Source organism: Symphalangus syndactylus, chromosome 13 (assembly GCF_028878055.3).
Source record: "Symphalangus syndactylus isolate Jambi chromosome 13, NHGRI_mSymSyn1-v2.1_pri, whole genome shotgun sequence".
NCBI classification, from domain to species: Eukaryota; Metazoa; Chordata; class Mammalia; order Primates; family Hylobatidae; genus Symphalangus; species Symphalangus syndactylus.
The window spans coordinates 33,735,131-34,232,841 of NC_072435.2; the positions used below are offsets into that span (position 1 = coordinate 33,735,131).

The 497,711-nt window shown below is 52.0% G+C and overlaps 16 protein-coding genes, 1 long non-coding RNA gene and 4 pseudogenes across 50 annotated transcripts; 10 read left to right on the forward strand and 11 right to left on the reverse strand.

The window, feature by feature from the left end:
- Positions 1-7,724: 7,724 nt before the first annotated feature.
- CLEC4G (C-type lectin domain family 4 member G) lies at positions 7,725-10,885 on the reverse strand. Of its 2 annotated transcripts, none has more exons than XM_055240269.2 (9): positions 10,816-10,885; positions 10,431-10,541; positions 10,036-10,089; positions 9,783-9,845; positions 9,514-9,618; positions 9,110-9,199; positions 8,778-8,926; positions 8,580-8,695; positions 7,725-8,265 (listed from the first exon to the last, which is right to left on the reverse strand). In XM_055240269.2, exons 1-9 carry the CDS (start codon positions 10,868-10,870, stop codon positions 8,127-8,129), a joined length of 882 nt encoding a protein of 293 aa, XP_055096244.1. In that variant the 5' UTR covers positions 10,871-10,885; the 3' UTR covers positions 7,725-8,126. The 2 variants fall into 2 exon arrangements, with proteins under 2 accessions (XP_055096244.1, XP_055096245.1); XM_055240270.2 differs by having other exon boundaries at positions 10,852-10,878.
- Positions 10,886-22,210: 11,325 nt separating this feature from the next.
- LOC134732279 (uncharacterized) lies at positions 22,211-28,467 on the forward strand. The gene is made up of 2 exons (XR_010115271.1): positions 22,211-22,289; positions 26,126-28,467. It is a non-coding gene; the product is annotated as an uncharacterized lncRNA (long non-coding RNA).
- LOC129461247 (CD209 antigen-like protein 2) lies at positions 22,607-27,739 on the reverse strand. The gene is given in 8 exon segments (XM_055240268.1): positions 22,607-23,470; positions 24,827-24,939; positions 25,655-25,815; positions 25,818-25,984; positions 26,222-26,312; positions 26,659-26,742; positions 27,468-27,554; positions 27,673-27,739. Coding segments are annotated over 8 exon segments (951 nt in total). The 5' UTR covers positions 27,719-27,739; the 3' UTR covers positions 22,607-23,268.
- Positions 28,468-32,954: 4,487 nt separating the features above from the next.
- On the reverse strand, positions 32,955-40,292 carry LOC129461243 (CD209 antigen). 8 transcript variants are annotated; one of them, XM_055240259.1, is made up of 7 exons: positions 40,224-40,292; positions 40,064-40,123; positions 39,384-39,455; positions 38,922-39,008; positions 37,931-38,082; positions 37,103-37,215; positions 32,955-36,239 (listed from the first exon to the last, which is right to left on the reverse strand). In XM_055240259.1, exons 1-7 carry the CDS (start codon positions 40,267-40,269, stop codon positions 36,038-36,040), a joined length of 732 nt encoding a protein of 243 aa, XP_055096234.1. In that variant the 5' UTR covers positions 40,270-40,292; the 3' UTR covers positions 32,955-36,037. The 8 variants fall into 8 exon arrangements, with proteins under 8 accessions (XP_055096234.1, XP_055096232.1, XP_055096229.1 ...); XM_055240257.2 differs by having other exon boundaries at positions 35,997-36,239; positions 38,715-39,008; positions 40,224-40,269; XM_055240254.2 differs by having other exon boundaries at positions 35,997-36,239; positions 38,508-39,008; positions 40,224-40,269.
- Positions 33,424-35,145, forward strand: LOC129461239 (U2 small nuclear ribonucleoprotein auxiliary factor 35 kDa subunit-related protein 2-like; annotated as a pseudogene).
- A 15,432-nt stretch (positions 40,293-55,724) lies between the features above and the next one.
- On the forward strand, positions 55,725-61,423 carry CLEC4M (C-type lectin domain family 4 member M). 4 transcript variants are annotated; one of them, XM_055240260.1, is made up of 7 exons: positions 55,725-55,770; positions 55,851-55,934; positions 57,594-57,677; positions 58,050-58,619; positions 59,067-59,218; positions 59,938-60,050; positions 61,273-61,423. In XM_055240260.1, exons 1-7 carry the CDS (start codon positions 55,725-55,727, stop codon positions 61,421-61,423), a joined length of 1,200 nt encoding a protein of 399 aa, XP_055096235.1. The 4 variants fall into 4 exon arrangements, with proteins under 4 accessions (XP_055096235.1, XP_055096236.1, XP_055096237.1 ...); XM_055240261.1 differs by lacking the exon at positions 57,594-57,677; XM_055240262.1 differs by lacking the exons at positions 55,851-55,934; positions 57,594-57,677.
- A 22,760-nt stretch (positions 61,424-84,183) lies between these two features.
- On the reverse strand, positions 84,184-87,452 carry LOC129460178 (exosome complex component RRP40-like; annotated as a pseudogene).
- Positions 87,453-103,316: 15,864 nt separating this feature from the next.
- On the forward strand, positions 103,317-138,184 carry EVI5L (ecotropic viral integration site 5 like). Of its 4 annotated transcripts, none has more exons than XM_063615797.1 (20): positions 103,317-103,494; positions 119,871-120,054; positions 121,098-121,287; positions 122,285-122,509; positions 122,620-122,694; positions 123,359-123,484; positions 124,792-124,935; positions 125,039-125,080; positions 126,453-126,550; positions 126,634-126,694; positions 129,376-129,429; positions 130,453-130,485; positions 131,536-131,676; positions 133,894-134,022; positions 135,208-135,348; positions 135,452-135,607; positions 135,718-135,864; positions 136,180-136,275; positions 136,393-136,488; positions 136,632-138,184. In XM_063615797.1, exons 2-20 carry the CDS (start codon positions 119,918-119,920, stop codon positions 136,908-136,910), a joined length of 2,370 nt encoding a protein of 789 aa, XP_063471867.1. In that variant the 5' UTR covers positions 103,317-103,494; positions 119,871-119,917; the 3' UTR covers positions 136,911-138,184. The 4 variants fall into 4 exon arrangements, with proteins under 4 accessions (XP_063471867.1, XP_055096188.1, XP_055096189.1 ...); XM_055240213.2 differs by having other exon boundaries at positions 103,318-103,494; positions 125,039-125,128; XM_055240214.2 differs by having other exon boundaries at positions 103,318-103,494; positions 119,875-120,054; positions 125,039-125,128.
- LOC134732275 (uncharacterized) lies at positions 103,510-109,900 on the forward strand. Its single transcript, XM_063615945.1, has 2 exons — positions 103,510-104,071; positions 104,758-109,900. The coding sequence occupies exons 1-2, from the start codon at positions 103,550-103,552 to the stop codon at positions 105,061-105,063; spliced, it is 828 nt and encodes a 275-aa protein (XP_063472015.1). The 5' UTR covers positions 103,510-103,549; the 3' UTR covers positions 105,064-109,900.
- A 3,740-nt stretch (positions 138,185-141,924) lies between the features above and the next one.
- Positions 141,925-147,852, reverse strand: PRR36 (proline rich 36). Of its 2 annotated transcripts, none has more exons than XM_055237848.2 (6): positions 147,465-147,852; positions 146,607-146,884; positions 146,385-146,487; positions 146,039-146,151; positions 142,947-145,946; positions 141,925-142,776 (listed from the first exon to the last, which is right to left on the reverse strand). In XM_055237848.2, the coding sequence occupies exons 2-6, from the start codon at positions 146,875-146,877 to the stop codon at positions 142,265-142,267; spliced, it is 3,999 nt and encodes a 1,332-aa protein (XP_055093823.1). In that variant the 5' UTR covers positions 146,878-146,884; positions 147,465-147,852; the 3' UTR covers positions 141,925-142,264. The 2 variants fall into 2 exon arrangements, with proteins under 2 accessions (XP_055093823.1, XP_055093824.1); XM_055237849.2 differs by lacking the exon at positions 147,465-147,852 and adding an exon at positions 147,193-147,304.
- A 4,083-nt stretch (positions 147,853-151,935) lies between these two features.
- LOC129459872 (acyl-protein thioesterase 2-like) lies at positions 151,936-153,138 on the reverse strand (annotated as a pseudogene).
- Positions 153,139-159,445: 6,307 nt separating this feature from the next.
- On the reverse strand, positions 159,446-159,565 carry LOC129461383 (uncharacterized; annotated as a pseudogene).
- A 1,403-nt stretch (positions 159,566-160,968) lies between these two features.
- Positions 160,969-173,604, forward strand: LRRC8E (leucine rich repeat containing 8 VRAC subunit E). 2 transcript variants are annotated; one of them, XM_055236726.2, is made up of 3 exons: positions 160,969-161,059; positions 167,167-167,309; positions 170,215-173,604. In XM_055236726.2, the coding sequence occupies exons 2-3, from the start codon at positions 167,172-167,174 to the stop codon at positions 172,465-172,467; spliced, it is 2,391 nt and encodes a 796-aa protein (XP_055092701.1). In that variant the 5' UTR covers positions 160,969-161,059; positions 167,167-167,171; the 3' UTR covers positions 172,468-173,604. The 2 variants fall into 2 exon arrangements, with proteins under 2 accessions (XP_055092701.1, XP_055092700.1); XM_055236725.2 differs by lacking the exon at positions 160,969-161,059 and adding an exon at positions 165,245-165,414.
- Positions 173,605-175,327: 1,723 nt separating this feature from the next.
- On the forward strand, positions 175,328-185,948 carry MAP2K7 (mitogen-activated protein kinase kinase 7). Of its 3 annotated transcripts, XM_055236058.2 has the most exons (12): positions 175,423-175,614; positions 177,349-177,396; positions 181,299-181,440; positions 181,607-181,673; positions 181,805-181,918; positions 181,998-182,117; positions 182,263-182,370; positions 182,457-182,636; positions 182,728-182,808; positions 182,925-183,067; positions 183,622-183,667; positions 183,770-185,948. In XM_055236058.2, exons 1-12 carry the CDS (start codon positions 175,491-175,493, stop codon positions 183,902-183,904), a joined length of 1,308 nt encoding a protein of 435 aa, XP_055092033.1. In that variant the 5' UTR covers positions 175,423-175,490; the 3' UTR covers positions 183,905-185,948. The 3 variants fall into 3 exon arrangements, with proteins under 3 accessions (XP_055092035.1, XP_055092033.1, XP_055092034.1); XM_055236060.2 differs by lacking the exon at positions 177,349-177,396 and having other exon boundaries at positions 175,328-175,614; XM_055236059.1 differs by lacking the exon at positions 177,349-177,396 and having other exon boundaries at positions 175,483-175,614; positions 182,904-183,067.
- A 91-nt stretch (positions 185,949-186,039) lies between these two features.
- Positions 186,040-190,506, forward strand: TGFBR3L (transforming growth factor beta receptor 3 like). Of its 8 annotated transcripts, XM_063615916.1 has the most exons (7): positions 186,040-186,396; positions 187,862-187,998; positions 188,077-188,397; positions 188,928-189,054; positions 189,156-189,314; positions 189,509-189,585; positions 190,326-190,506. In XM_063615916.1, the coding sequence occupies exons 1-6, from the start codon at positions 186,330-186,332 to the stop codon at positions 189,574-189,576; spliced, it is 879 nt and encodes a 292-aa protein (XP_063471986.1). In that variant the 5' UTR covers positions 186,040-186,329; the 3' UTR covers positions 189,577-189,585; positions 190,326-190,506. The 8 variants fall into 8 exon arrangements, with proteins under 8 accessions (XP_063471986.1, XP_055092038.1, XP_055092037.1 ...); XM_055236063.2 differs by having other exon boundaries at positions 186,040-187,998; XM_055236062.2 differs by having other exon boundaries at positions 186,040-187,998; positions 190,238-190,382.
- A 122-nt stretch (positions 190,507-190,628) lies between these two features.
- Positions 190,629-194,568, forward strand: SNAPC2 (small nuclear RNA activating complex polypeptide 2). The gene is made up of 5 exons (XM_055236066.2): positions 190,629-191,941; positions 192,754-192,873; positions 193,036-193,104; positions 193,366-193,678; positions 193,776-194,568. The coding sequence occupies exons 1-5, from the start codon at positions 191,759-191,761 to the stop codon at positions 194,093-194,095; spliced, it is 1,005 nt and encodes a 334-aa protein (XP_055092041.1). The 5' UTR covers positions 190,629-191,758; the 3' UTR covers positions 194,096-194,568.
- Positions 194,569-195,803: 1,235 nt separating this feature from the next.
- Positions 195,804-196,842, reverse strand: CTXN1 (cortexin 1). Its single transcript, XM_055236067.1, has one exon. The coding sequence runs from the start codon at positions 196,840-196,842 to the stop codon at positions 196,594-196,596; it is 249 nt and encodes an 82-aa protein (XP_055092042.1). The 3' UTR covers positions 195,804-196,593.
- A 1,174-nt stretch (positions 196,843-198,016) lies between these two features.
- TIMM44 (translocase of inner mitochondrial membrane 44) lies at positions 198,017-215,984 on the reverse strand. Of its 4 annotated transcripts, XM_055236068.2 has the most exons (13): positions 215,073-215,984; positions 212,433-212,528; positions 209,007-209,177; positions 205,992-206,072; positions 205,118-205,267; positions 204,893-205,032; positions 204,520-204,605; positions 203,867-203,959; positions 203,656-203,780; positions 202,166-202,216; positions 199,367-199,456; positions 198,945-199,055; positions 198,017-198,597 (listed from the first exon to the last, which is right to left on the reverse strand). In XM_055236068.2, exons 1-13 carry the CDS (start codon positions 215,115-215,117, stop codon positions 198,478-198,480), a joined length of 1,359 nt encoding a protein of 452 aa, XP_055092043.1. In that variant the 5' UTR covers positions 215,118-215,984; the 3' UTR covers positions 198,017-198,477. The 4 variants fall into 4 exon arrangements, with proteins under 4 accessions (XP_055092043.1, XP_063471978.1, XP_063471979.1 ...); XM_063615908.1 differs by lacking the exon at positions 209,007-209,177 and having other exon boundaries at positions 215,073-215,207; XM_063615909.1 differs by lacking the exons at positions 209,007-209,177; positions 212,433-212,528 and having other exon boundaries at positions 215,073-215,200.
- Positions 215,985-237,743: 21,759 nt separating this feature from the next.
- On the reverse strand, positions 237,744-281,612 carry ELAVL1 (ELAV like RNA binding protein 1). Its single transcript, XM_055236263.2, has 6 exons — positions 281,317-281,612; positions 267,487-267,674; positions 256,833-256,936; positions 249,517-249,670; positions 243,351-243,576; positions 237,744-239,277 (listed from the first exon to the last, which is right to left on the reverse strand). Exons 2-6 carry the CDS (start codon positions 267,656-267,658, stop codon positions 238,953-238,955), a joined length of 981 nt encoding a protein of 326 aa, XP_055092238.1. The 5' UTR covers positions 267,659-267,674; positions 281,317-281,612; the 3' UTR covers positions 237,744-238,952.
- CCL25 (C-C motif chemokine ligand 25) lies at positions 281,591-345,716 on the forward strand. 6 transcript variants are annotated; one of them, XM_063615955.1, is made up of 9 exons: positions 334,662-334,696; positions 335,387-335,472; positions 335,549-335,576; positions 335,820-335,878; positions 336,055-336,177; positions 339,341-339,458; positions 339,555-339,688; positions 341,015-341,134; positions 345,285-345,716. In XM_063615955.1, exons 5-9 carry the CDS (start codon positions 336,105-336,107, stop codon positions 345,290-345,292), a joined length of 453 nt encoding a protein of 150 aa, XP_063472025.1. In that variant the 5' UTR covers positions 334,662-334,696; positions 335,387-335,472; positions 335,549-335,576; positions 335,820-335,878; positions 336,055-336,104; the 3' UTR covers positions 345,293-345,716. The 6 variants fall into 6 exon arrangements, with proteins under 6 accessions (XP_063472022.1, XP_063472023.1, XP_063472024.1 ...); XM_063615952.1 differs by lacking the exons at positions 335,387-335,472; positions 335,549-335,576 and adding an exon at positions 281,591-281,785 and having other exon boundaries at positions 334,580-334,696; XM_063615953.1 differs by lacking the exons at positions 335,387-335,472; positions 335,549-335,576 and adding an exon at positions 281,616-281,785 and having other exon boundaries at positions 334,580-334,696; positions 341,018-341,134.
- Positions 345,717-348,164: 2,448 nt separating this feature from the next.
- On the reverse strand, positions 348,165-431,339 carry FBN3 (fibrillin 3). The gene is made up of 63 exons (XM_055237502.1): positions 431,156-431,339; positions 430,946-431,028; positions 429,978-430,076; positions 429,694-429,789; positions 428,754-428,849; positions 425,758-425,955; positions 425,535-425,660; positions 421,634-421,786; positions 421,363-421,545; positions 419,975-420,118; positions 419,778-419,897; positions 419,552-419,677; positions 415,171-415,293; positions 413,609-413,881; positions 413,290-413,343; positions 411,307-411,432; positions 411,095-411,220; positions 408,771-408,890; positions 408,526-408,663; positions 408,356-408,406; positions 407,953-408,078; positions 405,862-406,086; positions 405,544-405,669; positions 403,466-403,594; positions 401,025-401,150; positions 399,610-399,735; positions 399,314-399,436; positions 398,820-398,945; positions 397,669-397,794; positions 394,142-394,264; positions 393,828-393,950; positions 393,254-393,379; positions 393,041-393,163; positions 391,828-391,950; positions 391,426-391,587; positions 390,372-390,440; positions 388,326-388,451; positions 385,686-385,811; positions 384,851-385,000; positions 383,134-383,205; positions 379,630-379,755; positions 379,222-379,347; positions 378,785-378,910; positions 378,305-378,421; positions 377,716-377,844; positions 376,789-376,908; positions 373,865-373,990; positions 372,485-372,637; positions 372,280-372,345; positions 371,931-372,056; positions 370,458-370,577; positions 370,223-370,345; positions 369,470-369,604; positions 368,348-368,473; positions 367,414-367,620; positions 365,306-365,431; positions 363,390-363,512; positions 363,021-363,137; positions 358,002-358,130; positions 357,790-357,909; positions 355,790-356,024; positions 354,802-354,952; positions 348,165-349,013 (listed from the first exon to the last, which is right to left on the reverse strand). Exons 1-63 carry the CDS (start codon positions 431,320-431,322, stop codon positions 348,672-348,674), a joined length of 8,427 nt encoding a protein of 2,808 aa, XP_055093477.1. The 5' UTR covers positions 431,323-431,339; the 3' UTR covers positions 348,165-348,671.
- Between the last annotated feature and the right edge of the window lie 66,372 nt (positions 431,340-497,711).

Consider the following 497,711-nt stretch of genomic DNA (forward strand, 5'->3'; position numbering starts at 1 on the left):
CCTCTCCGATTTTCTCCTGCCTCTCTCATTCACTTTTAAGGACACCTGTCATTACTTCAGGCCCACCTAGATAACCTAAAATAATCTCTCCTATTTTAGGAGTCTTTTTTTTTTTTTTTTTAATTTTTTGAGAGGAGTCTGACCCTGTTGCCCAGGCTGGAGTGCAGTGGCGTTATCTAGGCTCACTGCCACCTTCACTTCCCGGGTTCAAGCGATTCTCCTGCCTCAGCCTCCCGAGTAGCTAGGATTACAGGCACGCACCATCACGCCCGGGTAATTTTTGTATTTTTAGTAGAGATGGGGTTTTGCCATGTTGGCTGGGCTGGTCTCAAACCCCTGACCTCCGGTGATCTGCCCGCCTCGGCCTCCCAAAATGCTGAGATTACAGGCATGAGCCACCGCACCCAGCTGACAACTTTTCCACAGACTGGGGTGGGGGATGGTTTCAGGATAATTCAACTGCATTACATTTATTGTGCACTTTATTTCTATAATTATTACATTTTAATATGTAATGAAATAATTATGCAACTCTGCATAATGCAGAATCAGTGGGAACTCTGAGCTTGTTTTCCCGCATCTAAGACAGTCCCATCTGGGGGTGATGGGAAACAGTGACAGATCATCAGTCATTCAATTATCCTACAACCTAGATCCCTCGATGTGCAGTTCACAATAGGGTTCATGCTCCTGTGAGAATCTAATACCGCTGCTGATCTGACAGGAGGCAGGGGTCAGGTGGTAATGCAAGCAAAGCAGAGTGGCTGTAAACACAGATGAGGGTTGCTTGCTCACCTGCTGCTAACCTCCTGCTGTGTGGCCTGGTTCCTAACACGGCACAGACCAGTACCGGTCTGTGTCCTGGAGGGTGAGGACCCCTGTTCTATGGGACTGTTGGGTGGGTTTCAGGATGACAGGTGCACACCACTGCACTCAGCCTCTCTTCCTTCTGCCTCAGCCACAGCTGGTGCTTTCTCAGCTCCATCCTCGGGGAGATGCTGAAACCTCTTGTGTCTGCCTGTGCTGTTGTTGTACATTTGTCACGACAGCCTGGCAGGGGCTCCCCATTGAGGCTGTTGGTCAGACGTGAAGTCTATCTGTTGTTCTTTTTAAAAGAAAAAATTTTTTTTAGATGGAGTTTCACTCTGTTACCCAGGCTGGAGTGCAGTGGCATGATGTCAGCTCACTGCAACCTCCACCTCCCGGGATCAAGCGATTCTCCTGCCTCAGCCTCCTGAGTAGCTGGGATTACAGGCACCCACAACCATACCTGGCTAATTTTTTTGTATTTTTAATAGAGACAGGGTTTTGCCATGTTAGCCAGGTTTGTCTCGAACTCTTGACCTCAGGTGATCCACCCACCACAGCCTCCCAAAGTGCCAGGATTACAGGCGTGAGCCACCACACCCAGCCATGAAGTCTGTCTGTTGTTCTGTCTCTGTTGTTCTTCATTTGATCCGGAGTCTCCACCTCATTGTCAGTATGTTTGATTAGAATCTGTCTGCATCATCCAGACCATCACTTAACCCAGCTCATCAAGTAGTTAGACCTCTAGGTAAGTATCTCACTGCTGTCCCACCTGGGAGTCTAACTCAGCTGGCTCTGCCCTGTGCTGTGATGCTGTGATGGTTAACACCCAGTGTCAACTTGACCGGATGGAGGGAGATGCCTGGATGGCTGGTGAAGCATTGTTTCTGAGTGTGTCTGTGAGGATGTTACCAGAGGAGGTTGATATTCGAGTCCATGGACTGGGAGAGGAAGATCCATCCTCAATGTGAGTGGGCACCATCCCATCGGCCGCCAGCGTGGCTAGATCAAAGCAGGTGCAAGAAGGCGGGAGAAGCTGGCTTGCTCGCTGAGTCAGCTTCCTCTCTCTTCCCCTGCTGTGCAGTTTCCTCTCCTCCTACCCTTGGACATCAGGCTCTGGTTTCTTTGGCCTTTGAACTCTGGGACTTGCATCAGTGGCCTCCCAGGGGTTCCCGGGCCTTTGGCTGCAGACTGAAGGTTGCACTGTCTCCTTCCATGGTTTTTGAGGCTTTTGGACTTGGACTGAGCCACGCTCCCACCTTCTGTCTTTCCCGGGCCTGCAGACGGCCTACTATGGGACTTTGCCTTATAATTGTGTGAGCTAATTCTCCCGAATAAACTCCCTTTAATATTCTGTTAGGCTGTTCTTTTTTTTTTTTTTTTTTTTTCTCATGATGGTGTCTCATTCTGTCACCCAGGCTAGAGTGCAGTGGTGCAATCTCAGCTCACTGCACCTTCTGCCTCCCAGGTTCAAGTGATTCTCCTGCCTCAGCCTCTCAAGTAGCTGGGATTACAAGCGCCCATCACCACACCTGGCTAATTTTTGTATTTTTAGTAGAGCTAGGGTTTCCCCATATTGGCCAGGCTGGTCTCGAACTCCTGATCTCAAATTATCTGCCCACCTCGGCCTCCCAAAGTGCTGGGATTACAGGCGTAAGCCACTGCGCCCGGCTGTGTTAGGCCATTCTTGCATTGCTATAAAGAGATACCTGAGACTGGGTAATTTAGAAGAAAAGAGGTTTAGGCCGGGCACGGTGGCTCACGCTTGTAATCCCAGCACTTTGGGAGGCCCAGGCGGGCGGATCACGAGGTCAGGAGATCGAGAACATGGTGAAACCCCGTCTCTACTAAAAATACAAAAAATTAGCCGGGCGTGGTGGCAGGTGCATGTAGTCCCAGCTACTTGGAAAGGCTGAGGCAGGAGAATGGCGTGAACCCGGGAGGCGGAGCTTACAGTGAGCCAAGATTGCACCACTGCACTCCAGCCTGGGCGACAGAGCGAGACTCCGTCTCAAAAAAAAAAAAAAAAAGAAAAGAGGTTTAATTGGCTCATGGTTCTGCAGGCTGTACAGGAAGCATAGCAGAGGTATCTGCTTCTGGAGGGGCCTCGGGAAGCTTCCAATGATGGCAGAAGACAAAGGGGAAGCAGGTGTCTCACACGGCGAAAGCAGGAGCAAGAGACAGCGTGGCAGGGGAGGTATCACACACTTTTGAACAACCAGATTTTATGCGAACTTTGAGTGAGAGCTCACTTATCACCAAGGGGATGGTCCAAGCCATTCAAGAAGAATCTGCCCCTATGATCCAAAACACTTCCCACCAGCCCCCACCTCCAACACTGGGGATCACATTTCAACATGAGATTTGGGTGGGGACAAATATCCTAACTATATCACACACGCACGCGCACACACACACACACACACACGTATATCCTATCAGTTCAGTCCTTCTGGAGAACCCTGGCTTATAGAGATTTGTGATGACCTGCAATATACCAGGTCCTCATCCCTGGATCCTGTGAATGTCACCTTATAGGGCAAAAGACACTTTGCAGACGTGATGATGGATTTCAAGATGGGAAGAGCTTGTGTGGTAAAGAATTTGTCCCTGGTTCCTGCTAGGAAGCGTCTAAGCCCTTGGAATTTTCCAAGTGCTGTATGTGAGTCTTTGTCATTCATCAGGGCCCTGGACCACACTTGGGTTTATATGAGGCGGAGGCATAGGATGGGGGCTGGTCATGCCAGAAACATCAATCATGAGGGTTGGAATTTGCAGCCACTTGACCGAAAGGGGGACTGGAGATAAAGTTCAATCACAAGGCCAGTGATTCAGCCAATCCTGCCTATGTATTCAGACCCCACTAAAAACTCCCAAGGCCTTGTGATGTGGCTCCTGCCTGTAATCCCAGCACTTTGGGAGGCCAAGGCGGGAGGATCACTTAAGCTCAGGAGCCCGAGACCAACCTGGACAATATGGTGAAACCCCATCTCTACAAAAAATACAAACATTAGCTAGACAGGGTGGTGGCATGTGCCTGTAGTTCCAGCTACTCGAGAGGCTGAGAGGTGGGAGGATCACTTGAACCCAGAAGGTTGAGGCTGCAGTGAGCTATGATTGTGCCACTGCACTCCAGCCTGGGCAACAGGGCAAGACCTGGTCTCAAAAAAACAGACAAACAAAACTGAAACACTGAAGGAGTAATTGGATCAATCCTGCCTACATACTGAAACCCCAATAAAAACTCAGGACACCAAGCTCAGTGGAGCTTCCTGGCTGGTGAACCCATCACCCTGGGAGTGGGGAAGGCATAGAGAGAGTGATGTGTACTGATGTTATGGGGAAGGACACAGGAGCTCTGTGTTTGGGACCTTCCCAGACCTCGCCCTATGTATCTCCTCATTTGGCAGGTCCTGATTTGTGTCTTGTTAAGAAAACTGAAATCAGGGCCAAGCACAGTGGCTCATGCCTGTAATCCCGGCATGTTGGGAGGCCAAGGCGGGTGGATCACCAGGTCAAGAGATTGAGACTATCCTGGCTAACATGGTGAAACCCCGTCTCTACTAAAAATATAAAAATTAGCCAGGCATGGTGGTGGCGCATGCCTGTAGTCTCAGCTACTTGGGAGGCTGAGGCAGGAGAATTGCTTGAACCCGGGAGGCAGAGGTTGCAGTGAGCTGAGATCACACTGCTGCACTCCAGCCTGGGCAAAAGAGCGAGACACCATCTCAAAACAAAACAAAAAACAAAACTGAAATCATAAGTATAGCATTTTCCTAAGTTCCAGGAGTCATTCTAGTGAATTATGGAACCTGAAGGGGTCATGAGAATTTGTAGGCAGTTGATCAGAAATGTGGGTGGCTGGGGTTCCCCAAACTTGTAGCTGGTATCTGAAATGAGAGCAGTCTTGATGAGGACTGTGTCCTTAACCTGTGGGTAGAGTCTGCACTATCTGGGTGAATAGTGGCAGAGCTGCATGTAGAATTACAGGAGGCCAGGAGCAGTGGCTCATGCCTGTAATCCCAGCACTTCGGGAGGCCAAGTTAGGCGAATCACTTGAGCTCAGGAGTTTGAGACCAGCCTGGGCAGCATGATGAGACCACTTCTCTACAAAAAATAAAAAAAAATTAGCCAGGCATGGTGTCATACGCCTCTAGTCCCAGCTACTCAGGAGGCTGAGGCGGGAGGATTGTTTGAGCCTGCAGGATTGCTCGAACTTGAACCTGGGAAGTCAAGGCTGCCGAGAGCCATGTTCGTGCTACTGCACTCCAGCCCAGGTGACAAAGCGAGATCCTGCCTCAAAAAGAAAATTTAAAAAAAAAAAAGCGAAAAGGAACCACAGGAGATCATCTGTATTATCAGGTCAGGCCCTAAATGCAATCCCAAGTGGTCATATAAGAAGGAGGCAAGACCAGCCTGGGTAGCATAGTGACACCCCATCTCTACAAAAAAACTAACAAATAGCTGGGTGTGGTGATGCATTCCTGTAGTCCCAGCTACTTGGGAGGCTGAGGTGGGAGGATTTCTTGAGCCCAGGAGGTTGAGACTGCAGTGAACTATGATCGTGCCATTGCACTCCAGCCTGGGTGACAGAACAAGATCCTGTCTCAAAAAAAAGGTGATTGTGGGGGCATGCATAGAGAGATTTGATACAGAAGAAGTAATTGTCATGGCTGAAGCTAGATGCTACCTTACTGCCTTTGAAGATGGAAGAAGGGTCCGGGAGTCAAGAAAGATGAGGACAACAGCTCTAGAAGAGCTAAAGAAGAGGTAAAGAAACATTTTCCCTTGATATGGTTTGGCTGTGTCCCCCTCCCCAAATCTCACCTTGAATTGTAATAATGCCCATGGATCAAGGGTGGGGCCAGGTGGAGATAATTGAATCATGGGGGCAGTTTTCCCCATACTGTTCTTGTGGTGGTGTATAAGTCTCTCGAGATCTGATGGTTTTATTTTTTAATTTTTTAATTTTTTTTTTTTTTTGAGATGGAGTCTTGCTCTGTTACCCAGGCTAGAGTGCAATGGCATGACCTTCGACTCACTGCAACCTCTGCCTCAGGGCTCAAGCAATTCTCCTGCCTCAGCCTCCCAAGTAGCTGGGATTACAGGCACCTGCCACCATGCCCGGCTAATTTTTGTATTTTTAGTAGAGATGGGGTTTCACCATATTGGCCAGGCTGGTCTCTTGGCCAGGCTGGTCTCGAACTCCTGACCTCATGATCCATCTGCCTTGGCCTCCGAAAGTGCTGGGATTACAAGCGTGAGCCACCATGCCCATCCTCAAGATCTGATGGTTTTATAAATGAGAGTTCCCCTGCACAAGTTCTCTTGCCTGCCGCCATGTAAGACATGCCTTCGCTCTTCCTTTCCTTTCCACCGTGATTGTGAGGCCTCCCCAGCCATGTGGAACTGTGAGTCCATTAAACCTCTTCCCTTTATAACTTACCCAGTGTCAGGTATGTCTTTATTAGCAGCATGAGAACGGATTAATACATCCTTAGACCTTGGTTTTTGCCCAGCAAAATCCATTACAGTAGTGGTGGGAAACTCAAACCCTCCTCCAAGCCAACTGTGTCTGGAAGTCCAGCAGCCTGGCCCTCAGTCCAGTAGGCAAGTCAGTAGGCAAGTCCTGGACTTGCCCAGTGCCTGCTCCAGACTGCAGGTTTAGAGGGATCAGAGGATGGGGGGTTGACAGGTTACAGCAGTGGAAGATTTCCACCTGGCCAGGGAATGTGATGGTGTTCCTTCTATTTCCCGCTCAGCTGATGCTGTTATACAGTCCAGCAGCCTAGGGCCTCCCAGCAGCCTGTAGTTCTACACTCAGTTCTGCACAGAACTAAAAGCTGCCAACCTGTGACTCCCCTGTTGAACTTGTCTCCATGGGAAATTCTTGGAGAGCCCCTAACTCTCCGAGATGGAAGCAAGAAACTGGGAGTGTAGGGTGAATTCGGATCAAAAGTCCCTGGTTGAGAAACCCAGGTTCCATGTAACATACACCCCTCTGTGAATTCAGCTATCTGTATACCTTCCAACCTCCCAGACTTCTTTTTTTTTTTTTTTTTTTTTTTTTTTTTTTTTTGAGATATGGTCTCACTGCATTGCCCAGAAAGGAGTACAGTGACTATATCAACAGGCATGATCATAGCTCACTGCAGTCTCAAACTCCCAGGCTTCAGCGATTCTCCCACCTCAGCCTCCTGAGTGGCTGGGACTACCAACATGCACCACCACACCCACTCTCCAAGCCTTTTTCTTCCTGGGCCTTCTGCCTCCAAAGTCCTACCTTCCCAGCTTCAGCTACTCAAAATTCCATTGTCCCTTGGAAAATCCACCTTCTCTGGAATGTATTTCCTGACCGACACATCCAATAGTCACAGACCCTAGAGGCATGGAGCAGAAGGGACCTGCTCGTTCCATCAAGGTACCCTGTCCCCCACCTGCCTCAAGGGCTTGCCTCAGGATGCCCATAATCTCCACGATGAGGTGACAATCTTCTCAAAGACGGGTGCCACCACTGCAGTATCTCAGGACAGTCCCTCTCCCCAAAGACAAAGGTGGCCCCTCCAAATGCATCAGGTGTCCTCTCCACGCATTCCTCCATTAAATTACTGGTCACTTTGTTCCTGTGCCCAGCTAGACCAGAATGCAGAGGTCCCAGGGGAAAGGACTGCGTCTGACCCATTTCTGTGTCCTCAGCACCCTCTGAGCCAAGACCTGTGCCAGGGACTGAGGAACTAATGGTGTAGAGCGGGAAACTGCCCCTACCTTCAAGCCCTCCTGGCCCAGTGCAAGTTACCCACCAAAGGCCAAGAGGTCACTGAGAGAGTCCAGGGGTCACTCGTAGGGATTAAACTAGAACATCTGGGATAAAGCATAGAATAAAGCATAGAAGATCTCGCCAGAGCCAGGATCCTGGATTCATTTCTCAAATATTTATTGATGCTGCCTCAGGCTGCAAAAACAGCTTCCAGTTTGGTGGAAAATGAGAGAAAACCAAATAGCTCCAGTCCTCAGTCACCTAACCTTGGTTAGGGAGAGAAGTGGAGGCATATCACGGGGACCCAGGAGCAGGGATTTTGGAGCTAGTGGAAGTTAGGTTGGGCCTGCGTGAGTGGAGTTGGGATGAGGTTGCCATGGAGGTCCCAGAGCCCAGGCACTGGGCTGGACAGGGCTATGTTGGGCGGAGTGTTTCTGAGACTCAGCAGCGGTGGATGAGGAAGAAAAACCTCTTTGGCAATCAGCTCCAGGAGCCAGGGAGGTGAGCAGCCCCCAGGATACCACGTGCTGCAATGGGCGTGGCTCCGGGGCACTGGGCGGGGTCAGCAGTTGCGCCTTTTCTCACAGATCCAGCCGTCCTTCTCGCTGTCACACGGTGCGTCGTTCCACAGCCCCGTGTGCAGCATCATGACGCAGTTCTCGCGCCCCCGAGCGTTATTGGGCTCTCCCTGGTTCCAGTGGCTACAGTGGTTGAGTGGGGGTGTTGCTGGGAATCTAGATGGAGGATGAACTCGGGGTCCCGCCTTCCTCTCCAGGCTGTAGCCTGTTTATTGCTTGGGTCTACTCTAGATACCCCAACTGTCTAACCTGAGTATACACCTGGTATATAACTTTTTAACGCCCAGAATTTAACCTGAGGACAGTTCCTGGGGTCCAGCCTGCCCATCCCTAAGCATGGAGCCCTAGCCGAGGGGTCCCTGAGATCTAGCCAAAGCATGTCCTCTAGAGCCTAACCTGTCTCCCTCCCCAGGTCTCCCCAGGAGCCTTTCCCTCACCTGAAGCTGAGAGAGACTCCGTCCACCCACTGGTAGCCCTGAACCTTGCCCAGATGGCGCACAGCCCTCAGGCCCAGCCAGTAACCACGGCCACGCGCGTTCCGAGTGAGGAAGCCCTAGAAAGGAGGGGACATCTGAGCCTGCAGAGTCCGCCCCGCCCCGCCGCACCGCCTGACCACGCCCCCTCCCCCTGCGCACCTGCTCATCCAGGCCCCCGACGATCACCAGGTGCGCGCTGGCATCTGCGCAGTGACCCTGCGCCGCCGCCCACGTCGTCTTTGGCACAGAGAAAAAGTAGCAGGAGCCCTCGAAGGACAGCCACGACGTGGGGCACGGCTCGCAGGAGTCTGCGGGGTGGCGAGGGTCAGAGAGGTCGTGTGCTTCCAGGGGGAAAGCACCGAGAGGATGCAGTGGGTAGGGGTTCGGCCCCGCGGGCTCAGGGGTGGAGACACAGAACCAGGCCAAGGTCCAAGAGGGACAGGGTCCACTTACACCCTCACAGCCCGCCCCCCACCCCCCGTCTCGCTCACTGTTCTGGAGCCTCACGGCCTCCAGCGCCCGAAACAGCTCAGTGCGGACGTCCTCACGGTCCCTGCCGGCTGCAGCCAAGCCCTGGGTCACTGCGGGGTCAAGGGAGCGGGGATTATGGCTGGGGTCAGGGCCAGGACCAGGGTCATGACTAGCTAAAGGTCAGGACCCCTGTCTGTGGTCATTGTACCCTCGGTGCCAGGGTCCAGGATGGCACAGGGTCAAGGGCGGTTACAACTGGGCAGGGTCCGGATGTGGCTGGTTCTAGGAGTAGCAGTCAAGGTCAGAATGCAGCGTCAGGCTCAGGACGGGGTGCATGATCGGGGTCGGGGGTCAGCACTCAGGACGGGGTCGGGGTCGGGGGACGCCGCCAGGGCTCAGGACTGGGGTCGCGTCGGGCCCTCACCACGCTCACGCAGTTCCTGCAGGGCGCTCTCCTGCTCCATCAGCTTCGCTCGCGCCTCCCCAAGCTCCGCGCGCGTGGTCTGCAGCTGCGCCTGCGTCCCCGAGCCTGGGAGCCGCGGGGTGAGAGGGGCGAGGGCGGCGAGGATGGGGCGGGACTTCGGAGACCAGCCCGCCCCGCACCACCCGTCGCAGGCCTCGGCCCCGGCCCCCCTCCCATCGCGGCCGCAAGACCCCCTCCCTGCGCCCACAGCCTCGGCCACGCCCCCTCACAGCAGCTGTGGCAGGCTCCGACCTCCTCCTTCAGGGCACCCAGCGCCGCCCTCTGCTTCGAGGCTGGAACGACCCCCGCCCCAAAATGCATGCCCCTCAGGTCACTTGGGAGGACTCAGGAGACCCCCTTCCCCACCCCGGGGCCAGCCTCAGGGACCATAGGGCCCCCACGCACCCGAGACTCCATCTCCGGGGTCTCAGACGCTCCCGCCCAGCACGCCCCGGGGGCCCAGGCGCCCCGCTCTGCACGCACCGTTTGTCCTCAGCAGGTCCTGGCCGTCAAGCAGCGCCGCGCGCTCCGTGGAGGCTGCGGAGAGAGGCTCCTGCAGGCGAGGCCGGAGACTCGGGAATCCTTCCCTCGCCCGGGGGGTGCAGGGTCCCCCAACTCGGGACCACGGAGCGGGCGGGCAGGCATACAGCTCACACGATGTGCACACACGCCGATGGGAGACAAACGCGCGGGGACTCGCACACATACATGCACGCCATGTGCACACGCGTGAGTGCACACGGCCCAAAGATGTACACACACTCTGCTCACACTCAGACTGGAACAAGACACCACGGTGCAGCTGGTGCACCATGCAGTGGGGGTTTTGTGTCCCCAGTGGGGCCGGACGCAACACCTCCCCATCGAGAGTCACTCACCCTTGGACAACAGGATACTCAGAATCACAGCCCAAAGGACTGTGGTGACCAGGACAGCCAGGGCCAAGAAGAGGGGTCTCCTGCTCCAGTGCACCCAGCGTCCCCAGGGCCCTGGCATAACAAGGACGGCATGCTGGGTCCCCCAGGACTGAGCCCTGGAGGCCAGAGTTCCTCCCAGGAAACAGATTCAGAGAAGTTAAGTAACTTGCCTATGGTCACACAGCTTCTAAGTGGCAGAGTTGGAATTGGACCCTGGTCCAACTGGCTCTATGGCCTGTGGTGTCTCTCCTGCACCCACAACCCTGGCTTGTCTCGACTCTTCCCTCCTCTCCCCCATTAAACCCCAGACACCGAGGCAGGGATGGGGCAGTCTCCTTGCTCATACCTCCGGGGACCTCCTCGGAGCTGCGGCCCCACTTGCTGTACCTGGTGGTGTCCATGGCTGTGCAGGCACCCAGTCCTGGGCAGAGATATAAATTTCACCCCTGTTCTCACTGGACCTACGCACTCCCTTCCTTCCTTCCCATTTTCTTGGCCTTAATTCCTGGCAACGGGAATCCACGGACCAACCACAGGATTGGGCCCTTTCAAGGCTGGGCTGGGCTGGGCTGGGCTGGAGTGAGGCGGGGCGGTTCCAGCCTCCTGGTTCTGCCACTGCAGCTCCATCCCCAGGCTGGTCCTGGAGGCTTCTCTTTGGAGCTTAGTCCCCATCTCTTATGGACCCGGGGCTGGGTTTTATCCCAAGAGGGACACAGTGAACCCAAACAAATTGTGACCCCTGCTGGCTCCTGAGAAAGCCCCCTCAGGCACAGCCCCCCAGGCCAGTTCAGGTCCCTTCTCAACTCCCCTGCAGGTGTCTGCAGAGGCTGGGTTTGAACCTGACCTTGATCCAGTCCCTCTGGACCAGAAGGGAACGAACAGGTTTGTTAGGGAGGTAGCCAGCTGAGCTGCAGGATTCTACCACTGTGTGGGTTCTAGGTGGCTTCTAGAAGCCTTAGTTCTCCCCACTGTAAAGGAGATAGAGATGGGCCTCTCTCACAAAGATGCTATGATAAAGAAACAAGACAGTCTCGCTGGCTCACGCCTGTAATCCCAGCACTTTGAGAGGCCAACGTGGAAGGATCACTGAGCCCAGGAGTTCCAGACCAGACCGGCCTGGGCAACATAACAAGACCCTCATTTCTGGCCAGGCGCGGTGGCTCACGCTTGTAATCCCAGCACTTTGGGAGACAAAGGCAGGCGGATCACGAGGTCAGGAGATCGAGACCACGGTGAAACCCCGCCTCTACTAAAAATACAAAAAAATTAGCCGGGCGTGGTGGCGGGCGCCTGTAGTCCCAGCTACTCGGAGAGGCTGAGGCAGGAGAATGGCGTGAACCCGGGAGGTGGAGCTTGCAGTGAGCCGAGATCGCGCCATTGCACTCCAGCCTGGGTGACAGAGCGAGACTCCGTCTCAAAAAAAAAAAAAGAAAAAAAGAAAAAAAAGATCCTCATTTCTACAAAAAACAAATATGAAAAAAAAAACAAAAATTGAAAAAATAAAAAAAAGAAAGAAAATGAGGTTATACATGTCTACCTAGCACCATTTCAGGCACATCAAAAACTCTCAGTGTTCATGCATTCTTTCAACAAACATTGAGCACCTGCCGTATGCCAGGCATTGATCTTGGAACTGGGGCCACATCAGAGAATAAAATAAGCAAAGTCCTCTCTTCTTGGAGCTAATATTCTAGAAGTGTGGGGAGACAGACTCCATACTCAACGTAATAAACATAATTGAAAACATAAGTTGTACAGCATAGTAGTTCTCAGCTGGGGGCAATTATGCCCACCAGGGGACATTTGGCTATGTCTGGAGACACTTTTGGTTGTCACAGAATGTGTGTGTGTATGTGTGTGTGTGTGTATGTGTGTGTTTATGTGTGTGTATGTGTGTGCGTATGTGTGTGTATGTGTGTGTATGTGTATCTGTGTGTGTATGTGTGTGTATGTGTGTGTGCGCGTATGTGTGTATCTGTGTGTGTATGTGTATGTGTGTGCATATGTGTGTGTATGTGTGTGTATGTGTATCTGTGTGTGTGTATGTGTGTATGTGTGTATCTGTGTGTGTATGTGTGTGCGTATGTGTGTGTATGTGTGTGTGTATGTGTGTGTGTGTGTGTGTGTGTGTGTGTGCACGTGCGCACTCCAGGCATCTGGTGGGTAGAGGCCAGGGATGCTGCTCAAAACCCTATAATGCATAAGACATCCCCCATAGCAAAGAATGATCTGACTCCTAATGTCCATAGTGCGAAAGGTGGGAACCGCAGTATACTCTATTCAAAAGTCATAAATGCTATGAAAAAATATTAAGGGAAGAAAAAATCCAGTAGGATAAGTGCTTGGCAGGACTGGGATGGGCACTAGGCAGTGGGCATGGCTAGGGTGGCCAGGGCCAGCCTCACTGACAGGATGAAATGTTGAGCACTTAATAGAATGTTCCAGCCCCTCTTGTAGATATGTAAACACACTCCATCTTCTTGAGCCTCTCAGAAACCCTTACCCATTTTTCCATTTGAAAATTTTATTAGAGCCGAGGCACAGTGGCTCAGCTCTGCAATTTCAACGCCTTGGGGAGCCAAGGCAGGGGGATCGCGAGACCAGCCTGGGCAATGTAGCAAGACCCCATCTTTACAAAATTAAAAAAAATTTTAATTACCTGGGCATGATGGTGTGTATCGGTAGTCCCAGCTGCTCAGGAGGCTGAGGCTGGAGGATCGCTTGAGCCCAGGAGTTTGAGGCTGCAGTGAGCTGTGATTGTGCCCGCTGCACTCCAGCCTGGGTGACAGCATGAGACCCTGTCTCAAAAATAAATAAATACATAAATAAATAAATAAATAAATTGTACTTGATGTCTATTTCCCCCCTCTTCTTCCAGGAATGAGAGGCATTCACAATAAAATGAAATAAAAAAAAAAGAGGATTTTGTAAAAGAAAATGGAAGGGAAAGGAAGGTGAAGAAGAAAACACACATCTAAAAAGACAAGCCTTGTACACAAAACACAGCTCAGGGTGTCAGGCTTCATACCAGCATCTCCTGGTTTTGTTGAGGCAGGGAATAGGGTCAGACACCCAGCAATGTGCACCTGACTCTTCCAGAGTAATATTTTGGGGTGGGGTGGGAGAGGGGGACGTGCAGAATTAAGTCCTCATGAAAGTTGCCATAAATGGAATAGCAATTGGCTGTCACTGAGCGGACAGTAGATGGCTTCCTGGCTCAGGGAGTGGAAATGAAACCCCACAAGAATTGCACAATCTCTGTCCAAGGCAACCATCGGAATGTGTTCTGGGGAAAGGATTTACATGGAAGTGTTTGATCAGCCCTTATGGAGGAGATAGAATTAGTTCATTTGGGAAATCGGAGGAGGTTTTCTGGAAGAGATAGCATGAGACGTGTGGCTTCGAGGACATATGTATTGTGGACAGAGAAAGGAAGGACACACCAGGCACAGGGCACAGCCAAGGCGAAGGCAAGGGGGCAGGAAAGTGGGGCTCAGCTGGATACACCTGTGGCTGAAGCTGCCTTGGCCAGCCAGGGCGGAGCTGTCCAGCTTAGTGAGGAAGCCAGAAGGCTGCCCATCAATGTCCCGTGCCCAGACCTCGCTGCGGGGCAACTGAGAGGGGAAGAGAGGTTCTAGAAGGAGGCAGCAGACCTCCACTCTCTACCCCTGGCCTAGGACAGGGAAGGGAGGCCTGATTCTCGGGTGGGCGGGGAACATGTAACCAGTGAATTTGAAGGCAATATGATGAGTCTGGGAAGTATAGAAGACTGTGAGGACCACTGGAGACACTGGCTGAGCCGGGAGGGCTTCCTGGAGGAGGTGATGCCTGGGGAAGGAGTCAGAATTATTCCAGAGGAGATGGATACATTAAAGAATGGCCCCAACATGGTATCAGCACATGCAAAGATTGGGAGAGTAAGGGAACAGGACTTGTTGGAGAAGCTGAGACTAATTCAGGGGCAGTCATCTGAGGCTAGGGTGTCAGCTGGGGTCACATCACACAAGGACCTGAAGAGCAGGGAGAAGAGGTTTGGGCGAATGTGGGAAGAAGGTGAAAGTCACAGGATTCAGCTCCAAGGCCATGACCACTCTGGTTTCCACTCTCTGCAGAGATGAGAGGGTTGCTGTAACCAGGGAAGCCAGCCTACTGCAAAGGGCATATGGTGTATTGGTTGTTGCTCTGAATTTTGGCTTTGCTTTTATTTTTTATTATAAAGTATGCAAAGAGGTATGCAGGAAAAAATGAAAACGCTTATGCCTTCCACTCAGCTTTATCAAGTTTTGACATCTTCACATATTTCAGATCTTCTTAAAAATCATCACGTAACAAATAACATAATGTAACAAATAACATCACATAACAAACATAATAACATAACAAATAACATCACATAACAAATAACATCATCACATAACAAATCATAGCAAATAGAGTGGAGGTCTCTTGTACCCCACCCTCCTCTTATTCCCCTCCCCAAGGCCACTGCCCTCCCAAACTTGGTGTTTATCCTATCTTAAAATGCTTTAATTACACATCTTTCAATGGTGGATATATTGGGCTGTTTTGCACATCTGGGAGCTTTATTAAAATGTCATCACATGGTCTATATCCTTCCGGAACTTGTTTTTGTCCTCTCCACATTACAATTATGAGATATGTCTATTCAACACTCAGTCTTCATTTAAAATGAAGATAAGCACAAAAAATAAATGCTTAGTAAACACAGAACAGGATAAAGCTTCCTTAATTTGAGAAGTGGCAATTTCCAGGATCTTACAGAAATGTCTTCCTTAATAGTGCAACATGACAACCATTTTTGGTAAGATCCAGAACAAATTCAAAATGTCCACGGTGTAGTGGATTGAACAGTGTCCCCCAAAAGCAATGCTGGGGCTAACTGTGGTGGCTTACACCTGTAATCCAAGCACTAGGCTGGAGAAGTGCTTAAGGCCAGGAGTTGGAGACCAACGTGGACAACATAAGAAGATCCCATCTCTAAAAAAAAATTTAGCTGGGTGTGGTGGCACGTTTGTAGTCCCAGCTACTCAGGATGCTGAGGCAGCGCAATCTCATGTCACTACACTCCAGCCTGGGCAACAGAGCGAGATCCTCTTTTTTTTTTTTTTTTTTTTTGAGACAGGGTCTCACTCTGTTTGCCCAGTGGCAGAATCACAGCTCACTGCAGCCTTGACCTCCGGGGCTCAAGTGATCCTCTTGCCTGAGCCTTCCAAGTAGCTGTGACTGCAGGGGAGCACCACCATGCCCAACTTTCTTTTTCTTTCTTTCTTTCTTTCTTTCTTTCTTTCTTTCTTTCTTTCTTTCTTTCTTTCTTTCTTTCTTTCTTCTTTCTTTCCTTCCTTCTTTCTTTCTCTTTCTTTTTCTTTCTTTCTCTTTCTTTCTTTCCTTCTTTCTTTTTCTTTCTTTTTCTTTCTTTCTCTCTCTCTTTTTCTTTCCTTCTTTCTTTCTCTCTTTCAGCTTTCTTTCTCTTTCTTTCTCCTTCCTTCCTTCCTTCTCTCTCTCTCTTTCTTTTTTTTTTTTGACAGAGTTTTGTTCTTGTTGCCCAGGCTGGAGTGCAGTGGTGCAATCTTGGCTCACTGCAACCTCCGCCTCCTGGGTTCAAGCAATTCTCCTGCCTCAGCCTCCCAAGTAGCTGGGGTTACAGGCACATGCCACCACTCCTGTCTAATTTTTTTGAATTTAGTACATGTGGGGTTTCACCATGTTGGCCAGGCTAGTCTTGAACTCCTCATCTCAGGTGATCCCCCCACCTCGGCCTCCCAAAGTGCTGGAATTACAGATGTGAGCCATGGCACCCAGCCAGTTTTTCTATTTTTTTGTAAAGATTCGATGTCACTTTGCTGCCCAGGCTGCTCTCGAATTCCTGGCCTCAAATAGATCCTCCTACCTCTGCCTCCCAATGTGCTGGAATTATAGGCATGAGCTTCCTCACCCAGCCCCTATCTCTTAAAAACAAAACAAAGCAAAATGAGAGGAGAGAGACACAGAAGGAAGATGATGTGAAGAGGTAGGAAGGGAGAAAATCACCACAACAGAAGCAGAGATTCTAGCAATGGGTGTACAAGCCAAGGAACGCCAAAGGTTGTCTGCAACCACCAGAATCTAGAGACACGCAGGGAAGGATTCTCCCGTACGCGATTCAGAGTGAACACGGCCCTGCTGACACCTTGAGTTCAGACTTCTGGCCTTCAGGACTGTGAGAGAATAAATTTCTGTTGTTCAAAGTCCCCACTTTGTGCTACTTTGTCATGGCAGCCCTAGCTCACTGAGTCTGGCTGGATAAGGGGTAATTTCTGTGAGCCTGCCGAAACGTCTTACTCAATAGTGAAATGTGAGAAGCATATTTAGTAAAATCAAGAACACGATAAAGATGCCCCTCTTGCTATTTTGTCGATGCAATAAGGAAATATAAAGAATTAAGACCTGTAAATATTGGAAAGGATGAGTCAAAGCTGACAATTTTTGGAAGCCGCGATCTTGTATCTAGGAAGTTCTAGGGACTTATGGACTAATTAAAGATCTTGGCCGGGCGCAGTGGCTCACGCCTGTAATCCCAGCACTTTGGGAGGCCGAGGGGGGCAGATCATGAGGTCAGGAGATCAAGACCATCCTGGCTAACACAGTGAAACCCCATCTCTACTAAAAATACAAAAAAAAAGTAGCCGGGCATGGTGGTGGGCGCCTGTAGTCCCAGCTGCTCGGGAGGCTGAGGCAGGAGAATGGAGTGAACCTGGGAGGCGGAGCTTGCAGTGAGCGGAGATCACACCACTGCACTCCAGCCTGGGCGACAGAGCGAGACTCCATCTCAAAAAAAAAAAAAAAAAAAAACAGGAGCAGCTTTCTTACATTGCAGCAGTGAGTATTTGCAAATACAGGAGGAAAGAAAACCCTCTTGATCTTGCTATGTTGCCCAGGCTGGTCTTGAACTCCTGAGCTCAAGCGATCCTCCTGCCTCCCAAAGTGCTGGGATTATAGGCATGAGCCACTACAAGAAAAATTCTTGAACATTAAAGAATAATTATAGGAAAAGTAACTGGGAGGAGGTGAGCTATTAATTTAGAAATTAATATTGGAACTGTGAACCCGGGAAATCTGAGACAGGTCTCAATTAATTTAGGAAGTTTGTTTTGCCAAGGTTGAGGACACATGCCCGTGGCACAGCCTCTGGTTGTCCTGAGGACAGGTGCCCAAGGTGGTCAGAGCAGTTTGGTTTTATACATTTTAGGGAGATATGAGACATCAGTCAACATATAAGATGAACATTGGTTCGGTCTGGAAAGGCGGGATAACTCGAAGCAGGGAGGGAGACACCTTTTTTTTTTGAGACAGAGTCTCGCTCTGTCGCCCAGACTGGAGTGCAGCGGCGCAATCTCTGCTCACCGCAACCTCCGCCTCCCAAGTTCAAGCAGTTCTCCTGCCTCAGCCTCCTAAGTAGCTGAGATTACAGGCATGCGCCACCAGGCCCGGCTAATTTTGTATTTTTAGTAGAGACAGGGTTTCTCCTTGTTGGTCAGGCTGGTCTTGAACACCTGACCTCAGGTGATTCGCCTGCCTTGGCCTCCCAAAGTGCTGGGATTACAGGCGTGAGCCATTGCGCCCGGCCTATGCTGCACTTCTTTTGCTGTGTGTTCCTTGTTTAAATTCTTTTAAACCAAGAAGGCAAGAACCGAAGTCTCACAACGGCCATCAACAATATCAGCCGTCACGCCTCCTTCAACTCTTCTAAACGATAGCAGGTTTCAGATCTCTGCTTGTCTTTCATGATGTTGACAGATTAGAAGAGTATCAATCAGGCAATGTGTTGAAGGGGGCACGGTTTGGGTTTTTCTAGTTTTTTTTTTTTTTTTGAGACAGAGTTTCACTCTGCCGCCAAGGCTGGAGTGCAGCCGTGCGATCTCGGTTCACCGCAGCCTCCGCCCCCTGGATTCAAGCAATTCTCCTGCCTCAGCTTCCCAAGTAGCTGGGACTACAGGTGCTCACCACCAAGCATGGTTGATTTTTTGTATTTTTAATAGAGACAGGGTTTCACTACGTTGACTGGGCTGGTCTCGAACTCCTGACCTCAGGTGATCTGTCCATGTCAGCCTCCCAAAGTTCTGAGATTACAGGCATGAGCCACCGCGCCCGGCCTTTTCTAGTGCTTGCTGATGATTCTAGTGTTTGCTGAGGTTGTTAGTTTGCAGTTAAGAATGTAACAAAGGTGAAGAGCCCCCTTCTAATCACATCCTATGGGGGGCAGAGTATCATAGCCATGTGAATGTGCCTGATCACTGGCGATGCTAACCTTGGTTAAGGAGGTATCTACCAGGTTTCTCCACTATGGAGTCACTATTTTGCCTTTCCATACTCTCTTTCATGCATCCTCAGTGGGGTTGATACTGCTCCCAAGGGGAAGAAAACTGATTCTTTGAGGGGCAAAAAAATCTTAGATCATAATGTCTTCGTGCCCTCCAGAACTCAGCCCTACTGAACAAAATATTATTCCTTAATATTTAATTTGGGAGAGGATTAGGATATTTCTTCTTCTTCTTCTTCTTCTTCTTCTTCTTCTTCTTCTTCTTCTTCTTCTTCTTCTTCTTCTTCTTTCTTCTTCCTTTCTTCTTCTTCTTCTTCCTCTTTTTTTTTTTTTTTTTTGAGACAGGGTCTCACTCTGTCCCCCAGGCTGAAGCATAGTGGTGCAATCTTGGCTCGCGGCAACCTCTGCCACCCAGGCTCAAGCAATCATCCCACCTCAGCCTCCTATGTAGCTGGGACTACAGGCATGAGCCACCACACCCGGGTAATTTTTTGTAGAGATGGGGTTTTGCTACGTTGCCCAGGTTGGTCTCGAACTCCTGGACTCAAGTTGTCTGCCGTCTCGGCCTCCCAAAGTGCTGGGATTACAGGCAAGAGCCACCGAGCCTGGCCTTTTGAGGCTAATTAGAGAAAATGTCTGTACAGGCTACTTGGGTAGCTCTAATCCTTCGAAGTGAGTCAACTAATCCAGCCCCACTTTAGGGGAGTAGAATTAGGCTCCACCTCCAAGAAGTACTTAAATATGTGGCTCAAGCCTGTAATCCCAGCACTTTGGGAGGCCAAGGTAGGCGGATCACGAGGTCAGGAGTTTGAGACCAGCCTGGCCGACATGGTGAAACCCCATCTCTACTAAGAATATAATAATTAGCCAGGCGTGGTGGCACGTGCCTGTAATCCCAGCTCGGGAGGCAGAGGTTGCAGTGAGCCAAGATCGCGCCACTGCACTCCAGCCTGGGAGACAGAGACTTCATTTCCAAAAAAAAAAAAGTGTGAACATATACTAAAACCACCATGGGAATTAATAATATTTAAGGGGGAGGTGCTTTGAGTTATGCCAAACTCCTATTTCTCTTTCCCATCTCACTTGTTGAATTAAGGCATTCAACTTTAGATCTTGCTGGAAGCAATTATTTATAGGATGTTCTAATGGCAGTATCCTATTTCCTTCATTCCTCGTTCACTTATTCATTGGAATCATTCTGCAAGGAAGACCAGATAGATTTTAAAAATAAATACTAGTTTCCAGAGTATCTCTAGGTTCACAGCAGGCAATACCGAGGTAAAGTATAGAGAGTTCCCATATTCCTCCTATCCCCACATACGCACAACCTCCCTCACTGTCAACATCCCCCACCAGAGTGGTGCATTTATTTACTTATTTATTTAGAGACAGAGTCTCACTCTGTCATCCAGGCTGGAGTGCAGTGGCATGATCTCGGCTCACTGCAACCTCCACCTCCCGGGTTCAAGCGATTCTCCTGCCTCAGCTTCCTGAGTAGCTGGGACTACAGGTGCATGCTACCACACCCAGCTAATTTTTTGTATTTATATATTTATTTATTTATTTTAGTAGGGACAGGGTTTCACCGTGTTGGCCAGGATGGTCTCGATCTCCTGACCTCGTGATCCGCCCACTTCGGTCTCCCAAAGTGCTGGGATTACAGGCATGAGCCACCGCGCGCCCGGCCAAGTGGTGCATTTATTACAATTGATGAACTGATATTGACCTGTCATTATTACCTAGAGTCTGTAGTTTAGATGAGGGTTCACTCTTGGTGTTCTACGTTCTATGGTTTTGGACGAATGTATGACATATATTCACAATTACAGTATCAGACATACAGAGTAGGTTCCTAAAAATCCTCAGGCTCTGTCTGCTCACAAATAGATTTTTCAAAATTCTGTTGAAGGATTGCCAAACAGATTTAAAAACAAACCTGACAAGTGGACTATGTGGAATATGATAAAGAGGTTGCAACTAGGGAGAATAACCTCTTGAGGTCAGAGAATGAGAAGTGAGCCAGCTTTTGTTTTCACTGTAGAGCTTAATGTTTCAGTTCCGTGTGCACAAGTGACATTCAAAAAGCAAAAATAAAGATTTAAAGATAGAGTAATTTAAAAATCATCTAAAATATTTCACAAGAGTGGCTGAGAACATTTTGAATAAAGAAGAACCATAACAGGGCAGGGCTTGGTGGCTCATCCCTATAATCTCAGCTTTTTGGGAGGCTGAGGCTGGAGGATCTCTTGAGCCTAGGAGTTCGAGACCAGCCTGGGCAACATACTGAGACCTTGTCTCTACAAAAAATTTTAAAAATCTGCCAGTTGTGGTGGTGCATGCCTCTAGTCCCAGCTACATAGGAGGCTGAGGTAGGAGGATCGCTGGAGCTCAGGAAATTGAGGCTTCAGTGAGCCACCGTGATCACACTACTGCACTCCAGCCTGGGTGAAAAAGTGAGATCGTCTCACACACACACACACACACACAAAGTGCCATGCCTAGTAGTTATCAAAATATTATAAGTTGGCTTGGGTTTCCTTAGATGCAGAGCTTGAGATGAGGGTTTGGATACAAGTAGTTGATCTGGGAGGAGATTCCAAGAAGCATCAGTAGAGGAGGGGGAAAGTGAAGACAGTCAAGTAGGGAAAGGAAGAAAGCCAATTCAGAGGCATCCGTGAGCTTCTGACCCACGTGGGTGACTGGACTCAGCTCCTCTGGGAGCCTCTGCACTCCAGGGAGATGGTACAGACAAGCTTTACAGTTCCCCTGTCTGTTGAAGGTTGACTCTAAATGAGATGGAATTTAGCCTGCAAGCTGTTTATAAAGGAACGTCCTTGGGGTCAACATTGGTAGAAGGGAGGTGGCATTTGTAGAGTCTTTTTTACACCAAAATATTATCTAATTCCAACACTAGCCACCTGGAGTTAGCACCAATTCCACAAGTTAAAAAGCCCGGTCCCACAGGAATAACCCTATTTCAGATCCCAGGCGCAAAGGGGGTGCCCAGGCCACCCCCACTTCCGCCTGCCCAACAAAAATTGGGGGTTCTCACAACTCCTTTCAGTTCCCGTAATTTGCTAGAATGACTCACAGAACTCAGGAAAACATTTTGCTTGTGTTCTTACCGAACGGAATTGGGTCTGTTTACCCATATGCAAAGGAAAACCAAACAACAAAGCACAGATTTTGTAGAGGTAAAAGTTTATTTCAAGGCAGCCAAGCAAGGAGAGAGGAGTCTGGCTCACATCTGTCTCTCTGAGCTGGGAGCTGCTGCAGATTTTACGTACAGAGGGTAGTGAGGCGTAACCTCATTGGATCATGTAATGAGGTGATGTGAGAGGCTTGATCTGATTGGATCATACCATAGGATGGTGTCAGAGTGCAATCTGATTGGATCATAGATCATGCCATGTGGTGTCCGCTTAATTCAGTCCCCATTTGTTGGATCGAACACTTCGGTTCTGCCCGTGTCTGCTTGCTTGGTTCATCTGGGCATGATCAAGGTATGTAACTTGCAACCTGGGGGTCCATGGCAACTGAAAAATAACTGGCCATGTTATTACACAAAGTTGAACCAGACTGGGCTACTTCTGTGGCTACAATGTTTACCAGTTTATTGTAAAGGATACAACTCAGAAACAGCCAAATGGAAGAGAGGCATGAAAGAAAAGAGGATGTGGGGGTGGAAGGGGTTGCATCGAGCCTCCATGCCCTCTCTGGGTGCCATTGGTTGACTGGGGGAATTAATTCCCTGGTGCTTCCAGCCTGCAAGATGAGCTCTGGCAACCAGTAAGTCCCCAGTCAAAGGGGTTCAGGGGCTGGTAGACAGAAATTGAGCAGATGGTAGTTTGCACGGATGAGATAAAGCCTCAGGGGACATAGCAGCTACATATGGCAATCCAAATACTCTAATCTCCAAAAGAAAGAGAGAGTAGGTTAATGGAACACACCAAGCCCACCCTCCAAAGGCATTCCACACCAGTCCACTTATAAAGCTCCAAAGATGAACCAGAAACACAAGCTCTACACCAGGGGACCTTGGAGACATCCGAAGAAGGACAGACTGGACCCAGGCCTGTGGGGATGAAGAATTTGACAGAGACCAGGCACAGTGGCTCACGCCTGTAATCCCAGCACTCTGGGGGGCCAAGGACATCAGATCGCCTGAGCTCAGGAGTTCAAGACCAGCCTGGGCAACATAGCAAGACCTTGTCTCTACAAAAAGTGTAAAAATTAGCAGGGCTTGACGTGAGCCTGTGGTCCCAGCTACTCAGGAGGCTGAGGTGGGAGAACCGCTTGAGCCCAGGAGGCTGAGGCTGCAGTGGGCTGTAATCATGCCACTGCATTCCAGCCTGGGTGACAGAGACCCTATCTCACAAAACAAAACAAAAATAAAGAATTTGATAGAGAATGGTCCCAGAGATTTTGTGAAGGTCCAAGGATGGAGAGAAGGAACCCTGGCTTAAAAGTGCTGAAGTTCCGCTATGCTGCATGGGCAGTCGGGGATACAGAGGCTGAAGGGAGAAGCCGCCCTTCATCTCTGGAGCAGGAGGCTGCAGACTTTTTGCAGATCCAGAATTTGGCAGCACTGCATTTGTCGTCGTTCCAGCCATTGCCATTAAATTCCACACAGTCTTCCTCCCCGATATTGTTAGGCTCTCCTCTGTTCCAATACTGCTTGAAGCTGCAAAGCCCATACGGACCATGAGCCTCTGCCCCCACCTGCTACATGAGCTGTGTTTCTACCTTCCAAAATCTCGATGCTTTTTCTTTTGAGACGGAGTCTCGCTCTGTCACCCAGGCTGGAGTGCAGTGATGTGATCTCGGCTCACTGCAACCTCCACCTCCGGGGTTCAAGCGATTCTCCTGCCTCAGCCTCCTGAGTAGCTGGGATTACAGGCGTGTACCACCAGGCCTGGCTAATTTCTGTACTTTGGGTAGAGACGGGGTTTTGCCATGTTGGCCAGGCTGGTCTCGAACTCCTGACCTCAGGTGATCCGCCTGCCTCGGCCTCCCAAAGTGCTGGGATTACAGGCGTGAGCCACCGTGCCTGGCCTCTTGATGCTTTAATATCTGGCCTGGGCATGTATTGCTCTGCACACCCCATAGTGTTTGAGTGACATTGCCTTGAGTTTCTGTCTCTCTTGCTGCACCCCATCCTTGAAAGAACTTCACCTATTGAGGGTGTGATTTTCAAATACAAACCAACCAATCGGGAGTCCACACCCCTAACCACCTGCCTTACTGGGCTCTTGCATTCAAACCCACTATCTTTTTTTTTTTTTTTTTTTGAGACAGTGTCTCACTCTGTCACCCAAGCTGGAGTGCAGTGGCCTGATCTCGGCTCATTGCAACCTCTGCCTCCTGGGTTCAAGTGATTCTCCTGCCTCAGCCTCCCAAGTAGCTGGGACTACAGGTGTGCGCCACCACGCCCGGCTACTTTTTGTATTTTTAGTAGAAACGGGCTTTCACCATGTTGGCCAGGCTAGTCTCAAACTCCTGGCCTCAGGTGACCCGCCCAAGCCAAGTGTCAGACAGCTAGGGACAGAGCCTACCCCCAGAGCCTGCCGATGTATGATTCATACCTGCCAATCCTAAGCCTCCTTGCCTGGCCCTGTCTGTTCCTTCCCACAGAATCTATAATAAAGGCTCTGGCTGACAGTTCCCCCCTCTCTGTCTCTGGTGCTTCATCTGTTGTGATGTGTCCTCTCTCTAGGGGTCTGTGTATATGAGAAGCTACTCACAATGGCAGGGGTCTCCTGAGCTGGTGGCCTTACTGGACCTCAGACTTCCTATTAATATACTATATTTTAACACACCTCTCCGGTGGCAGGCTCCTCCTGCAGCTCTGCTGGTGGAATTCTAGGCACCTGCCATGCTGTCTGCAGGGGGATATGAAGACCACCTTCCTCAGCTCAGTAAAACCCCCAGATTCTTGGGTGTAGGGTGTCAGGGAGTTGGGGAGGACCCCCAGGGAAAGTTCAAGTCAGAGTTTCACAATTCCAGCCCCAGTGGATAGGGTGCCCCTTCTGAGATCTACCTGGGTGACAGAGGGGAGCCGTCCACCCATTGCCATGTGCCTTCCTGATTTAGGTCTGAAAGTCCCATCCAGGCGAAGCGGTTACTTCTGGAAGACTGCAGCTGTAGGAAGTTCTGGAGGGTAGAGGAGGAGTCAGGAGGGAGCTCTGCTTCCCATTTTCCAGGCTCTGTCTCCCCATCTCTTGGCAGGAAGTTCTGCTCGTAGGCTAACCTACAGCCTTCTGGTGTACTAGGTCCTGAGACCCTCGTGTCTGAGTCCCCCTCACATGTGTATCCCGCGGCACATGTGTCCTGACGTGCACACATCCATGCACAGCTGGCCTCTCCTCACACACTCCCACTAATACTGCATGTTTATCCATTTCACATGTACTGTGCATGTCCACACGCATTTATTCATAACTGGGCTTAATGTATTGGAGCCAGATTCATTCCCTAATTGCTGGTCGTGCACATCTCCTTTCAGCTCTGCACTGAGTGACATCACATCAACAGCTTGAAATCAGCCACCATGGGAATATTTACACCAGGGAAATTGGCAAACATGACACAGCAGGACTTCTTCCCCCAGAGAGCTGGTTGTTAACCTCTTGCAGCATGCCACTGGGGGTTACTTATATTTGATATTTTCCCCAGAAATTTCACACGTGTTCAGATTTGGTTTGTATCTGCTCTAAGGGTACTTGGGACTCCCTCATTCATATCCTTCTCCTCCCATCTTTTTAAGTGGAGCAAATCCTCTCTTTTGCAAAATCCTCTCTGAGCACCTCCTCCCCGGTTGGCCAGAAGCCATGCCCCAGGCCAGGACGGGGACCCCCACCAGGTGTACCTGCTCCTCAGCACTTTTGATTATGACGAGCTGGGCCCCCACTTCCTGGCAGGCGGTGATGGAGTCTTGCCAGTCCCGCTGGGAGTTAGACATGAAGTAACAGTTTCCCTGGAAGAATGTCCATTCCCAGGGACAGGGGCGGCACAGGCGTTCTGTTGGGGGAGGCTGGTCAGGGCTGGGCTTAGATTAGGTCGTCCATATTCCTGTATCTGCCCAGCCTTCAAGGTCTTGAGAATCAGCTCCCTTCTTTGATGCTGGGTGGACCATTCCCCTTCCCACTTCCTGAGACCCTCCCCCATCCCCATGAGAACCCGGGAGTCCTGGCCCCATCTCCTCCAGACTAGGAGAAGTCAGGGCTTTAAAGCGCAGAACAGAAGGCAAGAGACTAGCTTGATTGAGTGCCTACTGTGTACCCGGCCCACTGACTACCAAGTGCAATGATCACAGTTACCCTGTGTTCTCATTTCACAGAGGAGGAAACTGAGGCTCAGAGAGGGTTAGTGACTCAAGCAGAGTCACACCCCGTGGAAACCCTCCCAGGCCCAAGGACCCCTAGTGTCTGGCCACTCACCCACTGCAGCCTTCAGCTGGGACAGCTCCTGGAAGATCTCCTCCTGCTTGGACTGCTCCTGCCTCTGGGAGCTGGGGTTCTTGGAACCTGGGACAAGGAAAGATATTGAAATTATTAAACACCTGCTCTGTGCCACGCCCTACACTGTGCCCCTAAGGACGCCATTTCTGAGCACCAAAATCTTGTTTAAACCCTTTTGTGGATAAGGAAAACTGACACCCAGAGAAAGCAGCAGGGAATGGACAGGAGAGCCTGTCCTCCCCTCCCCTGTCCTGGAGATGGGAGTAGTCATAGGGAAAGGCCTCTGGAAACCCAAAGGGACAGAAGGCCAGCTATCAGCCCCTCGTTCCTCTTGGACCTGGCCACCCCCAGCTGTGTCTACAGCAGAAGAACCAGGCCTAGGAGGCCAGGACTCTCAGAGCCCGCTGCTGACCTTGGACAAGGATGGCCACCAGGAGCCCAGTGAAGAGTGTGAAGAAGAGGAGCAGCAGCACCAGGGGCGCGTGGCCCAGACACCCTGCAGGAGAAAACATTGCTTGGTTTCAGCATGCCAGTGGCCATGCCTCAGCCTGGCCCAGGGAAAGCCCGGCCCCAGCCCCATCTCCCCACGTGGCAGGAGTCAAGGTCCCAGCCTCCACCCACCCAGGACCTAGGAGTCTAGGAACCCAGTCCTTACTTCCCAGGTCCCAGGAGTGAAGGCCCCAGCCCCCACCTCCCCAGGACCCAGGAACCCAGGACCCAGCCCCCACCTCCTTAGGATGCAGGAGTCCAGGACCCTGCTCCCACCTCCCCAGGATTCAGGAGTCCAGACCCCAGCCTCTACTTCCCTAGGACCCAGGAGTCCAAGCCCCCAGGCCCCACCTCTCCAAGACCCAGGAACCCAGGCCCATAACCCCTATCTCCTCAGGACCTCGAAACCCAGGTCCCAGCCTCCACCTCCTCAAGTCTCAGTAGTCCAGACCCCAGCCCCTGCCTCCGTAGGACCCAGGAGTCCAGGCTCCAGCCCCCACCACCCCAGGTCCCAGGAATCTAGGCCTCAGCCCCCACCTCTCCAAGACCCAGCCTCTACTTACTTCCTTATGTCCTAGGAGTCCAGGCCCTAGTCACCAGCTCCCCAGGACCCAGGAACCCAGCCTCCACCTCCCCAGGTTCCAGGAGTCCAGGCTCCAGCCACCTGCTCCCCAGGACCCAAGAGTCTGGGAGGCTCTGTTCCCTCCTCCCTTCCAGCTAACCCTTCTCTACCTGCTAAGCTCTTGTAGCCTCGAGTCTGTCGGAATCCAAAGTTTCTCGGAAAAAAATTCATACCGCTAGTTATCAGCTCTTCCTCTTCTAAATGGATAAACACGAACTCAGAGCCTGGGCAGGCTGAGGCCAGGGCTGGCCATCCCCTTCCCCACCCCAGGATCCCAGAGCACCCCAGGATCCCAGAGCCCCAGCTCAGCCTCACCCCGGAGGCCCAGCGGCTGCGCCCTTGGTTCCTTGTAGTCACTCATGTTTCCCCCACTGTCCCTCAATGTCCAGAACTTCTGGGGACCACGATGCTTATTTCCCACCCCGTGATTCTCACTCCCTAAATCTCTTCCTACTGGGGAAGAAAAACAGGAAACTGGGTAGGGACATAACACCCGAAAGGCTAGTGGGAGGGGTCAGAGCATGAGATGGCCCTGACCTTGCAGGAATTTCAAGGAGCTGGTGAGGGATGGTCTGAGGTTGACAGGGAGAAGGATTCGTCCACTCCTTCCATAGCTGAGCTGTGCGATGCTTTTAATGAAATCCAGTACGTTCTAATGAAAAGTGACTCTGCTTTACTCCTCCACCTAGGGCAGGGATGGGCAGGCAGGACCCCTAGTTCCCGGAACCACCAGCCTCCCTGACCCCCAGGCTTTGTTGCTGTGGGCTGCTGATGTCCTCTTTTATGAGAATTTTTGCTGACTTCGGGAGTTGGGGCTGAATCAGAATTGCTTGTTTATTTAATGCCTATGGTAGTCAAGCATTTTTCTAGTAAGTTTATCAACTCATTCACTTGAATCTTCCTACCCTATGGTAGATCATATGATTTCCGTTTTGTAGATGGGGGATACTAAAGCATGGTGAGGTTATGTAACTGGCCCAAGGTCACACAGCTGGTAAATGGGACATCTGGGATTTGAACCCAGTCTGCTCAATGACAGTCAAAGACAATTCACCAAAAGACAGTTAAATGGCATCAAGGAGGAAATAAAATATTCATAATGGCTTTGAATTGTTCCCAAATTCCTAAATTTGGTTCTTTCCAAATTGGAACAACCTGTGTGGCCACCAGCAGGTGAATAAATATATATATAGATATCTATATATATTTATATATATTATACATATATTATATATAAAATATACATATATTTTATATATATAAATATAATCTATATATATTTATATATCCATATATCTACATCTATATCTATATATCAGAAGTCCTAGCCAGAGCAATCAGGCAAAATAAGTAAATAAAAGGTATCCACATTGGAAAAGAAATCAAACTACCTTTCTTCACTGATGACATGATTTTATACACAAAAAACCCTGAAGATTCTACCAAAAGGCTCCTGGAACTGATAAATGGCTTCAGTAAAGTTTCAGGATACAAAATCAACGTACAAAAATCAATAGCATTTCTATATACCAATAACATTCAAGCTGACAGCCAAATCAAGAAAGCAATTTCAGCCAGGCGCGGTGGCTCATGCCTGTAATCCCAGCACTTTGGGAGGCCGAGGTGGGCAGATCACGTGAGGTTAGGAGTTTGAGACCAGCCTGGCCAACATGGTGAAACCACATCTCTACTAAAAACACAAAAATTAGTTGGGCATAGTGGTGTATGCCTATAATCCCAGCTGCTCAGGAGGCTGAGGCAGGAGAATCACTTGAACCAGGGAGGCAGAAGTTGCAGTGAGCCGAGATCATGCCACTGCATTCCAGCCTGGGTGACAGAGCGAGACTCCATCTTAAGAGAAAAAAAAAAAGGATACAATTCTATTTACAGTAGCCACACACACAAAAATTATCTAGGAATGCATCTAACCATGGAGATGAAGGATCTCTACAAGCAGAACTACTAAACACTGCTGAAAGCAGTCATAGATGGCACAAACAAACGAAGAAACATTCCATGCTTGATACGGTTTGGCTCTGTGTCTCCGCCCAAATCTCACCTTGAATTGAAAGCATTTATGCAGCCAACAGACATATGAAAAAAAGCTCATCATCACTGGTTATTAGAGAAATGCAAATCAAAACCACAATGAGGTACCATCTCATGCCAGTTAGAATGGCGATCACTAAAAAGTCAGGAAACAACAGATGCTGGAGAGGATGTGGAGAAATAGGAACACTTTTACACTGTTGGTGGGACTGTAAACTAGTTCAACCATTGTGGAAGTCAGTGTGGTGATTCTTCAAGGATCTAGAACCAGAAATACCATTTGACCCAGCAATCCCATTACTGGGTATATACCCAAAGGATTATAAACCATTCTACTATAAAGACACATGCACACATATGTTTATTGCAGCACTATTTACAATAGCAAAGACTTGGAACCAACCCAAATGCCCATCAATGATAGATTGGATAACAAAAATGTGGCACACATACACCATGGAATACTATACAACCATAAAAAAGAATGAGTTCATGTCCTTTGCAGGGACATGGATGAAGCTGGAAACCATTATTCTCAGCAAACTAACACAGGAACAGAAAACCAAACACCGCATGTTCTCACTCATAAGTAGGAGTTGAACAATGAGAACACATGGACACAGGGAGTGGAACATCACACACTGGGGCCTGTTGGGGTTTGGGGGACAAGGGGAGGGACAGTATTAAGACAAATACCTAATGCATGTGGGGCTTAAAATCTAGATGATGGGTTGATGGGTACAGCAAACCACCATGGCACATGTATACCTATGTAACAAACCTGCACATTCTGCACATGTACCCCAGAACTTAAAGTAAAATAAAAATAAATTTAAAAAAAGAAAGCAAAGGCCAGGCTTGGTGGCTCAGGCCTGTAATCCCAGCACTTTGTGAGGCTGAGGCAGGAGGATTGCTTGAGCCCAAGAGTTCCAGACCAGTCTGGGCAATACAGGGAGATCCCATCTCTACAAAGAATTTTTAAAATTACCTGAGCACGGTGGTGCGTGCCTGAAGTCCCAGCTACTTAGGCGGTTGAGGTGGGAGGATCACTTGGGCACAGGAAGTTGAGGCCACAAGGAGCCCTGACTGTGTCCACTGCATTCCAGCCTGGGTGACAGAGGGAAAGGAAATTCTCATTGAAAAAAAAAAAGGAATTGAAAGCAAGGACTGAAAGAGATATTTGAACACTCATGTTCACAGCAACGTGATTCACAAGAGCCCAAAGGTGGATGCAATCCGAGTGTCAGTTGACACAGAAATGAATAAACAAAATGTGATATAACCATCCAATGAAATATTATTCATCCTTTAAAAAGGAAGGACAGTGGCCAGGTGCAGTGGCTCACGTCTGTAATCCCAGCACTTTGGGAGGCCGAGGCAGGTGGATCACGAGGTCAGGAGTTCAAGACCAGCCTGGCCAATATGGCGAAATCCCATCTCTACTAAAAAAATACAAAAATTAGTCAGGAGTGGTGGCACACACCTGTAGTCCCAGCTACTTGGGAGGCTGAGGCAGGAGAATCGTTTGAACCTGGGAGGCGGATGTTGCAGTGAGCCAAGATCGCACCACTGCACTCCGGCCTAGGTGACAGAGTGAGACTTCATCTCAAAAAAAAAAAAAAGGGGAGGACATTCTGACACATGCTACAACATGATGAACCTTGAGGAAAATATGCTAAGTGAAATAAGCCAGTCGTAATAAGACAAAGGCCGTATGATTCCATTCATACGGGGTCCCTAGAGTCATCAGATTCATACAGACAGAAAGTAGAATGGTGTGTGCCAGGGGCTGGGGAACGGGGAATGGGGAGTCAGTGTTTCCTGGGGACAGAGTTTCACTTGGGAAGATGAAAAAGTTTGCAAGATGAATGGTGGTGATGCTTGCACAACAACGTGAATCTACTTTGTAAAAGAAAAGAAAAGAAAATATCATAGGCTGGGCACGGTGGCTCATGCCTGTAATCCTAGCACTTTGGGAGGCCAAGGCAGGTGGATCACCTGAAGTCAGGAGTTCGAGACCAGCCTAGCAAATGTGGTGAAACTTTGTCTCTACAAAAAATACAAAAAAGTTGCCGAGCGTGGTGGCGGGGGCCTGTGATCCCAGCTACTCAGGAGGCTGAGGCAGGAGAACTGCTTGAACCCGGGAGGCAGAGGCTGCAGGGAGCTGAGATCGCACCACTGCCCTCCAGCCTGGGCGACATAGTGAGACTCTGTCTCAAAAAATAAAAATAAAAGTCCTTTGGGCTCCACGTACTCCACAGATAGATTTTCAAAATTCTACTGAAGGATTTCCAAACAGATTTTAAAACAAACTTGACAAGCTCATTATTTGGAATATAATAAAGAGGTTATATGCTTTAGTTGGGAATAAATAGCAAAGCTACAAGTGGGGACAGTAACCTCTTAAGATGGGAAGATGGGGACAGAATGAGCTTTAGTTTTCACTGTAGAGATTGATACGTTTTTGTTCTGTGTGCACACGTGACTTATTCCACAAGTAAATGAAAACCTTTAAAGCCAGAGTAGTTTCAAAAATCATCCAAAAATTGCACAGGAATACCTGAGAACATTTTGATAGAGAAGAGCCATGACCAGGCAGGCCACAGCGGCTCATGCCTATAAACTCAGCACTTGAGGGGATGAGTTGAGCCTGGGAGTTTAAGAACAGCATGGGCAACACAGTGAGACCCCGTATCTACAAAAAATTTTTAAAAAGTAGCTAGATATGGTGATGCACACGTGTGGTCCCAGCTACTCAGGAGGCTGAGGTGGGAGGATCACTGGAGCCCATGAGGTCAAGGCTGCAGTGAGCCATGATTGCACCACTGCACTTCAGCCTGGGTGACAGAGCAAGACCTTGTCTCACACATAAAAAGACCCATGCCCGGTAGTTATCAAAACATAAGCTTGACTTGGGTTTCCCCCACTGCAAAGCTTGAGACAAGGATTTGGATATAAGTAGCTTATCTGGGAAGAGATTCCAAGAAGCACCGGCAGGGGCTGGGGAGAATGAAGAGGAGCAGGTAGGGAAAGGAAGGAACCCAATACAAAGGCACCAATGAGCTGAAAAGGGCAATTGGGCCCAATTCCCCCTGGGAGTCTATGGGAGATGACACAGAACAAGCCTCACAGTTCCTCTGCCTGTTGAAGGTCAACTCTAAGTAAGATGGAATTTAGCTTGCAAGCTGTTTATGAAGGCGCATCTTTGGGGTCAACATCAGTAGAAAGGAAGTGATGTTTGTGGGGTCTTATTTACACTGAAGAAATTCTCTAACACTAGCTTCCTGGAGTTAGCACCCCATTCCACAAGTTAAAGGGCTAGGTTCCAAAAGACTGACCCCGCTTCAGATGCCAGATGCAAAGACAGTGCACCCACACTTCTGCCAGGCTGGCAAAAAATTGTGGCTTCCCATAAGTCCATCTCAAGTTCAGTAATTTCCTAGAATGATTTAGGGAACTCAGGAAAACATTTAGCTTATGTTGTTACCGAACTAAATTGGGTCAGTTCCCTGGCTCACAGTGGAAAACCAAACACAGAAGCACTGGAGTTTTGTAGAGAGAAAAATTTATTGCAAGGCAGCCAAGCAAGGACACAGGAGTCTGGCCCAAATCTGTCTCTCCAAGCTGGGGGCTGGGGCAGATCTTATACACAGAGGGTAGTGAGGCATGATATGATTGGATCTTGTAATGAGGGGATGCAGGAGGCTTGATCTGATTGGATCACGCCGTGGAGTGATGCCAGGGCTCAATCTGATTGGATTACAGATTATGCCACGTGGTGTCCACTTCTTAACTCAGTCCCTGTTCCTCGGTCTGAGCACTTAGCTTCCACGTGGATTTGCACACTTGGTTCATCTGGGCATGCCCAGGGTACGTAACTTGCAACCTGGGGGTCCACGACAACTGAAAAACAACTCGCCATTTTATTACACAAAGTTGAACCAGATTGGGCTGGATCTGCGGTTACAATGTTTACCAGTTTATTATAAAGGATACAACTAGAGGGGCGGTGCGGGGCCGGCAAGATGGCTGCACCCGAGAAGGTGACATTTCCAGAGAAACCAAGCCACAGAAAGTACAGGGCCGCCCTGAAGAAGGAGAAACGAAAGAAACGCCGGCAGGAACTTGCTCCACTGAGGGATTCAGGACTCTCACAGAAGGAGGAGGACACTTTTATTGAAGAACAACAACTAGAAAAGCTATGGGGAAGAGAGAGGCAAAGATTACATGAGGAGTGGCTGCTGAGAGAGTAGGAGACACAAGAAGAATTCAGAACAAAGAAGGAAAAGGAAGAGGTGGCTAGAAAACGGCAAGAACAAGAGCGAAAGTTAAAGGAACAATGGGAAGAACAGCAGAGGAAAGAGAGAGAAGAGGAGGAACAGAAACGACAGAAGAAAGAAAAACAGGAAGTTGTCCAGAAGATGCTGGATCAGGCTGAAAATGAGTTGGAAAATGGCGCCACATGGCAAAACCCGGAACCCGCCCCCCTTGGATTTCAGACTCATGGAGAAGGATGAAGTTAATTGTCTTTTCTACAGTAAAACAGGAGCTCGCAGATTTGGAGATAGATGTTCACATAACTTCCCAACATCCGGTCCTATGCTTCTTATTAAGAGCATGTTTACAACGTTTGGAATGGAGCAGTGCAGGAGGGATGACTATGAGTCCGACGCAAGCCTGGAGTACAGCGAGGAAAAAACCTACCAACAGTTCCTAGATTTCTGTGAGGATGTGCTGCCCGAGTTCAAGAACGGGCAGAGGCTGGGAGAGGCTGGGCGCAGTGGCTCAGGCCTGTAATCCCAGCACTTTGGGAGGACAAGGCGGATGAATCACGAGGTCAAGAGATTGAGACCATCCTGGCCAACATGTTGAAACCCCGTCTCTGCCAAAAATACAAGAATTAGCTGGGTGCGGTGGTGCACGCCCAGCTAATTTTTGTACTTTCAGTAGAGTCCCAGTTACTCGGGAGGCTGAGGCAAGAGAATCGCTTGAACCCGGGAGTCAGAGGTTGCAGTGAGCCTAGATCGCAGCACTGCACTCCAGCCTGGCGACAGAGCAAGACCCCATCTTTAAAAAAAAATAATAATTAAAAAATAACACGGGGAGAGTGATTCAGTTCAAGGTCAGTTGCAACTTGGAACCTCACCTGAGGGGCAATGTATATATGTTCAGTACCAGTTGGAAGAATGCCAAGCAGCTCTTTCTCTGTTTAACAGACGATGGTATGTATGCGGGATGACAGCTTCCGTGTGAATTCTGCCCAGTGGCCCGGTGCAAAATGGTGACTTGTGGTTTATTTGAAATACAACAATGTCCAAGAGGAAGACACTGCACTTTCTTCAGGTGTTGAGAAATCCAATAGAGACCTCTGCTTGTCTCCAGATCTGAATGGCTCCTCCTTTGGCAAGAGCTCCAAGAGGAGGGAGAGGATGGGCCACCACGACGAATACTACAGGCTGCGGGGAAGGAGAAACCCTAGTCCAGACCATTCCTACAAAAGAAATGGGGAATCCGAAAGTAAAAGGAAGAAATCTCACGAGCACACGTCAAAGAGCCGGGAGAGGCACAATTCACCAAGTAGAGGAAGAAATAGTGACTGCAGCAGGGGGCCAGTGCAGCCGGAGCCAGAACCGCAGGAGCCATCACAGCCAGAGCCAAAGTTCCCCTAGGTCCCAAAGTCGTGGCAGGAAGAGATCAGGTAGTAGAGACAGAACTGTTCGGAGTCCCAAATCCAAATAAACCTGTTTTATTCTTACAAAAAATAATAGGCCGGGCGCGGTGGCTCACACCTGTAATCCCAGCACTTTGGGAGGCCGAGGCGGGCAGATCATCTGAGGTCGGGAGTTTAAGACCAGCCTGACCAACATGGAGAAACCCTGTCTGTACTAAGAATACAAAAAATTAGCCGGGCCTGGTGGCGCCTGCCTGTAATCCCAGCTACTCGTGAGGCTGAGGCAGGAGAATCACTTGAACCCGAGAGGCAGAGGTTGCAGTGAGCCAAGATCGCGCCATGGCACTCCCGCCTGAGCAACAAGAGTGAAACTCCATCTCGAAAAATAGTAATAATAATAATAAAATAAAGAATACAACTTAGAAACAGCCAAATGGAAGCCATGTATAAGACAAAGGAAGATGTGGGGGTGGAAGGGGTTGCGTGGAGCCTCCCTGCCCTCTCTGGGTGCCATTGGTAGACTGGGGAATTAATTCCCTGCTGCCTCCAGCCTGCAAAATGAGCTCTTACAACCAGTAAGTCCCCAGTCAAAGGGGCGCAGGAGGTGGTAGGTGGAAGTTGAACAGATGGTAGGTTTGCATGTATGAGATAACCCCCCAGGGGACATAGCAGCTACACGTGGCAACCCAAATATCCTAATCTCCAAAAGGAAGAGAAAGTGAATTCTTGGAACACAAGTCCACCCCCAAAGGCATCCCACACCAGCTCACTCATAAAGCTCCAAGGATGGGCCAGAAAAACAAGCTCTACACCAGGGGAACGTGGAGGCATGACAAGAAGGACAGAATGGGACCCAGCCTTCTAAAGGAGGAAGAATCTGACGGAGAACAGTCCCAGAGATTTTGTGAAGGTCGAAGGATGGAGAGAAGGAACTGTAGCTTAAAAGTGGGTGAAGTTCTGCTATGCAGGAGGGGGGTTTGGGGTGGCAGGGGCTGGAGAAAGAAACTGTTCTTCATCCCTGGAGCAGGAGGCTGCGGACATTTTGCAGATCCAGAATTTGGCATGATTACATTTGTCATCATTCCAGCCATTGCCACTAAATTCCGCGCAGTCTTCCTCCCCAATGTTGTTGGGCTCTCCTCTGTTCCAATAGTGCTTGAAGCTGCAAAGCCCATGCGGAATGTGAGCCTCTGCCCCCCCAGCTACATGAGCTGTGTTTCTACCTTCTGTCATCTTGACGCCTTAACATCTGCCCTGCGTGTGTATGCTGGACTTGAATCCCTCTGCATACCTGATAATATGCCTGACTCACGATGCCTTGAGTTCCTGCCTCTCTTCTCACAACCTGTCCTTGGGTGGACTCTACCTATTGAGGGTGTGATTTTCAAATACGAACCAACCAATCTGGAGTCCACACCCCTGGCCACCTGCCTTACTGGGCTCTTGTACTCCAAGCCACTATCCTGTGCTAATCACCCCAAGGCCAGGTGTCAGACAGCGAGGGGCAGCCCCTGTGCCCCAGAGCCCAAAAAATGCTTCATACTTCCCAATCCTAAGCCTGTTCACCTGGCCTTGACCTTTCCTTTCCATAGAAACCATAATAAAGGCTCTGGCCCACAGTCCCCCCTCCCCACCACTCTGCCTCATAACAGACCCTGGTGCTTCCCCAGGTGGCCCCCAGCTGTATGTGTCCTCTCTCTAGGGATCTGTGTATATGAGAAGCTACTCACAATGGCAAGTGTCTCCTGAGCTGGTGGCCTTACTGGACCTCAGACTTCCTATTAATACACTATATTTTAACACACCCACCCACGGGGTAAGCTCTTCCTGCAGCTCTGCTGGTGGAATTCTAGGCACCTGCCATGCTGTCTGCAGGGGGATATGAAGACCACCTTCCTCAACTCAGTAAAACCCCGATTCTTGGGTCTAGGGTGTCAGGGAGTTGGGGAGGATCCCCAGGGAAAGTTCAAGTCAGAGTTTCACAATTCCAGCCCCAGTGGATAGGGTGCCCCTTCTGAGATCTACCTGGGCGACAGAGGGGAGCCGTCCACCCATTGCCATGTGCCTTCCTGATTTACGTCTGAAAGTCCCATCCAGGCGAAGCGGTTACTTCTGGAAGACTGCAGCTGTAGGAAGTTCTGGAGGGTAGAGGAGGAGTCAGAGGGAGCTCTGCTTCCCATTTTCCAGGCTCTGTCTCCCCATCTCTTGGCAGGAAGTTCTGCTTGTAGGCTAACCTACAGCCTTCTGGTGTACTAGGTCCTAAGACCCTCGTGTCTGAGTCCCCCTCACATGTGTATCCCGCGGCACATGTGTCCTGACGTGCACACATCCATGCACAGCTGGCCTCTCCTCACAGTCCCACTAATACTGCATGTTTATCCATTTCACAGGTACTGTGCATGTCCACACCCATTTATTCATAACTGGGCTTAATGTATTGGAGCCAGATTCATTCCCTAATTGCTGGTCGTGCACATCTCCTTTCAGCTCTGCACTGAGTGACATCACATCAACAGCTTGAAATCAGCCACCATGGGAATATTTACACCAGGGAAATTGGCAAACACGAGACACATCAGGACTTCTTCCCCCAGAGAGCTGGTTGTTAACCGCTTGCAGCATGCCACAGGGGTTTGCTTACATTTGATGTTCTTTTCCGGAGCATTCACACATGTTCAGATTCGGTTTGTATCTGCTCTAAGGGTACTTGAGAATCCTTCATTCATATCCTTCTCCTCCCATCTTTCCAAGTGGAGCAAAACCCCTCTTCTGCAAAGTCCTCTCTGAGCACCTCCTCCCCGGTTGGCCAGAAGCCATGCCCCAGGCCAGGACGGGGACCCCCACCAGGTGTACCTGCTCCTCAGCACTTTTGATTATGACGAGCTGGGCCCCCACTTCCTGGCAGGCGGTGACGGAGTCTTGCCAGTCCCGCTGGGAGTTAGACATGAAGTAACAGTTTCCCTGGAAGAATGTCCATTCCCAGGGACAGGGGCGGCACAGGCGTTCTGTTGGGGGAGGCTGGTCAGGGCTGGGCTTAGATTAGGTCGTCCATATTCCTGTATCTGCCCAGCCTTCAAGGTCTTGAGAATCAGGTCCCTTCCTTGACTGTCCACGCTGGGTGGACCATTCCCCTTCCCACTTCCTGAGACCCTCCCCCATCCCCATGAGAACCCGGGAGTCCTGGCCCCATCTCCTCCAGACTAGGAGAAGTCAGGGCTTTAGAACTCAGGACAGAAGGCACGAGACTGGCTTAACTGAGTGCCTACTGTGTACCCGGCCCACTGTGAACACTGAGTGCAATGATCACAGTTACCCTGTGTTCTCATTTCACAGATGAAGAAACTCGCTCAGGCAGGGTCAGTGACTCAAGCAAATTCACACCACACAACGACCATCTCAGGCCCAAGGAGCCCTGGTTCCAGGAACTCACCCACTGCAGCCTTCAGCCGGGTCAGCTCCCGGTAGATCTCCTGCTGCTTAGATTTCTCTGGAAGCTCACCCACTGCAGCCTTCAGCTGGGTCAGCTCCTGGTAGATCTCCTGCTGCTTAGATTTCTCTGGAAGCTCACCCACTGCAGCCTTCAGCTGGGTCAGCTCCTGGTGGATCTCCTGCAGCTTAGACTGCTCTGGCAACTCACCGATTGTAGCCTTCAGCCGGGTCAGCTCCTGGTAGATCTCCTGCTGCGTAGATTTCTCTGGAAGCTCACCCACTGCAGCCTTCAGCCGGGTCAGCTCCTGGTAGATCTCCTGCTGCTGAGATTTCTCTGGAAGCTCACCCACTGCAGCCTTTAGCCGGGTCAGCTCCTGGTAGATCTCCTGCAGCTTGGATTTCTCTGAGAGCTCACCCACTGCAGCTTTAAGCTGGGTCAGGTTCTGGTAGATCGCGTCTTGCTTGGATTGTTCCTGACTTATGGAGCTGGGAAACTTGGACACTGGGCCAAAAAAAAAAAAAAGGAACTGCAATTACTAAACACCTACTGTGTGCCAAGCCCTGAACTGAGCCCCATAGAGACATCATTTGTGAGAGCCAAGGTTTCGGTTAATCCCCTTTGAAGATGAGGAAAACTGACACCCAGAGAAAGCAGCACAGAAGGCCAAGGAGAGCCAGGTTCTTCCCCTCCTCCTCCTCCTCCCTCTCCTGTCCTGCCCTAGAGTGGGGAGGGGCAGTGGGAGAGGCCCCTACAGACCCCCAGGGTCAACATCTTGGCTCTCAGTCCCCCCTCCCTCCCAGATCCGGCAGCCCCAGGTTGTGTCCACAGCCAAAAGCCAGGCCTGGGGACCCCAGACTGTCAGAACCTGCCCCTGACCTTGGATAAGGAGCCCAGCCAAGAGTGTGAAGGAGAGGAGTTGCAGCACCAGGGGGCCATGGCCAAGACACCCTGAGAGAGGATACATGCGTCAGCCTGCCAGTGTCCCCACCTGAGCCTGGCCCAGGGAGAGCGGACCAGGAACCCCAGCCCCAGCCCCCTCCACTCCAACACCTGGGAATCCAGGCCCTAGCTCTAACCTCCCCAGGACCCAGGAATCCAGGCCCCAGCCTCTACATTCCCAGGTCCTTGGAACCCAGGCGCCCAGCCCCCACCTCCCCAGGACCCAGGAACCCAGGTACCTGCTCCCACCTCCCCAAGACCCAAGAATCTGGGTCCCAGCCCCTACATCCCCAGGTCCCAGGAACCCAGGCCCAAGTCCCCACCTCCCCGTGACCCAGGAGTCCAGGCCCAGGCCCCTACCTCCCCAGGACCCAGGAACTCAAGCTTCAACTTCTACCTCCCCAGAACCCAGAAGTCTTGGCCCCAGCCTCCACCTTCCCAGGAGGAAGGAACCAGGAATTCAGGCCCCAAACTCAACCTCCTCAGGTCCCAGGAGTCCAGCCCCCCAGCCCCACATCCCCAGGACCCAAGAGTCCAGGCCCCAGCGTCCAGCTCCTCAGGACCCAGGAGTCCAGGAGTCTCTCGTCTCTCCTCCCAAGCTGCTAACTCCTCTCTACCTGCTAAGCTCTTGTAGCCTCGAGTCTGTCGGAATCCAAGGCCTCTCAGCTGTTCTTCCTCTGAATGGATAGACGTGAAATCAGAGCCTGGGCAGGCTGAGGCCATGGCTGGCCATCCCTTCCCCCTTCCCAGAATCCCAGCGTCCCAACCCAGCCTCACCCAGGAGGCCCAGCTGCTGCACACTTGGTTCCTTGGAGTCACTCATGTCGCCCCACTCTCCCCCAGTGTCCAGAACTCCTGGGGGCCGCAGCTTTTATTTCCCACCCTGTGATCTTTACTTCCTAAATCTAGTCTCCCACAGGAAGAGAAACAGGAAGTTGGGTAGGGATCTGTCACCCAAAAGGCTAGTGGAAGGGATCAGAGCATGAGATGGGCTGGATCTTTCAAGAATTTCAGGGAGGGGGTGGGGGACGGTCTGAGGTTGACAGGGAGAAGGACTCATCCACTCATGGATGGTTGAGCAGTGGGATGCTTTTAACGAAATCTGATAAATTGCAAGATAAAGCCACCGTGTTACACCCCCTCCACCTAGAGCAAGGGTGGGCAGGTAGCACCCCCAGTTCCTGGAAGCACTGTCCCCTGTGAACTCCTGGCTTTCCTGCTGTGAGCTGCTGCTGTCCTCATTTTTGGGAATTCCTGCTGACTTTGAGAGTTGGGGCAGAATCATAATTGCTTGTTTATTTAATGCCTAGGGTAGTCAGGTACTTTTCCAACAGCTTTATAAACTCATTCATTTAATGTTCCTACCCTTCAGTAGATCATGTGACCTCCATTATACAGATGGGGAAACTGAGGAGGCACTGCAAGGTTAGCTAACTGGCCCAAGGTCACACAGCTGGTAAATGGTGGGGCTGAGACTTGAACCCAGTCTGCCTCCACAGTGCATGCTGTTAACCAAAGAGTGAAATAGTATCAAAGAGGAAAGAAAAGATCCATAGCAGCTTTATTTAGAATGATCTGAAATTGAAACAACCCCGTGCCCACCAGCAGGTGAATGATAAAAAATATAATGGCATATTCAAAGATTGGAATACTATACAGCAACGAAAAAGCAAAGTACTGATACATTTAATAACATAGATAAATCTCACAAAACAGTAGAAGGACCCAGACAGAGTGAGTACACACTGTTAGATTTGATTTTATGTGAATTTTGAGAACAGGCAGAACTAACCTTTGAAGGAGACTCAGAATGGGAATTATCAGGAAGGAGCAGGTGGAGATTGACAGTGGGGTTTCTGTATGCTGGAAATATTCTATATTTTGATCATAGAGATGCGCATTTACCACATGTGTTAAATCTCAATTTAAAGATGGAAAATACATACATGTATCATAATCAAATAGTGGTTTTTGACCTGATCTTTACTTTGTATTCTTTTTCAAAATTTTTTAATTTTAGAATAATTTTGGGTTTATAGCAAAGTTGCAAATGTAGGAAAGAGATTTCCCATATATAATCCCTCACCTAGGGATCCCTAATGTGAACCCAGTTTCTCCTAATGGTAACATTTCACATGGTAATGAGGTAGGAAACTGGCAGAACTTTTTTTCTGGCCACAACCCTGCAGACCCATACAGAATCTGGTCCAGATGAGATGATGTGAAGAAACCAGCAGGAACCAGCAGATGGCAACAAAAGCAATCCCTGGCTGCCTCATTGCTCGTGGGCATAAGATACTCCCACCAGTGCCATCACTGTTTACCTATGCCATGGCAACGACCCAGAAGTTCCCACCTGTTTCCATGGAAACAACCTGGACATCATTGCCCTTTTCCTAAAAACTTCTAAAGAACCTGCCCCTCAATTTGCATTGACCCACCCCTTAACTGACATATAACTGAAAGCGAGTTGACATGAGCATAACTACAGTTGCCAAGAGCTTGTATGTTGTTGACTCTGGGTGCACTGCCTATGAGTTAGCCCTGCTTCACAAGGAGCAGTATCATTACATAAAAAATATCTGTCTAAGGCCAGGTATGGTGGCTCACACCTGTAATAACACTTTGGGAGGCCGAGGTGGGCAGATCACAAGGTCAGGAGTTCAAGACCCTCCTGGCTACATGGTGAAACCCCATCTCTTTTAAAAATACCAAAAAATTAGCCAGGCGACGTGGCACGTGTCTGTAGTCCCAGCTACTCAGGGGGCTGAGGTGGAAGAATTGCTTGAACCTGGGACGCAGAGGTTGCAGTGAGCCGAGATTGTGACACTGCACTCCAGCCTGGGCAAGAGAGTGAGACTCCATCTCAAAAACAAACAAACAAACAAAAAACAGTGGCTCAAGCCTGTAATCCCAGCACTTTGGGAGGCTGAGGCGGGCAGATCACCTGAGGTCAGGAGTTCGAGACCAGCCTGAGCAACATGGTAAAACCCTGTCTCTACTAAAAATACAAAATTAGCTAGGCATGGTGTCTGATGCCTGTAATCCCAGCTACTCGGGAGGCTGAGGCAGGAGAATCACTTGAACCTGGGAGGTGGAGGTTGCAGTGAGCCAAGATTGCAATACTGCAATCCAGCCTGGGCGACAGAGTGAGACTCCATGTCAAAAACAAACAAACAAACAAACAAACAAAAGGTGGCTCATGCCTGTAATCCCAGCACTTTGGGAGGCCAAGGCAGGCAGATTACCTGAGGTCAGGAGTTCAAGACTAGTCTGACCAACATGGAGAAACCCTGTCTCTACTAAAAATACAAAAATACAAAATTAGCCAGTCATGGTGGCTGATGCCTGTAATCCCAGCTACTCAGGAGGCTGAGGCAGGAGAATCGCTTGAACCTGGGAGGCAGAGGTTGCAGTGAGCCAAGATCGTGCCATTGCCTTCCAGCCTGGACAACAAGAGTGAAACTCTGTCTCAAAAAAAAAAAAAAAAAACTCTGTCAAACATCACTGGCTTACCCTTGAATTCTTTCCAGAGCGAAGCCAAGAACCCTCCCTGGCTAAGCCCCATTTTGGGGTTCACCTGTCCTGCAACATTTGGTGACCATGAAGGGACAAAGACAGTGAGCAAGAGGCAGTGACTGGTGCAGCACTGCCGATGGTGATCAGCAGTGAGACAGCGAGACACTGGGGATCACTGAAGAATTAGTAAGACAGCAGAGACAGTGGCAATTGGTGATTGGCAGAGAGGTGAAACAGCAAGGGATGGCAAGACAGCAAGACGGCAACGGGTAAGGTGGCAAGAGGTGCCCATCGGTGATAGGTCAGTGGGACAGAGAGGTGGTGATCAGAGAGTGGTGGAGTGGTGGCAAAGAAAGAAAGACAGAGAGGTGGTGTATTAGTCTGTTTTCATGCTGCTGATAAAGACGTACCTGAAACTGGGCAATTTGTAAGAAAAAGAGGTGCCTTTTGGCAGTAACCACCATCTTCCAGTAATTTGCCAAAATGACAAATGCAAAGGGAAAGAGGAGAGGCACCCGATATATGTTCTCTAGGCCTTTTAGAAAGCATAGAGTTGTTCCTTTGGCCATGTATATGCGAATCTGTAAGAAAGGTGATATTGTAGACATCAAGGGAATGGGTACTGTTCAAAAAGGAATGGCCCACAAGGGTTACCATGGCAAAACTGGAAGAGTCTACAATGTTACCCAGCATGCTGTTGGCATTGCTGTAAACAAACAAGTTAAGGGCAAGATTCATGCCGAGAGAATTAATGTGTGTATTGAGCGCATTAAGCACGCTAAGAGCTGAGATAGCTTCCTGAAATGTGTGAAGGAAAATAATCAGAAACAGAAAGAAGCCAAAGAGAAAGGTACTTGGGTTCAACTGAAGCACCAGCCTGCTCCACCCAGAGAAGCATGCTTTGTGAGAACCAATGGGAAGGAGGCTGAGCTGCTGGAAACTCTTCCCTATGAATTCATGGCATCAGAGGTGTTAAAAAAATAAAAGACCTCTGGATTGTAAAAAAAAAAAAAAAAAAAAGGAAAGAAAGAAAGAAAGAAAAAGAGGTTTAATGGGCAGTTCCGTATGGCTAGGGAGGCCTCACAATCACGGTGGAAGGCAAAAGGTAAGTCTTACATCACAGCAGACAAGAACGAATGAGACAGCCAAGCGAAAGGGGTTTCCCCTTATAAAACCATCAGGTCTCATGAGACTGACTCACTACCATGAAAACAGTGTGGAAGAAACTGCCCCCATGATTCAATGATCTCCCATTGGGTTCCTCCTGCAACACGAGGGAATGATGGGAGCTACAATTCAAGATGAGATTTGGGTAGGGACACACCCAAACCATGTCAGGTGGTGGTCAGCAGTCGGCAGGATGATGATGGGTGAGACAGAGAGGCAGCAGTTGACGAGAGACAGCAAGACAGCCATCAGCACTACGGTAATCAAAACTGCAGAGCTGTAACACTAACCAAGGACTCTTTTAAGAACCATCATCTTCCCTAGCAGGCAAGCGAGCTGAGCAGAGGAACATCCGGCTGTAGTGTCATGTAACGTGGGACCAGCCACTCTGACCAGCAGGCCAATAGGCTACTGGTACCCTGTGACAGCTGAGCTGGCCCAAGCTGGGAAACTTGGGGACCTGGCCTTGGTGGAGGAGACCTTCACCCACGCCCTAAGTTGGAGACCAGTCAGTGCCATTTTGTCTCCTGGAGACAGGTGAGTGTCCCCTTTGCCCCCGCCTCCACAGTATTGTGTGAGCCAGGAAATAAGACTTTTGGCTAGATAGTCAATTCAAAGTCCCCGTAGCACATCTGACCAACTACGTTCTTTTTTTTCCTTTCTTTCTTTTTTTGAGTCGGAGTCTTGCTCTGTCACCCAGGCTGGAGTGCAGTGGCGCGACCTCAGCTCACTGCAAGCTCCACCTCCCGGGTTCATGCCATTCTCCTGCCTCAGCCTCCCGAGTAGCTGGGACTACAGGCGCCCACCACCATGCCCGGCTAATTTTTTGTATTTTTAGTAGAGACGGGGTTTCACCGTATTAGCCAGGATGGTCTCGATTTCCTGACCTTGTGATCCACCAGCCTCGGCCTCCCAAAGTGCTGGGATTACAGGCGTGAGCCACTGTGCCTGGCCCAACTACGTTCTTATTACCCCTTTTCTTGGTCCTTTGTCCTCTAATATCATTTTATTTTTCCATCGGCCATTTATTTTATTTTATTTCACTTGAAATGTATGTTTTATTTACAGTTTTAGTTTTTTGTTTTTGTTTATTGCATGATATTACTTATCATGGATATTACTTATTACTTATCATCAGCCAAGCTTGATAACTTAGCTGAGGTACTGTTTGTCATGTTTCTCCCTATACAACATTATGATCAAATAAAGTTTTTTGACAAACACATGGACGGCATCAGAAAATCTATTAATAATAGCCTACCATCCGGGCATGGTGGCTCACATCTGTAATCCCAGCACTTTGGGAGGCTGAGGTGAGTGGATCACCTGAGGTCAGGAGTTCAAGACCAGTCTAGCTAACATGGTGAAACCCTATCTATACTAAAAACACGAAAATTAGCTGGCACAGTGGCACATGCCTATAATCCCAGCTACTTGGGAGGCTGAGGCAGGAGAATCGCTTAACCTGAAAGGCAGAGGTTGCAGTGAGCCGAGATTGTGCCATTGCACTCCAATTTGGGCTACAGAGTGAGACTCCATCTCAAGTGATAATAGTAATAATAATAAATCAAATAAACAATTTAAAGTAGAAAACCTACATAAGTATCACAATAGATCAAATAAAAGTGTTCCGTGAAACTCAACAGTGACTCGTGATTTACGTTTTTAAAAGTCTTCATCAACTAAGAGTAGAAGGAAATATCCTTAACGTGGTTGTGGTATCCATCAAGAACCCACAGCAAACACCATTTCTACTGGAGAAATTTTAGAAGCATCCCCATTGAAATCAAGACAAATGAAAAGAAAATCCACAAACTTGCAAAAATATTTGCAAGACATATATAAAGAAATCATCCAGCCTGGGTAGCACCGTAAGATCTTGTCTTTACAAATAATTTTAAAAATTAGCCAAACATGGTGGTGCACACCTATAGTCCCAGCTACTTGGGCAGCTGAGGTGGGAGATTGCTTAAGCTCAGGAGGTCAAGGCTGCAGTGAGCTATGATGGTGCCAGTGAGCTTCAACCTGGGAAACAGAGCAAGAACCAATCTCAAAAGACAAGAGACTCATATTCAAAGTAAGTAAAGAACTCCTAAAACCCAACAGTAAGAAAACAACAAACCTAGTTTAAAGACGAGCAAAAGTACAGATCAACAACGGAAAAACAACCCAATTAAAAATGGGCAAAGGATTTGACTAAACATTTTTCCAAAGAAGGTATACAAGTGGCCAAGGAGCACGTGAAAAGATGCTCAACATCACTAATCATTCAGGAAATGCAAATTAAAACCACAATGAGATACCACCTCACACCCACTAGAATGACTACTACAAAAAATAATAACATAACAAATAATGGCAAGGATGTGGAGAAACTGGAACCCTTGTGCATTGTTGGTGGGAATGTAAAATGGTGCAGTCACTACAGAAAACAGTATGGCAATTCCTAAAAAATAGAAATAAAAATTTCATTACATATAATCCAGCAATCCCACTTCTGGGTATATACTCAAAACGATTGAAAGCAAGACTGTTTTCTGTTTTATTGTGTAATTGTCTAGTTTTAGTCTTGGTGTAACGTGGGCCCTGTAGGATGAGTTAGGAAGAATTCCTTCCTGTTCAATTTTTTGGATTAGTTTGAGAATTTATGTTAGTTCTTTATAAGTTTGGTAGAATTTAGCAGCGAAGCCATCCAGCCCTGGGCATTTCTTTGTTGGGAGGCATTTTACTTTGATTCAGTCTCATTACTCATTGTTGCTCTGTTTCAGGTTTTCTATTTCTTCCTGTTTAAATCTTGGTAGGTTGTCCAGGAATTTATCCATTTCCTCTAGGTATTCTAATTTGGTTAGCATATAGTCGTTCATAATAGTCTCTGATGATTTTTTTTTTCTGTGTATTTGTGTGGTTTCAATCGTAATATCTCCTTTTCATTTCTGATTTTGTTTATTTGGGCCTTATCTCTTTTTTTTCTTGGTTAGTCTAGATAGTGGTTTATCAATTTTGATTATCTTTAAAAAAAATTTCCTTTTGCTGATCCTCTGTTTTTGTTTTTGTTTTTTTAGTCTTTATTTCATTTAGTTCTATTCTGATTTGTGTTATTTCCTTCCATCTAATTTTGGGTTGTCTGGGTTTTACATTCCTAGTTCCTTGAGGTGTATTCCTAGGTTGTTTATTTGAAATTTTTCTACTTTTTTGATGTAGGCATTTTGTGTGTTTTTTTGTTTTTAAGACAGGGTCTCACTATGTTGCCTAGGCTGGTCTTGAACTCCTGGGCTCAAGCAAGCCTCCCACCTTGGCCTCCCAAAGTGCTGGGATTACTGGTGTGAGCCACCACGCCTGGCCCTGATGTAGGCATTTATTGCTCTACACTTTCCTTTTAGCATTGCTTTTATTGTATCCCATAGATTTTGGTATGCTCTGTTGTCCATTTTTATTTGTTTCAAGAAATTTTATTTATTTCTTAAGGTCTTCATTGACCCAGTGGTTGTTCAGGAGCATATGGTTTAATTTCCATGTATTTGTACAGTTTCCAGAGTTCCTCTTGTTATTAATTTGTGGTTTTACTCCACTGTGGTCTGAGAAGATATTTGATATAATTTTGATTTTGTAAAAAATGTGTTGTGGCCCAACATGTGGCCTATTCTGGAGTATGTTCCATGTGCTGATGAGAAGAATGTGTGTGCTGCAGCTGTTGGATGAAATATTCTGCAAATATCTGTTAGGTCCATTTGGTCTAAAGTGTAGTTTAAATCTGATGTTTCTTTGTTGATTTTTCTGTCTAGATTATCTGTCTGGTGCTGAAAGTGGGGTGTTGAAGCCCCAAACTATTATTGTATTGAAGTCTATCTCTCCCTTTAGATCTAATAAGATTTCCTTTATATATCTGGGGCTTTGGTGTTGGGTACACGTATATTTAAAATTGTTATATCCTTTTGCTGAATCAATCCCTTTATCATTATATAATGACCTTCTTTGCCTATTTTTACTGCCTTTGACTTAAAGTCTGCTTTATCTGATATAAGTATAGCTACTCCTGCTCACTTTTTGTTTCCATTTGTTAGAATTTCTTTTATCATCCCTTCACTTTTAGTCCATATGTGTTTTGTTTTTTTTTTAAGAGATGGGGTCTCACTCTGTTGCCTAGGCTGGAGTGCAGTGGCTGTTCCCAGGCACAATCATAGCTCATTGCACCCTCAAACCCCTGGGCTCAAGCAATCCTCCTGCCTCAGCCCCTTGAGTAGTTCAGACTATAGACACATGTTATCATACCTGGCTAGCTTTACAAAAATTTTTTTTAGAGATGCAGTCTTACCATGTAGCCCAGACAGGTCTTAAACTCCTGACCTCAAGCAATCATCCTGCTTCAGCCTCCTCCTGAGTATATACGTGTCTTTACAGGTGAAGTGAGTTTCTTATAGACAGCATATAGTTGGGTCTTTTTAAAAAATTCATTCAGCCACTCTATATCTTTTAGGTGGAAAATTTAATCCATTTACATTCCAGGTTATTACTAATGTCTGAGGACTTATTCCTTTCCTTTTGTTAATTGTTTCCTGGTTGGTTTGTATATCTTTTGCTCCTTTCTTTCTCTCTTATTGTTTGTCATTGTGGTTTGGTTGTTTTCTGTAGTGGTAACACTTGAGAAGAAATCTTCATTTGTGTTTTGCTCTACCAATGAGTTTTATACTTTTGTGTGTTTTCATGATGGTGGATATTGTCCTTTCACTTCTAGGTGCAGGACTTTCTTAATTATTTCTTGTAGGGCTGGTCTAGTGATGATGAATTCCTTCTGGTTTTGCTTGTCTGAGAAAGTCTTTATTTCTCCTTCATTCTTGAAGAATAACTTTACTGGGTATAGTATTTGATATAGTTTGGCTGTGTGCCCACCCAAATCTCATCTTGAATTGTAGTTCCCATAGTCCCCATGTGTCATGGGAGGGACCAGGTAAAGATAACTGAATCATGGGGGCAGTTTCCACCATGCTGTTCTCATGATAGTGAGTGAGTTCTCATGAGGTCTGATGCTTTTATAAGGGGCCTCCTCCTTTGCTCAGCATTCATTCTCTTTCTTTCCGCCATGTGAAGAAGGATGTGTTTGCTTCCCCTTCCACCATGATTGTAAGTTTCCTGAGGCCTCCCCAGCCATGCTGAACTGTGAGTCAATTAAACCTCTTTTCTTTATAAATAACTCAGTCTTGGGTATGTCATTATTAGCAGCATGAGAACAGACTAATACAGTAAATTGTTACTGCAGAGACTGGGGTGCTGCTACAAAGATACCTCAAAATGTGGAAGCAAATGTGGAACTGGGTAACAGGCAGAAGTTGGAACTGTTTGGAGGTCTCAGAAGAAGACAGGAAATGTGGGAAGTTTGAATCTTCCTAGAAACTTGGAGGGCTCAGAAGACAGGAAGATGTGGAAAAGTTTGGAAATTCCCAGAGACTTGTTGAATGGCTTTGACCAAAATGCTGATAGTGATATGGACAATGAAGTCCAGGTTGACATGGTCTCAGATGAATATGGGGAACTTTTTGGGAACAGGGGTAATGATGACTCTTGCTATGCAAAGAGACTGGCAGCATTTTGCCCCTGCCCTAGAGATCTGTGGAACTTTGAACTTGAGAAAGATTATTTATGGTATCTAGTGGAAGAAATTTCTAAGTGGCAAAGCATACAAGAGGAAGCAGAGCATTAAAGTTTGAAACATTTGCAGCCCAGTGATGTGACAGAAAAGAAAACTCCATTTTCTAGGGAGAAATTCAAGCTGGCTGAAGAAATTTGCAAAAGTAATGAGCTGAACATTAATCACCAAGACAATGGGCAAAATATCTCTAGGGCACGTTGGAGACCTTCACAGCAGCCCCTCCCATCAAAGTCCTGGATGCCTAGGAGGAAAAAATGGTTTCATGGGCTGGGCCCAGGGACCCCCTGTTCTATGCAACCTTGGGACATGCTGCCTTGCATCCCAGCTGCTTCAGCCCCAGCTGTGGCTAAAAGGGGCCAAGGTACAGCTTAGGCCATTGCTTTCAAAGGGTGCAAACCCCATGCCTTGGTGACTTACACATGGGCTGTGGGCCTATGGGTGCACAGAAGTCAAGAATTGAGGTTTGGGAACCTTCACCTAGATTTCAGAGGGTGTATTGAAACACCTGGATGTACAGGCAGAAGTTTGCTGCAGGGGCAGAGCCCTCATGGAGAACCTCTACTACGGCAGTGCAGAAGGGTAATGTGGGGTTGGAGCCCCCACACAGAATCCCTACTAGGGCACTGACTAGTGGAGCTGTGAGAAGAGGGCTACTGTCTTCCAGACCTCAGAATGGTAGATCCACTGACAGCTTGCACCATGCACCTGGAAAAGCCACAGACACTCAATGCCAATCCATGAAAGCAGCCAGGAGGGGGCCATACCCTGCAAAGCCACAGGGGCAGAGCTGCCCAAAGCCATGGGAGCCCACCTCTTGCATCAGCATGCCCTGGATGTGAGAAATGGAGTCCAAGGAGATTACTCTGGAACTTTAAGGTTTAATGACTGCCCTATTGGGTTTCAGACTTGCATGCGGCCTTTGTTTTGGCCAATTTCTCCCATTTGGAATGGGTGTATTTACCCAATGCCTGTACCCCCATTGTATCTAGGAAGTAACTAACTTGATTTTGATTTTACAGGCTCATAGGCAAAAGGGACTTGCCTTGTTTCAGATGAGACTTGGGCTTTTGAGTTAATGCTGGAATGAGTTAAGACTTTAACTCATTGGGAGACTGTTGGAAGAGCATGATTGTGTTTTGAATTGTGAGGACATGGGTTTTGGGAGAGGCCAGGGGTGGAATGATATGGTTTAGCTGTGTCCTCACCCAAATCTCATTTTGAAATGTTGTTCCCATAATTCCCTTGTGTTGTAGAAGGTACCAGGTGGTGACAATTGAATCATGGGGGTGGTTTCTGCCGTGCTGTTCTGGTAACAGCAGATGAGTTCTCATGAGATCTGATGCTTTTATAAGGGGCTTCCCCCTTTGCTTGGCACTCATTCTCCTTCCTGCCACCATATGAAGAAGAATGTATTTGCTTTCCCCTCCACCATAATTGTAAGTTTCCTGAGGTCTGCCCAGCCATGCTGAGCTGTGAGTCAATTAAACCTCTTTCCTTTATAAATTACCCAGACTCGGGTCTGTCTTCGTTAGCCACGTGAGAACGAATTAATACAGCATTCTTGCCTGACAGTTTCTTTCTTTCAGCACTCTGAATATATCATCCCATTCTCTCCTGGCCTTTAAGTTTTCTGCTGTGAAATCTATTGTTAGTCTGATAGGGGTTTTCTTATATGTGACTAGATGCTTTTCTCTGGCTGTTTATAGAATTCTGTCTTTGTCTTTTATTTTTTACAGTTTGACTATAATGTGCCTTAGAGAAGTCCTTTTGGCTTGTATCTATTTGGGATTCTCTGAGCATCCTATATTTGGATGTCTAAATCTTCCTAGGCTTGGGAAGTTTTCAGTTATTATTTTGTTAAATAGGTGCTGTATGCCTTTTCTCTCTGATACACCCAAAATTTAAATATTTGGTCACCTTATGATGCTCCATATATTATATAGGCTTTATTCTTTCTTTTTATGCTTTATTCTCTTTTTGTTTTTATCTGACTAGATTATTTCAAAAGACCTGTCTTCAAGTTCTGGAATTATTTCTTCTGCTTCATCTAATCTTTTTTTTTTTTTTGTAGCTCTCAACTGTATTTTTTATTTCACTCATTGAATTCTTCAGTTCCAGGATTTCTGTTTGCTTCTTTGTAAATAATTTCAATCTCTTTGGTGAATTTCTCATTCATATTCTGAATTTTTTTCCTGATTTCTTTGAATTTTTTATTTTTTGAGATGGGGGTCTCACTATGTTGCTCAGGCTGGCCTAGAACTCCTGGGCTTAAGGGACCCTCCTGCTTAGTGAGGATTACAGGCATGCATCGCCACACTCAGGTAGTCTTTGTATTGTTTATCCGTGTTCTCTTGTATCTAATTGAGCTTCTTTGAGATCATTATTTTGAATTATTCTTCAGACAATTTCACAGATTTCGTTTTCATTGGAATCTGTTACTGGAGAATTATTGTGTTCCTTTGGAGGTGTCTTATTTCCTTGCCTTTTCATGTTTCCTGTGTTCTTACATTGATATCTATGTATGTGGTGTAACAGTTGCTTCTTCCAATTTTTTTGGATTGGCTTTCATAGGGGAAGACTTTTTGCTGTTGATGTATCTATGGTGTTGGTTGGGTAAGTCACTTTAGCTTTGACTGGGTGCATGCAGCAGTGTAGTCTCTGTATGATTTCTTTAACCATAAATATCATGAGTGGTATCTGTAAATTCCTCAGCGTCTTAGGCTGCAGTTGTTAGCAGAGGCTACACTGAGGCTTTGCTGGGGATAAGGGTGCCATGTGAGCCAGTCCTTGGGTCCCAGTGGTGGCAGCGGCAGGCTGGGTGTACCTGTGCCTGGGCCCCTGGGAGGGATAAACAGATGCCAGTAGTGGTGAACAAAGTGAGGTGAACCCCAGATCTTCAGAGAGCATGCTTTGGTGCTGGTGGCAGTTGTTCTGGGCCTGTTCGTTGAGATGTAGTTTCACCTTTTAGCCCAGGCTGGAGTGCAATGGCATGATCTCAGCTCACTGCAGCCTCTGACTCCTGGGTTCATGCGATTCTCCTGCTTCAGCCTCCCAAGTAGCTGGGATTACAAGTATGCACCACCACGCCTGGCTAATTTTGAATTTTTAATAGAGATGGGGTTTCACCATGTTGGTCAGGCTGGTCTCGAACTCCTGACCTCAGGTGATCCACCCACCTTGGCCTCCCAAAGTGCTGGGATTACAGACATGAGCCACCATGTCCAGCCTGTTCTAGGCCTGTTGTTAGGTCTCCTGATGATACATGCATGTGCCTAGGGTGACTGATAGAGCAGAGCAATCCTCAGGACCCCTGGTAGTGTGCTTGGGCACCTGGAGGACAGTGCCAGGCCATGCAGGCCTGTCCTCGGGCCCCTCCAGTGGCGTTCATGCATGTAGGCTGTGATGGGAAGGAAAAGGCAGTGTGCTTGAGTGGCAGTGGCTGCAGTGGTGGTGGATGGTTAGAGCCTATCCTCATGGTGTGTACAGGTGAAGGTGGCCCTGCTGCTAGGGGTGGGGGTTTGCTGTCAATGGCAGCAGCCCTAGGAAGGTGTCTCTCAAGTTCTGGGGGCTTCGCCTACCTTTTTCCTGGGGACAGGCTCCCTACTGTGCTCCACTGCTTGTTCCCTGGTACGTAAGACAGTATGTGGGCTGCAGTGCTGGGGACCCTGCTACATTCCTGGGTCCAACTACTGTGGCACTGCAGTAGTCTTCTGGATGGATGTGAGGGGATATCAGTCAGACTCCAGGGGCATGGAGATGCAGGGGCTGTTGGGCCCCAGGGCAGGATGTAGTCTGGTGGGGACTGGGTTCTCCAAATGGTGCTGTGCTGCAACTACTTGTGTGTTGGGGGATGTGTGGAACCCAGAGTCAGCTCCCTCTCTGGAGTAATGTTGTCACATCAACTCCAAGCAGCACCTTATACTGGTCTCATGGCCCATGAGGGTTGAGGAGCTCTCCCACAGCTAGGACTTCAGAAGTTCATGGTGGGAATGCGGACTGTGGGGGATCTCTCACTTACCCTGTTCCTGCACTGGGAAGCCCCCCAACCCGGTGCTCCCAGCTGATCCAGGCTGGGCCAGCTGCCTTGTTTCCCTCCTTCCAGGCCACAGATGTTTCCTATCACTTCTCTGCTGAATTCCAGTGTTTTCTCTTAGTTGCTGTATTCAGTGATTATCTACCCACTATTTAATTCTTCTTTGGGGAGGAGGTGAGTGCCAGATGGCTCCAATCAGCCATCTTGAACTGCCTCTGTATTTCCCATTTTTAAATTGATATATAACACATTTACAACACAGTACACAAGTCTAAAATATATAGTTCAAAAGATTTTGACATATGGGCCAGGCACGGTGACTCACACCTGTAATCCCAGCACTTTGGGAGGCCAAGGAGGGCAGATCACTTAAGGTCAGGAGTTCGAGACCAGCCTGGCCAACACAGTGAAAGCCGTCTCTACTAAAAATACAAAAAAATTAGCCAGGCATGGTGGCACGCACCTGTAATCGCAGCTGCTCGGGAGGCTGAGGCAGGAGAATCACTTGAACCTGGGAGGTGGAGGGCGCAGTGAGCCAAGTTTGCACCACTGCATTCCAGCCTGGGCAACACAGCGAGACTCCGTCTCCAATAAATAAATAAAAATACAAAAATTAGCCAGATGTGGTGGTGCACACATGTAGTCACAGCTACTTGGGAGGTTGAGGCAGAAGAATCACTTGAATCCAGGAGGTGGAGGTTGCAGTGAGCCCAGATCGCACCACTGCACTCCAGCCTGGGTGACAGAGCGAGACTCTGTCTCAAAAAAAAAAAAAAAAAAAAGAAAGAAAGAAAAGAAAAGAAATTTGGACACATGAATTCATCCATGCAGCCACTTCTCAGATCAAAATATGGAACATTGTCAGCAGAAAACTTCCTTCTACCCTATTCTGGTGAGTTTACACCCACTCCTTCCAGAGAGCCCCCAATTTGAGTCCGATCAAAGGTTAGTTCTTCTGCCCATTCTTTAAATTCATGTAAACTCAAAATCTTACAGAATGTATTCATTCTGTCTGGGTTTCTTAACTCTTGTGAGATTCATCCAAATTGTTGTTTGTATCAGTACTTTGCTTTTTCATTACTGTATAGAATTCCACCCTCTGAATATGCCATGATATTTGTTTTCATTCACCTGCTGGTGGCCACATGGTTTGTTCCAATTTGGAATATTCTAACTAAAGTTATTATAAATATTTTTATTTTGCCCTTGATGTTATTAGACCCTCTTTGGTTAACTGGGTGGAGTGTGGAGGCGAACTGCCTGGATTCAAATTTCAGCTCCACCATTTACCAGCTGTGTGACCCTGGGCTAGTTTCTTAATCTCGCAGTGCCTCTGTTTCCCCCATCTGTAAACTAGAGGTCACATGATCTACTGCAGGGTAGGAAAGTTAAATGAATGAGTTTTATAAAGCTGTTGGAAATGTGCCTATCATAGGTATGAAATAAACAATTATCGTTCATCTCCAACTCCCAACAACAGAGGAAATTCCCATGAACGAGAGCATCCGCAGACCAAAACAGCAGATCCTGGAAGTCAGAGGGCATGATGGTTCCAGGAACTAGAGGGTACTGCCTGCCCACCCCTGCCCTACGTGGGGAGGCATAACAAAGTCACTTTCCATTAGAATGAATTGGATTTTATTAAAAGCATCCTGTCACTCAGCCATGTCATGGGTGGAGGAGTCCTTCTCCCTGTCGACTCCAGACCATCCCCCAACACCTCCCTGAAATTCCTGCAAGGTCAGGCTGATCTCAGGCTCTGACTCCTTTCACTAGCCTTTCTGGTGATGTGACCTTACCCAGCTTCCTGTTTGTCTTCCTGAGGGACAGTAGATTTAGGGAGTGAGGATCAGAGGGTGGAAAATAAAAGCTGTGGTCCCTAGGAGCCCTGAACATCTGGGGACAGGGGGAAAACATGAGTGACTGCAAGGAACCAAGGGTGCAGCCGCTGGGCCTCCTGGGTAAGGCTGGGTTGGAACTCTGGGATCCTGGGTAAGGGGAAGGGATGGCCCAGGCTCTGAGCTGATGTCTGTCCATTCAGAAGAAGATCCGACAACCAGTGGCATCAGACTTTTTCCAAGAGACTTTCAATTCCAGCAGACACATGGCCACAAGAGCTCTACAGGTAGGCAAGAGTTAGGGGGCAGACAGTGGAAGACAGAGCCTCCCAAACCCCTGGGTCCTGGGGAGGTAGATGTTGGGGTCTGGAATCCTGGATCCTGGGGAAGAAAATTCTGAGACCTGGTTTCCTGGGTCCTGAAGAGGAGGGAGCAGGGATCTGAACTCCTCACACCTGGGGAGGTGGGGGTTGGGGCTTGGGTTCCTGAGGCCTGGGGAGGTGGGAGAGGGGGCCTGGACTCCTGGGACCTAGAGAGGTGGGGGTTGGAAGCTGGACACCTGGGTCCATGGGAGGTAGGGACTGGAGCCTGGACTCCTGGAACCAGAGGAGGTGGGAGAAGGGGCCTGGATTCCTGGGTCCTGGGGCAGATGAGAACTAGGGCCTGGATTTCTGGGTCCTGGGGAGGTGGGAGCTGGGGCCTGAATTCGTGGGTCTTGGGGAGGTGGAAGCAGGTATCTGGGTTCCAGGGACCTGGGGAGGTGGGAGCTTGGGCCTGGGTTCCTCCTGGGTCCTGGGGATGTGGAGGCTGGGGCCTGGATTCCTGAGTCCTGGTGTTGCAGGATAATTTAGGAATCACAGAGATTGAGGGGTTGAGGAGGATTATTATTATTATTATTTAGGTGCACCAGCCTGGTCAGATTAACATTCAAAAAGACTGAGCCTCAAACAAAGAGTCAAGTTACCTTTTAAGCATTTCATGGGGTAGAGGGAGATCTGTGCAGGGGGAAGCATATTACAGAAGTGAGAAACAAAGATAGTTATTCAGTTGAGACATGGATTACATCATTTCTTACTTTTCAAGGAAAAACATATTTTACAACTTGAGTTTATCTGCCTAGTGATCTTGCAGCTGCACAGCTAGAGAAACAGGGTCTTCACAATGCCTGGGAAAGGGAGAGATAAGGCTCACTAGCCAAACAGAAAAACAGGCAGTTAATTCTTTTTTTATTTTTATTTTATTTTTATTTTTTTTATTTATTTATTTTTTTGAGACGGAGTCTCACTCTGGTGCCCAGGCTGGAGTGCAGTGGCGCCATCTCGGCTCACTGCAAGCTCTGCCTCCCAGGTTCATGCCATTCTCTTGCCTCACCCTCCCGAGTAGCTGGGACTACAGGCGCCCGCCACCATGCCCGGCTAATTTTTTGTATTTTTAGTAGAGATAGGGTTTCACTGTGTTAGCCAGGATGGTCTTGATCTCCTGACCTTGTGATCTGCCCGCCTCAGCCTCCCAAAGTGCTGGGATTACAAGTGTGAGCCACCATGCCCAGCCAAACAGGCAGTTAATTTTTAAAGGATTCCACCTCTTTCTCTTCCTCAGGGGGAATTGAGTTTTCTTACATACAACTGAGTTTTTGCCTACACATTCTTTAATTTCTTTTAATTCCTGTTCCACTGGGGAGGTGGAAGCAGGTACCTGGGTTCCTGGGACCTGGGGAGGTGGGGGCTGGGACCTAAACTCCTGGGACTTGGGGAGGGAGAGGCTGGGGACGGGGTTCCTGGTTCCTGGGGGGGTTCGAGCTAGGGCCTGGATTCCCAGGTGTTGGAGTGGAGGGCGCTGGGGCTGGGGTTCCTGGGTCCTGGGGTGCTGAGGGATTTAGGCCAGGCTCTCCCTGGGCCAGGCTCAGGTGGGGACACTGGCAGGCTGACTCATGTATCCTCTCTCAGGGTGTCTTGGCCATGGCCCCCTGGTGCTGCAACTCCTCTCCTTCGCGCTTTTGGCTGGGGTCCTGGTGGCCATCCTTGTCCAAGGTCAGGGGCAGGTTCTGACGGTCTGGGGTCCCCAGGCCTGGCCTTTTGGCTATGAACAGAGCCTGGAGTGGCCAGGTCTTGGAGGGAGGTGGGACTGAGAGCCAAGATGTTGTCCCTGGGGGTCTGTAGAGGCCTCTCCCACAGCCCTTCCCCACTCTAGGGCAGGACAGGAGAGGGAGGAGGAGGAGGAGGGGAAGAACCTGGTTCTCCTTGGCCTTCTGTGCTGCTTTCTCCGGGTGTCAGTTTTCCTCATCTTCAAAGGGGATTAACCGAAACCTTGGCTCTCACAAATGATGTCTCTATGGGGCTCAGTTCAGGACTTGGCACACAGTAGGTGTTTAGTAATTGCAGTTCCTTTTCTTCGTGGCCCAGTGTACAAGGTCCCCAGCTCCCTAAGTCAGGAACAATCCAAGCAAGACGTAATCTACCAGAATCTGACCCAGCTTAAAGCTGCAGTGGGTGAGCTCTCAGAGAAATCCAAGCTGCAGGAGATCTACCAGGAGCTGACCCGGCTGAAGGCTGCAGTGGGTGAGCTTCCAGAGAAATCTAAGCAGCAGGAGATCTACCAGGAGCTGACCCAGCTGAAGGCTTCAGTGGGTGAGCTTCCAGAGAAATCTCAGCTGCAGGAGATCTACCAGGAGCTGACCCGGCTGAAGGCTGCAGTGGGTGAGCTTCCAGAGGAATCTAGGCTGCAGGAGATCTACCAGGAGCTGACCCGGCTGAAGGCTGCAGTGGGTGAGCTTCCAGAGAAATCTAGGCTGCAGGAGATCTACCAGGAGCTGACCCAGCTGAAGGCTGCAGTGGGTGAGTTGCCAGAGAAATCCAAGCTACAGGAGATCTACCAGGAGCTGACCCGGCTGAAGGCTGCAGTGGGTGAGTTGCCAGACCAGTCCAAGCAGCAGCAAATCTATCAAGAACTGACCGATTTGAAGACTGCATTTGGTGAGTTCCTGCACATCGAGGGTCCTCGGGCTTGAGATGGTCTCTCTGTGATGTGACCTTACTTGAGTTACCAAACCTGCCTGAACCTCAGTTTCCTCCCCTGTGAAATGAGAACACAGGGTAACTGCGATCATTGCACTTGGTGTTCACAGTGGGCCAGGCACACAGTAGGCACTCAGTTAAACCAGTCCGCTGCCTTCTGTTCTGAGCTCTAAAGCTGCTACTTCTCCCCGTCTGGAGGAGATGGAGCCAGGACTCCTGGGTTCTCCTGGGGATCAGGGAGAGTCTTGGGAAGTAGGGAGAGGAATGGTCTCTCCCCATTCCAAATGGTCCACCTGACATGGACAGTCAAGGAAGGGCCCTGATTTTCAAGGGCCTGAAGGCTGGGCAGATATGGGAATATGGACGACCTAATTGAGCCCAGCCCTGACCAGCCTCTCCCAACAGAACGCCTGTGCTGCCGCTGTCCCAAGGACTGGACATTCTTCCAAGGAAACTGTTACTTCATGTCTAACTCCCAGCGGAACTGGCACGACTCCGTCACCGCCTGCCAGGAAGTGGGGGCCCAGCTCGTCGTAATCAAAAGTGCTGAGGAGCAGGTACACCTGGTTGGGGTCCCCGTCCTGGCCTGGGGCATGGCTTCTGGCCAACTGGGGAGGAGGTACTCAGAGAGGATTTTGCAGAAGAGGGGCTTTGCTCTATTTGGAAAGACGGGAAGAGAAGGATATGAATGAAGGAGTCCCAGGTACCCTTCAAGCAAATACAAACCAGATCTGCACACATGTGAATATTTTGGGGGAAACGTCAAATGCAAGCAAACCACCGTGGCATGCTGCAAGTGTTTAACAACCAGCTCTCCGGAGGGAAAATTCCTGATGTGTTGTTTGCCAATTTCCCTGGTGTAAATATTCCCACTGTGGCTGATTTCAAGCTGTCGATGTGCTGTCACTCAGTGCAGAGCTGAAAGGAGATGTGCTAGGCCAGCAATTAGTAATGGGTCCAATCTGGCTCCAGTACATGAAACCCGGTCAGGAGTAAATTCGTGTGGACATGCACAGGACATGCAAAATAGATAAACATGCAGCCTTCACAGGAGCGTGTGAGGAGAGGCCAGCTGTGCATGCATGCCTGCATGTCAGGACACACATGTCGTGGGGATACAGATGTGAGAGGGGCTCAGACATGAGGAGGCTCAGGACCTGATATACCAGAAAACTGCAGGTTAATGTCAAAGCAGAACTTCCTGCCAAGAGACGGGGAGGTGGAACCTGGAAAATGGGAAGCAGAGCTCCCTCCTGACTCCTCCTTTACCCTCCAGAACTTCCTGCAGCTGCAGACTTCCAGGAGTAACCGCTTCTCCTGGATGGGACTTTCAGACCTAAATCAGGAAGGCACGTGGCAATGGGTGGACGGCTCACCTCTGTCATCCAGGTAGATTCTGGGAGAAAGGGGCACTGTATCCAGTGGGGCTGGGTTCCTGCAACTCTAACTTGAGTTTTTCCCTGGGGGTCCCCCCCAACCTCCCTGACCCCATAGGACTAAGAGTCTGGGGTTTTCACTGAGTTGAGGAAGGTGGTCTTCATACCTACCTCCCCAGACAGGATGAAAGGTGCCCAGAATTCCACCAGCAGAGCTGCAAGAGGAGCTTGCCCCGTGGGTGGGTGTGTTAAAATACAGTGTATTAATAGGAAGTCTGAAGTCTAGTAAGGCCACCAGCTCAGGAGACAATTGCCATTTACACAAAGTGAGTAGCTTATCCTACCCCCAGGTTCCTAGAGGGCGCACATTTCACAGCAGGGGGCCACCTGGGGAAGCACCAGGGTCTGTCATGAGGGAAAGTCGTGGGGGGGACTGTGGGCCAGAGCCTTTATTATGGTTTGTATGGGAAGAAAAAGGCAAGGCCAGGCAAGCAGGCTTAAGATGGGCAGATATGAAGCATTTTGTGGGCTCTGGGGCATAGAGGCTGCCTAGCTGCCTGACACCTGGCCTTGGGGTGATTAGGGCAGAAGGATAGTGGCTTGGAGTGCAAAAGCCCAATAAGGCAGGTGGTTGGGAGTACAGACCCCAGATTGGTTGGTTTGTATTTTAAAATCACACCCTCGGCCAGGTGCAGTGGCTCATGCCTATAATTCCAGCACTTTGGGAGGTCAAGGCGGGTGGGTCACGAGGTCAAGAGATCAAAACCATGCTGGCCAACACGGTGAAACCCCGTCTCTACTACAAATACAAAAATTAGCTGGGTGTGGTGGTGTGCACCTGTAGTCCCAGCTACTCAGGAGGCTGAGGCAGGAGAATCACTTGAGCCCAGGAGGCGGAGGTTGCAGTGAGCCAAGATCATGCCACTGCACTCCAGCCTGGGCAACAGAGCGAGACTCCATCTCAAAAAAAAAAAAAAAAAAAAAAAAGAAAAGAAAAGAAAAAAGGAAAAAAAAGAAAATCACAGCCTCAGTAGGAGTCCTCCCAAGGCTGGGGTACAGCAAGAGAGGCAGGAACTGAAGGCAACATGACTCAGGCACATTATGAGCTGTGGAGAGCAATGCGTGTCCAGCATACACACGTAGGGCAGATGTTAAAGCATCAATATTGCAGAAGGTAGGAATGTGGCTCATCTACTGGGCAGGGCAGAGGCTCACATTCTGCATGGGCTTTGCAGCTTCCAGCGGTACTGGAACAGTGGAGAACCCAACAACAGCGGGGATGAAGACTGTGCGGAATTTAGTGGCAGTGGCTGGAACGACAATCGATGTAACGTCGACAATTACTGGATCTGCAAAAAGCCCATAGCCTGCTTCAGAGACGAATAGTTGTCCCACTTGTAAGCCAGGTTCCTTCTCTCCATCCTTGGACCTTCACAAATGCCCTGAGACGGTTCTCTGTTCGATTTTTCATCCCCTATGAGCCTGGGTCTTATTCTGTCCTTCTGATGCCTCCAAGTTTCCCTGGTATAGAGCTTGTGTTCCCGGCCCATCCTTGGAGCTTTATAAGTGACCTGGGTGGGATGCATTTAGGGGGCGGGCTTGATATGTTGTATGAATCCACTCTCTGTTCCTTTTGGAGATTAGACTATTTGGATTGCCATGTGTAGCTGCCCTGTCCCTTGGGGCTTTATCTCATCCGTGCAAACTAACATCTGCTCAACTTCCAGCTACACCCTGTGTACCCTTTTGACTGGGGACTTGCTGGTTGCCAGAGCTCATCTTGCAGGCTGGAAGCACCAGGGAATTAATTCCCCCAGTCAACCAGTGGCATCCAGAGAGGGCATGAAGGCTCCACACAACCTCTTCCACCCCCACATCTTTCTTTGTCCTATACATGTCTTCCATTTGGCTGTTTCTGAGTTGTAGCCTTTATAATAAAGTGGTAAATGTTGTAACTGCAGATCCAGCCTCATCTGATTCAACTTTGTGTAATAAAATGGCGAGTTGCTTTTCAGTTGCCACAGGCCCCCAGGTTGCAAGTTATATATGCTGGTCATGCCCAGATGAACCAAGCAGGCAACCATGGGCGGAACCTATGTCCTTAGACTAAGGAAGGGGGACGGAGTTAAGAAGTAAACACCACATGGCATGATCCATGATCCAATCAGATTGAGTCCTGACATCCCTCCATGACATGATCCAATTAGGCCAAGCCTCCCACATCACCTCATTGCATGATCCAATCAGGTTACACCTCACTACCCTCTGTGTATAAAATCTTCCTCAGCCTCCAGCTCAGAGAGACAGATTTGAACCAGATTCCTGTCTCCTTGCTTGGCTGTCTTGCATAAACTTTTCTCTCTATAAAAACCTGGTGTTGGGCCAGGCGTGGTAGCTCATGCCTGTAATCCCAGCACTTTGGGAGGCCGAGGCAGGTGGATCACCTGAGGTCAGGAGTTTGAGACCAGCCTGGCCAACATGGTGAAACCCCATCTCTGCTAAAAATACAAAAAATTAGCTGGGCATGGTGGGCGGTGCCTGTAAGCCCAGCTACTTTGGAGGCTGAGGCAGGAGAATCGCTTGAACCTGGGAGGTGGAGGTTGCAGTGAGCCAAGATCACACCACTGCACCACTCCAGCCAGGGCGACAGAGTGAAACTCCGTCTCAACAACAACAACAATGACATACACCAAAAAAAACCCACACAGACTTCACCTCCCTTCTACCATGTTGACCTCAAGGACATTCCTTCATAAACAGCTTGAATGCTAAATCCCATCTCACTTAGAGTCGACCTACAACTGGCAGGAGAACTGTGAGGCTTGTTTTTTGTTGTGTGTGTTTTTTTTTTTTTTTTTGAGATGGAGTTTTGCTCTTGTCACCCAGGCTGGAGTGCAATGGCACAATCTCAGTTAACTGCAACCTCTGCCTCCCGGGTTCAAGCGATTCTGCCTCAGCCTCCCAAATAGCTGGAATTACAGGAACGTGCCGCCAGGCCCAGGTAATTTTTATTTTGTATTTTTAGTCGAGACAGGGTTTCACCATGTTGACCATCAGGCTGGTCTCGAACTCCTGACCTCAGGTGATCCACCTGCCTTGGCCTCCCAAAGTGCTGGGATTACAGGCGTGAGCCACCGCGCCTGGCTGCAGCTTATTTGATATCAGTGGTGCCCAACTTATTTGGCACCAGGGACCAGTTTCATGGAAGACAATTTTTCCACAGACCAGGGGAGGGGGATCATTTCAGGATGATTCAAGCACATTACATTTATTGTACACTTTATTTCTATTATTATTGCATTGTAATATATAATGAAATAATTATACAGCTCACCATCGTGTAGAGTCAATGGGAGCCCTGAGCTTGTTTTCTTGCAAATAGATGGTCCCATCTGGGGGTGATGAAAGACAGTGACAGATGATCAGGCATTAGAGTCTCATAAGGAGCATGCAACATAGACCCCTCGCATGCACAGCGTACAATAGGGTTCCCACTCCTCTGAGAATCTAATGCTGCCATTGATCCAACAGGAGGCAGTGCTCAGGCAGTAATGCAAGCAATGGGGAGCAGCTGTAAATACAGATGAAGCTTCACTCGCTCACGCTCTATTCACCTCCTGCTGTGCAGCCTAGTTCCTAAGACGCCACGGACTAGTACTGGTGACCCAGGGGACAGGGACCCCCATTCTACATCATCTCCCAGAGGCTCCCGGAGAAACTGAGCCCCAGCTGCCCACATGGGTCATAAGCTCGTCCATGCGTGTAAATTGGCTTCCTTCCTTTTCCTACCTGCCCCTCTTCACTTTCCCCTCTGTCTTCTGGTACTTCTTGGAATCTCCTCCCAGATAAACAACTTGTATCAAAATCCTTGTCACAGGCTTTGTCCCTGGTGAAACTCAAGCCAAACTTATAGTATGTTTTGATACCTGTCAGTTATGGTTCTTAGCCATCAAAATGTTCTCAGCTATTCTTGTACAATTTCTTTTTTTAGATGATTTTTACATGACTCTAGCTTTGAAGGTTTTACTTTACTTTTTGAATAAGTCATGTGTGCACCCGGAACCAAAACCCGTCAATCTCTACAGTGATAATGAAAGCTGGCTCCCGGCCGGGCGCAGTGGCTCATGCCTGTAATCCCAGCACCTTGGGAGGCCGAGGTGGGTAAATCACCTGAGGTCAGGAGTTCGAGACAACATGGTGAAACCCCATCTCTACTAAAAATACAAAAATTAGCTGGGCATGGTGGTGCGTGCCTGTAATCCCAGCTACTCAGGTGGCTGAGGCAGGAGAATCACTTGAGCCTGGGAGGCAGAGGTTGCAGTGAGCTGAGATCACACTATTGCACTCCGGCCTGGGCAACAAGAGGGAAACTTGGTCTCAAAAAAAAAAAAAAGAAAAGAAAGAAAGCTGGCTCCCTCCCCATTCTCTGATCTGAAGAAGTTACTCTTCCTAGTTGCAACCTCTTTATCATATTCCAGATAATCCACTCGTCAAATTTGTTTTAAAATCTGTTTGGCAATCCTTCAGAAGAATTTTGAAAATCTATTCGTGAGTAGGTGGAGCACAGAGGATTTTTAGGGCAGGGAAACTACTGTCTGGTACTGCAACATCATTACACATTTGTTCAAATCACAGAATGTACAACACCAAGAGTAAGCCCTGATGTAAAGTGAGGACTCTGGGTGACAATGATTTGTCAGTGCAGGCTCATCCATTGTAACAAATGCACCACTCACTCTGGCGAAGGATGTTGCATAAAGGTTGTTAATAGTGGTACAAGCAAGTTGCTCAGATATCACCTTGTGTTGGTGCTCTCCAAAGCTCAGCCCTACCCAACAAAATCTTACGCGTTGGTATCTAATTTTGGGGGGCAATTGGCGGAAATGTCTATCAAGGCGAATGTGAATGTTTTGGGGAAAACGTCAAATGTAAGCAAACCACCGTGGCGTGCTGCAAATGTAAACAACCAGCTCTCAGGGGGAAAGTATCAGTACTTTCAGAAAACTTAAAGGCCAGGAGAGAATGGGACGATACATTCAGAGTGCTGAAAGAAACTGTCAGGCGAATGATACTGCTGTAATCCTTTGCAGTGAGTCACTAAGTCCAGCCCCACTCAAAAGCGTATAAAAATGTGTGAACATATGTTAAAACCACCATGCTAATTAGTAAGTATTTGAGGGGGAGGTGATACTTTGAGGTTATGGATCTGCTGCAACTCGGCTCTTGCCTCATCAGAGGAAAGAATTCATCCAAGAAAAATAAGACAGAAAGTGAGACTGGGGCAAATTTTAGCGAAGCAGTGAAAGTTTACTTAAAAGTTTTACAGCAGGAACAACAGGAAGTAAAGTACACTTGGAAGAGGGCCAACCAGGCAACTTGAGAGATTCAGGTGCTCAATGCGACCTTTGACTTGGGGTTTAATATGTTGGCATGCTCTGCAGTTTCGCATCTCTTCTCCTCTGATTCTTTCTTGTTGAGATGGAATTTTATTCTTGTCGCCCAGGCTGGAGAGCAATGGCACAGTCTCAGCTCACTGCAGCCTCTGCCTCCCGGGTTCAAGCGATTCTCCTGCCTCAGAGTCCCGAGTAGCTGGGATTACAGGCACCAGCCAGCATGCCCGGCTAATTTTTTTTGTATTTTTAGTAGAGACGGGTTTTCACCATGTTGGCCAGGCTGGTCTCGAACTCCTGACCTCAAGCAATCCCCCTGCCTCAGCCTCCCAAAGTGCTGGGATTACAGGTGTGAGCCACTGCGCCTGGCCCATTTAAGATTTTTAAAGAATCTTTTCTAATTTCAACCTTTTGAGGCTTAATGCTCTATCCTGTACTCGTATTCCCAAATACTGAAAAGCAGTGGTTGTTTGAATTTTGTCAGATGCTTTAAGCAATCCAGCGTTTGTAATTGCCTTTTGCAAAGATGAATAACATTGAATAAGCTGGTCTCTATTTTTTGCTGCACAAATCTGGAAATTGATCTCTAACAGGCTGGATAGTTCTGCCTACAAAAGTCTGACATATTGTGGGACTGTTTAACATACGCCGAGGTAAAACCTTCCAATGATATCTGGCTGCAGGTTCTTTATTATTAATGGCAGGGATAGTGAAGCCGAATTTTTCGAAATCTGCCTCTGCTAAAGGACTTGTAAAAAAAAAAAAAATAAATAAAAATAAATAAAAAAATAAAGCAGGCTTTTAAATCTATAATAACAAGCAGCCAGTCTGTAGGGATTATAATGGGGAATGGGAGCCCTGGTTGGTAAAGCTCCCATCGGTTGAATTACAGCCTTGACCGCTAGTAAGTCGGTCAGCATGCGCCATCTGCCGGACTTTTTCTTAATTACAAATACTGGGGAATTCCAAGGAGAAAAAGTGGGTGAAACATGTCCTTTTTCTAGTAATTCTTTAACTATTTCATGAAGCGCCCCCAATTTTTCCTTAGGGAGCGGCCACTGTTGGACCCAGACAGGGCGCTGGGTCATCCATTTTTAAGGGAAATTGCTCCTTCACCGTAATGAACGGCAGGGCGAGCCTGAATTTTACCGTAATTAACTGGTGGCTGAGCCTGAATCATCCCTTTACCGTAATTAACGGCAGGTTGTGCAACAATGGGCGCGGCGAACCGCGTCTCAGGCTCCCATGCCGGCAATTCACGAGGCTTAGGCGGGGTGGCCAATCCGGAGCTTCCCTTGAGGGTGCGGTAGGTTGGACTGTCTCTTTCATATGTGTTTGAAGGTTAGCATACATAACCTCCTGATTCTCCCCCTTTTTTAAACTGGAGCTAGATGCACTCTCCTGATTGTCAGACTCGTCTCCTTCATTTCCAAATGCTGGTTCCTCCTCAGTCTGGAAAGGCTCATGTGCTGTTTTCACTGCCGCCCACACAGACCAAGCAGAGAAAGGAATTTCTTGACCCTCTTTTTGTGCCTATTTGAAGTCTGCCCCTATTTTTTCCCAATCTTTCAAATCCATGGAGCTGTGTTCCAGGAACCAAGGAGAATATTGTTCTATTAGCTGAAACAGGGATATAAGATTTTGGGTGCTCACATTTACACCACAGTGGTGCAATAACTGCCGCACCAAACTCAAATAATTCTTATGTCTACTCTCAGCCTGACCCATAATTTCCTGTTGTTACCCTGGAATTCTCCGAGCGCCCCGCTTACCTGCAGAGCTTGAAAGTCTTTTCGTTGGCTGGCGCAGTGGCTAACGCCTGTAATCTCAGCACTTTGGGAGTCCAAGGCGGGCGGATCACAAGGTCAGGAGATCAAGACCATCATAGCTAACATGGTGAAACCCCATCTCTACTAAAAATACAAAAAATTAGCCAGGCGTGGTGGCGGGCGCCTGTAGTCCCAGCTACTCGGGAGGCTGAGGCAGGAGAAGGGCATGAACCCGGGAGGCAGAGCTTGCAGTGAGCCAAGATTGCGCCACTGCACTCCAGCCTGGGCGACAGAGCGAGACTCCATCTCAAAAAAAAATAAAATAAAATAAGAAAAATAAGAAAACAACTTTTCGTCCTTGGGAGTTCTCCGTCTGTCAGTCCGTTTTTGATGCTCCAGCATTCCTTCACCGGGTTGTTTTGGGGATACCACGTTGGGCGCCAGATGTTGGGGTCCAGCCTCAACACTACCTGTGGGTATCCGAAGTCCGGTAGTGACAAAGGAGTGAGAAAAGACAAGTTAAGATTTTAAAGCGGATCCAGGGGGCCAGTTGCTAGAGTGAAGGCTGCAAAACGCCCAGAGTTCTGGTTGCCTGACAATTTATTGAGTACAATCTTTTGATCTAAGAAGCAGCTGGTACGGGATGAAACGGTGAAGGAGGGGGTACATACGTCATTGGAAAGATCTACAGCAGTCGTGGTTATATGAATTTCCTTTAAGCTAAAAGCATATGTCTAACTGCTAAGATAATCTTTAACTTATTGGGCTGCAGCTGGTGGGGGCCAGTTTTACAAGGAGCCAGGATGTCTGGTCACATTCCAACGGTTCAAGGGAGTGTTTCAGCCCAGAGCATTCTGTGTAACTTAATGGCTTGGGGAGACGATTCTCCTAAGGGGCCCCCTACAGTTTTCCATAGGTGTCCTACACAGGGGTGACTGACTAAACTGGCACCCCATAAACCTTTCCACCAGCACTTTTGTTTCAGGCTCCTGGCTCTGGTGAGCTCTTCTTTTTGGTTTTGTTTTATTTATTTATTTATTTATTTGAGACACAGTCTCGCTGTCTCCCAGGCTGGAGTGCAGTGGCGTGATCTCAGCTCACTGCAAGCTCCACCTCCCAGGTTCAGGCCATTCTCCTGCCTCAGCCTCCGGGGTAGCTGGGACTACAGGCGCCCACCAGCACGCTCAGCTAATTTTTTGTATTTTTAGTAGAGATGGGGTTTCACTGTGTTAGCCAGGATGGTCTCGATCTCCTGACCTCATGATCCACCCGCCTCGGCCTCCCAAAGTGCTAGGATTACAGGTGCGAGCCACCATGCCCGGCCTTATTTATTTGTTTTTTAGGTGGAGTCTCACTCTGTCACCCAGGCTGGAATGCAGTGGCACAATCTCAGCTCACTGCAACCTCCATCTCCCAGGTTCAAGGGATTCTCGTTCCTCAGCCTCCCTAGTAGCTGGGATTACAGGTGTGTGTCACCATGCCCGGGTAGTTTTGTATTAAAAAATAGGCAGGATTAAAAAGTAGGCAGGGTTGATCCAACCATTGTCTACATGATTGAACCCCACCTTCAGCCCCTTCCCCTTCCTGGAATGGAGGTCAGGTGGCTAAAAATCCCAACCTTGGTGGTTGATGTTTCTGGCATGACCAGCCCCCATCCTGAGTCACCTCCTTGATATAAGCTCAGTTATGATCCAGGGCCCCCATGAATAATGAAGACACTTCTTTTTTTGGAGCGGGGGGAACATGTGGTATTTGGCTACATGATTAAGTTCTTTAGTGGTGATTCGTGAGAGTTTGGTGCACCCATCTCCCAAGCAGTATACACTGCATCCAGTTTGTAGTATTCTATCCCTCAGCTTTCCACCCTTTCCCCTTGAGCCCCCAAAATCCACTGTGTCATTCTTATGCCTTTGCATCCTCATAGCTTAGCTCCCACTTATGAGTGAGAGTATACAATGTTTGGTTTTCCATTCCTGAGTTCCGTCGCTTAGAATAATGGTCTCCAATCCCATCCAGGTTGCTGCAAATCCCATTAATTCATTCCTTTTCATGGCTGAGTAGTATTCCATTATATATATATATATGTATATATATATATCACAGTTTCTTCACCCATTCGTTGATTGACGGAAATTTAGGTTTGTTCCACATTTTTGCACTTGCGAATTGTGCTGCTATAAACATGTGTGAACAAGTATCTTTTTCATATAATGACTTCTTTTCCTCTGAGTAGATACCCAGTAGTGGGATTGCTGGCTCAAATAGTAGTTTTACTTTTAGTTCTTTAAGGAATCTCCATACTGTTTTCCATAGTGGTTGTACTAGTTTACATTCCCACCAGCAGTGTAAAAGTGTTCCCTGTTCACCACATCCACACTAACATCTATTATTTTTTGAGTCTTTGATTATGGCCATTCTTGCAGGAGTGAGGTGGTATCACATTGTGGTTTTGATTTGCATCTCCCCGATCATTAGTGATGTTGAGCACTTTTCCCATATGTTTGTTGGCCATTAAGACACTTCTATTACTTGGAAAATTCCAAGAGTTTAGACGCCCCCTGCCAGGAGCCAGAGGTAGTGACCAGACAGATTATTTAGCACACAATCTTTCTATCTTAAAATCACAATCATATCTGCAAAGTCTCTTTTTGTCATATAAGGTGACATTCATAGGACCCAGGGATTAGGACTTAGATATCTTTTTTTTTTTTTTCGAGACGGAGTTTCACTCTTATTGCCCAGGCTGGAGTGCAATGGCACAATCTCAGTTTGCTGCACCCTCTGCCTCCCAGGTTCAAGTGATTCTCCTATCTCAGCCTCCTGAGTAGCTGGGATTACAGACATGCACCACCACAGCTGGCTAACTTTGTATTTTTAGTAGAGACAGAGTTTCACCATGTTGGTCAGGCCGGTCTCGAACTCCCGACCTCAGGTGATCCTCCTGCCTCAGCCTCCCAAAGTGCTGGGATTACAGGCGTAAGCCACCATGCCTGGCCAGGACTTGGATATCTTTGCAGGCCATCATGCATCCTAGCTCAAGGAGTAACTAGCTGAGAAAGACTCCCAGGTGGGGGATGGAAGTCGAAATGCTTACCTGGTGGCCTAACTGCTTGCTGAGCTGGGTTAAGTGGCAGTTTGGAAGATCCACAGACAGATCTAGTCTAACTTACTGATGATCAGGTGGAGACCTCTGACTCACTGAACAGCAACAGAGACGAACAGACAGGATTGACTTCCAGGCTGACTGACAACCTCAATGGCAGAGCCTCTTACAGGTTGTAGTGACAAATGTACAATGGAAGCACAGGTGGACACACGAAGCCCAGGAGTCTCTTCCTGGGGGTGGAGCTGAGTAAGTACCAGCTGTGGCTGGGGCAGAAGGAAGAGGCCCCCAGGTTAAGCTGGAACTTCCCCGGGACCCTGTCCATGGCTCACGCATGCCCTCGAGTCCCTGGTACTTCAGGCTTAGATGCTGGGGCAGCAGGGCTGGAGGGAACCTCAGGACAGGAGCCCAGAGAGCTAAATAACTGGATTCAAAGTGTCCATCCTCCCTTCACCATTGGCCTCAGGCATACCTGATCAATGCACAAGTCCTGCCTCCCAGTCTCCTGGCTCTAACTGGCCAGTGTTAGAGCAGATCCATAAAGACCCCAAATAAGAGAGTCAGGACCAAATTGTCATCCCTGGCCCCTTGGCCACAGCCCACCACCTGCCCCACTCCCCAACACACAAGAGTCAACCTTCCTGGGAAGAAAGGAGTCCCTGGAGCCTATCCCTCATCCTAGAACAGATACTCAGTCAGCTTTTACGGTCCTGTAATATCGGTCTTGCTAGAAAGACTATTCTAAAGGCCAACAGGTAGCCGAGTGTGATGGCTCATGCCTGTAATCCCAACACTTTGGAAAGCTAAAGTCAGTGGATCACTTGAGCCCAGGGGCTCAAGCCCAGCCTGGGCAACATAGTGAGACCCTGTCACTATAAAAATAATTTTTTTGAGGCAGAGTCTCGCTCTGTCGCCCAGGCCGGAGTGCAATGGCGCGATCTCGGCTTACTGCAACCTCTGCCTCCTGGGTTCAAGCGATTCTCCTGCCTCAGCCTCTTGAGTAGCTGGGATTACAGGCATAAGCCACCATGCTCGGCTAATTTCTGTATTTTTAGTAGAGCCAGGGTTTTGCCATGTTGGCCAGGCTGGTCTCGAACCCCTGACCTCAGGTGATCCACCCCCCTCGGCCTCCTAAAAGTGCTGGGATTACAGGTGTAAGCCATCCCGCCCTGCCAAAAATAATTTTAAAATAAATGAGCTGGCCAGACAAGGTGGCTAACTCCAGTAATCCCAGCATTTTGGGAGGCCAAGGTAGGAGGATCACTTGAGGCCAGGAGTTCAAGACCAGCCTAGCCAACATGGTGAAACCCCATCTCTACTAAAAATCCAAAAAAAAAAAAAAAAAAATAGGTGGATGTGGTGTCACATACCTGTAATCCCAGTGACATAGGAGGCTGAGGCGTGAGAACTGCTTGAACCCTGAGAGGCAGAGGCTGCAGTGAGCCAAGACTGTGCCACTGTACTCCAGCCTGGGCAACAGCAAGACTCTGTCTCAAAAAGTAAATAAATTAAAAATGAGCTGGGCACGGTGGTACATGCCTATAGTCCTATCTGTTCAGGAGGCTGAGGCAGGAGGGTCCCTTGAGCCCAGGAGTTAAAGCTTACAGTAAGCTATGACCATGACACTGCAGTCCAGCTGGGTGACAGAAAAGGACCTTGTCTCTATTTAAAAAACAAAATAAAAGGCCAGGCACGGTGGCTCACACCTATAATTCCAGCACTTTGGGAGACCTAGGCAGGTGGATTGCCTGAGGTCAGGAGTTTGAGATCAGCCTGGGCAACATGGCGAAACCTGTCTCTGCCTAAAATACAAAAAATTAACTGGGCGTGGTGGCGCACACCTGTGGTCCCATCTACTCAGGAGGTTGAGGTGAGAGGCTTGAGCTTGGAGGGCAGAGGTTTCAGTGAGCTGAGGTCACGCCACTGCACCCCAGCCTGGGTGACAGAGCAAGACCCTGTCTCAAAAAAAAAAAAAAAAAAAATGGCTGACAGGTGATACAGAAAGTGGCCTGTCCCTGGAGAAGCCCTGTGTCATTTCCTGAGAGCCTGATAGGACAGAGCCCAGACCTAGGCTAAGCTCGGTCATCTTATAAGTACATATAAGTATATACTCATAAGTATAGATAAGTATATTCTCAAGAAAGACCCTCTTTCCTGGAGTTCCCAAAACCTCTGAGAGAGCCTCTGTGAGACCTGAAATATACCTGTAATTCGCCTGGAAAAGATGTCCACATACTGATCCCCCCAAACTGTGAATATGTTACACCTTACATGGCCAAAGGGATTTTGCAAATGTGATTAAGAGTGTTCTCATGCTGCTGATAAAGACATAACCGAGACTGGGTAATTTATAAAGAAAAGAGGTTTAGGCTAGGTGCAGTGGCTCATGCCTGTAAGCCTAGCACTTTGGGAGGCCAAGGCAGGTGGATCACCTGAGGCCAGGAGTTTGAGACCAGCCTGGCCAACATGACGAAACCCCATCTCTACTAAAAATACAAAAATTAGCCAGGTGTGGTGGGGCTGTGCCTGTAATCCCAGCTACTTGGGAGGCTGAGGCAGGAGAATCGCTTGAACCTGGGGGGCGAAAGTTGTAGTGAGCCGAGATCACGACACTGCACTCCAGCCTGAGTGATAGAGCAAGACTCTGTCTCAAAAAAAAAAAAAAAAAAGAAAAGAGGTTTAATGGACCCATAGTTCCACATGGCTGGGGAGGCCTCACAATCATGGCAGAAGATGAAAGAAGAATAGAGGGATGTCCTACATGGCAGCAGGCAAAGAGAGCTTGTGCAGGGGAACTCCCATTTATAAAACCATCAGATCTCGTGAGATTTATTCACTATCAAGAGAACAGCATGGGAAAGACCTGCCCCCATGATTCAATTACCTCCCACCGGCTCCCTCCCACAACACATGGGAATTATAGGAGCTACAATTCAAGATGAGATTTGGGTTGGGACTCAGCCAAACCATATCAAAAGGCTGGTGGTGGGGAGATTTTCCTGGATAATCCCAATGGGCCTGATGTAATGGCAAAGGTCCTGAAAAGTGGGTGAGGGTGGCAGGAGGAAATCAGAATGTCAGAGTGATGTGATGTGTGAAGGACTTGACCCACCATCACTGGCTTTAAAGGCAGAGAAAGGAATCATGAGCCAAGGACATCAGTGGATGTCTCAGTCTGTTTGGGCTGTTATAACAAAATATCATAGGCTGGGTGGCTTATAAACAGTGGGAATTTATTGCTCACGGTTCTGGAGGCTGGGAAGTCCAAGATCAAGGTGCTGGCAGATTTGGTGTCTGGTGAGTGGTGCCTGCTTCCTGGTTCATGGATGACGCCTTCTAACTGTGTTCGCACTTGATAGAAGGGGCAAGGCAGCTCTCTAGGCCTCTCTTATAAGGGCATTAATCATTTCTCAAAGGCCCCACCTCCTAACAGTGTAAGTGGGGATTAGGTTGCAATGTATGAATTCTGGATGGACACAAACATTCAGATGATAGCAGTAGCTTCTAGAAGTTAGAAAAGGCAAGTAAATGAGGCCAGGCACGGTGGCTCACGCCTGCAATCCCAGCACTTTGGGAGGCCGAGGTGGGCGGATCGTGAGGTCAGGAGATTGAGACCATCCTGGCTAACACAGTGAAACCCCATCTCTACTAAAAATACAAAAAAAAAAATTAGCCTGGGAGGCCAAGGCTGGCGGATCACAAGGTCAGGAGATCGAGACCATCCTGGCTAACATGGTGAAACCCCGCCTCTACTAAAAATACAAAAAAAACTAGCCGGGCGTGGTGGCGGGCGCCTGTAGTCCCAGCTACTCGGGAGGCTGAGGCAGGAGAATGGCATGAACCCGGGAGGCAGAGCTTGCAGTGAGCTAAGATTGTGCCACTGCACTCCAGCCTGGGTGACAGGGTGAGACTCTGTCTCAAAAAAAAAAAAAAAAAGAAAAAAAAGAAAAGAAAGAAAAGAAAGAAAGTCTCCTCTAAAAGGTCTGCCACCTATACCCAAGTGGATCTCCCACACTCCGCTCAACCATTCCACCAGCATGGGTCACTCTGGTCACGTCAACCACTTCTCCGCCACAAACATACAAGCAATACTAATTTATCAATTTATTCCTTTAACATACATTGATGGAGAACAAAAACCTACCACAAGCCAGGTGCTGTTCTTGACACTGAGGATACAGCAGTGAAGAAAACATGTTCCATCTCCTCCCTTTGATCAGCCTGCCCCTAGTTGTTTTGTAAACAACTTTATTTACAAATAATCATTTATTAGTTTATGCCTCTAATATCAACACTGAGAAGTCAAGGGGAGAGGATCGCTTGAGGCCAGGAATTTGAGACCAGCCTGGGCAACATAGCAAGATCCTATCTCTACAAAAAAAATTTTAAAAATTGGCCGGGCACGGTGGCTCACGTCTGTAATTCCAGCACTTTGGGAGGCCAAGGCGGGTGGATCACTTGAGGACAGGAGTTCGAAACCAGCCTGGCCAACATGGTGAAACCCTGTCTCTACTAAAAATACAAAAATTAGCCGGGCATAGTGACAGGTGCCTATAATCCCAGCTACTTGGGAGGATGAAGCAGGAGAATCGCTTGAGCCTGGGAGGTGGAGGCTGCAGTGAGCTGAGACTGCACCGCTGCACTCCAGCCTGGGCAACAGGGTGAGACTCTGTCTCAAAAAAAAAAAAAAAAATTAGCCAGGTGTGGTGGCATGCACCTTTACTCCTAGCTACTCAGGAGGCTGAGGCAGAAGGATTGCTGGAGCCCAGGAGCTTGAGGCTGCAGTGAGTCATGATTGCAGCACTGCACTCCAGCTTGAGTGACAGAGCAAGACCCCGCCTCTAAAAAAATAATAATGGTAATAATTTATTTACAAAAACAAATAGTTTTTGGTTTTGATTTTTTTTTTCGAGACGGAGTCTCGCTTTGTCAGCCATGCTGGAGTGTGATGGTGCAATCTTGGCTCACTGCAACCTCTGCCTCCCAAGTTCAAGTGATTCTCCTGCCTCAGCCTCCTGAGTAGCTGGGATTACAGGCACACCCCACCATGCCTGGCTAATTTTTGTATTTTTAGTAGAGACAGGGTTTCACCATGTTGGTCAGGCTGGTCTCGAACTCCTGACCTCAAGTGATCCACCTGTCTCAGCCTCCCAAAGTACTGAGATTACAGGCATGAGCCACTGTGCCCGGCCTGTTAAATGACTTTTCTAAACTACTTCTATAAAGTCTATATTCTCTGTCATGGCTACTGAAGTCTCTGCTCAGTTAGCTTCATGGTTAGCTAATGGTTGGACAGAGATTTCCTTGAATGTCTGGAATTGGAAGTCTGCCAGTCTTTGCCAAGGAGTTCTGTGTACTTATTAGGGATACACCTTCATCACTCACCCAGGAAATTTACAACTGTGCTTTAGCTCTCACTTCCTGCTTACACAGAGCCTCGAAGTGAAGTCAGCCAGCAGTGTGAGCTTAGGGCTGTCTCAGTTCTTTCCTAAGCATGTGGCCTTCCATATCCCCAGAAATATGTCAGAATTTTTCAGAAGTCCCTCCGAACATCTAATGCCTTCATTTTTCCTTCTAAGATTTTTTTTTTTTTTTTTTTTTTGAGACGGAGTCTCGCTCTGTGGCTCAGGCTGGAGTGCAGTGGCGTGATCTCGGCTCACTGCCAGCTCCACCTCCCAGGTTCACGCCATTCTCCTGGCTTGGACTACAGGCACCTGCAACCACACCTGGCTAATTTTTCGTATTTTTAGTAGAGACGGGATTTCACTGTGTTAGCCAGGATGGTCTCGATCTCCTGACCTCAGGTGATCCGCCCTCCTTGACCTCCCAAAGTGCTGGGATTACAGGCATGAGCCACCGCGCCCGGCCCTTTTCCTTCTAAGATTTGTAGTTAGGCTATTATTTTCCCAACTGTTAAGTATTGCCACAGGCAGCTGTGATGTTAAAACATTTAACAAGTAGCCCCTAGGGAGATATGTTTAGCATCGGGCAAGTTCAAGTGAGGTCAGGTCTTTCAGAGTAGGGTCTTCCAGAGTACCAATAAATAGGTCAATAAATGACTCTTCTTGGCCGGGCACCGCGGCTCACACTTGTAATCCCAGCACTTTGGGAGGCCGAGGTGGGTGGATCACTTGAGGTCAGGAGTTTGAGACTAGCCTGGTCAACATGGTGAAACCCTGTCTCTGCTGAAAACACAAAAATGAGTCAGGAGTGGTGGCGGGCACCTGTAATCCCAGCTACTCCAGAGGCTGAGGCAGGAGAATCACTTGAACCCAGGATGGGGAGGTTGCAGTGAGCTGAGATCACGCCACTGCACTCCAGCCTGGGCGACAGAGCGAGACTCTGTCTCAAAGAGCGAGACTCTGTCTCAAACAAACACACACACACACACATACACACACACACACACACACACACACACCCCTCTTCTTGAATGATCTTGAATGAGGTTTTGAAGGAGCCGCACCTCTGTTCTTTTCCCTATGGTATCAAGATTGTGGGCTGTTATTTTTCAAGGCTACCCTCTGAGCTGGAGAGCCAGGAATAAGATTAGGGTGAGTTAAAATTCTACAGAGCTTGCTGTTTTTTTATGTGCTTTTTTTTTTTTTAATTAAATGCTCTGCAAATTACTGTAAGCTTTTGGTTAATTTCCAGAGTTGTGAAAATGTTGATTCTGTCAAATTTTACCGGTTTTTTTCATTGCTTTTGTAGAAAGGCAAATTTTACTCTGCCATTTTGCTGACGTTCTTTTTTTTCCCCTTCGATGCTTAAATTATCTTTAATTTGGCCAGTGAAAGCTTTTCTCTCTGGCTTCTGGGTCTTTTTGACATATTCCTATTGGTTTTTTGCTGATCGGTTTTTCTTCCTTTCTGGCCTAACTAGACGTTCTAGGCTTTTTTTCCCCCCAAACCCTGCCTCAGCCTCCCAAGTAGCTAGGACTACAGGAGCATGCCACCACGCCTGGCTAATTTTTAAATTTTTTGTAGAAATGGGTCTTGCTATGTTGCCCAGGCTGGTCTCATTTTTCCAAAAAGCCCTGGGTTAGGTGGAGATTGGCAGTTAGAAATGATCTGGGTGTTAAGTGTGCCCATTGTTACTGGGGTATGTGGCTCCCAGGTCCTCTTAGTAGATAAATGGGCACACACACACACACACAGAAACTTATTTCTATATTTATCTTTATATTTTGAAAACCATGAATTCACATCAGTACCTCCAATTCAACAGGGTTTATTCTTGGTTTTTTTGTATCTTTTCTTTTTTTTTTTTTTTTTCTTGAGACAGAGTCTCGCTTTGTCACCCAGGCTGGAGTGCAGTGGTGCAATCTTTGGCACAGTCTCAGCTCACTGCAGCCTCGACCTGCTGGGCTTGAGCGACTCTCCTGCCTCAGGCTCCTGAGCAGCTGGGACCACAGGCTCGCGCCACCACACCCAGCTAATTTTTTATCTGTAGAGACGGGGTCTCACTATGTTTCCTGGGCTGGTCTGCAACTCCTGGAGTCAAGTGATCCTCCCTCCTCGGCCTCCCAACATGCTCGGATTACAGTGGCCGGGTGCAGTGGCTCACACCTGTAATCCCAGCACGTTGGGAGGCCGAGGCGGGTGGATCACCCGAGGTCAGGAGTTCGAGACCAGCCTGGCCAACATGGCAAAATCCCGTCTCTACTAAAAATACAAAAATTAGCCGGGCATGGTAGCAGGAGCCTGTAATCCCAGCTACTTGGGAGGCTGAGGCAGGAGATTCGCTTGAACCTGGGAGGTGGAGCTTGCAGTGAGCCGAGATCGTGCCACTGCACCCAGCCTGGGTGACAGAGCAAGACTCTGTCCCAAAACAAAACAAACAGAAAAACTAAGTGCTGGGATCACAGGCATAAGCTACCACACCTGGCCTCTGCATTTCATGAGCACTTATTTTGTGCTACGTGCTTTTTGGATATCACCTCAAAGAATCCGGTAACACGGCTGCCCTCATTCTCATTTTACCTATGAGCATAGTGGCTCAGAGATGAGTCACCTGCCCACAGCCCATCAGCTGATAAACGCCGGAGTTGGGTTTGAAACTGTGAAGGCAATGAGGACCACATCATTTTCACTCCCCTTCATAGCCCCAACTCAAACCAACCCAAGAAAGAAGATGCGGAGATTGTGTTGCCTTTCACAACTGGGAAGTGCAGGTGAGTGGAAGGGGCCAGATTCAGGATCTGCTTTTCTTTTTCTTTTTTTTTTTTGAGACGGAGTCTTGCTCTGTCGCCCAGGCTGGAGTGCAGTGGCACGATCTCGGCTCACTGCAAGCTCCGCCTCCCGGGTTCAGGGCATTCTCCTGCCTCAGCCTCTCGAGTAGCTGGGATTACAGGGGCCTGCCACCATGCCTGGCTAATTTTAGGATCTGCCTTTCTTTATCTGTCTATGATCTGTTTGCTCCAGAATGTAACCTTCTAGACCAAGGGTTGGCAAACATTTGAAAAGGGCCAAATAGTGAATATTTCTGGCCCTGGAGGGCTCTCTGCTACAACTCTGCCTGTTCTAGCACAAATGCATCACAGATAATACATAAATGCAGGAGCATAAAACAATTTGTTAGCCGGGCGCAGTGGCTCACCTCTGTAATCCCAACACTTTGGGAGGCCAAAGTAGGTTAGGGTTTTCCAAGGTTGCAGGGAGGCAGAAATGTGGAGTGACTGCTTAGTAAGTATGGGGGGCTGGGCATGGTGGCTCACGCCTGTAATCCCAGTACCTTGGGAGGCCAAGGGAGGAGGATTACTTGAGGCCAGGAGTTTCAGACCAGCCTAGGCAACATAGCGAGGCCCCATCTCTACAAAACATTTAAAAATTAGCTGAGCATGGTGGTACATGCCCATGGTCCCAGCTACTCAGGAGGCTGAGGTGGGAAGATTGCTTGAGCCCAGGAGGCTGAGGCTGCACTCAACCACGATTGTGCCACTGCAGTCACCCTGGGTGACAGAAGAAGACCCTCTCTCAACAAAAATAAAAATAAATAAATAGGCCAGGCACGGTGGCTCACACCGGTAATCCTGGCACTTTGGGAGGCCGAGGTGGGTGGATCACGAGGTCAGGAGATCGAGACCATCCTGGCTAACACGGTGAAATCCCGTCTCTACCAAAAATACAAAAAATTAGCCGGGCATGGTGGCAGGCGCCTGTAGTCCCAGCTACTCGGGAGGCTGAGGCAGGAGAACGGCGTGAACCTGGGAGGCGGAGCTTGCAGTGAGCCGAGACTGCACCACTGCACTCCAGCCTGGGCGACAGAGCGAGACTCTTGTCTCAAAAAATAAATAAGTAAATAAATAAATAAATAAATAACTATGGGGTGTCCTTTTGGGGAGATGAGAATGTTCTGGAACTAGATAGTAGTGATGGTGGCACAACATGGTAAATGTACTAAATGTCACTGAATTGTGTACTTTAAATGATATGCTTTAAATGGTAAAGTTTATGTTATGTGTATTTTACTACAATAGAGGAAACGAAGGGAATCCTTCAAGATGAAATGAAAGAATTCAAATCCACATGAAAGGTTGGGTGTGATGACTCTTGCCTGTAATCCCAGCACTTTGAGAGGCCGAGGCAGGCGGATCACCTGAGATCAGGAGTTTGAGACCAGCCTGGCTAAACATGATGAAACTCCGTCTCTACCAAAAAATACAAAAATTAGCTGGGTGTGGTGTTGTGTGCCTGTAGTCCTAGCTACTTGGGACTTGGGAGGCTGAGGTAGGAGAATCACTTGAACCCAGGCGGCCAAGGTTGACGTGAGCTGAGATCGCGCCACTGCCCTCTAGTCTGGGCAACAACGTGAGACCCTGTCTCCAAAAAAAAAAGAAAAGAAAAAGCCCACATGAAGAGATAAAGAACCCCTTCCCACCACTGGCATTTTCTGCAACTGCCTCCCATATAAATTCCTCTTGTCCTCAAATTTGGGTCTGCTTAGTGTAGTGATTAAGCATGGACTTGGGGCAACTTGCCTAGGTTCAAATCCCAGCCCTACCACTTACAAGCTGTGTGACCACAGTCAATTGTTAACCTCTCTGTGTCTCAATTTTCTCCTCTGTAAAGCAGGACAATAACTGTGCTTTTCTCGTAGTGTTATTGTGAAGACTGTCAGTGTCTCCCTCACCCAACCAGTCAAAGAACACCAGAACCACACATGTGGTTGAACAAATGTCTTTTCCTCCCCTCCCCTCCCCTCCCATCCTCTCCCCTCCCCTCTCTTTTCCTTTTTCTTTGAGATGGAGCCTCGCTCTGTTCCCCAGGCTGGAGTGCAATGGTGCAATCCCAGCTCACTGCAACCTCCACCTGCCAGGTTCAAGCAATTCTCCTGCCTCAGCCTCCTGAGTAGCTGGGACTACAGATGTGTGCCACCATGCCTGGCTAGTTTTTGTATTTTTAGTAAAAAAGGGGTTTTGCCATGTTGGCCAGGCTAGTCTTGAACTCCTGACCTCAAGTGATCTGCCTGCCTCGGCCTCCCAAAGTGCTGGAATTACAGGCATGAGCCACCATGCCCAGCCAGTTGAACAAATTTCAATGTATTACTTGTCACAGCAAAGGAGAATACACACCACAGGTAGCTGTTACTGAAACACCAGCTCAGTCGCTGCTTGCCACACAGAAAGCCAATCACTGAGACACTAGTATTGCCCATGAAGAAGGCTTTAATTAGGTGCTGCAACCGAGGAGATGGGAGATCAGTCTCAGATCCATCTCCCTGACTGATTAAAATTAGGGGTTTAGGCTGGGCACGGTGACTCACGCCTGTTATCGCAGCACTTTGGGAGGCTGAGACAGGTGGATCACCTGAGGTAGGGAGTTGGAGACCAGCCTGACCAACATAGAGAAACCTCGTCTCTACTAAAAATACAAAACTAGCTGGGCGTGGTGGCACATGCCTGTGATCCCAGCTACTCAGGAGGCTGAGGCAGGAGAATCACTTGAACCCGGGAGGCAGAGGTTGCGATGAGCTGATATCATGCCATTGCACTCCAGCCCGGGCAACAAGAGTGAAACTCCGTCTCAAAAATAAATAAATACATTAATTAATTAATTAATTAATAAAAAATTAGGGGTTTATATAGCAGGGAAGAAATGTAACAATGTGTGAGAAAACAACAGTTAGGTAGGGGTAAGGAAGAGAAGTTGGTCAACAGGAAGCAGATGGTCAATTAGGCAATCATGATGGGTGAGGGTCTGACATCTCATTGTCCAGGTGTGATCTGCTAAGTTTCAGCTCCTTGATACTATCTGGGAGGCCTAATGGTTGGTTTCCTGGAAAAGGAACTCAGATAAGACAAATGTAACTTTCTCAAGTCAATTCTATATTTATTGAAAGAAACCATTAATATAAGTTCCATGGGACAATGGGACTAGTTTCATAACCATGGGGCATCTCAATAGGAGAGTGTAATAAAGGACTTATTATATGACTGGGGCTTGTATTAAATTCTTTAGGGGAGGATTCTAGGTTGGATGCTATCAGGAACAGGGGGTAATCTTATGACTAGGCATTCTAATAAGTCATTTAATTTAGTTTTTTTTTTTTTTTTGAGACAGAGTCTTGCTCTGTTGCCGAGGATGGAGTTCAGTGAGGCAATCTCAGCTCATTGCAACCTCTGCCCCCCAAGTAGCTGGGATTACAGGGGCCTGCCACCATGGCCAGGTAATTTTTTGTATTTTTGTAGAGACAGGATTTCACCATGTTGGCCAGGCTGTTCTCAAACTCCTGACCTTAAGTGATCCACCTGCCTCAGCCTTCTGAAATGCTGGGATTACACGCGTGAGCCACCGAAGAACTAATAAATCTTATATACAAGGAGTAAAGACTAGACTGAGGCTAAAGCCATGATTGGTAAAAGAGAGTGCTATGAGCTGAGTGTTTTAATTACCTCTGAAATTCGTATGTTGAAATCCTAACCCCTAAGATGATGTTATTAGGAGGTGGTAATTTGGGGTTAGTAATTAGGTCATGAGGTCAGAGCCTTCATTAGTGCCCTTATAAAAGAAACCCTAGAAAGCTTCCTTCACCCTTTCCACCATGTGAGAACACAGCAAGAAGACACCATCTATGAATCAGGAAGCAGGCTCTCGCCAGCCACCAAATGTACCAGCACCTTGATAGCTGGAAGTGCTGGGCAAAGTTCTAGCAATGCCATGATCAGCTGGAGGACCAGACCAGCTCCTAGAACACCATGGTCACCTAGCAAGGCCAGGGCAGCTCCTAGCAACACCAAAGCCAGCTGTGAGCTTCAGATCTGCTCTTGACCACTCTTCTCCTCTCAGGATTAAACTAGCTATGTTATGTAGAGCATGTGGAACAATGTCTGATAAATCTTTTTTTGAGACTTGCTTTTTCTAGCCTCCAGAAGTGTGAGCAATAAATTTCTACTGTTTATAATCCACCCAGCCTATGATGTTCTATTAGAGCAGCCCCAACAGACTAAGAGAGAAAGGTTGTTCCAATTAGCCAAAATATAGGAATGTTTGGTTATGCGTGGTTTGGACAGTACTCACATTTTGTCTATGTTCAGACATGCTTACAGAGTGATCTTGCTTTTGTCTTGCTTTGTACACATTTATAGTTACAAACATTTTTGCTTGATGTTGATGTTCTGTGAAATTGTTTATATTCGAGAGGACAACATCATAACCTAGGTGGAAGTGCTGGGCAAAGTTCTAGCGATGCCATGATCAGCTGGAGGATCAGACCAGCTCCTAGAACACTGTGGCCACCTAGGAAGGCCAGGGCAGCACCTAGCAACACCAAAGCCAGCTGTGAGCTTCAGGCCTGCTCTTTACCACTCTTCTCCTCTCAGGATTAAACTAGCTATGTTATGTAGAGCATGTAGAACAATGTCTGATAAATCTTTTTTTGAGACGGAGTCTCACTCACTCTATCACCCAGGCTGGTTGCTCACTGCAACCTCTGACTCCTGGGTTCAAGCAATTCTCCTGCCTCAGCCTCCCCAGTAGCTAGGAATACAGATGTGCATCACCATGCCCAGCTAGTTTTTGTATTTTTTATTTTTTTAATGTTTTAGCAAACTTTGTTGTACAGAACAAAAAAAAATCATGATTTTGCATGATTTTCTCTCCCACAAAAGCATGGTGAAAACCAGTAACTTACCTATAAAAATATTTTATTTAGGACTGTAATAAGATAACATGTACATTCATACCTTGTCTTCTGAGTATTTAAATGGGGAAAGGTTCACCTGAAAAAAATTTTCCCCAGGAAACCCACAGTTTCTTGGCTCAACTGACCCATTAAAAAAGTCCACCTAGGGCCAGGTGCGGTGGCTCACACCTGTAATCCCAGCACTTTGGGAGGCCAAGGCAGGCAGATCAGGAGGTCAAGAGATTAAGACCATCCTGGCCAACATGGTGAAACCCCATCTCTACTAAAAATACAAAAATTAGCTGGGCGTGTTAGCGTGTGCCTGTAGCCCCAGCTAATCGGGAGGCTGAGGCAGAAGAATCGCTTGAACCCAGGAAGTGGAGGTTGTAGTGAGCCGAGATCACGCCACTGCACTCCAGCCTGGTGACAGACAGCGACTGTCTCAAAAAAAAAAAAAAAGTCCACCTAGGCCGGCCTCAGTGGCTCACGCCTGTAATCCCAACACTTTGGGAGGCCAAGGCAGGTGGATCACCTGAGGTCAGGAGTTCAAGACCAGCCTGGCCAACATGGTGAAACCCCATCTCTACTAAAAATGCAAAATTTAGCCAGGCATGGTGGCACGCGCCTGTAATCCCAGCCAGTCAGGAGGCAGAGGCAGGAGAATTGCTTGAACCAGGAGGCAGAGGTTGCAGTGAGCCAAGATCAAACCATCGCACTTCAGCCTGGGAGACAAGAGCAAAACTCTGTCTCAAAAACAACAGTCCACCTATATCAACTTTCTGCCAGTCTGGAGAAGATTTGTTGTCTTTGATCTGACATCATGTGTTCACAAGCTTCTAAAATGTTTGCCAAAATTAAAGTTTGATGGATGGTTTTTGTTTTGACCCATATTCTTCCATTCATTCCAAATACTATCTCCAGGGAATAGAGTTATCCCACTTCCTGTGTGATTCCACAACTTGGATCTAATAGCTTTCTAATTAAGCCCAAAGTCACTTTAAAAAGCAGACCATCAGGGCCAGGCACGGTGGCTCACGCCTGTAATCCCAGCACTTTGGGAGGCAGGGGCAGGCAGATCACCTGAGGTCGGGAGTTCGAGACCAGCCTGACCAACATGGAGAAACCCCGTCTCTACTAAAAATACAAAATTAGCTGGGTGTGGTGTGCATGCCTGTAATCCCGGTTACTCAGGAGGCTGAGGCAAGATAATTGCTTGAATCTGGGAGGCGGAGGTTGCAGTGAGCCGAGATCACGCCATCGCACTCCAGTCTAGGCAACAAGAGTGACACTTCGTCTCAAAAAAAAAAAAAAAAAGCAGACCATCCTGTCCAACGATACCCATTCCATTGGCTCATGCTCAGCTGTCAATACACACCATCTCTAGTTCCATGTCTTTATTAGCAACCACAAAGTGGCCACAGATGAGATCTCCAACCTGCACATATGGTCTGTTTCTTTTAGTTGCACCTTCAAATGCCAAGTAAAACAAAGAAGCTGGCTCACTCCCTCAAACATCAGCTCTGAATCTATCTCCAGATTTAGCTGTCACTATGCCAATCACATGGTCTCCTTTCACTCGAACATACTCATTCCCGGGGCTGCAGCACTTCCAGCCCGGTGGTGTCTCAGCTTTCCCAGTCCTAGTTCTTGTATTTTTTAGTAGAGACAGGGTTTCGCCATTTTGGCCAGTCTGGTCTCGAACTGCTGACTTCAAGTGGTCTGCCCACCTCAGCCTCCCAAAGTGCTGGGATTACAGGCATGAGCCACCAGGCCCAGCCTGAAAAATCTTAAGTGCTGTAACTACTGAGTATCCATCATTCAAATAGGCAATTTATACCAATTACTAGGGCACTGTATTAAAACTCATAGTAACATGGCCAGGCATGGTAGCTCACACCTGTAATCCCAGCACTTTGGGAGGCCGAAACAGGTGGACCCACCTGAGGTCAGGAGTTCAAGGCCATCCTGGCTAACACGGTGAGACCCCGTCCCTACTAAAAATACAAAAATTAGCCAGGCATGGTGGTGCATGCCTTTAATCCCAGCTACTCTGGAGGCTGAGGCAGGAGAATCGCTTGAACCCGGGAGGCAGATGTTGCCGTGAGCTGAGATCGCACCACTGCACTCCAGCCTGGGCGACAGAGCAAGACTCTGTCTCAATAAATAAATAAATAATAAAAAATAAATAAAACTCACAATAACAGTGTGAGGCAGTGTAGTTGTCTCATTTCACAGCTGAGGAAATTGAGACTCCCAAAAAGTGAGGCTCAAGGTATCAGCGTCGTACATGGGTTCAGATAGAGTCTTTTGGCACTGGAGTTTACTGGATAGTTTCTGCCCACCCTCTAAATGACTCTCCTCTGTGTCAGGTGCTTCATCTCTCACCCCAATTTTCAGGAAGGGTGCGTCCCCATCCTGTTCCTTATTCTTCCTGGCTTGGAGAGATGTGATTCTGAGGAGGGGCTGCAATGCATGGGGTTATAAAAACCCACAGTCCAGAGAGGGGATGGAGAGAGAAGGGAGTAGAGAGGAGAAGATGGAGAAAGTGTGTGAGCCCAAGGGGCCAGGCAACCCTGGTGAGGCTGCCCCACCCCTTCCGTGGGATGTTGGTAGTGAAACAGAAAAGGTTCCCTTGTCACCCTTGCAGGGCGTGTGACAGGGGGTGTGGCTCACTTCTTCCGTGCCCCGCTGCTCAAACCTCCAGGGGGAGCGTGCAGACGGGCAGGTTGTGGGGCTCCAACCCCAAGGCAGCATCTAGGGGTGAATGCTTACAGCTCATGAGGCCCCCATGGGCATGTGTTACAGCATGTTCTTTCAGTTTTGCCGTCCGCAGGTGGCTGATGTTCATCAGCTCAGTTAGACGCTCTGCCTTATTGCAAGGACAGACGACTTTCTCTCTCCTGGGGTTCTTGCCTCAGTGTACTGGAAAATTGGATCACGTGTGATCCAATTGGGTGATCCAATTGGAGGGTGGGTGCAAGTTTTTTTATGGAGTGGCGGTAGCCCTCAGCAAGGTGCTTTTCTGTTTCACTGTCAACATCCCACAGAAGGGGTGGGGCAGCCTCACCAGGGTTGCCTGGCCCTTTGGGCTCACACACTTCCTCCATCTTCTGAACCCATATACAACGCTGGGAGTGGTGGTTGTAGTCCCAGCTACTTGGGAGGCTGAAGTGGGAGGATTGCTTGAACCCAAGAGTTTGAGGCTGCAGTGAGCTATGATCACACCACTGCAATCCAGCCTGGGTGATAAAGTGAGACCTCAGGCTCTACAAAAGGAAAGAAATAAAAGAAAAAGGGCTGTCTAGCAAAGACATGGAATCAACTCATCAATGATAGACTGGATAAAGAAAATGTGGTACATATATACAATGGAGTACTATGCAGCCATAAAAAAGAACAAGATCATGTCCTTTGCAGGGACATGGATAAAGCTGGAGGCCATTATCCTTAGCAAACTGACGCAGGAACAGAAAACCAAATACCGCATGTTCTCACTTATAAGTGAGAGTTAAATGATGAGAACACATGGACACACAATGGGGAACTACACACACTGGGGCCTATTGTAGGGTGGAGAGTGGGAGGAGGGAGAGGATCAAGAAAAGTAACTAATCATCTGTACATGACATATGTTCACCTGTGTAACAAATCTGCACATCCCGCACATATACCTCTGAACTTAAAGTTTAAAAAAATTGCATCATTACTCTTTAAGAAAGAAAGAAAGAAAGAAAGAAAGAAAGAAAGAAAGAAAAGAAAGAAAAAGGATTGTCACTTCTGCCTTCACCTGCTCCCTCTAACCCTCTGATGGCTGCCCCACCTGCCACCACTTTCCTGAAATGACCAAGGAGAGTAACTACCGTTCCTTTGTGAAAGCCAACAAGACTTGTTTCTATCTTGTTTCCACTCATTAATGGGGTGGCCCCTCCCTCCCTCCTCCTTGAAACTCCTCTCTCCCAAGACTTCCCTGATGGCCTCACCTCCTGGTTCTCCTCCTGTCTGCCTGACTGCTCCTCCTCCATCTCCTTCATGGGCTCCTCTTCTGCCTGACCTCAAAATGCGCCTGTCATTTACAAGTCTTTACTATCCAAATTCACTCCTGCTGCTGGGAAGGCAAGAAGAAAAGACAGTCACAGCTGGACTGTCTTTCAAGTTTCTCCAGAACTGGAGCCAGTGAGGCTACACTGGGTAGCAAAGTCAGAGGAAGGAGCCAAGACAGGAACTAAGTGAGAAACCAACCAAGTTCCAATCAGCCAAGAGTGAAAGTCCAAACTGGTTGTAGAAACTAAATGGCCATGGTTGGGTGCAGCGGCTCACACCTGTAACCCCAGCACTTTGGGAGGCCAAGGCAGGTGGATCTCTTGAGTTTAGGAGTTTGAGACCAGCCTGGGGAGCATGGTGAAACCTCATCTCTACTAAAAATACAAAAATTAGCTAGGCATGGTGGTGCATGCCTGCAGTTCCAGCTACTCAGGACACTGAGGTGGAAGGATGGCTTGAGCCTGGGAGGTGGAGGTTGCAGCAAGCTAAGATTGTGCCACTGTACTTCAGCCTGTGTGACACAATGAGGCCCTGTCTCAAAAAAAATGAAAAAAGAAAGAAACTAAATGGCCACAAGGTAGGGTATGGAGAGAGACAACCAGGGTGAGCCCATAAAACTAACTGGGCCTGGTGCCTTTCTTCTTACTAGATCTCTAATTACCTTCTTTTCAGCTGTTTTCTAATTGCCAAAGCATCCACAAAGTTGCCAGATCTAGCCAGCCCACAAGCTGACCACAGATGGGATCCTATAATATCTAGTCTGTTCAGGTTTCCTATTTCAGATGATTTGTATCACTCTGTGATTAATTTCCAAATTATTACTATGTTTGTTCCAACTCTGCCTCCCCCCCACCCCACACCTAATAGTTATTGATTGCCACAAACAAATTGCCACAAATGGCCCAGCTTAAACAACATACATTTATTATTTTATAGTTTTTATGGGTCAGGAATCTGGGCATGACTTGCCTGGATCCTTTGCCTAGGGTCTCTCATAAGACTGCAATCAAGGAGATGGCCAGGATTAAAGTTTCATCTGAAGGCTCAACTGGGGAAGGATTCACTTCCTAGCTCACTCTTGTGGCTGTTGGCAGAATCCGTTCCTCTTGTGCTGTTGGGCAAATTATCTCAGTTCCTAGCTGGCTGTTGGCCAGAGGACACCCTCAGCTTGTTGCCACATGGGCTTCTCCAACATAGCAACTTGCTTCATCAAAGCCATCAAGGGGAAAAGTCTGCTAGCAAGATAGAAGTCAGAATATTTTGGAATATAATCTCAGAAGTGACAGTTTCTCAATGATGAAGTATTCTATTGGTTAGAAGCAAGATAATCAACAGTAGAGGATCACAGAAGGCCATGAATACTTGGAGGTGGGGACCATTTCAGAAGCTACTTACTACACCCCACCAGAATATAAATATATAAGTTCTATTAGAGCAGGAACACTTTGGTTCACGTTAACCATCACTTCTCCAGTGTTTTAATGAGTGAATGGAGGCTGGGCATGGTGGCTCACACCTGTAATCCCAGCACTTTGGGAGGCTGAGGCAGGTGGATCACCTGAGATCAGGAGTTCAAGACCAGCCTGGGTAACATGGTGAAACCCTGTCTCTATTAAAAATACAAAAATTAGCCAGACATGGTGGTGTGCACCTGTAATCCCAGCTACTCCAGAGGCTGAGACACAAGAATCACTTGAGCCTAGGAGGCAGAGGTTGCAATGAGCTGAGATCATGCCATTACACTCCAGCCTGGGTGACAGAGTGAGACTCCATCTCAAAAAACAAACCAAAAAAAGAGTGAATGGCATATAGTAGGTGATAAATTAATATTGGTAAAATGAAAGATTCAATGGGGTAAGCTATGTGGTCTTAGAGTGGAATAGCTAGAGATTGCTTCAATTCAATCATTTTTTATTACGTTCAGGAATTCTATTTACAGAATAGTCAAGGAGCAGTGGATGGGTGTAATTGTCATGACAGGTAAAACCAGGGGTGATAAATTGTGGGGTGAACACAGACATAGAAGAGTCACTGGATAAATCTTCTGGCTTGCATCACTGTGTAGGGGCCGTGGATGTGGTCAGCCAATATTAGGCTTAGTGAGTATGCTTGTAGGCATACACCTACAAGGATGTATCAGTTAGCTATTGCTGCATAACAAAATGCTCCCAAAATTAATGGCTTGGGCTAATAATTTATTTGGTACATGATTGTGTGGCTCACCAATTTGGGTCAGATTCAGCTGGAAAGTTCTGCTGGGTATAGCTGGGCTCATTTATGCATCTGTGGTCAGCTGATGGATTGGCTAAATCTGGCTACTCTTGAATGCTTTGGCAACTCGAAAATGTAGCTGAAAATACTTTGACAAAGCTCTTCTTGAGAGGCAAACTCACTATCCCCTCCCCTTGAATCTGAGCAGGCTTGGATTGCTTCAACCAATAGAGTAGAGCAGAAGTGATATTCTATAACCTCCAAGGCTAGATCATAAAACATCATGCAAGCTTCTGTCTTGTTTGCAGGAAGATTCACTTCCAGAGCCTTGAGACAACATGTAAAAAGTTCAACTACCCTGAGACCACAGTGATGGAGATGTTATGTGGACGAGTTGTTATATGGAGAGTCCCTGAAGCTACAGGGGGACAGGGAGAGAGAGAGAGAGAAAGAGATCGATCCCCCAAGAGACTTCAATCATTTGAGTCATCCCAGCCCAGGAACCAGACATGTGAATGAAGAAGCTTCCAGATAATCCCAGCCACCGGATACCAGCTCCCAGCCACTGTAGGCACTCCCCCACTCTTCAAGTCTCCCCACCTTAAGTCCTAGATGTCATGGATCAGAGACAAACCATCCCCACTATGCCCTATCCATGCTTCAGACCCACAAAAACCATGAGCATATTAAAAATGATTGCTGTTTTATGCCACTAAGTTATCCAGTGGTTTCTTACACAGCAATAGAAATCTGGAACAGGGCAGGGTGCAATGGGTCATGACTGTAATCCCAGCACTTTGGCTGAGACAGGTGGATCACCTGAGGTCAGGAGTTCAAGACCAGCCTGGCCAACATGGTGAAACCCCGTCTCTACTAAAAAAAAATACAAAAAATTAGCCAGGCGTGGTGGTGTGAGCCTGTAATCCCAGCTACTTGGGAGGCTGAGGCAGGAGAATTGCTTGAACCCAGGAGGCAGAGATGGCATTGAGCCAAGACCACACCATTGCACTCTAGCCTGGGCAATGAGAGAGAAGCTGCATCTCAAAAAGAAAAAAAGAAAAAGAAAGAAAAAGAAAAAGAAAAAGAAAAGAAGAAAGGAAACTGGAACAGATAACCTCACTCACAGCTGGAGGTTGGTTGGCTGACAGTTTAGGCCATGCGGGTGACTGAGCCATGAGCCTCTCATCTTTCAGGCTACCTCTGGCTTGTTCACATGATGGTTAAGAGTGGCAAGATCAGTGCAAAATGACAAAGTAGGCAGTTTCAAGCCCGCGTTCCCCACAGAAACATCAAAAAACAAGCAGAAACTGTCAGATACAACTTTCTCTGAACTCTGGGAAACAGTCAAAGGTTTACGGTAGTCCAGTGAATGCTGAATCAAGAAGAAAGACAACTTCAAAACGATCAAAAGCTTTTGATATTTCGACTTGCCTTTGCCCCACTTGCCACTGCCCTCCCTTGTGTGACAGCAGTAGAGGGAAGAGGGAAGCCCACACTCCCAGCGTGAGACTCTCATTCTACTCCTTCCAGAGGGAGCAGAGCAGACTTTATCTGCAGATGATAGGTAGGTCTGCTCTAAGCTGTCTAGGAGCTGCCTGAAGGACAAGGTGCTCATCTCTGTTTTTCCTGCCTTGGAACCCAGGCTGGAAAAGTGGTGGCACTGCCCAAAAATACTACAAGCCAAACTAACAAACTACAGATGTCTGTTCCAAAGATTACAATCAAAACACACAACAGACGGCCTAAGGCTCAGGAGCATAAGCTGGGGAGAGTTTCCTGGGGAAATTAGAAGCACCTGCATGCATACGGGGATTTACAAACAGGGTTATGACCATGGCAAGATGCACGCTCAGAAAAGACCTGAGAAGACCCTAAGTTATGCTCAGCTGATCCCTAGGCTCAGTGCAAGCCGGGTTAAATGTTGAAGAGTGCTCCAGCACAGGGCCAATCTGCAAAGACTGAGCGAGGGAAAGATTTTTTGTTTGGCTGGTTTGCTTGCTTTTTTAGCTCCTGGTGTTCAAGAAAATCTGTTGAAACGCTAGCTGAACACAAGCTAAGGAACAGAGACTTCAGTGACCACATGCGACAAGTAATACAGTCTTTGCTAGAATAGTTTTGGAAAGTCATTAAGCCAAAACTACTACAGTTTTTAACAATAAAGCGAACAACAAACCAGCAAACCCTGGGACAGTGGGAGAATCTGACATCCAAATTTATCATATTACAAATATTTAAATGTCCAGTTTTTAACAAGAAAAATCACAAGGTATAGAGAGAAACAGGAAATTATGGCCCATTCAAAGGGGAAAAAAATTGCAAATTGACAGGAATTATTCCGAGAAAGTCCAGATCTGAGACTTACTAGACAAAGACTTTAAAACAATTGTCTTAAATATGCTCAAAGAGCTAAGGGAAAACATGGACAAAAATCTAAACGAAACCAGGAAAACAATGTATGAATAAAATGAATCTATCAATAAAGAAATGGCCGGGCGCGGTGGCTCATGCCTATAATCCCAGCACTTTAGGAGGCTGAGTTGGGCGGATCACTTGAGGTCAGGAGTTCAAGACCAGCCTGGCCAACATGGTGAAACCTCATCTCTACTGAAAATATAAAAATTAGCCGGTCATTGTGGCAGGCACCTGTAATCCCTGCTACTCAGGAGGCTGAGAGGGGAGAATCACTTGAACACAAGAGAAGGAGGCTGCAGTGAGCTGAGACTGCACTGCTGCACTCCAGCCTGAGTGACAGAGTGAGACCGTGTCTCAAAAAAAAGAAAGAGAAAAAAAAGTATGAAGGCCAGAAGACAGTGTGATGACATACTTAAATTGCTGAAAGAAAAAAAATCAACCAAGAATTCAATATATTTCAAAATTGTCTTTCAGGCCAGGCACATTGGCTCACACCTGTAATCCCAGCACTTTGGGAGGCCAAGGCAGGTGGATGACCTGAGGTCAGGAGTTCGAGACAAACCTGACCAACGTGGAGAAACCCCATCTCTACTAAAAATACAAAAACTAGCTGGGCATGGTGGCACATGCCTGTAATCCCAGCTACTCGAGAGGCTGAGGCAGGAGAATCACTTGAACCCAGGAGGCAAATGTTGCAGTGAGCCAAGATCGCACCACTAAACTCCAGCCTGGGCAACAGAGTGAGACTCTGTCTCAAAAAAAAAAAAAAAAAAAAAGCAGAGATTGGCAGAATAATTTTATTTTTTATTTTTATTTTTTTTTTGAGATGGAGTTTCCCTCTTTTTGCCCAGGCTGGAGTGCAATGGCGTGATCTCAGCTCACTGCAACCTCTGCCTCCCGGGTTCAAGCAATTCTCCTGCCTCAGCCTCACAAGTAGCTGGGATTACAGGCGCCTGCCACCATGCCTGGATAATTTTTTGTATTTTTAGTAGAGACGGGGTTTCACCATGTTGGCCAGGATGGTCTCGATCTCTTGACCTCGTGATCCGCCCACCTCGGCCTCCCAAAGTGCTGGGATTACAGGAATGAGCCACCGTGCACGGCCTAGATTGGCAGAATAATCCTTTAAAACATGATCTATGTCTTTTTTATTTTTTTTTTCGAGACGGAGTTTCACTCTTATTGCCCAGGCTGGAGTGCAATGGAGCAATCTTGGCTCACTGTAACCTCTGCCTCCTGGGTTCAAGAGATTCTCCTGCCTCAGCCTCCCGAGTACCTGGGATTACAGGCACCCACCACCACACCAGCTAATTTTTTATATTTTTAGTAGAGACGGGGTTTCATCATGTTGGTCAGGGTGGTCTCAAACTCCTGACCTCAGGTGATCCGCCTGCCTCGGCCTCCCAAAGTGCCGGGATTACAGGCATGAGCCACCATGCCCGGCCTAAACATGATCTATGTCTTGTCTACAAGAGACTCACTTTAGATGCAAAGATACAAACAGATTGAAAGTGAAATGATGAAAAAGATATTCCATGTGGCCGGGATTTATATATAAATTTAAATATATATATATATATAATTTAAATATATATATTTAAATTAGCGAGGCATGATGGTGCACACCTATGGTCCCAGCTACTCGGGAGGCTGAAGTGAGAGGATTGCTTGAGCCCAGGAGGACAAGGCTGCAGTGAGCCATGACTGCATCACTGCACTCCAGGCTGGGTAACAGAGCAAGGCTCTGTCTCAAAAAAAAAAAAAAAAAAAGAAAGGAAAGAAGGAAGGAAGGGAGGGAGGGAGGGAAAGAGAGAGGGAAAGAGAGAAAGAGGGAGGCAGAGAAAGAGAGAAAAAAGAAAAAGAGACAGAAAAGGGAAAGGAAGGGGAGGGGAGGGGGTGGAGGGAGGGGAGGCGGGGGGAGGGGGGAGGGGAGGGAAGGGGAGGAAAAGGGAGAAAAGACAACACACCAAAACTTATGAGATGCAGCAAAAACAGCACTGAGGCTGAGGCAGGAGAAACTTGAACCCCGGAGGCAGAGGCTGCAGAGAGCCAAGATCGCACCACTGCACTCCAGCCTGGGCAACAAGAGTGAAACTCCATCTGAAAAAAAAAAAAAAAAGAAAGCCTTCCAACAAAGAAAAGCCCACGACCAGATGGTGAATTCTACCAAACATTTAAAGAATTAACACTAATCCTTCTCAAACTCTTCCAAAAAATTGAAGAGAAGGAACACTTCCAAACTCATCCTATGAGGCCAGCATTATCCTGTTAGCAAAGCCAGATACAGACACACACGCACAAAAAAAAACCCTACAGATCAATATCCCTGATGAATATTGATGCAAAAATCCTCAACAGAACAGTAGCAAGGGCTGGGCGCAGTGACTCAAGCCTATAATCCCAGCACTTTGGGAGCCACGTGCAGGACGATTGCCTGAACCCAGGAGTTCCAGACCAGGCTAGGCAACACGACAAGACCCCCATCTCTAAAAATAAAATAAAGGACAGGAGCGGTGGCTCACGCCTGTAATCGCAAAACTTTGGGAGGCTGAGGCAGGCGGATCACTTGATGTCAGGAGTTCGAGACCAGCCTGAACAACATGGTGAAACCTCGTCTCTACTAAAAATACAAAACTTAGCCAGGCGTGGTTGCACATGCCTGTAATCCAAGCTACTCGGGAGGTTGAGGGAGGAGAATTGCTTGAACCTGGGAGGTGGAGGTTGCAGTGAGCCAAGATCGTGCCACTACACTCCAGCCTGGGAAATAGAGTGAGACTCTGTCTCAAAAAATAATTAAAAATAAAATTACAAAATAAAAGGAGACCTTTTTTTTCTTTGGACTACAGGCGTGTGCCACCACGCACGGCTAATTTTTTGTATTTTTAGTAGAAATGGGGTTTCACCATGTTAGCCAGGATGGTCTCGATCTCCTGATCTCGTGATCCGCCCAGCTCAGCCTCCCAAAGTGCTGGGATTATAGGCATGAGCCACCACGCCTGGCCTTTCTTTCTTTTTTTTTTTTTTTTTTTTTAGACAGAGTCTCACTCTCACCCAGGCAGGAGTGCAGTAGCATGATCATGGCTTGCCAGAGCCTCAAACTCCTGGGCTCATGCAGTCCTCCTACCTCAGCCTCCTGAGTAGCTGAGACCACAGGTGCACATTCAGAAGACTACTTCAACATAGTAAGGACTATATATGGGGACCGAGTGCGAAGGCTTACCCCTGTAATTCCAGCACTTTGGAAGGCCGAGGTAGGCAGATCACCTGAGATCAGGAGTTCGAGACTAGCCTGACCAGCATGGAGAAACCCCGTCCTACTAAAAATACAAAATTAGCTGGGCGTGGTGGCAGGCGCCTGTAATCCCAGCTACTCAGGAGGCTGAGGCAGGACCCAGGAGGAGAGGTTGCAGTGAGCTGAGATCGTGCCATTGCACTCCAGCCTGGGCAACAAGAGCGAAACTCTGTCTCAAAAAAGAAAGAAAAAAAATGCAAAACAGTCTTAAATAAAAACAAAGTCAGGCCGGGCATGGTGTAATCTGCCTGTAATCCCAGCACTTTGGGAGGCTGAGGCGGGCAGATCACCTGAGGCCAGGAGCTCGAGACCAGCCTAGGTAACATGGTGAAACCCTGTCTCTATTAAAAATACAAAAATTTTGCTGGGCACGGTGGCTCACGCCTGTAAACCCAGCACTTTGGGAGGCCAAGGAGGGTGGATCACGCGGTCAAGAGATCAAGACCATCCTGGCCAACATGGTGAAACCCTGTCTCTACTAAAAATACAAAAATTAACTGGGCGTGGTGGTGGTGCACGCCTGTAGTCCCAGCTACTCGGGAGGCTGAGGCAGGAGAATCACTTGAACCCGGGAGGCAGAGGTTGCAATAAGTGGAGATCACGTCACTGCACTCCAGCCTGGGTGACAAAACGAGACACTGCCTCAAAAAAAAAAGGTATTGGAGAAGATGTGAAGAAACTGGAACTCCCGTTAATTGCTGGTAGGAATGTAAAATGTTGTGGCTACTGCAGAAAACAGGCTGATGGTTCCTCAAAAAGCTAAACATAGGGCCGGGCACGGTGGCTCATACCTGTAATCCCAGCACTTTGGGAGTACAAGGCAGTGGATCACCTGAGGTCAGGAGTTCTAGACCAGCCTGGCCAACATGGTGAAACTCCGTCTCTACTAAAAATACAAAAATTAGCCTGGCATGATGGCAGGCGCCTGTAATCCCAGCTACTCAGGGGGCCGAAGCAGGAGAATCGCTTGAACCCAGGAGGGAGAGGTTGCAGTGAGCTAAGATTGCGCCATCGCACTCCAGCCTGGGGGACAAGAATGAGACATCGTCTCAAAAAAAAAAAAAAAAAAGCTAAAAATAGAATTATCATATGATCCAGCAATTCCACTTTAGATATCTACCCAAAAGAACTGAAAACAGGCCAGGTGTAGTGGCTCACGCCTGTAATCCCAGCACTTTGGGGGGTCGAGGCGGGTGGATCACGAGGTCAGGCCATCGAGACCATCCTGGCTAACACGGTGAAACCCTGTCTCTACTAAAAATACATAAAGTTAGCCGGGCGTGGTGGCAGGCGCCTGTAGTCCCAGCTACTCAGGAGGCTGAGGCAGGAGAATGGCGTGAATCTGGGTGGTGGAGCTTGCAGTGAGCCGAGATTGCACCACTGCACTCCAGCCTGGGCGATGAGCGAGACTCCATCTCAAAAAAAAAGAACTCAAAACAGAAACGCAAACAGATATCTGTGTGTGCCCAGGTTCACAGAGGCATCGTTCACAATAACGAATGGCAGAAACAACTGCACATATCCATCTACAGATGAATGAATGAACCAAGCATAGTTTATACACATGATAGAATATTATTGAGCTATAAGAAGGAGGGAAATTCTGGCCGGGCACGTGGTTCACGCCTGTAATCCCAACACTTTGGGAGGCTGAGGTGGGCGGATCACGAGGTCAGGATATCGAGACCATCCTGGCTAACACGGTGAAACCCCATCTCTACTAAAAATACAAAAAATTAGCTGGGCGTGGTGGCGGGCGCCTGTAGTCCCAGCTACTCGGGAGGGTGAGGCAGGAGAATGGAGTGAACAAGGGAGGTGGAGCTTTCAGTGAGCCGAGATCATGCCACTGCACCCAGCATGGGTGACAGAGCGAGACGTCGTCTCAAAAACAAAAACAAAAACAAGAAGGAGGGAAATTCTGACATGTGCTACAACGTCGATGAATCTTGAAGACAATATGCCCAGTGAAATAAGCCAGGGCTGGGCGTAGTGGCTCATGCCTGTAATCCCAGCTACCCGGGAGGCTGAGGCAGGAGAGTCGCTTGAACCCCGGAGGAGGAGGTTGCAGAGAGCTGAGATCGTGACACTGCACTCCAGCCTGCACAGCAGATTCCATCTCAAAAAGAAAAAAAAAGAAGTTGGCCAGGAGCAGTGGCTCACGCCTCTAATCCTAGCACTTTGGGAGGCCGAGGTGTGTGGATCACCTGAGGTCGGGAGTTCAAGACCAGCCTGACCAGTATGATGAAACCCCATCTCTACTAAAAATACAAAAATTAGCCAAGTGTGGTGGCATGCGCCTGTAATCCCAGCTACTACAGAGGGTGAGACAGGAGAATCGCTTGAACCCGGGAGGCGGAAGTTGCAGTGAGCCAAGATGCGCCATTGCACTCCAGCCTGGGCAACGATAATGAAACTCCATCTCAAAAAAAGTTTAACTCAAAAAAAAATTGATCATAAAATTTGTTATTAATCTGGCTAAACCCTGCCAGAAGAGTCTTTTAATAAACCTCCATGCGCAAAGTTTGATTCCAAAGAAATGACACTCATCCTAAGAAAACTTCACAATGGTAAAATCAACAGTTCATAAAAACTGTATGAAAACAGCCTGATTTGTGCATCAAATGTTTACTGTAAGAAACACCCCGAAAAATGTTCCTGATAAAAATGACTTCTATCAAATAAAAACAAAAATCAAAAAACTTTGGAAACAGTTTCACGGCACTGTATAGAAAAGGGATCCAGGAATTTGACTGGCTTAATGCAGTGTTTGATGGAAAAGTCTTTTCCAACAGAAATGTGTTGGATTTATTTTTTTCCCACTGTGCTTATAAAAATGGAATCAAAGTGTCCTGGGAATAAAACCATCTTTTGTGTGAAAATGGTAGTGCAAAGAGGGGGTCAAATGTTCTGTTCATTTGCCTTAGGCTTAGTTTTATTCCCCAGACACCAGCTGCTGAGTGTCTTCTAGGCATGGTCCCAGAAAAATAACTGGTCATGACCTCTTCCTGGGGAGGTCCTGGACCCCATCTTGGCCTGAACCTCCACAGACCATTCTGTCTCCCACATTCCTGCTAGTATTCTAGGACCAGAGACCCCAGGACTTTCCTTTTCTGTCCCTTTCTTTCTTTTCTTTCTTTCCTTCCTTCCTTCCTTCCTTCCTTCCTTCCTTCCTTCCTTCCTTCCTTCCTTCCTTGCAGAGTCTCTCTCCGTCACCCAGGCAGGAGTGCAGTGGCATGATCTCTGCTCACCGCAACCTCTGCCTCCCGGGTTCAAGTGATTCTCAAGCTTCAGCCTCCTGAGTTGCTGGGATTATAGGCGTGCGCCACCACACTTAGCTAATTTTTGTTTTGTTTTTGTTTTTTTGAGACGGAGTCTCGCTCCATTTGCCCTGGCTGGAGTGCAGTGGCGCAGTCTCGGCTCACTGCAAGCTCCACCTCCCGGGTTCACGCCATTCTCCTGCCTCAGCCTCCCGAGTAGCTGGGACTACAAGCACCCACCACCACGCCCGGCTAATTTTTTTGTGTTTTTAGTAGACACAGGGTTTCACTGTGTTAGCCAGGATGGTCTCGATCTCCTGACCTCGTGATCCGCCTGCCTCAGCCTCCCAAAGTGCTGGGATTACAGGCGTGAGCCACCGCACCCGGCAATTTTTGTATTTTTACTAGAGACAGAGTTTTGCCATATTGGCCAGGCTGGTCTCAAACTCCTGGCCTCAAGTGCTCCTGCCTGCCTTGGCCTCCCAAAGTGCCAGGATTAGAGGTGCAAGCCACTGCCTGTCCCCATCTCCCTCCCCAGGATTTTTCTGTTCCTCAGAAGCTCCAGCTCACACCAAACTGTTATTCCCAGAGCTCAGTCCTGGGAAGAAAATCTGGCAGTGAACTCCGAGACTTTGGTTCTCAGTCCCCCACACTGAGGGACCAGGGGTGGCCAGCTCAGGGGTTGTCCCTTGCTGATCCTTTGACTCCACCAGCCCTGTCCTCATACCTGCTGTCCTGGCTTAATTAATATCCCATTACAAACTATGTCTGGTGAGGTCCTCAGGACCCAGGAATTAGAAGACAACATCAGTGAGATTGACTTTGGCTACAGACTCTGAAAATCCAAAGTCACCTTGTGATTTTGTCAGGACTATGAAACGCCCAGCACATAAGCTGGCCTTCCTTTTTTCTTTTTTTTTTTTTTCTTTTTGGGACAGAGTCTTGCTATGTTGCCCAGGCTGGAGTGCAGTGGTGCAATCTCAGCTCACTGCAAGCTCCGCCTCCCGGGTTCACGCCATTCTCCTGCCTCAGCCTCCCCAGTAGCTGGGACTACAGGCGCCTGCCACCATGCCCAGCTAATTTTGTTTTTGTATTTTTAGTAGAGACGGGGTTTCACCGTGTTAGCCAGGATAGTCTCGATCTCCTGACCTCGTGATCTGCCCGCCTTGGCCTCCCAAAGTGCTGGGATTTTTTTTTTTTTTTTTTTTTTTTTGAGATGGAGTCTTGCTCTGTCACTCCAGCAGTGGCGTGATCACTGCTCACTGTGACCGCCTCCTGGGTTCAAGCAGTTCTCCTCCAGAGTAGCTGGGATTACAGGCACCGCCACCACACCCAGCTAATTTTTGTATTTTTAGTAGAGATGGGGTTTTATCATCTTGGCCAGGCTCGTCTCGAATTCCTGACCTAAGGTGATCCACCCACCTCTGCCTCCCAAAGTGCTGGGATTACAGGCGTGAGCCACTGTGCCCAGCCTCTACAAAAAATGTAAAAATTAGCCAGGCATGGTGGTATTTGCCTACTACAGTTCCAGCTACACAGGAGGCTGAAGACAGAGGATCACATGAGTCCGGAGGTTGATGATGCAGTGAGCGTGATTGTGCCACTGCACTCCAGCCTAGGCAACAAAGTGAGACCCTGTCTCAAAAAAAAAAAAAAAAGAAAAAGGCTGGGCACAGTGACTCACTCCTGTAATCCCAGCACTTTGGGAGGCCAAGGCAGGTGGATCACTTGAGGTCAGGAGTTCGAGACCAGCCTGGCCAACATGGTGAAACCCTGTCTCTACTAAAAATACAAAAATTTGGCCAGGCGCGGTGGCTCACGCCTGTAATCCCAGCACTTTGGGAGGCCGAGGCGGGTGGATCACAAGGTCAGGAGATCGAGACCATCCTGGCTAACACAGTGAAGTCCCGTCTCTACTAAAAATACAAAAAATTAGCTGGGCCCGGTGGCGGGCACCTGTAGTCCTAGCTATTCAGGAGGCTGAGACAGGAGAATGGCATGAACCCGGGAGGTGGAGCTTGCAGTGAGCCAAGATCGTGCCACTGCACTCCAGCCTGGGCGAAAGAGCGAGACTCCGTCTCAAAAAAAAAAAAAAATTAGCCAGGTATGGTGGCGCAGGCCTGTAATCCCAGCTACTAGGGAGGCTGAGGCAGGAGAATCGCTTGAACCTGGGAGGCAGATGTTGCAGTAAGCCGAGATCATGCCACTGCACTCCAGCCTGGGTGACAGAATATGATGTCATCTCAAAAAATAAAATAAAATAAATAAGTAAATAAATAAATATATTTAAAATATTTTTTAAAATAGAAATATGTTTGGGTTTTGTTTTTGTTTTTGATGGAGTCTCACTCTGTCACCCAGGATGGAGTGCAATGGAGCAATCTCGGCTCACTGCAGCCTCCACCTCCCGGGTTCTAGCAGTTCTCCTGCCTCAGCCTCCCAAGTAGCTGGGATTACAGGAGCCCACAACCACGCCCGGCTAATTTTTGTATTTTTAGTAGAGACAGGGTTTCGCCATGTTGGCCAGGCTAGTCTCGAACTCCTGACCTCAGGTGATCGACCCCCCCTCAGCCTCCCAAAGTGCTAGGATTACAGGGCCACCAGCATGAGCCACCACGCCCAGCCTAGGGTTGTTTTTTGTTTTGTTTTGTTTGAGACGGAGTCTCGCTCTGTCGCCAGACTGGAGTAGAGTGGCGCGATCTCAGCTCATTTTAACCTCTGCCTCCAGGTTCAAGCGATTCTGCTGCCTCAGCCTCGCAAATAGCTGGGACCACAGGCACCCACCACCATGCCCAACTAATTTTTGTATTTTTAGGAGAGACAGGGTTTCACCATGTTGGCCAGGATGGTCTGGATCTCTTGACCTCGTGATCTGCCCGCCTCGGCCTCCCAAAGTGCTGGGATTACAGGCGTGAGCCACCGCGCCTGGACCCTGCGGAGGTTTATTAACAGTTCCAGAACGTTGGCAGATGCAAAATAGACAGGAAGAAGGAGGGAGAGGCAGAGAGAACTGGACAGAGGCCGGGACCATGCGTGGATGTCAGTCACTGCTTGCAAGGCCACACAGTCTCCTACTACAGAGAAGGTTGAGCTCTCAGACCTTAGGAAGTCCTGACATGCCCCTCCCTGGGTCCAGCCCTCCCCTCCCCATTCTGAACTTAGGACGTCTAGCTGGGCGAGGTGGCTCATGCCTGTAATCCCAGCCCTTTGGGAGGCCGAAGTGGGAGAACCTGGCACCAGGAGTTCCCGACCAGCCTGAGCAACATAGCAAGACCCCAGCCTCTACCAAAAAAATTAGGTGGGAATGGTGTGCACGCGCCTGTAGCCCCAGGTACTGGGGAGGCTGAGGCGGGAGGATCATTGGAGTCCACGAGTTCGAGGCTGCAGTGAACTATGTTCGCATCACTGCACTGCAAACTGGGACACAGAGCGAGACCCTGTCTTTGAAAAATAAATAAATAAAAACACACTTATGACGTCACCTTCTCTGCTATGACAAGGTCCTTCCCTGCCCCACCCCCTCCAGGGCCCATCCCTACATCTTGGGGAGGAAATAAGTCCATTTTGCTCAGTCTTGCCCGCTGTCAGTAACAGTCCCTACGAATTTCTCTCTAGCTTGAGGGATTCTCCACCCCTCCCTTCTCTGTTAAAAGAGTCACGGACTCATTCATTCATTCATTCATTCATCAAACGTTTATAAGCAGTTTCCATGCTGGGGACCCGAAAGAGACCCGACCTAGGCCTGCATCCCGACTCCCCGAGGATCTCTCAGCCTGGGAGGACGGGGAATGGGAGGGCCTATCCCTCCCCACGATCACGGCGCAATCCGAGCTTTGATGGAGGAACACGCGGCGCTGTGACCTTCAGAGAACACACTTAACCTGGCCTGGAGTAAGACAGGTGACGGGCCTGAATCTTTTATGGGACCCCCCAATACCAACCGCCCCATCCCCCGCACAGAACTGGGCTCCTAGACGACACGGTGCCATCACGTTCCCACTTAGTCTTCAGGATTTCTGGCCACGCCCCTTCTCAGACCCAACCCCCGAGCGCCTCCCTTGCTTGACCCTGCCCCATCTCTGGCCTAGGCCACGCCCTCCTCTTAGCCCCACCCCCATTTCATTCAACCCAGGCCTCAAGCCCCACCGCCCAGGACGCCAATGCTCCCACCAATCTCACATACCCATTGGTCAGAGAGTGTCACTTTCCCACCCTCCTTCAGTAACATTGGTTCCCTAGGTGTCAATCTTCTTTATAGCGCCCCCAACAGTTGCCAGGGCCCAGGTTTGAGGGGCAGATAATAATGGACGTCTCGGGGCGTCTCGTTATTGGGCAGAAAGCCCGGCTCTGGGCGGGGCTTAGTGCCAAACGCTTGGCCGCGTCTGCCTGGTGTTCCTCAGGGCCGCAGCCTTTCCTCAGGGACACACCCCCCCTTTCCTTGCTATTGGTCTTATCAGGTGTTGATCAACAAGATTCCTCATTTCGATACGCAAAACTACCTATCCTTCATCGCTTCCCTCATTCCAATTCGCTCTCTCCTCAGAGGCGGCAACCTTCTGAACGTAGCCAGGGCCCTCCTCACGGAATGGTCACGGATTGGTCAGACACCCCGTCACTCCTGGCTGATGGGCGGAGCCAGGGGGCCTGGGGGCGGCGAATTGGCGGATGGGGCCTCGGGGGCGGGGCAGCGGCTCCTGTCAGCGGGTGAAATGGCAGCGGCGGAGCCGGCGGCGGCCGCGGTCCCGGGGGGCGGCTGAGGGGGCCGGGCCGGGGCTGCGGGGCGAACGGCGCGGCTGGGATCCGGCGGCGAAGCCCGGGGCGGCGAGGCTCGGCACGGCGATGGCGGCGCGCTCGGCGCAGGTAGGGCGGCGCGGGCCGGGCCTCCCGGGCGCCTGCTCAGGCCGGCGGCTTCGCGATGCGGCCCGCGGGGAACCGGCAGGACCGCAACTCGGGCCGTTGTGCCCCGGAACCCGCACTGGGAACCTCGGCATCCCCAGCCCGCGACCCTCGGGGGACCCTGGCCCCTGCCCACCCTCGTTGCCGATCCCTCCGGACCCCTCCCCGGGAGCTCCTGCAGGATCCCCCTCCCCCACTCCGTCCCCTCCCCGTGAGGACCCCGCAGGCCCAGGACCCCCGTCCACCCTTTGCAGTGACCCTCAGGACTCCTCTCCGGGAACCCCATCAGGGCTCCCCATCCCCCCATTCCGCCGATCAGCCCCTCAGAAGCCCCCCCCCCAAGCCCAAGAACCCCCGTCCACCTTCTGCCCTGATCTCTCAGGACCCCTCCCTTCTGGGCAACACTTGCCACCCCCTCCCCGCACCCCACTTCACGTCCTCCTATCGGGCCCAGAACTGCCCCCACCTCACCCCAAGGAGACCAGCCTCAGGGCCTTACCCGCCCCCCATGCTGACCCCACAGGACCCCTCTCTGGCCTCTGTAAGTCGGATTTCCTACCCCTGCCCACAGCCCTCAGCTCAGCCTGCTAGCCCATCTCCCACCCCAGCTGCCACATGCCCAAGGGCACCCCTAAACACCACTCCCCGGCGTCCACCCAGCACACTGTGGTAGCTCCACTGATCCTGTCCCATCTGGATCCTGGCTCCCGGATCCTGAAAAATCCACCTATGTTCAAGACCTCCTGATGGATATTCTGAACCACCCCACTCCCCATCCAGAGCCACCCATCTTTCTGAAAACCCCAAACACACACATACACGCACACACACACACACACACACACAGTGTGTCAGATCCCCCAGCACACACAGAAAAACTTAAGAGCTCCAACACACACCCCAGGCATATTGCCCCTTCCCCCACCCACTCAACACTTCTGCACCCCTCCTCAGATCCCACCTGTCCAGGTCCTCCCAGAGCCCCCGACAGCTCCCCTAGCTCAAGCAGAGACTCCAGAGACCATGAGGTGCCTGCCGCGCCCCAGGAAGCCAACCTGCCCCTCCACCAAGCCAGCACCCACACTGGAGCCCTGGAGGGTGACAGGGCCCCAGAATCCCCCAGCACCTGCCCCTGTGGGAACCTGCCCCAGGCCTCTGCCAAGTTATCCATCCTTCCCTGCTGTGCCCTTTCAAAGGGGAGGACGCTCACTTTCTCTCCTACACTAGTGTCCCGAAGGAACCACTGCCCGCCCCCTGATTTATGCCACCCCCTGGCGGGAAGGGAGAGGATTCACAGCTCCTGGCTTCCATCCTGAAGTCTGCCCCCAGCCTCCTGACCCCATCACGCCTACTGGCCTCAAATGCCAGAGCCAGCAGGGCGGTCCAGGTTGCTCCTCAGAGCTGGCCCCTGACAGCCCGAGTGAGTTCTTTCACCCACAACTAGTGTGTTTAGCCAAAACGAAACGGCTTCCTTCTATCCTGGCATTTGAGACCCGGGTCGGGGCCTGCCAGAAGCAGGCAGCTCTTTGTTAAGGAATATTTTCAGAAGGGAAAAATGTGCTGAAGAGGCTCGAGTGGAACATGAATGAGTTGTCTGCTTCGTTTTATTCCCCCTCGGCCGGGCTGTGATTGAGCTAGAGGACCTGTGTCCCTGTGTCTTTCCGTCTTATGTGGCTCTTCCCATCCATCCCGTCGCCTTCCCCACTCCCAGCTCTGGCCTCAGAGTCCAACCTGTAGGTTCCCCTGGGCTTCTGTGGTCAGCGGAGGGTGGTTTGGAAGGGATCACAGGTGGCTTGGTCCTGGCACAGGGATGAGATGAGACAGGAGAGGAGACACTGGCGTGACACTGTGGCCAGGACTGCAGGGGACGAGGAGCCGGGCCAGTCCAGTCCCCCGCAGCCTGGGCACTGTGCATCTGGGGTCCTTCTGACGACATAACCGTGCTCGGAAACCCTGAGATAAAAAGCCCCAGCTTCCTTGTGGATATTCACTAGCGGATTCTGGACCACCCTGGGAAAAAGCTCATTGCGGCTCAGTACCTCAACTTCCCCATCCGGAAACTGGGGTGCAGGGAGAGTGGCTAAATTTTTAGAACAGAACTTGGAACTGCAGGGAGGCTAGGGTGTGGCCCTATATGTTCCCCGGGTGCTGTGTGGAAGGGAACGGTAAGGCCTCGGAGGGGAGTCCTATGGGCTCCTGTGAATCGCTGACCACCCAGGTCCCTGCTGGGGTCTTAGTTGACACCTCATTGGAAAGTGGCCATCTTCCTAGGGCTGAGCTGTATTGCGGGGAGCCAGCTCGAATCAGGGCTGGAAGAATGAAGATGAGAGATGGTCTGTTGCAGGACTTGTGGTTATACACTGGGTCTTGCCAGGAGGACCACGGGGAACGGGGTGGGCATGAGGGGCTGTCAGATAGCCATGCTGAGGCCGCACGTAGATCTCTGATGCCCCACAAAAACCCTCTGACGCCGGGTAGGAAGAGGTTTGTTCTGTCCACTTGCTGAAGGAAGGCGTGGAGGAAAAGACTCCTGAAGGTCACGTGGTGTCTCTTACGCACAGGAAACTAAACTCTATAGCCTCCCCAGGGTGGAATTTTGTGCAGAGACAGTGGGGTATGAAGGCTCCCCGGGAATGACTGTGAACTCCATAGGAAACCACGAGGAGGGCTTGTAAGTGATACGAACGCAGTTTTACCCAAGACTGGGCTTGTGGAGCTGCATCTTTGTTTGTGAGCTTTGAGAGGTGCAGGGGGATGAGGAGGAATGTACATTTCAATTTCCTCTTGCAGAATAGAGATGCCAGTTGTTACAGGGAAGCCCTGGGCCTGGAGTCAGATGTTGGGGTGTGAAGGAATGTAAGATGTGTACAATGTGGTCCCTGCCCTGCATCTAAAGTCCTCTCACTGGCATGCGGCGGCCCCCGCCACGTGCTCAGCACCGTGCCAAGCACCATTGACATATTATCTCATTTAATCCTCCCCAAAACTGGAAGAACCAGGATTGCAGCACGCGCCCTTGCCATCCTGGCCTGAGGCCTGCTGTGGGGAGCATGAGACAGAATTATGTACAGCAGGCTGCAATGGGAGCCTGAAAATAAAGCCTGATGCATCCCTGGGGTGTTGGGGAAGGCACAGTAGGGATGACGTATGGACCAGGTCACAGGCAAGCGTGGCAGGGAAGGGTGTTCCAGGCAGCAGAAGTGCTTGGACACAGGCCCAAGAGGCAGGAGCAAGCGTGGTGCGCTCAGGGAGGCGTGTCCCTGCACTTCCTTTGATAGGCGTCTTACTACAGGCCTTTGTGTCCCCAGTGCCATCTGTACACTTGGCACACACGGTGGGGGGCTCCCCAGCAAAGGGGATCCCTAGTTGGGAGAACTTGGAAAGGCAGCAAAGCCGCCCTTCCCAGGGAAGACTGCAGTACACACATGCTAGCAGCCCGGGCAATAGAAGGAAGGAGATGAGTTTAGGAGAACTAACTCAGCTCATCAGGGTCAGGGAGAACTAACTCAATTCGTCAGGGTCAGGGAAGAGACTTACCCTTTTGAGGGAGATTTGGAAGGCCTCATTGGCATGACTCACCTGCACTTTCATTCATTTCTCAGCATGCCACGATGTGCTTGTGAGAGTGTTTCATTGAAATCTGAGGCCCGGCACAGTGGCTCACACCTGTAATCCCAGCACTTTGGGAGGCCGAGGCGGGCAGATCACCTGAGATCAGGAGTTCGAGACCAGTCTGGCCAACATGGTGAAACCCCGTCCCTATTAAAAATAGAAAAAAATTAGCCGGGTATGGTGGTGCACGCCTGTAGCCCCAGCTCGCTTGAACCTGGGAGGCAGAGCTTGCAGTGAGCCAAGAACGCACCACTGCACGCCAGCCTGGGCAGCAGAGTGAGACTCCATCTCAAAGAAATAAATACAAATTTTAAAAATTTTTTTAAAAAGAAAAATGAGGGATTTGCCAGAAGGGAACCTATCATAATAGCCGAAAGTAATCTGGTCAGATTACAAGACAGAAAATATTTTTTAGGTCAGAAAAGATTCCGCAGGTCAGAATGGTTCAATTCTCAGATTTTAGCCAAAGGTGTGTGCTGCTGTTGCTGCTATTGTTATCAATAATGATTATTCTAGTTTTACTGTGTTTAATCTTTAAACAGGATCACCACAGAAAGGGAGGGCCTGTTGAAGAGGGGAAGTTTATTTATCCCGCAAATATGGGATGCCTGCTAGACTCTGAAGACCCAATAGCGGGCTAGACAGCCCCAGCCCCTGCCCTAGTAGAACTTTTCATCCAGGAGGGAATAAATATCACAGGTCAGGCTTGTCCTAAGCACATGACAGGTTTAAGCTCATTGATTCCTTCCAACAAAAACTGTGGGATAGATACTGTCATTAGCCGTTTTCAGATAAAGAAACTGAGGCAGGCCAGGTGCAGTGGCTCACGCCTATAATCCCAGCACTTTGAGAGGCCAAGTCAGGGAGATAACTTGAGGCCAGGAGTTTGAGACCAACCTGGGCAACATAATGAGACTCTCTCTCTGCAAAAATAATAATAATAATAATAATAATAATAACAAAATTAGCTGGACATAGTGGCAAGTGTCTGTAGTCCCAGCTACTTGGGAGGCTGAGGCAGGAGAATCACTTGAGCTCAGGAGTTGGAGGCTGCAGTTGGCTATGATTGTACCACTATACTGCATCCTGGGTGACAAAACAAGACCCTGTCTCTAAAAATAAAATAAAAATAAAAATAAACAAAAAAAAAATTGAGGCAAAATACATCATACCCAAGGTCACAAAGATACAAAGTGGTAGAGGAGGCCAGGAGCGGTGGCTCACACCTATAATCCCAGTACTTTGGGAGGCTGAGGCAGGCGCATCACCTGAGGTCAGGAGTTCGAGACCAGCTTGGTTAACACAGTGAAACCCCGTCTCTACTAAAAATACAAAAATTAGCCAGGTATAGTGGCGGGTGTCTGTAATCCCAGCTACTCAGGAGGCTGAGGCAGGAGAATTGCTTGAACCCAGGAGGCAGAGGCTGCAGTGAGCCAAGATCGTGCCACTGCACTCCAGCCTGGGTGACAGAGGGAGACTCGGTTTCAAAGAAAAAGGAAGAAAAAGAAAAGAAAAGGATAGAGGAGGGATTTGAACCTAGGCTGCAAGCTCTGAAGTTCTCACCTGGAGCCAAGAGATCTGGGATAACAACCTACACTCCAAGGCCAAGGATATGGAAACTTCCAGAACCATGTGGAGGAGCAGCTAGACTGGGCGCAAGAAGAGATCAGGCAGGGACCTCTGTATTCAAGCCGCTGTTCTTGTTATCCAAGGGGCAGCTCACCTGTCAGTTGTCCGCCCACCCCTTGCCAAGGAAGAGAGGACCTAAGGTGATAGGTTGGGCCATTTCCCCAGAGGTCAGAGCCAGCCAAGACAGCAGCAATCTGTCAGGCTGGACAAATTGGGGTCACGTGGCATCTTGGGCTTTAGATTCCGAAATGAGTCTGTGTGCCTGGTAATCATTAGACATGGAGGAATCAGAAATGGGGTGGGGGGGGGGGTAGGGCCGGGCGTGGTGGCTCACGCCTGTGATCTCACCACTTTGGGAGGCCAAGGTGAGAAGATCACCTGAGGTTAGGAGTTCGAGACCAGCCTGGCTAACATGGCGAAACCCTGTCTCTACTAAAAATACAAAAATTAGCCAGGTATGGTGGTGCGCCTGTAATCCCAGCTACTCGGGAGGCCGAGGCAGGAGAAGTGCTTGAACCCAGGAGGCGGAGGTTGCAGTGAGCCGAGATCGTGCAACTGCACTCCAGCCTGGGCTACAGAGCAAGACTCTGTCTCAGAAAAGAAAAAAAGAAGGAAATGAGGGGTAGGAGAGGAAGGGAAACAACATGGAAAGGAAACTCGGGGTCTTCATTGCTGTCTCTGAAAATGCCACACGCTGAAAGACGCATCATATGCGCTCGCTGTTGAAAAATAATGACTGTTTTCACTGAGTAACCCCTGCACTTGGGGTTTCACATATGTGTATCATTCCCAAAGTAAAAGAATACAGACAGAGCTGCAGCACAGCGGGTGGATTTAGGGCAAAAGCTGTACAGTCAGAAATCCAAGTTCAAATCCTTCTTCTTCCTCAGCCTAGTCAAGGGACTCTCTGTGCCATATGGCACTTGTGTGTTAAAGCCGCCGTTGGCTTTTCTGCTTACACTGTACAGAAATTTCTATTTTTATTTTTTTCATTTTTTTTTTAGACGGAGTCTCTCACTCTGTCATCCAGGCTGGAGTGCAGTGGCGTAATTTCAGCTCACCACAACCTCTGCCTCCTGGGTTCAAGCGATCCTCCTGCCTCAGCCTCCGGAGTAGCGGGGATTATAGCCATGCGCCACTACACCTAGCTAATTTTTTTTTTTTTTTTTTTTTTGTATTTTTAATAGAGACGGGGTTTCACCATGTTGGCCAGGCTGGTCTCAAACTCCTGACCTCAAGTGATCTTCCCCCCTCAGCCTCCCAAAGTGCTGGAATTACAGACATGAGCCACCGCGCCCAGCCTTTATTATTATTTTTAAAATAGACTTGGGCTGAGGCAGGAGGATCCCCTGTGGCCAGGAGTTCAAGACCAGCCTGGGCAACAGAGTGAGACCCCGTCTCGAAAATAAAATAAAATAAAATGGCCAGTTGTGGTGGCTCACGCCTGTGATCCCAGCACTTTGAGAGGCTGAGGCGGGCGGATCACCTGAGGTCAGGAGTTCAAAACCAGCCTGGCCAACATGGTGAAGCCCCATCTCTACTAAAAATACAGAAATTAGCCAGGCGTGGTGGTGCGCACCTGTAATCCCAGCTACTTGGGAGGCTGAGGCAGGAGAATCGCTTGAACCTGGGAGGCGGAAGTTGCAGTAAACCGAGATCACACCACTGCACTCCAGTCTGGGCAACAAGAGTGAAACTCCTTCTCAAAAAATAAAAAATAAATAAAACAAAATAAAATAAGACTATTTTGTAGAACACTTTGAGAGTTATAGAACAATTGAGAAGATGATACAGAGTTTCCATATGCCCCATACCCAGTCTCCTCTATAGTTAATGTATTCCCATTCATATGATACATTTGTTGTAGTTAGTGGGCCAGTATTGATATATTATTATTAACTAAAATCCACCTTTCATTCAGATTTCCTTTGTCTTTTTCCCAGTAACCTTTTTCCATCCCAGGATCCCACATGACATTTAGTCGTCATGTCTCCCTAACCTCCTCTGGGCTGTGACAGTTTCTCAGACTTTCCTTGCTTTTCGTGACCTTGACGTTCTTTTTGTTTGTTTGTTTTGGTTTGTTTTTTGTTTTTTGTTTTTTGAGATGGAGTTTCGCTCTTGTTGCCCAGGGTGGAGTGCAATTGTGGTGCAGTCTCAGCTCATCACAACGTCTGCCTCCTGGGTTCAAGCAATTCTGCCTCAGCCTCCCAAGTAGCTGGGATTGCAGGCATGTGCCACCACACCCGGCTAATTTTGTATTTTTAGTAGAGATAGGGTTTCTCCATGTTGGTTAGGCTGGTCTCGAACCTCTGACCTCAGGCGATCTGCCCACATCGGCCTCCCGAAGTGCTGGGATTACAGGTGTGAGCCACCGTGCCCGGCCAACTTTGACGGTTTTGAAGAAGGCGGAGTAGGTGTTGTATAGAATGTCCTCTAATACTGTTCTGTCTGGTGTTTTTTTTGTTTTTGTTTTTTTTTTGAGACGGAGTCTCGCTCTGTCACCCAGGCTGGAGTGCAGTGGTGCAATCTCGGCTCACTGCAACTTCCGCCTCCTGGGTTCAAGCCATTCCCCTGCCTCAGCCTCCTGAGTAGCTCAGATTACAGGCATGTACCACCAGGCCCAGCTAATTCTTTGTATCTTTAGTAGAGACAGGGTTTCACCGTGTTGGCCAGGCTGGTCTCAAACTCGTAACCTCAAGTGATCCGCCCACCTTGGCCTCCCAAAGTGCTGGGATTACAGGTGTCAGCCACCGTGCCCAGCCTCTCTGGTGTTTCTCATGGTTAGACTGGGGTCTTGGGGAGGAAGACCACAGGGGTGAAGGGTCCTTCCTGTCACATCCTATCAAGGGTACGTGTTAGCCATGTGACTTATCACTGTTGATGTTGACCTTGATCACCTGCCTGAGTGACATGGAAAGTTTCATCTTCATTTATTCAACAAACGTTTGTTGAGCACGTACTGAATGCCAGATAGTGCATTAGGGGCTTGGAATAGAGAATTAAGAAGAGAGGCTCTTGTCCTCACATCGTGCATGACCCATAGGGCAGGCAGGCAGGCAAGCAGGTATAGAAATAATTGCCATAGAATGTGCATTGGGCTTGGGTGTAGGCAGAGGGGTGGATGTTTTCAGGGAGAGAGGGGGAGAAGCGAGCCGGGATGCTGGAAGAAGGGAGGTTGACAGAGAAGGTTTCACAGAAAGAATGGCCAAACCGGCCAGGCACAGTCCCAGCACTTTGAGGAGCCGAGGCGGGAAGATTACTTGAACCCAGGATGTCAAGTCTGCAGTGAACAGTGAATTATGATCATACCAGTGCACTCCAGCCTGGGAGACAGAGCAAAACCCTGTCTCTAAAAAGAAAAAAAAAATCCTTGGCCAAGCGCGGTGGCTCATGCCTGTAATCTCAGCACTTTGGGAGGCCAAGGTGGGCAGATCACGAGGTCAGGAGATTGAGACCATCCTGGCTAACATGGTGAAACCCCGTCTCTACTAAAAAATACAAAAAATTAGCCAGGCGTGGCAGCGGGCGCTTGTAGTCCCAGCTACTCAGGAGGCTGAGGCAGGAGAATGGCGTGAACCCAGGAGGCAGAGCTTGCAGTGAGCCGAGATCACACCACTGCACTCCGGCCTGGGCGACAGAGCAAGACTCCATCCATCTAAAAAAAAAAAAAAAAATCCTAACCAGGTCTTGGAGAATGCCCTTCCAGTCAGAGGGAACAGAGTGTGCGCAGACACTGGCAGACACCAGGAGACCCATGTGCCTGGAGGGCTGAGTGTGCCAGGCAGGGATGCAGAAAGAGGCGAGGCTGGGAAGGGCATGCACGTCTTGCAAAGACATCTGGGCTCCATCTCACCATTGGGAGCTGCTAAAGGGTCTTAGGCAGGCACATGACAAGGTGAGAGCTGCAGTTCTGCACGGTTCTGGTGGCCCCATGGACAGAGCATCAGAAAGCTCAGAAAGCTCAATGGACGTGGCAGGCGCCATCAAGACAGCAGCTTTGGCGGGGCACAGTGGCTCATACCTATGATCCCAGCACTCTGGGAGGTTGAGGCAGGAGCATCACTTGAAGCCAGGAGTTCAACAGCAGCCTGGGCAACAAAGTGAGACCCCATGTCTACGAAAAAATAGAAAAATTGGCAAGGCATGGTGGCGAATATCTGTGGTCCCAGATACTCAGGAGGCTGAGGTGGGAGGATGACTTGAGGCCAGGATCTCGCACCACTGCACTCCAGCCTGGGAAACAGAGCAAGACCTTGTCTCTAAAAGCAACGAAAACAACAACAACAACAAAGACAGCAGCTTCCAGCCTGGAGAGCAGAGGCCAACTGGGAGTGAGGTGTGGGGTGTGGTTGGTAGGCCTGGCTGAGCTCTAGAACATGAGAAGGCAGGAGGGGAACACCCAGGCCTGGCCAGAGTGTGTGGGTGGAGGTGGCAGGTGGCACCGGAGACCCAGATAGATGCACCCACAGTAGGACAAGGGGCCTGCTTCTGTCAGGAAAGCATTGAATTTGAAGAGCATCTCCGCATGAGGGGCCAGAAGGGTCTTTCTAAAATGCAAACCTAAGCCACGCGCAGTGGCTCACGCCTGTAATCCCAGCACTTTGAGAGGCCCAGACGAGTGAATCACTTGAGGTCAGGAGTTCAAGACAAGCCTGGCCAACATGGCGAAATCCTGTCTCTACTAAAAATACAAAATTAGCCAGGCATGGCGGCACATGCCTATAATCCCAGCTACTTGGGAGGCTGAAGCAGGAGAATCTCTTGAACCTGGGAGGTGGAGGTTGCAGTGAGCCAAGATCATGCCATTGCACTCCAGCCTGGGCAACAAGAGCAAAACTCTGTCTCAAAAAAAAAAATCACCCCATTAAAGCTTACAGTTTGGTGGCATTTATTCCAATTGTGTTGTGCAGCCATCACCACTATCTAATTCTGGAACATTTCTATCACCCCAAAAAGAAACCTATACCCATAAGCAGTTTCTTCCCATTTCTCCCTCCCCCGGCCCCTGGTGACCACAAATCCACTTTCTGTCTTTATGGATTGCCTATTCTGGACATTCTGTATAAAGGGAGTCACACAGTGTGTGGCCTTTGGTGTCTGGCATCTCTCACTGAGTGCCTTGTTTTCAAGGTTGATCCATGCTGTGGCCTGTCTCGGTGCTTCACTCCTTTTCATGGCTAAGTAATATTCCACTGTCTGGGTGGACCAGGTTTTGTTGATCCATTCACCCGTTGATGGACGTTTGGATTGTTTCTGCTTTTTGGCTGTTGTGAACAATGCTGCTGTGAACAGATGTTTGCCATTCTCTTGCATTGAGCCCTAGGAGTAGATTTGCCGGGTGGCGTGGTGACAGTGTGTCTAAGTCTTTGAGGAACCGCTTGACTGTTCTCCATCCTACCATATTGTTTACTGCAAGCTTTTATCTCAATCTGTGAAGGATGGTCTGGGTGCTTGTTTCTTGGTCTCTGCCCTGGACACTCCAAGAGGGCACAGGTGATTCCCGCCCTGGTGGGGGAAACACAGAACATGGAATGGTGGGTGGGCTGGGGGCTGATGGAGCTGTTCGGGCAACTTTGGCAACTTTGGCCAGTTCTTGAGAGAAAGGAAAAGCTGGTGACATACATTTGGTCATTTAAGCCCCAAGAATGAGATCCCCAAGGGCATCAAGACCAAGGCCAAGGAGGGACCCGGGGAGGAAGGGATGCCACATGGGAGACTGAGAAGTGCTGGCCAGAGAGGCAGGAGGGAAGCCAGGAGCCCAGTCCTCATCAGCCAGGCGGGAGGGGGCTTAGGGAAGGAGGAAGCGTGCCCAGCAGTGCCCCCGAGAGGGAAAGCGAAACGTAAGTCGGAGATGCCCAGCATTCCAGCACTTTCCATCCCCACGCCCCCCACAACACCCAAACACAGCCCCTTTCCGGTGTTCTGGCCTGGCTCAGCTTCCTAAGCTGTAGGTGGCCCTGTGGAGGTGTGGCTTGAGTGGGTGCTGGCAGGGACAGGGTCCAGGACCCCCCTTCAGATGGCTGAGGAGCAGTTGAGGTGAAGCATTGAAATTAAGGACATGGAGAGGCTGGGACCCCAGACCCAGAGGCCAGTGGGTGGGTTGCCAAGGCCCGTGCCCATCCGGCATGGGGAGATGGAGATGGGGCCTCCCCTGCCTCACTCGCTGCCATGTCTCCTGACTAGACAGTGGCCAGCCCTCAGGTGGCCCTCAGTCAGCACCAGGAAGGAGTGATTGAGCCAGCGTCATAGCACCACGGGAGGGGTGCAGGGCTGCCCACAGAATCAGGACAGCAGCCCACCTCCACCCCAAACCTGCTGTGTTCCCAGGGGGTGAGGGCCACTCGGTGGAGGAAGTGTGTGTGAGCGCATGTGTGTAGATGGGTGGGAATGAATGTGTGTGTGCCTGAGTGTGAGTACAGGTGAGAGTGTCAATGAGTATATTTTGTGTTGAGAAGTGTGAAAGAGTATGTGTGTATGCCTGAGTGTGTGAGTGTATGTCATGTGCATGAGGTGTGTACTGTGTGTGTGAATGTGCATGGGTGTGTATTGTGTGTGCATGTATATGTGTGACTGTGTGAATGTGTATAGGTGTGTGTGCATCAAGTGTGTGCATGTGTACATGTGTATGAATGTGCATGGGTATGTATCAAGTGTGTGCATGTGTGAGAATGTATGAATGTGTGTGTATGTATCAAGTGTGTGCATGTGTGTGTGAATGTGTATCAAGTGTGTGCATTGTGGGGATGTGTGAATTTGTGTGTATCAAGTATGCATGTGTGTGAGAATGTGTGAATGTGTATCAAGTGTGTGCATGTGTGTGAGAATGCGTCAATGTATGTGTATCAAGCATGTGCATGTGTGTGTGTGAACTGTGTAAGGGTGTATCAAGTGTGTGTATGTGTGTGAATTATGTGGGTGTGCATGTATCAAGTGTATGTGTGTGATATGCATGGGTGTGTATCAAGTGTGTGTGTGTGTGAATGTGTGTGGGTGTGTATGTATCAAGTATGTGTAGGGATGTGTGTGCGAATTGTGTATCAAGTGTGTGTGGATGTGCACAGGTATGTGTGTATTGAGTGTGTGCGTGTATGTGTGTGAAGGTACTGGGTGTGTGTGTATCCGAGTGTGTGTGTGCACGTAAATATGCATGAGCATGTGTGTATCGAGTGTGTGCATGTGTGTGAAGGTGTATAGGTGTGTGTGTATCTGAGTGTGTTCATGTGTATGTGTGAATGTGCACAGGTATGTGTGTATTGAGTGTGTGCATGTGTGTATGTGAAGGTACTGGGTGGGTTTGTATCCGAGTGTGTGTGTATGTGTATACTTGTGACTATGGATGAGCATGTGTGTGTCGAGTGTGTGCGTGTGTCGAGTGTGTGCGTGTGTGTGTATAGGTGTGTGAGCATGTGTATGAGAGAATAGGCATGGGTGTGGGTGTCGAGTGTGTGCATGTGTGTGTATAGGTGTGAGAATAGGCATGGGTGTGTTGTGTGCATGTGTGTGTATAGATGTGTGAGTGTGAGTGTGTGAGAATAGGCACGGGTGTGTGTTGAGCGTGCATGTGTGTGTATAGGTGTGTGAGTGTGTGTGTGAGAATAGGCACAGTTGTGTCGACTGTGTGCATGTGTGTGTATAGGTGTGTATGTGTGAGAATAGGCACGGGTGTGTGTTGAGCGTGCATGTGTGTGTATAGGTGTGTGAGTGTGTGAGAATAGGCACAGTTGTGTCGAGTGTATGCATGTGTGTATAGGTGTGTGAATGTGTGAGAATAGGCACAGTTGTGTCGAGTGTGTGCATGTGTGTGTATAGGTGTGTATGTGTGAGAATAGGCACGGGTGTGTATTGAGTGTGCATGTGTGTGTATAGGTGTGTGAGTGTGTGTGAGAATAGGCATGGGTGTGTGTGTCAAGTGTGTGCATGTGTGTGTATAGGTGTGAGTATGTGTGTGTGAGAATAGACATGAGTGTGTGTATGCGAGTGTCTGCATGTGTATGTGTGAGAGTTTGTATGTGAGTGGGGGTGGGTGAAAATGTATGTACATGCGTGAGGGAGTGGGGTGGCTGTGAAGAGTGTGAGAGTGCATGTGTGTTGTGCGTGCACACATGCTTCAGGAGGATGGTTTCCACTGAGAGAGATTGGGGATGAGTGGAGAGAAAGTTCCGGTGGGATCAGGAGGTTCCTGCCTCTCAGACTGCAAGTTTCAGCCCTGCGTATTTAATACATTTCACTTCCTGTATGAAATACACACACATTCGGCCGGGCGCGGTGGCTCACGCTTGTAATCCCAGCACTTTGGGAGGCCGAGGCGGGCGAATCACGAGGTCAGGAGATCGAGACCACAGTGAAACCCCATCTCTACTAAAAATACAAAAAATTAGCCGGGCGTGGTGGCGGGCGCCTGTAGTCCCAGCTACTCGGAGAGGCTGAGGCAGGAGAATGGCGTGAACCTGGGAGGCGGAGCTTACAGTGAGCCGAGATTGCACCACTGCACTCCAACCTGGGCGACAGAGCGAGACTCCGTCTCAAAAAAAAGAAATACACACACATTCGTGATAAATAGCTAAACAACATCTGCTAATGGACGGCTCTGGGGTTTGGGGATTTTTTAAATCAGAAACCGAGGCTCCGCCGGGTGCAGTGGCTTACCTCTGTAATCCTAGCACTTTGGGAGGCCGAGGCAGACGGATTACGAGGTCAGGAGTTCAAGACCAACCTGACCAACATGGTGAAACCCCATCTCTACTAAAAATACAAAATTAGCTGGGTGTGGTGGCACGCACCTGTAATCACACAGGAGAATCGCATGAACCCGGGAGGTAGAGGTTGCAGTGAGCCGAGATCGGGCCGTTGCACTCCAGCCTGGGCGACAGATCAAGACTCCGTCTCAAAAAAAAAAAAAAAAAGAAAGAAAGAGAGAAAGAGAGGGAGGGAGAGAGAGAGAGAAGATAAACAGAGAAAGAGAGAAAGAAAGAAAGCGAGGCTTGGGCAGAGATTGGGTGGGGCTGATGCCCTGAGCTTGGGTTTCCTCGGTTCTGAAGCTCTCACTGCTCCCCAACTCCATCTGTGGTTCTGAGGCTCCAGCCTCGCCTCCACCACCTCCTCCCCATTCTCCCAGCTCTGAAACTGCCCTCCCAGCCCCTGCCCGCCCGGAGAGGTCCTTCTGATCAGCACTTCTTGTCCACAGCCCCTGTCTCTGTCCCGGCAGACTTTGACTCTGTGGGCGGCCCCAAAGCGGCCCCCACTGTCCCTGTCTCGGGAATGATTAACTCCTGACTAGGTGGTGCCCAGCAGCTTGGTCTTTAGGGCAGGTGGCCCCGGCCCACTTGGCAATGAGAGAGTTCCTTCTGCTCCCCAAAATCCAAAACCCTCAGCACCCGGCAGACTAGGGGAACGCTTGAGGGCCCAAGGTAGAACCAGCAGCCCTGGGGAGCCACAGAGGCCTGGAGAAAGAGGGTTCTGGGTCCCTATACGGTGAAAAAAGAATGGCGCACCTCCCCCAACCCCATTCCAGGAGGACTGGGGTGGCCAGGGTCAAGTCCATCCAACCTGTAGGCCCTCAGGGGTTGGCTGGGGGCTGAGTTTGGGCTGTGGGAAGGTGCCCTGTGACCCAACGGTAGCCAGGCAGGTATACAGTGGTCTGCTGTGGTCCCACCACTGTCCCCCTGCCACCTGGGGGTCCAGATATCCCCACTCCAAGGACCCAGCGAGGCCCCCTCTGTAGGTGGAGCTGTTGGCCAGGTCAGGTGGGGCCAAGTGGAACACGGCAGACTCCTGCTACTGAGCGTGCCAGGTAGTGGGCGGGCATGAGGAGCCATGCAAATAAGGAGGCAGGAACAGGGTTCCTTCCTGCCGCCAGGACCCTAGGTACCCCCGTCTTCTCAGACTCTGGAGGCTAGCCTGGGGTCACCAGGAAGAAGCATGAAGGAACACCATCCCCAGGCACTGCCTCCACTCCCATAGCTGTCCCTTTCCCCTAGGGCCCCCTGCTAGGGGTCCCTGGCCATCAGTCCCCACACAGGCCACAGCAGAACCCATGAGCCTTGGCCCCAGGATGGACAGTGATAGCCAATGTCCGTGGGGCTGTCGCTGATTGTCAGGCTCTATTCTGACCACGTTATGTGCAGTCACGTGCTCAGTTTCCACAGCCACCCTTGAGGCTAGGTCCTGTATGATCTCAGTGTACAGAGGCTCAGAGACGCCAAGTGACTGGCCCAAGGTCACACAGCTGGTCGAGGGGAGCCATGCTTCAGACGCAGATCCATTTGAGCCCAGGACCTTTGTTTTTGACACAGCGTTGATCTGCCTCCGCCAGGCTGGCAGAAGGCGAGAAGCCAGTGTCCTTGAAGCCCCCAGAAGGGTCGGGCCAGATGACACTGCAAAAGGATAGGAGAGATGTGCCTGGGACTCGCCCAGCACGTGGCAGGCCAAGATCTGGATACGGATCGGAGCCCACAGCTCTGGCTCTGTGTCTGCCAGGGCACAGATTCCCAGCACTCTGCCACGTCCCTGGCTTCCCAACCCAAGGGGAGTCTACTCTTCTGGCCGTTGGCAGTGCCAGACAATTAACAGTCAAGAGTAATTGCTCTTGGCCGTGCCAGCAGCCCACTTTGGTTGATGAGATGGGGAAAGTCAGACACTGATGTGGGGCTCCCAGGGCAGGCCATGGAGGGGACGGGGACCAAGCTGTTAGGAAGGGCCAGCAAAGCAGGGGCTCCTGCACCCCGGGGTCCCAGCAGGGTCTGTGGAGCCCGAGTGACAGGGAGCCTCTGCTCTGGGCCCTGCTCCAGCCTCAGGGGCGTCAAGTTGAGCCTTGGTCTTCATGCCCAGGGACAGCCGGACGGCTCACATTCTGGCAACAGTCCTCCCGTCTCCATCCAGACGTCCGGCCTGATGACACAGGCAGGGATCCCAATCGCCAGGGTCTCGAACAAAAGGGGCAGCATGGCTGTCAGCTGGGCTGGGGCACATGGGGATGAGGGGTGCACGGATAGGGGTGGACCAGAGGCAGGAAGCCCAGGGTGAGGAAATGTCCTGAGGGTGGGCAGGCAGGATGGAGTCGCACCCACCCAATGCCGACCACACATGTCTCTGGCCCCCAGACAGAGCTGTGAACCAACCCCGCTCACGGCTAACAAGCCCACCCACCATGGCGAGCCCCACTCTGAGCCCCGACTCCTCATCCCAGGAGGCCCTGTCGGCCCCCACCTGCTCCCCGACCTCTGACTCCGAGAACCTCAGCCCCGATGAGCTGGAGCTGCTGGCCAAGCTCGAAGAGCAGAACCGGTGAGTTGGGGGCAGGGGGATGGGGTGAAATCTTGGGGTGCAGCCTGGGCCCCCACAGGAGTTCCCAGGTGCCCTCACATTCAGAGCCAGGCCCAGTGTGTGCAAGGTGACAGCCACTTCCAGATGCTGGATGAGAGACACCTCCTTTCATCCTCCCAACCCTGGCTGAACATATGTGTCCCCACCCTGTTCAGATGAGACTGAAGGTTTGAGAGGTCAAGTGAATCTGTGAATCTCCCGTGGTTGCTGGAGGCAGGACTGGAGGAAGCGTTGAGTCGGGCCTTCCTGCTTTCCTCCTCTGGCCCCACCCCCATTTAAAATGCAGGTTTTAGGCTGGACATGGTGGCTCACACCACCAAACACTTTGGGAGGCCGAGGCAGACGGATCACTTGAGGTCAGGCATTTGAGACCAGCCTGGCCAACATGGTGAAATCCTGTCTCTACTAAAAACACAAAAATTAGCTGGGCATGGTGGTGGGTGCCTGTAATCCCAGCTACTTGGGAGCCTGAGGCAGGAGAATCGCTTGAACCCGGGAGGCACAGGCTACAGTGAGCCAAGATCACGCCACTGCACTCCAGTCTGGGCAACAAGAGCAAAACTCCGTCTCAAAAAAAAGGGGACACTGAGGGCAGTGGCTCACGCCTGTAATCCCAGCAGTTTAGGAGGCTGAGGCAGGTGGATCGCCTAAGGTCAGGAGTTCGATACCAGCCCAGCCAACATGGTGAAACCCCGTATCTACTAAAAATATAAAGTTAACCGGGTGTGGTGGCATGCACCTGTAATCCCAGCTACTCGGGAGGCTGAAGCAGGAGAATTGCTTGAACCAGGAGGCAGAGGTTGCAGTGAGCTGAGATCACACCACTGCACTCCAGCCTAGGCAACAGAGCAAGACTCCATCTCAAAACAGAAAAAAAAATAAAATAAACAAGAGGGACCTAATCCCTGGTGTCCTCTGAGACCCCCGGAGGATGGGCTGGGTTCGCCAAGGATCCCTGTCCCCAGGGAGTCACTGGTTCCCCTCTGCCGGCCCTTCCTGCCCAGGCTCCTAGAGGCCGACTCCAAGTCCATGCGCTCCATGAATGGCTCGCGGCGGAACAGTGGCTCCTCGCTAGTGTCCAGCTCCTCGGCCTCCTCCAACCTGAGCCACCTGGAGGAGGACACGTGGATCCTGTGGGGCCGGATTGCCAACGAGTGGGAGGAGTGGCGGCGCAGGAAGGAGAAGCTGCTCAAGGTGGGGGGCGGCCAGGCAGGCGGGGCTGGGCCGATGGCGTGGGCAGGTGGTGCGCGGTCACTCAGCCACCAGGCAGCGCCAGGGTCTGCGGGGCCCCAGCCTGGGCACAGCGGCAGCAGTGGAGATGTGCAGGCACTTTCGGGGTGTCCTGTCAGGGCACAGGGACAGGAGAGAGTGAGTCAGGGTGGTGCTGGACAGGCCCTGCACCATCGGGTGCCCATGTGCTTGCTGCCCTGTAGTGCCCATGAAGGATGGGGGTGCGGTGGCTCACGCCTGGAATCTCGGCGCTTTGGGCAGCCAAGGTGGGAGGATCGCTTGAGGCCAGGAGTTCGAGGCCAGCCTGGGCAACATAATGAGACTCCGACTCTATAAAAAGTTTAAAAATTAGCCAGGTAGGCCGGGCACGGTGGCTCACGCCTGTAATCCCAGTATGTTGGGAGGTCGAGGCGGGCAGATCACCTAAGGTCAGCAGTTCAAGACCAGCCTGGCCAACACGGCGAAACTCCAACTCGACTAAAAATACAAAAATTAGCTGGGTGTTGTGGCACGCACCTGTAATCCCAGCTATTTGGGAGGCTGAGGCAGGAGAATCACTTGAACCTGGGAGGCAAGAGGTAGCAGTGAGCCAAGATCACGCCACTGCCAGCCTGGGCAACAGAGCGAGACTCCATCTCAAAAAAAAAAAAAAGTTTAAAAATTAGCCAGGCGTGGTGGTGCACAACTGTAGTCCCAGCTACTCAGGAAGCTGAGGCAGGAGGATCGCTTGAGCCCAGGAGTTCAAGGCTGCAGGGAGCTATGATCGCACCACTGCACTCCAGCCTGGGTGACAGAGTGAGACCCTGTCTCTAAAAAAAGGGGGTGTAAAAGGATTGGGGACCACGAGTTCTGTGCCATGCTCGAGGCCTGGATGAGCCACACCTGAGGAGCTGGGCTGGGTGGCCACGGGGAGGCTGTACTGGGACCAAGTCCAGCCCCGGCTTCCCACTCCCATGGCCAGGAGCTGATCCGCAAGGGCATCCCACACCACTTCCGGGCCATCGTGTGGCAGCTCCTGTGCAGCGCCACGGACATGCCAGTCAAGAACCAGTACTCCGAGCTGCTCAAGATGTCCTCGCCATGTGAGAAGCTGATCCGCAGGGACATCGCCCGCACCTACCCAGAACACGAGTTCTTCAAGGGCCAGGACAGCCTGGGCCAGGAGGTCCTCTTCAACGTCATGAAGGTCAGGCCCAGGGCTCCCCGCTCCCTCGGTCCCAAAGGAAGGAGCAGTTCCCCAGTTCACCGGCTGTGCTGGACGGCGGGACCCTGCCCTCAGGACCCGTTCCCTTCTAGGCATACTCGCTGGTAGACCGGGAGGTGGGCTACTGCCAGGGAAGCGCCTTCATCGTGGGCCTGCTCCTCATGCAGGTAGGTGGCTGGGGGGTGGCTGGGCTCCTGCCAGACAACAGCCCACCCTGGGCTCGGCCCCCAAGAGATGGACAGAAGTGGCGTGTCCTCCACCCAGCGTCCTGCTGGGGGCAGATCCTCCCTCTCTATCCACACCCGTGACCTCTGCCAATCGCCAGGCCAAGGCCCAGTGGGTGGCACCTGTCTGGTTGGGTCCCGTCCACTGTACCATCCAGGACAGAGACAGGGTTTGGAGGGACAGGCTGTCTCTCTCTGCCACCTCTCAGGGTTGGACAGGAACCTCAGTCTGGGGACTTAGGCCATCCAGCGTGGTGTTTATGGGGTTTGGGGGTCTCCTCCAGAGAAACCGGGGGGCTTAGGACAGGGAGAGAGGACGCAGCTGGGACAGGAGGTGTCCTAACCAGGGGGATGCTGGCAGCGGCCAGCCCTGGGTTCAAGTCCGGCTCCCCTGTTTCCTGCCGAGTGGCCCTTGGCAGGCGACCTCATCCTCAGGCTTTCCATCAGTAAAACAGCGAGTGAGGACACAGGGACCAACAGTGTGTCGTGAGAGTCTAGGGAGCCAGGTACCGACATGGAGATGGGCCCCTGTACCCCAGGTCCCTGGTGAGCAGCGAGACGCCCCTCCCCGCTGCCCTGAGCCCCCGCACCTGCCCGTCCCCCCTAGATGCCTGAGGAGGAGGCCTTCTGTGTGTTCGTGCGGCTGATGCAGGAGTACCGGCTGCGGGAGCTCTTCAAACCCAGCATGGCCGAGCTCGGACTCTGTATCTATCAGTTCGAGTACATGCTGCAGGTGAGCAGGGCCACAGGTGGCCAGGGCTGCAGGGGAGCAGGGCTGCAGGAGGGCAAGGCCACAGGTGGCCAGGGCTGCAGGGGAGCAGGACCGCAGGAGGGCAGGGCTGGCACCCCAGACTGTACCCGGGCATCTCTTGGACTGAAAATTCCAAGCCTGTGAAATCACACCTGGATGTTCCAACTCCAAAAGGCACTCCTCTCCCCATGCAGCACTGCCCTGAAGGATGCTTGGAGGGACAGGAGAGCCACCACTGAAGGGGGGCTCCCAGGGCTGCTGAGGCAGAGGGGTGGGGCAGGCTCACATCGGACACAGCCACAGCCACCTCCCTGTCTGCTCCAGAGTGTGGTGGAAGGAGGGAAAGTGTTGTCTGCCTGCCTGATTACCGGAGAGCCGCAGACGTCTGTTTATAAATAGCAGCCCCCGCAGGGCCTGCTCCTGGCTGGCAGGCAGAGCCACCAAGGCCGTTTGCGAACATACACACACCCGCATGCACACGCACACACACACACACCACCGGCCTGCCTCAGCTGCCATGGCAGGTGGGGCTGTGCAGTCATCCCTCGAGGTGACAGCCCCACTCCCTGGGCCTGGAGCATGGGCGGTGCTGTAGCCTAAGAGGGCCTTGTAGTGCCACAAGGAGGAGGTCTGGGCTGCAGAGAAGGCACCACCCCACCCCAGGCTGGGTAGCAGAGCCCTCCCACAGCCAAGCTTGCAAACTCAGGGCGCAGAGAGCCACTGGCGCTGGGAGGAAGCCGGGGATCCTAACGCCTTCTCCAGCCTCAGTTTCCCCAGCCGTCTGCCACTTTCTGGCTGTCTAGAGTTCAGGCCAATCCAACACAGCTTGCACAAAGCTTTATGCTGGGGGCCGAGGGAGGTACAGCAGCTGGCAGGTCACGTAACAAGGTGACAGGGGCTCCCCCCAGGGCCAGAGGCTGGCACCTGCCCATGCTCCATCTCTGGCTCTCAGGGTGTCTGTGGGGAGTGATCCAACTCCCCCAGCCTCAGACATACCCTCTTAGGCTGTCGTGAGGACCCCATGAGCTGCCACGGGCGCATCGCCTACCCAGGGTGGGCCCCCAACACAGGCGGCTGCAGATCTTGCCATCCCTGCCTGGCCCCCACCCCGTGCTGCTCAAAGCTCCGGGGTGCTTTGGCCTCCCCCAGACAGAGTGCTGAGGGAGCACCAGGAAGGGAGCCTCGGGCTGCCCTGCGCAGGTCCAGGAAGGCTCCCTGGACACTGAGGCCCAGCACCCCCCGGTGGGAGGTCCCCCTCACTGTGCCCACCCGGCCTCCCACCCCTGCAGGAGCAGCTCCCGGACCTCAACACCCATTTCCGCTCCCAAAGCTTCCACACATCCATGTACGCCTCGTCCTGGTTCCTCACACTGTTCCTGACCACCTTCCCACTCCCCGTCGCCACCCGGGTCTTCGACATCTTCATGTATGAGGTGAGGACCGACGGTGCCTGGGGAGGGAAGAGAGCCCCTTGGAGGTGGCTGGAACAGAAGCCTCCCTGCCCTCCACCTCCCACTGCCTTTGCCGCCTTTGCAGGGGCTGGAGATCGTGTTCCGAGTGGGCCTCGCCCTGCTGCAGGTGAACCAGGCGGAGCTGATGCAGCTGGACATGGAGGGGATGTCCCAGGTGGGCCGGGAGGGCCAGGGCCGGCAGGGCTGCCCCTAACCAGGGGCTCCGAGTCGCAGGATGCCCTCACAAGTGACAGAGAGGGCCTGGCTTCGAGGGTGGAAGGTGGCGTGCCTGACATCCCTGATCTGTTCCCATCTACTCTGTTCCCCTGAGGTCTCCCTAAGGGACCAGAGGACCCCCTAGGCTCTGCCAGACACAGTCGGGGGCCAGCAGCCTGGCCGCAGGGAGATAGGAGGCCCAGGCCCGGGCTGAACCCTGGGAGCCCCACTGCCCACCTCCTGCCCCCAACCCCACAGATGCCCCGAAGCCTGATGGCAGATCATGACTCTGGCTGACCATGAGGGCATCCCCACCCTGCCCCCCGGCCTGGTGAGGGCACAGGAGGGAGTTTGGGGGTCTAGGCAACCTCACGCCTTGCCCCGCCCCAGCCTGGCCTGCCTGGAGGCCCTGCTGCTGGCCAGCCTGCCTCCCACCGCCACTTCTCTGCTGTGTGGGCCCTGCCCCCTCCCCGTGTCCTCCAGCTGGTGCTTCAGGGAAGAATGCACAAAGGCCACGGTTGTGTCCGTGAACACGGGCAGGCATTGTCCACAGCTACCAGAGGGGGCCAGCTGGGCCGGGTGCAGGAGCCGTGTCCCCCCTCGGCTTACCTTAACCCTTTGCACAGGCCGGAGGCCCCCGGCATCCCCATCCTCCTTCCCCCACGAAGGTCCCCTGTGTCAGACCCCCCAACCCTCAGCCTTCACTCGCAGGAGAGCCTCCTTGGCCTGCTTTTCCTTTTTTCTTTTTTTTTTTTAAGTCAGAGTTGCTCTGTGGCCCAGGCTGGAGTGCAGTGGTGCAGTCCTAGCTCACTGCAGCCTCCACCTCCTGGGCTGAAGCAATCCTCCTGCTTCAGCCTCCTGAGTAGCTGGGACCACAGGTGTACACCACCATGCCCAGCTAATTTTTTTTTTTTTTTTTTTTTTTTTTAGAAATGGGGTCTCACTATGTTGCCCGCACTGGTCTCAAACTCCTGGGCTCAAGCTATTTATTTCCCCCACCTCAGGCTTTTAAATCATTGTGATTATAGGCATGAGCCACCACATCCAGCATCTGCCTGCTTTTCTTCTGGAAACTAAGGCTTTGGCTGCAGGCAGCCCCCCATTCCGTCCCCTCACGCTCAGTCTTTCCATTGCTCCACAAACACTGAGGACACGGCATTGAGGACATGGCGACACCCCAGGCAGACTGGTTCCTGCCCCCCTCCAGGGCAACAGGGCTCGGGCGGCCCCCGGTGGTCAGGGCCTGCATGTTGGTGACCTGGTAACCGGCTGTGTCCCCACAGTACTTCCAGAGAGTGATCCCCCACCAGTTCGACAGCTGCCCGGACAAGCTGGTCCTCAAAGCCTACCAGGTCAAGTACAACCCCAAGAAGATGAAGAGGTCGGTGTCTGCTGGGCAACCAGGGTGGGAAGGGGGGACCCCCTAGGGCATGACAGTAACCACCGGGCCCTCCCGCTCTGCAGGCTGGAGAAGGAGTACGCAGCCATGAAGAGCAAGGAGATGGAGGAGCAGATCGAGATCAAAGTGAGTCCAGGGGCCGGGGGTCGGTGGGGGGGCGGGGGACGGCGGCGACAGGGATGGGAGGTCCTTGGGGGCTGCCTTCCGTACTCTAAAGATCGGCCGCTAGGGGGCGGGCCTTCCCAGCGCACAGGCGGACCCGGCCGTCCTTGGCGGACAGGCCTCCGCCCACCTGCGCCGTCCTTCACCTGTTAGGCCAGCTGTGAGCGCCTCCCCCGTCTGACGCCGCGGTAACCAAGACAGTCAAGGTCCCTGTCCCGCTGGGCCGCCCAGCGTCATGGGGAAGCAATCAATAAACCACTGAACTAGAGTGTGGACTCTAAATGCTCTGAACAAGGATGTGCACGCGGTGAGCAAGGCTGACCTGGGCAGAGGCTCCGGGCTCAGGGTGTCGAGGGCTAAAAGCCCAGCGCAGCAGCGTGCCTTGGAGGCTGGAGGAATTTCAAGAAGTTTGCAGTGGAGGACCCCCCAAGGGGACTGTCCTCTGGGGAAAGATGGAGCACGCAGGGCCCAGACACCAGGGTGTGTAGGGCAGGGTGTGGGCACTCAGCCGGGGCCCCTGGTTCCTGGGGCACCTGGCCCGCCAGCCCTGCAAGGTCAGGGGGTTCCCTGAGTGTGCAAAGCTTCTCTCTCCTTCCTTGCGCATTTTTCCCTTTACACGTGATTTTAGTTATTTACTCAACAAGCATTTACTGCCGGGCGCGATGGCTCAAGCATGTAATCCCAGCACTTTGGGAGGTGGAGGCAGGTGGATCACTTGAGGTCAGGAGCTGGAGACCAGCCTGGCTAATACAGTGAAACCCTGTCTCTATTAAAAATACAAAAATTAGCCGGGTGTGGTGGCACACACCTGTAATCCCAGCTACTCGGGAGGCTGAGGCAGGAAAATCACTTGAACCCGGGAGGCGGCAGTTGCAATGAGCCAAGACTGCACCATTGCACTCCAGCCTAGGCGACAGAGTGAGACTCTGTCTCAAAAAAAAAAAAAAAAAAGAAAACATTTATTGAGCACCTGCTGTGTGCCAAAGTCACAGCTGAGACTGAGGGTGCCCCAGTGACAGGAACAGACACAGACACAAACCCAACACAGCCTGGCTCCATGCTCTTCAGGGGCAGAGCCACACAGTGGCTAACACTGGAGTGCAACAGACAAGGATTCAATTCCAGCTCCAGCAGGCACGCTGGCTCGCACCTATAATCCTAACACTTTGGGAGGCTGAGGTGGGAGGGTGGCTTGAGGCCAGGAGTTGGAGACCAGTCTAGGCAACATAGCAATACCCCGTCTCTACAAAAATATAGAAATAAATACAAAAGGTGTGCCCAGCTCCTGCAAGGATGGCTGTGCTTGGTGCTGTGATGGGTTGAAGCCAGAGAGATGATAGGGAAACCCTTCAGATTGCTATGAGGACCAGAGACCTGAAATAGCTCTGACCCAGCCGAACTGAGGGACTAGGGCAATGCCTTGCCCCACTCTGACTCAGTTTCCCCACATGACATGCATCAATGACTGTCAAGTCTGCAGTTCTGTCTGACTGCATTTGCTTCCTGGGAATGTTCTAGGTGTTTCCATCACCTTTTCTCCCCAGAAGAAACCCAGGAAATATTCTGTGTGACCTGCAGTGTGGCAGGACCCTCACTCACCTACCAATCCAAACAATTTCTGTACCACCTTCGTATCAAGCAAGGGGGCGCAGATACAGTCGAGGTTCAACTCGTTTGCAAACCTCACCTGCTCCCCAGAGGGTCCTGGGGGAACCTAAAGTGCAAATATCTTTTTCTTTTTTTTTTTTTTTTTTTTTTTTTTTGGAGACGGAGTCTTGCTCTGTCACCCAGGCTGCAGTGCAGTGATGTGATCTCAGCTCACTGCAACCCCTGCTTCCGGGTTCAAGTGATTCTCCTGCCTCAGCCTCCCCAGTAGCTGGGATTACAGGCATGCACCACCACGCCTGGCTAATCTTTGTGTTTTTAGTAGAGGCTGGTCTCAAACTCCTGACCTCAGGTGATCTGCCTGCCTCGGCCTCCCAAAGTGCTGGGATTACAAGCGTAAGCCACTGCACCTGGCCTAAAACCGCAACTATCTAGCCAAAATCCATCAGCACAGAATGGAAGGCAGGAGCAAGGGAGACGTCTTCGAAACCCCAGCCAGGGAAGAGCAAAAACCAATGGGGACAGGTTGCTCTCGGCAGGTCATGGGAATGTAGTTGTCGAGAAAGGATGCGTGATCAGCACGCTGGACCCAGACTCAAAGAGGAGCCTGCCCCCGGAATTGAACCCGGGTGCTTGGGGCAAAGCAGCGAGGGGTGCGTGGCGGCTGCTCCACAGCCGCTTCCCCCACTGATTCCCGCACAACCCTGGGCAGACTGACCCACGTGTGGGATGGAGTCTTCTGAGGGGGTGTGGGTACTGACTGGCCCCCAAACACACACGTGGCCACGAAGGCACTCACGTTATTTTTGCTGAACCCAGGTTTGTTTTAACATTTTTTATTTTTTTGTAATCAAGCCAGTCTGAACAGGAATTGGCCCTGTTTTCTGAAATCGCTGACCCAGAATGTAAGACGCTGGCTGTGCCCTGCCCAGAAAAGTGGCCTGGCCCTAAGGGGACTGACGCCGGCAGTGGGTAAATGAGGGGTGCGTGTAGACAGGCATGGGGGCGGGCTATGACATGATCTCCCCCCACCCCCATAGAGGCTTCGGACGGAGAACCGGCTCCTGAAACAGCGGATTGAAACCCTAGAGAAGGTGAGGGGCGTGGCCACTGTGGGGACATGGTCACCATGGGGTGTGACCCACCATGCGGGGCATGGCCGCTAACCTGGGGTGGAATCCTCCAAGTCTTTCCCTCTCTGGAGGACTAAGCAACCCTACCTTCCTGCCCCGGGACCCGACCTGAACCCGATTTGGAGTGCCCTGTAACTGGGGGCGACTCGTATTGTGATTAATCCTGGAGTGGGGGCGAGTTGCAACCCAGTGGCCTGCAGCCACGGGAATCCATTTTTGTTCCGCGCCCTCCCCGGCTGCGCAGATGGGGAGGGGTGAGGAGGAGGGAGAACGGCTGCTTTGATGGATGAGCCCCGTAATTGGGCCACAAGCCACCCCACCCTGTAATTTGGAAGTCTTGCCCTCAAAAGAAAGGAAAGGAAACCCAGTGGAGGAGAAGCGTGGCGCCATGGTGGGGAGCCACAGCCCGGACTCTGCTCCCCAACATGCTAAAGATGGGGGTGGAATCGGGGGCTCACTGAGCCCCAGCCCTGGGAGCGCCCACTTCCTGCTCCTCACTCATCCTCACTTGACCCTCCACTGGCCACAGGAAGTGGGTCGGCAACCGGATTTGATTGCTCTCACCCCAAAGCCTTATTCTGCCTTAAAATTAAAACGCACCCCACTCCTCTCCCACTCTCCGGGAGGTCTGCACAAAGCCGAAATTCTCCCCACCCCCCCAGTTTTTCCAGCCAGCCGTGGCCCGGCTGGCCCTGGAGGGTGGGACAGTGGGTTTCCCAGCCCTGCGGCCTCCCCCACAGCCACAGGCACCCCCGACCTCCCCTCTCACGCCGAACCCCTCTCCAGGACAGAGCTGGCTCTAGCTTTGGTCTTCCTCCGGGTCCTCTCCTGCTGGTTCTCTGGTCTTCCCTCCTCTCTCCCCTGCTTCTAGAGATAGTCCACTGCGTTAGTGACAAGTGGTTCTTGTCTGTCTCCCCTCTCCTATCCCCGCGCCTTCCGCTCTGCCTCCTCCCCCTGTCGCTGGGAACCCCCTTCGCCGGGTAGGAGAGCGCTGCTCTGGCTGATAGGTTAATCCAGGTACTGTAGCTTTTTATCCCCTCTCCAGATTCCTTCCTGGCCCCTTCCCTGCACCCTGCACATGACAGCCAGTAACTGCCTCTTCCCTGCCATTCTGCGGGCAGGCCTGGCGCCATGCATGGGGCAGCTGGGGACCGCTTCTGGGGGACACAGAGGCTTCCCAGGGGGCGGGGCATGTGAAGTGGGGAGAAGTGTGTGTGTGGAGGGGCTGTGAGTGCGTTTGGGTGTGAATGTCCACATGCATGTACAGAAAGCTTCCTCCGGGCGACACAGGGTGGTGACCCAGGAGGGCTGGGGAATCTAAAAGCACACACATAAGGCCCTGGTGTGTGCAGTGCCGCGGTCTCACACACACGCACAACACATGTACACATGCACACACACGCCCCGGCCCTCACGCTGCTGCTCTCTGCTCCTACCTGCAATGCCTGCTACCACCTTCTCTAACTCACCTGCTCCTGCTGCCACCTCATCTTGAATGGCTTTATCTGGAAGCTGCCACCCGCCACCTGGTGGCTTTGAGCCTGGAATGGGGGGCCCAAGTTGGGTAGGGGACGAAGATGAGGTGGGGGAAAAAAAGGGGGTCTTAGCCCCAGGCAGGTGGAGGCCCCAGAGCCCAGGACTAGAGAAGATGCCCCTGGGAGAGGTGAATGCCCCCGGGAGCCCAGCCCTGTCCTGCCGGGCCTCGGCTGTCCCCAGATCCTCACCCTCACCAGCAGAGTCTGGCATGAAGGCCTCGCTGTGCCCCTGGATAAGGACCCCAACTGGGGCAGAGACTGAGAGCCAGAGTGGGGAAGGAGATGGAGCTTTCCAAGCCCAGGGCTAGCTCTGTTCCTCCCGGGCTCCTCCAGGTGTCCTATTCCTGCCTGTCACCCACCCACGTCCCCAGGCCCAGTGGGACGCTCATCCCAGGCTCTGAGTACGGGAGGCCCCCCACCTCACTTCCCCCCACCTCCACTCTCTGGGCCTCCCCCTGTGGCGGGAAGCAGGGCCTTGGGTGGGAGCCGAGGGTCACGGCCTCCCCCTGCCACCTGTCCTTGCTGTTCTCAGGGGCAAGTGACACGGGCACAGGAAGCAGAGGAGAACTACGTCATCAAGCGGGAGCTGGCGGTGGTGCGGCAGCAGTGCAGCTCGGCGGCCGAGGACCTGCAGAAGGCACAGAGCACCATCCGGCAGCTACAGGAGCAGCAGGTACGGGTGGGTGTGCAGGGTTGCTAGGCGGGGCCAAGCCCTGCGCCCCCGCTCCCGCCCAACGGTTTTCTTTCAGGGCTCATATCTGCCCCGCCTCAGCGCCTGGCCCTCCTGTTCATTTCTGGGGTAAAGGGAACCCAGAGACAAGCGCAGATTCTCCCCCAACAGCTCCACATTCTGAGACATCCTGATTTCCATTTCTTGCCACCTCGTAGTGTGTCTGCAGTATCTGACTTCCCAACCCCCAGCCTCAGCACGGAGGCCTCTGAAGACCGGGCTGTCCCTGCAGGGTTCCCTCTGTGTCACAGGCAGCAGACAGGGCTGTGACTCCTTACCCCAGGGTCTGAAGGATTGTTGGGTGTCCCTTGGGGGCCAGCCATGAAGAATGGGAGCAGGGCAGTCCGGGACTGTTTGGGGAGCTCTGAGCCGGCAGGGTGGGGCTGAGGGGGCGCCCTGAGTGTCTTATGGGCCATGAACTTTGGGTCCCATGATGGGCAGGCCCATGAGCTGGGGCCCCACCCCAAGATCTGCTTCTCCTGAAAGCGTTTAGAACTTAACTGCGACCTGGTGCAGTGGCTCACGCCTGTAATCTCAGCACTTTCGGAGGCTGAGGCGGGCAGATCACCTGAGGTCAGGAGTTCGAGACCAGCCTGGCCAACATGATGAAACCCCATCTCTAATAAAAATACAAAAATAAGCTGGGTATGGTGGTGCGCACCTGTAGTCCCAGCTACTCAGGAGGCTGAGGCGGGAGAATCGCTTGAACCCGGGAGGTGGAGGTTGCAGTGAGCCGAGATGGCACCACTGCACTCCAGCCTGGGTGACAGAGCAAGACTCCATCTCAAAAAAAAAAAAAAAAAAACTTAACTGCAGCTGCACCCAGCAGTTGGCCTTGCTGATCGCAGGGACCACCAGTGGCTGCAGCCCTAAACCCTGCAGGCCACAGGGACACATGCCCTGGAGGGGCAGGGAGCGATGCTGTAGGCCCCGCTGCCATCCTGGCCTGACTCAGCAGGGCCTGGCAGTGGGGTGTGGATTGGAGAAACCATGGAGTGCTTGAGAAAGAAGAGCCATCCAATACAGAGGTGCCTCCTCCACCCCCAGGCCCAGAGACTGTGGCTCAAGCCTTGGCCGGGGGATTCTAGCTGATCCGCTGCTCCTGGGGAGGAGAAGGGGAGCTTCACTGTTTCTCACTTGTCCCCATGAACCACATCCGTGTGATGCTGGCGTTGTGGCCCTCAGAGTCTGCGAGCACTCTTGTCCCACCTTGCTCTGAGGCAGCATGGACATTAGGGAAACTGAGGCTGGGCTCATCCCACCCACCACATGAGCCCGCCTTTCAGGCTCATCAGGGAGACTCCACCAGCCGCCCCTGAGCTCCAGCTTTGGGGGGATGCAGAGATCAGGGAGGCCCAAGGCCACCTCCTCAGGCCCAAAGGGAGGCCACTGCAGACAAGATGAGGTGGCCTAGAGGAACCACATAGGGCCTGGAGGCCATCTGGGCCGAGGCAGAACCTCCGTCACACATGGATCTCAGAGACCCACAGGAAGAGGGTGGTGGCTGGGAGGGCTGAGGCAGTCTCCTAGAGAACTGCCCTGCCAGGCCACAGGGTCAGTGAGAGGGAGCCTAGCTCCCACCCCAGGGACAAGGTATCCTTTTTCAGGTTCCAGGTGACAGTGTCCATCACTCCGGGGGCCCCCACTGGGGAACTTCTGAGAAGCCAGGGCATGGAGCAAGAGGGTGATACCCACAAACTCTTTCCCCATCCTTCCCTGTTTTGAAATGGAGGGTGGGATGCAGAGGAGAGAGGTGGAGAGACAGGAGCACAGCCCCAGGCCTCACCCCACCCCCGGCCTCGCCCACCATGTGGCTGGAACGGTGACCACCCAGCAAGAACCCATCTCCCACCCTCACCAGTGATCCCGGAAAACCACAGTCACCGGGGTCCCGTGGGGCATCCAAAGGCCAGAGCAAGTCCCCTTTCAGAATGTCTCCTCTGTGCAGCCTTTCCAGGAAGGAAGCTGGCCCAGGCCAGCTGCATGGATGCCAGGACCTCTAGGCCCTGAGCATCAGGGGGTCCAGCCCAGGACACCCCAGGCCTGGGCCCCTCTCCCTGCTGAAGGGCTCTAGGGAGGGGGGCAGAAGCCAGCAGGCATGGAGGCTGCCCATCCCCCAGCCATGGCCTGGGGCCCCACGCAGCTCTCTGCCTCCCCCAGGAGAACCCCCGCCTCACAGAAGACTTCGTGTCCCACCTGGAGACCGAGCTGGAGCAGTCGAGGCTGCGGGAGACGGAGACACTGGGGGCCCTTCGGGAGATGCAGGACAAGGTTCTTGACATGGAAAAGGTGCGACGGGGAGGCAGGCAGGCAGGTGTTGGGGGGACCCTGGGGCACAGGAGGGGTCCTGGGTAAGCTTTGGGAGTGACCCCAGGTCAGAATCCCCTACCCCCATGCACACACAACCATACATATGCGCACACACAGCACAACCCCACGCGGGGCATGCCCACCCTCCTGTATGAGGCAAACTCCAGCAGTGTGGCGGCTTCTGTGAGCTTCCTGGATACCCCCATCCCACCTGTGTGTATTTCCCCCAGTACTGGGTTCCAGGAAGGAAGGGGGGAGAGGGGGATGGGGGAGGGGGACAGGAAGGAGAGAAAGGAAGGCCCAGGCCCATTGGGGCTGCCTCCCTACACATTCCCATGGAGACACCATCCCAGGCCTTCTGGGTCCCTCCCCAACTGCTCTCTGACTTGGCATCGACTCCACTCTCCCACGGAGCTCCCAGAGGAAGGAAAGCACCCAGGGACCCATTCACACACTCGGCAGGAGCCATTCCCCACTCCCTCAAGCCTGCACTATTTTGGGAGTCCTCCCAAATGGAGGACTGAGAGGCCATCTGCTTCCAGGCCCTCATCACCAGCCAAGAGCTGGGCTCTGCTCCCGCCTCCCTCCACTTCACAGGGAAGTGTGCCTCCAGGACATGCTGCTAGATCTGTCCCAGCACTAGACCCAAACACGGTCAGTGCGGACCTCATCCAGAAAGCTGGATTTGGGTCCTGGAGCACAAATCCTCCATCACTGAGCCCTGGGACACCAGGACAGGGCCTAGGCTGGCACTCAGCCTGTTCCCAGGGAGAGGGACTGCCTGGCCTGGTGTGGCCTGGCCTGGGGGCCAGAGGGCAGACAGGGTGTTTCTGCTGGGGCAGGTCCTCCACCTGATCATGTCGCTGAGGGGATGGATCTCAGACCTCGGGGAGTCAGTGTGTGCAGGGAGGCGTTTATGGGGGCTGCCCTAGGACACCCTGTGAGAGTAGGTGCTGTTACCACACCCATTTTATAGCTGATGAGCTCCAACCGGCTTCCACAGGCGAGTCCGCTCCCCGTGGGCCTTGTCAAGGGGGTCGCCCTTCCCCATCTGAGCCGCCCAAGGCGGAGCTCAGGAGGAAACGTGGCTGGGGGCGTTTGTCCTGCAGGAAGGGCCATGCAGCTGCGCTGTTCCCCCAGGCCTTGACCCCTCTCTCCCCGCAGAGGAACAGCTCGCTGCCTGACGAGAACAACGTGGCGCAGCTGCAGGAGGAGCTGAAGGCGCTCAAGGTGCGGGAGGGCCAGGCGGTGGCCTCGACGCGAGAGCTTAAACTGCAGCTGCAGGAGCTCTCGGACACCTGGCAGGTGAGGGCCGGGTGGGCGCCGGAGAGCAGAGCGCCCCCTAGGGCCGTCCCCTCGGGGCTCTTGGGCGGAGGCTGACCGCCGGCCTCTCGGCTTCACCCGCCAGGCCCATCTGGCCCGCGGCGGCCGCTGGAAGGAGTCCCCACGGAAGCTGGTCGTGGGCGAGCTGCAGGACGAGCTGATGAGCGTGCGTCTGCGCGAGGCCCAGGCGCTGGCCGAGGGCCGCGAGCTGCGGCAGCGCGTGGTGGAACTTGAGACTCAGGTGGACTCGGGGGGCCTGCCCGTTGGGGAAGGCGCGTGGTGTCCGTGGCCAGCCCCTGGGTTAGGCCCTGACCGCCGCCGTCCTCCGTCCTCCCTTCCTCCCTACCCCAGGACCACATCCACCGCAACCTTCTGAACCGCGTGGAGGCGGAGCGCGCGGCGCTGCAGGAGAAGCTGCAGTACCTGGCCGCACAGAACAAGGGGCTGCAGACGCAGCTCAGCGAAAGCCGCCGCAAGCAGGCCGAGGCCGAATGCAAGGTGCAGACCCCCGCGGCCCCGCCCTGCCCGTGGCACCGCCCCCGGACGCGCCCCTACATGAGGCCCCGCCCCCAATCCGCCTCTGCCCGCAGTCCTGCCTCCTGATCTGCCCCCCTGCCCGCGGTCCTCCCGCCCCCGCCCGCGGCCCCGCCTCCTGACCCGCCCCCGCCCGCACCTCCCCTGCCCGCGGTCCCGCCTCCTGACCCGCCTCCGCCCTTGGCCCCGCCTCCTCATTCGCCCCTGCCCGCGGTCCCGCCCCCTGATGCGCCCCGCCCCCTGACCCGCCCTCCTTTCCCCCGAATCCCCCGACCCCAGAGCAAGGAGGAGGTGATGGCTGTGCGACTGCGGGAGGCGGACAGCATGGCTGCGGTGGCCGAGATGCGGCAGCGCATTGCCGAGCTGGAGATCCAGGTGAGCGGCGGGGCCGGGGTGGGGGGACGGGGGCAGGGGCAGGGCCTGGGGCAGGAGCGGGGCCGGACCCCAGGCCCAGCATGGCACTGGCCCCGCGTGACCTGGCGCACCCCGCAGAGGGAGGAAGGCCGCATCCAGGGCCAGCTGAACCACTCGGACTCATCGCAGTACATCCGCGAGCTCAAGGACCAGATCGAAGAGCTGAAGGCCGAGGTGAGCCGGCGCGGGGATGCCGGGGACAGGCCTGGGTGTCGTCGGCCTGGGACGAGCCGAGCGCCGGTGCCTTGCGGAGGATGCGGCTGGGAGGGCGGGGCAGAAGGCCGGTCCACGCCTGCAGCGCCGGTCCCCCGCCCCAGGTGCGGCTGCTGAAGGGCCCACCGCCCTTCGAGGACCCGCTGGCTTTCGACGGGCTGAGCCTGGCGCGGCACCTGGACGAGGACTCGCTGCCGTCGTCGGACGAGGAGCTACTTGGCGTAGGCGTGGGCGCTGCCCTGCAGGACGCGTTGTACCCCCTGTCCCCGCGCGATGCGCGCTTCTTCCGCCGTCTGGAGCGGCCGGCCAAGGACAGCGAGGGCAGCTCAGACAGCGACGCCGATGAGCTGGCCGCGCCCTACAGCCAGGGCCTGGACAACTGAGGCCGTGCCCAGCGCGCCCGGAGTCAGGAGGCCGCAGCCGCGGGGGGCGCATGGGCAGTCTGCGTTCTGCTCCCCACCTGCCGCACTTGACAAACTACGCGCCCTCTGTGGCTCGGCCACCCCTAAAGCGAGGCCCGGCGAGGCAGCGCAGAGGGTAGGGTCCGACCTGGGTCTCCTCAGGACCCCGGGGCAGGCTCTCCCTCCCCAGCAGTGTTTACCCATCTTGGTCTGTACCCCTCCGGGCCCTCTGGCGTTCCAGGGGTGCCTGGAGGGGCTGACTGCTCTCTTAACAGGAGGGCAGAGGGCAGGGGACAGACGACCCAGAGGTCCCAGCACTGAACGAGCAGGCAGCTCCCACCTCCTAGCAGGCTTCCTTCTGGGACAAGGGCGGCATTGCTGGGAAGCGCTCAGGAGCTAACCGAGGCCTGAGGAAGGAGAGCGCCAGCTCTGGGCTGGACATCAGCACCCCACGACACTCCTCGGGATGAAGTGACCCTTGACTAGCCCCTGGCCATCTCTAGGGGAGTCAGGCCGCTGGGGACAGATGGCCAGGCCGGCCTCTCCTGCCTGGCGCAGGCACCATGGCCCCTGCAGCGGAAACCAAAGTCCCCCTACTGTGTGCGGGGCGCCTGGGGACTGAGTGGCCAGCGGGAAGCCTCCCTGCTTCTCTGGGGCCAGAGCAGCTTCCAGGAAGTGAAGAGACCCCTCTCCCCAGCGCCCCACATCTTCCTCTGGGAGACACTCACGCCCCCTATCCTGGCCAGTGGTGGAGGGGTATCTCTATGGGGGTCCTCGGCCTCCACCTACTTCCCTTTCTTCCTGTGTTCCCAGCCCCACCCTCAGCCAGGGCCAGGCCCCCAGGCAGGAGCTTCCCAGCGAGCGGCCTCCCCTCACTTCCTCCTGGTGGTCCCGTTGCCTCTGCTGAATCAGAGCTGAGAACGGTGCCAAAATCCAACGATGCCCCCCAGGCCCCTTCCTCCCTCCCCCCGGCCCCTCGGGCCTCACGACCCTGGGGGCTGCCCCCCTCGGTGCTCCTGGAGTAGAGTAGCGTCACAAGCAGTCTCCCTGGCGCTTCCGGGGTGGGGACCCCTGCTCCGTCCCTGCTTCCTAGCTGCCCACTTTTCTGTGTCACGAAGCCTGGGGACTGGGGCAGGCACCCACGGGGCTCTCCCACACGCCCCCTACACTGCCCACCACCATTTTGCACACTGCCTGTTCACTCCACATGTCGCCCAGGCGGGAAAGATGGAAAATAAAGTGTATTTACACAGTCACAGACTGGCCTGCGGGCTGGGAAGAGAATCGCAAGCAGCGGTGGGTGCCCAGCCCCGGGACCAAAAACCGTGCTGAGGGAAGGCGGGGCTGTCCTTGCCCTCAGGAGCTCCCCACAGTCTCATAGAATGGGAGTGGGAGAGGATAGAAGGGCATTCAGTTTGGGGGCAGGGCATGATTTCCCACCTGGGTGAATCAACTTGGGCCTCCCCTGAAGGAGAGAGAGGCATGCCAAATCGCTGGGCTTCAGGAAGCACAGGACCCGGTTGCATTCATTCTGCTCACGCCTCCAGGGGTATTGTGGGGTACTCTGCCCTGTGCCTGGCTCTGAGGGGGTCTCCAGTGGAGCAGAGGAGACAGGCACTGGCCAGGGGGGAGCCTGCACTAATGTGGTAGGTGCTCAATAGACAAATGTGTGGGGAGATCAGGGAAGGTTTCCTGGAGGAGGTGGTGTCAGGGCCTCTTCCAGGGGTAAAAGCATAAAGATCAGACCAACAGGAGGCACACCATGCCTTGGAAGGAGGAACAGGAAAGCCTGGGTGTGGTCAGATCAAGAAGGGACTGCTCACGTCAGGAGAGGGAGTTTGGGCTTTGAACTGGGGGCCATTGGGAGCCCATGGAGGGCTTAGGTAAGAGAGCCCCATCAGATGGACCACAGAGTCTGTGAGGGGGCGAGTGCCGGGAGGACAGTGAGTAGGGGGCAGAAAGAGTCCTTTGTGGGGTTCCCCACAGAGCTGAGGCAGAGTCCCAGCTGCTGGGTGGCGATAGGGGGCAGGGTGGAGGACAGAGCCAGGAGTGGCAAAGCAAAGCTTCCTAGAGGCACTCAAAGCAGTCGACTCACTGCAACATCCGTCTCCTGGGTTCCAGTGATTCTCCTGCCTCAGCCTCCCGAGTAGCTGAAACTGTAGGCGCCTACGATCATGCCTGGCTAATTTGTTTCATTTTGTTTTTTGAGAGGGAGTCTCACTGTCACTCAGGCTGGAGTGCAGTGGTTCGATCTCAGCTCACTGCAACCTCTGCCTCCCAGGTTCAAGTGATTCTCCTGCCTCAGCCTCCTGAGTAGCTGGGACTACCGGCGCACACCACCACACCTGGCTAATTTTTTTTTTTTTTTTAGACGGAGTTTCACTCTTGTTGCCCAGGCTGGAGTGCAGTGGTGCGATTTTGGCTCACTGCAACCTCTGCCTCCCAGGTTCAAGCAATTCTGCTTTAGCCTCCCAAGTAGCTGGGATTACAGACATGCGCCACCACGCCCGGCTAATTTTGTATTATTTTTAGTAAAGATGGGGTTTCTTCATGTTGGCCAGGATGGTTTCGAACCCCTGACCTCAGGTGATCCACCCACCTCCCAAAGTGCTGGGATTACAGGCATGAGCCACTGTGCCCGGCCCAATTTTTGTATTTTTTTTTTTAAGTAGAGACTGGGTTTCACCATATTGGCCAGGCTGGTCTCAAACTCCTGACCTCAGGTGATCCGCCCTCCTCGGCCTCCCAAAGTGCTGGGATTACAGGCATTGAGACATGGCGCCCAGCCCCTAGAGGCAGAAACATAACTGGGTTCAGGCAGATGCCAGCCAGGGCCTGCCCTCTGCACCCAGTCGTGGGTCCACAAAGTGCCCCCTACCCCCATGCCTGACAGCCAAGCAAAGGACATGACACTGCTTGTGTACTGAGACAGCCAAGTCCCATGTACTGTCCTATCACATGCCACAGCTCTCCTGGCCACACACGGTGCAGATGTAACCCTGGGGACCCTCACAGTCACTGTCCGTGCCTCCTGCTTCCATGGTAATTCCACCCCCGCTGGCTCCCCAGGACGGGGCAGGACCCCAGAGGAATTGTCTGAGGTTCTGCCCTGTCCTTCCTGGCAGCTGGCCTTGAGCCCCAGCTCCCCAGCATGTCAGGAGTCAGCCTTGGGCTTGTCCCAGAGTCTGGAAACAAAGACACCCAGCTCCCCAACCCCACTAGGGCCCACCTTGAGAGGACACCTCTATGGTTTGCCACAAAACTCTGAATTTGACCAAAGGACTGTGCTGGTGTCCTCCTCCTCTAGTTCCCAGGGGTGCAGTGGCAGTGCCCCTCCAGGCCAGAGCCCATTTCTCCTCAGACCCCAGGCTAGGAGGTGCCTTGTCTGGGATGGGGACAGGCAGGACTTGCTGGTCTGTGACTGACAGGAAGCTGGTCACAGGATGGTGTAAGGGTACTGGGTCCAGGGGCAGAGGCAGGGCTGAAGGCCCAAGGCCAGATCCTACTCTGTCTTCTTACCCACCTGGGGATGTCACCATCATTCTTGGTGCCATGCAGGAGACCCGGGGGAGGAAAGGCCTAGCAGCGGAGCTCTCTGCAGGGGCATGGGGAACAGGGAGAGACTGGCTAGGGTTTGAGAGGCTCCAGAGCTGGGGGTTAGGGTTAGGGTTCGTTGGGGGAGGAAGGGCAGGAAACTCTGATTGGAGGGGGCCTGTGAAGATGTTTGGGAATCTGATAAGGATGCCTAAGGGGACAGGGCAAGGATGCTGTGGGGGTGGGATGCACCAAGTGGCACTTTAAGGACACTTGGAGACAGGGTGCAGTGTGAGGACTCCCCCATCTCCCACCTAACCCTGGGAGAGGCCACTTCTTCCTGCAATCCCCTACTGGGGCAGTTGGCCCGGGACCCTACACCAGCTGAAGGGCCATGGGAAGGGGTCCCCCATCTTTGCCTCAGCGCCCTCCAATCTTCCCACCTGTTCCCCAGGAGTGTTAGTTGCCCCGCATGGAGTTTGAAGTGTGCCAGGCCAGGCCTGGTGGCTTACGCCTGTAATCCCAGCACTTTGGGAAGCTGAGGAGGGCAGATCACCTGAGGTCAGGAGTTCAGGACTAGCCTGGCCAACATGGTGAAACCGTGTCTCTACTAAAAATACAAAAATTAGCCGAGTGTGGTGGCGCGCGCCTGTAATCCCAGTTACTCGAAAGACTGAGGCAGGAGAATTGCTTGAACCCGGGAGGCAGAGGTTGCAGTGGGCCGAGATAGCACCATTGCACTCTAGCCTGTGCAAAGAGAGCAAAATTCTATCTCAAAAGAACAAAAAACACGCCGGGCGCGGTGGCTTATGCCTGTAATCCCAGCACTTTGGGAGGCCAAGGCGGGGGCAGATTACGAGCTCAAGAGATCCAGTCCACCCTGGCCAACATGGTGAAACCCCGTCTCTACTAGAAATACAAAAATTAGCTGGGCGTGGTGGCATGTGCCTGTAGTCCCAGCTACTTGGGAGGCTGAGGCAGGAAAATCGCTTGAACCCGGGAGGTGAAGGTTGCAGTGAGCCGAGATCGCGCCATTGCACTCCAGCCTGGCGACAGAGCGAGACTCCGTCAAAACAAACAAACAAAAAAGAATATAGAATAGAATAGAAAAGTGTTCCAGTTGCTCCTTCACCTCGGCCACGCACTGACTCATCCACTCGGGCGCACAGGCCCAGCCAGGCCCCTCCTGAGCCGAATGTTTCCGCCAGAAGTCGGACACCAAGAAGCCCAAGTTCACACACGTGGATCGGTGCGCAGCACCAAATGGCCGGGACTCAGCAGGGCCCCGCCCTAGCCCCACCTGGCCTGCCCCTTCTCTCCCAGAAGAGGAAAACCGCACTTTATCCAGAGCTCCAACCGGTTCGCGCACAGCCGCTAGCAAGGCCTTATCTGGCCTGGCCCCCCGCACCGCTCAGCCCGCTGGAGGTCCCCAGCCCCAGCCCTCTCTGTGACAGCGAAGGTGTGAAAGCCCCAGTGTCCCAGTTTTATTGCAAACTCAGGCTGTTCGGGGTGGGCAATACACTGGACACGGGGCGGGGTTCGGGGAAACGGGGCGTGTCCTAGGCCAAAGGGGCGGAGTTGGAGGGGCGGGCCTAGGTCAAAGCTGTGGGTAGGTCCCGAGCCTCCGGGGCCGAAGGCAGGGGTGGAGCCTGGGCCGAAAGGCTCAGGCTCTAGGGAGCTAAGACTAATCCACCCAGCGGGGCTCCTGGGCAGTGGAGACGGGGTCTAAAACAAACAGGCGTACCCGGAGGAGCGGATCCTAAGGCAGGGGTGGGGTGTAGTAGGCGGGGCTGTGGTCTGGCTCAGTGGAAGGTCTCCACCTCCACCACGGTCCAGTCACCCTGCGGGGAGGCCACGTCGTCCGGAGAGAAGCTGGTGACAGAGGTGATGCTGGCACGGGACTCGTCCAGGGGAGACAGTAGTTCGGCCCAGCGGCCGAGTTCGGCGTCGCTGAGCGCAGCCCGGGCGCCCCCCGTGACGCCACCACCCCCCGCGCCTCCTGAGCCCCCGGCGCTGCCGCCCGCGGCACCCTCGGCAGCCGCCAGCAGCAGCGTCCGGCTCAGCAGGTGCTGCACGACGCTCGCCTGCAGCGCCCCCAGTGGCAGCTCGCCCAGGCGCGCCTGCTTCGGGCTCCGCGAGGACGTCCCCGCCCCGGCCCCAGCCGCCGCCTTCCCACCGCTTGCGCCGGGACTGGGCTCCGGATCCAGTGCGCCTGGGGCGGGGGTCGCGGACTCGGGCCCTTCAGTCTCGTAGATGGTGCACAGACCGTCAGCAGAGCCCGGTCCGGCAGCAGGAGGCCACGGCAGCTGCGCACCTGCAGGGAGAGACGCCAGGTGGGCCGTGGGGGGGATAAGCCCCGCCCCTGTCTCAAGGTCCCGCCTCCTTGTCTAATCTCCGCCCCGGACCCAGCTGTCCCGCCCCCGAGCTGCGAAGCCTCGCCTCCGACCCCGCCCACAGCCAGGGCGGGTCTAGGGTGCCCCTTACCTGGGGCTCCGCGGAAAGCCAGCGGCGGAGCTGGGCCTCGACTCCAGGCAGCGGGGTGGCAGGCGGCGAGCTCTGCGTCGGGGGGCGGGGAGGCTGCGGCGCCGCCCTCCGGCCCGCTGTCGTAGCCACGCAGCTCCTCTGGCGTGCTCGTGGCGCTGCTGCTGTGGCCGGCCAGGTCCGGGCCGCTCAGCGTGCTGGACGGGCTGCGCGAGGGCGGCGGCGGCGGGCCGGGGGCCAACGCCAGGGTCAGCCGTGGGCCCGAGACGGAGGTATCCGGACCCGGGGTCGGGGGGCGGCGTGGGGCCTGTAGGGTGGGTGAGGCAGGGGGAGAGGGAGGGACCTGCAGAAGGGGCGCTGCCAGAACAGGTGGGGCCTGTGGAGGAGGCGTGGCCAAAGGAGACATTGTGGGTGAGGCAGAGGGTGAGAAACGGGCCTGCCCAGGGAGTGAGGCAGACGGAGAAGGAGGGGCCTGCAGAGGAGGTGTGGCCAGAGCGGGTGGGGCCTGTGGAGGGGGCTTGGCCAAAGGAGACATTGGGAGTGAGGCAAGGGGAGAGGGCAGGACCTGCAGAGGAGGAGCGGAAAGAGGGGGTGGGGCCTGTGGAGGGGGCGTGGCCGAAGGAGACATTGTGGGAGAGGCCGGGGGAGAGGGTGGGACCTGCAGAGGAGGTGTAGCTAGAGGTGGTGGGGCCTGTGGAGGGGGCGTGGCCGAAGGAGACATTGGGGGAGAGGCAGGGGGAGAGGGTGGGACCTGCAGAGGAGGTGCGGCTAGAGAGGGTGGGGCCTGTGGAGGGGGCGTGGCCGAAGGAGACACTGTGGGTGAGGCAGGGGGAGAGAAAGGGGCCTGCACTGGGGGTGAGGGAGGGGGAGAGAAAGGGGCCTGCCGAAGGTGCGCTGCCAGAGCATTTGGGGCCTGTGGAGAGGGTGTGGCCAAGGGAGACAAAGGGGGTGAGGCAGGGGGAGAGGGAAGGGCCTGCAGAGGAGGCAAGGCCAGGGCAGGTGGGGCCTGTGGAGGGGGCGTGGCCAAAGGAGACAGAGGGGGAGAGGGCATGCCCTGCAAAGAGGGTGAGGCCAGAGCAGGTGGGGCCTGTGGAGGAGGCGTGGCTATGGAAGAGGGAGTCTCTGGAGGGGGCGTGGTCAATGGCGAAGGTGGTGCTTGCAGAGGGTGTGGGGCTGGACAAGGTGGAGTCTCCAGGTAGGGTGTGGTCAGGGGAGCAGAAGCTGTCTGCAGAGAGGGCGGGGCTAGAGAAGGTAGGTTCTCCAGAGGGGGTGTGGTCAGGGAAGCAGGAGGTGTCTGCAGAGAGGGCAGGGTTAGGGAAGATTGGGTCTCCAGAGGGGGCATGGTCAGGGAAGATTGGGTCTCCGGAGGGGGCATGGTCAGGGAAGAGGGAGGTGCCTGAGGAGAGTCGGAGGCCAGAGAAGATAGCGCCTGCAGAGGGGGTATGGTCAGGGGTGAGTTTAGGGGTGAGACAGCAGGAGAGAGAGAAGTCTGCAGAGGGGGTGAGGCAGGAAGGGAAAGAGGGGCCTGCAGAGGGGGTGAATCAGGGGGAGTAGAGGCCGGCCGAGAAGGTGAGGTCAAAGAAGCTTGGGTTTGCCGAGGGGACATTGTCAGGAAAGAATGTGTGGCCTGCAGAGTGGGTGAGCCCAAAGAAGTTGTGGCCTGCAGAGAGGACAAAGCCAGAGGAGAGGGAGGTGCCTGCAGAGACGGTGAGGTCAGAGAATGTTGGACCTGTATTGGGGGAATGGTCTGGGGAGAGGGCGGGGCCTGCATAGGGGGCGTAGTCATAGAAGGTGGGGCCTGTGGGTGGGGCGGAGCCTGCAGAGGCGGTGAGGCCAAAAGGGGAGAAACTAGAGGAGGATCCTGCAGAGAGACTGTGGTCAAAGGAGAGGGAGAGGCCTGCAGAGGCAATGTGGCCAGAAGAGGAGAGTCCTGCAGAGGAAGAGTGGCCAGAGTGTGGGGCGTGGCCTGGGGAGAGGGCAGAGACGGGGAAGGACAGGCCTGCGGAGGGGGCGTGGTCAGGGCAGAAAGTCCTGGCTGAGGGAGTGTGCCGAGGGGAGAAGCCGGATTCTCCAGAGATGTTGCCGGAAAAACAGGGCCTTGTAGAGGAGACGTGGCTGACAGAGGAGGTGTGGCCAAGGGAGAGAGGAGAGTCGGAAGAGAGGGCAACGCTGGATTAGCTTGGGTCGGGGGCATACTCTGCAGAGGGGATGAAACTGATGGAGAGACTGAAGCCACAAAAGCGGCTGTGGCCAGGGAAGAGACGCCTGCTTCTGGAAAGGATATAATCAGCTGTGTGGGTGGAGCTTGCGAGGGGGGCGTGGCTGGTGGAGAGGGGAGGGTCTGCAGAGAGGGTGGAGCAGAGGGGGAAGGAGGGGCTAGAGGAAGGGGCGTGGCCAACTGACAGGTAAGCCTCGAGTGGGACGTGGCCGGCAGGGTGGGCGGGGCCTGACTTTGGAGAGCGGCTGGCGGAGGGGGCGTTACCGGTGGAGAGGGAGGGAGCGTGGCTGGCAGGGGAGTGGCTGCGTTGTCGGGAGGCGGTACGGGTCTTGCCTTGGTACCCGATGGAGAGGGTGTGGCCAAAGGAGAGGAAGAAAGCGGGCCTAGTGCTGGGGCTGCGTCCTTCCTTGAGGGTGTGACCTGAGGGGGGCGCAGAGCCTGCAGTCCTTTCGGCTTGGGCTGCGAGGAATGCGCAGGAGCCCTGGGTGTTCCGCGGGCTGAGGGCCCAGAACGGGCTGGGGAGGAGAGAGGGGTGGCGCTGGAGTTCAGGGAGCGCGAGGCCGGCCTCTGGAGACCCCCACCAGCGCTGGGCCGCCTCCTGGCAGCCGGGCTTGGCTCGGTGATACTGTGCTCCAAGGTGCTGCTCACTGATTTCCGGGGGCCCTCTGTCGGGGGCCGTGGCCGGGCACTCGGAGCTGGCCGGGGGAGCCCCACCTCGGTGCCCGCAGCCCGGGACCGACGGGCCATGGCCGGGGAGGGGGTTCCTGGGGTAGGCCCGGAAGTGTCTGGAGAAAAAGTAGAAGGCCAGGGGTCACTGATACCTCTGAGGCGGCCCCCCTCGCTGCCCAGGAACCCCACTCTTCTCCAGGTCACGTACCTCTCCGTGCCCCAGCGCTGAGGGCACTCCTTTTGGGAGCCTCTGTAGCTTTTTCTCTGGCCACAGTTTCCTCCGCTGGGATCCGGAGTCCCTTCTGACCAAGAGGGCCTGGCCTGGAGACAGAAGGGGCCACGCTCAGGCCTAGGTCCTTGTTTGGCTTCCCAAGCCTATTTCCCCATCTGTGAAATGGGCATGAGCCCTCTCTGAGGACCAATAATGGCTTTCACCCAATTTGTGCCCAGTGACCTGCAAGTGCTCCCGCGCCCCAACTCGTGTAAAATAAAAGGTTCCAGACTCTGTGACTCTAACTCTGGCTTAGGAGACTGGGGGAGAGGGAGCAGGTTACCTGGTGGTCCCGCTGGCACGCCCTGGGCTAGAAACAGGGCCTGGGCTGGTGTTCTTGGCAGGAGGAGCTCTCTCCCCTCTCCCAGAGGCTGGGGGCCTGGAGGCTGCGGGGAGAAGGCCGAGTCACAGGTGCCCCGGAGAGGTGGCGGTGGAGGTGAGACTGGACAGGTATTGGAAGGGGGAGGGAAGATGGGGGCGGAGCTGAGGAAGGTGGCTGGGGTACCTGGGTTTCGGGAACTTGTCCCAGCACTCCGCGTTGGTCCCGCTCGGGGAGCAGACTCGGGAAGAGTGGCCCCGCCGATGCCCCCCGCTCGCTCTGCCAGAGGCTTTCGCCCCACTGCTCCCGCAGCTCCCAGAACTCGGAGGGCTGCCGGAGTTACTGGGGGAGGGGGTCGAGGAGAGCCTGGGGGCCTGGGGGTCAGAAGTCCAGGAGGGCGAGCAGTCGGCGTCCGCGCGGCGGCCCCTGCCTTCGCCTTGTCTCTCTTGTTGTCCATCTTGCACCTGAAGAGACAAACCGGTCCGCATCCCAGGTTCTGGACAGCTACGCTGCCTCCAGAGACCTGGACCCTGCTACCTCACTGCCCTTTCGCAGCATCGCCACCCATGGACACTCAAACCTCGGCCTCGGCTTCCATCTGCTCGGCTCCCACGCACCTACACCCACTCGCCAGCCCCACTGCTCCTCGCTGTCCCCAAGTCCAACCCCCCACCGCTTTTCCCTAAAGCGAAGAGGCCCTGCCCGCCCCAGCCCACCTCCTCCCCTGCCTCGGCTCCAATTCAGGACCGATCTCCACGCCCCTACCCCTTACCCCTTCAGGGACTCAGACCGCCAGCCTGGAGAGCAGGGGACTGCCACGGGCTCAGGATGTGGGGGACCGGAGCGCACGCCCGGGTCTCCCCGCCAGCCCCCAGCGGCCTCCCCCGGCCTCCCCGAGGGATGCCTGCACCTGCCGGGAGGCAGAGCGGCCCCGCTGCCCGCGAACGGGCTCCGGGAGACAAAGAGCCGCGTCCCGGGCCCGACCCCTCCCCCAGCCGGGCCTGGCCCGCGCCCAGCCTCTCCACCTGCTCGCGTCGCGCTCACCTCCGCCTCCGGTCTCCGGCCGCTCCTCGCAGAGTCGCCTGGGGTGGGGCCCGGGCCGGAGCGACGCGGTGGCCGCCAGCGGCGAGGAGGCGAGGGGAGGGGGCTGCCGGCTGCGGCGCCTGGGGAGCCGAGCCGGTCCCGCCCCTCGGCCGCGGGCGGGAGAGCCGGGGGCGCGCGCTCGATCCCGACCCGGGAGCGCGGCCGGCGGAAGCGCGCCGAGGGGGATGGGGGAGATGCGCGCTTTGGAGAGAGGGGTGGCTTCTCCGCGGTCCGGGGGAAGCCTGTTTCCACAGCTGCGCCTGAGGCACCCAGAGAGTCAACGGTTTGGACTGGGGGAGCAAATCCCTGGGGTCCTTCTCTGTCCTCCCCAACACATACACCTGCCCCGACCCCCACCACAACAACCTGGCACCAAGGACCGCCTGGACGCGGATAGGCTGGGCCCTGGCAACCAGGAGGCGGGACCACCGCGCCTCTGGCCCACACACCAATCCGGCCGCTCGGTGGCCCTGGCACTATCCAGTCCTTCGCGTCTGCGAAAGCTAGGCTGCCCAGGGTCTCTGAGGGGCAGCCGTCCCCCGCCCCACACCCGAAGGTGTTCCCCAGACGCCAGGAAACCCCTTATCTGGTTGGGGGGTCGAGGGACTGCTAAGAGAATGCTGCCCTGGGAATTTCAGGATGCAAGGTAGACCCCAGATTTTGGGGAAGAGAAAGAAAGAAAGGAGGAATAAGAGGGAGAGCGACAGGAGACACAGTATATTCTGTGAGAGGTGACCCAGCCGTCTGCAGGGTAGAGCACGGCCACCCTCCACACCCTCCCAGCTAACGGGATGTCAAGTCAGCCCAGGCTTCCTGGCAAAGCTGGGCTTCCGGGGGACAAGGTTATGCAGACCTAGGAGGTGTCAAAACAAATGCATAAGACCGGGCGCGGTGGCTCACGCCTGTAATCCCACTGCTTTGGGAGGCTGAGGCGGGCGGATCACTTGAGCTCAGGAGTTCGAGACCCAGCCTGGCCAACATGGTGAAACCCTCTCTCTACCAAAAAATACAAAAATTAGCCGGGCGTGCTGGCGAGCACCTGTAATCCCAGCTACTCGGGAGGCTGAGGCAGGAGAATCGCTTGAACCCGGGAGGGGGAGGTTACAGTGAGCCGAGATTGCGCCACTGCACTCCAGCCTGGGCGACAGAGCGAGACTCTGTCTCAAAAACAAAAACAAACAAAGAAAAACACAAGTTAATGAAGGACGCAGAAGATCCTTTACAAGGATCCCAGCCCAGCCGGAGCGAGTGGGAGGTGTCCTGTTGGTGACTTCAGCCAGGGCAGGGGCCTTGGTGGAGAGCTGTGCTCCAGGACTGTGGCATGAAGAGGATGGAAGCCTGAGGGTGGAAACGGCCGTTCCTCAGCTCCCTCTCCTTATAAGAAGAGTCTGAGCAGGGCATGGTGGCTCACGCATGTAATCCCAGCACTTTGGGAGGCCGAGGTGGGCGGATCACAAGGTCAAGAGATGGAGACCATCCTGGCTAACACGGTGAAACCCCGTCTCTACTAAAAATACAAAAAATTAACCGGGCGTGGTGATGGGCGCCTGTAGTCCCAGCTACTCCGGAGGCTGAGGCAGGAGAATGGCGTGAACCCGGGAGGCGGAGCTTGCAGTGAGCCGAAATCGCGCCACTGTACTCCAGCCTGGGCAACAGTGCGAGACTCCGTCACACATACACAAAAAAAGAGTCTGGCCTTGTCACCTCTGTCAGCCAAGTCCCCTCCTCATACGGCCTCCATGAGCTTTCCGCCTGGATGTCGCATCCCTCCAGACTCACAGCCACTTTTTACCATATTAGGAAACCAGCGCCCTCTGCCCCATTGCCAACCCCATCGCAAGCTCATACGCACAGTTCACTCCCTCCTGGAAATCAGGGGGCCTCCATGTACAGGAAACAGATAATGCAACTTGGCATCGGGTGAACTGGGGTTGGGGGTAGGGATGTTGTGCCCATTTGAGGTTGCAGAAATGGAAGGCAGAGAAAAATGGCAGAGCTGAATGCCATGCTTTGGCCTCCAGATTGGATCATTCTAGGCCTTATCTTCTCCCTCAGTCTACCAATGATCACCCGTGTGAACCCCTTGTGGCATGACACCAGCCTGGTTCCCTGTCTACCCACCCACACCCAGTGCCTCCTTCCAAATCACATCCACCTACACAGATCCCTGTCCTCCTATTTATTTATTTTTGAGACAGGATCTCACTCTGTCACCCAGGCTGGAGTGCAGTGGCACGATCATCATGGCTTCACAGCTCACTGCAGCCTCGACCTCCCAGGCTCCAGTGATCCTCCCACCTCAGCCTCCCAAGTAGCTGGGACTATCAGCTGAGGTGGGTAGATCATTTGAAGACAAGAGTTCGAGACCAGCCTAGCCGACATGGTGAAACTCTGTCTCTACTAAAAATACAAAAAATTAGCTGGGTGTGGTGCCTAAAGTCCCAGCTACTCAGAAGACTGAGATGTGAGAATCGCTTGAACCCAGGAGGCGGAAGTTGCAGTGAGCCGAGATCATGCCACTGCACTCCAGCCTGGGCGACAGAGAGACTCCGTCTCAAAAAAAAAAAAAAAAAAAAAAAAACCCAGATCACCTGAGGTCAGGAGTTCGAGACCAGCCTGGCCAACATGGTGAAACCCCGTCTCTACTAAAAATACACAAATTAACCGGGCATGGTGGCCAGGCACCTGTAATGCCACCTACTCGGGAGGCTGAGGTAGGAGAATCGCTTGAACCTAGGAGGCAGAGGTTGCAGTGAGCCGAGATCACGCCATTGCATTCCAGCCTGGGCAACAGAGCAAGACTCCGTCACAAAAAAACAAACAAAAACAAAAACAACAACAAAAAAACAAGTAGCTGGGACTAAAGCCTACCCCACCATATCAGGCTAATTTTTAAATCTTTTGTAGAAACAGAGTCTCGCTGTTACCCAGGCTGGTCTCAAACTCCTGGGCTCAAGTGACGCTCCCACCTCAACCTCCCAGACTGCTGGCACTACAGGCAGGAGCCACCTCACTCAGCCTCTCCTGCCTTCTCACTATGATGCAAGGGTTCCTCCAGGGTACACAAAACCCACCCTGTAATTAATTGGGATCTGGACTCTGCCCTCTTATAAAAACACTCCCAAAACCTCCATCAACAAGAGAGATGAGTAACATGAATCAAAGTGTCCCCTACAATGGAATGGAACTTGGCAGCAGAAAGGAACAGACTACTGCTACTCTCAAAACAGGGACTAATCTCAAAAGCACACCGAACAAAAGAAGCCACAAAAAGCACGCACTGTATGATTCCATTTATAGAACATTCTAGAAAATGCGACTAATCTGTAGTGACAGACAGCACATCAGTGGATGCTTGGAACAGGTGGGGGAGGGATATTGAATGAACTGCCCAGCGTAGCCACTCTTAGGCACGTGACTCTCAGGTGAGGGCCAGGCGATTGTGGTCCCAGCTACTGGGGAGGCTAAGACAGGAGGATCCCATTGAGCCCAGGAGTTTGAGGCCAGCTAGGGAAATATGAGGAGACCCCATCTCTAAAAGAAAAATAAATAAATCACAAATATATATGTATATGTGTGTGTGTGTGTATATATATTTACACATATATATATATATATATTTTTTTTTTTTTTTTTTTGAGGCGCAGTTTTGCTCTTGTTGCCCAGGCTGGAGTGCAATGGTGTGACCTTGGCCCTAATTTTTAATTAATTTATTTATTTTTGAGGCAGAGTTTCACTCTTGTTGCCCAGGCTGGAGTGCAATGGCGCGATATCAGCTCATCGCAACCTCTGCCTCCCAGGTTCAAGCAATTCTCCGGCCTCAGCCTCCCGAGTAGCTGGGATTACAGGTATGGGCCACCAAGCCCGGCTAATTTTGTATTTTTAGTAAAGATGGGGTTTCTCCGTGTTGGTCAGGATGGTCTCGAACTCCTGACTTCAGGTGATCCACCCACCTCGGCCTCCCAAAGTGCTGGGATTACAGGCGTGAGCCACTGCACCTGGCCATATATATATATATATATATATATATATATTTTTTTTTTTTTTTTTTTTGAGGAAGCAATTTCTTTAATTTTATCAGAATCCAGGACACAACAAGAAAAACACCCAAAAACCACATGGAGACAGGAGATGAGACACAACTCCTCCCCCACCGCCTCCCTGCTCTAGAGTGGGAACGAAGTCGGGGTGAGACAGCTTGGGGGAGACCTGAACCTCAGTCCACCCCTACAGGCTCCAGGCCTGCAGGGAAGGAGGGTAACGGGGAGGCAAGGCCCAGCCCCCCAGTTTGGGGAAACAGCTGAGGGAAGGCCTCCCTCAAAAGGCCCCACCTCCTCACCAGCACTCCTGCCCAGGGACAGGGAGCCCACAGCAGCAAGGGGACCTCGGGGCCATGGCCGCCTTCATGACTGAGAAGTAGCTGAGTGGAGGCAGGAGACACACGATTATCTGGTTAGAATCAGTTAGGGCAGGGGCCTGGAAGGCCCCCATGGGCCAAACCCTGAGGTCACAGGAGGGGGCCCAAAGCGGGGCTAGTGAGTGAGGTCCTGAGTGAGTGGGTCAGTGGCTGGGCCCCTTTCTCTAGCTTCCTGTAGCCCCTCCAATACTGCTGCCAGGGGGGCCTGCCTCCAGGGAAATGGGATAAGAAAGCAGCCTGCCCCTGCTGCAGACAGAGCCAGGTGGCTGAGGCCAGGAAGGAAGGCCCGGCCAGGCCTTGCCACCTGCCCCAGAGGCCTGTGGAAAAAGGACAGGTCAGGAAGGGTGGGGACAGGGGTTCGACCGGCTCAGATCCAAGATGCTGCCACGCTTGCTTGCTGAGTCCCCCATGAGCTGGGGCACCCCACTGGGGCCAGCGACTAGTTAGACAGGAGGCAGCAACTTCACAAGAAATCCTTCACAGCTGCCATTCCCTGAGGACAGCAGCTGTGCATGACACCCGGGTATGTCTTGAACTGGACCCTGGCAGGTGTGACAACAGACCAGAGCTTCTCAGCCGTCAGGGCACCATGGGGTCCAGCTCCCCCTGGCGCTAGAGGATGGCCAGGTCCTTGGCACTGCATTTAGCTGCCTGGGGGAAGGCCCGGTGCAGAGGCAGCCAGCAGCTCAACGCTACGATACCAGCCAGAGGGTGGGGGCAGGTGAGGGCCGTGTAGAGGGACGGGGCCCCGCCCTGTGAAAAGCCTCCCAGGACGATTTGATCGGCAGGGATCCCGTTCTTCATTTCATGCTCAATCAAGGCCTTGATGTTCTCTGCTGCCTTCTTGATGCCAGCCTCGTCCTCTGGGGCATCTGGACTCAGCCCCATCAGGTCAAACCAGGAGGGTGTCACCATCTTCATGTTGAGAGTCACAGGGATCCTAGGCGCATGGGGACAGGTGTACTTGATGTGAGGGAGCCGGATGGCGGGGAGGGCGTCAGCCCAGCTGTGCCCTGTGTCTCCAAGTCCATGTAAAAAACTAACCGCAGCTGTTTCCCGCTCAGCTCCAGACACGGTGGCAGCATCGGTGAGAGGGGCATAGACACGGTGTTACCACACATACACCACATGGCTCCACGGCAGGAGCCTCCACTCCCTGGGGCTTCCAAGGCCGCTGGGGCGATTCTCCTCTTTCTCCCGCAGACACACACTCTTCCCCCTCGGCCACCCCCGCTCCATATATATATATATATATTTTAAACAGTGAGGGGCTTTTTTGTTTTGTTTTGTTTTGTTTTGTGTTGTGTTGGTTTTGTTTGTTCATTTGTTTGTTTGTTTTTACGGAGTCCTGCTCTGTCGCCCAGGCTGGAGTGCAGTGGTTTGATCTCAGCTCACTGCAACCTCCACCTCCTGGGTTCAAGTGATTCTCCTGCCTCAGCCTCCTGAGTAGCTGGGATTACAGGTGCCCTCCACCACGCCCAGCTAATTTTTTGTATTTTTAGTAGAGACAAGTTTTCACCATGTTGGCCAGGCTGGTCTTGAACTCCTGACCTCACGTAATCCACCCGCCTCAGCCTCCCAAAGTGCTGGTATTACAGGCGTGAGCCACCACGCCCAGACCCTAATTTTGTATTTTTAGTAGAGACGGGGTTTCACCGTGTTGGTCAGGCTGGTCTTGAACTCCTGGCCTCAAGTGATCCACCCACCTTGACCTCCCAAAGTGCTGGGATTACAGGCGTGAGCCATTGCAGCCCAGCCAATACATACTTTTTTAAAGCTAGTAAATTATGGGGTAATTTGTTACAAAGTAATAGCTAACTCACATTCCAAAATCTTAGAAGCTGGATAGTAAATAACAAGTACTGAGGGGCCATGTGGAGAAATTGGAACACAAGTATCCTGTTGATGGGAATGTAAACTGGTACAGCTAAACCCAGTGCAGTAGCTCATGCTTGTAATCCCAGCACTTAGGGAGGCTGAGGCAGGCAGATCACTTGAGCTCAGGAGTTCAAGACCAGCCTGGCCAACATGACAAAACCCCCTCTCTACTAAAAATAGAAAAATTAGCCAGCCGTGGTGGTGCATGCCTGTAATCCCAGCTACTTGGGAGGCTGAGGCAGGAGAATCACTTGAACCCGGGAGCGGACGTTGCAATGAGCTGAGATCACACCACTGCACTCCAGCCAGGGTGACAGAGTGAGATTCCATCTCAAAAAAAAAAAAAAGAAAGAAAAGAAAAGAAAGAAATATTTGTACAATCATTTTCATAGCAGCAGTATTCACAAGAACCAAAAGGTGGAAGCAACCCCCAAGCGTCCACCAGCAGAGGGGTAAATAGATAAAATGTGGTTCATCCATACAATGGAATATTACGCAGGCTTGAAAAGGCAGAAAATTCTGATGCATGCTGTGACATGGATGAACCATGAGGACATCATGCTCAGGGGAATAAGCCAGACACAAAAGGACAAATCCTGTATAATTCCACTTGTAGGAGGTCCCTAGAGGAGTCAGATTCATGGGAGACAGAAAGTAGAATGGTGGGTGCCAGGGGTTATGGGAGGGAGGTGGGGAGTTAGTGTTTCATGGGGACAGAGTTTCAATTTGAGAAGATGAGAAAGTTCAGGAGATGGATGTTGGTGATGGTTGGACAACCATGTGAATATGCTTAATGCCACTGAGCTGCACACTTAGGAATGGTTACAATGGCTGGGCACAGTGGCTTACGCCTGTAATCCTAACACTTTGGGAGGGTAAGGCCAGAGGATCACCTGAGACCAGAAGTTCAGGACCAGCCTGGGCAATATATTGAGACCCCGTCTCTACAAAAAGAAAATCTAAAAAATAGCTGGGTGCAGTGGCACACACCTGTAGTCCCAGCTACTTGGGAGGCTGAAGTGGGGAGGATCACCTGAGCCCAAGGGTTCGAGGCTACAGTGAGCTATGATGAAACCACTGCACTCCAGTCTGGGTGACAGAGCAAGACCTCATCTCCAAAATTTAAAAAAAAAATTAAACTGGTCAATTTTATATTATATTGGACCAAAATTTAATTTTTTTCTTTTTTTTTTTTTTTTTTTTTTTTTGAGACGGAGTCTCGCTCTGTCGCCCAGGCTGGAGTGCAGTGGCGCGATCTCGGCTCACTGCAAGCTCCGCCTCCTGGGTTCACGCCATTCTCCTGCCTCAGCCTCTCTGAGTAGCTGGGACTACAGGCGCCCGCCACCACGCCCGGCTAACTTTTTTTTGTATTTTTAGTAGAGATGGGGTTTCACCGTGGTCTCGATCTCCTGACCTCGTGATCCGCCCGCCTCGGCCTCCCAAAGTGCTGGGATTACAAGCGTGAGCCACCGCGCCCGGCCCAATTTTTTTTCTTTTAATTTCAGGAGAAACCTTAAAAGCCAATTGAAAAAATATATGTTCTTTCTTAGAGATGATGCCTCACTCTGTTGCTCAGGCTGGAGTACAATGGTGCAATAGTAGCCCACTGTACTCCAACTTAAGCCCTCAACTTTCTGGGCTTAAGCACTTCTCCCACCTCAGTCTCCCAAATAGCTGGAACCACAGGCATGCACCACTGTGCCTGGCTATTTTTTTGTTTGTTTGTTTGTTTTGTAGAGACGGGGTCTCAGATCGCGCTGTGGCCCAGGCTGGTCTCAAACCCCTGGGCTTAAGCGATCCTCCTGCCTCAGCCTCCCGAAGTGCTGGGATTACACGCATGAGCCACCGTGCCTGGCCCATATTTTTTTTAAGCTAGATATTATCATGTGGAAAGACTCACACAGTAGCAATGGGAATGTAAAGTGGACAGCCTTTCTGATAAATAATTGGAAAGGATTGAGCATTGGTGTGCTATGACTCAGCCATCCCACTCAGCATCTATACCTGCGGCAGGTAAATCTATATCTACAGCAGGTACCATACCACCCTGTCCATATCCCTGAGCACTCACAGTCCCTGTGGGCAGGGAACTCAGAAGTGCCAGAGAGTTAACACCTCTCCACCTCCCTTCTCTGGAGCAACCCTTAGACAGGGACAGACAGGAGCTGGTGGAGAAATACTTCAATTTCCTCGACCCTGTAATCCCAGCTACTCAGGAGGCTGAGGCAGGAGAACGGCTTGAACCCGGGAGGCGGAGGTTGCAGTGAGCTAACACCACTGCACTCCAGCCTGGGCAACAGAGCGAGACTCTGTCTCAAAAAATAAAATAAAAAAGATGCTAGGCTGGGCACAGTGGCTCACACCTGTAATCCCAGCACTTTGGGAGGCCGAGGCAGGCAGATCACCTGAGGTCAGGAGTTTGAGACCAGCCCAGCCAACATGGCAAAACCCCATCTCTACTAAAAAATACAAAAATTAGCCAGGTGTGGTGGCACATGGCTGTAATCCCAGCTACTCAGGAGGCTGGGAGGCTCACTTGAACCCAGTGGAGGTTGCAGTGAGCTGAGATCGCACCACTGCACTGCAGAGCCTGGGAGACAGAGCGAGACTCCATCTCTCAAAACAAAACAAAAAAAGCTTATTTCAGCATGTGGTTGCAAACATCCCCAGGGCACAGATCCCAAGAAACCTCTCAGAAGACAGGAAGTAGGCCAGGCATGGTGCCTCATGCCTGTAATCCCAGCATTTTGGGAGGCCAAGATGGTAGGATCTGCTTGGGCCCAGGAGTTTCAGACCAGCCTGGGCAACATAGTAATATTCTGTCTCTACAAAAAAATAAAATAAATAAATAAATAATTCAGCAGATGTGGTGGTGCATGCCTGTGGACCTAGCTACTTGGGAGGGAGGGTGAGGCAGGAAGATCACCTGAGCCCAGGAGTTCAAGGCTGCAGTGAGCTAGGATCGTGCCACTGCATGCCAGCCTGGGCAACAGAGGGAGAAAAGAAGAATGAAGAAGGAGGAGGAGGAAAGGAGGAGGAGGAGGAGAACAGGAAGAGGAAGAGGAGAAGGAGGGGAAAGAGGGAGGAGGAGAAGGAGGGGAAAGAGGGAGGAGGAGGAGGGGCAAAGAGAAAGGAAAGAAAGAAAAGAGAGAAAGAGAGAGAGAAAGGAAGAAAGGAAGGAAGGAAGAAAGGAAGGAAGGAAGAAAGGAAGGAAGGAAGGAAAGAGGAGGGGGAGGAGGAGGAAGGGGGAGGAGGAGGAAGGAGGAGGAGGAGGAAGGGGGAGGAGGAGGAAGGGGGGAGGAAGAGGGGGGAGGAGGAGGGAGGAGGAGGAGGAAGGGGGAAGGAGGAGGGGGGAAGGAGGGGGAAGGAGGAGGGGGAAGAGGAAGAGGGGGAGGGTGAGGAGGAGGGGGGAGGAGGAAGGGGGAAGTGGGGAGAGGAGGAGGAGGAGCAGGAGAAGGCGAAGGCGAAGGCCTAGTGCAGTGGCTCACACCTGTAATCACAACACTTTGGGAGGCTGAGGCAGGAGTTCAATACCAGCCTGGCCAGCATGGCAAAACCCCGTCTCTACTAAAAATACAAAAATTAGCCAGGCACAGTGGTGGGCGCCTGTAATCCCAGCCACTCTGGAGGCTGAGTCAGGAAAATTGCTTGAACCCAGGAGGCGGAGGTTGCAGTGAGCCCAGATCATGCCATTGCACTGCAGCCTGAGCAGGACTCCATCTAAAAAAAATAAAGAAAGAAAAAGAAGGCCGGGTGCGATGGCTCATGCCTGTAATCCCAGCACTTTGGGAGGCCGAGACAGGCAGATCACCTAAGGTCGGGAGTTCAAGACCAGCCTGATCAACGTGGAGAAACTCCATCTTTACCAAAAATACAAAATTAGTCGAGTGGTGGCGCATGCCTGTAATCCCAGCTACTCTGGAGGATGAGGCTGGGAATTGCTTGAACCAGGGAGGCGGAGGTTGCGGTGAGCAGCGATCACGCCATTGCACTCCAGCCTGGGCAACAAGAGCGAAACTCCATGAAAGAAAGAAGGAAGGAAGGAAGGAAGGAAGGAAGGAAGGAAGGAAGGAAGGAAGACAGGAAGAGTCACTCCAAAGGAGAGATAACCTTTCTCAAAGGTCCCTTCCTCAAAGAGGTCTTCAAGGAACCCCTTGTTCCTTGCTACCGCTTCACCTTGCTTTGTTATATATACAGCACTTGTCACAAACTGGCAGTACCTTGTTCTTTCATTTGTCTTTTTTTTGTTTTGTTTTTAAAAGCCGGGTTCTGAGCTGCCACCCAGGCTGGAGTGCAGTGGTGCAATCATGGCTCACTGTAGCCTCCGACTCCCAGGCTCAAGCGATCCTCCTGTCTCAGCCTCTCAAGTAGCTGGGACCACAGGTGCACACCATCACACCCAGCTCATTTTTATTTACTTATTTACTTATTTTTGAGATGGAGTCTCACTCTGTTGCCCAGGCTGGACTGCAGTGGTGCAATCTCGGCTCACCACAACCTCCGCCTCCCAGGTTCAATCGATTCTCGTCCCTCAGCCTCCCGAGTAGCTGGGATTACAGGTGCGTGCCTCTACATCTGACTAATTCTTCTACCATTTTTATTTATTTTTTGTACAGATGGGACCTCACTATGTTGCTCAGGCTGATCTCAGACTCCTGGGCTCAAGCGATCCACCCACCTTGGTCAGCCTCCTAAATTGCTGGGATTAAAGGCGTGAGCCACCCCACCTGGTCTCCTTTGTTAGTTTACTTAATGTATCCCACCCACTAGGACAGAAGCTCTCGGAAAGTAGGGAGCCTTGCTGGTCTTGTCCTGCAAGGAAGCTGCAGGTGCTGACCGACAACAGGTGCTCTTAAAGCTCTTCTAAATCCAAAAGGAAGTTTTGTCTTTGGACTCCCTGTGGTGATGCCCAGAGGGTCCCTGACTTATGAGTTTCCAACCCTAGAGGTTTCCAGTCTCTGGCCCAGACCTGGTCAATGTCAGGTCTTTTTTTTTTTTTTGAGATGGAGTTTTGCTCTTGTTGTCCAGGCTGGAGGGCAGGCACGATCTCGGCTCACGGCAACATCCACCTCCCGGGTTCAAGCGATTCTCCTGCCTCAGCCTCCCAAGTAGCTGGGATTACAGGCTTGTGCCACCACACCCAGCTAATGTTTTGTATTTTTAGTAGAGATGGGGTTTCACCATATTGGCCAGGCTGGTCTCAAACTCCTGACTTCAGGTTATTCACCCGAGTTGGCCTCCCAAAGTGCTGGGATTCCAGGTGTGAGCCACCGCGTCCGGCCAAGTCAAGGCTTCTTTTACCCTGTCAGGGAGAACTCTCCCTCTCCCACCCTAAGTCCAGGTAGGAACGTTTCCATGGATGGTTTTGTTTTGTTTCGAGATGGAGTCCCGTTCTGTCGCCCGGGCTGGAGTGCGGTGGTGCAGTCTCAGTTCACTGTAACCTCCGCCTCCCATGCTCAAGTGATTCTCTTGTCTCAGCCTCCCAAGTAGCACAAACCACCACACCCAGCTAATTTTTGTATTTTTAGTAGAGACAGGGTTTCACCATGTTGGCCAGGCTGGTCTCAAACTCCTGACCTCAGGTGATCCACCCTCCTCAGCCTCCCAAAGTGCTAGATTACAGGTATAAGCCACCGTGCCCAGCCCAAGCCTACAGCACCCTGTGTTCCTGGGTGGTCTCCCATCCAAGTACTAACCAGGTCCGACCCTGCTTAGCTTCCGAGATGAGACGAGGATCAGATGCTTTCAGGGTGGTATGGCCATAGATACATCCAAGGTTTTTCTTTTCTTTCTTTTTTTTTTTTTGAGATGGAATCTCACTCTTCGCCCAGGCCAGAGTGCAGTGGCGCGATCTTGGCCCACTGCAAGCTCCGCCTCCTGGGTTCCCACCATTCTCCTGCCTCAGCCTCCCAAGTAGCTGGGACTACAGGTGCCCACCACTATGCCCTGCTAATTTTTTTGTATTTTTGTAGAGACAGTGTTTCACTGTGTTAGCCAGGATGGTCTAGATCTCCTGACCTCGTGATCGGCCTGCCTCAGCCTCCCAAAGAGCTGGGATTACAGGCGTGAGCCACAGTGCCCGCCCTCCAGGGATTTTCAGACGGAGAACAGATCAAGGTCCAACTCCACAGATTTGCTCATCCAAGACCCAGCTCAGGCTTCCCTAAGTGGGGAGGCCAGGGTGGGAGTGGGGAGGCAGAGAAGCTGGGCCCCCCAGGATTTCGGAGCTGCTTGTCCCCCACTCCCCACCTGGAAGGCAGACCACAGTGTTGGGCAGGGACAGACAGGTGGGCATCCCCACTCTACTCAACTTCCGTTGGTTCAGCCCAGTTCCTGCCCATGGCCAGAGCTTGAAGGGAGAAGCCTCCCCTCCCCTGTCCTCTCCTCCCCCAACTCCACTCTCAGCACCTGAAAACTCCAGTCACCTGTGCCTTGGCTGGGCTTTAAGGCCAGGTGACTGGGCCTTGGGGGGGTTAGAGGAAGCCCTTCTTCCACACTTTCTTTCTTTTTTTTTTCTTTTCTTTTGGAGACAGGGTCCTGCTTGGTGGCCCAGGCTGGAGTGCAGTGGCATGATCGTAGCTCGCTGCAGCCTCTCAACTTCCCAGATTCACGTGATCCTTCCACCGCAGCCTCCAGAGTAGCTGGCACTACAGGCACACACCACCACACCTGCCTAATTTTTAAAATTTTGTTTTTGTAGGTTTTAAAATTTTTTGTAGGGATGTGGTCCCACTATATTGCTCGGGCTGGTTTCAAACTCCTGGGCCCAAGATATCCTCCTGACTCGGCCTCCCAAAGTGTTGGGATTACAGGCGTGAGTCACAGAGCCCAGCCTCCACATTTTCTCGACAGGGTCCGTAAGACCTGGTTCCCAGAAAGGTGGCCGTAGAATGGCTTTGGGAGTTCAGGGTCCCCAGCTCTCTCAGTTTGCCCAGCTGCCAGGGTCCAGCCAGACTGCAAAGTTGCAAAGTTCTAACACCCCTGCATCTCCCGCCAGCTCCCAGCCCACCAGGGAAAAGCAGCCTAGGACCCCTCTCTTCCCCCAACCCCGCTGATTGAGCGGCGCCAGGAGTAGGGTCGACCTGGGCGCGCCTGAGGCGAGGCGGGGCCGAGTCGTCCGGGGGCGGGGCGGGGCGGCTCCGGGTCTTCTGTTCCCGCCTGCCCTGACTCACCCTCGCGGCCCGCCCGGGAACTCTGCGGGAGTCGCGGCAGCTCCGCTCCCAGAGACCCAGGAGTTGGGCCCAGCGTCCCTCCCGGAACGGTGAGTAGGTGGCTCTTTGCCTCTGGGCACACATGAGGTGGCGGGGTGGGGGTCGGGGTGGGGGTCGGGCTGGGAGTCCCCGGGTCTGGACAAGGGGCAGAGCCGCTCCAGGTGCGCTGGCCCTGTGGCCGGGGCAGGCCACACACCAGGAGCTGGGGTGGGGGTGCGGACCGGTGCAAAGGGAAACCTGGCCCACGAGGTGCCCGTCCTGGGAGCCAGGCAGAGCCGGCCAGGTCTCAGAGTGAAGATAAACAGGCTGAAGATAAACTTGACTTCGGGGGTGTCAACCACTTTCCCCTCCCCTTGGCATCTGGGAAGACACTGACAACTCATCCCGGGAGACCCTCAGAGCCCCAGAACCTACCACTTGGGGTGGGTTCAACCAAGCCTGACCTCTGGTGCTCTTGAACTTATTATACATGTCCCAGATCTTCAAGTCTGTTGGCGGAGACGGCTTGGAAAACCACTCAGCTGGGAATCCACAGGCCTGGGGCCTGACCCAGGATGGGCTACAAAGATGCCGCCCTCCCCCACCCTAGAACCTCAGTTTCTCCCTTGAATAAAAGGTTGAGGCTCAGCCTGACACCATGGCTTACGTCTATAATCCCAGCACTTTGGGAGGCCGAGGCGGGCAGGTCACCTGAGGTCAGGTGTTTGAGACCGGCCTGGCTAACACGGTGAAACCCCATCTTTACTAAAAATACAAAAATTAGCTGGGCGTGGTGGTGCGTGCCTGTAGGCCCAGTTACTGGGGAGGCTAAGGCTTGAGTATTGCTCGGACCCAAGAGGTGGAGGTTGCAGTGAGTTGAGACTGGGCCACTGCACTCCAGCCTGGGCAACGCAGGAGACTCCATCTCCAAAAAAAAAAAAAAAGACTGAGGCCAGGCACAGTGGCTCACGCCTGTAATCCCAGCACTTTGGGAGGCTGAGATGGGAGGATTGCTTGGACTCAGGAGTTCAAGACCAGCCTGGGCAACATAGTGAGACCCCATCTCTACAAAAAATACAAAAGTTGGCTGGGCATGGTAGCACGAACCTGTAGTCCCAGCTACTGGGGAGGCTGAGGCAGGAGGATCACTTGAGCCCAGGAGTTCGAGGCTGCAATGAGCTATGATCACACCACTGAACTCCAGCCTGGGTGACAGAGCGAGACCCTATCTCTCTCTCTCTCTCTCTTTTTTTTTTTTTTTTTTTTGAGATGGAGTCTTGCTCTGTTGCCAGGCCGGAGCGCAGTGGCATGATCTTGGCTCACGGCAACCTCCGCCTCCCAGGTTCAGGTGATTCTCCTGCCTCAGCCTCCTGAGTAGCTGGGACTACAAGCATGCGGCACCATGGCCAGCTAATCTTTGTATTTTTAGAGATGGGATTTCATCATGTTGGCCAGGATGGTCTTGATCTCTTGACCTCGTGATCCACCGCCTCAGCCTCTCAAAGTGCTGGGATTACAGGCGTGATCCACTGCATCCATCAGGACCCTATATCTTAAAAAAAAAAAAAAAAAAAAAAAATGGTTTGGCCTTGTGTTCTACAAAACCCCTCTTCGGGCTGAAAACTGCTGGATGTTTCTTGCTTCTTCCCTGCCTCTTAGCGTGGGCTGTGGGTGTGGAGGGTCTCACTCTCCCACCCTTCCCCCAGCAGGAACTCACCACCACATTTTTTGGAGGCAAGTGGCTTGAAGAGGACCTGGGAGGGAGGAGAGGTGAGGCATGGGTGGATGGAGCCAGGGCTGGTGGGAGCCACATAGTCTCAGGCTGGAAGGCCTTCCAGCCTGGCCTGCCACAGTGCAACACCGTTCTTAGGTGCTTTTGGCAAAGATGCTGTGTTTTTTTGTCGTTGTTTGTTTTTTGAGATAGAGTCTTGCTCTGTCGCCCAGGCTGGAGTGCAGTGGTGCAATCATGGCTCACTGCAACTTCCACCTCCTGGGTTCAAGAGATTCTCCTGCTTCAGCTGGGCATGGTGGCTCACGCCTGTAATCCCAGCTCTTTGGGAGGCCGAGGCGGGCAGATCACGAGGTCAGGAGATCAAGACCATCCTGGCTAATACGGTGAAACCTCGTCTCTACTAAAAATACAAAAAATTAGCCAGGTGAGGTGGCGGGTGCCTGTAGTCCCAGCTACTCTGGAGGCTAAGGCAGGAGAATGGTGTGACCCCGGGAGGCGGAGCTTGCAGTGAGCCGAGATCGTGCCACTGCACTCCAGCCTGGACGATAGAGTGAGACTCCATCTCAAAAAAAAAAAAAAAAAAAAAAAAAGAGAGATTCTCCTGCTTCAGCTTCCCCGTTAGCTGGGATTATAGGCGCCCACCACCACGTCCGGCTAATTTTGTATTTTTAGTAGACATAGGGTTTTACCATGTTGGCTAGCCTGGTCTGAAACTCCTGACCTCAAATGATCTGCTCACCTTGGCCTCCCACAGTGTTGGGATTACAGGTGTGAGCCACCGTGCCCGGCAAGATGCTGCATTTTAATTAGAGGCTGTCTCCCAAGAGGGAACAGAGTGGTTGCAATCCTACAGGCAGGACCTAGAGGTTGGATGGGTCAGGCTTTGAATGCCACTTGGAACTGTAGAAGCTTGAGCAAATTATTTCTCTCCCCTGAGTCTGGAAAGCAAAGTCCCGAAAATCCACGCTGCCTGAGTTGGGATAAAATGAGGCATTCAGTGTCTGGTGGAGGAAGCTGAGTGTATACATCCCATCATTGTATTTTCCCTGGCTCTGCCCCAATTCTTCGAGCCCCTGTTCCGGGACCTTCCCACCAGCCCTTCTCAGACAAAGTGGGGGCCTGTTTTATGTCTGTGGAAATTTAATGGCAGGTTTGTGAGGATCAAGTTTGAGTCATGGAGACAGATAATGATAGCCCCTGTGGCTGTCCCCCGGTCCCCTGAGTGTTTCTGCCTTCTTGTCTGTGACTGTGCACCTGGGATGGCCACTGGTGGAGCTTACAACAGGGTGGCAAGGACAGGAAGTTGGTCCCTGTTCGGGTGTGTGTGTGTGTGTTGTGTGATTTCTTCTGCAGCCCCCAGAGTCAGTAGTTTTTGTTTTGTTTTGCTTTTTTGAGATGGAGTCTCTCTCTGTCACCCAGGCTGGAGTGCAGTGGCGAGATCTTGGCTCACTGCAGCTTCTGTCTCCCGAGTTTAAGCAATTCTCCTGCCTCACCCTCCCAAGTAGCTGGGATTACAGGCATCCACCACCACGCCTGGCTAATTGTTTTCGTATTTTTAGTAGAGACGTGGTTTCACCATGTTGGCCAGGCTGGTCTCGAACTCCTGACCTCAAATTATCCACCCACCTTGGCCTCCCAAAGTGCTGGGATTACAGGCGAGAGCCACCGTGCCCGGCCTCAGTCAGTAGTGTTTTGTTCACTGTTTCTGAGATAGGGTCTTGCCCAGGCTGTTTCATGGCTCACTGCAGCCTGTAACTCCTGGGTTCAAGCAATCCTCCCACCTCAGCCTTCCAAGTAGGTGGGACTACAGGCATGCACCAACACACCTGGCAAGTTTTCAGATTTTTTTTTTTTTTTTTTGAGACAGTCTCGCTCTGTCACCCAGGCTGCAGTACAGTGGCACGATCTTGGCTCACTGCAAGCTCTGCCTGCTGGGTTCATGCCATTCTCCTGCCTCAGCCTCCCAAATAGCTGGGACTACAGGTGCCCGCCACTACGCCCGGCTAATTTTTTGTATTTTTAGTAGAGACGGGGTTTCACCGCATTAGCCAGGATGGTCTCGATCTCCTGACCTCGTGATCCGCTCGCCTCAGCCTCCCAAAGTGCTGGGATTACAGGCGTGAGCCACCGCACCTGGCCAATTTTTGTATTTTTAATAGAGACGGAGTTTCACCATGTTGGCCAGGCTGGTCTCGAACTCCTAACCTCAAGTGATTCGCCCACCTCGGCCTCCCAAAGTATACTTGGCTCTTTGCTTAGGGCAGGGAGTGTGAATGAGCATGAGGGCCGGGCCATGGTGCGAGGGACCCTGTGCTCTGGGCACCCCCTTGCATGGATCTGGGTCTGGGTGAGTCACCACCTGAGTCAGGGAACCCATGACATTTTATTTTATTTTTTTTCGAGATGGAGTCTCGCTCCATCTCCCAGGCTAGCTTGCAGTGGCACTATCTCAGCTCACCACAACCTCCGCCTCCCATGTTCAAGCGATTCTCCTGCCTAGCTGGGACTACAGGTTCATGCCACCATGCCCGGCTAATTTTTGCATTTTTAGTAGAGACGGGGTTTCACCACGCTGGCCAGGCTGGTTTCGAACTCCTGATCTTGTGATCCACCTGCCTCAGCCTCCCAAAGTGCTGGGATTACAGACGTGAGCCACTGCGCCTGGCCCAACCTATGACATTTTACACTTGCATGGTGAGTCCCCGTGTGGGCACGCTGTACCCACCCCCTTGCCTGCCTATCTGATTCCCCAGACCGAAGTGGGGGCCTCTGAGGGGGTAAAAGGATGTGGTCTTTCGGGACTGCTTGGCCTTTAGCTTGGTGGGTGGAGCCTACCTTGTTTTTACCCAGGAGTCACCCCAAAATATGGGGGGAACACAAACTGAAAAGGGAGGCTCAGACGTGTCAGAACCATTGGCTGAGTTGTGGGTCAGGGGACCAGGGTTTCCCTAGATTCTTCCTGGGGAGATGGATGGGGAGCCAGAGAGAACTCCCTGATGGGCAGATGCCCTCCTTCCTGGCCCAATCCCTGTCCCCAGTTACAGGTTATCTTTTTTGTTTTGTTTTTTTGAGATGGAGTCTCACTCTGTCACCCAGGCTGGAGTGCAGTGGCACGGTCTCGGTTCACTGCAACCTCTGCCTCCCCTGATCAAGACCCTCCCACCTCAGCCTCCAGAGTAGCTAGGATTACAGGTGTGTGTCACCACACCTGGTTAATTTTTTGTGTATTTTTAGTAGACTCTGGGTTTCACCATGTTGGCCACACTGGTCTCAAACTCCTAACCTCAAATCATCCGCCCGCCTCAGCTTCCCATAGTGCTGGGATTACAGGCGTGAGCCACTGTGCCCAGCCCCAGTTACAGATTATCTATCTGGACAAGGACAGAAGGCTCCCAGGACTGGGGGAACTTGGATGTTGGCAGAACTTGGGTCTAAGGTTCCCTACCTTCCTTGTTCCACCTCCAGCCCCTGGGGAAGTCGGTACCCAGTGGGTAACTGCCTGGGAGAGTGACATCTCAGCTCGTGCTCCACACCCCAGTGTGATTTGTGGCTGGCCTGTCTGTATCTGCAATAATGATACCTTGGTCTAAAAGGAGACCCTGGGAATAGACAGAGTGGGCCGGCCAGGAGCCTGACAGCACAGCCTTAGCCTGGTCATAGATGTCACCTGACAACTTTCCATTTGCAAGTCCTCCCTCCTCCTCGGACATCCGGACACCCCATTGCCCCCTCTCAGAGCCCAGGTCTCTGGTTTCTGCCTGTGATTCTGGGCTATAGCCCCTGTAGAAACTCAGGTGTCCTGGTCACCTCCTACCCCCAGGGCTGACTAGCCTTCAGCTTGGCTGTCCCTGCCCCTGGGGCCCTGGTAACCAGAGCCAGGCTCCAGCCGGCTTTTCCAGTTAGAGGTTGGAGGTGGTGCCCAGAGTGCCCCTGGAGGGGGTGGAGGGGCCCACACCCCGGAAGTCCTGAGCCTTGGAATGCTTTCAGGCGTGGTGGCAGTGAGAGCCAGGGCTGGCCCAGACGCCGAGTGTCTGCGGTCAGGGAGCATCGAGGCAGATGTTTTCAGGGCTTGGTGTCAGGGGTGGGCGAGGGGTGCCTGGTTTTGGGGAGGGGGCCACCCGAGGAGGCTGGAGGGCGGCGGCCCTGTGGACTATCCCTCCTGTGCTCTTCGAGGTCAGACAAGTCAGATCAGGTGCAGGGGTGCCCAGAGGGGAACAGTGGCCGCTTGGTTCTGGGCAGGTGGTGACGTCTGCATGGAGGGTGACTAAGGCCAGGCTAAGAGGGAAGTGGGGGCACACACTTCGGAGGTTTGGACAAGTTTGGGCAGGGAGGGTCATGGGCAGATGAGGAGCACAGGCCTGCCTGTGTCCGGCTCCTTGGAGGACCGCCTGCAGAGCCTCCCATCCTAAGGGTCTCTCTACACCCCCGTCTCGTCCTGTCCCACAGGCAGCATGATCCCAGTGGCCGAGTTCAAGCAGTTCACGGAACAGCAGCCTGCGTTCAAGGTGCTCAAACCCTGGTGGGACGTGCTGGCCGAGTACCTCACCGTGGCCATGCTCATGATCGGGGTCTTTGGCTGCACCCTCCAGGTGAGGCCCTCCCCTGGGAAGGGGGCGTGACCAGAGGGGCGGGGCAGGTGTCTGGGGAAGTCGGGAAGCCTTTTCATCACCCAAGAAAGAGAGGAAACTGAAGACAGAGCTCCACTCAAAGGCCAATCTAGACCCCTTATCTTCCTTACCTCCATAGCCAGGAGCACCGGAGTCCCCACATTGCTATGTCATTCCATATCTTTTTTTTCTTTTTTGAGAAGGAGTCTCACTCTGTCACCCAGGCTAGAGTACAGTGGCATGATCTCAGCTCCCTGCAACATCCACCTCCCGGGTACAAGCGGTTCTCCTGCCTCAGCCTTCTGAGTAGCTGGGATTACAGGCGCCCACCACCACGCCTGGCTAATTTTGGTAGTTTTTTAGTAGAGATGGGGTTTCACCATGTTAGCCAGGCTGGTCTCGAACTCCTGACCTCAAGTGATCTGCCTGCCTGGGCCTCCCAAAGTGTTGGGATTACAGGCGTGAGGCACTGCACCTGACCCTTTCTTTCTTTCTTTTTTTTTTTTTTTTTTTTTGGCTAAAAAGAGACAGGGGCCGGGCACGGTGGCTCACACCTGTAATCCCAGCACTTTGGGAGGCCAAGGTGGGAGTATCACTTAAGGCCAGAAGTTTGAGACCAGCCTGGCCAACACGGTGAAAACCCGTCCTTACTAAAGATACAAATATTAGCCAGGCATGGTGGTGGACACCTGTAATCCCAGCTACTCAGAAGGCTGAGGCAGGAAAATTGCTTGAACCTGGGAGATGGAGGTTGCAGTGAGCTGAGATCATGCCACTGCACTCCAGCCTGTGTGACAGAATGAGACTCCATCTTAAAAAAAATAAAATAAAATAATTGAAAATTAAAATAAAGAAACATTGTCTCATTCTGTCATCCAGGTTGGAGTGCAGTGGCATGATCATAGCTCACTGCAGCCTTGAACTCCTGGGCTCAAGCGATCTTCCCGCCTCAGCCTCCAGAGTAGCTGGGATTACAGGCACACACCACCACGTCCAGCTAATTTTTAAATTTCTTGTTGACACAGGGGTCTTGCTGTGTTGCCCAGGCTGGTCTCGGACTCCTGGCCTCAAGCCATCCTCCCACCTCAGCCTCCCAAAGTGCTGGGATTACAGGTGTGAGCCACCGTGCCTGGCCCCATATTTTCATAATGCTCAATTTTATCCCTGGAATCTGGAAAGGACTGCAGTTGCTATATGAGTTTGTTACTTCTGCTGTAACAAAGTAGCAGTGATTGAGTGGCTTAAATGCCAGAAATGTTTCCTCTTCTGGGTCTGGTTCTCGAGGCCAGAAGTCTGAGATCAAGGTGTCAGTTGTCAGTAGGGAGAATCTTCAAGCCTTCCTCCTAGATTCTTGCAGCTCCAAGTGTTCCCTGTCTTGTAGATGACATTCTCCCAGTATTTTTCTTTTTTTTTTTTTTTTTAGACGGAGTCTCCCTCTGTCACCCAGGCTGGCATGCAGTGGCGCGATCTCGGCTCACTGCAACCTCCGCCTCCCGGGTTCAAACAATTCTCCTGGCTTAGCCTCCCAAGTAGCTGGGATTACAGGCATGCGCCACCATGCCCGGCTAATATTTTTTTGCATTTTTAGTAGAGACGTGGTTTCAGTATGTTGGCCAGGCTGGTGTTGAACTCCTGACCTCGTGATCAGGATCAGCCTGCCTCTGTCTCCCAAAGTGCTGGGATTACAGGCGTGAGCCACTGCACCTGGCCGAGACAGTTTTTTTTTTTTTTTCCAAGCAAGCTCTGTCACCTAGGCTGGAGTGCAGTGGTACAATCATAGCTCACTGTAACCTTGTACTCCTGGCCTCAAGCAATCCTCCTCTACCACCCCCGCTTGGCCCCCCCTCCCACTGCCTCCCAAATCACCGGGATTACAAGCCTGAGCCACCGCACCCAGCCTCTCCCTGTATCCTCACGTCATCTTCTCTCTTTGTGTCTGTCTCTGCGTCTATGTTTCCCCTTTCTCTAAGGCGCAGTCATACTGGGCCCACCCTACCGGCTTTGTCTTAACTTGACTACCTCTGCAAAGACCCTATTACCAAACAGGAGCCGCCTGACGCAGCTCAAATAATACCACATTCTAAGGATTTGGAGTTGAGACTTCAACATCTTTTGTGGGGACACGATTCAACCCAGCTCCTTTTCTCAGACAAAGACCAGTGCTTTGTCGGTTGCAGTGGCTCATTCCTGTAATCCCAGCACTTTGGGAGGCTGAGGCAGGGGATCACTTGAGGCCAGGAGTTCGAGAGCAGCCTGGCCAACATGGTGAAACCCCATCTTTACTAAAAATCAAAAATTAGCTAGGCGTGGTAGTGCGTGCTTGTAGCCCTGGCTACTCAGCAGGCTGAGGCAGGAGAATTGCTTGAACCAGGAGGGGAAGGTTGCAATGAGCCAAGATTGCACCACTGCACACAGCCTGACAGAGCGAGACTGTCTCAAAAAACAAAAACAAACAAAAAAAAAACCAGTGCTTAGAGGTTTAGCAAAACTCTTCCAAAATTACAGTTGGCTGGCGACAGTCAGAGATGGGGAGTGCGGGGGCCTCCCACCTTCAGCCTGTTTTTCCCCACCCCCCTCATTTTCTCTCTTTTTTAAATTATTTTTGAGACGGAGGCTCACTCTGTCACCCAGGCTGGAGTACAATGGCACGATCTCAGCTCCCTGCAACCTCCATCTTCCGGGTTCAAGCGATTCTCCTGCCTCAGCCTCCCGAGTAGCTGGGATTACAGGTGCCCACCACCATGCCCGGCTAATTCTGTATTTTTAGTAGAGACAGGGTTTCACCACGTTGCCCAGGCTGGTCTTGAACTCCTGACCTCAAGTGATCCACTTGCCTTGGCCTCCCAAAGTGCTAGGATTACAGCCCTTATTCTCTTTGGCTTCTCAGGTGACACAGGACAAGATCATCTGTCTACCCAATCATGAGCTCCAGGAGAACTTATCAGAGGCCCCGTGCCAGCAATTGCTGCCTCGGGGGATCCCTGAGCAGATTGGGGCCCTGCAGGAGGTTAAAGGGCTTAAGAACAATTTGGACCTGCAGCAATACAGCTTTATTAACCAGCTGTGCTATGAGACAGCCCTGCACTGGTACGCCAAGTACTTCCCCTACCTCGTGGTCATTCACACGCTCATCTTCATGGTCTGCACCAGTTTCTGGTTCAAGTTCCCTGGCACCAGCTCCAAGATTGAACACTTCATCTCCATCCTGGGCAAGTGTTTCGACTCTCCATGGACCACCAGGGCCCTATCCGAGGTCTCCGGGGAGAACCAGAAGGGCCCAGCAGCCACCGGACGGGCTGCGGCCACCATAGTGGCCACGGCAGGGGCCGGGCCAGGGAAGGTAGCGGAGGGTGAGAAGGAGAAGGTGCTGGCGGAACCGGAGAAGGTGGTGACCGAGCCTCCAGTTGTCACCCTGCTGGACAAGAAGGAGGGGGAGCAGGCCAAAGCCCTGTTTGAAAAGGTGAAGAAGTTCCGCGTGCACGTGGAAGAGGGCGACATCCTGTACACCATGTACATCCGACAGACGGTGCTGAAAGTGTGTAAGTTCCTGGCCATCCTGGTCTACAACCTGGTCTATGTGGAGAAGATCAGTTTCCTGGTGGCCTGTAGGGTGGAGACGTCAGAGGTCACGGGCTACGCCAGCTTCTGCTGCAACCACACCAAGGCCCACCTCTTCTCCAAGCTGGCCTTCTGTTACATCTCCTTTGTGTGCATCTACGGACTCACCTGCATCTACACGCTCTACTGGCTCTTCCACCGGCCCCTCAAGGAGTACTCCTTCCGTTCCGTGCGGGAGGAGACTGGCATGGGGGACATTCCTGACGTCAAGAACGACTTCGCCTTCATGCTGCACCTCATCGATCAGTATGACTCCCTCTACTCCAAGCGCTTCGCCGTCTTCCTGTCCGAGGTCAGCGAAAGCCGTCTAAAGCAGCTCAATCTCAACCACGAGTGGACGCCCGAGAAGCTTCGACAGAAGCTGCAGCGCAATGCCGCGGGCCGGCTGGAGCTGGCCCTCTGCATGCTTCCGGGACTGCCCGACACCGTCTTTGAGCTCAGTGAGGTGGAGTCACTCCGGCTGGAGGCCATCTGCGATATCACCTTCCCCCCGGGGCTGTCACAGCTGGTGCACTTGCAGGAGCTCAGCTTGCTCCACTCGCCCGCCAGGCTACCCTTTTCCTTGCAGGTCTTCCTGCGGGACCACCTGAAGGTGATGCGCGTCAAATGCGAGGAGCTCCGCGAGGTGCCGCTTTGGGTGTTTGGCCTGCGGGGCTTGGAGGAGCTGCACCTGGAGGGGCTTTTCCCTCAGGAGCTAGCTCGGGCGGCCACCCTGGAGAGCCTCCGGGAGCTGAAGCAGCTCAAGGTGTTGTCCCTCCGAAGCAACGCCGGGAAGGTGCCAGCCAGTGTGACCGACGTTGCCGGCCACCTGCAGAGGCTCAGCCTGCACAACGATGGGGCCCGTCTGGTTGCCCTGAACAGCCTCAAGAAGCTGGTGGCACTGCGGGAGCTGGAGCTGGTGGCCTGCGGGCTGGAGCGCATCCCCCACGCAGTGTTCAGCCTGGGTGCGCTGCAGGAACTTGACCTCAAGGACAACCACCTGCGCTCCATCGAGGAAATCCTCAGCTTCCAGCACTGCCGGAAGCTGGTCACACTCAGGCTGTGGCACAACCAGATCGCCTATGTCCCTGAGCACGTGCGGAAGCTCAGGAGCCTGGAGCAGCTCTACCTGAGCTACAACAAGCTGGAGACCCTGCCCTCCCAGCTTGGCCTGTGCTCGGGCCTCCGTCTGCTGGATGTGTCCCACAACGGGCTACACTCCCTGCCAGCTGAGGTGGGCCTCCTGCAGAACCTACAGCACCTGGCCCTCTCCTACAATACCCTGGAGGCCCTGCCCGAAGAACTCTTCTTCTGCCGCAAGCTGCGGACGTTGCTTCTGGGCGACAACCAGCTGAGCCAGCTCTCGCCCCACGTGGGTGCCCTCAGGGCCCTCAGCCGCCTGGAGCTCAAAGGCAACCGCTTAGAGGCGCTGCCAGAAGAACTTGGCAACTGTGGGGGGCTCAAGAAGGCGGGGCTCCTGGTGGAAGACACCCTTTACCAGGGTCTGCCGGCAGAAGTGCGGGACAAGATGGAGGAGGAATGAAGCTGGGGTGGGGCCGTTTTAGGTAGAGCCTTAAAAATGCTTCCGCCCAGGAATCTTAACCATTGTCTTCCAAGACAGGAAGCCAAGTGGGTCCAGGCCAGGAGATGGGGGGGCAGCTGTGTCATCTTTCTGGGGCCCGGGAGGATCTGGGCTGGTTTGTCTGGGGAGACAGACAGGATGTTGTGGAGTTGGGGTGGAACCTGGTATGGAGGGATTAACTCAGTCATGGCATTCTCCGACCAAAACCACACCTGTGTCTCTGGCAGGCTGGCTGGCCTTGCTCCCATCCCTAGAACTGCTGCCCCTCCCTGGATATTCCAGCCCAATTAGTGCCACATATGTGGGAAAGGACACATCCCAGTGGGATTTCCAACACTCCCCCTCCCCACGCAACAGACAAAGCAACTTACATCTGGGGTTCTCTCCCAAGGAGAGGACACAGACACAGTTGTTTGCCGTGTTATATGTTAGCTCAGAACAATGGTTTTCATTTGGCTAAGCATCAAAATCACCTAGGGAGTCGGTGCAAAACAAAATATCACAGTCCCCACCCCTGAAAGACTGACTCAGGAGGTTTGGTTGGGGTCCAGGAGTCTGTTCCTAAATATTCCAGGTAGTTCTGGTGCAGGTAAGTGGTCCTGAGACGGTATGTTGGGAAATGCTAATGTAAAGGTATCAGGGCTGGGCACTGTGGCTCATGACTATAATCCCAGCCCAGAGAGGCCAACGCAGGAAGGTGGTTGAGCTCAGGAGTTCAAGATCAGCCTGGGTAACATAGTGAGACCCCACCTCTGCCAAAAAAAAAAAGAAAAAAAAGGTATCCAAATATCTAGATTCTGATCCCTTTTGAGGTCCTAGACCCTTTGAGAAACTGATGAAGCCAGGTACCTCCTTCCTCAGGAAAATGCTGGTGTACAAATACACACAAAGCTCTTCAGGCAGCTGATAGATTTCCCCCAGAGAGCTATTCAACAACTTCCTAAGGTGGACGGACTCCAGGGTTAGGACACCTAGATAGAGGTGACATTTTTCCAAGGACAGGCAGGGACTTTGGTCTTGACTGTTCCCTGGGTGCTTAATAAATAATACTAATTATTGCAAATTCTAGTTTTGATCTCTTATGTACACACCTGTCGTTGTCTAACACCGTTTATTAGGGCCAGACATAGTGGCTCATGCTTGTAATCCCAGCACTTTGGGAGGCTCAGGTGGGAGGATCGCTTGAGCTCAAGAGTTTGAAACCAAACTGGGCAACATAGTGAGATCTCATCTCTACAAAAACATACAAAAAAAAGTTGGCCAGGTGTGCTGATCTGTGCCTGAGGTCCCAGCTACTAGGGAAGCAGAGGCAGGAGGATTGCTTGAGCCCAGGACCCAGGAGGTTGAGGCTGCCGTGAGCTGTGATCACACCACTCCACTCCAGCCTAAGCAACAGAACAAGACCCTCTTTTTTTTTTTTTTTTTTTTTTTGAGACGGAGTCTGGCTCCGTCACCCAGACTGGGGTGCAGTGGCGCAATCTTGGCTCACTGCAACCTCTGCCTCCTGGGTTCAAGCAATTCTCTGCCTCAGCCTCTCATGTAGCTAGAATTACAGGCACCTGCCACCATGCCCGACTAACTTTCGTATTTTTAGTAGACACGGGGTTTCACCATCTTGGCCAGGCTGGTCCTCTCCTGACTTCGTGATCCACCCGCCTTGGCCTCCCAAAGTGCTGTGATTACAGGCGTCAGCCACCATGCCCGTAACCTTTTATTTCATGTGACCAAGTAACACCCGTGTGCCAGAATCAAGGATGAGTCTCATGTTCTCAGAGCAGAGGCACAGAAGGCTGCCTGGAAGACGGAAAGGTAAAGACCTCAGCTGTAACTCTACACTTGTGTGTGTTCCACCCACAAGTCACCAGAGGAGTTCCGACAAGCCTGTAACACTCATCCCAAAGTGTTCCCTCGTTGGACCAGAAGCTGGAAGGGCACTTGGCAGAGCCTGCCTGGCCCTGGCCACCTCCCAGGTGTCCGCAAAATTGGAAACTCCTTCTAGCATCTAAGAGCAGAGGGAAGCCGCTCTTGGGGGGATCCCTGAGTTCCAGAGGACATTTCCCCAGCACCCCTCGGACCACTTAAAGGAGTGGTTTAGGCTGCCGGGGGCTCAGGCACGGGCACCTAACCCCAGAGCCCCTCCTCAGATAAGAATTCTGCACGTCCAGGCGCTGGGCTCACGTTCCGGGTGCGAGAGAGATGAAGGGGGCGTCTTGAGGTTCCATGTGGGTCTGGCCAACAACTCTGGCCTTGACCTTGGCCCCGTCGCCGAGGGCAGGGGTCACACCGCTGGGTTCCCATGGCCGTCCTCTCCCGCCTGGCTTCGGCCAACTCTGAGCCTGTTGGGGCTGGCAAGAAGGGAAAGGGCTCTCGACGGAGCCTAATTACGGTGAGGAGGCGGCACCCCGCTGCCAGCAGGAGGCTAGGAGGTAATTAAGCACAAGAGGAATCCTAATAAAGCACCATCAGTGAGGAAGGCATTCCGAAAGGACGCCGAAGCCGACCGTGAAAAGCGAGGAGGCTGAGGGGACACCGCCGTGGAGACCAGGGATCGACTGCCCCTTTGGGAACGAGGTTCCAGGAATGCGCATGCGCAAAAGCCACGCGCGCGAACACGGCTTCCCCTCGCTAAGCATGCGCGCCGCTTTCCCCGCCCACCGTCCTCAGAAGAATGATGTTTCCCCGCAGCGCCTCTCTCCAGAGCGATCGGGAATTGGCGCATGCGCACTACGGTGGTGGTGGCGACGAAGGCGGGGGTTGCACGTTGCCTGCCTCCAGCTCTAGGTGGCGTCATCTTTCGGGCTGAGCCGAAGCGCGCACGCGCGGAGGTTCGCACGCGGAGAAGGGCGGGTGCGCGCCGCGGGCATGCGCCGTGCGGGGCGAGACGGCGGCTCGACGGGGTCATCCGGGCGCAGGCGCAGTGCGGTGTTTGTCTGCCGAACTGACGGGCGGCCGGGCGGTGCGCGGCGGCGGTGGCGGCGGGGAAGATGGCGGCGTCCTCCCTGGAGCAGAAGCTGTCCCGCCTGGAAGCAAAGCTGAAGCAGGAGAACCGGGAGGCCCGGCGGAGGATCGACCTCAACCTGGATATCAGCCCCCAGCGGCCCAGGCCCAGTAAGCACGGCGGCGTGGGGGAGGGGGCGGGCGGGGCGGGGCGCGCGCCGCGGGAGGCCCCGCCCCCGCTACAAGGCCCCGCCCCCGCTTCCGGGGCGCTCGCGCTCCTCTCCGCCCCCCCGCTGCGGGCTCGCGGGGCGAGGGTCACGGTGACCCGGGGGGCATGGGGCCGGCGAGCTCCGGGGGGTTCGCACCCTCGGGGCCTGGGAGCCCAGTTCCCGGACCCAGGCGAGGCCCCCAGCTGATGACCCGCCCCCATCGCCGTGATCCTCTGGGTCGGGCTTCCCCGACTCCACGCGACCGTGACCACATCCAGGTCGCCCCGAAAACACAGACACGTCCCTTTTGACCTGATGCTACCACTCTCGTCATCTCAGGGACTGTCTGGCGCCCCCCTCCCCCGGCCTGAGGGCTTGTCAGCCCCGTGCAGCGACGATCTACGCACACGCGCACGCCTGGCTCGGGGACACCTGAGGTTACTTGACCACATAGAGCCCCTCCCTATCTCTTCTGACCCGAAGATTCTCCCTCTCGCTCTCCCTGTAACCGTGTCTGGGGTTGGGGACGGAAGGGGGTCCCTTCTCCCTCTCTTGGCGACAGTGACCATCGCATTGGGCTCAGCAGACCCCCTCCCACATACACCAGGCCCCCTCAAACCCCTGTGACCAGTTTCACTGCCACCATCTTGGTGAGCATGTGGTGTCTGACCTCCAGAAATGCACATCGACCCCCAGCCAGCCCGGTGACTTTGTCACCTGTGTTCAAGTGATGGCTCCCCTTCCCTTCACACCCACACCCACCTGACCTGGGGACACCTAAGGCTAATGTGACTCTAGGCCTGTCCCCCACCCCCCAGCACACATCCACCTGCTTTCTGATCAGTCCCACCATCTCGGTACCTACCTCCCTGACACCGTGTCATCCTAGATCAGTACCTCTCGCTCCACACACACCTGGCCTGGGAATACTGACCACATCTAGTCTCCCAGCTTTTTCCCCAAGAGCCTGGTCTCTAAATCCTCTGGGCTGGAGGGAATCAGATTTTCAAACCCTGTGAACACCACCCCCAACCCATGATCCTTTTTGTGTCTTTCTTGACCCAGTAAAATGCTCTCATGTCTCCTCTGATGTGACCTTTGTAGTTGATTTAGCTCTCTCTATGGAATCATTATGATAGGCGAGAAAGGTACCCCCTGTATCTGGGCACCCCACCCATTCCTTGGTCACCCTGTGTGACCTTCACAGCCTGACCCCCTCCTGTCCCTCCCTCTCCTGACCTGAGTCAGCATGGGTTCCTCCTTGGGGAATCTCTTGGGGGTCCAGAGAAATCATGGAGGTGGGGATTCTGGCACAGGACACTGCGTGGGACAAGAAGCCCAGCCAAGACACGGGTCCCTGCTAGCCCCTGGGGGCTGCCCTCCCTGGCCCCTGAGTGGATGAGACAGGGTTGGGTCCAGGGTCCCGGGTGCCTTCAGGGGTGGCCGTTCCCATGCAGAGCTAGGAGGCCGGTGGCAGGCAGGCCCCCGAGGAGTCCCCTCCAGGCGTCTGTGTCTGTGTCAGCTCCATCCCATCCTCCCCGCCCTCCCCATCTCTGTCGGTTCCTAGCCATCTCTGCAGTTCGGTGCCTCCCCCTCCTCCTCGTTTATGATTTGATTTCTTTTCTTTTGGACGAATCGGTCGTTTCTGTTGTGATTTATCGTGGTGTTGTTTTTTTTCTTCCTTTTCCCCATCCAGTTATTGTGATCACTCTAAGCCCTGCTCCTGCCCCGTCCCAACGAGCAGGTACCAGCCTTTTTATCATCGCTGCTTGGACATCTGCACCATTGACCTAACCGCTGCCCTGGCCGCAGAATGGCGTCCCCCAGCCCCCATGCTGTGTGTGTTCCCATGTCCCTTCCCCTCACTCTTACTTTCTCTCTCACTCCACTCAAGCAGCGGTCAGCCCAGCCCGGCCTCCTCTGTGTCCTCCCTCCTCCTCCCCCTCCCTTCCTCCCAGCTCCACTTTGGACTCCCTGGAGGAGGAGGTGGGCTCCCCACTGAATGGGAGTCTGTGGCCTTGGGCGGGGGGTGGGGGGTGCATGCCTATGTGTGTGTAACTGAGAGAACGAGAAAGTTGGGCCTGGTGGGTGACCTGTGCCTATGGATCCCTCTCAACAACTAGGTGAACACACAGCACCCCCCTAGGTTCCATACCAGCCCTGGGCGCCAGGGACACAGCAGTGAATAGAACAGATGGAGCCCCTCTCCTCTGTAGTGGGGGCTGCAATGGGGGGCCCACTGGACTGGGAGCACATTCCCACCAGGGAGAACATTCTAGCTGGGTGAGCAGCCCTGCAGGGGGCCAGCCTGGGGGAAACTCTGGAGACGGTGGGAATTGAACAAAGCCTCTGGAGAGGCCAGGCACGGTGGCTCACACCTGTAATCCCAACACTCGGGGAGGCTGAGGCAGGAGGATCACCTGAGCCTGGGAGGTTGAGGCTACAGGGAGCCATGATTGCACCACTGCACCCCAGCCTGGGTGACAGCGAGATCCTGTCACAAAAATTTAATAACCGGGCCAGGCGCAGTGGCTCATGCCTGTAATTTCAGTACTTTGGGAGGCCAAGGAGGGTGGATCACTTGAGGTCAGGAGTTTGAGACCAGCCTGGCCAACACGGTGAAACCCTGTCTGCATTAAAAATACAAGAGATTAGGCCAGGTGCAGTGGCTCACACCTGTAATCCCAGCACTTTGGGAGGCCGAGGCGGACAGATCACCTGAGGTCGGGAGTTCGAGACCAGCCTGACCAACATAGAGAAACCCCATCTCCACTAAAAATACAAAATTAGCCGGGCATGGTGGCACATGCCCGTAATCCCAGCTACTTGAAGGCTGAGGCAGGAGAACCGCTTGAACCCGGGAGGCGGAGGTTGCAGTGAGCTGAGATCGCACCATTGCACTTCAGCCTGGGCAACAAGAGCAAAACTCCATCTCAAAAAAAAAAAAAAAAAAACAATAAAAGATTAGGTGGAGGTTGCAGTGAGCTGAGATCGCACCACTGCACTCCAGCCTGGGCAACAGAGCAAGACTCCGTCTCAAAAAAAAAAAGAATTTAAAAAGCGTCTTGAAGGAGGTGGGGGGAGAGAAGACAGCCCTGCCAGGGCTCCGAGCGCAGCGCCAGCCTGTGTTGGGCATGCAGGCTGTGCCCCACGCCTGTGTTGGGAGAGAGAGTAGATGGAGTGCCTGGCCCTGTGAGTGGTTGTGAGTGTGTGTGTCTGAGGGCAAGGGGGACTCTGTCCCGGCTGCATGGGTGTTGGGTCCACGGCATGCCCTGGGTGTGTGTTGTGCGTGTGTGCACTTGCACGGCGTATGCGTGCATGTTGACATGGCAGCCTGCACACCTGTGGCTCCTGTTGGCAGACACGTGCCCTCCAGCCTCTCTCTCATCCATTCTCTTTCTCATCCTCATCCTCTTGCTCTCACCCCACCCTCCTGAGCTGCCATGTGGCCATCACCACCTCCGTGGTTTCTGTTCTCAGGGCCTTTGTGTACCTCCTTCCCCCAGTGCCTACCTGAGCCCTCCCTTCCATCCCCCCATGCTCCAGTCTGTGGTCCGGCAGCCTCGTCCCCAGGCTCCAGGGCCGCCCTCGGAAGGCCTGGTAGGCTCTGTCAGGGAGGGGCCCACAGGACTCCTCGAGGGCTGCGGTCCTCACCCCCTGAGTGCAGGCTGCGAGTGGGACTCGGATACTCTCTGAGGGGTGGGAACCAGGCAGTTTCTCAAGAGATGCCAGGTGCACAGGGGTTAGGGACTGGGTGGGGGGAGCACAGGCCCTTGGGAGCTAGAAGGGGATTGGGGCTGTGGCTCGGGCCATGGAGAGAGCAGAGGCGCAGGGACCTGAAGAAGCAGCGGGAGAAGCCTGGCCAACACAGCGAGACCCTATCTCTACTAAAAAGACAAAAATTAGCTGGGCGTGGTGGCGTGTACCTATAATCCCAGCTACTCAGGAGGCTGAGGCAGGAGAATCATTTGAACCTGGGAGGGAGATGTTGCAGTGAGTTGAGATCACGCCACTGCACTCCAGCCTGGGCGACAGAGCGAGAACCTATCTCAAAAACAAACAAACAAAAAAACCACCAGTGGGAGGTGACGTGGTGCTGCAGAGGCGGCAGTGGCCAGGACAGCAGGAGGGGCACGGGAGGTGAGGCCTCTAAGGCCAGTCATGAACGCTGGGCCTGGCTGTGTCCCAAGGTCCCCAGAGCCCTTCCCCTGCTCCTGCCTGGTCCTCCAGGAGGGGAGCTAGGGGGCACAGCTCCTGTAGGGGCTGGCAGGACCAGGTAGGGGCAATGCTAGGCCTCCTGCATTGGGACTGAGGGCAGCGTCTTCCTGCCCCTCCTACTGGCTGAGATCAGGGTCCCGGGCACACGGGATGGACGGGGTTTAGCTGCCAGCATGGAGTGGGTTTGTCTGTTCGTGTTAGTCCCTGGGCACCAGTCACCAGGAGCCTGCAGAACTGTGGGGAGAAAAGGTGGATGAGGCAGGAGGAAGAGAGAGAGAGAGGGGGTTGTCCGCTGAGGGCTTTGGCAGAGCGGCAGGCCCCAGCTCCTGTGAGAGGGGCACCTTGGTAGGTGTGTGTAGCTGTTGTCAGGGCCTCTAGGATGTGAGGTGTCAGGATTGGCTCCTCTGGAGGCCACGTTGGCATCCCGGCCTCTGTTCCTGCACCCTGTTGCCAGCCCAGCCAGGGAGACCCTAGCTCCTCCGGGAAGCTGCCCTCCTGTCCCAGGCCCCTCTCTGGCCTGTCTCTGCAGCGCCTCCTCTGGGCACCTGGGCCCTTGTCTTGGCTCCTGTCTGTCTGTCTGTCTCCTGCCCTCCCACCCCTAATGCCGCCTGCCCGCCCCAGGGTGCCTGCTGCCTGCCTGCCGCCTGTCCACCCGCTGTAGCATGCCCGAGCTGCCCGCATGCAGGCTGCTGGATGAGCCAACCCCTGCCTGGCCCAGCGTTGGCCCCACCTGGTCCCGCCAGCCCCTGCAGGAGCTGTGTCCCCAAGCTCTCCTCCCAGAGGATGCAGGCCCCCTGAGGTCCTGTCCTGCCCCTATGGGCCCCAGCTCTGCCAGCCAGGCCGGGAGGCCCTCATGTCAGCCCACTGGCCGAGGAGGGGCCCTCCCTGACCCCGAAACAGAAGATGGGGCAAGGCAGCCTGAAGCCTGGGTCTTGTGCCTGCTGCCTCCCCAGCGTGGCCCTGCTCACTCTTGTCTGGGAGCCAAGTTCAGTGCTACCAGCAGAGCCACAGCCTGGGCCAGCCCCGGCAGGCACTCCGCCCTCGCCTATCCATCCTGTGGGCGCTGTGGCCCTGGGCCGAAGTGGGAGGAAGCGCACACACCTGTCAGGGTGGCCGCCTGGCCGAGGGATACCTCAGGTCCCCATCTCGTTTCTCCGTCAGCATAGACTTGGGGCTCCCTCTCCCCTGCCAGCCTCCTCCATCTCTTTCCAGGTCAGGGGATGAGACAAGGGACCCTGAGGACAGTCTGGGGTGGGAGGGAGACCCCAGCTCCTCCAGCCCAGCAGGGCAGGGGGCTGTGCCAGCCTAGCTCAGGAAGTCCAGGAGGGGAAGGTGAGGGTCCCGACCCCTCCCTGGAATGCCAGATGTGGAGCTGAGACCATTTGGGCGCTGATCCCCCCTCCCCGCCACTGGTTCTCACCCCCCCAGCCCTGCAGCTCCCGCTGGCCAACGATGGGGGCAGCCGCTCGCCATCCTCAGAGAGCTCTCCGCAGCACCCCATGCCCCCCGCCCGGCCCCGCCACATGCTGGGGCTCCCATCAACCCTGTTCACACCCCGCAGCATGGAGAGGTGAGCCAGGGGCCCAGCAGGGTTGGGTGGGAAGCAGCATTGAGGGGCCACCGTGCCAGCCCTGGGAGGAGGGTGGTTAAACCGGTGGGAACCCTGGTATGGGGGGCTGGGGTGGCCAACCTAAGGTCAGGACCCACCTCCACTGGCACCTGCTCCATGTCCCCAGCATTGAGATTGACCAGAAGCTACAGGAGATCATGAAGCAGACGGGCTACCTGACCATCGGGGGCCAGGTACCACCTTCACTGTGGCGGGGAGAGGGAGGAGGCCCAGCCAGGCTGGACCCATCCTGGGGGCACCAGTGGGGGTGCAGGGGGCGGTGGCAGAGGCCCCAGGGACCCTCCAACCCTCCCTCTCCTCCCAGCGCTACCAGGCAGAAATCAATGACCTGGAGAACTTGGGTGAGATGGGCAGTGGCACCTGCGGCCAGGTGTGGAAGATGCGCTTCCGGAAGACCGGCCACGTCATTGCCGTTAAGGTGAGCCTTGGCGGCTACCCCGGCTGTACCCCACACCCCAGGCCGGTGCTAAGCCTCCCTCCTGTCCCTGCCTGTGCAGCAAATGCGGCGCTCGGGGAACAAGGAGGAGAACAAGCGCATCCTCATGGACCTGGACGTGGTGCTCAAGAGCCACGACTGCCCCTACATCGTGCAGTGCTTTGGGACGTTCATCACCAACGTGAGTCCCCGGCCGTGCCAGGTGCCCCCTGCACCACACCCTGCAGGATCTCCTCCTCCCTCACCCTGCCCCTTCCCAGGGAGCAGAGCCTCTAGGGGGGTGGGCCGGAAGACACAGCTCCTCCGGGTGCCCCCTCTCCCTGCAGACGGACGTCTTCATCGCCATGGAGCTCATGGGCACCTGCGCTGAAAAGCTCAAGAAGCGGATGCAGGGCCCCATCCCCGAGCGCATCCTGGGCAAGATGACAGTGGCGGTGAGTGGCCAGGCGGGGCGTGCACCGGGCAGTTGGCCTTGGGCCTGTGCCCCCTGCCACATGCACCGCCCTCTGCGTGCCTGCAGATTGTGAAGGCGCTGTACTACCTGAAGGAGAAGCACGGTGTCATCCACCGTGACGTCAAGCCCTCCAACATCCTGCTGGACGAGCGGGGCCAGATCAAGCTCTGCGACTTCGGCATTAGCGGCCGCCTGGTGGACTCCAAAGCCAAGACGCGGAGCGCCGGCTGCGCCGCCTACATGGCGGTGAGTGGGGGCCCTCCAGCGGGGGAGGGGTTGGGGGCTGGGAGGCTGGCCCCAGCCTTGGAGATAACATCTTCCCCTCCTCCCCCTGCAGCCCGAACGCATTGACCCCCCAGACCCCACCAAGCCGGATTATGACATCCGGGCCGACGTATGGAGCCTGGGCATCTCGTTGGTGAGTTGGGGCCCTGCCCCTGTCCTCCAGCCAGCAGTGAGGGCTTCTGGGGGACTCAGAGGGAGGAGAACACAAACCTGTCCCGGCCGGTCCAGCCCTGCCCATCTCTCTCCCAGGTGGAGCTGGCAACAGGACAGTTTCCCTACAAGAACTGCAAGACGGACTTTGAGGTCCTCACCAAAGTCCTACAGGAAGAGCCCCCGCTTCTGCCCGGACACATGGGCTTCTCGGGGGACTTCCAGTCCTTCGTCAAAGACTGGTGAGAACCTCCCTCTGCTTGGGAGGTCAGGGACAGCCCGCTGCTCTGGGCAGCTGGGGAGGCAACGGCAGCGGGGGAATGGAGGCAGCACCCTGGGATGGGCGGATGCGGCTGTGGGCGGGCTGCAGACAGGAGCTGGAGCTGGTGCCTGGGGAGCCACGAGCTGGGTTTGGACCTAGCCTGAGGGACAGCCAGCCCTGTGGCGTTTGGCAGGGTGGCTGTTGGAGATTGTGAGCACACTTCTGCAACAAGCAGAGCTACAAGTTCAGGAGGGCCATGTTTGATTCTCTCAGGGGAGCCCCACCCACCTTTCTGGGGGACCTCAGCCAGCTCTGACCCCCCAAGCCAGGCCCTTGCCACCTGGCCCCAGGCCAGGAGGCTCCGGGACTCACAGTTGCTCCCAGCTGTCAGCCGGCGTCCTGAGGACATCCACAGCTCCTTCCTCCACACACATCTTGGGGACCCCTGGCTCCTTGGGGAGTGCCTGAGCACGGGTGGGGCCGGCATCCCCCCCTCCCTCACTCTCACATCTGTCTTCCCTTCTCTTGCTCTAGCCTTACTAAAGATCACAGGAAGAGACCAAAGTATAATAAGCTACTTGTGAGTACCTGGGCCCACCCAGTCCCCTTCCTGTCCCTGCGGAGGCGCGAGGCCAGGAGGGAAGACCCTCTCCTCCTAAGCCCCACCGCCTCGGGTCCACAGGAACACAGCTTCATCAAGCGATACGAGACGGTGGAGGTGGACGTGGCGTCCTGGTTCAAGGACGTCATGGCGAAGACTGAGTCACCGCGGACTAGCGGCGTCCTGAGCCAGCCCCACCTGCCCTTCTTCAGGTAGCTGCTTGGCGGCGGCCAGCCCCACAGGGGGCCAGGGGCATGGCCACAGGCCCCCCTCCCCACTTGGCCACCCAGCTGCCTGCCAGGGGAGACCTGGGACCTGGACGGCCACCGAGGGCTGAGGACAGAGAGTGGGGGGTGCCCACCCACCCCCCGCCCCGGGCCTACCAGGCCCCTGCCCTTCCCACCCCGGGGTCAGCCGGCCGTGTGCGTCCCCCGACAGACACTGTGAACGGAAGACAGCAGGCCGCGAGCGGAGTCGCTGTTCATTCAGCTGCAGCCTCTGGGCCGGGGCGGCCCCCAGGGGCCAGGAGAGAGCCCCAGAGTCCCGCAGCCACCATGCACGCCCCCAGCGTGCCGTGCCCTTCGCCACTCCCACGCGCCCGTTCCTCTTCCGTCGCTCTCTGTCCCCCGCTCTACCTCTCTGTTCTTGTCTGGCTCTCCCGTCACCCTCCCTGCCTCTGTCTCTCTCCTGACCTGAGCCTGGGCCCAGCCACCTCCTGACGGGTCCCCTGGGTCTGCATAGGTCTCCCATGGCGCAATGAGTCAGTGGCCCCCAGCCAGGCGGTGTGGGCATTGCCACTGCGGCCGGACGGAGCTGCGTGTTCTCTCTCTCTCTCTCTCTTTCTCTTTCTCTTTGATCTCAGGGGGTCCTTTTTGGAGTTTATTGTATTTTATTGTACTTGGTGGGGTGTTTGGGGTGGGGGCGGAGGAGAGCTTGTTATCATGGGGTTGTCGGTACCTTCAGAAACTTTTACCAAAGTCACGATTAGCTGCTTGTTGTGGGGCCCCAACCGCCCTTGGGCACTGGGGGGTTGGGCTGGGGCCACTGCTCTGGGGTCTCCGGGAGCCACAGCTTGGGGTGAGTTGAAGACCTCAGGGGGTGCAGAGGGGTCTGCAGGGCCCTGGCCACACAGGATGGCCTTCAGGGAAGGTGGGCTTGGTGCATGGTGCAGAGCAGGTGACCGGAGGGAATTGGTGACAGAGCGGGGCCAAGGGAGGGGTCCGGAGGGAGTCAAGGATCGAGGGCAGAGGGAGTGGATGTGGGGGTTTGAGGACGTGTGACAAGTTCCAGCAGGGGTGGGGGCCGGGCTGAGGGTGGGGGTGCGAGGCAGTCACTCTCATCGTGCTCCTGGCCATCCTTCCACTCACCCACACCTGGCCCAGACCACGTTGAGGTCCAGGACTGGGAAGGACCGGGTGAGTGCACCAGGGGCCCAGGCCAGGTGCCCCCCGGAGCCTGCTGGGGTGGCCAGAGCAGGAGGGAGTGTGTTTCCTTTTTGTGGGTGTTGCATGCAAATCAATGGACAAGAAAAAATAACAAAACAAAAAACGAGAAAAAAAACCACAAAACCCCATAAAAATCACAAAGAAAAACCAACACCAAAGGCGCAGAAGCTGGCTGGCCGTGGCGGGGGCAGCGTAGGCGTAGCATCCCTCTCCTCTCACCTAGCCTGTTGACTCTTGTTATTATTATGATATTCGCAAAATGCCGCATGTTTAAAAAGTCATAGACGTCATCTTCTCTCTGCTCCCAGGGAGGGAAGCCACCTTCTCTTGCCCCTTGGCCCCTTTGTCGGGGCCAGGGGTCTGCTGGGTGGGGGTGCCAACAGGCCTGGCCCTTTTCTCCCCTGTGTCCAGCCATGGGGGCCTCTGCGGATTGCCGGAAGGTTGCATGGCTGGTCCCAGGGCCAGCACAGGCCCGAGGCCGGGCTGCCTGGTTTTATTTTTATTTAACTTTATTTTCTGTTTTATGAGTGTGTGTCCACCCACCCCCACCCCCTTCAGTGTTAAGTGGGGAGCCCTGGGGGAGTCTCTCCTGCCTCCCAGCCTCTCCCAAGACCTCCCCCCTCGTCACCAGCCATCCCTCTGGACCAGGCAGAGGGCGGACTGGGCGGGCAGGGGCCTGAGGGTGGCTCAGGCCAGCCCACCAGCTGATGGGCCCCTCCTCAGGCCGCCAGTGTCGCCCTGCCCCTTTTTAAAACAAAATGCCCTCGTTTGTAAACCCTTAGATGCTTGAGAATAAACCCCTCCCTTTTCTTCCACCGAGTCTGTGGTGTGTCACGGGCCTGGCAGGGCGAGCTGGGAACGGTGTGGGTGCGGGGGGAGGTCTCTGCATTGAGGAGAGACTGAGGCAAGTTTGGGAGCTGGACGGGAGGTGTTTGTACTGACTTGCCGATGGATATCGAGCAGCTGGTGTGAGGGACCCCCCTGCCCCCACTGGCCACAGGTCGAGCAGCAGAGGATTCCTTAATCCCCCCAGGCCTTGGGCATTGGCTCTGGTGTCAGCCCCTCAGTCTGCCACCCCCGCTCCCTGCCTCTCTCCTGGCCAAGGACAGGGCCGCCTGCCCACGTGCGGGACCTGGGTGCAGCCTAGTTGGTGTCTCTGCTCTGGCCCCGAACACTCCGACCTCAGCTGGTCCAGCATGCTGGGCACCGTGCTGCTGCTGGCCCTGCTCCCAGGGATCACCACCTTGCCCAGCGGGCCACCTGGTATGTATGGACAGGGAGGTGATGGGTCTATCATGCTTCTATCCCTATGTCACCCACTTTATTTTTTTTGAGATGGAGTCTTGCTCTGCCACGCAGGGTGGAGTGCAGTGGTGCAATCTCGGCTCACCGCAACCTCCGCCTCTCCAGTTCAAGCGATTCTCCTGCCTCAGCCTTCTGAGTAGCTGGGACTACAGGTGTGCACCACCACGCCTGGTTAATTGTATTTTTAGTAGAGACAGCGTTTCCCCATGTTGGCCAGGCTGGTCTCGAACTCCTGACCTCAGGCAATCCGCCCGCCTCAAACCTCCCAAAGTGCTGGGATTACAGGTGTGAGCCATCGCGCCCTGCCGATGTCAATCTTTTTCAACTAGACCTTTGGTGGTCCTCCTCACGGGTGTGGGGACAGGGCAGGGGAGTGGGGTGGGGTCTCTGTCCCCCATCCCAAGGGTGGCTCACATCCCCACTTCGGCAAAGCTCCCTGCAGCCACGGAGAGGGCCAGAGTTGTGGGAAGGGGCCAGTTTACCCAGGCGCTCTTCAGAAGTGGGTGTGGTGTGGGGATGGACAAGGGGGCTCACGCCTGTAATCCCAGCAGTTAGGCTGAGGTGAGAGGATCGCTTGAGGCCAGGAGTTCCAGACCAGCCTGGGCAACATAGACCCCGTATGGCTGTGGTGGCGAGTGGCTGTGGTCATAGCTACTCGAGAGGCTGAAGCAGGAGGATGGCTGGAACCCAGGAGGTGGAGGCTGCAGTGAGCTGTATTCGCACCACTGCACTCCAGCCTGGGCGACAGAGGGAGACCCTGTCTCAGAAAACAAGAAAAACGGATGTGCAGACAATCTTTCGTATTTGGAGATTGTCCGTTTTACCAGGACTCTGCTCAGCACCTCCTGAAGGCAGACATCAGCGTGTGTTTAGGGGCACAGAGAGGGGCTGCCTCAGCCTGGACAAGTGGAAGCGTCTCAGATCTTGGTGGCCTGGCTGGGCTTTGGCTGTGCCCAGGAGAGCCTCTAGGGAGGGTATCCTCTTCACTTCCCTTCCTCGTTGTTGACAGCACCTATCTCCCCTTAGAAAGGGGAGCCGCCGGTCCTGCTGCGTCCCCAAGAGCAGCCCTGAGGGAGGTGGGGGAGCTCTGAGTTCACCCAGCCGGACCCCACCATCGGGTGCTCCTCACCGCTTCTCTTCCGCCCCAGGGAGGCCTTCGCCAGCTTCGGAGGCTTCTCTAGGGGCGCATGGCTCTGCAACCGGCTCAGCTGCTGGGCTGTGCGGCTCCCAGGGGTCGCCAGGGGGCACATCACCGTCAGGGGGGAACGTGGCGCGGAGCCCATCATGGGTGAATCAGCCGCCGCAACCGCATCCCTTTTCCAAAGGCGGCGGCGGGGGCGAGGTGGTCGGGTCACTTTTCCTGGAGGCCTAAAGGGCAGCGCGCGTTTTCTCTCCTCTGGGCCGCCCTTCCCAGCCCCGCCAGCTCCCCCGTTCCCCGCGGCGCCCGGCCCCTGGCTGCGCAGACCCCTCTTCAGTCTGAAGCTGTCTGACACAGAGGACGTCTTTCCGCGCCGCGCGGGGCCGCTCGAGGTCCCGGCCGACAGCCGCGTGTTCGTGCAGGTGGGGACCCCCGGGACACCAGGGGCGGATGGGGGCCGGTGGGGACGGGCGATCCCTGATGGCGCCTCCGTCCCCCAGGCGGCCTTGGCCCGTCCCTCCCCGCGCTGGGGCCTGGCCCTGCACCGCTGCTCAGTGACGCCGTCCTCACGGCCGGCCCCGGGGCCCGCCCTGGCTCTGCTGCGCGAGGGCTGCCCCGCCGACACCTCTGTCGCCTTCCCGCCACCGCCGCCACCGAGCCCGGGTGCCACCCGCCCCGCGCGTTTCAGCTTCCTCCTGCGCCCGGTCTTCAACGCCTCGGTGCAGTTCCTGCACTGCCAGCTGAGCCGCTGCCGCCGCCGCCGCCTCCGGGGAGTCCGCCGGGCGCCTGCGCCTCTGACGCCGCCGCCGCCGCCATCGCGGGTGCGCGGGCGCAGAGCCTGGAATCCGGGCGCCGGGGCCCTTCGGGGGCTGGGCACGAGCGACTCTGGCAGTGGAAAGAGGATACTCTCGGGGTCTGAGGATCTGGGGGTTGGGGGAGGTGGGGCGCAAGAGCCCATCTCTGCCGACAGAGTTTCTCCGGGGACAGTGTGGACACTGGGTTCCCCCATGGACAGCTCTGGAATCCTTCAGGGCTGGGGGTTGGATGCAGAAGGCCACTAAGAGGACACATTTCTGGGAACCTGGTGCTGGGCCTCACATGCTAGGTGCTGGGAGACGCGGACCATGCGATCTTGTGGGGCTGGGATTTGGGGTCCTTAGGGGCTGGGCGGCTAGCCACTGGTATGCGTAGGGGCTGGGCTCAGGGACCCCTAAGGGGCCGGATTTCCAGGGGTCCCATCTTGGCTGTGGCGGAGAGCTGGACTCAGGTCTCTCTTGGGGGCCCTGGGGACCAGAGCCACGATCCCGGTGCCCTGATGTCCCCGTCTCTTCCCCACCTTCCTCTCCCCCAGTGTCTGCCTCAGGACGAGGCGTGCGCCGGCAATGGTAGTGGCAGCGCCGAGGGCCTGGCTGCCGACGGCCCCCACCTGCACACGCTGACGCAGCCTATCGTGGTCACCGTGCCGCGGCCGCCCCCCAGTGAGCACGCAGTCCTTCTCCGCAGGGAGCCGTGGGGCGGCACAGCGGGTGGGAAGGACGCCTGGGAGCTGGACCCAGTCTCAGCGTGGCACTTCCCACAGGGCCGCCCAAGAGTGTCCCCGGCCGCGCCGTGCGCCCTGAGCCTCCCGCGCCGGCCCCCGCGGCCCTGGAACCCGCGCCGGTGGTGGCGCTGGTGTTGGCAGCCTTCGTGCTGGGCGCCGCGCTGGCCGCCGGGCTGGGCCTCGTCTGTGCGCACTCAGGTACCGACCTCCGCCACGCCGGGCCCCTAGTCTAATCCCGCGCGTAGGGATCCGGGGCGGCCGCGATCCCGCCTGCCGGGCCTGATCAGCCCTAGCTAGGCCTGCCTCCGCGATGCCCGCAGCAGCCCCCAGGGGCCGCCCTTAGCCTGGCGTGGCGAGCAGCAGCCCTTCTGCAGCTCGCCTCTCCCTTCCAGCTCCCCAGGCCCCTGGCCCGACCGCGAGAGCCTCGCCCAGCGGTCCCCAGCCCAGGAGGCCCCAGTGAGGAAGGCAGGTATGGAGGTGGAGGGAGCTGGGTGAGGAAGGGGATCTGACACCGCTTAGTTCGTGCCAGGCACTGTGGTGTTTTGTTTTGTTTTGTTTTGTTTGAGACGGAGTTTCGCTCTTGTTGCGCAGGCGGGAGTGCAATGGCGCGATCTCGGCTCACCGCAACCTCTGCCTCCCGGGTTCAAGCGATTCTCCTGCCTCAGCCTCCTGAGTAGCTGGGATTACACGCATGCGTCACCACACCCGGCTAATTTTGTATTTTTAGTAGAGACGGGGTTTCTCCATGTCGGTCAGGCTGGTCTCGCACGCCCGACCTCAGGTGATCCTACCGCTTCGGCCTCTCAAAGTGTTGAGATTACAGGCGTGAGCCACTGCGCCCGGCCTCCAGGCACTGTTGTAAATGTTTTATGCCTATGAACTAACTTAATCCCCTTAACCTCCAGGCGGACACTATTATAATCCCCATTTTAGAGACGAGAATGATGAGGCATTCTCTGAATTAGGTAACTTGTCAAAAGTCACAATACTGGGTGGAGCTTGGATTCGAACTCAGGCAATGGGTCACCCGCGGCAGGCGCGGGCTCTGGGTCGAGCCAGAGGCATTAGGCGAGGAGAACTCAGCATTCAGACCTGGCTCCCACTCTCACCCCGGCATACAGACCGATGGAAGAGGCCAGTGGTCTGCTGGGAAGGGAGGTGGCCCGTGTAGCGTCCCCTCCCTCGCTGAGCCTCAGCCACCCCTCCCAGGGATGATGCGCCCCCAACGTGCTCCGGAGACACACCCAGCTACCGCTTTGGGACCAGGACCAACAGGACCGGACCCGCCTCCCTGGACCTCGGACCTGATGGGGCCACGACCCCTGCGCTTCTCTCCTCCCCCTGTCCCTCCCACCTGTGCTCAAAATAAACCTCTGGACTGACCGGCTAAGTTCTGGTGCAGTCAGTGAGCGCGCAAGGTGCGGGGTGGGGGATAGGTGGGGAGGCTCGGGGAGAAAACTGAGAGCAAGACTTGGGGGGTATTCCTGAGAAATCCTGACTTAGAGGGGTGGAGCCTGGGGACAGGGCCCATATGCCCATATACCCGTGTGCACTCCCGGGCCATGGGAGACTGTAGGGCGTTTTGTCTCAAACAGAAAGCGACATCCGGCCGGGCGCGGTCAGCACACTGGGAGGCCGAGGTGGGTGGATCACTTGAGGTCAGGAGTTCCAGACCAGCCTGGCCGACATGGTGAAACCCCGTCCTATTAAAAAAATACAAAAAAAGAATTAGCAGGGCGTAGTGGCGCCTGCTTATAATCCCAGCTGCTTGGGAGGCTGAGGCAGGAGAATCGCTTGAACCCAAGAGGCGGAGGTTGCAGTGAGCCGAGATCGCGCCATTGCACTGCAGCCTGGTCAACAAGAGCAAAAATCTGTCTTAAAAAAAAAAAAAAGCAGCACCCAACCCCACAAGCGTAAGTTTAAAATAAACCCTCCCCCTCCGTCCTCTCCTTACCCGGACACCTGCCCTTCTGCCTCCTGCGATCTTTCTCAAGCCAGGCCTTCTCCGCTCTCCACTACCCCCGCCCGGACCCTGCCCTCGCTCGGCCTCGACCTTCTGCCTCTGCACCAGTTCCCTCCTGGTCTGGACTTCGCCCTCCTCTTAGATTGTCAGTCTAGTCTAGTAGAGCTCCTTAAGTCCCTCCTGTCCGAGCTCCACTCTACCTTACACAGACAAGAGTGGGACTATCAGCCCCAGTCTACAGAGGAGGAAACTGAGGCTCGGCAAGGCTAAATCACTTGCCCAAAGTCCCAGGCCTGTCTGACCCCAGAGCCCAGGCTCTTGACCACGACTGGATCTTCGGACTTGACCTTTCGGCCAGAACCCACCCCTCTGCGAGAAGCAAAGCACACATTAGTAGCTTCATGAGTTAGTCCAGCAACAGAGGGAGGGCATGGGATCCAAGGTGTCGTCTCCACTTCATGAATGAGATAAAGTGCAGGCTGAGGGTCTCCTTCGCCCCGCCCCAGTTCCGGTGCCGATCTCCCCTTCACTTCCATTGGGGCGGGTCCCCAGGCCTCCAAACGCGAAGCCACGCCCCCACGTGCGTCCGCCTCCGCGAGGTGTTTTCGGACCTCGGCGGCCCCCGTAGCTCCGCCCATCGGAGAAGAGACCTTACAGCGCCTGCGTCTTTCTGACCGGCATGAAGCCACCTCCCAGGCGGCGAGCGGCCCCGGCGCGCTATCTGGGCGAGGTGACCGGTCCCGCGACCTGGAGCGCTCGCGAGAAGCGGCAGCTATTGCGACTCCTGCAGGCGCGGCAGGGCCAGCCGGAGCCGGACGCCGCCGAGCTGGCCCGGGAGCTGCGGGGCCGGAGCGAGGCTGAGGTGAGATGCGGTTCTCGGGACCGGAGCCAGGCTGGAGGCGGGGCTAGGGTGGTTCGGAGAGTGGGCGGGGCTGCGGCAGGAGCCAGCGGGGCGGGGCCGGGAATGTAAGCGAGCGGGGGCGTGGCGTGGAGCTGAGTGGCGGGGCGTTAGTGGGTGAGCCTGGGCGGGGTGAGGGGCGGGGCGTGGACAGGAAGAGAAGACCTAGGGGCGGGGCGAGCTTGGGAGCTAGACGTGGGCGGGGTATAAGTGAAGCGGAGGGGCGGGGCGATGCTGGGGGCGGGCGCGTGCGTGCTGCTGAGGGTTGGAGAGGGTGGGTGAGTTTGAGGGGCAGGACGAGCCTGGGGGCGGGGTGTGGGCGGGATAAGAGCAAGACTTAAGGGCCGGGCGAGCCTCGGGGTAATTCGTGGGTGGGGCGAGGGCTAAACGGGCGGAATGAACTGGGAGTAAGATGCAGCCGAGGCCAGGCGGAAAGCAACGCATACTGTTGGACAGGATACGAGCTTGAAGTGAGAGGGAATAAAGAAGAGAGGACGAAGAGGGAAGTTGAACCGGGTAGTAGTCAGCATAGGGTTGGGCCCTAGCTGCGTGAAGGAGCCGGAACTGGCCTGAGCCTTACACTTTCCTTAGGTAGCTGGTCACATTCTGGGTGGGGTAGGGGCCTTGGCAGTCACTGGGACTCCTAACACCGGGCCAGCAGGAGACTAAGGTGCAGTAGCGGGGCCCAGAGCATGCAAGGGATCGGGCTTTGGCTTCTCTGCTGCAGCCCTGAGCGCATAAAAGCCTCATTCGGCCGCCTCCTCTTTCCTTTCTAGATCCGGGTCTTCCTCCAGCAGCTCAAGGGCCGCGTAGCCCGGGAGGCCATTCAGAAGGTGCATCCGGGTGGCCTTCAGGGACCAAGGCGCCGGGAGGCACAGCCCCCAGCCCCCATAGAGGTGAGGTAGATGAACAGGGTGAGGCTGTCCAGGGCAGGTCCCTGGTGGGTAGGTGGGAGTTGCGGGGGATAACCTGATTAGGGGATCCCCAGGAGGGGCAGGGCTTGGGGGCCCCTTGCAGGCTGATCCCTGGGCTGACCTTGTACCTCTGGCTTCACTCAGGTCTGGACGGATCTGGCTGAGAAGATAACAGGGCCACTGGAAGAAGCCCTGGCAGTGGCTTTCTCGCAGGTACCGCCATTCCCCCAGGCAGGTCGGGGTGTCCCAGAGGACAGGGTCACATGGGCCAAATCATGTGAACCTGGGTCCTGGACCCTTCCTCTTGCCAGCTTTGTGGACTCCATCAGTCACTGGACACTTCGAGCCTCAGTGTCCCTGGCTCTGGGGCCATCTTCTGAGGAGCATCTTAGGGTGGCAGGGAGGATGGAGGAATGTGTAGACGGTGAGAAGACTTCCCAGCTCCCCTTCCTCCCTGATTGTTCTGCCTGCCAGGTGCTCACCATCGCGGCCACGGAACCGGTCACCCTCCTGCAGTCCAAGCCCCCCAAGCCCACGCAGGCCCGTGGAAAGCCATTGCTCGTGAGCGCCCCTAGAGGGCAGGAAGACCCAGCCCCTGAGATACCTAGCTCTGCCCCTGATGCACCTAGCTCCGCACCCAAGACTTCTGACCCTGCTCCTGAGAAACCTTCTGAGTCCTCGGCTGGCCCCTCCACTGAAGAAGACTTTGCTGTGGACTTTGAGAAGATCTACAAGTACTTGTCCTCTGTCTCCCGAAGTGGCCGCAGCCCCGAGCTCTCAGCAGCTGGTGAGAAGGGTGAGGGAGGGGGCAGGGGCAGAGGGATCAGGGGTCCCTGGCGGCAGGCAGGGGTGTCCGCTTATCCCTCCCCTCCATCCATCACTAGAGTCCGCTGTGGTCCTCGACCTGCTCATGTCACTTCCAGAGGAGTTGCCACTCCTGCCCTGCACAGCCCTGGTTGAGCATATGACAGAGACGTACCTACGCCTGACAGCCCCCCAGCCCATTCCCGCTGGAGGGAGCCTGGGGCCTGCGGCTGAAGGGGATGGGGCTGGCTCCAAGGCACCAGAGGAGACCCCTCCAGCCACCGAGAAGGCCGAGCACAGCGAACTGAAATCGCCTTGGCAAGCAGCTGGGATCTGTCCCCTGAACCCGTTCCTGGTGCCCCTGGAGCTTCTGGGTCGGGCAGCCACCCCTGCCAGGTGAGGGGCATGGCGGGCAGGAGGCACACCAGGCCCCCTGCCCTGCCCCTCGGTTCTCGTTGGCTGGCCCTGGCTCTTTCTGAGGATCCCGTCATGGGGGAAGGTCCTTGAGATGACGCTCAGCTGTGGGGCGGGCCTGTAAGATGCCCCATACTTTGGGGGTCTCAGAAATGGAACCCCCGTTGTACAGGGGTTGGGTGGGGGTTGCAGGACTCCACTCACAAGCCTCCTGATGTCAAAGACAGGTGGACAGAGCTGGCCTCCCCCAGTCCCCAAGCCCCACTGTGCCTTGTCTGCTGGGGGCCATAGCTGGCACTGCCCACCGTAAAGGCCCTCGCACATGTTCCCCCTTCCTGTACCTGGGGACCAGCATCCTCACCTTCTTCAACTGACCAGTCGTGGATACTCCCTGCCGCGAGGTCCTTCCCCTTCCCGGGGGTATTCTGTGACCATGAATAAAGTTCTCATTCTCTTTTCTGTTTCGCCTGTGACTTAAAGATGGAAGTGGGGGCCCTGAAGTGTCAGAGCTTGGGGGTCACAGGGCGGGGGGTGTGTGCCAGGGAGGAGAGCTGCCACCTGATTGGTCTGATGAGGCCTGGGGTGAGGAGCCCCTTGGTGACGTGGAGCTGACAAGTATGGATGGGGAGAGCCGGCAGGGCACCTTGGGGGCGGGTGTCAGGGTTGGGTCTCAGAGTAGGGCAAAGTCACATCGCACAGGTGGAGGGGAGAAGGCAGCAGAGAGTGGGGGTGACCCGGTGGAAGGAGTCGAGCCCCAGGCTGGAGGGTTAGAGGAAGATAGGGGTGGGCTGCCCCGAGTGGCAGGAGGCTAGCGGGAGTGGAGTGTGTTCCCTGGGGTGGCTTTGGGACCTCAAGGATCCCTAGAAGGTGGGGAGGGAGGGGCGCTGGAGTCAAGGCTGACCTCAAATCCCTGGGGGTGCTGGGCCCCAGCTTGGGGCCCCTTCCATCAGTTTCACCTGCCCTGTGGGTGTGGACTGAGGGTCGGGACCGAGGGAGGGAAGCAGATGTCCTCCCACGGCACCGCGTCCCACGCCCAGCTAGTAATCCAAGTCGGTAAATTCTCTGTTCGCGGAGCCTGTGCACTCACCCAGCCTTCCTTTTATAGAAACGCTCATTCCTCCCCACACACTGCACATGGCTCCCCTGGGGTGCACATCTCTTGGGAGGGCCTTGGGGCGCAGCCAGACCACTCCGTCCCTGGTCACCGCCCCACCGCACCAGACCCACAAACGTTGCCAATGGTGGTGGGCAGGGGGAGGAGGTTTAGGCTGCAGGTACGGTCGTCGGAGCCTCCCTCCCGGGCTGGCGGAGGGTGCTCCTCCCAGTTCCCCACAGGGCTGAGTCTCACCACCCCCAGCGCCTCCCCAGGTCAACGGAATTGTGTGTGGAGGAGAGGCAGCTGGGGGTTACACATCAGCCCCCCCAAAGCTGGTGAAAGGTGCTTGTGATCTTGGTGTCTTTGCAGCCCTGGGACGCTTTAAAAACATGCAAAAGCCAGACCTGGGTTCCACTTCCAGCCCTACCAGACTCTAGCCATGTGACTGTGGGCAAGTAAGTCACTGGAGCTGCCTGGCCCTCAGTCTCCTGGCCTGTAGAATAGGGATGCTAACAGGGCCTGGCTCATTCTCACGATCCCGAAGAGGAGATAGGCTATAAACAGGAGGTGCCAACTCAGCACGCTGCTTGGCATGCAGTAAGCGCTCAATAATAGCTTTTATTATCATGTTCGGCTCAGAGGCAGGGAGGAGTGGAACGGCATGGGAGGGCTGCGGGCGGCATGGCAGGGGGGTCAGGGGCAAGTGGCAGGAGGGCGGATGGGGGGCAGCGGTGGGCACCGGGGCAGGGCGCGCTGACCTGTCCTGGGGCCCGGGTTGGGGGCAGGAATGAGCCTGCCCACGCTGTCCCGCCACGGCAGGCGCCACGCATCCTCGACACAGCCGCCATGGCAGGCCTTCGGGCTCCGTCTCCGGGACAGGCGGTGCAGGGCAAATTGGTATGCAGCGTCCGCCCCGTGGGCCCGGGAGAGCCTGCCCCGCAGGGCCAGAGCCCAAGGACGGGCTCAACACTCAGTCAAGGTGGGGTTGACGACGGCCAGACAACAGGGGAGGGAGGAGGGACAAGGGAGTCCCCACTTCCAGGGACGCACAATAGCAGAGCCACTTACACGCTGGGGAGGGGGCGGTGCGGGGGTCCTCCTCCCACCCGGGATTCAGAGTCGGGGGGAGGCCAGCCGGGCGGGTGAGATGCGCAGAGAGGAAGGGACAAGGCGGATAAAGGCACGAGGTGGGGCTCCGGCCAGGCCAGGAAGGGACATGGGAGGGGTCTCGAGGGGGAGGGGCTGGGTTTCTCCCAACTCCCTCCCCCCCTCCCCCGGGCTGGGGGCTCCGGGGTGGGATCCTGAGCGCAGTCCTGGCCCCGCGGCGCCCCCCGCCGGGCCGACCCTCGGAGACCCCGCGCAGGGCCGGCTGGGGGGCGCCGCGCCCCTCACACCAACGCGTAGTCGAACTGCCCGCGCTCGAGCGCCTCCTTGTGGTCGGTCCAGGACGAGGCGGGCATGCGGCTGTAGGGGTCGAGCAGGATGCGCACGCAGCGCACCATCAACAGCACCAGCACCACGAGCAGGCAGAGTACGAAGGCGAACACCGTGCGCTGCTCCGCGTCCAGGCCCGCGCCCATCGGGGGCCCCGTCGACGGCGGCAGGGGCTCCGGCGACAGCGTCCACGTCGCGCTCATGGCTCACATCGCCGCGCGCCCTGCGGAGGAGGGGACCCGCCCCGGGCGCCGGGGATGAGGCTGCGCCCTCCCTCCTGCGCCTCCTCCGCTTCGCCCCCTCCTGCCGCCGCCGCCGCCCCCCTTACAGTGCCCGACCCCATCCCCCGCCCGCGCCTCGGTCCCGGGCTACGCCCATGCCCGGCCCGCCGGATCGCCGCCACCACCACGCGGGGACCCAACTCTGGCCGTGCGCGCAGGTGGGGGCGCTGAGAGCCGGGAAACGGAGCCGCGCCCGGCCTGGGCCGCACACAACAGGTGCGAACGCGCGGCCGCGGCCAGGGCGCGCGGCGTGGGGACGGTCCCCGCGGCCCCTGCCCCCCGCTCCCTTTGTTCTCGGCGGCCTGGGACCCCCTCCCCCACCACCCCCGCCCCGGCGCGCCCCTCACCCTAGCTTCGACCCGGACGGGGACCGACCGCCCGGCGGCCGCGCTCTCTCCGGGACCCGCGCCGGCTCCGCGTTCGGCCTCTCCCCGGCGGCGGCGGCGGCGGCCCGGGCTCCGGCTCAGCCCACCCCACCCGCCCCTGGAGCGGCGGAGACCGAGGCAGGCAAGCAGCGCGCGAGCCGGGCCGCCGCGGCTGTTCCCATGGCGACGGGGGCGGGGCCGCCGCGGGGGGCGGGGCTGCAGGGGGCGGAGGCTGCGCAGGGAGCGGCGCGCGAGCCAGAGACCCCGCCCGGGCCTGCGGGAGGACGAAGCCCCAGCCCCGAGGACCCGCGAGCACCCACGACCTCGCCGGGGAGTGAGCAGCTGCCACTCCCACCTCCACTGGCACTTCGGGCCCCCCAGCCTGCCCTGTGCCTGCATTCTCCTCTGCGATGGACCCCACTCGAGACTCCGTTTGTGGGGGGAACTCAGGGTCCCTAAAACACTCATATGGGCACTCAAGCTCCCCCGGCCCTGGGGACCTCAATCCTCAGAGAGCTCAGGCAGGTCACTGGGATGAGTAAGTCCCCCTAGTTTTGTCTGTCACTGGCCTCGTCTTCCAACCCAGGGTCCAGCCCTGGGCAAGGCGTCCACCCACTGCGGCTGCAGTTCCTCACTCGACCTTGACCGCCTCCCAGAGCAGCCGCCCGCTCCCACCCCCACCCTCGCCCCAGCCACTCCCGCGCCAGAGAAGGCACTTCAGACTCCGGAGCTGCTCTTCTGCAATTCGGTGTTTTATTCTTTCCAAATCTCAGGCTTATGCACAAGATGGAAGAGCACTGTTAAAATAAAAAATGGACCTAAAGTGGCTTGGCTGACGTGGCTAGCTGGCCACTGAGCCGCGGGTCCCGGGTCCCACCCTGCTGTGGGGGGAGTCCCTGGGCCCTCTTGGCACTGTGTGGCCTGTGTGCACCCCAGGTGACCAGGCACCGGGACCCCTGCAAGGCAGAGCAACAGGGCAGGGGTTGGCCCTGGCGGGGAGTGTCTCCAGCTGCCGCGCACCCGCAGCAGCCCGTTGTCCCCTCCCGGGCCAGCTGGTCTTGCAGCCGTCCTGGCAGAGCTGGGGGCAGAGCCCGCAGTCTTATTCCCAGAGGTCTGGAGTTGCCGCAGGTGGTGTTGCGGTGCCTCTGTGCCTGATGACCCAGCCCGGGGATCCCTGGCTGCGGCACCACACTCAGAGGATCTGCTCGGTGCTGGAGGCCGAGATGTCCAGGAGCCGCCAGGCCGCGTAAGGGTTGAGCTCGTCCTGGTCTCGGCAGAGCGCCCATACGTACAGCATCCGCAGCACCTTGTCCTGCAGGGTGGGGTGGGAAGGGCACTGTTGAGAGGGTTGAGGCGACCCAGGCAGCTCTGGGAGGGGCCAGGCTCTGTGGGGCAGGAGCCACCAGCAACTTCCCCAGGGGCTGGGAGCAGAGGCCAGCACAATTGCCTGGACTCAGGAACCACCCAGGCCTTGGTAAAAACAGACAGGTCTGCTGGTCTCCGACTCCCTCAACCCCAAACTCTGGCCCGGAGGTTTCTCCGCATCCCCACCCAGTCCCAGAGCTTCAGGGCTCTGAGCTGGGGTCCCTGCCAGGTGGCCACACAGATCTTGGAGACAGGCAGTGTCATGTGCCCACCCCATCCCACTCCCTCACTCACCGGGTCGCCCTCCACCACCTCGCCTTTGGGGTTCCTGACCACCATCACCAGCTGTGCCTGGAAGGTGATGATCAGCACCGGCCCCTGCTCCATCATCTTGCCCATGGCCAGCTGCAGAGGGGTCGAGATGGGGGGTGGGCCTCAGAGGACGGCCCAGCTACTCCCCTGGAGGTGAAACCCCTGTGCCTAGGCCCTGCTGGGAGAAGGCTCCAGCACCAGGCTCAGCACCGGTCCCTCCCTGTGGGCCTTGCCTCTCAGATCAGGACCAGGCCTCCCTCGAGACCCTCCCCTTGGACAAGCCCAAGACCTCTTGGATCAGCACATGGCCCCCAGCCTCTGGCAAGGCCACCTCCTGGGCCCTGTCTGGGCCATAGTTCCCACCCCCGATGGTGGCCCGGGCCCCCACTGCGAGAGGTGCTTACGTCAACGTTGTCAATGTCTAGGATTCGAGAATGGAACTGGAGACCCAGCGCCTTGGCCTGCTGGATGGGGTGGGCCAGCTGGCTGTAAGTCTGCAATGAGAGGCCGACACGCCTGCGTGATGCCACCCAGGGCGGGCACCATGCCACACAGAGCTGCTGCCCACACACCCTGGTGCCCGGGTGCCCTGCCGCCAGCCAGCAATGGCAGAGGCCAAGAACCCAGGTCCAAGTGGGGAGGCAGGTGTCACTCACTTACTGGCCCAGATCACACACTTCCCTCTCCTGGGAACGACACTCTACCCAGATGACCCAATGAAAACAGGATTAATCAGCAAAGTGGGTGATTCTCTTGGAACAAAATCCCAAATCTACTCGCAGGGCTAAGCTGGCGGCCCCTTGGCTGATCTTTCATACTTCCATATTCACTGCACTCTGAATCTTGGCCTGAGATCAAACGCCTCTTCTAGGATCTGTCCTCAGCCCGAGGCTGCCTCTGTCACTGACCAGCCCCCAGTGTCACCCTCAACACCCCTGCGCCTGTGCCGGGCACAGGAAGCAGCCCCCGAGACACGTTTTCACTGGAGGTTTCTCTGGGCTTGGCATGAAACCATGAGAGAAAAGATGTTCCAATAGCATCTACTTTTTATGGAAACGACTGATCTGCGGAGGGGAGAGAAAAACACACACAGAGCCAATCCTACTTGTTCGGTTTCTTAAAGGTGACATTTTAAAAACACTTCTGTGGACGTGGCTGGAACTTCGGCTGTGTTTCCAGGGCACCAGCAGCTCCCTGGCAAAGCGAGTCAGCTGTGGCATAATGGTCCCAAGGTAAAAACAAAACAAAAAACCAAAAAAAAAAAAAAAAAAATCCACATCGAAACTCAAATGCCTGCTGGATTAGTCACTATGCAGGGGAGTATTTAAAAAGAAAATCTGACATCTTCTCCTCTGCTTTTTCCAAGTTGTTTATGAGCTGGGTGCAGAATAGAATTAGCCAAGAAAGATTCTGGATCGCTTAATATGAAGAAGCCGGGGGAAAGACACACAGGTCGGGGAGCGAATAGGGTGAGATGAGGTGGCCTGAGGAGATGGGAGCTGGGAGCCCCACAGGGATGGACTCAGGCAGAGACAGGGAGGCCACCAGGGATGGGGCGGACAGCTAGACCAGACCCCAGGTACGCGGTGCTGCTGGTGGCCCCCGAACCCAAAGCCTTGACTCTGAGAAGCAGTTGAGGCCTCACCCGGACCAGCTCCTTCCTGGTGTGGAAAGACTATCGATGTTTTGTTTGGATCTATGTTTCAGGATCATGTCGTGAGGACAGCTAATGGGTCCAAGAAACTCGGCAGGCCCTGGAGGCTCCCAGGGCCTGGGGAGGGGCACCCAGTGCCGCAACCCCATCCGCGCCCCATAGGTGGTGGCCCTGGGTCACCGATGAAAGCTCCCCCTACCCTTCCAGGGGCTGTTTCGTTACCAGGGTTACCTCTACGGGTTCCCTCTGGCCTGGGGCCAGCACTGCCCTGGTTTCTGTGATCACACTTCATTCTCACGACCCCTGGGAGGTGAGCACAGGGACTCTGCTCTGGCCTGGGAAGTGGGGTGGGTGATACCTTCAAACCCCACTTGGCTCCCAGCACCCTCAGTCATGTGGGAGACCCACACTCTCCCTGACCCCCGGCCCCAGTCTGCACCCCAGGCCACTGCAGCCACCTGAAATAGGGCAGTCGGGCCCCCCAGAGACCTCATTTTACTTCACCTCTCCTGGGACTCTCCTTCCCTACATTATTTCTTTCTTTTCTTTTTTCTTTTTTTTTTTTTTTTTAAGACAGTCTCGCTCTGTTGCCCAGGCTGGAGTGCAGTGGCGCAATCTTGGCTCACTGCAACCTCTGCCTCCTGGGTTCAAGCAATTCTCCTGCCTCAGCCTCCCTAATAGCTGGGACAACAGGTGCCTGCCACCACGCTTGGCTCACTTTTTTTTTTTTGGAGACAGAATCTTGCTCTGTCGCCCAGGCTGAAGTGCAGTGGCGTGACCTCGGCTCACGCAACCTCCACCTCCCGGATTTAAGCAATTCTACTGCCTCAGCCTCCCCAGTAGCTGGGATTACAGACGTGCACCAGCATGCCTGGCTAATTTTTTATTTTAGTAGAGATGGGGTTTCACCATGTTGCCCAGGCTGGTCTCGAACTCTTCAGCTCAGGCAGTCGCCTGCCTTGGCATCCCAAAGTGCTGGGATTACAGGTGTCAGCCACCGTGCCCTGCCACTTGGCTCGTTTTAAATTTTTTTGTAGAGACGGGATCTTGCTGTGTTTCCCAGGCTAGTCTTGAATGCCTGGGCTCAACCAATCTCCCGCCTTGGGCTGCTGGGATTGAAGGCATAGGCCACTGCGCCCAGACCTAACCAAAATTATTTTAAGATTGGAGGGAAAAAAAAGGCCCAGTAAAATTGGCAGCTTTGTGATCTCTCACGGGCCCAGGGGACACCCCCAACCAGCCATCTCTTAGACACCAGCCCAGAGAAGGATTCTCCCTAACAAAGTTTACAGTCTGGGAGCAAAGGACTGGCGGGTGACCCGGTGTCCAGCCTGAGAGCCCAGATGTGTCACACGCTGAGGAATGGAAGGTGTCGGGGGCGGGGGGATGTCAGGCTCTCGGAGGGTGAGACGTGAGGATCCCCCCACCAGGAGCCCAGGTCCTGCCTGTTGGGAGCTACCCCAACGGAGCCACCAAAGTGGAACTTCTCCATCGTGATCCTCCATGGTGATTTTTTAGGCCTTAAAAAAAAAAGAAAGGAAGTACTCACAGCTTCATAGCACCAGTCTTTGAGAATGTCAAGCTCTCCAGAAATCATGGCCTAAAAAGGAAGGGAAAATAAGTACCAGAACGAGAGTGGGCTTTTCAGGCAGCAGGCGAGGTCCTGGGAACATTCTCCAGTGATGCGGGGTGGGGAGTTTCCTCAGACACCCCCGGCTGCCACCTGTGGGGCGCGGGTGGAGCTGTGGCACTGAGTGTCCCTCCCCAGGCCCATCCCTGCTGGTGTCAGTGCCTGGCTCTGGCCTGGGCACAGGCGGAGGGCAGCCTGTGGGCGACCACCCAGGAGGCACCCCACAGGGGGAGCCCCCTGGAACCTGCTAGAGGAAGAGAAAGGCAGCTGGGGACCCAGCTTTCAGCCTGGTCAGGAATCCAAGCCAGGGAGATGAGGACCCACACTCCGGCTCCCACAGTGAGCCCATGTCCTCTGTCCTCCCAGGGGACCACGTTTCGGACTGCAAGGCCCACCATGGGACCGGCTGCCTCCTAACTACTGGGGGCAGCGAGAGGGAGGGGTGGGCTGCAGGGGGCATGCCTGGGCTGGGAGCTGCTTCCACAGGATCCCGGAGCCTGGGCCAGATCCGATGAGGGGGAGGAAGGCGCCTGCAGCGGGGAGAAGAGCGGGAAGGAGCCGGATGCTGGTGGTGAAAGCTGTGAGCGGTAGGGGGCGGGTGGCCAGAACACTCGGCACCCATCACCCATCCTGGAAGGCACTGCGGTGCTCAGGCTGCTGTTTTGGGGCATGGCGCCCATCCGCACCGCCTCCCAGCCCTGCCCGAAGTGGCGGGAAGGATACGGGAAACTGGAGGAGGAAGAGGATGTTGGGCAGAGGCCGGCGGGGCCAAGGATGGAGAGTCCCATGAAGGGCCTTCCAGAGGCCTGGCCCGACTGGGCCAAAGGTGTCCAGGCTCCTCCTGCATCCTGGGGGCTGCAGAGAGGCAGAGGCAGCAGGGAAGACAAGAGGCCACCAACCTCAGGGAGAGGCTTGTAGGGGGCAGGCTGCAGCATGACCTTGAGCAAGATACCCTCATCTATAAGCCCAGCGAGGGTCTGGTTGCCAGGGAAAGCACCGTGAGGGAACCCCCTCGGCTGCAGCTCTAGGTCAGACGTGGCCTGGGGCCAGCTCTGATGTCTGAGGACAGACGCCCACTTCTCCCAAGGGGTGAGGGGCTCCAGGCACCTGAGACAATCCCTGGCCTCCAGCAGCTGCTCCCAGCAACCTCAGAGAACAGCCTCAGGCAGCAGGAGTGAGGGAAACGGCACCTGGCGGCACCAGAGGTGCCGGTAAGGCCCAGGAAGGGCTTCGGGCCATAGCTCACGGGGCAGCTGCAGCCGGGCAGGAGCCCGTGTGCAACCAGCCTCCTCAGAAAATAGCCTCGGCAGCGGAGCTCCCTGGCAGCACCCAGGGTGCCGGCTTGGGTGGGGGAGGTGGTGGAGCCAGGACCTGCTGCCTGGGAGGGGACCTGGGGGCGCAGCACCCACCTCCAGGACATTGGGGATGATGTCGTTCTCGCACTGCTTCAGAAACCGGTCCTTATCAAAGGCCGGGTCCACCCGGAGGATCTCCGTGAGCACCTCCGACATCTCTGTCTTGGAAAACAGACCCCCTGCAGGGAGCAGAGCCGGGAGTTCGGGGAGGGCCAGGGACCCCGCCCCACCACCAGCCTGCGAGGTCCAGGGATGACTCACTCACCCAGCAAGTCGGTGACCTTGTCCGTAAGGGCCCGGGACGCCCGGATGAACGCATTATCGCTTTCGTCATACTTCATCTTCATCTCGAAGAACCCTGTGGAAGACAGGGCAGATGCTGGAGGAGAAGGGGCCCCTTCCAGAAACACAACCCTCCCTCACAGCTTCCAGGGGCTCCCTGTGGCCCCTGCGGGATCCATCCTGACACGGGTGGGGTCAGGGAGGGGACGGCTGTGGACCTGCATCCTCATCTGTGCTTGGGGACCGCTGCCTGCCCACCTACCTGGCCAGGCGCAGAGGCCCCTCAGCTGCGGCCCTAGCGGGGCTGTATAAGTTATGGGCCGCCACCCCGCTGGCTGTTGCTTTCACTACAAAGGAAACACAGGCCTCTAGCAGTCCTCCTCACAGGACAAGTGACAGGGGCCTGAGGCTCGTTTCGGGGCCTTGACCGTGCTTATGAGGGAGCACCTGGCTTCTGGCGGCAGAATCTACAGCTGCACCATCAGGTGACCGCAAAGAAGTGACCGGCCCACTCTGACCCCGATCTCCTCCTCTGCAAAACGGGGCTCTGTCTTGTGCCCAAGGCAGGAGGATCACCCTGCGGTCCACCGACTGCCCGGGACACGGTCACCTGCCCTCCGAGACACCCTCACTCACGGTTAAACACCACGTTGTTCTCCTTGAAGTCCTTCCACTGCTGGTACCACTTGGAGTCCTTGTGCAGCACGACCCCCAGGGCCTCCCTGGGGAAGAGGGTGGGCCCTGGGGTGAGCGGCAGCACCGGGGCCACCTGTGCCCTCCTGCGGCTGCAGGGAGGGGCAGCAGAGGACAGTGGGCAGCTGACACCTCAAACCTAGGGGCTCTGAGGACCCCGCCCTCACCTCTCACCCTCAAATTTGAGGGAGCCAGGAACCTTGGGCAGAAGGCAAACTCAAGAAACTGACTCAGGAGGGAACCATTGGTGGGCCCCCGAAATAGCAGTAAAAGCTGCACAAAATGGGGGCAGCGAGGGCCACGGGCTGGCACCTACTCGTTTGGCTCAAACACTTTCTCCTCCTTGAACTTATCTCCCGCAAACTCCGTTCTCTTCCGGAGTTGCTGGGGCCTCCGGTAGGGCCCGGTCTGTCCCAGGACGCTGTCGTCAATTTCCTTCTTCACGGATTCCACCCCCTGCGAGCGAGGCACAGCAGGGCTGGGGTGGGTGTCTGGGTTCGGCCGCCCCGGGCTGCACACCCTGGCCCAGGCCTGGGCTCACCTGGGAGAGGGCTCTGAAGGCCGCCGTCCTGCCCAGCTTCTCCCCGCCTTTGGATACTGACTCGGCCGACTGCTTGGCCGTCTTGGCTGCTTCCTCCACGCCCTCCTTGATTTTCCGGCCGAGATCACTTTTACTGACTTCGTGAAGGCTCTACTGAGACACACACAGAGAGGGGGCGTTGGCACTGGCCCCGGGGGCGGGACGGGGGAGCAGGAGGAATGAATTCCTGCTGGAGATAAGGGCAGATCTGGCTCCCCGAGGCTGGCAGAGGCCTTCTGTGCTCCTGTGGTGCGCGGAACCCCCAAAGCCATGAGAACACCGCCATGGCTTCCGGGATGCTGGCCCCTGGGCTCTGGGTGAGACGCTGGGTCAACTGGTCCTTCTCCAAAATGGGCAGGAGTCCTCTGGAGACCCGGGAACTGCCTGGCAGCAAGGATTCCCAAGGAGGGGACCCCGGGGAAAGAAGGGCGGTGAGGGCGCCCCATGCTGGGCAAAGCTGGACAGAACAGGCAACCGAGGAGAGCCCGCAGCACCCCAGGAATCCTCACTCCCGCCTCTACCCTTGGGAGGGGGTGGAAGCGGCCCCTCCCCTCCTATTTTTAGGCAGGAAAAACATTTTCATGTTCTCCTCAAGGCCTGGCTAGCAGCACTTACTACTGCCAACTTACTGGGTCAACTGTCATGCAAGGTTGCCAGTCTGACCTCACCCTGCATGTGCCAGGAACTCCTGAAACCTTCACGAGGGTGGCAGCATGCCCCATGCCACCCACTGCTGCCAAGCCACCCCCACCCAGGAGCCAACTCTTCCTCCAGCCTCTAGCGGCCAGGGGACTTCGATGGCTCCAGCGGCTCCAGGCGGGCGTGGGACTGTTACCTCCTTCACGGTGCCCGTCAGCTCCCCAAGCTTCTTCCGTAGCACCTCGCTCGTCCGCACAGTTTCTGACTCGATGGTTTTCTAGGTAAAGAGCATTGTGTCCTTTTTTTTTTTTTTTTTTTTTGAGACGACGTCTCACTCGGTTGCCCAGGCTGGAGTGCAGTGGCACGATCTCAGCTCAATGCAACTTCTTCCTCCCAGGTTCAAGCGATTTTCCTGCCCCAGCCTCCCGAGTAGCTGGGATTACAGGGCCCACCACCATGCTTGGCTAATTTGTGTATTTTCAGTAGAGACAGGGTTTTACCACGTTGGCCAGGCTGGTCTCAAACTTCTGACCTCAAGTGATCCACCCGCCTCGGCCTCCCAAAGTGCTGGGATTACAGGCGTAAGCCACTGTGCCCGGCCAAGCGTTGTGTCTTTAAGTCTGTATGTTCTGACACGGCAGTGACACTTCTCTTACAGCCAAAGGTCCAAGAAGCATTTTCTCCGCAGCGCCTCCCTCCCCGCACCTGCCAGCATGCGCTGCCTCCAGGGCCCCTGGCTGCCCACATGGCTTGGATTGAGGGTCTCAGCAGCGGTGATCTCCTTGCCCAGAAGGCCGGCAGACTCGGGCCCCCGCTTGGCAGCTACTTCCTGAGAAAAGGAGGCCTAGCCTTCACCTTTCACCAGGTGGTAGGAGGTGGCCTTGCCTGTCTTTACTGTGCCCCTCATCCAGCCCCCAGCCACCACAGTTTGGTCTTATGTCTCCCGCCCCATCCATCCCACTCCAAACTCAGCCTGCTCTGTCTTCAGATGACCCCTGCATTAATGATAAAGAGGGGCTGGGCATGTGAGCTGTAGTCCCAGCTCTTTGGGAAGCTGAGATGGGAGGATTGCTTGAGCCCAGAGAGTTCGAGACCAGCAAGGCAACATGGCGAGACCCTGTCTCTAGAAACATAAAAAAATTAGCCAGGTGTGGTATCCCATGCCTTTAGTCACAGCTACTCAGGAGGCTGAGGTGGGAGAATCACCTGAACACGGGAAGGTCAAGACTGCAGTGAGCTGTGATCACACCACTGCACTCCAGCCAGGGTGACAGAGCAAGACCCTGTCTCAAAAAACCAAACTAGGCTGGGCACCGTGGCTCATGCCTGTAATCCCAGCACTCTGGGAGGCCAAGGCGGATGGATCACCTGAGGTCAGGAGTTCAACACTAGCCTGGCCAAAGTGATGAAACTCCATCTCTACTAAAAATACAAAAATGAGCCTGGCGTGGTGGCAGGCGCCTGTAATTCCAGCTATTCGGGAGGCTGAGGCAGGCGAATCGCTTGAACCCAGGGAGGTGGAGGTTGCAGTGAGCCAAGATCGCATCACTGCACTCCAACCTGGCTGACACAGCAAGACTCCATCGCAAAAGGGAAAAACAAAAAATGAACAAACAAAAAAAACCACAAATCAAACCAAACCAAACCAAAATCCAAGGGACCCGTGGCAGGTGCCTGCATCTCTGAGGCTCAGCTGCTCATTGGTAAGATGGGGACACTGGACCTGCCTCGCTGGGCCCTTACAAATAAAGGAATGCAGAGCCATTCCCAGAAGCCAGGGCTTGGCAGCTGCTCAAGAAGAGAAGTGACAATTAATAATCACAGGCTGGGAGCAGTGGCTCACACCTGTAATCCCAGAACTTTGGGAAGCTGAGATGGGCAGATCACTTGAGGCCAGGAGTTTGAGACCAGCCTGGCCAACACAGTGAAACCCCGTCCCTACAAAAAGAAATACAGGGATGGGCGCAGTGGCTTATGCCTGTAATCTCAGCACTTTGGGAGGCCAAGGCAGGTGGATAATTTGAGGTCAGGAGTTCAAGGTCAGCCTGGCCAACATGGTGAAATCCTGTCTTTACTAAAAATACAAAAATGAGCTGGGCAGTAGTGGTGTGTGTCTGTAATCCCAGCTACTCGGGAGGCTGAGGCAGGAGAATCGCTTGAGCCTAGGAGGCAGAGGTTGTGTTGAGCCTAAATCGTACCACTGCACTCCAGCCTGGGCAACAGAGTAAGACTCTGCTTCAAAAAACAATAACAACAACAAAAAATCAGCTGGGTGTGGTGGCGGGCACCTGTAATCCCAGCTATCTGGGAGGCTGAGGCAGGAGAATCACTTGAACCCAGGAGTTGGAGGTTGCAGTGAGCCAAGATCACACCACTGCACTCCAGCCTGGGTGACAGAGCAAGACTCCATCTCATAAAATAAAATAACATATAAAATATAAAATAAAATAAATAAAAAATAAAATAAAATAAAATAAAATAAAATAAAATAAAATAAAAAATAAAACCAGCACCATCACCTAGTTTCCACCAGGCTCCACTCAGAGGGCTACATCCCATAGCTGGTGTGCATGCGTTGCCTGGGGGCCTGTGAAGATGCGGGCGCTGGCCTGGCAGTTTGGGAGGGTGTGAGCCTCTGCATTGCTCATCCACTCCCAGGAATAGCCACTGCTGCTGCTCTGGGGACCATGCTTCAAGCTGCACAGAACGCTGCATGGTCTCATGGCAGAACCCAGAGGCCTGGAGACCCGCACCTGTCCCCTGGCTCCCTCTCATTAGTGCATCAGAGCAGTGACCTCACTTCCTCACGAGCCACCCTGCCCCCAACCGTCCAGCCCTGAGCTCCTCTGGCTGTCCCTGGCCTGGAGAAACCCTGGTCCTGGAAACAAACATGTCAACCAAGAAAGGTAAGAAGCAAAGGGGCCCAACACGGTGGCTCACACCTGTAATCCCAGCACTTTGGAAGGCTGAGGTGGGCAGATCACTTGAGGTCAGGAGTTCAAGACCAGCCTGGCCAACATGGTGAAACCTCGTCTCTACTAAAAATACAAAAATTAGCTGGGCGTGGTGGCACGTGCCTGTAAGCCCAGCTACTTGGGAGGCTGAGGCAGGGGAATCACTTGAACCTGGGAGGCGGAGGTTGCAGTGAGCCAAGATCACGCCACTATACTCCAGCCTGGGCGGGGAAAAAAAAAGCAGCAAAGAAACTCACGTATTTCCTTCGGGCCTCCTGGAGCACGTCTGATTCTTCTAGCTTTCTGGCCTCATCACGGAATTTTTTTATACTTTCTTTCATTTCTTTGTTTTTGGCTAATTCTTGTTTGACATTATCTAGCAAGCCGGACAGAAAGCCTTTTCTGTTTCCAGAAGAATATGATTTGGACTAGAAAGAATGTACAAGAAAAAAAATTTAAAGAACATAGTAGAACACAGAATGAAATGCCCCACAGAGGGACTCTGAGGGATTTTTTAAAATGTTCTCTTTTCTGCTGATATACATTTAATGATGATTAGCTATCTCTTTTATAATAATAATAAAAGACAAAGAAACAGCAGGTGATAAAAGTGTAGTATATCCAGACAACAGAATATTATTCAGTGCTGGAAAAAAATGAGCTCTCAGCCACTTTAGGAGGCTGAGGAGGGAGGATTGCTTGAGGCCATGAGTTTTGAGACCAACCTGGGCAACATAGCACCCTATTTAAAAAAACAGGCTGGGCGCGGTTGTTCACGCCTGTAATCCCAGTACTTTGGGAGGCTGAGGCGGGCAGATCACCTGAGGTCAGGAGTTCGAGACCAGTCTGGCCAAAATGGTGAAACCTCGTCTCTACTAAAAATGCAAAAGTTAGCTGGGCATGGTGGTGTGTGCCTTTAGTCCCAGCTACTTAGAAGGCTGAGGCACAAGAATTGCTTGAACCCGGGAGGAAGAGGCTACAGTACGCCAAAATTATGCCACTGCACTCCAGTCTGGGTGACAGAGTGACGCTCCATCTCAAATAAAATAAAATAAAATAATTTAAAAAACAAACAAGAAATACGCTTTCAAGCTGTCAAAAGACACAGAGGAACCTTAAATGTGTATCACACTAAGTGAAAGAAGCCACTCTGAAAAGGCTACATACTGCCTGATTCCAACTATAGAACATTCTGGAAAAGGCAAAACTAAGGGGACAGTAAAAGATCAGTGGTAGGCCGGGCATGGTGGCTCACGCCTGTAATCCCAGCACTTTGGGAGGCCGAGGCGGGCGGATCACGAGGTCAGGAGATCGAGACCATCCTGGATAACACGGTGAAACCTCGTCTCTACTAAAAATACAAAAAATTAGCCGGGCGAGGTGGCGGGCGCCTGTAGTCCCAGCTACTCGGGAGGCCGAGGCAAAAGAATGGCGTGAACCCCAGGGGGCGGAGCCTGCAGTGAGCCGAGATCGCGCCACTGCACTCCAGCCTGGGCGACAGTGAGACTCCGTCTCAAAAAAAAAAAAAAAAGATCAGTGGTTGCCAGAGGTTGTTAGGAAGAGGGTGAGTTGAGTAGGGGAAACACAGAAAAATGTTAGGGCAGTGAAACTACTCTTATGATACTGTAATCACAGAGAATGTACACCACCAAGAGGGAACCGGAAGGTACACCATGCATTTGTTAATAATAATGTATCAACATCCACTCAATTGTAACAGATGCGCCACACTAATGCAGGACATGAAGAATAGAAAACTGTGTGCCGGATGGGAGAGGAGGGGCATGGCAACTCTTTGTACATTCTGTTGGATTTTTCTGTAAACCTAAAACTGCTCAAAAAGATAAAGCCTTGTAAAAGCAAAACAAGGCTGGGCATGGTGGCTCACACCTGTAATCCCAGCACTTTGGGAGGCCAAGGTGGGCGGATCACTTGAGGTCAGGAGTTCCAGACCAGCCTGACCAACATAGTGAAACCCCGTCTCTACTAAAAATACAAAAATTAGCTGGGCGTGGTGGTGGGTGCCTGTAATGCCAGCTACTCAGGAGGCTGAGGCAGGAGAATCACTTGAACCCAGGAGCCGGAGGTTGCAGTGAGCCAAGATCATGCCACTGCACTCCAACCTGGGTGATGGAATGAGACTCCATCTCAAAAAACAAACAAACAAAAAAAACAAAAGGCTGGGCACAGTGGCTCATAATCTGTAATCCTAGCACTTTGGGAAACCGAGGCGGGCGGATCACTTGAGGCCAGGAGTCTGAGACAAGCCTGGCCAACATGGTGAAACCTTGTCCTCTACTAAAAATACAAAAATTAGCCAGGTGTGGTGGCGCATGACTGTAGTCCCAGCTACTGAGGAGGCAGAGGCAGGAGAATTGCTTGAACTGGGGAGATGGAGGTTGCAGTGAGCGGTATCTCACCCCTGCACTCCAGCCTGGGCAACAGAGTGAGACTCTGTTTCAAAAAAAAAAAAACAACAGAGAAACAGTTTAATGAATGATCATACAAATGATCATACAATAATCCAATCAGGGGGAAGGGGCCACCTGTGGTCAACTTTTCCACAGCTGTGTTGGTTATACCAGCTCCAGGTGGGATCCCCCTCCCTGGCTCCTGTCAAGCTACAAGAGAAAGCTGCATCCAGCCTGGTGCTCAGGCCCTGTGGAGTCACACACCTGTGGTCCCAGCTACTCAGAAGACTGAGGTGGAAGGATCGCTTAAGCCCAGGAGTTCAAGGCTGCAGTGAGCCATGACAGCGCCACTACACCCTAGCCTGGGCTACAGAGTGAGACCCTATCTTAAAAAAAAAAAAAAAAAAAAACCCAGTGCTGCTCCCCAGGACAGGTGGCCAGCCCTCCTGTCAGCAGGCTGCAGTCCCATTCAGATGCCACTCTGGCCAGCCTTTCTCCAGGGGAAGCCCAGGTTCTAAGTAAGATCATCCAGGATCACACAAGCTTATGGCAGACCTACCAGAGACTCGGGCTACAAACCATGGGAGTGAGTGTGTGGCGGGGGACTAGACAAGTAAGGGAAAGAGTCACAGGTCCTGTCCCACACCCACGATGGCCCCAGGACAGGACTGGAGAGGTAGGTAGCTGCCTGCAAGGAGGCAGCTGAGCTGAGGCTCTGGGCGCCAAGAGATAGAGAGAGAGAGGGAGACAGAATGTACGCGTTGCCCGAATGTACAGGTCTGGGAAAGGGAGTCAGGTTTTGGGCTTCTGTCCTCACGATTCTGAGACACCAACAGAAGCACAGTTGAAGAAGAATGACCAGGAGAACCTGAGGTCTGGTTGTGACAAGGTGACTCTGTACCAATGATCAAAGGGCTATCTTCCAGAAAAGGAAATAGCCATGCTTGGTGAGGTACCCACGGGCAGAGGTCATAGGGAAGTAGAATTCAGTTAAGTACAGGGGTCTCTTCCAAGCATTTGAACCAACATAAAGGGCTATAGTGACAGCACCTTATCCCCTTACGACATCAAGCAAGAGGCAGGTCAAGTGTTTCTGGGACCAAGAAGGTCAGGCACACTGGTATCTGTCATTCTGAAGGCCCCGGACACAGAAGGCCCACCACTGAGATGGTGTGAGCCACCTCTACAGCCCCATCCCTTCCTCGTGCCAATGGGATCTGAATTTTCAGGCCTCCCCTGTGTCTGCTGGCCTGAGCATCCTGAGTCACTCACCAGTGGCAGCTCTCCACCCGGCCGGCACATCTGATAGGTCGACCCATGGGGTAGGTTGTGGCTGGAAAGAAATTGGATTCCACTGCCGAGGCATCTCTAATTGGGGGAAGAGAAGAGAAAGATCCATTCTAACAAGAGGCTGACTGAGAAGTAAGCAGACCACACACAAAACAGCAGGGTCACCTGCGACTCACTGGCCATTTTTTTTTTTTTTTTTTTTTGAGACAGAGTCTCAGGCTGGAGTGCAGTTGTGCGATCTCAGCTCACTGCAACCTCTGCCTCCCGGGTTCAAGCGATTCTCCTGCCTCAGTCTCCCGAGTAGCTGGAATTACAGGTATGCGCCATCACATCCGGCTAATATTTGTATTTTTAGGAGAGAAGGGGTTTTGCCATGTTGGCCAGGCTGGTCTCGAACTCCTGACCTCAAGTGATCCACCCCTCCCCTGGTTTTCCAAAGTGCTGGGATTACAGGCATGAGCCACTGCACCTGGCCTCATTGGCCAATTTTTATCTTATGCCTGATGCATGCTGGGCACTCTGTAATCTTCCCAAAGTCTGAGAAGCAAGTAGAAGCTGGTGGAAAGAGAAAATGCTGTGTCTGTACCTCCAGGGCCTACATCTATCCTTGTGCCCCCGAAACTGGGGGAAAACGGACAGGTCCCGGGAAATGCCAACCCATGGGGGGAAGAAGGCTAAATGTACCAGTACAATTTAATCCCTTAGTCTGAAAGTAGGCACTCTAAGCTTCTACGCTAGTGGCAAGCAGTCTTCTCTTGCGAGCCCACCCCATTTCTGCCAGCCTCCAAAGGTGAGAGAACCGGATTTTCAGACACAAACATCGATAATGTGTTGCTCCAGGGACAACTCTGGAATAAACTTACAATGTCCCCCTCAAGCATTGGGCTATAAACAGAGTAATTTAGGGGAGTCGCTCTGGGCAAAGACTGGGCTGACCTCATGTAAAAGGCACTTGCTGGCCGGGTGTGGTGGCTCACGCCTGTAATCCCAACACGTTGGGAGGCTGAGGCGGGAGGATCACCCGGTCAGGAGTTCGAGATCAGCCTGGCCAAAATGGTGAAATCCTGTCTCTACCAAAAATACCAAAATTAGCCGGGCGTGGTGGCACAAACCTGTAGTCCCAGCTACTCAGGAGGCGGAGGAAGGAGTATTGCTTAAACCCAGGAGGTGGAGGGTGCAGTGAGCCGAGATTGTGCCACTGCACTCCAGCCTGGGCGACACAACAAGACTCTGTCTCAGAAAAAAAAAATCAAATAAAAATAAAAGGCACTTTATTCTCCTATCAAATAATGAACTTTAAGTTCTGTGCGGGCACTGAGCTGGTGGCTCATGCCTGTAATCCCGATACTTTGGGAGGCTGAGGCGGAAGGATCGTTTGAGCTCAGGAGTTTGAGACCAGCCTGGGCAACATAGCTAGATCCTGTCTCCACAAAAAATTGGGGCAAAAAAAAAAAAGCTCTGTGCAGGTCCTGTTCAACTCGGCACCCTGTTACCCAGCACAGAACCTGGCGTGTTGATGTCAAAAGACCAGGTACAACTTCTCCACCATTTCCACATTTCCTGGGCCGTTTTTCTCTCTGTTCTCTGCCTCCTACCTCTGAGAACCCTATGCAACATCCCAAACTTACACAGGTGCCTACTATCTCCTGTATTTACTTGAGGATAACTTTTTTTTTTTTTATTTTTGAGACGGAGTCTCCCCCTGTCGCCCAGGCTGGAGTAAAGTGGCAGGATCTCGGCTCACTGCAACCTCCGCCTCCCGGGTTCAAGTGATTCTCCTGCCTCAGCCTCCCAAGTAGTTGGGATTACAGGAGCGCGCAAATAGTTGGGATTACAGGAGCGCGCCACCATGCCCGGCTAATTTTTTTGTATTTTTAGTAGAGATGGGGTTTTAGTAGAGACGGGATTTCCCCATGTTGGCCAGTTGATCTCGAACTCCTGACCTCAGGTGATCCACCTGAGGCTGAGGCAGGAGAATCGCTTGAACCCGGGAGGCAGAAGTTGCAGTGAGCCGAGATCGCGCCATTGCACTCCAGACTGGGCGACAAGAGCGAAACTGTCTCAAAGAAAAAGAAAAAAGAAAAAACGAAGAGCACGAGCAATATAAAGTACTACTTTCTAAGTGCGCCTTACACGTCTTGACTCCCACTGCCCTGTGGACCCAAGAGCCTGCCAGGGCGCGAACCACCTCTCGCACATCCACAATGAACGTTAGAAGAAACGAGACAAGAAATGCTCTCGGTAGAGAACCTGGCATTTAACTGCGAGCTGTGAATTTCACGGTTTTTTTTGCCTTTCCCTCTACTTTTTTCCACGGGACGCCACCGCCCCGGCTACCATTCACTCTCCAGTATACGTGGAGTCTGATCAGAGGGCGAAGGGTGATCAGCTCCCTCCCAGGCTCCGCGCATCGCCGCCCCCTGCCCGGTAAGCTCGGTCCCCGCCCTCAGGCCACGCTCTGTGCCCCCTGTCCTGGCCTCTGCTATCCAAAGATCCAACCCCAAGCTTTCTACGGAGCCCAAGCAAGGGTCGCGAAGGCTAAGGGTCTGAGAAGAAAGCCTTGGTGGCCGAAGGCCCAGAAGACCCCTAAGCTCGCCCTGCCAGCGCCGCACCGCCGCTCACCCGTGGACAGCGGCACCAGCCACTCCGCAGCGCCGCCGCCGCCATGTTGGAGAATCGTGTGACCTTCTCGCGGCGCGGCCCGGTTGCGTCATCCGCCTCTTCGGCCTAGAGCGGCGCAAGCCTGAGAAAAGCCGGTCCGGGAGCGGGGTTTCGGGGAGGGAGAGCCCTCCGATTGGGTCCGTCATAGGGGCGGGACATTAAAAGGGTAGGGAATTCCTAGAGAGCTTGACCTCTGATAGGGCAGTGTTTTGGAAGGACGGGGCCCGTGACTGGATGTGGCCCGGGGGAGGGCCCTCCTGGGAGGGTCAGATCCGTGATTGGGCGCGACTACGAGGGGGCGGAGCCCAGGGGCGTGGATTCCGTCACCTGCGGTGATTCGGCTACAGAACGCACCGGGCGCTGGTGGCAGGTGGTACAGGCACGTGGATCCACCGACCACAAGGACGGATTCGATTGGATTCTGATTGACCGGCGGACCAGCTCCAGAGTAATTGTCTGTGGCTGTCCCTGCAATGACTGATTGATTGACAATGGCTAAGAGACCAGCAAGTGAGTCGCTCCGAGAAAGCGAAGGAGCCCACTCTTGTGCGGCGCTTTGAGAAGACGCCTGTTGGTTTTGACCCCGAATAAGAAGGGGAAGCTGAGAGCAGACTGACTGTGGTCCAGTCCTACTTCGATTCAGTGTGAATTGACACTCTGACCTGAAGAAGCCCAGGCCTTTGTCATTTCAGCACCCCAGATGCTATTTTCCATTCGAAGAATGCCGCCGCCACCAAGTGGCGGTATTTTAACATAGCCATGAAATCCGGGGATGAGGAGGAGGGTTGGTCACCTGGGGGAGCTAATGTATGTTGCTGTTGCTGTTTGTCTTATTGGATCCTTTTTTTTTTTTTTTTTTTTTTAGAGCCAGAGCCTTGCTCTGTCACCCAGGCTAGAGTGCAGTGTCGTGATCTAGCTCACTGCGGCCTCCAATTCCCAAGCTCAAGTGATCCTCCTGCCTCAGCCTCTGAGTCACTGGGATTACAGGCGTGAGCTACCGCACCCGGTCTTTTTGCATTATTAACCTGTGATATGGGTTTATGGGACTTCATTATTTCAAAGGGAGGCAGCTTGGCCCCGGAGAGCATGCATTCCTGGCTTCTGCGCTGGACAGACTTGTGTTCTCCATCTCAGGAGCTCCCCCTCGAGGTGGAGGTAAGAGATGAGGGCTTCCACTCTGGCTTTGTTCGAGATGTCTTGATGCCAAGAGGAGCAAACTAGTTAAGCGGTTTGTGTACACAGGTGTGTTGCTGAGAATAAGGTCTGGGCTACAAATATGGATTCTTAGTTGTGGTTGAAAGTACAGAGTTTGGCCGGGCACGGTGGCTCATGCCTATAATCCCAGCACTTTGGGACACTGAGGCCGGAGGATCTCTCCAGCCCAAGAGTTTGAGACCAGCCTGGGCAACATAGTGAGACCTCTTCCTTACAACAAATACAAAACATTAGCTTGGCGTGGTAGCAGGTGCTTGTAGTCCCAGCTGCTCAGGAGGCTGAGATGGGAGGATCGTTGAAGCCCGGGAAGTTAAGGCTGTAGTGAGCCGTGATCGTGCCACTACACTACACTACACTACACTACACTACACTACACTACACTACCTGGCAACAGAGAGAGATCTTGTGTCAAAAAAAAAAAGAAAGAAAAAAAGAAGAAAGAGAGAAAGGAAAGAAAGAAAACTACAGCACTGGACACCCAGAGGCAGTGTGTCATATGAGCATGTCAAAGACCCAAAGATAAAGTGGAGATAGAAGAGTCCTTTAAGCCAGGATCCGTGGCTCAGTCCTATTATCCCAGCAACTCAGGAGCCTGAGGCAGGAGCATCATTTGAGCCCAGGAGTTACAGACCAGTCTGGCTAAAATAACAAGACCCCATCTCTACAAAAATAAAAAAATAAGCCAAGCATGGTGTCTCTCGCCTGGAATCCCAGCTACTCAGGAGGCTCAGGTGGGAGGATCACTTGAGCCCATTAGTTAGAGGCTGCAGTGAGCTATGATCGCGTCACTGCACTCCACCCTGGGTGACAGCATGAGACCTCCATCTCTTTTTTGTTGTTGTTGTTTTGAGACAGTCTCGCTCTGTCGCCCAGGCTGGAGTGCAGTGGCATGATCTCGGCTCACTGCAAGCTCCGCCTCCCAGGTTCACGCCATTCTCCTGCCTTAGCCTCCTGAGCAGCTGGGACTACACGTGCCCGCCACCACACCTGGCTAATTTTTTGTATTTTTAGTAGAGACAGGGTTTCACCATGTTAGCCAGGATGGTCTCGATCTCCTGACCTCGTGATCCGCTTGCCTCCGCCTCCCAAAGTGCTGGGATTACAGGCATGAGCCACCACACCCGGCCTTTTTTGTTTGGAGACGGAGTTTCGCTCTTGTTGTGCAGGCTGGAGTGCAATGGTGTGATCTTGGCTCACCGCAGCCTCTGCTTCTCGGGTTCAAGTGATTCTCCTGCCTCAGCCTCCCAAGTAGCTGTGATTACAGGCATGCGCCACCACGCCCAGCTAATTTTGTGTTTTTAGTAGGGACGGGGTTTCTCCATATTGGTCAGGTTGGTCTCGAACTCCCGAACCTCAGGTGACCCTCCCGCCTCAGCCTCCCAAAGTGCTGGGATTACAGGCGTGAGCCACTGTGCCCACTCGAGACCTCCATCTCTAAAAAACAATATTTGTTGTTGTTGTTTTGAGACTGAGTCTCACTCTGTCGCCCAGGCTGGAGTGCAGTGGCGCGATCTCGGCTCACTGCAAGCTCTGTCTCCCAGGTTCACGCCATTCTCCTGCCTCAGCCTCCCGAGTAGCTGGGACTGCAGGCGCCCGCCACCATGCCCCGCTAATTTTTGTATTTTTAGTAGAGACGGGGTTTCCCCATCTTGGCCGTGCTGGTCTCGAGTCCTGACCTCGTGATCCACCAGCCTTGGCCTCCCAAAGTGCTGGGATTACAGGCTTGTGCCACTGCGCCCAGCACTGTGGGAGGCCGAGATGGGCAAATCATCAGGTCAGGGGATCGAGGCCATCCTGGCTAACATGGTGAACCCCCGTCTCTACTAAAAATACAAAAAATTAGCCGGGCGTGGTGGCATGTGCCTGTAGTCCCAAATACTTGGGAAGCTGAGGCAGGAGAATCGCTTGGACCCGGGAGGCGGAGGTTACGGTGAGCTGAGATCGCACCACTGCACTCCAGCCGGGGCGACAGAGCAAGACTCCATCAAAAAAAAAAAAAAAAGGAAGACAATCTGGAGGAACTTGGAGAAGGCAAATGGAAACAGCAGAGGTGAGTGCTGCACAGTTCAGGCAAGGCAAGGACAGAAATGTAGCCGCGCCATTGCATTTTGCAATATGGGGGTCATTGGTGAGATAAGCAAGGGGGGTTTTGGTTGAGTGGTGGGCCTGGGAGCCAGACCTCAATGAGTGGAGATGGTTTTACAGAGGCGTGCTGGAGCCAGCGTGCACTGACTCGCAAGAGCCAGCCGGCACATCTTCAAGAATTCAAAGCCTCTCGTTAAACATGGCCAATGTGTAAACAATTAATTGTATAAACTTAAGATCAAATAGATTATATTAGAACAAAAGTAATAAATACGCAAAATTCATCACTTCCTAATTATGCTGCTACATGTTACTACTATCTGTGCTCTTGAGGGTTTTTGTTTCTGTTTTGAGACAGAGTCTCACTCTATCGCCCAGGTAGGAGTGCAGTGGCGCCAGCACGGCTCACTGTAGCCTCGACCTTCCAGGCTCAAGTGATCCTCCCACCTCAGCCTCCCAAGTAGCTGGGACTACAGACATGCACCATCACGCCCGGCTGATTTTTGTATTTTTTTGTAGAGACAGGGTCTCTCTATGTTGCACGGGCTGGCCTCGAACTCCTGGGCTCAAGTGATCCTCCCACCTTGAGCTCCCAAAGTGCTGGGATGACCAGCACAAGCCACAGAGCCTGGCTACTTTTTAAAATTTTTTGCAGAGGCAGGCTGGGCACAGTGGCTCACACCTATGATCCCAGCACTTTGGGAGGCCGAGGTGGGTGGATCACTTTAGGCCAGGAGTTTGAGACCAGCCCAGCCAATATGGTGAAACCCCGTCTCTATTAAAAATACAAAAAATAGCCAGATGTGGTGGTGCATGCCTGTAATCCCAGCTACTCAGAAAGGAGGCTGAGGCAGGAGAATTGCTTGAACCTGGGAGGCGGAGGTTGCAGTGAGCCAAGATTGCACCACTGCATTCTAGCCTGAGTGACAGAGCGAGACTCTGTCTCACATAAATAAATAAATAAATAAATAAATAAATAAATAAATAAATAATCTTTTTGTAGAGACAGAGTCTTGCGTTGTTGCCTAGGCTGGTCTCAAACTCCTGGGCTCACTCGATCCTCCCACCTCGGCCTCCCAAAGTGCTGGGGTTACAGGCATGAGTCACTGCACCTGCTGATCTTGGGGTTGTTTACATATGTGATGTCTGCGTGCTGGAAATACTACGTGAGTCACTGCATTGTGTACCAATTCTGTTTGATGATGCCATCTTTGTAGCTTGAAATCACCTACAAGCAGATCAGCCACAAGTGGTGGGAATATTTACACCAGAGGAATTGGCAAACATTCCAAGTCAGGAGCTCTTTGGTTGGTTTGTTTCTCTGGTGAGCCAGTTATTAAACATTTCACCAGCACAGCGGTGGTTGAGAATACAGGGACACAGAACACAGACTCTTCCCAGGAATATTCACTGTGCACAGAAAGTGAAATGATGGCAGCTGGAAGAACATATGGGAAGGAGTGAGAGTGCTTTGTTTTCCCTAACTTTTTATTTTGCAAAATTTCAAAGCTACAAAAAAAAAAAAAAATCGCAAGAATAGTATACAGGGCTGGGCGCGGTGGCTCACACCTGTAATCTCTGCACTTTGGGAAGCCGATGTGGGCGGATCATCTGTGGTCAGGAGTTCGAGACCAGCCTAGCCAACATGGTGAAACTGCGTCTCTACAAAAAAAAAAAAAAAAATACAAAAATTAGCCGGGCATGGTGGCACACATCTGTAACCCAGCCACTCGGGAGGCTGAGGCAGAAGAATCGCTTGAGCCCAGGAGGTGGAGGTTGCAGTGACCCAGGATCGTGCCACTGCTCTCCAGCCTAGGTGACAGAGTGAGACTCCATCTCAAAAAAATTTTTAAAATATTGGCCAGGCACAGTGGCTCACGCCTGTAATCCCAGCACTTTGGGAGGCCAAGGCAGGCAGATCACGAAGTCAGGAGATCGAGACCATTCTGGCTAACATGGTGAAACCCCGTCTCTACTAAAAATACAAAAATTAGCCGGGTGTGGTGGTGGGCACCTGTAGTCCCAGCTACTCGGGAGGCTGAGGCAGGAGAATGGCGTGAACCCAGGAGGCGGAGCTTGCAGTGAGCCGAGATTGCACCACTGTACTCCAGCCTGGGAGACAGAGCAAGACTTCGTCTCAAAAAAAAAAAAAAAAAAAAAATTCAAATATTATAAAAAAAAAAAATAAAAAATCTAGGATATAATGCATTTTCACTTATTGCATTTGGTTGTCATATCTCTTACAGTCGCCTTTGATCTGCAGAAGTCTCCTTCATATGTATATATTTAACAGAGTCTTGCTCTGTCACCAAGGCTGGAGTGCAGTGGTATGATCATAGCTCACTGCAGCCTCAACTTCCTGGGCTCAAGCGATCCTCCTGCCTCAGCCTCCCAAGTAGCTGGGACCACAGGCATGTGCCCCAAGCCCAATTACTAAAAATACAAAAATTAGCCAGGTGTGCTGCACTCTTGTAGTCCCAGCTATTCGGGAAGCTGAGGCAGGAGAATTGCTTGAACCCGGGAGGTGGAGGTTGCAGTGAGCCAATATAGCACCACTGTACTCCAGACTGAGCGACAGCGAGACCCTATCTATTTAAAAAAAAAGAAAAGGAAAGAAATTGGTGAAGAGTAGCCAGGCATGGTGGCACATGCCTGTAATCACAGCTAATTGAGACAGATTCTCCTGCCTCAGCCTGTGAGGCAGAGGCTGCAGTGAGCTGAGATTGCACCAGTACACTCCAGCCTGGGCAACAGAGTGAAACTGTGTCTCAAAATAAATAAATAAATAAATAAATAAATAAATAAATAAATAAATAATTGGGCTCATGCCTGTAATCCCAGCACTTTGGGAGGCTGAGGCGGGTGGATCACCTGAGGTCAGGAATTCGACACCAGCCTGACCAAGATGGTGAAACCCTGTCTCTACTAAAAATACAAAAATTAGCCCAGCATGGTGGCACGTGCCTGTAATCCCAGCTACTCAGGAGGCTGAAGCAGGAGAATCACTTGAACCCAGGAGTGGAGGTTGCAGTGAGCTGAGATCATGCCACTGCACTCCAGCCTGGGTGACTGACTGAGACTTCATCTCAAAAAAAAAAGAAAAAAAATTATCCATGCGTTAGTTTGGCACAGAAAAAAAAAAAAATTGGTGAAGAGGGCAGATTTCATGTATTTCCCTTTGTATTTTATCTTTTTTAGAGACAGAGTCTTCCTTCTGTGGCCCAGGCTGGGGTGCAGTGGCATGACCATAGGTCACTGCAGCTTTAAACTTCTGGGCTCAAGTGGATCCTCCAGCCTCAGCCTCCCAAGTAGCTGGGACCACAGGGATGCACCATCACACTTGGCTAATTTTTAAACTTTTTTGTAGAGGCTGGGGTCTCTCTATGTTGCTCAGGGTGGCCTCCAACTCCTGGCCTCAAGTGATCCTCCTGCCTCAGCTTCCCAAGTAGCTGGGATGACAGGTGTGAGGCACTGCATACAGTCTCTGGGGTCTCTTTTATGAGGCGTTAATCCCATTTATGAGGGGCAGTCATGACCTAGTCATCTCCCAAAGGCCCCACCTCTTTTATTTTTTATTTTTATTTTTTGAGATGGAGTCTTGCTCTGTCACCTAGGCTGAAGTGCAAAGGCAAGATCTTGACTCACTGCAACTGCCACCTCCTGGGTTCAAGCAATTCTCCTGCCTCAGCCTCCCGAGTAGCTGGGACTACAGGTGCCCACCACCACGCCCAGCTAATTTTTGTACTTTTAGTACTGATGGGGTTTCACCATGTTGGCCAGGCTGGTCTCGAACTCCTGACCTCAGGTGATCCATCCGCCTCGGCCTCCCAAAGTGCTGGGATTACAGGCATGAGCCACCGGCGCCTGGCCTAAGTTTCAATATATAAATTTTGATAGAGAACACACACATTTAGACCCCAGCAATTACAGCAGCCCAGACTGATGGACACGGTTGGTTCCCCTGGATTAGCGGAGTCCTGCCTTCAAGGCTGCCTGTGTATGTGGCAGGCAGGTTGCAGGGGACCTTCCCACCCACATACTGGGGAGCGTGCATTGGAATGTGCAGGCAGGGCCTATGATGAAGTCAGCAGCCACTCTCTGGAGACACGTCCAGAAAGCCTGTTCCTGGGAGTGTGTTCATCCAGAAAGAGTGAGATTTTCTTCTGGGTGGTCACAGAAAGACCCTTTATATTATTCATCTACTGGTATGTGACAAATTACCCCACAACTTAATGGCTTAACACAGAGCAGAATGTTAGTGGCCAGGGGCTAGGGAGTGAGAAGCTGCTGTTTAATGGGTGTAAAGTTTCAGATATGCAGGTGCAGTGGCTCACGCCTTTCATCCCAGCACTGTGGGAGGCCGAGGCGGGCGGATCACAAGGTCAAGAGATCGAGACCATCCCGGCCAACATGGTGAAACCCCGTCTCTACTAAAAAAATACAAAAATTAGCTTGGCATGGCGGCGCGTGCCTGCAGTCCCAGCTACTCGGGAAGCTGATGCAGGAGAATTGCTTGAACCCGGGAGGCGGAGGTTGCGATGAGCCGAGATCGCGCCACTGCACTCCAGCCTGACAACAGAGTGAGGCTCTGTCTCAAAAAAAGTTTCAGATATGCAAGATGAATACGTTCTACAGATCAGCTATATAACATCTTGCTTGTAGTTACCAATACTATCCCGGGCACTTAAAAATTTTGCTAAGAGGGCCAGGCACAGTGGCTCACGCCTATAATCCGAGCATTCTGGGTGACAGAGCAAGACTCTGTCACAAAAAAAAAAAAAAAAATCACATCACGGTAAATAGGATATTGAGACCTCACCTTTTAAACCAATGGTCCCCAACTCTTTTGGCATCAGGGAACAGTTTCGTGGAAGACAATTTTTCCACAGATGGTGTAGGGGGAAGCGGAGGATAATTTCAGGATGATTCAAGTACACTACATTTATTGTGTACTTTATTTCTATTTATTATCACATTGTAATATATAATAATTATACAACTCACCAGCATGTACAATCAGTGGGGGCCCTGAGCTTGTTTTTGAAAGAGCGTCCCCAGGGCCTGAAAGCTTGAAGGGATGAGGAACTCCTCCTTTCTCAGGCCCAATCCCAAGGTGCAAGGCCAGTTGCGCCAGCAAGACTGTAGAAGCAGGAAAAGAGCCTGGCTGGAAGTCACATACCTTGGCCAGAAGACACCCACCCCTGAAGATGGAGAAAGAGGCCATCCGGGTACCACGTAGCACTTACGTCAGACTGGGGCACTTCCTGTTTACAGGAGACTATAAAACCCCTGCCCCGTCTTCATTTGGTGCTGACGCCATTTTAGGCCTCAGCACCCCCAGCACCCAGGCGCTCATTAAAATAGCATATTGCTCCACACCGCCTCGTGTTGACTGTTGGCACGCTTTTGGGGTTCGAACTGATTACAAGAACCTTTCAGTTTTCCTGCAACTAGATGATCCCATCTGGGGGTGATGGGAGACAGTGACAGATCACAGGGCGTGTGCAACCTTGATCCCTGCGTGTGTGGTCCACAATAGGGTTTTGTGGGATATGAGAAGGTTTCTCTTCAGATAAGCTGATCAATCTTTTATTCTTTAATTCATAGTACCCCCCCCCTTTTCCTTTTTCTCCTTTTTTTCCTTTTTGCTTTTGTTAGATGCCCAGGCATGCCACAGTACCAGGCGTTATCAGTACCAGCTCACATTCCTTTCCTTATTTAAAAAAAAGCCTAAATTTCTAGCTCATTACAGACACCCCTACGCCTTTCCTCTCCACTTTCTTTTACATGCCCACCTTATCTAAAAAAGATAAAACGTTTAGCCAACCAAAATTAGTTTAAATTATACAACCCGACCCTGGCCAATAAAAAAAGGGTACAAAAACAAAACTTGCGTCAAAAATAAAGGCTCTCGTGCCCCTTTGTTCAAGTATACTCATAACAACTGGCCAAAAAAACACCCCCTGCACAAAAATAAAATTACTTTGCTAAAAATCTTTCGTTCAAGTGTTCAATTTCCTTAAAATTTTAAGTGCTATTCCTAACAGTTTGCATTCCTATGAGAATCTAATGCCGCTGCTGATCTTACAGGAGGCTCAAATGATGGGGAGCAGCTGTAGATACAGATGAAGCTTCGCTGCTTGCCTGCTCACCTCCTGCTCTGCGGCCCAGTTCCTAACAGGCCACAGACAGGTACCAGTCTATGGCCCAGGGGCTGGAGACCCCTGTCTTAAACAAAAACAAAAAACCAAAGCACACTTAATGTGAGATCTACTCTCTCAGCAAAATTTTTGTTTTTGTTGTCGCTGACACGGAGCCTCATTCTGTTGCCCAGGCTGGAGTGCAGTGGCACGATCTCGGCTCCCTGCAACCTCCTTCTCCCAGGTTGCAGCGATTCTCCTGCCTCGGCCTCCCGAGTAATTGGGATTACAGGCAACCACCACCACGCCGGGCTAATTTTTGTATTTTTAGTAGAGACGGGGTTTCACCATGTTGGTCAGGCTGGTCTTGAACTCCTGACCTCGGGTGATCCACCCCCCTCTTGGTCTCCCAACGTGCTGAGATTACAGGCGTGAGTCACTGTGCCCAGCTACTGTGATGTGATTATTATGCATCATATGCCTGTATCAACATATGTCCTGTAGACCATAAGTATATACACCTACTATGTACCCACAAAAATTAAAAATATGCAGGGCATGGTGGCTCACACCTGTAATTCCAGTACTTTGGGAGGCTTAGGCAGGAGGATTGCTTGAGCCCAGGAGTTCGAGAACAGCCTGGGCAACATGGTGAAACTCCATCTCTAGAAAAAAAAAAACACAAAAAAATTAGCCAGGTGTGGTAGAGAGTGGCTGTGGTCCCAGCTACTCAGGAGGCTGAGGTGGAAGGATTGCTTGAGCCCAGGAGTGAGAGGCTGCAGTGATTGCACCACTGCACTCCAGGTAACTAAAGTACAATGGGGCCGGGTGTGGTGGCTCTCGCCTGTAATCCCAGCACTTTGGGAGGCTAAGGTGGGTGGATCGCTTGACAGGAGTTCAAGGCCAGCCTGGCCAACATGCTTAAAATGTGTCTCTACTAAAAATACAAAAATTAGCCAGGTGTGGTGGCGGGTGTCCGTAGTCCCAGCTACTCGGGAGGCTGAGTGAGGAAAATCACTTGAACCTGGAAAGTGGAGGTTGCAGTAAGCTTAGATCGCACCACTGCACTCCAGCCTCAGCAACACAGAGAGACTCCGTCTCAAAAAACAAAAATAGAGGCCAGGCACAGTGGCTCACGCCTATAATCCCAACACTTTGGGAGGCCGAGGCGGGCAGATCACGAGGTCAGGAGATCAAGACCATCCTGGCTAACACAGTGAAACCCTGTCTCTACTAAAAATACAAAAAATTAGCTGGGCGTAGTGGCAGGCACCTGTAGTCCCAGCTACTCGGGAGGCTGAGGCAGCAGAATGGCATGAACCCAGGAGGCGGAGCTTGCAGTGAGCTGAGATCGTGCCACTGCACTCCAGCCTGGGTGACAGAGCGAGACTCCGTCTCAAACAAAACAAAACAAAACAAAAACAAAGAACACAAAACAAAAATAGGCCGGGTGCAGTGGCTCACGCCTGTAATCCCAGCACTTTGGGAGGCTGAGGCGGGGAGATCACGAGGTCAGGAAATCGAGACCATCCTGGCTAACACGGTGAAACCCCGCCTATACTAAAAATACAAAAATTTAGCCAGGCGTGGTGGTGGGTGCCTGTAGTCCCAGCTACTTGGGAGGCTGAGCCAGGAGAATGGTGCGAACCTGGGAGGCACAGCTTGCAGTGAGCTGAGATCGTGCCACTGCATTCCAGCCTGGGCAACAAAGCGAGACTCTGTCTCAAAAAAAATAAATAAATAAAATAAAATTATAAATTAATAAATAAATTACAATGAGATTATTAGGGTATAAGCCCTAATCCAGCACAACCAGTGTCCTTATAAGAAGCAGAGATCGGGCCGGGTGCGGTGGCTCACGTCTGCAATCCCAGCACTTTCAGAGGCTGAGGCGGGCGTATCACTGAGGTTGGGAGTTCGAGACCAGCCTGAGCGACATGGAGAAACCCTGTCTCTACTAAAAATACAAAATTAGCTGGGCATGGTGGCTCACGCCTGTAATCCCAGCTACTCAGGAGGCTGAGGCAGGATAACTGCTTGAACCCGGGAGGCGGAGGTTGCAGTGAGCTGAGATTGCGCCATTGCACTCCAGCCTGGGCAACAAGAGGAAAACTCCATCTCAAAAACAAACAAACAAACAAATGAACAAACAAAGCAGAGATCAGCCAGGTGCAGTGGCTCAAACTTGTAATCCCAGCACTTTGGGAGGCTGAGGTGGGTGGATCACAAGGTCAGGAGTACAAGACCAGCCTGGCCAACATAGTGAAACCCTATCTCTACTAAAAGTACAAAAATTAGCCTGGTGTGGTGGTGTGTGCCTGTAGTCCCAGCTATTCTGGAGGCTGAGGCAGGAGAATCACTTGAATCTGGGATGTGTAGGTTGCAGTGAGCCAAGATCACGCCACTGCACTCCAGCTTGGGCGACAGAGTGAGACTTTGTCCCCTCCGCAAAAAAGGAAGTGGAGATTAGGACACAGATACACACAGAGGGATGACTGTGGGAAGACACAAGAAGATGGCCATCTGCAAGCCAAGGAGAGAGGCCTCAGAAGAAAGAGATCCTGCTGTCACCTTGATCTCAAACTTCCAGCCTCCAGGACTGTGAGGCAATGCATTTCTACTACTGAAGCCACGCGGTCTGGGTGCTCTGTTACCTGCAGGCCGAGCAAATCAATGCAGGTGCCCCTCAGCCTCTTCCCTCTGGCTCCCAGCCCCCACCCACTCGCATTGGCTGCTGTGTGCAGGCCTCTGCCATCTGTCTGCCTTCTGTCTGGCTTCCTTTCCACTTCTGTACCTTCTACCCAGCGGACTCCTCCATCTCCGGTTCTCCTTCTCAAGGTATAATTATAGCTGCTGGCACTAGTGCCTGTCTCCTCTGTGCCAAAGTGTCTTCCTGGCGATTGGAGGCCGTATCTTATTTAACACCAACCCGGTAACCCTGGGAGGCAGGGGCTATCATTAGCTCTCTTATACCAAAGCAATGCAGCACCCAAAGCTTCCAGAGCGGAAGGGGGTTGCCCAGGGCCACACAGCTAGCATGTAAAAGAGAATCTGTCACCTGGGCATGGTGGCACATGCCTGTGGTCCCAGCTACTCAGGAAGCTGAAGTGGGAGGAGTGATTGAGCCCAGGCGTTCGAGGCTACAGTGAGCTGTGATTGCACCACCACACTCCAGCCTAGGCAACAAAGGGAGACCCTGTCTCAAAAATTAAAATAGAAGCCGGGCACGGTGGCTTACGCCTGTAGTCCCAGCACTTTGGGAGGCCGAGGCAGGTGGATCACGAGATCAGGAGTTCAAGAGCAGCCTGGCCAAGATGGCGAAACCCCGTCTCTACTAAAAATACAAAAATTAGCTGGGTGTGGTGGCGGGTGCCTGTAGTCCCAGCTACTCAGGAGGCTGAGGCAGAGAATTGCTTGAACCCGGGTGGCAGAGGTTGCAGTGAGCTGAGTTTGTGACACTGCACTCCAGCCTGGGCAACAGAGTGAGACTGCATGTCAAAAAAAAAAAAAAAGAAAAGAAAAAAAGAATTAAAATAAAATACAATAAAAAAAATAAAATAAATAGCAGGGTGTGGTGGCATATACCTATAGTCCCATGTACTCAGGAGGCTGAGGTAGGAGGATTGCTTGAGCCCGGGAAGTCAAGGCTGCAGTGAGCTCTGATGACATCCACTCTAGCCTGAGTGACACAGTGTGAGACACTGTCTTCTAAAAATATTCAAAACTGGCTGTGGCCAAGGCATCATTTCCTCCTGCCTGGATTCCAGACTTTCTGGAGGCCCTTGGCCCTACTGGGGCAGTTCCGGCATCTCTCCTGAGAGGTCCCAGGTCCATTACAGGCTATTTCCATGGTCTCGACTTCCCCAGCTCTTTGACGCTGGCCAGTGGCCGGCCACAGGCTGTGGGTTGGGGGATCTGTGGCTTTCGCTGAGGACCCGCAGGCCTGTCTCCATGAGGCTTGACTTGATAGAAACTGGCACTGGGGCCTGTCCTGTCATGACTCCCCTTGTCAACTGCCTCTTCCTAGGTGCACACTTCCCCTAATCTCTTATCCTGGGTTCTGTCAACTGGAAAGGAGTCCGATTCAGTGGCCTTGCCCAGGCCTGCTCCCTCTCCTCCCTCCATGCGCTGGCTCTCTCAGCTGCAATTTCCTCTCCTTACCCATGCCCACTCACTCCACGGGCCCTCGGCCAGCTGCCATGCCATTCCTCCTACCTCTCCTCCTCCACCTCCTCCTCCCTCTCCTCCTCCTCTTCCCTCCTTCCTCTCCTATTCTTCCTCCCTCACCTCCTTCCCCCTCCTCCTCCCCCTCCTCCCTCTCCTCCTTCCTCCTCCTCCTCCCCTTCTCTCCTCCGCCTCCCCTCTCCTTCCTCTCCTCCCCCTCCTCCCTTTCCTCCTCTTCCTCTTCCCCCACCATCCCCCAGCATTAACATCCCTCACCGTGAGAAAACCAAACAGGCAAAATGCCATCCTTGCAATGAAGGTGAAAGGCCACGGTCTACAAGAAGTCCTAAGATGAACTGAAAAGTTCTGAGCGGAGACTCGATCGTATCAGGTATTTGGGAGAGAATTCCCCAGCCAGGGCCTTCAGCAGCTGCCGGGAGGGACCCCGGGGGGAGGAGGCTGCCCAGGAGGCGGAGAGAGTGCAGGGGAGGTTGGCAGGTGCTCAAGGGCCCCTGGCTTGGGTTAATGCTTTCTGTTGCCATTTTGAAATTCTTTTTCTTTTCTTTTTTTTTTTGAGATGGAATTTTGCTCTGTCACCCAGGCTGGAGTGCAGTGGTGTGATCTTGGCTCGCTGCAACCTCTGCCTCTCAGGTTCAAGTGATTCTCCTGCCTCAGCCTCTCGAGTAGCTGGGATTACAGGCACACGCCACCAGCCTCCCAAGTAGCTGGGGTTACAGGCGCACACCACCACGCCTGGCTAATTTTTGTATTTTTAGTAGAGACCAGGTTTCACCATGTTGGTCAGGCTGGTCTTGAACTCCTGACCTTGTGATCCACCTGCCTTGGCCTCCCAAAGTGCTGGGATTACAGGCGTGAGCCATCACGCCCAGCAACAATTTTGAAATTCTTAGTCATCTTTGACCAACAGGTCCTGCACATTTTTCCTTTCCTTTCTTTTGTTTCTTTTCTAGCTCACTGCAGCCTCGAACTCCTGGGCTCCAGTGATCCTGTTACCTCAGCCTCCCAAGTAGCTGGGAATACAGGTGCATTTCACCACTCCCGGCCTTTTTTTTTTTTTTTTTCTTTGAGAGAGAGTCTCGTTCTTGTTGCCCAGGCTGGAATGCAATGGCGTGAACTCGACTCACTGCAACCTCTGCCTCCAGAGTTCAAGCGATTCTCCTGCCTCAGCCTCCCAGGTAGCTGGGATTACAGGTGCCCGCCACCATGCTTGGCTAATTTTTGTATTTTTAGTAGAGACGGGGTTTCACTATGTTGGCCAGGCTAGTCTTGAACTCCTGACCTCAGGTGATCCGCCCATCTCAGCCTCCCAAAGTGCTGGGATTACAGGTGTGAGTCACTGTGCCCAGCTTTTTTTTTTTTTTTTTTTTTTTTTTTTTTTTTTTTTTAATAGCATCTTGCTCTGTCACCCAGGCTGGAGTGCAATGACATGATCTGGGCTCACTGCACCCTCCACCTCCCAGGTTTAATCGATTCTCCTGCCTCAGCCTCCCGAGTAGCTGGGACTACAGGCACACAACACCACACCCAGCTAATTTTTTTTTTTTTTTTTTTTTTTGAGACGGAGTCTTGCTCTGTCGCCCAGGCTGGAGTGCAGTGGCGCAATCTCGGCTCACTGCAAGCTCCGCCTCCCGGGTTCACGCCATTCTCCTGCCTCAGCCTCTCCGAGTAGCTGGGACCACAGGCGCCCGCCACCACGCCCGGCTAATTTTTTTGTATTTTTAGTAGAGACGGGGTTTCACCGTGGTCTCGATCTCCTGACCCCGTGATCCGCCCGCCTAGGCCTCCCAAAGTGCTGGGATTGCAAGCGTGAGCCACCACGCCCGGCCTATTTTTGTATTTTTAGTAGAGACGGGGTTACGCCATATTGGGCAGGCTGGTCTCGAACTCCTGACCTCGAGTGATCTGCCCACCTCAGCCTCCCAAAGTGCTGGGATTACAGGCGTGAACCATCGTGCTCGGCCTCATTTTTACATTTTTTGTAGAGATAGGCTCTCATGATGTTGCCCAGGCTGGTTTTGAACTCCTGAGCTCAGGCGATCCTCCCTCCTCATACCAGTTCTCAGGACAGGTTGCTGAGAACTCCTCAGGCTCTGAGGACACTGAGGCGGGAGGGAACCCGCGCTCTCCTTGCCCCTCGCCCCGAGGTGGGAGGGAACCCGCGCTCTCCTTGCCCCTCGCCCCCCAGTGAAAACACTCTCATGTCAGGACTCGGCTCTCGTATTACTGAACACAAACCATGGTTCTCTGGGCAACGCAGGTGTCTAGGTTTCTCCTTCTCTTCCAGCAATCCTTTTAAGTTGTGCTAAGAAATTACTGAGGTTGAAACACACACAAAGCCCAGGGGAAAAAGAATGCAGGCCTCAGACCCTTGACCTTGAAGCGAGCAATGGAAATAGCCCCCCCGAGAGGCGGGGGTCCGGAGGGGACTGGTGGAACTCGAACATCCCCTGCAACACACAGGGTCCTGGCTCAGGGCTGGGCCTCTCGGGCTCTGAATTCTGGGGTGAGGCGGGGATCGGGAGCCGTCTCTTTTCCTTGGAGGAGCTCGTGGGGGGATCTCCTTGCTTGGTTTGGGGTGGCCTCAAGACCTGTGGTGAGAGGATGGAGGGTGTCCAGGCCCCCTGGTGTCTGAGCCCCTGAGCCCTGTCTGCCCCTGCAGGTCATGCAGGCAGTACTCAGCCTCCTGCCCACCCTCAACTTCCCATCCATGCCTAAACCCTGAAACAGATAGTTCAGAGGCACAAAACTAAGGGGGCGGCTGAAAGCCAGGATGCTCTACATCAAACTAAGAAAATTATCACCAGCACAGCGTGTGTTTTCCAATCTGCCAAGTTCCGCTGTGTCATCTGTGAAATGGGTGCATGAACGGTAAAGTACTGTGTAAAGCAAAAAGCTAACATTCACTATTGCGTCCTTCCTGTTCCAATGTCACTCCCTTAAGGGCCCTGCCCCTGCTGCCCAGAGCGTCCCGGCATTCAGCACCCCTACTGTGTGGGGCAGGCGTGCCGTCTGTTCTCCCTGCTGCTCAGTGGGTGGGCCCTCCTGGGTGGAGTAGAACATGTTTAAGCCCTTAACCTGGGATCAACGCTCCCTCGTCCACAGGGCTGCTGTGGGACGTCATGGTTTCCTGGCCAGGCGAGGTGGGTGGCTCATACCTGTATTTCCAGCAATTTGGGAGGCCGAGGTGGGACAATCATCTGAGGTCAGGAGTTCAGGACCAGCCTGGCCAATATGATGAACCCCGTCTCTACTAAAAATACAAAAAATTAGCTGGGCGTGGTGTTGTGCGCCTGTAATCCCAGCTACTCAGGAGGCTGAGGCAGGAGAATTGCTTGAACTGGGGAGGTGGAGGTTGCAGTGAGTTGAGATCGCGCCACTGAAGTCCAGCCTGGGCGACAGGGCAAGACTCCATCTCAAAAAAAAAAAAAAAAAAAAGGCTTGCTGAAGTTGTCGTGGCAGAGGATCAGGGGCAGCAGAGGGTGAGAGGTCGATTCGCTGTGCTCCCCCCCGCCCCAATAAAAACACTCTCATGTCACAGCTTGGCTCTCGTATGACTAAACACAAACTGTAGTTCTCCAGACAACGCAGGCATGTTTCTCCTTCTCTTCCAGAAATCCTTTTAAATTGTGCTAAGAAATTATCGAGGTTGAAACACACACATGCAAAACCCAAGGACAAAAGGATGCATGCCTCAGACCCTTGACCTTGAAGGGAGCAATGAAACTAGCCCCCATAGAGGCAGGGGTCTGGAGGGGTCTCATGGAACGCGAGTGTCGCCTGCCGTGCACAGGGGCCTCGCTGGGTCTCTCGGGCTCTGAATTCTGGGGTGAGGCGGGGATGGAAGCCATCCCTGGAGCCAAGGTAGAGATGGGGGCTGTCAGGTTTCATTAAGGTTCGTCCCACACAGGGGACTCTTCTAAACTTCTTGCTTCTCAAGGTGAGTCTCTGACACTGGCGTCACCAGGGAGAAATACAGGGTCTCAGGCCAGGCGCCATGGCTCACGCCTGTACTCCCAGCACTTTGGGAGGCTGAGGAGGGCAGATCACCTGAGGTCAGGAGTTTGAGGCCAGCCTGGCCAACATGGTGAAACCCTGTCTTTACTAAAAATACAAAAATTAGCTGGGCGTGGTGGCGTGGGCCTGTAATCCCAGTTGCTTGGGTGGCTGAAGCAGGAGAATTGCTTGAGCCCGGAAGGCAGAGGTTGTAGTGAACTGAGATTGCGGCAATGCACTCCAGCCTGGGCAACAGAGCGAGACTCTGTCTTTAAAAAGAAAGAAAAATGCAGATTCCCAGGCCCACACCAGACCTGCAGAAGCCAAATCTGCTTTGAAATGATGCTCCCCTGTGGGAGGCAGATGCATTCTTAAGTTTGGGAGGCACAGACACCCAGACCCCTTTCTCCTGGGTTCACAGGTTGAGCAGTCAGGAGATCCACTAGCCTGAGCCAGCGGAGCTACCCAGAGGGTGCAGGACCCCCAGCTGTCAGCCCCTGGGGTCTGAACACCTGAGGGATGGCCCTGAGCACTGTCAGGGCTCTGGCTGGAGCACAGCCCCGGCCCTTTGGCCTCAGGTGGTGTCGGACAACATGGGTTTTTCCTGGAAGCCAAGAGATCATTTAGTCACGTCTGGAAGAGAAGGTGATGAATGCAGACCCACAAGACGCACAAGCAATAGAGAAACTAGCAACTTGAAAACGGGCTCTGTAAATGCTTTCTGAGAGGCGGGCCTGCGGGCCCATGTTAGTTCAGCTCTCTGGGTGCTGCGTGTGACCATCCAGTCCTTGGCTGATTCTTAGTAGCAACTGTCACCATCCCTACTTGATCTCATTTTCCTGAGGATCTGGAGGGGGTGGGCAGCGTGGACCCATTTCACAGAGGGTAGAGCAGAGACTCAGAGAGCCAGGGACTGTCCCCTGGGTGGCACGCTGGGGAGTGGTGTCAGAGCTAGGATTTGAACCTGGACTCTCTGACCTTGAGACCCCTAACCATTCCCATCCCAAAGGAGATCAGTCTCACGGAGGGGATGCTCAGGTTGGCCCCAGGGCTCAGGAGTGACTATGGTTCCACATACAGATGGGGAAAGAGGCAGGATCCCTGGGTCACTGTTGGGGGAGCACTGGTGTGGGAAGCAGATGGAAGGGGGCCATACCCAGGGGCCAGTTGGTGGGCCCACTGACCTGTGAACCTGGAGAAGAGGGGCATCTGGGTGGGAGCTGAAGGGCCGTGGGTCATCCAGCACAGGGCACACCCGAACTGGGTGTCCCCTCGTGGGCTCCCAGGGCCTGGCACAGGCTTACCTCGGAGGGAGGAGGTCCCCATCCCCTGGCACTCTATTACTGGACTGTGGGCTGCTCACAAGTCATACACCATCACCCCTACACCAGCACATCGCAATGATCCCACTTCATTTATTACCAAAATATCACAGAATTCCAGTCATAGTTAACATACAGTGTTTAACACGAACCTGCTATCTGTAGAAAGAACTGAGTATCTGGACAATTGAGTCGTTTGGAACTGTAAGCCACGCCCCAAACCACATCACTCCGTACTTCAAAAATACGCTTTGTTGAGAGCTTTGGAAACTGAATTAAAATGTCTACACAGCTATGAACAATTGTTTAATAAAACTTTTTCATGTTTCCATTACATGTAAATATATCAATTTGGCATCTCTATAAAAACTCTGAAAATGGTGCAAAAGTTTCATTCTCTTTGAGAAAGCCATTGACAAAAAATATTCACACTTCACTAAAATTTTGAAAAATGGTCTTCTTTCAAAGCTTCTTTATTTCTGAAGTCTTCTGGGTTATCAAAATCTAGGTTTGCTTTTTCCTCCTAAAACACTAAAGAACATTTATTCACAAGGATTAAAAAAATAAAAATAAAAAGGCAATGGGCTGATGAAAAACTGATAAGGGCTTTTTTTTTTTCTGAAAATAATTTAAAAAGCTTAAAAGTTACATAGGCATCTTCAAAAGAACACAATGGGATTCATTTTATTGTTGACTTTTGGACACCAGTGTCAGACTTTATTGAAAACAAACCCATGTAAAAACAAAGTTAAAATGAAAAATGGCACCTGAAAAATAAATTATTTTATATAAAACAAATCAATAACTTAAAACACACTAATATACAAAAGGTCTAACCATCTACTGTACAACATGGGAATCGGTTAAGAGAGCCTCCCCTCCCCCAAAGCAAGTCACTGCTGTAAACGGAACATCACACGGTCACGGTCAAAGAGGTGGCCCCAAACCAACGGAAAAGCCTTCTCTTCTGGTGGAAGAAAAATCCAGTCCTGTCAAAGTCTCCGTTAGCCTAACTTAGGTACTGGCGGTGACTTACAAGTGAGAAAAAAAAAATTGTTTTTTTAAATGGCCAAGAAAGAAACCTGAACGATGTCACTGAAGGGTTGTAGAAAAATAGGATCCAGCCATTAGAGGTCAGGGGAAATCAAAAGGTTTGGAAATGTGAACCCTGCCTGGGATCCCAGATTCAGATTCCACTGCCATCGTTACATGCCAATTGCCAATGCCACTCAAAAGAAAGCACTTGTGACTTCAGGGCTGTCTTGGGAAGTTTGGGGACAGGACCCCCTGACCCCCAGAGTCTGCTAAACCCCAGGGGTCTCTGCTAAGGAGCTGCCTCAGGTCCTAGTAGGTGAGGTAGGTCTGGGGAAGATGGGAGGGGATTGAGGTGGAGGGTGGGGTGGAGGGACAGGATAGAGGCCTCCTGTCAGCTGAATTCTTATTCTCTTTCATCCAACAGAGGAAGGCTGCGAAAAGCACATGGAAATAAAACGGGGCTGAATCGGATGTGAAATGTAACAGCTGAGTGATGTCAATTTCGATTTTTCAAATCCGATGCAGGACTGGGTAAGTCATGTCTTTTCAATGCCTGGTGGACAAATGGCCTTCGTTTGAAAGCAAACTGGGTCAAGGAATTGCCACTAACCGTCTTCGGGTGCTTCTATTTCTCTGATCCAGCAGGGACCCCTGGGCTGCCGGCTCCAAAGGGCCGGTCTTGGCTCCCGACAGCAGCACGGTTCAGTCCCTGGAGGCTGGGTCTCCAGGACTAAGGCCAAGCGCAGACTCTCAGAGGTTAAGGCAGCTGCCCTTGGCCAGGAAAAGGCTCACCTTCCAGGAGAAGGTGGCGGAACCCACCCAGCACCACCTGCGGGCGGGCCCCCGAGGAAGCCCATGAATTTCAGGATATTCACGCAGGATGGTGGCCGGGGAGGGGACTCAGCACCCGGGAGGGAATCAGTCACAGAGCTGCGACTAGAGGCACAGCCAGCACAGAAAACTGCGGCTTGGCAAATTACACTGAAAACGAAATAATGGCAGAGCCAAGGGGGAACAAGGGAGAATTCATCAGGAAGCAGGTTCACAAATTCGGAGCTGCCTGGGGTCTAACTACCAGAGGAAGTTACACACAGGTCAAAAGGGAATTCAATCAAAGCCTCTTTGGTATTTCCCAAACCAGATTTTTGATAAATGAACATTATCTACTCTGAACGCTTTTTCATCGAAATTCCCAAATAAAAGGAGAGCACTCATTTTTGCTAAATACAAATACAACTTATCTATGTAAAATTTTTTAAGAAATGGTTTCTTTTGGGTTGAGCCTTTTTTAAGAAAAGGGATCTCCCCTTTGCAAACAGGCCTTGGTAAGATGTAATGAACTTTGAGGGCACAGGGCCAGCAACTAGAACCTTGATGGAACGGAGATTGCTTTTCAGGAGTGACAGTTCAAAAGCTAAATCCTTCCACAAGCTTGCAAGCTAAGACTCCCAAATAAAGGCATTGGAATTTTTTAGCTAGAAGGCTGTTCAAACAGCGGAGACCACATACAATGAGAATGTTCCTGAACTGAGAAACTTCAGGGAACTTTCAAAGGCTCATATACTTCACAGTTTCTTCTCACCTGTCCCAGCATCAGAACAATTGATAAAATTCAGATAAAAGGGGGCGAGGAAAGAAGCTGAGGTGCTGGCTACAAGCCCGTCATCATTTTCACAGTTGAAGCTTAAGACAGAGTTCTCTGTTGAATGCTAGCTATGGGCATGTGTGGGAGTGAGACTCCAGGGGGAGTTTCAGAAGCGGGAATCCCGCCTTCCATCAGAAGATGTTGGCTCCCACCTTCCATCAGAAGGGTGTTGGCTCCCACCTTCCATCAGAAGATGCTGGCCCAGGAAAACCTGAAAGGCTTCTTTTTCCAGGAAAACATTCTGGTCCCAGGATAGAGACTGCTCTTGGGCAACAGAGCAGGGACCTCTTTTGTGTCGAATCTGGGCAAACGGGCCTCGGTTTTGGCTTTTCCTGACGAACTGGGATTCTGTGGGAGAAAGGAGGTCCTCTCTGGCACCAGGCCGAATTTTATGAGACACGGCCTGGGTACAGATGGCAACATCATCAATTTGCAAGGATTGAGCACACAGCCCCTCAGTAAAAGATCAGGGAAAGGGGAGGGGATGGGCATCTTCAATTGTCTAGGGGCCTCTCGAGACGCTGACCTGCTCTGGGGACGGTGGTGCCTGCCTATTGCTCAATTTCCCACTTCAATAAATAAATACATAAATAGATAGGTATAAATAAACAGATAAATACAGCCGTCATCTCATGAGAGCAATAACTAAAAAACAGCCTACGGTCACGTTTTAGTCTCACGTCAAGGTTAAAAACTGCTGGTACTAAGTTATCCTGTTTGTGATTCTCTCTGTATACTAGTTATTTATAAACGCCAGATCCCAGTCCTGAGGAGTTTTGGGCGATCTGGCCCTGCCTATTTCACAGGCTTTCTCTTTCACCCTTCCTCCGGGCTCCCGGCTTAAAAGCCACCAGCCTGTAACCGCACATTCCTGCGTCACAGATTCAGAAATGCTTTTGCTTGAGGCAAGTATTGGTTTCTTAAGATCTTACGACTCCTCCCTGAATGCTGGGCCGCCTGCACCTTCCCTAGCCAAAAAGAAAGAAAAGGTAAAATAAAAAACAAAACAAAATTCGAGCAAAACAAAATCAAATTTAATGGTCTTAAATGCAAAAGTAAAAACAAACAAAAAACACAAAAAAGCAAAAGAAAATTAACAGAACAGAACAACCCAAAATGTCAAGGCAGTTATGAAGAGAACTTTGAGGGTTAATCTTTAAAACTACAAATCAAAGGTTTTGGTTAATAGATAACTGGCAAGAAGTAAGTACTTTTCTGCTGAGTGTTCATACAAAAGCAAAATTCCAAAACAAAATCCGACTAAAACAGAAAAAGGTCTAAGCGCTCACGAGAAGGGATGCGAGAAATACAATGCTCAAATGTTTCTGTGTTATTAAAAAACAGAGCCATTTTACGCTTCCAAGCTATGTTAAATGCTCTGGAAAACGGGAGAAATTATCGTGAACAACAGTATCCAATGTGTGGGGCGCCGTGCATGCAATGTGTGGACAGAAACTCGGGGTGTCAGAGTAGCAACACATCTTCAGGCGTGCCTGGAGCTTAGATCTGACTCTGGAATATACTGGAGTTTCCCTGAAACTCTTTGGTCCATTCCCATTGGTGCCTGGGCTTACGAAACACGTTTGTGTCCTCTGGAGGGCCCGCCCGGCATGCGGCCCACGGCCCGCGGCCCCAGTGGTGGCCCACGCTGGTCGGGCCCGCCGCCATTCCCAGGACCACTCGGCAGAGCCTGGGACTAAGTGAGCAGGAGGTGGCAACGGGACCTGCCTGGAAAAGGAACTTCCTGTCAACCAAAGCATACATCGCTTACAATGTTGAAGCGGTTGAGAAAACGCACACTCAGCATCTGTCTAACATCTTTAGATTAAAAACTAAAACTAAAAGGTGATTTTTTTTTGCTACCCAGTCTGTGGAGACATTGAATGAAACGCGTGTTAGACAGTCTTAGAGGTTAAAGCATGCTTCAGGTTCACCACCATCCAGAGGGACTGGTTAGTCAATGCAGTTCTACTTAGATTTCTGTTTAATATATATCTTAAAGGAAATAACTTACGAAACTTAAGATTGGTCTAACATTGTGGGATTTCAAACATTTGAACATGTCGGTTGCATCCCAGAGTATAAAAACCTTCTCACTTCTCATTCAGACAAAGACAAACACTTGTGAAAATTGGCGCAAAATGAGTTGTACACTAACAAGAAAAGTTTCAACTCCTTCACTCTTAATTATCTATTCCGTACAAAAAAAAGCATGAGCGAGTTATTTGTGGGACTTGTTGGTTTTGAAGGAAACCTGTAAGATTTTGTCCCCCAGGCGGTAGCCGTTCAGGCTGGCTATGGCCATCGCGGCTTCTTCATAGTTTGTCATGGTCACAAAGCCAAACCCTTTGCACTTGTTGGTGTTGAAGTCGCGGATCACTTTCACATTGGTGACGGCGCCAAACGGCCCAAACATCTGCCAGAGGATCCCCTCGTCGGCGTCCTGCCCCAGGTTGTAGATGAAAATGCACCAGCCGGAGGAGGCGTTTCCCGGCACATTGACGCCAGAGAGCCCGCTCATGTGATCGACGCCCATGGGGGAGAACCTGGCAGACAGAGAGCAAGCGTCAGGCCACGGTCAGTGCAGGCGGCCTGGGGATGGGGCAAGGCCTGGACGCATGCTGACCATGGCCGCCGGGTCCCATCCCGCTCTGCGCAGCCACGAGGTGCTCACGGTCGAGACACCTGCATAGGTCAAAACCCTGGGGGGAATTAAATACAGTAGTGGAGGGGCGGGACCCTGTTCTGTAGGGAGTTGACTCTGAGGGGCTGGTTGGTGCCCTCCACTCCTCCTACTGTGTATGTGGGGGGTTTCTGTTTAGGGGTTCCTGCGGTTCCCCACATTTTAGATGATGGGCTCTTCTGGTCCTCCATTGAGGAAACTCTCTGCAGGCCTCTGACAGCCTCAGCTCTCCCTGGAGGAAACTCCTCGTACTGTGGGGTACATGCAGGGGCTGAACTCCTTTTTCCAAATTTTGCACCTTCCCCTCATCATGACCCGCCCCCAAGGGTTCACAGCCCAGTGGTCTCTGGTTAGATCACGCCTTTGCCTGGGCCACTGTAGGGCACAGAATTCCTTCCCAAGCACCAGGCAACCAACCCTCTGTGGCTGGAGCTCAATATCCCACGAGGGTCAGGGGCCAAACCACTGAGGGTTGAGAACTCAAGGGACAGGGAAGGGCCCTGGGACACCAGCAACTGCAGGCTCACCAAACTTGACCACACACGTGGGGCTCTTTCCACAGAGATACTTTTATTTACATAAAAAATAAGCCCTTCTGGGCCAGGCATGGTGGCTCAAGCCCGGAATCTCAGGACTTTGAGAGGCCAAGGTGGGAGGATCACTTGAGGCCAGGAGTTTGAGACCAGTCTAGGCAACACAGAGAGACCCCATCTCTAGGAAAAAAACAAACAAAAACCTCAGAAAACAAAAATTAAACTAAACTAAAATAAAATAAAGCCTTCTGAAAACGGACAGATGCCATAATAAGGATTCAGGTAGATGACAAAACAGTTCCTAAAGCCATGCTTCCCTCTGGAACTTTCTCAAATTAAAAAAGTAAAGTTCTGCTGGGCGCGGTGGCTCACGCTTGTAATCCCAGCACTTTGGGAGGCCGAGGCAGGTGGATTACGAGGTCAGGAGATCGAGACCACGGTGGAACCCCGTCTCTACTAAAAATACAAAAAATTAGCCGGGCGTGGTGGCGGGCGCCTGTAGTCCCAGCTACTCAGAGAGGCTGAGGCAGGAGAATGGCGTGAACCCGGGAGGCGGAGCTTGCAGTGAGCCGAGATCGCGCCACTGCACTCCAGCCTGGGTGACAGAGCGAGACTCCGTCTCAAAAAAAAAAAAAAAAAAAAAGTAAAGTTCTGAGGGTCAGTTTGGGAATATCTGAGTAGCATACATCTGTGAAGCCGGCATCTGTGAAGCTGCACGATGCATGCAGAGAAGCATCACCTGCTCCAAAATAAAACTGGTCTTCAGGCTATGGCCCTATCAGCCAAGTGCAGCCCTGCAGGCCCCAGCTGGGGTAAGCGAGTGCCTTCAAGTGCAATTAAACAGATTCACCTTCTCGACAGACACGAGAGGACACCAGCTGCCATGGGGCAGCTCACTAGCCCAAGGGTGATTTTCTTTTTTTTGAGAGAGGGTCTCACTATGTTATCCAGTATGGTCTCAAACTCTTAGGCTCAAGTGATCCTCCTGTCTCCTGAGTAGCTGGACCACAGGTGTGTGCTACCATGCTGGGCTAATTTTTACATTTTTCGTAAAACCATTTTTAGGATGGAAAGACTAAGGAGACAGGGTCTATGTTGTCCAGGCCGGTCTTAAATTCCTGGACTCAAGTGATCCTCCTGCTTTGGCCTCCCAAAGCATTGGGATTACAGGCGTGAGTCAATGCGCCCGGCCTTCTTAGGAATTACTCTTGCTGGTAGTTTTTCTCCTGCTGATTTCTCTGGTCTTGACAGTCATAAATCTTCTCCTCTCTTCCTCCAACCCAATTCTTTTCCATCCCTTATCTCTGGGCTTTTCTGGACGTGATAGGGACTGACTGCAAACTCCCTGCAGTCTGGGTCTTTCTTCCTCCTCTTCTCTCAGCCTCCTAAGCGAATCTTTCCCTCTTTCCCTCCAGACTCTCCCGCCCTCCCCACTTCTTTCCATCACTTTGTCTTGGTAGTTGCCCTGCCACTCACTTTCCTGCTCGACCAGAAATGTCCACTTCTCTGGCTTCCCCTTTCTTTTCTTGTCCTCATTACTGGGACCAGAGTCCCATGTCTCCTCCTCCAACCTTCCCTGTTTTCCTTCCAGGCTAGGGAGCAGTTCACCCAACCCCACTGCCCACATAGGCCACCCCATCAAGAGCAGTGCCGACTGTATGATGGGATTTCTATAGCTGGATTTTAAAATTCAGCTCCATTCCGTCCAGAGAAGCTTCCCCAGCCTTGTCTTCAAGCCAGAAACCTCAAGGAAGGCAGGCCAGCTTTGGAATTTGAGCCAGGCTGAGAACGCTGGGTAACTCAGCCATGAGAATAACACCTCTCACAGCAGCATGTGTGGCACTGGGCAGCGCCCACCCAGCCTCACTGTTAAAACAATGATGGGGCCGGGCTCATGCCTATAATCCCAGTACATTGGGAGGCTGAGGTAGGAGGATCACTTGAGGCTAGGAGTTTAAGACCAGCCTGGGCAACACAGTGAGACCCCATCTCAACAAAAAATGAAAACATTAAAAATTTAAAAAAAGGGAAATCTATCCTTGTCATACCTGAGATAAGCCCTTGATGCCACTCCTTGAGGTTTTGACAAAAACAAAACAAAACAGTCCTGACACTGAGACTTCCGCTGTTTCTGAGGCGACAGCACACCAGATCCTGGAGTCCAAGGCCCTGACTCTCATCGCCTCTATCCCACTTCATCCTGGCAGCCAGAACCATTTTCAGGATGGAAAGGCTAAGGAATCCGGGAAAACTGCTCCCCTCTAGGACAGGGCTTATAAACAGAATGCATACATACAACATTCACCAATACAAATGACTCCACAAGGCAGGTGTTTGAAAAAGGTTTGCCTTAGGGCTGCTGATCAAATGTCTAAGAACTCTGGAAGATCTGCTGTCACCCGAGTATACCTAAGGCAGCGTCTTTTCTCCCACAGATATGAGACGTTCATTATTCATTTATTTTTTAGAGAAAGGGTCTCATTCTGTCACCCAGGCTGCAGTGCAGTGGTGCAATCATAGCTCACTGTAGCCTTCACCTCCTGGGTTCAAGCGATCCTCCCACCGTGGCCTCCTGAGTAGCTGGGACTAAAGGCCAGCACCACCACGCCCCGTTTTTTCATTACTTTTTGTAGGAACAGGGGTCTTACTTTGTTGCTCAGGCTGCTCAAACTCGGGGCTTCAAGTAATCCTCCTACCTCGGCCTCCTGATAGCTGAGATTACAGGTGTGTGCTCCCCCACACTGGGCATGAAACCATCTTTAAAGCTCGCAGCTCTGTTCTGCTGTTACTAGGAACTGCGTGCTGAAGCTCTAAGTGCTCACACTCACAGCAACTGGTGGGGACTGGTGCTGTCTTTTTTTTTTTTCTTTTTTTTTAATCAAAACAAAAAAAGACAGGTTCTGGCTCTGTGGCCCAGGCTGGAGTGCAGTGGTATGATCACAACTCACTGCAGCCTCAACCTCCTGGGCTCAAGCAATCCTCCCACCTCAGCTTCCTGAGTTGCTGCAATGACAGGAGCATACTGCCATGCCTGGCCAGCTTTGTATTTTTTGTAGAGATGGGGTCTCACAATATTGCCCAGGTTGGTCTTGAACTCCTGGGCTCAATCGATCTTCCTCTCTCGGCCACCCAAGGTGCTAGGATTACAGGGATGAGCCACTGTGTCCAGCCTGGAGCCACTGTTTTGATTCCCATGAAAGACAACGCCCCATCGGAAGTAAACGGCTTTCCTACAGACACCTTTCTGATGCAGGCTGTGGTGTGGAGCTGCAGAATGATTCTGAAACGCGCTCTCTGACGGGATCAGTCTAGCATCCCCGTGGTTTCTATTCTGTGGCTGTGCCGTCGCGCCTGCCAGTGGGGCTAAGTATGGCTTTCAGGAGTGCGCACCCTCCCGACCCACCTGAATCTCTGCGCCTGGTGGTGAACGGGGCCTCCGAACCGTCGCGCTGGCGAATGGTACAGCTGCGAGAGGAGTGCCACGTTTTTGTTCTGGTTGGGGTTGGCTGCAAACTTCACTGTGATGGGCTCAGAGGAACCTGGGGGTTTATGACCATTGAAACTGGTAATTGCCTCTTCTGCCTCCGACCGTTTGTCAAACCGGATAAACGCAACCCCTCTGGACAAACCTTTTTAACAAATCAACAAAAACGGAGTTAGGGGGAAAACCGCTAGAACTTTCAAAACTGAAAAGCAAAAGTCAGGTCAGTCTACTGTGGGCCAGGCTGGAAGTCTGGTTAAGGAAATTAACAAAAATTAAACCTAAAAGTGAAAACAAATGGATGGAGTAAAGAAAACCAATGACTAACAGAAGATTAAAGCTTCAGACTTTCTTCCCGGCTGAAACTATGACTCCACAGTGTCGGCGCCCAAAGATATTTTGGTGACAGACATCCCCAGTAGACACCCAGGCCTCTTATGTGGAAGAAAGCAACATTAGTAAACAGCACATCCACCATCACTATTTAGCCGCCAGATGCCCGCCACAGAGTGGGTGCGTGGGTGTGGTGTGTGGTTAGTGGGTAACAAGATCAGAGTGGGGACTGCGTCTGAGAGATCCTCCCTGGGCTCTGGGGCCACTCTCCTGGCTGCTGTCTCTGGGCCCGCTGTGACAGCAGGCCTTGTGGCCGAGCCTGCTGCAAAGGTGCCCAGCTCCGCCTGCATGCCTTCTCCTTCATGCCAGGAGGGAGTGGGGTCCTGTGACCACCCCCTGCCAGCTCCGTGTTGCTGCTGTTACCTCACTCCTGTCTTGGGATACTCCACTCTAAGGTCCTACACCCTCCCGTGGGCCCCAAATTGCCGTCAGAATCAAATGAGGCCAGAACACTGCCCAGGCTCACACAGCGGAGCTGAACCTATCCACAGGCTCGCCAGGCAGGCCTGGGGTCCCTGTGTGGGAAGGGCCAGGGCCCCAGCAGCCAAGCCCAGAGGGCACCTTCTCTTGCCACCTCAACTGAGCCACCCAAGGGCCAGTCCTGGGTTCCCAGTTGAACCCAATCCCTGGACGGAGCAGTGTGAGACCTCAGGCCCGTCCTGCTGTGGGGGGCATTGGTCAGCTGGGCATGGGTGTGAGATGCTGAGCAAGGCAGGTGGAAGGAGAGCATGGCTATCCTCCACCCCTGCCCGTCCATACGCTAGGCCCGGGAGGGAAACATGAGTAGCCCGTCCCTTGAGGAACCTGGGGAGCGGGCTAGGAACTGGATGAGGGGGATGGGGGTGAGGGCACACTGAGCAGCGGACTAGCTCCTTCTCCTGGGGCAAGGACACGATGGAGTCAGGGGAAGGCCCAGGGGTGGGAGAGGTGACAGCTGAGGGGCCAGTCTGAGAGTGACATCACTAGGCAGGAGTCGTGGGTGTGTCCCAGTGGGAGAGGCCGTCACAGACAGCCCAACCCAAACACCCTGGTTCTCAAGACTTTTAGTCAAGCCAGGCCAAGGCTCGTGCCTGTGGTCTCAGCTACTCCAGAGGCTGAGGCAAGAGAATCGCCTGAGGCCAGGAGTTCAAGACCAGCCTGGACAACATAGTAAGATCTCACCTCTTAAGGAAAAAGAAAGACTTCTAGTCAAAGGGTGTCTTAAGTCAGGTTTCCTCCAGGCAAAGGCCTCTGGCGCATGGTAACAAACAACGACCAAAGCCAGGCAGCCTGGGGTCTTGGGTGACCTGTCCAGCGGGCACCCAACTGTTCCAATGTCCTGTCTCCACGCCTCACGCGGCACCTTACTCCAGCACTTCCCAGAGGGTCCCGCCAGCTGCCCCCACAATCGCGACACTGCAGGCCCCCCGTGAGCACACAGACAGCAGTTTTAGTAAGGTCAGACCTAGCGCTATGCACATGTACCAGGAATATTCTGGGGCTCAAGCTCATTTCTGAGCTGCTGCTCAGAAGGAACACCTGAAAACATAACCCTGATAGATGCTGTTTTGAGTCTCTCACGACACGAATGACAGCTTAGTCAAGTATTGGAAACCTACATGAAAATCTAACTTTAGGCAAATATGACTGAGAGCTGACGCTGGCCGGCTTGTAGGGAAGCTGGCTCCAAGCAGATGGCTTCATTGTTTCTAAAGACCCTGTGGCCCAGTGGAGAGAAGGCATGCGTGCAAGTGTGGGTTCCTTGTCTGGGGTTGTAGAGTGGCTTTCAAATGCAAACTGCCTAAGTGAAACGAAGAAAACTCTAGTAAGGGGGGCAGGAGGGATGCTGTTTAACACAGGGGGATATCAATTCACTCAATTATTTAATGGATGTATACTTTCTGAAGATGGCTCTGCATTTGTTTTTTGTTTTTTTCTTCCCCTGGTGTTTTTTAATTTTTTTTTTAAGATAGAGTCTTGCTCTGTCGCCCAGGCTGGAGTACAATGGCAGGATCTCAGCTCACTGCAACCTCCACCTCCCCGGTTCAAGTGATTCTCCTGCCTCAGCCTCCCAAGTAGGTGGGACTCCAGGTGCCTGCCACCATGCCCGGCTGATTTTTATTTTATTTTACTTTATTTATTTAGAGATGGAGTTTCGCTCTTTTTGCCCAGGCTGGGATGCAACGGTGCGATCTCGGCTTACTGCAACCTCTGCCTCCCGGGTTCAAACGATACTCCTGCCTCAGCCTTCCCAGTAGCTGGCATTACAGGTGCCTGCCACCATGCCTGGCTAATTTTTTGTATTTTTAGTAGAGATGGGGTTTCACCATGTTGGCCAGGATGGTCTCGACCTCTCAACCTCGTGATCCGCCCGCCTCGGCCTCCCAAAGTGCTGGGATTACAGGCGTGAGCCACCGTGCCCGGCCTATTTTTAGTACAGATGGGGTTTTGCCATGTTGGCCAGGCAGGTCTCGAACTGCTGACCTCAGGTGATCCACCCACCTTGGCCTCCCAAAATGCTGGGATTACAGGCGTGAGCCACGGCACCTGGCCCCCCTTGTGTTTTTTAGAATTTAACAGCAGAGTCCAAGAAACGGCATAACCTCCAGATGAATACACTATAAAGTTCACAATTAAGGTGGATATAGAAGCAAAGGAATAAAAAAAATTAAGCTCTGTCAGCTCAGGATGGGATTTTTTCCTCTCTTTTTTTTAAAAAGAGTTGGGGGTCTTGCTATGTTGGCCAGGCTGTTCTGAACTCCTGGGCTCAAGCAATCCTCCCACCTCAGCCTCCCAAAGTATTAGGATTACAGGCGTGAGCCACCGCGCCCGGCCATCCTCATCTATTTAACACTAAAAAGCCCGTCACAGGAAGGCAAACTCCACACAGGCTGGCCTGCCACACACTTCTCTTCCCTGCTGGCCGCCTTGGGCCTCATGAGATCCCAGCAACAGGCACCCTCTGTCTCCAGCAGAGGGAGCCACAGCCCTGGGATGGGAGCCTCACCTTCCCACCAATTCTGCACCCTGGGGTGGGAAGCAGAGCCGGGAGACCCTCCTGGCTCCCTTCTCTCTGCCTCCCTCACTGCTCTGCAAAGATGCCAAAGGTTCCTTATGCCACCTTGAGGTTCACAGCCGACCCTGGGGGCACAATACTGAGGTGCCCCCAACACCCTGGAAGACACTACCTTGCAGAGGGAAAGGAAGCAATGTCCCCAGCAGCTGTGTGCAGAGGTGAGCTCCCCCTGCCTGTGGCCTGTGTGTGCCTGAGACTAGGGAAGGCCCCAGGAGAGTTGGGTGGCTGGAGGCGTGTTCTCAGGCATTGGGGGCTCCAAGTGGAGCACAGGCTTCCCTCATCAGGGCCATACTGGACACAAACAGGCCGAGGCAGAGCCGTGCATGTGGGGTCTAGAGGAGGAGGGGAGTGGACTGTGGGCCAGTGAGGTTGGCTCCCCCGGCCCGCCCTGCACAGCCAGCTCAGATGCCCCAGTGCAGAATGGGGGGCAATAAACCCACACACTGGCCCACTGACAGGATCGTTTGCTCAGCTGGCACTTGAAGGTAAGTGAGGGGACTTCAGGGACCACAGGAGACTCTTCTGGTGCAGACCAGGGGAGTTTACACCGAGTAACTGGCATCCCACGACCCAGAGCAAAGGCAGAATGGCGGCGGCCATGGGAGTGAGCCCTGTCCTTCGGCACTGCCCGGTGCCAGGGCGCGAGTCTGTGCTAGGCTACAGGCAGCCCCCAGGGCCCCCATGAAATACAAAGGGGCCCTTCCCCTCCTCGGGCCCCAGCGGGACCAAAGGCTGGCAGTGGCAGGGACAGTGCATGCCAGGTGGGGTTCCTACAGCCGGAGAGGAGGGAGAGAGACTGATAAGGCCGCCCACCCCAAAGCACGCTGCTCAGGGGATACAGGACAATGTGCGTGCCCCTCCAGCCTGCAGGCCAGGAAGGCCCCACCTGTGTGCACATGAAAGGTGAGGCTCTGGGCTGCTGGGGGAGTGCTGCTGTTCTCTCAAAAAGAGGTCACCTCAGAGCATGACTTCCTGTGGCCCAACTACTCGGTGTTATTTCAACATCACAGCCAGGTGGGGCACACAGTCTGTGTGGGAAGAATATGAAAACCACCCATACAACGCATGGGCCTCACTGGGCTCGGGGAGCAGACTCTTCCCTCCTGGTTAGTTAGCACACTCCTGCTCCTGCCCCAAACAGAGCTGAGCGATCCTAAATCCCCTCAGGGTGGCCCGAGCTCCCTGTCCCCCAGGCAGGGCCATGTGCAGGGCTTGGCAAAGGATGTGGTGGGGCACTAGTTCCTAGCCTAGTGCGGCAGGCGAGCCAGGCAGCGGGGCCGGAGCACAGCCGTGGGCGTGTGCGTGTCCCCTGCTCATCTCTGCCTGACGGCATCACACAAAGCCCAGAGCCTACGTCCAGTGCCAGGACGGACTGGGAGGGCCAGCAAAGTGGCCAGGATTGCCTACCCATTAGAGGAATTCACTGCCATGTGCTCTGTGCACTTTAGATGTGCTCCCCAGAGAGGGGCATCCGAATTCTGGGGATTTGGGCCATCAGACTACTGCACCCCAAATGCCTGCAATGAAAGCCACAGTGGACAAATGTGCAGCAGCCTTTTTTTTTTTCTTTTTTTTAAGAAACAGGGTCTTGCTCTGTTGCCCAGGCTGAAGAGTAGTGGCACGATCACAGCTCACTGCAGCTGTGAACTCCTGGGCTCAAGCAATCCTCCCACCTCAGTCTCCTGAGCAGCTGTGATAACAGGCCCGCGCCACCACACCTGGCTGCAGTATCCTTTTTTTTTTTTTGAGATGGAATCCCGCTCTGTTGCCCAGGCTAGAGTTCAGTGGCACAATCTCGGCTCGCCGCAATCTCCGCCTCCTGGGTTCAGGCGATTCTCCTGCCTCAGCCTCCCGAGTAGCTGGGATTACAGGCGCCCGCCACCACACCTGGCTAATTTTTGTATTTTTAGTAGAGATGGGGCTTCACCATGTTGGCCAGGCTGGTCTCAAACTCCTGACCTCAGGTGATCTGTCCACCTTGGCCTCCCAAAGTGCTGGGATTACAGGCGTGAGCCATCACACCCGGCCTGCAGTGTCCTTTTCACCCCATTCATGGGCAAGGCCAGGACATTTGGGTGCCTGAGGGAAGGTGCTAGAATCTCTTTGTGTTTTCACTGTACATGAAATGCTGGCCTAATCCCGAGCTTTTTGTTTTTGTTTTTTTAAGACGGAGTCTCGCTGTGTCACCCAGGCTGGAGTGCAGTGGCAAGACCTCGGCTCACTGCAACCTCCGCTTCCCGGGTTCACGCCATTCTCCTGTCTCAGCCTCCCGAGTAGCTGGGACTACAGGCGCCCGCCACCATGCCCAGCTAATTTTTTGTATTTTTAGTAGAGACAGGGTTTCACCATGTTGGTCAGGCTGGTCTCAATCTCCTGACCTCATGATCCACCCGCCTTGGCCTCCCAAAGTGCTGGGATTACAGGCGTGAGCCACCACGCCCAGACATTCCCAGCTTCTTTTAATGCCATCTTACCTCCTCAGCCTCCTCAAACCAAAGCCAACGGCTTCTCATTTTGGTGCTGTCCTCGTTTGCGGAATAACTAATGACATTTAAAATCAAACGGTGATCTGCCTTCCCTAGAAAACCCAGCCCCCACCTAGAGAACACCCTCCCCACGCATCTGGGGCCCCTCTGGTACCTGTGGTCTGATCCACGAGGACCCGCGAGTTGATGATCCGCCCAAACCGAGAGAACATATCCTCTACGTCCTTCTGGGTCATGGTCCGAGGGAGCCCGCTGATGTACAAGTTGGCGTCTTTGATCACCTCTGAGCTCGGGCGAGCATACGACACCTTGAGAACACAACCACTTTCCGAGATTAGTACAGGCATGTGGCCAAAGCATTGAGGAGGGTGCTGAATGTTGGGTTAGGAAAAGCCAACACTGCGTGTTAGAAATCATGCAGGGAACAATTATCATCACTGACGCTCACTGCCTGCAGCCGCATGGTGGCAAGCTCACTGAGGGATGGGCCGTGAGCCGGGGTGCCTGGCAGCGCTTCCTCACTGGGTGCTCACCATCCTCAAGGAGGCAGGCGTGACTCCTATGTCACAAAGCCTAGCAACTGAGGGCCCGCAGCTTGTGGGTGGCTACCTCTCTGATGTGCTGGACAGTGAGCCAGTGCCACAGATAGGTCCTGGTGCCTGAAAGCAGCCCATGCTGCAGCGGGCAAGCAAGCTGGGAGCTACTGGGAGCACACGAGACTCCCCTGCCAAAGAGCAAGCTCGCCACGGAAGCCCTGACGGGGGCCGTGAGTTCTGGGAGGACCCCGAGTTTGTATGCAAATCCACTCAAGTGTTCAATATTAAACGACTCATGCCTTTTGGATTTATGTTTTGCAAAATCAAAGAAAACTGAAGAGAACCTTCTGGGTGCTTTGACAAAATGGTACATTCATCATTCCTGTGAAGAGGGTGGTGAGGGGAGCCCAGAGGCCAATGCAAGACAAGGTCTTCAGTGCTTTCTCAGGTTGGCGCTGACGGCCATGCAGACCCCATGGGCCCAGAAGGAGGAAAAGGACCACGGCGGAACCCCTCTGCCTGTGAAGGGGCAGCCTGGCAGGACTCACAGCCTCGTCAGGAGGCTGGGATATGGAGGAGGGAGCAGGAGCTGTGTTCCCGAGAAGGGTGGGGACTTGAACCTGTGCGAAAGCTCGTTCCCTTTGAGTGAGGGGCACAGAACTGATGAGCCAAGGTAACCGAGACCAGAACGCAGGGAGAAGCCGCCGCTCAGGAGTCACTGGGCAGAATCTGTGTGCCGAGAACACACACACACCATCCTCTGAGAAGCTCCTATCATGTTCCAGAGAAGGAACAACAGACATTGCCCCTGCTCATAGGGCAGCAGGTGGCCCAGGAGGGGAACAGGACAGCCCCACGAGGAGAGGAGTGTGGGGCTGGAGGCCAGCTCCGCCTGGTAGCGGTGGGAATCGAGGGAGCATGTCACTACGGGGCCCATGAGGTCTCTGGGGAAGCCGTGCTGCTCCCAGGCCCGGGGTACCTCCATCAGCCTGTGGGCAGGAGCTCTGGGGACACTTGCTCACCCCATGATGTGGGTCGGGGCTGCCAGTGCTATTCCCAGAGAAAAAGAGGCTGCCTTGGCCCCCAGCCTCCCCTGGTGTCTGGGCCTGCCCTGGCTTTCTGCAGACCCGTCTGGACTGGGGCAGTATTTGGGGGCCTGCCAAACTGTGACCCTGGCGCCGGTGGAGCGGAGCTGAGGCTGGCACTGACCGGACCTACTGCCGTCCCTGGATGAAGCCCCAGGGAGAAGCGCCCTAGAGCCAAATACTGGGGAAAGCTCTGATGCCTCCCAAGGACAGGTGTCTCCAAGGACCATGGGAACTCTGCTTTCCTCTTCTCTCTGGACACTGTCATGTTCAGTCAGGCTAGAATCAGAGCAGCAGCTGGCGCACAGCGGGCATGCACTGACCTGGGGCTCCCTGGCCCCTCGGCCAGAACCATCTTTCCTAAGCTCCCAACATTGCTTGCTCTTTGGCCTCAATCAGGTCTCTTTCTGGCTGCCCATTCTCAAGAATTCATCCAGTGAGGGGTTCAATCATGTTCCCCCCACCCCACAATCCAAATTCATATGCTGAAGTCCCAACCCCTCGGGACCTCAAAATATGACCCAACTTGGATACAGTCATTGGGGATGTAATCAGTTAAGACGAGGTCACACTGGTATAGTGTGATCTCTAATCAAATGTGACTGATGTCCTTATAAAAGAGGGAAATTTAGGCCAGGCATGGTGGTGCAGGCCAGTGATCCCACTGTTTTGGATGCTGAGGTGGGAGATCGCTTGAACCCAGGAGTTCAGCCTGGGCAACATGGCAAGACCCCATCTCTACAAAAAATAAAATTAGCTGGTCATGGTGAGGCACACCTCTAGTCCCAGCTACTTGGGAGGCTGAGGTGGGAGGATCACCTAGGCTCAGGAGTTTGAGGCTGCAGTGAGCCGTGATCACACCACTGCAGTCCAGCCTGGGTGACTGAGTGAGGCCCTGTCTTTAAAAAAAAGAAGTATTTTTTTTTGGCCGGGTGCGGTGGCTCACGCCTATAATCCCAGCACTTTGGGAGGCCGAGGCGGGCGGATCACGAGGTCAGGAGATCGAGACCATCCTGGCTAACATGGTGAAACCCCATCTCTACTAAAAATACAAAAAATTAGCCGGGCGTGGTGGCAGGCGCCTGTGGTCCCAGCTACTCGGGAGGCTGAGGCAGGAGAATGGCGTGAACCCGGGAGGCAGAGCTTGCAGTAAGCAGAGATCGCACCACTGCACTCCAGCCTGAGTGACAGAGCAAGACTCCGCCTCAAAAACAAAAGTTTTTTTTTTTTTGAAAAAAATAAATTCAATTTAGAAAGGCGGGAAATGTGGATACAGGCACTCTCACAGGGAGAGAAGGCTGTGTGAAGATGGAGGCAGACACTGGGGTGATGCTTCTCTAAACCAAGGAATGCCAGAGACCACCAGCCTCCACCAGAAGCTGTGAGAGAGGCCTGGGACAGATCCCTTCCCAGTGCCTTCGAGAGAAACCAACCCTGCTGACACCTTGGTCTTGGACTTCCAGCCTCCAGAACTGTGAGTTGATAACCTTCTTCTGTTGAAGCAACCTGGCCTGTGGGGCTTTGTCACGGCAGCTGAGCAAACACCTGACCACTCAGCTTGCCACAGATCCCTCCACTGGCATCAACGCCCAGTTCCTCCTGTCCCTATTTAGTTCTTGATTGTGTTGATCATGACCTGACATGCTACATTTTTAATTTTTTTTTTAGTTTTTTTTTGTAGAGACAGGGTCTCACTATGTTGCTCAGGTTAGACTTGAACTCCTGGGCTCAAGTGATCCTCCTGCCCCAGCCTCCCAAATGGCTTGGATTACAGGCATGCATCACCCTGCCTGGCATCTATTTTACTTATCTTTTAACTTTGCAAATAGACTCTGTGAGGGCCAGACTTGTGTGTTTCCTGCCGTATCCAAAGCACTCAGAGCAGCCTCGGGTGAACGGCAGGCATCCGGGGACTGCTGCTGCGTGAGTGGAGTGCGCAGTAGCCACTGCTGTGAAGAACGCCTGCCTATCTGCACTGCAGTCCCCGGCGCTGGCTTCTGTGGGTGACAGGAGTTTTGCTGTTCTGGTTCCTGAGGCTTGGATCTCACAATGTGCTGGGGAAGCCTCCAGGTGACAACGTTAAGTGCCTGCAGCCACACACAGCACCCGGTTTCACACCCTGGCTTTGCCCCTCCATCCCTCTGTGACCTTGGCAGAGCTGTTTCACTACTTGAAACATCAGCTTCTTCAACCCAAATCTGGAGACCATTTTTTATGGGGCTGTGGAGAGGGCACATGAGATACAGGATGGAAGGTCTGGCCCCCCGTCAGCCTTTGGTAAGCACTGGCTATGTGTGGCACACAGGGACCCGGCAGTGATACAGAGCTGCACACAGAGACTGTGCAGCGTCCCGGCAGGGACACCGAGCTGCATCTGGGACATGCTCAGCCTGTCTCCTCCATGCAGGACCACTCCCACTGTGGCTGCCTGGGCTGCTACTATGGGAAAAAGATAGACAGGGATGAGGAGACAGGACTCCTCCTTCTCCACTCTGCCACCAAGGGAATGACATCAGGACCAAAGAGGACAGAGCGGACAGGGTGAAGGCAAGGCACGTCTGGGCTGTCTGTGCCAGGCTGGGGCCTCAGAGCCCAGGATGAGCACAAGGCTCCAGGAGGCCCTGCCTGCAGGGGAGGAGCGGGGCAGAGGCTTGGGGCCAGCCTGCAGTTCCCAGGATGTGCCTGGCCACTGGGTCTCCTCTAGGATGTGGCCCTTGCCTTGTGCCCCTGCAGGTCCTGCTGCTCAGAATACCCTCATCTCCACCCTGGCCTGGCTAACTCCCTCTCCTCCTCCAGATCTCAACTCTGGCTTTCTTGAGGGAGCCTCCCCTGGCACTGGCCACTATTATAGGCTCCTGAGCCCACCCTGGGACCACCTTACAGAGAATAGTGGGCACCGCTGGGCTCCCCAAGGGCGGATCACGGGCCAGTGACCCCCAGCACCTGGCAGAGGGCTTGGCCCTAGCCCGTATTGTCATAAAGGATTTGTCTAGTCTCTGTCCCAGATTCCTAGGGGGAAGCTTGTAAAACTCCTGGAATTTCTGTCTTTGTTACCAGGAGGCCTTGGATCCCACTTGAGTTTGTGCTAAGTGATGGCTCAGGATGGGTCCCGGCACCAGAAAGACCAAGCATGTGACTAGAGGGCTGGGGCTGTGAGCTGGGCGATACGGGCCTGACCTTCAGGATGGGGGAGGGGAAAGGGGTGCTAGGGATGGAGTTCGATCACATGGCCGAAGAGTCAATCGTTCATGCATTCGTAATGAGCCCAGTAAACACGCCAGACACCAAAGCTCCACAGAGCCTCCTGGCAGGTGCACAGGTCACATGCAGGGAGGATGAGGCACCTGATCCCACCAGGTGCAGACATGTGAGCTCTGTGCTTGGGGGACCCTCCCTGTGTGGCTCTTCATTTGGCAGGCCCTGAGTTGCAACCTTTATAAACAAACTGTCATCAGAAGCGTGAGTTCCAGGAGTCATTCTAGTGAGTCATGCACCCTGAAGGGGTGGCAGGAACCTCTGAATTTGTAGCCAGTTGGTCAAAGTGCAGGTGCCCGGCGTCTCCCAAAGGGTGACTGGCATCTGAGGTGAGGGCGGTCTTGTTGGGGACCGTGGCTTTAAATGTGAGGGCACTGTGCTAACTCTGGGTGACTGGTGTCAGAATAGAACTGCAGGACACCAGGTGGCATCAGACCAACATGCAATAAAATCCAGGATGAGTTGAACGCACAACTCCATCCAGGCCCTTATCACGCTGCACAGATGAGTCACCTTTAAACTGGGGAGGGCAGGGGATCTGAAGCCCCTCAGTATCAAGGTATCTGGCCCAGTACCAGACACTGGCCAGGGGCTTAGTAAAGGTTTGCGGAATGAACACACTTGGAGCACAGAAGACCCCAGGGCTGCGCCGGGGGAACTGCTAGAGGAGCCAGGCCCGGGCAGCCTCAGGGAGACCTGGGGAGAAACTACTTAGGGCTGTCACGTCCCCATGAGGCTGGCCTGTTTCTGCAGAACTAGGACAGTGGTGGGAAGCCACCGAGAACCAGACTCTGCCAGCAGAGGGCAGGGCCACTGAAGGTGAGGCAGGCTTCTGCATGCATGGCCGGGATGACAGGGAGGGACACCTGCCCAGGCCTGGGCCCCTGGGGTCCTGTGAGGCTCTGGCTCCAAACTCAGGCATCCACTCCAGCCTTTGCCACCAACATCAACCCTAGAGAGGCAAGAGAGTCCTGTTTACACACTGGGCACCCGGCTCTTGCATCTGAGTAAACGGAACAGCTGCACAGGAATAATCAACCGTTCTGCTCCACACCTCAGCCTGGCTGCCTCAGAAACAAGAACCTTCAAACATTTTCTAAATGGGGGAGAGAATTCCTAGATGGGGAGTCCAGGGCCAAGGATAAGCCACCCGGGGCTGGAGGCAAGGAAGCGCTGCCCCTGCTCAGGTGGAATCCCATGGCGCTTGGCTGCCCTCACCAGCCCCCACCGGGGAAGGTGCCTCTAAGGACCTGCACTGGACACGAGGAGGCAAGAGTGGCGCGCCTGCCCTCAGGGAGCCCACTGCACACCACGTCCATGCGGCACAGGGCGGGTCTGGGAGAGCTGCTGCTGAGCGAGGGTTTGGCCACTGAGTAACCAAGATGATGGGGCAGTCTGAAGGCAGGGACAGAGGCCACCTCTTGGCTGAAGGTGCTGTCACTGCCAGGTCACAGGACCCCTCTTGGTGGGCAGGCAAAAACCCAGGCTCCCAGGCCCACCCTGCAGTGACTCAGGAGGCCCCCTGTGGCCTTGGAATCTGTATTTTACAGCTCCCCAGGGGGACCTGATGTGACTCAGGGAGCACCTTTCTCTGGGGCAGGGGAATCTAGCAGATCTAAAGGCTCACACAGGACCATCTCATTCCAAATGGCCTTGGAGCAAGAGAGGGGATTCTGGCCGGGAAGCCCTCACGTCTGTGGGTATCTTGTGAAGGCAGGCACTGAGGGTAGGTGGGTGCAATGGCTGCTGCAGGAAGCCCAGTTGCAGGGGCCTGCCTGGGGCACGGGAGGCTCAGGGAAGGCTCAGCAGCACCCAGGACTGACAGGAGACCAGGGAGCAAAGGTCGGAAAGACACGAGGCTTGATCCAGGTGGCAGGAGCTGCCCACGAACCCGGGAGCCAGAAGGCAGACACGTGGGGACGGGGGTAAGTGGGGCTCGGGGTTGACAGCCCCAGTGCACAAGGGCGCGGGTCAGATGATGAGGACAGAGGAAATCCATCTGTGTGACCTGGAGGACCTGCGACTCGTCCCAGGAAGCCACTACAGCCCTGCTGGAGGTGCCGCCCCTGGGTTGCTGCACATTGGCTTCCTCAGGTCACCTGCCGCTGTGAAGCCTCCACACACAACTGCCTGTTATGCGTGGCTATCCTCTGTCTTGTTTACTGTCTGCACCCCCAACCCATGGGGGCACTGAATTTATCTGTTTTGGTCACTGTGGGGCACACAGTAGGTGCTGAGTGAGGTGCTGGGTGAGGGAAGGGTTACAACTGGCCCTAAGGAGGGCGGAGGGAGCTCTGGGCGGCTGGGGGTGGATGGAGCTGTCCAGGGATGGGAACACAGCGAGCCAGGCAGGAGAGATGACAGGGGAGGCCTGGGAGCTGATGCAACCTGGGGGCACCCTGGGCGGGGAGTGGGCCCTGTGCCACCCATGTAAGGCCTGGGACAGTCACCACCTGACCAGGGTATCTGATGGGAGCCTCTGAGGAGCGGCTGTGCTCATAGCCCCTTGGAGAGTGACTGTGAGGCTAGGCGGGGCTCAGCATAGACCTGTGCCCAGGGCAGGAATGGACGTGGCGGTGATCAGATCCCTTTACCTTAATGGTTTTTGACTGGAGCCTCAAGCCGTTCAGCGTGTTGATTGCTCTCTCTGCATCCTTCGCGGTCACGTAGTTCACAAAGCCATAGCCCAAGCTGTGTCCTGTGCGGGAGAACACGAAGACACTGGTAAGCCAACCGTCTGCGAGTGAGGGACAGGGAGGTCGGGAAGCACTACATCTGCTTGGCCTTTGGGAAATGGGATTACAGGTGCTAGCAAACTTTCTTACTTTCTTTAGCAAACACGTACATTTTCTGCAATGAACACAGGTTACTTTTTTTTTTTTTTAAGAGCTAGGATCTTGCTCTGTCACCCAGGGTGGAGTCCAGCGCTATGATCACAGCTCACCGCCACCTCAAATTCTTGGGCTCAAGACAGCCTCCCACCTCAGCCTCCAGAGTATCTGGGACTACAGGCCCGCTCCAGCAGGCCCAAGCTAATTGTTAAAATTATTTTTAGAGATGGGGTCTCACTATGTCGCCCAGGCTGGTCTAAAACTTCTGGGCTCAAGCAATCCTCCCACCTTGGCCCCACCTTGACCTCCCAAAGTGTTGGGATTACAGATGTGAGCCACTGCACCTGGCCAAGAGGTTTTACTTTTGTAATTAAAATAACCCCAAAAGTTATTTACAAAGGAGTATTTTTAAAAAATACTGTGCTACGGACAGCATCTTTCTGAACAACCAGTCCCGTGGGTGCCGGCCGCTCTGTGGGGCCTGGGTGGTGAGGATGAGGAAGGCCACAGCAGTGGACAGGCTGGTGGGACCCCAGTTTGTGTCACTGCTGTTTCTCTGCCACTTCCTTGTCCACAGCAGGAGGGCCTGCTGGCACCACCCACCACCAGTTCCATTTATCTTCCCAAGCCTGAGACCAGTCTGACCCCACTGTGGGGCAGAAGAGTCCAAGGAGAGGCCAGGGGCTGAGAATCCCCAGCCCTGCCAGACACTGGGGGAGAACCAGGGTCACAGGCAGGTGTCCCTGCACCCCCTTTGTGAAACATTCAGCACAGGTACAAGCGAACACCCATTCACTGGATACCACGGGAGGGACTTGGGAGGGCAAGGGCAGGACAAGAGGGGACAGCCTCTGGGGTCAGGGTTCAGAAGGAGCTTCACAGGACATTTGGCCAAACGCTCTCACTAAAGGGGAAGTGAGGAGGCACAGGGAAGAGCGCAATCCCCGTCTCCCCGCAGCTTATCCACGCACTTGCAAGGCTGCTGAGCATCTGCTGTGGGCCTGAGCCTCACCCAGCACTGCTCCATTCCCCCAGCTGGCAGAGCGGGACAATGAGCAGGTCACCGAAGAGGATGCGGCCTGGAGCCCCACTGAGGCAGAGATCCTCCTGGCAGCTGGGCCAGGGGCATCCAGATCCATCTCACCGACAGCAAGATTACAAATCCAGCAGACAGCCTAACCCAGGTTTGCCACTTTCTTTTTAAAATGAATTTTATTTTTCAGAACAGTTTTAGGTTTACAGAAAAATTACAAGGATAATACCAAGTTCCCATATGGCCCCCTTCCAGTTTCCCCTATCGGTACCACCGCACGTGAGTAAGAAATGCTGGTGATGATGAATGTTCCCATTACCTCTGGTCCACGCCCCAGCCGCTTCCTTAGTCTTTCCCTCATGTTCTTTCCTGCCCCAGGACCTCATCCAGGATCCCACGTGACATTTGGTAGTCACATACCCTCAGGCTCCTCTAGACTATGACAGTTTCTTGTTTCTCGTGACCTTGACGGTTTTGAGGACTGGTCGGACATTCCATAGACTCTCGATCGGGTTTGATGGAGTCTCTGTCACGGCTGGAGTGGGGCTGCGGGTGTTGGCGTAGAAGAGCACGGCTGGAGCACCCTCCTCGTCACACCATGTCAAGGGCACAGGCCGTCAACGTGCCTTATGGCTGCTGGTGCTGACCCCGATCACTGGGCCGAGGCAGTCAGTTTGCCAAGTTTCTTGGCTATAAAGTGACTCCCACCCCTTTCCACACTGCCCTCCGTGGAAGGAAATCAGGGCGCCCAGCCCACACTTAAGGCATGGCCCTGACATAGCAGCTACAGAAATGATGTGCAGTTAGTTCTGCACGGGGCGCTCTCATTCCTAAAGAACAAAACCAAAATCAGATCCTCTAGACCCGTATTTCTTATAAAACTCCACAGGGCTAAGAGACTCAGCTCTGGGGCCCTGGACAAAGTGAGAACCCGGAGTACCAAGACCGCAGGACCAGGCCCGTGTGGAGCAAATTGGGATCGCAGCTCGGAGAACAAGCAACGGAGCAGTGCAGCCAGGTCAGGACTGCCAGGGCCTCTGCAAGCGCTCCAGACGGCAGTGTAAAATTGGCAGGTGTCCCCGCACCCCCTTTGTGACACACTCAGCACAGGTACAAGCGAACACCCACTCACTGGACACCACAGGAGGGACTCGGGATGGCAAGGGCAGGACCAGAGGGGACAGCCTCTGGGGTCAGGGATTCCTGTGATATGGATTCTTGACCACGACGCCAGCCTGGCTGAGTTTTTTTCACTCCTGAACATCTGCTCTAGAATTGCTCAGCGCCATCTGCATTTGGGCCCCATCTTTCTGCTCCATCCACAAACCTGGATCACCTGCCTCCTTGGCTGCGGCGCCTCAGGCAGCCTAAGCGCTGCTTGAGAAAGTCACACACCGGTAAGGACTCGAACACCAATCCCCGTTTCTGTGTCCTCAGCCACAGCCGGTTCTTCTCAACACAGAAGCATGGTCCCTGCTTGGCCCAAGTCCCTGCTTCCTCATTTCCCAGGTGCTGGGTGGTCCTGACTGGTCCCCTAGGATGGTCACTGCCCTGGGGACCATTTCAGGATGTGTCCCCTGAGCTTTTGGCAGCTCAGGGTAGGGTCTACCCTTTTGGGACACCCCTCCTCCGGGATGTGGAAACCACACCAGGTTTCCGTCTCCCTGTCTGTCCCTTCTCAGGCTCCTCACTCCCTGTCCATTCCATGGAGACCCACGGGCCCTGAGGACCCACCTTTGGCCCTTGTCTCTGCCATATGCTCTTCCTCACCACATGTGCCCAAGCCTGCCAACATCACCGAGGGAGTCGCACACCCTTGGGCGGCCCCTGTCACCTTCCATGGTCAAGCTCTTCTCTGTCCTCAAGGAGCTGACGCATTAACTGAGCACCTACTATGTGTCAGGCCCTGTGCTTGGCTGGGGGTTAGTGATGCATGACAGCGGACGGTCACTGCCGTCATGAAAGCTGTCACATCCCTGGGAACAAGTCAGACAACATGGTGGTGAGAAACTGACAAGCATTAAGACAGGGGTCAGGAGGGTCCATGGCGGAGGAGATATTTTAAACAAAACCTCTCTGTGTGGCTGGAGTGAGCATTCCAGACAGAAGAGCAGGTGCCAAGTCTCCGAGGCAGAGACAATGCCAGTGTATTCCCAGAAAGTAGAGGTGGCCCGTGTGGCAAGGGCCTAGGAGGTGGCCACTGGCAGCAGGGTAGAGCCAGTGTGGAGCCAGCGGGCTGATGATCTAATCCAGATGGGAGATGCAGCTATGTGCACAGGCCAGGGCAGTAGAGGAATGCCCCACCCAGAGGACTGGTAGTGGGGGCAGGCCCCTGACCTCCCTACAGGCTGAACCTTGTGAGTCAAGGCCTGGCTTCATCACCAGAATCTGCTCTCCTCTCTGTGGTAGATGCCTGGAGGCAGTGGGAAGGCAGGCAGGTGAGGGATGAAGGTGCCCTGGTTTCCACATGCTGGGTGAGGCCGTCACTGGAAGGGCTTTGTCCAGCACCTGACCACCCACCTCCACCTTTGCCTCCAATACAAACAAACCTGGGCAGCTTTCCAAGCCACCACTGACTGCCCAGGCCACACCCCCAACCAATGAAGTCAGAAAAGGAGGAGGTGGGGGGGTTGCCAGTTGGCCTCAGTGGTTTTAAGACAGGGTCTCAGTCTGTTGCCAAGACTGGAGTGCAGTGGCACGATCTCGGCTCACTGCAACCTCTGCCTCCTAGGCTCAGGCGATGCTCCCACCTCAGCCCCCCAAGTAGCTGGGACTAGAGGGGCATGCCACCATGCTCGGCTAATTTTTTAATTTTTTGTAGACATGGGGTTTTGCCATGTTGCCCAGGTTGGTCTCAAACTCCTGAGCTCAAGCAATCCTCCCATCTTGGCCTCCCAAAGTGCCGGGATTATAGGCATGCGCCACCGCCCCCAGCCTCCTCAGTGGTTTTTAAAGCTCCCTAGTGATTCCAGTACATGAGGGACATGGGGCTTCCCATGGTTATGCAGAGGAGAGGAGGCCTCCAGAGGAGAAGTGGAAACGGGCCCCCAAATTACTGTTTCTCCAGGCAGGGTCCACAAGCCGCCTGCACCAGGAGCATCTGGAGTTCAAGGCAACAACTTGGCTCCCTAGATGCCCCTACCCTAGACCGGGACCCAGGATGTCAGGCAGGTGTGGGAATCCACAACTCCAAACTCCTTACAGATGCTCCTCCTGCCCACCAGTGGCAGAGCCTTCCAGAGCCCCTGCCTGGAGATGGGAGATCAGCCCTGAGACAGGAGGCCTGAGGGTTTGCGAGGGAGCAGGAGGACAGGGAGCCAAGCTCAGAGGGGCCTGGCTCCTGCACAGGCCGTGGAGGGCCTGCCTGGTGTCGGTGCTTGGGGGGCAAACGGGGCCCCTGGGATGGGAGATGGGATGGAGAGGGTGCGGGTGGGAGATACAGGGAAGCAGGAAGGAGGAGACCAGCAGGGAGGAATGCAGGACGCAGAACCCGGGAGTGAAATGCAGGGCTGTCCCGGAGGACAGTGCACGCCCGGCTCTCACTTCCTTCAACTGGAGGAAGAGCCTCCTCACCCTTTCTGGCCACAAGGCAGGGTCTGAGACTCGCATTTCCCCAAGTATCCTGATGCTGCTGCTGGTCCAGGGACTGCACTCTGAAAGCTGCTGCCTGGAGAAGACAAAGCTGCCTCTGCGGGGAGCATGATGGTTGCCTTACTGGGCACCCATACCCCGCCCACACTGGACAAACGCTGACCAGTGCTCTCGAACTTCCAAACACATTTCTCCCTCTCTTTGGATGAGGTTTAAGACTGGAGAGCTGCTTCCTTGTCTTACGCTGCCAGACACAATGCTTCCATCCCTCAGTGCTTCTTGCAGCTGGAAGTGCCCTGACCTGACATGTGGTGCAGGGCTGAGGGGGCTAGTGCCCTGTGGGTGAAGCCCTCCTCTGCACCATGAGGGCAGGTCCTGTGAGTTCTCTCTTTAAAGGCTCAAGGGAAGACTTCACTGAGAGACAGAGACTGGAGGTGGGGAGTGAATTAATTCAGCAATAAATAAGAAACAGCAAAGGTCTGCAAAAGAAAAGAAATAGGCAAAGGACAAGAAGGGTATTTTACAAAAGAAGTACAAACAACTACTAAATAGAAACAGTGATGAACTTCACTCGAAACAGGAATCACCCTGATCGGATGTCGCTCGTCCCTCACAGGGTGGCAAAGGTGAGAAATCCCGCCAAGGCTAGCGGATAGCAGGGCCAGACAGAAGGAAGGGTGAACTAAACGTCCCCTAGGGAACGAGTTAGCGACAGGGACCAAGAGCCTTTAAAAGGTGCGCTCTCCCATCTGCCGCTTCGCAGGCAGGAAGACTTTCTATGGAAATAACCAGTGAGCAAAGATTTGTGCCAGGACATTTATCTCAGCGGGGCTTTCAAATATCAACAAATGGGAAGCAGAATACTATGCGACCGATGATGATGGGATCGCGAGATGTTCAGTGAAGTGGAAAAACATCCAGATACAGGAAGGAAAGTTCATCCACAGCCTGAGGGAAGAGCCCATTCTGTAGAAGTACGTGACTGCTTATGGCCACGAATACGTAAAGAAAATCGTTTGGAGGGACATGTGCCCAAAAGCTAACAGCGGTGTGATTGTGGGTGATTTTTGTTTGTTTGTTTTTGCTTGGCTCATGCTTAAGTTTTTTTTTCTGTGAGGAGCAAACATGACTCATACTAAGGAAAAAGCCGTCAGGCTGGGAAAGTCCGGAAGGGCATTCCTGCAGAGGGAACAGTGTTCAGAGAATCACGAGCGCCCAAGAGTAGGGCCTCCCTGGGGGGTTCGGGGCAGGGGGCGGTGCAGTGAGTGGGGAGAGGGGGCAGTTGCCCAGGGGTGTCCCTACCCTCTCGGTACACCCCTCCTCTGCGATGTGGTTAAAGCCTTGGGCAGGGGTGCGGGCTTTAACCCGACCAGAGACACACAGCAAGACAGAAGCCGTGAATGGGGCTGCAGCCCGGTGGCTCCAGCATGACAGGCCGTCCATGAGGGTAGAGGGCTTATTCCTTCTGATCCCCCAAGGGACATATGGGGCCACTGTGGAGAGACCAGACACCGGGGCAGGGCTGCCCAGGAAGGCAGCGGGCAGGACCACCGGGTGCTGCAGTGGCCTCCTTAGCTGGTGTTTGTGGGTGGAACAGCCAACAACCAACCAACGCCATATCCCCAACATAGGGACCAGGGCCAGGCCAGCCAGAAACATTCTGAGTCTTGAGGGCAGCACGTGGGACAGTCCCTTCCTCCCAGCCATCACCACACCCCTCCTTCCTCCCACCACCAGTGCCCAGCCCATGGCTGGCACTCAACCAGTATTTGCTGAATGATGATCTGCAGTCTCCCCCATCCCCAGCAGCACTCATTCTTTCATTCCTTCCTTCATTCTGCAAACACCGACTGGCTATGTCTAGGGCTACGGAGATTAACAAAGCTCCTCCCTCCAGGAGAGATACTGATGTGCTGGACTGGAAAGCTCCAGCTCAGTGCCAGGTGGAAACCCCACAGTGCAGGTCGGCCCGGGTGCCATGGGAACCCACAGTGGAGCATCTGACACTTGGGCCAGGGGAGGCCTCCTTAAGCAAACACGACCAGGACCTGAATGGTTTGAGGAGGGGAGTGACAGGGTCACATGCGGGCTGTCAAACAGGCCCCTCTGCTACAGTGAGGAGAGTGGTCTTCAGGGAGCATAGGAGGCCAGTTAAGAAGCCAAAACGACAGCGCAGGCCACAAGCAGTGGTGTCCTGGGCTAGAATGGTGGCTGAGGAGAGAGGGGAAAGGGATGGACTGAAGAAACACCCAGGAGGATGAGAGCCAAGGGCACTCCTAGATTTCTGAGCAGAGCTACCAAGTGGATGGTGGTGCCATCGGCTAAGGTGGAGACAACTGGAAACGAGTGGCTGGCTTTAGGGAGAGTCAGGTCAGTTTCGAATATACTGAATTTGAGGGGTCAAGGGCGTCTGGAGCTCAGGACAGCTTTCTGGTCAAAAAGGAGGTGGCAGACAGAGGGCAGATGGGAGCCATGGGGTGACTCTGCCCACCCTGAGTGTCGGCTTTGGAAGAAGAGGAGAATGACATAACCCTCTGAGCATAACCCTCTGGCATAACCAGCTGAGTCAAAGGCTGGGAAAAGGTGCTAAAGACAGACAGGGCACGGCCTCAGGGGCAGTTAGACAGGTGGGAGGAGGAGGTGCTCCTGAAAGCCAATGGGAGAGGATGCTTCTGGAAGGAGGTGGAGACAGGGAACGGGACAGTATGTGGGTGGGAGGCCAACACACACAGCAGTGGCTCTCGCTAGGGGAGACTCTGTCTCCCAGGGGACATGCGGCAATGTCAGGACATTTTTGGGTTTCACCACTGGGATGTCACTACTGGGACCATGTGGGTGGAGACCAGGGATGCTGCTCAACACCCTGCAGCATCCAGTGCGGTGTCCAGCCCTGACGTCAGGAGCCACAGACGTGGCGGAACTCCAAGCTAGAGGAAGCTGGAAGTCTGGAAGGAGTTCTTTCAAGACACTCGAAGCCCAGGAAAAGCGGGCACTTGGAGAGCCTGAGGCTCTTGGGAAGCCAGGAAGGGAAGGGAAGGGAGGATCGGGGCTGGAGAGCTGGAGATGCTGTTAGTTCCACTGCGAAGCGGGAGGTGGTCATCAGCTGAGGGTGAAGGGGGTGGTCAGAGGACTGAGGAGGGTAAATGGGGAAATGGCTGCTGTGGGGCTCAGGGACACCGTGTTGTGAGCTGAACTAGGCCAGGGATCAGATTCGCTGGGGTGCCTGCCTGGCCGGGTGAGAGGCTGTCTTGGGAGGCTGGGAGAAAGCCGTTGGCTGGGGAGAGTGGTGGTGAGACCTAGCGCTGCACCCCGGGCCCTGCCAGCAAAGAGGTTTGCCCACACTGGCGGCAGGCTGAGCAAAGCCAGGTTGCAGCATGTTCTCCATAAAGCTCCAGTCACTTGAAGAGCTGCTAACAAGAGGCTGGGCCAAGATGAAAGCCCAGGCCCAGCCACTCCACAACTCCTGGTGTGCCAGTTACTAACTACTGTTCAAAGATAAGACAGGCTCACCTCTGAACTGAAATAATTTCCAAATTACACTTTTGCAGCCTTCACTGATTCTCAAAACCAGTTCTCTCCAGACTGAGCCAAATCTAGGTGTTCCTTTAGCATAGCTCACATTCCTGTGAAAACCACAAGGGAATAGACAAAGAAGTCAGGTTGCAGGAGAATGACTGCAAATTCCACGGGAATGCTTGCAAAATCTCCTGTGCTCAGGAATATCAAGGAAAATTTCCTTCCATCAGAAAGTCAGAGGAAAAAGGTGAGACTTGTTAGTGGCACAGGAGAATTTTAAAACCCTTCTCTTATTCAGGATGGTCTCCTGGAGCAGGAGAGAGATGCTGGCTTCTAGAACATTCTAACACTGCTCAAGTTTGTATACTGCGTAAAATCCCTATTGAGAAGGTGTTTATTAAATCAGACTCTCAGAGTTGGAAGGAGAGAAGGCTTTCTTATTCAGTGCCTGCATCTGAAGAGCTAATTCCCTGTAGAGCGGCCAGACAGGCTCTTTGGGAGTCATTCGGGGGTCAGGTGTCTTAAGGTTACTGGGGAAATGTTGAAGATAAAGTGCAACGATGGGTACATCAGGTTCAACACATCACTCTATGTTCATGTATGGTTGAAATGTTTCATAATAGAAACCTTTTTTAACTTTTATTTTATTTCAGACAGAGTCTCACTCTGTTGCCCAGACTGGAGTGCAGTGGCGCAATCTCAGCTCACTGCAACCTCTGCCTCCCAGCTTCAAGTGATTCTCCTGCCTCGGCCTCTTGAGTAGCTGGGATTATAGAAGTGCGCCACCACGCCTGGCTAATTTTTGAATTTTAGTATAGACAGGGTTTCACCATGTTGGCCAGGCTGGTCTCGAACTCCTGACCTCAAGTGATCTGCCTGCCTTGGCCTCCCAAAGTGCTGGGATTCTAGGCATGAGCCACCGTGCCCAGCAATTAACTTTTAAATTAGTTTTCGTTTTTTTTTGTTTTTTTTTTTTTTTTTTTGGAGACAAGGTCTCACTATGTTGCCCAGGCTAAAGTGTAGAAGACACTTTAGTATCAAGCGGTGCTTGGTAAGGTGCAATCTCGGCTCACTGCAACCTCAACCCCCAAGACTCAAGCAATTCTCCTGCCTCAGCCCCTCCAAATAGCCAGGACCACAGATGCGGGCCACCACGCCCAGCTAAGTTTTTGTATTTTTCGTAGAGATGGGGTTTCACCACGTTGCCCAGGCTGGTCTTGAACTCCTGAGCAAGTGATCCTCCCCCACCTCGACCTCCCAAAGTGCTGGGATTATAGGTGTGAGCCACCGTGCCCAGCCTGAAGTGAGTTTTCAGTATAGGGAATCACAGTCCCCAAATCCAGGGTGGCAGCCAGAGCCCCGAGAGGACTGGCCACTCCTTGGCTTCCTAAAGCAGAGCGGAGACAGAAAGGAAGGCAGGGGGGTGGGGGCGGGTAGACGGAGGAGGAGGAAGAGGGGCCATTGGGAGAGGAGGAGGAGGAGAGCTCCGCACATGGTCTGTCCGTAATTCTCTCCAGAGTCCTTGAAGCCACGCTCTCAGAATAGAGGCCACTCTGTAAGGAGGGACTTCACAGGTGCCAGGACCTCTGCAAACACCTACGACGTAGAGACCACCAGGATGTAGGAGCCACAATCTCCACATTCTGGATGGGGACACAAAGGCTTAGAAGTCCCACTGTGAGGGAGTGGAACAGCAGGGCTTTTAGCTGCCAGGCTCCCGCCCCTCTGAGAGTTCAAGCTCAGCATGGTGCAGGAGTTCAAGTTGATGGCGTTGACAGTAGACAGAGCAGCCCAAACATAACGAAGGGCTGTCCACGAGGTCCTCGGTGTTCTGCTGACCTGGGCCTGACCAAGCGTGGGGGCCTGGAGAGACAGGGGCAGGCCTACCTGCGCCTGCCCTGGACAGTACATTCACCAGGGTCCCTTCCACACATGGGACCCAATCAATCTGCCCAGGCCAAGCCAGGTCAGGCTGTGGTTCTCCAGCCCCTTCCAGCTCTCAGAATGCCCTGTCTCTGGTTCCTTCCTCTCCTCCCACTGTCTTATTTTGTACATGCTCTCTGTCTTACAATGAATTTTTCCTCTTTTGGGAACTTATGTCCGATCTTATACAAGAGCAATGGACAGAGTTTGAAATAAAAATGAAACTTCACAGCCATTGTTTCAAGGCTGTAGTTACCCTGCACTGAGGAATGCCACGGAGTCACAGGCAAAGGAGACAGTGCCCAACGGACAGCCACCAATACCCGGTTTACTAGAACGCCTCCATTTCTTTACCTGCTACTTTATCCCGAATAAGTTTTGCAGATTCAACTTCACCAATGCTGCTGAACAGGCTTCGTAACTCATCCTGGGTCATGTTCTGAGGGAGGTAGTTGACGATCAAATTCGTTCTCCCGATGTCACCCCTGCAGTCTTCGGCCATGTGGTCTTCATAACCATTAGACATTGTATTTTTCAAAAATCTGCCAAGAGAAAAAGAGCAAGTAAATTCAAAATGTTCATACTGCAGTATATGAAGGCAAAACTAGTAACTGCATTTGCACTTAGAGATTTTTTCTTTTCTTTTTTTTTTTTTTGTTTTGTTTTTGAGACAGAGTCTCACTCCGTCACCCAGGCTGGAGTGCAGTGGCACAATCTCGGCTTACTGCAACCTCTGCGTCCCAAGTTCAAGTGATTCTCCTACCTCAGCCTCCTGAGTAGCTGGGATTACAGGCATCTGCCATGTATTTTTAGTAGAGACAGGGTTTCGTTGTGTTGGCCAGGCTGGTCTCGAACTCCTGACCTCAGGTGATCCACCTGCCTCGGCCTCCCAGAGTGCTGGGATTAGAGGCGTGAGTCACAGCACCCGGCCCTGCACTTACAGATTCTTTTCTACGCTGCATGTTAACTTACAGCCACACAAAAATCTGCATGTGGATGTTCACAGCGGCTTCACTCATAATTGCCAAAACCTGGAAGCAACCAGGATCTCCTCCAATGGGTGAATGAATAAACAGACTCCATTCGTGTGGTTCAGCTGCACACGGGCATATTTTTTGATGATAAAAAGAAACGAGTTATTAAGCCAGGAAAGACATTTAAAGGAACTTTAAATGTATATTGTTAAGTGATATACTGTATGATTCCAACTCTACGACCTTCTGGAAGAGGCACACTACAGAGAAAAAGATCAATGGTTGCCAGGGATGCGGCTCAGGGTGGGGGGGACAACAAATAGTGGAACACGGGATTGTCAGGGTTTTAGGGCAGTGAAACTATTTTGCATGATATATAATGGTGGATGTGACAATACATGTTTGTCAAAACCCATAGAATGAACAATATACAGAGTGAACTCTAATCTGAATTACGGGCTTTAGTTACTATAATGTGTCAATATTGATTCACCAAGAATAACAGAGGTACCACGTGAATGTGAGATGCTAATAATGGGTGTGGTGGCGCCATCACAGCTCACAGCAGCCTTGAACTCCTGGGAGATCCTCAAGCGATCTTCTCACCTCAGCCTCCTGAGTAGCTGGGAACACAGGCATGCGCCACCATTTCTGGCTAATTTTTAAAACTTTTTGTAGAGATGGTATCTTGCCCAGGTTAATTTTGAACTCCTGGCCTCAAGTAATCCTTCCGTCTCACCCTCCCAAAGTGCTAGGATTACGGGCATGAGCCACTGTGTCCGGCTTCTTTCTGTTTTAAAAAAATTTTATTCAGTCAATACTTCATTGTAATGCTACGGAACGAGTGTTCTCCACTTCACAATTTTTCTGTAAACCTAAAACTGCTCTAAAAAAGAGTCTATGGACACAAAACAGAATAACTCCAAGTTCACTAAGAGGGCTTCGGAGAGACCTACAAACAATTCCAGCACCACAATTTAAGATCCTGTAAAAAAGCCTTTGGGTTGTCTCTCGAGAGAATTCCAGATTTCCGATTGCTTTCTGCCCATGTCCAGAGCCTGTGGGGTGTACCTGAACCCCGCCCCTGGACACCCTGCTGCTGAGGGGGCAGGTAGGCAATGGTCCTCTGCACCTGTTTATTCCCAAAGATGCAGTGACTGAGCTGGAAAGAGGTGAGGGTTTCTCTACCAGTCAGAGGAACTTGGTCTTCACAGTTTGCAGGCTTTGAAATGTCTTTCTCAGTTGCTGAAGTCTTTCCTTTCAGTGTAAACATCAGAGCCAGTGATGACTTTGGAGAAGAGTCCAGATCAATGCGGCCAAGCATGCCGAGCCCGCCCTGCTGAAAGTGCACCGCACACTGGGCTCGCTCCTCAGAGGCCCCTCATCCCTGCCTCTAAACACACAGGCAGTCATCTCTGTGGATGGCCACCTGCCTGGAGGTCTCGGTGAGAGCCCACCCCTTTCCCCAGATCCCTGTTGCTCAATTCTGTTATATTTGAACACCCAGTGCCCACGGTCACGCGCCTTTGGCCTTCTTTAAAAATAGCCTTGCCAGCAGTTACATAAAAATCTGAACACACCTCTCATGTGGAGATTTCCTACCTACTCCCTGAATCAACGCCGAGGGAAGAATTAGGTCTGGTTTCTTTCTTCCTGGTAGAAACATCCAGGTCTTCCCTACCCTCCTACTACTCTCAGACGATGTGCAAAATCAGTACAATTTCCAAGCATTTCTTTTATTTGAGGATGTCCTATGCTCCCTGCTCTTTAAAAAGTAGGTTAGCATCAAAAGCCATAGAAAAAAAGACTGAAAAGTGAGACTCCATGAAATGAAAAACTTCTGTACAGCAAAAGGCATCATAGACCTAGACAAGGAGGAGTAGCCTGGAGAAAAGATTCACTGCATATTCTATTATTTAGACCTGTGGTTTTCACACTGGGCCATTCTGCCCCCAAGGGGACACAGGGCAATGTCTGGAGACATTTTTGGTTACTGTGACTTGGTCAGAGCCAGGGGTCAGGGGGAGGGGGTGCTACTGACATCTGGTGGGTAGAAGTCAGAGAGCTGTAAAGCATCCTTCAGAGCACAGGATGGCCCCACAACCAAGAATTATCTAACCCCAAATGTCAGTACTGCTGAGGTTGGGAAAACTTGATTCGGAACATCTACAAATTGGTATGGGATAAAAGAAGAGACGTAACCAAGAGGGAAGTAGGCAAAGGATGTGAGCGGCAATTTATCAAGGCCTGAAATTCAAATGGCTCATAAGTCCAGAAAAAGACACTGAACTTCATCTTCATGAACAATGAGGAAAATGCAAAAGAAAACCAGATGCTATTTTCTGCCAGTCACATGGAATAAAATCCAGCGCAAGATCACCTGCTACTGATCTGAGTATGAGATGGTACAACCTTCTGACTCACAACTGCAGGATCTTTCTACAGAAATAATCACCCAAGTGCAGGAGTTCAAGACCAGTCTGGACAACAATGTGAGACCCTGACTCTTAACAAAAAATAAAATAATTTAGTGGGTATAGTGACCCATGCCTATAGTTTCAGCTACTTGGGAGACAAAGGCAGGGAGGATCGCTTGAGCCCAGGAGATCGAGGTTGCATGAACCATGATGGCGCCACTGCACTCCAGCCTGGGCAACAGAGTAAGACCCTGTCTTAAAACAAAACAAAACAAAAAGTGCAAGGAAGGCACTACCTCATAGTTCATAAGAGTATAAAACTGGATAGAATTCTAAATATTCGTTAATGGGAAATGGCTAAATTTCAACTTTTAGTAGCAGCTCGGGACCTACAGAGTTTAATCATGAGAAACTCCACGTGTCTGTTACACCATCTGTGGCCATGAGATTTTAAAATAGATCACTGACTCAAAAACAAACAAACAGACAAAAACATTTGCTGGAAGCTGATCCAAACAGACCACAAGGGTTAACTCTGAAGAATTAAAATGCACATTGAAGCTTGCTCAAAATGTAATTCAAGCATTTCCCTTCTTTCTTCCTCTTTTTTCCTTTACCTTTCCTTCTCCTCGCCCTTTCTCTAAGAGTTAGGCATCTACTTTGCTTTTTCCCTCATTCTGCTTTCACAGACGGTGAGATGGACAATGGCTGCCCCAGGCTTACTGTCCACAGTGTGGTATCCTCTAGGTCTGGGAAAAGTGGACCTTCTGAAACACACATCATGACCTGTGGGACAAATCTGGCCCATTGCCTGTTGTTATAAATAAAGTTTTATTGGAACACAGCTTGTCTCATTTGTTTATGTATTGTCTGTCTATAGATAGTTTTGTACTACAATAACAGAGTTAAGTAGTAGCAACCGTATGGCCAAAAAAGCTGAGAATATTTACCATCTGGCTCTTCATACACAAAAAATCTGCCGACCTCTGTTTTAAAATGTAAAAATATAAAATTTCTTGGAGAAAAATCTTTGTGGCATTGGGCTGGGGAAAGATTTCTCAGACACAACACCAAAAGCCCACTTCATTAAAAAAAAAAATGGATAAACTGGATATCATTAAAATTTAAAACTTTTGCTCTGTGAAAGATACTGCTAGGAGAATTAAAATCCACCAACTGGAGTAAACATTTGCAAAAGGGACTTGTAGTCAGAACACTTTTTTTTTTTTTTTTTTTGAGTCAAAGTCTCACTCCACTGCCCAGGCTGAAGTGCAATGCCATAATCATAGCTCATTGCAGCCACAAACTCTTGGGTTCAAGCGATCCTCCTGCTTCAGCCTTCTGGCTAATTTTTTATTTTTTGTCGAGATGGGGTCTCGCTATGTTGCCCACGCTGGTCTTGAATTCCTGGTGTCAAGTGATCCTCCCATCTCGGCCTCTCAAAGTGTTAGAATTATAGGCGTGAGCCACCTCACCCAACCCAGAACACTTTTTTTTTTTTTTTTTTTTTTGAGATGGAGTCTCGCTCTGTCATCCAGGCTGAAGCGCAATGGCGTGATCTCTGCTCACTGCAAACTCCGCCTCCTGGGTTCATGCCATTCTCCTGACTCAGCCTGTAGCTGGGACTACAGGCACCCGCCACCACACCCAGCCAATTTTTTGTATTTTTAGTAGAGACGGAGTTTCACCGTGTTAGCCAGGATGGTCTTGATCTCCTGACCTTGTGATCTGCCCGTCCGCCCACCTCGGCCCCCCAAAGTGCTGGGATTACAGGCGTGAGCCACCGCGCCTGGCCCAGAACACTTTTTTTTAAGCTCTCAAAACATAAGCAGGCCAGTGTGGTGGCTCACGCCTGAAATTCCAGCACTTTGGGAGGCCGAGATGGGTGGATCACCTGAGGTCAGGAGTTTGAGACCAGTCCGGCCAACATGGTGAAACCCCATCTCTACAAAAATACAACAACAACAAAAAATTAGCAAGGCGTGGTGGTGGGTATCTGTAATCTCAGTTACTGGGGAGGCTGAGGCAGGAGAATTGCTTGAACCTGGGAGGCAGAGGTTGCAACGAGCCGAGATTGCGCCACTGTACTCCAACCTGGGCGATAGGGCCAGACTCCATCTCCAAAAACCAAAAACAACATAATGAGCAAACAACCTGGTTTCAAAAATGGCAAAAGATTTGAACAGATACTATACCAAAGAATATATATGGATGGCGGACAGGCACATGAAAAGATGCTCAACATCATTAGTCAAATTAAAACCACATCAAGACACCCCTACCCACCTATTAGAATGGCTAAAGCAAAATAAAACAAAAACAACCAACAGCAACAAAACAGACAATGTCAAGTGCTGGCAGGGATGTGGAGAAGCCAGAATATTCATACACTGCTGGTGGGAATGCAAAAATGTGAAATGTGACAGCCACTTTGGAAAACAGATTGGCAGTTTCTTATGGTGAAATATACACTTAGCATGGGATCCAGCAATCCTACTCATAGTATTAAGGCAATAGAAAGGAAAATCTATGTTCACACAAAAATCTGTATATAAATGTGCAGAGTGGCATTATTCATAATCATCCAAAACTACAACAACCCAAATATTCTTCAAGCCATTCATGGATAAACTGGGATACACCATACAACAGAATACTACCTGGCAATAAAAGGCACCACCAATTCATGCTGCTTGTGTGAATCTCAAATACACCTTGCCACATCATTTCTGTGCCTTCCTGGAAAAGGCAAAACCATAGGGATGGATCTGTGGTCGCTGGGGTTAGGGAGTGAGGGAAAAAGTTGATTACACAGGGACAGGAGGAGGGAGCATTTCTGTTTGTGGGAGAGCGAACTTTCCAATCTTGATTATGGTGGTAATCAAACAACTTTATCCATTTGTCAAAACTCAGAGAACTCTACTCGAAAGAATGAATTTTCCTACATGCAAATTTAAAAATAAATTGTCTGAGTGTGGCGGCTCGTGCCTTTAATCCCAGCGCTTTCGGAGGCCAAGGTGGGAGGACTGCTTAAGCCTGGAGTTCAAGACCAGCCTGGGCGGCACAGAGAGATGCCATCACTACAAAAAAAAAAAAAAAAATTAAAAATTACCCAGGAATGGTGATGCACACCTGTATGCAATCCCAGCTAATCAGGGGGCTTGGCTGGGAGGATCACTAGAGCCTGGGAGGTCAACACTGCAGTTAGCTATGATTGCGCCACTGCAGTCCAGCCTGGGCGACAGAGTGAGATCCTGCCTCAAAAACAACAACAAAGCCACAATAAAAATAAACTTTAAAAGGTTTAAAAAGAGAACTTCTGCTTTGCGGCCCTGTTCCTCCTGACACTCTGAGTCAAGGCTGAGCAGCCCCTGCAGGTCAAGTTCTTGGTCAACTAGCAACACGGGAGAAACCAACAACCTGCCCTGCAAAGCAGTTTCATGGCATTTCTGGGCCCCCACCCCACTCTCTGGAGGCCCTTCCCTTGACCTTCTCCAAATCTGCATCATCAATCCTGGGCCAAATCAGCTTCTATCCCACAAGCTCCAACCACAACCAGGCCTTGTCACCACTCAATTGTCAATGACTCCCAAGTCATAGCCACTTCTGTCTCTCCAGGTGCAAGGCCTGCACTGTCCTGCAATCAAGATGCTCACCCCTCTGGTCTTCCCTGTCAGTGGTCACCACCCACTGAGGCTCGGCGGTCACGCAATGATGCTCACGGTCAGGCATGCCGTTAATAAGTGGCAGGGCCAGGCTTCAAGTTGTCATGACAGTGCAACTGTCAAACTGGCAAGGCCCTTCACAATCGGACCCAGGTGGTTCTCCAGCCTCAGTCGCCACCCTCCCTTCCCGCTCACTCCAGCTTCTTGCCAATATGCTACAGGCCTCTATTTTGGCTGTTCCCTCTGCAGGGCACTAGTGTCCTCTCTTTCACTTCCCAGCTCATTTTTTAAAATTAGTATTTTTTTTTTTAAGAGATGGGGGGTCTCGCTTTGTTGCCCAGGCTGGTCTTGAACTCCCAAGCTCAAGTGATCCTTCTACTTTGGCCTCCCAAAGTGCTGGGATTGCAGGTGTGAGCCACCATGCCTGGCCTCCTAGCTCACTTTGATTTTTACTTATTTTTCTTTTGAGACAGGGTCTTGCTCTGCTGCCAAACTGGAGTGCAGTGGCACAATCACGGCTCACTGCAGCCTCGAACTGCCTCAGTTTCCCAAGTAGCTGGGACTACTGGTGTGTGCCACCATACCCGGCTGATTTTTAAATTTTTTTGTAGAGACAGGGGTCTCATTTTGTTGCCCATGGTGGCTTCAAGTCATCCTCCCACCGGGGCCTCCCAAAGTGCTGGGATTATAGGTGAGAGCCATTACACCAGGCTGGCTCATCTTCAAAAAGCTACCTTCCTGGCCTGGTGTGGTGGCTTATGCCTGTAATCCCAGCAATTTGGGAGGCCGAGGCAGGCGGATCACCTGAGGTCAGGAGTTTGAGACCAGCATGGCCAACAGAGTGAAACCCTGTCTATACTGAAAATACAAAAATTAGCTGGGTGTGATGGTGCATGCCTGTAGTACCAGCTACTCAGGAGGCTGAGATAGGAGACTCGCTTGAATCCGGGAGGCAGAGGTTGCAGTAAGTCAAGATCACACCACTGCACTCCAGCCTGGGCAACAGAGTGAGACTGTCTCAAAAAAAAAAAAAAAAAAAAAAAAAAAGGCCACCTTCCTCCAGGACAACAGGTTACTTACTCTAGTTCTCAGTGCCTCCATGCCATTGCTGTAAACCTTTGTTACTGTCCCAACCACCCCTATCATTATTTGCCTTACACTCAATGACCAGTGTCAATGGCGAGAACCTTGAGGGCCCAGGTTATATCATTGCCATCTAAGAGTTCCCAGGCAAACCCAGGGTGTGTCACACAGTAGGACAGGAGGCTGCTGACTCCCAGACCAGGCTGGAGTGCAGAGGCATGATCACGGCTCACTGCAGCCCCGGCCTCCTGGACTCAGGTGATCCTCCCACCTAAGCCTCCCAAGTACCTATGACTGCAGGTGCGTGTCACTACGCAGTCTTACTAAGTCCTCTATGTAGTTCTAAGCTTTATTATGTTTTGTAGAGAGGGGGGTCTTGCTTTGTCACCCAGGCTGGAGTGCAGTGGCACGATCTTGACTCACTGCAACCTCCGCCTCCTAGGTTCAAGCGATTCTCCGGCTTCAGCCTCCCAAGTAGCTGGGATTACAGGCACCTGCCACCACGCCCGGCTAATTTTTGTATTTTTAGTAGAGACAGGGTTTCACCACGTTGGCCAGGCTGCTCTCGCACTCCTGACCTCAGGTGACCCACCCGCCTTGGCCTCCCAAAGTGCTGGGATTACAGGCATGAGCCACCACGCTTCGCCGCTTTTTTATGTTTTGTAGAGAGGGGGGTCTCGCCATGTTGTTGAGGCTGGTCTTTAACTCCTGACGTCAAGTGATCCTCCTACCTCAGCCTCCCAAGCACTGGGCTTAGAGGTGAGAGCCACCGTCGGTGCCTGGCCTCTGGGAGAAGTCTTGTTTGGATGATCTCTGAAGGTTTTTGACTCCAATGCACTATTTTAAACAATTCTGGTTGTCTATGTGACATCAGTGATGTTGTTCACATCTGTAGATCATGTAGCGCATATCCAGGGGAGAGAGATGTGTGCGTCTTTATGTGTGACAGCAAAAGAATGAAGCAGTGAGGCTGCTTTCCATCAGGCATGCAAGAGAATCACTTTCATTGCATCATGACGGAGCAGGTATTCTAAACCACTTGAGCCAGAGCAAAACTAGAACAGTCAAATCTAACTTCAGGCTCAATCTTGACACTTCACACATCATCTGACAGGGCTTGGACCCAATAATGTTTAAGGTCCTTTCCAGATGCAACATTCCGAGTCTTCAAGGTAAAAAAGGCTTAGGTCATTCAGGAAATGCTCTGCTGCCAGAAAAAACCCAAAGCACCACCTGACCCAGTTATAAATGCCACGCAAGGCGAGGTCTCAGGTAGACATGGCACCAGCTTCTTCCAGGCCCCTGCCCATGGCCCACAGAAGGGCAGGATGCCTGGCTGGAGCAGCTCCAGCTAAGTGACAATTCCCTTTCAGCCAGGCTGAGAAGCCTGGGGCAGAAGCAGGTCAGGTGTGGCTGGCCTGTGGCCCAGTCCAGGCACCCCACAGCCCTGCTAAGAGCTCTGGCTTCTTTCTGGCTGGTCAAGGCCAAAGGCCACTGCAGGGATCTCGCACAGAAGTGCAAAGCAACAGGGCATGGCAGGAAAAAACCCTGAGCTCTGGAGCCTGGCAGGCCTGAGCTGGGCACTAAGTCTCCTGTTCATCGGCTGAATTACTGTGCAGAAGTCGCTCCCCTTCCCAGAGCTTCAGCTTCCTCCACTGGGGATGTCACCCCTTGCTCCATAGCGCCTGGTACAGTGAGTACCTGTCTCTAGTCCCACTTCATGAACAAAATCAAGGTGAATGTATGTCTCCCCAACCTCCCTGTCTGCAGCTACAAACACCTTCATCTCCTCTCCTCCTGTCCTTGCCTTCTCTTCAAACCGCCTCCGCCCCCTGAATTACTTCATTTGGTGGCATAGCCCCACCTGTCCCCCAAGCCACCTCTCTCTATCCCTTGGACCTAAACAAGCACCATGTCCTGCCAGTTTGACATGTGAGATCTCTCACTGTCCTGCCACCTCTCTGCCACCATCCCTATTCAGATTCCTGTCACCTCCTGCTAGACCGACTCCTAAGTGGGATTTCAAACTCAGTGCCTCTAAACCCAGCTTCATATTCTTGCTCCTAGTCACTCCCCGTCCTTGAGTCTGCCTGTTTCTGTTCATGGTGACATGAGTCTGGCCATCCACCTGTTCAGGATTGTTCCCTCTCCTGTGATTCCTTCCCCTGACATAAACGTCTCACTCTTAAAAATTTTTTTTTTAGAGATGGGATCTCGCTATGTTGCCCAGGCTGGTCTTGAACTCCTGGCCTTGAGCAATCTTCCACCTTTGCCTCCCAAGCTGTTGGGGTTACAGGTGTGAGCCACTACACCCAGCCACAGATGTCTGTTTGACAGGTACCTGGATCCAGTCACTTCTGAGTAGTTTGCCAATCTTTCCTTTCCCTGGCACAGACAAAATATCAACCACATGCCAGGCACAGAGCAAAGCATCAGGCATACAAAATAAAGAAGCAGTCCCAGTCCTGACCCTCAAGCGGTTCAGCCATTACGAGTCCACCGCAGTACCGCAATAGCCTGTGACTGGTTTCTCCTTGTCTCCTCCCAGCCTCTCCACCAGGGTGAGCAGTGAACTAAAACTGCTCAGTAGCCACCCCTGGCCTAGCTGCAGGGTAACAGCCAAGCCCTCTGCCCAGTGGACACCTTAGCACTCCTGCCACCACTACCCACTTCAGCCTTCTTGCCCCTAAAGAACCCACGTGGTTCTTTGAACACATGATGTTCTCTCAACACTGCGATGTTCCCACCTACGGGCTTGGCTGTACCCTACAAAGCCCCACCCTATTGTCTTTGCCTGGTTAGCTCCTCCCCACCGCTACTGCCTCCTCTCCTCCAGGAAGCATTCTGGGCTGTCCTGTGCCCACCCAGGTCCCTTTTCTGGGCTTCCACATCAGCCAGGGCATAACTCTCACAGCACTCATCAGAGTGGGCTGAGATGACCTACAGACATCATGCACACTCTCCAGAGCCTAGCGGGGGCCCAGGACACAGCAGCGGAGCAGGGAGAGCCGTTCAGAGGAGGGAGCGAGCCTCACTTCCCTCCCACAGGCTGGCTTCCGTCGGTCTTCCCCTGACCCACAGCTCGGGTCGGCCGCACCGCCTCGCTACTGCCACCTAGGGGCGCAAGCCGGGCGCTGCGCTTCTCTCGCCATTCAGCCTTAAACTCGATTCAATAAACTGAATGGGATGAGAACACTAATGAGGGAACAGTTGATTCCGGTGCGGGTGGAGGAAGAGTGGCAGTCAGACGAGGCTTCAAACGGCCAGTGAGCTTTGCCACGGAGCATAAGCAACGGATCTCCAGGTGGAAGAGATCTGTCTCCAGGTGGAGGCTGCAACACGCAGGGAGGGTTAGAGTCTGGGGTCTACGTGCAGGGGCGGGGAGGGTTAGGGTGTGAAGCAACTGGCACTCCAAACTAAGGGCTTCTAGCTTTATCTTTTAAGCCACCAGAGAGGTCAAGAAAACGTGTCTTTTTTCTGCGCAAAGATTTTAAATCAGAAGAGATACAATTAGATGTGCATTTACAGAACAGAACTGCTGGAGTGTGGAAAGAGGGAAGAGACGGGAAGCGGAGAGTGAGAGAGGCAAGAAATTTTCATAATTTGTTTTTTCATAAACAGTTTTTTCATAATTCTTTCATTTCTTTTACTTGAAATAGCACCATGGGCCGGGCGCGGTGTCTCACACCTGTAATCCCAGGACTTTAGGAGGCCAAGGCAGGTGGATTACCTGAGGTCAGGAGTTCGAGACCAGCCTGCTCAACAAGGCGAAATCCCATCTCTACTAAAAATGCAAAAAATTAGCTGGGCGTGGTGGCGGCTGCCTGTAATCCCAGCTACTTGGGAGGCTGAGGCAGGAGAATCACTTGAACCCAGGAGGTGAAGGTTGCAGTGAGCTGAGATGGCACAACTGCACTCCAGCCTGGGCAACAAAGGTGAAACTCTGTCTCAAAAAAAAAAAAAAAAAAAAAAAATAGCACCATGGGCCGGGCGCGGTGGCTCACGCCTGTAATCCCCGCACTTTGGGAGGCCGAGGCGGGCGGATCACAAGGTCAGGAGATCGAGACCATCCTGGCTAACACGATGAAACCCCGTCTCTACTAAAAATACAAAAAATTAGTCGGGTGTGATGGCGGGCGCCTGTAGTCCCAGCTACTCGGGAGGCTGAGGCAGGAGAATGGCGTGAACCCGGGAGGCGGAGCTTGCAGTGAGCCGAGATTGCGCCACGGCACTCCAGCCTGGGCGACAGAGCGAGACTCCGTCTCAAAAAAATAAAAAATAAAAAATAAATAGCACCATGATCTCAGACTCAACACATCCAGACTGAAACTCTGTCTGCTCAAAACCAATGCATCAACATAAACAGTATTATTTCCTTCCACATTTGGAGACGTTCATGTATCTCAACCTCTTCGTGGGCCTCGAAGTTGCAGAATTTGATAACAGATCCCAGCACAGAACTTTGCACACAGAAAATATTCGATGACAACTGAGTGGAGTGCCCTGGAGCCTTGTGATTATAGGAGCAGCACAATCGAGTGGTTATGATTCAGAGGGCCCGAGTTCAAACCCTGGCACGGCCACTTTAGTGCATGAGACTGGTCATATCAAGTGACCCATCTAAGCCTCAGTTTCTTCATCTCTGAAATGGAAATTAATGGAAATTATAACATCACCTGCCTCAAGGACTGCAGACAAACGTCCACAAAGTGTCAAGCACATAGTAAATCCTCAATAAATACTGGTGGTTATGTATAACATCATTTATTCAGTGCCTACCAGGCACAGACCACGCACAACGCAAAGGGCTTCCTACCCTCTTCAATTTGCACCACACTTTTGTCCTTCCCATTTTACAGATAAGAAAACTAAGGCTCAACAGAGTCAAGCTTGTTCGAGGTCTTGGAAGCATCTCTCAGGGCATTAGAACTTTTGGAGGAAGAGCATTTAGTTCAGTAATGGTTCTCACCTGAGACCCCTCCCGCGCAACCCGGGCCATCTGGCAATGTTTGGAGATACTTTTGATCCTCACGACTTGGGGCATGGGGAAACTGCTGGCATCTCGTGGGTAGAGGCCAGGAATACGGCTTAACTTCCTACGTTGCACAGGGAAGCCCCCACCACCACCACAACCAAAAACTATCTGACCCCAAACATCAGTAGGGCCAACGTTGAGAAACCCTGCTCTGGACAGATCATTCTCCTCATCTTCCCACTTCTGGCCATCCGGATCTTAGATGAACACTTTCTAGCAAGGGGGCTCAAGTCCCACCACGGGAAGCCCGTGCACAAGTTGTGCAGAAGTTCTTCTTCACCTGCCCTGCACACAGGAGGGACCAAAACCCATTTTAACAAGCCCCGCAGCCCAGAGCACCGGAAAAGGAAGGAAGGGCATCCATCCCCCATTGTTCAACTGTGTGCAGCTTGTGTTTCCAACAGGCACACACACATATTTTACAAATCCTAACGTCCCACGCCCCACAAACAGCTTTGTTAGAGATGGCGCTCAAAAAAAGATGCAGTTTAGATTTTTTTTTCCCCAGGACTCCCGTGTATCTACTGAAGGGTTTGCACACTTCTCAAAGGACCTCGCACCGGCCGCGGTGTTCTGACAACGACCACAAAAGAATCTGTGGGATTTCCCGGGGGAGCAAGCCCGTGGGCCGTGACCTCTGCGCGCTCAAAGCGTTCCCCGCGCTCCCCCGTCGCTGGCCCCACTCTCCCGCCCCCGGAGCCCGGGCTTCCAAGGCGACCGAGGCCCCCGGCCGTGCAGCCCGGCCCCCCGGCGCATGCCCACGCCGTATCCCCCTCGCCCGTCCCTCGAGGCGCCAGAGGAATCCGGCCCTGGGGCCTGTCGCCGGCGCCCACACCGGCCCGCCCCGACCCGCCCGCCGCGGCCCCCGCGCGCGTCCCCTCCCCCGGTCCGGCGCGGCCTGGGCCTCGGCCGGTGCAGGCCCGCGGGCGCCCCGCGGCCAGGCCAGGCGAGCTCAGGCCTGCCGCGGCCTACCCCGTCGGGCGACGCCGAAGGCCCCCCCACCGCCTCACCTGGATGCGGGCGGGCGGGCCCGGGGCTGCTCCGGGGCGGGCGGGAGGCGGCGGCGGCGCGGCGCTAACGGCTCCGCTCGGCCTCGGTAGCGGTGGCGGCGGTGGCGGCGACGGCGACGGCGGCAGCGGCTCCTCCTCAGCGCGCACGACCCGCTCCGGCCCGCGGCCCGGACACGCCCCCCCGGCGCGCGAGCCCATTGGCCGACGTCCGCCACGGCGCGCTGCTCATTGGCCGGCGTGGCTGTCGCGGCGTTCCGGGGCGCGCGGGAGAGGCGGGACTTCCGGTCGGCGCCGCCTGCAAAGGGCTCCGTGGCCGGCGGAGACGCGGGCAGCCAGCGATGGCCGCGGAGGGGGCGAACTGGGTTCCGGCCCTCGGGGGCTGACGGAAGGCGGTGGCTGAGGAGCAGCGCCTCTGGTTGAGCGCTCGCCGTGTGTCCCGCACCTGTCTGTCCTGCCGCCGCCCAGTAAGGTAGGAACGAACAGTCAGCGCGCCGGGGTTACGGGTACAGAACCTGGGTTCGAATCCCGGCCCCGACGTTTCCGCACTACGTGCCGTTGGGCAGGAGCTGACGTCACCTTGCCAGGCCTCAGTTTCCTTCTCTGGTGCGCTGAGGAGGCGGGGCATGGAACGTGGTCAGCGCTCCATCGGTGCTGGCTCTTTGAGCAAGCTAGTTCCCGAAGGCTCAGCATCTCATTCATTCATTAAAATGTCATTGAGCGCCTACTGTGTGTCAATCACTGTATGGGCAGTGAGCAGAAAAAAAATACCTGGTCTTATTGGGCTAACATTCTAAGCCAGCGCTGGCCTAGAATGCCCTAGTAGAAATACATGCAAGCTACATGTTTAATTTTTTTTATATAAAGATGGGCGCTGGCTCTGTTGCCCAAGCTGGTCTCGAACTCCTGGACTCAAGCGATTCTCCTGTCTCCGCCTCCCAAGGAGCTGGGATTACAGGCATGCCTGCACTCTGCCTAATTTTTTCTTTTTTTTATGATCTGAAAATAATAGTCTTTTTATTTTTATTTATTTATTTATTTATTTATTTGAGATGGAGTCTCGCTCTGTCTCCAGGCTGGAGTGCAGTGGCGTGATCTCGGCTCACTGCAACCTCCGCTTCCCAGGTTCAAGCGATTCTCCTGCCTCAGCCTCCTCAGTAGCTGGGCCTACAGGCGCTGTGCCACCACAACCAGCTAATTTTTGTATTTTTAGTAGAGACGGGGTTTCACCGTGTTGGCCATGATGATCTGTATCTCTTGACCTCGTGATCTGCCCGCCTCAGCCTCCCAAAGTGCTGGGATTACAGGCGTGAGCCACTGTGCCTGGCCTACCATTTTGTTTTTGTTTGTTTGTTTGTTTGTTTGTTTTGAGACAGGATCTCACTCTGTCACCCAAGTTGGAGTGCAGTGGTGTGATCACGGCTCACTGCAGCCTCAGCTTCCCCAGCTCAGGCAGTCAATCCTCCGGCTTCAGATTCCTGAGTAGCTGAGACTGCAGGATGTGCCACTATGCCTGGCTAATTTTTTTTTTTTTTTTTGTAGCGATGAGGTCTTGCTGTATTGCCTAGGCTGGTCTCAAACTTCTAGACTTAAGTGATCCTCCTGCTTTGGCCTCCCAAAGTGTTGGGATTATAGGCATGAGCCACGGTGCCCAGCCTATTTCTTTTTTTAATCATATTTTCTTAGAAAAGTTTTTTTTTGTTTTTTTTTTTTGAGACAGGGTCTCACTCTGCTGTGCAGGCTGGAATGCAGTGACGTGATCTCAGCTCACTGCAACCTCTGCCTCCCTGTTCAAGTGATTCTCGTGCCTCAGCCTCCCAAGTAGCTGGGATCACAGGCATGCACCATCATACCCAGCTAATTCTTGTAGTTGTAGTAGAGATGGGGTTTTGCCATGTTGGCCAGGCTGGTCTCAAACTCCTGGCCTCAAGTGATCCACCCACCTGGGCCTCCCAAAGTGCTGGGATTACAGGCATGAGCCACCACCCGGCCTAGGAAAGCTTTTTAGAGATTGGGTCTCACTGTGTTGCCCAGGCTGGAGTGCAGTGGCTGTTCACAGGTGCAGTCATCCCACAGGTTTAACTCCTGACCTCAAGCAGTTCTCCTGCCTTAGGCTCCCAAGTAGCTGGGACTATAGGCACGTGCCACCACACCTAGCTCAATTAAATGTTAAATTTAACATTTAATTGTTAAATTTTATAGTAACCAGCATTCTGGGTCATCACACTGCAATAGAAGTATAAACAAAGCAGGCTGGGTGCAGTGGCTCACGCCTGTAATCCCAGCACTTTGGGAGGCCGAGGTGGGCAGATAACGAGGTCAGGAGTTCGAGACCAGCCTAACCAACATGGTGAAACCTCAGTCTCTACTAAAAATACAAAAATTAGCTAGGCGTGGTGGCAGGAGCCTGTAATGCCAGCTACTCGGGAGGCTGAGGCAGGATAATCACTTGAAACTGGAAGGTGGAGGTTGCAGTGAGCCGAGATCCTGCCACTGCACTCCAGCCTAGGTGAAAGAGGGAAATTACATCTCAAAAAAAAAAGTATAAGCAAGCCACAGATTTGTCAGCGAGGTATGTAATGTAAATTGATTAAATTGTTAGCCATGTTTAAAATAAGTAAAAAGAAACAGGTGATGTTAGTTGTATTGTGTTTTATTTAACTCAGTAGGTTGAATATGTTATTATTTAAACATGTAGTCAATATTTTAAAATATAGGATGTTTTGCATCTATTACCTTTCCAAAATACAAGATACTTTGTGTCCTTTTTCTTTCCTGCATGCTTTTTTTCTTTTTATTTTTTTGAGACAGAGTCCCACTCTGTTGCCAAGGCTGGAGTTCAGTGGCGGGATCTCAGCTAACTGCAACCTCTCCATCCCAGGTTCAAGCGATTCTCCTGCCTCAGCCTCTTGAGTAACTGGGATCACAGGCACCCGCCACCACACCCCGCTAATTTTTTTTTTTTTTTTTTCTGAGATGACTCTCTCTCTGTCTCACCCAAGCTGGAGCATAGTGGCAGTATCTCGGCTCAGTACAACTTCCGCTTCCCAGGTTCAAAGTGATTCTCCTGCCTCAGCCTCCCCGAGTAGCTGGGATTACAGGCGCCCGCCACCATGCCTGGCTAATTTTTGTATTTTTAGTAGAGATGGGGTTTTACCATGTTGGCCAGGCTGGTCTTGAAGTCCTGACCTCAGGTGATCTGCCTGCCTTGCCCTCCCAAAGTGCTGGGATTACAGACGTGAGGCACCGCACCCAGCCTAATTTTTGTATTTTTAGTAGAGACGAAGTTTCACCATGTTGGCCAGGCTGCCCTGCATGGTTTTGTTTGTTTGTTTTGAGATGGAGTCTTGCTCTGTTGCCCAGGCTGGAGTGCAGTGGCGCAATCTTGGCTCACTGCAACCTCCACCTCCTGGGTTCAAGCGATTCTCCTGCCTGAGCCTCCCAAGTAGCTGAGATTACAGACATTTGCCACCATGCCCGCCTAATTTTTTGTGTTTTTAGTAGAGACGGGGTTTCACCATGTTGCCCAGGCTGGCCTCAAACTCCTTACCTTAAGTGATCCACCCGCCCTGGCCTCCCATAGTGCTGGGATTACAGGCGTGAGCCACCGCGCCCGGCCCCTGCCTGCTTTTGAAATCTAGTATGTGTCTTATATTCCGCAGCACAGCACAGCACCGCACATCTCCAGTCGGACTGGCTGCATTTCAAGGGCTCAACCATCACACGTTACCACTGGCTACTGCATCAGACTGTGCAGTGCTAGATGGGGAGTCAGAAGAGAAACCAAGTGATTTCCACGTCAAGTGGTGAACAGGCTAAGAAGAAAAGTAAATTGGGGAAAGAGCATGGGGAATGTGGGAGTTGCTGTTTGAAAGAGGATGGTTGGGAAGGCTGAAGAGGTGTCATTTGCAGAGGGACCCAAAGGAGGTGAGAGCACTGAACAAATAGTTACATTCTTCATTGTCTGCCGCAGTGCTGTCCAGAAGAGCTTCCCACCATAATGGGCATGTTCCGTATCAGCACCGTCCAGTTCAGTAGCCCCTGGCTCCATGGGGTTTTCTCTCTCTCTTTTTTTTTTTTTTTTTAAGACAGAGTCTTGCTCTCTTGCCCAGGCTGGAGTGCAGTGGTGTGATCTTAGCTCACAGCAACCTCTGCCTCCTGGGTTTAAGCGATTCTCCTGCCTCAGCCTCCCGAGTAGCTGGAACTACAGGCATGCACCACCACAGCTGGCTAATATTTATATATTTATTTTTTGCTTTGTTTTGTTTTGAGACGGAGTCTTGCTCTGTTGCCCAGGCTGGAGTGCAGTGGCGTGATCTCAGCTCACTGCAAGCTCCGTCTCCTGGGTTCATGCCATTCTCCTGCCTCAGCCTCCCGAGTGGCTGGGAATACAGGCACCTGCCACCATGCCCGGCTAATTTTTTCTTGTATTTTTAGTAGAGACAGGGTTTCACTGTGTTAGCCAAGATGGTCTCTATCTCCTGACCTCGTGATCTGCCTGCCTTGGCCTCCCAAAGTGCTGGGATTACAGGTGTGAGCCACAGCATCCAACCTATATTTATATTTTTATTTATTATTATTATTATTATTATTTTGAGATGGAATCTTGCACTGTTGCCCAGGCTGGAGTGCAGTGGTGTGATCTCAGCTCACTGCAACCTCCGCCTCCCGGGTTCAAGTGATTCTTGTGCCTCAGCCTCCCAAGTAGCTGGGACCGCCTGCTACCATGCCTGGCTAATTTTTTTGTATTTTTAGTGGAAACAGGATTCATCATGTTGGCCAAGCCAGTATTGAACTCCCAACTTCAGGTGATCCACCAACCTCGGCCTCCCAAAGTGCTGGGATTACAGGCATGAGCTGCTGCACCTGGCCTCCATGTGTGTTTTGTAGGGTTTTGTTTTTTTTTTTGTACTTGGCACATGGCTGGTTCCATTAAAGAACTGACTTTCTGACCAGACAATGGTGGCTCATGCCTGTAATCTCCAGCACTTTGGGAAGCCAAAGTGGGAGGATAACTTGAGGCCAGGAGTTCAAGACCAGCCTGGGCAACATAGCAAGCTCCCGTCTCTAGCAAAAATAAAAAAATAAGCCAGGTGATATGGTGTGGGCCTTTAGTCTCAGCTACTTGAAAGGCTGAGGTGAGAGGATTCCTCGAGCCCAGGAGTTCGAGACTGCAGTGAGTTGTGATCATGCCACAACACTTCAGCCTGGGCAACAGAGCAAAACCCCATGTCAAAAAAAAACAAAAAACTGAACGTAAGTTTTTAATTAATTCAAATTTAAATAACCACATAGGGCTAGTCACTCCTACAGTGGATAGCATAGGGTTGGTATAGTGGTGACAAGTCCTCTGAATTAAGTGGGTCCTTCATGGCAGATGCTTTATGGACATCCTCCTGTGAAATCCTAGAAATAGGCCGGGTGCGGTGGCTCATGCCTATAATCCCAGCACTTTGGGAAGCCGAGGCGGGCGGATCACGAGGTCAGCAGTTCAAGACAAGCCTAGCCAACATAGTGAAACCCCATCTCTACTAAAAATACAAAAATTACCTGGGCATGGTAGTGGGCGCCTGTGATCCCAGCTACTCAGGAGGCTGAGGCAGGAGAATCGCTTGAACCTGGAAGGTGGAGGTTGCAGTGAAACGAGATCACGCCACTGCACTCCAGCCTGGGCAACAAAAGCCAAACTCCGTATCAAAAAAAAAGGAAAAGGAAACATTTTAAACTGAGATTGGGGTGATGGGCAACAGAGTGAGACTCTGTCTCAAAAAAAAAAAGACCTTATTTTTTAGAAAAATGTAGACCAGGCACAGTGGTTCACACCTGTAATCCCAGCACTTTGGGAGGCTGAGGCAGCAGAATCTCTTGAGGCCGGGAGTTTGAGACCAGCCCAGGTAATATAGCAAGACCCCCATCTCTAGTAAAAATTTAAAAAATTTGCTGGGTGTAGTGGCACACACCTGTGCTCCCAGCTACTGGGGAGGCTGAGGTGGGAGGATTGGTTAAGCCTGGGAGGTCAACGCTACAGTGAGCTGTGATTGCACCACTGCCCTCTATTCTGGGTGACAGTGTGACCCTATCTCAAAAAAAAAGGAAAAATTTTAGATTTACAGAAATGCTGCCAAAGTAGTAGTAGAGAGTTACCAGGCCTGGCGCAGTGGCAGGTACTTATAATCCCAGCTACTTGGGAGGCTAAAGTGGGAGGATCTCTGAGCCCAGGAGTTGCAGACCAGCCTGGGCAACATAGCCAGACCCTGTCCTTTTTTTTTTTTTTTTTTTGAGACCAAGTCTCGCTCTGTCGCCCAGGCTGGAGTGCAGTGGTGTGATCTTGACTCACTGCAATCTGCATCTCCTGGGTTCAAGCGATTCTCCTGCCTCAGCCTCCCAAGTAGTGGGATTACATGCGCCCACCACCATACCCAGCTAATTTTTGTATTTTTAGTAGAGATGGGTTTTCACTGTGTTGGCCAGGTTGGTCTCCAACTCCTGACCTCAGGTAATTCACCTGCCTTGGCCTCCCAAAGTGCTGGGATTACAGGCATGAGCCACCAGACCCTGTGTTAAAAACAAACAAACAAAAAAACAGAGTTACCATTATTCTCTATTAGTAACATATTTTAGTTACAAATGAGTAACATATTGGTAACAAATTAATAATGATAATTTGTTGCAGTTAAGGGACCAATACTGATACTTTGCTATTAACTGAAGGTCAGAGTTTATTTAGTCTTCCTTTGTGTTGCCCTAGTGTCTTTTTTCTCTCCCAGGATCCCACCCAGGAGACTATCTCCCTTTTTTTTTTTTTTTGTTTGAGACAGAGTCTGGCTCTGTCACCCAGGCTGGAGCGCAGTGGCGCGATCTCGGCTCACTGCAGCCTTCACCTCCTGGGTTCAAGTGATCCTCCCGCCTCAGCCTCCTAAGTACCTCGGACTTCAGGCACCCGCCATCATGCCTGGCTAATTTTTGTGTTTTTAGTAGAGACGGGGTTTCGCCATGTTGGCCAGGCTGATCTTGAACTCCTGACCTCAAGTGATCCACCTGCTCCGCCTCCCAACGTGCTGGGATTACAGGCATGAGCCACCGCGCCCAGCCAGTCCATCTCACTTTTAGTTCTCTTATCTCGTTAGGCTCTTCTTGGCTGTGACAGATTCTCAGACTTCCCTAGTTTTTGATGATCTTGACAGTTTTGAGTGCCGGTCAGGTATTTTGGTAAGAGTGTCCCTCTTTTGGAATTTATCTGGAGTTTTTCTCGTAAGAGTGGGATGACACGTTTTTGGCAGCAAGATCAAGGAAATAAAGTACCATTTTAATCACACCATATCAAGGGTACATCCTATCAAATGTATTATTTATTTATTTAAAGAGACAGGGTCCCGGCCGGGCACTGTGGCTCACGCCTCTAATCCTAGTCCTTTGAGAGACAGAGGCAGGTAGATCACTTGAGGTCAGGAGTTCGAGACCAGCCTGGCCAACATGGTGAAACCCTATCTCTACTAAAAAAAGTACAAAAATTAGCTGGATGTGGTGGAATGCACCTGTAGTCCCAGCTGCTCTGGAGGCTGACGCATGAGAATTGCTTGAACCTGGGAGGCAGAGGTTGTAGTGAGCCAAGATTGTGCCACTGCACTCCAGCCTGGGGATTACAGGTGTGCACCACCATGCCTAGCTAATTTTGTATTTTTCAGTAGAGACGGGGTTTCACCATGTTGGCCAGGCTGGTGTTGAACTCCTGACCTCAGGTGATCCACCTGTCTCGTTCTCTTTAGTCTCAGCTACTTGAAAGGCTGAGGTGAGAGGATTCCTCAAGCCCAGGAGTTCGAGACTGCAGTGAGTTGTGATCATGCCACAACACTTCAGCCTGGGCAACAGAGCAAAACCCCATGTCAAAAAAAAAAAAAAAAAAAACTGAGCGTAAGTTTTTAATTAATTCAAATTAATTAATTCAAAATTAATTCGAATTAATTCAAATCCTGAGTAGCTGGGATCACAGGTGCCCACTACCATGCCCAGCTAATTTTTGTATTTTTAGTAGAGATGGGGTTTCACTATGTTGGCTAGGCTTGTCTTGAACTGCTGACCTCGTGATCCGCCCGCCTCGGCTTCCCAAAGTGCTGGGATTACAGGCATGAGCCACCGTGCCCAGCCCTCTTTTTTTTTTTTTTTTTTTTAATAGTGTGGAAGGAAGTCACTATGTGTAGCCCACATCTAAGTTATGGAAGGTTATACTCTATTTCTTTAAGGGTAGACTGTCTACATAATTTTTTTTTTTTAATTTTAGAGACAGAGTCTTGCTGTGTTGCTCAGGCTGGAGTGCAGTGGTGTGATCATGGCTCACTGCAGCCTCAACTTCCTAGGCTCAAGAGACCCTTCCGCCTCAGCCTCTCTAGTAGCTGGGACTACAGGTGCGCGTCATCACATCTGGCTACTTTTTGTGTTTTTTTGTAGAGGTGGGATCTTACTATGTTGCTCAGGCTAGTCTGGAACTCCTGGCCTCAAGCACTCCTCCTGCCTTGGCCTCCCAAACTTCTGGTGTTACGATTTGCATCACCACATCTGGCCCTACATAAATTATTATTATTTTTTAAGCTTGTCCACAGCTGAAACATAAGTTTTCTAGAATCCTTCCACATGGGAGATTTTTCTCATTCTCCCCCACTTATTAGGTCATTGAATTATATCAGGATGGAATGCTGGATATTTATTTATTTATTGTATTTTACTTTTGAGATGGAGTTTTGCCCTTGTTGCCCAGGCTGGAGTACAGTGGCATGATCTCGGCTCACCACAACCTCCGCCTCCCGGCTTCAAGAGATTCTCCTGCCTCAGCCTCCCAAGTAGCTGGGATTACAGGCATGTGCCACCACGCCCGGCTAATTTTGTAATTTTTTTTTTTTTTTTTTTTTTTTGAGATGGAGTCTCACTCTGTCACCCAGGCTGGAGTGCAGTGGTGTGATCTCGGCTCACTGCAAGCTCCGCCTCCCGGGTTCACACCATTCTCCTGCCTCAGCCTCTCCAAGTAGCTGGGACTACAGGTGCCCGCCACCACACCCAGCTAATTTTTTTGTATTTTTAGTAGAGACGGGGTTTCACCGTGGTCTCGATCTCCTGACCTCGTGATCTGCCCGCCTCGGCCTCCCAAAATGCTGGGATTACAAGCGTGAGCTACTGCGCCCGGCCTAATTTTGTAATTTTTAGTAGAGACAGGGTTTCACCATGTTGGTCAGGCTGGTCTCGAACTCCCGACCTCAAGTGATCTGCCTGCCTCAGGCTCCCAAAGTGCTGGGATTACAGGCGTGAGCCACCGTGCCCGGCCTGGATGTTTATTTTATGCTTTGTGTTATAACCCAATACTACTGTATTTTGTCAGTCAAACTGTTCCAGCTTTGGCCGTCTACCACTCTTTAATTTGGCTTCTGTAGCCCTTTGACATATTCCAATCAATGTGTTTTTCAGTGGTTTTTTTGTTTGTTCGTTTTATTCGAAGCAGTTCCTTAAACTTTGTGGCAACACAAAATGCTGCAGGCCTATTTTGTATATTTCTGCCCTTCGTCCTAGAAGCAGCCATATCTCCAAGGTGGAGGCCCTGGTTCCTTTTGGTAGAGAATGATATAGAAAACCAGGATCTGGGGTACCAGAAGTGCTCATTGCTACTGAAATGTTGTTTCTTTAGATCTTTAGATCACCAATAGCTTTTTTTTTTTTTTTTTTTTTTTTGAGACAGAGTCTCGCACTCTCGCCCAGCCTGGAGTGCAGTGGTGTGATCTCGGCTCACTGCAAGCTCCACCTCCCGGGTTCACGCCATTCTCCTGCCTCGGCCTCCAAGTAGCTGGGACTACAGGCGCCTGACACCACGCCCGGCTAATTTTTTCGTATTTTTAGTAGAGATGGGGTTTCACCATGTTAGCCAGGATGGTCTCGATCTCCTGACTTTGTGATCCATCTGCCTCGGCCTCCCGAAGTGCTGGGATTACAGGTGTGAGCCACCGCACCCGGCCTTTTTTTTTTTTTTTTTTTTAAAGATGGTCTCACTGTGTTGTCCAGGCTGGAGTGCAGTGGTGCTATCTTGGCTCACTGCAGCCTCAACCTCCGGGGCTCAAGCTATCCTCCGACCTCAACGTCCCAAGTAGCTGGGATTGCAGGTGCGTGCCACCGTGCCCACCTAAATTTTTGTATTTTTTGTAGAGATAGGGTTTTACCATGTTGCCCAGCCTGGTCTCGAACTCCTGAGCTCAAGTGATCCACCCACCTTGGTGTCCTGAAGTGCTGGGATTACAGGCGTGAGCCCCCAAACCCAGCATCAATAGCTCTTTTCTTTCCTTTTTTTTTCTTTTTTTCTTTTTCTTTTTTTTGTTTTTGTGAAAGGGTCTGCCCTCACCAGCTGTGGGACCTTGGGCAAGTCATTTAATCTCTCTGAGTTTCAGCTTCCTCATCTCTAAAATGGGGGTGGGCCAGATGCAGTGGCTCACACCTGTACTCCCAGCACTTTGGGAGGCTGAGGTGGGCAGATCATTTGAGGCTAAGAGTTCAAGACCAGCCTGGCCAATATGGTAAAACCCCATCTCTACTAAAAATACAAAAATTAGCCAGGCATGGTGGTACACACCTGTAATCCCAGCTATTCTGGAGGCTGAGGCAGGAGAATCACTTGAACCGGAGAGGGGGAGATTGCAGTGAGCCGAGGTGGCGCCACTGCACTCCAGTCTGGGCAACAGAGCGAGACTCTGTTTCCAATAAATAAAAATAAAATAAGGCTGGTGTGGTGGCTCACGCCTGTAATCCCAGCACATTGGAGGCCAAGGCAGGCAGATCATCTGAGGTCGGGAGTTCAAGACCATCTTGACCAACATGGAGAAACCCTGTCTCTACTAAAAATACAAAATTAGCTGGGCGTGGTGGCGGGTGCCTGTAATCCCACCTCCTCGGGAGGCTGAGGCTGGAGAATCGCTTGAACCCAGGAGGCGGAGGTTGCGGTGAGCCGAGATCACACCATTACACTCCACCTGGGAGACGAGTGAAACTCCGTCTCAAAAAATAAAATAAATAAAATGAGGGTGATCACAGTACAGGTGATCCTTGAACAACCCGGGTCTGAACTGCACAGGTCCACTTACAGCTGGATTTACTTCCACCTCTGCCACCTGTGAGACAGCAAGACCAACCCCTCCTCCTCCTCCTCCTCCTCCTCCTCAGCCTACTCCGAGTGAAGATGACGAAGATGAAGACCATTATGATCCACTTCCACTTAATGAAAGATGAATATATTTTCTCTTCCTAATGATTTTTTTTTTTGGAAACAGAGTCTTGCTGTCTCCCCCAGGCTGGAGTATAGTGGTATGATCTTGGCACACTGCAACCTCTGCCTCCTGGGTTCAAGTGATTCTCCTGCCTCAGTCTCCCAAGTAGCTGGGATTACAGGCGCCCGCCACCATGCCCAGCTAATTTTTGTATTTTTAGTAGAGATGGGGTTTCACTATGTTGGCCAGGCTGGTCTCAAACTCCTGACCTCAGGTGATCTGCCTGACTTGGCCTCCCAAAGTGCTGGGATTACAGGCATGAGCCCCCTTGCCTGGCCTCTTCCTAATGATTTTTTAAAGTACATCTTGTTTTCTCTATCTTTATCATAAAAATATATGATACAAATAAAATACAGAATATGTGTTAATGGACTGTGTATATTATAAGTAAGGCTTCTGGTCGACAGCGGACTATTATTGGTGGTTAAGTTTTGGGGGAGTGTGTGTTCAAGGGTCAACCGCACTTCCTGAGGGCACTGTGAGAACTAAAATAACCCACTTTTACAATCTTTGGAACCAGGGGCAGGTGCTGGGGCTCACACCTGTAATTATAGCACTTTGGGAGGCTGAGGCAGGAAGATCCCTTGAGGCCAAGAGTTTGAGACCAGCCTGGGCAACAAAGCAAGACTCCATCTCTACAAAAATTTTTAAAACTTAACCAGGCAGCTGAGCGCGGTGGCTCACGCCAGTAATCCCAGCACTTTGGGAGGCCGAGGCAGGCGGATCACAAGGTCAGGAGATCGAGACCATCCTGGCTAACACAGTGAAACCCCATCTCTACTAAAAATACAAAAAATTAGCTGGACGTGGCAGCATGCGCCTGTAGTCCCAGCTGCTGGGGAGGCTGAGGCAGGAGAATGGTGTGAACCTGGGTGGCGGAGCTTGCAGTGAGCCGAGATCGTGCCACTGCACCCCAGCCTGGATGACAGAGCGAGACTCCGTCTCAAAAAAAAAAAACAAAAAACCAGGCGTGCTGGCGTGTGCCTGTAGTCCCAGCTAGTCAGGTGGCTGAGGTGGGAGGATCCCTTGAGCTCAGAAGTTTGAGGTTGCCATGAGCCATGATCGTGCCACTGCACTCCAGCCTGGGTGACAGCGAGACCTTGTCTCTAAAAAAATTTTCTAAAAAAACAAAATCCGGGTCTGCTTGGTCTCAAAGATCTTTATTTGCCTGCTCTGATTGTGAGATAGGAAGTTCTTATCTGGTTTTGCCTTTTTATTTATTTTTTTTGAGATGGAGTCTGTCTCTGTCATCCAGGCTGGAGTGCAGTGGCACAATCTAGGCTCACTGCAACCTCCGCTGATAGCGGATTACACTTTTAGTTTTTTATGAGATGGAGTTTTGCTTTTGTCGCCCAGGCTGGAGTGCAACGGCAAGATCTCGGCTCACTGCAACTTCCACCTCCCGGGTTCAAGCAATTCTCCTGCCTCAGGCTCCCAAGTAGCTGGGATTACAGGTGCGCACCACCATGCTCGGCTAATTTTTTTGTATTTTTAGTAGAGATGGGGTTTTGCCATGTTGGCCAGGCTAGTCTCGAACTCCTGACCTCAAGTGATCCACCTGCCTTGGCTTCCCAAAGTGCTGGGATTACAGGCATGAGCCAGCACTTCTGGCTCTGTTTTGCTTTTTTTTTTTAATCAGAAGCATAGTCTTGATCCTGGGGAGTAGGAATTGGCCACAGTAGTTCGGGATATTCTTGCCGTCCCTCTCAGTCCGTCTGTTCCTTCAGCACAAGGTGTTGTGAGTCCAGGAGGTCAGGAGACACAGAAACTGAATGAACCCAAGTCCCTGCTCTAGAGGACATCACTGCCCTGAGGCAGAGATGGAAATGTGGACACATAAATCCACCCAGCATGACAAGGGATGGGCACAGATCTGCCTCCCACGGAGGGCAGTGTTGGGGCCACATTAATCCATGAGGAAGGGTCGGCTGGGCAGAGAAGAGAGGTGGGGAATTCCAGACAGGGAATGGCAGGAGCAACGGCACAAATTTGTCAGGGAGGATCATTCGGGGAGCAGGGGTGCCGGTTCGGAGGGGAGATCACAGTGAGGTGGCACTGGCCTTGAGCCCTGGAAAGTCGGGCAGAGAAGCTCTGATGTGATCCCATAGCCCACGTAGTCAGCCCACTACAGCCCGATTCGGCCCATGCCTGTTTTCCGGTGGCCCGTGAGCCAAGAGTGATTTTTCCACAGTTGGAAAAATAACAATAGTGTTTTGTGACATGTGAAAATTACATGAAATGCAAGTTTCAGCGTCCATAAAGTTTGACAGTAACACAGCCACGCCTCTCCTTTGTGTGTGGCCAGGGGACGCTCTTGAGCTGTCATAGAGGCGGAAGTTGTGCAGACAGGACCTGCCTCATGGATGTGCAAACTGCATCACGCGGGGCCCTGCCTTTCCACTGTCTCCGTTCTGAAGTTCTTTGTGGTTTATGATTGAAGGGCCCCAGGCTTTTGTTTTGCATCAGGCCATGGACATTATATCATGTAGGGTACATGGCAACAGAGACCATGTACCCTACAAAGCCCCAAATATTTGCTATCAAGCCCTTATCAGAAAACATTGGTGGATCCCCCGCAGAGATTTCCATGTCCTGATACCCTGGAACCCATGAATATGGTACCTCACACAGCAGGCTTAAGGGTCTTTTTTTTTTTTTAAGAGATAGGGTCTTGCCCTGTCACCCAGGCTGGAGTGCAGTGGCACGATCACAGTTCACTACAGCCTCAAAACTTTTAGGCTCAAGCGATCCTCCTGGCTTAGCCTCCTGAGTAGCTGGGGCTATAGACATAATGCCCAGCTAATTAAAAAAAAAAAATAGAGATGGGGTCTCACTATGTTGCCCAAGCTGGTTTTATTGAACTCCTGGCCTCAAGTGATAACTCCCGCTCAGCCCCCCAGTGTTGGGATTACAGGCATGAGCCACTGTGCCCAACCTGGTTAAAGATTTTGAGATGGGCCAGGCATGGTGGCTCATGCCTATAATCCCAGCACTTTGGGAGGCTGAGGCGGGTGGATCACCTGAGGCCAGGAGTTTGAGACCAGCCTGGCCAATATGGTGAAACCCCGTCTCTACTAAAAATATAAAAATTAGCCGGGCGTGGTGGCGCATGCCTGTAGTCCCAGCTACTCTGGAGGCTGAGGTTGCCGTGTGCCAATGTCGTGCCATTGCACTTCAGCCTGGGCAACAGAGCAAGATTCCATCTCAAAAAAAAACTTTGGGAGGCCAAGGCGGGTGGATCACAAGGTCAGGAGATCGAGACCATCCTGGCTAACATGGTGAAACCCCATCTCTACTAAAAATACAAAAAATTAGCCGGGCGTGGTGGCGGGCGCTTGTAGTCCCAGCTACTCGGGAGGCTGAGGCAGGAGAATGGCATTAACCCAGGAGGCGGAGCTCGCAGTGAGCTGAGATTGTGCCACTGCACTCCAGCCCAGGTGACAGAGCAAGACTCTGTCTCAAAAAAAAAAAAAAAAAAATCTTGAGATGGGATATCATTCTGGATGATCTGGGTGACCCAATGTCATCACAGGGTCCTTATAAGAGGGAGGCAGGAGGGTCAGAATCAGAGACTGGAAGAGGCTGCACTGCTGGCTTGAAGGTGGAGGAAGGGGCCGCAAGCCAAGGAATTCAGGTGTCCTCTAGACGTTGGAAAATGCAGGGAAATGGATTCTCCCTTGGAGCCTCTAGAAGGAACCAGCCCTGTGCACACCTTGATTTTAGAACCTAGTAAGAACTAATTTCAGACTTCTGACCCCAGGATTGTAAGATAATAAAAATGTGCTGCTTTGGGCTGGATGCGGTGGCTTACATCTGTAATTCCAGCACTTTTGGGAGGCCGAGGTGGACAGATTGATTGAGCTCAGGAGTTTGAGACTAGCCTGGGCAATATGGTGAAACCCCATCTGTACAAAAAATAAAATTAGCTGGGCGTGGTGGCATGTGCCTGTAGTCTTAGCTACTTGGGAGACAAAGGTGGGAAGATCAACTGAGCCCAGGAGGCTGAGGCTGCAGTGAGCCATGATCGCACCACAGCATTCCAGCCTGGGCAACAGAGTGAGGCCCTATCTAAGATTAAAATAAATAGCTGGGCACGGTGGCTGACGCCTGTAATCCCAGCACTTTGGGAGGCTGAGGCGGGCAGATCACGAGGTCAGGAGATTGAGACCATCCTGGCTAACACGGTGAAACCCCATCTCTACTAAAAATACAAAAATTAGCCGGGCTTGGTGGCGGGCGCCTGTAGTCCCAGCTACTCGGGAGGCTGAGGCAGGAGAATGGCATGAACCCGGGAGGCGGAGCTTGCAGTGAGCTGAGATTGCACCACTGCACTCCAGCCTGGGCGACAGAGTGAGATCTGTCTTAAATGAACAAACAAACAAAGAATTTATCTTTTAGCTGAAAGAGTTTAAAACTGACAGGTGATTCTCTTTTTTTTTTTTGAGACAGAGTTTCGCACTTGTTGCCCAGGCTGGAGTGCAATGGTGTGATCTTGGCTCACTGCAACCTCCGCCTCCTGGGTTCAAGCAATTTTCCTCCTGCCTCAGCCTCCCGAGTAGCTGGGATTACAGGCATGTGCCACCACGCGGGGCTAATTTTGTATTTTTAGTAGAGATGGGGTTTCTCTATGTTGATCAGGCTGGTCTCAAACTCCCAACCTCAGGTGGTCTACCCACCTCGGCTTCCCAAAGTGCTGGGATTACAGGCGTGAGCCATGGCGCCCAGCCATCTCTGTCTCTTTATTTCTCTCTTTCTTTCCTTTCTTTCTCCCTTCCTTCCTTCCTTTCTTTTCCCTCCTTCCCTCCTTTCTCTTTCTCCCTTCCTTCCTTCCTTCCTTCCTTCCTTCCTTCCTTCCTTCCTTCCTTCCTTCCTTCCTTCCTTCTTTCCTTTTTTCCTTCTTTCCACAGGAACCTGGGGCAAGTAGAAGATACAACATGAGAAGGGGGGAGGCCTCCAGGGAGGCCATCTAGACAACTGAAGGAGGGACGGCAAAGCGGACTGGTGGCCGGAGGAGTACTGCAGGGTTCTGGAGAGAAGGAGGCTGATTCCAGATGTTTAAGATGTGGGTTCAGCAGGACCCTGGGTGACCAGTGAAATGTGGAGAAGGTGGCAGCCAGGTCAATTAGAGACAGATGTGAGAGAAAGCCATTCTCTCTCAAAATTCTGGAGGGTTCCATATACGGGATGGAGTTATTCTGGGGACATCATAAGAAATGGGTGTGCCTGTCAGGCGAGCAGTTCACTGGTCAGCCCCCACACAGAGCCGAAGCATCATAGCCCACCCCAGTTCACTGCCCATTCTGAAAACGGAAGCCAGGCAAGCTCCAAAAAGCCGGAAGAACCTTCTAGAAGCCCTGTTTTCCTCTGAGGCCCAACTTCAATCCGATGCCATCTCAAGCGCCAGTGAGATTGGTCATAGGAGAAGATTAGAGGCTTTATTTTTTTCTCAGGCAGTTGAGTTTCTTTTCAGGTTAGCAGCAGTTTGGAGTTCACTTCCCGGGTGAGGTCAGAGTTGGAGGGGCAGGTGGCCGCAGTGTGCTGTGTGCAGAGTCCTTGCAGCCACGACACATTTGCTGTTCTACCTTGTGCACAGTTCTGACTCAAAGATACTGGCCCCAAAGCAGGCACAGAAATACCAGGCTTACTTACTTACTTACTTTATTTATTTATTTATTTTTGAGATGGAGTCTCACTCTGTCGCCAGGCTGGAATGATCTCGGCTCACTGTAACCTCCGCCTCCTGGGTTCAAGCGATTCTCATGCCTCAGCCTCCTGAGTAGCTGGGATTACAGGCACGTGCCACCACACCCAGGTAATTTTTGTGTTTTTAGTAGAGATGGGGGTTTCACCATGTTGGCCAGGATGGTCTTGATTCCTGACCTCGTGATCCGCCTGCCTCAGCCTCCCAAAGTGCTGGGATTATAGGCGTGAGCCACTGCGCCTGGCCTATTTATTTATTTAAGACAGGGTCTTGCTCTGTTGCCCTGGCTGGAGTGCAGTGGCACAATCTCAGATCACGGCAACCTCTGCGTCCCAGATTCAAGCGATTCTCTTGCTTCAGCCTCCTGAGTGGTTGAGATTACAGGTACCCGCCACCACGCCTGGCTAATTTTTTTGTATTTGTAGTAGAGACGGGGTTTCACCATGTTGGGCAGTCTGGTCGTGAACTCCTGATCTCAAATGATCGGCCCGCCTCAGCCTCCTAAAGTGCTGGGATTATAGGCATGAGCCACCGCGCCTGGCCACCAGGCTTAACTCTAGGAATTACTTCACTTTCCCCAGCCGCAGTTTGTTTATTTGTTCAAGGCAGGCAGTACCGGTGCCACCACCTGTTTAAAGCAGGCACCCAGCAGGGCACTTAATGCCCCTTCTTGGTGGCTGTCCAGTAAACAACATGGGGGTCAGCGACCCAGAGGGCAGCACAGACCTCTCCACTGCTTGTCACAGAATTGCGGCCTCTCTAACACCACATGCAAGATAACACGGGTCACTGGCCTGAGCCAGCTTGGGACGTTTTCCAGAGTTCACTTTCTGGATCCTACCTATAACCCTTCCATTCCTCTCTCCTTCTCTCTCTCTCTCTTTCTTTCTCTCTCTTTCTTTCTTTCTTTCTTTCTTTCTTTCTTTCTTTCTCTCTCTCTCTCTCTCTTTTTCTCTTTTTTTTTTTTTGAGACGGAGTCTCACTCTGTCGCCTGGGCTAGAGTACAGTGGCATGATCTCAGCTCACTGCAAGCTTTGCCTCACGGGTTCACGCCATTCTCCTGCCTCAGCCCCCCGAGTAGCTGGGACTACAGGCACCCGCCACCACTCCTGGCTAATTTTTTTTATTTTTTAGTAGAGATGGGGTTTCACCGTGTTAGCCAGGATGGTCTTGATCTCCTGACCTTGTGATCCGCCCATCTCGTCCTCCCAAAGTGCTGGGATTACAGGTGTGAGCCATCGCGCCTGGCCTCTTTTTCTCTCTCTCTCTTTCTTTCCTTCTTTCTCTTTCTCCCTTCCTTCCTTCCTTCCATCCCTCTTTCCCTCTCTCTTTCTCTTTCTTTCTCTTTCTTTCTTTTATGGAGTCCCATTCTGTCACCCAGGCTGGAGTGCAGTGGTGCAATCTCGGCTCACTGCAACCTCTGCCTCCTGGGTTCAAATGATCCTCCTGCCTCAGCCTCCTAAGTAGCTGGTACTACATGTGTGTGTCACCACGCCTGGCTAATTTTTGTATTTTAGTAGAGATGGTATATCACCATGTTGGCCATGCTGGTCTCAAACCCCTGACCTCAAGTGATCTACCCATCCCAGCCTCTGAAAGTGCTGAGATTACAGGTGTGACCCACCATGCCCAGTCTCCAGAATATTTTCATCGCCCCAGAAAGAAACCCTGTACCCATTACCTGTCACTCCCCATCCCTGGAACCCACTAGTCTACTTCCTGACTCCATGGATTTTTCTACTCTGGATACTTCATATAAATGGAATCTTATCCAGTGCATTATTTTGTGTCTGGCTTCTTTCACTGAGCATGTTTTTAAGGTTCACGTGCTATTGTAGAAGGAGTTAGTACTTCATTCCGTTTTAGGGTTGAATATAATTTCATCCTATGCCGGAGGCTGAGTCAGGAGGGTTACTTGAGGCCAGGAGTTCCCTTAGGCAACATAGCAAGACTCTAACTTTAAAACATCTTTGAAAAATTAAGCCCAGGCTGGGTGGTTCATGCCTGTAATCCCAGCATTTTTGGGGGCCAAGGCAGGCAGATCACCTGAGGTCAGGAGCTTGAGACCAGCCTGGCCAACATGGTGAAAGCCCATCTCTACTAAAAATGCAAAAATTAGCCAGGCGTGGTGGCGGGAGCCTGTAATCCCAGCTGCTGAGGAGGCTGAGGCAGGAGAATTGCTTGAACCTGGGAGGCAGAGGTTGCAGTGAGCCAAGATTGTGCCACTGCACTCCAGCCTAGGCGACAGAGCGAAATTCCGTATCAAAAAATAAAAATAAAATAAAAATTAGCTGGGAGTTGGCAGGGTGCAGTGTCTCACCCCTGTAATCTTAGCATGTTGGGAGGCCGAGGGGGGCTGATCACCTGAGAATTGCTTGAACTCAGGAGGCGGAGGTTGCAGCCAGTGTAATGGTGCGATCTTGGCTCACTGCAACCTCTGCCTCGGTGGTTCAAGTGATTCTCCTGCCTCAGCCTCCCTGAGTAGCTGGGACTACAGGTGCCCACCATCATGCCCAGCTAATTTTTTTTTTTGTATTTTTACTAGAGACAAGGTTTCACCATGTTGGCCAGACTGGTCTTGAACTCTTGACCTCAGGTGATCCTCCCGCCTTGGCTTCCCAAAGTGCTGAGATTACAGGCATGAGCCACCGCACCCGGCCTTTTTTCCTTTCTTCCTTCCTTCCTTTCTTCCTTCCTATCTTTCTCTTTCTTTCTTTCTTTCTTTCTTTCTTTTTATTTCTGTCTTTCTTTCTCTCTCTCTCTCTTTCTCTCTTTCTTTCTCTCTCTCTCTCTTTCTCTCTTTCTTTCTTGACAGTGTCTGCTCTCTTGCCCAGGCTGGAGTGCAATGGCACGATCTCGGCTCACTGCAATCTCTGCCTCCAGGGTTCAAGCGATTCTCCTGCCTCAGCCTCCTGAGTAGCTGGGATTACAGGCACGCACCACCACACCTGTCTAATTTTTGTGGTTTTTATTTTTATTTATTTATTTTTTTGAGACAGAGTTTCTCTCTTGTTGCCCTCTTGTTGCCCAGACGGAAGCGCCTCGATCTCAGCTCACTGCAACCTCCGCCTCCTGGGTTCAAGAGATTCTCCTCCCTCAGCCTCCCGAGTAGCTGGAATTATAGGCGTCCACCACCATGCCCGGCTAATTTTTTGTATTTTTAGTAGAGAGGGTTTCACCATGTTCGCCAGGCTGGTCTCAAACTCCTGACCTCAGGTGATCCACCCGCCTCAGCTTCCGCCTCAGCTTCCCAGAGTGCTAGAATTACAGGCGTGAGCCACCACCCCTTGCTTAATTTTTGTATTTTTAGTAGAGACGGGGTTTCACCATGTTGGCCAGGCTGGTCTTGAACTCCTGACCTCAGGTGATCTGCCTATCTCAGCCTACTGAAAGTGCTGGGATTATAGGCCTGAGCCACCATGCCTGGACTTCTTCCTGTTCTTTCTTTTTCTTTTTTGAGACGGAGTCTCGCTGTCACCCAGGTTGGAGTGCAGTGGCGCAATCTCGGCTCACTGCAAGCTCCACCGGGATGGGAGAATGGCCGGGTTCACACCATTCTCCTGCCTTGGCCTCCCGAATAGCTGGGAATACAGGCGCCCACCACCACTCCTGGCTAACTTTTTGTATTTTTTTTAGTAGAGACGGGGTTTTACTGTGTTAGCCAGGATGGTCTCGATCTCCTGACCTCGTGATCCGCCTGCCTCGGCCTCCCAAATGCTGGGATTACAGGCGTGAGCCACCGCGCCCGGCCCCTTCTTCCTATTCTTTCAAAGCCACCAGTTGCCCTCCTATGATAACCCATTATCAATTAACCCATGGATCTGTTAACCCATGAATGGATTAATCCATTCGTGAGGGCAGGATTCTCATGACCCAGTCACCCCTTAAAGGCCCCACCTCTGTCAACATGGCCACATCGAGGATTAAGTTTCAACGTGAGTTTTGGAGGGAATGAACATTGAAACTGTAGCACCAGGTGTTATCAGTCTATTAAAAGCTCATGCAAAGTGATAAGCGCCAAAGGTGCAAAGATCAGAAACAGACAATTCCCAGGAGGATAAGGGGAGTCTAGGAGCCTAAGAGTGGGTGTATTGGGCATCAAGGGAGGGCCTGTTGGCCAGGGTTGGTCACAGCAAGGATCATTCCAATGCTGCTGGGACCTCAACACTTGCTTTCCGGCCAGGTGTGGTGGCTCACACCTGTAATCCCAGCACTTTGGGAGGCCGAGGTGGGTGGATCACGAGGTCAGGAGATCGAGACCATCCTGGCTAACGTGGTGAAACCCCGTCTCTACTAAATGTACAAAAAATTAGCCGGGTGTGATGGCGGGCGCCTGTAGTCCCAGCTACTTGGGAGGCTGAGGCAGGAGAATGGTGTGAACCCAGGAGATGGAGCTTGCAGTGAGCAGAGATTGCGCCACTGCACTCCAGCCTGGGTGACAGAGCGAGACTGTCTCAAAAAACAAACAAACAAAAAACACTTGCTTTCCAAAGGGGTGGCTGGCACTTCAATTGGAAAGACCCTTTGGACAATGCACACCCAGCATATACGAGGGTTCATAGGCCAGGCGTGGTGGCTCACACCTGTAATCCCAGCACTTTGGGAGGCTGAGGCAGGAGGAGAATTGCTTCAGTCTGGGAGTTCAAGACCAGCCGGGGCAACATAGCAAGATCCTGTCTCTATGGAAAAAAAAAAAAAAAGGTCGGGCCCAGTGGCTCCCGCCTGTAATCCCAGCACTTTGGGAGGCTGAAGCAGGCAGATCACCTGAGGTGGGGAGTTCGAGCTCAGTAGCTCTGTAAAAATACAATAATTAGCCAGGTATGGCGGTGCACACCTGTAATACTGGCTACTGGAGAGGCTGAGGCATGAGAATCGCTTGAACCTGGGAGGCGGAGGTTGCAGTGAGCCCATCGCACCACTGCACTCCAGCCTGGGCAACAGAAGGAGACTCCGTCTCAAAATAAAAAAAAAAGAGGGTTCGTAGTCTGAGCTTGTGATTATACCACTGAAAATTACCCCAAGCCACCTGTGGAAGGGCTGCCTGCAGGAGGCTGTGTCTTAGGCTCTTTAATAAGTTACCTTCTGGTTGGAAACTACCTAAACGCCCAGCACTCAGGCTGGCCCGGTAAATCATGCACCCATAGAAGTTATGGTCAGGAGGCCTGTGACTCTGTAGAGTGGCAGTGGCTCCTGGACCCTGGGCCAAGCACTGTATTGATGCCCTCAAATCCTCACGGTAACAGCCTGTTCAGTTCTGTTCACTCCATTTTACAGCAAGGGGCTGCTCTGGGGGCGGGGAGAATCCCAGCTGGGTGGGAGATCATGGGTTCATGGTGGCATCTGTAGGTACTCCATCCAATCAAGGGCCTGAGGCTTAAGAAGCTTGAATTTGGGGGAGACAGGGACATTCTCAACGGTGCAGTTAAAGCAGTGGCTTCAGGTCCAGGTGGGAGAGGATGAAACTGAGCCTGGGGAAAAGGGATGTATTGGTCTTTTTTTGGAGACAGTCTTGCTCTGTCCCCTAGGCTGGGCTGGAGTGTAATGGCACGATCTCGGCTCACTGCAATCTCCGCCTCCCAGGTTCAAGCGATTCTCATGCCTCAGCCTCCTGAGTAGCTGGGACTACAGGCATGTGCCAGCACGCCCAGCTAATTTTTGTATTTTTAGTAGAGACAGACAGGGTTTTGCCATGTTGCCCAGGCTGGTCTCGAACTCTTGGGCAACAGTGATCTGTCCACTTCAGCCTCTCAAAGTGCTGAGATTACAGGCATGAGCCACCACCCAGTCTCACTGGTCTTTCATCTTTGTTCCATCCTCATTCACATTCAGCACCTGATGTGCTTCTCTCTTACTGTGGTGCACCCCAGGGGACGCATGACTGTGCTATAGCCCACGAGGTTTTAGCAGGGTGAGCATAGGACCTCAGGTGGCCCTTGTTACCCACACTCATTCCCTGCCAGGTCTTCCACAGGTCAAGGAGCCAGGATTCTGAGGTTTGGACACTCCATTCTCTGGTGGATGGGGCTGGCCTGGAGCCTGGGTGGGAGTACCGGGTTTCATACATCGGGGGCTCAGGCTTGGGGAGGGGTCACATGGAAATCACCCGGCTGACCAGAGCAGTTGCAGCCACAGCAAGTACAAGGCAGGAGCCAGGATTGGATGGGCCCCCATGGGAGGGACAGCCAAACCCTGAAACTAGCCTCCACCCTCCAAGGTGCAGGGGCTTCCCTGGACACACGCTGGCCTTCCTCGTTCTCCTGTTTATACCATTGCACCCGGGTTTGTTTGTCTGTTTTTAGTGACAGAGGCTTGCTCTGTCGCCCAGGATGGAGTGCAGTGGCACAATCTCAGGTCACTGCAACCTCTGCCTCCCAGATTCAGGCGATTCTCCTGCCTCAGTCTCCTGAGTAGCTGGGATTATAGGCGTGTGCCACCACAGCTGGCTAATTTTTGATTTTCTTTTTTTTTTTTTAGTGGAGACGGGGATTCATTATGTTGGCCAGGCTGGTCTTGAACTCCTGACCTCCAGTGATCTGCCTGCCTCGGCCTCCCAAAGTGCTGGGATTACAGATGTGAGGTGCCACACCCAGCCGCTGGGGTTTTATTTACCCAGATCCCTGCTGCCTTCCCTTCCTGTGGCTGACATCTCCCTTCCCCGTCTCCCAGAAACGCAGCTGCTTTGCCCTCAACCACAGCTCCTGCATCCAGTGCAGGGCCTGGCTCTTGATTGAGACATCAGCAAATGTGAGCCCTGCTCTCCTGGGTCACTGCAGGCTCCTCAGGAAGGAGGTGGGGATCTGTCCCCCTTGGCATCTCCAGTGCCCAGCATGGGGGGCCTGGCACCCATGAGGTAGCCAAGGCTTGCGGACCGGATGAACAAGCAGTGAGCCCTACCTTCGAGAGCCTGTCTTGAGGACACCAGGTGGGTTTATGACATCCCAGTGGACATGAGGCCCCCAGGGACCAGTTTCTCTCCAGCATTGGCACCAGGGCCCCTGCCCCACTGGATCAGAGCTCCCAAGCTTGGGGTCCCTTTTCCAGTAAGCAAGAGAGGCACCCCACTCCTCCTTCAGCCCAAGGAGAACCTGCCGACTCCAAGGGGTGGCCATTGAGGGGATCAGTGACGTAAGTCCTTCAGAGGCAGCAGGGACAAGGAGCTGTAGGGAAAACAGGGCAGGCCTGGGGTGGGGTGGGGGGGCAGTGGGGGGTGCTGGCAAGGTACAGACCTACCACCCCAACCCAGCCCGTCCTCCGCAGATCCATCACCTCTGCCCCGTGCCCCATGAATGAACCAGCTCATTCCCCAGCCCAGTGACCAGCACAGGCTCCAGACGTTTCCCTCAGACATTGTCTGCCTGACCACCTCTTCCAGCACAGTGAGGGGCCGGGGAGCTGGAGGCCAGAGTAGGCCAGGCCTAGGGGTGGGGAGAAAAACGTCACTATTCTTAGATCCCTCGTCCTCCAGGGCCCAGGCCAGGCGGAGCAGTCACATTCCAGAGGTAGAAACCATCAGCCCACACAAATGCTTGTGTTCCCTGAGGAGGCCAAGGGTCACCAGGAACTAAAATCAGCTTTCCCCAAGAAAGGCAGGAGACAGGGTGGGGGGCGGGGGGCAGGGTTAGAAAGGCCAAAGGTCACCCCATAAAACCTTCCAGCTGCCTCTGGTGGAAAGCCCCTCTGAGTCCGGAGGGATGAGGACAGAAGGATTCTCACCCTCTAAGCTACTCTTCAGGCTGGCTGATTCTTCCTGGTAGGGGGCGGTCTTGTGCATTCTAGATTATTTAGCAGCTCTCTGGAAGCCCACTGCCCCCCCAACCCCCCAGTGGTGACAGCCAAATCTCTCTCCAGGCATGGGCCAGGTGTCCCCTGGGGGAAAAATCAACCCCAGATGAGAACTGTACTTTCCCAAACAGAGCTTCCAGGTCGCGTCTGGGGTAGGTACTTAGGATCCTGCTGTTCTGTGGACTCTGTTCTCTCAGCCTGGAATCCTCTTCCCGCATAGCACAACCCCCCACCAGCCCTGCAATCTTCAGAACTAAACCCACACATCACCTCCCTCAGGAAGTGTCCTGTGGGCCCCCCATCTTATGATTTTGGCCCCCACAGATGCTGTGGTAGGTAAAATAAAGCCCCCTTGTCCAGATACGGTGGCTCACACCTGTAATCCCAACACTTTGGGATGCCGAGGAGGGAGGATCGCTTGAGCCTAGGAGTTTGAGACCAGCCTGGATAACATAGCAAGACACAGTCTCTAAAAAATGAAAATAAAAAAAATTAGCTGGGGCCGGGCGCGGTGGCTTATGCCTGTAATCCCAGCACTTTGGGAGGCCAAGGCGAGCGGATCACAAGGTCAAGAGATTGAGACCATCCTGGCCAAGATGGTGAAACCCCGTCTCTACTAAAAATACAAAAATTAGCTGGACGTGTTGGCACATGCCTGTAATCCCAGCTACTCGGGAGGCTGAGGGAGGAGAATTGCTTGAACTCGGGAGGTGGAAGTTGCAGTGAGCCGAGATAGCACCACTGCACTCCAGCCTGGCAACAGAGAAAGACTCCGTCTCAAAAAAAAAAAAAAAAAAAAAAAAATTAGCTGGGGCTGGGTGCAGTGGCTCATGCCTATAATCCCAGCACTTTGGGAGGCCGAGGCGGATGGATCCCTTGATGCCAGGAGTTTGAGACCAGCCTGGCTAACAAGGTGAAACCCTGACTCTACTAAAAATACAAAAATCAGCCGGGCGTGATGACACATGCCAGTAGTCCCAGTTCTACTTGAGAGGCTGAGGCAGGAGAATTGCTTGAACTTGAGGGGGGCAGAGGTGGCAGTGAGCTGAGATTGAGCCACTGCACTCCAGCCTTGGCTACATAGCAAGACCCTGTCTAAAAAAAAAAAAAAAAATGCTGGTCTTGGTGGCTCACACCTGGAATCCCAGCACTTTGGGAGGTGGAGGCAGGCGGATCACCTGAGGTTGGGAGTTTGAGACCAGCCTGCCCAACATGGAGAAACCCTGTCGCTACTAAAAATTCAAAATTAGCTGGGCGTGGTGGTGCATGCCTGTAATCCCAGCTACTCGGGAGGCTGAGGCAGGCGAATCGCTTGAACTCGGGGGGCAGAGGTTGCAGTGAGATGAGATGGAGCCACTGCACTCCAGCCTTGGCTATAGAGCGAGACTGTCTCAGAAAAAAAAATGAGAAGGCAGGAGGGTCACAGAAAGAGACCGGAAGAGGCTGTGCTGCTGGCTGTGAAGGTGGAGGAAGGGGCCTCAAGATGAGAGCTGTGCGTACCTCTAGAAGTTGGGAAAGGCTGAAAATGGAGCCTCCAGGAGGAACCAGCCTCATCAACGCCTTAATTTTAGGACATCTGACCTCCAGTACTGTAAAATCATAAGTCTGGGTTGCTTTAAGCTGCTTTGTTTCTGGTCATTTGTTTCAGCAGCCACAAGAGACTCATACCAGCCTCTGCAGCCCCGAGTCAGCCCTGGAGAGCCGCCAGGCAGTCGGCCTGGCATTTGCCTTTCCTGGCACGAGCTTTGTAACCCGGCAGAGCTGCTGGCCATGGCAAGCATCTCCTAGGAGATGGGAGAACTCAATGGAAAAAGGTTTCAGAGTCAGGGCTTGGGTGGACCACATTCCTTCAAGCTTTATACCATAGAGAGCTTCGTTAGGGAGGTGGAGAAGCAGACAAAGTGACTTGTGTTCTCTCCAATTTATTTATTTATTTATTTTCAGATGGACTCTCTCTCTATTGTCCAGGCTGGAGTACAGTGGCTTGATCTTGGCTCACTGCAACCTCCACCTCGTGGGTTCAAGCGATTCTCCTGCCTCAGCCTCCCAAGTAGCTGGAATTACAGACATGCACTACCACGCCCAGCTAGTTTTTTGGTATTTTTAGTGGAGACAGAGTTTCACCATGTTGGCCAGGCTGGTCTCCAACTCCTGACCTCAAGTAATCCACCTACCTTGGCCTCCCAAAGTGCTGGGATTACAGGCGTGAGCCACCATGCCCAGCCCAAATAATTGTTTTAAAAGGCCAGGCTGGTGGCTCATATCTGGAATCCCAGCACTTTCGGAGGCTGTGGTAGGAAGATCACCTGAGCCCAGGAGCCCGGGAGTCCCAGGCTGTAGTGAGCTATGGTCGTGCCACTGCACTCCAGTCTGGACGACACAGCCTACCCCCATCCCTGCCCCCGAAAAAAGTTATTCCTATAAAGACCCAAGGGCCCAATCCTCGTTTCATGGTACCTTTGTTCTTTATTTCTTACTACTTATTCATTTTTAAATATTCTGAATAGTCAAAGTCAAGATGTAGCTGACTTTGAAATGCTTCCCTGCCAGGTGCAATGACTCACACCTGTAATCCCAGCACTTTGGGAGGCTGAGGCAGGAGAATTGCTTTAGCTCAGGAGTTCAAGACCAACCTGGGCAACATAGCGAGATCCCTGTCTCTACAAAAAAATGAAAAAGTTAGCTGGGCATGATGGTGCACACCTGTAATCCCAGCTACTTGGGAGGTTGAAGTGAGAGGGATCACTGGAGCCCAGGAGTTTGAGACTGCAGTGAGCCATGATCACACCACTGCACTCCACCCTGGGTAACAGAGTGAGACCCTGTCTCAATCAATCAATCAATCAACATTTTAAAAATGAAACGTTTTCCACATTCTTCAACATGTCCTAGGGCAATCCTTGTTCCATTTCCCTAGAACAGCTTATCTTTGAATTTTAGAACCAATGCTAAAGGGAAAATGTGTCTGTGTTTTTTGTTTTTTGTTTTTTGAGATGGAATCTCACTCTGTTGCCCAGGCTGGAGTGCAGTGGCATGATCTCGGCTCACTGCAACCTCTACCTCCTGGGTTCAAGCCATCCTCCTGCCTCAACCTCCCGAGTAGCTGGGACTACAGGCATGCGCCACCATGCCTGGCTAATTTTTGTATTTTAAGTAGAGATGGGGTTTCACCATGTTGGCCAGGCTGGTCTTGAACTCTTGATCTCGTGATCCGCCCACCTCAGCCTCCCAAAGTGCTGGGATTACAGGCGTGAGCCACTGAGCCCGGCCGGGAAAATGTGTTTTAAGTTTCAGTTAGTCCAGGTGCAGTGGCTCACACCTGTAATCCCAGCACATTGGGAGGCCTGTAAGAAATAAAGAGGAAAGAAACACAAAAGTTGGCTTGCCAGTCAAGACAGGCTTATTTTAGAGAAAACAAACCTGAGAGGAGTCTTCCGGGCAAGTTGAGTCAGAGGCACGCTATCTTACAGACTAAGAGGTGTTTCTGTTTTTGGGTTGTTTGTTTCTTGTTTTTGTTTTGAGACAGAGTTTCACTCTTGTTGCCCAGGCTGGAGTGCAATGACGTGATCTTGGCTCACTGTGACCTCCACCTCCCGGGTTCAAGCAATTCTCCTGCCTCAGCCTCCCGAGTAGCTGGGATTACAGGCATGTGCCACCACACCCAGCTAATTTTTGTATTTTTTAGTAGAGACGGGGTTTCACCATGTTGGCCAGGCTGGTCTCGAACTCTTGACCTCATGATCTGCCCTCCTCAGTCTCCCAAAATGCTGGGATTACAGGCATGAGCCACCGCACTCAGTCCAGACTAAGAGTTTTAAGGATTCAGGGTGGGAGAGTTTATCAGAGGCTTGGACTGCTTCTGTGTCTCTTTGTTGTGCTTATCTGGAGGGAGAGTTGCATGTCTGTCTCCATACATCTTCTTGCAGCTACAGGCATACCTGCCCTCCAACAACCCCTGCCCGGAGTCTGCCTTTAGCTTCTCTATTTCAGTGCACCTGAAGGGAAAGGAATGTGCTTATTAAGCAAGGCCCCACTGTTTTACTGGGGCCCATTGTATGAGGGTGAAGTTTGGCAATTACCCAAGAGACTTTCCCCCTACTTCCCTCTGTGCCCAAGCCGTCTTATCTGTGTTTTACTATCTGCTCTTTCTGGCTGCTTGTAGTTAGAAGATAAGTGATTTCCTTGAAATGTAAGAGGCTAGAGAGGGAGCTGGAACTTAAAGTGGTGGCGTTTGTCCGAGATGACTGTGCTCCTGCTCTGTCATTCCAGACCCTATAGTTGTAAAAGGACAAGGGGCGACGTGTTATTTCTGGCTACTTCCTGCTGATGTGGGGTCGTGGGGAGGCATGAAGAGTTTTTTGGTCTTGGATTGTCTGCAGGAGCAACACTGCGTGTAGATGTTTTTTGGGTAGTTGTCTGTGAAATGGCCAGAAAGAGTAAAAACATTAGTCCTAGGCTTTTCAGCAACGTTTCTTTTTTCTTTTCTTTCTTTTTTTTTTTTTTTTTTTTTGAGATGGAGTCTCGCTCTGTCGCCCATGCTGGAGTGCAGTGGCGCGATCTCAGCTCACTGCAAGCTCCACCTCCCGGGTTCACACCATTCTCCTGCCTCAGCCTCCCGAGTAGCTGGGACTACAGGCGCCCGCCACCACGCCCGGCTAATTTTTTGTATTTTTAGTAGAGACGGGGTTTCACCATGTTGGCCAAGATGGTCTCGATCTGATCTTGTGATCCGCCCGCCTCGGCCTCCCAAAGTGTTGGAATTACAGGCGTGAGCCACCGCGCCTTCAGCAGCGTTTTTTATTAGGCCTAATTGGTTGAGACAGAATCAACATTTTTTTCCCAATGACAGGAAGAGGCGCATGTTTGGGAAGACCCATGTGTTATTTGTTTGTTAGCAACTGTTATTCCTGGTATGAGGATAATAAGTAAGCCAAATGGTACAGTAATTGAGACTCTCTGTCCGATATTCCACCCTGAAGGTACTACAGTATATAGTCCTACTGCAAATAGTAGACTAAAGCAATTCCCACGAGGGTGGCGTAGTAAATAATTTCCATTAAAAAAGATTTTAATATTTGGCTTAAAAGGAGACGTAGAAATGACAAAAAGTATTTGGTGAGGTAGGGGTGAGACTAAAATGAGTAATTTTCACTTAGTTACTTATCTTTTTTTTTTTTTTTTTTGAGATGGAGTCTTGCTCCATCGTTCAGGCTAGAGTGCAGCGGCATGATCTCAGCTCACTGCAACCTCCACTTCCCGGGTTCAAGCAATTCTCCTGTCTCAGCCTCCCGAGTAGTTGGGATTACAGGTGTCCATCGCCACACCTGGATAATTTTTGTATTTTTAGTAGCAACGGGGTTTCACCTTGTTGGCCTCAGGCTGGTCTCAAACTCCTGATCTCAGATGATCCACCCACCTCAGCCTCCCAAAGTGCTGGGATTACAGGTGTGAGCCACCTTGCCTAGCCACTTATCTTTTATGATTTTCAGGTTAAGATTTCTCATTTTTTTTACATTGATGGACATTTTTCTGGGCTGTTGGGAGTTGCTTTCTCCACTCTTTAGGCTTTGACTTGAGTGTAATGTATCCAGGAGTTGATTTCTTTAACAGATATAATTTAAACTGTAGAAAATAATAAAAATTGAAAAACATTAGGCAAGACTAGAATTTAACAACAGGTGTGCTATAGTTTTTGAAATGTAATTTTCACTCTTCAGTTTCCCATTTTTATTAAAAGACAAATCATGGTAGGACTGGTTTGCTTTATTATATTTGGCTTAATTATTTGTATAGAGTGCAGCAAGAATAATTATCTGCTACATAGGCCTTTTTTTTTTTCTTTTTTTCTTTTTCAAAACAGAGTCTTGCTGTGTCACCCAGGCTGGAGTACAATGGTATAATCTCAGCTCACTGCAACCTCCGCCTCCTGGGTTCAAGTGATTCTCCTGCCTCAGCCTCCCGAGTAGCTGGGATTACAGGCGCCAGCCACCAGGCTCACTAATTTTTCGTATTTGTAGTAGAGTTGGGGTTTCACCATGTTGGCCAGGCTGGCCTTGAACTACTGACCTCATGATCTGCCTGCCTTGTCCTCCCAAAGTGCTGGGATTACAGGCATGAGCCACCGTGCCTAGCCGCTACGTAGGCCTTTTAAATCAGCTTTGATGGAACTTTGTTATGTAGAAGGAATTTGAGATAAGACTTGTTTAAGCCAAGCCCAGCCATGGATTTGTACCATTAAATACCTATGAGTTGGGTGAATTCCTCTCCTCTTGAGGTTTTAAAATAACTTGGGGTTCCTGGCCTGTCAGAAAGTGAGCTTCTTTACTTACCACAGATCAGAAACCTTGTACAGGAACTGTGTACAAAATATATAAGGCCAGTTTCCAAGGGCTTTATTGACTCCATAAGTCACTCAAGGTCAGGAGTTCGAGACCAGCCTGGCCGACATGGCGAAACCCCGTCTCTATTAAAATACAAAAATTAGCCAGGTGTGGTGGCACACGCATGTAATCCCAGCTACTTGGGAGGCTGAGGCAGGACAATCGCTTGGATCCGGGAGGCAGAGGTTGCAGTGAGCTGAGATCGCGCCACTGCACTCCAGCCTGCGTGGCAAAAGGAGACTCCGTCTCAAAAAAAAAAAAATTAGCTGGGCATAGTGGCGGGTACTTGTGAATTGCTTGAATCCGGGAGGCAGAGGTTGCAGTGAGCTGATATCGTGCCACTGCACTCCACCCTGGGCAACAGAGGGAGACTATGTCTCAAAAAAAACAAACAAAAGAAAGGAAATTCACGGTCAAATGGACACCTACCCTATGCAGCACCCTTAACCCTTTCAGTAGCAGCTAAAATAGGAAGATCAGGCTGTGTTGCCTCAGCGTCCCCTGGCCTCTGCTATCAGCCCGGGGGTCCACCATGCCTCTTCCTGATGCCAGAGATGAGGAGGGCTGGGGGCACCACCTTGAACAAACAGCCTTGTGTCAGAGGTGACGGAAAGGAGGCTGTGATACAGGCACTCATGGGGCCGTGTTTCTGCAGCTGAAAGAGTGAGAGCTGTAAGGAGCAGGGGCTAAGGCTGTTCAGCTTAAATTGGGAACCAGTGCAGGGGTTTAGGACCGGGAAGTGAGAGAGGGGACAATGAGGCAGGATGGGAAGGGGAAGCTGGATTTCTTTGGCATGGGGGAAACTTGAGAGCAATCCTGGCATATATCCATCTGTTGCCAGAGGGAGCGGCTGTGGAACCAGGGAAGGAAAAACAACAGGTGGTCACAGAAGAGAGAGGGTGATGTATGAATCGTGGTTTTAATTTTCTGTGCTTATGATACTTTAGATCTAGGGCTTTGAAGACCAGGAGAGGGGTGGACGGTCCCTTATGGGGCTGGCCAGTTCCTAGAGATAGAAACACTTCCCTCCAAGTGTGCTTTTTCTGTTCTGTTCTGTTCTGTTCTTTTCCTTTTCTTTTTCTTTTCCTTTTCCTTCCTTCCTTTCCTTTATTTCCTCCTTCCTTCCTTCCTTCCTTCCTTCCTTCCTTCCTTCCTTCCTTCCTTCCTTTATTCTTGGCTTTCTTCTTTCTTTTTTTTTTGGCTCGTCGCCCAGTCGCCCAAGCTGGAGTGCAGTGGTGCAATCTCAGCTCACTGCAACCTCTACCTCCCGGGTTCAAGCAATTCTCCTGCCTCAGACTCCCAAGTAGCTGGGACTACAGGTGCACATCACCACACCTGGATAATTTTTGTATATTTTTTAGCACAGATGGGGTTTCACCATATAGGCCAGGCTGCTCTCAAACTCCTGACCTCAAGTGATCCACTTGCCTCAGCCTCCAAAAGTGCTGGGATTACAGGCGTGAGCCACCGTGCCCAGCTTCTTCTTTCTCTTTTCTTTTCTTTTTCTTTTCTTTTTTCTTTCTTTCTCTCTCCCTTCCTTCCTTCCTTTCTTTCTCTCTCTCTCCTTCCTTCTTTTTTCTTTCTTTCTTTTCTTTCTCTTTCTTTCTTTCTTTCTCTTTCTTTCCTTTCTCTCTCTTTCTTTCTTTCTTTCCTTCTTTCTTTCTTTCTTTTCTTTTTCTTTTCTCTTCTTTTCTTTTCTTTCTCTTTCCTTCTTTTTTGAGACAGAGTCTTGTTCTGTAGCCCAGGCTGCAGTGCAGTGGTGCAATCACAGCTCACTGCAGCCTCAACTTTCCAGGCTCAAGCAATCCTTCTGCCTCAGCCTCCCTAGTAGCTGGGACTGCAGATGTGTACAACTATGCCCTGCTAATTTTTTTTTAAAGATGGGGTTCTGCTATGTTGCTCAGGCTGGTCTTGAACTCCTAGGCTCAGGTGATCCTCCTACTTCAACTTCCCAAGTAGCTGGGATCACAGATGTGTGCCACCACACCTGGCTAATTTTTTAATTTTTTGGAGAGACAAAGTCTCACTGTGTTGCCCAGGCTGGTCTCAAACTCCTGGGTTCAAGTGCCCCTCTCACCTCGGCTTCCCAAAGTGCTGGGATTACAGGTGGCAGCCACCGTGCCTGGCTGGGAAGCATTTCAAAGTCAGCTACGTCTTGACTTCTACTATTCAAAATATCAAAAATAAATAAAAAATAAGGAACAGGCCGGGAGCAGTGGCTCATGCCTGTAATCCCAGCACTTTGGGAGGCCGAGGCGGGTGGACCACCTGAGGTTAGGAGTTCAAGACCAGCCTGGCCAACACAGTGAAACCCCGTCTCTACTAAAAATAAAAATAAAAATAAAAAAAATTAGCCAGGTGTGGTGGCGCATGCCTGTAATCCCAGCTACTCAGGAGGCTGAGGCAGGAGAATCGCTTAAGCCCACAAGGCGGAGGTTGCAGTGAGCTGAGATTGTGCCATTGCACTCCAGCCTGGGTGACAGAGTGAGACTCTGTCTCAATAAATAAATAACAAAGTCAGCTATATGAAACAAAGATTGGGTCTTTATAGGAATAACTTTTCTGGGGGAGGGGGCAGAGTCTCCTTCTATTGCCCAGGCTGGAGTGCAGTGGTTCAATCACAGTTCACTGCAACCTCAACTTCCCAGGCTCAAGCAATTCTCCTGCCTCAGCCTCCCTAGTGGCTGGGACCATAGGCGTGCACCACCACACCCTGCTAATTTTTTTTTTTTTTTTGTAAAGATGGGGTTTTGCTATATTGTCCGGGCTGGTCTTGAATTCCTGGGCTCAAGTGAGCCTCCTGCCTTGGCCTCCCAAAGTACTGGGATTACAGGCATGAGCCACCACGCCCAATCTTTATCAACCCTTGTATACCAAGAGCCACAATGCACCTGCCCTAATCACCCAAGGCCAGGTGCCAGGGAACTCGGATGGCCTCTGTACCCCAGAGCCCACTGAAATGATTTGCACTCGCCAATCCTAAGCCTGCATACTGTGTCTTGCCCTTTCCTCTCCTTGGAAGCCACAATCAAGCCTCTTGCCCACATTTTCCCCTTGCTCTTTCTGCCTCCTGACCAACCCTGGTGCTGCCGTGTGTGACCCTGCATGGTGTGGCATGACCCCTCCTCTTAAGAACTGTGAGTAGGCCGGGCTCGGTGGCTCACGCCTGTAATCCCAGCACTTGGGGAGGCCGAGGCAGGCGGATCACGAGGTCAGGAGATTGAGACCATCCTGGCTAACTCAGTGAAACCCCATCTCTACTAAAAATACAAAAAATTAGCCAGGCATGGTGGCACACGCCTGTAGTCCGAGCTATTACTCAGGAGGCTGAGGTAGGAGAATTGCTTGAACCTGGGAGGCAGAGGTTACAGTGAGCCGAGATTGCACCACTGCATTCCAGCCTGGGTGACAGAGCAACACTCAGTCTCAAAAAACAAACAAACAAACCTGTGAGTAGCTGGGACCACAGGTGCACCTGTGGTCCCAGCTACTTGGGAGGCTGAGGTGGGACGATTGCTTAAGCCTAAGAGTTCAAGGCTTCAGTGAGCTGTGATTCTGCCACTGCATTCTTCTTGGGTGACAGGTGAGACTCTATCTCAAAAAAAAAAAAAAAAAAAAAAGTCATTAGCCAGGCCTGGCGTAGTGGTTCACACTTATAATCCCAGCACTGGGACAAGAGGATCACTTGAGCCCAGGAGTTTGAGGCTGCAGTGAACTATGATCATGTCACTGCACTCCAGCCTGCATGAGCGAGATCCTGTCTCTAGATGAAATAAAACAAAACAAAATAAAACACTTAGGTATACACAGCAATGGGAACTGTGAGTAACAAACTTTTTCAATAGTCTTCTGATCTGTTGGGCTCCCCATACTTGAATAATACTAAAACCTGCACTTCAAAACAATGAGGGACAGAGCTGTCACTGGAGAGGGACAAAAAGGAGAAAAAGGGCACGAAAGAAGCAGAGGAAGCCTCCGTGGGATGGAGGTCCCCTTGGAACATGAGAGAGAATTGAAACTTGGATCAACAAATTCCCCACTAGAGCAGTGGTTCTCAGCAGGAAGGGAGGGGGCAGGGATTTTTGTCTGTAGACATTTTTGGTTCCTGTGACTAGGAAGCAAGGCTATTGGCAGCTAGTGAGTCGAGGCCAGGTCTCTTAGTCTGTTTTGTGTTCCCAGAATAGAATACCTTAGGCTGGATTGTTTATAAAGAAAAGAGGTTTATTTAGCTCACAGGTCTGCAGGCTGGGAAGTTCAAGAGCATGGCCCTGGCTTCTGGTGAGGGCTTTTGGGAAGTGTCATAACATGACAGAGAAGGTCAGAAGGGATGAAATTAGGCATAGAGACAGGAGTTCAAGGCCACAGTGAGCTATGATTGCAACACTGCACTCCGGCCTGGGTGACCAACTGCGACACTGTCTCTTAAAAGGAAAAAGAAAAAAAAAAAGGCCAGATGCATTGGCCCATGCCTGTAATCCCAGCACTTTGGGAGGCCAAGGTGGGCGGATCACAAGGTCAAGAGATCAAGACCACCCTGGCCAACATGGTGAAACCCCATCTCTACTAAAAATACAAAAATTAGCTGGGTGTGTTGTCATGTGCCTGTAGTCCCAGCTACTTGGGAGACTGAGGCAGGAGAATTGCTTGAACCTGGGAGACAGAGGTTGCAGTGAGCCGAGATTGTGCCACTGCACTCCAGCCTGGCGACAGAGTGAGACTCCGTCTCAAACAACACCAACAACAAAAACCCAAAAAACTCTAGGGGCGTGTTAATCCATTTCCAAAAGAACTGGTCTAGTTTCACCACAGTGAGAACTCAGTCACTACCTTGAGAACAGCACCAGGCCATCCATGAGGGATCTGCCCCCATGACCCAAACACCTCCTGCTGGGCCCCACCTCCCACCAGTGGGATCAAGTTTTTTTGTTTTGTTTTGTTTTGTTTTTTTTGAGATGGAGTCTCACTCTGTCGCCCAGACTGGAGTGCAGTGGCGCAATCTCAGCTCTCTGCAAGATCCACCTCCTGGATTCACGCCATTCTCCTGCTTCAGCCTCCCGAGTAGCTGGGACTACAGGCACCCGCCACTACGCCTGGCTGTTTTTGTATTTTTAGTAGAGACGGGGTTTCACCATGTTAGCCAGAATGGTCTCAATCTCCTGACCTCGTGATCCGCCCATCTCGGCCTCCCAAAGTGCTGGGATTACAGGCATGAGCCACTGCCCCCGGCCTTCACTCTTCCACCCAGGCTGGAGTGCAATGGTGCGATCTCGGCTCACTGCAACCTCCGCCTCCTGGGTTCAAGCAATTCTCCTGCCTCAGTCTCCCGAGTAGCCGGGATTACAGGTGTGCACCACCACGCCCCACTAATTTTTGTATTTTTAGCAGAGATAGGGTTTCACCATTTTGGCCAGGCTGGTCTCGAACTCCTGACCTCAGGTGACCCACCCGCTTTGGCCTTCCAAAGTGCTGGGGTTACAGGAGTGAGCCACTGGGCCTGGCCACTGGGGATCAAATTTTAACATGTGTTTTGGTGGGGACAAATAAGCCATATCCAAGCCTTAGTGCCAGGGAGCTGCTCAGTATTCTACAATGCAGGCTAGGCACAGTGCCTCACGCCTGCAATCCCAGGACTTTGGGAGGCTGAGGCAGGCAGATCACTTGAGGTCAGGAGTTTGAGGCCGGCCAGGCCAACATGGCGAAATCCCATCTCTACTAAAAATACAAAAATTAGCCGGGTGTGATGCTGGATGCTTGTAATCCCAGCTACTCAGGAGGCTGAGGTAGGAGAATCTCTGGAATAAGGGAGGCAGAGGTTGAAGTGAGCCAAGATTAAGCCACTGCACTCCAGCCTGGGAGACAGAGTGAGACTCCATCTCAAAAAAAAAAAAAAAAAAAAAAAAGGACAAATGAATAAGGCACTGACACCTGGAGAAAAAGATTACAGCTGGTATACACAGTAGATGCACTGGAAGATTGGGAGGAAAAGCTAGGAAGAGCTTTGCTTTGGGGAATAAGGGCTTTGAGACACCTCCTGCATATAACAGACTGTAGAAAGCCATATGCGCATGCCCAGAATGGCACGCATGCTCAGGAAAGACTACGGAAGACCCTAAGCTTTCACCTCCAGCTGATCTTTAGGCTTAGTACAAGCAGGCAGTGAAGGCTACAGCAGATTTGTAAACAGTCTGCATTAGTGGTTTATTTTATTTTTTGTTTGTTTGTTTGACGGAGTCACGGTCGCCCAGGCTGGAGTGCAGTGGTGAGATCTTGGCTCACTGCAACCTCTGCCTCACGGGTTCAAGTGGTTCTCCTGCCTCAGCCTCCCGAGTAGCTGGGTAGCTGGAATTACAGACATGTGCCAGTACCCTGGCTAATTTTTGTATTTTCAGCAGAGACAGGGTTTCATCATGTTGGCCATGCTGATCTTGAACTCCTTGCCTCAGGTGATCTGCCACCTCGGCCTCCCAAAGTGCTAGGATTATAGGCGTGAGCCACCACGCCTGGCCCACATAAATGTTGAAGGAGTGCCTCAGCTCAGAGTTCATCTGCAAAGACTGACAGAGTACTTTATACTTTTTCTTTCTTTTCTTTCTTTTTCTCTTTCTGCCTCCTGCCCTCTTTTGGCTCCAGGCATTTATGAAATTTTTGTCAAATCACTAGCTGATCAGAAGCTAAAGGACCACACTTCATAGAACACACACACAACAGGGAATACTTTTTTTTTTTTTTTTTTGAGACAGTCTCACTCTCTTGCCCAGGCTGGAGTGCAGTGGTGCGATCTTAGCTCACAGTAACCTCCGCCTCCCAAGTTCAAGCGATTCTCGTGCCTCAGCCTCCTGAGTAGCTGGGATTACCAGGCATGCACCACCACACCCAGCTAATTTTTCTATCTTTGGTAGAGAAGGGGTTTTTTCCATATGGCCAGGCTGGCCTCAAACTCCTGACCTGAGGTGATCCACCCACCTCAGCCTCCCAAAGTGCTGGTATTACAGGCCTGAGCCACTGCCCCCAGCCAAGAAATACAGTCTTTAGAAAACAGTTTAGGCATTTGCAAACTATTCATCAGACAAGGAATTAATAACCAGAAGATAAGGAACTCAACTCAATAGCAAAAGCCCCAAATAATCTGATTTTAAAATAGGCAGAAAAACTGAATAGATATTTCTCAAAAGGTGACATACAAAAATGGCCAACAGGTATATGAAAAATGTTCAACATCACTAATCATTAGGGAAATGCAGATCAAAACCACAGTGAGATATTGCCAGGTGCAGTGGCTCATGCCTGTAATCCCAGCACTTATGGAGGCTGAGGCAGGTGGATCACCTGAGGTTAGAAGCTCGAGACCAGCCTCACCAACATGACAAAACCCTGTCTCTACTAAAAATACAACAATTAGCTGGGTATGGTGGTGTGTGCCTGTAACCCCAGCTACTGGGGAGGCTGAGGCAGGAGAATCACTTGAACCTGGGAGGCAGAGGTTGCAGTGAGCCGAGACTGCACCAGTGCACCCTAGCCTGGGTGACAGAGCAAGACTCTGCCTCAAAAAAAAAAAAAAAAAAAGAAAGGAAATCAGTGTATTGGGGCGATATCTGCATACTCATATTTATTGCAGCACTAATCAACCTAGACATCCATTGACAGATGAATGAATAAAGAAAATGTGGTGTATATGCATGATGGATTGTTATTCAGCCCTCAAAAGGAGTGAAGGCTGGGGATGGGGGCTTGCACCTGTAATCCCAGCACTTTGGGAGACTGAAGTGGGAGGATTGCTTGAGCCCAGGAGTTCAAGACCAGCCTGGGCAACAAAGTGAGACCCCCCATCTCTTAAAAAAAAAAAAAAAGTTGCCTGGTGTGGTGGCTCACACCTGTAAATCCAGCACTTTGGGAGGCCGAGGCGGGCAAATCACCTGAGGTCAGGAGTTCGAGACTAGCCTGACCAACATGGAGAAACCCTGTCTCTACTAAAAATACAAAATTAGCCGGGTGTGGTGGTGCATGCCTGTAATCTCAGCTACTTGGGTGGCTGAGGCAGGAGAATTGCTTGAACTCGGGAGGCAGAGGTTGCAGTGAGCTGAGATCGCACTATTGCACTCCAGCCTGGGCAACAAGAGCAAAACTCCATCTCAAAAAAAAAAAGTTTAGCCAGAGATGGTGTTGTGCACCTGTAGTCCTAGCTATTCAGGAGGCTGAGGTAGTAGGATTGCTTGAGCCCAGGAGTTTGAGGCTGCAGTGAGCTATGATCACATCACTGCACTCCAGCCTGGGTGACACTCCAGCCTGGGTAACAAAGTGAGACCCCCATCTCTAAAACAAACAAACAAACAAAAAAGTTTAACCAAATATGGTAGTGTGCACCTGTAGTCCTAGCTACTCAGGAGGTTGAGGTAAGAGGATTGATTGCTTGAGCCCAGGAGTTTGAGGCTGCAGTGAGCTATGATCATGTCACTGCACTCCAGCCTGGGTGACAGAGCAAGACTGCCTTCTTCCAAAAACAAAACTCTGGTTCATTCCCTCTCCAAGCTGGTGACCTTGGAAGCTATATGTAAAAGATGGCAGAGCCAGAAGATGGAAGGGACCTGTATTCTGGAAACAGCCCTCAGAGGAGCCCTACCTGCTAATCAGGAACATTCATCGTGGACTTTACATGACTGTGATGGATGGTATCATTTGTTCACAATTGCCTTGGTTTAAATATATGTGTCCCTCCAAAATTCATACATTGGAACTAAAAACCCAAGGTGTTAGTATTAGAAGGTACACTCTTGGGACATGATTAGGTCATGAGAACTCTGCCCTCATGAATGAGATTAATCCCATTAGAAAAGGCTGGGTGAGGTGGCTCATGCCTGAAATCCCGGCACTTTGGGAGGCTGAGGAGGGAAGGATTGCTTGAAGCCAGAAGTTTGAGACCAGCCCAGGCAACATAGCAAGGCCCCATCTTTATAAAAAACAAAAAAGTTAGCTGGGTGTGGTGGCATGCTCCTGTAGTCCTAGCTCCTTGGGAGGCTGAGACTTGATGATTGCATGAGGCCAGGAGTCAAGGTTACATTGAACTATGATCACACCCCGGCACTCCAGCCTGAGCAACACAGCAAGACCCTGTCTTTAAAAAAAAAAAAAGAGAGGGGATTGAAGGGGAGTAGGTAGGTCCTTTTTACCTTTCTGCTATGTGAGGGTGCAGCAAGAAGGCTCCACCTTGGGAGCAGAGAATGAGCCCTCACCCAGGTACTGAATCCTCTAGTAACTCGATCTTGGACTCCCCAGCCTCTAGAACTGTGAGCAATAAACCTCTATTATTGACAAATTACCTGGCCTCAGGCATTTTGTTATATCAGCACAAAGAGACTAAGACAATAAATCTTCCCCTCTTTCTCCCCTGGCCACTGCTCCCTGTGGGTGGGGTGCACTCCCCATTCTCCAGCTTAAGGTGTGGCCATATGACTTGTTTTGGCCAATGTGACCTGCATGGAAGTGACCCTCATCAGATCGGAGACAAAGGCTGAGGAAGCACCACGTGGTCCCACCACTCTGCTTGCATGTCACCTTGCCATGAAACAAATATGGGCCCTGATAGATCACCTGAGGTCAGGAGTTTGAGACCAGCCTGCTCACCATGGCAAAACCCTGTCTCTACTAAAAATACAAAAAATTAGCCGGGCATGGTGGCGGATGCCTGTAATCCTAGCTACTTGGGGGGCTGGGAAAGAATGAAACTCCATCTCAAAAACAAAAAAACAAATATGGGCCCTGAAGCCTCTGAATGAAAAGTCACATGGAACAGATGCAAATCCAACTCACAGCCTGGAGCAAGTTCCAGTGGGGCTATAGGTGACCCCCAGACCCACAAAGGGAAAATCATTGCTTATTATTTATTTATTTTTTTTTGAGACAGAGTCTCGCTCTGTCGCCCAGGCTGGAGTACAAGCTCACTGCAAGCTCTGCCTCTGGGTTCAAGCAATTATCCTGCCTCAGCCTCCTGAGTAGCTGGCACTACAGGTATGCACCACCACGTCTCAGCTAATTTTTGTATTTTTAGTAGAGATGGGGTGTCACCATGTTGGCCAGGCTGGTCTCAAACTCCTGACCTCAGGTGATCTGCCCACCTCAGCCTCCCAAAGTGCTGTAATCCACCATGCCCAGGCTTATTTTATTTTTTTAAAACAAAGCAAAACAAAATAAAAACACTTGGGGCCGGGTATGGTGGCTCATGTCTATAATCCCAGCACTTTGGGAGGCCAAGGCGGATGGATCACTTGAGGTCAGGAAATCAAGACCAGCCTGGCTAACATAGTGAAACCTTCTCTCTCCTAAAAATATAAAAATTAGCCGGGTGTGGTGGTGGGCACCTGTAATCTCAGCTACTCAGGAGGCTGAGGGGAGAATCACTTGAACTGGGGAAGAAGTGGAGGTTGCAGTGAGCTGAGATTATACCACTGCACTCCAGCCTGGGCGACAGAGTGAGACTGTGCCTCAAAAAAAAAAACAATACTTGGCTTGGCTACCCTGATCAAATCACAAATTCCTCAGGTGTAGAATGGGAATAAGTATATTGTTTACCTTAATGTGTCACTGTAAGCATCTACTGCAACAATGCACAATTAGCCCAGAACAAGGGAGGCACACAAGTAAGTGTGAAGTGTGGGGGGAAGTGGGAAAGCTGGGGGAAAGGGAGGCCTGAGAAGAGTTTTTTTTTTTAATTAATTAATTTATTTATTTTTTGAGACAAAATTTCACTCTTGTCACCCAGATTGGAGTGCAATGGCACATCTTGGCTCACTGCAACCTCCGCCTCCTGGGTTCAAGTGATTCTTCTGCCTCAGCCTCCCGAGTAGCTGGGATTACAGGCACACGCCACCATGCCTGGCTAATTTTTTTGTATTTTTAGTAGAGATGGGGGTTTGATTTTTTTTTTTTTTTTCGAGACAGTCTTGCTCTGTCCTCCTGTCGCCCAGGCTGGAGTAGAGTGGCACGATCTCGGCTCACTGCAACCTCTGCCTCCCAGGTTCAAGAGATTCTCCTGCCTCAGACTCCTGAGTAGCTGGGATTACAGGCACACACCACCACGCCTGGCTAATTTTTGTATTTTTAGTAGAGACGGGGTTTCACCATGTTGGTCAGGCTGGTCTCGAACTCCTGACCTCATGATCTACCCACCTCGGCCTCCCAAAGTGCTGGGATTAGAGGCATGAGCCACTGTGCCCAGCCTGGGTTTTGCTTTTCTTTTTTTTTTTTTTTTGTATTTTTAGTAGAGATGGGGTTTGGCTATATTGGCCAGGGTGGTTTTGAACTCCTGACCTCAAGTGATCCACCCACCTCGGTCTCCCAAAGTGCTGGGATTACAGGCGTGAGCCACTGCACCTGGCCAGTCCTGAGAAGAGTTTATAGGCCTGTGAAGGGCTGGACAAAGTAAGAGCTCCCTTGGACACATGGGGGCCTGCAGCAAGGAGGCTTGGTCCACTCTCAAGTCTGAGGTGCTTGCTCAGACTCTGTTTGTGGGAAAGGGGAACATCACAGGCAAAGGGATGACTGAAATACATCCCTTCCATGAGATTTGATGGCCTTGAAGTGGAGGCACGTACACGATAGGATTTCAGGGGCAGACAGAGATGAATAGGGCAGTCCCAGCCAGGCAGGTGACTCACGCCTATAACCCCAGCACTTTGGGAGGCTGAGGTGGGTGGATCACGTGGTCAGGACTTGAGACCAGCATGGCCAAGATGGTGAAACCCCGTCTCTACGAAAAACACAAAAACTAGCCAGGCGTGGTGGTGGGCACCTGTAGTCCCAGCTGCTCAGGAGGCTGAGGCACAGAATTGCTTGAAACCGGGAGGCAGAGGTTACAGTGAGTCGAGATCGCGCCACCGCACTCCAGCCTGATCGAAAAAGCGAGACTCTGTCTCAAAAAAAAAAAAAAAAAGAATAAGGCGGTCCCAACATGTGGCCCAGGGTGACAGGGTGTCAGAGCTCAGAAGCTGAATACATAATCCCAGCCATGCTGGCTGCCTGGAGATGGGCAGAGTGAGGGCTTGCCAGGCAGAGTGCTCTGCTAGGGCAAAGGCTCAGCAGGAGGCAAGTGGAGGTGAGAGCCCTAGGGGAACAGCAGGTACCATGAGAGAAGAGGCAGGAAAGAGGAACCGTGGTGACCCAGTCTCCCTCCCCAGCCTCCTCTCCAGCACCTCACCCCCAGGACTGAGTGGGCAACTGGCAGATCTTAATCCATGTGCTTAGAACAACCAGGAGAGGCCAGACAAGGTGGCTCATGCTGGTAATCCCAGCACTGTGGGAGGCTAAAGTGGGCAGATCATCTGAGCCCAGGAGTTGGAGGCTCCAGCAAGCTGTGATAACACCAGCACTCCAGCCTGGGCGACAGAGTGAGACCCTGTCTCTAAAAACAAAAAAATTGGCCAGGCTACGGTGGCTCATGCCTGTAATCCCAGCACTTTAGGAGGCCGCGGTGGGCGGATCATGAGGTCAGGAGATTGAGACCATCCTGGCTAACACGGTGAAACCCCGTCTCTACTAAAAATACAAAAAATTAGCTGGGCATGGTGGCGGGGGCCTGTAGTCCCAGCTACTTGGGAGGCTGAGGCAGGAGAATATCATGAACCTGGGAGGCAGAGCTTGCAGTGAGCTGAGATCACGCCACTGCACTCCAGCCTGGGTGACAGAGCGAGACTCTGTCTCAAAAGAAAAAAGAAAAAATTGGCCGGGCATGGTGGCTCATGCCTGTAATCCCAGCACTTTAGGAGGCTGAGGCAGGTGGATCACGAGGTCAGGCATTTGAGACCAGCCTGGCCAACATGGTGAAACCCCATCTCTACTAAAAATACAAAAATTAGCCAGATGTGGTGGTGCGCACCTGTAATCCCAGCTACTCGGGAGGCTGAGGCAGGAAAATCACTTGAACCCAGGAGGTGGAGGTTGCAGTGAGCCAAGATCCTGCCACTGCACTCTAGCCTGGGCAACAGAGCAAGAATCTGTCTTAAAAAAGCAAAAACAGGCCAGGCGCGGTGGCTCACGCCTGTAATCCCAGCACTTTGGGAGGCCGAGGTGGGCAGATCACGAGGTCAGGAGATCGTAGCCATCGTGGCTAACACGGTGAAACCCCGTCTCTACTAAAAATACAAAAAGAAATTAGCTGGGCATGGTGGCGGGCACCTGTAGTCCCAGCTACTCAGGAGGCTAAGGCAGGAGAATGGTGTGAACCCAGGAGGCGGAGCTTGCAGTGAGCCGAGATTGCGCCACTGCACTCCAGCCTGGGCAACAGAGTGAGACTCCATCTCAAAAAAAAAAAACCAAAAAACAAAACAGAAAAAGAACCACAAGAGACGGGTTGGAGGAGCAGAGGTGAAAGAGCAGACAGGCTCCCTAATCCTATAGGCACTGACAGCCTCCTGCGTTCCCTTTGTATGCATGGCCGCCCTACTGGACTGCCAGGGTTCCCACATTTGAGAAGTAGGTAGCAGTGGGAGGGAGGTTTGTCTGATTCTCCAGGGAGCTAAGGAGGCGGCTCAGATCGCCCCCGTCATTCCAGAAACAGAGACCTAATTCTAGGATCTGCCCACCTTCACCCAGTGGGTCTAGAATGCCACTTTCTTTTTTTTATTTTTAATTAATTAATTAATTTTTTTGAGGCTGAGTCTCGCTCTGTCACCCAGGCTGCAGTGCAGGGGCACAATCTTGGCTCACTGCAACCTCCACCTCCCAGGTTCAAGTGATTCTCCTGCCTCAGCCTCCCGAGTAGCTAGGATTACAGGCACCCGTTACCATGCCTGGCTAATTTTTGTATTTTTGGTAGAGACAGGGGTTTCACCATGTTGGCCAGGCTGGTCTTGAACTCCTGACCTCAGGTGATCCACTCACCTTGGCCTCCCAAAGTACTGGGATTACAGGTGTGAGCCACTGCGCCCCACCCTGTTTTTATTTTTTTCAGAGGCAGAGTCTAACTGTCGCCCAGGCTGGAGTGCTGTGGTGCAATCATAGCCCTCTGCAATCTTGAACTCCTAAGCTCAAGCAGTCCTCTTGCCTCAGCCTCCCGAATAGCTGTGACAACAGGTTCACACTACCATGCCCTACCATGCCTGGGCTGTTGAATCTCCCTGCCCTCACCTCACCCTCTGCGGCATCTTCCAGATGACCTTGGCAGAGCTCAGACGCAGACTTGACCATAACCCTCCCCTGGCTAAATACATCTATTCAGGGTGGGTGCGGTGGCTCACGCCTGTAATCCCAGCACTTTGGGAGGCCGAGGCAGGCGGATCACCTGAGGTCAGGAGTTCGAGACCAGCCTGGCCAACATGGTGAAACCCTGTCTCTACCAAAAAGACAAAAATTAGCTCTGTGTGATGGCATGCATCTGTAATCCCAGCTACTCGGGAGGCTGAGGCAGGAGAATTGCTTGAACCCAAGAGGCAGAGGTTGCAGTGAGCCGAGATCACGCCACTGCACTCCAGCCTGGGCTGCAGAGCAGGACTCTGTCTCAAAAAAAATAAATAAATAAAAATAAACAAATCTTTTTGGCAGCTCCTTCATGGCCTCTGGATGAAGGTCGCCCTTCTGGGCTTGGCACGTGAGGCTCCAAATAGCTTCTCCCCGCCTACCTCATCTTCCGCTATCCACCCCCACACCTCCTGCCCCAGATACTCTGCACTTGGCAGTTCCCTCTAGCATCCTGCCCTGCTGATCTCTGACTAACACCAGGTTGTCCTTCAGGTCACAATTCAGCTGTAGGTCCCCCTGGAGACAGGTGGGATGCCCTTCACATCCCCACAGCCTGACGCAGACTTTCCTCCAGGACACCGATCAGGAGGCGTGGCAGCCTAAGGCCGAGCGAGGTGGCTCAGGCCTGCAATCCCAGAACTTTGGGAGGCCAAGGCGGGAGGATCCCTTGAGCCCAGGAGTTCAAGATCAACCTGGGCAACATAGGGAGACCTTGTTTCTACAAAAAGTTACAAAATTAGCCAGGCATGATGGCATGTGCCTGTAGTCCCAGCTACTTGTGGGGCTGAGGCGGGGGAATCGCTTGAATCCAGAGGTCAAGACTGCAGAGAGCCATGATCGCACCACAGCACTCCAGCCTGGGCAACAGAAACATTATCTCAGCCAGACACAGTGGTTCATGCCTGTAATCCCAGCGATTTGGGAGGCCAAGGTTAGTGGATCAATTGAGGTCAGGAGTTCGAGACCAGCCTGGCCAACATGGTGAAACTCCATCTCTACTAAAAACACAAAAATTAGCCGGGCGTGGTGTGCGCCTATAATCCCAGCTACTGGGGAGGCTGAGGCAGGAGAATTGCTTGAGCCTGGAAGACAAAAGCTGCAGTGAGCCAAGATCGCACCACTGCACTCCAGCCTTGGCAACAGAGAGAGACTCTGTCTCAAAAAACAAACAAACAAACAAACCAAAAACAACAACAACAAAAAAACAAAAACAAATCAGAGACATTATCTTGAAAAAAAAAATCCCCCTATTAGCTGTGAGGGCCACTTGGAGAGTGATATTATCTGCCGTCTGTCTCCAGCTCCCCACATATCACGGGGCACCTGTTTTTATTTACTCAATTAATTTATTTAGAGACAAGCAACTTAGTCAAGTTACTTGGTCAAGCAATGTAACCTCTCTCAGCCTCAGTTGATTGTTCTTTCCCTATAAAGTAAGAATGAATTTTAACCTAATAAGGTTCTTGTTACCTCAAGCCACTCTCTTTAAAGGCATCCACTAGCTGGGCGTGGTGGTACATGCCTATAATACTTAGGAGGCTGAAGTGGGAGAATCACTTGAGCCCAGGAGGTGGAGGTTGCAGTGAGCTGAGATCACACCACTGCACTCCAGCCTGGGCAACAGAGTGAGACCCCGTCTCAATTAAAAAAAAAAAAAAAAAAAACAAACGCATCCAACCCATCCCTAGCCTCTTCCAATCACACCCGCATTGGTGACAGTGATCCTCATCTGAAAGTTGTTTTTAAATTTTTTTTAATTAAATTTTTTTTTCCTTGTCAGCAGAAAGTCACATCTGAATGTCTTGCTTCATTACTTGCTGCTTCTCTTGTCTGCGATGCTACCAGGCACTGAGCACGTGGGACTGACTCCTTCACTGCTTGTCCCCAGCACCCAGCCCAGTGCTGGGCACATAGAGGGTGCTCAATAAGTGTTTGTTTAATAAATAATAAATGGTCCCACATAGATGTTCCATGAGGCATCTGTGACATCAACATCATCATTTTTTTTTTTTTTTTGAGATGAGTTCTTACTCAGTCGCCCCGGCTGGAGTGCAGTGGTGCAATCGTAGCTCACTGCAGCCTTGAACTCCTGGGATCAAGCGATCCTCCTGCCCCAGTCTCCTGAGTAACTGGGACTATGGATGCGGGTCACTTTGTCTGGCTATTTTAAAAAAAAAAAAATTTTTTTTTTTGTAGAGATGCGCGTCTTACTATGTTGCCCAGGCTGGTTTCGAACTCCTGGGCTCAAGTGATCCTCTTGCCTTGGCTTCCTAAAGTGTTGGGATTATAGGGGTGAGCCACCACACCCAGCCAGTCACCATCATCTTTGATAGCTGCAACGTGTCGGCTTGCTCACTGCCGTCACCCTGGGGCCCAGTATGTGGCTGGAACATAAGGGATACTCAGAAAACAGATGTGGAAAGGGTGAGTGGAGCTCAGCACATTCAAAGAGGGGCTCAGGACCCTATGGGACCCTCTCACCAAGGCCTGCCACCCTCTCTCTCCAAGCAACCCCTCCTCCAGCCCTAGGCAGCAGGGCCAGGATCAGGCAGTCACTCTTCCCAGCTGTCTGGCCCCCGCACAACCTGCAGGGGCAGGACAAGTACAAGGACGAAAGCCAAGGTCATGAGCTCAGTAATACCAGTAGTCAGAATCCCTCTGGAGAACCACCGCCCCTGCCCAGGCCACTGCTACAGCTGTCCCCTGGAAGACAGAGGCCTCAGGTTAGCCTGGGGTGGGGAGCCCCTCAGAACTGACTTTCCAGGAGCCAGCAGAGCCAGCTACATCAGGGACTTAGGGTTCAGGTTAGAGTTAACCAAATTCTCCAACATCAGGCCAAGGGCTTGCAAGACATCCTGGAAAAACCCTTCTTCCTTCCTCCTCCTCCTCCCCCTCCTCCTCCTCCTCCCCTTCCTCCTCCCCCTTTTCCTCCTCCCCTTCCTCCTCCCCCTTTTCCTCCTCCCCTTCCTCTTCCCCCTTTTCCTCCTCCCCTTCCTCTTCCCCCTTTTCCTCCTCCCCCTTCTCCTCTTCCCCCTCCTCCTTCTTCTCTTCCTCTTCCCCCTCTTCCTCTTCTTCCCCTCCTCCTCCTCTTCCCCCTCCTCCTCCTCTTCCCCCTCCTGCTCCTCTTCCCCCTCCTCCTTCTCCCCCCTTCTCCTTCTCCTCCTTCTCCTCCTCCTCCTTCTCCTCCCCCTCCTCCTTCCCCTCCCCCTCCTCCTTCTCCTTCCCCTCCTCCTTCTCCTCCTCCTCCTTCTCCTCCCCCTCCTCCTTCTCCTCCTTCTCCTCCTGCTCCTCCTCCTCCTTCTCTTCCTCTGGTTGCTGGGCAACCACTGTGCATCTAGACCAAAGCAAGACGCAGCTGGTTTAAAGACACACATAGACTGAAAGTGAAGGGAGGCAAAAAGATATTCTTTGAAAATGAAAACCAAAAGAGATCGGGGTAGCTATACTTGTATCAGATAAAATATTTTTTAAGTCAAAACTCTAACATGAGAGGAAGAAGGTCATTATAGAGTGAAAAAGGGGTCAGTTCATCAAGAGGATAAAACAATTATATATATATGCACCCAACATCAGAGCACCTAAATATATAAAGGAAATATATATAAAGGAAATATGAATAGATCTGAACTGCAATACAGGAATAGTACTGCACTTTCAACAATGAACACCAGCCTGGGCAACAGGCCACAAAATTAAAAATATATATTTGTGGGGTGTGGTGGTGCATATCTGTAGTCTCAGCTACTTGGGAGGCTGAGGCAGGAGGATTGCTGGAGTCCAGGAGTTCAAGGCTGCAGTGAGCCATAACAACATCACTGTACTCCAGCCTGGTGGACAGACTGAGACTCTGTCTAAACAAACAAAACAAAAAGCAATGAACAGATCTAGGCAGAAAATCAGTAAGGAAACATTGGATTTGAAATATACTGTAGATCAAATGGAACTAATGACTTATGTAGAATATTCTGAACATTCTATTTGACAGCAGCAGAATGCACATTCTCCTCAAGTGCACAGGGGACATACTCCAGGATAGATCATGTTAGACCACAAAGCAAGCCTAAACAAATGTAAGATTGCCGGGTGCAGTGGCTCACACCTGTAATCCCAGCACTTTGGGAGGCCAGGTGGGTGGATGACGAGGTCAGGAGATCGAGACCAGCCTGACCAACATGGTGAAACCCCGTCTCTACTAAAAATACAAAAAATTAGCCAGGTGTGGTGGCAGGCACCTGTAGTCCCAGCTACTTGGGAGGCTGAGGCAGGAGAATGGCGTGAACCCAGGAGGCGGAGCTTGCAGTGAGCTGAGATGGTACCACTGCACTCCAGCCTGGGCAACAGGGCGAGACTCTGTCTCAAAAACAAAAAAATACAAATGTAAGATTGCAATTATATCAATTATCTTTTCTGACCACAGTGATATGAAACTAGAAATCAATAACAGGAGGAATTCTGGAAAATTCACACATGAGAAAATTAAACAACACTCTCCTAAACAACCAATGTGTCAAAGAAGAAATTAAAACGAAATTTAAAAATATCTTGAGGCTAGGTGCAGTGGCTCACGCCTGTAATCCCAACACTTTGGTGGCTGAGGCAGGAGGATCACCTGAGGCCAGAAGTTCAAGACCAGCCTGGGCAACATAGTGAGACCCCCCACATCTCTACAAAAAATAAAAATAATTAGCCAGGCATGGTGATGCTCACCTGTAGTCCCAGTTATTTGGGAGGCTAAGGTGGGAGGAACACTTGAGTTGGAGGCTGCAGTGAGCTACGATTGTACCACTGCACTCAGCCTGGGTGATAGAGGGAGATCTGTCTCTAAAAACAAAACAAACAGAAACAACAACAATAAAAAACTTGAGACAAACTGAAATGGACATACAATATACCTAAACCAATGAATGCAGCAAAAGTGATTCTAAGAGGGAAGTTTATAGCAATAAATAAATGCCTACATAAAAAAGAAGAAAGATCTTTCAAATAACCAAATTCTCTTTAAAAAGAGGTAACTGGAGGCTGGGCATGGTGGCTCAAGCCTATAATCCCAGCACTTTGGGAGGCCAAGGTGGGCAGGTCACTTGAGGTCAGGAGTTCGAGACCAGCCTGGGCAACATAGTGAAATATGGTCTCTACTAAAAATACAAAAATTAGCCAGGCATGGTGGGCAGGCACCTGTAGTCCCAGCTACTCGGGAGGCTGAGGCAGGAGAATCGCTTCAACCCAGGAGGTGGAGGTTGCAGTAAGCCAAGATTGTGCCACTGCACTCCAGCTTGGGCAACAGAGCAAGACTCTGTCTCAAAAAAAAAAAAAAAAAAAGAGGCAGCTGTGGGCACAACGGGAGTCCAGGCCTGGCAGACGGGGCTCCTGGGGTGTGGATTGCTCCCTACCAGACTCGTGACCATGCAGGGCAGTGGGGGTTCATGAGAAGCCAAGAGTCTCATCAGGGACCTGGAGGCACCAGAGTTCAGAAGAGCTGCAGGAAGCTGGGGTCTGATATGCAAAAGTGACTACAGGAGGACCCCCACTTCTGCCCATAGTGTTCTCCCAGTGCCCCTGCGCCTTTGCCAATGACCTCCCAGGCATCTGCTCTATGGTGCTTCCCCATTGGGGGACTGTCCTTTTCTTCATAGTATTTAAGAAATAAAAATTAGATTTTCCTGGCCAACAAAAAAAGTAAGTAACTTGGCTTCTCTGACCCTCAGTCTCCTCCTTTGTACAGTTGGGCCAATGGTGAGCACCCAGGAGCATCCTTCATCCCACTAGAGGTGCCTGCCACTGGGTGGGGCAGAGGTGGTGGTGGCTGGTGCAGGCTTCCCAGAACATCTCATCGCCTCTGCCCACCACCTGGCCACTGCAACCAAATGGGCTTGTCTAGAAAGACACCTGCCTGCCCGCCCAACCCTGCAGGTTCTGGGGTATTAGTCTCTGAATTTACCTGAGCTACAGGATGCAGACCACCCTCAACTGCTCCCATCATCAGAGATGCAGAACGGAAGTCGGTGTGGGGGGGCACTTGTTATCCCCAGCTGTGCTGATTTCACACCGGCGGAGAAGAGGATCCGTGCTGATAGCAGATTACTCTTTTATTTATTTATTTATTTTTATAAGATGGAGTTTTGCTCTTGTCGCCCAGGCTGGAGTGCAATGGCAAGATCTTGGCTCACTGCAACTTCCACCTCCTGGGTTCAAGCAATTCTCCTGCCTCAGCCTCCCAAGTAGCTGGAATTGCAGGTGTGCACCACCATGCCCGGCTATTTTTTTTTTTTGTATTTTTAGTAGAGATGGGGTTTCACCATGTTGGCCAGGCTGATCTGGAACTCCTGACCTCGGGTGATCCGCCCGCCTCGGCCTCCCAAAGTGCTGGGATTACAAGTGTGAACCACTGCTCCCGGCCGATAGCGGATTACTCTTAATGCCCCCAGCTGCTGCAGGAGTGGAAGAGGCCAGTCCAGCCCCGACTGTGAAGGTCTGGCCTTTACTCACAGCAGCTGTGGTCCTCAGAACTCCGGGTTTTAATTCGGGGCCTCAAATGCCGGATCATCCCATCTCTTGTTCCAACCCCTGGGTCCCAGGTCCCCAGCGCGCCCACCCCAGTGCACCTTGCATGCTAGTCCCTGGAGGGCCCCCTTACTGGGAACCCCTCCTTCCCGCGAAGGCTGCCGGCGGAAGAAACAGTGAGGGGTGAGACAGGGATGGAGACTCACGTTGGGGACCTCCCCCAAGTCTGGGCAACACCGTCTTGGCTGCGGCCCGCGGGCTGGGAAGGTAGGGGGCAGTGGGCCGTAGCGGAGAGGCTGGCCCCAGCCCGCCACGCCGCTTCCCCACGCTCGCAGCCACGCGGAGCCGCGTCCTGGTCCAGCCTCACCCACCCAGAGCAAGAGGCGGAGGAACTGGAACAGCGCCCGGGCCCGTGGGCTGCCACTGGCCGCAGCAACGGGACGGGTGAGAGCACCTGCCCCCGGCGCGTCTTAGCTGCTCTGGTGGGGCGGGGCTGACCGTTCAAGCCCCGCCCCAGTCCAAGCCCCTCCTACAAAGCCCGGCCCTTGCCGTAAGCGCCATATGTCAGGCTCCGCCCACTGTCATAAATCCCACTCACTCTGCCCTGCCCCTGACTCTGAGCTATATAGCAAGCTCGGTCCATAGCCATAAGCCACGCCCACCCATCCCTGCGCCTGGGCTCCAAGTGTCATTTACCTAGTCACGTCCCCGGCTAGAAGCCACACCCACCAGGCCCGGCCCCAGCTCTAAGCCCCACCCACCCGGCCATGTGGTTTGGGACAGGGAAGTAGGCTAGGGGCCGCCGCCTCTGGGCTCCTAGTGGAAGGGCAGAAATGAGAAAGGAGTTCAGGGTGTGATAAATACCCACAGAGGTCAGATGTAGCTATGGATGCAGGCGATAAAAAGTTTAAAGCAATCAGCTGTGCGGCCTCTGCAGCGCTCCTTTCGCCCTCCCTAATCTTCACCTCGTGTCTTCCCTAGTCCCTGTGTCCTGGGTGGGTCCTGCTGCCCCAGGGAAAGAAGATATGCCTTCTCCCATCCTAGTTAACACGGTGAAACCTCGTCTCCACTAAAAATACAAAAAATTAGCCGGGCGCGGTGGCGGGCGCCTGTAGTCCCAGCTACTCGGGAGGCTGAGGCAGGAGAATGGCGTGAACCCGGGAGATGGAGCTTGCAGTGAGCCAAGATAGCGCCACTGCACTCCAGCCTGGGCAAAAGAGCGAGACTCCGTCTCAGAAAAAAAAAAAAAAAAAGACATGCCTTCTCGGTGAATGTTGCTTTGCTTCCTGAGGGCATGGCTACCTGGGGCTCCTGGCTTTTCTTCCAAAAACAAAACATTTCTTCCATTTTTTATTTCCTTTTTTTTTTTTTTTTTGAGACAGAGTTTCACTCGTCGCCCAGGCTGGAATGAAGTGGCACAATCTCGGCTCACTGCAACGTCCACCTCCCGGGTTCAAGTGATTCTCCTGCCTCAGCCTCATGAGTAGCTGGAATTACAGGTGCCCCCCATCACACTCGGCTAATTTTTGTAATTTTAGTAGAGATGGGGTTTTGCCATGTTGGCCAGGCTGGTCTCGAACTCCTGAACTCAGAGGATCCGCTCGCCTTGGCCTCCCAAAGTGCTGGTATTACATGTGTAAGCCACTGTGTCCGGCCACCGTTTTTTTTTTTCCATTTTTTGAGACAGGGTCTTGCTCTGTTGCCCAGGCTGGAGTGCAGTGGCATGATCACAGCTCACTGCAGCCTCAACCTCCCGGGCTCAAGCAATCCTCCCACCTCAGCCTCCTGAGTAGCTGGGACTACAGGTACACACTACTACGTTGGGCTAATTTTTAAAAAATTTTTGTAGTGACACAGGTCTCTCTATGTTGCCCGGAGTGGTCTTGAGCTCCTGGGCTCAAGTGATCCTCTGGCCTCAGCCTCCCAAACTGTTGGGCTTACAGACACGAGCCACCGTGCCTGGCCTAGACAGTTTCTTTCTTGTTGGGGTTGTTCACCGGTAGGAGGTGCACCATTGTGCTATGCTGACTATATTCATAGAGTTATGTAACCATCACTCTCATCTAATTTCAGAACAAAAGGAAACCCATACCCTCTCGCAGTCACTCCTTCATTCTCCCCTCCCCCCATCCTATGGCCACCGCTAATTTACTTTCTGTTTCTATGGATTTGCCTGTGATCACAACCAGAGGATTTCTGTGACATGCTAAGTTACCAAACCATGGTGTGGAAGGAGAGGGAAATGGAGTGAAGTCAGGGACCCGCCAGGGAACAGGTAGCTTGAGGGCGGGGGGGGCGTGAAGGTAAGGGCTTGCTTTGGGGGTTCAAGTCAGTCTGAGCCTTGTTTGCAGGCAGCCAGTGTCCACCAGGCGTGTGCAGGTGAGGGAAACAGGGGAAAAAGGGCCCTTTCTGGAGACAGTAGGGGTGCTGGCTGGGAGGCCTGGGATGGGGAGTGGGGAGGCAGGGGGGCCTGTGGGTCGAGGTTGGAGCTTGCTGTAGAGGAGGGAGAATTCCAGAGGCTGAGAGTGCAGGTGGAGGAGGAGGAAGGGAGGAGGGCAGGCAGGGGGTGGCTGGGTGGGGCTCTGTCTATAAAGAGTGAAGCTCAGCGTGTTGGTCCTGCAGATGGGACAGCTTGGCATACAGCCCGGCGGGCATCAGCTCCCTTGACCCAGTGGATATCGGTGAGTCTTTTCCTTGAACATGACTGAGATGAGCAGCTTGTCCCTCCAGCACAACTTGTTCCCATTTTATACAACCTCCTTCCCTTGCCATATGCCTGGGGCTTAAGATGGGGGTGTTCCCAGTACCCACTCCCCTCCTCTTCCTCAGTCCTCACCACTTCCCTCCACGACCCCAGGTGGCCCCGTTATTCGTCCAGGTGCCCAGGGAGGAGGACCCGCCTGCAGCATGAACCTGTGGCTCCTGGCCTGCCTGGTGGCCGGCTTCCTGGGAGCCTGGGCCCCTGCTGTCCACACCCAAGGTACTGTGTTCGGCAATGCCTACCCCCAAGTGCCCCTCTCCCCATGCCCCCACCCCACCCCTTTTGTCTCTTATCTCCTCCAGAAGTCTCCCCAATCCCATCTCCACTGAATTCTCCTGCTCTTGGCACGCAGGAACTCCTGGCGTTTGGGTAGTTCCTGGGATGGGGTCGGGGAGATGGAGGGTCCCCAGTTCCTTCTTCGAGAGCCCCATGGAGTCCTTTGCAAGACTCCTAAAGATGTGAGGGAGCAGAGAGTGGCTTCTAGCTGCGGGCAAAGCCAGTTACTGCCAGGGATATACTGTAGAATCCTAATCCTGCCGAGCCAGGGGTGGAGTTGGAGATCAGGGCCCTGGAGACTGACGGGAGTGGATTCCCATCCTGGTCCCTCCATGCAGTCCAGCTGAGAGGTAGTTGCTCCTAAACCTTTTTTTTTTTTTTTTTTTTTTTTTTTGAGACAGAGTCTCACTCTGTCGCCCTGGCTGGAGTGCAGTGGCGCGATCCTGGCTCACTGCAACCTCCGCCTCCTGGGCTCAAGCAATCCTTCTGCCTCAGCCTCCCAAGTAGCTGGGACTACAGGCGTGTGCTACCATGCCCAGCTAATTTTTGTATTTTTTAGTAGAGATGGGGTTTCACTATGTTGGCCAGAGTAGTCTCGATCTCCTGATCTCAAGTGATCCGCCTGCCTCGGCCTCCCAAAGTGCTAGGATTACAGGTATGAGCCACTGTGCCTGGCTTCCTAAACCTTTAGGAGGCTCCATTTCCTCAGCTGCAACGTGGGAATCTAAAATTCCCACTGCATGGCTCTGTCTTGAGGGTCCAGTGAGCTCATGCCTGCAGAAGACTAGGCCTCATGTCTGGCAGCGGCAATGATAACTGTTCCTGTTTTTAATAGGGAACTCTTTCCTTCTTCCCCACTCCCTACCGCAGAGCAGGCACTTGAGGATTTCAGTCGCCAAAGGACGGTCCCTGGGCCTGGGGTGTTCCCACAGGAGCCCTGACACTGGGTCCTACATCCTCTGAGTTTCAGCAGCTGGCCAAAGCAGGGTCCCTGGCTGGGTGGCAGACCCAGGGCCCCACCCTCCTTCCCTGTCTGCCCCCACCTGCCCCACCTGGCCCTCGGCTGGGTCTGATGGTCCAAGTCCTTAGCCTTTGCCCGGGAAGGGAGTTGGGCTGTGGTCTGATTGTTTTGCTATCGGAGCCAGGCCCAACCCGGCCCTTTGATCCTGGCCCCCAGCCTTGGGAACTACCTGCCTGGCACTGCAGCCCGAGGTTCCAACAGAATGCGCTGCCCCTTGCCCTCAGAGGCCGAGGTTGGGAGACACCTGGAGGGCTCGAGTCCTTCCTCTCCCTGCTCCTGCTGGGCTGGACTCTGCTGGGACTCAGACTCAGCCTCTGGAGGTTAATTCTGGCAGAGGTGGGATTGCAGAGAACACCAAAGGCCATTTAGGCAGAGAATTGCGCCCCAGCTTCCACCACTATCTCATCAGCTCATCCTCGGCCCATTCATTCCACCTGCTCATCGCCCCAGAACTTTCTGGCAGCATCACCCCCTCTTCTGGGCACCCCCCACAGTGCCTGTGCTTCCCCCTTTCTGCAGAGGTCAATTTCCCAGGAGCTCCCTGAAGACAACACTAGGTCTAATTCATCTGTGTGTTTCATCTCTGCTTGTCTAGACAATTGGCATTTACTGAGAGCTCTTTACTTTGTATTAAAACAATTTTTTGTTTGCTTGGTTGGTGTTCTGTTTCACTGAGACAGAGTTTTGCTATTGTCGCCTAGGCTGGAGTGCAATGGCGCGATCTTGGCTCACTGCAACCTCCACCTCCTGGGTTCAAGTGATTCTCCTGCCTCAGCCTCTGGAGTAGCTGGGATTAAAAGTGCCCACTATCAGCTGGGCACAGTGGCTCATGCCTGTAATCCCAGCACTTTGAGAGGCCAAGGCGGGTGGATCATGAGGTCAAGAGATCAAGACCATCCTGGCCAACAGGGTGAAACCCTGTCTCTACTAAAAATACAAAAATTAGCTAGTCGTGGTGGTGGGCGCCTGTAATCCCAGCTACTCGGGAGGCTGAGGCAGGAGAATCGCTTGAACCCGGGAGGCGGAGGTTGCAGTGAGCTGAGATTGAGCCACTGCACTCCAGCCTGGGCGACAGAGTGACTCTGAAAAAAAAAAAAAAAGGCGCCCACCACCATACCTGGCTAATTTTTTTTTTTTTTTTTTTTTTTTGAGACAGTGTCTCACTCTGTCGCCCAGGCTGGAGTGCAGTGGCGCGATCTCGGCTCACTGCAAGCTCCGCCTCCCAGGTTCACGCCATTCTCCTGCCTCAGCCTCCCAAGTAGCTGGGACTCCAGGCACCCACCACCATGCCCAGCTAATTTTTATATTTTTAGTAGAGACAGGGTTTCACCGTGTTAGCCAAGATGGTCTCGATCTCCTGACCTCGTGATCTGCCCGCCTCAGCCTCCCAAAATGCTGGGATTAAAGGCATGAGCCACCACGCCTGGCCTAATTTTTGTGTTTTTTAGTAGAGATGGGGTTTCACCATATTGGCCAGGCTGGTCTCAAACTCCTGACCTCAGGTGATCCACCCACCTCAGCCTCCCAAAGTGCTAAGATTACAGGCATGAGCCACCGCACCTGGCCAATTTTTGTATTTTTAGTAGAGACGGGGTTTCACCATGTTTTCCAGGCTGGTCTTGAACTCCTGACCTCAATCGATCTGCCCACCTCGGCCTCCCAAAGTGCTGGGTTTACAGGCATGAGCCACCGTGCTGAGCCGCCAATCAGCTCATTTTTAGGCGGGTAGAACTTGGCTGGGGAGGGGTGGTGTTGGCCCCTCTTCACAGTACACCTGCACTGTAAGTCACTCTTTTCCCCAGAGCAAGAGTAGAGGTGGCCTTGGTCCATTCATTTGCTGGTTCCACACACTTCCCAGCCGGGACCCAAGGGTCCTCTCCAACTTCTGGCTGTCCCAATATCCAGGGCTAAGGGGTGAGCCAGGAGGCTTTTTTTTTTTTCCTAAGGCTGTTTCTCAGCCTCTGCCGGGCCTGGAAGGGTTGTGGTGTGAGCAGACAGGTATGCAGACAGGTGCCCTTGCCTGTGGCTGGCCCCGCCAAGTTCGCATGCAAGGATGCGAGTGTCTGGGTGGCTGTGTGGTTGCAGGTGTCTTTGAGGACTGCTGCCTGGCCTACCACTACCCCATTGGGTGGGCTGTGCTCCGGCGCGCCTGGACTTACCGGATCCAGGAGGTGAGCGGGAGCTGCAATCTGCCTGCTGCGATGTGAGTGGGGCCGTGGGGGCTGGGGGGGTGGGGTGCACACACAGCCTTGCTCCCAGCCTACACCCTAACCTGGGCACCCCCCTCTGCTCACCACAGATTCTACCTCCCCAAGAGACACAGGAAGGTGTGTGGGAACCCCAAAAGCAGGGAGGTGCAGAGAGCCATGAAGCTCCTGGATGCTCGAAATAAGGTTTTTGCAAAGCTCCGCCACAACACGCAGAACTTCCAAGGTGGGCAAGACCTCTGCTGGGCATCTAGGGGGCCCACCCTCCCTGCCTGCAAGCCCATGTGTGGTTCAGACCCTGAGGGAGGGAACTGGAGACTAGAATACTGACACCTGCCTGAACCCCAAACAAAGCCAGTTGCTGGTGAGTGGGGCACCAAGTGAATGACCAACTGATTGAATCATTGTCCAGTTTTTGTTTCTGGAGATGGGGTCTTGCTCTGTTGCCCAGGCTGGAGTGCAGTAGCATGATCATAGCTCACTGCAGCCTCGAACTCGTGGGTTCAAGCAATCCTCTCACTTCAGCTTCCCCAAGTAGCTGGGATTAGAAGTGTGTGCCACCAGTCCAGCTCTTTTATTATTATTTTGAGACAGAGTCTTACTGTGTCACCCATGCCGGAGTGCAATGGCGCCATCACAGCTCACTGCAGCCTTGCCTCCCAGGCTCAAGCAATCCTCCTACCTCAGCCTCCTGAGTAGCTGGGACTACAGGCATGTTCCACTAATCCAGCCCATTATTATTATTATTAATTTATTTTTTATTTTTATTTTTTGAGATAGAGTCTTGCTGTGTCATCCAGGCTGTAGTGCAGTGGCGTGATCTCAGCTCACTGCAACCTCTGCCTCCCGAATTCAAGCAATTCTCCTGCGTCAGCCTCCTGAGTAGCAGGAGCACAGGCTCACACTACCACGCCTGGCTAATTTTTCTATTTTTAGTAGAGACGGGGTTTCACCATGTTGGCCAGGCTGGTCTCGAACTCCTGACCTCAGATGATCTGCCCACCTTGGCCTCCCAAAGTACTGGGATTATAGGCATGAACCACCATGCCCAGCCACAGCTTATTATTATTATTATTATTATTATTATTATTATTATTAAGACAGGGTTTTACTCTTGTCACCCAGGCTGGAGTGCAGTGGCACCATCACAACTCAACGCAGCCTTGTGTTCCTGGGCTCAAGCAATGCTCCCACCTCAGCCTCCCAAGTAGCTGGGGTTACAGGCACACACCACCATGCCTGGGTAATTTTTTATTTTCATTTTGCAGAGACAGGTAGTGCCATGTTGCCCAGGCTGGACTTGAACCCCTGGACTCAAGCAATCTACCTGCCTTGGCCTCCCAAAGTGCTGGGACTACAGGCATGAGCCACTGCACCCAGCCACTCCAGCTCTTTTAATTGGGACACTTTCCACTGGTGCAGATGGAAAGCCAAAGCACATGGGAGATTCGTTCGCTTAAATAACCAGTCAACAGCTTCAAGCTCAGCTGGATCCAGGAGCCTGAAGGCATGATGGCAGAGCTCTTGCTTATTTCTCTCTCCATTTCTCCAGCAGGCCCTCATGCTGTAAAGAAGCTGAGTTCTGGAAGCTCCAAGCTATCATCGTCCAAGTTTAGAAATCCCATCAGCAGCAGCAAGAGGAATGACTCCCTCCTGACATCAGCTAATTCAGGTAAGGACCTTTGGTCATGTGACCGTCTCCCATCCATCACCTTTGCTAAGGGTTGAGGGCTCATGATTGGCTCACACTGGGACAGGAGATTCACCTCCAGGACCAAGGAGGGGTGGTTGTGTGGTCAGGGCTGCAGGTTCACAGGGGAAGGTCCTCGGTGGCTGTCCACTGCCATGACTCAGCCCAAAGACACTACAGCAAGTGAGAAAGTGACGCCCCAGGGGAGTGGCCCAAGAGCTCCAGGGCCCCCCAAGCCCAACAATTCTCCAGCAGGGACCGGGTGGGTGTCCTGTAATTCTATTGAATTCTGACATTGTGTGTGTGTGTGTCTCTCTCTCTCTATATATATAATATATATAAATACATATATAATATATAAATATATAATATACAAAATATATAATATATAAAATAGATAATATATAAATATACAATATATAAATACATATAATATATAAATATACAATATATAAAATATACAATATATAAATATACAATATATAAAATATACAATATATAAATATACAATATATAAAATATACAATATATAAATATACAATATATAAAATATACAATATATAAATATACAATATATAAAATATACAATATATAAATATACAATATATAAAATATACAATATATAAATATACAATATATAAAATATACAATATATAAATATACAATATATAAAATATACAATATATAAATATACAATATATAAAATATACAATATATAAATATACAATATATAAAATATACAATATATAAATATACAATATATAAAATATACAATATATAAATATACAATATATAAAATATACAATATATAAATATACAATATATAAAATATACAATATATAAATATACAATATATAAAATATACAATATATAAATATACAATATATAAAATATACAATATATAAATATACAATATATAAAATATACAATATATAAATATACAATATATAAAATATACAATATATAAATATACAATATATAAAATATACAATATATAAATATACAATATATAAAATATACAATATATAAATATACAATATATAAAATATACAATATATAAATATACAATATATAAAATATACAATATATAAATATACAATATATAAAATATACAATATATAAATATACAATATATAAAATATACAATATATAAATATACAATATATAAAATATACAATATATAAATATACAATATATAAAATATACAATATATAAATATACAATATATAAAATATACAATATATAAATATACAATATATAAAATATACAATATATAAAATATACAATATATAAATATACAATATATAAAATATACAATATATAAATATACAATATATAAAATATACAATATATAAATATATAATATATAAATATATATAATATATAAATATAATATATAAATATATCACGTATAAATATACGTGATATATAAATACATCATATATATACATATATAATATATAATATATTTTTTTATGACAGGGTCTCACTCTGTTGCTGAGGCTGGAGTGCAGTGGTGCCATCTCGGCTCACTGCAACCTCCGCCTCCAGGGTTCAGGCGATTCTCGTGCCTCAGCCACCCAAGTAGCTGGGATTACAGGCATGCATCACCATGCCTGGCTAATTTTCATATATTTAGTAGAGATGGGGTTTCGTCATGTTGTTTAGGCTGGTCTCGAACTTCTGGCCTCAAGCAATTCTCCCACCTCAGCCTCCAAAAGTGCTGGGATTGCAGGCATGAGCCACCGCGTCCAGCTGACATTGTCTATCTGGAGGTAGTGACACAATCCACAGGTTAAGGACTCAGTCCCACAAGACTGCCCCCATTTCAGATGCTGGTTGCAAGTAGCAAGTTGTCACCTTATTTCTGACTGATTGGCTGTAAGTCAGGGCTTCCACCTCTGGTTGGATCATTCGCTAGAATAGCTCACAGGACTCAGGGAAACGCTCTACTTACGTTTACCATTTTATTGTAAAAGATTACAAAGGGGCTGGGCATGGTGGTTCACGCTTGTAATCCTAGCACTTTGAGAGGCTGAGGCAGAAGGATCAACTGAGCCCAAGAGTATGATACCAGCCTGGGAAACATAGCAGGACCCTGTCTCAAGAAAAAAAAAAAATTTTTAATTAGCTAGTTGTGGTGGCATGCACCTATAGTTCCAGCTGCTTGGGAGGCTGAGGTGAGAGGATTACTTGAGCCCAGGAGGTAGAGGTTGCAGAGAGCTATGATCATACCATTGGAACTTCAGCCTGGGAGACAAAATGAGACCCTGTCTCGAAAAAAAAAAAAAAAAAAGATATTACAAAGGATAGGGATGAATAAGCCAGATGGAAGAGATGCTTAGGTAGGCAAAGACTGGAAGGGACCCAAGTGTAGGAGCTTCTGTCCCCGTGGAGTTGGGGTACACCACCCCTCCCACACACGTGGATGTGGTCACAAGACCCTGAACCCCATAGTTCAGGCTTTCTTTTTTTCAGAGATGAGGTCTCATTCTCTCCGCCAAGCTGGAGTGCAGTGGCGCAATCATAGCTCACTGCCTCATTGAATAGCTAGGACTACATAGCTCACTGCCTCATTGAGTAGCTAGGACTACATAGCTCACTGCCTCAGCCTCCCGAGTAGCTGGGACTGCAGGCCAGTACCCTCAGCTTACCAGGTATTTTTTTTTGGAGATGGAGTCTCACTCTGTTGCCCAGGCTGGAGTGCAGTGGCATGATCTCGGCTCACTGCAAGCTCCGCCTCCTGGGTTCACGCCATTCTCCTGCCTTAGCCTCCCGAGTATCTGGGACTACAGGCACCTGCCACCACGCCCGGCTAATTTTTTGTATTTTTAGTAGAGACGGGGTTTCACCATGTTAGCCAGGATGGTCTCAATCTCCTGACCTCATGATCCACCGGCCTCAGCCTCCCAAAGTGCTGGGATTACAGCCGTGAGCCACTGTGCCCGGCCTAATTTTTTTTTTTTTTTTTTTTTTTTGAGACAGAGTCTCACTCTGTCACCCAGGTTGGAGTGCATGTCACAATCATAGCTCACTGCAACCTCCACTTCCAGGGTTCAGGTGATTCTCCTATCTCAGCCTCCTGAGTAGCTGGGATCATAGGCATGCGCCACCACTGCCAACTAATTTTTGTATTTTTAGTAGAGATAGGGTTTTGCCATGTTGGGCAGGCTGGTCTTGAAGTCCTGACCTCAAGTGATCTGCCCACCTCAATTGCCCAAAGTGCTGGGATTACAGGTGTGAGCCACGGCGCCTGGCCTTCACCAGGGATTTTTTTTTTTTTTTTTTTTTTTGTATTTTTAGTAGAGACGGCGTTTCACTATGTTGGCCAGGCTGGTCTCAAACTCCTGACCTTGTGATCTGCCTGCTTTGGCCTCCCAAAGTTCTGGGATGACAAGCATGAGCCACCGTGCCCAGCCAACAAGGGATTTTTTTAGAGGCTTCATCACATAGGAGTGAAGGATGATTAACTCCGTTGCCAAACTTCTTCCCCTTTCTGGAGAATGGGACCAAAAGCTCCAAGTTTCTAATCAATGGCTTGGTCTTGCTGGTGACCAGCCCCCACCCAGAAGCTCACCAAGAGTCACCTCATTAGAATAAAATATGTCCCCATTACCCGGGACACTCCAAGGGATCCAGAACTCTGTGTCAGAAACAGAATTCAAAGACCAAATATTAGCACAAAAGGCCAGGCGCGGTGGCTCACACCTGTAATCCCAGCACTTTGGGAGGCCGAGGCGGGCAGATCACGAGGTCAAGAGATCAAGACCATCCTGGCAAACACAGTGAAACCCTGTCTCTACTAAAAATACAAAAATTAGCTGGGCATGGTGGTGCGCGCCTGTAGTCGCAGCTACTCGGGAGGCTGAGGCAGGAGAATCACTTGAATCCTGGAGGCAGAGGTTGTAGTGAGCCGAGATTGCGCCACTGCACTCCAGTCTGGTGACAGAGCGAGACTGTAACAACAACAACAAAAAAAATAGCATAAAAGATTCCAGCACTCCTATTACTCGGAAACTCACAAGGGTTTTAGGAGATGTGTGCTGGGGACTGGAGGTAGAGACAAATGCATATAGTTACTATTATTTCACAGCCATCAATTTTACTTCAGCCTCTCTAATTGCTTCTGCAGGACTGTGAGCCGGCTCATTTCTGGGATCCATCGGCACAGGAGGGGCCAGATCTTTCTCCGATAAAACCATCACCCTACAGACCCAGCTGTCCCCACGCCTCTGTCTTTTGGGTCAAGTCTTAATCCCTGCACCTGAGTTGGTCCTCCCTCTGCACCCCCACCACCTCCTGCCCCTCTGGCAACTGGAAAGAGGGAGTTGGCCTGATTTTAAGCCTTTTGCCGCTCCAGGGACCAGCATCAACCCTGGGCAGCCAGTGGCTCTTGTAGAGAAGACTTAGGATACCTCTCTCACTTTCTGCTTCTTGCCGTCCACCCCGGGCCATGCCAGTGTGTCCCTCTGGGTCCCTCCAAAACTCTGGTCAGTTCAAGGATGCCCCTCCCAGGCTATGTTTTTCTATAACTTTTAAATAAACCCTGGGGGGTGATGGAGTCATTCCTGCCTGTTACGTTTCTTTTCTTTCTTTCTTTCTTTTTTTTTTCCTGCCTGTTATGTTTCATGATGAGGTGCAAGTTGCTGCTGCCCCACCCTGGAGTGAAGCCAATGCAATCTTTGCCACCCCAAGCCCTCCTAACAGACAGCTCTCCAGGGGCCAAGCATTAGCCGCTGGTTGCAGAATGCACTTCCCAGCTGGTGACCTTGAACCAATTGCTCACTCTCTGGGTACCTCGCAGCTTGTCTGTAGAATAAGGGTCACTGTGCTTGCTCTGCTTAAATTCCAGGGCTGTGGTGAGTCCAGCTGATGGACACAGAAGCCCTCTGCAAACTCTTATAGGCTACCTGGAGGCCACTGGTAAGCCAGGACCAGAGCAAGGACAGAGCTCTGGTGCCAGGCGCTAGTGACAATTCTGCAGGTGGAGGCCTGAGTCACCACCCGATGATGCTGTCTTCGGTCCTTGGCAACCTCAGTTTCCATCACAACAGAGAATGATCCGGATGAAAACCAATGCACATTGGCCGGGCACAGTGGCTCGCATCTGTCTTCCCAGCACTTTGGGAGGCCGAGGCAGGTGGATCACCTGAAGTCAGGAGTTCAAGGCCAGCCTGGCCAATATGGTGAAACCCCATCTCTACTAAAAATGCAAAAATTAGTCGGGTGTGGTGGCAGGCACCTGTCATCCCAGCTACTCAGGAGGCTGAGGCGGGAGAATTGTTTGAACCAGGAGCAGAGGTTGCAGTGAGCCAAGATCACGCCACTGCACTCCAGCCTGGGTGACAGAGTGGTGAGAGTCTGTCTCAACAAGAAAAAAAAAAAAGAAAGAAAGAAAATCAAGCACATCATCTTTTAAGGGACACCCTGGTGGTTCGGGGTCAGGGACCGGGATGAAGTTGCAGAAGAAATGGAGTCACATTCAGTGTTCAGGCTCCACGGCGCACTATGTGGGTGACCCGGACAGTTTCCACAAGCTCTCTAAGCCTCAATTTTGCACCCCTGGAAAATGGGGGTGATAATACTGCCTGACTCATAGCGCTTTGTTGGAGACCAAATACACTGTGATGTGTGATACGCACAGCACACAGTACATGCTAAAACACAGTACTGTGTGTTTATGAACACAATGAGTACCCTTGCCATCAAATTGGAGTCCGCCTGGAACCATGCAGGGTGGTGTGGGGGCTGATGGCCTGGGAACAGGCCCAACTTTTTTTTTTTTTTTTTTGAGACAGAGTCTTGCTGTGTTGCCCAGGCTGGAGTGCAATGGCACAATCTCAGCTCACTGCAACCTCCGCTTCCCGGGTTCAAGCGATTCTCCTGCTTCACCCTCCCGAGTAGCTGGGATTACAGGCACCCACCACGACACCTGGCTTTTTTTTTTTTTTTTTTTTTTTTTTTTTGTATTTTCAGTAGAGATGGAGTTTCGCCATGTTGGCCAGGCTGGTCTCAAACTCCTGACCTCAGGTGATCCGCTCACCTCGGCCTCCCAAAGTGCTGGGATTACAGGTGTGAGCCACCACACCCCGCCAGGCCACCCAACTTTCAACCTGGCCTGACCTTGGCCAAAGTGTTTGACTTCTCTGAGCCTTAGTTTTCCCTGTAGAACGGGGATGGTAATAGCATCTATTCCATGAGGTTGTAGTGACAATCAAAGTGGTCAATAATGGTAAAATACTTGGATACTCACACCTGTAATTCCAGCACTTTGGGAGGCCAAGGCAGTAAGATCACTTGAGCCCAGGAGCTCAAGACCAGCCTGGGCAATATAGGGACACCCCCACCTCTAAGAAAAATAAATGTTAGGCCAGGCATGGTAGCTCATGCCTGTAATCCCAGCACTTTGGGAGGCCAAAGCGGGCCGATCACCTGATGTCAGGAGTTTGAGACCAGCCTGGACAACATGGTGAAACCCCTTCTCTACTAAAAATACACACATTAGCTGGGTGTGGTGGCACACATCTGTAGTCCCAGCTACTTGAGAGGCTGAGGCACGAGAATCACTTGAACTCGGGAGGCAGAGGTTGCAGTGATCCAAGACTGTGCCACTGCAGTCCAGCCTGGGTGACAGGGTGAGACTCTGTCTCAAAAAGAAAGAGAAAGAAATTTTAAAAAACTAGCTGGGTGTGGTGGCGTGCACCTTTGGTCCCAGCTACTTGGGAGAGGCTGAGGTGGGAGGATTGCTTGAGCCCGGGAAGTGGCGACCACAGGGAGCCATGATCGTGCCACTGCACTCCAACCTAGGCAACAGAGCAAGACCCTGTCTCAGAAAAAATAAAAAAAAATTCGAATGGTGTCTGCTATGTAGTACACGGTCAGGAAGCGTGAGCTGTTATTACCATTCTGGGGAGCCCGCAAGGCCTTCTGCTTCCCCAGGCACAAGACCTGCCTCGCCCAGTCTGAGGGCAGCATCTACTTACTTCAAGAACTTGCTAAGGGGCAGGCTGACTTAACCCAAAATAACTTTATTATCGTCTCCACTTTTGATATAAAAGCATTCTCCAAATGGGGGCAAATGTGGCAAGTCACTGTGGAGCCTGGGCCCCCTGTACACCCTTCTACTCCGAGGAATAAGCCCTGTGCCCACCCCAGTTGCCCATTGCCATGTCCCGCCAACCCCCCTGCCCAGGGCAAGCCACAGTGCAGCACAGAAGTGAAACCCTGAGATTGGCCAGACATGGTGACCACAGGGCCTCTTCCTGACCTTGGCTGTGGGGTGGGGATTGCACGTTGCAGCTTCTTGCTGTCTCCAGGAAAGACTGAGGAATTGGGGGCCCCCGGGGCTGGCACAAAGGCCCAGGCAGAGGCCGGGCTCGCCTGAGGTTGTCGTGTAGCATTTCACTCTTCCTGAGTTTTGGGGTTCCATCTGGTCAGCCATCACTTCTGGGGATCAGTCCTTCCCAGTTCCAGAATCCCCCTTCTCTGGACAGCTGGGGCCCACTGAGTCTCCTCCCAACTAAAGCAACTGCAGCTGCACCTTCAGCCTCAAGGCCTGGCCCTGTGGCCCTGGCTGCCCCTCTGGCTGGACACCCCAGGGTCCTGCCATGTGGCTCACCACCTCCAGCCGGTAGGTTCCAGGCCCCGGCCGCCTCCGCCCCAGCTGCAGGGAGCTGAAGCCACGGAGGTGATGCATGCGAAAGAAACCTTGCTCGTTTCCGCGGACAATGACGTAGCGGACCCGGCCCTCCAGACCCTCCAGGGCCGGCCGGAGCTCCAGGATGCGCTCGGCCCGGCCCAGGTGTGAGAGGTTCAGGCCCAAGGTCAGCAGGGCCTCGGAGTCAAGGGTAGCCAGGTTCACCTGGGAAGAAAGGCCAGGTGTGTGGTCAGAGCCCAGGAGAATCGGGTGTGGGTAGGGGGTCCTGGGATTGTGGCCAAAGAGGAGATTTTGGCCAGTCTCTAAAGTGAAGGAAAGAGCCATAAAAAGGAACGAAATCATGCCATTTGCAGCACCGTGGATGCAGCTGGAGGTCATTATCCTAAGCTAATTAATGCAGAAACAGAAGACCAAATATGGCATGTTCTCAGTTATAAGTGGGAGCTAAAAATTGCATACCCATGGACATAAAGATGGGAAGAATAGACACTAGGACTACTACAGCAGGCAGAGAGGGAGGGAGAAAGGGGTTGGGAGGCCGAACGTGGTGGCTCACACCTGTAATCCCAGCACTTTGGGAGGCCGAGGCGGGTGGACCACAAGGTCAGGAGTTCGAGACTAGCCTGACCAATATGGTGAAGCCCAGTCTTTCCTAAAAATACAAAAATTAGCTGGGCGTGGTGGCGGGCACCTGTAGTCCCAGCTACTTGGGAGGCTGAGGCAGGAGAATCGCTTGAACCCGGGAGGTGGAGGTTGCAGTGAGCTGAGATCATGCTACTGCACTCCAGCCTGGGCGACAGAGGAAGACTGTCTCAAAACAAATAAATAAATAAAAGGAAAACTACCTATTGGGAACTATGTTCACTGTTTGGATGATAGGATCAGCAGAAGCCCAAACCGCCTCATCATGCAATATACCCATCTATTAATAACAAACCTGTACCCTCTGAATCTAAAACAAAAAATAGGCTGGGCACGGGGGCTCATGCCTATAATCCCAGCACTTTGGGAGGCTGTGGCAGGAGGACTGCTTGAGGACGGGATTTCTTTGTTTCTTCCTTTTTTTTTTTTTTTTTTTGAGATGGAGTCTTGCTCTGTCGCCCAGGCTGGAGTGCAGTGACACGATCTTGGCTCACTGCAATCTCTGCCTCCTAGGTTCAAGTGATTCTCCTGCCTCAGCCTCCCAAGTAGCTGGGATTACAGGTGCCTGCCATCATGTCTGGCTCATTTTTGTATTTTCAGTAGAGACAGGGTTTCAGTATGTTGGCCAGGCTGGTCTCAAACTCCTGGCCTCAAGTGATCCACCCACCTCGGCCTCCCAAAGTGCTGGGATTACAGGCGTGAGCCATCGTGCCTGGCCAAGGCCAGGATTTCAAGGCCAGCATGGGCAACATAGTGAGACCTCATCTGCCCACAAAAAGTGAAAATATTAGTGCTGGTGTGCACCTGTAGTCCCAGCTACTTAGGAGGCTGATGTGGGAGGTCCCAGGAGTTCGAAGCAGCGTGAGCTGTGATCACACCTCTGCACTCCAGCCTGGGTAACAGACTGAGACCCTGTCTCAAAAAAATATATGTGTGTATTAGGCACCTACTGAATTCCTGGCAATCTTTGAGGCACTGGGGATTCAGCAATGAGCAGATAAAAATCCTTCCCCTCAGGGAGTTTACCTTCTAGTAAAGCAAAGCAGATAGTAAACAAATAAATGGAAAATGTAAAAGTGACAAGATGTGCTACGAAAAAACATGAAGTTCGCTGAGGGCCAAGGTGGACAGATCGCTTGAGCCCAGGAGTTCGAGACCAGCCTGAGTAACATGGTGAAACCCTTCTCTACTAAAAATGTAAGAAATTAACCAGGTGTGGTGTTGCACGCCTGCAGTCCCAGCTACTAGGGAGGCTGAGGTGGGAGGATCCCTTGAGCCTGGGAGTTCAAGCTGCAGTGAGCTTTGATTGCACTGCTGCATTCTAGCCTGGGTGACAGAGTGAGACCCTGCTCCCCGAAAAAAAGAAAATAAATTGATTTTAAAAATCAATAAATAGGCTGGGTGTAGTGGCTCACTCCTGTAATCCCAGCACTTTGGGAGGCTCAGGCGGGTGGATCACAAGGTCAGGAGATTGAGACCATCCTGGCTAACATGGTGAAACCCTGTCTCTACTAAAAATACAAAAAAAAAAAAAAAATTAGCCGGGCGTAGTGGCAGGCGCCTGTAGTCCCAGCTACTCCACAGGCTGAGGCAGGAGAATGGCATGAACCCAGGAGGCGGAGCTTGCAGTGAGCGGAGATCGTGCTGCTGCTGCACTCCAGCCTGGGTGACAGAGCAAGACTCCATCTTAAAAAAAAAAAAAAAAAAAAAATCAATAAATAGGGTGGGCACGGTGGCTCATGCCTGTACTCCCAGCACTTTGGGAAGCTTAAGTGGGTGTATCACTTGAGCCCAGGAGTTTGAGACCAGCCTGGGCAACACGGTGAACCCCGTCTCTACAAAAACTACAAAAATTAGCTGGGCGGGCTTGGTGGTGCACGTGCCTGTGGTCTCAGCTACTTGGGGGATTGAGGCGGGAGGATTGCTGGAGCCCAGGAGTTCGAGGCTGCAGTGAGCTATGATTGCGCCACTGCATTCCAGCCTGGGTGACAGAGTGAGACTTTGTCTCAAAAAAAAAAATAAACAAATAAATAAAAAATAAATCAATAAAAAAATAAAGTGGAAGAAAATACTGCTTCCCTTGGCATCTCAAGTCTGGTTCTTCATCCGCAAGGTCAGCTGTATCTGTAGACTCAGTGGCATAAGGCTGAGGCTGCTTCTGAGAGAGGCAGGGAGACGGCCACTGTTACACACTACAGACCCCTAGTCTCAGCTGAGGGACCTTGCTCAGACCCCTGCCAGCCTGGGCCAAAGGAATCAAAGATTCGCTCTCAGAGACCCAGCAGCCAGGGATTATTCAGATGACATTGCGACCCAGAGCCCTAAGGTCACTCAGAAGTGTCTTGGGATGGCTGGTGTTAGGAACAAGGGCCTTTCAGCAGAAGCCAGCCCCTAAAAGAATGCCAGAGCTGACAGTGAGAGAAACGGGATGCCAAGCAGGGCCAGAGAGTAGAGCGTAAAGGACCAGACAGAAGAGCCGCCTGATAGCTTCCGCTGTGCTTCCTGTATCTGGCTCTCTTTGAGAGCCTCCTGTGTGCCAGTGACAAACTCTTCTTTATTTAAGCTCCTCTGAAGTGCCTTACTGGTCTTGGCAGCTGGACAGGGCCCTGAATAAGACAGCGAGCCTCAATGGCAGGCTACCCCAGGGCTGGGTGATGTATCCAATCCCACAGAAGGTCATCTATGTTTTCTTTGCCTTTGTTTTGGGGAGCACTGTGTTGGTTTGGCCTCATTTACATGCCGACAGAGTGTTTTGCTGTTGCATTCAAGTGAAAGTTATTCCTGTTCCCCAGCCCCTCAGTTCTGGAGATCTGAGGCCTTCTTCCCACGGAATGTTGTTAAGACTTAGGCTCTTACCGACACCTGCTGGCAGTCAGTGGGTATTGCAGGCAAAGGCACAATACAGCCCTATTTTTGAGACAGGGTCTGTCTGTCACCCAGGCTGGAGTGCGGAGGGTGATCACAGCTCGCTGCCGCTTCGAACTCCCGGGTTCAAGCAATCCTCCCGCCTCAGCCTCCGAAGTAGCTGGGACTACAGGCACATGCCACCACAGCTGGCTAATATTTTTACTTTTTGTAGGCAGAGGGGGTCTCACTATGTTACCCAGGCTGGTCTCAAAATCCTGGCCTTGGCCAGGCACAGTGGCTCACACCTGTAAACCCAGCACTCTGGGAGTCTGAGGTGAGCTGATCACTTGAGGCCAGGAGTTTGAGACCAGCCTGGCCAACATGGCAAAACCCCATCTCTACTAAAAATACAAAAATTAGCCCTTTTCCGTCTTGATCTACTTGTGCCCTGGGACCCTGACAACCACTCCACTCACTCTTATTGAGTACCAAGGGGTACCAATACAGTAGTAAATCCTACAGACACAGCTCTACCCTTATGAAGTTTACAGAAAATATCAGTAACTATGGGATAATATATATATCCACAGTTTTTCCTAGCAAGGGGGAAAAAATAACTAGAGGGGAAAAAGGGCCTTTCAGTAATACAAAGTAATACACTCACATTTTATCTAATATAGAAAGCCTCTCAAGCCCAATAACCCTATCCCGTGTCTCACTTTGTTTTTCCCCATAGCACTTATCATGTATCATATTTGTCATGTGTTATAAAATATGATATGTTTTACATGTTGATTTCTTGTGCGTCTCCCTTTTAGAATATCAGCCTCACAAGTGCAGGTGTTTTTGTTGTTGTTCGCTGTTGCTCCATTACAGTGCCCAGCAGTGGTATTCAGTAAAATCTGTGGAGTGAAGAAGCTTCGTCCTAAATGTCTGCACTGGGGGTGACTTTAGGGTAATGGTTTCCATGCTCAGTGATAATTGTTTGGGAAACAACGTAAAGTGATGGCTTCGGAAGACAGAGGGGCCCAGGATGGCTGGCCATGGATGACAAGGCTGCTTGTAAAGAGAAGTCCACGTGCCATAGCCATGGAATCTCTGAACCACCATGTTCAAGTTCTGTAACTTGGGCATGTGCCCTAACCTCTCCGAGCCTCAGTTCCTCCATCTGTAAAATAGGGATAATAGTGGCATCTAGGCTGGGTGCAGTGGCTCAGGCCTGTAATCCCAGCACTTTGGGAGGCCGAGGCGGGTGGATCACCTGAGGTCAGGAGTTCGAGACCAGCCTGATCAACATGGAGAAACCCCGTCTCTACTAAAAATACAAAATTGGCTGGGCGTGGTGGTGCACGCCTGTAATCCCAGCTACTTGGGAGGCTGAGGCAGGAGAATCGCCTGAACCTGAGAGGCAGAGATTGCGGTCAGCCGAGATTGCGCCATTGCACTCCAGCCTGGGCAACAAGAGCGAGACTCCGTCTCAAAAAAAAAAAAAAAAAAAAAAAAAAACCTGTGGCATCTACACCTCCCAGGGTTGTCATAAACATTGAGAGGCTGTGAACAGAGAGCACTTGGAGTGATACCTGCATACAGCAGGTGTTTAATACATTTTTGGCTTTCAGATCCCTTGGGTGATGGCTGCAGGACTGACCCGTAGTCAGGGACTCTTCAGTTGAGGGGCAAGCAGCTGGCATCTGTGGCAAAACTGCCCTCTCTGCACACCTTGATGGTGGCCCGAGAGGGAAGGAGGGATCGAGCCATAGGCCTGCCCTATGGCTACTGAGTGGTGTGTTGAAGATCCCTGAGATTCCTAGAGACAAGGCAGGTTCAGGAACTCCAGGAGCACCTCGGGCACAAGAGGGGTCAGGGCAGATGCTGAGTGGGTATGTCAGGTTGGGGGCCTGGGGCTCCTAAGGGGAGCCTCTGCTGGGGTCCCCAGAGAAAAGACTCACCTCCCCAAGGCTCAGACAGAGAAGGGGCTTGGGCTTAACTTGGCCTAAGGGTTTGTGAGAGTAGCCCAGAGGGATGCACAGAAGAGTTGAGATGGGCAGAGCTGTGGTACAGAGGCCACTTAGGGCCCCATTGGAACTAAATCCCAAAAGGGTCCCAAGGGAGGCCTTCACCAACCAGGAGGTGAGGGGGTGACAGATTCCAGGGTGCAGGCAGGGTTGGAGGGGCCCAGGTATTTCCCCGCATCCAAGAACCTTTATAAAAGGGACCCATAGAAAGCATCACATCCCGGCCAGAGTCTGTATGGAAGATGCCTGACTCGTCACCAGGAGTGAGGTAGAGTGCTCGGGAGATGTGTCCCCCAGATACCCCCCAAAAAATCCCAGGGCTGAGAAAGAACAAGAAGGCCCTAAGCCGGCACCATGACGTGGGGAACCTGCTGGGATGTGGAGCCTGGTGCTCCTTCTTGGGGGGCTGATATAAGTCGGGTCCACAGCCTCTTTCCCACACTCACCCGTTCCCTGGCCACCCCTGCCTAGTGCAGCACGCATGTCACCTGGTGGTCCCTGTGGGCACTGCGTCGTGGCCGGTCCCGAGGAGAGAGGCCATTGATCTTGCATTCGTAGCAGGCTTCAGACGAGAGCAGCTCCTCTTTGTCCGGGGTGTCCTGGGGTCCGGGGCTGAAGCCCAGGCCGGAGACACAGTGCCTGGGCCAGGATGGGCAGGGTGGAGGGGTTTCAGAGGCGGGCTGATGGGACCTCCCCAGCCACGCCGCTCCACCCCTAGACTCCATTCTGAGTCACACTGCAAATGCCCAAGCACACATGTGCCTCTGAGCATGTGCTGGTGTGGCTCCGTGTGCACGAGTGCGTGTGCACCACATAAGGATGTGCATGTGTGTCCGCTGGTTCACTTGGGCATAGGTGTGAATACAGGAGTGAGAGGACATGCACAGGCTGGGATGGACGAATGGACATGAGCATACCCAGGGGCATGTGCGTGTGCCGACCTGTGTGTTCACATGGGGAATAACTCATGCAGGCACATGTGTGCTCGTAAGGATGTGTGAATCTCCCTGAGTGTGCCCGGGGGTGTGTGTATAGTGTGAGCACTCACAGATGGCTGACGCGTGCTTCCTCACCTGTGCAAACCAGGATGTAGCAATGGCGCAGTGCCCCCAGGGATGTGGGCATGCATGAGCCTGAGTGCACACTGGGACACGTGCACACACACACACACACATGCGTGCATGCTGGGATCTGTAAATGCACGAGGGTGCCCACGCATGCTGGTACGGGTGTGTGGCATGTGGACAACTACATGTTGGTGGTGTGAGGATGTGTGTGAATAGGTACAGGTGCCACTGTACCTCTGTGTGTCCAGGACTCTGTGCATATGTGGGCAAATGCCCACGCATGCACAGGCTGAAGGAGCTCTTCTGGCAAATTCTTGGCATGCACAAAGCCGTGTGTGTGTGTGTGTGTGTGTGCATGCATGGACACTTGCAGGGCATGGAGTCTGCTCGCCCCACTCCAGCCTCTCACCCTTGCCCAGCCCGGAAGTAGCCTTGAGGACAGCCACACAGGAAGCCACCGGGCGTGTTGGCACAGCTGTAGCTACAGGGGCCACGCCGTCCGGCGCACTCATCCACATCCTGGCAGCCCCCGAGGGCCTGATCAAAGTCAAAGCCAGAGGGGCAGACGCAGCGGAAGCCACCAAGAGTGTTGCGACAGGAGGCGCTCCCGCAGGTGGGGGGCGACAGGGCACACTCATTCTCATCTGTGGGAGGAAAGGAGGAGGAGAGAGAGGACGCAGAGGTGGGGCATTGCAGCCTTCACACCCCCAGAGCCCTCCACCTGGAATGTTCTATGTTCAGAGCCCAAGTCCAATGTCAAAGTCTCCAGCAAGCTGGCAGTAAGCCCTGAGACTAGATCGGCCCCATAGCCCCGCTGCCCCAAACCCTGTGGTTCTCCTTCACAGCATCTCTCAACACTTCCCCTAAACCCCAAAGTGTGGGATGATCTAGAACAAGCTTTCTCACCCTCAGCGCTATTGACACTTGGGGCCAGATCATTCTCTAGGGAGGAGCCCTCCTTGCACTGCGGGACGTTGAGCAGCATCCTGACCTCCACCCGCTTGACACCAGGAAAACCCATCTGCCTCCAGTTGTCTGTTTAGAGTCTTACTCTGTTGCCCAGGCTGGAGTGCAGTAGTGCAACCATAGTGCACTGCAGCCTTGACCTCCTGGGCTCGAAGGATCCTCCTGCCTCAGCCTCCCGAGTAGCTGGGACTACAGGTGTGCACAAACATACCTGGCTAATCTTTTAACTTCTTGTAGAGATGCGGGTCTTGCTATGTTGCCTAGGCTGGTCTTGAACTCCTGGCCTCAAATGATCCTCCTACCTCAGTATCCCACAAGAGTGAACTACCATGGTGGATCCCCATTGTGATGATCAAAAATGTCTTGCAGACACTTCAAAATGTACTATAGGGGGTAAAATGGTCCTCTGTTGAGAACCTAGTTAGGGGTCTAATTAATCCCTGTTTCCTTTGCTGGACTGAAAAACTCAAGGCAGAAATGGTTTTTCAGCTTACTTCTGCATCTGAGCTCAGGGCCTAGTGAAAGGCAGGTCCTTGGCAAACAGTTGGGGAAAGAATGAATGAGTAAGTACAGGGAGGAGGAGACAAGTTGAGGAAGAGTTCCAGCAAAGGCCGATGGTCTGTGGGATCCCCAAGATCCCCAGGGGACAAGCACCTTGCCTGGGGGGCGAGGTCGTGTGGTGTGGGAAGCCCAAGAAGAACTTAGCTAAAGACCCACCATGAGAGACAAAAGGAGGGGGCAGAGAAGGCAGTGCCTGTGAGGCAGTTGGAGAGCAGGGAGAGCCACATCACAAAGGCCACAGGAGAGAGTGTCCAGGAGCCTGAAGGGGCAGACTGTGGTGCCCAAAGCAGTGGAGGTAGAGGATGGAGGCTGAGGAGAGGTCTCAGGAGAAAGCAAGTGGGCCCGAAAATGGTAGAGGGTGAAAGCTGCACTGTAGTGGAGGAATGAAAAGAGCAGTGAAAGAGGCTGCTAGGAGGTCCTAGAGCAGCCAGAATATGGGGAAAGGTTGGGGGGCAGAAGGCTAGCCCCCCAAATGGAGGGCCTCTGCAACAGCTATGGCAATGATATAGCATGCACACCTCCATGGCCCCCTGCAGCATCCATAACAGACATCAGTAATCACACTCGTGGCAGACATCACTAATCAATCACAGCACTCTTTCCCTGTGATCACAAAATTGCAGACTTCAGGTCTCAGAATCTTTCTCAACTGACTCCTCCAGGCCACCATACCCTAAGGAATGAACTCAGACACTTTTCCACGCTTATTCTGCTGCACCTTGACTCCCCAGCAGTGGAGAACTCACTACCTTCTGGGCTGGCCTGTTCAATCTTTAGATAATTGTGCTTGTCACAACATCTTGCAGGGTGGTGTCTGTTAGTCGCCTGCTCTGAGCAGATTCTGGTGGAGGGCCCAGCTTCTTCCCAGCCCTTTCCACTCACCCACACACTGGGCCCACTGGGAGTGCTGGGTGAAACCCTGGGGGCAGCTGCAGCGGTAGCCCCCTAGCTGGTTCTGACAGCCGTGCTGGCAGCGGTGGGGCCCATCACATTCATTCACATCTGAGACATAGAGAGAGGGAAAGAGGGTTTACCAGACGGTTCTTAGGACCAACACCCCCAAACACTAGACCCAAGCCAAAGCTAGGCTGTACCTTCACAGCCATGGCCTGAGCTGTCCAGGGTGAAGCCTTGGTGGCATTCACAGCGGAAGCTGCCCGGGGTGTTGTGGCAGTGCCCGTGGGCACCACATGGGCCAGGCTGGGCTGAGCACTCATCATTGTCTGTAGAGGAGAGAGATCGGGCAGGGTTGCCTGCTGGTTAAGGAACTCATGTCAGGTGACACAATGCCAGTCCCACCACTGTGTGACTTCAGGCAAGTTGCTCACCCTCTCTGTGCCTGTTTCCCATTCTGTAAAATGAGATCTGTAACAGTTCCCGACTCACAGAATAGGCACCAGTGTTTGACATCCTGCACATAAAGAATCTCATCTCCACCGCCTCGAAGCTGTGTGTCCTTGGGCAACTTACCTACCCTCTCTGTGCCTCGATGTCCTCAGCAGTAACATGGAGATGATAATGTCTACCTCATTGCATTTTTATGTGTGTGTGAGAGAGAATTAAATTAACCTAATCATGTAAAAGGCTTAGGGCAGTGCCTGGTAAAAGAGTAAAAGATAAACAAAGCCTCTTTTCCTTCTCCCATGGAAAAATGACATTGGGTTGCCTGTTAAGTTTTGTTCTCATGGAAACCTGACAATATCGTGAGGTCAGCCGGTGCCATGGATTGAATGTTTGTGTCTCTCCAAAATCCTATGTTGAAGCCCTAACCCCCATTGGGCTGGTATTTGGAGATTAGGTCTTTGGGAAGTGATCAGGGTTAGATAAGGTCATGAGGGTAGGGCTTTTATGATGAGAATAGTGCCCTTATAAGAAGGGACACCAGAAAGCTTGCTCTGTCTCCACCAAGTGAGGACACAGCAAGAAGGCGGCTGTCTGCAAACCAAGAAGAGAGCCCTCACAGAACCAGCCATGCTGCCACCTTGATCTTGAACTGCCCGGCTTCCTGAACTGAAAAAAAATAAATCTCTGTAGTTTAAGCCACCCAGTGTATGGGTTGTCCATGTGTACGTGTGTGTGTGTGTGTGTAAGCTATTATTTTAAACTGAATAGTCTGTGAACATCTTTCTATGTCTTTAAATATTCCTACTATTCTTGGGGGCTGGGTACAGTGGCTCATGCCTGTAATCCCAGTGCTTTGGGAGGCCTAGGGAGTGGATCACCTGAAGTCAGGAGTTTGAGACCAGCCTGACCAACATGGTGAAGCCCCATCTCTACTAAAAATACAAAACAATTTAGCCAGGTGTGGTGGTACACGCCTGTAGTCCCAGCTACTTGGGAGGCTGAGGTGGGAGAATCGTTTGAACCCAGGAGGCAGAGGTTGCAGTGAGCCGCGATCACGCCACTGCACTCCAGCCTGGGTGACAGAGTGAGACTCTGTCTCAAAAAACAAAAACAAACAAACAAAAAGTGAATATCTCTTGGGAACAACAGACATGGGAACATGCAGCTTCTAAGTAGGAGTGGCCCCTGCAGCTGCCTGAGCTGTCACTTGAGGGGCCACAGAGAATAGCTCTAGACTCTGGCCAGAAAGAAATGTCTAGCACAGCCAGGCACCGTGGCCCACGCCTGCAATCCCAGCACTTTGGAAGGCCGAAGTGGGCAGATTGCTTGAGCCCAGGAGTTTAAGACCAGCCTGGGCAACATGGCAAAACCCTGTCTCTACAAAAAATACAAAAATTAGCCAGACGTGGTGGCACACACCTGTAGTCCTAGCTACTTGGGAGGCTGAGGCAGGAGGATCACTTGAACCAGGGAGGTGAGATTGCAGTGAGCTGAGATTGCACCATCGCAGTCTCCAGCCTGGGCAACAGAGCAAGACTCCATCTCAAAAATTAAAAACAGAAATGTCTGCCACCACCCACAATTTCTTTCCCTTACATCTAGCAAAGCAAACCAAGTGTCAGGCTGGCTTACTGTGGCCATGTGAGTTTGCTCTTCTATTAATAGTTTGGTCATCAGCAAACAGGAACACCCTTGAGACAAAATCCAAGCCACTGTCTGTTGTATCAATAAAGTTTTATTGGCACACAGACACGGTCTTTCATTTACGTATCTCTCCGGCTGCTTTGATGCTAGCATGGCAGAGTCCAATCATGGCGACAGAGACCATCTCAACTACAAAGCTGAGGCCGGGCGCGGTGGCTCACGCTTGTAATCCCAGCACTTTGGGAGGCCGAGGCGGGCGGATCACGAGGTCAGGAGATCGAGACCACGGTGAAACCCCGTCTCTACTAAAAATACAAAAAATTAGCCGGGCGTATTGGCGGGCGCCTGTAGTCCCAGCTACTCAGAGAGGCTGAGGCAGGAGAATGGCGTGAACCCGGGAGGCGGAGCTTGCCGTGAGCTGAGATTGCGCCACTGCACTCCAGCCTGGGCGACAGAGCGAGACTCCGTCTCAAAAAAAAAAAAAACTACAAAGCTGAAAATATTTACTCCTCTTGAGCCCTTTGCAGAAAAAGTTTGTTGACTTTTGATCAAGTTGAGGCTCACACCACCACCTGCCTAGCTGAGAATTTAAACTCGTTTCTAGTGAGAGAAGCAGTCACGTGTGAGCTTGCTCCAAGGAGGGTACCCATGTGATGCATGGCCCTGGTCCATGCAGCTGCTCACACAGCCAGTGAAAATCTTACTTTTTTTTTTTTTTAATAGAGATGGGGTCTCACTATGTTGCCCAGGCTGGTCTCAAACTCCTGAGCTGAAGCAATCCTCCTGCCTCAGTCTCCCAAAATGCTGGGATTACAGGTGCGAGCCATTATGCCCAGCCACAAACTTTAATGTTGCAGAAAAAGAGAAATGCCTCTTGTTTTGAGACTCTTTGTTCAAATGTTCTCTCTCTCTCTTTTTTTTTTTTTTTTTTGAGAAAGAGTCTTGCTCTGTCCTCTAGGCTGGACTGCAGTGGTATGAACACTGCTCACTGCAGCCTCAGCCTCCTGGGTTCAAGAGATCCTCCCCCCTCAGCCTCCTAAGTAGCTAAGACTACAGGCAGGTGTCACCACCTCTAGCTAATTTTGAAATTTTTGTAGAGATGGAGTCTTGCCATGTTGCCTGGGCTGGTCTTGAACTCCTGGCCCTAAGCTATCCTCCCAAAGTGCTGGGATTACAGGCATGAGCCACAATGCCCAACCAAATGTTCTCTTTTGGTGACACTTCACCTGATCCCTCTCTTAAAACTGAAGCCCTCTCAGGAGACTGAGGTGGGAGGATCACTTGACACCAGGAGTTTGAGGCTTCAGTATGCTATGATCACATTTGTGAATAGCCACTTACTCCAGCCCGGGCAACAGAGTCATTAAGAGACTCCATCTCTAAGAAACAAAAAAGAAAAACAAAAAACCCAGATGTGGTGAGCCTGTAGTCCCAAGTACTAGGGAAGCTGAAGTGGGAGAATTGCTTGAGCCCAGGAATTTGAGGTTTCAGTGAGCTGTGATCACATTGCTGTATTCCAGCCTGGGTGATGGAGCAAGACTCCATCTCTAAAACAAACAAACAAACAAACAGACAACATAACCAAAAACCACCACCACCAAACCTCTCCCCACCCTCCAAAACAACCCTGTGGCCCTCTCCTTCTTTCCTGAACTCCTGCTTTTACTTTTTCTTTCTTTCATGACACACATCACCTTTGAACACACTATTCTGTTAATTTTTTGTTTGTTTTCGAGACAGAGTCTTGGCTGTGTACCCCAGGCTGGAATGCAGTGGCACGATCTTGGCTCACTGCAACCTCCACCTCCCAGGTTCAAGTGATTCTCTTGCCTCAGCCTCCCAAGTAGTTGGGATTACAGGCGCCACCACCACATCCTGCTAATTTTTGTATTTTTAGTAGAAACGGGGTTTTGTCATGTTGGCCAGCCTGGTCTCGAATTCCTGGACTCAAGTGATCTGCCAGCCTCAGCCTCCCAAAGTTATGGGATTACAGGCATGAGCTACCACACCCAGCCACACCATTCTGTTAATCTCTTGTTATGTCTGCTTCTAGTCTGATTCTGTGCTAGAAGGAAAGTTCCATGATGGAAGAGCCCTGCCTTTTATGTTGGTTGCTGTACCCCCGGGGTCTATAACAGGGCCTGACAAACCATTTCTGTTTCTCTAACAGGCTCTGTCCCAAGACTCTTCTCTGCCAATACAGTGCAAAAGCAGCCACAGGTGATTGTAAGCAAGTGGGCTTGGCTGTGTGTCAATAAAACTTTATTAACAAAAGCAAGCAGGGGGCCGGGCTTGGCTGGCAGACTGGAGTTTGCCACCCTTTGGTCTGAAGCACTGCCTGGTACACAGTAGGTGCTGTCTGGGCAGATTAGTGGGAGCACGAATGGGGCCACCCTTGACTAGGCTCTGCCTTTGGGGAAGATTGGGTTCCCTGGGGGCCACAAGACACTAAGAAACAATGATGGTAGCAGATGCTCTTGTGGCTTTAGCTGTTGAACTGATTTCCTCTTGGGACTATGTGAGACCTGGGATTTCAGGAGCGCTCTGGGGAGGCTCTGGGAGGGAGACCCAGCAGGGGCTTGTCTGGGGGAAGGCAAGATGCCATAAGCCAAGGCCAGAGGGCCTCTCTCCTCCCAAAGGAGAGGAAGGAGGTTCTAGATGCCTCCAGGAAGCGAGCACTGAGGAAGTACTGACTTTGTTCTGATCACCCCCATGTCCCCAATGTCCAGTACACACTGGGTGCTTGATACTTTTTTTTTTGAGACAGAGTTTCGCTCTTGTTGCCCAGGTTGGAGTGCAGTGGCGTGATCTCAGCTCACTGCAACCTCTGCCTCCCGAGTTCAAGCGATTCTCCTGCCTCAGCCTCTCGAGTTACTGGGATTACAGGCACCTGCCACCATGCCAGGCTAATCTTTTTGTATTTTTAGTAGAGATCGGTTTTCACCATGTTGGCCAGGCTGGTCTTGAATGCCTGATCTCAGATGATCCACCCGCTTCAGCTTTCCAAAGTGCTGGGATTACAGGTGTGAGCCATTGCGCCGGCCAATTTGATGTTTTTTTGGTGAGCAAAATAACTAATGCTGGGGTCGTGCATCACCTCCCGGTGAGGGGCAAGGGTCACTCACCGAAGCAGGCCTGGTGGCGCTGGGTGAAGCCGGGCGGACAGCGGCAGGTGAAGGTGCCCACAGTGTTGACACAGAGGAACTGACAGTTGTGCTGCCGGGAGGTGCATTCGTCCAGGTCTGCAGCACGGATGGTCCAGCAGGCTCAGGGCAGGGCCCAGTGGGGGGGGTTAGGAGCTTCCCAGGGGCTGCCCTTGCCACCTCCAGGCAGAGGGGTGACAAGAGAAAGACCCCGGAGATGGTGCTTGACTCCATGCAGATGGGAGGGGGTGAGATTGCAGGGGACATGTCTTGGGCATCCCTCTGGGGACAGGAGCAGGGCCCTAGACTGCATGCAGTGGTGGGAGTGGGGGAGAGTTGAAAGGACATCACCTTTGCAGGTCCTGCCGTCCTCCTCCAGCAGGTAGCCTCGGGGACAGCTGCACAGGAAACTGCCCTTCGTGTTTTTGCAGAGGAAGGTACACGGCTTGGGGATCTGGCTGCACTCATCCACATCTAGGGAAGGACAGCGTGGTGTGGTGGGGCGGGGTTAGACAGACATTCCCTGGGGTAGTTCAGGGACTGAGGTCTCCACCCAGACCCCGACCATCTAAAATCTGTGGACTTACACAGGAATTAACACTTTTTTCTGCAAAAAGCCAGATGGGAAATACATTTGGTTTCGCAGGCCACACCATCTCAGACACAACTACTCCATGTGGCCTTTGTACCAGCAAAGCAGCCATTGAGGGTAAGCAGACAAATGTGCATGGCTGTGTGCTAATAAAACTTTATTGACAAGAACAAATGGAGGGCCAGACTTGACCCTCGGGCTGGAGTTTGCCTCCCGCTGACTTAGATGTACACTTGCTACAAAACGTAACTGAAAAATCTCAGGATGTGCAAAATAAAAGGAAGAAATAACAGCAGGAAAGTGGCCCAAACAGGGTGGGGGTGGAAGAAGGAAAGGACCCTCCCTCCCTCCCTCCCTTCCTTCCTTCCTTCCTTCTCTTTCTCTCTTTCTTTCTTGAGACAGAGTCTCGTTTCATCACCCAGGCTGGAATGCAATGGCGCAATCTCGGCTCACTGCACCCTCCGCCTCCCAGGTTCAAACAATTCTCCTGCCTCAGCCTCCCAAGCAGCTGAGATTATAGGCACATACCACCACACCTGGCTATTTTTTTTTTCTTTTTTCTTTTTTTCTTTTTTTAGTAGAGATGGTTTCACGATGTTGGCCAGGCTGGTCTCAAACTCCTGGCCTCAAGTGATCCTTCTGCCTCAGCCTCCCAAAGTGTGCTGGGATTACAGGCATGAGCCACCTCACTTGGCCTTCCTTCCCTTCCTTCCTCTCTTTCTTTTTCTTTCTTTCTTTCTTTCTTTCTTTCTTTCTTTCTTTCTTTTTTTCTTTTTCTTCTTTCTTTCTTTCCTTTCTTTCTCTCTCTTTCTTCTTTTTTTCTCCCCTTTCTCTTTCTTTGTTTCTTTGTCTCTCTCTCTCTCTCCCTCCCTCCCCTCCCCTCCCCTCCCTCCCTCCCTCCCTTCCTCCCTTCCTTCCTTCCTTCTCTTTCTTTCTCTCTTTCTTGACAGAGTCTCACTCTGTTGTCCAGACTAAACTGCAGTGGCATGATCTCAGCTCACTACAACCTCCACTTCCCGGGTTCAAACGATTCTCCTGCCTCAGCCTCTCGTGTAGCTGGGATTATAGGCGTGCACCAGCACGTGCAGCTAATTTTTGTATTTTTAGCAGAGATGGGGTTTCACCATCTTGTCCAGGCTGGTCTTGAAATCCTGGCTTCAAATGATGTGCCCACCTTGGCCTCCCAAAGTGCTGGCATTACAAGCATGAGCTACTATGCCTGGCCTGTTTTTTTTTTCTTTCTTTTCTTTTCTTTTTCATTTTTTAAGAGACAGGGTCTCACTCTGTCACCCAGGCTGGACTGCAGTGGCACAATCATAGCTCACTGCAGCCTCAGACTCCTGAGCTCAAGCAGCCTCCCAAGTAGCTGGGGCTACAGACGCACGTGGGACTACAGGCCACCATTCCTGGCTAATGTTTTTTAGCGATGGGGTCTTGCTATGTTGCTATGGAACTCCTGGTCTCAAGTGATCCTCCCACCTCGACCTCCCAAAATACTTGGATTACAGTGGCGAGCCATCGCACCCGGCCCTCAGTTGTCTGTATGGTTCGGGCACCACTTTGTAAACGAAAGCCTAACATCGCAAACTGGAAAGTCTCAGGGAAGTTGTGCTCAGGGCTGTGCAGGAGGTGGCCGGGCTGGGCCAAGGGTGCAAGTGCAGAGGGCTGGGCTCACCCAGGCAGGTAGTAGCAGTAGCATCCGGTGTGTACCCGGCCTGACAGTGGCAGCGGAAGGAGCCGAGGCTGTTGATGCACTCCCCATGAGCACACAGGTGAGCAAGCATGCGGCATTCATCTACATCTGGGAAAAAGCAGGGTACAAATGGGGCTAGCTGGCTGCCTCGGGCCACTGAGGCATGTCTGCTTCTCTCTGCCAAGCAGCCGTCTCCTTGGAGGAAAGTCCAGCCTCCCTTCCACACCGGCCACTGCACCCCAGCCCACGTGGACCCCATCCTCAGGCTGCGGATGACACCTGAGACCGCAGGACACGCCCATGAAGCTTCCAGGGAGGGGGACACACACCCACCCCCCCCCAGCCTCAACAGCGACACCTCCTCAGTGCACCAACATGCACAACAGAGACACACAGTGCATACAACATGACACACCAGCCACACACCTAGATGCTCCTGCAGAAACACGGGAACACACACCCACACTCAGGGACTCCCGAGTCTCCCCCCAGCCACACCCCCAAAAAGCCATTTCCTCCCCAGTCCTATTTTTTTTTTTTTTTGAGACGGCGTCTCACTCTGTCACCGAGGCTGGAGTGCAGTGGTGCAATCTTGGCTCACTGCAAGCTCCGCCTCCCGGGTTCACGCCATTCTCCTGCCTCAGCCTCTCTGAGTAGCTGGGACTAAAGGCGCCCGCCACCACGCCCGGCTAATTTTTTGTATTTTTAATAGAGACAGGGTTTCATCGTATTAGTCAGGATGGTCTCAATCTCCTGACCTCGTGATCTGCCTACCTCAGCCTCCCAAAGTGCTGGGATTACAGGCGTGAGCCACCGTGCCCGGCCCTCCCCAGTCCTATTGATGTCACTGCTGGTCACATGGATAAACCATCTCACTCTCAGTGACACACTCAATGAGACACGCTGATGTCCTTATGCTCGCTCACACGCAGACACTCACATACCTACCCTTGTACACTCACCCAAGTCCACAACACACAGGCCGCTGGCTCCCTCTCACTGCCTTCTACTTCACAGATGAACACGGTGTATACTTCTCACCCAGCTGACACACACAGACACACACCAGCTCCTACGAAGTCTGGAACGAGCTCTCACTCACAAAGAACACACACTGGGCCGGGCGCGGTGGCTCATGCCTGTAATCCCAGCATTTTGGGAGGCTGAGGTGGATGGATCACTTGGTCCAAGGAGTTCGAGACCAGCCTGGCCAGCACGGCAAAACCTCATCTTTACTGGCCATGGGAGAGCCAGCCTCTCCCACAGCCCCAGAGGGGTCCTTTGGGTCTGTCAAGTCCCTCTTCCTTTTACTTTTATTTATTTATTTTTTTGAGACAGAGTTTCTCTCTGTTGCCCAGGCTGGAGTGCAATGGCGTGATCTTGTCTCACTGCAATCTCTGCCTCCCGGATTGAAGGGATTCTCCTGCCTCAGCCTCCCAAGTAGCTGGGATTACAGACACACGCCACCATGTCCAGCTAATTTTTTGTATTTTTAGTAGAGATGAGGTTTCACCATGTTGACCAGGGTGGTCTCAAACTCCTGACCTCAGGCGATCCGCCTGCCTCAGCCTCCCAAACTGCTGGGATTACAAGCGTGAGCCACCGTGCCCGGCCTATTTTTATTTTTATTGTTTTTGGAGGCGAGGTCTTGCTCTGTCACCCAGGCTGGAGTGCAGTGGCACTATCTTAGCTCATTGCAGCCTCAAATTCCTGGGCTTAAGCAATCCTCCCGCTTCAGCCTCCCAAAGTGCTGGGATGACAGGTATGCCAATGGGAGGCAGAGGTTGCAGTGAGCTGAGACTGCACCACTGCACTCCAGCCTGGGTGACAAAGCAAGACCGTCTCAGAACACACACACACCACACTGGCTCACACATCTGCTCCCTCAACCCCCCGAGTTCTTCCACGCATATGGGGCACATGTACTGGTTCTCCTATCTGCTAGCACAAAGGCACACACAAACACACACACACACACACACACAGTGTGGCTCACACATTCCAGCACCTGCTGCAGTACAGACATATGACCCTGAGCAAACTCCCCAGCTTCTTGCCTCCCTGGGGGTCCTGAGGGCATGGGCACCCACCTCGGCCCTCAGCGGTGTAGCCTGAGCCGTGGGGGCACAGCTTCCTGTAGGCGGAGGTGCCGGGCAGGGGACAGAGCTCGCAGTGGGGCCCCCAGCCCCGGCCACCCCCACAGCAGCACTCGGCCCTGGTGACAGCCTCGCTGCTGCTGGACAGAGACTGGCACGTGATCTGCAGCACCTCGGCAAAGCAGGGCCCCTGCCGGATGTCTGCGGAGAACAACGGGAAAGACAAACCAGGAGGCTGGTTTGGGGGCAAAGACTGAGCTTGCTTTGGGGCAAGCTGTATTTTGGGGATGTTGGGGATAGGGGTGTCCAGGAGGGAGCTGAATACACAGGACAGATGGCACCAGTGGGTCACCAGCTAGGGTTAGCTCCCTAGAAGTGGGAGATCTGGGGAAGGTTGGTTCCAGGATGTGGTGCCAGTGAGGTTGGAGGAGGCGTGGAGGGGGCATCTCGCTCTTCCAGGATTTAACAGAAGAGACAGAGGGAAGAGGGGCATCAGGGTAGCACTGGACATGTGTGTCCGGATTAGCTCAGCAACCCCCTGGGTCGCCCCTCAGGGCCCCAAGCCCCATCCCTGCCTTGGGGAGCTCCCAGGCAGTTGGGGGACAGGCAGTTGGGGGACAGGCAGTGGGGAGGACAGGGAGTGGGGGGGACAGGGAGTGGGGGGACAGGCAGTGGGGGGGACAGGCAGTGTGAGGGACAGGTAGTGGGGGGACAGGTAATGGGGGACAGGCAGTGGGGGGGACAAGCAGTGGGAGGGACAGGCAGTGGGAGGGACAGGCTGTGGGGGGACAGGCAGTGGGAGGGACAGGCAGTGGGGGGACAGGCAGTGGAGGGGACATACAGTGGGAGGGACAGGCAGTGGAGAGGAAGATAGTGGGTGCCACGTGGTAGGTGGCTGCATCCACTGTGCGTGCCCAGCCACACTCACCGTGGCACTCAGTAAGGGTGGGGCTGGGCTGGAAGCCCTCATCACAGTCGCACCGGAAGCTCCCCGCAGTGTTAACGCAGCGGCCATTAACACAGAGGTCAGGCTGAGTGCGGCATTCATCGTCATCTGAGATGGGAGGGGTGAGGCAGGTGGGCGGGGAGGCCACAGGCAGCCAGCCTCTCCCACAGCCCCAAAGGTCCCCTTTGGGTCTGCCCAGGCCCTCTTGCTTATTTTTATTTTTACTTTATTTATTTATTTGTATTTTATTTTATTTTATTTTATTTTTTTGTGATGGAGTCTCGCTCTGTTGCCAGGCTGGAGTGCAGTGGCAAGGTCTCAGCTCACTGCAACCTCTGCCTCCTGGGTTCAAGCGATTCTCCTGCCTCAGCCTCCCAAGTAGCTGGGATTACAGGCACATGCCACCACGCCCGGCTAATTTTTGTATTTTTAGTAGAGATGGGGTTTCACAATGTTGGCCAGGCTGGTCTTGAACTCTGGACCTCGTGATCCACCCACCTCGGCCTCCCAAAGTGCTGGGATTACAGGCATGAGCCACCGCGCCCTGCCAATTTTTATTATTTTCTTTTTCAAGACAGAGTCTCGCTCTGTCGCCCAGGCTGGAGTGCAATGGCACGATCTCGGGTCACTGCAACCTCTACCTCCTGGGTTCAAGCAATTCTCCTGCCTCAGCTTCCCAAGCAGCTGAGATTACAGGTGCCCGCCACCACACCCAGCTATTTTTTTTTTTTTTGTATTTTTAGTAGAGATGGGGTTTCGCCGTGTTGCCTAGTCTGGTCTTAAACTCCTGACCTCAGGTGATCCACCCGCCTTGGTCTCCCAAAGTGCTAGGATTACAGGCATGAGCCACCGTGCCCGGCTTTATTTTTATTTTTATTGTTTTTGGAGATGGGGTCTTGCTCTGTCGCCCAGGCTGAAGTGCAGCGGCACTGTCCTGGCTCATTGCAGCCTCAAATTCCTGGGCTCAAGTGATCCTCTCGCCTCAGCCTCCCAAAGTGCTGGGATGACAGGTATGAGTCACTTTGCCTGGTCTGACCCTTTTGCTTTGACCTCTCCCTTCCACAAGGGGTTCCCTGCACCCCTGAAGCTCCAGTGCCCCCATACCTGTGCAGCCCTCCCTGGAGCCAGGCAGGGGCCGCATGCCTGGGGGACAGACGCACATGAAGGTACCGATGAGGTTCTTGCACTCCATGCCCTGGGCGTGGCAGTCCTGCTGACCATCTGCACACTCGTCCACATCTTCAGATGACCAGGGACAGATGGTCAGCCAAGGCCAGGCACCCCATGGCCTGGGGTAGGGACCTGGATTCCACCCTACGTCAGCCCTGGTGGGACCTGAGTGAGCTCCCTGCAGGCTCTGCCAGGTGTCCATCCCTCCTAGGAAGGGAGCCCCCAGCTCCTGCCCAGCCCCAGCTTCCAAGAAGCTGAGGGAATCAGGAATTGTCCCCCAAAGCTTGCATCCCCTGCCCATGTCAGGGTCTGTGAGTCTGCTCATGGCCCCTGGAACACTGACCCTGAAACGGCCCCAGAGACACTGAGTCCCAGACCAGGTCTCCCACCCTTGACACTATGAATATTTGGGATAGGAGAGTTCTTTGTGGTGGGCGGCTGTTCTGTGTGCATTGCAGATTTTTTGTTTGTTTTTTTGTTTTTTTTGAGACGGAGTTTTGCTCTTGTCGCCCAGGCTGGAGTGCAGTGGCGCGATCTTGGCTCACTGCAACCTCCGCCTCCCAGGTTCAAGCGATTCTCCTGTCTTTCAGCCTCCCAAGTAGCTGGGATTACAGGCGTGCGCCACCATGCCCAGCTAATTTTGTATTTTTAGTAGAGACAGGGTTTCACCATGTTGGTCAGGCCTACCTCGACACATGGCCCCATCCTCCCTCAGGGTGTAGCCGGCTGGGCAGGTGCACAGGTAGGAGCCCTCGGTATTGTGGCAGCGGAAGGCACAAAGCAGCGGGTTCAGGGAGCATTCGTCGATGTCTGGGGAAGCCAGTGGAGGTGCCAGCTGGGTAGGTGCTGCTGGTGGGACCCCCACTCCCTCCCCCAGGCATCTCCGTCACACGGCCCAGGTCCTGGGCAAGCAGAGTCATACCCTCGCAGGTCATCATGGGGCCAGGCTCAAAGCCATCAGGACAGGCACATTCAAAGCCTCCAATGACATTGGTGCATGTGCCTTGCCCACAGGGGTGGCCGACAGAGCACTCATCTATATCTGGGTGGGAGTAAGGGGGTGGTCAGTGCCTGCAGAGGGTACCCCATCCTCAGTAGCATCCCATCTGCCTGCCTGTTGACCACCACAGATCAGATGGAGCCAGATCGAATGCACCTCTAGTCTGGCTATGGGGCAGGCAAGTGGTATGTGTTCAGTGAATGTGTGAGCAAGTGGGCAGGTAAGGGAATCCATGAGTGAGCAAGGGAGTGAGTGAATGAGCAAGAAGTGAATGCATGAGCCAGTGAATGAAGGAGTAATTAAACCAGTAACTGAAACTGAGGCAGGAAGGTCATTTGAGCCCAGGAGTTCAAAAAGAGCCTGGGTAACATAGCAAGACTTCATCTCTAAAAAACATGTAAAGGAGTAAGTGAATGAACGGTTAAGTGAATAAGGGAATGAGTGAGTAAAGGGGTGAGTGAGTGGGTGAATTAGCGAGTGAGTGAATGGAGAAATCAGCAAGGAAGTGAATGAATGAACAAGGGGGCAAATGAGGAAACGAATGAGTGACTGAATAAGTGAGTGAAAGCATGAATGAATGAGCAAAGGAACGAGTGAGTAAATGAATAAATGAGTGATTGAATGGGTGAATGAGCAAGGAGACAAATGAAGGAACGAATGAATGAGTGAACAAACAAGCAAGTGAATGAATGAGGGAGCAAACTAGTGAATGAGTGAATGAGTAAATGAATGAGTGAGTGAATGAATGAGCCAGTGAATAAATGAGGTGTGAATGAATGAGGGAGTGATTGAATGAACGAGTGAATGAATGAACAAGTGAAGGAATGAGTGAGCAAAGGAGTGAATGAGTGAGTGAATTAGCAAGTGAATGAGTGAGGGAGCAAATGAGTGAATAAGTGAGTAAATGAATAAGTGAGTGAATGAGCAAGTGAATGAATGAGGTGTGAATGAATGAGGGAGTTAGTGAATTAACAAGTGAATGAATGAACAACTGAAGGAATGAGTGAGCAAAGGAGTGAATGAGTGAGTGAATTGGTAAGTGAATGAGTGAGGGAGTAAATGAGAGTGAATAAATGAGAGAATGAAAGAAAATGAATAAGTGAATGAGTGAGCAAGTGAATGAATAAATAAGTCAGTGAATGAATGAGTCAGTAAATGAATAAGTGAATGAGGAAATGAATAAGTGAGTGAGTGAATGAATGAGCAAGAAAATGAGTGAGCAAGTGAATTAATGAGTGAATGAAGCATAGAGGGAGGAAAAGTGAATGGGGGAGAGAGGCAGTGGGTAAGGACAGGATCTCACCCACTGCCTGGGGGTGTCTTCCCTGCCCTCCTCTGCTCCTTCCTGTCCTGGGAGGGGCCTGGGACAGGGCTGGGGCAGGGCTGGCCACTCACCCACACAGTTGATGCCAGTGAAGTCCAGGCTGTAGCCAAAGGGACACTCACAGCGGAAGGATCCATCGGTGTTGACACAGATGCCGTTAGTGCAGACGCCAGGGTTCTCTGCACACTCATTCACGTCTGCGGATGGCAGGCGTTGCAGACATGGCTTCTGTCACCATGCAATCCCCAGAGCCCTGGCCACACTCAAGGCCCCAAGGGGACAAGAGCTCAAGCCCCAGGCTGGCAGGGTCCAGGGCCACCCAGGCTCTCAGGGGGAGCCTGAGACTCAGAGACCCAGGCAGTGCGGAGATGGATCTGGGTGGCCCAGAAGGGACTCTTAGCACATGGGTGAGGGGCTCACCTTTTCGGGAGTCATCCGGGCCTGGGACTGCCCCGTGGCCAAAGGGGCAGAGCTCCTGAAAGGCAGCTGGACGGAGAGGGGGAGGGGAGTCAGAGTCAGGGCCCAGGTGCAGCCCCCAGGTGTGTGCAGGGAAGGATGAGGGATGAATGAGAGAGGAAGGTGAGGGCACATCATCCAGGGAGCCTGGACAGGGGTGGGCACTTACCGCTGCCCTCCTGGGGACACAGTTCACAGGGGTCTCCCCAGCCCTCCCCAGGCCTCTTACTGCAGCAGCAGCGGGTCTTGGTGGTGTTGAAAGCTTTGGGCACCGAGCACTTCCCAGCCTCAAAACGGGTGAAGCAGAAACTCTGCCGTGTGTCTGTGGGGTGGGGGCTCCATTACCCTGATTGAAAGCCACTGGCAGTGCCCACCTGCCCCTCTGCCTCCCGCACCCCAGTCCTGGTGAATGGGTTGTGCTGATCCTGCCAGTGGCCAATCAGAACATGCCATGGCCTTGGTCATGGTGATTGGTTTGAGTATGGACATGTGACCTACTCTGGGCCAATGAGGATCTGCCCTGGGTTTTTCGTTGTTGTTGTTGTTGTTGTTGGTTGGTTTTTTTGTTTTTGTTTTGTTTTTTTTCAGATGGAGTCTTGCTCTGTTGCCCAGGCTGGAGTGCAGTGGCATGATCTCAGCTCACTGCAACCTCTGCCTCCCAGGTTCAAGTGATTCTCCTGCCTCAGCCTCCCAAATAGCTGGGATTACAGGCATGTGCCACCATACCCAGCTAATTTTTGTATTTTTAGTAGCAACGGGGTTTCACCACATTAGCTAGGCTGGTCTCAAACTCCTGACCTCAGGTGATTAGCCTGCCTCAGCCTCCCAAACTGCTGGTATTACAGGCATGAGCCACCGCCCCCGGCCTGCCCTGGGGTTTTGAGGGGACAGCTGGAATCCCACCCCACTTCATTGCTTTGGGGTGTTCTCATGCCAGGAAGAAAGATCAAACTCGGTGGTTACTCTTGGATCAAAAACCCCTTCCTGGAGAGGCAAAACGACTGATTCCAGAAAGCCCGAGGATCCAAACCCCCAATCCTTGGCTCTGGACGCCTATCAAGTCCTCACCAGCAGGGTGGGGTCCCAGCCTCCCAGAACAGCAAATATTTATTGAGGTGAACTGCAGGCTCTTCTCTCACCCTTATTGCCCCTGACCTGTGAGAGAACAGGCTGGTTCAAGCTGGGTGAGGTTAGCCCACAGTAGACAATGCTAGCCCAGCTGAAATGGAGCCTGCCCAGAGTAGTCTAGGCTAGCTCAAACCGGACAAAACCAGCCCATTGACAGCCTACAGTCATGTGACCAATACAAGGAAAACCTAAATGAAGCACACACCTAGCTCAGAATGGACCAGGTTAGCCCTCCGTAGACATGACCTCTATAGCCAAGAGGTTGCTGGCACTAGGATAACCCTGCTAACGCAGAGAGACACCTCTGCCTGGTCAAAGCTCCTGGAGGGTCATACAAGAAACCACAGCCCTCTTTTCTGGACGATCTGACCCTTCCCCGCCCCACTTCCCACCCTCTTCCCTAAGCCCTGTGTGGACTTACCAAAGCAACGGTGCCCATTGTCAGAGAGGACAAAGCCAGGTGGGCAGAGGCACTGGAAGCTCCCAGGGCTGTTGGTACAGGTGCCAAAGAGGCAGAGGTTGGGCTCCTCTGAGCACTCGTCAATATCTGGAAGGGCAGGGACATGAGCTGGGTGGGGGGCAAGTAGGACCTCCACCAGTGGGGAGAGGACTCAGCCATGAGAAGAGGCAGATGGAGTGCAGGTCCAGCCAGGGACTGCAGCGGGGCTGGTGTCCTGAGAGGTCAGTATGAGCTTCAGCATGAGGTGGACATTGTGTGTGCAGGTAGGTCCTTCCCGGAAGGCATCTCCAGAATAAAGGTCATGGTCAGGAATAGTTCATGATTGGAGACGGAAACTGCACACAGTACAACCTCTATGGAAAACAGTGTGGAGATTCCTTAAAGAACTAAAAGTAAGGCCAGGCATGGTGGCTCATGCCTGTAATCTCAGCACTTTGGGAGGCTGAGGCGGGTGGATCACGAGGTCAGGAGATCGAGACTATCCTGGCTAACATGGTGAAAACCCCGACTCTACTAAAAATACAAAAAAAATTAGCCAGGCGTGGTGGCGGGTGCCTGTAGTCCCAGCTACTCGGGAGGCTGAGGCAGGAGAATGGCGTGAACCTGGGAGGCGGAGCTTGCAGTGAGCTGAGCTCACGCCACTGCACTTGAGCCTGGGCGACAGAGCAAGACTCCGTCTCAAAAAAAAAAAAAACAACAAAAAACAAACAAACAAAAACCTAAAAGTAGAACTACCATTCAATCCAGCAATCCTACTAGTGGGTATCTACCCAAAGGAAAGTAAGTCATTATATGAAAAAGACACATGCACATGCATGTTTATAGCAACACAATTCACAATCGCAAAAATATGGAGCCATCATGTTTATAAAAGCCCATCAACCAACGAGTAGATAAAGAAAATGTGGTATATAATACACCATGGAATACTACTCAGCCACAAAATGGAACTAAATAGGCACAGTGGCTCACACCTGTAATCCCAGCACTTTGGGAGGCCAAGGCTGGTGGATCACTTGAGGTCAGGAGCTGGAGACCAGCCTGGCCAACATGATGAAACCCTGTCTCTACTGAAAGTACAGAAATTAGCCGGGCGTTGTGGTGGTGCGCACCTATAATCCCAGCTACCAGGAGGGTGATGCAGGAGAATCGCTTGAACCCGGGAGGTGGATATTGCAGTGAGCTGAGATTGTGCCACTCCAGTCTGGGTGACAGAGTGAGACTCCACCAAAAAAAAAAAAAAAAAGAGGAACAAAATAATTGTCCTTTGCAGCAACTTGGATGGGGCTAGAGGCCGTTATTCTAAGTGAAGTAACCCAGGAATGGAAAACCAAATATCATATGTTCTCACTTATAAGTGGGAGCTAATCTATGAGGATGCAAAAGCATAATAATGATATAAAGGACTTTGGGGACTCCCAGGGAAGGATGGGAGGGGGTTGAGGGATAAAAGACTACATACTGGGTACAGTGTATACTACTCAGGTGACAGGTGCACCAAAATCTCAGAAATCACCACTGAAGAACTTATCCATGTAACCAAAAACCACCTGTTCCCCATAACTATTGAAATTAAAATAAGAAAAAATAGAAAAAAAATTTAAACCTTAAAAAAACAAAATTGCACAAAGCTAACTGAGACTGGATATATTTACCCTACACCGGATAGGGTTAGCTCATGTTGTACTAAGCTAGCCCAAATGGAATAGATCAGAATAGGCTGGGCGTGGTGACTCATGCCTGCAATCCCAGCACTTTGGTAGGCTGAGGTGGGAGGATCGCTTGAGGTCAGGAGTTTGACACCAGCCTGGCCATCATGGTGAAACCCCGTTTCTACTAAAAATACAAAAATTAGGCGGGGTGCAGTGGCTCATGCCTGTAATCCCAGCACTTTGGGAGGCTGAGGCGGGCAGATTACGAGGTCAGGAGATCGAGCCCATCCTGGCTAACATGGTGAAACCCCGTCTCTACTAAAAATACAAAAAATTAGCTGGGCATGGTGGCGGGTGCCTGTAGTCCCAGCTACTTGGGAGGTTGAGGCAGGAGAATGGCATGAACCTGGGAGGCAGAGCTTGCAGTGAGCCGAGATTGTGCCACTGCACTCCAGCCTGGGGGGTAGAGTGAGACTCCGTCTCAAAAAAAATAAACAATTAGCCAGGCATGGTGATGAGCGCCTGTAATCCCAGCTACTCGGGAGGCTGAGGCAGGAGAATCTCTTGAACCCGGGAGGTGGCGGTTGCAGTGAGCTGAGAGTGAGACTCTGTCTCAAAACAAAACAAACAAAAAAACAAATGAAAAATAAACAAAACAAAACAACAACAACAAAAGAATAGATCAGAAGAGGCCAGGCCAGACTGGTCGAGGTTAGCCCAGGCTAGCCCATCTGCTCAAGCCAGACTGGTCCAGGTTAGACCACAGTGAACAAGGTAGTTCATCTGCTCAGCCCAGGCTGGTCCAGGTTAGCCCACACTCTCTGAGGCTAGTCCAAGTGGATCAATGGACCAAAGGAGATTAGGCCAGACTGGTTAGTCCAGACTGCATGAAATCATCTCTATGGGTGATTACACCAGTGAAGCTTGGGCCAGACTGGTCCTTGATCTCCAGTTAGCAAGTGGGGAGCTCTACATTTGGGTGCATTGAGAAACAGTGAGACCCCACACTCATGTCAATTTATAGGATTCACGAGGAAGCCTGTGGGCACTAGAGACAAAGTCCTGAGTGGAGAGTCCAGAAACAATCAGAATGACAATAATAGTTTATGAAGCTGTGTTTGATGCTGCATTAAGTACATCTCCACCTTCATCACAACCGTATTCCCATTTTACAGATGGAGAAAGAGAGGCACTCCCTGGCCCCAGAAATGAGAGTTGGGGCTGGACACTCACCAATGCAGTGGTCACTCTGCACCTGGAAGCCAGGGGGACAGATGCAGCGGAAGAAGCCCTCGAGGTTCTGGCAAGTGCCTGGTAGGCAGGCTCCTGCGAGGCTGAGGCACTCATTGGTGTCTGAAAAGGAGGAAGAAGGGTCCTTGTGCCAGCCAGGATGCAGGGGGCTCACCTGGGACTGGGAACAACACCTGCAATCGCTGTGTGATCACTGAGGGCCCCAGGACAAGCCCTCCCAGTGGCAATTCTGGCTCCAGGGCAAGGGCTGAGACTCAGGACGACAGGGACAGCTGGGGAAGGATTATCTGACTCTCGTGGGGTTATAGGTGGGGCCAGATGGTGTCCAGTGGAAAGAGGTAGCAAGATTCCTAATCTGGCACCACCAGCAGATTCCTTCCATGGTATCTATTTAGCGCTTCTACTATTCTTTGCTTCTGGAAACTTACATTTTCAAGACAGCCTCACCCTATACAACAAACCCCATACATAGAAACATAGGTTTGATGTGCTGGTTTTATAATTATTTTATTTATTTATTTATTTTGAGATAGGATATTTCCCTGTTGCCCAGGCTGGAGTGCAGTGGTGTGATCACAGCTCACTGAAGTCTCAAACTCCTGGGCTCAAGTGATTCTCCTGCCCCAGCCTCCTGAGTAGCTAGGACTACAGGCAATAGCCACCACTCCTGGCTAATTTTAATTTCTTTGTAGAGACAAGGACTCACTATGTTGCCCAGGATAGTCTCAAACTCCTGGCCTCAAGCAATCCTTCTGCCTCAGCCTCCCAGACTGCTGGGTATTTTTTTTTAAACCTTAAAATAAATGCTTGGGTAGTAAATGGATCTATGCTCACCCAGAAGTACCAAACTGTGGTGTATATGGAGCAGGGGCTGGCTGAGATGCCTCCAAGCACTATAGGCAGACTCACCCACACAGTTCTTCCCATCAGCTGTGAGCTCAAAGCCATCCTGGCAGAGGCAGTGGAAGGAACCAGCTGTGTTGAGGCAACGGCCAAATCGGCACACCTGCCCCACCAGGGTAGTACACTCGTCAAAATCTGTAGAGGGGAGATGGGCAGGCCAGTTCACCCACAAAACTTGAAGGGATCAAGCCTTCCTTGTACTTCTGTCCACAACTGAGTTGAGCCGATAGCATTGGCTTCAACTTGAGCACTCATGTGTAGACTGTGTATATTAGCCTTCCACCTATCTAACGAGGTAGTTGCTGATATTTTCTAATATAACCATGTAATGCTATGAATTTGCCCCTAAGTGCTCCCTTAGCTGCAGCCTATGTATTTTCACATGTTATGCTTTCATTTTCATTTTCTTTTACTTCAAAATATTTTCTAATTTTCCTTATGATTTATTTGACCTATGGATTATTTAGGAGTATGTTATTTAATTTCCAAATAATTGGGGACTTTCTGGGCATCTTTCTGTGGGCAATTTCTAGATTCACTTCCTTAGATTCTGAGAACCTACTTTGTGGCCAGCCTGCCACCTGAGCTGACTCACCCACACAATCCCCATTGTGTGTCACCACAAAGCCAGGGAAGCAGAGGCAGTTGTAGGAGCCGATGATGTTCTTGCAGGTCCCATTTCCACAAGGCTGCCGGTCACACTCGTCAATGTCTGCAGAAGCAAAGCCTGAGAGCCCAGCCCAGCTCACCCAGGGCACTGGGGGACTTGGGGAGTGACAGGCCAGCTGGACCTAGCACTCCTCCCCTGCACCTAGCCCTGCCTAGATGACTGGGCAGTGACCCCTGGGGGTGATGGCTGGGAAGTACCCCTGGTGTGATATGTCACCCCCATTTTACAGATGGGAAAACTGAGGCACAGGGAGGCAGATCAGCCATTTACCCAAGATCTTAATCTCAAGACCCAAACTTGGATCTGTTTGTGAACTAGGATGGACAGAATCACCACTTCCATCCCAGGGGAGGTGTAGATCCCAGGCAGCCTGGCTTGAAAGGACGGGGAAGATAAGGGTCTCACCCATGCACAGGGTCTGGTCTGCAGAGGCCTGGAATCCACGGTGACACAGACACATGTAGCTGCCTTCTGTGTCCATGCAGTCACCATGGCTACAGACATTCGGGATCTCCCGACACTCATTCCGTCCTGGGGGTGCAAAGAGCATGGTGTCCCCAAGGCCCCTACCACAGTGTTTGCCTGAGCTCTCCCTCCTGCAATGGGGAAGCTAGAACCTGCCTTGAAGTTCTCCGCTCAAACTTCCACCAGGGGCTTCAGGCTGTGCGCATCAACCTGAGCTCTCACCTCTATCACATCCTATTAACAGACACTCTCAATACATCCCCCACCCCCCTAATAGTATAGAAAAGGAGAAAGACCTGAACAGAGCCATACCCCATCTAAGTCCCCATGGGTGACAGAGCCCAGCTCCCTCACCTCCTCCCAGGGACCCTGCTCACCCACACAAGCCCCGCCTGGCGACAGTTTGTACCCTCGGGTGCACTTGCAGCGGTAGCTGCCGGGGATGTTGATGCAGTCGGCATTCTGCTGGCAGGGACTCTCCCTGCTGCCACACTCATCGACATCTGGGCAAATACAGCAAATGAGGTGGGGGTGACAGAGAAGCCCATCCTGACAGAATCAAACCTGAAACCCAGTCCACTGCTTCGGAGCAGGTAGTTTCTCTGGAAGCAGCCAGAGCTGGAGTAAGGGTGGTTATATGAGATGGAGGCCCTTGGAAAGGTGTTAGCCCATTATACAGACAGGGAAATGGAGGCTTACAGAGTTTTAGTTACTTGCCCAGATTGCACAGTGGCGGCCATGCATCCCACCCAGACCCCAGGGCTGGGAACAGGGAGAGGTGGCACCTTCACAAGCCAGCAGGATGCTGTTGTAGTTGAAGCCTGTGGGGCACTCGCAGCGGAAACTCCCGATCTGGTTGATGCAGATGCCATTGGCACAGATGGCGGGGATCTCCCCACACTCATCAATGTCTGCAGAGGGCATCTGCCATCAGGGGCAGCCCAGCCCCCTGGGACTTCCAGTGACCCTGAGCAAAGGGACCCACTAGCCCTGCAGTCTGGTTGAGGCTGTTGTGGCCACAAACCAGCACACACTCAAAAAAGTCTTGCTGTCACCAAAATACGTCCACTCACACCAGAAAGAGATGAGGATGTGGGAGGAAAGACAAGAGCAGAGAGACAGTGTGTGTTTTTCTCAATTAAAAATGCACACTTCCTGTGACCCAGCAACCGTGCTGGAAAGAAATGGCCTTAAGCGTAAGCAGGACAGCGGTATGAGATGCTATTTAGCAAGAAACTGGAAACATCAATTGCAGAGCAAAATGTGGGATGTCTGTACCATGGAATATTCTTCAGCCTTATTAGGGAATAAAGCCCTGTAACGTGACAATGTGGTTGAAACCTAAAATCATTCTGCTAAGAGAAGCCAGACACAAAAGAACAATATTGCATGACTCCATTTAAAGGAAGCGTCCAGAAATAGCAAATCAATAGAGACAGAAAGTCGATTTGTGGTTGCCAGGGGCAGAAGGGAGGGGGTAAAGGGAGTGACTGCTAATAAGCATAGGGTTTACTTTTATGTGATGAAAATGTTTTAGACTTAGATTGAGGTGATGGTTGTGTAACACTGTGAATGTACTCAAAACCACTGAATAGAGCACTTTAAATGGGTGAAGTGTGTGGTATGTGAATTATATTTCAATAAAGCTGTTATATATAAACAATCTAAATGTCCATCAGTAGGGGACTGGAAACAACTTAAGTGTCCATCAAAAGGGGACTTGAAAGAACCTACGTGTCCATCAATGGGGAACTGAAAACCATCTAAGTGTCCATCAGTGGGGGACTGGAAACAAACTAAGTGTCCATCAATGGGGGACAGGAAACAACCTAAGTGCCCATCAATAGGGGACTGGAAACAACCTAAATAGGCATCAATGGGGGACTGGAAACAAACTAAGTATCCATCAGTGGGGGACTGGAAACAAACTAAGTGTCCATCAATGGGGGACTGGAAACAACCTAAATATCCATCAATGGGGGACTGGAAACATACTAAGTGTCCATCAGTGGGGGACTGTGATGAAAATGTTCTTTTTGTGTGATGAAAATGAGTTCTAAACTTAGATTGAGGTGATGGTTGCATAACTCTGTGAATGCATTCAAAACCACTAAACAGGGCACTTTAAATGGGTGAAGTGTGTGGTATGTGAATTATCTCTCAATAAAACTGTTATAAACAATATAAGTGTCCATCCATAGGGGACTGGAAACGATCCACCTATCTATCAATACGGGACTGGAAACAATCCAAGTGTCCATCAAAAGGAGATCTGAAACAACCTAAGTGTCCATCAGTGGAGGACTGGAAACAACCTAAGTTCCCATCACTGGGGGACCTGGGATGTATCTGCACCATGAAACACTTCTAGGCAGGGCAAAGAGAGAGGCTGCATGGCAGATAGTAACCTGGCCAGTTCCTCAAGACACAATTTGGATGAAAAAAGCAAGTTGTAACCAACATGTCAAGCACTACATCATTTATGTAAAATGCCCCAGAAACCAACATCATATATTTTCAGTGGGGGACCTATTATGTAATGAAGGAAGAAAAAACTAGAAAGAAACATTCTGACCATAAAGCATAAGAACGTCCAGAGAGGGAGAAAAGAGACAGAGTTGAGGTGATGACTGGAGGAGAAGTGAGTTTTATTTGCCATGGTTTGATTTTTAAAAAAAATAAGGAGAATATATTCAGAGGATTAAAACAAACGATAATGGGTTCATCAGTTAAACACTGCATGGTTGAAATTCGGCTTGCAGGTGTTAAATTATGCATTACGTTGTTAAACTTAAAAAGGGAGCATTCTGGCCAGGCGCAGTGGCTCACACCTGTAATCCCAGCACTTTGGGAGGCTGAGGTGGGTGGATCACCTGAGGTCAGGAGTTCGAGACCAGCCTGACCAACATAGTGAAACCCTGCCCCTATTAAAATACAAAAATTAGGCCGATTGCGGTGGCTCACGCCTGTAATCCCAGCACTTTGGGAGGCAGGGGCAGGCGGATCACGAGGTCAGGAGATCGAGACCAACCTGGCTAACACGGTGAAACTCCGTCTCTACTAAAAACACAAAAAAATTAGCCGGGTGTGGTGGCGGGCGCCTATAGTCCCAGCTACTCGGGAGGCTGAGGCAGGAGAATGGTGTGAACCCGGGAGGCGGAGCTTGCAGTGAGCCAAGATCATGCCACTGCACTCCAGCCTGGGCAACAGAGCTAGACTACGTCTCCAAAAAAAAAAAAAAAAAAAAAAAAAAGTAGCCAGGCATGGTGGCAGGTGCCTATAATCTCAGCTACTTGGGAGGCTGAGTCAGGAGAATCACTTGAACCCAGGAGGCAGAGATTGCAGTGAGTTGAGATCGTGCCATTGCACTCCAGCCTGGGCAACAAGAGCAAAACTCCATCTCAAAAAAAAAAGGGCGGGGAGCAATTTGACACAAACTGCAACACGGATGTACCTTGAGGACATCATGCTCGGTGAAATAAGCCTGACACAAAACGACAAATCCTATGTGGTTCCACTCATAGGAGGTCCCTAGAACCGTCAGATTCAGAGTCAGAAAGTAGAATGGTGGGTTCCAGGGACTGAGCGGGATGGGGAGTGAGAGTTTCATGGGGACAGAGTTTCAGTGGGAGGAGATGAGAAAGTTCTGGATGGTGATAGTTGCAAAACAATGCAAGTGTACTTAATGCCACTGAACTGCACACTAAAAATGGTTCAAATGATATTTTTCTGGAGACAAAAAAAAAAAAAAAGTCTCACTCTATCCCCCAGGCTGGAGTGCAATGGCGAGATCTCGGCTCACTGCAACCTTTGCCTCCCGGGTTCAAGCGATTTTCATGCCTCAGCCTCCCGAGTAGCTGGGATTACAGGTGTGCACCACCATGCCCAGCTAATTTTTGTATTTTTAGTAGAGACAGGGTTTCACCATGTTGGCCAGGCTGGTCTCGAGCTCCTGACCTCAGGTGATCCACCCACCTCAGCCTCCCAAAGTGCTGGGATTACAGGCGTGAGCCACCGTGCATGGCTCGAATGGTAAATTTTATGTTGCATATATTTTACTATCATTTTAAAAAATGGATAACGGTTTAATAAAAATAGTGTCATTCTTTTTTTTAAAAAAAGTGTTTTTGAGGGCAGGATTCCTGGGGAGTTGGAGGTGTGTGGGGCGAGGAGGAGGGGAGGATGGAGGAGTGGATGTAAGGAAAAGAGCTGTGGGGGAGGGGAGGGGTGGGAAGAACCAGGCCTAGGTGGATGGGTACCCAGGGATAGAGCAGGGACCGCTCACTCACCAAGGGGCTTCCCCGTGTGGATGTCAATGAGGAATCCTGGGGCCTGATTTCCACACAGGATCTGGTAGTCAGCTGCACAAAGGAGAACAAAGCTGAGTCTGGGGCTGCAGGCCTGACCCCAACCCGCTCCCCATCTGGAAGGGAACCTCATCCCTGGAGCCCAGCCCTCACCTGGCCACCTTGAACTTTTTTTGCTCTCCCCACCCTTTCCCTCCTTCCACTTATTTAATTTAATTTAATTTTTTTGAGACAAAATCTCACTCTTGTCACCCAGGCTGGAGTGCACTGGTGCAATCACGGCTCACTGCAGCCTCAACCTCCCAGGCTCAGGTGACCCTCCCACCATAGCCTCCCAAATAGCTGGGATTACAGGTGTGAGCCATGACATCTGGTTTTTAAAGCCACCTAGTTTGCAGTAATGTTTTGCAGCAGCTCTGGGAAATGAATACTTCTATAAACCCCTAGAAGCTCCCTTCCCAGTACTGCCCCATTCCTGCAGCTCTTCCTGGTGCCTGGGCTCGCTGCTAGATCATTCCAACAGGACTCATTCCTGCTGTCAACACACTCTGTTCTGTCCTGCCTCCAGGTCTTGGCTCCTGCTGTGCCCCTACCTGGAACACCTTCCTTCATCCTGACCGATGTTTCCATCAGGGTACCAATCTTGGCTCTGAGCTTCTCCAGGTCTGCCCCTTCCCCAGCCCAGGAGGTCTGTGCTTTCCTCCCTGGCCTGGGACATTTACCGACCCCCTCCCACCCTACCCCACCCCCAGCCACTCCTGTGAATCTTCAAGGGCCTTCCCCACCAATGAAAACTCCATTGATCCATCCTGAATTCTCAAAATCTGCAAAATGGAAGAAGAGCTGCCTTGCTCACTTTAAAGTATTGCCTTCCATACATGCGGACTGACACAGTTTGGCTGTGCCCCACCTAAATCTCAGCTTGAACTGTAGCTCCCATATCCCCACATGTCACGGTAGGGACCGGGTGGGAGGTAATTGAGTCATGGGGGCGGGTCTTTCCCATGCTATTCTCGTGATAGTGAATAAGTCTCGTGAGATCTGATAGTTTTATACAGGGCAGTTCCCCTGCACGCACTCTCTTGCCTGCCACCATGTAAGACGTGCTTTTGCTCCTCCTTCACCTTCTGTCATGATTGTGAGGCCTTCCCAGTCATGTGGAACTGTGAGTCCATTAAACCTCCTTTTTTTTTTTTTTTTTTTTTTTTGAGATGGAGTCTTGCTCTGTCACCCAGGCTGGAGTGCGGTGGCATGATCGTGGCTCACTGCAACCCCCACCTCCTGGGTTCAAGTGATTCTCTTGCCTCAGACTCCCAAGTAGCTGGGATTATGGGCCTGTGCCACCATGCCCAGCTAATTTTTTTAGTATTTTCAGTAGAGACAGGGTTTCACCATGTTGGCCAGGTTGGTCTCGAATGCCTGACCTCAAGTGATCCATCTGCCTCAGCCTCCCAAAGTGCTGGGATTACAAGCGTGAGCCACCACGCCCAGCCAAACCTCTTTTTCTTTATAAATTACCCAGTATCCAGTATTTCTTCATAGCAGTATGAGAATGGACTAATAGAGGGACAAAACTTCAACTCTCTGGCTCTCATCAGAACAAGGAGGATTAATCTAAGAGCCCTAAGAGCACTATGTTTCCTTAACCATTATGCTAGGAGGGGCCAGGCTGGGAAGACAGTTGGGGAGGGTTACTCACGACTGGTGGGAGTGGGGCAGGCCTCACAGGGTCTATTCCAGGCCTGGCCAACGTTGTAGGAGCAGCAACACATTTTCCGGGTCACGTTGAAGACCAGCTCATTTTGACATGTGCCGTTATAGTGCCGGAAGCAGGCACTCTTCCTCATATCTGTAGTTGGCATAAGGGAGAAGAACGTTGGTAAGGGTCACCTAACTCAGTGGAAGAGGGAGCCAAAGAGATGGGAACTCATTAACTGATTCATTTGAAGATTATCGGCTTGGCCAGGCACAGTGGCTCATGCCTGTAATCCAGCACTTTGGGAAGCCGAGGCGGGCAGATCACTTGAGGTCAGGAGTTGGAGATCAGCCTGGCCAACATGGCAAAACCCTGTCTCTACTAAAAATACAAAAATTAGCTGGGTGTGGTGGCACATGCCTGTAATCCCAACTACTTGGGAGGCTGAGGCAGGAGAATCGCTTGAACCTGGGAGGTGGAGGTTGCAGTGAGCCGAGATTGTGCCACTGCACTCCAGCCTGGGTGACAGAGCGAGACTCTATCTCAAAAAAAAAAAAAAAAAGATTACTGGCTGGCTTGATTGGCTTGATGTCTCTTCACCAACACACTTGGGGGATCCATTCACTTTTTTTAGCCTTTTTTGAGCAGTGCACAACCTGAGCAACTGTTCATGGCAGCTCTGGGCTCCTGAGTCCTGCAGCTTTGTTTACTGCCACATATCAGCACTTCATATATGCTTACCCTCCCTCTCCATAGGCTTGAAGGCTCCCAGCAGTTCCTCCCATGCCCAGGTGCTGCTTCTGTGACTGCCAGTTCCCTAGGTCATCACACTTCTTACCCATGCAGTTGTTGCCACCATTGACTTGGAGGTAGTCTGCAGGGCAGACACAGGTGTAGTTCCCCAGGGTGTTGTAGCAGGTGCCAGGGCCACAGATGCCCGAGTGTGTGGAGCATTCGTCAATATCTGCAGGGAAAGGAATGGTGGAAGGGAACAGTGGCAGCGTCCACGAATTGTCTGAATAACTCCCCTCCAGAGACCCAGCAAGGCCACTTCACCAGGGACCTAAGTTTGGTTTTAAAATCAGCTTAAAACGCACACACATCTTAGTGATGAAGAAAGCTATAATATGGGCCGGGCATGGTGGCTCATGCCTGTAATCTGAGCACTTTTTAATGCTGAGGTGGGAGGATCATTTGAGCCCAGAGTTCAAGGCCAGTCTGGGCAACATAGCAAGACCCCATCTCTACTAAAAATTTTTAAAAATTAGCTGGGCATGGTGGTGCATGCCTGTAGTCCCAGCCACTTGGGAGAGGATCACTTGAGTCCAGGAGGTTAAGGTTGCAGTGAGTTGTGATCATGCCTCTGCACTCCAGCCTGGGTGCAGAATGAGATCCTGGCTCTAAAAAACAAACAAACAAAATCAAACAAACAAATAAAAACAATATGACATTAAGTGAAAAAAAAAAGAACATTTACAAGCTGGATGCAGTGGCTCATGCCTATCATCCCTGCTTTGGAAGGCCAAGGCAGGAGGATGATTTGAGGCCAAAAGTTTGAGACCAGCCTGGGCAACATAGTGAGGTCCCATCTCTGCAAAAAATGAAAATTTAGCTGGGCATAGTGGCACATGCCTGTGGTCCCAGCTACTTGAGAGGCAGAGGTGGGAGGATCACCTGAGTCCAGGAGGTCAAGACTGCCATGAGCTGTGATTACACCACTGCACTCCAGCCTGGACAACAGAGTGAGACACTGGCTCTAAAAAAATATATATTCATAAAAATAAAGTTGATGATGATACTGCTTCTATTAGGAACAAAATGACCTGAGTTCACAAGTCAGTTTTATAATCACCAAGAATGGATAATCCATGTCTTCCTACTATGATATGATAGGAATCAAGAACCTTATGGATAAAGTATTCTTGGGGGAAAAAATTGATTCTCAATCTAATCATTACTCTAGTCCAGGGGCAGTAATCTTTTTCTAAAGGGCCAGATCATTTTGGTTTTTCGGGCCAGACTACAGTGTGTCATGATTATTCAATCTGCCAACGTAGCAAGAAAGCAGACACAAACAATATGCAAACACACTGTGGCACTGGCTGTGCTCCAAGGAAATTTTATTTATGGACCCCTGAAATTTGAATTTTATATAACTTTCTTTTTCTTTCTTTCTTTCTTTCTTGCTTTCTTGCTTTTTCTTTCTTTCTTTCTTTCTTTCTTTCTTTCTTTCTTTCTTTCTTTCTTCTTTCTCTTTCTTTCTTTCTTTCATCTCTCTCTCTTTCTTTCTCTTTTTCTTTCTTTCTCTCTCTCTTTCTTTCCTTTTTTTTTTTTTTTTTTGAGACAGAGTCTCACTCTGTTGCCCAGGCTGGAGTGCAGCGGCCTTATCCTGACTCACCGCAAACCTCCACCTCCCAGGTTCAAGTGATTCTCCCGCCTCAGCCCCCCGAGTAGCTGGGACTATAGGCATGTGCCACCATGCCCAGCTAATTTTTGAATTTTTAGTAGAGATGGGGTTTCACTATGTTGGCCAGGCTGGTCTCGAACTCCTGACCTCGTGATCCCTCCACCTCAGCCTCCCAAAGTGCTGGGATTACAAGCATGAGCCACTGTGCCCAGCCATTTTTTTTCTTTTTTTTTTTTTTAAGACAGGGTCTCGTTCTGTCACCCAGGCTGGAGTGCAGTGGCACAATCACGGCTCACTGCAGCCTCGACTTCCAAGGCTCAAGTGATCCTCCTGCCTCAGCCTCCCAAGTAGTTGGGATTACAGGCATGAGTCAGCGTGCCCAGCTAGTTTTTTAATTTTTTGTAGAGACAAGGTCTTGCCATGTTGCCCAGGTTGGTCTTGAACTCCTGGCCTCAAGCAATCCTCCCACTTCAGCCTCCCAAAGTACTGGGATTACCAGTGTGAGCTGCCACGCACCCAGCCTTGAATTTCATATAATTTTCATGTGCCACAAAATGTTATTCTTCTTTTGGTTTTTTCAACCATTGAAAAAAGTGTAATAAAGTATTCTTAGCTAGCAGACAAAAATAGGTGGCGGAATATTAGCATGCTAAGAGTGATGTCACCAAAAATAGCAGAGTAGGGAACTCCAGGGCTCCATTCCTCCACAAAAGCAACTATTGAGCTGGCAAAACAGACAAAAATAAACTTTTGCAGAACTCTGGAATCCAGTCAAAAGCTTACAACACCCAGACAAAGAAATGGTGAAGAAAGAAGCTGCTGTATTTCATAAGGGAGTGTCGTGGCGTTTTAGAGGGCCTGCCTACCATCCCCCATGCCACAGATCCACAGCAGCCACGAACATCTTCAAAGCAGCAAGAGAGAACTGACAGATCATGACAAAAGAGGAGGCAGGAGGCAGAAGCCTTTCCATGAGGCCTTCCCTTCTCTACCCTTGTGAGGCTTGGCAGGGCAGGAAGGCAGGGAGAGAGCAGAAGAGCCTGACCCACCCCAAAGAGAATCCATGCTCACCCTCACAGATGCGAGTGTGCTCACTGAGGTGGTAGCCAGGTGGGCACTCACACTGGAAACTGCCAAACGTGTTGACGCAGTCACCCCCCTGACACAGCCCTGGCAGCTCTTGGCACTCGTCGATGTCTGTCAGGAAGTAAGGAAGCAAAGCTTGGGAGCTAAACCCATGCAGAGGACTTAAGGGGCACCCACACCATGCTCTGGGTTCTCCAGGGCCCTCTCGAGGATCTCCAAGTGCTATCCATGACTGATAGACATTTGAAGGGTCTATCTTGATGGCTGGACACAGATTCTCTTGAGTTAATGTCACCCTAAATTCAAATCCATTCCCTTCATCTGTTGGTCCATTCTCCTATCCACCACATAGTTCCCTCTAGATAGAGAAATAGATAGTTTTCTTCCTCTAGATGGAGAATAGATAGTCTTCTCCAACCTCGTCACTCCCTATAGAAAGGATGGATGGGAGGATGCATGAATGGATGGATGAGTGGATGGATGAGTGGATGGATGCATGCATATGAAACAGTGGATGGGTAAATAAGCAAGTGGGTCAATGAATAAGATGATGAGTGAGTGGATGGATAGGAAGGTGGATAGATAGGTGAGTAGATAGGCAAATGAGTGAATGGGTGGATGAGTGAATGGGGGGATAACTGGATGGGTGGATGGATGGATGGAGGATGGGGGATGAATGGATGAATAGATGGGAGATAGAAGATGGATGGAAGGGTGGATGAATGGGGGGAATAGAAAGGGAGTAGGGAATGGGTGGATGGGAAATGGGTGGATGGACGAGTGGATGGATGGATGTATTGAGGATGGATGGGTGAATGGGGGATAGATGGATGGGTGAACAGATGGGCAGAAGAATGAGAGATAGGTGGGTGGGAGATGGATGGATGGGAGGGTGGAAAATAGGTTAATGGATGGATGAATGGGGGCTAGATGAAGGATGGGGGATGGATGGATGAGTGAATGGATGGATACAAGGATAGCAGAGGGATGAGTGATGAATGGATGAATGGGTGGATGGAGCATGATTGGATGGAAGGATGGGGGGATGGATGGAAGGATGGATGGATGGGAGGATGGAAGGATAAATGGACAGAAGGAGGGGGATGGATGAAAGGATGGATGAATGGAAGGATGGGGGATAAATGGGTAAATGGAGGGATAGAAGGATAGGAGAGGAATGAGTGGGGGGATGGATGAATGGGTAGATGGAGAATGGTTGGATGAGTGGAAGGATGAATGGATGGAAGGATGAGTGGAAGGATAGATGAATGGTCGGGTGGAAGGATGGATGGATGGATGGATGGATGGATGGATGGATGGATGGATGGAAGGATGAATGGATGGAAGGATGAGTGGAAGGATGGATGAATGGATGGATGGTCGGGTGGAAGGATGGATGGATGGATGGATGGATGGATGGATGAGTGGACAGAAAGATGGGGGATGGATGAAAGAATGAGGGATAAATGAAGGATGAGGAATGAATGGTTGACTAGATGGAGGGACAAAAGGATAAGAGAGGGATGAGTGTGGGATGGATGAATGGGTAGATGGAGGATGGTTGAATGGAAGTATGGAAGGAAGAATGGACGAATGGGTACATGGAGGATGGCTGGATGGAAGGATGTATGGATGTACAGATGGACAGAAAAAATGGGCAGAAGGATGGATAGATGGATGGATGGATGGATAGATGGATGGATGGATGGACGGATGGATGGATGGATGAAAGGATGGAAGGATGGGTGGATGGAAGGATAAATGGACAGAAGGATGGAGGATGAATGGAACGATGGGGGACAAATGAAAAGATCAATAAACCAACAAGTGGAAGAAATGGCTGAAAGAACAGATTAAAAAAATTAAACACAAACTAAAAGCATAGTGCGGTCCTGCTGCCCAGCCTCCAGGTGGAAAGATCTGCCCCATCCCAGGACAAAACTGCTCAACTCTGCACTTTGGTGAGGTGGGGATGAGAGAAAAGTCAGTCTCTAGGCAGACAGATGGATGGATGGTCTGCCAGGAACTCACCTTCCAGAATGACAGTGATGGGGTTAGGCCGGAAGCCCTCACCACCCGGGCACAGGGTTCTGTACTCAGCTGTAAAGAGAAACAGGCTCCTGTGAGGTGGGGTATTGGGGCAAAGCTTAGGGGATACAGGGGAGCAACAGCAGGAAGCCTGAAAAGGGCTCAAGAGCGGGCTCGCATACTTCTACTGTACTAACTACATCCCCGTATCTCTTTAGCCTCTTAGGGCCAAGAGACTTTGGCCAGTCTTGGGGCTGCTTGTGTGTGTGTGTGTGCATGTGTGTGTGCATGCGTGTGTGTGTGTAAGTGTGGGTTCCCATTCAACATGTGAGCAGAGTTACGTGGTAGTGGCTGGGGGTAGGAGGGAGAGAAGATTATTCCTTCTGATCCAAAACCATATTCTAGTGTAACTGCAAGTTTTCCCCACGCAAGGAAGACCTTGGACATTCACACACGCATACACCTGAATAGGTGGACACGTACCTCCCTGTTTCACACCTGAGGCCTTTGCACATACTGTTCTCACTGCATTGCACATCATTCCCCCTACTCTGCTAGGAAAACTCCTACACATCCTTCAAAACCTCACTCAAGCCTCCTCTCCTGGAAAGCCTTCCCCACAGCTTTCTCTTCCCCACAGCTTTCTCCTGAGCTATGGCTGTGCCTCAAAGAAAACCCTTAGGACAGCTCTACTCTCATAGTCCTGAAACTGTTGGTTTAAGGGTGAGGGAGAAGCAGTGTGCAAAGGCTGTGGCTCATCCTTCTCTGAGTCCCCAGCCCCCAGCACATGACACAGAGGAACTCTCAGTGTTTGTTGACTGAATTATCAAGTGACTAAAAACACAGAGAATTTACAGAAAGCAACCTTGGAGAGAGGCCCAGCCAATGAACTACCAAGAGTACGCTGTGTGACCCAGGACAAGCCCCTCTCCTTCCCCAGTTCTTGGTTTTCCTGTCGCCTAAGCCCCCCACTGCCGCCATTAGCAGAGGTGACTCCCTAAGCTCCCGGGTCTCAGTGGCTCAGGTCACGGCGTTCAACTGCCCCGCAGGGACTCACTGGTGTTGGCCATAGGGCACAGCTCACAGGGATTGCCCCAAGCCCGGCCCAGGGAGCAACAGCAGGAAGCCCGGGTGACACCAACTCCAATCTCGGCACTGCAGGAAATGCCGCCGTCCCCTCGGTCATGCGTCTCCAGGAAACAGTTCCCGGCCCGAGTGTCTGAACATGCAGAAAAGATGGTTAGTAGGTGTCAAGGGGAAAGCTGTATGTGTGCGTGTACATGCATGTGTCTATTTCAACAGGTGACAAGGACAACCACTCTTGCGGGAGAACAGCAGATGTCCCATTAGTCAGAAGCAGGTAGATTTGAACACGTTGACATCTGAGTTAACCCAGGGGGCAATCCCACCCACCTCTGCTGACCCCAGAACCCTGATCTGGAGCTGAGCATGGACTCACCCACGCAGCCCACTCCACTGGGGTTCAGCTCAAAATCCTGGGGGCAGCTGCAGAGGTAGCTGCCGGGGGTGTTAATGCACAGGCCGTTGATGCAGTTTACTGGGTCTGCACACTCGTTGATGTCTGTGGGGAGGAGGCGCGGTCCTCATCAGGGAGCCCTCCCTCGGCCCCCCTCCCTCCTGGCTTCATTCCGGGAAGCTGTAGCCCTTGCTCAGGGTCAGCTCCTGGGCACCAGATTGTGGGACAATGTCATGTCCTTCCCTGGGAAGAAACCTAAGGGGACAGGAGCCTCCAGTCTGTCCTGTCCCCTCCCAACCCCTTTCCCTCTCCTGCTCTGTTCTGCGTGGCAGTTTTGCTCATTGAACTCTACCTGCCCTGGGTTCCATGCAGTCAGCATATGAAAACCATATCTACTTTATTTTCTTAATTTATTGATGTTTAAAGACAGGGTCTTGCTGTGTTGACCAGGCTGGAGTGCAGTTGTGCAACCACGGCTCACTGCGGCCTCAAACTCCTGGGCTCAAGCGATCCTTCTGCCTCAGCCTTTGGAGTAGCTGGGACTACAGGTGTGCACCACAATGCCCAGCTAATTTTTTATTTATACTTTTTAGAGATGGGGTCTCACTATGTTGCTCAGGCTGATCTCCAACTCCTGGCCTCGAGTGATCCTCCCACCTCAGCCTCCCAAAGTGCTGAGATTATGGGCATGAGCCACCACACCCAGCCAAAACCCATATATAGAAAAAACTTTCAAACCATGGGTTAGCAAACTCCAACCTGTAGGCTGAATCCGGTCCACCACCTGTTTGTGTCAATAAAGTTTTATTGGTACAGGGGCCACATTGATTCATTTACATATTGCCTGTGGCTGCTTTTGACCTACAATGGCAGAGTTGAATCATTATGACAGAGACTGACCGTGTGGCCTGCAAAGCCAAAAATATTTACCATCTGCCCATTTCTAAAACACACAGAGGTGGGTGACCCCTTTCAGCAGCTAGGGTGGAGAGACCACTTCAATCACTGAACTTATTCAGCAGGGGAACGGGAACGGGAAATGATGGGGACATCAGGCAAGGCGCCCCCCGCCCCCCAGCAAGACTGCAGGGGAGGATGCTTGAAAAGAGATCTGAGGGCAGCGAGGGAGTGAGCCATGTCCCCTGCCCCAACTCCTGCTCTCTCCTCTCCCCTTCCAGCCCAGATGACCTCACACCTGTGCAGTCGCCACCCCCTCGGTCCAGTTCGTAGCCACCATCGCAGATGCAGCGGAACATTCCAGGCAGGTTCTCACAGCTCCCAAACGCACAGAGGTTCCCTTGTGCACACTCGTCCACATCTGCGGGGACCCTGGGTCAGCCTGCCCCACCCAGAGTCTGTGGCGGGGACCCACCCACTCTGTCCTCTGCCCTACCGGGCCCAACCTCACCCTGGCAGGCCCGGTGGTCCTCGGTGGGGTCAAAGCCCATCTCACATTCACAGCGGTACCCGCCGGGCCCATTGAGGCACTGCCCGTTGTCACAGAGGTCCACGTTCTCGGCACATTCGTCCCTGTCTGAGGGGCCCCAAGATTCGAACGGCTGGAGGCCGGTGGACCAGGACCCACACAGGGTGGGCGGGAGGCCCCAGTCACTGGAAAACTTTGCTGTCAGCCAGAGTCCCAGGCAAGTAGCCCTGGGGACTCAGTCCCTGACTCGGGGGTGGGAGGCGAGTGACCGAGGCAGGGACAGGGAGGGGAGAGATGGTCTGGACTCTTGGCCTCCAGAGAGGGGACCCAGTCTCTCTGGATCCAGGGAGGAGGGCAGCCAGGAAGGAAGTGTCCCATGCACTTAAGCGTTCAAGGGAGCTGTGGGCAGGCAGCAGCACCCCCTGGGTCAAGGACACAGCCTCTCCAGCACCCGCGGAGCAGGCAATTGAGTCAGAAAGAGTCAGGAGGTCGAGTGACCATGGTGGCTACCGTGAATTCAGCCCCCGTGGCTGCCCTCCCACCCCCCTAATCTCACCTTCGCAGGAGAAGCCATCCCCGGCAAAGCCCTGGCGGCAGGTGCAGCGGTAGGAGCCAGGGACATTGAGACAGTCACCTCTTGGGCTGCACCGGTGCTCCTGGGAGACGCATTCATCCAGGTCTGCAGGAGATGGAGCCCAGAACCCCCACCCCACGGTGTGTGCATTGGGTGGGGACAGAAGGGAGAAAGACCCACCGACACTCCAATCCTGACTGCCCCCCTGCAGACACCCCCGGATCCCGCCCTCCCACAGCCTTGCCCCCCACCTACCTCTTCTGCTTTGCCCCGACTCCCTGCTCCCAGGTACTCACCGTGACATTCGAAGCCATCCCCCACCCAGCCTGGCAGGCACCTACAGCTGAAACTCCCCAGGATGTTGAGACAGGAGGCGTGACCGTCACAGTTGTGTCCTCCAACCTCACATTCATCCACATCTAAAGGGAGAGGAGGCACAACGCCGAGACCCAGTCACAGAAGGAAAGACTCGATGCAATAGCAGCTGAAAGGGCAGGGACTCTTCCTCTCTAGGGAAGAGCTGGCCCAGCAAGCCGCCTCCCATTCACCTGGGGAGCTTCCATCTTTACCCAGAGCCCAAGAAGAAAACCCCGAAACCTAACAGACATGACTCTCAGCAGCCCCCAGAAATGGTCTGAAATAGCAGCATGAAAGACTTGGGGTAGATATTAAGAGTGACTGTCCAGCTGGGCGCGGTGGCTCACGCCTGTAATCCCAGCACTTTGGGAGGCCAAGGTGGGTGGATCACGAGGTCAGGAGATCGAGACCATCCTGGCTAACGTGGTGAAACCGTGTCTCTACTAAAAATACAAAAAAAAATTAGCCAGGCGTGGTGGCAGGCACCTGTAGCCCCAGCTACTCGGGAGGCTGAGGCAGGAGAATGGCGTGAACCCAAGAGGCGGAGCTTGCAGTGAGCAGAGATCGCGCCACTGCACTCCAGCCTGGGCGACAGAGTGAGACTCCGTCTCAAAAAAATAAATACATAAAAAAATAAAAAAGTGACTGTCCGAATGAACACACCCCTTTTCCAAGCCAGTATTTCCCTGTCCACCAGCGTCTCCAATCCAGAGTCAATTATGCCTCATCCTTATGATCTCTGCCATGTTAAACCTTGGTGAGCCACTGTTGCTAAACATTTCTTTACCACACTTCTGTTTTCCCTGACATAAATTGTGTTTTAGAAGACAATTTTGGATCAACATCAACAACCTCTAAGAAGTCACGGGCTTGATGCTCTGTTATGTAACATTTGTTTCTAATACACATTAAAATAACCATGTAACTGGAGTGGATAGAATTGTGTCCCCTTAAAAGGTATGTTCAAGTCCTAAACCCTGAAACTCGTGAATGTGACCTTATTTGGAAACAGGGTCTTCATAGATGTAACTAAGTTAAGATGAGGTCATCCCGGATTAGTGTAGGCTGCGATCCAGTGACTGGTGTTCTTCTAAGAAGGCTGTGTAGCCAGTTGCAACGGCTTACACCTGTAATCCCAGCTACTTGGGAGGCCAAGGTGGGAGGATCACTTGAGGCAAGGAGTTTGAGACCAGGTGGGCAACATAGTGAGAACCTGTTTCTACAAAAACCCTTTTTTTTTTTTCCCCTGAGGCATGGTTTCACTCTGTCACCCAGGCTGGAGTGCAGTGCAGTGGTGCAATCATAGCTCACTGCAGCCTGGATCTCCTGGTCTTAAGCAATCCTCAGCCTCCTGAGTAGCTAAGACTACAGGTGAGCGCCAACACATCTGGCTAATTTTTAAAATTTTTGTCTCAAACTCCTGAGCTCAAGAATCCTTCCACCTCAACCTCCCAAAGTGCTGGCATTACAGAAATGAGTCACCACGCCTGATCACGTTTTAAAAAATTAGCTCAGCTTGGTAGCATGCACCTGTAGTCCCAGATACTTGGGAGGCTGAGGCTAGGAGGATTGCTTGAACCCAGGAATTTAAGGCTATGAACTAGTTCATGAGCTATGATCACACCACTGCACTATAGCCTGGGCAACACAGCCAGATCTCATCTTTACGAATTAGATACTACTGGGTGCAGTGACTCGTGCCTGTAATCCCAACAAATTGGGAGGCCGAGGTCTTGAGTCCAGGAGTTCAAGAACAACCCCGGCGACATAGTAAAACACTATCTCTACAAAAAAAAAAAAAAAATTAGCTGAGTGTGGCGGTACATGTGGGAGGCTGAGGTGGGAAGATCACCTGAGCCTGGCGAGGTGGAGGCTGCAGTGAGCTGATTGCGTCACTGCACTCCAGCCTGGGAGACAGAGTGAGACACTATCTCACAATCAATCAATCAATAATAAAATGTAAAAAATGAAAAATAAAAAAATAGATACACAGAGAGAAGAAGGCCATATGAAGATGGAGACAGACTCGAATGATGCATCTACAAGCTGAGGAATGCCAAGGAGGCATGGAACACGTTCTGCCTCTGAGCCCCCAAGAAGGTGCTAACTCTGCAGACACCTTGATTTCAGACTTCTGGCTTCCAGAACTATTATTCTAGAAGGAGAATAAATTTCTTTTTAATTATGAAAAATGTTTGTTTTTTTGAGATGGAGTTTTGCCCTGTGGCCCAAGCTGGAGTGCAGTGCTGCGATCTTGGCTCGCTGCAACCTCCGCCTCCTGGATTCAAGCGATTCTCCTGCCTCAGCCTCCCAAGTAGCTGGGATTACAGGCATGCGCCACCACACCCAGCTAATTTTGTATTTTTAGTAGAGATGGGGTTTTGCTATGTTGGCCAGGCTGGTCTCAAACTCCTGACCTCAGGTAATTCACCCACCTCAGCCCCCAAAGTGCTGGGATTACAGGTGTGAGCTACCCTGCCCAGGCTAATTTTTAAAATTTTTAATAGAGATGGGGTTGCTTCTCTATTAGTGTTGCCATATGGCCATGTTGTGATGTATCCATGTCACCCAGGCTGGTCTCGAACCCATGGGCTCAAGCAGTCCTCCCGCCTTGGCCTCCCAAAGTGCTGGGATTACAAGTGTGAGCCACTGCGCCACGCAGAGAATCAATTTACTTATTTTCTTTTTCTTTTTTTTTTTTTTTTTTTTTTGAGACGGAGTCTGGCTCTGTCACCCAGGCTGGAGTGCAGTGGCTCGACCTCGGCTCACTGCAAGCTTTGCCTCCCAGGTTGACACCATTCTCCTGCCTCAGCCTCCTGAATTTACTTATTTTCTTTTGAGACGGGGTCTCACTCTGTTGCCCAGGCTAGAATGCAGTGGTGCTATCTTGGCTCACTGCCACCTCTGCCTCCCGGGTTCAAATGATTCTCCTGCCCCAGCCTCCCGAGTAGCTGGGATTACTATGCCTGGCTAATTTTTGTATTTTTAGTAGAGATGGGTTTCACCATGTTGACCAGGCTAGTCTCGAACTCCTGACCTCAGGTGATCTGCCCGCCTCAGCCTCCCAAAGTGCTGGGATTACAGGCATGAGCCACCGTGCCTGGCCCAGAGAATCAATTTCTAAGCCACCAATTGTGTGATCATTTTGCTATGGCAGCCACAGGGAACTAATACAGTCACTATTCAAATGTTTAAGTGTTCATCCCTGTATCGCATCAGATTATCAGGCATTCACGTTTCAGAAATGCTGCTGCAGACACTTGGGGCTTCCCCTCCTGAGCTGTTCAGGGGACCCCCAGGGCACCGTATAGGACTCTGTTCTTGCTTTAACACAAGAAGCCATCCGTGGAAATCTACGAGAATGAATTCTGGCTGTGCTCTGCCCTGAGGGATGGAAATAGACCCCATGATTCCCAAAATGGCCCCGGGGAGTCCCCTCTGCCTGCACCGCTGACCGCCGGCTCACCAGAGCAGCCCGTGGCCCCCTTCCTGACCATGTAGCCCAGCTGACAGTGGCAGACAAAGGAACCCTTCGTGTTCTCGCAGTCCCCATGGAGGCAGATGTGAGGGTTCAGGTCACACTCATCCACATCTGTTGGGGAAGAGACCATGAGGTGTGAGGACTGGGTGCAGGGGTGACAGGAGAGGAAGTAGGTGAGGGTGGGAGGGAGAGCACCAGCATTCCTGACTGTCCTGCCGCACAGGTCCTCTCTGCTAGGACTCTCTTTCTTTTCTCCAGGGGCAGGGAGCTCCCTGTATGTCCACTACTGGGCAATTGGGAGTGTTTTGTGAGCGTTTCACAGTGCACGTTCCAAGGAACACACCAGGAATGTGTTTCCAAAAGTATTTTATGGTCAAATATATTTAGAGAAGGCTGAGATCCACAAAACTAACCAGGGTTTCCTCCTGCAGGACTTTTCAGAGCCTTTATGCCAATATGCACAGTGGATCTGCAACAGGGGCGTGGAGCAGACCACATTCCCTAAATGCATTTGTTCACAAGGCCCATCACTGAAGTGCTTGCTCTCTGAGACTCCTATAAACTGGAACCCTTTAAGCTCTTTAAGCTTCACTCAGTTTCTTGGCCGGGAGTTACATTGTTACTTCCTGGAACTTCCACACTCTGGCCTCAGCTTTGTCCTGATAGGGCACCCAGTACACATCTGCTCCCGAGGCCCCAGGACAACCTGTAGCCAGATGAGGACTGCAATCGCCACCTTAGAGAACACAGTTCTGAGTCTCTTTCCTGCCTTGTCCACTGTCCTCTGCCAGAAACCCCTTTGTCTTCAGTGATCTTAAAGCACAGCCCTTGAATAGGACACAATCCTGATAGGTGTTGTGTATGTCGTATTAAACAAATGCCATTTAAAAGAGCAAGGTTTGGGGAATTCTGCTTCTATTATATAAATGGGATCTCATGGGCTTTGGAGAGCAGACTTGGGGTGCTAGGGACCCTTAAGTGGAGAAGCAAGTGCTGTTACAAAGCCTCATCTTCCTACCTGTGAATGGCAGGGGTGGGGCCTGGTGTTTGTCATGCCTATGTGCCATCTTGTGGAAGACCTGGTGTGTGAATTCTGACACCGCCTCCTCCACTCCTCCCCCGTCCCAGCTCCTCACCAACACATGTCTTCATGTCTGGCGTGGCCATGAAGCCATCATAGCACAGGCAGCGGTGACCCCCCGGCATGTTGGTGCAGTGGCCTTGGTCACAAACACGGGGGTTCTCTTCACACTCGTCCACGTCTGGGGGAGCAGAGTTGGGGACTGTGCTTAGCTTTGCCCTGATAGACCACCCAGTACATATCTGCTCCCCGGGCCCCAGGATGACCGTAGCCAGGTGAGGACAGCGATGGTCACTCAAGCAGTCTGGGGGCACTCAAGCAGTTCTGAGGTTCTTTTCCACCTTATTCACCCTCCTTTGCAAAAACCCCAGGGGTTCTCCCACAGGGTGAGCAGCCTGCCTGGGGCCAGGACCACAGGCCAGGCAGCGGGTGCCTCGGGTCTGGCTGGCTTCACTATGCTGTGCTGGGCTCTGGGCCAGTGTAGGACCCGGCCAACACCTCCTCCTCACCCTCCACACTAGGCAGTGGGAAGAAGTTGTGCCCACCTACCTGCACATGCCCTTCCGTCGGGCATCAGCAAGTAGCCCTGCCCACAGCTGCACTGGTAGCTGCCCTCAGTGTTAATACAGTGCACGTCACACCCACCATTCCGGACCCGGCATTCGTTGATGTCTGCAGGATGCAGGACAGACAGGGGCTGGGGCTGGGGGGAGGGGGTCCAGCATGGGGAGGGGGCTGGTTTGGGGGTGGGAGCAGAGTGGAGTTGAGGTGAGGACAGGAGGGGCTGCCACTATGGCTGGGGCTGTGGTTGGTGCCCAGGGGCCAGCAGGTGGGCACAGTCTCACCCACACAGCCCTGGCGGTCAGGTGTGCCCTGGAAGCCAGCATGGCAGGAGCACTGGAAGGCACCGATGACATTGACACACTGGCCGTGGGGACACAGGCCATCCCTCAAGGAGCACTCGTCGATGTCTGTGGGGGAGTGCAGGTGAAAGACAGGCCTGTGCCCCATCTGCCATCTGTGTGACCATGAGACACACTGGGGCACACACGCATGCTAAGGAGCTCACACTGCCAGCATTGGCACAGCCCCACGTGCGGCTGTCCATACACTCGCATTCACTCACATGCAAATACACTCACTCTCCTATAAACACAGACACCCAGATACACACCCCACGTGCACGCTCACACAGACTCACAAACACACCCTGGTACCCACTCACGTGTGAACACACTCGCCCTTGACAGACACACACAGGCACACTCAGATACACACTCACACTCAGGTGCACACTCCTAAATTCACAACACACCTGATATCCACTTGCACACAAATACACTCACCCATGTGTAAATACACATCCACACCCAGGGGCACACTCACACCCATGTGTGCACACACATACAAACACATCCATGTGCACACTCACACAGACACATAAACACACCCTCAAACATACCTGTCCTTGTGCAAACACACATCCACACCCAGACACCCACATCCAGAGGTACACCCACACAGACTCACTCACAAACACATCCTCACACCCACTCACACACAAACACACCTCTCTTTATAAACATGCATTTGCATCCAACTACACAACACATTCTTTTGCATACACACACACAGACTTATGTACAAACACACCCGCTCAGAAATTAGCCAGGCATGGTGGTGCATGCCTGTAGTCCCACCTACTTGGGAGGCTGAGGTGGGAGGATCACCGAGCCCAGGAGCTGGAGGCTGCAGTGAGCTGTGATCGTGCCACTGCATCCCAGCCTGGACAACAGACTGGGACCCTGTCTCAAACAAAACAAAATGAAATACACCTACGCACATGCAAACACACTTGCCCTTGGTAGATACATTCATAGCCAAATACACACTCAAACCCTCTTGTGTGTTCACACAGATGCACACACACACTTATACCTACTCACATGCAAACATTCCCCCTTGTACAGACACACACACAGTCACCCAAACGCACAAACGCTTGCCCTTGTACAGACACTCACACATGTGCGTGTTCATCTAGACACACAAACATACTCCCGCCATCTTGCATATAAACCCACTTACACACACAGGTACACATTGACACACACTTGCACACTCACACACAGGTATGGCCTCAGAAAGACAGATACAGCTGCCCACCCTCTCACTCATCCAGCCCACATTCACCAGACGCCCACTCACTTTCACGCACACGGGCTCACACTCACACTTGCACACCCAGATGCACACTCACCCTCACAGGCAGTGCCCTCGGCCGTCAGCTCATGCCCAGGGGGACACTGGCACTTGTAGCTCCCATCCGTGTTGGCGCAAGTGCCTCCCCGACAGAGCAGCGGGTCCCTTGCACACTCGTCCACGTCTGAAGGTTTGTGTGGAAAGAGAGAGCAGGCGTGAAGGTGCTGATGCAGGGAGGGGGCGATGAGGCTCATGCCGGCTTCTCCCTGCCACCTCCCCTGCCCCCTTCACCCCAGCGGGAGCCAGGAGAGCCTGGAGGCTCTGGGCCGGGATGACCCAGGGGAGTGGGGTCTGCACCAGAAGCAGAGACCAGCCAGATGGGGAGGGAGGCTGAGATTCTCAGAAGAACAAAGGCCATGAAGCTGACACTCTTGGGGCCACTAGAAAAGGCGCTAAGAAGCCCTCCTCCACTCCCTGCAGGACACGCCAGAAAGCTGAGGCTCAGTTCCGCCAGGACTCAGGGCAGGGAGCAGGCAGCCTTGCCATGGCCTCATCACTCTTCAGCCATAGAGGCATCCTTCCATCCCTCAGGCCCACCCCAGGGCCTTTGCACATGCTGTTCTCCAGTGTCTTCACCCTGTTCACCCCACTCCATTCTTTCTTTCTTTCCTTTTTTTTTGTTGTTGTTGTTGCTGTTGTTGTTTTTGAGATGGAGTCTCGCTCTGTCACCCAGGCTGGAGTGCAGTGGCATGATCTCGGCTCACTGCAACCTCCGCCTCCTGGGTTCATGCAATTCTCCTGCCTCAGCCTCCCAAGTAGCTGGGATTACAGGTGTGCATCACCAAGCCCAGCTAATTTTTGTGTTTTTAGTAGAGACAGCGTTTCACCATGTTGGCCAGGCTGGTCTCAAAATCCTGACCTCAAGTGATTCACCTGCCTCAGCCTCCCAAATTGCTGGCATTACAGGTGTGAGCCACCGAGCCCAGCCTTTTTTGTTTTTTTTTTTAAGACAGATTTTCACACTGTCACCCAGGCTGGAGTGCAGTGACACGATCACGGCTCCCTGCAGACTCCACCTCCCGGGTTCAAACTATCCTCCCACCTCAGCCTCGTGAGTAGCTGGGACTACAGGCAGGCACCACCACACCCGGCTAATTTTTAAATTTTGTGTAGAGATGGGGCCTCTCTATGTTGACCAAGCTGGTCTTGAACTCCTGGCCTCAAGCAATCCTGTCTCAGCCATCTCTCATCAGATCATGTGGCCCTTTTAAGGGCTTCTGACAGTGGCAATTTTGCATTTTTTTCTTTTCTTTTCTTTTTCTTTCTTTCTTTTTTTTTTTTTTTTTTTAATTTGGAGACAGAGTCTCGCTCTGTCACCCAGGCTGGAGTGCAGTGGTGCGATCTTGGCTCACTGCAGCCTCCACCTCCTGGGTTCAAGCAATTCTCCTGCCTCAGCTTCCTGAGTAGCTGGAACTACGGGCACACGCCACCACACCCAGCTAATTTTTTGTATTTTAGTAGAGACGGGGTTTCACCGTGTTGCCCAGGCTGGTTTCGAACTCCTGAACTCAGGCAATCTGCCCACCTCAGCCTCCCAAAGTGCTGGGATTACAGGCATGAGACACTGTGCCTGGCTTTTTCTCCTTCCTTCCTTCATTCCTTCCTTCCTTCCTTCCTTCCTTCCTTCCCTCCTTCCCTCCTTCCCTCCTTCCCTCCTTCCTTCCTTCCTTCTTTCCTTCCTTCCTTCCTTCCTTCCTTTTTTTGTTAGGGTCTCACTCTGTCACCCAGGCTGGAGTGCAAAAGTGCGATCATGGTTCACTGCAGCCTCAACCTCCTGGGCTCAAAGGATCCTCCCTTCTCAGCCTCCCGAGTAGCACGCGCCACCATGCCTAGCTAATTTTTTAAAAATTTTTGTAGTGACAGGGTCTTGTTATGTTGCCCAGGCTGGCCTCGAACTCCTGGACTCAAGCGATCCTACGGCCTCAGCCTCTCAAAGTGCTGGGATTACAGGTGAGGGCCACTGCACCCAGCCCAATTTCGCATTTCCTCAGCGATTCATGTTATTCATGTCTGTCTTCCTGTTAGGCTGTGAGCTCCAGGGAAAGAGGGCTCCCTGGAGTGCCTCTAGCGCAGAGGATGCATGTGAAATGCTCATCAAATGAATAACAAAGTCAATGATGGGGACGAGAGGCCTTGTAACTGGCAGTATTTCCCAGGCTTCTCTGAGGGGCCCTGTCCTCTACCCAAGCTACACACCCTCCCTGGGAGACGTCACCCACCCCAGTGTGCCAGCCACCCCCAGGTCTCGGCCCCCAGGTCTCTCTCCTAAGACAAGGCCTCATGGAGCCCAGAGTCACTGTAACCCAGCTAATTTCAGCTCCTCCCTCCTCCTGCCCCCTCCATCCACAACCACACAGCAACAGCCGTCCCCACCCTCCCTCTCCTCAATGCCCACCCTGCCCAGGGCGCCCACCACACCCCTGCCCGGCAGTCACTGACCCATGCAGTCCTTCATCAGCATGAAGCCGCTCTCATAGCCGGGAAAACACTCGCACTCAAAGCTGCCCGGCGTGTTGACACAGGCGCCCTGGCCGCAGAGGTCAGGGGAGATGTGACACTCATCAATATCTGTGGAGAGAGGGGGGCAGAGGCCAGAGGGGCCGTGTGTGCCGCATCACGGGGCACAAGGCAGGGGGGTCCCTGTCCTTTGATGGAGGTGTGGGCTAGAGGAAGCCTGTCTGCAGACATAAGGAGGCACAGGCCAAGAGGGGAGACATGATGCAGACATGATGGGGTGCCGTATGGGGTCATCAAATCTGTAGATATGACAGGCAGAACAGAAGCCCCCAAAAGGAGCCAAGGAAATGGAGGGACCCCGAACTAAATATGACAAGGGCAGGGAGTTTTCTCACAGCCTGGAGCTCTCCATTTTCTTAATTTTGGTGGTAGATTTGTTTGTTTTATTTTATTTTATTTTTATTACTTATTTATTTATTTTTAGAGACAGAGTCTTGCTCTGTCACCCAGGCTGGAGTGCAGTGGTGCAATCTCGGCTCACTGCAACTTCTGCCTCCCAGGATGAAGGGATTCTCCTGCCTCCGCCTCCCAAGTAGCTGGGATTATAGGCGTGCACCACCATGCCCAGCTAATTTTGTATTTTTAGTAGAGACAGGGTTTCACCATGTTGGCCAGGCTGGTCTCAAACTCCTGACCTAAAGCAATCCACCCGCCTCGGCCTCCCAAAGTGCTAGGATTACAGGCGTGAGCCACTGAGCCCAGCCTGTTTGTTTTTTTAGAGACAGAGTCTTGCTCTGTCACTCAGGCTGGAGTGCAGTGGTGTGATCACAGCTCACTGCAGCCTCAACCTCCCAGGGGCTCAAGGGATCCTTCTGCCTCAGCCTCTTGAGTAGCTGGGACTACAGTTAATGCAATAATAATTTTTTTATTTTTTGCAGAGATGGAGGTCTCGCTGTGTTACCCGGGCTAGTCTCAAATTCTTAGGCTCAAGCAATCCTCCCACCTTGGCCTCCAGAAGTGCTGGGATCACAGGCGTGAGCCACCATGCTGGCCCTGGAGGCCTCTAAAGGTCAGCTTTGCCAGACCCTTCTTTTATGTTTTATTTACTTATTTATTTATATTTGAGACACACTCTCTTTCTGTCACCCAGGCTGGAGTGCAATGGCACAAGCTCAGCTCACTGCAACCTCCGCCTCCCGGGTTCAAGTAATTCTCCTGCCTCAGCCTCCCGAGTAGCTGGGATTACAGGTGCCCGCCACCACGCCTAGCTAATTTTTGTACTTTTAGTAGAGACAGGGTATTGCCATGTTGGCCAGCCTGGTCTCGAACTCTTGACTTCAAGTGATCCATCGCCTTGGCCTCCCAAAGTACTGGGATTACAGGTGTGATCCATCGTGCCTGGCCCAGCCCCTTTCACCCGGCTAATTTTTGTATTTTTATTAGAGACGGGGTTTCACCGTCTTAGCCAGGATGGTCTCGATCTCCTGACCTCGTGATCCACCCACCTCGGCCTCCCTAAGTTCTGGGATTACAGGCGTGAGCCACCGTGCCCGGCCCAGCCCCTTCTTTTATAGTCAGGGTCCCTGCAGCCCAAGGAGGGCAATCACCTGCCCTAGGTCATGCAGCACAGAGGTAGACACAAGAAGTGCCCAAAGAACAGGTGCTCGCCGGGCACGGTGGCTCACGCCTGTAATCCCAGCACTTTGGGAGGCCGAGGTGGGTGGATCACCTGAGGTCAGGAGTTCAAGTGCAGCCTGACCAACACGGAGAAACCCCATCACTACTGAAAAATACAAAATTAGCCAGGCATGGTGGCACATGCCTGTAATCCCAGCTACTTGGGAGGTTGAGGAAGGAGAGTCGCTTGAACCTGGGAGGTGGAGGTTGCAGTGAGCCGAGATCGTGCCATTGCACTCCAGCCTGGATAACAAGAGTGAAACTCCGTCTCAAAAAAAAAAAAAAGAAGAAGAAAAAGAACAGGTGTTGTCTCTACGTCTTATTCGAGGCCCCTATCCCTGCCAAGGATCATGCTCTCTCCAAGAGGCAGAGGTGGCACCTACCTGTGCAGTTCCGTTCCTGGGCATCCAGGGCAAAGCCCCCTACACAGGCGCAGTGGAAGCTGCCCACTGTGTTTCTGCAGGTACCGTGCATGCAGAGGCCAGGGAACACCTTGCATTCATTCACATCTGAAGTACAGGGGCATCAAACCACCCTGACGTCCCCAAGCTCGGGATCCATACACCAAGCCCTCCCTGGGTTCTTAGTGCCTCGCCTTACCCACATCCCCTTTTCCCCAAACACACCTCCCATCTCCAGGCTTTTGTCTATGCCGTCCCCTCCCCATCCCTCCAGGGGCCTGACCCCTTCCCCAACCGCACCTTTATAGAATGGTCGGCCAGACAAGAAGTCCCGGCTGGCAAAGCCCAGCCCCCGCGGGCACAGGCTGGCGAACTCCAGAGACTCGGGATCCGGGCAGGCCTCGCACTCGGCTCCCCACGCCGCCCCGATGGAGCAGCAGCAGACGTCCATCCGGTACTTGCCAGGCAGGGTGACCCCACACTCATCCTCATCCCATCGCAGGAAACATGGTTCCAATCTCACATCTGCACAGGGGAACGGTCACTGCGTCCCCATCCCTGCCACACTGTGCCCCCTGCGAGACAGGCGTGCTGCTCAGTCACTCCCATCGGACGTAGTCAGGTCGAGGGCCAGAGTGAAAAGGGGTGACTTCCTCCAGACACTGCCTGGGAGGGTACTATGTGCACTGTTCTGTAGCACTGTTCTAAGCCCCTCTATCCATAATTTTTTAATGATTAATTCATTGGTTGATTGATTTTTTTTGAGACATAGTCTTGCTCTGTCACCCAGGCTGGAGTGCAATGGCACAATCTCAGCTCACTGCAACCTCCACCTCCCAGGTTCAAGCAATTCTCCCACCTCAGCTTCCAAGGAGCTGGGATTACAGGTGTGTGCCACCACACCGGGCTAACTTTTGTATTTTTTAGTAGAGACTCGGTATCACGTTGGCCAGGCTGATCTCGAACTCAAGTGATCTGTCCACCTCGGCCTCCCAAAGTGCCGGGATTATAGGCATGAGCTACCATGCCTGGCCAATTTTTTTTTTTTTAGACGGAGTCTCGCTCTGTCGCCCAGGCTGTAGTGCGGTGGCATAATCTCAGCTCACTGCAACCTCCACCTCCCAGGTTCAAGCGATTCTCCTGCCTCAGCCTCCCGAGTAGCTAGGATTACAGGCACCCGCCACCACGCTCACCTAATTTTTGTATTTTAGTAGAGATGGGGTTTCACCATGTTTGCCAGGCTGGTCTCGAACTCCTGACCTCAAGCAATCCACCCGCCTCAGCTTCCCAAAGTGCTGGCATTACAGGCGTGAGCCACCATGCCCGGCCACTAAGGATTTTTAGGGCAGTGAAACTACCCTGTATGACACTACAGTGGTGAACATATGTCCTTATACGTTCGTCCAAACCCATAGAAAGTCCAACACACCAAGGGTAAACCCTAAGGTGCTCTATGGACTTAGAGGTGATAATGCCGTACCCATCATAACAAATGCACCCTCTAACCCCAGTGCAAGGTGTTGATAGTTGGGGAGGCTGTACATGTGTGGAGGTGGGGGCTATGTGTTCATATTTGCTGTGAACCTAAAACTGTCCTCAAAGATAAATCTTGGCTGGAATTCCAGCACTCTGGGATGCTGAGGTAGGGGGATCCCTTGAGGCCAGGAGTTTGAGACCAGCCTAGGCAAGATAGTGAGACCCTGTCCCTACAAGAATATATATAGACATACCAATAAATAAATAAATTAGCTGGGTGTGGTGGTGCACACCTGTAGTCCCAGCTGCTCAGGAGATCAAGGTACAAAAATCAGTTGAACCCAGGAAGTGCAAGTTGTAGTGAGATGAGATTGCGCCACTGCACTCCTGCCTGGGTGACAGAGTGAGACCCTGTCTCAAGGAAAAAGAAAAAAGAAAAAAAAAAAACAAAAACTACCCAAATGTCTTTCATGATGTGTTAGCCAGAGGCAGAGGATCCCAAAGAATGCCTGAAATCTCTCCCATTCAGGCTGGGCACGGTGGCTCACACCTGTAATCCCAACACTTTGGGAGGCCGAGGCGGGCAGATCACCTGAGGTCAGGAGTTCGAGACCATCCTAGCCAACATGGTGAAACCCCATCTCTACTAAAAACACAAAAATTAGCCGGGTGTGGTGGTGTGTGCCTGTAATCCCAGCTACTCAGGAGGCTGAGGCAGGAGAATCGCTTGAATCCGGGAAGCGGAAGTTGCAGTGAGCCGAGATCGCGCTACTGCACTCCAGCCTGGGCGACATAAGCAACACTCCGTCTCAAAAATAAATAAATAAATAATCTCTCCTGTTCCTCGAGTCACTGCGGGTGGAGGGAACAAAGGAAAAACGTGTGGCCCCGTATGCGGACCTCGCCTGGACTCACCCACGCACAGCCGGCCCGAGGCGTCCAGCATCAGTCCCTGTGGACACTCGCAGCGGAAAGACCCGGCAGTGTTGACGCAACGCCCATTGGGACAGACTCCCGGGAAGGACTCACACTCGTTCACATCTGGGTAAGGAGGAGGGAAAGCCGGAGGGTCCAGGGAGGGGAAGGGCGCTGGCTGGCCATTCCCCTGGGGTCTCAAGTTGTCCTTGGGGAGGAAGGAAGGGGATGGGGACAGGGATTGGGGACTCTCCAGAAGGCCTGGGGACCAGGGAGGGAGAACATCTGTCCCCATCGCAAAAGACTCCAGGGCGGGGCTGGAGGTGGCACCCATGAGGGTGGTGCACCTGGTTGTGTGCGGGCTCTGGAGTAGGGAGTGAACTGGACACGGGCAGGGAGTTACCATCGCAGGTGACACCCGTCATCCGGGCAAAGCCCCGGGCACAGGCAGGGTCTGCAATTGGGAGAACGAGAGTGAAGAGAGGAGTAATTATCTCATGCCAGCCCCGGGGGGACCCGCCCCGTTGAGGGCTTTTCCCATGGGCGCCTGGGAGGCCCCCAGGAGGGTGTTACCGATCTCGCAGCGTTCGCAGGGGCTCCCCCAGGCTGCCCCGAGGGTGGCGCAGCACTCGGACCGCAGGCTGGCTCCCTGAAGGTTCACCTCACAGCGGCTGTCCTGGATCTTCAGCCAGCAGGTGCCCTTGGTGCTGTCTGGGGAGAAAAGGCCGGTCACCTGTCTCATCTGCCGGCCCTACGCCTGCACCCTGACCCACAGACACCCAGCCTCTGGAACGCCGTCGGGCTCCGGGGCCGCTCACCTAGACAGATGGTACCAGAGGGGTCCAGCCGGCTGCCAGGGGCACATTTGCAGGTATAAGAGCCCTTCAGGTTCTGACAGACGCCATTCACACACGGGCTAGACAGGCATTCGTCAACGTCTGTGGGGACAGCCCCCCACCAGGTCCTGAGCTGCAGGAGGAGAAGCCTTACCTGGGCAGGACCCCTCCTCCCCAAGGGGCCACTGCACCCAGTGACACGGGGTGCAACCAGATGCACAAGTGTGCAGAGGGCACTGGAATCAAATGTGCGTGCAAGCACATGTGTGTGCCGAGCTGTGTGTGTACACACTGTAAGAGACAGGAAATGCCAAACTGTTTTCTTTTTTTTCTTTCTTTTTTTTCTGAAACAGAGTCTCGCTCTGTCGCCCAGGTTGGAGTGCAGTGGCACCATCCCGGCTCACTGCAACCTCCGTCTCCCAGGTTCAAGCGATTCTCGTGTCTCAGCCTCCCAAGTAGCTGGGACTACAGGCATGTGCCACCATGTCTGGCTAATTTTTTTTGTACTTTTAGTAGAGATGGGATTTCACGATGTTGGCCAGGCTGGTCTCAAACTCCCAAACTCAGGTGGTCCGTCCACCTCGGCCTCCCAAAGTGCTGGGATTATAGGCGTGAGTCACTGCGCCCAGCCAAAACTGTAATCTTACTCTCACCTTCAACACAACACAACACAGAATACATCAGTGATCAGATGTGGTTTTTTTTGTTTGTTTGTTTTTGCCAAGGTGCCCAATTTTCTGACACCAGCAGGGTGCCCTATAATTCAATTCCGACACTATCTGCCTGGAGTTAAAGTCTGACTCCACAGGTTGAGGGCTCAGTCCCACAAGACTGTCTTCCACACCAGATGCCAGTTGCAAATCGGGGCCTCCAGAATTTCTACCTTCTCCCCGGGCTTGATCATCCGCAGAGTGGCTCACAGGACTCAGGGAAATACTTAACTTAGGTTTACTAGTTTATTATAAAGGATATCACAGGCTGGGCGTGGTGGCTCACACCTGTCATCCCACCACTTTGGGAGGCTGAGGCGGGTGGATCACTGAGGTAAGGAGTTCGAGACCAGCCTTGCCAACATGATGAAACCACATCTCTGTTAAAAATACAAATTAGCTGGACGTGGTAGCGCACGCCTGCAGTCCCAGCTACTTGGGAGGCAGAGGCAGGATAATCTCTTGAACGGCGGGAGAATTGCTTGAACCCAGGAGGTGGAGGTTGCTGTGAGCTGAGATCACGCCATTGCACTCCAGCCTGGGCGACAGAGCGAGACTCTGTCTCAAAAAGATAAAATAAAAAAATAAAGGATATTACAAATGATGAACAGCCAGATGGAAGAGATGCATGGTGCAAGGTATCTGGGAGGAGATGTGGAACTTCCGTGCCTGCTCTGGGCATGCCACCCTGCCAGCACACGGATGGGTCCATCCACCTAGAAGCTCTCCAAACTCTGTAGTTTGAGAAGGACTTCTGGGATGTGTGTATAAATGTGTGCCCCTGAGTGTGTACAACCGTGTGTGACTGGGACTGCAAGTGTGGGAAGTGTGAGAATGAGTGTATGGGCCAGGCATGGTGGCTCGTGCCTATAATCCCAGCACTTTGGGAGGCTGAGGCAGGTGGATCACTTGAGGTCAGGAGTTCGAGACCAGCCTGGCGAACATGGTGAAACCCTGTCTCTACTAAAAATACAAAAATTATCTGGGCGTGGTGATGGGTGCCTGTAATCCCAGCTACTCAGGAGGGTGAGGCAGGAGAATCACTTGAACTAGGAGGCAGAGGTTGCAGTGAGCTGAGATCGTGCCACTGCACTCCAGCCTGGGTGATAGAGCAAGACTCTGTCTCAAAAAAAAAAAAAAAAAAAAAGAATAAGTGTGTATGTAAACATGAGTATATGTGTGTCTTTGAGTGTGTGTGAATGTAGGTACATATGCAAGTGTCTTTGAGTACGCATGTCTGTGTACACATGCACACAGCATGTCTGAATGTACGTGTCTGTGTGTACACAGCATGTGCAGCGCGTCTGGGTGTATGTATGCATGACACATGCAACGTGCATGTCTGAGTGTGGCTGTGTACAGGATGTTTCTGAGTGTGTGCATGTGTGTCTTGTGTACACGCCTCATGCAACATGTGAGTATCTGAGCATGTGCATATGTGTGTGTGCACACTACATACAGCATGAATGTATGTGTGAATAGAGGTAATATGTAAGCATCTTTGAGCGTGTGCATGCCTGTGTGTGCACACGCCACATGCTAGTATGTCAGAGCATATGTGTGTGTGCAAACCCACGTGAGCCCGGGACCCAGTACCTTTGCAGATCTCCGTGTCCTGCCAGAAGTGGAAGCCGGGGGGGCAGGAGCAGCTGTAGCTGCCGGGGCTATTCTGGCACCACCCATTGTCACACAGGAGGCTGTTGAGGGCACACTCATCCACGTCTGTGGGGTGGGGGTGGGAGAGAGGGGTGAGGGGTCTGCAGCGGAAGAGGCCGCCTACACATCCGCCCGCCAGGTGGTATGCTCACCTGTGCAGTCCTTGCCTGAGGCACCTGCCTCATAACCCAGGTTGCAGACGCAGCGGTAGCTGCCCCGAAGGTTCTCGCACATGCCATTGGCACAAACCTCAGGGTCCAGAGCACACTCGTTGATGTCTGTGGCAGGAGGAGGGTGTGTCAGCAGCAGCAGGAGGGTGTGTCTGCGGCAGGAGGAGGGTGTGTCCTGGCGCACCAGGGGTCTCTAGAAGTCAGATTCCCCAAGGCCAGAGCTCCAGCCCAGACCCGGCCTCATTTTGCTCTAAACCGAGGTTTCTCAGCCTGGACACTGCTGACATTTGGGGCCAGATCATTTTTTGCTGCGAGGGGCCATCCCGTGCATTTCAGGATGTCGAGCAGCTCCCGTGGCCTCCACCCATGAGATGTCAGTAGCACCCACCACCCCAGTATTACTCCAGACATTGTCAAATGACCTCGGTGGGGCAGGGGCCAAATTATCTCCAGTTTGGAAATAGTGGAGCAGACATCCATACAGTGGCACTGTCATAAAAATAAAAGCAATTATAAGCCAGATACAATGGTTGTCACCTGTAATCCCACTACTTTGGGAGGCTGAGGTGGGAGGATTGCTTGAGCCCAGGAGTTTGAGACCAGCCTGGGCAACATAGCAAGACCCCATCTCTATAAAAAGTAATTTTTTTTTTTGAGATAGGGTCTCACTCTGTCGCACAGGCTGGAGTGCAGTGGTGCAATCTCGGCTCACTGCAACCTCCACCTCCCTGGTTCAAGTGATTCTCGTGACTCAGCTCCCCAAGTAGCTGGGATTACAGCTGCCTGCCACTGCGCCTGGCTAATTTTTCTATTTTTAGTAGAGATGGGGTTTCACCATGTTGGCCAGGCTGGTCTGGAACTCCTGACCTCAGGTGATCCACCCTCCTCGGCCTCCCAAAGTGCTGGGATTACAGGTGTGAGCCACCACGTCTGGTCATAAAGTAAATGTTTTAAAAATTGGCTGGGCATGGCAGCTCATGTCTGTAATCACAGCACTTTGGGAGGCCGAGGTGGGTGGATCACTTGAGGCCAGAAGTTTGAGACCAGCCTGGGCAACATGGCAAAATCTCATCTCTACTAAAAAAAAAAAAAAATACAAAAATTAGCCGGGCATGGAGATGCATGCCTGTAATCCCAGCTATTTGGGAGGCTGAGGCAGGAGAATCGCTTGAACCCAGGAGGCTGAGGTTGCAGTGAGCCAAGATCACGCCAGTGCACTCCAGCCTGAGTAACAGAGCAAGACTCTGTCAAAAAAAAAAAAGAAAGAAAGAAGGAAAGAAAAGAAAGAGAAGGAAGGAAGGAAGGAAAGAAAAGAAAGAAAGAGGGAAAGAAAGAAAGAAAGAAAGAAAGAAAGAAAGAAAGAAAGAAAGAAAGAAAGAAAGAAAGAAAGAAAAGAAAGGAAGGAAGAAAAGAAAGGAAGAAAAGAAAGAGAAGAAAAACAAATTAGCAGGTCATGGTGGTGAGTGCCTGTGGTTCCAGCTACTCAGGTGGTATCGCTTGAGCCCAAGAGGTCGAGGCTGCAATAAGCCGTGATTGCACCACATCACTCGAGCCCGGGCAATAGAGTGAGATCCCATCTCTCAAAAAGGGTGGGGGGAATTTTGGACACAGACACGCATACAGGGAGAACGCCATGTGAAGATGGAGGCAGAGGTGGGGCGACACCTCTATGAGCCAAGAAATGCCAAAGATTGCTGGAGCCACCACCAGAAGCTGGCACTGTCACCAGAGGTCCGGGACAGATTCTCCCTCAAAGCCTCCAAGGGAACCAGCCCTGCCAGCACCTTGATCTCCGACTTCTGGCCTCCAGGAGTGTGAGAGAATCAACTTCTATTGTAAGCCGTCCGGTCTGGGGAACTTTGTTACGGGAACCCCGAGCAAACTCCTACAGCCTCCTACCACAGCTTTCCCCACATCTGGTAGGGGCAGGCTGGCTACTGTTTGGAGGGGCTGGGCTCCACTTACCTCGACCATCCATGGTAATGCCAAGCCCACTGCTGCACAGTGCCTGGAACTCGGCTGGGGATGGAGGGACAGAGTGAGATGGGTCAGGGAGCTTAGCCATGGCTCGGATTCAGCCACAGGCAAGGATGAGGCCCCCTGGTCTTGGGCAAGAGTTTGGGACAAAGACGCAACTCCAACCCTGGGGAGGGAGCAACTCCCTTCGGCCTCTTTTTGGGACAAGCCCCCGCTCCATGGCAGCCACGACCCCCGACCACAAGTGAGGACCGATGGAGGCACTCAGACCAAGGAGGCAATGGGGTCCGGGCAGCCGGATGCTCACCAGAGTTCTTGGCAGGACAAAGCTGGCAGGGCTCCCCAAAACCGTGGTCCGGGTTGGCACAGCAGCACTCGGACTTGGTGACAGTGCCAGGAAAGGGGCGGGCACAGTTCTTCTCGATGGCCCCATAGCAGGTGCTGCGCACGTGGGTGTCCATGCACATGCGGCCATCCGTGCCCACCGCCAGCCCCCCCAGGCACTGGCAGTGGAAGGAACCCTCAGTGTTGGTACAGTGGCCATTCACGCAGATGCCGGGCGTCTGGCACTCGTCAATATCTGCAGAAGCAGAGGCGGCACAGAGATGGGTTCCAGCCTGCTCCCTTCCTCTCTCCCCTCCCCATCTCCCACCCTTTCCATCTTCCCAGCCATTCTATTTCTTTCCTTTCCAGTTTCTTGTCTTTCCAGTTTCCTGTTGTCTGTGTCTCTGTCCTCTCTTCCTCTTGTCTCCTTCCTCTTCTCCTCCCCCATTATTCCCCATCCTTCTATCTTTCTCTCCACTTTTAAACAAATTTTTTAAAGGCAGGGTCTGACTTCCAGACTGGAGTGCAGTGGCATGATCATAGCTCACTGCAGCCTCCAACTCCGGGGCTCAAGCGATCCTGCTGCCTCAGCCTCCGGAGTAGCAGGGACTACAGGGGTGCGTCTCCATGTTCGGCTAATTTTTTAAATTTTTTTATAGAGATGGAGTCTCATCATGTTGCCCAGGCTGGTCTCAAACTTCTGAGCTCAAGTGATCCTTCTGCCTCAGCCTTCCAAAGTGCTGGGATTACAGGTGCAAGCTACCATGCCCAGCTAGTTTATTTTTAGGTAGAAATGGGGTCTGACTATGTTGCTCAGGCTGGTCTCGAACTCCTGTCCTCAAGTGATCCTCTAACCTCAGCCTCCCAAAGTGCTGGGATCACAGATGAACGTGGCCCCTCCCCACCTTATAACCCATCACTTTTCTTTTCTTTTGAGACAGACTCTCACTCTTGTCACCCAGGCTGGAGTGCAATGGCGCGATCTCGGCTCACTGCAACCTCTACCTCCCAGGATCAAGCAATTCTCCTGCCTCAGCCTCCTAAGTAGCTGGGATTACAGGTGCCCACCACCATGCCCAGCTAATTTTTATATTTTTAGTAGAGATGGGGTTTCACCATGTTGGCCAGGCTGTTCTCGAACTCCTGACCTCAAATGATCCACCAACCTTGGCCTCCCAAAGTGCTGGGATTACAGATGCCCACCACCACGCCTGACTAATTTTTGTATTTTTAGTAGAGACGGGGTTTCACCATGTTGACCAGGCTGGTCTTGAACCCCTGACTTCAAATGATCCGTTTGTCTCGGCCTCCCAAAGTGCTGGGACTACAGGCGTGAGCCACAGCACCTGCCTCTTCTTTTCTTCCTTTCTTCCTTTCTTCGATTCTTCCCTTTTCCCTCCTCCTCCTCTTTCTCTCCCTACCCCTTCTCTTCTCCTTCTCTCATGCCCGTCCCTTCCCTGTCCGGTCCCTCTCCTCTTCCTCCCTGTCCCTCTGCTTCCCCGTCTCCCTTCTCCCCTCTACTGGCCAGTCTGGCTCCAGGCTTACCCATGCAGTAGCGGCCGCCAGGCGCCAGCAGGAAGCCGGGTTTGCAGAGGCAGGAGAAGCTGCCATCCTCGTTGAGACACACGCCGTTGACGCACGTGGTGCTGGTGGCACACTCGTTGTGGTCTGGGGACAACAGGAGAGGCTGGGTCCAGGCAGGGACCACACTGGGACCCTCTCTCTCCCTCCTCCAGGCTCCAGGGCTGACCCGCCCCCCCCAGGATCCCTCCCTGGGGTGTGGGAGGCAAACAACCTGTGGTTGTCTGTGACTGTGTGTGCTTGTATATTAGTCTGTCTGCTGGGACCTGAGTTCCCCGGGGCACGACCCCCTTGCTCAGGCTGCATACAGTAAGTGCTGCATAAATATTTGCTCAAAGCTGAATAAAGATGGTGGTTTTTGCACAACATTAGAAATTTATTAAATATCAGTGAATTGTTCATTTTAAAATGTTTAAATATTTTTTAAAAGACAACAATTTTTTTTTTTTTTTTTGAGACAGAGTCTCGCTCTGTCGCCCAGGCTGGAGCACAGTGGTGTGATCTCGGCTCCCTGCAACCTCCGCCTCCCGAGTTCAAGCAATTCTCCTGCTTCAGCCTCCTGAGTAGCTGGGATTACAGGCATGTACCACCATGCCCGGCTAATTGCTTTTGTATTTTTAGTAGAGACGGGGTTTCACCATGTTGGCCAGGCTAGTCTTGAACTCCTGACCTCGTGATACGCCTGCCTCGGCCTCCCAAAGTGCTGGAATTACAGGCGTGAGCCACCGCGCCCCACCTCTTGTTCACTTTTAAATGATTAAATTTAGATTGTGTGAATCTCACTTCAATTTCATAAAAAGGAAACGGAAATAAAGTTAGTAAGACCATGGTCTAATTTAATGGAAGGTGGCAGGGGCAGAAATGAATTGTTTTCCAAAATGTCAGTTTTAAACAATAAAGGACTGAACATACATTTAAAAAAAAAAAAATACGGCCGGGCAAGGTGGTTCACACCTGTAATCCCAGCACGTTGGGAGGCTGAGATGGGCAGATCACGAGGTCAAGAGATTGAGACCATCTTGGCTAACATGGTGAAACCCCATCTCTACTAAAAATACAAAAAAAAAAGAAAAAAAAAATATTAGCCAGGCGTGGTGGTGGGCGCCTGTGGTCCCAGTTACTCAGGAGGCTGAGGCAGGAGAATGACGTGTGCCCAGGAGGCGGAGGTTGCAGTGAGCCAGGATCACACCGCTGCACTCCAGCCTGAGGGACAGAGTGAGACTCCATCTCAAAATAAATAAATAAATTAATTAAATAAAATAAATAAATGCATGAAATGCCACCACAAAATTATGCACATGAGCATTCACAGAAGTATTATGCCTAACAGCAAAAAGTGAAAACAAACCAGTGTCCTACTGATGAATGGATCAACACACTATGGTCTATTCATGTAATGGAACATTATTCGGCCATGAAAAAGAATGAAGAAGCCAGGTATGCTGACTCATGTCTGTAGTTCCGGCTACTCAAGTGGCTGAGGCAGTGGGATTGCTTGAGCCCCCCAGGACCCCTACCTGGGGTACGGGAGGCAAACAAGCTGTGGTTGTCTGTGGCTGTGTTTGCTTGTATATTAGTCTGTCTGCTGGGATATGAGTTAAAGTCCAGCCTAGGCAACATAGTGAGATCCAATCACAAAAAAATAAATACATGGCTGGGCACGGTGGCTCATGCCTGTAATCTCAGCACTTTGGGAGGCCGAGGTGGGCGGATCACCTGAGGTCAGGCGTTCAAGACCAGCCTGGCCAACATGGTGAAACCCCGTCTCTACTAAAAATACAAACGTTAGCCGGGCACAGTGGCGCACACCTGTAATCCCAGCTACTCAGGAGGCTGAGGCAGGAGAATCGCTTGAACCTGGGCAGTGGAGGTTGCAGTGAGCTGAGATGGCACCACTGCACTCCAGCCTGGGAGATAGAGAGAGACTCAAAATGAATAAATAAGTAAATATAAATATATATATATATATATATATATATATATATATTTTGAAACAAGGTCTAGCTCTGTCACCCAGTCTAGAGTGCAGTGATGCCATCACAGCTCACTGCAGCCCCGAACTCCTGGGCTCAAGTGACCTTCCTGCCTCAACCTCCTGAGTAGCTGGGACTACAGGCACCTGCCACCATGCCAGGCTAATTTTTGGGTGTTCTGTAGAGACAGGGTCTTGCTATGTTGCTCAGGCTGATCTTGAACTCCTGGCTTCAAGTGATCCTCCTGCCTTCCAAAGTACTGGGATTACAGTTGTGAGCCACCAAGCTTGGCATAAAAAAAAAATTTTTTTTTTTTTGAGACTGAGTCTCTCTCTGTCACCCACACTTGAGTGCAGTGGTGTGATCTTGGCTCACTGCAGCCTCCGTCTCCTGGGTTCAAGCAATTCTCCTGCTTCAGCATCCTGAGTAGCTGGGATTACAGGCATGCGCCACCACACTCGGCTAATTTTTCTATTTTTAGTAGTGACAGGGTTTCACCATGTCGGCCAGGCTGGTCTCGAACACTTGACCTCAAGTGATCCTCCCACCTCAGCCTCCCAAAGTGTTGGGATTACAAGCATGAGCCACTGTGCCTGGCATAAAAATTTATTTAATTAAAAAAAAATGAGGCTGGGTACAGTGGCTCACACCTGTAATCCCAGCACTTTGGGAGGCCGAGGCAGGCAGATCATGAGGTCAGGAGATCAAGACCATCCTGGCCAACATGGTGAAACACTGTCTCTGCTAAAATAAAAAAATTAGCCGGGCATAGTGGCAGGGGCCTGTAGTCCCAGCTACTCAGGAGGCTGAGTCAGGGGAATCGCTTGAACCTGGGAGGTGAAGATTGCAGTGAGCTGAGATCGCACCACTGCACTCCAGCCTAGCGACAGAGCGAGACTCCATTTCAAAAAAAAAAAAAAGAAGAATCAGCACCAATACACGCTGCAATATGGATGAATCTTGAAAACAGCATATTCAGCAAAAGAAAGCCAGTCACAGAAAGCCACGATTCCCTTTTGTCCAGATCTGGCAGCTTCATTGAGTCAGAAAACCGATTCGCCTAGTGCCCAGGACTGCGGGTGAAGACAGAGAATTATAGAGTGACTGTTAATGAATACCAGGTTTGTTTTTGAGGTGATAAAGGTATTTTCCAGTTGGGTTGTAGTGATGCTTGTCCACCTCTGTGCATATACTAAAAACCAACGGCTAATTTTATGGTATATGAATTATATATCAATAAATGCCAAAAATGTCTTTTTAAATGAAGGAATGAAGAAAGGATAAGATCCTTCCACCCGAGGGGAGACTTGAAGGTAGACCTCCTGAGATAAGGTGATGGAGTCAAGAGGTCTCACTGGGTTATGGCTTGTGGGAGCCAAGTCCTCATTGGCTCCCACAAGCCATAACCCACCATACCCCAGAGTAAGCTGATGGGGGCGCTCTCCAAGGTCCTGATCTCAACCCTCTCTCTCTCTCTCTCTCTCTCTCTCCCCCCCCATTCTCTCTCTTATCAGCCAGGCAGGCCCTGATCTCAACTCTCTCTCTCTCTCTCATTCTCTCTCTCATCAGCCAGGCTCTTCCAAGCCATCCTAGGACGGGGAGGGACTCTGCTCCAGGCCAAGGTCAGGCGGTTGCCAGTGTGGTCTTGCCCAAAAGACCTTTTCTTTTTCTTTCTTTCTTTTTGTTCTTTTCGACAGAGTTTCGCTCTTGTTGCCCAGGTTGGAGTGCAGTGTTGCGATCTCAGCTCACTGCAACCTCTGCCTCCCGGGTTCAAGTGATTCTTCTGCCTCAGCCTCCCGAGTAGCTGGGATTACAGGTGTCTGCCACCATGCCCAGGTAATTTTTTTGTATTTAGTAGAGATGGGGTTTCACCACGTTGGTCAGGCTGGTCTCGAACTCCTGACCTCAGGTGATCCACCCCCCTCGGCCTCCCAAAGTGCTGGGATTACAGGCGTGAGCCACTACACTTGGCCTTCTTTTTTTTTAGGTGATGGAGTCTTGCTCTATCAGCCAGTCTGGAGTGCAGGGGCACAATCACTGCTCACTGCAGCCTCAACCTTTTCAGCTCAAGAGATTCTCCTGCCTCAGCCTTGCAGAGAGCTGGCATTACAGGCATGAGCCACCAAGGCTGGCCCCAAAAGGTCCTTTTTTGTGATTCACAGAATAAATTCAGGAAGGAGGAAATGAAGGGGAGAGTCAGGGTGGTCAGGGGATAAGAAGGGTCTAAGGTGGGCTGCTGGGTTCAGAGGTGAGCAGAGGAGACATCGTAGGGAGAGAGGTGGGTTTTGGGGCAGAGTGAAGATATGAGATGGCTGTAAGAGGCAGCTAGTGGGGCCCAGAATCCCCTGCCCACCCGCCCACCCCCAACTCACCCACACACTTCTTGCCATCAGGGCTGAGCTCGAAGCCTGCCTTGCAGACACACTGGAAGCTGCCCTTTGTGTTGACACAGCGGCCCAGGTGACAAAGGCCACCACTGACAATGCACTCGTCCACATCTGCAGGGAAGGCAGATGGGCAGTCAAGAGGTACCCTCCACCCTCCAAGCCTGGCCCAGACCCCCCAACATCACCCCCACTCCCGGACGGACAGCCGTACCCACGCATGCCTGCCTGGTGGGCGTGGCCTGGAAGCCTGGGTAGCATCGGCAGTGGTAGGTGCCGGGGATGTTGACGCAGTTACCGTGGTGGCAGGGGCTGCTGGTGCATTCGTCTACATCTGAGGGGAGAGGACCCTGAGCCCTAGCACCAGCAGGGCAGTGAGAACCCACCCCGCTCCACCTGGCCGCGGCTCACCGATGCACTCGCCACGCACGTCCTGGGTGTAGCCCACATTACACTCGCAGCGGTAGCTGGAAGGCGTGGGCAGGCAGCGGCCATTCAGACACAGGTTGGTGAAGTGTCGGCAGATGTCAATGGTCTGGTTCAGGGTAGCAGTGCCTACGGGTGGGGCCGGCAGAGGCATCTGAGCAGTGGCTGGCCCCCACCCCAGTCTGGAGCCTGGGCTTCACCTCTCTAGGCCCAGATACCCCCTCTAAGGCTGGGACCCTGCCCTGGCTCAGATCCTGCCCTCTTTCCCGTGGAGAGTCCTGCCTTAGATTTAGGACTCCAACCTGGGACCTAGATCCCTCCAACCCAGGCCTGGATCTCTCCAGCCTGGGCCTGGATCCCTCCAACCTGGGGCCTGGATCCCTCCAACCTGGGGCCTGGATCCCTCCAACCTGGGGCCTGGATCCCTCCAACCTGAGGCCTCGCTCCCTTCAACCTGGGACCTGGATCCCTCCAACCGGGGGCCTAGATCTCTCCAACCTGGTGCCTAGATCTCTCCAACCTGGAACCTAGATTCCTCCAACCTAGGTCTAGATCCCTCCAACCTGGGGCCTAGATCTCTCCAACCTAGGGCTTAGATCCCACCAACCTGAAGCCTAGATCCCTCCAACCTGGGACCTGGATCCCTCCAACCTGAGGCCTAGATCCCTCCAACCTGGAGCCTTAGATCCCTTCAATCTGGAGCCTAGATCCCTCTAACCTGGTCCCAGAGATGCCTGGACTCCCACTCTGGGCCCAAATCCTCATTATGGGGCAAGAACCCACCCCAGGCCTAAATCCTACATGTCAGACCCCCACACCAAGCCCAAACTCCCCACCCAAAGCCCAAACCCTGACTTATTTATTTATATATTTTTTGTTAGAGACAGGGTCTCACTTTGTCACCCAGGTTGGAGGGCAGTGGCACAATCACAGCTCACTGCAGCCTCCAACTCCTGGGCTCCAGCAATCCTCCTGCCTCATCCTCCTGAGTGGCAGGGACTACTGGTGCACATCACCACACCTAGCTAATTTTCAATTTGCTGTAGAGACAGGGTCTTGCTCTGTTGCCCAGGCTGGTCTCGAACTCCTGGCCTCAAGCAATCCTTCCACCTCGGCCTCCAAAGTACGGGGATTACAGGCATGAGTCGCTGTGTCCGGCCCAAACCCTAACTTTGAGGACCAGATTCTCCAGTTACCTCCATCCCCATCCACTACCAGCACTGTCATCCCTACTAGCCAGGCCAGGAGTTCCCCCTCCAAAGCCCTAACCCTCTCTCTGAGGCCTGGACACCCTCCCCTGTTCGGAGCTCTCTCCCCAGACCCAGGACCATCCTCCAAGTCTTGGAATATTCCTCCCAAGCCCCAGGCCTCACCAATATTAGAGTTGCCAGGGCCCAGGCTGGGGATCCCACGCGCATTGGAGCCATGGAGGTTGAGTCGCGCCAGCCCAAGAGGGGGACCCATGCCATTGGATCCAAAGCCCAGGAGGCCAGGGAAGAGGCCAGGGTGGCCGGGTAGCAGCGGCAGCCCCTGGGCGCACAGTTGCTGGAATTCATCTGCAAGGAAGCAGGGTTGAGGCCAGGCCCTTGGTCCTCCCCTGTCCCCTCCTCCCCCGCAGCCCTGCAGGCTGCAGCTCTTACTCACTGGAGCCCCGAGGAGGACACAGCTCAGGGGCCGGGCCAGCTGCCCAGCACCTGCCCCTGTCGCAGCAGCACTGCCTGCGAGTGTAGTGGCCAGCGAGGTCTCCAGCACAGCGGCCCCCGAAAAGCACTGAGAAGCAGGTGCCGGCCTGGTGGTCTGCAAAAGATCAGAGGGTGAGCCCATGAGCACGGGACATCAGTGACCAGACCTGGATCCAAATTCCAGCTGTAGCAGCACTGCCTGTAGGACGGGTCTGTTTGCCACTCTGTGCCTCAGTTTCCCCTCCATAAAATGGGGATGCTTGGAGCATCCACCTCACCCGGGAAAAGTATTACCTGGATGAAAAGTCTGACATAGTCCAGATGCAGTAGCTCATGCCTGTAATCCCAGCACTTTGGGAGGCCAGGGCGGGAGGATCACTTGAGGTCAGGAGTGCAGGACCAGCCTGCCCAACACGGTGAAACCTCATGTCTACTAAAAATACAAAAATTAGCCAAGCAGGGTGGCAGGCACTTGTAATCACAGCTGCTTGGGAGGCTGAGGCAGGAGAATCACGAATTGCTTGAACCCAGGAGACAGAGGTTGCAGTGAGCTGAGATCATGCCACTGCACTCTAGCCTGGGCAACAGAGCGAGACTCCGTCTCAAAAAAAATAAAGGGCCGGGTGCGGTGGCTCACACCTGTAATCTCAGCACTTTGGGAGGCTGAGGCGGGAGGATCACGAAGTCAGGAGTTCAAGAACAGCCTGGCCAACATGATGAAACCCCGTCTCTACCAAAAATACAAAAATTAGCTGGGTGCGGTGGCTCGCACCTGTAATCCCAGCTACTTGGGAGGCTGAGGCAGGAGAATCACTTCAACCCAGGAGGCGGAGGTTGTAGTGAGCCAAGATCATGCCACTGCACTCCAGCCTGGGCCACAGACCAAGATTCCGTCGCAAAAATAAATAAGTAAATAAATAAATAAAAAGTTTGACCTGTGGCCAATGCTCGCTCATTGCCATCTCTTGTTACCAAGATTCCAAGTTATCACACAGAGGTAGTGAGCTCCCCATTGCTGCAGGCATCCAACCACACTGAGGAAGACCCATTGGCGGGGAAGGACTGCCCCGGTGGGATACCAGGCAGGGACACCGAGATCTGCAGCTGTGTGTCTTTGCTTGCTGGCTTCAGGCATTACGCAGAAGCCTACGAGACTGTGAATTTCAGAGAGGGGCCCCAAGGAGTCGAGGGGTGGATTGATGGCTACAGCCCCCGGGGAGACTGAGGCAGACAGGCTCCCCAGGTGTGAGAACCACTAACACTCTTCCACTTCCCACTGCGTCCTCAAGGTCAATGGCTTTATGCAGCGATGAGATTTCTCAGGCTCTGGCTTAAAGAGCATATTTTAGGCTTAAAAATGCACAAAGCTTGGCCCGTGGCCCACAGTATAAAAAACTCCCAGCACTGGGAGGGCCACTGAGAGCCGCCCCTGACCTGCCTCAAGCTGGGAAAACATGCAAATGTTTCCACCTCCCTGGTCCCCGCCCCGTGCACCTGGCGGCCCCCCAGGTACGTGGGTGGGAATCAGGGTTTTTCGTTCTCAGCGTTATCATAGCCCCTCAAAGGGGACTGGGCCTGCCCAGACAAGGAGAGGTCAACAGACTCCTCCAAAGTCACACAGCTGCAAAAGCAAGAGGAGCACGGGAAACTCGATTTCCCAATCTCAGGGGACCCAACAGGCAACAGTCCCTCAAGCAAGAGAGACAGAACACAAGAATTTTAACAAAAATGCTCAGCCACGGTGGCTCATGCCTGTAATCCCAGCACTTTGGGAGGCTGAGGCGGGCAGATCACCTGAGGTCAAGAGTTTGAGACCAGCCTGGCCAACACAGTGAAACCCCGTCTCTACTAAAAATGCAAAAATTAGCGGGGCATGGTGGTGGGTGCCTGTAATCCCAGCTACTGGGGAGGCTGAGGCAGGAGAATCACTTGAACCCGGGAGGCAGAGGTTGCAGTGAGCCGTGATCGCGCCATTGCACTCCAGCCTGGGGGACAGAGTAAGACTGTCTTAAAACAAGAAAATAAAAGAATTTTAACAAAAATGATCCTGTCATTGCTGTAAGTACACACCGTGAGCTAAGTGGTCACAGCCTCAACCTTACCTGGTGTCCATGAATGTGTATTAAGTATCCTCTAGGTACCAGCCCTCTGCAAATTACTCCCCAAATGATATCTTACCCAATCTTCATTGAGCTAGGTACTGCTATTATCTACCATTTTACAGATGGGGAAACTGAGGCACAGAGTGGTTATGTCACTTGCCCAAGGCCACAGGGTCTGTGAGCGGCTCTGGGTGGGAGCCCCGGACTGATTCCAAAGCCTATGTTCAGAGGCTGGTTTGTCAAATCCAGGGTCTGGTCTTTAGCAGCTGAGAGAGGACCCCGCAGTCCAGGGGATGTGTCCACAGCTACCCCTAATGCCAGCTGTGATGGCCCCCAGTGGTGGAGACCTAGAAAGTCTGGAGTTGGCCAGCCGGGCGCGGTGGCTCATGCCTGTAATCCCAGCACTTTGGGAGGCTGAGGCGGGCGGATCACCTGAGGTCGGGAGTTCGAGACCAGCCTGACCAATATGGAGAAACCCCGTCTCTACTAAAAATACAAAATTAGCCGAGTGGGGTGGCACATGCCTGTAATCCCAGCTACTTGGGAGGCTGAGGCAGGAGAATGGCTTGAACCCAGAAGGCAGAGGTTGCAGTGAGCCGAGATCACGCCATCGCACTCCAGCCTGGGCAACAAGAGCAAAACTCCGTCTCAAAAATAAATAAATAAATAAAGTCTGGAGTTGGCCACAGCATACTGGCTGAACTCCAAACACAATATTCTCAGCTCTGCCTGGTAGTGGCCTAGCCTGAGGGGACCAGGGTGACGCTGGAAAACCTCCAAGCCCCCTCCTGTCTCCCCAAACTAGGACACTGCCCATCCTCCGCCACCAGCATTCATGTTCCTGGCCAGCCCTGTTGGCCACAGGCAACTTCTAGGGCCTGACATTCAGCTCATCAAGACAGCAAAAGGAGGGAGAGGCCTAAGCGCAGCGGGGTGTGGGGGGTTCCCACTTGGCCAGACCAAGTGTCTGGGGGTTGCTGAAGGGTGGGCCTCCAGGGGTAGCCTCAGCCCAAAGGACCACCACCCGGGCAGGGGGTCTGGGGAGTTGAGTGTGTTCTGGACTTGTTGACTAGACTCAAGCAAACCTCCCCTTTCTGGGCCTCAGTTTCCCGATCTCAAAAATGAGGGTGGGGCCGGGTGAGGTGGCTCACGCCTGTAGTCCCAGCACTTTGGGAGGCCGAGGAAGGTGGATCACTTGAGGCCAGGAGTTCAAGACCAGCCTGGCCAACATGGAGAAAACCCATCTCTACTAAAAATACAAAAATTAGCTAGGCGTGGTGGCTTGCGCCTGTAATCCCAGCTACTTGGGAAGCTGAGGCAGGAGGATCTCTTGAACCGGGAGGCAGAGGTTGCAGTGAGCTGAGATCGTGCCACTGCACTCCAGCCTGGGTAACAGAGCGAGACTCTGTCTCAAAAAAAAAAAAAAAAAAAAGAGAGAGACAGAGAGCTGAACAAGGGGTCTCTCTCCTACCCACTCTCTCCCGCTCCAGCCCCTTGGTTCACTCAGGCAGTGGGTGCCATCCAGGCTGCTGGCAAAAGCTTGGAACAGGTGCACACGTAGCTCCTGACAGTGTTGGTGCAGTCACCCCCGGAGCAGAGGCCGGGCAGGCTGAGACACTCATTCACATCTACATAGACAGGGACAAGGTCAGAACTGGGCACCTCACCAGACTGACCCCTCTGCCTTCCTGCAGGGGAGCCTGAGCCCCCCAGGACACGAGTCACAGAGGAGGTCCCAGGTTGTCCCCTCCAGTCACCCACCTTCACATGCAGCACTGCTGTCACTGAGCCGGTGTCCAACTGGACAGCGGCAATGGAAGGAGCCCACTGTGTTGACGCAGCTGCCTCCCTGGCACAGGCCTGGCACAGCCTGGCACTCATCCACATCTGCGAGGACAAAGCCCGGCAAGGGAATGAGAGGCCCATCAGAGGGAAGAACCAAGGCGGCCAAGGCCTCCCACTCAGCCCTGACCCCACTATTCACCTTGGCAGGCCCCCGTGTGGATATTGGGGATGAAGCCACGGCGGCAGGGGTGTGGCTGTGCAGGGCAAAGTTCACATGGAAGGCCCCAGGCACGGCCCACAGTGGCACAGCAAAGCGCCTTGGTGCACACGAGGCCCGTCAGCTGATGCTGGCACCCCTCGGGGCCCACTTGGCCAAAGCAGGGTCCCGTCCGGTAATCTGCAGGGCAGACAGATGTGGGTACCTGGCTGAGGGCTGCCCCTGTCTAGAGATCTCTGCGTCTCTAACACCTTCTCAGCGCCCCCTGCACCCACAGACCAGGCTTTACTTATGCTGCTCCCTTCCTAAATAGAATATCTTTCCTCCCCTTTCCCTGCCTAACGAACTCCTATTCACCCTTCAAAACCCTTTTTCTTCAAAGCACTTCCTGACCAACTTCCAAGAGACCAGCACCTCCAAGCCCACAAAGCTCAGGGCCTGTGTGAACACCCTGTCTGAACTGATGGGACTCCTTCCCCAGGCCTATCCTCCCTTCAGGCCTAGGCAGGGACCCATGGACGCCCAGCTAAAAAGCACGTCTAGTCCTTCAGCACACGCCTGGCCCTGCCATATCGCCCAGATTTGGGGAAGGATCTGTTATCGGCCTAAATTCTCTGGACCCCCAACATCACATCCCCAATCCCCTTCAGGCCCAGCCCAAGGTGACTGCATTGGTTCCCCCAACCCCAGTACATGAGCCCAGATGTGACTTCTTGGCTCTCTTCTCCAGATGTTTCCAATAAAGGAGTTAGCTCTCAAACAAGGGCAGCCCCTCCCAAGAGAAGAAGCCAAACTCACCCCCAACTCAGGCCCCAGAAGGAGGAGGGGCTTCACAGAGACCCCCACCCCCCGGCTGTCCTGATGCCCCAAGCCAAAACGTAATTCCTGGCAGCTCCCCCCGCCCCCAACTCTCCTGCCACCCAGAGCTTGGCCCGCCTCCAACAGCCCATGTTCCAATTCTGCAGTTTCCAGAAGCCCACCCTCAAACCCAGGTCACTTCCCCAGCCCCTCCAGCTTCTAGTCTCCGGGTCCTGCCCATCCTCACCTTCCTGGGCTGAAACACCACGTCAGGCACTCAGATGCCTCCACCATCTGAAAATCTCACAAGCCTGAGTGTCCCTGACGCCACCCACTTCTGTTCTCTTTCTCTTTCTCAGTCTCCTGTGGGCTCTGTTTTTTCTGTCCGGGCTTAAATGCCCAGATGGCTGTCTCTGCCGACCCTTCCTTCTCTCACGGGGATCCTCAGCTGCACCCTGGGCTTCAGTCCCCATGGACGGAGCAGCCCACGCCGCCGTCTCAGCCCCAGGCCTGAGTGTCCAGCTGCTTCCCAGACAACTTGCAAGTCCCTCGGCCAACACCGAGCTCGGAGTCTTCCTCCTCCCTGCCGGGGTGCACCACTACCTTCCCCCCCGGTTTTCAGACCAGGCTGGGGTTCATCTTGACTCCTTCCTTCTTCTCTCCCAGTCCCTGCCACACCTCACTGCTCACAAGAAAGACATCACTGTGTCCATTCTCCTTTTTTCTTTTCTTTTTTTTTTTTTTTTTTTTGAGACAGGGTCTCCCTCTGTCTTCCAGGCTGGAGTGCAGTGGTGTGATCTTGGCTCACTGCCTCCCAGGTTCAAAAGATTCTCATGCCTCAGCCTTCCAAGTAGCTGGGACTACAGGCACACGCTGCCAAACCCGGCTAAATTTTTTTTTTGTATTTTTAGTAGAAATGGCTTTTGCCATGTTGCCCATGGCTGGTCTCAAACTCCTGGCCTCCAGTGATCTGCCCGCCTCGGCCTCCCAAAATGCTGGAATTGCAGGCATGAGCCACAGTGCCTGGCCTCTTTTCTTTCTTTCTTTCTTTTCTTTCTTTCTTTCTCTTTCTTTCTTTCTTTCTTTCTTTCTTTCTTTCTTTCTTTCCTTCTTTCCTTCTTTCTTTCTTTTTTTTAAGAGAGGCAGGGTCTGGTTCTGTCACCCAGGCTGGAATGCAGTGGCACCACCACGGCTCACTGCAGCCTCGAACTCCTGGGCTCATGCAATCCTCCCACTTCAGCCTGAGACTACAGATATGCACCACCATGCCAGGCTAATTTTTTACTTTTTGTAGAGTGGGGGGTCTCGCTATGTCGCCCAGGCTGGTCTCAAACTCCTGGTACGTCCATCTTCTTAATTTTGGTAACAACCTCTCAGCAGGTGACCCCACCCATCTTAGCCCTCTTAAAAATGGGATCATTTTTAAGAGTTAGGGTGACCAGGTGTGGTGGCTCATTTTGGGAGGCTGAGACAGGCAGATCATTTGAGACCAGGAGTTCTAGGCCAGCCTGGCCAACATGGCAAAACCTCATCTCTACTAAAATTACAAAAATTAGCTGAGCGTGGGGATGCCTGTAATCCCAGCTACTCGGGAGGCTGAAGTGGGAGAATTGCTTGAACCTGGGAGGCGGAGGTTGCAGTGAGCCGAGATCATACCGCTGCACTCTAGCCTAGGTGAAAGAGCAAAACTTTGTCTCAAAAAAAAAAAAGAGAATTAGGGTGCAATAAAGAGGGGGTTTGCCCATCTCATGAAGTCCAATCCACCCTACCAGATCCAGCTGAGGGGTCCCCTCCTCCAGGAAGCCCTCCCTGACTCCCTTCCATGGAGCAGATGGTTTCTCTGTCCTTCGCATGCTCCAGGGCTGCCCCAACCCTTGTCTTAGCATTGAAACCCCCAGATAAGAATCTTCTGCTTGCAGTTTCTTCTCCCTGCCCCTTAGACTGGCACATCCTCTCTCTTTCCTACCGACTCCAACACAGGCGCTAGCTCAGAGCCAGTGAATAGCAGATGTTTTGGAGAACAGATGAGCAAATGAAAGAAATGTCCTCAGACTGTCCCAACTGCGGGAAGGAGGCTAGTTGTGTCCTCTCAAGGCCTGGCCATGTCTCAGGGGCTTCCAGGAAACCCCCTTTCCTCCATCGAGTCCCCTGTCTACCTCCCACCTGCACATGCTTGGTACCTCTCTCACAGTGAGGTCCCATGAAGCCATACACACAGGCGCAGCGGTTGGGTCCAATGCAGCGACCCCCATTGTGGCAGCCGCGGTCACAGATGGCTGTGGAGGGAGAGAGGGTGATGGCTGGAGGTCCCCCAGCAGCAGAGAGAGCTGGGGTTCACAGCAAGCCCGTCTTCACCCAGGAATCCCCAGGATCTGGCCCAGGTTGAATAAGACTGAGGCCGGGCTCAGTGGCTCGCGCCTGTAATCCGAGCACTTTGGGAGGGCAAGGCAAGTGGATCACCTGAGGTCAGGGGTTCGAGACCAGCCTGTCCAATATAGTGAAACCCCATCTTTACTAAAAACACAAAAATTAGCCAGGCATGGTGGCAGGCGCTTGTAATCCCAGCTACTCGGGAGGCTTACACAGGAGAATCGCTCAAACCTGGGAGGTGGAGGTTGCAGTGAGCTGAGATGGTGCCACTGCACTCCAGCCTGGGCAACAGAGCAAAACTCATCTCAAAAAAAAAAGAAGGCCGGGCGCAGTGGCTCATGCCTGTAATCCCAGCACTTTGGGAGGCCGAGGCGGGCAGATCACGAGGTCAGGAAATCGAGACCATCCTGGCCAACACAGTGAAACCCCGTCTCTACTAAAAATACAAAAAATTAGCCAGGCATGGTGGCAGGCACCTGTAGTCCCAGCTACTCGGGAGGCTGAGGCAGGAGAATGGCATGAACCCGGGAGGCGGAGCTTGCAGTGAGCTGAGATCTTGCCACTGCACTCCAGCCTGGGCGACACAGCGAGACTCCATCTCAAAAAAAAAGACTGTGACAATAAACGTCCCCTGCAATCTCCAGTCCAGGAAGAAGGAACCCTGGGCAGTGGGCAGGTGGCAGCAGAGACCAATACTCTGGGATCACAGTCCCAGGTGTGCAAGGAGGGGAGTCCCATGGGGATACTCACGCTGCCCACACACGGTGCCTGTGTAGCCCTTCTGACACAGACAGGACGCCCCCCGGCAGGTGCCCCCATTCATACAGCTCACGCTGCACCCTGATCCTGGGGACAGGAAGGCAGGAAGCATAGTAAAGTGGAGACGGGCCCCAAGATGCCCTCCCAGGAAGGCTGTAGGACTGGGCATGCTCAGCCCCGCTCCTGTCCTTCAACAAAAGCAGCCCAGGCTCCTCGTGGCAACCGGAACCCTGTGACCTTCTTCTCCCTCCCGCAAGAGGCCACTTCCCACTCACCTCGGCTCACCCCGCAGCTGGGAGCCAGCGTCCCATCCGCACAGGTGCACAGATTGGGCTGGGAGCAGAAGCCTTCACCGCAGGCGCGCCTACAGATGGCTGGATGGGTGCAGCAGGTAGCAGTCAAGACCAGGACCGAGGCTGGGCCATCCCTGTTCCATCGGTGCCCGGGCTGGCCGGAACACCTCGGTGGACGCTGCTGGTCATCTGCATCCCCGGCTCTGCTCATAGCACACCCCATCCCTGTTTTCATGGGATGTCCCCCACTCTTGGGCTGGGCTGGGCAGGTAGTGTGACCCAGGCTGTGGGTTGGGGACTCTGCTACAGCCATTGGGAGAGAATGCTTTTGGGCCAGAGCTGCTGAGCTGTGAGGACAGAGCTGGAGGTGCTGGGGTCCTGGATACTGTGGTTGGGTGTCTCCTGGGAAGTGGAGTCAGATTCCAGAGACAGCAACAGAAAGAGAGGGTGAGGCCAGAGAGAGACAGATAGAGAGAGACTCAGAGAGACAGAGAGAAAGAATCAGTTAGATAGAGAGACAGTAACCAACAGAGAGAAGCCAGGTGCGGTGGCTCACACCTGGAATCCTAGCACTTTGGGAGGCTGAGATGGGAAAATCACTTGAGGCCAGAGTTTGAGACCAGCCTGAGCAACACAGAGACCCCCATCTCTAAAAATAATAATAATAAAGAAAAGAAACCAACAGAGAGAGACACGAGCAGAGATGAATAGAGAGAGGCAGAGACAAAGCAAGGGAACCAGACAGACAGACACACAAGGAGGTTGTAGGGCAAAGGAAATGAACACGGCAGGTTGGCCTGGAACCCTGAGGACAGACGCAAGGGCCATTCCTGTGGTTCAGCCAGAGGTCCCTGGCTAAGTCCCCGTGTAAACAGAGCTGGACCTGCAGGCAGGTAAGAGTGTCCCCGGCCTGTGCCCTCCCCCCACCTCCAGACGGCAGTAGCACTCACGCACGACACACTGGCTCCTGCCAGGGAATGTCCTCCAGCCTGGACAGCAGTAGGCGTGGAACCGGGAGCCGCATACATTCGGCCTTCGGGGACAGCGAGATGGGTCTGGTGAGCCCCTGCCCGTGTGGACATCCCCCCGGGTATTCCGCTGGCCCCAGGATGGCCCGATCCACACCGAAAGGGTCTCCCAGCATCCCAGGTACCACGCACCCCTGCAAGATGCCCGGGCTGCCCCGCCTCCGCACACGTCCAGGACCTGCAGCCTCCAAGGCCCCATCCCAGCGGCCTTGGCCACCCGCCATGCACAACAGGGCCGACCAGGCCAGCAGGAGCCGGGCCAGGGGGCCCCTTGCCAAACACAGACCCTCCAGAGTCATGGCGTGTCCCCTGGAGGCTGCGGAGAGGAAGCAGAGTCAGCCCTAGAAGAGCTCCCCACCCTGGCCATGGGGGACCCAACACAAAAGGAGGGCAGGGTGGTTGCCAAATGGGGCAGCCCCAGGGCCTCTGGGAGCCCAAGGAGGCATCCAGCCCCAACCGGGAAGAAGTAAACAGTCAGAAGAGACTTCCTGGAGGAGGTGTGATGTTAGAGAAGTGTCTTGGGGCTGAGGGTGCACAGCCAAGGCAAGACGGGTGTGGGACGTGGAAGGGAGGGGAGGGAGGGCCAGGTGGGGCCACGCGTTGCAGGAGTGGGCATAGCGGTGTCCTGGAGCTTTTGCTCATTCGTCAAGGACAATGAAAAGCCCTTGAAAAGCTTTGAGTGGGAGGAGCAAGGTCAGAAATGCCTGTTAGGTGGAGAGGGGAAGGGCAGCAGGGTCCCAGGGGAAACCAGGTGTCAGAAGGCTGAGGGCTGTCCAGATGGGAGAGAGAGGAGAGGAATGGGAGGCTCATGTCGTGGGAGGTGGGGGGCATTGAGGAGATTCCCAAAGTTCTAGCTGGGAGGGTGGAGCCGGGACAGTGTCCAGGGTAGGAGGAAGATGGTAAGTCGTGGGAGGCAACAACCCCACTGTCCCTCTGTGACACAGATACCCCCACTCCTGCAATGCCTGGCCCCACCTGGCCCTGTGTCCCCTCCCCTCCACATCCCATGCCGGTCTTGCCTCAGCTGTGCACCCTCAGCCGCAAGACCCTTCTCTAACATCACACCTCCTCCAGGAAGCCTCCTCTGACTGTTTACTGCTCCCAGGTCAGGGCTGGATGCCTCCCTGGGCAGGGGGCCCAGGCAGGGGCTGGAACTTCCCAATGCAGAGAGTAATCCTGCGCCCAGTAGGGAAGGGATCGCTTCTGTGCCCATTTCACAGATGTGCAAACTAAGGCCATTACACCATGAGTGAGGGGCCAAGCTGGAGCTTAAGCCCACGAAGAGAAGAAGGAGGGGGAGAAGATCAGGAACGGAACTCGCTCCTGCCCTCCGTGGCTGGGTCTTTCCTGGGCCATGAAGGATGGGAGGGAGAAGACCGGGACGGGAGACGACCATTTGGAGGGTGGAGGCAAAATACTTGAGGGAGAGAAGCCAGACCAAGTGGCCTTCCTGTTCCATTTAGGTTCCAGGGAGGAAACGAACCCGGCCTAGGTGGAGAATGGGCGGGGAGCCCTGCTGTGTGGCCTTGGCCACGCCCCTCTCTGGGTCAACCTGGTTGTCCAAAGGCCACGGAGAAGGGAGAAACCCCTGTCAACGTTGGAGGGTTGGCTGGCTGGAGAGGGGCGCCCTCTTTTTCTTCTCAGTTGTCCAGGTCAGTCCGCACTCTGAGGCTCTGTGGACTCCAAGCAGCCTCGGGGCCTGCGAGCCCTCCTCCCCCACTCCCTCCGCCCCAGCCCCCTGCCTCGGGTCGGGTGGGGGAATTAGGTGGGGGGAGTCTCTGGCCTGATTTGCCTCGGTCCCCTCTACACACCGCTGCCTCTGCGAGCCACACCCTGGAGTTTGTGGAATGAATGAGCAGAGAAGGCGCGCCCGGCACGGGGTGTGGAGGCTGAGGGCCAAAGAGCGAGGGATCCCAAGCTCCGCCGACGGGGAGGGGGCGCCCCCGGAGACCGCCGGGCGCGATCTCCACCTGGCAGGGCCCCCGGCCGCGACCACGCTTGGCTCCGCCCTCACCTGTGGGGTCAGGGGCCCCGCGCCCCGGCCAAGCCCCTCCCGCCGGCTCCCCGCGCCCCCACTCCCCACTGCGGCGGGCGCCACTAGAAGGCGGAGAGGGGAGGGGGCTGGGCCCGGGGCTGCTCGGCTGCGAACAAAGGAATCCTCTCCCCCTCTCCCTGCCGGCCCCCCCGCCCCCGCCTTCCCCACCCTTCAGCGCCCGCGATCTCGCCCCGCCGCGGGCCCCGCGCCTTCACCTACCTGCGAGGCGGCGCGCGTGGAGGCGGGCACGGCAGGCGGACGCGCGGGACTCAGTGCTGCAGGGCGGGCTCCTGCGGCGCCGGGGACCCGGGGCGGGAACGCGAAGCCGAGAGGCCGACCCCGCCGCGTTTCCAGCCCAGAGCTGCCACTCGGGGGGAGTTGGGGGCGGGAGGAGTTGGAGGAGGGCGCGTTTGCACCTCTTAGCTCCCGGGGCGGGGACGGGGGGCTCCGATCCGGGGCGGGGAGAGAGGCTGCGGCTCGGGGGAGGGCCTGGGGCTCCGAGTGAAAAACTCCGATGGACTGGAGGGATGTGAGGGCGGGCGGGGGGCTCAGGGCTGGGGGCGCCTAGTAGGGGCTGCCGGGGCCGCGTTTTCGGATCGAGATTGAGATGGAGGTGGGGCTCTGAGTTTTGGGGGGCCTGGACGACAGCCTGGGCAGAGAAGTCCCGGGACTCACCTGGGCGGCCCTCTCACGGCCTCCCAAGCCGCCGCCCCCTCCCTCGAGCAAGGAGAATTGCGAGAGTGACGTTGGAAACTCACCTGGCTCTTAGAGCCTGAATTCTTAACTAGGCTGAGATCAGGGGCCCCTAAATATGTTGACAAAACATTGGGCAAAGATGTATTTCCCTGGGAGAAGGGCCCAGGTTTTTCATCTGGTTCTCTAATGAAGAGGTTAACAATTCAAACGGTGTAAACTTTCAAATCTCTTTGAACCTGTTTCTCCACCTACCAAAGGGACCAGACAAGAATTTCGGCTCTCTATCTGTTTGTTGTCAGTACTCTAAACAAAAATTTCTAGGCTTTTCCACCACCTTCCTACCTTTGAGAATAGACCCTTAACATGGGGATCTGTCAGAAGCTGTGTGTTGGGCCTGAAGCTGTTACTCCATCCAGCAAACTCCTACGCATCTGTCAAAGTCCAGTTCAAAAATTCCCTCCCTATCCGCAAATTGTGAGTTTACTCTATTGAACTCCCAAAGCTGATTGTGCTGAATATCCCCCCACCACAGTACTTCCGGAATGTAATAAATAAGTAAGCCCAGTGGGCTTGAAACCAGGAGTTCGAGACTAACCTGGGTAACATAGTGAGATCCCATCTCTAAAAAAATAAAATAAAATAAAAAGAATTAGCCAGGCCTGGTGGCATGCATCTATAGTCCCAGCTACTCAGGAGGCTGAGGCAGGAGGATTGCTTCAGCCTAGGAGGTTGAGGCTGCAGTGAGTTATGATTGTGCCACTGCACTCCAGCCTGGGCAACTGAGCAAGACCTTATCTCCAAAAAATGGAGACCCTGTCTCCATTCCGGACGTGCTATGGTGGGAGTATATTCAGCAAGTCAGCTTTGGGAGTTCAATAGGGTAAACTCACAATTTGCGGGGAGGGAGAGGATTTTGTTTTTGTTTTGTTTTTTGAGACAAAGTCTTGCCCTGTCACCCAGGCTGGAGTGCAATGGCGCGATCTTGGCTCACTACAACCTCCACCTCCCAGGTTCAAGCAATTCTCCTGCTTCAGCCTTCCGAGTAGCTGGGATTACAGGCTTGTGCCACCATGCCCGGTTAATTTTTTGTATCTTTAGTAGAGATGGGGATTCACCATGTTGGCCAGGCTGGTCTCGAACTCATGACCTCGTGATCCACCCGCCTCGGCCTCCCAAAGAGCTGAGATTACAGGCGTGAGGTACCACGTCTGGCCCGGAAGGGGATTTTTGAACTAGGTTTTGACAGTTACATAGGAGTTTGCAGGAGGAAACAGAACAGGCAAAGGCCTGGAGAAGGACAGAACTTAGAAGAAACATGCCTGGATGGAGTAAGGTTGGAACTTTAGGGGAGAGGAGAAGGGGAGGGAGCAAGAGGAAAGCAGGAAACATAAGAAGAGGCTAGAAGCACCCAGGAGCCCTCAGCAGGCTCCCCCCAACCTCTGAGGGGAGACGTAGTGGACTCACAGAACGGGGAGGTTCTCCCAAGGCTCCCCTTCCAGGTCTTAGACTGTGTCTGGGGAGCATTGAGGGCCCCAGGGCTGGGCTCAGGGAGCATGGGAAAGACGCCGACTTCAGGGACAAGATCCAGTCATCCTGGCCAAGGGAGGGGGCCGTGGACCCTGTGAGAAGGGTCAGGTGGGGTGCTGGGGCATGGGGAGGGTGGACTGGGGAGGGAACCCCAGGATCGAGGTGGCCCAGCAGAGACAGGGGGATGGGGTTCCTGTTGGAGGGTGGGCCCAGGGGCTATTGTGGACAAACCAGTTTCCCCCCACACCTTGGACACCTCTTTCCAGGCTCCTCTGCCAAGGTCCACCCAGATTTGTTCTGCAACAAATGTATCTTACATGGGCACGGGGACAAGCACTGGGTGCCCTAGAAGCAGCCCAGCATAGGTGCAAAAGGTGGGGAGAGATTGTCCCATCCCAGGGACACTGCACGGCCACTGTTGCCATGGCTAAGTCTGCAGGAGGGCTTTCCTGGAAGAACTGTGGGACGGGGAGCGACTCAGTCCTAGAAGTCTCCCTATCTGCCCTCCAGAAGCGAGGGGAGAAGGAAGCCAGAGGGTGTGGCAAGACCAAGATGTGGAGCTGTCGGAAGTCCCTGCACCTGAAGTGCTCAATGACAGCAGAGAGTGGGCATTGGTTGTTCACCGCCCCCCACCCAAGCTACTGTCCACACCACGTGCTGTGGTTTCAGACTTCCCATGGTGCCACGCTGGTCTGTTATGTTATTGCCAGTTATTGATGTGGTATCACAGACAGTGTCACCCCCCCCACTGTACCCTCATTACACCACACTGTTAAGAAGGGATATTTAGGCTGGGCATGGTGGCTCACGCCTATAATCCCAACGCTTTGGGAGGCCGAGTTCGGCGGATCACAAGGTCAGGAGATCGAGACCATCCTGGCTAACACAGTGAAACCCCGTCTCTACTAAAAATATAAAAAAATTGCCAGGCGTGGCGGGTCACCCTGTAATCCCAGCACTTTGGGAGGCTGAGGCAGGCGGATCACGAGGTCAGGAGATCAAAGCCATCCTGGCTAACATGGTGAAACCCCATCTCTACTAAAAACACAAGAAATTAGCTGGGCATGGTGGCGGGCGCCTGTAGTTCCAGCTACTCGGGAGGCTGAGGCAGGAGAACGGTGTGAACCGGGGAGGCAGAGCTTGCAGTGAGCTGAGATCGCACCACTGCACTCCAGTCTGGGAGACAGAGCGAGACTCCATCTCAAAAAAATAAATAAATAAAAATAAATAAAAAAAATTAGCCAGGCACAGTGGCACACGCCTGTAGTTCCAGCTACTTGGGAGGCTGAGGTAGGAGAATCGCTTGAACCTGGGAGGCAGAGGCTGCAATGAGCCAAGATCACGCCACTGCACTCCAGCCTGGGCGATAGAGCGAGACTCCATCTCAAAAAAAAAAAAAAAAAAAAAAAAAAAGAAGGGACATTTAGGCTTTAAATCCTACCGCATATCACAGTCCCCCCACCCAGGACTGTACAAAACACGTGCATGGTCTCTCCATCAAAACTGCATCACCAGCCAGGCACCGTGGCTCATGCCTGTAATGTCAACACTTTGGGAGGCCAAGGCGGAGGATCCTTTGAGGCCAAGAGTTCAAGGCAAGCCTGGGCAACATAGCAAGACCCCATCTCTACAAAAAATAGAAAAATTAGCTGGGCATGGTGGCATGTACCTGTAGTCCCAGCTACTTGGGAGGCTGAGGTGGGAGGAGTGCTTGAACCCGGGAGTTTGAGGCTGCAGTGAGCTATGATGTTGCCACTGGACTCCAGCTTGGATAACAGATCATGAACCTGTCTCTAAATATGTATGTATATCATCATCATCACCATGTTCCTATTCTACAGTCACTTGTCCCTATGACCCTGTCTCATTGTCACCTTTCCATGTGACACCCTGCTCTTTTCTGGTTGCTCCGCTACCTGGGACATGCGTGTCTCCTGTCATCTTTACACCTTCACCTTTCTGCTATGACACAGTCCCCAGCTCATGGTCGTACCATCACCCAGAATGTCAGGGTTCTTAACATCACAATCCACTGGCATCAGCAACAACCGGGCTCAACAGAAAGAGTGACCAAGCCTGGTGGTGCCGCAGCCAACCACATTCACACACATCACACGCAGATCGGGCCCCAGGAAGACAGCATTCATTACCATCTGGCACCCTAAGCCCTGATGCTACTCAATGATCCGAGATGCTGGTACCAGTTCCCCCCACCCTCAGCAAAATGAGGTCCATGGGGGCTCCAATGGGGATCTGGTGTTTTAAAGTTTTTTTTGTTGTTGTTTGCTTGTTTGTTTGTTTGACAGAATCTTGCTCTGTCACCCAGGCTGGAGTGCAGTGGTGCCATCTCAGCTCACTGCAACCTCCGCCTCCCGGGTTCAAGCCATTCTCCTGCCTCAGCCTCCCAAGTAGCTGGGACTACAGGCACACATCACCATCTAATTTTTTTTTCTTTTTCTTTTTCTTTCTTTTTTTTTTTTTTTTTTTTTGAAATGGAGTCTTGCTCTGTCACCCAGGCTGGAGTGCAGTGGTGCCATCTCGGCTCACTGCAACCTCCGCCTCCCAGTTTAAGTGATTCTCCTGTTTCAGCCTCCCGAGTAGTTGGGATTACAAGTGCCTGCCACCATGCCTGGCTAATTTCGTATTTTTAGTAGAGACGGGGTGTCACCACATTGGCCAGGCTGGTCACAAACTCCTGACCTCAGGTGATCTACCTGCCTCAGCCCCAAACTGTGGGGATTACAAGTGTGAGCCACCGCGCCCGACACCTAGTGGATGTTCTCTTTTTTTGTTTTTTTGTCCTCCCCGGACTGCCCCCGCCCTGAGATTCAGTCTTGCTCTGTCACCCAGGCTGGAGTGCAGTGGCAAGATCTTGGCTCACTGCAACCTACTCCTCCTGGGTTCAAGGAATTCTCCTGCCTCAGCCTCCTAAGTAGCTGGGATTACAGGCATGTGCCACCACACCTGGTTATTTTTTTTTTTTTGTATTTTTAGTAGAGATGGGGTTTCACCATGTTGGTCAGGCTGGTCTCGAATTCCTGACCTCATGATCTGTCCACCTTGGCCTCCCAAAGTGCTGGGATTACAGGTGTGAGCCACTGCACCTGGCCCCTAGTGGGTTTTAAAATTACAGTGTCATCTGTTGCTGTCACCTGTTGCCTTCCCATCATTCCCAGTTCCTGTGATGTTTTCACCTGTTGCTGTCACATTGTCACACTATTAATGTCCCCCAGAACTGTCCCCCCGCCCGCTGCTGCCACTGTCATCCCGTTAAGGTCACTGTGAGTCACTCTAGCCCCACCCTCCGTCTGACTTTCTGAGCAGCCATGGAGCCCCCCTCATAGGCGGGACTTGACTGTGTGCACCCAGAGCCAGCAGACCCCAGATGTTCATCGGCATGGGCTCGAGGAAGGCACGGAGACAGGAGTGGGCAGGGTGTGCCCAGGAGCACAGGGTCCGGGCTGGGGACGAGGAGATGGGAGGAGGGACGGGGAGATGCCTGCAGTCTATGGTGTGTGGAGTGCACTGGGCCAGCCTAGGCCAGTGTGGCTTGGGGACAGAGCCCTCTTTGTATAAGCACAGGAAGCAGCTGGGAGTCAGAGCATTGCGTACAACACCAGGAGTTTGGCCACATGCCCAGGAATGAGGCTTGGCGCGGGGAGGGAGGCCGCAGAGGACCCAGGAAAGCTCCGAGGAAGAGATCAGGCTGGATCCTCACAAGAGACCCTCAAGACAGGCTCTGCTATCATCCCATTACACAGATGAGGAAACTGAGGCACAGAGCCACCAGATCACCCACTGGGACCCCACCACCAGGAAAGAATACAGGCGAATCTGAAACCAGGCCACAAAGCTGGAACCTTCTCCATGGCCTTGGGCCCCCAGCCACACCCTCACCCCATTGCCTTGATGTTCTAGCCAGGGGACCTGTCTAGGATCCATATACATTATTTCTCTTTCGAATAAACACACGTGTTTGCACCTTTATACATTGCTCTGTATTTGCCCTTTTTCCTGTTTGTAAAAATAATTAAAAACAAACAAACAAACAAAAAAACAGGGTCTCCCTCTCTCATCCAGGCTAAAGTGCAGTGGGGAAGATCACAGCTCACTGCAGCCTCGAATTGGGCTTGAGCAATCCTCACACCTCAGCCTCCAGAGTAGCTAGGACTACAGGCATGTAACACCTGTCTAATTTTAAAATTTTTTTTTTTGTAGAGATAGAGTCTCACTATGTTGCCCAGGCTGGTCTCGAACTCTGGGATCAAGTGATCCTCCCAATTCATCCTCCCAAAGTGCTGAGATTACAGGCATGAGCTGTCGCGCCTGGCCTCTTTCTCTTTGTTTCTTTCTTTTTTTTCTTTTTTCTTCAGACAGAGTCTCGCTGTGTCGCCCAGGCTGGAGTGCAGTGGTACACTCTCAGCTCACTGCAACCTCCACCTCCCAAGTTTAAGCGATTCTCCTGCCTCAGCCTCCTGAGTAGCTGGGATTACAGGCACCTGCCGCCACCATGCCTGGCTAATTTTTTTGTATTTTTAGTGGGGACGGGGTTTCACCATATTGGCCAGGCTGGTCTCAAACTCCTGATCTCAGGTGATCTATCCGCCTCAGCCTCCCAAAGTGCTGGGATTACAGGCATGAGCCATGGCGCCTGGCCTCTTTCTCTTTCTAATAAACACAAATGTTAGCAGCTTTGTATCTTGTTCTGTATTTGCTTTTTCTCATCTTTGTAAAAAAAATATATATTTTTTTCTTGCAAACTAAATCAATCCCTCTCAATTACCATCTTCTTTTTACTGTTTTCTTTTTCTTTCTTTTTTTTTTTTTTCCTTTTTTTGAGACCGAGTCTTGCTCTGTCACCCAGGCTGGAGTGCAGTGGCGCAATCTCTGCTCACTGCAACCTCCGCCTCCCGGCTTGAAGCGATTCTCCTGCCTCAGCCTCCCGAGTAGCTGGGAGTACAGGCGCCTGCCCCACACCCAGCTAATTTTTGTAGTTTTAGTAGAGACGGGGTTTCACCATATTGGCCAGGCTGGTCTCAAACTCCTGACCATGTGATCTGCCCGCCTCGGCCTCCCAAAGTGCTGGGATTACAGGTGTGAGCCACGGTGCGTGGCCTCTTTCTCTTTCTAATAAACACAAATGTTAGCACCTTTGTATCTTGTTCTGTATTTGCTTTTTCTCATCTTTGTAAAAAAAAAAATATATTTTTTTCTTGCAAACTAAATCAATCCCTCTGAATTACCATCTTCTTTTTATTGTTTTCTTTTACTGAGATCAATTTCACACAACATAGCACTTACTATGTTCAAGTGTACAATTCAGTAGCATTCAGTACACGCAGTATGTGCAGCCACCCCCTCTATCTAGTTCCAAAACGTACTCATCACCCAAGCAGAGATTGTGCCACTGCACTCCAGCCTGGGCGACAGAGTGAGCCTCTGTCAAAAGAATGGAGAAAGAGAGAAAGAGAGGAGAAAGAGAGGAAGGAAGGGAGGGAGGGAGGCAGGGAGGGAAAGAAAGGAAGAAAGCAAGAGAGGCCGGGGTGCAGTGGCTCATGCCTGTAATCCCAGCATTTTGAGATGCCAAGGTGGGCTTTGAGGTCAGACTTCAACTGGATTAGGATTAGCCCTGCTGGGAGAAGACAGGACTCTGGCACCCACTGCCAGCTCTGCCGTCTGCACCCATTTATCTGGAGCCCCAATGCCTGCCCAGCCTCTCTCCCTCTGGTCCCATCCCCGCGGGCTAAGGGTGCACTTGCAGCTTTCCATCCTGCCCCCTGAAACCTTAAGGTTAAGTCAGACAAGAAGACTAACACTCAAAAATAAAGTTGGTTAAGTGCAAATTGTCAGATCCAGAAACCTGAACATCACTGATCTTCAGAAAACGCACATGTGCCAGGGCCTTCATTGGCACTCAATAAATGCTGAATCGATGGATCAGTAAATGAATGAATGGTGAGCAAATCTGATATGACCGGAAGGAAGGAGTGGAAGTTGCTTGTGGAGAGACGAGCAGGACTCAGATTGAAAGGGGTCTTGAAGGCCGGGCGCGGTGGCTCACGCTTGTAATCCCAGCACTTTGGGAGGCCGAGGCTGGCGGATCACGAGGTCAGGAGATCGAGACCACGGTGAAACTCCGTCCCTACTAAAAATACAAAAAATTAGCCGGGTGTGGTGGCGGGCGCCTGTAGCCCCAGCTACTCGGAGACGCTGAGGCAGGAGAATGGCGTGAACCCGGGAGGCGGAGCTTGCAGTGAGCCGAGATTGCGCCACTGCACTCCAGCCTGGGTGACAGAGCGAGACTCCGTCTCAAAAAAAAAAAAAGGGGTCTTGAAAGCTAGGAGCGCGGACATGACCTGGCGGCAACAGGGAGCCACGGTGGGTTCTAGGCAGGAAGCCACGCCATCTAATTTACGTTTGAGGACCTCATTGCCAAGAGGGAGTTAATCAAATCTGTCACTAGGGGGCACTCAAGTCTTCCCACAGATTGTTAGGTGGCCACTGGTCACAGGGAGCTTTTGAGCATTTGAATGAGTTCTACGGAGATTTAAGTGTGAAATCCACACAGAATCGCAAGCACTTCATACAAGAGGAAGAATGTAAGATGCCTCAAATAGCAATGACGGGGTGAAAAGCTGATATTTTGGGTACACTGGACTAAATCAATTATATTATTAAAATTTCATCTGTTTCTTTTTACTTTTTAAAATGTGGGTTCTAGGCCACTCGGTGGCTCATGCCTGTAATCCCAGCACTTTGGGAGGCCCAGGCGGGCAGATCATGAGGTTAGGAGCTTGAGACCAGCCTGGCCAACATGGTGAAACCCCGTCTCTACTAAAAATACCAAAAATTAGCTGGGCATGGTGGCAGGCGCCTGAAATCCCAGCTACTCGGGAGGCTGAGGCAGGAGAATCGCTTGCAACTCGGAGGCGGAGGTTGCAGTGAACCGAGATCACACCACTGCACTCCAGCCTGGGCAACAGAGTGAGACTCCGTCTCAAAAATATATAGATATAAATAAATAAATATAAAATAAAATGTGGGTTCTAAAAGAGTTAAGATTGTCTATGTTGGTTGCATCAGTGTTTATTTTATTTATTTATTATTAGGCAAGATCCCGTTCTATTGCCTAGGCTGGAATACAGTGGTGTGATCATGGCTCACTAGCCTCAACCTCCCAGGCTCAAGCAGTCCTCCCACCTCAGCCTCCCAAGTAGGTGGGATTACAAATGCATGCCACCACACCCAGCTAACTTTTGTATGTTTTGTAGAGACAAGGTTTCATCATGTTGTCCAAGCTGATCTCGAACTCCCGGGCTCAAGCAATCCTCCTGCCTCAGCCTCCCAAAGTGCTGGGATTACAGACACGAGTCACCGAGCCTGACCTTGCATTTATATTTCTATTGGACAGCACTGGTTTCGAAAAAGGAGTTACTATTTGTTTCAACAGTCATCAGGGGTTGAACTACCCTCTCTTTTTCTCTTATTTCCTCTTACTTTGGTCATTCTTCAAGTTAACAATCTACCAGGTTGTTCTCTTTGTTCATTAAATGAAGGTAGATATTCATAAATACATAGACCAAAAAGAGAGGATGGGGTCACTGTTTCACAAACATGGAATCGTATTGAACATACTTTTTTATTCACATTCTTTCTGAAAACTTCTTAGACCACCTACTAAAATCTGAATTCATTCTTTTTAATTGCTTGATAATCATCTATGATGTGGATGAACCTTCATTTATTCAACCACATCCCCATTGATGAGTTTTCACTTGATTAATAGGTTTTATTCCCCACCACTACCAAAAAGTAAGCAAAAAATGCTGCAATAAGAATTTTTTGGCTGGGTGCAGTGGCTCTCACCTGTAATCCCAGCACTTTGGGAGGCCAAGGCAGGAGGATCACTTGAGACCAGTTCAAGACCAGTCTGGACAATGTAACGAGACTCTTGTATCTACAGAAAAATTTTTAAAAACTAGCCAAACATGATGGTGTACACCTGTAGTCCTAACTACTTGGAAGTCTGAGGTGAGAGGATCACTTGAGCCTGGGAGGTTGAGGCTGCAGTGAGCCATGATCACACCACTGCACTCCAGCCTGGGCATTAGAGCGAGACCCTGTCTCTATAAAAATTAATTTTTATACCTATGCCCATATGTGCTGATGATTTTCTTTCCAAGGGAAAGATTTCTAGCAATGAGGTTGCTGAGTGAAGGATATATATCTATATCTATATCTATCTATCTATCTATCTATCTATATATATATATATATTTTTTTTTTTTTTGAGACGGAGTCTCGCTCTGTCACCAGGCTGGAGTGCAGTAGTGCAATCTTGGCTCACTGCAAACTCCTCCTCCCAGGTTCAAGCAGTTCTCTGCCTCAGCATCCCGAGCAGCAGGGACTACAGGCGCGTGGCACCACGTCCAGTTAATTTTTGTATTTTTAGTGAAGACGGAGTTTCATCATGTTGGCCAAGATGATCTCGATTTCTTGACCTCGTGATCTGCCTGCCTCAGCCTCCCAAAGTGCTGGGATTACAGGCGTGAGCCACCGTGCCCGGCCTATATTTTTAATTTTAATAGATGTTGCCAGGTTGTAGATATTGACAAACTGATCCTAAAATTGATACAGAAAGGCAAAGACTGAGAATAGCCTACAAAATATCAAAGAAGAACCAAGTTGGAGGACCGTCACTACCCAATATCAAGACGTTCTGGAAATCTGCAATAACCAAGACAGTATTGGCAAAAGAAGACACACAGATCAACAGAACGGAATAGAGAGTCCAGAAATAAAACCACACCAATATAATCAATTGATCTTTGACAAAAAGCGCACAGGCAATTCAACGGAGAAAGGACAGTCTTTTTGCTATCTATGCAATCAGTGTGCTCCCTGCCCAATGCATATACAGGCCAATACATGGCACCAGCTTTTGAGAAAATAAAAGCTTTATTGCAAGTCGACTGCAAGGAGACAGGAGGAAACATTCAAATCTGTCTCCAGGAGCTGTAGGCTGAGGCAGCTTTTATAAGCATAGGGTAATGAGGCGTGTTCTGATTGGATCTTGCACTGAGGTGATGCTGGGAGGCATGATCTGACTGGATTCAGCCATGGGGTGATGCCAGGTCTCACTCTGATTGGATCCTGGGTCCTGTCATGCGGTGTCTGCTTCTTAATTCAGTCTCCACTCCTCTCTCCTCAGTGGGAGCACTTAGGTTCTGCCTGTGGTTACACACTTGGTTCACCTGGACATGCTCAGGTTATGTACCTTCTACCTGGGGGTCCGTGGCAACTGAAAAACAACTCACAACTCTGCTACATAAAAGTTGAGCTGGCCGGGCATGGTGGCTCACAGCTGTAATTCCAGCACTTTGGGAGGCCAAGGCGGGCGGATCACCTGAGTTTGGGAGTTCAAGACCAGCCTAACCAACATGGAGAAACCCCATCTCTACTAAAACTACAAAATTAGCCAGGAGTGGTGGCACATGCCTATAATCCAAGCCACTAGGGAGGCTGAGGCAGGAGAATCACTTGAACCTGGGAGGTGGAGGTTGTGGTGAACCGAGATCGTGCCATTGCACTCCAGCCTGGGCAACGAGAGTGAAACTCTGTCTCAGAAAAAAAAAAAAAAGTTGAACCATTGGGGCCGGGTGCAGTGGCTCCTGCCTGTAATCCCAGCACTCTGGGAGGCTGAGGCGGGCAGATCACGAGGTCAGGAGATCGAGAGTAGCCAAGACCATCCTGGCTAACATGGTGAAACCCCGTCTCTGAAAAAAGGTGAACCAGATTGGTCTGGTGTGTTTACGTTTTCCACAGATGGTGGTAGAACAGACGTCCATATGCAAAAAATAGGCACAGACTTTATGCCTTTCATAAAAAATGAATGCAGCCAGGTACAGTGGCTCATGCCTGTAATCCCAGCACTTTCAGGGGGCTGAAACAGGAGAATTGCTTGAGCCCAAGAGTTCGAGACCGGCCTCGAACATAGTGAGAACCCATCTCTACAAAAAAATTTAAAACTTTTTAAAAATCTAGGCCGGGCGCGGTGGCTCACGCTTGTAATCCCAGCACTTTGGGAGGCCGAGGCGAGCGGATCACGAGGTCAGGAGATCGAGACCACGGTGAAACCCCGTCTCTACTAAAAAATACAAAAAATTAGCCGGGCGCGGTGGCGGGCGCCTGTAGTCCCAGCTACTCGGAGGCTGAGGCAGGAGAATGGCGTGAACCCGGGAGGCGGAGCTTGCAGTGAGCCGAGATTGCGCCACTGCACTCCAGCCCGGGCGACAGAGCGAGACTCTGTCTCAAAAAAAAAAAAAAAAAAAAAAAAAAACTTTTTAAAAATCTAAAAACAAAACAAAACAAAAATGAACACAGGCCAGGCACAGTGGCTCACACCTGTAATCCCAGCACTTTGAAGGCCAAGACGGGTAGATCACCTGAGGTCAGGGGTTCGAGACCAGCCTAGCCAAGATGGTGAAACCTCGTCTCTACTAAAAATACAAAAATTAGCCGGGAGTGGTAGTGGGCACCTGTAATCCAGCCTGGTGACAGAGTGAGACACTGTCTCAAAATAATAATAATAATAATGATAATAATAACACTTCGTGCCTCTTCCCCCAACCCCTGGTAACCTCCATTCTACTTTCTGTCTCTGTGAATTTTCCAGTTCTAGGTACCTCACTATGCTCCCTTTTGTGTTCATTTTTTTGTTTTTTTTGAGTTTCACTCTGTTGCCCAGGCTGGAGGGCAGTGGCATGATCTTGGCTCACTGCAACCTCCACCTCCCGGGTTCAAGTGATTCTCCTGCCTCAGCCTCCCAAGTAGCTGGGACTACAAGCATGTGCTACCATGCCCAGCTAATTTTTTTTTTATTTTTAGTAGAGATGGGGTTTCACCATCTTGGCCAGGATGGTCTCGATCTCTTGACCTCGTGATCCACACGCCTCGGCCTCCCAAAGTGCTGGGATTACAGGCGTGAGCCACTGTGCCCGGCCAGTGCTATTATTTAATAGGTACAGATTTCCTGTTTGGAAAAAGTTCTGGAGATGGATGGTGAAGATGTTATGGGAAAGGGCTCCCAGTTCAGACTCTAAGAGAAGGTTCTTAGATCTCGCACAAGAAAGAATTCAGGACAAGTGCATAAAGTGAAAGCAAGTTTATCAGAAAAGTAAATGAATAAAAGAATGGCTACTCTATAGACAGAGCAGTCCCGAGGACTGCTGGTTGCCCATTTTATTTCTTGATAATATGCTAAACAAGGGGTGGATTATTCATGCCTCCCCTTTTCAGAGCATAGAGGGTAACTTCCTGACGTTGCCATGGCATCTGTAAACTGTCATGGCGCTGGTGGGAGTGTAGCAGTGAGGACAACCAGAGGTCACTCATGTCATCATCTTGGTCTTGGAGGGTTTTAGCCGGCTTCTTTAGTGCAAACTGTTTTATCAGCAAGGTCTTTATGACCTGTATCTTGTGCTGACCTCCTGGCTTATCTTGTGACTTAGAATGACTTAACTATCTGGGAGTCCAGCCCAGTAGGTCTCAGGCTGATTTTACCCAGCCCCTATTCAAGATGGAGTCGCTCTGGTTTGCATGCTTCTGACAGTGATGGTTGCAAAACAACATGAATGTACTTAATACCACTGAGTTGAGTACTTAAAAATGGTTTGAGGACTAAGCTCCGATATTTTTTTATCTTGCCCAAATTCCTATCTAAGGGGCCTGGGTCTGCCCCACAAACCATAAATCCTCATCAGACGGGTTTTATTTAACCCTATATATCATGACTTACTTTCCAACCTGACTCTGGCATAACATTACCTGGCAAAGAAGAAAATAAAAATATTTTACCCCAAAACATGTTTCTTTACCATATTTTGAAATGGCCTTGGGCCGGGTGCGGTGGCTCACACCTGTAAACCCAGCACTTTGGGAGGCAGAGGCAGGCAGATCACCTGAGGTCAGGAGTTCGAGACTAGCCTGACCAACACGGAGAAACCCCGTCTCTACTAAAAATACAAAATTAGTCGGGCATGGTGGCACAAGCCTGTAATCCCAGCTACTCGGGAGGCTGAGGCAGGAGAATTGCTTGAACCCAGGAGGCCGAGGTTGCAGTGAGCCAATATCGTGCCATTGCACTCCAACCTGGGCAACAAGAGCGAAACTGTCTCAAAACAAACAAACAAACAAACCTTGGTCTCCATAATCTTGTATCTGAACCTGAACATTTCCTTTCTATTAATCCCAGGTCTTTATTTTGTTTGTTTATTTATTCATTTAGAGATAGAGTCTCGCTCTGTTGTCTAGCCTGGAGCGCAGTGGCATGATCTGGACTCGCTGCAACCTCCATCTCCCGGGTTCAAGAGATTCTCCTGCCTCAGCCTCCGGAGTAGCCGGGATTATAGGCACCTGCCACCATGCCCGGCTCATTTTTTTGTATTTTTGATAGAAACAGCGTTTCATCATGTTGGCCAGGCTGGACTTGAACTCCTGACCTCAAGTGATCCACCCACCTCAGCCTCCAGAAGTGCTGGGATTACAGGGGTGAGCCACCATGCCCGGCTTAATCCCAGGCCTTTAGACGAACTCAACCAATTGTCCACCAGAAAATGTTCAAATTTACCTATAGCCTGGAAGACCCGCCACCTCCTTTGAATTGTCCCACCTTTCTGTACCAAACCAGCGTATTTCTCAAATGTATTTGATTGATGTCTCATGCCTCCCTAAAATGTATCAAACCAAGCTGCTCCCCAACCACCTTGGGCATATGTTCCCAGGACCTCCTGAGAGCTGTGTCATGGGTCATGATCACTCATATTTGTCTCAGAATAAATCTCTTCGAATATTTTAGAGTTTGACTCTTTGCGTTGACAGGTTAAAATCGTAAATGGTGGCTGGGCGCGTTGGCTCACGCCTGTAATCCCAGCACTTTGGGAGGCCAAGGCGGGCGGATGACTTGAGGTCAGGAATTTGAGACTACCCTTGCCAACATGGCCAAATGCCATTTCTACCAAAAATACAAAAATTAACTGGGCGTGGTGGCGCCCGCACCTGTATTCCCAGCTACTCGGGAGGCTGAGGCAGGAGAATGGCTTGAACCTGGGAGGCGGAGGTTGTAGTGAGCCGAGATTGCGCCACTGCACTCCAGCCTGGGCGACAGAGCAAGACTCTGTCTCAAAAAAAAAAAAAAAAAAAATGTAAATTGTATGCCATATATATTATACCATGCAAACAAACACAAAGAATCATAGACCTATATGTCAAATACAAAGCTATAGGGGATGGTGCAAGAGGAAGGTGGAGAATGGAAGGGAGAGAAAACAAAAATAAGGAAGGAAGGAAGGAAAGAAGGAAGGAAGGAAGGAAGGGAGAAAGGAAGGCAGGAAGGGAGGAAGGGAGGAAGAGAGGGAAGGAGGGAGGGAGGAAGAGGGGGAGGAGGGGAGGGGGTGAGGGAGGGAGGGAGGAAGGGAAAGAGAAAAAACTACAAAACTCTACAACTTCTAGAAGAAAATCTAGGTGATCTTGGCTGGGCGCGGTGGCTCACGCCTGTAATCCCAGAACTTTGGGAGGCCGAGGCGGGCGGATCATGAGGTCAGGAGATCTAGACCATCCTGGCTAACACGGTGAAACCCCGTCTCTACTAAAAATACAAAAAATTAGCCGGGCGTGGTGGCGGGCACCTGTAGTCCCAGCTACTGGGTCGGCTGAGGCAGGAGAATGGCGTGAACCCGGGAGGTGGGCTTGCAGTGAGCCGAGATCCTGCCACTGCATTCCAGCCTGGGCGACAGAGTGAGACTCCGTCTCAAAAAAAAAAAAAAAGAAAATCTAGATGATCTTGGGTTTGGCAATGAAATTTTATTTTATATTTATTTATTTATTTATGTATTTATTTAAGACAGGGTCTTGCTCTGTCACCCACGCTGGGGTGCAGTGGTGCAATCATAGCTCACTGCAGCCTTGACCTCCTGGGATCAAGCGATTCTCCCACCTCCACCTCCTGAATAGCTGGGAACACGGGCATGAGCCACCACGCCTGCCTAATTTTTAATTTTTTTGTAGAGATGTGGTCTCACTATATGGCTCAGGTTGGAGCAACGAGATTTTAACACCCGAAACGTGATCCATGAAAAGAAAAAAAATGGTATTGAATTGTATTAAAATGAGAAACGTTTGTTCTGTAAAAGATACTCTTAAAATAGTAAAAAGACAAGATTAAAAGAAAGTACTTGTAAAACAGATGTCTGAAAAAAAGACTTGTATACAAAATAGATGTTGCCAGGGTGAAAGTGTTCAAATCCTATTAAAGAACACGTTCCTCCTAGCCATGGATGAGTGCCCGTTTCCCTACAGTCTCACCAGCAATGAGTGTTATCACTTTAAAGAATTTTTGCCAATCTGAGAAAGTGGGATGTCCCTGTTTTGTTTTTGTTTTTTTTGAGATGGAGTCTCGCTCTGTCACCCAGGCTGGAGTGCAGTGGCACAATCTCGGCTCACTGCAAGCTCCACCTCCCGGGTTCACGCCATTCTCCTGCCTCAGCCTCCTGAGTAGCTGGGACTACAGGCGCCCGCCACCGTGCCTGGCTAATTTTTTTGTATTTTTAGTAGAGACGGGGTTTCACCATGTTAGCCAGGATGGTCTTGATCTCCTGACCTCGTGATCCGCCCGCCTCGGCCTCCCAAAGTGGGGATGTCCCTGTTACTTCAATTTTCTTTTCGTAATCCAAGCCCATTTGAGCAGATTTTCATATGGTTTGGGGTGGCTTAGATTTATTCTCTGGATACTAGGCATATTCACTGACTTTGTCCCTTTTGGGGTTATCTTTTTCTCCATTTGTATACACTCTTTGCCACTTGAATTATTGACTTCAATTTTTGTGTGTGTGTGTGACAGAGTCATGCTCTGTCACCCAGGCTGGAGTGCAGTGGCACAATCTCAGCTCACTGCAACCTCCGCCTCCCAGGTTCAAGCGATTCTCCTGCCTCAGCCTCCTGAGTAGCTGGGATTACAGGCACTGCCCACCATGCCTGGCTAATTTTTGTATTTTTAGTAGAGACGGGGTTTCACTATGTTGGCCAGTCTGGTCTCGAACTCCTGACCTCATGATCCGCCCGCCTCAGCCTCCCAAAGTGCTGGGATTACAGGCGTGAGCCACTGTGCCCGGCTGACTTCAAAATTTTGTACTGTCTTTGCCATCCAGAGTTGTTAGTTTTTATTTTATTTGCGTGTTTGTTTTTGAGACAGGGGTCTCACTATATTGCCCAGGCTGGCGTCAAACTCCTGGGCTTAAGCAATCCTCCTGCCTCAGCCTAGCAAGTAGCTGGGATTACAGGCGCCCACCACCATGCTCTGCTAAGTTTGTATTTTTAGTAGAGACGGGGTTTCACCATGTTGGCCAGGCCGGTCTCAAACTCCTGACCTCAGGTGATCCGCCCACCTCGGCCTCGCAAAGTGCTGGGATTACAGGCTTGTACCACCTTACCTGGCCCAAGTTTGTAGTTTTGAAAGTCTCTTTGGGCTGGGCGCAGTGGCTCACGCCTGTAATCCCAGCACTTTGGGAGGTCGAGGTGGTCGGATCACAAGGTCAGGAGATCAAAACCATCCTGGCTAACACGGTGAAACCTCGTCTCTACTAAAAATGCAAAAAATTAGCTGGGCATGGTGGCAGGCGCCTGTAGTCCCAGCTACTCGGGAGGCTGAGGCAGGAGAAAAGCGTGAACCCGGGAGGTGGAGCTTGCAGTGAGCCGAGATCGCACCACTGCACTCCAGCCTGGGCGACAGGGCGAGACGCCATCTCAAAAAAAAAAAAAAAGTCTTTTTGGTCCTTTGGTTGTATAGGCAGCTGCTGATATTTTATCTTCTTTTCTTTTCTTTTTTTTTAGATGGAGTTTCACTCTTGTTGTCCAGGCCGGAGTGCAATGGCGTGATCTCGGCTCACTGCAACCTCCACCTCCCAGGTTCAATTCTCCTGCCTCAGCCTCCCGAGTAGCTGGGATTATAGGCACCCACCACCATGCCCAGCTAATTTTTTGTAATTTTAGTAGAGATGGGGAGTCACCATGTTGGCCAGGCTGGCCTTGAACTCCTGACCTCAGGTGATCCACTGGCCTCAGCCTTCCAAAGTGCTGGGATTACAGGCGTGAGCCACTGCGCCCAGCCAGCTTAGATTTTCTAACAGGATTTTTATTCTTTATATATATTTTGTATTTTATATGTGTATCTATATGTGTTTAGAGATGGGGGTCTCACTTTTTTTTTTTTTTTTTTTTTTAGACGGAGTTTCACTCTTGTTGCCTAGGCTGGAGTGCAATGGCATGATCTCAGCTCACTGCAACCTCTGCCTCCCAGGTTCCAGTGATTCTTCTGCCTCAGCCTCCTGAGTAGCTAGGATTACAGGCATGCACCAACACGTCTGGGTAATTTTTTATTTTTAGTAGAGATGAGGTTTCTCCATGTTGGTCAGGCTGGTCTCGAACTCCCGACCTCAGGTAATACGCCCACCTCGGCCTCCCAAAGTGCTGGGATTACAGGTGTGAGCCACCGTGCCTGGCCAGGTCTTGCTCTTTTGCCCAGGCTGGAGTACAATGGCATGATCACAGCTCACTGAAGTCTAGACCTGTAGGGCTCAAGCCATCCTCCCACCTCAGCCTCCTGAGTAGCCAACACCAAAGGTGCATACCACACCTGACTAATTTTGTTTATCTTTTGTAGAGACAAGGCCTCACTATGTTGCCCAGGCTGGTCTCGAACTCCTGGGCTCAAGCAATCCTCCTACCTTAGCCTCCTGGGTACCTGGCACACAACCACAGATGTGTGCCAATGTGCCTGGGCACAGGATTCACTTGCTTTCCAGCAAATTGCAACAGGAGGTCACAAAGCAACAGAACTGAGATCTGATCCAAGTGTCTGTGGAGGGTGCAGCTGCCAGACCCTGTGGCGAGGTCAAATGTGCAGGTGGGTGGCTAACTTGGATTCTGTCCCTTAGCCCTAGTAACACATGAAGGGGGAACCCCTTTCCCTTGCTGCTTGGCCAGCTCTCTGGGGACACAGGAGCCAGGTAGGGCAGGGAACAGACCCTAGGGAAAGCAAGGTGAAAGGGAAAAGGCTGGACTAGTGGCACACACCTGTAAGTCCCAGCCACTCGGGAGGCTGAGGTGGGAGGATTGCTTGAGCCCAGGAGTTCAAGCCTGCATTGAGCTATGGTTGCACCACTGCACTCCAGCCTGGGCACAGAGTGAGACCCTGACCCAAATAATAATACATAAAAATACAGAAAGAGAAAGAAATGACAGCATATGGAAGAGCCTACAAAGAGAAACAGTGAAGTGCTTCCTACTTTGGGGGTCTTCGGAAGATGAGGCCCTACAGGAGGGGACTGGTCTTTCTGTGAGGTTCACTTGAGGCCAGGAGTTTCTCTATTTTCTGATGTTTTGGCATCTTGGGCCTTGCTAATGCCAGAGAGACAGCTTCTCCCAGGGTTTGCCGATTTCTTCAGGGTTAGCTAATTTGTTGGAGAATTTGCAAACAACTGGCTTGTCCAAGAGCACACGGTTCCTATGCAAAGCTCACACCCCACAACCACCTTTTTTGCAGAGCTGTGACAATCCAAGCCTGTTGCCTTGACCTGATTACTTTAGGGCCACGTGCCAGGCAATTAGGGACAGCACGTATGCCCCAGAGCCTGGAGAAATTATTCAAATTAGCCTGTGGCAACTGACATCTGCCTCACTGTGCCTTTCCCATGGAAACTATAATAAAGGCTCTTACCCACATTTTCTCCTGCTCTCTCTGCTTCCTTTTTTTTTTTTTTTTGAGATGGAGTCTCCTTCTGCTGCCCAGGCTGGAGTGCAGTGGTGCAATGTCAGCTCACTGCCACTTCTGCCTCCCAGATTCAAGCGATTCTCCTGTCTCAGCCTCCTGAGTAGCTGGGATTACAGGCAGCTGCCACCATGCCCAGCTAATTTTTGTATTTTTAGTAGAGATGGGGTTTCACCATGTTGGCCAGGCTGGTCTCGAACGCCTGACCTCAGGTGATCCGCCTGCGTCAGCCTCCCAAAGTGCTGGGATTACAGGCGTGAGCCACTGCTCCAGGTCTCTCTCTTTTTTTTTTCTTTCTTTTTTTTTTTTTTTTTTTGAGAACAGGGTCTTGCTCTGTTGCCCAAGCTGGTATGCAGTGGTGCAATCACAACATCACAACTCACTGCAGCCTTCACCTCCTGGGCCCAAGCAATCCTCTCACCTCAGCCTCCCACGTAGCTGGGACCATGGGGCATACACCATCATGACCAGTGTGTAAAAATGGGGTCTTGCTATGTTGCCCAGGCTGGTCTCGAACTCCTGGCCTCAAGCAATTCTCCCACCTTGGCCCCCCAAAGTGTTGGGATTACAGGTGAGAGCCACCATGTCTAGCCTCCTGCTACATTTTAAAATAAGAAGCAGGTCAGGCATGGTGGCTCATGCCTGTAATCCTAGCACTTTGGGAGGCTGAGGCAGTCAGATCACCTGAGGTCAGGAGTTTGAGACCTGCCTGGTCAACATGACGAAATCCTGTCTCTACTAAAAATACAAAAAATTAGCTGGGCAAGGTGGCAGGTGCCTGTAATCCCAGCTACTCAGGAGGCTGAGGCAGGAGAATCGCTTGAACCCAGGAGGCAGAGGTTGCAGTGAGCTGAGATCGTGCCACTGCACTCCAGCCTGGTTGACTAAGCAAGATTTCATTAAAAAAAACAAAACAAAACACAACAAAGCAAAAAGCTGCTGGTTGAGGTGGCTTACGTCTGTAATCATGTCACTTTGAGAAGCTGAGGAGGGAGGATCACTTGAGGCCAGGAGTTTGAGACCAGCCTGGGTGGCATAGCAAGACCTCATCTCTAATATAAGATTTTTATCAGCCAGGTGTGGTGGCTTATTCCTGTAATCCCAGCACTCTGGGAGGCTGAGGTGGGTGGGTCACCTGACATCAGGAGTTCAAAACCAACCTGGTCAACATGGTGAAACCGCATCTCTACTAAAAATACAAAAACTTAGCCGGGCTTGGTGGCAGGTGCCTGTAATCCTAGCTACTTGGGAGGCTGAGGCAGGAGAACTGCTTGAACCTAGGAGGCGGAGGTTGCAGTGAGCCGAGGTCGCACCATTGCACTCCAGCCTGGGCAACAAGAGCAAGACTCCATCTCAAAAAAAACAAGACAAAAACAGACTTTTTTCTAAGAGACAATGTCACCTAGGCTGGAGGGTCACCCAGGCTGTGTCACCCAGGCTGGAGTGCAGTGGCATGATTTCAGCTCACTGCAGCCTCGACCTCCTGGGCTCAATTCAATCCTCCCACCTGAGCCTCCTGAGCAGCTGGGACCAAAGGCGTGCACCACCACACCCGGCTAACTTTTGTATTTTTTGTAGATGCTGGGTTTCGCCATTTTGCCCAGACTGGTCTCGAACTCCAGAGCTCAAGGCATCCTCCTGCCTTGGCCTCCCAAAGTGCCAGGACTACAGGCGTGAGCCACTGCACCCAGCTGGCTAAATAAACTTCCTAAATTGATTGAGATCTGACTCAGATACCTTGAGTTTACACAGCTCAATTCATATCTATTGATGCATTAAATGAATGGATTTTCTTTTCCTTTTCTTTCTTTTTTTTTGAGATGGAGTCTCGCTCTGTTGTCCAGGCTGGAGTACAGTGGCACTATCTCGGCTCACTGCAACCTCTGCCTCTCAGATTCAAGTGATTCTCCTGCCTCAGCCTCCCGAGCAGCTGGGATTACAGGCATGTGCCACCATGCCCAGCTAATGTTTGTATTTCTAGTAGAGATGGGTTTTCACCATGTTGGCCAGGCTGGTCTAAAACTCCTGACCTTAGGCGATCTGCTCGCCTCAGCTTCCCAAAGTGCTAGGATTACAGGCATGAGCCGCCGCGCCCAGACTTTTTTTTTTTTTTTTTTTGAGACAGAGTTTTGCTCTTTTTGCCCAGGCTGGAGTGCAATGGCACGATCTCAGCTCACTTCGACCTCCACTTCCCAGGTTCAAGTGATTCTCCTGCCTCACCCTCTTGAGTAGCTAGGATTACAGGCACATGCCACCACATCTGGCTAATTTTTGTATTTTTAGTAGAGAAGGGGTTTCACCATGTTGGCCAGGCTGGTCTTGAACTCCTTGACCTCCAGTAATCCACCCGCCTTGGCCTCCCAAAGTGCTGGGATTATAGGCGTGAGCCACTGCGCCCGGCCTAAATGAATGGATTTTCTGCTTCTGTTCGGGGGCTTGGGTAAAGCTGTCATGAGGATAAAAGGATCAGAGAGATGAAGTGGCTATAAAAGTGGGAGTAGTGCCAGGCGCGGTGGCTCGAGCCTGTAATCCCAGCCCTTTGTGAGGCTGAAGCAGTCGGATCACTTGAGGCCAGGAGTTCAAAACTAGCCTGACTGACATGGTGAAACCCCATATCTACAAAAATACAAAAATTAGCCAGGCGCGGTGGCGGGCGCCTGTAATCCCAGCTACTCGGAAGGCTGGAGCAGGAGAATTGCTTGAACCTGGGAGGCGGAGGTTGCAGTGAGCCAAGATCATGCCATTGCACTCCAGCCTGCACAACAGAGCGAGACTCTGTTTCAAAACACAAGAAAAGAAAAGAAAAGAAAAGACAAGGCCGGGCACGGTGGCTCACGCCTGTAATCCCAGCACTTTGGGAGGCTGAGGTGGGCGGATCACGAGGTCAGGAGATCGAGACCATCCTGGCTAGCATGTGGCTAGCACGGTGAAACCCCGTCTCTACTAAAAATACAAAAAATTAGCCGGGCGTGGTTGCAGGTGCCTGTAGTCCCAGCTACTCAGGAGGCTGAGGCAAGAGAATTGCTTGAACCTGGGAGGCGGAGGTTGCAGTGAGCCGAGATCGTGCCATTGCACTCCAGCCTGCACAACAGAGCGAGACTCTGTTTCAAAAGAAAAGAGAAGAAAAGACAGTAGTTACAGGTCATAGGGAGTGGGATTCTGGGCGTGGGCTACGCCATATTGCACGGGGGTGTCAGCGGGGTTGGGAGCTCCGGGAATTGCCCTCAAGTCACAGGTTCCTGCTCTGTGGGTCCTGAGGCTTCCCTCTGCCAAGGAGAATTCGGGATTTCTTTCTGCTAATGTCTGGGATCACTGGCCACTGCCCAGGCTGCCTCAGTTTCCCCTGGGAGACCAAAAACACAGGGTGGGGGAAGCCACAGAACACGGGGTTTGGAGCACCTTTCTTGGGCAGATCAGGGGCCTCTTTTATTTTATTTTTTTTTCTTTTTGAGATAGAGTCTCGCTCTGTCGCCCAGGCTGGAGTACAGTGGCGCAATCTCGGCTCACTGCAAGCTCCACCTCCGGGGTTCACACCATTCTCCTGCCTCAGCCTCCCGAGCAGCAAGGCGCCTGCCACCACGCCCGGCTAATTTTTTTGTATTTTTAGTAGAGATGCGGTTTCACCGTGTTCGCCAGGATGGTCTCGATCTCCTGACCTCGTGATCCGCCCACCTCGGCCTCCCAAAGTGCTGGGATTGCAGGCGTGAGCCACCACGCCCAGCCCAGGGACCTCTTGTGACTGGATGAGGCTATTTTGCCTACCCTGCGTTCACACTAGGAGAAAATCGTGTCTTTCCCGGAGTATTTACCCACCAAAGAAGAGTAGGGCCGTGAACAGCACCCGGAGTGAGGTGTCCAGGTATGAATTATGTCTCTGGCCACGTGACACTAGACAGTTTAGAGATTCCCCATAAGCCTCAGTTTTCTCATCTGTGACATGAGAGAAATAATATTAGGTTGGTGCAAAAATAATTGCGTTTTTTGCCATTACCTTTTTTTTTTTTTTAAAGACAGAGTTTCGCTCTGTTGCCAAGCTGGTGTGCAGTGGCATGATCTTGGCTCACTGCAACCTCCATCTCCCGGGTTCAAGTGATTCTCCTGCCTCAGCCTCCCGAGCAGCTGGGATTACAGGCACCCACCACCACACCCAGCTAATTTTTGTATTTTTAGTAGAGATGGGGTTTCACCATGTTGGCCAGGCTGGTCTCGAACGCCTGACCTCAGGTGATCCGCCTGCGTCAGCCTCCCAAAATGCTGGGATTACAGGCGTGAGCCACCGTGCCCAGCTTTGCCTTTACTTTTAATTGCAAAAACCGCAATGACTTTTGCACCAACACAATTTTACTTCTGGAGAGGATGGTGTAGGTTAAATGAGATGTTGGTGGATAACCCTCAGCAGAGGGGCTGGCATGATCCATTGTGGACCCCATAAATAGCCTAGAAAATTAGAAGAGAAGCTGGGCACAATGGCTCAAGCCTATAATCGAAGCAATTTGGGAGGCCGAGACGGGAGGATCACTTGAGGCCAGGAGTTTGAGACCAGCCCAGGCAACATAGTGAGGCCCCATCTCTAAAAATAATCTTTAAAAATTAGCCAGGATGGCCGGGCGTGGTGGCTCACGCCTGTAATCCCAGCACTTTAGGAGGCCAAGGCAGGTGGATCACCTGAGGTCAGGAGTTCAATACCAGCCTGGCCAACATGGTGAAACCCTGTCTCTACAAAAATACAGAAAAAAAATTAGCCGGGCATGATGGCAAGTGCCTGTAATCCCAGCTACTCGGGAGGCTGAGGCAGGAGAATAGCTTGAATCCGGGAGGCAGAGGTTGCAGTGAGCCGTGATTGTGCCATTGCACTCCAGCCTGGGCGACAGAGAGAAACTCCATCTCAAAAAAAAAAAAAAAAAAAATTAGCCAGGCATGGTGGCATGCACCTATAGTCCCAGCTACTTGGGAGGCTGAGGTAGGAGGATCGCTTGAGCCCAGGAGTTCAAAGCTGCATTGAGCTATGATTGGGCCACTGCACTCCAGCCTGGGCAACAGAGTGAGACCCTGTCTTAATAAAAATACAGAAAGAAAAAGAAATGGCAGGGTGTGGAGGAGCTCATAGAGGAGAGAAACAATGAAGTGCTTCCTAGTTTGGGGGGTCTTCAGAAGATGGGGCCCCATGGGAGGGGACTGGTCTTTGAGTTGTTGAGGTAATTTAATTCATTGTTCTTTCCTGAGCTAATTGTATGTGGAACTTTATGTATATGTTTGGTCATTATCCTTTGAGGAATCTGCTGCTATCAAGAAAGAAAAAGTCGGCTGGGCGCGGTGGCTCACGCTTGTAATCCCAGCACTTTGGGAGGCCGAGGCGGGCGGATCACGAGGTCAGGAGATCGAGACCACGGTGAAACCCCGTCTCTACTAAAAATACAAAAAAAATTAGCCGGGCGTGGTGGCGGGCGCCTGTAGTCCCAGCTACTCGGAGAGGCTGAGGCAGGAGAATGGCGTGAACCCAGGAGGCGGAGCTTGCAGTGAGCCGAGATTGCGCCACTGCACTCCAGCCTGGGCGACAGAGCGAGACTCTGTCTCAAAAAAAAAAAAAAAAAAAAAAAAAGAAAGAAAAAGTCAGTGTGAACCAGCAAAAAAATGGAAAAAATCAAATAGTGATTGCTTTTTTTTTTTTTTTTTTTTTTGAGAATGTCTCACTCTGTCACCCAGGCTGCAGTGCAGTGGCGTGATCTCAGCTCACTGCAACTGCCACATCCTGGGTTCAAGTGATTCTCCTGCCTCAACCTCTGAGTAGCTGGGAGTACAAGCATGCGCCACCATGTCTGGCTAATTTTTGTATTTTTTTTTTTGTAGAGATGGGGATTCACCATGTTGACCAGGCTGGTCTTGAACTCCTGACCTCAAGCCATCTGCCCACCTCAGCCTCCCAAAATGCTGGGATTACAGGCATGAGACACTGCATCTGGCCTATTTGAATTTTTTTAATCCATACTGCAATGCTAGTGGAGAAGGAGAATGAGTTTTATGGCATGGTTTCAAGAGCCCTGCAGAAAAAGTAAGTATCTTGAAGCAGGTTATTATTATTATTAATTATTATTATTATTATTATTTTCTGGAGACAGTCTCGCTGTGTTGCCCAGGCTGGAGTGCAATAGTGCGATCTCAGCTCACTGCAACCTCTGCCTCCTGGGTTCAAGAAATTCTGCTGTCTCAGGTTCCCAAGTAGTTGGGATTACAGGCCTATGCCACCATGCCCGGCTAATTTTTGTATTTTCAGTAGAGACAGGGTTTCATCATGTTGGCCAGGCTGGTCTTGAACTGATCTCAAGTGATCCACCCACCTCGGCCTCCCAAAGTGGTGAAATTAAAGGTATGAGCCACTGCACGCAGCCTATGTTGTTTGTTTGTTTATTTATTTATTTCTGAGACAGGGTCTCACTCTGTCACCCAGGCTAGAGTGCAGTGGCACCATCACAGCTCACTGCAGCCTCGACTTCCTGGGCCCAAGTGATCATCCCACCTCAGCCTTCCAAGTAGCTGAGACTACAGGCATGGGCAGAAAATGTTGAATAAAATAACACAGCCTTCATTACCAGGAATCCTCAGCAAAGCAAAGCTCATCTACTACTATTTAGTTTTCAGTTTATTTGTGGACTCTTTGGTTCTTGCAGTGATGTTCTCATGATGAATTCTTCTTGGACACTGAACCATATCCTCTCACTGTGGAAAGCTGGGAATTACGCTAATATTGTTTATCCACCACGTGGTATGCGGGCATTTCTGAACATTCCCTTTCTTCAGAAAAAGATGACCCCAGGACATTTGGTGGTTTCTGTTGGCCAGTTCAGACCTGAAATTAATCTTCCTTGGCAGATCAGAGCCTTTGAGAAATAGTTAAACAGATGATTGAGGCTAGGCGCGGTGGCTCATGTCCATAATCTTAGCACTTTCGGAGGCTGAGGCAGGTGGATTACTTGAAGCCAGGAGTTCAAGACCAGCCTGGCCCACAAGGTGAAACCATGTTACTACTAAAAATACAAAAAACATTAACCAGGCATGGTGGCATGTGCCTGTAATCCCAGCTTCTTGGGAGGCTGAGGCATGAAAATTGCTTGAACCCAGGAGGCGGGGTTGCAGTGAGCTGAGATCGTGCCACTGCATTCCAGCCCGGGTGATAGAGTAAGACTCCATCTCAAAAACAAGAAGGTGATTGAGTCACCTCCTTTATTGAAACCTGTTCTCATTAGAGGTTGTTGTAACAAAGATGATGAAACTTCAAGTGAACCAACTAAGAAAGCTGTCTGAGGATTTAGGAATTTAAAAAGGTGTGGAATTTCAAAGAAATATTCCATTTTGATGAAGTAAAGATTAAAGAAGTGCTTGTCTGAAGAGACAGTTGATCTGCATACCACATGGAACAAGTATTTTGGGATGGGGGTTGTGAAAGTTTTGGCCAACACAATTTTTTTTTTTTTTTTTTTTTGAGACAGAATCTTGCCCTGTCACCCAGGCTGGAGTGCAGTGGCACGATCTCTGCTCACTGCAAGCTCTGCCTCCCAGGTTCAAGCGATTCTCCTGCCTCAGCCTCCCGGGTAGCTGGGACTACTGGCAGGTGCCACTATGCCCGGCTAATATTTTGCATTCTTAGTAGAGACTAGGTTTCACCGTGTTAGCCAGGATGGTCTTGATCTCCTGACCTCGTGATCTGCCCACCTCAGCCTCCCAAACTGCTGGGATTACAGGCGTGAGCCACCACGCCGGCCTCTTTTTTTTTTTTTTTTTTAAGAGATAGGGTCGGTCGGGCCGGGCGCGGTGGCTCACGCTTGTAATCCCAGCACTTTGAGAGGCCGAGGTGGGCGGATCACGAGGTCAGGAGATGGAGACCACGGTGAAACCCCATCTCTACTAAAAATACAAAAAATTAGCCGGGCGTGGTGGCGGGCGCCTGTAGTCCCAGCTACTCGGAGAGGCTGAGGCAGGAGAATGGCGTGAACCCGGGAGGCGGAGCTTGCAGTGAGCCGAGATCGCGCCACTGCACTCCAGCATGGGCGACAGAGCGAGACTCCGTCTCAAAAAAAAAAAAAAAAAAAAAGAGATAGGGTCGGTCCAGGCCAGGTGCGGTGGCTCACCCCTATAATCCTAGCACTTTGGGAGGCCGAGGCAGGCGGATTGCCTGAGCTCAGAAGTGTGAGACCACGCTGGGTAATACGGTGAAACCCCGTCTCTACTGAAATACAAAAAATTAGCCGGACGAAGTGGTGTATGCCTGTAGTCCCAGCTACTCGGGAGGCTAAGGCAGGAGAATTGCTTGAACTCGGTGGGTGGAGGTTGCAATGAGCCGAGATTGCGCCAGTGCACTCCAGCCTGAGTGACAAAGTGAGACTCCATCCCCCCCCCAAAAAAAATATATATATATATATAAATCCAATAAATAAATAAATGAGATAGGGTCGGGTGGGCATAGTGGCTCACACCTGTGATCCCAGCACTTTGGGAGGCCAAGGCAGTAGGATTGCCTGAGGTCAGGAGTCTGAGACCAGCCCAGGCAACACGGTGAAACCCTGTCTTTACCAGAAATACAAAAAATTAGTTGGGTGTGGTGACATGCACCTGTGGTCCCAGCTACTCCAAAGGCTGAGGTGGGAGGGTCTTTTGAGCCTGGGAGGCAGAGGTTGCAGTGAGCCAAGATGGCACCACTGCACTCCAACCTGGGTGACAGAGCAAGACTCTGTCTCAAAAATTAAAAAATATATATATATCCATCAAAATATAAACTATGTCTAGATTTAAAAAAAAATTTTTTTTTTTTAAATCTTTGTGCATCTGTTAGTAGACTCTGATAAGGAGTTTGACGTGACATTCTTATCACCTGCAGAGAAGTTATTTAAATATTATCATGTTTGTGCAAATTAAAGATATTTTATCTAAAATGGGTCTGGGCATGGTGGCTCAAGCCTGTAATTTCAGCACTTTGGAAGGCTGAGGCAGGAGGATCGCTTGAGCCCAAGAGTTTGGGACCAGCCTGGGCAACATAGTGAGACCCTGTCTCTACAGAAAAAATTATTAGAAATTAGCCAGGTGTAATCCTAGATACTCAGGAGGCTGAGGTGGGAGGATTGCTTGAGCAGAGGAGATTGAGGCTGCAGTGAGTCCACTACTGCACTCCAACCTGGGTAATAGAAAGCCCCTGTCTCAAAAATAAATAAATAAATAAATTTAAAGATATTTTATTTTATTTATTTATTTTTCTTTTTTTTTTGAGACAGAGTCTCGCTCTGTCACCCAGGCTGGAGTGCAGTGGCGAGATCTCGGCTCACTGCAACCTCTGCCTCCCAGGTTGAAGCGATTCTCCTGCCTCAGCCTCCCGAGTAGCTGAGACTACAGGCGCATGCCGCCACGCCACGCCCGGCTATTTTTTTTGTATTTTTAGTAGAGACAGGGTTTCACCATGTTGGCCAGGCTGGTCTCGAACTCCTGACCTCATGTGATCTGCCCACCTCGGCCTCCCAAAGTGCTAGGATTACAGGCTTGAGCCACCGCGCCTGGCTTAAAGATATTTTAAATGTTTAAGCATCTTCATATATCAGTATTTTTTAAACTCATTTCCTATTATAATAACATAGCCTAGGCTGTCACAGTGGCTCACACCTATAATCCCAGCACTTTCGGAGGCTGAGGCAGGCAGATCGCCTGAGGTCAGGAGTTCAAGACCAGCCTGGACAACATGGTGAAACCCCATCTCTACTGAAAATACAAAAAATTAGCCAGGCATGGTGGACCACACCTGTAGTCCCAGCTACTTGGGAGGCTGAGACAGGAGAATTGCTTGAACCTGGGAGGTGGAGGTTGCAGTGAGCTGAGATGGCACCATTGCACTCCAGCCTGGTTGACACAGCACAGCTCTGTCTCAAAAAAAAAAAAAAAAAAAAAACAAGGCCCGGCACAGTGGCACATGCATCTAATCCCAGCACTTTGGGAGGCTGAGGCGGGTGGATCACCCGAGGTCAGGAGTTCCTGACCAACCTGACTAACATGGTGAAACCTATCTCTACTAAACACACAAAAAAATAGCCAGAGGTCGTGGTGCATGCCTGTAATCCAAACTACGTAGGAGGCTGAGACAGAAGAATTGCTTGTACCTGGGATGCAGAGGTTGCAGTGAGCCGACCTTGCGCCATTGCATTCCAGCCTGGGCAACAAGAGCGAAACTGCCTTAGGAAAAACAAACAAACAGCAACAACAAAAAAACACAAAACGTTAGCCTAAATAAATGTTCTCAGCAGTAGGTACATAGGCAAGGTATTTATTTCAATGAACAAACACAAAATCACCTATATGGAAAAGCTAATCTGATATAGCTGAAATGTAAATATGGTAGATTAGTATTTGGTCTCAAATTCTAAAAAATATGGGATCTGAAAGAAAAAAATTAATCTTGAATTTTAGTATAACTTACATCTCGTAAATCCTATTTGTTAAATCACGTTACTTTAGAACAAAGAAAATTTCCTTTTTCTTAAAAGGAAGTGTTGAAAGGAAACGTGTAAAAATTGGCTAGCTCTTTAGAATTGTTCTGACAGTTTTGGAACACAGAAAAATTCTGGTACATTTATTTATTTAATTATTTATTATTATTATTTATTATTATTATTATTATTTTTTGAGACAGAGTGTTTCTTTGCTCTTGTCACCCAGGCTGCAATGCAGTAGTGTGATCTCGGCTCACTGCAACCTCCGCCTCCCGGTTCGAGCCATTCTCCTGCCTCAGCCTCCCAAGTAGATGAGATTACAGGCATCTGCCACCACGCCCAGCTCGTTTCTGTATTTTTAGTAGAGGCGGGGTTTCACCATGTTAACCAGGCTGGTCTTGAATTCCTGAGCTCAAGTGATCCACCTGCCTTGGCCTCCCAAAGTGCTAGGATTACAGGTGTAAACCACCACGCCTGACCTTAAATTCTTTTTTTTTTTTTTTTTTTGAGACAGAGTCTCGCTCCGTCACCCAGACTGGAGTGCAGTGGCGCAGTCTCGGCTCACTGCAAACTCCGCCTCCTGGGTTCACGCCATTCTCCTGCCTCAGCCTCTCCGAGTAGCTGGGACTACAGGCGCCCGCCAACACGCCCGGCTAATTTTTTGTATTTTTAGTAGAGACGGGGTTTCACCATGGTCTCGATCTCCTGACCTCGTGATCCGCCCGCCTCGGCCTCCCAAAGTGCTGGGATTACAAGCGTGAGCCACCGCGCCCGGCCATAAATTCTTAAATATATATAGTTTGGCTGGGCGCAGTGGCTCACGCCTGTAATCCTAGCACTTTGGGAGGCCGAAGCGGGTGGATCACCTGAGGTCAAGAGTTCGGGATCAGTCTGGCCAACATGGTGGAATCCCGTCTCTATTAAAAATACAAAAATTAGCCGGGCGTGGTGACAGGTGCCTGTAATCCCAGCTACTCAGGAGGCTGAGGCAGGAGAATCGCTTGAACCTGGGGGGTGGAAGTTGCAGTGAGCTGAGATTGTGGACTTCACTCCAGCCTGGGTAACACGAGAGAAACTCTGTCTCAAAAACATATATATATATATATATACATATGTTGTGGGCCAGGCGCGGTGGCACACCTGTAATCCTAGCACTTTGGGAGGCTGAGGCAGGTGGATCACCTGAGGTCAAGAATTTGAGACCACCCTTGCCAACATGGTGAAACTCCATCTCTACTGAAAATACAAAAATTAGCCGGGCTTGGTGGCACGTGTCTGTAATCCCAGCCACTCGGGAGGCTGAGGCAGGGAATTGCTTGAACCTGGGAGGCGGAGGTTGTAGTGAGCCAAGATCGTGCCACTGCCCTCCAGCCTGGGCAACAGAGCAAGACTCCATCAAAAAAAAAAAAAAAAGACTGGGTCTTTCTGTCACCCAGGCTGGAGTGCAGTGACATGATTATAGCTCACTGCAACCTCGACCACTGGGGCTCATATGATTCTCCTGAGTCAACCTCCTGAGTAGCTGGGACTACAGGTGCACACCACCACACCCAGTTCATTTTTAAAGTTTTTGTACAGATGAGGTCTCAATATGTTGCCAGGGCTGGTCTTGAACTCCTGGGCTCAAGGAGTTCAAAAGTTATGAAAATTATAAGTTACCTTTTTGAGAGAGAGAGAGAGAAAGTCTTGCTATGATGCCCAGGCTGGAGTGCAGTGGTTATTTACAGACAGGATCATGGCACACTACAGCCTTGAATTCCTGGGCTCAAATGATCCTCCTGCCTCAGCCTCCCAAGTAACTGAGGTTACAGGCGCATGCCCAGCTAAAAGTTACTTTAATTAAAGGTAACAATCTAGGCCAGGCGCGGTGGCTCACGCCTGTAATCCCAGCACTTTGGGAGGCCGAGGCAGGCAGATCACGAGGTCAGGAGATCGAGACCATCCTGGCTAACACGGTGAAACCCCGTCTCTACTAAAAATACAAAAAATTAGCCAGGCATGGTGGCGGGCGCCTGTAGTCCCAGCTACTCGGGAGGCTGAGACAGGAGAATGGCATGAACCCGGAGGCAGAGCTTGCAGTGAGCTGAGATCCCGCCACTGTACTCCAGCCTGGGCGACAGAAAGACACTTCATCTCAAAAAAAAAAAAAAAAAAAAAAAAAAAAAGGTAACAATCTAGGCAGGGTGCGGTGGCTCAAGCCTGTAATTTCAGAACTTTGGGAGGCTGAGGCGGACAGATCACAAGGTCAGGAGATCAAGACCAGCCTGGCCAACACGGCAAAACCCCGTCTCTACTAAAAATACAAAAATTAGCTGGGCGTGGTGGTGCCTGCCTGTAATCCCAGCTACTCAGAAGGCTGAGGCAGGAGAATCGCTGGAACCCAGGAGGCAGAGGTTGCAGTGAGCTGAGATCATGCCATTGCATTCCGGCCTGGGCGACAGGGCAAGACTCTGTCTCAAAAAAAAAAAAAACAATCTATAGTAAATGCCTTCTAAAACCCTATCTTTATCACTGCCCTACAACTCTATATAGATTCTTGGCTACTAAGCCAGTAGCTGGGATGATATAAATTTAATGCAGCTGCTATCTGAATAACAAGCATGGAAAAGTGAATATGTGTGTGTGCAGATATGGCTCTACAAACATACAACATATGACATTTTCTGTAACCATAATCAATTTCTTGTAGTTCAGTGAGTTGACCCCTTTCATGGTCTGTGTTAGGGGCATGTGAAAGAGGTGATTGATTGATTGATTGATTGATTGACTTAGAATCTCTCTCTGTCACCCAGGCTGGAGTGCAAAGGTGTGATCTTGGCTCGCTGAAACCTCTGCCTCCTGGCTGCAAGCAATTCTGCTGCCTCAGCCTCCCGAGTAGCTGGAAATACAGGCACCTGCCACCACGCCCGGCTAATTTTTGTATTTATATTAGAGACGGGATTTCACCATGTTGGCCAGGCTGGTCTCAAACTCCTGACCTCAAGTGATCCACTTACCTCGGCCTCTCAAAGTGCTGGGATTACAGGAATGAGCCACCACACTCAACCAAAGAGGTCTATTATTCTTTTGCAATTTCCTTTTAACCAGCAGGTTTTGTTATCTACTTCTGATTATGTTGCCGATACAGGCCATTTTCTGTTATCAAATCAAAAAGCAGCAAAGCCAGGCATACCTATAATCCCAGCTACTCAGGAGCCTGATGGGAGAATTGCTTGAGCCCAGATTGAGGCCACAGTGAGCTGAGATGACACCACCATACTCCAGCCTGGGTGACAGAGCGAGACCCTGTCTCAATTAAAAAAAAAGAAACAGGCCAGTCACGGTGGCTCACCCCTGGAATCCCAGAACTTAAGGAGGCCGAGGTGGGTGGATCACTTGAGGTCAGGAGTTTGAGACCAGCCTGGCCAACATGGTGAAAGCCTGTCTCTACTAAAAATACAAAAATTAGCCAGGTATGGTGGCAGGCGCCTGTAATCCCAGCTACACAGGATGCTGAGGCAGGAGAATCGCTTGAACCCAGGAGGCAGACAGAGGTTGCCGTGAGCCAAGATTGTGCCATTGCACTCCAGCCTAGGTGACAGAGTGAGACTCCATCTCAAAAAAAAAAAAAAAAAAAAAAAAACTTTTATGGAATTCCAGAATCCTGTTTTCCTTCACTACTTCCTCTACTTTTGCTCTATTTCAAATTATTTATTTTTGACCCCATAATTTTTTGTGTGTAGATGGGTAGGCAGAATGAATTAACAGTACAAATCTTACCTCAAAGACTAGCTATAAAATAAGAAAAAGCGCCAGGCCAGAGTTTGAACTTCCAGGTTATAATACTTATTCTGTCATCAAACAGCTTTGTGACACCAAAGGAGTTTACTAAGTTCTTTGGATTTATTTATTATTATTATTATTTTAGATGGAGTCTCACTCTATTGCCTAGGCTGGAGTGCAGTGGCGTAATCTCAGCTCACTGCAACCTCTGCCTCCTGGGTTCAAGCGATTCTCCTGTCTCAGCCTCCCGAGTAGCTGGGATTACAGGCATGTGCCACCATGACCGGCTAATTTTTATATTTTTAGTAGAAACGGAGTTTCACCAAGTTGGCCAGGCTGGTCTCAAACTCCTGGCCTCTAGTGATCTGCCTGCCTTGGCCTCCCAGAGTACTGAGATTACAGACGTCAGCCACTGCACCCAGCTGGAAATGGATTTTAAATCTCTGAGATGTCAAAGCATTTTCTAAGCTTAAGAGCAGAGGGCAAAATGGTCAAGCAATGTACTGAGTTGTCTCTCTTTAAAACTTAGAGAAGAATTCTTGGCCAGGTACTGTGGCTCATGCCTGTAATCCCAGCACTTTGGGAGGCCGAGGTGAGAGGATCACTTGAGCCCAGGAGTTTGAAAGCAGCTTGGGCAATGTAGTGAGACCACATCTCTGCAAAAAATAAAAATTAGCTGGGTATAGTCACACATGCCTGTAATCCCATGTACTTGGGAAGCTGAGGTGGGAGGATCACTTAAGCCCAGGAGACTGAGGCTTCTGTGAGCTATGATAGTTCCACTGCACCCCAGCCTGGGCAACACAGTAAGACTCTGTCTCTAAAAAAGAAAAGAGAATGAGACATCTTTTGTCTATTTTTATCTAACCTTTTTTTTTTTTTTTTTTTTCACTGAAGATGCTTACCCCAGCTTGCTGCTTTTTTTTTTTTTTTTTTTTTTTTTGACAGAGTTTTGCTTTGTCGCCCAGGCTGGAGTGCAGTGGCGTAATCTCGGCTCACTGCAACCTCTGCCTCCCACTTTCAAGTGGTTCTCCTGTCTCAGCCTCCCTAGTAGCCAGGATTACAGGCACACACCACCATGCCCAGCTAATTTTTGTATTTTTAGTAGAGATTGGGTTTTGCCATGTTGGCTAGGCTGGTCTCAAACTCCTGGCCTCAAGTGATCCACCCTCCTCAGACTCCCAAAGTGCTGGGATTACAGGCGTGAGTCACTGCACCCGGCCAGCTTGCTGCTTTTAGCATAAATTTCAGGCTTCTGGTGAGTTCTTGGCAACCTGTACCAAGAATCATAACATGAGGCCGGGCATGGTGGCTCACGCCTGTAATCCCAGCACATTGGGAGGCCGAGGCGGGCGGATCACCTGAGGTTGGGAGTTCGCAACCAGCCTGACCAACATGGAGAAACTCCGCCTCTACTAAAAATACAAAATTAGCCGGGCGTGGTGGCGCATGTCTGTAATCCCAGCTACTCGGGAGGCTGAGGCAGGAGAATTGCTTGAACCCGGGAGGCGGAGGTTGTGGTGAGCCAAGACCGCGCCATTGCACTCCAGCCTGGGCAACAAGAGTGAAACTCCGTCTCAAAAAAAAAAAAAAAGGAATCATAACGTGTTTGCCTTTTTCCAGGCAGTATTTCCACTGCTGAGAATCCATGAGAAAAAAATAGCCGGGCGCGGTGGCTCACGCTTGTAATCCCAGCACTTTGGGAGGCCGAGGCGGGCGGATCACGAGGTCAGGAGATCGAGACCATCCTGGCTAACATGGTGAAACCCCATCTCTACTAAAAATACAAAAAATTAGCCAGGCGTGGTGGCGGGCGCCTGTAGTCCCAGCTACTCGGAGAGGCTGAGGCAGGAGAATGGCGTGAACCCGGGAGGCGGAGCTTGCAGCGAGCCGAGATTGTGCCACTGCACTCCAGCCTGGGTGAGAGAGCCAGACTCCGTCTCAAAAAAAAAAAAAAAAAAAAAAATATATGAGAAATAGGCAAATATTTACATATAACAATGCTTCTGTTATTGTTATTTTAATATTCAGTTAGTGCAAAGCCTGAGGTATCCAGTACACTGTGTACAATCACGTGATAAGATCCAATATGCAGTTATGAAAAATGTTTGTAGATTTTCTTTAACAATATGTAAAATGTTTTCATACTATTTTTCAAGAAAAAAGCAGGATATTGGGAGGCCAAGGCAGGTGGATTACTTGAGGCAAGGTGTTCAAGGCCAGCCTGGCCAACATGGTGAAACGTCATCTCTACTAAAAATACAAAAAATTAGCAGAGTGTAGTAGTGCGAGCCTGTAATCCCAGCTATTTGGGAGGCTGAGGCAGGAGAATTGCTTGAACCTGGGAGGCAGAGGTTGCAGTGAGCCAAGATGGCACCATTGCACTCCAGCCTGGGCAACAGAGTGAGACTCCATCTCAAAAAAAAAAAAAAGAAAAAAATGCAGGATACAGGATAAAACATTTTTTTCTAGATGTTGCCGTAATTAAAAATTTTGTTGCCTGTATGGCCAGGAGTGGTGGCTCATGCCTGTAATCCCAGCACTTTGCGAGCCAAGGTGGGCGGATCACTTGAGGCCAGGAGTTCGAGATCAGCCTGGGCAACATGATGAATTCCCATCTCTACTAAAAATACAAAAATTAGCCGGGTGTGGTGGTGCATGCCTGTAATGCCAGCTACTCGGGAGGGTGAGGCATGAGAAGCGCTTGAGCACGGGAAGCGGAGGTTGCAGTAAGCTGAGATTACACCCCTGTACTCCACCCTGGGTGACAAAGCAAGACTGACTCAAAAAAAAAGAAGATATTTCCTATATAGCAACAGGAAGTCTCACTCATTGCTGAGAGAAATGCAAAACAGTACAGCCACTCTGGAAGACAGTTTGACAGCTTCTTACAAAACTAAACATACTCTTACCATATAACCAATTAATTTCACTCCTAGATATTTACCCAAATGAGTTGAAAGCTCATGTCTACAAGAAAACCTGCACATGGGCCAGGAGCAGTGGCTCATACCTGTAATTCCAACACTTTGGGAGGCCAAGGCGGGCAGATCACAAGGTCAGGAGTTCAAGACCAGCCTGGCCAATATGGTGAAACCCTGTCTCTACTAAAAATACAAAAATTAGCTGGGCATGGTGGCGTGTGCCTGTAGTCCCAGCCACTCGGGAGGCTGAGGCAGGAGAATCACTTGAACCCGTGAGGCGGAGGTTGCAGTGAGCCAAGATCACACCACTGCACTCTAGCCTGGGTGACAGAGCGAGACTCCAACCCAAAAAACAAAAACAAATTGGCCGGGCACAGTGGCTCACGCCTGTAATCCCAGCACTTTGGGAGGCCGAGGCAGGTGGATCACGAAATCAGGAGATCGAGACCATCCTGGCTAACACAGTGAAACCCCGTCTCTACTAAAAATACAAAAAATTAGCCAAGCATGGTGGTGGGTGCCTGTAGTCCCAGCTACTCAGGAGGCGGAGGCAGGAGAATGGCGTGAACCCGGGAGGCGGAGCTTGCAGTGAGCCAAGATCACGCCACTGCACTCCAGCGACAGAGTGAGACTCCGTCTCAAAAAAAAAAAAAAAAAAACCAAAACCAAAACAAAACAAAACCTGCACATGGATGTTTACAGCAGTGTTATTCATAATTGCATAAAACTTGGAAGCAACCAAGATGCCCTTCGGGAGATGAATGAATAAATAAACAGTGGTACTTTCAGACAATGGGAACTCATTAATTAAAATAAATGAGCTCTTGCTGGGCACAGTGGCACAAGCCTGTGGTTCCAGATACTCAGGAGGCTGAAGTGGAAGGATTGCTTGAGTCCAGGAGTTCCAGGCCAGAGGGGGGGACAGAGGAAGACCATGTCTATAAATAAATTAATTTAAATTACATTATATTTTTTATTTTATTTTCTTCTGACACAGAGTCTCACTCTTGTCACCCAGGCTGGAGTGCAGTAGTGCCATCTTAGCTCAGGGCAGCCTCTGCTTCCCAGGTTCAAGCAATTCTTCTGCCTCAGCCTCCTGAGTAGCTGGGACTACAAGTGCGTGCCACCACGCCCGGCTAATTTTTGAATTTTTAGTAGAAACAGGGTTCCAACAAGTCAGCCAGGCTGGTCTCGAACTTCTGACCTCAAGTGATCTGCCCACCTTGGCCTCCCAAAGTGCTGGAATTACAGGTGTAAGCCACCGTGACCAGCCTAAAAAAAATTTTTTTTGAATTATCCAGGCATGATGGTGCACGTGTAATCCCAGCTACTCAGGGAGGGTGAGGCAGGGGGATGGCTTGAGCTGGAGAGGTCGACACTGCAGTGAACTGTGATGGTGCCACTGCACTGTAGCCTGGATGACAGAGAAAGAGCCTGGCTAAAAAATTATATAAACTAGCCGAGCAAAACTCCTTCTCAAAAAAAAAAAAAAAAGAGTGAACCCTAATGTAGGCTATGGACTCGGGGTGATGAGGATGGGTCCCTGGAGATTCATCGAGTATAACCAATGCACCACTCTAGTGGTGGATATTGATAAGGAGGAGGCTGGGCTTGGGGGGCAGGGTAGATATATGGGAAATCTCTGTACTTCCCACTCAGTTTTGCTGTGAACTTGAACTGCTATAAATCAGAACATTTATGGGCTGGGTGCAGTGGTTCATGCCTGTCATCCCAGCACTTTGGGAGGCCAAGGCAGGAGGATCGCTTGAGCCCAGGAGTTTGAGACCACCCTGAGCAACACAGCAAGGCCCCATCTCTACAAAAAAAAAAAAATTAGCCAAGTGTGGTGATGTGCATCTGTAGTCCCAGCTACTCGGGAGGCTGAGGCAGAAGGATGGCTTGAGCCTGGGAGGTGGCGTTGGCACTGAGCTGTGATTGCATCACTGCACTGCAGCCTCAGTGACTCAGCCAGACCTTGTCTTAAAAAAAAAAGCCCATGGGAAAAAAAATACTGTTTTCCTCTGCTTGAGTGAAAGAAGCCAGTCTCACTGGGCACGGTGGCTCACGCCTGTAATCCTGGCACTTTGGGAGGCCGAGGTGGGCAGATCACCTGAGGTCGGGAGTTCGAGACCAGCCTGACCAACATGGAGAAACCCCGTCTCTACCAAAAATACAAAGTTAGCCGGGCATGATGGCTCATGCCTGTAATCCCAGCTACTTGGGAGGCTAAGGCAGGAGAATCGCTTGAACCCAGGAGGTGGAGGTTGCAGTGAGCCAAGATCGTGCCATTGCACTCCAGCCCGGGCAACAAGAATGAAACTCCGTCCAAAAAAAAAAAAGAAAAGAAAGAAGCCAGTCTCACAAGGCTACCCAGTATGTGACTGATTCCATTTATACGACAGTTCCGGAAAGGCTAAACTATGGTGACAGAGAGCAGATCAGTGGTTGTCAAGGAGAAGGAAGGAAGGATGTGACTCCTAACGGGCAATGTAAGGGAATTTTAGGGGGTGATGAAACTGTTCTATTTCTTTCTTTTTTTTTTTTTTTTTTTTTCATTTGAGACAGAGTCTCGCTCTGTTGCCCAGGCTGGAGTGCAGTGGATCTCGGCTCACTGCAACCTCCATCCCCTGGGTTCAAGCAATTCTCCTGCCTCAGCCCCCAAGGACCTGGACCCACAGGTGTGCGCCACCGTGCCTAGCTAATTTTTGTATTTTTAATAGAGACGGGATTTCACCATGTTGGCCAGGCTAGTCTCAAACTCCTGACCTCAGGTGATCCATCTGCGTCAGCCTCACAAAGTTCTGGGATTACAGGCATGAGCCACCACATCCAGCATTTTTTTTTCTTTTTCTTTTTCTTTTTTCTTTTTTTTTTTTTTGAGACAGAGTTTTGCTCTGTCGCCCAGGCTGGAGTGCAGTAGTGTGATCTCAGCTCACTGCAACCTCTGCCTCCCAGGTTCAAGTGATTCTTATGCCTCAGCCTCCCAAGTAGCTGGTATTACCAACACGCGCCACCACACCTAGGTCATTTTTGTATTTTTGGTAGATATGGGGTTTCACCACATTGGCCAGGCTGCTCTTGAGCTCCTGACCTTACGTGATCCACTGGACTCGGCCTCTCAAAGTGCTGGCATTACAGGTGTGAGCCACAGCGCCCAGCCAGATTTTTTAATTTTTTTGTAGAGATAGGGTCTTGCTACGTTGCCCAGGCTTGACTCCAACTCCTAGGTTCAAGCAATCCTGCCTCGGCCTCCCAAAGTGCTGGAATTACAGGTATGAGCTGCTGCATCAGCCTAAAAAATTGATTTAATGCAAAAAAAGAAAATCCTGGTGCCTGACCCCTGGCTGTCCTCAGCTGGCCCATAAGACCCTGATGACTTTTGAGCTCTGAATCAAGGGTTGGCATGTCTAGACCTGCTGCAAGCTACAGATACTCAGAACCATGCACGAGGTTGCAAATCTTACATATGATTTCCAGAATCCACATCCCATCTGCACTCTTTCTTATAGAGCATACCTTGTTCATGGGGCCCCAGGACAAATGGCTGCATCAACAGCCACCCATCGTCTGGGAAGTGAGGAGCGCCTCTGCCCGGCCACCCACCGTCTGGGAAGTGAGGAGCGCCTCTGCCCGGCCGCCCCGTCCGGGAAGAAGTGAGGAGCGCCTCTGCCCGGCCGCCCCGTCCGGGAAGAAGTGAGGAGCGCCTCTGCCCGGCCGCCCCGTCTGGGAGGTGAGGAGCGCCTCTGCCCGGCCACCCATCGTCTGGGAGGTGAGGAGCGCCTCTGCCAGGCCACCCATCGTCTGGGAGGTGAGGAGCGCCTCTGCCCGGCCACCCATCGTCTGGAAAGTGAGGAGCGCCTCTGCCCGGCTGCCCCATCTGGGAAGTGAGGAGTGCCTCTGCCCGGACACCCATCGTCTGGGAGATGAGGAGCGCCTCTGCCCGGCCACCCATCGTCTGGGAAGTGAGGAGCGCCTCTGCCCGGCCACCTATCGTCTGGGAAGAAGTGAGGAGCGTCTCTGCCTGGCCGCCCCGTCTGGGAAGTGAGGAGCCCCTCTGCCCGGCCGCCCCGTGTCTGGGTAGAAGTGAGGAGCTCCTCTGCCTGGCCGCTCCGTCTGGGAGGTCTACCACGGAGGCCAGAAGCAATGTGGGGGCTGGACGTGGTGGCTCACGCCTGTGGTCCCGGCACTCTAGGGGGCGAGGCGGGTTGATCACTTCGGACTAGGAGTTCGAGACCAGTCTGGCCAACTTGGCGAAACATGAAGAATACAACAGACAAACCAACCAACCAACTCAATGACAACAAAACAGGTCTACCCTGGAGTCATACTCTAATTTTTTCTATTTTCCTCCCTTTCTGATCCTTTATCCCACTTTCTTTTTCTTCCTCTTCCTTCTCCCTCTTCTTTGTCAAATAGAGGATTGAGTTATTATCACTGATCCATATAAAGTCCCTCTCTCATTTATTTTAACTCCCACCCCCATTTCTATTCCCCGACTTCCCATGTGCAACCTTCCTAATATGTTTGATACGCATCTTTTTGTTTGTATGTATTTTTAGAAAATGTTTATTGTTTTTGTATGCAAAAAAAATTAATAAAAAAAAAAAAAAAAAAAGATGTGATAAAAAAAAAAAAAAAAAAAAAGAAAAAAAAAGAAAGTACAGATTAAAGGATGGCACCCATTCTGATACCAGAAAAAAAAAAAAAAAAAAAAAAAAAAAAATGGCTGCATCAAAGCTAACTTCCAGCCTTGGGCAGTGGCTCACACCTGTAATCCCAGCACTTTGGGAGTCCAGGAGTTTGAGACCAGCCTGCAGCCTGGACAACATAGCAGGAAACTGTCTCTAAAAAGGAAGAAAAGAAAAATTAGCCAGGCATGGTGGTGCACACCTGTAGTCCCAGCTACTCGGAAGGCTGAGGTGGGAGGCTGGCTTGAGCCTGGGAAGTTGAGGCTGCAGTGAGCTATGATCATGCCACTGCACTCCAGCCTGGGCAACAGAGTAGGACCCTGTCTCAAAAGAAAAATAAAAAGTCTACCTTCTATGTGGTCTCTCTGGCTACCTCAGTCATATTGATCCCTTGGCTATACTGATCATTCAGTCACATCCCACTCTGACCCCTGGACTCCCCTGGCCACTGACCAATAGTGACCTGCTCTCTTTGGTCACTGCAGGGAGACACATTTGAAACCTACAAGTACCCAGGAAAAAAAAAAAGGCGATTACTTCCTTAATCTGTATCTGTTTTTAAGTGGAACTGTATCCATAAGCAACCCAGAGTGCTATTAAGTTTCAAATTTATATAAACAGTATCACACTAAACTAACATTGCACAACTTGAATTTCTTTTTGAAACAGCACCACATTAAGATACATTTATATTGACATAGAGTAGAGCTGGAGAGAGTGAGAGTGAGAGCAAGGGCAAGAGAGAGGAAGTTAGAGAGACACAGAGACAGACAGAGTTACTTATTCCTTTTCACTTCTGTTTAATATTCCATTACCTTACCATTACATTTCATTCTCCTTTCATTTCTCTACTCCCTCATTGATGGATATTCTGATAGTTTCTTTTCTTTTCTTTTCTTTTTTTTATTTTTCTTTCTTTCTTTTTTTTTTTTTTTTTTTTTTGAGGCGGAGTTTTGCTCTTGCTGCCCAGGCTGGAGTGCAATGGCGCGATCTTGGCTCACTGCAACCTCCACCTCCTGGGTTCAAGTGGTTCTCCTGCCTCGGCCTCCCTAGTAGCTGGTATTACAGGCATGCGCCACCATGCCCAGCTAATTTTGTATTTTTAGTAGAGACGGGGTTTCTCCATGTTGGTCAAGCTGGTCTCAAACTCCCGGCTTCAGGTGATCTGCCCGCCTCAGCCTCCCAAAGTGCTGGGGATTACAGGTGTGAGCCACTGCGCCCAGCCTTTTTTGTTGTTGTTGTTGTTTTTATTTTTATTTTTATTTATTTTTTTTTTTTTGAGACAGAGTCTCGCTGTCGCCCAGGCTGGAGTGCAGTGGCGCGATCTCGGTTCACTGCAGGCTCCGCCCCCCAGGGTTCACGTCATTCTCCTGCCTCAGCCTCCCGAGTAGCTGGGACTACAGGCGCCCGCCACCTCGCCCGGCTAATTTTTTTTTTTGTATTTTTAGTAGAGACGGGGTTTCACTGGGTTAGCCAGGATGGTCTCGATCTCCTGACCTCGTGATCCGCCCGCCTCTGCCTCCCAAAGTGCTGGGATTACAGGCGTGAGCCACCGCGCCCGGCCCGTTGTTGTTGTTTTTAGAGATGGGGTTTTATCCTGTCACTTAGGCTGGAGTGCAGTGGTGTAAACATGGCTGACTGCAGCCTCGACTTCCTGGGCTCAGGTGATCTTCCTACCTCAGGCTCTTGAGTAGCTGGGACCACAGGTATGTACCACCATGGCCAGCTAATTTTTAGTTTTTTTAGAGATGGAGTCTTGCTATGTTGTCCAGGCTGGTATTGAACTCCTGGACTCAAGCATTCCTCCTGCCTCAGCCTCCCAAAGTGCTGGGATGACAGGTGTGAACCACCGAGCCCAGCCTAGTAGTTAAGTTTTGAGGGAGTCAAAAGTTATATGTGGGGGGCTGGGCACGGTGGCTCATGCCTGTCATCCCAGCACTTTGGGAGGTGGAGATGGGTATATCACTTGAGGTCAGGAGTTCAAGACAGCCTGGCCAACATGGCGAAACCCTGTCTCTACTGAAAATACAAAAATTAGCCAGGTGTGGTGGCACGCACCTGTGGTCCAGCTATTCTGGAGGCTGAGGCATGAGAATCCCTTGAACCCAGGAGGCAGAGGTTGCAGTGCGCCAGGATTGTGCCATTGCACTCCAGCCTGGATGACAGAGTGAGACTGTCTCAAAAAAAAGAAAAAAGAAAAAAAGTTATATGTGGGTCCGGGTGGGGTGATTCATGACTGTCATCCCAGCACTTTGGGAGGCCAAGGTGGGAGGATCACTTGAGTCCAGGAGTTCAAGACCAGCCTGGAAAACATAGCAAGACCCCTGTTTCTACAAAAAATTAGCTGGACGTGGTGGCAGGTTCCTGTAGTCCCATCAGCTCGTGAGGCTGAGGCAAGAAGATCACTTGAGCCCAGGAGGTCAAGGCTGCAGTGAGCTATGATTGCACCACTGCACTCCACCCTGGGTGACAGAGAGAGAGAGGGAGAGAGAGAAAGGGAAGGAAGGAAGGAAGGAAGGAAGGAAGGAAGGAAGGAAGGAAGGAAGGAAGGAAGGAAAGAAAGAGAGAAAGAGATAAATGAAAAGGAGGTCAGGCACAGTGGCTCATGCCTGTAATCCCAGCACTTTGGGAGGCCGAGGCAGGTGGATCCTCTGAGGTCAGGACTTTGCGACCAGCCTGCCCAACATGGTGAAACCCCGTCTCTACTAAAAATACAAAAACTAGCTGCCCATGGTGGTGGGCGCCTGTAATCCCAGCTACTTGGGAGGCTGAGGCAGGAGCATCACTTCAACCTAGGAGCCAGAGGTTGCAGTGAGCTGAGATGGTGCCACTGCACTCCAGCCTGGGCAACAAGAGCAAAACTCTGTCAAATAAAAGAAAAAAAAGAAGGAAAGAAAGAAAGGGAGGGAGGGAGGAAGGAAGGAAGGAAGGAAGGAAGGAAGAGGAAGAGAGAAAGAAAGGGAGGGTAGGGAGGGAAGGAAGGAAAGAAAGAAAATGAAAAAGACAAAATGTTTGTCCAAAGGACAAACAAGCCTTTCACAAAAGGTGATCTCCAAATGGCTGATAAATGAAAGAGGGCTGACCTCATGAGTCATCAGAGAAATGCACATGAAACCCAAAATGCTAGCCGGGCACGGTGGCTCATGCCTGTAATCCCAGCACTTTGGGAGGCTGAGGCCGGTGGATCATGAGGTCAGGAGTTCGAGACCAGCCTGGCCAAGATGGTGAAACCCTGTCTCTACTAAAAAATACAAAAATTAGCTGGGCACGGTGGCGGGTGCCTGTAATTCCAGCTACTCGGGAGGCTGAAGCAGCAGAATCACTTGAACCCAGGAGGCGGAGTCTGCAGTGAGCTGAGATCACACCACTGCACTCTAGCCTGGGCGACAGAGCAAGACTCCATCTCAAAAAAAAAAAAGAAAAGTTAATACCAAGTTATACTCCCACGCTCCTGGAGAACGTGTGAAATCGTACAACCGCTTTGGAAAACTGTGGCAATATCCAGAAAGCTGAACAAACACCTACATAGTATGAATCAGCATTTCTACTCCTAAGTATAAACTTAAAGAATACACATTGTTGCATTCATCCAGAAACCCGCCAGAATGTTCGCAGCACCTCTGCTTATCACAGCCAGAAATTGGAAACAACCCAAATGCCTAAAAAAGTTTAGGTAAATAAACTGGTAAGTCCACAAAAGGAAAGACAGTGGTTCTAAACTGGGTGGTGATTTTTTTTTATTTTTTTTATTTTATTTTTTTGAGACGGAGTTTAGCTCTCGTTGCCCAGGCTGGAGTGCAATGGCGTGATCTCAGCTCACCGCAACCTCTGCCTCCCGAGTTCAAGCGATTCTCCCACCTGAGCCTCCTGAGTAGCTGGGATTACAGGCATGCGCCACCACGCCTGGCTAATTTTTGTGTTTTTAGTAGAGAAGAGGTTTCTCCATGTTGGTCAGGCTGGCCTCAAACTCCCGACCTCAGGTGATCCGACTGCCTCGGTCTCCCAAAGTGCTGGGATTATAGGCGTGAGCCACCACGCCTGGTCGACTGGGTGGTGATCTTATCTCTTCTAAGGGGACATTTGGCAATGTCTAGCGATGTTTTGGGTTGTCAGAACCAAAGTGAAGAGTGTTACTGTCATGCTGTGAGTAGAGGCCTGGGATGCCGCTAAATACCTACAATGTGTAGGAACAAAGATTATTCAGCTCCAAATGTCAACAGCAGTTGAGAAACCTTGCTATACCAAATGGCAACGGGCTGGACGCAGTTGTAATCCCAGCACTTTGGGAGGCCAAGGCGGGAGGATCACTTGAGGTCAGGCGTTTGAGACCAGCCTAGCCAACATGGTGAAACCCTGACTCTACTCAAAATACAAAAATTAGCTGGGCGTGGTAGCGCAGTCCTGTGGTCCCAGCTATTTGGGAGGCTGAGGCAGGAGAATCACCACTTGAACGTGGGAGGCAGAGGTTGCAGTGAGCTGAGATGGTACTCCGGCTTCGGTGACAGAGCGAGACTCTGAAAACAAAACAAACAAAAAAAAAATGGCAAGGAATAATAACTGTAACCTACAAAAACGTGGGTGAACCACACAAACCTGGTGTTACACAAAAGAAGCCAGACATAAAGGAAACATCCTGCTTGTTTTCATTTACGTAATGTTCAAATAGCAGACAGAGTGATTGTACACTGTTAACGATCAAGATAAGGGCTGGGCACGGTGGCTCGCACCTATAATCCCAGCATTTTAGGAGGCTAAAGCATGAGGATTGCTTGAGGCCAGGAGTTCCAACCCAGCCTGGGCAACATACTGAAACCCATCCCTACAAAAAAATGCAAAAATTTGCTGGGCGTGATGGTGTGGGTCCCTGTAGTCCCAGCTACTTAGGGGGCTGAGGTGGGAGGATCACTTGAGCCTGGGAGGTCGAGGCTGCAGTGAGCTGTGATTGCACCACTGCACTACAGCCTCGGTGACAGAGCAAGACCCTATCTTTTTTTTTTTTTGGGACAGAGTCTCGCTCTGACACCCAGGCTGGAGTGCAGTGGCACGATCTCAGCTCACTGCAAGCTCCGCCTCCCGGGTTTGCACCATTCTCCTACCTCAGCCTCTCCCGAGTAGGTGGGACTACAGGTGCCCACCACCACGCCAGGCTAATTTTTTGTATTTTTAGTAGAGATGGGGTTTCACCGTGTTAGCCAGGATGGTCTCGATCTCCTGACCTCGTGATCCACCCGCACTGGCCTCCCAAAGTGCTGGGATTACAAGCCTGAGCCAACGCGCCCGGCCAACCCTATTTCTTAAAAAAAAATGGGGTTACCCTTTGTGGAGAGTAGCAGGGCACGGTACAATGGGGGACTTCTAGGGGCTGGTGATGTTCTGTTCTTTTTTTTTTTTAAGACGAAGTCTCGCTCTGTCGCCCAGGCTGGAGTGCAGTGGCTTGATCTCGGCTTACTGCAAGGTCCGCCTCCCAGGTTCACGCCATTCTCCTGCCTCAGCCTCCCAAGTAGCTGGGACTACAGGCACCCGCCACCATGTCCAGCTAATTTTTTTGTATTTTTAGTAGAGATGGGGTTTCACCGTGTTAGTCAGGATGGTCTCGATTTCCTGACCTCGTGATCCACCTGCCTCAGCTTCCCAAAGTGCTAGGATTACAGGCATGAGCCACTGCGCCCGGCCTCTTTTTTTTTTTTTTTTTTTTTGAGATGGAGTCTCACTCTGCCGCCCAGTCTGGAGTGCAGTGGTAGAATCTCGGCTCACTGCAACCTCCGCCTCCTGGGTTCAAGTGATTCTCCTGCCTCAGCCTCCCGAGTCGCTGGGACTACAGGCGCCTGCCACCACGCCCGGCTGATTTTTTTGTATTTTTAGTAGACAGGGTTTCACCATGTTGGCCAGGATGGTCTCAACCTCTTGACCTTGTGATCCACCCACCTTGGCCTCCCAAAGTGTTGGGATTACAGGTGTGAGCCACTGCACCTGGCTGATGTTCTGTTCTTGATCTAATCTAGGTCCTGGCTATACACGTACATTCACATGATAAAAATTCCTTAAGGCATATATTTATGATTTTTTTGTTGTTGTTATTTGTTTTTGTTTTTGTTTTTTTTTTTTGAGACAGAGTCTTGCTCTGTCACCCAGGCTGGAGTGCAGGGGCGTGATCTCGGCCCACTGCAGCCTCCACCTCCTGGGTTCCAGCAATTCTCCTGCCTCAGCCTCCCAAGTAGCTGGGATCCAAGTAGCTGGGATTACAGGATGCCCAGTTAATTTTTGTATTTTTAGTAGAGACAGGGTTTCACCATGTTGGTCAGGCTGGTCTTGAACTCCTGACCCCAGGTGATCCGCCTGCCTCGGCCTCCCAAAGTGCTAGGATTACAAGCGTAAGCCACCACACCTGGCCACATTTATGAATTTATGTGTTGTTTTCTTTACTAAAAGTGTGCTACACTTTTCTTCCTTTCTTCTTCTTCTTTTTTTTTTTTTTTTTTTTTTTTTTTTGAGACAGGGTCTCGATCTATCACTCAGGCTGGAGTGCAGTGGCACAATCTCCACTGACTTCAAATCCCAGGCACAAGTGATCCTCCCACTTCAGCCCCCACTCGAGTAGCTGGGATTACAGGTGTGCACCACCATGCCTGGCTAATTTTTGTATTATGATAGAGATGGGGTTTTGCCATGTTACCCAGGCTGGTCTCAAACTCCTGGGCTTAAGCGATCTACCCACCTCAGCCTCCCAAAGTGCTGGGATTACAGGCACGAGCCACCGTGCTGCGCCTTATGTGTGCTATACTTAAACAAAAGGTTCTAAAAATTAAAAAAAAAAAATTATCCTATCTTCCTTCCATCCCGCTGTCCTGTTTAGACCTTACCCAGTCTGCACTGGGTGACTTCACTTCTCCTACCTGCCCCCTCTCCTACAGCCCCTCCGATAGAAAACAACCAGGGATGGCCAGGCATGGTGGCTCTTGCCTATAATCTCAGCATTTTGGGAGGCCCAGGTAGGAGGATCACTTAAAAATTAGATGAGGTGGCATGCACCTGTAATCACAGCTACTAAGGAGGCTAAGGCAGGAGGATCACTTGAGCCAGGGAGCTGGAGGCTACAGTGAGCTACAATGGTAACACTGCACTCCAGACTGGACAAAGACAAAGACACCCTGTCTCAAGAAAAAGAAAGAAAGAAGACAGAGAGAGAGAAGAAGAAGAAGAAGGAGGAGGAGGAGGAGGAGGAGGAGGAGGAGGAGGAAGAGGAGGAGAAGGAGGGGAGGGAGGGAGGGAAGGAAGAAAGAAAGGAAGGAAGGAAGGAGGAAGGAAGGAAGAAGGAAGGAAGGAAGAAGGAAGGAAGGAAGGAAGGAAGAAGGAAGGAAGGAAGGAAGAAGGAAGGAAGGAAGGAAAGAAGGAAGGAAGGAAGGAAGGGACACACGCAGTGGCTCGTACCTGTAATCCCAGCACTTTGGGAGGCCAAAGTGGGAGGACCACCTGAGGTCAGGAGTTTGAGACCAGCCTGGCCAACATAGTGAAACCCCATCTCTAGTAACAATACAAAAATTAGCCTGGCATGGTTGTGCGTGCCTTCAGTCACAGCTACTTGGGAGGCTGAGGCAGGAGAATTGCTTGAACCCAGAAGGTGGAGTTTGCCCTGAGCCACGATCGCGCCACAGCACTCCAGCCTGGGCAACATGGCAAGACTGAGTCTCAAATAAAAAAACAAAAAAAGAAAAAAGAAAATAAAGCAACCAGGGGAATTCCTGGGGCACACAAATAAGACTATGTTCCTTCCTGCTCTAAACTCTCCCATGGCTCCCTATTACCCCCAAGATTAGATCAAAGTCTTTACGGAGACTCCCAAGGACTTCCTCTACTTCAGCTCTGGTTGTCTTGCAGCCTGATCTCTACCTGCTCTCTCTGCTTCTCATACCGTTAACCTTGGGCCCCGAAGGTGCAGCTTCAACTTCTGGGCCTTTGCACCTGCAGTCAGCTTTGCATAATTGCCTGACTGCCTCTGGCACATTCTTGTTCTTTGAGGTTCAGCTTGAATGCCTCTGCTCTGGGAAGCATCCCTCTCCTTCAGACACTCCCTCCCACCCCTACCCGGATCTAGGGGCCCAGGAGGTTTTGGGCTGGGAAGATTAACAAAATGATGAAGAATAAGTTGGTTCTAGCAGTTCCTCTCTCTTTCTTTCTTTCTTTCTTTCTTTCTTTCTTTCTTTCTTTCTTTCTTTCTTTCTTTTTCTTTCTTTCTTCTTTCTTATTTTTCTTTTCCATTAAGCATTTAACCCCCTTGTAAACAATTCACTCTTTTTGAAGAAAAAAACTGAGGCCGGGCACGGTGGCTCATGCCTGTAATCCCAGCACTTTGGGATGCCGAGGTGGGTGAATCATGAGGTGAGGAGTTCAAGATCAGCCTGGCCAACATAGTGAAACCCCATCTCTACTAAAAATACAAAAATTAGCCAGGCGTGGTGATGTGTGCCTATAGTCTCAGCTACTCGGGAGCCTGAGGCAGGAGAATCGCTTGAACCTGTGAGGTGGAGGTTGCAGCGCGCCAAGATCACGCCACTGTACACCAGCTTGGGCGACAGTGTGAGACCCAGTCTCGAAAAAAAAAAAAAGAAAAAAAAGAAAAAAATTGAAATGTAAGGCTGTGTAAGATTTGTTTTGAAACTACACAGTGTCTTTTTTTTTTTGTATAGTTAACGCACTACTGAATGTGTCTTTAGATAGCCCTGTCCTGGTGGTATTTTCAACAGCCACTAACCTTGCCTGGTATAATATGGGGGTTGTAAATTGCAATGGAAATTTAAAGCAGGTTCTTGTTGGTGCACAGCACAGGGATGGTAGGTTTTTGGGTTTTTTGTTTGTTTGTTTGTTTGTTTTTAAGACTGAGTCTCGCTCTGTTGCCCAGGCTGGAGTGCAGTGGCGCAATCTCAGCTCACTGCAGTCTCTGCCTCCCAGGTTCAAGAGATTCTCCTGCCTCAGCATCCTGAGTAGATGGGATTACAGGCACCCGCCCCCACACCTAGCTAATTTTTGTATTTTTGGTAGAGATGGGGTTTTGTCATGTTGGCCAGGCTAGTCTCAAACTCCTGACCTCAGGTGATCTGCCCACCTTGGCCTCCCAAAGTGCTGGGATTACAGTCATGAGCCACCGTGCCTGGCCTAGGTTTCTTTTCTTTCTTTTTTTTTTTTTTTTTTTTTGTAGTCAATGCACACATATCACACATACACTGAGGTTTTACAAAATAAGAGACAAATGCAAAAGTTTAGATGCTCACCCCATGGTCCTTTCCTCCAGGGAAGTCCCCACTCCCTGAGCCACCCCAGGGGACTCCTGGGCTGGAAAGAACTGAGAAACCCCAGGCCTCTTGCTCCTCCAGAGTTTCAGGGAGACAAGGCAGGAACCCCAAAGGTCCCGAGACCCTGAGCTTGGACACTGCCCCTCTTTTGCTGCAGCCTCTTCCTGTGTCCCCAGCCCTGCACTCCCATCCCCTCCCCCAACTCTGCTGGCCCAGCCCTGGCCTCCCTCCCGCCACTCATTTCCGGAGGATGCCCCAGCCTGTTGCAGACATGGGGGAAGTCCAGCCTAGTTGGGGATGTCACAAGGGGGCGGGGTTAGGGCTGTCTATTTCTTTTTTTTTTTTTTTTTTTTTTTTTTTTTTTTTTGAGATGGAGTCTCGCTCTGTCACCCAGGCTGGAGTGCAATGGCATGATCTTGGATCACTGCAACCTCTGTTTCCTGGGTTCAAGCAATTCTCCTGCCTTAACCTCCTGAGTAGCTGGAATTACAGGTGCATGCCACTACGCCCAGCTAATTTTTTGTATTTTAGTAGAGACAGGGTTTCACCGTGTTGCCCAGGCTGGTATCGAACTCCTGAACTCAGGCAATCTGCCCACCTCAGCCTCCCAAAGTGCTAAGATTACAGGCATGAGCCACGGTGCCAGTCAGGGCTGTCTTATTTCTAGTTCATACTCTAAATGTTCATACTTGACACTCCCCAGCCTATCTCCAGCCACCCGCCTCCACCGCCCAGCCCGGCAGCCCACATCCTCACTGACACAGATACCAGGCAGGCTTCCTTCAAGACCGCTGTTTTTGCCCGTTCTCAACTAGAGCCCGTAGCCTCGCACAGACACACAGGCTTGGAGGGCCACTAACTCACTGCCAGACCTTGGGCAAGTCGCTCCACCTCCCTGATCCTGCCCTTCCGCATCTAAAAAGTGGAGTATTAAAGGAAAATGCATCTGTCTGCACGAAAGCAGAAACACAGCTCCTAGGTTCTGGTTCCAGCGGCACACAGGCTGTGTGACTTTGGGCCAGTGTCCTAACCTCTCTGGGCTTCGGTTTCCTCATCTGTCAAAGAGGAATTAAGAGGACCCACCTCACAAGGCTGTTGCAGGATCAGATGAGTTCATTTCAAATAGTGTCTGCAGCCTGAGCAACTTAGTGGGACCCCATCTATAACAAAATTTAAAATGTGGCATGCACCTGTAGTCCCAGCTACCTGGGAGGCTGAAGATGGCTTGAGCCTGAGAGCTGGAGGCTGCAGTGAGCTATGATTATGCCACTGTACTCCAGCCTGGGCGACAGAGCGAGACCCTGTCTTTTTTTTTTTTTTTTTTTGTGACAGAGTCTCGCTCTGTCGCCCAGGCTGGAGTACAGTGGCATGAGAGATGAAACACACTTCAGCCAGGTGTCTACCTTGCAGCTGGGACTAGCTTCTCCCCATACTTCCTCTTGTCTTTATCCAAGGGGCCTTCAACTACTGTGCACCTTCCTTCTGAGCAGACACTGAGGACATCTCGTCTCCAGCCCAGACACACACTCTGAGCTTCCTCTATGTGCACCTCCCACAGCCCCCTGGAGATCTGCACCTTCTAACATCCAAGCCACATCTTCCCTCCAGATCTGCTTTCACTCTGTGCTCCCTGCCCAGAGATGGGCATCGAGCCAGGCCCGCCTGCCCAGCATAGTCCAGGCCTGGCGGGTAGACCTTCCCATCCTCTGCCTCCCCCTCCTCCCTTCCCCCGGTCCCCCAGACTCCAGACACCCTCACCTCGGAACCAGACTCTGTTTTGCTCCGTTCTCTCCATTCACCTCCCACCCTGCAGCCCTGGTCACTCTATTTTTTATTTTTATTTTTTTCAGATGGAGTTTTGCTCTTGTTGCCCAGGCTGGAGTACAGTGGTGCGATCTTGGCTCACTGCAATCTCCATCACCCAGGTTCAACCGATTCTCTTGCCTCAGCCTCCCGAGTAGCAGGGATTACAGGCACCCTCCACCATGCCCAGCTAATTTTTGTATTTTTAGTAGAGATGAGGTTTCGCCATGTTGGCCAGGCTAGTCTCGAACTCCTGACTTCAAGTGATCTGCCTGCCTCGGCCTCCCAAAGTGCTGGGATTACAGGCATGAGCCACTGCACCCGGCCTTGTTGTTGTTTTTTTGAGACAGGGTCACCCATGCTGGAATGCAGTGGTACCATCATAGCCCACTGCATCCTAGAACTCCTGTGCTCAACTGATCCTCCCACCTCAGCCTCCCAAGTAGCTGGGGCCGAAAGCACGTGCCACCAGGTCTGATTTTTTTCTTTTTTTTTTTTTTGTAGAGATGGGGGTCTCTCTATGTTGCCCAGGCTGGTCTCAAACTCCTGCCCTTAAGCAATCCTCCCACACTGGCTTCCCAAAGCATGGGAATTACAGGCATGAGCCACTACACCGGCCCAACTTTTGTTTCAATAGAGCCCCTTCTCTCCTCCACAGCTCCTCTTTTTTTTTTTTTTTTTTTTTTTTTTTTGAGACAGAGTCTCGCTCTGTCGCCCGGGCTGGAGTGCAGTGGCGCAATCTCGGCTCACTGCAAGCTCCGCCTCCCGGGTTCACGCCATTCTCCTGCCTCAGCCTCTCCGAGTAGCTGGGACTACAGGCGCCCGCCACGGCGCCCGGCTAATTTTTTGTATTTTTTAGTAGAGACGGGGTTTCACCGTGGTCTCGATCTCCTGACCTCGTGATCCGCCCGCCTCGGCCTCCCAAAGTGCTGGGATTACAAGCGTGAGCCACCGCGCCCGGCCACAGCTCCTCTTTACACTCAACCACCCCCCCAGCCGAGGGACACTTCCGCTTTGGGATCTTATTCATGCCTTGAACATCCGGTTCTCACCCACACCTCCCCATCAAACGCCCCCAGTACTGACCTGGATTGACCAAGGAGCCTGCTCATTAGCTTTAGCTCACTGATCCCAGAAAAGAAGCCCCCTTTAATTAAACACGCACGAAAACCCCAGAACAGAGGCAAAAAGCGTGGATGAGAAAGAACTGTATCTTCTGGAAAGTACCAATTATAACAATGAATCCATTCCATGCTGTAGTTAACAAGATGTGGGCTATAATGGAAATTACAAGCTAACTCTCAAAACCAAAAAAGAAATAATTCGTTGAAAGCTTTTTTTTTTTTTTTTTGAAGGGAAGGCATTTTTTTCCTCTGCAAATTTGTATGCAATAGTTTACATTTAACTTTCCAGCATGATTCTAGAGAGTCAATTTTGGGAAACATGAACACATTAAAAAAAAATGCAGCCAGGCGTGGTGGCTCACGCCTGTAATCCCAGCACTTTGGGAGACCGAGGCGGGCAAATCACGAGGTCAGGAGATCGAGACCATCCTGGCTAACACGGTGAAACCCGGTCTCTAGTAAAAATACAAAAAATTAGCCAGGCATGGTGGCGGGCACCTGTAGTCCCAGCTACTCGGGAGACTGAGGCAGGAGAATGGCGTGAACCGGGGAGGCGGAGCTTGCAGTGAGCCAAGATCATGCCACTGCACTCCAGCCTGGGCGACAGAGCGAGACTCCGTCTCAGAAAAAAAAAAAAAGTGCTTGTAGGGTAGTGTGGTTTGAACTGTGTCCTGCAAGGAGATTTGTTAAAGCCGGGCACTTGTGAATTTAACCTTATTTAGAAACAGGGTCTTTGCAGTTGTAACCAAGTTAAGATGAGGTTATCCTGGATTAAAGTGTGATATGATCCAATGATTGCTGGCCTTCTAAGAAGGTCATGCATGGCCTGACGTGGCGGCTCATGCCTTTGTCCCATCTACTCAGGGGGCTGAGGCGGGAGGATCATTTGAGCCCAGGAGGTCCTGGCTGCAGTAAGCTATGATCTCACCACTGCACTCCAGCCTGGGCCACAGAGCAAGACACTATCTCTGAAAAACAAAACAACAAAAAGAAAAGAAACAAAAAGCTGGCCAGGTGCAGTGGCTCATGCCTGTAATCCCAGCACTTTGGGAGGCGAAGGTGGGTGGATCACAAGATCAGGAGTTCGAGACCAGCCTGGCCAACATGGTGAAACCCTGTCTCTACTAAAAATACAAAAAAAAATTAGCCAGGCATGGTGGCGCGTGCCTGTAATCCTAGCTACTCGGGAGGCTGAGGCAGGAGAATCCCTTGAACCCAGGAGGCAGAGCTTGCAGTGAGCCGAGATGGTGCCACTGCACTCTAGCCTGGGCGACAGAGCAAGACTCTTGTCTCCAAAAAAAAAAAAAAAAGCCCTTCCCTACATTGAAATACACTCAAATTATTATTATTATTATTATTTTGAGACAGAGTCTTGCTCTGTCGCCCAGGCTGGAGTGCAGTGGCACGATCTCGGCTCACTGCAAGCTCCGCCTCCTGGGTTCATGCCATTCTCCTGCCTCAGCCTCCCAAGTAGCTGGGACCACAGGCGCGCCCGCCACCACACCCGGCTAATGTTTTTGTATTTTTAGTAGAGATGGGGTTTCACCATGTTAGCAAGGATGGTCTCGATCTCCTGAACTCATGATCTGCCCGCCTCAGCCTCCCAAAGTGCTGAGATTACAGGCATGAGCCACCGCGCCTGGCCTCAAATTATTATTTTTAATTTTTATTTTTTTCAGACAAGAATCTCACTCTATCACCCAGGCTGGAGTGCAGCAGTGCAATCACAGCGCACAGCTCACTCCAGCATTGAACTCCTGGTCTCAAGTAATGCTCCCACCTCAGCCTCCCAGAGTGCTGGGATTACAGGTGTGAGCCATGGGGCTTAGCCAGCAAAGGCTTTTTTGGGGGTTGGTCGGGGGCTGATGTACAACTGAATGCACAGGAAAGGCCTTTCTAAGAATAAAATAAACAGAAAAAGTCACCAAAGGGCTGGGCATGGTGGCCCAGGCCTGTAATCCCAGCACTTCGGGAGGCTGAGGCAGGTGGATCACCTGAGGTCAGGAGTTTGAAACCAGCCTGACCAACATGGTGAACCCTGTCTCTACTAAAAATGCAAAAATTAGCTGGGCGTGGTGGTGCACGCCTGTAATCTCAGCTGCTCGGGAGGCTGAAGCAGGAGAATCTCTTGAATCCAGGAGGCAGAGGCTGCAATGAGTCAAGATCACGCCACTGCACTCCAGCCTGGGTGACAGAGCAAGACTCCATCTCAAAAAAAACAAAAACAAAAACAAATAAAAACAACAACAAAAAAAAAAATGGAAGAAGATTGCAGCTCACAGAATAAGAAGTAATTTCCTTAATACTAAAAAGAGCTTCTATATATATTTTACCACGATAAAAGTAAAGAAGCTCTATAAACCAATAACAAAAAGCCTGTCGCCTGCAAAAAAAAAAAAAAAAAAAAAAAACAACGTTTCCAGGGAAAGACTAGAGGTCCACGTTTTAAAATGTTTTATTTTAAAGGCCAGACATGGTGGCTCATGGGAGGCTGAGGCGGGTGAATCACCTGAGGTCAGGAGTTCAAGACTAGCCTGGCCAAAATGGTAAAGCCCTGTCTCTACTAAAAATAGAAAAAATTAGCCAAGCATGGTGGCGGGCGCCCGTAATCCGAGCTACTTGGGAGGCTGAGGCAGAAGAATAGCTTGAACCTGGCAGGTCGAGGTTGCAGTAAACCGAGATCACACCATTGCATTCCAGCCTGGGTGACAGAGCAAGACTCCATCTCAAAAAAAAAAAAAAGTTTTATTTTAGAGACAGGGTCTTGCTCTGTTGCCCAGTTTAGAGGGCACTGGTGCAATCATAGCTCACTGCAACTGCAAACTCCTGACTCAAGTGATCCTCCTCCCTGAGCCTCCTGAGTAGCTGAGACTAGAGGCATGAGCCACCGCGCCTGGACAAGATCCACTTACAAACATGTATATAGAAAGACAGAACCAGGCCGGGCACGGTGGCTCATGCCTGTAATCCCAGCACTTTGGGAGGCCGAGGCGGGTGGATCACGAGGTCAGGAGATCGAGACCATCTTGGCTAACACAGTGAAACCCCGTCTCTACTAAAAAAAAAAAAAAATACAAAAAATTAGCTGGGCGTGGTGGCGGGCGCCTGTAGTCCCAGCTACTCGGGAGGCTGAGGCAGGAGAATGGCGTGAACCTGGGAGGTGGAGCTTGCAGTGAGCCGAGATTGCGCCACTGCTCTCCAGCCTGGACGAGAGTGCAAGACTCCGTCTCAAAAAAAAAAAAAAAAAAAAAAAGAAAGAAAGACAGAACCTATTTCCCAGGCTCATCTCAAACTCCTGACCTCAAGCTATCCTCTGGCCTTGACCTCGCAAAGTGCTGGGATTACAGGCATGAGCTACCATGCCTGACTCCGAGATCCGGTTTTTAAATGCAGAGAAGATGTTCAACCTCACTCAAAATAACAAAAATGCAGGCCAGGCGCGGTGGCTCATGCCTGTAATCCCAGCAGTTTGGAAGACCAAGGCGGGCAGATCACCTGAGGTCAGGAGTTCAAGACCATCTTGGCCAACATGGTGAAACCCCCGTCTCTACTAAAAATACAAAAATTATCCGGGCATGGTGGCAGGCGCCTGTAGTCCCAGCTACTCGGGAGGCTGAGGCAGGAGAGTCGCTTGAACCGGGGAGGCAGAAGTTGCAGTGAACCGAGATCACGCCGTTGCACCCCAGCCTGGGGGACAAGAGAGAGGCTTCGTCTCAAATAAATAAATCAATAAATAAAATAAAAAATAAAAATGCAAATGAGAACTACATACTTTTAAACCTCTCAGTTAGCAAAGATTAGAATGTTTGATAACATGTGGAGGATGAGTCCTTTTTGGAGAAATCTTTGGCAATAGTTTCCACGATACACCTGCTCACACCCTTTGACAAGTAATTCCACCTCTAGGAATTTACTGATGAGATCTATTCATGCTGGGTTGATATATGACCTCTACAGCAGGTTATTCATTTCATCGTTGCTTGGATCAAAAACAACCGCCTAGACCAGGCACAGTGGTTCAGGTCTGTAATCCCAGCATTTTGGGAGGCTGAGACGGACAGATCATCTGAGGTCAGGAGTTCAAGACCAGCCTGACCAACATGGCAAAACCCCGTCTCTACTAAAACCACAAAAATTAGCCAGGCGTGGTGGCAGGCACCTATGATCCCACCTACCAGGGAGGCTGAGGCAGGAGAATTCCTTGAACTGGGGAGGCAGAGGTTGCAGTGAGCCGAGATTATGCCACTGCACTCCAGCCTGGGCGACAAGAGCAAGACTCTGTCTCAAAAAATGAAACAAAACAACAACAACAAACAACAAAAAACGCCTAGTCCATCAATAGGAAACTGATAAGCAAAGTCTGGCTCAACCGTGGCATCCTATGTAGCCGCTAAAAAGAACAATATGGGGACAGGTGCACTGGCTCCCACCTGTAATCACAGCACTTTGGGAGGACAAAGTGGGAGGCTCACTTGAGGCCACAGGTTTGAGACCAGCCTGGGCAACACAGTGAGACCCTATCTCTACAAAAATTTTAAAAATTAGCTGGCCATAGTAGTGCACACCTGTAGTCCCAGCTGAAGGGGTGGCCTACCCCTCCACACCTTTGGTTGCTTCTCGTTAGGTGGGACGACAGACTTGAGAAAAGGAATAAGACACAGAGACCAAGTGTAGAGAAGGAAAAGCGGGGCCCAGGGGACCGGTGCTGTGCTTACAGAGGACCCACACCGGCACCGGCCTCTGAGTTCCCTTAGTATTTATTCATAATTATCTTTACCATCACCGGTGCTGTGCTTTGAGATGTGTATGCGAACATCTCCATAAACCTTTTAGCAGTATTGCTCCAGCAAGCCCCACCTTATTCCTAAAGGCGGTTTTCACAATTATCTTTACCATCACTGGTGCTGTGCTTTGAGATGTTCCATCGCCCAGGGATGGGCAGAAGACAAATGTTTTTCTTTTCTCTAGATTTAAGAGAATGGTGATGACCTTTAACCATAAGCAGCCTTTAGGTACTTGTTTAACAAAGCACATTCTGCACCGCCCAAAATCCTTTTAACCTTAAGTCACCACAGCACATGTCTCTTGCAAGGACAAGGTTGGGGGTAGGGTCACAGATTAACAGCATCTCAAATACAGAACTAAATGGAGTCTCTTATGTCTACTTCCTTCTATATAGACACAGTAACAGGCTGATCTCTCTTTCTTTTCCCCACACCAGCTACCCAGGAGGCTGAGGTGGGAGGATCACTTGAGCCCAGGAGGTCGAGGCTGCAGCGAGCTGTGATCACACCACTGCACTCTAGCCCGGGCAAAAGAATGAGACCCCATCTCTGAAAGAAAAGAAAAAGGAAAACAAAACAAAACAAAAAAAGAGCAAAGTGGTTCCCAAAGTATACATATATCAAAAGATCACACTGTACCTGGTAAGTATATACAATTAATATTTGTCAAATAAAAAAAGAACAAGATGGTGAGAACTGCTGAACTCTGGGAATGGATCAAAAACCTTTGACTTGAAAACTTGAAATAGGTAAATTGGATGGTATGAAAATTATATCTCTAAAGCTGTTACCAGGCAACACAAAGTAAAACACTCACTATCCCAAGAAAGAGAAAGGCAGGAAGGAGACCCCCATCTCTACAGAAGATAAATAAATACATAAATTAGCTAGGTGTAGTGGTGCGTGCCTGTAGTCCCAGCTATTCTAGAGGCTGAGGCAGGAGGATCACTTGAGCCCAGGAGTTGTGGAGGCTGCTGTGAGCTATGATTGTGCCACTGCCCTCCAGCCTGGGTGACAGAGGGAGATCCTGTCTCAAAAAAAGAAAGAGGCCAGGCACGGTGGCTCACGCCTGTAATCCCAGCACTTTGGGAGGCCTAGGCAGGTGAATCACAAGGTCAGGAGATGGAGACCATCCTGGCTAACACAGTGAAACTCCGTCTCTACTAAAAATACAAACAGTTAGCTGGGCGTGACTCGGGAGGCTGAGGCAGGAGAACGGCGTGAACCTGGGAGGCGGAGCTTGCAGTGAGCCAAGATCACGCCACTGCACTCCAGCCTGGCGACAGAGTGAGACTCCGTCTCAAAAAAAAAAAAGCAAGCAAGAAAGAGGGAGACAGAGAGGGAAGGAGGGAAGGAAGGAAGGAAGGAGAGAGAGAGAGAGAAAGGAAGAAAAAGAAAGAAAGAAAGAAGAAAGAAAGAAAAAGAAAGAAAGAAAGAAAGAAAGAAAGAAAGAAAGAAAGAAAGAACGAACAAACGAAAGAAAGAAAGAAAGAAAGAAAGAAAAAGAAAGAAAGAAAGAAAGAAAGAAAGGAAGAAAAGAGAGAGAGAAAAAATACTTGGGAATTCAGAGGGAAAGGTGGGGAGGGAGGTGAGGGATAAAAGACCACATATCAGCCAGGCGTGGTTGCTCATGCCTGTAATCCCAACACTTTGGGAGCCCGAGGCAGGCGGATCACCTGAGGTTGGGAGTTCAACACCAGCCTGACCAACATGGAGAAACCCCGTCTCTACTAAAACTACAAAAAAAATTAGCCGGGTGTGGTGGCGCTTGCCTGTAATCCCAGCTACTCAGGAGGATGAGGCAGGAGAATCGCTTGAGCCTAGGAGGCGGAAGTTGCAGTGAGCAGAGATGGCACCACTGTACTCCAGCCTGGGCAACAAGAGTGAAACCCTGTCTCAAAAAAAAAAAAAAAAAAAAAAAAAAAAACATATCGGGTACAGTGTATACTGCTCAGGTGACAGGTGCACCAAAGTCTCAGAAATCACCACTAATCAATTCTTTAGTGGTTATTTGGCCATGTAGCCAAAAACCACCTGTACCCCAAAACCTATTGAAATTGTTTTTAAAAAGGATATTTTGACACAAGGGAGAAAAAACCCAACTGCTTCCAGGGTTCCCCTAAGGTCCTCCCCATCAAGTCTAGGAGAGGGGATGGTGTCTTAAATAGGCGAGTGCTGGCATGGGGGCGCTTGTGGTAGCTGTGTGACCTTGGGCAAATCATCTCACCTCTTGGTGTCGTACTTGAGCGAGTTAGAGAAAACGCCACACTTTGAGGTGAATTAAGAGTCCGTTTATTTAGCTGGCGGCCAAGAGACAGCTAACGCTTAAAATTTTCTCGGCCTTGAAGAAGGAGCTAGATTTTCTTTTATACTTTGGTTTAGAAAGGGGAGGGGGTGTCTAGTTATAACAATTTTACAGAAGTAAAGTAGGCAAAAAAGTTAAGAGGATAAATGGTTATAGGAAAGTAAACAGTTCCAGGTGCAGGGGCTTTAAGACTATTATAAGGTGATAGACGCGGGGCTTTGGGCGTTATCAATCAGACGAATTCCTGGGAACTGCAGATATTGCTCGCCACAGTATCTTATCAATTAATTGCATTCTTGGATGTGCTGGGAGTTAGCTTGCACAAGTTAAGTCTTTGAGGAAGGGGCTGCTAGTAAAAGAGCCCAGATGGAGTCTGTCTGGCTCTCTTAGCTAAGGGAGAGTCAATTCAGGTGGAAACAAGGCTAGGTGATTAAAGGAAAGGGAGAGTCTAAAAACAGGGTCAGTAAAAACCAGGTTGGGCATTACACTGGTAGGGTGACCAAGCGTCATGGTTTGCTTGGGACTGTCCTGACAGCCCTAAAAATTCCATGTCACGCACATCCATGAGAAGAGACCGCCAAACAGGCTTTGTGTGAGCAATAAAGCTTTTTAATCACCTGGGTGCAGGCGGGCTGAGTCCAAAAAAGGAGTCAGCGAAGGAAGATAGGGGTGAGGCCATTTTACAGGATTTGGGTGGGTAGTGGAAAATCACAGTCAAAGGGGTTTGTTCTCTGGCAGGCAGGGGCGGAGGTCACAAGGTGCTCAGTGGGGGAGCTTCTGAGCCAGGAGAAGGAATTTCACAAGGTAATGTCATCAGTTAAGGCAGGAACCAGCCATTTTCACTTCTTTTGTGATTCTTCAGTTGCTTCAGGCCATCTAGATATACACATGCAGGCTTGGGCTCAGAGGCCTGACATTCCGTGTTCCAGGTGTTCCAGGAAATTCCTCAGTCCCCAGAACAAGGGATAGCTAGTCACAATGCCTCTGGCTCCAGGTTTGTTTTTGTGGTTTTGTCTTTTTTTTTTTTTTTTCTGAGACGGAGTCTCGCTTTGTCACCCAGGCTGGAGCGCAGTGGTGCGATCTCACTGCAACCTCCGCCTCCTGGGTTCAAGCGATTCTCCTGCCTCAGCCTCCTGGGTAGCTGGGATTACAGGCATGAGCCACTGTGCCCGGCCAAGGTTTTTCTTGTCTGCTGAATAGAGATAATGGCAGGCAAAGCTAGGTTAAAAGCTCCTCCTCCCAGTTCATCCACCTTGTGGCTGTGTGGCTTTGTGCAGCTTCCTGCACCACCCTGGGCTTATCTGTAAAATGGGATTTTTCTTTTTTTTTTTTTTTTCTTTGAGACAGGGTCTCGCTGTATTACCCAGGCTGGAGTGCAGTGGTGCTATCATGGCTCACTGCAGCCTCGACCTCCTGGACTCAAGTAATCCTCCTGCCTCAGCCTTCCAAGTAGCTAGGACTACAGGTACATGCCAGCTAGTTCTTAAAATTCGTTAGGCTGGGCATGGTGGCTCATGACTGTAATCCCAGAACTTTGGGAGGCTGAGGCGGGCAGATCACTTGAGGTCAGGAGTTTGAGACCAGCCTGGCCAACATGGTGAAACCCCATTTCTACTAAAAATACAAAAATTAGCCAGGCATGGTGGTGCACCCCTGTGATCCCAGCTGCTCCTGGGGCAGGAGAATCGCTTGAACCCAGGAGGCAGAGGTTGCACTCCAGCCTGGGTAACCAAGTGAGACTCCATCTCAAAAAAGAAAAAAAAAAAACCTCCTGGGCTCAAGCGATCTTCCCACCTCAGCCTCCCAAAGTGTTGGGATTACAAGGCTCCAGCCGTCACAGCTGGCCTAAAATGGGAAGCTTAAGTGCGCCTGCTTCACAGAGAGGGCTGGTCGTGTCCATCTTTTTACATCACTTTGCACAGGCCCTGGCACTGACCAGGTTGTCACTGCTCCAGGACAAGGTTTGCCACTGCCCTTTCCTCACCCAGGGTTCTAGGGCTGTGATTCGGCTCAACCACTAGGAACCTCAGGTGGGCGCAGGGCCTGGCTTGGCAGGAGCCATCATCAATGAGAACCGGTTAGCCTGCTTGCTGGACCCATGCTGGGTTGCCAAGTGCCCTGGGAAGCTGGGCAGGGGCCAGGGGGCAGGTGGGGGAGATCAGGTGCCAAGTACCTATTCTGGGCAGATAAGGATATTTAGGCATGGAGCAGGGGCGACCCTTGGAGAAAGGCGAGCAGAGGAGGTGGCCTTCACTGCCACCAGCCAGGCTCTAGCTTCCCCTCATCCCTGAATTCTGGTAATTTTACCTCTAAATCCCCCTGGAATCCCTCCCTCTCCTCCTGTCCATCACCCCTGAGCCAGGCCCCAGGTCCTCCCATCCAGCTGCCCACGGTGGAGTGACACCTTCCCCAGCCTCCCACTCTGTTCTTTCCTAATTTTAAGTCCAATTGTTGGCCAGCCTCATTGGCTCATGCCCATAATCCCTTGAGAGATCACTTGAGGTCATGAGTTCAAGACCAGCCTGTCCAACATGGTGAAACCCCGTCTCTACAAAAAATACAAAAATTAGCTGGGCGTGGTGGTGAACTCCTGTAATCCCAGCTACTCGGGAGGCCAACACAGGAGAATGACTTGAACCTGGGAGGCAGTGGTTGCAGTGAGCTGAGATCGCACCAGTGCACTCCAGCCTGGATGACAGAGTGAGACGCTATCTCAAAATAAATCAACAAGTCCATAGGTGCCTCTCCCTGGAGAGAACCCAGGAGGGCTTATTGTGGCTGGGCCAGCCCTGCTGTCCTCCCAGGAAACTTCCTCTCAGTATAGTTCCCCCACCCGCTCATTTCTCAGGGCTCAGATGTCACCTCTTCCAGGAAGCCTGCCTTGAACACCCACTGACTCTCAAGCTTGGGGTCCGGCCTGAGCTCCATGCTCAGGGATCAGGGTGGAAGGTGAGGACAGGCGAGAAGCTGCCCAACTGCAGAAGGTGCAGCCTGGGTCCCTTCCTGCCTGGCTGACCCTAGGTGTCTTCCTCCAGCTTCCCAACCTTTGCCCCATGTGGTAACTTCCACCTGAAATCTCTCCCCAGCCCTGGCCCTCCCAGGTCCTCTACTCCACTTCTCCGGAGTCCTGGGGCTTCTCCCCTGGGGCTTGGACTCCACCATTCCACCATGTGAACTGTATTATATTATCATTATTGTTTGTAGATACTGGGTCTCACTATGTTGCCCAGGCTGGTGTCTCTCTTTTTTTTTTAATTGAGACAGGATCTCGCTCTGTTGCCCAGGCTGGAGTTCAGTGGCATGATCATAGCTCACTGCAGCCTTGACTTCTGGGCTTAAGTGATCTTCCCACTTCAGCTTCCCACTTCAGCCTCCCGGGTAGCTGGGACTACAGGAGCGCACTGCCACACTTGGCTAATTTTTGTATTTTTGGTAGAGATGGGGCTCTTGCCATGTTACCAAGCCTTGT

Bases quoted from the DNA above. Each gene is read 5' to 3' on its own strand.
- CLEC4G (XM_055240269.2), bottom strand. From the start codon at position 10,870: ATGGACACCACCAGGTACAGCAAGTGGGGCCGCAGCTCCGAGGAGGTC. The intron at 9,200-9,513 runs GTGAGGGCCCGA...TTGACCCCGCAG, and splicing joins GCAGGAACTGCGTGAGCGTG to TGACCCAGGGCTTGGCTGCA. The intron at 8,696-8,777 runs GTGCGCAGGGGG...CCTCCTTTCTAG, and splicing joins TCGGGGGCCTGGATGAGCAG to GGCTTCCTCACTCGGAACGC.
- LOC129461243 (XM_055240252.2), bottom strand. From the start codon at position 40,269: ATGAGTGACTCCAAGGAACCAAGTGTGCAGCAGCTGGGCCTCCTGG. The intron at 39,456-40,063 runs GTAGAGAGGAGT...ATCCTCTCTCAG, and splicing joins AGGCTACAAGAGCTTAGCAG to GGTGTCTTGGCCATGGCCCC. The intron at 37,216-37,930 runs GTACACCTGGTG...TCTACCCTCCAG, and splicing joins TCAAAAGTGCTGAGGAGCAG to AACTTCCTACAGCTGCAGTC.
- CLEC4M (XM_055240260.1), top strand. From the start codon at position 55,725: ATGAGTGACTGCAAGGAACCAAGGGTGCAGCCGCTGGGCCTCCTGG. The intron at 57,678-58,049 runs GTCAGGGGCAGG...TTCGTGGCCCAG, and splicing joins GGTGGCCATCCTTGTCCAAG to TGTACAAGGTCCCCAGCTCC. The intron at 60,051-61,272 runs GTAGATTCTGGG...TGGGCTTTGCAG, and splicing joins GGCTCACCTCTGTCATCCAG to CTTCCAGCGGTACTGGAACA.
- LOC134732275 (XM_063615945.1), top strand. From the start codon at position 103,550: ATGCGGCCCGCGGGGAACCGGCAGGACCGCAACTCGGGCCGTTGTGCC. The intron at 104,072-104,757 runs GTAAGTCGGATT...CTCCTACACTAG, and splicing joins AGGACCCCTCTCTGGCCTCT to TGTCCCGAAGGAACCACTGC.
- EVI5L (XM_055240213.2), top strand. From the start codon at position 119,918: ATGGCGAGCCCCACTCTGAGCCCCGACTCCTCATCCCAGGAGGCCCTG. The intron at 125,129-126,452 runs GTGGGCCGGGAG...GTGTCCCCACAG, and splicing joins ACATGGAGGGGATGTCCCAG to TACTTCCAGAGAGTGATCCC. The intron at 135,608-135,717 runs GTGGACTCGGGG...TCCCTACCCCAG, and splicing joins TGGTGGAACTTGAGACTCAG to GACCACATCCACCGCAACCT.
- PRR36 (XM_055237848.2), bottom strand. From the start codon at position 146,877: ATGGACAACAAGAGAGACAAGGCGAAGGCAGGGGCCGCCGCGCGGACG. The intron at 145,947-146,038 runs GTACGTGACCTG...CTTTTTCTCCAG, and splicing joins CAGCGCTGGGGCACGGAGAG to ACACTTCCGGGCCTACCCCA. The intron at 142,777-142,946 runs GTAAGGGGCACC...CTCTCCCTGCAG, and splicing joins GGCTTTCCGCGGAGCCCCAG to GTGCGCAGCTGCCGTGGCCT.
- LRRC8E (XM_055236726.2), top strand. From the start codon at position 167,172: ATGATCCCAGTGGCCGAGTTCAAGCAGTTCACGGAACAGCAGCCTGCG. The intron at 167,310-170,214 runs GTGAGGCCCTCC...TTGGCTTCTCAG, and splicing joins TCTTTGGCTGCACCCTCCAG to GTGACACAGGACAAGATCAT.
- MAP2K7 (XM_055236058.2), top strand. From the start codon at position 175,491: ATGGCGGCGTCCTCCCTGGAGCAGAAGCTGTCCCGCCTGGAAGCAAAG. The intron at 175,615-177,348 runs GTAAGCACGGCG...TTCCCCATCCAG, and splicing joins CCCCCAGCGGCCCAGGCCCA to TTATTGTGATCACTCTAAGC. The intron at 181,919-181,997 runs GTGAGCCTTGGC...CTGCCTGTGCAG, and splicing joins GCCACGTCATTGCCGTTAAG to CAAATGCGGCGCTCGGGGAA.
- TGFBR3L (XM_063615914.1), top strand. From the start codon at position 187,723: ATGGGTGAATCAGCCGCCGCAACCGCATCCCTTTTCCAAAGGCGGCGG. The intron at 188,398-188,927 runs GTGCGCGGGCGC...CCTCTCCCCCAG, and splicing joins CGCCGCCGCCGCCATCGCGG to TGTCTGCCTCAGGACGAGGC. The intron at 189,586-190,325 runs GTATGGAGGTGG...CACCCCTCCCAG, and splicing joins GGCCCCAGTGAGGAAGGCAG to GGATGATGCGCCCCCAACGT.
- SNAPC2 (XM_055236066.2), top strand. From the start codon at position 191,759: ATGAAGCCACCTCCCAGGCGGCGAGCGGCCCCGGCGCGCTATCTGGGC. The intron at 191,942-192,753 runs GTGAGATGCGGT...TTTCCTTTCTAG, and splicing joins GGGGCCGGAGCGAGGCTGAG to ATCCGGGTCTTCCTCCAGCA. The intron at 193,105-193,365 runs GTACCGCCATTC...TCTGCCTGCCAG, and splicing joins TGGCAGTGGCTTTCTCGCAG to GTGCTCACCATCGCGGCCAC.
- CTXN1 (XM_055236067.1), bottom strand. From the start codon at position 196,842: ATGAGCGCGACGTGGACGCTGTCGCCGGAGCCCCTGCCGCCGTCGACG.
- TIMM44 (XM_055236068.2), bottom strand. From the start codon at position 215,117: ATGGCGGCGGCGGCGCTGCGGAGTGGCTGGTGCCGCTGTCCACGG. The intron at 203,960-204,519 runs GTGAGTGAGGGT...TGTCTTCCACAG, and splicing joins GAACAACGTGGTGTTTAACC to GGTTCTTCGAGATGAAGATG. The intron at 203,781-203,866 runs GTGAGTGAGTCA...TGCTCCCTGCAG, and splicing joins CAAGGTCACCGACTTGCTGG to GGGGTCTGTTTTCCAAGACA.
- ELAVL1 (XM_055236263.2), bottom strand. From the start codon at position 267,658: ATGTCTAATGGTTATGAAGACCACATGGCCGAAGACTGCAGGGGTGAC. The intron at 243,577-249,516 runs GTACCAGAGGGG...TTTGTTAAAAAG, and splicing joins CCTCGTGGATCAGACCACAG to GTTTGTCCAGAGGGGTTGCG. The intron at 239,278-243,350 runs GTGGGTCGGGAG...TCTGTCTGCCAG, and splicing joins CACCAGGCGCAGAGATTCAG to GTTCTCCCCCATGGGCGTCG.
- CCL25 (XM_063615952.1), top strand. From the start codon at position 334,677: ATGAGTAGCTGGAATTACAG. The intron at 335,879-336,054 runs GTGAGTCTTTTC...CCACGACCCCAG, and splicing joins CCTTGACCCAGTGGATATCG to GTGGCCCCGTTATTCGTCCA. The intron at 339,689-341,014 runs GTGGGCAAGACC...CCATTTCTCCAG, and splicing joins CAACACGCAGAACTTCCAAG to CAGGCCCTCATGCTGTAAAG.
- FBN3 (XM_055237502.1), bottom strand. From the start codon at position 431,322: ATGACTCTGGAGGGTCTGTGTTTGGCAAGGGGCCCCCTGGCCCGGCTC. The intron at 401,151-403,465 runs GTCAGTGACTGC...ACAAACCTTCAG, and splicing joins GCTGATGAAGGACTGCATGG to ACGTGGACGAGTGTGCAAGG. The intron at 399,437-399,609 runs GTGAGACTGTGC...TGCATCCTGCAG, and splicing joins TGACCGCCAGGGCTGTGTGG to ACATCAACGAATGCCGGGTC.